The sequence below is a fragment of the Urocampus carinirostris genome, chromosome 3 (assembly GCF_059441175.1).
Source record: "Urocampus carinirostris isolate Australia breed hairy pipefish chromosome 3, RoL_Ucar_1.0, whole genome shotgun sequence".
In the NCBI taxonomy this organism is placed as follows: domain Eukaryota; kingdom Metazoa; phylum Chordata; class Actinopteri; order Syngnathiformes; family Syngnathidae; genus Urocampus; species Urocampus carinirostris.
The window spans coordinates 50,858,358-51,435,073 of NC_142351.1; the positions used below are offsets into that span (position 1 = coordinate 50,858,358).

Here is a 576,716-nt window from a genome sequence, read left to right on the forward strand (position 1 = left end):
GACTACTGACGATTGTTGGAGTGCTAGAGGTACTTAATGGGATACCAGCTATGAGATTCCCGGGAGATCCCGGAAACAAGAATTCGGGACAACCCCAGCATTTGTCGAAAATGGTCTTCTCCCTCTGTAGCCCTAAGCTTGGAACATTTCAAATACTTTATTTTTGTCATGATTACTGATTTGGATCACCTGTGCCCGCTCATTTAGCGCCAGCCGCTGCGGGCTATCTGATTGGTTCCCTGTCCTTTTTTAAGCCCAGTCCTGTCACTCTCCGGTTGTCAGTCCGTCAGCAAACCTCTGTTGTTACAAGGCAAGCATTTTGACCCTGACTCCTGCCTGTCCCGTTTTTGCATCCGCTTTTTCACCCGTGTGTTCCTGATCTCCTCATTTTGTCTCCGGCTTCGACATGTTTTCTCCATTCTTCTCCCGCTACGGAAGATCCACTTCCGTATCCGGATCACGATCCGATTGCATGAGCGGCTTGCTTTGCACGTCCAGCGAGCGCTGCCCTTCCTTTTTCTATCAATAAACTTGTGGTTAACACTACGCATTTGGTGGTGACAATTTCTGTCCTTCCAACATTTTGATGTGTTCAGGAGTTATCAGGAAAATCAAGGATTATAAAAGTAGAAAATACAAGAGAAAAGGGTGTGCTACTGTAAGTGTTACTGCTTGCAAATCAGTCCCCTGATAAACCATTAATTGGAGGGCCCCCATTTTCTTTTTTTTCCCTGACAACCTTTTAAGGAACCAAAATAATTTTGGACTCTTTTACTTCATGCTTTTTGTAGAAAATCCACGGCTGTACCCGACTGACCCCTAAAAAAGTCAAGAACAAGAATAGAATCAACTCACAAGTAAATGGATGTGTGTTGTTATTGTACGAAACTGAAATGCAATACTTTGAGACTTATTTGGGGGATTTATTACACTTCTTTTCATTGGACTATTGTTACAAATGCAGGAAATCTGAAAGAAAATGGCGCGCTACCAAGCTTGAGGTTTTCTGTCAAACCTGGTGTGAGGACTTGTTAAAGTATAAAGCAGCCCTTGCCTCTGCAAAATCAGCCTATTTTTTGAAGGTGATTGTAGCACAAAATTATAACCCCAAAATCCTTTTTAACACTGTAGCATCGCTAACGAGGCAACAGATTATCCCAGATAGTCTGTAATAATAGTTTGCAATAGTCTTTGATCTGTGCAGCCCTTTGAGACTCTTTGTGATTAAGGGCTATAAAAATAAACATGACTTCACTTGACTATTTTTCATTCACAAGCTTTGCACTATTATTATAACGTGGGCCAGTCTCTAACAACTACCGTTGTAAATATTTTTTTTCTACTTGTTATCTTGATAGTCTTTCATTTTTTTTAATAATAATACTTATTACAATTACAATCAAGATCAAAGCGGCGCTGCCACGAGCGGCTGCCTTTTCCAGCAGCTGCCCAACTGTTTTATTGTCTGCTCCTATCTTCGGTGTTTTTTCTTCCCGTTTTGACAACTGCACTATGGATTACTTCTATCCTATGGACATGGGTTTTAACGCACAAGAAATGCGTGTATTTCAACTCCTTGCCCTGAGGAATTCTCGTGCCGGCGTGATGAAGGGGCCCATGGTGGAAGAAAAGCCGAAGCTAGCGAAGCGGCTAGCGGCGTTATAAGTCTTCGGTACCATCCGTAATCATGGTAAATGCGAACTCACGACCAAATAGGATCATCGAGTGCTTTTTGAAAACATCGAAGCGCACAGGGAGCGCAGTTGCTGTGTTTTGCGGAAACGTGGCTCACGTTTAGCATTCCGGACGCTAACGTGTAGCCACCCGGAGCCACCTGGAGAAATCCGGCTTCAACGTCGCTAAACAGAGACATGAAAGCCGGGGGGAATCGGAGAGGAGGCGGACTTGCTAACACGAGGTGGTGTATCCCTGGATTTTCACAAAGAAAAGATTTCCATCTGCCGCAGGAATGTCGAACTTTTGGACTGGCGTGACGTCATCCACTCCGCTACAAGCACCCTCGGGCATCATGTTAATCTGTTAATAAACAACGGGGTAGACTGCTGGAAGTGTGAATTTCCCTACGGGGACGAATAAAGTATATATCTATCTATCTATCTATCTATTACATGTTTACCCTGGAGGACCATGTCTACAATGTTTGCTATGTTATTATCATTGACAACAAAAAACAATCCAATTTAATTCCATCCAAAACATATATTGAGACATATTTTTGTGTTTTCTTTCTTTCTTGATGCTACTAAATGTTATTGCACAGCACTGAACATATATATACCTTCTGAACTATTTTGGGGAGTTTGCCGCTGCTGAATCTTATTGCACTATTTTTGCGATGCTTTATCCTTTTTCATTCACAAAAATTGCACTATTATCATAACTTAGGCCGGCCTCCAAGCAAAACATTTCAATTTTTTATCTTTTATCAGTTTTATCGTGTTTACCCTGGAGTACCATGTCTATTCTTGTTGCATACAATGTTTACATTGTTGTTATCAATGACATTAAGAAGAATTAAAATATATCTTGAGATTTATATTTGGTTTTATTTGTTTTGTTTTTTGCCGCAAAATGTTATTGCACGAAACTGAGAGAATATATAACTTGTGACTTATTTGGAGGATTTCCTTGCTGTTAAATGTTATTGCACATTTTTTCATGGCACTATTGTTATGATGGCCTTTTATTTAAAAACATTGAAATATTATAAATTAGGCCAGTCTCTAGGCACTACTTTGTAAAATATCGTTCACCTATTTATCAATACAGTCTTTTATCTTTTTGTATCTTTAGTCTTTATGACACGTTTACCCTGGAGCGCTATGTCTAATCTTGTTGCGTATAACGTTTACTACATTCTTATCAAAGACAATAAAGACCACTCAATTCGATTCAACATTTTAATTATTGCCCAAATACAGGATCAATTCTTTCCAGACGGATCGGTTTATCAGACAAAATTTCCTTCGCTGGGAGAGGAGTTAGCAAAACAGAAAATCTGAGTTCTGAACTCTTCTAAGTGCGTACATCAACAAAATGCTTGCACGTTCGACAATCATTACTTAGAACAAATATATAAGAATCATATTTATTTATGCAAAGATGATGGACTTTCCTTTTAGTACTTATTTGTAAGAGACAGCGTTGGGTATCAGTTCGACTTATTGTTTACAGGTCAATAACTGACATTTGTCTTATTTCCTACAAGTGGAAGAAAGCTTCCTTGAAAGAAGACCTCCTCACAATTGCAACACCGCCACTGAATTAAATTAATCACATCACTGACTTCCAAAGGCCCGAAGTCCAAATTCTTTCGCTTGGCCAATTTATCAGCGCTCACAGCCCAAGGTTGTTCTGCGAGCGGTAAGGCCCTGTGACTAGGAACCACCACTGATTTAGATATTTTAGATACCACACTATTTGAGTCATGCGTTCACCAAAAGCCACTTCAATAAAAAATTACAGCTACACCCTTTAAAAAGATGGTATCTCTCAGAATGGATTGCCCTTTACGTCCACTTGGTATACAGCATCTCAAATGAAACTCCTTCAAAGATGCAATCTTGGAGTGAAGCTGGAATAGCATGTAATAGGTTATCAACAGTTGTAAGCCCTCAGGCTTTCCAGTATTCGTTTAACGACAGAAAATAACAATTAGGTAGCATTATACTCTTTGAACACTCAAAAAAGAGCAAACACAACAACTTGTAATTGTTGATTAGCCTTTCTTAAAGTGTTTTTTTGCAGAGTCTTTAACTCATTGTTAAGATGATTGGACAACTGCTTCAGAAGCTTATTTTTGTACAGGAGCATCTTAGCGAGAGGCTAATAAACAGATGGGTTAATATCAACCTTTTCATACCGTCCCCCAGCGCCTGTAATACGTCTTTTCTGTAAAAACAACAGTGTTTCAATTTTATCTGTCAGCTCAAAAAGTAGGGAAAAACAACAATCACGAGAAGTTAAGCCTGGTGAGAGGCTAATAAAAGAGACATTACAAGGGATCATAAAGCACAAGGCCATAACATTACATGAGAGGTCATCAACCATTCCGAATTGGAGCATCCTGGCCATAAAATACACGACATGTTGCAATCATAGCAAACACTGTAAAGCTGGTTCGTGCCTTCGTCCTTAGCTGTCTTTTTCTTCTTCGTGAATTTTGCACTGTTGGCTTTGAACGTTTCCTTTTGATCATTACCTTTAAATGTGACTACATAAAGCATAAATTGCCAACCCCAAGCTGCAGTTTTTCTACAGAGGGCAAACATGAGGTGGGAATGGATTTTATCTTTCAACCTCTGTATATATAAACCAATGTGAACGTCAATTAGTGTAATCATTGGTGGGCAGTCAGGGCCAGCAAGGCCTTTTCTACTAGCCTAAAAATATTTGAATCATGTGATATTGGTTATATTTTGTCCATGAGTGCTTGTTAAGTCATTCTTAATCGTCTGTCAGCTTCCTTTTATTGCTCTACCCTGGTTGCCCTGCTTCCAGATGGGTGTTTTTATATTTAACCATTTAACCAATAACGTTCTAAGGAATCAGATTCCGAAATGATTAGCCAGCGCCTGTTAGCGGGCCTAGGGAAACGTCAGCTGTTTCACAAACTATGATTTACTGAAATGCATGAATATTCCGTATGACAGACAAATTGAAGGCCGAGGTGTAAAATGCACTGCCGGCCACTGGAAGTAATGATAGTAACAATTATAGTAAATATTTTATCATAAATGTTAATTAGGCAGGGGGTCATTATTGTCCGACATCTTTCTACCAATTGAGGAAGTAGGAGAGGGATAGATGAATGATAATTTAATATGAATTAAAAAATGACGTTGTCATTTTGTATTTTATTTCTGTCATTCCTTTTTGGTGGGATTAAATGTCATATCATTGCCACGATTTTGCATCAGTATCTATGACTTCATAAGTCTCGTGAGTATTGATTTAACATTTTGAATTGGACATTCAATATTAATAGAGTAGAATAAAATCATATTAATAATAATCAAATCTGTCAGGGTCTCTTATGCCTCCTTCCACCAGAGGGCGCCAACCGGGTTTGGAACTAGGCACAGGAGTGTCCTATCCCCACAAATCTATCCCTAAGTATCCTAGCCCTTCATAATGCCATTTGGAACAGCAGACTTCGTCGGGCCATTCGAAAATATGAATGAAAGGATTTGAAAATAATTAAAAGGACCTAACAAGCAAAGTTTTTTAATTGTGTCTATATATGCAGTGACACATTTCAATATGTCAACAACAGTTAGTGGTTCAACCTTCTGAAAAGATGAGGGACAGAACCTGGTCCATTCCTTTCCTTCCAATCTTAACTGCACCTTTGACAAGATTTATGAGCAGTCCAAACTGTCAGGGGAGAGATTGGAAACCAGCAGCCAGCTTGGAATATGTTTGAAAATTGCCAGGAAAAAGGTTTGATATGCTGCTCCTCTGGTATTGTTATTTGAAAAGAGAATCACCACAGAGTTCCCTTGGTTAGAAACTTGAGTGCAAGCTTCAAAGGCACCAAAACCTGACATTAACCCAAACAATGCAAGCAAGTCTGATCCGAAATGTGATTTTCCTTTTCACAATCAAATCATTTTCTCTGCATGTAACAAGCTGTGTATTTTAATGATAATTAGCGTCTCTAACTGTGAGGAACCACTAGGCACAAATGGTTTCCTTGCCTCACTTAAAACTGCTGCTGTGAACTTTTTCACAGATGGGTCTTTTCATTTGTTTGCATGTACAGATGGATGAATATTTTTGTCTACAAAGTGTAACACAAACAAAAATGGGAAATATTTAAGGAAATTCGGTTTAATATATATAACAAGTGTATTTTTTAGGTTGATTGACAAAGATGATACACTCCGATCTGAGCTGAGCCAAGAATCAAGGGGGGTCATGGGAATAGGCAGAGAACACGAGGTATTTCTTTATGCAGATGACGTGTAGGTCCTGAGCCAAGAACCAGCAAGTTCTGTACAAGCTCTGTTTAAAACCTTGCCCCAAGTCCGGTTAAGCCACCAGTTGGCGCAATTCTAATGTCCGCATCAACGGAATGTTCACAGGACCACCAAGCACCCTTTAATTTCAAATGACTCTCAAAAGGTATGGTGTATTTAAGCGGAGAATAGTCTACAGATATTAAGGAAACTCTTGATTGATATGGAAAATGTTATGGAAAAAATAGAAATATGTCTTAAAAAGTGGTGTAAATTTAATTAGACATTGTGAAGAAAAGTAAATGCAATCAAAATGTCATTGGTATGACAAAGTAATTACATAATGTGTACCAGAACAGATGGTAGACCCAAACACGTAATGTTTCACAACAAACTTTAATAGAATAGAATATGCCTTTATTGTCATTGTTACAACATGGATATGCTGTGACAATGAAATTGGATGACTCCAGTTCCACATTTACAGTGAGGATAAGGAAACAAAGAGATAAAGGAACAAAGAACTAACTGACTTTGTTGTAAGTAGGCTTTGTTTTCCTTTGTAAACAAAGGAAATGCGGAAGATGAGAAGTCAGGCATGGGAAAGCAAGCGCCAGTATCCCGGCGATCGCTGGGCAGGAGGAGCAGGATGCGTGGTCGGAAGGCGGAAACGAGTTCAATAGCCTGGACGGCCATTTGGAGCGTGGTCGATGGGCAGAAATGAGTTGAGTCACCGAGATAAGAGATCAGAGCGTGGTTGGTGGGCAAAAACAGGTCGAGTAGCCGGGGCGGGAGATCGGAGCTTGGTCGAAGGAGGGAAAAAGTCAGGGAGTCGGAGACGATCGGGAAGCCAGGGGCAGACGAGCGGGATATAGGTAAGGACGGGACAGACGGGAGCCAGAGTAAATAGTGCTTGCCTTGCATGTGCGGAAATTCGCTGACGGACTGACAAGGAATGAATGGAAGCGTTGAGGTTAAATAGGAGGGGAACGAATCAGAGAAGCACCTGGCGCCAAACGAGCGGGCAGAGGTGAGGGCAATGGGCAATCATGACATAGTGGGAATGATACTTACTATATGCATACCCAAATAAGTACTGCTGCACTATGACAATATGATGGATTTAAACTCTAAAGATGTTATTCTACTATTGCACAAGCTTCTTTGCATACAATGCGCCTTTCTTGCTTGTGTTTGAAGAAGGAGGAAACAGGATAACACCTTATTTGCGGCCAGATAAGGGACCTGTCTGACCGCAGGCACGCCTAGTTTTTGTTTGCTATGGATAACATGTTATCGTATAAACAGGTCTCAACTGTTTGTTTTGATTACTCCCCTTCCCTTAGCAGAGGTGACCTTATGTAAATTAGGGCCTTCCGAACACAATAAATAGACAAGGAGCATAAGAATATTTCAGAGTATCCAGCAGACTGCCTTAGGGTAGACTATGGATATTTTCCTTGCAAGTAAGTTATACTCACGATTCTTTGTGTCTTTTTGTATATAGGTTTTGTACATCTGTTGGGTTAAACCTGACATTTATTTGGTCCTTCGAGAGCCGGATTCCAAGATACCTGACGATCCCAGCGTGTGAGTAAAGATCCAGGCAAGTCTGTGGCCACAGCATTAAGACCCTTTTCGGGACTGGTCCTTTTCCTTACAAGTTGGGATCCGAAGGTTGACGGAAAGTCCAAGGACTCAGAGAACTGTGAGTAAAACTTTTATTTTAAAAAGGAATGCATGTGACTAAAGTAAAAGGGTATGAGTGTGAAGAATTCAAAACAGAGTTAAGAAAATAAATCTTAACAATCCTAGGCACTATTAGGTAAAAGAGAAACGTGGCCAGTAAGACTTAAGACACAGATAGATAGATAGATAGATACTTTGTTCATCCCCGAAGGGAAATTCACATTTCCAGCAGCATCCCTGAGCTGAGAACAATCGAGAACAATCGAAAATAACACGGGAGCTGCTGGAGTGGCTGCCATTCGTGACAGCGCCGGAAGAAAAGATTCAATTTGAATCATTTACAAACAAACAAACAAACAATTGAATCATGTACAAACAAACAAACAAAATATTCATGTTTCAATAAGTGAAGTCTTAAGTAAGAGGGAAAGGGTTCCTCTCCGTTTCAAAAAGAACTCAAGGGAAGTTCTTTAAGTAAGAGGGCAAGGGTTCCTCTAAGTAAAAGGGCAAGGGTTCCTCTCTGTTTAAAAAGAACTCAAGGGAAGTTCTTTGTTCTTCAAAAAGAGTGAAAGTGAGTGTGAAAGAAAATACTATTACCACTAGGTAATTGTATTTTATACCAAAGCAACAGGGAATAAATGGTGAGCCTTTGTGGATGCATGTATGCAAGAAAATTCTACCTGCATAGGTTGAAGTGAGTTTTACCACAAAAGGTTATTTATCACCATCCTGTTGAAAGAGAAACTCAGTGTTAGAATACACTAGGTATTAAAAACCACTGAGTCCAAATTTAGTTCTAAAAATGGGAAAGGGGCAAAGTAAAGCAAAACAGAAGCTTTTAGAAGATTTTTCGTGCAAAGACTGGAAAGTTATTGAAAAGGAAGATTCCTCAGCAATAAAACCCCTATGTTACTGGATAAAACAATATAACTTTAATGGGAAGTTGTCCACAGCAGGCATTAGAGAACTGCAACAAAAAATAAGAAACAAATGCAAACAGAAAAATAATAAGATGAGAAAAGAAGGTTATGAACAGACACAAGTCTGGATAAAAATAGCAGGACAGCGAGAGGAAGGTGAAAGGAGGCCAAGACAGGAGAGAGAGGATGTAGAGGAATGCATAACGCAGATAGAAAATCTAAGGCGATCTTATCATCTAAACGGAATGGAAGTACAGCAAGTTTGGATGACACAATTAGGGCCAGATTGGTTCCACGTAAAAGTAGCATACTCTCCAACTAATGACGCTAACCCTCCCGTGATACTTGCACCCGAATCTGAACGATTGACACAACAGGTGACCCCTCTCCTAGAAAGAATCAGAACTAAATACAGGAAAAGAGCAAATTACAATGAAATAGGGAGATGTAAACAAAAACCAGATGAGCCATTTGATGAATACAGAGTAAGAATGGAAAAGGTGTTTAGGGCACATAGTGGGTTAGAACCTGGTGATGGAGCTGACGAGGGCCCCTATAAACAACAATTAAAAAATGCATTGCACTCAGGCTCCTTACCAGAGATTAGTGGATGGGTAAATCGCCACTATATAAGCATGAATGGAGGAACACTTGCAGAATACATAAATCATGCCCTCCATGCTGAGAAAGTGATCAAAAGTAAGAAAGGGGAGAAGAAGCCATCAACAATTTTCTACCAAGAAGATGAAGGAACCACAGTGTTTTTTCAACAATCTAGAGGTAGAGGCAGAGGTTTTGGATCACGTGCAAGCAATAAACCTAGAACCTGTTGGTCTTGTGGGAAGGAAGGGCATATTGCTATAAATTGCGGAGGCAACTCTTCCCCACAAGACTATCAGAGTGCATGACTAGGCCCGGAACCAGGACCAAAGCCTGAAATGAAATTTGAGATAAAGATAAAGCTAAAGGATAAAAATGAGGAAGAGGAAGAATATCTTTTCAAAACTCGCTATGAGAAATTTGAAGAACAGGTTTTAAACTTAGAAAACATACTCTATAAAGAGAAAATAAGAAACCTAAATCACCAAATTTTGTTAAATTTATTAGAAGTTTGATTGTTTGGGCCCTGTGTATGTCTTATGTTATATGTTTGTCTGTCTTACTTGTCAAAAAGAAAGCTAAACGCTAAAAAAAGTACGTTTTCAAAAGAGCTGAGATTGTTTAAAAAGTGATATTTAAGAAGAATTGATAGAACAGATTAAAGGAGTTGGAAAAAGTAAATTTTTTGAGGAATAGGTGTTCACCATAAGGGTGTTTAACACAGGCACTGGGGGCCACAGATGGTTCTGGAGATTTTCTTGCGGTCCGAATTTTTTAGTTGAAAATCGATAAATTAAAAACTGAGAAATTTAGAAAAAAAAATGACTGAGTTATTTTAGATGCGTTAATTCAAGATAATGACAGAATAATACAGAAAAAGATAAGATATTCCTGTTTTCAGTACAAAAATTGGTAAAATAAGGACTGGGAAGACTAGGAAAAAATCTATTTGAGTGAATTGGAATAAATTAATTTGAGATAAAGGCATTTTTATACAAAAAGTATTGAAAAAGCGTTAATAAATAATTTATTTTCAATGAATATGGAGGAAAAATGTATTGAGTGGAATACAAATGAGTAATATAACTTGTTGCACATCAATATATGTGAATTTCACATTAAATAAGTGAAGCTAAAATAGTAGATTTAATTGGTTTGAAGGAAAAAATTAAAATTAAGTGAGATGATTAAACGTCATTTTCGCATTAAACTAGTGAGCTAAAAAGCTATTGTGAGAGGGCGTGTAAGGAAGGAATGTTATGTTGAGAATGGATTGTTGGCAGAACAGGTAGGGAAGTTACAAATACAGAAAGATAAGAGTAAGTAAAAGAAGGTATAAAGGGAAAAGAAAATAAATATTAAGAAAAGGAGCATACAAAAAAAAAGAGAAAGAGAAACATAAAGGGGAAAGTTAATTAAATATCAAAAAAGATAATTGGTTGAAAATTAAGTGAGACTAACCGTAATACCATAGATTGGGACAAATAACTTTACTTTTTCAACATTGAATTGTGTTAAGTCTAGATGACTAAAAGCAAATGGGTGAGAGTGAAGCACATTATAGAGTGCTTTTGGAGGTCTTCGTTGACTTGAAAAGCGCTGTATAAATGCAGACCATTTACCATTTATAACATTACTTTTATAGAAAAGCTACAAATATAAAAAAAAAAATATTGCAAGGGGATGAATATCTAATTAAATGCTAATAAGCATGGACATAATATGTTGTTTTGCTTTAGAAGAAGAAGAAGAAAGAAATACCACAATATTTATACACAAATAATATTACAGAGGAGAAAATGTACGGTATTGGGTAGCAACAGGCGTTAACACATGGTTCAGCGATTCTACTGGACTATCCAGGAAGTCATTATTCTGGACTATAATAGTAAACTCAGGAGTACATCTGAAAAAAAAGAAAAAAAAGAAGGAATGACACATTTACTTTACTAAGGAACAGCAGGAGCTATTAAAACAAATTCCTAATAAACTATGGTCCCAGGGACCCACAGATGTAGGACTAGTAAAAGGAGCACAACCTATAATAATAAGACCCAAAACAGAACATCGGCCCAGAATAAAACAATATCCTTTAAGACCAGATGCAATGGAACGAATAAAACCAGTAATAGAAGATCTAAAGAAGGCGGGAGTACTAGTAGAATACGCTGAGTCGCCCGTAAACACACCGATATTTCCTGTAAATGAGGCACCCCCATCAACATGATGGACAATTGTTCAGGATTTGATAGCAGTAAATAATACAGTGATCCAAAGGTCCCTGTTTGGTGGATCCACACACGCTATTGAACTCACTGAACCCAAAGGCAAAATATTTCACAGTGGTAGATATAAGCAACGCATTCTTCTCAGTACCAGTGCATAAAGACAATCAATTTTGGTTTGCATTTACGTTTAAAGGTAAAATATATACCTACACCAGATTACCTCAAGGGTATTGTGAAAGTCCAAGAATTTACTCTCAAGTAAGTTTCGAGCCTCTAAATAAGAGCAAACTATTAACTTATGTAGATGATATATTAGTAGAACCAGGGAAAGAAAAATAATATTGCATACTAAAGAGCAGGAAATCTGAGTCATTTCAAATAATCAAAATTTTGAAATGAGTTTGAAAATAACGACTTATTAACACAGAAAAAGAAATCGTGAGATTGGAAATTAAATTTTCTGTTTTAATCTCTAAATGAGATGTGCTTTGTTTTTAAAAGGAAAAAAAAAATACACACAGTATTAAGTATTAATTCAGATAAGGTCATGTTTATTTGTATAGCTCTTAATCTCTAAGGATATTAAGGGGCTGCAAAGAGAAAATACTATTGCAAACCGAAGATTATGATAATAATATAATATAATACAATGCGAGTTGATAAGGCAATTTATTAGTGACAAGTATATGTTGTTTTATATTGAATCAATGAGAAAAGATAGTTGATTATGATTGAAGAGAGAGGAAATGACAATTAAAAAAGATTTGACGTTGAGTTCCATTTGGCATTTTTGAGATTTTTGATGTTTAGACAGTGTGATGGTTTGGAATTTTGATAAGTTTAGCGCCAAGAACAAGATCCCCTAGGAGGACAACTGATAAAAAGTCTTTCAAGAGAAGGTGAAATAAGCCACGCTTAATTTTTAAGTATAAGCATGTTACAATTAACAAATGATTAATAAATACGTAACAAATGCTGACTTATAGTTAAAAAGAAACAATTTCTATGGAAGGAGTGTTTTCAGAAGATAACGAGAAACTGATTGAGCCTGAGTAGGTAGGATCATAGGAATTTAAAAATAGCAGATTAATTATCTTGAGACAGATCATGAGAATTTAAAAATATATCTGCATGGATAAAAAATAATGTTTACATGGTCATTTATTGTTATTTGAAGAAAACCTTAATGTGCAAAAGAGAAGAAGAAAAAGTAAAAGAACTCTCAGGAAGACAATGGGATGGCGTTCCCCAGGTTTCTCCAAGAAGCCCACGGGCGCTGAGATGCTTTTGCACCCGGCAGTGGTGAAGCCATATTTGACACTCCTTGCTGAGAGCTCCAACCCTGCAACTCTGGAGGGCGCTGCAGGGTCACTTCAAAACCTCTCACTGGAAGTTTGCGGCATACAACCGTGCTGCAGTGTGGTAGGAAAAAGAACTTTCCATCCTGGTGGAGCTGCTGCGAATGGACAACGATTAATGTGTCCCAGCCGTTGCAAGCACGCCTGCACCGAAAAAGGCGAATGCTGCCACCGCCAATGTCTGGGCAGCTGCACGCACGCAAACAGCGACACGGCATGCGCCGCCTGCCTGCATTATTACCACGAAGGCCGCTGCGTGCCCGACTGCCCGCCCGGCACTTTCAAGTTCGAGGGCTGGCGCTGCATCACCATGGACCTTTGCTCACAAGTTCACCTGCCCAGCGACGTTCACTTCGTCATCCACGAGGGCGAGTGCATGCCCGACTGCCCCTCCGGGTCCGCACCAACGAGAGTAATCGGATGCTGTGCAGCGCCTGCAACGGCCTATGCGACAAAATCTGCTCCACCTCCGTCATCGACTCGGTGAACGCCGCTCAGTCCCTCAAGGACTGCACCGTCATCGCCGGCAATCTGGACATCAACATCCAGCACCTTCACAACCTCTGGGACTGGACTCAGCACAACCTAACCATCCGTGCGGGACGCCTCTTCTTCCGCCTCAATACCAAACTCTGCATGTCTGAGATCCACACCATGTGGGAGAAAACCAGCGTCACGGAAAAGCCCCAGGAAGGCGACTTTCGCAATAACGGCGAAAGAGCCAGTTGTGTGAGCCACGTCCTCAGGATTTTGTCCAACAGCACGTCCAGCTATGCCATCCGCCTGATGTGGGAGCGCTACCATCCACGGGATTACAAAGGCCTTATCAGCTTTATGGTCTACTACAAAGAGGCCCCTTCTCAGAACATCACCGAATTCGACGGCCAGGACGGCTGCGGTTCCAACAGCTGGCACATGGTGGACGTGGATCTTCCAAAGGATAATAATACGGACCCCAAAGTCGCCATTCACCACCTCAAACCCTGGACCCAGTATGCCATTTTTGTCAAGGCCATTACCCTGCGGGTGGAGGACAAGCACATTCCTGGTGCAAAGAGTGACATTATTTGAATTCGAACTCGTCTGTCATTGCCGACCGTGCCCAAAGAACCCCGTGCCTACGCAAATTCATCCACGAAGCTGCTGGTCAAATGGTCGCCGCCTTTTTTTCCCAACGGCAACCTAACTTACTACCTCGTCAGATGGCAGCGGCAGCCAGAAGACCGAGAGCTATACCTGCACAATTACTACTCCAAAGAGCTGAAGATCCCGATCCGGATCCCTGCCACGGGATTTAGCGACATGGAGGAGATCAGCAAGCCCACCAAGTCAGAATTGTCCGGGGCCAAGAAGGGTCCTTGCTGCGTTTGCCCAAAGACCCCAGAGGAGAAGGACCGGGAGAAGGATGACCGCGTCTTTCTCAAGCTCTTTGAGAACTTCCTTCACAACGCCATTTTTTTTGCAAAGACCTCAAGATCTTCGTCGCCGGGACCTTTTTGGCCTGGCAAATGCCACTTCCTTACATTTTCCAGATCTTTTTTCAGAAGTTTTTGACTATGGTGAATCAGACGACAAAGTTTAACCTCTAAGTGTAACATGAGTACCATAACATGATTCTGTAACTGAAAATCGAGAGAAGAAGTTATTGGATGACAAAGAGAAATAGTGCAAAGTGAATAAACAGGAGGGAAATGATGGATTTAAACTCTAAAGATGTTATTCTACTATTGCACAAGCTTCTTTGCATACAATGCGCCTTTCTTGCTTGTGTTTGAAGAAGGAGGAAACAGGATAACACCTTATTTGCGGCCAGATAAGGGACCTGTCTGACCGCAGGCACGCCTAGTTTTTGTTTGCTATGGATAACATGTTATCGTATAAACAGGTCTCAACTGTTTGTTTTGATTACTCCCCTTCCCTTAGCAGAGGTGACCTTATGTAAATTAGGGCCTTCCGAACACAATAAATAGACAAGGAGCATAAGAATATTTCAGAGTATCCAGCAGACTGCCTTAGGGTAGACTATGGATATTTTCCTTGCAAGTAAGTTATACTCACGATTCTTTGTGTCTTTTTGTATATAGGTTTTGTACATCTGTTGGGTTAAACCTGACACAATATGATAAAACATTACTTGCGAGATGGGAAAAAAACGTGAGTTGGTCTAGATAAATTGTACCTAACACACTAGAGCGGTTGATTGTCGCTGCCTAACATTAACTATAACAGTATTACATTTGAAATTTGTAACCTTGCAGAACATTGGATTGGAAACAATGTTGAACTTGACTGGGTTCTTATCGAGCAGGAGATTACTTCCCTTTTCAAGCCAATAGCATAAATTGCCCAAACCTCAGAAAACAAGGAAAGTGGAGTGATCAATCCGATTCTGGAACACTCGTAAAAGGTTTGGCAAGAAGTACAAAAAACCTGCAAAATTTCTTTGTGATATTTAAAATATGCAGCAAAATAGTGTAACCTCAAAATAAAAAATCAAACAGGGTGTTAACTGGAATTCTTTCAAAGTACCAAAGACTTTGATGAGCTGCACTCGGACAATTTTGAGACGCTGGAAGCTTCCCGGGAGACCAACCAAAACATTTGTAAAACGCTGTTGATGAACGCTATAGCCTGTCAAAAAATGCTTGGGAATTACATAGGGTTGAGTGTGACTAATGAGCAGTGTTGGGAATTATTTTTTTCAGTAACAGGGTAATCTAACTAATCATTTTTGTTGCTATTACAACGCTGTTACCGTTACTGACAGTCGAAAGCAGTGTGTTACATGAATAAATTGAACACACTACAAGCCGTTGCGTGTTCACTATTCTTTATCTGTCATGTCTGTACGTTCGATAAAAGCGTTTGTAGGAGCCAAAATGTATGTGTGTCATTCATTGTTATTCTTGTTAAGTACAAATGCAATTTGTCTAAATAATAAAGGGACCAAACATTGTTGATCCTTGTGGACTCCATTTTTACAGTTCAGATATTACCGTCTCCTTCGTGTTATATGTCGAAGTGGGCAAGACACTGAATCCTAAATGCCCCCAATAAGCAGGTAGGCGCCTTGCATGGCTGATTCCCTATTGGTATGTGAGTGTGTGTGTGAATGGGTAAGTGTGAACATTGTAAAGCGCTTTGGGAGGTCTTCATTGACTTGAAAAGGGCTACATCAATGCAGACCATTAACCGTTTACCATTTGTTCATGGGGTGGCACACTTTAAATATGTGGAGTATAAAGGTAGCAATTTGTGAAAAATATTGATACTGAGCAATGGGATGACTTTGGTAACAAAATCTGTAACGCCATTGTATTTGTAATGAATTGCAACGCACTCCTCGTTAAGTATACTTTTTCTTTTTCCACGTGGTGTTGAATTCCTCTTTTACCTGTCGGTTTTGAACTTGTTTGGGGTGAAGTTTTATTTCATTTTCGTCTGTCAAGTCAGGCCATGTTTATGACTTGCCCCAAATCACAAGAAGTTTCAAAGGGCTGTATAGACTAGAAACTACAATTATACCATTCCCTGATCTGAAACCACCACGAGGGCAGGGAAAACCTCAACATTAGGAGAAAGAAGAGTCCTTGAGGAACGCACATGAAGTAATCATGTAACTTTTGAAAACTAAAAAACAGTTAATTAAAAATATAAGAAGAGGCCAAAAAGCTGGTGTTGTTGAAAAGATTCCATTGCACATGCAGTAGATTGATTGCTTTGGCGTTGTGTGTGTGTGTGTGTGTGTGTGTGTTTGTGTGTGTGTGTCTGTGTGTGTGTCAGCATATGGACCTTTATCGGCTCACCAGCGATGAGGGAGAGAATAGACAATATGAAATGCCAGCAGAACTGTATACAGGTGCAATATAGGACAGGCAGAGATCCATCATAGCTGCCTCTCACGGGTGAGCAGACGACCATCCAGGATCCCTCGAGGGTTCCGTGCAGCACATCCTGATGCTCCCAAAAACATTTTGCAGGCTCAGAGATGAATTTAGGCCCAAGGAAGCTGATGCTAATATCAGGCTCAATGTTTTTGACATACAGTGGTATCACTTGCCTTGTAGCTCGAATTGCTCGTGCAAGGATCAAATTTTCCCGATATAAAATAACAAGAAACTCATTTGTCTGCTCCCATCCTCCCAAGAGCAAGTGTAAAACGGGAAAATTAAAAAGACCAAACTCGTCTTGCCCATTTTCAATCGGTCTCAGTCACTGGTAGAAGATGACCATGTCATCATGGATTGCTAATATTGTCAAACCATAGCCTTTCTTGCTGTGAGTAAATACTGTGTTGTGTTTGTAAGGTTTACTGTTGCTTATCATCAGACATTAATGATGGGAGTTGTTTGCATAGGTTGACAGGTGTGAAATTGAGAGACCTTTGATGCAATCATTTAGTGGGCACTTAAAATGAAAAATATTGTAACTTTAAATTAACTTATACACAAAATATTTTTACAGCACATTTCTTTTTTGCCTGTAGTAGTTTGCATGTGCAAACTGGATAAGCTGATGCTGGTGTAAACAGTCATGACTAGTGACAGTTAAAGTGGTAGTGGGACTGCTCGTGAAATGGATTTTGCTTTGTACAGTGAGCAACGTTTGTTAAAAAAACCTAGTGTACCGAAATTCTCGTGTTTGGATGTGCTCATATGAAGAAGTACCACTGAACAATGGACCCCCAGGTTATGGTCTCCCTACATTACAATGTTTTCACATTATGATATAGGATGTTTTTTTGCCGTCTTGTTATGGCATTTCACCCACAAATTATTTCGCATGGTGCCTGTGTGCTAGGTCAACATCAAAGAATCATGGATATGCTGAACTCCATCCCCCAATTCCTTTCTCTTTCTTCAGTCCCTAATGTTGTGTTCTTTCGTAAAGGCTTTGCTAGTTAGTGCAATACAGTAATGTATTTATTTGTACTGTTTTTTTATCAATTACACAGTGACACCAAAGCAGGGGTGGGTAAACTTTGCGTGGTGGACTGCATTTTGCAATAGGACCAAAAGGAAAACTTAATTGACTTGATTTTTTGGTATCAACTTATACAAAGTCTCGATCCGATACCTATTCATTTCAGGGGGAAAAAATATCATCTACACCTACCCAATATTTCTAAAATCGCCTACATTTTTGAGGCAGTTTTCTATTTGTACTTTTTCATTGTTAACATTTCTTTCATGCAAAAAAGATAAAAAATAAAAAATAAAATAGCAGTGAAAATATGCTTGCGCGAATAAATAGAATTTCAAAAATGTATATGTAATTTATATTTAATTTTTCATTTGTCTAAAAATATAACGTTTCATCAAATTGTTTTTAAACATCTCACAATTGAAGCACCAAAACCATTACATTTGATACATCCATTAAAACTGCAACAAGGCTAGAAGTGGGTTGTTGAATGGAATTTGATAACTATCTTGATAAATAAATATCAAAGAAAGAATATCAAGTACTGAAAAAGGAAGACATCTATTTAATCCAATGCTTCATTAAAAATTTACTTTTTATGAGAGGACGACACACAATGGGACCCTGGGGACGAGACCAGAACCAAAACATTTTTTTCTCAGTAGGACTTTATTTACTATTTCATTTAGAAGATATTAATGTGTTATTAAGATTTTCATCCGGCATGCCGTATTAAAGAACCCGACGGCCGTAGATTTTCCACTTTCGTGCTAAAAAAAGAAACAGAAACATGATAACCATGGAAATGAAACTTGTGATAATTAGGAAATACAAAGAAGGTCCCCCTGGCTAAGGCGTTTGGCTATAACCAATTGGGAAAAATAATATAAAATAATGAGAAGATTTCAAGGAATCTTTTAAAGCAATGCCAATCCGAGAAAGGGGAAGAACCCTTTTCAATGATGAGATGGAGAGACTCTTACTATTGATTAAAAACGAGAAATTGCTAGTAATACATTCACCCGATCAATAATTTCCGAGAAGGCAAGTGCCATTCTTGTCGACCTCGTGGAGGCCCGGAGGGACGGTGGAGAGGAAAGAACATTGCAGCAAGCATATATTATTTTGTTGCTGTTTTTTTCTGGGGTTCCAGGAACTCGGAACGCATAAGCAATTCAACATTTCTACCCCACGCTGTGAGGCTGTTTTACTTAACAATATTCACCTAAGAAGGATTAATGCCTTTCCCGGGGTTTACTCTTATCAATAATTTGCAGTTTTGTTCTGGATTTCTGTGTTTTGGTTTAGTTAGGGTTTGAGTTCATACAGTATTTGCCCTCAAGTCAAGTCAAGTCATTTTTATTTGTATAGCCCTTAATCACAATTAGTCTCTAAGGGCTTCACAAGTTATTACATATAAGAAGATTAGGTTACTCGTATGCTATAGAGTAGAAGTGAGTTTTAAGCCTAGATTTAAACATTTCCACCGAGGTTGCAGATCGGATCTCAGGGGGAAGAGCATTCCACAACACCGGTGCCCGGATGAAGAACGCTCTCGAACCAGCGGAACACTTCTTGGCTCTTGGGATCACCAGGAGACCGGCGCTCTCGGAACGAAGGCTTCGGGCCGGGACATAAGGGCAGATCAGATCTGAAAGATACGAGGGGGAAAGTCCATGTATGATTTTGTATAGTAGTAGGAGAACCTTAAAATCGCATCTTAGGCTAACAGGGAGCCAATGCAGGTTAGCCAAAATTGGGGTGATGTGATCATACTTTTTTGTCCTTGTTAAAAGCCTCGCTGCAGCATTTTGTACCAGCTGAAGACTCTTGAGTCTGGTCATCGGAAGACCGGAAAGTAGTGCATTACAGTAGTCGAGACGGGAGGTAACAAACGCATGAATTATGAAATTGCTAGTAATACATTCACCTCGTCTGTCAAGTTTTTCTACCCCTTCCCAGTGTCCACATATCAGCTCCTTTAACCTTGTGGTGATTTATCCAGTGCATGGGGGCAAAACTCAATCTCACCGAGGGCCACAATGGCTGTCCCTTCATTATTCCATTCATTGCCAATGTATCTGATTTGAGACAATGTATAAGCATATACAAGAAATAAGAAATCTGTCATTTATTCCTCTTGGCCAAGCCCATACGCCAATTTTGTTTTACTCAATGCGGCCCATTACTCAAATTGTTTGCCCACACCTGGCATAGACATATCAGACCTGTAATAATGGGGAAAACTTGACTCACGGGTCTTCGACACATGTGGTCATCATGGGGGCTTTACATCACCTAGGTTACCCCCTCTTATTCTAAGAACGAAACCTATTCTTGGTCATTTGCGAACAGAAGCAGTAAACACGTTCATCCAGAATTTCCAACAATTCTTAGAATTTGGTGTATTTTGTCACAATTAGCTAAACAAGTTTTAAATTTTAGATATTTAGACATTAAAAAAGTGTTGATTCTTATTTAATATTTAGCATCTCCTTGTGGTAAAAAAAAATCTACAACAATCAACGTTGACTTTAAAATATTGTAGGTCAAGAAATGTGGATTTATTTGAAAAAATATGTGCCTCACATGGATGGACCTGACATAACTGTGTGCTTTATGTCTCCTATGGGTACCCTAAACCCTCAAAATAGGCTGAGCAGAAAAAATGAGAAGAAAAATGGTCAAGTTAAGTCAACTCACATTTATATGTAAAGCCCTTAATCACAATATGTATGGAAGATCTGCACGGGTTACAATAACACCATCCTCTGATCTTAGATCAACATGCAGGCAAGGAAAAACTCAAAACCTCAGCAGGAGGATAATAAGAAATCTTGAGAAGGGCCTCACAAGTGGCAACCCCCCTTCCAGGATGACCATGGTGCAATAGATTTAGCATTGGGTAACAGTACACAAAACATAGTGGACATCGATAAAAAAACAACATAAGTAATATGTAGAAATTTGTCCAGAAAGTGCATTAGAGCAGCGACACCTCGAGCCTGTAAAATTGTCCAAAGTGCCGTTTGGTTACTTAGAGTATCCGTCTTTTTGTATTTCTTGTGCTTGTCAGCATTTCAAGACACAAGTCCTATTGATACCCTGGCTGGCAACTAGTTCAGGGTGTACCCTGCCCACTGCCCGAAGATAGCTGGGATGGGCTCCAGCACCCCCGCAACCCTACTGAGGATAAGCGGTGCGGATAATGGATGGGTGATTGGGTGAGGATAAATGATTAAGTTTTATTGTCCTATTTTACACTGAATGTTTTATACAGCACTTTGAGTGGCAATTTATTGCCTGAGAAGTGCGTTAAAAATACACAGGTTTTGATTCAGTCTTAGTTCCAAGACACCACACAATGCAGTGAAAAAAACACGGTGTGCCTTTAATGGACACAAATCCCTTCCATGCTGAGTATGTAAATATTGTCTTTCTGAAGCAATCTAATTTGAGTTATAAATGAAACATGTAACGTGGTGACCTTTGCCTAGGGAAGTCTGCAAAAGATCAACTGTCAGCTAATGAATATGCTTATAGTGGTTTTGCATTCGGAACAAAAATTATTGATCACACAATGAATGTCACCTCCTATATTTTCTTTCCCTTGTCACATTTCAACCCTATTCAAATATTGATGAAATATAACAATTTACGAGGTGTGACAGAGGAGTGTGACAACAGACTCATACCTTAACACCGGCTGAATATACTCCAATGTGAAAGTGATGCGTATCATCTCCGTAATGGCCATCTGGAATTTGGCGTCAATGAATATTTCGGACATGGTTTGCACTTCCTTCCCCCTCGTGGAAAATAGTAATGGCTGAAAAAGTTCTGCCTGCTTTCCTGCGTCTCGGTCCCATCTGACTAGCTTCTCAACCTGGGCTCTTCTATCCTTCTTGCCATCAATCTGACATTACTCAACACCAGCTGCTTCCCTCCATCAATATTTTGCGCAGCCTCGATCCTCAAAGGCCATTTGTAATGTTTTATGTTTGTAAGCGCTCTGAAGACAAATACTTTATCATGCCAATACGCCTCCGGAATGAAAGAGAGCTCAATTTTAATTTACTATTGTTTCCATATATGGAGTGTCAAATTTACGCAGTCACTAGCATAGAAGTGTTTTTTCCTCGAGCCTCACTGCAGTGTCACCAGTGCCAAAATGCTCAATTCAGTTACAATCCATCCTGTCACTGTTTGACAAACTTGCAAAAAAAAAAGAAAAAACTTTGTAACACAGAAACTGCACTCATCAAAATCACAAGCAACCACCTCACTGCAGCAGATTCCGGTTTACTCTCCATTCTCATCCTCCTCGACCTTAGTGCAGTCTTTGACAAAGTTTCCCACCCTATTCTTCTCAACAGACTCTTCACTTGCTGTAACATACACCCCCACCTTACAGACCGCACTCAATTCATACAGGTCAAATCCTTCTCCTCTCACCCTTCTTCAGTCACCACAGGTATGACCCAGGGCTCTGTCTGCGGGCCCTCCTTTTTTTAACCTACCTCTTCCCCCTTGGCCACATCCTCCGTAAATTCAACATCTCTTTCCACTGCTTCACGGATGACAGGCAACTATACGTTTCCTGCAAACCCAACTCCATTGCTCCATTGGGAGCAGAGCTTTTGGCTGCTCTGACCCTGTTTTTTTTATTTTTTTTATTTATTGATTTCTTGTTTTGTTGTTGTTGATATTCTGTATACATCAACCTTGGGTGTCCTGAAAGGGGATTTGAAGTTAAATGTTTGACCATTATTATTATTATTATTATTATTATTGTTTCAGTGTGTCTTTATAGTTTTAGTTGGTAGAAAACACTGCTCACGGTAACCGATTATAATATTTAAATCAAATTTGGAGATGTCCTTCTGATAATTTATGTTTCTGTTGATTATCCTTTTAAAATGTTACATGACTCGCCTATTATCTGTGTAAAGTTGCAAGTGATATGAGAAACTAGCTTTTTTCATGTTCCTTGACACATCATCACAGATGGATCGATGTTGTGAAAGTTTTTATTTATTCTGGATTCTTTTCTCTCCCAAGAAAATTCCTCGGTCCCTTGGTTGATTGGAAATCTCAGTGAACCGAGTGGCAAACTAGCCAGATCATAAATCCAAAAATGGAGCTCCACATCAAAGTCTCGGTGGGAATTGGATTATTCCTTTACTCTTGACTGTGGACTACTGAGAATTAACGTGTGCTCATTGCACATACCCAAGGATTGGAGAATATGGATATTGTGTTTTCTTTGCTTATTTGATGAAGCTTCTTTTCGTTTATTTGAAATGTCATAAAAATGTCAGTGTATCGTGTGAGTTTAAATTGTGACACGAAAAACCATTTAGGTTGATTCCAATATCCTATCAGTTACCATAAATATATATTTTTGTTGGGCTCCCTCTTCCACCAGAGGGTACCCTTTGGGTTTGGAATTGGGTCTTCCACTACAGGGCGACTAATGGGTTTGTAATTGGAACAGGTGTGTCTAATCACAACACACCTGTCTTTAATTACCCTCAAACCTTCTAAAGGACATTTTGGACAGAGCTCATTGTCAGGGCATCATCCATTTCTCACCATCCATACCGCCATCACTTTTTTACAGTTCATCCTTGTTTCTGGGGTTTGTTTTTTTAATTTCTGGTTTGGATTAGTTTGTTTTTTCATCGACCTTATTAGTTACTTTGTTCAGTAGTTTGTGATTAATTACCATAATTTTTGAGGCCCTTTTCTGCTTGAGGTTAAGTCCACCCTCTAAACTTAACAGAATGACCCGACCAACAAAGGACCCAGGGTGTCCGACATCCACGGGCGGGTGGTGTGTTTTGGTTCCTGCTCTCTGCTGTGCCTGGTTTTCAGTCCAGGCGGCAAGTGGAAGGCCCCTCGGCCGGGCCCTGTCCCAATTCCAAACCCCATTTTGCATGTAGTTACACAAGTGTCATGGATGCTTCATGTTTATGTTTCTCCAGATGGCCGGTCCATCCAACCATTATCTGCACCGCTTATCCTCAATAGGGCCGCGGGGGTGCTGGAGCCCATCTCAGCTATCCTCAGGCAGTGGGTAGCAGACACCCTGAACTGGTTGCCAGCCAGTTGCAGGGCACAGAGACAGACAATTCGCCCACTCATTCACGCCTAGGGACAATTTGGACCGGTCAATTAACCTGACATGCATCTTTTTGGAATGTGGGAGGAAACCTGAGTGCCTGGAGGAAACCCACGCAAGCACGAGGAGAACATGCAAACTCCACACAAGAAGGTTCGATCTCATGACCTCAGAACTGTGCCACACCCGCACTAACCACTGCGCCGCCGTGCTGCCCCAGATGGCCGGTCATTAAACTAAAACATAAATAAGACAGCAATGGTAAAGCAATACTTATCTAGTTAAGGTAGTTTCATCCAACACCTTGAACCTTGATTCAGCTATCACCAAAGAGTTAGCTGCATCTCTCATTGAGGCCAACTAACATGCAGCATCCGACGCCGCAGTTGCTTTGAACCAGATGAGAGTGTGTTTTTTTTTAACAATCATGTATGATAGGTGTTATCTATGGTCTTGTACATTGCTCATTAAATTGCTGGCTTTTGTTTGAATTAATTTTGACTCAGTTGCAGCATAAGTACTCCACTAACCACTTAAACACCATTTCCATCCACATATGTTCTCAACTTACCACTGTTGATCCTCGGGGTTAAATCGCTGCACAATATAATGAATGGCAGACTGTAGATGGTTGACTGTCACCGAGCGCTTGCCTTTGGAGAGTCTCGAACCAGCGTGTGTTCACACAAGATTTCAATTGTGTGTTAATGAGTTTTTCGTCTCTCACGTCTTGCCCCAGCGCTTCGATTTGTCAACCTTTTTTCCCGGCACGATGAGAGGTAGCGTCTGTGCAAGCGTGTGCTGAAGCTCGTGTTTAATTGATACCGGGCATGTAATTACACAAGTGTCATGGGTCCTTTATGTTTATGTTTCTGCTATAATGTGTTGTCTGATTGCATCCGTCAAAATACTACTGGAAGTCACCCTTAGTTGAGCGTCGATTTAAGCGCTGATGTATCTTTCTTTACCTCTTTATATATGTGTTCAACTTTTTAATAATGCATTTAGAAAATAATAAAAAACGTTTATCTATTTAATATGAAAATAACCACGACAGGTTTATAATTGACAGTATTCTGTGTAGACGTCACAGGTATTTTCGTCCTGGAAACTCCATACCTACTAACGTGACCGATTTCCGTGTGAGACTACCGCATTTTTCCCCCTGAAAACGTCTACTAGTTTTTGATAGAAACCTATTGCTTCTTCAAATTTAAACAACAATAAATCTTGACCCAAAACGAGGACTTTGGTCCATAACAGTTTTATTTCAAGCGAAACTAAGTGTTTGTGCGGAAAATAAACCGCTCCAACGATCGCATTAGATTTCCATTTTGGTAAAGTTAGGCCACTTCAGGTTTTAAACAAGCAAATGATCTGATCCCGGCATCCACATTTAAAATGTCAAATAAATTGATAACAAAATTCCTTTGGCAAAACAAGAAACCTAGAATAAAATACAAAACCCTGTTAGCTCCTAAAGAAAAAGGGGGCCTAGACCTACCCAATATTAAATATTACTATTGGGCAGCTCAAATTAAAGCACTCATCTTGTGGATTACTACAGACAAGGATACGATATGGGTGGACATGGAGCAGCGATCTTGTCCAAATATGCCTGTGGAATCGTTACCATACATATCAGTCCCGAGGTGGAAGAAATTAAAAATCCAGAATGAATGGATTAAGGGAACTATTAAAACTTGGTCAACGATACAAAAAAAATTAAAAATATCAAGATCTGTGAATAGGGCTACCAAAATAGCGAAAAACCCAGACTTTAAACCTGGGGTTATGGAGGTAGGGTTTCAAAAATGGGCCCAAAAAGGACTGATGTTGATTACCCAAGTATTGGAAGCACAGGCAATGAAATCATTCGAACAACTCCAACAAGAATTTGACCTACCCAGAAATGATTTTTACAAATATTTGCAACTAAGGCATTACCTCCAGAAACACGAGGAATGGGGGAAAATATGTAAGGAGCCAACTAGGGTAGAGGAATTATTAATATCGTATACAAAAGGACAATCAATAAAGGGGGTTATATCAAAACTATATAAAGCCCTGAGAATGGATCTCAGTAATGAGGACATGGCAGTTAAGGAAAAATGGGAACAAGAAACTAATGTAGCGATAAAAGACAACAAATGGAAAAAAACATTGAAAGAGGGACACAAAATAACCAACAGCCCGACTTGGAAGGAGTTTGAATGGAAAGTAAAATGCGATTCTTCTATACACCCTCTATCACTTCAAAATATAAAAATACCTCAAATCTCTGTTGGCGTAACTGTGGGGGGATTGGAGACTTTACACATATTTTCTGGAATTGCCCTGTAATATTAAATTTATGGAGAAGTATCCAGAGAGAAATAAAATTAATCACTGGCTGGGAGTTGCGGTTGGACCCAAAGGCTTACGTAATAGGAATTTTGCCAGAAGAATTACTATCTGGTCAACAGAAATATATACTAAGGGTAATGCTTCTGGTAGCAAAGAAAATGATCACAGTGTTGGCTGAAACCACAACCTCCTGACATAAAACAATGGAGAGACAAATTAAAGCAAATGTACATTATGGAAAAAATCACTGCAAGACTTCAACTGAAACTTGACCAATTCGAGAAAAGATGGAAGCCTATCACACAAATCTTACTTGATGTCTAAACACCTCCCCCTATTTATTATGTATTTTTTTTTGGGGTGTATATTTTTTTTATATATATATATATATATTTATTTTTGTATGGATATATTGTATGAACATTTATTCTTCTTTTCTATTAATGGTATTTTTTCTTCTTTGTTGTTCCTTCTGTTATTTATGAGTGTGTCAAGTGTATATATTTTGTGTTGATGTAAGATGGTGGAATCAAACCTCTGTCAAAATTGGTGTGAGAAATAAAAAGTTAAAAAAAAAAACAAGCAAATGTTGTTTATTCAATTTTCAGGGTGAAAGATCGAATTTTTGTGCTAAAACATCTACACCTTTCTAATATCAGAAGGTTGAAATGTGTGTGTCTAATCTCATTGTAAACTATGTTTGCTACCTTTTCAACAATGTCAATGAAGGCAATTTGGAATTTTAATTCGAATACATGCTGTTTGGTATGAAAACATCTGATTATAGTCCTAGAAGTCTTGATGAGGTCACATTCCTTTGCGGGTTATTTTGACTGGTCTTCAATTCAGAAAAACAGACTCTTCAAATACACTTGCTTTTTTGTTGCATTTGTGAACATTTAGCTTCACTAATAAGAAGTGACAAAAGAAAAAAAAAAAAAAAAGGCTGTGTGCAATTCACCTGTTTGCCATTTATCAGCCCTTCCATTTTATAAGACTCCACTTAATTCCTTTACCCCCCATTAAACTGCTTGTCCAAATCTTTCCTTGTTTCTCTCGAGTGTTTCTGCGCTTTATTTGCATTACCCGCACTCCCTTTCCTTGACTCACGATTTTTATGGTTTGTGAAATAGATTTTCGACAAATGCGATCTCTAAGGATTGAGTCTCCAGATCATCTACATATAGGTAATTCAGTTGATTTCTGACAATTCGCCCCTTATGTCACCACCACTCTCATTATGGGCATATTGCTTGCTCAGACACAATGCAAAGTACATTGGGCACAGTTAAACAATTAATGATCATTTTGAAAAGGAGGAAAAATAAACTATAAAAGCAACTGCCCCATGTCCAATTGCTGTAGTCAAGACTACAGTTCAATTTCCGTGTCACACTTCACTTTTGTTCTACCTTGCAGGTGTCACGTCGGCCGAAGGATGCGACCGACAAATGCAGGGAAGCAGGAAGAGAAGGCATGAGTGTACTCAAAAAGGATATTTTAATGACTGAAAGTGAGGTGCAATGCAACAGGCGAACTTCACAGGAACAAAATGTGACATGGACTAGTGGTGACTACAAGAATAGTAGATATGACTTTGCAAGCACACAAAGCCAATTGGGGCACTGAATTTGAGGCACACCTGTACAATACACGTGAAGTTGAGAGAGCTGAAAGAAAACACCATGACGGCAAACAGCGCATAGATATTAGGGCTCAATCCAATTACTACCCCAATTCCCTTAATTTCCTACCTTACGATAGCAAAGACCATTCACGATGAGGGTTAGAGATTCTGAATTCTCAGTAAAGTGTAGAGTGAGGTATAAAAGTGATGAAAGCCCTTTTTCACCAAATCAGGTTGAGAGGATCTTGGTTTCTTTTTAACCAGGGAACTTATCATTACCGACCAGTCGGAAGCAATGATGGGAGGGAGGGAAAAAAAAAAAATTGTGTTTATGTTGTGTTGTGGAACATTAATTCCTACAGAGGGCGCTGCGAGACAAGGAACGGCCCAGAGGCGCAGGTGAAGTTGTTATCCCAGACGAGGAAGAATTAACTACAGTGAAAGGCAGAACAACACTGGAGGTATAGAGGGCTCCGCGCTTTGTGCTAAAAATAGTAACACGGCTTCGTGCCGCCATCTTGGAAGTCTGTCGATTACAAGCGGTGATAGCGAGAGGAGCAAATATTTACTCAGTTTGTCGATTTATTTACTCAACTAACTTCGTTTGTGTACGGATTTTGTCCATCAACACTATGGAAAACTACGTGGAGAGTTTAGACAAGCAAGCACGCGAGCAGTACGCTGCGAAGTTGCATTTTATTGGAAAATTGGATCACTACAAAATTAAAAACAAGGACTGGAAGTCTGATCCTGATTTGTTGCCGTGTGTGACTTACATCGAACTTGTTAACTATCTTATTTTCCACATTTTTTAAACAATTTTACAACAACAGTAGATCAACATCTAGATCTTTTAAGAATATTTTTTCAGAAATGTTACTCAAGAAGCAACACCTACAGTATTTAACCTAGCCATACTTGAATGGTGTTGACAGATGTACATGAAGTACACATGTCCCATAACCTTTTTAAAATATATTTCTACATCATAAATAATTCAATTTACCTGTCAGAAAGTGGTCAGAACAAACACGAACACTGTCAAGCTTTGGCAAATTCGACCGGTTGATAGCTGCCAGCCACATTCGTCTTCGCCGTTCACTTTTCTCCTGAGCTCCAATCCCCTGATCGTAGACACACTTCGGAAGTCTAAAGAAGCCCTTCCCACCCTTTTCCCCTCGGCTACAACAGCCAACAATAACGCACGTATTCGGCATTACAATGTAGAATCTAACTGGTTCGCTGAACAATAACAATGAAGTGAAAAGCTTTGTGGACTTCCAAAATGGACGCCAGCAATGCATTGTGGGTAATCTTAGGACTTCGAAGCACTCTATACTTATTTCTATCCAAATGTGTTTACTACAGTTTATTGTGGTAACCAGTTCCGATATTATGGTTTTGAACGAAGTAACATCAAAAGAAAAAAACGGGAAAAAAAAGGAATGAACAATTTTCGCATGTATTATTTCACGACAAACACAGCCCGGAGGGATGACGTAGTAATCAGAAAGTGTGTTTTTAATTCCTGGAAGGGAATTGTTCCCTTTTTCTCACCAAAGAAGTACAAGGAATATATAGGAGGAAGTTGTTAGGCCTTATTCGGTCAAAATGAAAGTTTTACCTTAATATCTAAAACTTTGACTTCCACAGTTTTCTCCTACCCAGAAAACCTGGTTAAAGTTAAAATGTTGCCTATTTTTGCAATTAACACATATTGCACAAATACGATCCCAAAAATGTATGTAGCATCCTACATGCCCACATTTCTTGTGTAAATATTGTGTAACTTATAACCTTACATTTTTTGTTCCTTTATATTGTGTAAATTATAACCTTATCTTCTTTGTTCCTTTATATTCTTTGTTTTCTTTTATCCTCACTGTTAAATATGAAACTGGAGTGCCACGCCCAATTTCGTTGTCACAATATGTACATTTTGTAACAATGACAATAAAGGTATATTCTATTCTATTCTATTCTATTCTATTCTATTTTATTCTAAAGAGGAACAAGGTTCAAGCTTTGTTGTGATTGAAGAGGAAATCCAACGGATTGATTTAGAGTTGTCCGCCAGCTGCCGTCCATGTTTAAAAGACGAGAAGACGCTTCCGGTACTGTTGGCCTTAAAATTGATTGTAAATAATGGGAAATTGCAGTTGCCACTTGATCAAAGCCTGTGGCTCAGGGACACTCTTTATTGTTTAGAGAAGATCAGACTGTGCTTGCTAAAGGGAGAAACATGTAGATGATAACCAAATAAACATAATTTAAGATAAATTAATACGAACAAAGCACACTTATTACCCTCGCTAAAAAATATGGCCGTAGCAAATCGATTATCAGGAAAATAATTTAGACTAAGAAAGGGATTAAAACAAAAAAAGTTTTCTAAAGGAAGGACAATACTCGTAACAGGAAGTTTTAAAATAGTTTTATATTTCAATACCCTACCCCGTTATGCATCCACCCAATACTGCACTGTACCAACTCAGGTCGAACAAAAGGTGAATAAAATTGCATTTTTCCTTTTAAATGCCTGTTTATTTTGTGTATCCTACAGAATTTGCCATAGCCAATCTTATGCTATCAGGAAATACGTACTCACCCACGCTACTTTTATGTGTCAGGTTATGTTCTCCCCTTAAAAACCCCGACAAATTCTTATTTTTAATTTACCGTTTTTTTTTGTTTGTGTTTTTCTTCTTTTTTTTTTTGTTTAAACAACCCTAAAAAATGTACTCGAAACAAGGATTTTAGTCTACAGCTGCGGCATCTTGATTAATCTTGTGTCCATGAATAAACCGCTCCAACGATCGCATTAGATTTCCGTTTTGGTAAAAACCTAACAAGCACATGTTGTTTCTTCATCATTCTCGATATGGATTTTGTTTTGCACGTGTAGAGTGCACAATAAAACCTAGCACTTTTGAATGTCAAAACTTTGGCCTTTTTTGGAAATAATAGAAGTGTTCTGCAACCTCAGTGGAAATAACTTGTACTTTTCTTGGACAATATCTCTGTATTATTTGTGATTGCAACATCCTTTGCTGTCTGGTAATCCTGAAAGCCACATGTGCGGTCTGAAAGGGGGATGCCAAATGTGCGGTCCCTTCTCAAGGCTTCTTTATTTTCCTCATGTTGAGGTTATTGAACTTTTCCTTGCCCTCATGTAGGTTCCAGATCATGGGGATGGTGTAATAATAGTGTGAAAAAATAGTCTGTGTAATAACCTGAGAAGCCCTTTGAGACTCTTTGTGATTAAGGGCTGTACAAATAAATATGACTTGACTTGACTTCTGTTGCCATCAAAGAGAATGCATTTGTGGCGCAACAAGGGTTGCTGACTAGTTAAAATGTTATATTTTGGGATTTTTATGTTGTTTAATCCGTATTTGACTGTTGGGGTGAGTGCATTGTATTTTTAAGGGTATTGAGTTTTGTAAAGCAGAAAGAATAAGTACCAGTATATCACTACTAGATGGCAAAGTCTCACAAGTCAGAGAAGGGTGCTTGGGCCAGGTTTCACGGGACCTCACGTGATTTAATGAGACTTGCTCAATAAATGATCCTTAACGTCAACAAGTTAATGGTGTCGTGTGGGACTGACATTGACCATCTATTTTGCAGATGAGGTAAAACAACAACAACAATAAAGTAAAATATAAAAAACAAATGTGTAACGCCAGCTGGAGCTAGACCATCCACCTGGGTCCCGTTACACATTTAAGTCTTTTGTTTTTTTTGTGTGTGAGAGCCAACCTTTGAACTCTGCCACAAAGTATTTGAGTATTTGCTAACGTAAAGTTGACAATTTGATGATTTGAGTGAGGGTGGAATCTATTCTTGACATGCAGCTGCCACCTCAGATCCTCAGAGGCCTGTAATTACTTTTATCGCTGTGGGGTTTTATCACTTGCTTGCATAGTCATGGCACATAGCTTCCAATCACTGCGCTTTTGCTTAATGAGTGGCAGAGGCCTTGCGTAAAGCTAGGATTTCTTAAGCATTCATGTGTAGGCACATTGGAAATAATAGCAGTTGCTGGACACAGCGCTGCCTCAAATAAATGCATTCACTACAAAATGTGTATGGTGGCTGTGACATGAACTGGTAAGGACAACAAATCCCAGAAACTTAATGATAAAACACCCTCAGAAACACAAATGAGCAAAGACTTTTTCAAACTAACGATTTATGGACAAACCAATGTGCGAGAGGCTGCCTTCAATGTGGGATGGGTGGGTCCATTGAGCGCTTTGTTTCTGTGAATCAAGCCTTGCTGCCCACAATGTCTGCCTTATTGCACCACCAAGTGGAGAAAAAGAAACAATGACCCCAACTTTTCTTGTACATTTTATATTCACTTTCACTCCATATATTAGAAAGCTTACGTCAAATTATTATTATTTTTTTAAATCTTAAATTACTATGAATTAGAAATATACGTAGAATTCAGTTCTTATGAACCCCACCTTCTGAATGACCAATTTCAATGCATTTTCTGCACATATGCAATAACAACTGTAAACGGAGGTTAGCGATGCTTTCACTTCCCAAATTGAATTGCATAGATCTCCCTTTTAATTCAAATATTGATGTATTGACCTTGTTTGAAAAAAACGAGGAAGTACTTAAAATCCAACTTCTTGAATACAACTGAAATAAACAACATTTCTGTCTAATTCTATCCATATACATATAAACTACTTCAAAAATGATGACACTCTTCTGGCCTGCAGGCGAACAGAAAGTCTAAATCAGACCCTATAGCCGAACTGAATTTGACATTCCTGCTCTAGAGTAGTGTAACGTGAATTGGCTTACCATTCAAAGATAACTGTCCTGTAACCAAGAGTAATCTCAGGGCCTTGCTGTTCCTGCTGAAAAAAAGCAAACCCAGAGCATAATGCTGCGACGACCATGTTTGACAGTGGGGATGGAGTTTGCAGGGTGATGTGAAGTGTTATTCTTGTGCCAAACATTACACTTTGCCTTCAGGCCAGAAAGTTCAATTTTGGTCTCATCAGACCAGGGCACCTTGGTCCACATGTTATTTGTTTCTCCCATGTATCTCTTTTATTGTAGTCTTTCAGAAAGGGCTCTTATTGCCACTCTTCCATCAAGGCCAGATTTATGCAGAGTACGAATAATAGTTGTCTTATGCACAAATTGTCCCACCTTAACTTTGTATACCTGCAGGTCATCCAATGTGATCATGGGCCTCCTGGTTGCTTCCCTGATTAGTGTTTCCTGTGGTCCTTATAATGCTCTGTTCAGGTGCATTTAAACTGACGCACAGGTGCACTCTGCTTGTCACTGTTAGTCATTGAGATTGACATTGAATCATTCAGAAGTCATTAAGGAAATTCTGGAGTCAGTAGGTTGAGCAGAGAACACAGGCCAATATTTTGCCAAGATCTACTTTTCATTTTTTTCGTTGTAAATATAAAATGTTAAAATAAATTGGTTCCACTTCACAATTGTGTTTCACATTAGTAGATTCTTAAAAATGATATTCTTTTTAGCTTTAAGTTGGATGAATGAAATGTGGCAATATGACATGAAGCTCTTGGTGGAGCCAATACCTTGGCTCACAAAAAAAAAAACATCACATAAAAAATCCAACAGAAAGACTGCAAACATGTATGAACGCCCTGGTTTGTATTTTTAATCACGTCAACAGAACACATTACAACTCAAAAGTCATACATTGTACTGTACAATAAGTCAATAGTTTCGCCGTTGTGATCATCATGTCTTTGGATCAACCAATATACAAGTCTTGTCACTTTTTCATTGCAGCAAGTGATTGAATGTGAGATATGTTACTTGCACACACACGCACACAACAATAATCCTCAAAGACGTATTGCTTAATGATATTCGTCTTTCTCCCGAGCACATCACTGAAATAGTCATCTGTGTAGCTTTATCACATACACTTGTTTTCAGCTTGCTTTTTCTTTTTCGTTTCAGAGGTTGCCTATGGAGGACTAATCTTGCCAAATAAATCTATGAATCCTAAATAATAATAATAATAATAATAATAAATAACATATCACCTAAATGCATGGCTTAAAAGCAATGTATTCACATATTTATGCATTTTGTCATTTCTGTTGTCATGTATTTATTTTGGTATCAATTTTGTCATATAACACATTTTGCTGTGTACTTTGGTATTTATTTTTAACGGTAAGCATTTTGTCCTTTATTTTTCAAGTTGAAAGCCGTGTGTTTCTTTAGGACACATATTTGAAGGTATTTTTTTATTAATACAATATTTATTTCTACAGATGGCAGGATTGGGCCGCCATATGATGGCGGACCAATCCTGTTCATGTAATTCTTCATTTTGTCATTTGGTATTTATTATGTCGTGTATTTTGTAATTTATTTCAAGATCTATTTTTACCATGTATTTTGTCATTTATTTTGTCTTGTCTTGTGTAGTGTATATTTTCACTTAATACGACATTTACTTTGTCATGTATTTTGTCATGTATTTTTAGATCTACTTTGTCTTGCATTGTGCCGTGTATTTTGTTTTTAAGTTTTATTAAAAAATAATGAAATGATTAATGTAAAAATGCATCAATTAATAAATTGCATTTACAGTATGTCATATATTAAGGTATAATGCGGGTGGAAACATTTGTTGGCCTAGAGATGGTTGGGCTGTACCCGCTCAAGACAAACCACAAGAAATGGTACCCCTATGACCCTAGTGGTTAAGGCATACCCCCACCCAAGTATTAATGTATTTATTATTAATGTATTTTTTTCTACATATAGCAAAATTGGTCCTCCATATTTACCATCATAAAAAGTGATACAAATAAATGGATTTATGCAGACATTCAAACAAAAAAGGGAGAAGAGGCTGGAATGCAAAACTTTAACATCAAGCTAAAAATATAGAATACTACATTTGGATGTTGTCTATTAGACAGTACCCAGTTTCCTAGTTGTAGGCAAAGAGAAAAGGGAAATAGGCATGCACCTGCTAGCAAGAGGAAGTGTGAGGATAAGTGCATCCTTAGCAGGCACAGCTTGAGGTCAAGTCTAAGAACACAACAGCATTTTTCAAAACCTAAATTCAAAATACTCTAAACATGTGTTGAAATTGAGTCGTGCCTCTAATGTCATGGCAGAATCTTCAGGGTTTGTACACCTTTTCATGGCCAATTTCAAGCGCTTTTTAAGGACTTTTAAAACCAGTTTTCCAAATTCACCAGTATAATTAAAATAAATCCGGTAGAAGTATTTTGCACAAATATATCGGAAATTTACATATGCAATTTTAAATCTTGCAACTGCATTTATCAAGAAATACACTATGCTTATTAGATCTTGAGTACATTGTAAAAATATTTGTGGATCCAAAAGGTACATGTGTCAATACTCTGGGACAAATCTCACCCCATATAGGTGTTGGGTAAAAATGACAGTAATACACTACCTTATATTTTCAGTTGCAGGAATTTATCACAATTTAACATAGGGAAACACTACCTTAATATTTTGCATTGCCCCTAATAAATGTCCATAATTTATACGTACTCCTTGCACTAATACAAATTTCTTCTTGCCCCATTTAGCTAAGGCATGCACCTGTTCTCTCTGGCGCGACGCCTAAGAGTGATGACGCTTCGTAGGATAATGCATTTCGAATAAATGCCAGCTTCCGTTAATGACAAAGGTGAAAAACATGCAACGGCAAAGGGAAGCCATCAGAGAACCGTGTCAGTGTAATTTTTAAGCAGACTTGTGGAACATGGCAAGCATTTGCAAGTACTTCACCCAAATTCTAAGCACACAATACAATCAAAGCATTTTTAAGGATTTGAAGCACCCGTACAAACCCTGTATCTTGTAATTGTGGAGACATTTTGAAAGAAATTTAAATTGTGTTTTATTCATTTAAGTGCTTTTTTGCCCCAACCCATTTTTCAATTGTATTTCTGATCTTTCCACATGTTACATGTTGTTGTGTTCTTCCTTGGTAATTCAATTGGGAACATAAATGAGAGAAGGCTTCATTTCTCAAGTCCGGGATGGAAAAGTAGAGAAAAGCATTCAATGTTATTAGTGAAAAGTCTATCAAAAATACTTTTACTCTTTTTATGGGAGTTACACAAATGCTGATAAAAGTCTACACATTAAGCTAATGGCACATACATATACAAGTTCAATACAAAGATTTAAAAACATTATGAACATATAAGCAGAAAACTTTAAAAGGAAAAAAAATACTCTTATTTTCAAAAAGGTTGAAAGTGCTAGAACTCAGATTAGCTCACAGAAACCCAGGGAGGACAAACCTAATATATGACAAAAGCTTTTTTTTTTTTACTTAAAATCTTTCTAAAAAAGGCTCTTATAAATCTGGTTGAATAAAAGCTCATTTTCGAATTAATTGCAACAAAATGTGTCTCAAACCATGTTTTTTCTTGCTATGTTTTATAAAACCCACCAAAAAAAGGAATTTTAAAGACATTTTTGTCTTAGTTCCGAAGGTGCTGTCAGCAAAATTTGTTTACCAATGATTAGTCATGTCTCTTTTAAATTAGCCTTTTTTGTAATAAAGACATTAGTGGGGACTAACCATATAGAAATACACATGTAAAAAATTGTAGATCATTTAGAGGGATGGTGAGGTGTATCCATGTGCTTTTTATGATAAGCGATTGTGCAAACGTCTAGTTTCTTCTCCCCAGGTTCTAGTAATAAAAATAAAAATGAGGTGATGTGTTGTGTGTTTTTCCTCTCGAGGTCCTTTGTACAGACAATAACAACAATATCAAGACACACGAAAGAACGAACGAAACCCAAACACTGTTTTAGACCCTTTTTTCTTTGACTCTACAAAAACAGCTGAACGAGGGAGGATGGGTTGGGGGGCGGAGGTTTGGGGGCTGATGCACACTTTGTCAGTTGTGGATCCTTATGTCCATTTCGCAACATCAAAAACAAAGAAACAAACCAAAAAAACATCTAGTGGTCTACAGTTTTCCGCAACCGTAGCAACAAGCAGCACTATGTACTTTACTTGCTTTGTTTTGTTTGTTCTTGACCAATATCCTTAAGTGGGCGTGGCCTTCTTAGCACTCGTCATACGAGCTGGGCCTAGCTAAAAATTAGCGCATTTGTGGAGGATACAGGGAGACGAAAAATAGATTAATTGTATATATTTGGGGAGCACAACTTGCTTTTATGAAAGATCGCTAGCAGCCTAGCATGGCACAACTTCACCACTAGCAGAGAGAGAGGGCAGCACTCCTCATGGGGTTGAGGTCTGGTTTTGGGCATGCTTTACTTCTATTGGTGAAAAATAATGGACATTTTCTTTATTTGGGCATAATTCTTGATTGAAAATTAACAATAAAATCCTCAATAATCTCCAAAAACATTAACAATTAATTCTTGCCAATGAAGTGCCGTAAAAAGTGCTTTGTTGATGATTAAAGTTTTTCAAATTAGATCATAAAATTGATATTTTATTATATATTGCATACAGAAATAAATGTATGAATATTGGCTCAAAAATCAAAAGCAGTACTCTGCAAATAATACATTCTTCATCCTTTGGGAGATATAAAAAAAAATCTTTACTTTGTACCTGTATGTTTAAAAAAAATAGAAATGAATGCTTGAATGAGCCAAATGATCTGATATAGCAGAAATACTTATTTTAAGTGTACCATAAGTTTATTCCGTTTTTAGTATTAGGCATCTGCAAGCGAAATTGCATAGGATGTTTTTACTATTTACTTTACTATTTACTCATGAACTGGTAACGTCAAAATCGCCCAATCATTTTAATGTTCTGATTTCCACACCATTCAGGGTGAACCTGCTTCTGTAACCTAGGAGAATTTAAAACAAAGAACGGGCTTGAGATGGGAGGGCCTTTGGAGCAGGATAACGTTTCTTATCTGGAAGCGCGCAATCCTGTTTTCCTTGCAAGTTTAGAATCCATAGATGTCTTACCTCCTTTTTTGAGGGTAAACTTTAAACTTACTGTATATATGTGTATTTTTAAAACAATTCTTGAACCAGCAAAAATATTTACAGATAGCAAAACGAAGGAGATAATTTTGTAAAAATCATCGTTGCTTGACTTGTTTTACTAAAAGTTTTCCTCAATTTTCTCTTTGGACTTTTAGCAGTTTACATTTTTTATATTTTAGCGGAAAAAAACAATGTACCACCACTTGATATGATGTGGAAGGTTAAATCTGGCGCCCAGTGCAAGTGCTGCATGCTTGTGGTGAAGCCTACAGTGATTAAGTTTTCTGTTTATCTTGAAGGAGAAAGCACTTTTTTGCGGATCCAAATAATTGTTATTAAAAAAAAAACTTCAAAGGCTGCTGAAGATGTGCCACGCTGCATTTTTAAGGCTGCTATCAAAGAAAAAGGTACTGAAGTAGAGTTCAGACACAAATATTAAATTTTACTTTTCAATTGATTTTTTGCATTTCACAATTTACTGATTCGTTAATATGATCTCAAACTAAACTTTCTGTATCCGCTATAAGTGAGCTGGGGGCACAGGTTCCTACATGTTGCCAGGCAACATTTGAAAAAAGTATCTTTACTTCAATAAAATGGTTGGTGTCGCCAAGATAACGTTCATATCATCTGGATAAAGACAAACGAAGTAGCGCATCATTCTCTGCATTGCTATTGAAGCAGTAGCTCTAGTGTCAATTTGGGCTACCATTTTGATTTTATTCTGCTAAATCAAATACATTTAAAGTGAATGACTGTATAATGACTGAAGACTTAAGGGGAAAATACTTCATCCATTGTTTGAAAAACAAAACAAAAAAGAAACGCAACATAAACACAAATGTAAACCTGCCAGACATCCAAAAACAGGAACATCTTAACTACCTAAAATACACATTTTACTGAGATAAAGTATTTGTGATAATGATTTGAGATATTTCGTACACTGCAATAACATTCTTTGAACACATTTTTTCCTCATCTGTCAATGTAACGTTTTTTGTTTTTTTGTCTTAAGCTTTCACATATGTCAGGGATCCTCATGACATCTTTTCAGAAGAGAAGGCCCAGGCCATTTTTATGGGACCTTACGAGAATCTAGTCAGAAAGTGTGCAAAATATTCTAACTGGGGTTGATGTTTTGAACAGGGGCAGCGCAATTCAAAACAAACGGCACAAAAAAAAAAACAACTACAAAGAAAAAAAAGTTGGAAAATAATTTTGCTCTTCTTAAGTATTATTCAAAAATGTTACTCTACTTTTCTCAAACTTTACTTGATTTTCGGCAGTGCCAAGCACCAGTCTTTGAGGAAATAATATAGTCAGCGTTCGTACACCTTTCCATGGCCAAATTCAAGTACTTTATAAGGACTTTCAAAACAAATTTGCCAATTTCTCCAGTACCCGGCATTAGAGTCTCTTCACTTATCTTGGTGATGCATAGGAGGTGATGACGCTTTACATGACAATGCTATAAAAATTGATGCCAGCAGGCTTTAGTCATAAATAAGAATAAATGCAAAATGCAGGCACTTTCCAAACCTTGATAACACAATGCTAAAATTCAATCATTTTCAAGGATTTCAAAAACCCATACGACCCCTGTATTGTGAAATAAGAAAAATAATACTTAAAATGAGCAAACTAATCTGACAAAAGAGACTTACATTCGAAATAGAAAGCTTATTATGTTTGGTATTTTAAATGTTTTTTTAACGACAGAATTTTTGCAGAAAATTGATATTTTGCCAGTAAAACTGTCCTATTTCTGGAATTTGTAATAGCAAAATAGGGCAAGTAAAAATACAGAGTATCTTTTTTTTCTTTTCTGTACAAATTCCTACTAAATTCTCGCAAGAAAAATATTATTTTATAGGCTAGTTACCAAAATTCACAAGAGGATAGCTTGTATGAAAGAACCTAAGTGGATTGTAGGTATTACAACCTCAAAAGTTAACTCATGAGTGAGGAAACAAAGCTGATTACTAAAGATGAAGTGCTTCTGATAAATCAGAAAAAAAGTGCTTCTCTTGAGGATACGTTTTCAAAAAACCAGCATCATTTTTAAACCAATGCTTTTCACATTTCTTTTTCCCACCTCATGCTTTTCTTATTCACATTGAATTGTGACATACACTGAGCGACAAAGGGCCATCTGTGTAATTTCTTATATGCAATAAAAAAACAACACATTTTCCAGAAAAGTCCCATTTGTTAGGACAGGTGAAAGAACGTCTGAGGTAACTGAAGGATTTCAAATCTCCGTTTCTCCCCTTCTCCAGATGAGACGATCTGTCATGGATTCGGGAAAATAAAAATGAACTAAAAAGGAAAAATATCCACTTCAAACTATATATTTTGTCTGGGTCACGACAATAAAGATGGTCATTAAACTTTGATATACTATATTTGTTCTATTGAGAGTAAGCAGCACCATGCCTTTTATCCTACGGATCCTGCCCGCTACACTACTAAATAGGAGGATGCCATTATAAGGGGACATACATGGCAAAGGAAGGAAAAAAGGGTTAAAAGTACATTATCAAAACTAAATGTGATTGGGAAAAAAAAAAAAATAATATCTGCTTCCTTTTCTATTTCACCTCATTGGTCCACGAAGGGCCCGCGATTTCCTTTTAGGGATTCATTTTTTTTTAAAATGTGTGCTTTTATTAAAGGCAACTAAGTGTTATTTTGTCTTTAAATGGAAAGTCAACCCCAAAAATTTTATTAATAATGATAGTTGGTGTGTGTCTCCACTAGTCTATAAACAGGATTTCGATCATTGTGATGTTTTTATCGATTTCTTGGAGAGGCCATTTTGCCATTTACTGTCAGCTGAGTGTGTCAGGGAACAACCAATCAGAGCGGGGTTGATTAAACTGAGCTGCAATTGGTCGGCCTCCATTGACCAGCAAATCTTGTTAATGTCATTAGGTGACAAAATGGCCACTCCAGTAATAGATAAAACTAGGGCTGGGAAATTGAATGAATTGCTCATTTTGAATATGTACAATTACCTTATTTGCTTATTTATAAAATCCAGGGTAGTAATTGAATATTTAAATATGAATAACCCAAATCTGTTCATCAGTTGATAGTTATTGACTATTTTTTTTTGTGGTCATTGTTTTTCTGCTATAGTGTTTTTTTTTAAATCATAGTGACTTAACAACATTTTGCACAGATTTGTATATTTTTTAAATAGTAAAAAAGTTCTTCAAACAAAGTGTATTGGATAGGGCTCGTGTTAAAACATTGATTAAGACCATAATTGACTGACCAAACTAATAGAGTCAAGATTTTATTTTTTGTCCCAGCCCCACCAAAGCTAAATAATACGGCCAGTGGTAACACATAAATATATGTTGGAAACAAAAGTGTTAAGGTTGACTTCTACTTCTAATCAGAACTCTACTTGATGTTTAGATCTGTTTTGTAAAGTTTCACTGAAAGGCTTGATGGAAACGAGGCAGTGTGGTGGTACTAAGGCTGGAGCTGAATACTGGTGGAAGAGGGTGTAAGGGTCCAAGTCCCAGACCCCCGCTGGAGCTCTGGTGCTCCTGAGGTTGTGGTTGCAAAGAGGTAAGAGGCGCCAAGGTGGCTCCTGCGGCCGAGGCTGCAGCGTGAGGCTCAGCAGCATGCAGAGATAAGGAAGAAGAGGAAGTGGTGGCGGCAGACGAGGTGTAGCCCATCACCAGTCCTCCGGTGTTCATGGGAGCGTTGTAGGGAGGAAGATTGAGCGGGAGGAAGCCCAGCAAGTGGGAGAAGTCCATGTTAACAGAAGACAGAGACTCTGCAATCGCCGCGGGGCTCTTGGACAGCAGGGTTTCCCCGCAGAGTTCTTCCGCTAGGCCAGCAGGGGGCTCTAGTCCATCCTTAGGGGATGAAACAGCAGAATGAGGCTCTGCGGAGGGATGCGGGCTGGGCAGGCCACTCTGCAGATCCATGAGGAAGCTCTCCATCTCCACCTTTAAAAGGTATTCACACACAGAATGTTTTTTTTCGATTAGTCACAAAACATGCAGTGTTCCTTCCCACAATTATGCAAATAAGTTGGAAAGTATTCATGCGCCGGAGGACTCAAGAAATTCAAAGTTGACCCATCCGGCCTATTTGCTCTATTGGTGTGGTGTCATTGAAGGAGTAAAACACTTTTGAAATGGTGAATCCCATTCACCCAAAATGTGAGGTTAGAGATTGTAGTAAACAGCGATTGTAGATCGCTCATTTCTGCCTAGAGAAATTAGAACTTTGCTTGCCATGTTGCTGAGGGCGTTTTGACTGTTTTGTCACATTTCGTGCTTTTCCCACTAAAGGCTGAGTCTAGTTTAATTACCATTGAGGTAGGTGATTGTGGCTTTTTGTTTGTGTTTTCGCCGCCTGTGACATGGTTAGTATAATTATGTCTAGCTCGGAGCTGCTGAGGGCTTTCCAGTTTTGTTTGCTCAGGTTGGCGCTCATTGGCTGTGTTGTTTGGCGGGCTAGCCTGGCATTAGCACTTATTTTGCCATGTCCCTTACTTTATTCCCAGCTGGCTTGGAGTTTCGTTTAGCCCCCCGTTGGCAGTTCTGTTCTTTTTGCAAGTTAGCCCCTTTTTAGCTGATTGCCCTTTGTTGTACTATTACTACATCCACCTGTGACACAATGCATACTCCAAAAAAACTACCAAAACTTTGCTTAAAACACCTGTAACCTTTACATGTAAAACAATATATCGACTGGCTTGCCAAAGTGCCGGTGTTCCCCCGATAATATCAAATCACAGAATAACAAAGACAAGACATGCTGTCATCAAAATGCACGTTAATCCCTTGCAGTTTCACGATTTACTTTTCTGGGTTTTGATACTTGTGTTCGGCAGCAGACAACACACAGCAAATGCTATCACAAGGGCAGGTCGCAGAGGGCTTTCCGTGTGTTGGGTGGGTGTGACTGTCTGTCTGTGCAAATGTGATAGGCTGTGTATGCTGTCAGTCAAATAGCCAAGCAAGCGCAGAAGTAAATGTGTCCACCCAAAACAAACCGTTAAGCACATTGACAACTAGTATTTTAGCGCCTCGTAACATTGATAATGAATTCATCAATAAGAAGAAAGTCAGAAGAGCGCAATGAAATGCTGATGACCACCTGGTGCTTATTGGATTGCTATCGGGTCCGGGAAGAGACATAGGCGCTGTCAGGAGAGGAAGTAAAAGCAGGGCCGCAGGTCCATCCTACTGCTGCGGCTAGGATAACAACTCTCGCAAGCCATCCCTGCGGAGCCTGTATCTCACTGCCATATTCATTGCCCATAAAACGGATGACTTGGTGCTACAACTTGTGGGAAACCTGTAAATTAAAGCCTGTTGTATTTTAAATCATCTCAGTGACCCAACCCAAGTATGACCCATGTTCTCGTGCAGTCACTATTCCGCTCTCTGCATTCTTTTTTATTACACATAAAAGAGATGCCTCCAACTTAGTTGTGCTGTTGTGTAATGAGAACAAAGACCATTCAGTGGAAATGTTTAAATCTAAGCTTAAAACTCACTTCTACTCTATAGCATATGAATAACCTACTCTTCTCGTCGGCTCCAGAGCAGGGGAATGTATAATAATAATCTGAAAAATAGTCTGTGTAATATAGTGTAATAACCTGTGAAGCCCTTTGAGACTCTTTGTGATTGTGGACTATACAAAAATAAAACTACTTGACTTGACATTCATTCATTCAACTGCAAATCCATGGTCTGTGTTTTTATTTGTAGATCTATGGCTGTGATTTTGTTAAGAGTCGTATAAGTTATGTTACTGACATCTATTTGTGCTTCAAAGGTGTTTATCATCACAAAACTTTTTGGGAAGATAACCCCCGCAAAAAATAAAATAATTATATACTATTATATATATATATATACATTTTGCATGTTTGTGATTACCTTTAAGGGTTTGTCCAGCAGGTATGAGGTAGATCCCAGCTGGTATTTGGGAGCTAGCTGGGAATGGTGCTGCTGCTGGGGGGGGACCGAGGTCTGGTGGTGAGGCGGGTGTGTTGGAGGGGAATGATGGGGGTGATGGTGGTGATGGGAGTGTGGGTGCAAAGATCCAGTGGACTCCATGTGGCATCCCATGCCCACGTGGAGAGGCGTGGACATGAGGGGCGGGTGAGGGTGGCCCACCCCAGAGTTGGACATGACCTGCAGGTGGTGGGGGTTGTACACGCCCATGGGGAAGGGGGCTCCGCCAGGGAAGGGCTTGCCCATCATTGGGTCCTTGTTGGCAGCCATGCTGCACATCATAGGGCTGAGCTCCTCCTTCACGGAGCAAGGAGGCGAACCCGAAGCGAGCAGGCCCAGCATATCGGGAGGCTCAGTCTTGATCTTTAGCAGCTCCTGCGAGTGGCTTTTCTTCACGTGGCGCGTCAGGTGGTCTTTTCTGCCAAAGCGCTGGGCGCAGTACTGGCACAGGAAGTCCTTTCGGCCAGTATGCACCACCATGTGCCGCCGCACGTCCTTCCGCGTATAGAAACGGCGATCGCAGTGGTCGCATGGGTGCTTCTTCTCCTTGGCCCCGCCTGACGATTTCCCAGAGTGGCTCTTTAGGTGCTCCAGAAGGACGGGTGTGCTTTCGTATCTCTGCATGCACACTTTACAGGTGAGGTCCCCAGCCGTGGCAGAGTGCATGGCCACGTGACGCTTGTAGCCCAGCTTGGTGTTGTAGGGCTTGCCACACTCCTCACACTTGAAGGCCTCTTTGTTGGGGTCATGGGTCTGCAGGTGGTTCTTCAGGTGGTCCTTACGGTGAAACATTTTTTCGCAGAACGAACACTGGTGGCTTTTCTGTGGAGAGTGTGTGGCCATATGCCTGCAGATGACCACATGGGGTTAAGCAAGTCAGTACGTGTCACAACTAAATCGTTTAACAACAATTTGGTATACCTGTGTATACTGTATATGTATAAATGGGTGTGTGGGTGTTTGGACCATGTTGGATCAATATTTATTGTACTTTTTTACCGAGAGCACTGTTTAGAAAGAAAAAGTCCATTATTTTTAGTTGAACTTTTTTGTGAATTAAGGCATGTCTGCGTCATTTGTAGGCAGACTTGTTTTTTTTTAATTCTTCTTCATTTAATGCCTGGTCTATAGAGTCCGACTGTCGAGAAACATGTCAACAATTTAAAGCATTTACAAGCATTGTACCCAAATTCAAAGCACTATTCAAACCTTAAGAATACAGCATTAAAATTTAAGCATTTTCAAGGATTGCAAGCACCCTGAATCGAGTCCCCCACTTTTGCTATTGTGGTTGAATATTGCCCAAGATGACAGCTGAGTACCTGAATAGTTTGTATTTGGAGCTGAATGCCTTAAGGCAGTGTGGCTGTGAGCAATGGAAGGGTTTCTCTCCCGGGTGGCTGGAGGAGTGGAGCCGAAGCTTCTCCTGTGAGGTGAACAGAGCCCCGCACACCAAACACTCGTTCCCTCTCCCGACTTCTCCTTCTCTGTCTCTCTCTTTCGCCTTCTCTCGCTCGGCGCGTGGCAGCAGGCCGGCGCTCCCAAACGACTTGACGGCGTTCCGTCTTCCCTCTTCCTCCGGCGTCAGTGCGGTAAAACGGTGTGAGGCATCGGCGGCAGCAGCTGCCATGGCAGCCCTAGAGAGCCGCTGCCATGAAAAACCACTCGAGGCTCCCCTGCCAGGCGGGGTCAATGTCGGAAGTTGGAGGGCCAGCAGGTGGCTGGGCGGCGAGTAAGCGATCCACTAAATACTTTCGTGAAACATCGAGACGAGAGGTAATCTGTAGAAGGGCACAATGAATCATTATTGGCTGAATTCTGAATACTGTTGAGGCGCAATTGAGCAAGGCACTGAACCAAACTCAGCATCACTGTAGCCTTCCATGCCGTGGTTCTTATTGCCTTTTAATCTGTGTTTGGAGTTGGGATTTAACGATTTGGTCGACGTTGTCGACAGAACTCGATGATGAAAATAATCGACAATGACTTTCATTGTCGACCAATGTCTCTAGACACATTTTTCCAACAGAGAGAGGTATCCCTACAGCAATGTAATCTCTGTATGCACGGTAGCCAATAGCGTCTCTGTCTGGAGCGGTAACATAAACATAAGAATGAGTGAAATACGAGATGGAGTAACCATTATTATTTAGTTTACACTTATATTAAAGTACAGGCATATATTTAACAAAGTATACTATATGTATTAATGTGTTTGCTTGATTTTATTACACATAATAACCTGTTTAAAATATGGTTTAGCCCAAAAAAATCATACTTTTGCATTTCTTGGAACGGATAAGCGAATTTACATTGAAAAGGCGCCTCTGCGTACGAATTTTTCAGGTTACAAATCTAATCCCGGAACAAATTAAATTCGTAAGTAGAGGTGAGACTGTAAATGAACCAGCAAGATGTATTAATATATTGAGGGACTACTATATGTTTACACTCTATTTTACCCAACCACAGTTTTCTTTAAGTGAAGTGGTTCGGCTCACAAGCTCGATTACTTGTCTTATTAGTAGAAAAACTTCCAGGTGACCTAAAACAATGGCATCGTTTCTATCTCTGCTACTATGGCACAAAATAATCCAACACTGACAATCAAATCAACATATTGGGTTGAATACAAAGTGTCCTACTCACTCTTCTTGGTGTCCGTCTTGTTCTCCTTTTCTTACATCCCCCCTTCACCCAGTTCCAACAGCCACACTTGGCGGTGACAGCCAAATACTCTTCTGCATCATGACTCTGGGAGGAAAATGAGAAAAAAACCTTAAATAACAGTAAGTTGGACGCAGGGACAAACAGACTAGATTGAAATCGTCAGTAAGAAACAAGCTCACAGTGTGTTTGTATGTGCATACCTTTAGCCCAAAAAACTGCAAATTATTACGATATCAATAAGATGGGAACTGTTCGCCTCTTTGCAAAAGTGCTTAGTTTATTCTGCGACACAACTTAAACAGCGAGCCTTAATTTTTAAGGTACAATGATACGTCTGCGTACGAGACAAATCCCCTTTCTAGATAGTGCTCATATCGTATCTCAAGTACATTTTCCTGATAGAAAATTACTGAAAACAAATTAATCCGTTCCTAAATAGCTATAAAACATCTTTTTGTTTACTATATAAATATTCCAAATGCAATTGAACATAAAAATACAGTAATAAGATAAGTAATATGAGAATAATAATAATTTAAATCTCTGCCTCGCGCAAAAGGAGCATGGGTTTATGTCTCAAAGCAGGCACATCTGGAAATTCTCCTACACGTCCGGCAATAGTTTTGCTAGTAGGACATCTCGTATCTCAAATCTATCAAATCTATCGCGTAGCTCGTATGTTGAAAGAACACTGAATTTCACTCACAAAGTACTTTCACTCAAGAGTGTTGTAGGGGTCGGTTGGGAAGGTATGTCTCGCATTTTGTGAGTACATCTGACGCAAAGATAGAAAGAGGAATATTGTAATCATGTTTTTATTTTTTCAATTTTAGTGTATGCATCCAGGAGACACAGTATCGCATTGGTTTGGTCTAGAATATATACAATAACAGTTTACAGTCACGATGTCTAGGCTGTAGAGAACAATGGAATCCTGAATATGGAAATTCATTTAACAATCTATGTTGACAGTTGACACTTTATCTTGAAAACCCACAGAACAAACTGTAAACATCAGGAAACACCAGCCAAGCACCAAGAGCAATTCAATTGGGTAGCAGTCTGGGAGGTCTGATCCCTGCACACAAAGTGTACTTTCCTAAATACATCTGTACCCTTCTCATTTTGTAGCATTTTGTGACATTTTCTCAAGATAACTCTGCTTGAACCTTGTTTTGAAACCATTATCGAAGAAACACATGATGGTCGAAAGGAGCCTCAACAGTCTTAATCAACTAAAGGAAGGAGACACATTTTAAGTGGTATATGTGTTGATATGGGACACAGGCTTTGGCATTATGATTATTTAATAGATTTTATCAAATCATCAAACGTCAGACAGTGAAATAAAATGGCCCTAAAGATTAAGCTTTAGTCTGGGGAGCCGGTTTTGCAGTTTTGTTAAATTTGGTGTGGCTCTAAAAAAAAACATCTAAATATTTTACTTTCATGCCTATTTGAGTCAAAAAGGTTCCAGACACCTACACTAGAGGGCGCTGAAGGATAGATGTGGAAATATTTCCAAGTATATTTTTCCTGCTTAACCTACCTGATTGAGACTAACCATAACCTACTCGTGTGTGTGTGTGTGTGTGTGTGTGTGTGTGTGTGTGTGTGTGTGTGTGTGTGTTGATCTGGAAAAGCACAAACATCAAGTTAAAAACAACCCCAAAATTCAACCCAATCAAAACACCGGATCTTTTCATGGCATAATTCTAGCACATTTTAGGGACTTTTAATGCAATTTTTTTTTTTATATTAACATAAGAAATCCAGGTTGAATCATGTATTTTGCAAATCCGAAAAAGTATTTGCAATTTACATGAGAATTTTAATATTGTGTGTGCATTTATCAAGACACAGGATTTTTAGATCTTCCGTAAATAGCAAATATAGTTGTGGATCTGAACAATACATGTGTAAATATTTTTGAGTCAAATCTTTCTATGTAATATGTTTCTTACAATTTTCAGTTGCAGTTCCATTACAATTTCCCACTGGGAAACGCTATCTTATTTTTTTGCATGGCCCTTAATAAATGTCCATATTTGATAAGTAATCCTTGCACTAATACACATTTTGGAGTGCCCAGATTAGGTGTAGCATGCACCTGTCCTCTTGGGCATGACCCAGCCTATGAAACTTTATAGGACCTCCCTCCATCCATTATCTAGAGCTGGAGCCCATCCCAGTTATATTCGGGCAGTGGGCAGGGGACCCCCTGAACTGGTTGCCAGCCAGTCGCAGGGCACACAGAGACAGACAACCATTCACTCACTCATTCACACTTAGGGACGATTTGAACTGGCCAATTAACATGACATGCATGTTTTTTTGGAATGTGGTAGATAACATGCAGGAAACCCACGCAGGCACGGGGACAACATGCAAACTCCACACAAAGAGGTTGCGGTAGCTGAACTTGAACCCTGAACCTCTGCACTGCGGGGCCTTGCGCTAACCACCCAGCCGCCGTAGGACAATGCCATGCAAACTAATGCCAGCTCCCGGTAATCACAAGGGAAGAAATGTAATCGCAAAACCAAGTCACCAGAGAGCAGTATGGGTGTGATTTTAAAGCAGACTTGTAGTGAAACATGGCATTCATTTCAAGCATTCACAAGCACTTCACCCAAAATTCAAGCACTTTTCAATCGTTGAAAACATTAGCTCTAAAATTCAAGGATATTCAAAGATTTCAAGAACCCGTACAAACCCTGTTGGAAAACATGTAAAAATTGCAGTGAAAAATTTCGTTATGTTACTCTTTCTTCTTAGACTTCAACACTTCACTCTTCTTTGATTTATCATCTAGCAGTCAGCAGTGTTGGGCGTAATGTGTTACAAAGGAACACTTTCCTGGAACACAATCACTTTTGTCGTTGACGAGTACTGTAACGCGTTATTAATAAAACAACATGGTGTGTTACGAACCCTGAAAATGTGTAAGTTCAGCAGTTCACCCTTAACCCCAAAAGCCCTCCACCCACTATGCATCCTTCAAGCGCCCCAGATGACCTCAGTGCTCTCAGCTACCCACTAGGATGGCAGTTAAGTCCAAGGTTGAACGGACACAACACGTCAAAGCGTCACGTGACATCCGGGGTCCGCGTTTAGAGCCGTGTAAACACATGTCCAACGACAAACATGTGTACTCGCACACATTTTCTAAGCAAGAGGTCACGGAGTTAAGACATACAGCTAATAAACTGGAATTTGCATTTGTGTTTTGACAGATGCTAAGGATGTTTACATGTACACAAACACGTACTCTTCTCACTGCGCAACACGTTCTGGCATACGCAACACATACAACAAAAACACTGTGTTTTTAGATTCGCAAAAGACACATTGGGTTAGGGCTGTAACAGTCTGTCTTTTTAATATTCATCATATTCATTTATGTCTACATGTATAGTTTCTTATTTTCTATTTTTACGCTGGCGACTATGTGGACAGCAAAGTAAGATTTTTATTGTGCAGGGAAACATGGTTCTTTACTGTGCATATGACAATAAGCTCTTTGTATTTGAATTTATGTGGCAAATGGTAATAAACTAAATAAAATAGGTACAATGAAAACATGTCTTACTGAACATACTGCAGATTCAGACAAAAGTTGAAAAGAAAATGCCCTATCTAAAGGCAATTAAGCAAAGTGCTCCATCGTTAAACCTGTGTCTATTTTTAGGGACATTTAAAAAAATGGTATCCCTTTAAACCAAGAACACGCTAATTAGCAGTAGTAGTAGAACAGTAAATATAGAAAAAACATTTTGTAACTAAATACTTGACGGTTCAGCAACTGACATAAAGGTAAGAAATCCTATAATTCTTTTAACTAGAGATCGACCGTCATGGGTTTTCCAGGACCGATACCAGTTACTAGTATTGACAGGAGGCCATTAACCGATATTTGGAGCCGAAAGCCATTTTCTGTAAAAGCTTAAAAATTGGCATAGGAAATTTTGATGAGTGCAAAAAGAAACAAATAATATTTGCTATAAATTCAACCAAAACTCTAATAGCTCTCTGAAACCTTTTACAGTACTGTAAATAAATTACTATTTCAACATGACTAAAATGACCAATCTTACACTTAAACCAAAAACTAACAGTTCAGAAAAAAAAAGTGGCTTAAGCGATAACTCGTATAAAGGTACATTAAAACTTAAACAGCTCCCTCTATTTTGTTACTTATAAATAATAATGTCAATTAGTTAAATTCATTTGAAACAAAAAGTGCAAAAACCAATGGAAATTTTACAGGGCTGGCGAATTGAAAAGTGTGGGCACTCCTGTTTAAGAGCCTGATTGACGAACTAATGTCATGAGAGCCATCAAATCTGTCTCCACCTGAACCTGCTTCTCCAAAACAAGTTAACTACACTTTTTACACTACATCCCTTCGTCATAAACACACTCTTCTACCACTGACTTCTAAAAATCTCAGTATTATAATGTCTGTTACTTTTGTTTATGTTTGCGTATCGACCCTTTATAGGAGACGTATCGGAAGAGGGAGGTGACTGGCACGGAGATTGGTCTCTGTCACTCTGTGAACGAATGGAGGTGAGTTTTGGGCGAAAGTCGCTCTTGTTGAATGTGTTTTTACCGCTTGTTATTGTTTATTAAATCTGCGTTCGGACCTCATCGGCGACTGTGTGCATCTTTGACTACACTTAGGGGCATTACTATATTAACAGCGGGTCAATTCACAGACATGTCGAGAATTGCCGCTGTTTGCGGTGTTTGGAGTCAATAAACAAGCTCTCTTGTATAGTAAAGTATACACGTAAAAATGCGCAATGCATGTCATTAAAACCGAATTGGCTTGAGTGATACTTTCACAATACTGTGGCAAGTCAAACTCTGTTTGGTTGAACATGCTTTCTCTTTAAATATTCATGGATGAAATAAGTCATACAATTATACGCAAGGTCTGCTTTGCAAGTATTTTCCCTTTTTTTACTAAAAATGCTCCCACAGTTTATGTTCTTTTCGACAAATGATGTGACATTTTTCACCAGATGTAACGGGCTGCACACCTTTTAAAATGTACAATTATTGACCCATCAGTCAACAGAATGTTTCTGCAAAAGTATTGAGGATAATCAGGATGCTTTTTGGCAAATGTGAAACGACCCTGTGTTCTTTTGTGACAGCAGGGATTTTCAGCAATTTCGTCATTAGACAAAAAGATCATGATGGAAACAGTATAGATGGATAGATAGATACTTTATTCATCCCCGTAGGGAAATTCACTCTTCCAGCTGTATCCTTGTGTTGAAAAATAATAAATAATAAAATATAGATATAGAATACAAAAATACCCAATATAACGTTTTGCTATAGAGCAGGGGTCAGCAACCTTTTAGGTGTGGAGTGCCACTTTCAAATTTCCTCGTAAATCAGTGTGCCACACCAAGATTCATGACTCGCACAACATTTTTAATATCCAACAGAGCTGTCATTTTGCACCAGTCCAAATATACAACATGGATATACATTTTAATCGTATAACTCCGTATTTTTCAACCCTTTTTGAACCGAGGTAAACTTTTATTTATGAAAAGGTTCCGAGGCGCACCGTCCGTCAAAAATGTTTGAAAATAAAGTTATGTCAAATATTTTACTGTACTTCCTCGTAAACAGATAATTGGTACATAAAAAAAAAGAAAATAATACTTAAAATAAAAAAGAATGTAGTGCTTTATGTTTTTTTTATTTTTTACGGAGCAATCTTAAACCGCTTTCTTAAAAAATTAAGTTATTAAATGTACTGTGCTACCTCAAGAGCAGATAATTAGTATATAAAAATCTACAACTACCTACTGATATCTAAGACTATTACAGTTCCTCATCTAAAGATTGCAAAAATACTGAATAATGGCCTGATTTTTTGGAAAGATAAAATTGGGCAAATTCCAGCGGCACACGAGACAAGGTTTCACGGCACACTAGAGTGTGCCCTGGCACACTGGTTGAAAAACACTGATATAACTGACGAATTTATCTTCCACTATTCTTGTTCATCAATCAACTAAAAAATGAATGTGAATAACAAGAGGAAATGCCTGTAGCCATCCATGACTTCAACTTTTTGCTACAAGAATTAACCAGAATCAACCATTCTTCATTAACAGTGAACTACAATCCAAAAACAAGAGCTATGGACAGCTACCATACCATTCATCAATGAAATAACAAAACTTTAAGTAACAGCAGCAAGGCAAAAGGCTACTTGAAAATATGTGCAACAAAAATAACAGCTGATTTGGTCTCAAATATGAATGGCTTTCCATGCTTTGCTATGCAGTGAGCAATGTGATAGCTTGCTTCAGTGGTAGTGTTTGTTTGCCGTACCTGGACACAGCGCGTTTTAATGTATCCACCTTTCCAGACTCGTCCTTGAATTCATGTTCGTGTTTAGTCTCATAATGACGTTTAACATTTGCTGTGCGAGGTACAACGCTCTCGAGGCATAACGCACAAACCAGCACGGTTATTTTTTGCACAAAGCCTCATTCGTCTGTCCATGCTGGCTGGAAAGAACGAAATGTTTTCGCTCGAGGAGCCATCATGATTCGTTCGCGCGCGTGTGTTTCGTCGGCTGGGTTAAAACACGGATCTCTCCTCTGCAAGGCGCCGCGCAAACACACACTGACACACGAAGCAGAGGAGGGGCGCTAACGGAAAGCCTCTAAATAACACAGCGCGCAACCGGAAATGTCTAAATTTCAGGTAAAAATGCGCAGTTTTAAAATATAATCATTAATATTTCGCCGCGTGCCACTGGTTAACCCTTTCGCGTGCCACTGCTGGCACACGTGTCATAGGTTGCCGACCCCTACTATAGAGTAATAAATAGTGCTATGGAAAATACACACTGTAATAAAAATAAGTTAATATGCATAAAACATTGTTTGGTGGCATTGTGATGGTCTGGGGCTACATTGCTCTCACAGGATGAGGGCAACTTTCTGTGGTTGACGGAATAATGGATTCTGGGGTTCACCAGAAGATCCTGACGGAGAGCTTCTAGCCATCAGTTCGTGCCCGCAAACTCAAGCGCTTTTGTATCATACAGCAGAACAACAATCCGAACCACTGTAGCAGGTTCACCTCTGAATGGCTCATAGAAAAAAGACGGTTCTGGAGTGGCCAAGTCAAACTCGGAATTTAAATCGAAATTCGATGCTGTGGTGTGTTCTTCTGATTGATAACCCTCAATTACGGCAGATTTGAAACGATTTTACAAAAAGTGGGCCAAAAGTCCTCCACCGCGTTGAGAAAGACTCATTACCAAAGATCGCAACGTATGCCATGTACTGTAGGTTACGTGTGTGTTCTACTTCATACGTTTGTTTACAGTGTTGGATAAGAGGACCTGACAGCTGTAGCATTGTGCAGTGGTCATCACCCAGCAGGGGGGGTGCATGGGGTGACACCCATCCCATTGACCACCCTCAGGGAGCCCAGCTCCATTGTTGCAGCCTACCCACATCGCACATTCCTGGCTTGAACCATGCCGTGCAGTGCTGCTGCACAACAGCAACACGCAACACACATGACTGGCCTTTTGCCACATAATACATGTACGTACACACACAAATACACACACACGCCAGAACATGGAAAAAACACTCGTAAGGAGACGCTCATACAACCTTTCCCCTACCAAGTAGGAAGCCAGACTTAATCAAGTAACATTTCCAATTTTTTACTTAACCAGGACTCTGCAGAGAGTAGGAAAGATGGAGAATAGTTGTATTTAAAATAGCCTTCCAGTAGAAAATTAATTAAGAGACAATGTGTATTATTAAGCGCCTCCTACTGTGAAAAAGCAATATTCATTTGGATTATAAACAAAAAAATGTGGACTGTCATATAAATGTGCCTTTTAAAAAATACTCAATGGAAGAGAAATTTGCCTTTATTTGACATAATAGGAGATTCATGTTGAGGGAGCTCTCAGGTACCTAATACCTCACGGAAGGTTAGCCAAAAAAAGTGCAGTTTGGTCACTTTTAGTCACCATAGTTTGTAGTATTACTTGTGCCTTTGAGCACTCGTTCTCATTTGCAGAACACAATACAGCGAGATCCAACGGCTCTTTTAACGTTTTGGGTTGCCGACCCCCGTCCTACGTGAAGTTTTGATTACGGGAGGTAATAGGGGGTACTTTCTCTGAATCAATTCAACACTGAGAAACACCGCACTAGACCTTTGGCAGTGCCTCAAGTCCAAATATGTTTCCCTACATTATTTTTAGAAGGGTTCGCCAACATGGTTCCCACAGCCACCAGTGTGCCCCCTTAGGACAGCTGAGGTAACTGCGGCCCTGTTTAGAAAATAGCTCATCAGTGCTGGGTCATTGTGATTTTTTTTTCATAATTGACTGAGTCAATTTAAACCTAGTTACAATATTTAACCTGCTCATTACAAAAACAACTTAGTAATAACAAGAGTTGGTTTTTTTTTAAAATGCATATCAAACGGGGTGCCCTAGGTCTTAATTGCATTGCATTGCTCTGCATTTAGATAGCGCTTTCCAAGCCAATGAAGACCTCCCAAAGCGCTTTACAATGTGCTTCACACGTTCCCTGTTACACACACTAACTCAACGATAGCAGCGTCAGCCATGCAAGGCAACTAAGTACCTGCTCATCGGGGGCATTAGGGATTCAGTGTCTTGCCCAAGGACACGTCGACATATAACTCGAAAGAGCCTGGAATCGAACCTGCGACCTCAGCTTAAAAAAGGTTGAAGACCCCTGATTATCTGACTATTTATATCGTCATCATTTTGGCCTTGTAATACGAGTGTAATGAACATGACGATTCGTGCGCTTTGTCACCTAAAGAAGTCCGATCATTCCCATCATCCAATTGCACAAGCCTTATTTGCGATCAGTGTTGGGAATAACACCGTTCTAAATAACGCCGTTACGTAAGGCCGTTATTTTTTTCAGTAACAGGATAAACTAACTAACTATTATTTTTGCGGTTACAACAGGATTACAGACGGTCAAAAGCGATGAGTTACTTTGAAAAGGCTTTCAACTCTCCTCCTGAGTTGTTTACGTCACGTCTTTTCAGATTATGTCATCATTGAAAATAGTGAAAGAAAAGGCGAAAGAGGGCTGAGTCGCAGAAAAAGTGAGCCACCAGTGCTGTTGACATTCGTGGATGCAGCAGCAACCAACTTGTGACGTTCACGAAACGACTCTTTGAGCCTGCTCTTAGAAGTAAACGAAGGAATCCAGCTTCCCACTAACTAACAGGCGGTTCCCTCCGAGACGCCCGTTTTTCTCTTGTGATTGATCAATATGCATTTTTGGACGAGGATTCTGAGTTGTTGACTTTAAATTTGCTGAGCATAAAAAAGGTGTAAATGGTTTGTTTGTTTTTGTAGATTTATAAACATTTCATTTTACTCCGTGTTTTTTAGTGTGAATGTGTTAATATGAAAAAAAAATGTTTCTTCTTTTTTTCTTCTTTATCTCTTTCGTTATTATTTTTTTGTTTTGTTTTGGATTTTCCACTTTTGCCTTTTTTTCTTTTTTTATTCCATGCATAATGTTACATAATAATTGGTACTGTATGGATTAAACAAACAAAAACAACCTTAAGAGCCGTTTGGGACCTGAAAGAGTAGGCTGTATTCAACTGACTCAAATACTGTTCAGAAAATTCCAAATTAGTTGACATACAACAACTTTCCCTGATAACAAGTTTATTTTACTATAGAATAATTCAGTCACTTTTTGGAATACGTAGTCAGTACCTATAACTGATTGATTTTTTAAAGTAACTTGCTTCCAAAATGCCATACGAACGTTCGCTGGCTGGGTTTCCCTAATCAGGAAAGCTGAAAGCAGCATTGAACGGGTGCTTTCCGCCTGGGTGTCTTTGGTTTCTGTCCTGGATGAAAGAGCTTCCACATTCCTTTCCAGCAGGGTCAGAGGTCACCCTCTGCACTGCACCGCCTGCCTGCATGCTGAGTGACTGCTATAAAACCCTCCGCTTCCGAGCTTCGCTGTAAGCATTCAAGAAGCGGGTTAATAATCGTTATGGGACGTTTTTTGCTATGACGATGGCGCAAACGCCGTAACCGGACGATGCCAGCTGAGTGGCTTCAGCAAAAAAATGGCGGCTCGGTGGTGGCAGGCGACTTAAGTTTACAAACAACCTAAATATAGAGGCTGAGTCCACCAAGTGGAGTTAAGGTGACAACAACACTCTTTAGCGGAGGGGGAAGTAGAGCATGGGGGACGGCTCGGGGAGGTTGCTCCGAACGGTGGCAAAAAAAGGGTGGGGGTTGTGTTTTTCTCTCTAGAAGTGAACAAGCAGCACAAACATGCAACTTAAACGCATTTGTTCAATAATATGAAATGTCACTGACCAGTAAAAAGTTCCAAATTGTCCACATTTATTAAACTTTTTGTCATCCAAACATTTAGACTGGGTTTCGTACACCTTTTGCACAGCCCAATTAAAGCACTTTTGAAGGACTTTCAGGACCACTTTTCCAAATTCCCCCAGTACCATTAAATGAAAAAATATGCAGAAAAAATATGTGAATTATGTATTTTGCAGAGCTACAAATACATCTGCGATTTACACAGACACTTTTTCATATTGCATGTGCATTTATCAAGACATGACTTTTACATTTTGAGTAAATCATGAGCATACTTGTTTTTGAGACAAATCTCTCCCCATAGAGGTGTCGGGTAAAAATGACAGTAAAATGTAGCTTACATTTTTTGTTGCAAGACGTTTTCTCTCCTACAATTTACCACTGGAAAACGCTTCCTTGTTTTTGCATGGCCCATAATAAATGTCCATAACTGATACGTATTTCTTGCACTAATACACATTTTATGGTGCCCTGTTTAAGTGTAGAACTACCTGGCCTCTTGGACTTGACTCGTAGGGTGCGATGACGCTTCATAGGAAAATGCTTTACAAATTACTTCTAGCTGCAGTAAACTACGAGGAAACTGTCTTCTTCTGTTCTAATTGCAAGCTCATAATTAATTGATGTCTTATGTTTTTTTATTTTGACTGGTAATTGAACTATAAACTTATGAACAACCAAAGAACTTGCATAGAATACCATATTGCATGATTGTCATTTAAGGGCATAATGGTATTTGTGAAGATACTAGCTGTACTTGCTTTAGATATACTTTTGCCGGACGAGTCAGATTAATAACAGTTCGAACAAATCGGTGTTCGACCAAAAATTTTGAGAAATTCTTGCTTCGCTGTTCGGTCAAAAATTCGGAGTTCGAACGCCAGTAATGTGTGAGTGCGTACGCTAGAGTGCGATGCTGAGCGGCGTACGGGTGTAGATCGTGTAGATCGCCCCCAGCCCTCGTGACCAACTGTTATCACGTGCACACTTGCCTCTTTTTGCTTTCGCTTTTAATAACGGTGAACGGAGTGTTTTAGCCCCTAACTATGCCTCCGAAGAAGGCCGGTGCAAGCAGGACAGGTGAAAAAAGAAAAGTTGTTCGTACAACTATTGCCTTTAAGAAAGACATAACAGTTAAATATGAAAGAGGTGTACGAGTTTCCGATCTTGCTCGGCAATACAGCATGCGCCTTCTGCTGACCACCACAAAGGTAAGAAATCCTATTCATAATTATTTTCTTTATCTTTTTTTTTTTTTACACGTTCGTGTTAGCGTAATCTTTTGTAAAGAAGATTACGATAACGCAATCGTACGATTAGCCTGGGTTAGCTTTATGATTCGAGGTAAACATTCAGGGTGTTGGAACTGAGCCCAAAATTCAAGGTGTTGGAACGGAGCCCTCTGACTTGTAAATGACCTGATTTTTCAATTTTTACATGTTCATGTTGGCGTAATCTTTCGTACCGAAGATTACGATAAAGCGAACGTACGATTAGCCTGGGTTAGCTTCATGTTTACGTTAAACATTCATGGTAAACATTCAGGGTGCTGGAACGGATTAAAACGAGTTACATTATTTTCAATGGGAAAAATGATTTCGGTGATTGAACAAATCGGTTCTCGAACAGGGTTCTAGAGCGGATTATGGTCGAGAACCGAGGTTCCACTGTATACTTACAACGATATAGAATTTGAGAAAAAAATGCGTTGATCATGGCTCTGATGGACTTATTTACCAACAAAGAAATTAATAATAGTAGAAAAAGTAGCTAAGACAAATCCTACAACAACATTGACAATTTTACAAATCCTCCTCTTGCCTACCACGTTAATCTCAAAACAAGGTCAAAACGTCTTTTGGCCTTGATTCTAGGGTTAAAGTCTATGTTACATACTATATTTGCAATTTGATACTCTGTAAAGTACTGGACAAATACTTAGGCCAAATGTAAGCTTTATTGTGTTACATTACCTCATTATGTTGTAAGTACATTCAATGAATACACAACCAAACTGTAAAATAAAAAAGGAAAAAACACATTCGAATGAAACACACCCTCTTTAGCATAGAAGCTAGCTACGGCAAACTGACGTGAAATCACACCTGTGCCAACAAAGTTCAATAATACAATCATGTTGACCAAACACACTTCTGGGATTTCCACACACCAAGAAATGTTACAGAATATGGACAAAATGCATACGTGTCAACCTGTACGTTTTTGCCGTACAAAGTACGTTTAGTATGCATTGTATTGTATGATAGATAGATAGATAGATAGATAGATAGATAGATAGATAGATAGATACTTTATTCATCCCCTAAGGGAAATTCACATGAGTCACAACATTAGCTTTTTCTGCTGGGTCTGATCTCTTTGATCTCTTTGTAGTACTCTGGTAAAACTGACAACAAAGCATATCAAAGAGCTTTCTTTTCACTTTACAGAAAATACATTTTAGAATATCACAATACATTTGTAAATCTGCATTTTAACAAGATACTTTTAACAAGAGATCGTATAGTGGATTTTTAACGTTTACAATGAATTCAACATGTTTTTCTTTACTCTGAATTTTAACCAACATCATCCTTTTTTTTATGTATATGAAAAATAGGAATAAAAACAATAATGAGTATAAAATGGGTACAATTTACCTGCAAATGGATGAGTCACAACATTAGCTTTTTCTGCTGGGTCTGATCTCTTTGATCTCTACAAGGGGAATTAATATTTAGTAAAACAGAAACAAAACGAAAATAAACCTAAACAGCTTGACAATATCAATCACATTACTATGCATGGTGAGAGATTCGTCAGCTGGGGTTATAAAGTTTAAAATTAACTTATTTTGTGGAGCACCAAAAGATATGTCTTACCTTTGTAGTACTCTGGTAAAACTGACGACAAACCCCGCCTCCTGGTCACATGTTAGAAGCCAAAACCAAACCCCACCCCATACCAGCAGATGGCACTGTTGGACTCAGCATTGCAGGACATTTACCAAAAACTATACACATATTTTAGCAGGAATTTCAATAAAATAAAAGTTATTATTACACCCGTTACATACACCCCCCTGAAATTCTGCTAAATATGGGAGTGCTACACTAAACAGAAAAAAAATCACAGCCAAAACGGCAAATACTGATGAAAAAGACACGAAAACTGGTACAGTATTACAAGGAACAAACTGAAGTGCATGTCAGTTCTAAAACTCTCCCAAAAAGGAGTGTGAAAAGAAAGGAGGCGATCAAACTCCTAACTAAGCACAGACTCAAAGATGCCTGTTACATCTCTGAAATATCAAACATTGTTCCTGTAGTTGTAAGTGCTCACATAGGCACAATTCTTGTTTCTTACTCAAGCTTTGTTACTCAAACTGAAAGTGCATCTCTACTGAACTTAAACTAGGAACTAGCAGATATTGCGGACAGAGGATTGTCACCTACCAACTGGTCATTCATCTGACAAATTAGACGACTAGGAGGCCTGATGGACTGGCGGACCCTAAGACCATAACGGTCAGGTTGAGCACAATTAACCTGAGCTTGAAGGTCTGGGACAGTCAAGTCTAAACAGTCAGTATCAGGGGAGTCTGCGTCCGGATGGTCAGTGTTCAATGGGGTCTCGTCTGGGAGACCCATACCCAAAGGGATCATGTTTTCAGAGCACTGTGATGGGCTTTCCGTATTGTCACTTGAAGTATGGTCAACATCTTGTTCGGGGATGTGCTGACTTCCTCGACTGGATGTATCAACACTGCGAGAGTCGGACTGGGCATCAGATCTGCTGTCTAGTGAGTTATCCTCTACCTCTGGATGAACTTGCTCTTCACCTGCCTGTATCACCCAGTTTACTGTACGGACATCACTGTCTTCAACCGCATCAGGTAAATCAGGGCATACATCACTTCCATGCATAGCAGCGTCAGACTCTGAGTGTTCAGATTCGCTGGCCAGATCATCCTCTAAGGGCAAGAAGCTAACAGAGAGCAGCAAATTCCTGTGAACTACCTTCTCTTTGCCCGTCAGACAATCCTTGACTCTATAGACATTGAGATCAGGCTTGACTGATATGACTTCATACGGGGTTGACTCCCACTTATCTGCAACTTTGCGTTTCCCCGGGACACTTCTGTTGGCGATCAACACCCGGTCTCCCACGGCGAGGGGTGATCCTTTGGCCCTACGGTTGTACAGCTTGGCATGACGAGTCTGTTCTCTGAGAGTATTCCTCTGTACAATCTGAGCAGCTTCATGTAGATCTTTCTTGAGATGGCTTACAAAGTCAGAGTAGCTGACAACAGCGTCATTGGTATTAGCATGTTGAAACATGACATCGACAGGGAGACGAGGAATCCTACCAAACACTAGGTAAAACGGTGCAAACCCTGTTGTCTCATGCTCTGTGCAGTTATAGCAGAATGTGAGCTGCTGCAGCATTTGTGGCCACTTTGCTTTGGGCTGAGGGGGAAGGGTTCTGATCATATCTCCTAATGTTCGGTTGAATCGTTCTGCGATACCATTTCCCATTGGGTGGTACGGAGTCGTATGGGATTTCTGCACCCCTGCCATCTCTAGAAGCTCTTTGATCAGTTTGCTCTCAAAATTAGCTCCCTGATCAGAGTGGATACGCCGAGGGAAACCATAGACAAGGAAGAAATCCTGCCACAGACGGCGAGCAACTTGTTTGGCGGTTTGATTCCTGCAAGGGAAGGCGTGCGCCATCTTGGAGAAATGATCAGTTACGACAAGGACATCTACAGACTTGTTCTCTTGCTCAGCAGTCCAAAAGTCTATACAGACCAACTCCATAGGCTCAGAGGTGACTATGTTCTTGAGTGGTGCACGGTTGTGTGGTTCCGGTGTTTTCCCTACTACACAACGCTGACAGGATTTGACATAATTCACAACATCACGTTCCATGCCATTCCAGAAGAATCGTTGCCTCACCAAAGACAAAGTATGGTTCTGGCCTTGGTGACCTGCTGAGTCATGTAAACCTTGAAGGACTTTCTGTTTCAATGAATCAGGCACCACAAACTGGAACATTTTCTTGGCCATGTGAGGATCTTTCCTTATTTTGTAGAGCATGCCATTCTGTATGGTGAGTCTGCTCCAATGCTTCAGTAGTTTCATCACACTAGGCGACTCGACAGCTCTCTTCCAGCAGCATCCCTGAGCTGAGAACAATACAATAATAAAGCCAAAAGAATACAATATACAAATACCCAGTGTGACGTGCAAATGTACGACGTAAAAGAAAATCTGTACGGAAAAATGCAAATTTTTCAATTTTGGGTACCATCCGGTATACAACGACTATACCGAAAAGGCAAATCAATTAAGTCAAACGAGTTCGAGTTGTGCAGTGAAAGGAAGTCCGTCTCTTTTTAGAGAACCGGCTTTTTCGGCACAACTCATTAAAGAGAGCCGGCCTCCAAACGGCTTACTTGCTTTGATGCATTATATTACGAATTATTATGTTATATAAAGAAGATAAGAAAAAAAAGTATAAAAGGAGAAAATGAAAAAAGACAGGATTGTGGTTATCCCTTTAATCAGTACATTACCAACAATAATTCAATGCAGAAAATGAATTCATAATTTGAATAAGAAAATGTACTATTTTATTTTTGCATGTATTTTTTCCTTCTACAGTGAACGTCCAAGCGACTTAATTTTTTAACTTTTTTTATGATAAACCTGATTCATGTCGAGCAGCTCAGTATCTCACAACAAAATGTTAACTAACAATATATATGATCTAACGAAACACATACAATATAACATGTTAAACTACATATATAAACACGTTTGAAAAAAAAATATGGGAAAATAGGACAGTTTGTAAGGGCATGGAGCCGTGGAGGTTGACAGGTATGAAAATGTAACAGTAATTAGTTTTCTTTGTTGCCAACAAAAACTAGCTGCTTCCAGAAATATGACTGCACTCACATTTTGGCAGAGTATTCATGGTGCGTTTAATGAGTGAAACATCTCTAACATGGACTAATATTTCATTAATAAAAAAAAAAATACAATTGTTTATGGTTATAACCGTGTGCTTTTTAACAGTGGAAACTGGTTGGTGTGTTCTTTAGTAGATGCGTGACTCTTTGGAGTTCATTTATCGACAGCAGGCATGAAAAGTGAGGTATTATCGTAAGAATTGCTATTGCATATAGCTTTAGTCAATCTGGGTATATTAACTTATAAGTGCCAAATGTTTTTTACAATTGGGAAGTGCCATCAATTTATTTTCAATTTGACACGTTATAAAGCCCCACAGAAAATGTAGCTATAAAGGCACAGGACACATGAAAATGAAAACGGCTTTTTATGAAAGGATGAATTAATTTCAAGCAGAACATTTATTTCTTTTTTTCAATGTATTTGTGATACATCCGATATCTAAACAATGCTTTCCATAAACAAAAGAGAAGGGTGCCTGCAAAATAACATTTAATTCCAAGAACACTGATGAATGAACGATGCATGAACTTCTTAGCCACTAATGTTACCAGTGAAGGTATCAGATTGCAGACGTGCACAAAACAAAATCCCTCTTTATCCCGATGATGACGAAAGGACTTGGTCATCTTTTTTAACAAGAATGAAGCTTTGAAGCAGTAACTGTCTATATGTTGTTATATCTTCGCCTTTCCTCACCACACTAAGCGTATGCAACATATGGGCCGCCGACAGACTGCCATACGTTATCATACGGTGGAGACAGGAACCAAAACTCGGCGCTAAGTGTTGACAAAGATCTGATTGATGCCATTGCTGCCCTCCAGTGGTGGTTTTTCATACTGAAATCATTTCCACAGGCTTGATACTTACTGATTAGCAGTGCCAAATTAAAAAAACAACGTATCTTTATGTTTTGGCACTCAGAGACAATGCTTTGAAAACGTATTCATACGTTATGGGACTGAATGAGGTAATAATCATATGTATGTGGACTAAAGGGGCTCGTTCTGAAACTGAATCATGTAAACAACCACAGGAAGAAAAGTAAAAAGGAGGGAAAAGAGGAGTTGCGTGCAGCGGTGGAGTCAAATAAGTCTGGTGTGACAGGCGAGAGGTCAAGCTTTAGTGAACCCATTGAAAAGGAGCAGCCACCTAGGAGGGGGAAGGACGCCCGCCATTGGCAGTGATCCTTTGACCTACAGAAAAGCTGTCTTTTTACGACTCCACACCACAGCGCGCAAACGTAAAAAAAAAAAAAAAACGAGAAAACAAGTGTAAATTTTCAATCCATTTCACCCTTTCATCTGGGGTGAAACTGCAATTTGTGTAAATTATTCCTGAAGGAGGCAAAGCTAAACAATGTGTGTAAAGAGGAACACTGCAAAACAGAATAACAACGTGGTGAGCAAACAGTGCTAAAATGTGTTTTTTATTTTGTCGCAGTACAAATTATTTACTCTTTTTATCCGTTCTTCAGTCTTTACTTTTCTCCTACTTTCCCCACCCTTTTTTACTTTTATCCTTCTTTTTCTTCACGTTTTTCTTCTTCCTTACAGCTTCCCTTTTAAGCTTCTTTCAATTTTTCTTCCTGTTTTTTCTGCTTCATCCCTATCTTCCTTTATTGATCCTTTCCTTCTTAGCCTACTTCTTGCCTACTTTTCATTTTGTTGCTTCGGCCGGTCCTTTTTTCTTTGCTTTTTTTTCAATCTTATTTCATTTTTTTATTTCCTTCTTTCACACCTTCACTTTTTCTTCTTTCCTACCTTCACTTTGCAATTACTTTTCAACTTTATTTTTCCATTCCTTCCATTACCTTCCATTCCTACCTTCATTTTCCATTAATTCCCTACATTCCTTTTACATTCATTTCCCTTACTCAATTTCCTTTCCATTCCTACATTTTGCTAACTTCATTTCTTTCCTTCCTATTCATTACCCTATCATAGCTTCCTTTTCATTTGCCTTCGCTACCTTCCTTTTCCTTTTTCTTCCCTACCCTTAATCCATTCCCTTGTCTACCTTCATTTTCCTTTCCCTTCACTTCCTTTCCCTTTCCTTTAGTACCTTCCCTTTCCTCGAATACCTTCCATTCCCTTTAATACCTCCCCTTACTATTCCTTTCCTACCTTCTCCTTCTTAGTTTATTTTTTTTTATTCAATTTCCTTTCCCCTTCCTTTTCCTTTGCTATGGTTGAGTAAAAGTAACCTTTACTTAAAACGTGGATCACGCATTTAAAGATTTTGGCAACAGTGTTACCCTGGAATCGATCATTTCCATTATTTCATGAAAATGAATTTCAGAATTGACCTACACTACCCGTTCAAAAGTTTGGGGTCACCCAGACAATAGTGTAATTTCCATACAGTCACACTTATTGATAATAATTAAGTGAGATAAATACTGTAAATAGAAAGTATAGTGGAGACATTGAGAAGATAAAAAACAATGATTTATATTAAAAAAAAAAAAAAAATGTCCATTAAATTTTCTTTCCTCAAACAGGGGAAATTTCTAAGCGTAGTAGTGGTGTATGTGATTTTAATTTAGCAGTGGTGAGCCGCGAGGGCCTGCAAGGCGTTCTCTGCTGGCCTAAAAAATATCTGATTTTGCAATACTTGTTAATTAATGATTGATAGTTTTTTGTGCTGTGCCGAAATAAAGCCAAACATGATAAATACAGTAATTCAAAATTGTCTCGTCAGCTTTTTTTCATTGCTTCTCCCCTACTTGCGCTGCTCCCAGGCGTGTGCTTTCACATTTAAGCATTTTGGCTCAAAAATCTACGGAGAGGACTTCAATTTTTTCTGGGAAGGCGTCCTGCAGCATAAAATAATAGTGCTATCGCTCTTTGCTTAGCTAGGCAAATTTTGAATTGATTCAAATGTCCCTGTGGAAGGCCCATAAAAACATTACCACTTTCACAAACTAGGGGGTGGTAATTTACCAAAAGAAGGTTGCGCCAACCGCCTGCCGTTAACCTGCTGCACAAGCAAATACAATATATTGTGTTGATGTAATAGCTTTTTTGTCTAACCGCAATTGCTGAAGGAGTAAAAAAAATGTTTTGGTCACAGATATATTTTCAAAGCCATTTTCAATACCGACTTTTCCAGAAAAGCTAGATTTCGTTGTTATATCGCAACAAAGAAAAGGTTTTGTCCGCCACTTTCAGCCCATGAACTAAAAGTGGTATCCCAGAAGTTATTAAAGCCCTGCCCGTCTCTATTGTGGTGAATGAGAGTTTGTTAGATTTGTAAATGTAACCAGCTGGAAGCGATCCGATGACATTGCAGGTCTTATCCAATTTTGGGTGGAAAATTAATGTCTGGGTAAAGTTGTGATACATTGTTATGACGGTGGAGCTGTCATGCCTTCTGGATTAAATGGAGTGGAGGATAAAGTAAGGGTGGTGTGTGTATTTTGAGGTGTCCCTAAAAGGTTTCAAATTAAATATTTTCTCTATAGAGTATGTCTTAACAAAGACAAGCTGCGTTCAAAGAAACTTTAAATATCTATTTAATAATATTTTATCTTAGTGTAACCCTCTATCTTCCTCTCTATAGAACGCATTACACTGGAGGAAGGGAGGCGTGGAATGATGAAGAGAGAGTTAATTCACGCGCGTTCTGGCGGGTTTTAAAATTCTATAATGAAAAAGGTCAGAGTACGGAAAGGACCGTTTTGAATACAGTCCAAATACCAGGCCAAAACCCCAAAAAGATGAAAAAGGAAGAGTTTATTTGAGTTTACAAGACAACAAAAATGAGCTGCAATGATGATTTTCAGCCAGAAGATTGCGTCAGCCAGTACAATATTTTGATGTTACAGACACCACCTTTAAGGAAAGCACAGTGTTAGCTTTTGGAGTCTTTACCATTTTAAAGGAATTTAATCTTCAACAAATTCATAGTCAACAACCCAGAAGGAACAACACATAACTAATTCAGACAGGAGTCAAAGCCCAGGTGTTAAATTCACAGCACCCTGCTGTAATTTAGGAATTATGTCAAAATCGTTTTCAACCTGTTAATATTTTCGATTTACAGAGACTGTTGCTCTACTAATACCTGTTAAATGGCATTGAGTAGTGTTGCTAATGCAGGGAAGTCAGCAGTGCACAGAGGTGTCTAAATGCAAGCCATCAATATATGGTCCCCCATCCTAAGCCACGTTTCGCTTCCTCCCCCACTTACATCCTCTGACTCTGGGTGGTGCTTAGCACATTAAGGGTGGCGACAAAAGGGAAGCGTGTGCGGTTATTCCTAGCCAGACTTTTTATCGGTTGCTACCGGTCGGCATGAGATGTGGCCGCTAGTACCGTTCTGGCCCGAATGAGTCCCCCACGCTGTGGTCTGTCTAGGAGGGGCATAGCAAACCGTCATAGCGGGACATTTCCGCCACTGTCCAGCAGACGCTTCCTGACGTCAGTCTGCTACTGTGACTGAATACGACCTTCTGCTGAAGTTGTTTTTATGCCGTGACAATTATTTACTGCACTTTAGGTTGATTTAAAGCTGTTGTGTCAACGGTGCACAGCTGTTCCAAGAATATTGGAATAAATTACAACCTTTTTCCTTGCAAAGCGTTAGCAAGAAAAGAAAATAGAAGATTGAAGAGTTACTTTTAGTTTTATCAAGAGGTTTGTTTAACACCCTGTAAAACAAGGGTCACCAAACTACAGGCCCACCGACAAATTTAATACGGCCGCGAGACGATGCTAAAAGAAGCATAAGGATAAAAATTAGCCGCTTCTAGTCAAACAATGACTTGCGGTTATTAATATCTTGATTAACTTGATGTAGCATTCAATAAAACACGTTTAAAGTAGCCATATTGCATTGGATGTTTGAATGCTAATGACAACAGTTAGTGCCTAGAAAAGGGAGATATTACTTTGCTATAAGCATTAAATATAAATAAATATTTTTTTAATGTTTTGTGTGTTTCAAAACTTAGATTAAATGGTCACCTTATAAACAAACAGACGATGGAACACAACTTGTGCAGGCAAATGGAAAACAAAAAAAATTGATTGGCTTATGTTATCGAATATCTATTTTCCTCATGTATTGCCAAGGTATCCGATTTAAGATTGAATGAATAGATGAAACTTTACTTCGAACATGATAAAAAACAAAAAAACAACAAATCAAAAAAAACAAAAATGTTAACGTACGTATCGGAAAAGGAATAGTAAGTATTTAATCGTACCCCTGAACTTCCTTAATAACTGTTTCTTGCAGCTATATCTCTTGTGCGTTTTTATGTAACAAACACCTCATTAATACAAATATTTACATTGGTTCTGTGAATGCACAGTCACTTCATCATCATTATCATTACCTTATTATCATCATTGCTGTGTCCATACATTTTCAGACTTTCCACTGGCATATAATAACAACTTAAATACTGTATTTTCTGCACTATAGTTTCCATATATACGGCGCACCGAACTATAAGGCGCTACAGTCGGAGCGTTAAAAAAGCACTCCGAAAGATCAGTCAAACTTTACTAACCCCTAAACGTTCCGAAGGCCCTGTTGAGAAGCAAATACGTGTCTTAGACACATACAGACACGGTGTCTGTACAATATCACCAGTCACTGAAATATGCCTCATATCATTAGAAATATTAAACTCTTGGGATTCAAGTTATGCCGACCATTTAAACATGTACTCATTATGGAAATATCACTATCAGTCTGAAACAAGATATCCGAAAAATATAAAGCCGGAGTAGACCCCCAAAGACGTCATCTTACAGCCATCACAATATATGTTAACACTGAACCATGGGCACCTTACATCCGTGAGTGTAAAGTATCTAACTACTCTAGAACATGCGATAATGCAGACAATTTTTAAAAATAAATCTGCCGAAAAAGCATCCCTGCATCGATAGACGTTGCTTTTTGCTAGTTGTCTGTTTAGCCCCATAATTCTGGTTTACAAATAAACTAGTAAACCAACTTAACTTGTGATTCACATCTTTTTCGGCCAATTGCAGTCTTTGTTTTACCCCGCTTTAGCCTATACAAGGCTGTAAATGCTAAAAAGGACCAGCTTCCTTTGACTCCCAATAACTTGATCCAATAGTGACCAATTCAAATGATCAAACAAATTCCCAAATAAGTCACAAGACGTATATTTTCAGTTTTACGCACCTAATTAGGGTGGTGATGGCCCTGGAGGAAAAAATATATTTTGGAGCTTGTCAGCCCTCGTTTTAAGGAACCTGTAGCGCCTACCAGGGGGCAACAGGTCAAAGAGGTGGTGGCCGGGGTGAGAAGAGTCTCTGATCATGCAGAGGGATGGTAGAAAATTATAGTTTGACTTTTGAATAATTACATAATATTACCACTAATAATACTACTATTATAATTTTAAAATACGACAGATATTGCTCTTGTGTCACTCATGATTAGAGCTGCAACAACGAATCGATAAAATCAATTAAAAATCGATGATTGGCAAGGAATATGATTATCGATGCGTTGTGTCACGTAATTCATGCATCACTGAACACGTCGCAGAGTCAGTAGCGTCACGAGCATCACGTGTCGACGAGCATAACAGCGAGGTGGGGCAAGGCGCTATTTTCAAAGGCTATGGCAAATTCAACTAATGAAACCTGATGGACACGGAGAAAAGAGTTCGGAAAAGTCTCAGCGTGGGAGCACACCACAAAACAAAAAAGTGCGTCACTTACAAGCGTTGCAAAAGTGATAAGGCACGAGAGCACCACGGTGGTGAGGAAGTAGTCAAAATGAAAGCATCGAGTCACCGACTTTATTCAAAGGTGGGGTGAATTATTTAAGGTGTCCTTAAAAAGGTTTGAACTTAAATATTTTATCTATTAGGTGTAGAGGTAAAATCAGGCCTAAAGATTTAGCCCCACATATTATAGTTATTTATAACTGATTTTGAATATATTACTTTCATTGGTTTTGAAACACACAAAAATGGGAAAAAAATATAGTAAGACCCTGTTTTAAGCATGACAATCTATTTTTAGTTTTTAGTACTACGGGAGATGTAATTTTGTTGTATGATTGTAGTATTTCTGCAGTTGGAGCTTTGTACTATCACTTTGTAATATATATACGTAGTATTGTTGTAGTATTTCCATTGTAGAATATTTGTGTACCGTAAATTTCGGACTATAAGCCACGACTTTTTTCCCAAGCTGTCAATCCCGTGGCTTATGCAATGATGCGGCTAATTTATGCATTTTTATGGATTGTCTTGTAATGTAATAAAGCAGTTTTTGTGGACATTTAAAGGAGTTAAAGACGGCCATGGGAGGTATTGGTGAGATACCTCGGCTACAATAATACGTTTTGATAAACGAGCCTGAAATAAACCCAAAACTTTAATTTGGCACCAAAGTAAACATGAAACTTTACTCCGGCCATGCGTACATCAGCCCCAAACTGTGCGTTTCGGCCTAACTACGCTTGGGGTTTACCTGGGGCCGAGTCCCTCAAATCAAGTGTGCAGTGGAGACCCTAAACAACGAAGTGCGTATGTCGGCGACGTGCAGCGATTGAAACTGAACCTCAACAAAATAGCACCGAAAAGAAAATCAAATTCTGCAGATCCCAAGCCGCAAATAGTGAAAGATTTGGCCAAAAAGCAGAGAGTTTGTAAAGCTTGTAAGCTATTGGCAAGAAGCAGAAATGACATCTGACGGGAAGGAGGTGGAAGTAGGAATCCATTCGTCTTTTACCCCAACACTACGGAGGAAAATGTATTTTGATTGAGTGATTTTGAGTTAAACTGATAGTTTGGTAAGCATTTTCTTTATCTAATTGATTATTTAAGTAAAAGTAAGTCCATGCTGTGCAGATCATCCACAAAGGAAAAAATGAATAAATAAATAAAAGGCGCGAGAAAAGCCCAACCGGCCTGACAAAATGATTGACATTTTAAGCCTGAACCCGGCTCAAATTTCGGGTTCGGGCCCTGGCCCAGGATCTTACCTCTAATTAGGTATTTCTTAAACCACATCCCTCACCCCTTTCCTGTTTTCTGATGTGTTGCTAATCCCGGAACTGCTGTAATACAATTAGGACAAAAGCAGATAGGTGCGGTGGAAAAAATAATCATAAAAGCTCTTTAAACTCAGTTAGCCATTGTTAACACATACTTATTTAAAGACACCTCAAATGACGCACCTCACCTTTAAGTGAAAATTAACACAAAAAAAAACTAATCATCTTCAAAAGACACACAAAACTAAATTTTTACACATGGGAATCATGGTTTTGTGGCTTGCATGCGTCTCTGGGCATATACCCGTCCATGTGTAGGGGGAATTCTGGGGAAAGCCCTGGCAGGGAGTCCCGGGCCATGACACGGAGTGCCGCAGCAGTCCGAAGTATTGGCATGATGCCAGCAGGCGTCATGCCAAGCCCACCACTCTCCTGCACCACTGCCCCCAAACCCTCCTTGTCATGTATTAAGAGTAAAAAGTTGCTGCCCTCTGTAGCTCTTTAAAGTTTAAATAACCGCGAGTGGTGCATACACTGGACTCTGTACCATTGAACACGTTATTTATGGATTTATTCTTTTCTACACATTTTTCCTTCAACGGCGATAGTAAATGGTAATTCGATATATTGGCCAGAACTGGGCTCTTCTATTCCCATGTAATTATGAAATGCTTTACGACAGTGGTCGGCAAGCACCGGGTCATGGACAGGTACCAGGCCGTGGGTAGTTTAGTACCAGGCCGCAGAAAAAGAAAAATAACTTCTATTCTTTTTATACTTATGTTTTACTGACACTTCTACGTTTCATACTAAACTTGAACTGGGGATTAAAGGGAGCATAATTGAATTAAAATCAGTGAGGTTTGCACGGGCGGGCAGTTAGCTTTTGGGTGGTGCGACTGTAACGTTACAAACAAGGTGTTCTGCCCACCGAAGATACAGTGAAGGATGGATTAAACATAACCTTTTCCCGTACAGCCAATCAGCGGTGAAAATGGTCAACCACGACAGCTACACAAAATTGGGCAATAGAGTAGGAGGATGCATGGATCATAAAGATTTGCATATAAAATTACAATTGCGTTCCAATTAGCAAGGGGTCCCGGGTTCAATTTCAGCTACCAGCCTCCTTGTGTGGGGTTTGCATGTTATCGGGCACTTCAGTTTCCTCCCACATTCCACAAACATGCCTGGGATGGGGTGGGATTTTTTTGTGCTAAGTCCAAATTCGATTTAGATTTTCTTAAGACAGACGTAATTGTAAATGGTCTGCATTTATATTGCGCTTTTCAAGTCAATAAAGACCTCCCGAAGCGCTTTACAATTTGCTTCACACCCTTTTACACACTAACCAATAAACAATGTCATGCAAAGCAACTACCTGCTATCGGGGACATTAGGGATTCAGTGTCTTTCCCAAGGACACTTCGACATATAACTCGGAGGAGCCGGGAATCGAACCTGCGACCTCAGTTAAAAAATGTTGAAGACCCCTGATTATCTGACTAACAAAAAATTGGCCAGGTTTGGTAAACTGAAAATATGGAAGGGTGGAATATTTAGCCTGGAACAGTCCTTAATAAATTCACCCCTGTGAAAAGTTTGCTATGCTTGGCGCTTAGCATCGTGACCGCGTAGCTCGTCTTTGTAAAATTTTCATTTGACTCGCAGGGTCTTGTGAAAAAGCGCTGTTGCGCTACTAGAATAGCTACCGGATGCTTCACCTTTTCACAGCACAAGTTACCAGTTAGCTTTTTGTAGTAAGTTTGTTTCGTCAGGTAGTACCTCTTGATATTATATTACAGACAAAGAGTTTTGGCAAATCAGGCAGACAAGTTGTTATTTGTTGTGAATGTAAACGAACGGTAATGCACGCCATATACAAATCACTTTTGAGCAGGTAACATGTTTATTTTGCCTTTTTCTATTCAAATCGCTCGTATTGAAACTGTTATGCACTCTACCATAAAGCTTATTTCTGCATAATAAGCTTTACGGTAGAGTGCATAACAGTTCTCAAAAGTTATTTATAAACGGTGTGCATTACCTTTCGATTACGTTCACAACAAAAACAAAGACGGAATGGTTTAAGTTGTATTACATTCCCAACAAATGCAAGACGAAGTGGATTTGGTTATATGTTCGCCATTACATTCCCTAAAATTGAGATAAATTGAGGTAAAAGTGGTTGTAGTAGCGAGGGGATGCAAATCTCGGCAGGGATGCATTTCTCGGCATAACGCCGGGCTGTAGAAATCATAACCGCTCAAGACACGGTCCCGAGAAGATCAAGATTTCAAGCTATGGCACCGAAGAAGCCAATATGTTACTATTGTAATAGTTTTTCATTTTTATTTTATGATCTTGTTATGAAATGAAAAGAAATGTCAAGAAATAAAAATGGATTAAGACGAGGTCACTACGGTGACGGGGATCCATGTTCAACCCTTGACGTCTCGAGCACAACTGACGTGTGCTTGGCAAATCGCACTGTATTTACGCGGAGAAAGGCGTTTGACCGTCACACGCGTAACACGCTAATTTCACGTAATAACACCGCGATACAGGCGCAGAACATGCTATGACCGTGCTCCACCCACGATTACCCGCTGAAATATCGCGTCCTACCCATGTGTAACCACGCCCTGGCCGCGGCCATAGCACGTCGTTTTGCGTCATTTCCACGTCATTACCTCGTGTGCCGCCCGCAGTTAACACGTGGTCTAAAGTTTTGAGCAGCGCAAAACTTTTTCGCGCGGCCACCCGCGTGTGAATTTCCGACCGTGTGTAAAGTACTGCTGTATCTCGTCTATATGGCGATCTCAAAGCGTCCAACATCGTCTTGCTTCACGGGCAGAAATTTCTGGCCGTGATTCAGCCTCGATACGCCATTGAAAGGCTGGGTGACCGGGCCCTAAAGTTTTGAGCAGCGCAAAACTTTTTCGAGCGGCCAAACGCGTGTGAATTTCCGACCGCGTGTAAAGCACTGCTGTATCTCGTCTGTATGGCGATCTCAAAGCGTCCAACAGCGTTTGCTTCACAGGCAGAAATTTCTGGCTGTGATTCAGCCTCGATACAGACGCAAACGGCTGTGTGACCGGGCCCTTAAGTGAATTTCATCAAATATGCTCTCCGCACACTTCTTGCGTAACTATTTTTAAGCACACAATTTTAATTGCTAGCGAAAGTTATTTACCGGAAAAAAACGGGAAGTATAAATACCTAATGTAATTTTGAGATTATCATCTTCTTTTATATGTCTTACAAAGCGAGAAAATCGTATGTTTTTTATTAGACGATAAAATGGTTGACACTGATTTAGGAACATTTTGAAAGAACTATGTCCTGCCAGATCGAGAGGGTGAAAACAATCGTGACACAACGAGTTTATGATCGTGACATTTTGCATGGAGCCACTGCAACGCACTTTTGTTTAGCTGAGCTACAGCAGTCTGTGTGGGTGTGTTTCACACGGGGTCAGCAACAAACAATCTCCAAGTTTGGCAACGTCAGCGTCGCTTAAAACAACAGGCATTGTTAAAGCCGCTTTGTGCAGGTTTATACACAGGTTTCAACTGGGGACGTACCAAAAAAGAAAATTTGGGGCTGAAACCAAAATTGTGAAACGCTTGACCGAAGTACCAAGACAGTAACACTGAAATAAATAAACCAAGAGGGGGGAAAATGTTTGCACTAAATTCTTAAAGGGCATAATAATTAAAATCTGACTTGACATATTACTAGCAGCTGATTTAAATAATTTTGTTAAATTATCACAAAACAAATCAAACAATAATGTAAGAGCTCTAAAAAATTATTGTTGGACAACAAAGGGCAACAAATGAACTGTTGTCAACCAATTATTATTATCGAGTTGCCAGTTAGAATGCATATGTTGCCTCTCCCTAATTTGACTCAGCTCCATCCCTAAATAGCTCATCCAATTATACAAGCCCATTCAGTCCCGTAATGTATAAAGATGTTTTCAGAAGCATTGTCCCTTCCTACCAAAACGTATATTTAATACTATTATAAAAGATGTGGCGCAGCTCATCCATAAGTATTAAGCCTCTGGGAATTATTTCAGTATGACAAATAGCCTTTAGATGGCAGTAGTGGCTTCCTTTCATCTTCATAGGGGCTGTTAGGATTCATTTTTGTGCATGCCGGCAAGATCGCGTTCACCATGCGGACCGAAATCGAGCGATCATGTCACCGGAAACATCGGGTGATAAAAGGTTTTTGCAAAATTCATGCATCATTCATGCATAGTTCATGTATCAGTTCGGTCATTATGTCAAAAGAATGGAAAATTGACTTTGAGGGCCGCTGCTTCCAGGACAAATGTCATTATGCAAGCAAAAAGAGCTAAGACATATTTATGACCAGGTACATCGTCTCAAATTTGAGAACTCAATAAAATAATTCACCAAAAACAAATGCAGATGGATTACTATCAATAATGTTCTGTAATTTGAAGTAAAGTACAGTGCTGTGGAAAGGTATTCCGATTTCTGTGTTTTTTGCAAATATATCATGCACAAAGGTTTCATACCATCAAACCAATTTTAATATCACAGAGAGACGACACAAAAAAATAAAGAAATAATTGTTGAAATGCTGATTCCATTGATTAAAGCACCAAAAACATCAAAACCTGTCTGGCCTTATGTAAAAAAGTGTCAGAACCAGAACAGATAGTAACCCAAACGTGTAACGTTTCACAACTAACTTTATTGCGGAAGCTGGGAAGTCAGGTACGGGAAAGCAAGCGCCAGCAATCCGGCGATTGCTGGGCAGGAGGAGAAGGGAGCTCATGGGATCGGAGCGTGGTCGGAAGGCGGTAACGAGTTGAGTAGCCAGAATGGGCGATCTGTGAATGGTCGATGGGCAAACACGGGTCGAGTAGCTGGGGCGGGAGATCGGGGCGTGGTTGAAGGGAGGTAAAAGTCAGGGAGCCTGAGACGATCGGGAAGCCAGGGGCAAACAAGCAGGATACAGGTAATAACGCGACAGACGCTAGTGAATGGAGATGTTGAGTTTAAATAAGAGGGGAACCAATCAGGCAACTAGCAGCAGCTGGCACCAAACGAGCGGGCACAGGTGAGGGCAAAGGGTAATCGTGACAAAAAGTAATCAACCCCTGAACCTAAAGGCCCGGTCACACAGCCTTTCACGGGCGTATCGAGGCTGAATCACGGCCAGAAATTTCTGCCCGTGAAGCAGACGCTGTTGGACGCTTTGAGATCGCGATACAGACGAGATACAGCAGTGCTCTACGCGCGGTAAGAAATTCACATGCGGTTGGCCGCGCGAAAAAGTTTTGCGCTGCTCAAAACTTTAGACAACGGGTAACCGCGGGCGGCACACGTGGTACACACGAGGTAAAGACGCGGTACGAACGTGCTATGACGTGCTACGGCCGCGGCCAAGACGTGGTTACACGCGGGTAGGACGCGAAATTTTAGCGGGTAATCACGGGTGGAGCACGGTCATTGCACGTTTGTTCTGCGCCTGTATCGCGGTGTTATCACGTGCATTAGCGTGTGTACCGCATGTAAGCACGGTCAAACGCAATACAGCCGCGGTTACCCGCGATAAGGACGCGGAACAGTCGCCGGCGTCTGTTTCGCGGGCATACCACGGGTAAACAGCGGGTTTAGCCAATTTTGCACATTTTCCACCGCGTCTGCTTCTTGGGCAGACATTTCTGGCCGTGATTCAGCCTCGATACGCCCGTGAAAGGCTGTGTGACCGGGCCTTAATAGCGAGTCTTGCCAACTTTGGCAGCGATAATGGATAATGGATATAAAATGTTTACGATAGCTGGTAATGAGCCTTTCACAACACAGTGGGGGAATCTGACATATTGGAATGTTTTCTAGCATGAACTGCCCGTTTAAGGTCACGCCACAGCATCTCAGCTTGTATTTAAATCTGGAATTTGACTTGATAAAAAACACAGACTTAGGAATTGTATTTGCCCCGTTTCACGGCACCGTAAAAAAGATGGGAAAAAACTGATGATTTATGCATTTTTGGGCTGGTGCGCTTGTATTCCAAAGCGTTATAGTCCAGGAAGTAACGGACAAAAACATGCACACGCGATAGTGAATGTAACGCGTCAAACTGCCACACGTGCTTTGCAAATGTGTGATATTGGTCAAAGGTAGCCATCTGTAAAACAACATACTTGCATAAACAGAGCCTTGAAATTTGCGTAATGGGATGTCTGCATTCCTGGCATTTCTTTGGAATGTGATCACGTTCTGGGAGGTTTGGTGCACTTACGGTGACTGACAACAGCATGACAGCTGGTGAGCAGGAAGGCCGCTTCACTCATCACACAATGAGATAAAGGAAACCATTTTGAAATGAATAGGTTTAACTGATGTAATATAGCGACAGATATTGATATCTATAATGTACTTTTATTCTGTTTATTCAATTATATTTGCTGAGTTTCAAAAATCACACAAGCCCAAATGACTTTAAACTCATCGTGATCTGTTTTATGTTTTAGTTGAACCCAATATTGAAACAGCTAGCTAGCACTGAACAGCACCCACATTTGTAGCGCTAGTGCAGGCGTGGGCATACTACGGCCCGTGAGCCACATGCGGGTCAGTTGACTTTTTAGTCCAGCCCGCCAATACCAAACTGGTCCAAACATGAGCATTGTCAGTAAAGTACTTCCGATAAAAACGGGGTTTTTTTGGTGCCAACTTTGTCCACATTGTCTCTTTGTGTATCTATAATGAAAGTACTACTATAGGAAGGAATGTAAAAGCAGTACATAGTATACCAGCAAAACTAAATTTCTAATTATGTGCTTAGAAACAGGACCTAATATATTATTTTGCTTTCATACTAATGAGAAGAAAAATACTAAGGAAATACTACAAAAATAATAATACCATTACAGAAATATTACCTTAGAAATAGGGCTCCACGATTTTGGTATAGAGAACTTACCTCGAGATGATGTTCTTAGACACTGAGCGTATACGACTCCAACAAAATAACAACTATAGCTCTACAAATAAACACAAAATTGCAGTTGAATATATTTACTTAATTATCATTATACAAAAGTACAACAAAAATGGAGGGCTATTAAAACCTGCCTCTGATTGTCCGGCGTTGTTAAAACCCAGAATATGAGTATTCTTGTTGGCCAAACACTCCATCACTCAGATGACAAACTACAACTATGAATCCTTAAAAAATGCAGTGTTTTGCGAATACCCGATCGCGATATCGATTAGATCTTGGTTAACCGTGCATCCCGTCTTAGAAGTACTACAAAAATACAACTACAGTAATATTAAAAAAACACAAAAAAATATGACAAATATACTACTATGGAAATTCTACATAATACTACTTCAGTAATATTATAATATAATAATAAAACACGACCATGGAAATACTACAAAATCTACTACAGTATTACTAGAGAAATACTATAAAATCCAACAAAAAAATACTACAGCAATACTACAAAGATAGTAGAGAAATACTACAAAAATATGACGGGAGGAATACTACAAAAATAAAACTACAGACTACAAATGCAGAATCACTACAAGAATACTAAAAAATGCAATGACAGTAAATAATAAATATCAAATGAAATCCTTAAAATGGGGAACTAATATATCATTTTGCTTTAATTTTGAGTGTTTCAAAACAAATTTAATGGAACGATCTTAAATTGTATAGAAAGAAAAATAACAGATTCATTCATAAATGAAAATAAATGCATTGGACTCAGGTCTGCCCCTGGGACAAATATTTTAACCCAATACAGCCCGCGACTCCAAATAATTGCCCACCCATGCGCTCGTGTATAGAAATGGCAATCGATATCACAACTGTTGTTTAAATGCTCAGAGTAATCACCTTGTTTAGTTTTCATGCCTGTTCTTTTGTTACTGTTGCTTTTGATTGCAAGTTAGGAGGAATGTGAGTTGAGGGATTTTCCATTAAAGCAAGGCAGAAAAATCTTTTTGCATGTGGTTTAAATGGGCCAATATCAAGATTAAGATAGTTAGAGTTGACTTGAAAGTTGGAGGACAAGAACAGTAACTTGGCAGTAGTTGCACAGTCGATAAAAGCACCTCAAATACAGAAGAGTTATCAAGTAGAGGAATATGTTCATCTGTTTTCATCGTGGCCATGTAATTTCCCTAAAGTTGATATCTGAAATAGAGATTTCCATAATTTCTAGTGCCACAGTTCCAGAAAATCGCTAATGCAAAAATCATATTTTCTCCTTACACAATCTTTGTGTGTTTGTGTAGACTGCAAAAAATAAAATCTAACTATATTAGAGGGAAACGTGCTAGTTTTAGGTGTATTTTTCCTATTATCAAATATTACAGCTTTTTTTTCCCCCTCCGGTAAAATTAGAAATTTCCTCTTTAACTCATCATATGCCATTGTCAAGACCAGAACGGAAACAGGACCCAATTGCGTCACGTTTACCACAAGTTTTATTGAAAGAAGGAGGAAGGGCTGCGCTCATGATCCGGTGTTCGCTGGACGCGGGAAAAAAGTCGCTCTCACACTCGGATTGTGATCCGAACACGGAAGTGGATCTTCCGTAGCAAGCGATGGCGGTGTCAGGGACGAAAAAGTGGTCGATAGCCGGGACTGGGAGAGCAAGTTGGGGTCGGATACGAGTCGTAAGCCAGGACGGGAGAGTAGACGTAGTCGGGCTCAAAAATGGGTCGTAAGCCGGGACGGAAGAGCAGACGTGGTCGGGATCAAAACAAGTCGTAGCCGGAGACAAACGGGAGCAAAAACGGGACAGGCGGGAGTCAGGTTCAAAAAAAGGCTTGCCTTGTACAAACAGAGGTTTGCAGACGGATTGACAGAACTGGGTTTAAATAGGAACAGGGAGCCAATCAGAGCCTGCAGCGATTGGCGCCAAATGAGCGGCCACAGGTGATTCACATCAGTAATCATGACAGGCATAAATTTTAAAATGCATAATCCCCCTGAGTGCTTAAATGGAAAAATATGTATTTCTTGTGATGTTTTAAAAAACTATTAAAAAGGCATTGGCACTGATCATCAGTAAGAATCAAGCCGCGAGGAATAATTTCAGAGTGATAAATCACCATTGGGCGGCAGGAGTGGCAGTGATCAGATCTTTGTCCACAGATCTAGTGTTGCTTCCTTTTTCCATTAGATGAGAGTGTGTGGGCTGCCCTAGGTAGTGTGTGGGCATACTAAAACGGTGTGGTGATAATAGCAAAGAAATGGATAAATAGTGATAGGCAGTTACAACTCCTCAACAGAGCTTATTCCTTTCAATTACACGCAGGATCACGGTAGCCTGAGCAAACACGATCTCGACGGATGCCCAAAATTAATGCATCGCTCATTCATCAGTTTAGTGTTCTTGCAATGAAATGTTATTTTGCAAGGAAAGTGTCCTTGTGTTTATGGAAAGCATTGATCGATATTGTAGGTATCCCAAATGTTAAAAAAAGCACCGAAGTAAAAGGTCTGCTTGAAATGCATCCTTTCACAAAAAGCTGTTTCCCTTAGTAGTTTTCTTGGAAATGAGTATTTCCAAGAAGGTCGTTAAACTGTTTACTAAACAATGATAGATGCTAAAGAACAAAAAAATGCTACTGAGAGATAAAGACCCAAGCTTTATTTAGGTGTGTTCTATGCCTATATAGCTACTGAAGTAAATTTTCCTAGGCCTTGGAATGAGTCAAAATGGCAAAAATTGTCTCTTCCCATTTGAGAGACACATCTGGAATCGATTGAGTTAAAATTGACAAAACATCTTAACTAGCAAATGGTAAATAATTTTGACAAATGTTGCTTACTATGTGTAGAAAAAAACGGGCAAAACTACCATGAAATGTATTATTGAGCTTGTTTTAGATATACATGTTCTTTTCTGTTAGAGAAAAACAAGGTGACATATCTTGAAACATACTCCAAAGGCAATAGATTTTTTTACAGTGTAAGATTTTGGGTGAGGAGAAAGGGAGAATTAATTTATTTTATCTCTTCATGAAGCCCCTTTGGTTGCTTTTTATTGCTTTAAAGTGCTATACAATTTTGTTTTGATTCGGTAAAAAAATTTTTTTAGAAATTGGAGGTAACACAAAGGCCCAAAAAATGGTTGGAATGCACCCTTCAAAAAAAGCAGACTTCTCAGAAGTTTTCTTGAAACGGGTATTTTCAAGAAACTTGTTCGACTGTCGTTTTCTTAACAATGGTAAAAGCTTTCCGATGAAAGGATGATGGTTCAAGCTTTCTTTTGATATGTCCTATAGCTACAAAACTACATTTTCTGTAAGCCTTCAAAAACAAGTCAAAATGGCAAAAAATGTCTGGCACCGGCCGGCTCTAACCATTTGAGAGAAACGTTTGGCATTGAATGAAATAAAAACATAACAAAATAAAACCACTGGGAATGACGAAAAATTAACTATGAAACTCTTTCATAATCTTTCTCCACCCCCTAAAAACAATTTCCAAGCACCAAAAAAACTGCAGCAGCCCCAAGTAATTCATTAGCATAGCATTTTTTTTCCAGTCATTCAAGTAAACATGATCACCAGCACGTCCATTGAACAGGCTGGGATGCCAGAGGGTGGTTTTCCACCTCACTACCTCGGCAACACTTCAATGGGTGAGGATGAAGGTGGGGGGGTTGGAGAGGGTTTCGAGGCGCCACATTATTCTCTACCGAAGCTCTCAGTTTCAAGATGGTGGGTCAAATTGTTTACAGATTGTTCAGCATCAACCCCTAAGCTTGTTGCTCGACAGTTTTATTCAGAACGTGATTTTTTGTGTAAACTAAAAAAAAAGCCTATGAGTTGCATCTATTATAGCAGGGGTGGGCAAATATTTGGAGTCGAGGGCTGCATTGGGTTGAAAAATTTGGCCAAGGGGGCCGATCCTTGAGACAAATCCATTTTTTTCATCTATTAATAAAAATACATGCAGACATCTACATATTATAGTTATTTATAACTGATTTTGAATAGATTACTTTCTTTAAAATTGTCTTTTTCCGACTCCCTGCCTGGTGGTGATACGAAGGAGAAGGACGATTTTGTTTTGAAACACACACAAAAATGGGAAATAATATATTAAGACCCTGTTTAAAAAAAAAAGAAAAATACTGTACTTTTGCGAAGCTTTGAACGAATTAGCGCATTTACATCTAAAATGTGTCTCTACTCACGAAGTTCTAAAAGCCTCCCCTGATGCCTTTCTTTTAGTCAAATCTCAAAGTTGATCCGCGCTATAGGGTATGGTACTCAACGAACAGCAACATTATTACCTGATATGGACAATGAATAATAATTAATATAGAACAAAAGTGTGGTGCAATAGTCAAATTAATGAACTGGCATCCTATATAATCTCTTTTTCAGAAGTCCAATATTTAAAACAGAATAAACTTAACAATGGGTACATCAGACCCAACTTTCTGTCAACAGGGTAAGAATGTATATTTTGTAGGGTATTCCCATTGGTTATTCCAAAAATCCTCATTTTTTTTAATGGAATAACAGCTAATGCGATGATTAATTGTTTACCTCAAATAAAACTATACTTGTAAAGGTACCTTTTGAATAGTGTTGGTAAGAATCAAATTTTGAAAGGCCTGCCTTGCCCCAAAATAAGAAAATAAATGTAAAGCTGTTTTATAGTTTAATATTATGTGTAACTTAAATTAAATATTACAGAACAGCTCAAACAGAATAAAACATAAAAGTGGAGGGTCGAAGATGCTGAGGAAAAGCTCCAAAGGTAAGTTGAGAACGTTTTTACACAGAATGAGTAATCAAGATGCTTGAGGTGGAGACATCGGTTGGGCGTCAAAGAGGAAGACCAAAGAGAAGATTTATCGATGCGGCGAGGAAAGATTTGTAGATAACCGGACTTAAAGTGGAAGGATGCAGATAACAAGGAGCAGCCGCAAATAATTTGTTGTGGAGACCCTTGTCTGGGGTCAAGCCGAAAGGGAAGGAAGAAGAAGAAGCTCTAATAAAGAGGTTAAGTAGTAGTAAGGTGGCACTCAAACGAGCCTTTACATTTCACTGCTTTGTTATGTTTAATGGCAAGAGGGAATACACTTTGCGACCTCTGGTTCAAATTGACAATATATGCTCAAAACAGCGTTCGTACACCCTTTTCATGGTCAAATTCAAGCACTTGTTTAGGACTTTGAAAGCCAATTTTTCAATTTCTTCAGTAGCACTAAAAAGAGGAAATGCAGTGTGAATCATGTATAGTGCAGAACTTCAAATATATCTGCGATTTACGAATGTGATTTTAAGTCTTGCTACCTTAATTCTTTGCACGGCCCATAATTGATTCATAATCCTTGCATTAATACATATTTCATGGTGCCCTGTTTAGGTGTAACATGCACCTGTCGTCCATAGAGGGCGACAACACTTCACATGACAACGCCTACAGAAACTAATGCCAGCTGCCGTCAATTACAAGGGAAAAAGAAATGCAATGACATAGCAAGGCCAACAGAGAGCAGAGTCGGAGTCATCTTTAAGAAGACTTCTTGAGAAACATGGTAACAATTTCAAGCATTTACAACCACACATTCAAGCAACTTTTCAATCTTTTAAAACACAACATCACAACACAAATTCTAACATTTTCAAGCATCAGCACAAACCTTGTGTTTTCAAGGAATAAAATATTCACTGACATTCACAATTATTATCCCACAATCGAACAGATAGAAATAGATCCATAAATAGTAACAATAATTATGGTGCCAATGCTGATTTCTAACAAGTTAACGATTTAATTTAAAAGTTTTTTTAAGTCGAAATCACAATCTGATTTCTTTCTGATTCCATTTAAGTCATGTTTTTGAACTAGTTTGCTCGTTTTTACAATTTTTTTTGTTTTGTTTTTCTACACATGATCCTCTTTTATGTAATAATTTTGTTTTCCTTTTAACGGGATGGACACAGAAATTTTAAGCCAACTGCACTTCTTTGAACAGGTGTTATTTCGAATAATGGAAACAGGCAAATTTCTATCAAATGAGCATTGACTTTAAAGGTCGGGTGTGTCATTTAATAAGTTGACAGTAGAATAAGTATGTGGTAACAATTCTCAACTGAGTTCAAAAAGCCTGTATCGTTTTTTTCCACCACTCACCATTCCAAGGTTTGACTTACCTGTCCTCAGTGCATCATTTTTTTAGGGTCAATGGATAAATGCATACATCGAGGTGTCACTTTTAAAGAGTCTTCAACCCGCGAACCAATCGGAAAAACTGTCTTCTATTGGCTGGTTGCTGATATGAGCGATTCAAAATAATATTTTACATTTGTACTGACATACGAAACACCGTGTATACATGCCATTTGCGAGCAATCCGATTGTGGGGGCGAGCACGAGCAAAGTCATTACACAAATAGGCGTTGTTTCTCCATTGAACTTTTGACAAATAAAGGAGGATTGTATTCATGTCACTCATAAAAATGATTTGACTACCTTGCTTGTTTGTTCTTCTTCAAAACTGTGCTCTATGTACATGTGCTTAGAAGTTGTGCTCATACGTGGCTTGGCAGAAGCATTGACTTACACTATATGGATGGATACAACTGTGACATCTACTTTTTAATGGCCGAATACTGTGTTTTTGATCCCTTGGCCAAGAGATGACTACCATATTTTCTGCACTAGCAAGCGCACAGGATTTTAAGGTGCAGCCCCAAAAATTTGTCGAAAAATACCGCTAATCACAATTGCAAATGTGGATTCAACAAGAATCGAACCCGAATCGCGGTGGTGAGAGTGCCGGATCCTATGCACTGGACTACTAGGGAAACAGAGATCGCACGAAAACACATTAAGTTTTATGTCATCATCCCATTATTTTTAGTCACAGTGCCATGTGATATTATTGAGCCGGGCCACAAAAATATTGTGGGAAGTAATTCAGTCGTCCTGAATGACATGATGGCTTCGCCGATATTCAACAACCTTTTACACAAGCTTAATTTGAGCTAAGAAAAATGTAACAACGTTTTTTACCATTTTTTTAAGCACTCTGTTTTCTAATTTCTGGAACATTTGTATCTGGTACTGTGATTGAAAATAGTGTCATAATGGGATTAGACCTATTGCCTTTTCTTATTTATGCCCCTAGAGGCCTGATGGTTAGGATTTGGCACTCTACTGCGTTTATGTAGATTTGATCCAAGTTGCCACCCTTGTTATGCAATTGTGGTCAGTGATAAACATCGACTGATCAATAATTTCACAAATATTATAATACATGGAACAGACTGGACTATAAATAGCATGTTCAATGGCCAATTTGGGTTTTTTAAGTGCACCTTGTACTCTGGTAAATATAGTACACATTTAAAAAGTTTAAAGAGCTCTAATACCAAAAGCTTTGCTCCAATTTTAATGTCAACCCTATCGCATGACAGCTGAGAGTATGCATTTTCAGGGTATATTTGATTTATCGCCTTCCAAAGATTTTTGACCCTGTCTATCACTGTTACTGTTGCGCACACACTTTGCTTTAATAGATCTGTACAGGCCCACAAACAAACGCACAGTCCAATAGCAGGTGCAGAAAGATGCTGGCTGGCAGAACGGAACAATCCAGGCAACTCGAGCGGGGCCGAGACGAGTCGGGATTGGTCCGCCTGGCCAGGGCTTCCAGTGCAGTTTGAGGACGAGGGCGTCACGTGACCGAGTCCAGCAGAGAGCGTTATAATAGGCCCCCTCTCGGAGCTGAGAGGCAGAGGCTGGACCCGAACCAGAATCCCTCTGCCACACACAGGCTGCCCATTGTTGCCTATTCAACGCACTCCATCTCGGGCCACTTTATCATTCAATTAGGACAGCTTTCACAGAGCACACCACAGAAAAGAGGCCTTCAATCAAACTGAAAACTTCACACTGGCCTCGAAGGGGACGCCGCCAAGGGGACTTGCCGATGCGGGCCCGTTTTTCGCTCCCCGACTTGTACTTAGCTGAACGCAAAGTGGGAGGGAGGAAATGAGAAAGGGGGGAATAGATTCAGGGATGTGAGGGACGAGTCTTAAAGGTATTTCCAAACAGGTTTTTTTTCCCCAATTAGTCACTGACCGTGTAGTGTTCCTCCCCACAATTGGGCAAATATGTTGCTAAATATTCCACGCACCTGGGGACTCAAGAAATGTTGTCTCAAAGTTGGCCCGTCTGATCTGTTCGCTGTAGAGCAGTGACGTCATTTAGGTAACACAACACTTTCAGAATCGTTAATCCCATTAACACAACATATTGTGCTAGCCCCGAAGCAGACAGGGACCCCGAATTTATGGCTGATTATGACAAAAGAATGTCCATGACAGATAAGTCTAAAGGAAAAAAAACGTAATAGTTCCAGAGAATTAGATATAAAGCAGTATCAATTTGAGCCAGTGGTTGCGATGGAGAGTAGAGGAGCGATCGTTTCCTGAACACAGATTGGTAGGTTTTGTTTCACACCCTTCTTCTGAGATAGTGTTTGATCTAATTACCTGTTTCTGTACCTTTTTCTCAGAGGTAATTTTGCAATTTTTCGTTATGTAGTGCAGTTTGCTTGTCAGTCGGGAACACATTTTTGGGAACGGGCCATACTCAAGATCGAATGAGTGAAAATAGGTATTGTAAATATAACACAAACCTTCCTTAGATGTATTGTTTATTTCTCAGAAAACAATTGGAACACACCGATGAAATATATGTAGATTTTATGCAAAAAACATGTGATATTTCCTTACCTTTTGCATGTTCAAGGTTACCTTTAACGAGAAGTACATGTTGGCTACCACGTGTGTATATGAAGATGATGGAATGTGCAGAGTGGGTGAGGGGTTAAATTTGGCACAGGCTAAGGAGGGAGTCGGGGGATACAGGGAAAAGGCGGATTAAGAAGAATGGCCAAGGGGAATCCTCCCGAAGGAGACACAACTATGCTTGAGAAACGATGTAATAGTGATCAAAACCCATCCTGGTTATAAACGCTTCTGGTCTCTGAGACCTACACCAAGGGTTACTCTTTTCCTGCTTGAAGAACACATCCTCATTAATTGCGTTTCACAGTTGTGGGTGAACTGCAAGATACACTCTGGCCTAATCGCATTGTGAATATTGTCTTGCAAACAGTTGTGCTGACTACTGTCCCACCCCATACCTGCCCACCTACCTCTACATATGAGCTTAATCATGCTCGTAGCTCGAACTGCTCATGTAACGAGCAAATTTTCCTGATATTAAATCAATTATACACACATTTAAATTGGAGGTGCGGGCGTGGAGCGGGAGGAGTGATAGAGATCGAGAGACTGTTGATGATTCATAAGCAATTACTGTACACCAAAAAACAAGTTACTGTAACTTTAAATAAATGTCCACACAAACATTCTTACAGCATCAATTTGTAGCCTGTTTCAGTTTTTATATATCACTTTCTTTTGCCCTTTTAGATGGATTCGCAACACTTTCACTTTCTAAAGGTCTTTTGAAATAATACAGATTGCATTTGATTTTATTGTATTTTATACACATTATTTAAAGAAGAATTCAATACCAAAAATATACCACAATCAATATGATTTTCATCAAACGTCATTTTATTTTTATTTTAAAATCTTGCATGCATGTTATTATCAATCTATGATCAATTTAAAAATATTATAATAGAGCGCATCTTAAGCACAAATTCGCAGTCCAGATTAATGCTCCATTATACAGGGCGGCCAAATATTCAAATATCGTCTTACAGAACCGATGAAGAAAGAATTTTCGGATTTTTCCAATTTTTTTACATACACATACATACCATTAAAAGAAGAAATCCGGTGTGATTTATGTATTTTGCAGGTCCAAAAATATATTGGCAATTTACACATGCGATTTTTAACTTTTCATGTGCATTTATCTAGGCATATGATTTTTATTTTTAGATCTTGAGTAAATAGCAAATACATTTGTGTATCTGTGCATTTGTGTATAGGCGTTGGGCAAAATGCAAGTAATATGTGGTTTACATTTTCGGTTGCATGAAGATCTTCCTATTACGATTTACCACTGGTAAATGCTACCTAAATTTTCTGCAGGGCCCATAATAAATGTCGATAATTTTCACGTAATCTGGCAATGATACCATTTTTTTAGTGCCCTGTTGAGGTGTTGCATATTCTCTTGGGAGCAAGCCGTTGGAGGCAATGACGCTTCATAGGACAATGCCATACAAACTAATAGCAACTGTCGTTCATGACTAGGGAAGAAATGCAATGGCAAAGCGAAGCTACTGGAAAGCACTGTCGGCGTCATTTTTAAGCAGACTTGTGAAACAATTCAAGAAGTTACTTCACAAAAAATTCAAGCAATTTTCAATCTATGAAAACACAACAAAGAAATGTAAGCATTCTTAAGGATTTAGGGTACCAGCATGCTTTGGCGAGTAACGATAGTCTTCAGCACGTTTACACCTTTAGCAAAGTTGCGACAGAATCTTCACCCAATGTATCTGTTGCAGTCCTTTCTCCTTATCATGCCCTTTATACAGTCAATTCAGAAAAAAAACTGAATAATAATGACGAAAATCAAATTCCTGCTTTTAGATCTCTTCACTATGAGCGTAGTTTGGTATTTTAAAAAATTGGCTTGGTACAATGTATAAAAGTATGTATATGGTATGTAAACATTTATAAACAAGCGATTTTCTTGCCCGGAGAATCTATATCCTAGTCGGCGGGAAGAAATGCAGGATTAAATTTATTACCGGCAGGATGGCGACCAGGGCGGGCCGGCTGAGACGTTCATAAAAATCACTTCAGAGGAAGGAAGTGTGGATGTGTCATCAGACATGGAGGTTATGTTCTGCTCCCCTCATATCTTTACACTGTTTGCTCACATTCTGCAGGAAAGCAGTCGCCGGACTTGACTGGATGCTTTTGTGTGAATGTGATAGTATGAGTCATGAGTTAATTCATCTTTGTATCAACTTTCAAACCAACTTAGCTGAATCATAACTCGGCAGCTCCGGTATAGTAGCGTGCATTGACATTACTGGTCGCTGAATCATGTGTCAAAGAACCTCCTTGTCCAGATGTTTGAGTCATCCATCTGCGCAAGCAACAACCAGTGGTCTCCAACCTTTTGAAAGCCGAGAGCTACTGTTTGCTACTAATTAGAACGAAGGGCACCCAGTTTTATGTTTTCTAAATTTCTAAAGTACCAACTTAATTTGTTGTTGCTATGTTGTTACTATGTTATTACTAAATTAATTATTGGACAACTGAAAACTACTAGAAAATCACAATGACCCAGCACTGTTGAGCTATTTTCAGAACAGGTTCACGATTACCTCAGGGGTCCCTTTAGGGGGCACCCTGGTGCTCATGGGCACCACGTTGGAGACCCCTGATTTAGTACTTCATCAAGCTTTGAAATTTGGATATACAGTTTAAAGGGACAGTGTGTATTATTTGACCATTAAGTGTTACAGTCTGGTGTAATAAAATGAGTGCTAAAACGCACAAAGAAAAATACAAACTACCGAGACCTCAAAGTCACCAAAACGGACCCTTCTACTTCTCATTCTTTTACTGAGCCTTTTTGAGGTTTTTGGGTACCCGTATCAGCAAAATGCCTGGCAATTATGTCAGCTACCTTTAGGTGAGGCTCATGTGCATACAATAAATGCTCATTTCTGGATTTATAATAATTTTACAAAATGCAGGATAATGTGAAAGTTCATGTATTCATGTATTTAAATAAATCTTATTTTAAATGAATGCAAAGAGGTGCTAAATAATAAACGGTTTCTTAAATAGTCACTTTTCTTCGTGCATTCAGTTTTTAATGGTACTACATTCTTGCAATGAGATTCTAATGAGTCCATTTGAACCCAACTGATGTGTTGGGGGTCATTAAGTAATCAAACCCCCCAATTCCAACCCCTAATGCCGAGCGCCAAACAGGGAGGCAAAGGGTACCAATGTTGTAAATATGACCCGGCTGAGGCTCGAAACCAGCAACCTCCCTGTTTCGGGGCTGGCGCCCTACCTACAGGGCCACCGAGCTGGTCATTTCAGTATTCACACACAACCCAAGTAATGGAGAAAGTTTTACACCCATTCATAAACAGAAATGCTCTTGGACCAACCTAATCAACATAAATTGACATCCTCCAATTAGTTATTGGCATTAGTAGGGAACAACCCCCATCCCCACCCCCGAATAAAAAGAATAAAAATTTTCAACATTGAAATTATAAACAGTTCACGTGACAAACACATGCTTTTATTGAATGGCTAGCATATTTTAGCCACCTTAGAGCCATGTAATTTGGCCAAATTCAAAGTAAGACAAATCAATTCAATTGAATTTCCATGAATGTGCTATGATGAAAGAAATCAAGTAGCCTCAGACCGCTGTACAAATAAAAAAACTCCAAAAGAATTCGTGAGAGGAAAAATTAATGTTCGAGCAGAAAGACAAAGAATGTTGGGATTAATTTGCTTAACAAGGTGCTTTTTTTTCTCAAGTTTTAAAACCACCCATGGTTAGTTCTATTTAACTTGTGTGACAATTAAGAACACCTATGTCTTATTTTTGAACTTGCCAGCAGAAAGAAAACACAAGCATGGAAAAAAGGACTCAAAACACACACAGACACACACACACAGAGGACAGGAAAACTAAAAGCAATGCCCCCCCTGCAAAAAATCCTCTGTAATGTTATTGTATTCTTCATAAACAAATACATAGATTATTAATTCCTATTTTTATCACAAGGTTTATTTTTTCATTCTTAAATATATTCTTATAAATCTATGTAATAAATGTACTGTTTACTGTACATTTGCACATATATGTAATTTTTTTTTATTTTAATTTAAATCAATTATTACTCTCTTAAGAACTGTTAAGCTCACAGACTGGTTCTGAAAATAGCTCACTAGTGCTGGGTCATTGTGATTTTCTAGTAAAATGATTTACTTTTGTGGTTGACTCAGTCTTTTTAACTCTAATTCCAAAAATTAGCCAGGTAAAAACCTAGTAACAACATAGTAATAACTTGCTAGGTTAATTTAGAAATGCATATCAAAATGGTAGTCCTTTGTGGTAATTGGTAAAGAAACAGAGCTCTCAGTTTCAAAATGATTGGAGACCCCTGGTTTAGCCAATCAGAGAGCTGAACACAATGCAAGATGAAAATCTGTGAAGCAGTGAGACCGTGAAAGTTAAACCTCGTTATAGAGGAATTACTGTATTACAACACTCATCTGTGTGAGCACCAGCAACAAGCGTAGAGAATCAGACACCCTCCAATAACAATCAATAATGGTAAATAATAGTTGGTGAAAGTAATAATAAAGCCTATCAACTTTGAATTAAAACAATCAAGTGAATTTATAGACCTTATTTTGGTTCCAAACACTACACTGTAACCACGACCACATTGTGTATGGTGAGGCGTGATAAAACCGTTTTGCATATCACTTGGCAAAGTGCTTACTACCATCTTACCTATATTCCATGCTTAGTTCTAAGAGAATAATAAGAAAGCCACCATGATGCTGTTGTGGTATATCTTAAACACCAACATTTTCAAACATTGCGTCGAGTCAAGCCAGATTTATATGGGTAGCCCTTTAAGAGAGTCACCATAACAACACGCCTTTATCTGAAACCTACATGAAGACAAGGAAAAACTAAAAAAATGGCATGACGAAAAAAGAGAAACCTTCAGGGGTGGTCACACAAGGTAACCCCCTTCCAAGATGACAAGGCTACAATCAATGGGCATGGGCACCAATAGACAAAAACATTAAACATAAAAAATTAACAAGTGTTAACGGAAATTGTGCAAATCGTGTGGCATAATTGATTAGGTTTCCTTTACACGGGTCATCCTGTTGCTTTCTAAGGGCCTATTTATGGTACATATTGTTATATTTTAGAATTAGAATTTGTCTTTATAATCATTGGTTTACAATCGAATAGTAGCACTATTGAACAAAAAAAAAGTTTTTCGGGTAATATGGTGGACCCAAGTTCCTATGCCATACCTTTCTTTAGGATTTCAGTTGCTTTCACTTTCACTCCAATGAGTAAAACACTGTCTGACAAAATAAATCACAATATACTACTTTAAAAGCTATTGCAATATGGATTAAGAGGAATTGCTTATCACTGGGTAAAATATTATTTCTCAAATATATCCCAATACGTAAAGCTTGGTGATAGGAATACAAGCCTCACGAGCATTAGCTTTGGAGTCTCTTAAGGGTCTGTGTTGGGACCTTTATAGACCCATCACTACTTTGCGCTCCTCCCCCCAAAACCCCTCCAAAAAAGAGATTTAATTGAAAAACAAACAAAAAATGTTTACTGCACCACGAGGAACTTTTTGAGCAGCAAAGATTCACGCTGATTGGCCAGCCCATCTTGACTTGAAATCTCCGATGCCGATTGGCCATTTCATATCAAATTGTATCTCAATTTCTCCCTCTCTACTCTGAAAACTGAGGGATCTCTGTACATTGAATTTGCTAAAGACACTACAAGGTTAGGCCCGGGTGCGAATCTACAGGAATCGCAGGCAGAAATGACTGTGGAACTTAACAAAGTAAATATTTTGAAAAAAAACAAACAATCATTAAATGTATCAATGACAAAGGTCATGGTATTTGGGAATTTCAAAACAGGCACTGAAATCAATAAAGATAGGTAACGTTCAAAGAGTTTAAGTTTCTTGGAATGACTACTAGCCATGATAATAGCTGAAGACCCCATATAAATAGCATACAATCCAAATTTGCAAAGAAAATTGCAGTTATATATACATGCAGACATATTTGAAAAAAAAAAAAACACTCTTCAATTAATGTTTCACGGTTCACGGATCCCTTAATCGCAAGGGTCATCGTGGCACCAATGAGGAAGCAACTCTGGACATCCTTCTCCACTGTCGATGGTCCCTGGCCTGTTCTTGGGTCATGGCAAGGTTGGCACCAGTCCACCCCTTAATGTTGTCGGCCCAATTATTTTTCGGTCTTCCTCTCCTTTTGGCCCCGTGAACTGTGCCCTGGAGAATTATCTTGGTCAGTCCTGATGATCTTGTGAATTTCAATCTGCACACAGTTGTCAACAGTTCTTTGTAGCCTATAATGTGCCCTCTGATGGTGTTGCGGATCGTTTCGTTTGTCACATAGGGTAAGTAGCTGATAATAATAATTTCCTTGTATTGTCATTCTGTGTAACAATGTACACAGAACGAAATGTCGATTGCACCTGACCCGTTGTAGCGAGCCGATGCAGCCGCAGCCAACAGAGGGCGCCGCCGACCACTTTTTAAGTCTTAGGAATGACTCGGCCGGGGCGCGAACCACCGACCTCCCAGTCTCAAAGCGGGCGCCTTACCATCTAGGCTACTGAGCTGGTATATGCCTAGAAGTTTCCTGTAGCATCACATCTCTAAGGCCTGGATTTTTTCCCAGTTCTGCTGTGAGAGTCACGCAAGTGTAGAGGAAGATGGAAGTAACCAGCAATTGCATGAGTCTGATCTTTGATTTTTCTGCTATGTTCGTGTCCCTTGACATGGGTTTAAGTCTGGCAAGTGCAGCTATGGTTTGAGCTATCCTGGCCATGGTTTTTGCATTCTACCCCTCTTGTGATATGACAGCTCCAAGATATTTAAAATTGGTGACAGGTACTAGCTCTCCATTGTTGATTGTAATACCTTTGGGATTGTTGGTCGATGTTTTTTTTTTCTCTGTGCTGATTTCCGTCCCATACTGGGTTGATGCTTTGTCCAGGCGGTTAACCAGATCTGTAGCTTCCTGTTCGTCTCCTGCTAATCCGGCAATATCATCGGGATAACCGAGATTAGTGATTTTGTGTCCCCCAATACTGACTCTACCTTTAGATTGCTTAAAATCTTCAGACATGATCCTCTCCAGGAAGTGGTTTCATAAAGTTGGAGCGAGAATGCAGCCTCGTCTCACACTGACTGGTTCGAAACCACGAACCGATGGTACCATTGATGAGTACCATACTGTTGGCATTTGCATAGTTATTCAATGTTGTGAAGTAGTTTCTGGCCCATGTTGTACTTCCGCATGGTGGCGGATGAAGCGGATTGCAATACGGTTTATTAACTTTGCCTTATTTAAGTTACTGTATAGAGATTTGGGGAGATAGATATAAGAGCAATATAGAATCGTTTATTTTATTAAAGAAGAGAGCTATTAAGAATTATGCTGTTTTTTGTGCTGTGCTAAAATAAATTTAATTAATTTATTTGACTCATAAAAACTGCTCTTTCAACATAGACCAGAGTTATAGGTGAAGCACGAGCCGGTCCTAACCTCTTTCACTTTAGGGCCGAATTAAACACTGTGCCTAAAGCAAGCAGCCTAATTGTGGCGGAAGTGGCCTCAGGGGTGTAAACATAGCTTAGTTAAAGCAGAGATGCACAAGGGACCAAACATAAGAGTTGATGGATTCACTTAAAAAAGTGACCAAAGGATGTTGATGACTTGAATCATTAGTGAGGTTAAGACTTATTTGATGGTGCTTTTTCAACAATATTACATCGGGAAAGTGGGAAAAAATAGTAGAACGATGAGCATTTACGTAAGCCTACTTAAAACTCCAACCGACACAGAGACCACTCGCTACTTTGTGTTTTGGTAATTGTTGGTTCACTCTTTCGCAGGGAAAAATGTTTTCCTTGAAATTAAAAAAGATTAGAAAAAAAGGAAAAACAACCAGTCTTTCTTGCACCACCGAAGACCATTTCGAACAGCCAAGATTCACGCTGATTAGCCAGAGCCCCTGGACTTGAGATCTCTGATGCAGATTGGCCAATTCACATAGTAGCATCTTTCATACTGTACTGTGACTGGACACCTGCTCTGCGTTTCTTCTGCATCTCGCTGAGAATAATTCATGTCCCAAGCTTTCGTCATGCCACCTAAACAATTCATCTGCCAAACCCTTTATTTTCTACTTCTCTCGCTCTTTCTCAGCAGGTGTGCCAAAAAAAGACAATTACTCATTCAAAATATGTAGTGCAGTGGTTAGCACATTTGTCCAATACGCGAAAAGTCCTCGCGTTGAGAACGGGTTGAAACATTTGATGGCCTGGAGAGGGATGGGTGCCACCAAGCTGTACTTACCCTCGACAAATCAAAGGAAATGGTGCCCCAACAACTCTAGTGGTTAAGGACATACATATCCACCTACTGGGTTTTTAATTTGTTCTTTCACTATCACAGTCGGTAACGTCCTTTTATAAAGGTGCGTTGGATTTTAAAAAATGTAAAAGGTATTGAGATTGAAGTCAAATAAATCTAAAGATATGTAGAGATATTTTTTACATTACCACTCAACTTCAACAATCTTTAAGGTTTAAATTCCTGGTTTGTCCCGTGTTTTGTAATTGCTACCTATGGCCATTGGATACTTAAAGTACTGTATTTTCCGCAGTATTAGGCGCACCTGATTAAAAGGCGCACCCCCAAAAATAGTTTTTCGTCATTTATTTCATGCATAAAACGCTCTGTATGGTAAGGTAAGGTGCATGAAATTGAGACAAAATTGAGAATACCATGGTATACATTAATGCAAAGATTGGTCAGTCAATAAGTATTGCTAACCAAAATTGCGTAATATTGAATGCAATGGAAATCAAACCCGAGTAGTGGCGGTAAGAGCGCCACTACTTTTCCACTAGACCAAAAGTTGTACAAATGACATACGAAAAAGTATTACAGCTTATCCCGATATCACACTTATTATTTCGTATCCATCCGGAACTGGGGCTACTCTTCCCAGGCCTATCTGCTACACTAATATAATAGTAAACCCACAGGCTCTATGACTACAACCTGTTTTCTGCCATAGCACTATGAGTACGCCCGATCTTGGGACGCTAAGAAGCATTGGGCCTGGCTAGTACTACGATGGGAGACTGCCTGGAAATACCAGGTGCTGGAAATACTGTAGGTCATTTGGCGCATGCTCTGCTGTGACAGCACTGACTGTACCCCAATCGCCCCTCTCCAGTACAGTTGATGAAAAAAAAATTCTCTAAGGGGAAAAAACAAGTTGTATCATTATTATTATTATCATTAATACAATTTATAATAAGCTGATGGTTGAAGAGAAAAGAGCTATTCATATTCCCAAATACTGCAAGTCAATTTCACACAGTCTCATCAAAGGCTGGGCCGAGGATTGACTGAACATCCAGATTTCATAGCGTGCAGTAACGTAAGGGTACTGCTTGATGGATGGACAGACGTTCTGAAACTACAGCTTCCCCCTGCTTCCTAGAAACTGAGCCACAAGGAAAAGTGGCAGTATGCGCTTTAAGCATCTCACATCTTCTTACTATTTCTGAGCGGCATGCTGCACTGGCCGGCAAAAAGCATGCTTCACCAAAAAACATCTGGGCGGTTGGAGAAGCTTGTAATCATATGTATTATTGACTTGAGAATTTTGATGATCAAATAGTTGCCTTTTTTTTTTTAAATGCACTACTACTGTACTTTGATTCTTAAATGTCTGAATACATACGTCACAAGAAAAATTGGGACAGCAAACTATTAATGTAACACAATCACTCAAAGCCCCATGACTGATACATTCATTACCAATAGTGATATATGGGGCTTGTGGATATTGTGCATTGAAGGTCTATGCTGAGATATCAAGATATTGCTTATTTTATGTGAAAGAATATACATCTCCAAAGTTTGTTGGATGAATAATACAATTCCCCCCAAATTAATTTGAGGTATTTATTTTTCAAAGGAAATCAATGCTACACTTAACATTATGGTATTTAGAAAATTGTTACTTTATAAACAACACTGTAATGAACCACAGAGTTAGGAATCAAATAACAAACAAATAAATAGACATTTTGGTGATACGTTTTTTTTTTTTACAGCGACAAAATGTTTCAAAAAGCATGAGTATTGCTATTCATTCCCCAAAAAACACTCATCTCTGTTGTGCAATTTCCAAAAAGACAAATTACTATCTATCTATCAACCTTGGTTATATCCCTCAAGAGGGGTGACCGACAGCAAGACAAACACATACAAAAAAAGAAAATAAAAATGGGGAAAAAGTAGCAAAAAACACACACAAAAATGTTGGGACCATGGCTAACCCAAATGCCCAAACACCCAAACAAGTTAAGCACCTCGGCACCCAAGTTGGTCATGCTTTCGTCCCTCCTGATGAAACGAGATCACGAGAAAGCGGCCATGTCACTCGGGTGAGAGTGACACAACACACTCTTTCGTTCAACAGCAGGGCCCGACAGCTTTCACTGGTTTACCCCTGCCGTATCATACAGGGGCCCTGCCCATCCCTTAGAACACGAGTAAACATCCCACTATCCTTTTACAACACCTCTCCACTCATTCCTATCACCAACAAGAGCTCTAGCTTTCACTATATTTAAACCTCTTCCCTAAATAGAATAGGAGTAATCACCCTTTTTCAGCATGTGAGCGACTTATAACATAACCAAGTCAAAATAATCCAACAACCAAAACAAATTAAATTAGATTCATAATGTAGGGTTTTTTGTACATTAGAATTAGACCAACAGCAAATTCATGGGAATAAAGGTTCAACGACAGTTTAGAATTACAAAACAAAACGTCATAATACTGACATACTCCTGGAATACCGCAACGTATTTTTCAGCCGCTGCCTGGTCCGAACTGGCCGCGTCCCCATGCCTAGTAACCCGATGGATAACTGTTCTATGTTGGAATCTTTCAAACCAACCCCAGCTCGCTTTAAAAGTGAAGGAAGGATCACTTTCACTAATACTTGTACTAGCACTTCTTTTCAGTAGGTCATCGTAAATGGCAAGCGCCTTCGAAAATGACGTACCCCTTCAATCGGTCCGGATAGAAGTGGCACTAAATCTAGGCTAAGTCGCGCTGCTGAGTGTATCTATGCTTCACTCGGCTCCACTCGTTACGCGCCAAATCTCATTGGATTTGACTCTTTTTGGCGATGTTGACTCGGCTATTTTCAGTTTGGCACCGAATTCCATGTCGAGCATCGAAACATTTTTAGTGTACTTTTTTTTTTGGTCGAACATCGATTTGGTTGAGCATTGAGACTGTATAATGAAAAAGATAAATTGCACTCAAACTATGTGAATTCAAGTAAACAGTATTTAGGTCTTAAATTGACACTTAATAATAGTACACATTTTATATTTGCATTTGAACTGCATTTTGGTCAAACGGATGGATTTTATATAAATGTGAATAAAAGTGTTATGTTATTTTTAAGTTGAACTCTTTATTGTCAAATATTCAGAATTTGTAAAAAAAAAAAGCCTGTGTGTGATGAAGAGGCTTAACTTGTTTAAGGGAGGCATGATGTATTAGCTCTTACCATAACATTAGTTTGTCAATCAAGCATGTGCATTTGTGATTGAATGCATAAAAAGCACGCTGTAAAAGTGGAAGGCTGAGTGATTATAAGTTACCATAACATTAATTCGTAAATCTGTCTCGAAAACAGGCATGCTCACACATTTTGATTAGTAAGCTACATTGAAATTTCCATGCATTGTTTTCTAGTTAATTTAAGTGATGTTGGTTGTATTGATATTCTTTCTATTTTTTGTAAGAAAATCTGAGGTATATAAGTTTTTATGTATTTTTATGTGAGTTGCTGCTAAGCCTTGTTTTAGGTTTTTGCACTGTTAGTTTTTGGTTTAACTGAAAGTGTACTCATGTTAGTTGTGTTGAAATTCAAATTTATTTAGTCTAAAGGTTTCATGGAGCTATTCAAGTTTTACTTAAATTTAAAACCAATTTTCTTTGTTTCTTTTTACATTCTTAATTGATTTCCGCAAACATCAATGCTTTTACAGCAAATGTAAATCAGCTCCAAAAGTATTGGCCCAGAAAAACAATATCGGCCGATCCTGACCTCCAAATCTTATTATTCCTGATTGTCTGATGGTGCTTCAAAAACAGTGTTTACACTCTAAGCATGTTAACAAGCAAACAAACTCGTACTGGGATGCATTCGCAACAAACACCGTTTCAATTCGTCCCGAACTCCCTGTGTGTGGCGCAGTCGTGAGAAAAACAACAAATGCAACAATCCTCTTTCAGCCCTCCGTCAAAAAATACTTTCGTTCTCGCATGAACCCGTTGTCCTTTTTTCACTGGGCCACCTCCTATGCTCCTCTCCTAACCCTCCATCACCCCCACCTCCCCTCCTTATTTCCTGACCCATCCCGACTCGTAGAAGGTGAAGCAGTACAAAGAAAAAGGGATTGCAGCTTTTCCGATTCTTCCCTGGTTATTAACTGCCATTGGTCCCCGCAGAGGGCTGTCCTTTCCATTAACCCAACTGATGCTCTTTTCTTATGGTAATCAGCCTGCTGTTGCCTTCTCCGGCAACAGCGCGCTGTCCGCGGTGAGAGCAAAGGATTGTGGGGGAATTCGCGAAGACCGAGACCTCCCTATGCCTCCAAAACAAGCTACATTTTACAAACACCACCACCTGCGTAGGCGCCCCCCATAAACATATGTGAAATAATAGAGCTTGAATAGTTCCACTGATATCCACTAGGGGAATTTGGTCGACATATTCAATAAATCAAATGGACAGTAGATGGTTTTCAAATTTGGCGCTGGATAAAAACAGTAATGCATCTTTTATCAGCAAGTGTTTTTTTTTTAGGAAAGACCTGATTAGACAAACTTTATTTTAAAAAGGTTACAGTTGATGAGCTTATGTAGACTCATTATTTTTTTTCTTAAATTGAGAACAAAGTTGATTCAATTATGTGGAAAATGATAACAAACACAAGAAAATGGATACAATAAAAAATACATATTTTATTGAACACACCTTGGATATGTACAAAAATAAATAAAGTGCACAATGTAAAACCAAATTGGCGAAATCCATATATAATCCTTTGTCCATTTTTTAGGGATAGGCAAATAAATAATAAATTAAAATCCAGTAAACATTTTGCATCCCTGTATTTCAAGAACAGACTCATTAGAACCAATAGAACAGTAAACTAAACAAATATTAAGTGCATTTTGTGAATTAGTCAACTACAAAGTCTAAAAAAAGATCTTAACCATTCTTAACTTTCTGAAATGAAACCATTTTTAACAAATGATATCTGCCGTTTCCAATGTTTAAAGAACTGACGTTAGTTTTTCGGACTACATGCATTTATTTTCAAATAGTTTTGTCGGGTACAGTCTGGCATAAAGCTCTCTTTTATAGCAAAATGTGCAATGCATGTCATCAAAAGTGAGTCAGACAACGTTTTCTGTCCAACGTGCTTTGCAAAATTTGCAAGTAGTTTTAGTATTCGCCATTTGTTGGCTTAAATGCTTGCTAACTTCAGAAGTATTTATATGCATACTAGAGTTTGACGCCATAATTTCTGTGTGTTTATGTTACTGGTCCCGATGCTAATGCGCTTGTGAGACTCTCATCAGACGTTATATTCATGTAGAGATGTTTCACTCTACTGGAAAAATGTGTTTAGTCACAATAGTCAACAATGTAATTAATTGTCACCTATTTATATTATCGATTTTTGTTGAAAAGGTCAATTAATCAACGCAGCCTTAATTGAGTGATTGTGAATAATTATTTAAAAGCCACAAGGATCTTATTGGTTTGTGTATAACATGCACCACTAACTTTTATTATGAATCTATGACATTTTGAAAAGGGCATAAGACTTCATTTCATCATCACACTATTTTTACTCATGGTACCAGAGACGAAAGGTACCATGAGTAAAAACAGTGTGATGATGACATAGTCTATTGCCTTTTTTAAATCTGTGCTGGGTCGTTGTTATTTTCTAGTAAACCTATTTTTAGTGGTTTACCGAGTCTATTTAACCCTACTTCCAGCAGTTAACCCGGTAATATTTGAATACATAGGCTTAAGATTGATTTTTAGGGCATGTATTTTTTCCCCACATTCGAAAGACTTGTCTTAGCTCCTTAACAGTTTAATCTATTATTTTAGATATCCTCGACATTTAAACTAAACCCATTAAAATTACGCTCATCCAAGCTCTGTCACCATCCATCAACGGCGGACAAACAATGTTTCCTTGACTATAATTTGTTTTGATTAAGAAACGTCAGACAAGAAGGTTTGATATGTCTGCAGAAGGCTGAAATGAAAGTTGAAACTCAGCATAGTTAAAGATTATTTTGTTTTGAAAATGTTTTAGGAGATGAAAACAGATCAAATAAATGTAAAATTCAATGTCACGTATAACAGATGCTTGGTTCAGATTAAGGGTGGAGGGTAAAAAAAAAAAACAAGAAATGTCTGATTCATCTAAACGTTGCTTTCTGTATATCACCCAAACAGACATTCAACATAAAAATGTATGCTGTGGGTAACATTAGAAATAGCAATGATCAACCCAAAATTGTTATCAGAAAAGACCACTCCACTTAACATAGTTAAACACTTAAATGCGGTGCCTCCTAGTGGTAAAAAAAAGATAATTTTGATAAAACAATAGTTGGTTGGATCCCTTAACCACTTGGGGTGTAGGGGCACCATTTCCTATGGTGTTTCTTCGGCAAGTACAGTCTGGTGGTGCCCCATCCCTCTCCACGCCAATCTATGTTTCCACCCGGTCTCAAACCGGGGACCGTTTTCATGGTAGGCAAATGTGCTAACCACTGCACTACAGAAACACAAAAAAATAGCATTATCTTAAAAAAAATAAGCAAAGTGAATATAAACTAATGAACATGCATTTTTAAGAATACTCAGGTCGATAAATTTGCATTAATTTACATAACATGAGCTTCTCCAAAAACCGGGGCCAGAAACTTTTGTGAATCTAAGAGGCATGATGGCAAAACATTCTTTTTTTTAATCACACCATATAGGACAAAATTAAAAAACAAAACACCAAACCCGGGTTCCAAACAAAAGCTAAACCTTTAGCACATTTGATTTTACTATGTGACATTTGATATTTCGAGAAAATCTATGAATTCATAATAATGTCAGAACATGTGTCCCGTATCAACCTACATACCGTTTAAAATTTGTCTCTCTCCCGCAGTTACCGAGGCTCATTTTGATTGTCATTCTACATTTTAAAATGGGGTTTGAGCAGAGTTCTTTTGTAAAAGTGTCACAAAATACTGGAAACGAGAAGGATACATATGTTTTAGGGGAGTGTGCTGTGAATGCAGAGATCAGCCCACCCTAACCCTCACCCAATCAAATTGTTCTGGGTACTTGGCTGGCATTTTTGGGTGTTTACAGTTTTGTTCTTTGTGTTTTCATCATAAATTGTCTGAAGAGTGAACATGGATTGTTAAATGAGCTTCCATATAAAAGATTCCTTTAAGATGTACAGATAAAACGGGGTTTGTTGGTGTAACATCGTGAATATAAAATGGTATCTTGGACCGAACGGATAACATTCTGTGTTGCTTCGGCTTTGCAAACACTTAAGTTGGTAAGTCACAGATAAGTTTACTATGGCCCCTTACTTTACATCTAAGCCATGTGTACTCATTAAAAGTGCAATATTAGGCAAGTCATACGTTCCAGAATCCTGACCTAAAGAAAGCTGACATAGTTGTCCGCTGGCTTGCAACGAAGAGTACCTGAAAAACCAAAAATCTTGTGAACAGCTGGGCAAAAAAATGGGAAGAAAAAATGTGTGGTTTGGTCACTTTGAGTCTTAGCAATTTGTATCAATCCTTTTAAGCACTATGCTCTTTTTAAGCACTTGTTTTTGGTTGCGCTACACAATGGAGCACGGGTCTACAACGTAGTTCCTATGGGAACTAGGTAGCCCCCTAAGAACACCTGAGTACCCCGCCAGCAGGTTCTGAAACTAGCTCCCAAGTGCAGGGTCATTGAGATATTCCAGGATATGGAGTTTCTAAATGGCATGATTTAGTGGTTGACCAAGACAATTTTAATATAACTTCTAATAATTACAACCTAGTAACAACATAGTAATAACATGATAAGTTGTCCTTTCAGAAATGCATCTCAAACGGGTAGCTGTTTGTGCCAATCAGTAACACAGAATAGCTCTACGCTTCAAATAGTTTCGTGACCCCTGCAATTGACAACATCTTGTGGTCAAATAATATACACTGTCCCTCTAATAAAACAAATAATACAGCAGGATTATTAGACACAGTAACGGGCAGGGTCAACCAATGTCCTTGATTTGGACTGTATTTAATATGGCAACATGATAGTTAGATGAAATGCTAGAATGATAGAATGACAGACAAGTAAAACAATAGTACAATAGATGGATAAAACAATGGAACGATAGGTCGATAAAACAATTGATAGATAAAACAATAGAACCATCCATACAAGCATAGAAAGAACCATTGGAAAAATGATAGAACCTCAAATAGGACCATTGATAGATAGAACCCTAGATAGATAGGACCACAGAGAGAGAACAATATATAAAGGATAGATAGAACTATAGTTTGATAGAACGATGGTTACATAAAACGATAAACAGAACGATAGAATGATAAGAGCGATGGGACCGTAGGGGATATATAGATAAAATGATAGATAGGATGATACTGTAGATGGAACAATATATCAACAGATAGAACAATAGATAATACCATAGAATGAAACATAGATAAATAGATAGCAGGGTTGGGTAGGGTTACTTTAACTTGATTACTTACAATTACTTTTGGATTACTCCAATACCAAATATGCTAATAAAAGACCAAATAAACTAAATATGAATAAAATTATGACTAACAACACGTGGTAAGCTTTCTCTCCTGGCTTTGATCTCTTTGATCTCCGGCAAAACTAACATAAAATGCGACAGAAAAAAATGAAAATAAATCCAAACAGCTTGCCAACATCATTTTTGCCGTTCCATGTATTCCGTTACTCCCCAGGCCTGCACAAAATTTAGTAATTCTATTCATATTTAGTTTCTTTTGTATTTTATTAGCATATTTGGTATTGGAGTCATCCAAAAGTAATTGAAAGTAATCAAGTTAAAGTAACCCTACCCAACCCTGACAGACAGACAGACAGACAGACAGACAGACAGACAGACAGACAGACAGACAGACAGACAGACAGACAGATATAAAAAGGTACTGTATAAAACATAACCAAATTGTTAGCGACTGCAAAATACAAATTTCAACCATGAAATCTGTAATATTACTACAGCATCGCGTTCATCGCCCACCGCTCGTTCTACTTCTAAAACACACGCACACAGTCACGCATGCGCGGGCGCGTGCAGGCCAAAGGAACAAAAACATCCGAGGAGCCGCAAACATGACACAGGCCACGAGGAGGGACAGTAACGCGCGTGTGGTCGACACATCTCCAAGTTTCGTTAAAAAACGTGACAAGTGAACGCACCACCACCACCAAATAAAAGCAACACTTTAATGGACATTTACCAAAGAGCTTCAATTAAAATTCACTTCGAACACACACTCTTAAAGTCAGGAAAAACACACAGGGGGACATATATTCCCAAAATGGCCTCAAACTCGACAAGTTGAACTCCAAAAAACAAAAACAATTATAAGCGGGGTTTGTGCACAAAACAGTCGTAATCGCTTGCAGGGGCACATTTGTCACGGCGTTAAATATCTGGACGATGGATTTTTGCACACAAACACGACGTAAATGACGCAAGGGGCCGTTTAATAACACATAACATCTTTAACATGGCAAGCGTTGCGCGATTCGAAGAGCACGTCTGCTGGACGGCGTCAAAGTTGCGTAAAAGTTGTGCCACTCACGTACAAACATGCAAAAAGAAGCAAAACATATTTTTACTCACTAAAAAGTTTCCAGTACTGCATTAGTCAACTTTCACTTGGAGCCCCCAGTGAGCGTCCATCGCGAATAGAAGCCCACCGTGGGAGAAGGCCCACGCCAGCAACTCCACGCACTCTCGTCGACGTCTAAGTTGCTTGTTTATTAAAAATAATTCGTGATAAGGATTTATCCATCAATAATTTTGATAGTCTGGGCCTGGGAGTGAGTGTGTGCGGCTCTCCCTTGGTTGCAGCCAAGTTAGGGGGGCGGTAAGCATTGTGGGAGTGTGACGTCAGTCCACTTTCACAAACTTTTTTTTTTTTTTTTTTAAACTCTGAGACAGATTACCGCCGGTTGTTGTTTTTCTTTTATCATCCACCCGCTCGGATCGGTTTTAACACATGGACGTTATCTGCGAATTATGTTTTAAACGGTAATCTCAATTTTATAATAAATTGGCAATTTTAAAACTCAACCCACATTAAAATCATTTAAAACATCAATCTAAACGAAAGCATTTCAACGTATTTGAGGTTAGAGTCCCTAATGTATGGAAAATGGCTCAAATGAGTTGTCTTCTTTTGTGGAGGAAAACAATAACTTAATCCGCATATGTATGACATTTTGACGTAGTATAGATTTCGTTAAAATCAAAACCGAGAATGATTACAAATATTTTGTAAAAAGATTTTGAAATTAATATATATATATATATATATATATATATATATATATATATATATATATATATATATATATATATATATATATATATATATATATATATATATATATATATTTTAGATTAAATTGCTATGTGACAGCGTGGCTTCACTTAATCACAACAAGCACATTTCATGAGTAACTCCTTCATCTTTGAATCGACTTGAATTGAAATAAATTGAATTGTCTTTATTGTCATTGATATAAGCGTTGTGAATGATTGTATGCAACGAAACTGGACATGGCACGCCAGGGTAACGATGTAATAAAGACTCAAAAGAGAAAAATAACATAAAAGACTGTCAGGATAAATGGGCAAATATATTTACAAAGTAGTGCTTGGAGTCTGCCCTAAGTTATAAGTTATCTTGACATTTTACTTGCATTTTAGATTTTACAGTTTAATTTACACTTTATGTATCAAGGAATGAAAAGGTAAAAACAAACAAGGACTAACAGAGTCAGTTTCTTCCTCAGCGCCATCACCACCCTTAACAAGTGTGCAAAACTGTGAAAATATATATCTTGGATTAATACTTTTTGCTGCTAATTGTTCTTAGACTACTTTTCATTGCACAATACTGTTATTTTACATTACTTTTTCATGGCACTATTATTATAACTTTGGCCAATCTCTAAGCCCTTATTGTAAATATTTGTTCCTATGTTATCTCATTTTTGTCGATTAAAGTCTTTATTGCATGTTAACCCTGGAGTGCCGTGCCTAATCTCGTTGCATGCAATGTTTCACCACGTTGATATAAATGACAATACAGTAAAAACAATTAAATTCAATTTAAAATAATGACTCTAATTTATTCGACAATGCAACAAGACCACACTAAGTAATGACAAATTGCTAAAGTTTGTATATTCAAAACATTCACTTAAGCATGCAAAAAAATATATTTATTTTTATGTCATTTTAATTGCATGAAATAAAGGGCGTGATTATTGTCCCTCTGAGGTTTGATCTCGGTGTGCATGCGTAGTGGGACTTATTGGGGTGAAAGAATTACTTCCAGGGCACATCAACTCGTTTGCTCGGGACCCCCTCCTCTTCGAAGCCCACCACAGGCTCATGAAGCCTGCAGGGGAAACATGTTTGTGCAGCCATGAAGCGTGGGGGTGGGGGTATCGACCAAGGTGCCTTCAGGGACCTCATGTTATAACAACCATTGTTGCATTAATATACCGATCAGTTCTTACCAGACATTTCTATGGGCAATCCCAGCCACCAAGTTTGACCCGTTTGTATGTTTTGGGATGTTTTTTTTTAAATTGAAAATGTTTACGTTAAACCTATGCAGTTTCTTTAGTAAGACACCTTCATAATTCTTCCGGAAGAATTTGAAAAATTGCACCGCATATTGTTCAAATGGCTAAAAAAATTCCGACTGTTAGTGAAGGTATCAGAGGCCTAGGCTCCAATGAACACGCCCCCCGAAGCGCAATAGCTGTACCTGGACTTGGCAACTCCCTCAAAGTGAACGAAAACAGTGAGCATAGCCATAGTTTGGTGATCAAAATATACTTATAATATTTTCAAAATTATTTTTTGTATTTTAGTTTGTAAGTGGTTTGTTGTTTGTTTGTGCTTTACATCAGAAGCAATGCAAAGTAATTAAAATACATGTTTGTTTTTCTTATGAGTAGTAAAGGGATAATCAAAACAAAAGATAACTTTATCTACTTCATTGGTTGAGAAATTACATTTCAAACATTTTGAAGAAGTTGATTTGAGTGTTTTTGTATTAATTTCTTTTTAAAAACGTATCTTCAAAAAAAAAAGGTTTACGATACACTTAAACACATTAATGTACGCATTTTCATTTAGATTGACAACAGATTAAAAGTGCTATGATTTCATAAGCCGTTATTAAAAATAAAATGCATACTTGGAGACCTATATTTTAAAATGTATAGAGTTCTAGAACTAAATTTAAAATGACTATACAGTAAATAAGTTAATACTGTAGTTCATATTGTTAAGACAGTCACATATTTAATGTTTGATTGTGCAAGACTACTGGAAAATTGTATTTTGGGAAATTGTTTTAATAAAACAGATAACATAAAATCCATGAATTTCGTGTGATGGGCTACATTATTTTTATATAAGAATACATAATTGATGAAGGCAAAAATGAATTCCACTAAAACCTCTCGGAAATTACGAATTACTAATTAATTTGGGGAGTAAAATGTCTCATGCATATTCACATTTTAAATTGAATTTTGCCTCATTTCTGCCGTCACTCCATTTTAATTTGACCAAGGAACTCTTGATGAAGAACCTGTTTTTAAACAACCAGCAAAGGTAGACCTCTTGCATACAGCATTTTATGCCGTATACTAATTACAATACTAAGATTGTTGCAGCTAAGAAATGAAGATAAATGTTATAAAGGAGTGCAAGAGATGAAAAATGAATTTAATCAATACGCTATCAAAAAATATTGTTTAAAACTCATTGCCATCAAATTGTAATCTGATTCTATGGTGGCAGCAACACACAAAGAAGGATGTAGTGACAAAGGTAAGATTTATGATTTTGTGTGATAATCATGCTTCAGGGGTAAAATTGCACTTTTACCGCACAGTTGCCGATATTTTGAATGTGTTGAACCCACACTTCCTGTATATTTCCCAATTATTGTGACTGAATCCTGAACATTTCAATTTTCTTTAAAATAATAATGATGTGTCCATGTGTGAGGAGGATAGGGCATTTCAAACATTTCAGGTAGTTTGAGGTTTGACATAAAATAAAGACCCAATTTCCTTCTTTCCAGTGTGTCTCCTAAGCAGACAGCGTAATGGACTCAGAAAAGAAAATAACTACTCTTACATCTGCGTCCTCTACAGGTGTCCTTTTACCTCTGTGTCACTCACACTTTTTTCAAACACACAAAGCCCCTTCATAACTACATTAAGTCACATTTGGAGTTGATCTATGTATGCGTGTGTGTGTGTTGTTTTTTTCCAAAATAAAAGACATGGGTAGTATGAAGAAAATCCATGTAATCAATTTCTTCTATGTTTGGATTTTCAACAGCTTCCACTTTTTGAAGGGACACTGTTTAATATTTTGCCATTGGATGTTGCTGTATGGTGCAGTTTAACCCAAAACAACAGCTACAAAGCTTAAGAAAGATTACAAACTACAGAGACTAAAAGTGACCAAACCATACCATTATACTCCTCTTTTTTTCCCAGGCTGTTAGAAAGGTCCTATTTTGGGGGGGGTACCTTTAGCAGCAAGATGGCCGGCAATCATGTCAGGCCCCACTGGGTGAGCCTCATCTCGTAAAAACCGACAAACTAATTTCTACACCAACAATTATTTTAAAAAATGCACCACTATATAAAAGTTATATACACTACTATACAAAAGTTTGTGGTCACCCAGACAAATCAAATTGGTTGCAAAATAAATAGAAACATTGAGAAAGTTCGAAAAGAAATATCCTTCGAACTATGTTTTTGTCAAAGAAGGAACATTTTTAAGTGACCCCAAACTTTTAAACAATAGTGTATATTTGCTTATTATTCACATCAATGTTGTTTACTTTGTTTCACTCGTATTTTTGACCTTTTTTAAGTACATATTTCAGTTGTTCTCATAAATCTACATAAACAACTCAACTTTAAGTGGGGTTTACGATATATATTAGCATTCATATTAAGGGGACACTGCGTAGTATTTTACCACTAGTTGTTGGTGTTTTGTATAGTTCAACTCAAAACGACTACCACAAAGTACAAGGCAGAATACAAACTACAGAGACTCTAAGTGACCAAACTGCACTGTTATTCTTCCTATTTTTTTGACCAGCCTTTTACAAGGTTTTTGTTTTTTGGGGGAACCCGTAGAGTGAATATGGTGGACAATCATTTCAACTCCCTATAGGTGAGCTTAATTTTATGTTAAAATTAATACAAATTTCTTGACCCACGAATATTTTAAAAAGTGCACATTTATTTGATAGTTATGTATGTATGCTTATCATGAATATGATTTTGTTTAATGAATGAAGGTTTTTTTTACCACTAGGGTGCACTAAATAATACATAATGTCCCTTTAGAGTATCTTGCTCGGTGTCAGTGGCGATGTCGTCAGCCCAAGCGTCACACAAATGAACTCTTATTTCTGTTTTTGTCTCACCGGCTAATACGTAAGAGCAGCTGAGGTTTATCTCATCTCAGCACCGTTTGCTCCACGATGAGGTGAGGTAGACCATTATCGCCGGCTTTGCAGCACGTTGATAAGGCTGGGTGGAACGCTTTCGATCCAGCTAAATCACTAAGACGGCGCCTGCTGGAAGGCCGCCAACTAGACCCGACTGCTAAAGCTAAAAATACCTTTTTACTCCCTTCTCTTTCCCACCCCCCCAAATCCTTGCCGAATACACTGAGGGAAGATTACTAAAAAAAAGATACAGTAGAAAATAGTCTCATGTTGGTTTTTATACCTGTCTACGTATGCTGTAGTTGACAAAGCCACTACAAGTAGCTCAAAAGTAGGTCTAACAGGCTGAGAAACAGCTTATTCCAGAGGGCCAACACACCCCTAAACGAGCTCACACAACTGTGAAAACATATCTTAAGACTTTTTTTTCTTTTTGTTTTTTTTGTTGCTAAATTTTATTGTACAAAACTGAAAATACAGGCATTGTGACAAATGTAATTTTTTTTGTTAATGCTAAATTTGATTGCACTTTTCAACTATATTCCTCCTCAGGGGCAAGTTTGTGTTGTTCATCGATACCAGATATCCAAACTATAAATACAAAAATGGCCTCCTTTACCCCAAACTGATATTTTTAAATAAATATCTTTAAATCAAAACAAATCAGTTTTTACTCAATTAAGTATGAAATTAATAGCTCCTGACTGATGAACGGTAACTTTATGGCAGTTGAAAGTTAAATTAGCCAACAGCACTAGTACTGATACCTGGTATTGTTACTTGCCTATCCCTTCTTCTGATAGCTTTTCATGAGGGTTGAAGGCCTAAAAGCAAAGATGGAAGGTGAAGATGAATCCAAAAAGTGCAAAAAATGATTACAAGATGGGCAATAGAAGACAGTCATATTAATACAACATATTTCATACAGAAGAAAACAAGTACAGAATGTCTCAATGAAATGACAAATGGAACTGTTTGCGACATCAGAGGCCAAGCATTAAAACAATCACAAAAAGCATTTGAAATATCAATTAAAAACAGAAAAATGTTAAAAGCATAGCATAGTAAAAAAAAAAATACAGTAAAAATTAAGAAGCTTTGCGATTCGGTAAAGAAATCTTAGATTTATACACTTTTAATTAAAATGCACACCATACAAAGATAACTTTATTTAATATTGAATTTAGCAACTTCTTCCTAAGGTTCAAGGCTGAGGAAGTTCGCAATGAAAAAAGGGGAAATGAAATTATTACGAATACATACATTGAACCCAAAATGCTGAGTTGAACAACCATTATCCGAAAAAAAATTCAAAATACCGACCAAGGTGTTTAAGCAATGTTTATATTGATTGTGTGTGTAGCATTAATTACAATAAGTGGCGTAATGGTGTGGTGCCACATAATCTTGAAGGCAAAATAAAAAGGCTTCTTGCATGTATGTAAAAGCATACAGATATAGAGCTGGGGTTCTTCTGAAGATGCCCTTCCATTTTCCATTGTCCTCTATGACAACCCGCGCCCCATGGAGTTTTTCTGTCACCACAGGAGTTGAAAAGAATGAAGGACCTTGTCAAAAGTCCTGACCTCAACACTTGTAGATCATCTTGACCACTGAGGAGAGGAATGGCACCCCATAGCACTGCGTGACCAGATATTATTCTTCGGGGATCTTGAGCTTCTGTCAAATTGACTAGTATGACTTGTTTCTTCCTTGCAACGAATAAGGCGGCAATCATTTGGCCACCAAGTAAGACCAAATGTGAAGAAAACGGCAACAACATAATGCGGGTCACCTTTTGATATCAGATATTTCATTTACAGCATGCTGTCGATGGGTGTTTTTTTGGAGGGGTCTTATGTTCAGAAGGAAACAGTACTTTTGCGTGTTTCCTTAATAAAGGTATACATTTAATGTTTAAGTTATTTATCTAAATATTGGCTCAGGAGGAGCGCTTGTCTTGCGATCAAGAGATCGCAGGTTCAAATCCCGGCTCCTCCGTGTTACGTGTCGATGTGTCTTTGGGTAAGACACTGAATCCCTAACGCCCCCGATAAGCAGGTTGGCGCCTTGCATGGCTGCACGGCCGCTATTGGTGTGGGAGTGTGTGTGAATGGGTAAATGTGAAGCACATTGTAAAGCATTTTGGGAAGTCTTCATTGACTTGAAAAGCGCTATATAAATGCAGATCATTTCATTTTTCATTTCAATCTATCTAAACTACTTTATAAATCCCGATTTGTGTGGGTGTAAGCGTGTGTGTTAAAGGCTCCGAAACGGATGAATCAATTTTTGTGAAAATGTACACAGTTGTACTTTAGGCCTCCACAAGGCACTTCCAATGAATACCTATCAAATCGATAAACATCTGCTTTCATGAGTTTTGACAGCCGGATTGGGTACCACTCGACCACCGACCACTCAAAGCAGCCGAATCCAACCTTCTCTTGGTCTCGCAACGCCGGGCCATTTTGCTTATAGAATACAATTTGACATTTATTTGTATATTCTCTGAACAAGTTGATGTATAAATGTATGTAATATGTTAGATAATTTTAAAGTTTAGAATTCCAGATAAAAATGTATGCTACAAAATAAGGTAGTTTTCCCTTGTTGTGCTTGTAAAGAACTTTGCTGCTGGATGCAAATGTTTAGAAAAGACAACATGGTGCCATTTGAAACATTAGTCCTTTTTTCACAACCTTGTGGAATTTCTGCTCCATAATTGTTTTTCCTACAAATTAATGTTTCTTTATTTATGTTAACAAAACAAAATGTCGACGTTTTTCATGTAGGTTTATTTGGCCAATTTCCTAAAAGACTCTGTCCATTATTATTAATGTTAGTAAACCGTTTACTGATTTGAAAATAATAATATCCATCTAAAGAGCACTTTTCCAAAGAAAACATGGGCGCAAGAGCTCTAGTACTGCCTAGTGTGCTTCTTTTAAAAGGGGCATCATTGAACAGCGTCACTTGAAAAGGGTCCTATTGCAAAACAGAAATAAAGTAATAAATGCTAAGAATGAGACAGTAGAAATACCAAGCATTGGGTTGATACCAGGCAGGCCATAAAAGTGGTATTGCACCCCACCAGTAAAGACTAATTTTGAGCTTCTGGTGTCAATAACCGCAGTTTGACACGATAATAACATCAACTTCAATAAATAAATGTTTTCTTTACAAGAATTGTGTGTATCATGGTTTCATCTGAAGAAAACTTCTCAGCCTCCCTCGTAGCTTCATAGAAGACTGAGAGTTATGTCTTGGCCGCATTGTTATCACTGCTGTCATCTCAAACAATGAAAAACAGCGTGCTTTGGAGGGGTGGGGGTGGACCACTCACAGGAAAGGAGGGAAACAACAGCCAGCTGCGGAGCATCGTAGAAAGACGAAAAACGAGAGTTTTCAAATGCAAAGACAAGAGGAAAGTTTCATTGGGGAAAATGTCAAAACACGATTGCGTCCAAACGCTTCAGAGTCAACTCATAAATGTTTTCCAAAATGCCATTCAACAAATCTGTGTGTTGCCCATGTACACTACAGATTTATAAAACTGTCAACAAAAGGGAATTAAAGGTTGTTGATGTTATCAGTAAAGGTTTCACAGTTTCAGGCTTTAAGGCATGAAATTTGTATTAGTATTTTACTACTTGCTTTTATCTTTTAAATCATTTTCCAGTACAGTGGTGTATTGCAAAAATATCAAACTTAACTCATTCAATGCAAGACGTGTGCCTTAAATGGGTAGAGCTGCTACCAGCCAAATTTGCCATTTTGACACATTTTTGAGGGCCTGCAGATTATTTTGTTATTTATAGGGCCTATCAGAAGAAAGCTTGAACCCTCATCTTTCAATAGAAAATAAATGTGTGTCTAGGTTTCACCATTGTTTAGTAAACAGCAGTTGAACATTGCTAAGTTTCTTGAAAAATACCAGTTTCAAAGAAAACCACTGAGAAAAGAAGATTTTTTTGAAAGGATGTATTTCAGGCAGAACTTTGGTGCTTCTTTTGCATTTGTGATACCTCCAATATCCAAACTAAACTTTCCATGAACACAAGAGCACTTTGCTTGCAAAATAACATTCTATTGCCAAAACATTGTTATTATTGATGAATGAACTATGCAAGAACTTTCCAAAAACGTTTTCATCGCCAGATGTTTTCGGTATTGTGATCACACAATTTCGCTCACTATATTGATCTCGTTCCTGCTGATGTGCACGAAACACCATCCCTCTCTGCCTCAAAGGAACTTTGTCATCATTTTCAGAATTAAAAAAAACATTTGAAACGTTAACTGTCTGTATTTATCCATACCTTTGCTTTCCTCACAACACTGCTTCACTACGCAAACTCGTCATACGGGGCTGCCTACCCACTCCCAATCGCAGGATACAGGAGGCAAAATTAGGAAGCGGTGGTTCCTCGATGTGTGGACAAAGATCTGATCAAAGCCACTCCTGCCATCTAATGGTGATTTTACATATTGAAATCCTTCTTAGATGCTTGATACATACTGATGGGCTGTGCCAAACCGTATATTATCGTTTTTTTGACAATATGTAAAACAGAGGAAATGTATTTTTTACGCTTCAGCACTCAGGGACAATGCTTCTGAAAGCGTATTCATACATTTTGGCATTAAATGAGCTAAGGTGGTGGCTGGAATTAGAAACTTTGTTACTCTCTTTCACCAAGTCATGATCGCAGCCTGAGCCAGCTCATTAGTCAAGAACGTGCCTATTTTAGACTTGCTTGAATACACTTTTTTCATCAGTTTTAGGCTTTGGGTTGGGTTTGGGCTTTTACTATTTTCATGCTGCTCTAACAAAAAAAACTGAAATTATGAGCATAAAGTCACTCCCCTTTCTGCTTCCCAATGTGTTGCGTGTCCCAGAAAAGATGCTAAGAGTAAGATAAAATTAGATATTTGCGGAGGAAAAAAGTTGGAAAGACTCTTCAAACTAAGTTGGATATTGTTAACAAATAATTAATTGAGAAAACTTTCTACTTTCAACTTTTTAAGCACATCTCAAACAACACATCTTTATGGAAAATTAAGAGAAAAGATTTATGAGTAGTCTTACAGGGACAGTCTGTATTATCTAGCAACCACTAGTGGTTAAAAAAAACTTCATTCATTAAATTAATGATTTGCATGATTAGTAAAAATATATGATATATTACATAAATGTGCATTTAAAAATACTTGTGGGTTGGGATATTGTGTATAAATTTCCTTGTGAAATGCTGGGTAACAAATTACTGTAGAGGGTAAATGGTGCTGTTTGATCACTTTGTGTTTCCGCACTTTGTATTCTCCCTCGTGCCATTTAGCACTTGGTTTTGGTTGCACGACACAATACAGCAACATCTAGTGCTGTGCATTCATTCTCTAGTCAGCTATTTGGCCACATTCAGAGCAATAGATGAGGTGAGTTTTTAGGTTGGTTTGGCCCACTACCACGCTTCTTTTCTGCAAATAAACACAAAACAGCGTGAATGATATGAGTCAGATACGGTCAGGGTTGGGTAGGGTTACTTTAACTGGATTACTTTCAATTACTTTTGGATTACTCCAATACCAAATATGCTAATAAAAGACAAAAGAAACTAAATATGAATAAAACTACTAAATTTTGTGCAGGCTTGGGGAGTAACGGAATACATGGAAGGGCAAAAATGATGTTGGCAAGCTGTTTGGATTTATTTTATTTTTGTTTCTGTCGCATTTCATGTTAGTTTTGCCGGAGATCAAAGTCAGGAGAGAAAGCTTACCACGTGTTGTGAGTCATAATTTTATTCATATTTAGTTTATTTTGTCTTTTATTAACATATTTGGTATTGGAGTAATCCAAAAGTAATTAAAAGTAATCCAGTTAAAGTAACCCTACCCAACCCTGGATATGGTGGAGGGCAAAAAGGTACTAGGTGGAGCCGAAAAAGACAGGACAAGAAAAATAAACACATTGAAAGAAGGACTGTTATCATTCTATTCACTCATCTTGCACTTTTTATCTGTCATCTGTTTGTCCTTGGTTTTGTGTTGTAGTACTGTTTGCAGAATTTAGCAGTTGACGGCCTTGATCGGGTAGCTCAAATAAGTTCCTCGTAGTGATGGAAATTCCGTCTCTTTTTCGTGAAACTGCTATTTTGGCTAGGTTCAGATTGATTTTGTTGCTTTTAATCAAATATTTAAAATAATTATGTAACATTGTGCAAAAAATACTTTTGGGGACAAATAAAGATAAGAGAAAATAAAAAGGGACAACAATGAAAAAAAGAAACAACAAAAGAAAACATAAAAAAGGCAAAAAGACAGAGAAAAAAAGAAACAATAATACAGCAAGAAAAAAGGAAGAAGAAAAGTAGTAAAAGGTAAGAAGAACTAAAAGAATATACAAAGAAAAAAAGAAAATATATGGAAAAAGCAGGAGATAAATAAGAAAAGGACAAAAAATGCGAAAAAAGGGAGAAAAAAGCTTGGGAAAAAGAAACAAAAGATGAAAAAAGAAAATTTAAAAAAACAGTTTCTCTCACAATATGACTTCCATCACAGATGCCTACCATGTCATTGGGCTGGCATATATGTTCCTGTTCACCCTTTCCTGGACTCAGGTTGCATGTGAGCGAAGCTTCTCTGCTTTAAAATGTGTGAAAACTAGGTTAAGAAGCTCACTGTCTCAGGAATTTTGGAGGCCTCCATGCTGCTGTACATTGAAAAGGAAATTCTTATGTCTATAGACAACGACACTGTCATCAAAAAATTAGCAGAGACCAGTTCTTTAGGTTATTTTTATGTTTTAAGTAGCCTACTTAAAATGTGCCTGGTGAAGCTAGAGTTATACGAGTTTCGTGTAAAGCCTAAAAATCTTTTGGGAAGGGGAAATGCAATTCTGATTTTGTGTTACTGATACTGTACTTAGGTTAATATGTTTTCATCCATATCAGAATCTTTACATAATTTTCCTTTGAATTAATATGGTATTTTCTGTTAACTCATCAACATATACTGGTACCCATATTTATTCCCAATAAAATGCATCATAAGAGCTCCCTGCTGTTCCATTAATTCAAATTCTTCCTCTATAGCTAAGTGGGCTTTTGGTATAACACTCCCGGGCTGAAAAAGGGGCCCACTCTGGCCCTGGCTTCCACATAAAGGATTCCTCAGCGATGTATAGCCAGAACAAGGATTTCTTGGTGTGAAACCTTGGCTGTTAACTATAGTTAAAAATGTACACTATATATATACTGGACAATGTTGGCTTGGAGTAAGAGTGGCGCCACCAGACTGGACTTGCCTATGACACACCACAGGAAATTGTGCGCCTATGACTGCAGTGGTTAAGGGATCCAACCAACCGACCGACCGACCAACCAACCATGCAAACAATTTTGTCGACAAGTCATACGTATTTATGAAAAGAGCCATATATGGCTCGCGAGCCATAGGTTTACGACTCCAGGGTTAAATAGTACACACTCTCCCCTTTTGGTCCTGCAAATCTAGAGAAAGGTCATGCTGATCCCTGTTCACTTTCGAAACCATGTATACACTTCAATATGAATTACATCATGGGCGTAACCAGCTAGTTTGATTGAGTGCTAAAGCACCCCCAGAAATTATATCAATTTTAGAAATCTATTTTCCCTAAGGGAGAGAATAGGCCTTAATATGTTGTGAAAAAATGCTAGCTAAAAATACAACAAAACGCACTGTCGGAAATACTCAAAGGCCTTGAAATGGTTGAGTTCATTTGATTCCTCGCTTATTCATATCTAGGGACAAATTGGACCAACCAATTAACCTGATGTGCATGTTTTTGGAATGTGGGAGGAAACTGAAGTGCTCGGAGGAAACCCACGCGAGCACGGGGAGATCATGCAAACTCCACACAGGAAGATTGGTAGCTGGATTTGAGCCCATGACCTCAGAACTGTGCCACGGATGTGCTAACCACCCAGCCGCTGGGCTACCACTTAGAGTCAAATGAGGAAGAATGAAAATGAAAAAAAATAAATAAATAAAATAGCCCGCCAGGGACTGGGAGGTCAGCAGCCCCAAAAACTCTTATCCTAAAATCGACCAAGAATTACATCAATATAAAATGTACTCTTTTCTGTTCAAAATGTTTTATTAGCTGTGCATTTCAAGCTTGGTGTTGTTCTGGAGCCAGTCACATTTGATTTAGGGTGAAAGACAACATACAACTTGAATTGTATTTAAAGTAAAAAAGAAGGAAAATGCAACACTTACGGATTTTACAGATGAACCCGAGGCAGATTTAGTGTAAAATAAAACAAATTCCCCCAAAGACTTGTATCATTTTTTTTTTAACTTAAACCAGTATGCACTCCAAAACTAATTAAAAGCAAAGCAAAAAGGACTTGTTCCTTGTGATTAAAGGCTACACAAATAAACATGACTTGTGTTTTCGAGTTGCCCCCCCCAAAAAATAACCGTATGATTCCTGCCCTGTAGATGGCAGCACACCCTCAGATGCTTTCCACACGACTGCTCCAACAAAGAAGTACAAGTCGGCGCTTCGCATTCTGGGATATGTTATGAATTATAATGGCTGTGTGGAGGCTTCTCTCTCCCGCGCTTACCTTGACTTGTTTTCTCTGTCCCTTCTTACAACAAACATGTCGAACGGCTGCTAGTGAAATTGTGTGGGATCTTAATGGATACGTGTTGTACTGTCCGTGCATGGGTAATAAACAATGTCATATTCGGCAGCTTCTAATTCTGTGAATTTGACTGTGAAGTTAGAATCTTTTCATGTAAAATTCATTTCCCCAATCGCTTTTTTTATTTATTCACATTCAGAAAAGACCGAAACAAATGATACTCGCTTCCCAAATTGAAACGTGTTTCTGTGTTCAGGTCGATTTGGAAACCAAGCAGACCACTTTCTGGGCTCTCTGGCTTTTGCTAAAATGTTAAACCGAACCCTGGCAGTGCCTCCGTGGATCGTTTACCGTCATCAAAGCCCGTTTGCCAGCAATGTAAGTTACTCTGTCGTCATCTTGTAATTCTGTTTGTCTGGTGAGGTTGCGCGCTCGTCTTTGGATCAAGAGGTCGCAGGTTCGATTCCCGTGTTATATGTCGAAGTGTCCTTGTCCCCAATAAGCAGCCTTGCATGGCTGTGAGTCTGTGTGTGAATGGGTAAGTGTGAAGCACATTGTAAAGCGCTTTGAGAGGTCTTCATTCACTTGAAAAGCGCTATACAAATGCAGACCATTTCCATATTTACATAGGTCATGGGTTCAAATCCAGCTACCAGCCTTCCTGTGTTGAGTTTGCATGTTCTCCCAGTGCTTGCGTAATGTGTGGGTTTCCTCCAAGATCAAGTGTAGTATCTGTTGTTTTTGGACTGTTTACTTTGATTTTTGCATTATGCTAGGTCCTTAGCTTGGCCTTCTTGGCCTTGCTTGGCCATTTGATGCTAGGTCCTTAGCTTGGCCTCTTTGATTTTTGCATTTCGGAGATGGAATATGAGCTTGCTCTGTCCACTCCACGCATCAGCCCGGTATTGCAGTACCACCGGGAACGGTGCATTCGCAATGATCGCGGCAAGGCTTTAGGGCTAGGACCTTAGCTTGGCCTTTTGGCTGAGAGTAAGTGTCCCGGCTCCTAGGCTTTGTAGCGTATTATGAACTGACCGATAACGGATAATGGATAATGAATAACGAAGATAGATCAATAACCCATAAAAACCCCAAACCCCCCCCACATTCCAAAAACATGCATGACATGTTCATTGGCCGGTCCAAATTGTCCCTAGTTGTGTTGCATGTCTGTTTTCCCTGCGACTGGCTGGCAACTAGTTCAGGCTGTCCCCTGCCCACTGCCCGAAGACAGCTTAGATGGGCTCAAGCACTCCCGCGGCCCCACTGAGGATAAGCGGTGCAGATAACGGATGGATGGATAAATCTACGTATTTTTCATCATTCAATTGGCAGAGCAAGAGAGCAATACATGAACTGCAGTGAAGAAAAATCATTATATTGTCTTACCCTAACTTATAAATTAAGTCCATATGCTACCTCTTTTTATTAAAACGATCAATAGATAGGTTTTGCTACAAGATTGCTAATACTAACGCTCATTCTATTACTTGGGGCTGAGGTGTTCACCAAACCATGAACCTTGGTCTCACTATCACCCTCTGCCATGAGAAAATATAATTGTGTGCCTCACTCAGCATTTGCAGATGCTAAGCACAGTAATGTCTTACATTCTCATTGTACTCATAATATTTATAATGTAATGTGAACATTCTGTCATTTTGAAAAAGAAAATTCAAGAATTGATGAGGTAAATAAAAAAAGAACTTTAAATGGAATAAATGTTAATATTTAGTGTACTTATCATTTTATATTTCCATTATGACAGGCGAGGCACCGCCTTCCTTGACTGCACATTACTGATCTGACTTCAACATGTAAAGACAAATAAATGCCTCTGAGTAATTATTGGGTTGTGCCCGCAATTGGATTAAGGGCTTTGTTCAATAACCTTTACAAATAATGCATATTTTCCCCAATGTTATGTGTAACATTCACTTTAACATATGATTTGTGATTCCTTTTTAAAGAGGACCATCTCTGTTTGCGATGTCCTAAATTTTATGATCTATATAATTTCTTGACTTTTCATCCAGGTCCATGTTCCCTACAGTGAGTTCTTCAAACTCGAGGCCTTGTTGTCTTACCATCGTGTGATTGCCTTGGAAGTCTTCATGAATAAGCTGGCCGACCAACACTGGCCCAAGGGACAGAGGAAAGCCTACTGCTTTGATGCAGCAGCTCAGCGGAGCGCTGATGGACGGTCCTGTCCAATGAAGGTCAGCGCATAGTTAAGGATAATAAGGGATGCTATATTTGGGTGTGGGTGATAGGTCCAAAATAATGAGTAGACTGATTATTAGCCATGACCCTTCATAGATAGGAAATGTGAGCTTTTGCACATGGCAAATAAAATGTGTGATGACTAAAACAAACTCTTAATGTAAATAAAATTCTTGCTTTTCACCAAGAAGTAAGGCATATAGTGGTAACTCTACTTATGAACTTCTGGTAGTAGCTTCGTAACCTGAAAACTTTCTAAGTAGTTAAACACTTTGATTGTAAATGCGCTAATCCGTTCCAAGCCCTGCAAGAGTACCTTTCACTATATTTTTTTTAATAATTCATAAAAGAGCTTCAGAAAATTAAATGAATACATGTTAAAATTAGATTACTGCACTGTAACATTAAAATGAGTTGCACATGATGTAAAAAACAAGAATAAAGGAAATAATAGAAATTCATTTATCCCTGCTTTTCCTGAATAACTGATTCTATGACGTCTGCTTTTCCCGGATTTTGACAATCTATTGAAAATGCTCGAGGCAAACGTAGCGAAAGCCTGCCTTGTCAACACTTTTTCCAGGTGTTTCCACAAATTCCGAGATTTCGAGAACCTTTGCTAAAATGTCTTTAATTTGGGCAGATTCAATGTTGGCTGTGTCCTCCTCCCTGTTATCTTGCACAACCCCTCCTTGCCGTCCCTACTTTGCAGCATGACGCTGACACAAAGAGCATGCTTGGAGCATGCATGCACACTGGGTTACCAGGCAGATTTTAAACAGTAACCAGTTTGTTGACGTTCAGGAAACTGGGAGGAGCTAATAGCATTGCATACAGTACCGTATTTTCAACATCAAAATCCTGAAACCCCTGTGTAACTAGAGGCAATGGTTTGCTGTTCAGGTACGTTGTAACCTGAAACTTTCACAAGTAGAGACATTCGAAAGTAGATGTACCACTGTATATTAAGAACTGACTCAGAGTCGCACAGGGCACCCAGGTTGGAATAAAATAGAAGACAAGGACAAAGTAAAAACTTAAGATCTTCTTCACAATGAGAACATGACTCAAAATAGTATCCACATTTTGTGTCGTCGCTGTCAGGGTGGCATTTCCTATTGTATTTTGCAAACTGCAATCTAATGCTGCTCCCTAGTGGCCTGTATTTCCAATTTCACCAGTTTTGCTTCTTCCAACGTTTTCCTGACTTTGACCCAAGACGCATGCATGTCTTATAAATATAACAAGGTTAGCACAGTCATAACTAATTGATAGTGTTTTCTATACATAATCACAAATCCACCTAATTAGAGTGTGTTTTCTTTTGTGCCATGACTCTTCATGTTTTATGTTGTGGGTGGTCACTGATGAATGTTTTTTTTTTGTTTGTTTTGTTTTGTTTTTTTACTAAAAAATGGATCTTAAGTCTTCTTATATGTGTGGATGCCTTCAGGATGGGAATCCATTTGGTCCATTCTGGGATTATGTTGGGGTGGAATTTGATGAATCGGTGTTATTTAGTGGTCTGTCCTTCAGCGCATACCACCAGCAGCAGTGGATGAAAAAGTGAGTACATTTACACTTTTTTTCACTGACTTACAAAGCTATTATCACCACTCATGAAATGTATGTAAAATAAGTTTATGTTTAGTGGAGGAGCATGTTAAGCACCTTTTCGCTAACCAAGCATTATGTGTGTGTGTGTGTGGGGGGGTGTAAAATCCTCTGAAAGTGTCACCTGTCAAGTTGGCAATTTCTCACTAGGGTTTCTGTCAGAAAACTTGTTGTGAGGGCTGAGACAGATAAAGAATCTAATTAAACCTGGGGCAACATAAACTCAAAGTGCTGATATTCGACTAGAAATGTCATACTCTGAATTATATTCGTCATATGGTGGGATGGGTGAAATGTAAAAAAGGAAAAGAAATAAGGGGCCAGGGTTATTGACTGAATGTAACTTGGTGGGAGGACAACATAAGCTAGGTGATCCAAGCTTATGTAACACTGAGGGACACCGTTTGTGTTGCAGATCATCAAGACAGTACGAATTCAAATCGAAAACTGTAATTGCCTATCACCAACATATTTTCCACTGTGCATATCCATAACATGAATGAATGAATGAATGAAGACTTTAATTCTAACATTATAAAATAAAAACAGGAGCAAAACAATTACTCGACAACCAAAATAATGTTAACATGTTTGATAAGGTGTAGTAAGAAGCAGACGCTTATTTTCCCTACCTTTTCATCCTCCCTATTGATTACATTTTACAGATAGCTCCTCTTTTGTGTCTAAATACAACAAACTCTCACGGTAATACTTATTACATAGGTCAGATATCAATAATTATAATAATAACAATAGTCACATATTTTATACCATACCTGTCAACCTCCACGGCTCCATGCCCATACAAACTACAAAATAATCGTACACATTTTTATTTATTTTCTTTGGAATGATGCATGATGGGAAATCCCCAGGCGGCAGACACATGCGCACAGTAGCATCAAACCGCTCGCTTCGTTTGCAACGGAAAAAAAAACAATACAGTGATAGAGGATTCTGCGGCGAACTCCTTTGACTTGATTGATTTGCCGTTTCGTGATAGTCGATGTATACCTGATGGTTCCCATCATTGACAAATTTGCGTTTTTCTGTACAGATTTCCTTGTACGTCGTACACGTCTTAAAATGCATTATAAACGTACTTTGTACGGCAAAAACGTACAGGTTGACAGGTATGTTATACACTAATCATCGTCGTACCCATCTATTAACGCTATAATGCTACTAGTCACTAATTATCATTGTGACACCAATGATAATAACAACAATAGCAATAATAACAGTTATAATTATAGTGACAAGAACAACAAGGTTAACTGTAGTTGTAAACGCAGTATTTCAAATCTCTCGTATCACTCGTACCCCATTTTCTTCATCTCTGTATTCTGCCAGTATTATTTTTTTGTATTCAAATTTGAACACGTGAATAGTTGGACATTGTTTGATCTTGTCTTGTAAATTGTTCCAAAGTTTGACTCCACACACAGACACACACATACGGTACTTTTCCTGGTTGTTCTCACCTTTGAGATTTTGAATTTACTACAGCCCCCTAAGTTATAACTTCCCTCTATCCGAGTGAATAATTTTTGGATGTTTTCTGGCACTATTTTTTTGTTTACCTTAAATAGCAGTTGTGAAGTGAAAATATTCAATAAATCATCCAATTTTTAACTGCACGTTTTTGGAGGATAAAAAAGGGCTGTAGTGAACTTTTGTAATTATTGCCCCAGACTTCTGCACAATATGTTAAGTATGGCAGAACTAGAGAACAATATAATAAATACAATGCATTATAGTTTAAAAGGAATTTGGCTGTATTACTTATTGAAATGCTTTTAGATTCCTTAGTTTGTATGTGTCTGATGTGTGTTTTCCAGCTTAATTTATTGTCTATTATGACCCCTGAAAAACTTAATTTCTGATACAGTGTCTATGGCAGCAACATTATCCATTGACTTTAATGCTGAAGCATTAAAACGAAAACAAAATATGAGTATGATTTCTTGTTGGAAAAGTCACATTAAAAGCTCTTTATCCTGAGTGACAAATCTTTAAATATCTTTTTTGGAAGTTATCTGTCTTTTTTGTTTAGTTTCATTTTGTCAGTGTAACATTAAAATGCTCAAAGTAAGAAGAGTCCAAATGCTAACCCAAAACCCCACAAAGATGAAAAAAGAAAAGTTTATTTGAGCGCGTCCGAATTAATTGCACGTCTGTGCACACGCATTATGAAGAAACTCCACAGAGGTTCCAATGATGACTCAATCGAAATAGTGCGGTAGTAAAAAAGTTCCAAATTCCCTAAAGCTCCTTTAAAGGAAAATATGTTAGAAAGACATGAACTGTGCTGCACATGCGCTAACCACTGCGCCGCCGTGCAGCACAGTTCATGTCATGGGAACCTGTCGTGGGTTCAAATCCAGCTCCAGACTTCCTGTGCGGAGTTTGTATGTTCTCCCCGTGCTTGCGTGGGTTTCCTCCGGGCACTCCGGTTTCCTCCCACATTCCAAAAACATGCATTTCAGGTGAATTGGCCGGTCCAAATTGTCACTAGGTGTGAATGAGCGAGTGAGTTGTCTGTCCCCGTGTGCCCTGTAATTGGCTGGCAACCAGTTCAGGGTGTCCCCTGCCCATTGCCCGATGATTGCTGGGATGGGCTCCAGTACCCCTGCAACCCTAATGAGGCTAAGCGGTACGGCTAATGAGATGAGATGTTAGAAAGACTAAGATAAAGTCTACAAATTCTTTAAAACTAATCCCTCTGTCACACTACCTCTTAGGTTCCCACCCAGCGAACACCCGGTTCTGGCACTGCCCGGAGCACCCGCCCAATTTCCGGTGGTGGAGGAACACGTTAGCCTGCAGCGTTACGTTGTCTGGTCGGATAAAATGGTAGCAGAGGGTCAGAAGCAGATCAGTGAGCTTCTCACTCGGCCGTTTGTCGGCATCCACTTGAGGATTGGCAGCGACTGGGTGAGAGGTTCTTACGAATCATAGCCTTTAAAAAAACTTAATTTCACTCAAACTGACATCTCTCTTTGTATAATCGTCCTTCTCCAAGCAAAACGCTTGCAACATGTTAAAGAGCGGCGACGTTGGTCCTCTATTCATGGCTTCTCCCCAGTGCGTGGGCTACAAGCGGCAGACGGCGCTGCCCCTCACCATGACCATGTGCCTACCTGATATAGCTGAGATCCGCCGGGCCGTGAAGCTGTGGGCGGAAAAGATCTCTGCTCGCTCCGTATACATCGCCACCGACTCGGAGTCACACAGGGCTGACATCGAGAAACTCTTCAAGGGCAAGGTGAAACAGTTTGATACTAGTCACTCACACTAGCTTCGATTTTTCTTTTTTGTACTTGCTATTAACCCTCAATGACCCAATCAGGAGTCCTCTTTGAAGATACATTTATCAGTGGTGGGCGCATAACTAAAAAAAAGTAATTAGTCACAGTTTCTAGTTTTCTTGTTGAAATAATAATTCAGTTACCCTCTGGATTACTGACATCAGAGAGTAGCACATTCATCTGAAAGCAGCTATCAAGTCAAGTCAAGTCATTTTTATTTGTATAGCCCTAAATCACCAAGAGTCTCAAAGGGCTTCACAGATTATTACACTATATTACACAGACTATTTTTCAGCCGACGAGAAGAGTAGGTTATTCATATGCTATGGAGTAGAAGTGAGTTTTAAGCTTAGATTTAAACATTTCGACTGAGGTTGCAGATCGGATCTCAGGGGGAAGAGCATTTCACAGCACCGGTGCCCGGATGGAGAACGCTCTCGAACCAGCAGAACACTTCTTTGCTCTTGGGATCACCAGAAGACCGGCCCTGTGACACCTAAATATTTAACTGAGTCACTCTGTGTGATGTGACATTTGTCAATGTTCACAGCAGTTTTTGAGAATAAGTCACGGCATTTAGATGGACCAATGACTTACATTTCGGTCTTTTCAGAGTTAAGACGCAATAAATTTAGTGACATCCACTCTTTTATCTCAATGAGGCAGGCTATCTAGTTACAAATTACTGTATATACTTGCATAGAAGCTGAACCACTTACACTGCTTTAAAATAGACACTCAATAAAATAGAAAAAAATGTGTACAGCAACCTCTGCAAGCAGTGAACTTTTTGTATTTCTTGGCTTGTTTAATCTAGAGAGCTTGAAAATAAACACTAAGGTGAGACACTCCATATCAATTCCGTCTCTGGGCTTCAATCCACTTTTAGATCTCCTCCATTTCTGGGTACTGTCCAAGAGGTTTTTTTTTTTCTGCAGGCATGGTGTATTAATCAAAAGACCAAATTGAGCACCCCTTTGACTTTAAATACTGTGCTCATGTTTGCCTGATTGCTTTTCCATTAGTTTGTTGTTCCTGTATAAGAACCCCTCCAACTCATGTCTTATCATTTGATATTGCTGATACACAACTAAATATGCAAAGAAAACTGCAGACAAAAAGTTTATTTATGCATTTCCCTTCAGCACAGTGGGTGCATATGTGAGAAAGGGTGTGTGCATAGCTCCTCCCACCCCTACCACTCACCCAATCAAATTGATTTGTGTGCTTGGCTGAGGTTTTGGGGTGTTTACAGTTTGTTCTGTGGATTTTCATCCTAATGTGTCAGTGAATAGTGAACATAAATTATTTAATGAGCATCTCTATAAAGAATTGTTTGGACAAGCAAAATGTAGTATGTTGGTGGAACACCTTGATAGTAAACTATAGTGAAACTACCATTTATATTTTGGACTGAACAACTTGTATTATAAGCGTGGCTTTGGCTGTGCACGCACCCAACTCAACTTCAAGCTCATCAGAACTGCAACGCTATAGAGGAAACTTTCACAAGCAGCATACGTATTATCTCCGAGCCATATCTGGCTCGCGAATCATAGGTTCCTGACCCATGCTGACCCATACTGATCCATACTGATCTATATTTCACAGTAGCCGAGCAACACACCTAGTAGTAACGACAGTACGGTTATACATTTTTATCAAAAACTAGTTACAGTACTTGTTACCAAGAAAAGAATTGCAATGCAGGAACGCGTTCCTTTTAAACACGTTAGTCCCAACATTGACATATTCATTAAGAATTAAAGCAAAATTAGAGGAGATTTCTGGCTACATTAAAATGTCTTTATTTCTCTTCAGGTGAAAGTGGTGAGCCTGCAGCCCGAATCTGCCCAACTGGATCTGTACATTTTAGGCCAAGCTGACCACTTTATTGGAAACTGCGTCTCGTCCTTTTCTGCTTTTGTGAAAAGAGACCGAGATGTGCACAAACTTCCCTCCTCCTTTTTCGGCATGGATCAAGCCGGGAAGGGCGACACAGTCTGCACAGATCCCAAGTCTGTATCAGAAACGGTACGGCAGCGCCACTCGGACGAACAATACTGTGGCAATCCGGATTCCGAATTGCCTCATTCTTTGAGCTGCAGTAGCCACAAGACTAAGTGACAAAAAAAACAACCTCAAATGACTGAATGTAAAATGATGCAACGTGAATGCAAACAGCCACCGCAAAAGTTACCCCAAAAACAAGCTAAAGCAAAGGTGTGAGTAATCCTCATCACGTCCTGGTAAGGGAAAACAGTGATCCCCAACCTCCGTGGAATCCTGAGAAATCAGCAGCGATGTTAATGGAAAATTATCCAAGTTCAATGAATTGCTATGAAATGGTTCACACATTCCAAGAAAAAAAATCAATGCTAAGTGAAATTTTGCATTTTTTCCCTACAGAGCAGGGCCTGCAATTGGAACTCATTTTAAGGGACATTATGTAAAATTTAGCGCCCCACTAGTGGTTGAAAATATACTGTTTTGAATAACAAGCAAAAATACATGAACTATCATCCACTTTTAGATAAAGAAATCTGTTTATTTTATGTAAGATGAGGTTTACCTAGAGCAGTGCTCCTCGATTATTTTCTGTCATGCCCCAGGGAAAAAGAAAACCTTTCACCTACCCCCAAGTGAGTGCCACTGCCCCCTAATGTAGTGGAGGTGCAATTGCACTTTATTTTAGGACGGTTCATAAATAAACTTCCCCAAAGTCAAAGGCCACCCAGGGGGGGTTGCCGGCCCAATTATTTAAGAGCCACTGACCTAGAGGGATTCGACACAACAGTCCGGCATCTTGCTGTAACGGGTAAGCTCAAAAACACTGTGAGAAGCTGGGCTATAAAAGATGGTTTGGTCACTTTGAGTAAGTGTAGTTTGCCTTATTCCTTGGGCTTTGTATCAGCCGTTTTTTTGTTATACTACACAATGCAGCAACATCTCATGGTCAAATATTAAACGCTGTCCCTCTAACAATCCAGCCAGAGAGCTGTAACGAATTTGGATGAATCAAACCTATCAACCCATATTCTTTAATTTGTTTTTGAAAAAAAATATATATATATATATTGATACTGCACTACTGTACGGTATTTTGTTTCAGCGGAATATGTCCGAAGACCTCCACAGTGGAGCACGTTCCAAATAATTCGCCTGTCTAAGCAAAACCTTTTTCACGATGCCATTCTGGGCAAGATGTCCAGAAAGTTCTTTATAAGTGCACTACAAGTTGTTTTGAGACAACTCCTGCCTCTCATTACACAGAAAAAGGCAAGATCTTGTCATTGGCCTACCGGTACTTTTTGATTGGTATGTTTATTCGGTAAAGACTCGATTTTTTAATTTTAGTTTCTATTGCTATTGAAAGAAAAGTTTAAGAGCATTTAGATTTTCGACTGTTTTCCTGAACAAAGCCACAGAAAAGTGTTTTAAAGTCCAACAGATGTATATTTTTTCATATGCTGATTCAGTAAGACACCAGCAGAAGTTTGCTGCAGAGAAGGTTAGGATTTTTTTCAATAAAAATAATGAATACAAGGTGGTTTCTCGATTTCCTTACAGTAATAATTCATTATATATATTATATACAATCACAAAGCAGGTAAAAGTGCTTGCTTACTGTGAGGGCAGCATCAATACACTGTTCCTTGATATTGACAGTTGTAAAGCTTCCTGTGTGATGGACCTTGTCCTTTAGGGGACAGTATGTATTCACTAGCGCTTCCTGGTGGTAAAAAATTTCAAATGAACAAACACGATACAACAAACATTCTCTCGGGGGCTGGACTCGTAGATTAGAGAGAAAGGAAAAAAAAGATAAATAAGAAAGGGAGAGAAAAGTAGAGAGGGTGTAACAAAGAAAGAGAAAAGGAGGGAGAGCATGATGAACAAAAGAGAAATAGTGAGCGACAGGGAAATAAAGAGAAAGAGTGAAATCCAAAGAGAAGGAGAGAAAAGAGAATTGTAAAGCAAAAGAGAGAAAAGGAAAAAAGAAAGAGAAAAAGACAGAGTGAAAGTGAGAGAAAAAGGAGATAAAGAGAGAGAAAGATTACAAGTACAGCACTTGTGAGAGGCACCTGGCTTTTGCAACATCAAGTGGATACATTTCAACCTGCAGCTCGTTTTTCTCTTGCTCTTCTCTGAGCGTTGTCTCGTGGGCCAGATTCTATCCCTTAACGGGCCTGATCCGGCCAGCGGGCCACCTGTTTGACAACCCTGACCTAGAAAAAGCTGACATTAAGGTTGCCATCTTGCTACCAAGTCTATTCTCATAACCCTTTGTTTCCACATATTTTTAATAAAACTTCATTTTTTTTGATTTCTCTTCTTCCCTTTTTTATTTTGCTTGTTTTCTTTGTGAACGGCTAGACAAACAGGTGAGGAAAAATAATGTTGTGTTTGGTTCACCTTGAGTCTTTGTAGTTTATATTATTCATTGAGTCTTTTAACACTCGTTTTTGCATACACAACACCGTACACTGGTCTAATATTACACAATGTACTTTTAAAATCAAATTAATACTGTAAAGTGTATATAGGGGGGCATTTTATAAAAAAAATAATGGGCTGCAACATTTGAGTATATTTAAAATGCAAAAATTCTCAAAGTTTTTTTTCCTGTTTTGCAAGGAGACGTTGACAACGAGACTCGTTAAAGTCTGACTTGAAAGCTTCAAATATCCTTCTGATTTACTGAACTCCGGTAATTGTAGAAGAAAAAACATTAAACGAAAGCCCTTTGTACGATTTGTAGTATGATTTTTAATATATATATATATATATATATATATATATATATATATATATATATATATATATATATATATATACACAGTTGGATGTAAATAAGTCAGATATGTTCATTATTTTAGAACATTAGCATAATGTATTCACTTTAAATGGTGATATTTTTGTATTGTGATTATATATTCAAAAACATTTTTTTTTTTCAATTAAAAATTACAACTGTCATTTAATACAGCACATTAATTGTTTCGTATTCCTGGACAATGCATGTATGATTTATAGTTAACGATTTTGATCAGCCACTAGATGACGACCTAACCTCAGAAAACGTGCGTTCTCCTTACAACCATAATCTAGAATAGAATCGAATTGAATTGTCTTAATTGTCCATTTTTGATTGATTTGAACGTCGAGAAACATTGCATGTAACGAGATTTGACATGGCACACAAGGTACAAATGTCTATTAAAAAAAATCAGATAAATGGAGGGCCGAATAAAAATTAAACACTAAGCCAAGTGCCTAATTTATTGAATGTTGAGCATTTTTCAAATGACTCATAATATGAGAACTTATATTACAGTTAATGAAACAAAATGAAACCACAGACTGAAAACATTATAGCCAAAGAACAGGAAGGTTTCAGGGACGAAATGGACACTACAGAACATATTTTTAATCTGCGCATCCTGTGTGAGAAGTTTCAACGACACCAGAGAATCCTCTATCACGTTTTTGTTGATTTCAAGCCGCTTCTTGGGATAACACGCGGAAGTACAACATGGGCCAGAAACTTCTTTAGGCCAATTAACAACTGTTTGCCAACAGTGCTGTACTGATCAAATTTACTATTGGAGCGTGGTTTCAAACCACAGTCTGTGTGATACAAGGCATTTTCTCTCCAAATGTATTCAACATCTTCCAGGAGAGGTTCATGTCTGAAGGTCTGGAGCCACATGAAAGTACAATCAGAATTGGGGGACACAAAATTACTAACCTGTTTGGCTGATGATATTGCCAGGTTGTCAGAAGAAGAACAAAAACTACGAGATCCGGTCAATCGCCTGGACTAAGCAACAACCCAGTATGGGATGGAAATCAGCACAGAGAAAAAAAAGGTAATGACCAACAATCCCCAAGATATCATCACAAAAATCACCATAAACCACTGAGAGCTAGAACCTGTCACCAAATTGAAATATCTTGTAGCTGTCATATCAGAAGAGGGGTTAGAATAAATTAAAGGCCATGGAGATGTGATGCTATAAGAACTTCTCAGCATCAGTTTCTTAGCCCAATTGTCAATTGAAACGGTGCGCAACACCATCAGAGGGCACATGGGACCCTATGACAAACTGCTGTCAACTGTGCGCAGGAGGAAATATCAGTGGTATGGTCACATCACAAGATTATCCGGACTGACCAAGATATTTCTTCATGGCACATTCCAAGGGGGTCCGACAACATTAGGGAATGGACTGGTCCCAACTTTGAGACGACCCAAGAACAGTCCAGGAACTGTCAACAGTGGAGAAATCTGTCCAGAGTTACGTTTTCATGATTGGTGCCCTGGCGACCCCTGCTGTTAAGTGACTTGTAAATTAAACCTACTGAAAAGCTACAAATATGTTCCAATATTATCCGATGAATAAATCAATGTTTTTTTTTGTTCTGTCAGTAATTTAAATTTTTTTTAACTGGCAGAAAAGACAAATTTCCTTGACATAAAAATCTCATTACATGAACATTAAATGAAAGAAGTCGGAATTATTCAGGCACCATCAGTAGCCTATATTTTATTTTAATAAAGCCAGGTTCAAATCACTCCAAAAGAAAAACCAGAGCAATTTTCTATCATTCACTAAACTTCAATAAAATGCAAGGAGAAGTAATGTACAATGAAAACAAATACACGATTGATTGTCATTTTATCTAATTTTCCACCATTCATCAAAATCTTGGCCCCCCCATCCCTTTGACAATCTAAACACTTTAATCAAATCACGTAATCAAATTATCATAACAAAATATTCTATGTAATATGTATGACCTCTCATCATCACACAAAATAAATAATCATCCATCCAGTATCTGCTCCGCTTATCCTCAGTAGGGTCACGGGGTGCTGGATCTATCTTCGGGCAGTGGGCAGGGGACATCCTGAACTGGTTGCCAGCCAGTCGCAGGGCACACTGACAACTCACTCGCTCATTCACACCTAGGGACAATTTGGACCGGCCAATTAACCTGATATGCATGTATTTTGAATGTGGGAGGAAACCGGAGTGCCAGGAGCAAACTCACGCAAGCACGGGGAGAACCTGCAAACTCCAAACAGGGAGACTGTGGTAGCTGGACTTGAGCCTGAACCTCTGCACTGTGGGGCTGTGCGCTAACCACCCAGCTGCTGTGTCGCGATATAAACATTTTTTATATTTTATATATATATATATATATATATATATATAGGCAGCACGGCGGCGCAGTGGTTAGCGCTTGTGCGGCACAGTTCATGTCATGGGAACCTGTCGTGGGTTCAAATCCAGCTCCAGACATCCTGTGCGGAGTTTGTATGTTCTCCCCGTGCTTGCGTGGGTTTCCTCCGGGCACTCCGGTTTCCTCCCACGTTCCAAAAACATGCATTTCAGGTGAATTGGCCGGTCCAAATGGTCCCTAGGTGTGAATGAGCGAATGAGTTGTCTGTCCCTGTGTGCCCTGCGATTGGCTGGCAACCAATTCAGGGTGTCCCCTGCCCACTGCCCGGAGATGGCTGAGATGGGCCCAGCCCCCCCGCAACCCTAATGAGGATAAGCGGTACGGCTGATGAGATGAGATATATATATATATATATATATATATATATATATATATATATATATATATGTATATATATATGTATAAGCACGGCGGCACGGTGGTTAGCGCGTGTGCGGCAGAGTTCTGAGGTCATGGGTTAAAATCCAGCTACCGACCTTCCTGTGTGGAGTTCGCATGTTCTCCCCGTGCTTGCATGGGTTTCCTCTTACATTCCAAAAACATGCATGTCAGGTTAATTGGCCGATTAAAATTGTCCCTGGGTGTGAATGAGCGAGCGAATTGTCTGTCCCTGTGTGCCCTGCGACTGGCTGGCAACCAGTTCAGGGTGTCCCCTGCCCACTGCCCAGAGATGGCTGGGATGGGCTCCAGCACCCCCGCAACCCTACTGAGGATAAGCGGTGCAGATAATGGATGGATGGATGGATATATATATATATATATATATATATGTTTACATGTATAAAAACACAAACAATTTTTTTTTCAAGAAACCATAATATGTTTTTACTGTTTTGTTTTTTTAATGTATTTTTCTTTTCATTAAGTTTTTTTTTCCCTTCGCCTTTTCATCCATGAGAAGAACCAACATGATTTCTGGTATATGATACAATATTGAATCAAGATAATATCAGAGGCTAAAGAAAATATCAGGGGCCAGATTGGCCTGTGGGCCTTGACTTTGACATATGTGGTCTACCTAGACAAAATTGAAGCCCCTCTACATCTCTCTGTTTTAGATTGTCAGATAACACCATACTACTCCTAATAAGGCGAAATAAATCTATTGATCGTAGTCTTATTGCAGCCGCTGCTGTCTGAAGTGTTGCTTTGGACTAGACTCGTCTGGAAACACTAGAGGCCGCCACATCAAATATTAACCCACTACAAACTCAAGGCTTAAATAATTCTCAAAGAAGTGCGCCCAGAGCGAGACCCTTTCATCCCAGGCATGCAATACACCTGGACAATGAAAAACAGGGAGCTGCTTTTGCCTGTGGGTAGACACACACAATACAAGGAAAACAGTTGCAAGAATGTTTGTGCGACAAAGAAAATGCATGAGAGAAAAGAAATCCAGCCTGAATTAACTTGATTAGAGGGACCAAGCCCGAAGCAAACCAGAAAATTCACATTTTATTTGCGAAGGGAGGAAGGGTGAACCCAAACCTAATGATTGACATTTTAGGCACGACCTGACCTAAATTCCGGGCCTGGCTCATGCTAGGCCAAAGATCTTACCTCTAAAATGCATAGATTTGGAAAGAACACACAAATCTGACGATGACGATTTTATCGCTAATTTGATGCAATGTTTAGACCAAAAAAAGAAGATAAGGCCTATAAAAATCAGGTTATTGCAATGTGTTTTCAATTTTTAGAATTCACCAACTGTCATGTTAAAGGTTATGCAAATTATATCAGGTCAAACATGGCGGCACTGCTGCTGTTTGGTTAGCGCATCCGTGGCACAGTTCTGAGGTCATTGAATCAAAATCCAGCTACCAGCCTCGCACCAGTTGGCTGTTCTCCCTGTGCTTGCATGGGTTTCCTTCAGGTACTCCGGTTTCCTCCCACATTCCATAAACATTTATGTCAGGCTAATTCGCCGGTCCAAATTGTCTCTAGGTGTGCATGAGCGAGTGAGTTGTCGTCTCTGTGTGCCCTAAAACTGGCTGGCAACCAGTTAAGAGTGTCCTCTGACTACTGCCCAAAAATAGCTGATGATAAGCGGCGCGGATAGATGGATAGTTTAAGTCAAACAAATGTAAGGGTTAACCCAACTCAGTTGCACTGCAATGTTGGCAAGCAGACTTGACCTCCTAAAATCAGAGCTTCTCGTTTATTTTTGTCTTGTGTGTTTTTGTCCACGCATGGTGACACCAGGTCTTACAACGTTAAATAAGCAAATTTGCAATCCACAATTATGAGAACATATACATACCTAAAAAGATCCTTAAAAATTAATTGTATGACATACATACCTGTCAACCTCCACGGTTCCATGCCCTTACAAAATGTTGTATTTTCCCTTACAAAATACAAAATAATCTTACAACATTTTTTTCCAAACGTACTTATTTATGTAGTTTAACACTAGCTCTCAGCTAGGCAACCTTTTGCACTGAAAATAGCTCACCAGTGATGGGTCATTGTGATTTTCTAGGAAAATTTATTTCTAACCGGTGTGATGTTCTATTGGCTCTCTAACCCTATTTCCCTTCTAATAATTACAACCTGGTAATAGCATAGTAACACCATATAGTTACAGAAGTTGGTATTTTTGGAATGTGTATCTAACTGGTAGCCTTTCAAGCTAATTCATAACTTTAGGGGTTAAACTCTGGCATGCCTCTTCAACATTTTCTAATCCAATTTATCAAATAAATTTCTTTTTTCCAGTCTGAATCCAGAAAAGAGCCTTGATCCTATTGTAGCACTTTCCCCCCCCTTTTCCAAGAAAGTTTTTGAAATGCCACCTGACTGACATGCAATCACAGTAGCAGAAAATCATGTACGATCTAATATCGCTAACCTCAGTAGACCAGACACTGAATGATTTTGCCCCCCTCCGATGGATTTGTGGCAGGAGTCATGTGGACATGGCAGGCCCGCCCTGCCCCAGTAGATAAGAGCTCAGCGTGCAGAATCAGACAACGGCAAACAGGAGCGAATGAGCCATGATGGAAATGTGAGGTGATTATCTTTTATTGTAAGCCGTGGATGGGAGCGTGCGCCCAAACGATGACTCGTGAGAGCGGCCATCGGGGGTGCTCAAAGGCTGATGCTCAAGCTGTTGCTACGTACTGCCCGATTGGCCTGCTGGTAATTGACATCTTCATACGCAAATGAGTTATTCAGTTTGGAAAATTTGGCGAAAGTAATCCGCACCTGTGCCCTGAAAGAGTAGTGGATTGGCAAAATAAATGTCTGATGCCCTCTGGAAGGATATTGGACATGGCGATGAAAGGAAACTTCATTGACTTTGAGAATTTATTTATTGTCAAAAGGATGCCTGAGTCAACGAACAATTGGCTCTCGAAAAGGCGGTCCAAAATTTTCAGGGGATATGTAATGATAATAGGCCAGACACTTTTGTAGGGCAGCTCCTAAAACAAAGCCAATCAAGTTTTAAGGTACCGTCCCCATTTAGTAAAAGGATCTATCATTCATTACTATTTTTTCTCCACCTTAGAGTCAGACAACAAGTTTCCGCTTGTCAGTAGATTCTAATAGCCCACTGGACACTCAGGGAAGGTTTGCTCCGAGTGGCTGCGTCACATTTTTTGTGATTGCCTCAAACCTCTTATTTGGAATTATATCACAATTAAGGGTGGGCGGATCGATCCAAATATCAATATAATCATCACCGAGCAAGTACTCAGATCAGATCGATAATTTTGTCTTGGAATCAATACTTTCTTCCAATTTTATCTATCACGATAATACTATTGTTAGTTGGTCGTAAAATTATGCACAAGTTCCAACTTTAAATTTCCATTCGATTTGCAAGGGAAATAAATATTTTGATCATAGTTTGAATGTGCCTTTGTGTCCAAAGAAGACAAAGATTATATCCATGTGCTGTTCGTATTCTTGCAACAATTGCATCCTCTTGGGGCCTGTTAACTATTAATCAAGATATAGCCTTCATTTTGGTGCTGTGAAGAGATTACAATTGTATACTCTTGGGGCACGCCAACTTTTGATCAAGATGGCCTTCACTTTAGTGCCGGGAAGCCCGCTCAAGAATTTGCCTCCCTACATTTATTTCTTCTCACAGAAACGCGTTGTATCCTTTATGTTACGAAGTTTCACCATCATTATTGCTCATTTATTAAGCTCACACGCCATCTAGCGACAAGCATTATTCACTCCATTTAAAAATGTGTTTTGTGTGTAAACCAATCAGATTGTTTTCTTGTATTCATAAGACCTCACTTAATTAGATGTGTTGTTCTATGCCTGTGCTTTCCAATAAATGAGCCTTTAACCATAGGTGCAGGGTGTTTTCTTCCTTCCTGAGCTGATTCTGGAAGCATCAAAAATCTAAATCTCCAACTCAGTGTGTTCTTTTCTTCATCCTAATACAAAATCAAGTTTTAACCTTGACACAATTGTGTTTACAAATGTTATTAGCACTATAGACTTCATTTTAACAATATTGTGCAAAGGTGGTTATTTTGGTAGGCTTGTTGACATTGTTACACAAAATTTGTATTTTTTTGTTTTTGGTTTGACTCTTAACTACTGAAGCAGTTGTTGTAGTAGAAGTATTTTATTCTTTTTATACTATTACAAGTTTTTTCATTGTATTGTTTTTACTATTTGCACTTTGACTTAATTTTCAAAACATTATGCACGCATATGCAATTTATAATTGTCATGTTGACTTTGTTATATTTTTGTTACACTGCTGCTGTTTTGGTTTGACTCTCATGACTTTTTATTTATAAAAGTGTTTTTTCTATATATAGAATGCAGATATGGCAGGTCTAGATATTTGAGCAGGTCTAGAGTCAGATGTATGTAACGGTTTTTGTCCTCAAGAAATTCCCTTCTTAAAAAAAATCCGCCCAAAAAACAATAAGCCAAATTATGTGTACAGAACTTTCTCTATGAACTAAGTTTAAGGTCATGTATACAACCAAACCATTAGTTCCAGAAAGGCAGCCTGTAAGGTTCAAATGCTCATTTTACACCATAATATCTGTTGCGTGAAAGATAACTTGAATGAATGAATGAATGAAAACTTTATTCAAACATTTAAAATAAAAACAGAATAAAAACATTAATACTATTACATAATATGTTCGAAAAGGGGTAGTCAGAAGCAAATGCTTATAATCCGCACCCCTTCATCTTCCCTATTAAACACAGCAATTATATAACAACAATTGTAATACTATTAATTATAACAGTTATGGTATAACAACAGCAACAATAACACAAAGTTAATAATAGTTCTAGACGCACTATTCCAAATCTCTCATTTCACTCATAACCGATTTTCTTCTTCTCTGTATACCGCCAGGAATGTTTTTTTGTATTTAAATTTGAACAAGTGAATAGTTGGACATCGTTTGATCTTGTCTTGCAAACCGTTCTAGAGCTTGACTCCACACACAGACACACACATACTTCTCTTGGTGGTTCTCATCTTTGGGATTATGAATTCACTACAGCCCCTTGAGTTATAACTTCCCTTCTTTCAGAATGAATACTTTCTGGATGTTTTCTCGTACTATGTTTTTGTTGACCTTAAATAGCAGTTGTGCAGTGAAAAATTTTACTAAATCATCTAATTTTAATAATTTGGACTGCAGGAAAAAAATCTTAGTATGATCTCGATATCCTACCCTGTGTATAGTTCTAATTGCATGTTTTAGGAGCATAAAACTTTCAGGTAGTCTTCATATTTTAAAATGACATTACTGTTCCACCCACCCAGGAGGCCATCAGTCAACCCGCCTAATTTGCATACCAGGTCGTAGGGACGAGTCCGAGGCAGCGAGACGGCAACCATCAAAATTTGTTCGCTGAAAGGTCAGCAGAGCACAAATCCCTGTCAGCAAATGTCAGAGCAAAACTTGCCATCCGCTTGTATGCATTACGGAAAGTGATAATGAATGCCGCCAACAGCGCTCAGCGTGGCAGAACTTGACGAGGTCTGTGCTAATGTCAGACGCTTCGGCTATACTAAGGTGAGCAGATGAAACGGGGTTGCAGCTAACTTTTTGGGTAGCCACTCCAAAATTTAGATTTAGATTTAATTTATTGGTAGGGAAATTCATCTCCACCTACTGTACCGGAGGAAAACAACAGCCATTGAATTGCACTAGTAGTAATCAAATGTACTCAGTCCCCTTTTATGGCAATGTATTTTCAACGACGTTCCTGAGGAAAGGGGGGGGTACATTTAGTTCTCTCGCAGCAGAGCGATCACCAAATTACCTGGTGTTCCCAGGCAGCCTCCCAGTGAAGTGCTCACCAGGCCCGACTCTGCTTAGCTTCCTGAGATCGAGCGACACACAACACACACATACTCAAAAAAACCCCACAAAAAGAACAGAATGGCACAAATGATGTGGGACAGTAAGGGGAGACTAATTTGATGGGTCAGCAGGGCCTGTTGTCGGGAAAGATAACCTTTGAGGGGATATTTTTCCAGAGGCGGCCCTTCTAAATCTCATTGTTTTGCATCTACGCTCTGACGGTAGCATGATGAAGTATTGGTGTAGTGGCTGAGTGATTATTGGTGTGGTGGGTGAGTGATATCCTGGACAATTGGGACTATTGTATTTTCACAATTTTTGTATAGGATAAACTAACTTTAGAAATGCAGTTTTTCTTCAACCTAACATATCTTTGATATAGTGACCTGTGGCGAGGTTTGTGTCTGGTGAGACATAATCAGATTTTAAAAGAAATTAAACTACATTTTATTCATCATTTGATTTCCAGTGCAAAAAAAAAGGAATATATAAACTGTACCAAAAATGTATGCTTGTCTTACCTTAAACATGTAACTGTCTATAAGCTGGTCCTTTTAGAAAAAAAATCATCAGTAGGGAGGCAATTGTCCATTATGAAAAAGTTCACGCAAGGAGAAATAAATTACAGACGCTCCCCTACTTACCATAATCCAAGTTAAAAAAAAAATTATATATACAGATTTTTTTGGGGGATATCGAAAAATATTTGGACATTGCTGTAATTTAAATACCTTTTTCCGAGCACTGTCGTGCTTCTTTACGCCGCTACCGGCGTGTGGCGCTGTGAGAGGTCACCTAGAATCCTCCCGAAGAACAAATCCGCTTCTTCTTTCTGGTTTGTGTGTAAACATACCATACTGAATCTCTAACATGCTAATTACGTTGACATTTTTATTGTTTAATATCTCGTGCATCCATTCAATATGTTTGGTGTAAAGTGTAAAGAAGAGGCGAACCGTTTCTTTTGAAAGTGGACTGAGAAAGCTTGAGGCGGTTGAGAAAATGGTTGGATCGCTTTTTGTCTGCCACTTTCTACCACGGAGGAGGAAGTCGCCTAACTCTTGAAGGCCATCTTCACTTTACACTTCACTTTATTAATCTTTATAGAGCATATTATTTCATGAAATGTTTATTTTTTAGTATAAAACAATACACGTTACTTATACAAGCCTTAAACATACTTGCAAAATATAGCACTGGAGCAACTTACGAACACATTTACATTACGAACAATCGTCTGGAACCTATCTAGTTTGAAAATGGGGAAGAATCTGTACTAGATTGCTTGACTTTCTGTTACCTCACTCATACTATCACTAATTCTATGGTTTGGGGCTGAAGTGTGTGCCATATCAAATAAAGTCAAGTCACATTTACTTGTATATCCCTTAATCCCCAAAAACTTCAAAGGGCTGTATAGACTACACACTACTATTCCACCATCCCCTGATCCAAAACCAACATGAAGGCAGGGTAATATTCAAAATATTAAAAAAAGAAAGAAACAAAAAACAAATTTAATAAATCGCAAATTAAGTTTTTGTTCCTTAAACCAAAACACAAGATTTCTTACAAAATTTGACAACGTTGTCAATTTGATGTTTTAATTTGGAGATCAATGAAAGCTAAAATTTTCTATATGATGTCAAATCATTTTAAAAATCTGCACCAAAGTAAAGACTTTCAGATGTATTAGTACCCAAAAACACAATTTTCTTGAGCGGTGTCTAACAACAGAAGATTTTTTTCTTAAAATAAATTCCATCTGGTCTAAAAGTACATCACTCATTCTCTCTAGGGATAAGTAAGTACTGAATGTGTAAAAAAATATCGTAGACTTACTTCACACTACTTGAACATTACCCATACCTGATTCTAATCAGGAGGTATTTAAGGACAGCGTCTCCCTGCATGCTTCTCAAACCCTTGATATCTGTTGTTAATTGACTCTGGACTCCCTTAAATTCTTCAGCCATGAGTTTTTCTCTCCTTTCCCCAGGTGAAGACCTCCCTACTTCAATCAAAGCAATCGGATATAAGGTTGCGACCATATTGAAACAAAAAATATTGTTGAAATCAAGCTCTTGTCTTTGGCAACCCAAAAATTCAATTTGACATTCGCGCTGTAATTCAGCCTGAGAAAACAACCCAGGATGAATTGGAATGAGAATGTGATCTTTATGCAGCGATGCGACGACCGCCTGTAAAGGTATTACAGCGTGTTAAGTCCCTCTTGGATTTGAATTGGTCTCAGTGGTACAGGATTAGAAGCAAAAGGGGATTAGACCCCCTGTGTAGAAATATAAGCAAAGCAGAAGAAAAAAGGTTGAGATTGAGAATACATACAGATAAGTGTGGGAACGTTGACAACGTGTTTGATATTTCAAATTGTATGAATTAGTAATTTTTTATCAGTTTAGTGATGAATATATTTTTTTATTTTTCATAGTTTTTTGTGTCAAAAATTGTATCTCAAGCTCTTAAATTCATTGCCATTCTTAAATTGCCTCTTCGATAAAATAAAAATAATAATCTTTTGATATGTTTCTGGGATGCAGACCCAAGCGCAGCCACACAAGCTGAATTTTTTGTTGTTTTTGTTAGTTAATTGACAAAAAAGCTCTACACCTGGGAAAATGAGAAAAAAACTCACCTGAAGGATTTAAGAAAGTCCAGAGCTAATTAACAACAGGTATCAAGTTTAAAAAACATACTCAGGCAGGAAGGCACAGTCCTTAAATACCCGTCTCTTGATTGGAGTCAGGTATGGGTAATGATCAACAGAAGTAGGGATCTCCAGTCCGTCTTCCTGTTGGCACCCTCTCTAGGACAGTGGGCAACTAAATCCTAACATCTTTAAAATTAGCAAATGGTAGATTTTGTTATTTTGACAAATATTTTTTTCACCAAAATAGTGAAAAAAAAGAAATAAAGCAATTATATTTTCAAATGTTTTTGGATTGTCATACATATTTTACATATTTCTATTTTCTATTTACATATTTCAATATTTTTATAATTTTACTTTAAGATATCAGCGGCACGGCAGGGCTGTGGTTAGCGGGTGCGCGGCACAGTTCTGAGGTCATGGATTGAAATCCAGCTATCAGTCTTACTGTGCGGAGTTTGCATGTTCTCTCCATGTTTAAAGGGGATTCCTTCTGGCTCTCTGGTTTTCTCCTACATTCCCCAAAACATGCATGTCAGGTTAATTGGCAGGTCCAAATTGTCCCTAGGTGTGAAGGAGCGAGTGAGTTGTCTATCTGTGCCCTGCAACTGGCTGGCAACCAGTTCAGAGTGTCTTCTGCCCACTGCCCAAAAAACCTGGGATAAGCCCGGGATAGGCTCCTACATCCCCGCAACCCTACTCAGGATAAGTGGCGCAGATAATGGATGGATGGATGCTAAGATATTGACACACATACAAAAAAAAAAAGAGACAGTAAAAATAAAGGAGAGAAAACTCTCTGAAGATTTTAAACTTACAAGGAGAACAGGGTAGTGAGCCTTCACATAAGAAATTCCAACTTGTTCCAAAGGCCATCCCTAAACACTTTAAAAAAAAAATATAAAAATCTTCTACGTACAAAAACAGGTCTGCCCTAAAAGGTATTGTTATCAAAGAATAGCAACATGATTGGCTGATAGTCCCAATTATGCAAACAGTTTATGATTGTCAAAAGAACAAGCAACAGTAAGCAATAATACTCAAAATAACAAACTGGCATCCTGTGCAATCCCATTGCAGGTGTCCGATTTCATTAACAATTTAATTTATCGGAAATTATTTGAGTACATAGATTGTCCATCCATCCATCCATTTTCTACCGCTTGTCCGAGTTTAGGTTGCAGGGCAGCAGCTTCAGCAGGGAAGCCCAGACCTCCCGTTTCCAGGCCAGCCTAAAGATTTTGTCTCTCCAGCGTATACTGGGTATTCTCCGAGGCCTCCTGTCGGTGGGACATGCCCAAAACTCCTCTCACGAGAGGGGTCCAGAAGGCATCCTTATCCGATGTCTCAGCCACCTCTGATGGCTCCTCTCAATGCGGAGGAGCAGCGGCTCTGCACTGACTCCCTCCAGCATGAACAATCTTTCCACCTTATCTCTAAGGGAGAGCCCAGCCACCCCGCGAAGGTAACTCATTGTAGCCGCTTGTATCCGAGATCTTGTTCTTTCGATCATGACCCACAGTTCATGACCAAATGTGAGGATAGAAACGTAGATCGACCGGTAAATCGAGAGCTTTGCCTTTTGGCTCAGCTTCAGGACTGACTGGTCGAGGGTTCGCGTGATGGCAGATGGTGCACTGATCCATCTGTTGATCTCTGCTTTCATCCAACCCTCGCTTGTGACCAAGACTCCAAGATACTTGAACTCCTTCACTTGGAGCAGGATCTTATCCCCATCCCAGAAGGAGCATGCCACCCTTTTCCATCTGAGAATCATGGTCTTGGACTTGCAGGTGCTGCTCTTCATCCCGGTCGCTTTACAGATGACTGCAAATGGCTCCAGTAAGAGCTGAAGATTACAGCTTGAGGAAGCCAACAGCACCACATCATCTGCAAAAAGCAGAGATGCAATGCTGGGGCTCCGAAACCGAAACCTTTTTTCCACCAAAGATGTGCTTTGAAATACTGTCCATCAAAGTTATGAACAGAATCAATGGCATAAGGCAGGCTTGGCCGAGTCAAACTCCTACTGGAAATAAATCTGACTTACTGCAATGCGGTCCAAACTATGGCACCGGGCATACAGGCACCAAACAGCCTGGATAAGTCTGTCTAGAACATGTTCAAAAGCCTCCAAGCTCACAAAACACATGAAGGCCGGATGGGGAAATTCCCATGCACCCTCAAGGGCCCTGCAGAGTGTGTAGAGCGGGTCCATTGTTCTATAGCCCGGACCAAAACTAGTCGCTCCTCCTTGAATCCAAGATTGACCTTCCTGACTGACCCTCTCCAGGACCCCCAAATATACCTTACCAGGTGGGGTGAGAAGTGTGATTCCCCTGTAGTTGGAACACATTCTCGGTCCCATATTTAAAAATGGGGACCACCACCACACTCTTGACAGTCCAGCAGTACTGTCCCCAATGTCCACGCGAAGTTGAAGAGGCCCAAACCATTTAGAACCTTAATGAACTCTGGGTGGATCTCATCAAGTCGTAGCCACCTCAGTGACTTCAGCTGCAGAGATCTAAAAGCCTACAGTGTTGATGGCACACCGCTTCACCCCACTTAAGACTCCAGATGTTGGACAAGAATTTCCTCAAAGCCGTTTGGAAGTCGCCTGGATAAATTGTGTTACTTAAAAAAGAAAATATAGTGTTGATTTTAGTAATGTTTTTCATTTACTCAAAAACTAGCTATATCTTAAAACACAAAAAATGAACTTTGGAATTAGCCACATTACTGCATAATAAGGGGTATTTTTTCTACACCTCATCTGATCTGATTTGTGTTTCTAAAAGAAATGAACAGGATGCGAATACATTTTTTAACCAGCAAAGTTTATTCATACAGTATATAACAATGTTATAAAGTGAATCCTTGGCTTGCAAAATAGGTGTGCTTCATATTTACAATAGGTACACAATCATATATTATCATAAAACCAAAGCAAGTTAAAAAAAAAGACCAAATGTTTTTAAATACCTCAAATTTCTTACAATTTTCACAAGACCGTTAAAAAATAACAACACAGACAGCAAATATTCGCATTGCCAGTAATCATTTCTGTACAGAACTCCAGTGTCTACAAATATTTTTTTACGAGGTGTTCATTTCCCACTCAAGACTAATACATTGATTCATCGATTCTGACACAGTAGAGGAAACGTGTGGTTTGTTTGGTGTATGCATCGACAGGAGCTCACCTCAAGCGCAAAATCAGCCCTTCACTAAACAAAAAAAAAACAAAAAAGTGCACAAACCCCTTTTTTGGGACGTTCCAGATACAATAGTATCGGCCCCCCAATAACCTTTTGTCATATTGCCACATTTCAGGCTTCAAACTTCAAACTTAAAATATTTTCTAAGCATCAACAACATGTGAGAAACAATAAGAAAGTGTTGCAAAACTATTGGCCCCTTGTTCTCTCATCTCAGCCAACAGACCTAAAAGGTTCGTTACGTATTAGCACAATATAAAATGTTGAATACATTTGGTATCTTTTCTCGATTGTGTCTCACATGTTGTTTATTCTTAGAAAATAGTTCGAGTTTTTTATCTACAAGTTTGAAACCTGAACTATGGCAATATGTGAAACGGTTCTTGGGGGGCAATACTTTTGCAAGGTACTGTATCACATAAGCATGAAAAACCCCAAAGTAAATGAAAGTAACCACAACAACAACAAAAAACAGTCTCCGTTTTTTAGTATAGCGTCGCTACATAGAGCGAGTGAGGAAACAAGCGATCATTGAATAATTATAACGATAAAAGAAAAATCTCTGAGCAAAGTCAGCTGGGGTGCATTAATGGGTTTTCAGGAGGCGCACACTGAGGCTCGCCACACTAAAAGCATGAATTTAAAAAAAAAAAAAACACTGGCAGCGGACATCCCCAGGAGGAGGGGTTGAATCCAAGCCTTGGAATGCCACAAACCATAAAACGCACGTGCAAGGACCATGATATGGGAAGACTTTGAGCATATGCGAATTCATATTTTTGTAAGGTAAAAGTTGCGCGTCATGAAAATGAACAATGAGCAATGATGTTTCGTCTTTGGAAGGTCCGTGCACCGTCAAGAAATCAAGTAAATCCCAATTTCTAAAAACGATTCAAATTTACATAATAGCCACTCTTATGCCAGAATTTGGCTAGCAGGCTTGGCATAGATAACGAGAGGCAATTGCAAATCCCCAACTCCGTCTCTTGTCGCCATGGTAACCAAAGGCGTACCAAGCATCTGAAGTTACGAGTAGGCAGGGATACCAGGGGATAATTAAAATGAAAGACACGCATTGTTGAAAGTAAATGTTAAACGTGCTCTCTGGACATATATTTTGGCTTAAAAATGTCACACTGTTAAACTTGGGGAAAAAAGAGCAAAAATCAATTTTCTTTGATACAGGTAAAATCTGACTTACGACCTGCGTGACTTAGGATCAAGGCCTGTAAATGTTAATGTTTTCCTGTAGATGTGCATTCTTTTTCCAATGCTTGGCACTGCAGCACATAAAAACATGTAGGATAATTTGGGCAACTAGCTAACAGCACGGCCGCTATTGGGAAATGTGAAGCACAATGTAAAGCGCTTTGGGAAGTCTTGACCTGAAAAGCGCTATATAAATGCTGTCATTTCATTTCAATCTACCACTACACTCAGAACAGTAAGAGGACGGCGCCATTGTAATGATTTATGACCGATTGGTTACAACATACCTCAGTTCTAAGTCGGATGTTATGTGTCCTCAGCAAAAGTTTAATTTATTATTTCTAGATCAGGCATGTCAAACATAGAGCTGATGAGCCGGATAAGGCCTGTTGAATGATTTAATCAGGCCAGCTAGTATGTAAAAAAAAAAAAAAAAGAGTGTATAGGTCAGGGGTCCTCCAACCTTTTCCAAGCCGAGAGCTCCCTTCTGTATTAAATAGCACAAAGAGAACTCAGTTTGAGATGCATTTCTAAAGTAACAACTTTGTGTTATTACTTAGTTGTTACTATGTTTTTACTCCATTCGGGCCCCTGTGCTGTGGAATGCTCTTCCCCCTGAGATTCGATGTGCAACCTCAGTGGAAATGTTTAAATCTAAGCTTAAACCACACTTCTATTCTATAGCACAGGGGTGGCGAATAAGTTTGACACAAAGCCGAAATTTTTAACTGTGAGAGTCAATAGAGCCACACCACGCACGACCGGCATTAGACGTACCCTACGCAGATGATTGGCAGTCAGTTATGTGTCCGGAGTAGCATAAAAACAACAAATCTGCCAAATTAATTTCAAAATATTATTTATAATTAACTCTGATGGATTAAAGTGTGTTTTAAGAGTGGAAAAAAACTAAACAAACGAAATGAGGCAAAGACCCACATTATATAGAAAATATGATGAGGCAAAGAGCCGCATTCTTATTGGCTAAGAGCCGCATGCGGCTCTAGAGCTGCGTGTTCGCCACCCCTCCTATAGCATATGAATAACCTATATTTTATGTTGACAATATCTGTGTATTATTTGCCCTCATGTAGGTTTTAGATCAGGGGATGGTGTCATAATAGTCTGTGGTTTGCAATAATCTGTGTAGCCCTGAGACTCTTTGTGATTAAGGGCTCTATAAATAAACATGACTTGACAACTATTTTATTACCAGTTTAATTGTTGAAAGTGGGGTTAAATAGACTCAGTCAACCCCTAAAAAAATAATTTTACTTGAAAATCACAATGACAAAGCACTGGTGATGTATTTTTAAAACAGGTCCGCAGGAACCTCAGCTGTCTTTGGGGGTACCACGTTGGAGACCCCTGGTCTATGTCATTTCTATCAGGTTATGATTTTTTGAAATAAATGGAAACAAAGGCTCTCATCGGCTACTAGAAAGCAGTGTTGAGTTTATAGAGCTTGGTGAGTTGGTTCATATGTAAATCTTTTCAAAACAAACCAGTTTACACATTCAATGCTAAACATATTACTGTTTCCCCATTGTTTGTGAATAAATGTGTTGTGTTTAGAAAAATATCCTTGGTATTTTGGATTATAATATATCGAGAAGGCTGTTAATGTATGCTTTTTAGTGAAGCATAATCCAAACAAAACAAGGCTAATAATTTGGAGTTGACGTATTTTTACTGAACTGGCCTGCCCTAGAACAGAAAGTCTGGATCCTGCTTCGGAACCAAACTTGAGTTTGACATCCCTATTCTAGATCATTTATTGAACTTTCATCTTGTCCACTTGAAAGATCTGTAAATCAATTGGTTGGCGGACTTTTCAACATGGTAAAGAATCACGATAGGTCCATCACTTTATAAAATGTACCGACCAATCTTTTTCTGAAAACGGTCAGTTTCTGTCCTCTGTATATTTTAATTTGATGTTACAATTACATGCCGTTAAAAACACTGATTGCTTACTCTGTATTGGTTTTTAGTCCACGATGAAACAAGATTGGAAAAAGTGTAGCAGCCCGGCAACACGTACAAAAATCTTGGCAGACAGTAATCTACCACTACACACGTTTACGACCGCTTGTTCGGAACCGATCTCAATTTCAAGTAGAAGGTTACCTGCATTCAGGTAAAATTTCAATTTAGATTTACCATTTTTTTTTTAGAAGTTTGAACTTGTTCACTCAAAGGAGTGATCTTATGTCTTTATGGAATAAACAGACCTCTTAAAAAGGTCAGTTGCTGTCCCTTTCTGCTTAGTTTTATTCAAGGTTACTATGAAATATCGTTACAAATATTATGATTGCTTTTTTGGTATTGGCGTACAGTTCAAACTTAAACAAGAAGGAAAAAGTGAAGTTGTATGATACAAATTGTCAATTTACATATATAGGCTAAGATCGGAGACCGCTAGAATTGAGATTGGCAGGTCGGACTTTTTAAAAGATTGGGGATACGCAAAATAATTGTGATTGGTGCACCCCTTAATATAACCTCTCTGAGCGCTCAAGTTAGCATACTGGTGACTGATATCACAATTAACAAAATTATTTATTTTCTGTTTTCCACGGGTTTTCTGATGAGCTGCAACTGTGTTGAAGGAGGCCTCCTTTCTGGAGTTTTCCTGGCCTCTGGCACAAAATGTAGCAAAAGGCTGGAGACAAAGCTCCATAACCAAAAAGAGTGGCAATACAAAGAGGAAGGGCCAAATGAGAAGATGAAAAAAAAACTTTGCATGCAAGTTTTTGACCTTTTCTAACATCTCAATCAATCCTTGGGAACAGCTAATATCACGCCAAAATGAACAGGTATTTACATTGATATGAATACATGAATGTACAAGGTCCCTTTAATTTCTACAAATAAATACATCCAAATAAATACAAAAATATATATGAAACTTAGCCAGCTAAAGTGAATAGCTGTTATCCAGTACAATAGATGGCACATCATCATTTGTAAATATTCTGTGAACCGGAGGTAAGATCTTAGCGCCGAACCCGCCCGGAGCCCGACTCCAAATCTGGCCAAAATCCTTCTCCTTTTTCCATGTCCTCACAAAATAAATATGAATAGGAGTTTTGCTTCGAGCTCGGTTATTTACCTTCAAATCGAGTAAATGGGTCGGGCTCATGCAAGGTCAGGCTTTAACACCCGCGGCCCGGGTCGGGCTGGATATTTTTATGCCTGATTTTACCTCAACTGTGAACCTATTATGACTTCGATGAACCTATTTTTGAAGGCTATCACGATACTTTGAATTCAGAGCTAATGCAGTGGAGGAGTGACCTAGGCAGGAACTCACCAGTGCCCCCTGCTGGCAGGGTACGTCCACTACCATCTCATAGTTTTTTTTGCCTGTTCGCTCTCTTTTTCAGACACAACTAAAAGTTGGATCAAAGAGCAACTTCAAAGCAGAAAGCTGAAAGGGATTACTGAGTAAAAGGGAGGGAGTCGTGCCTCCCATCCATGCCCTCCTCACCATTCTCTGATGCAGCTATTTAAACCGAAAGCCCATACTTGTCCTTACCTTTGCTTTGTCAAAAATTATGATTGGAAAATATGTCGATGGGCTTGTTAGTTCTTTGTTATCACGTGACTATTGGAGTCTGATCCTGTGGTTTATTTGATGTTATTTTTCGTACCTTTAGCAGACGCTAGTAAAGTTCAGAGTGCAACTTGTTTGGCCGACTAAACCCAATCTCACACTGAGATCTCAAGGATTTTGACCAGTTATGAGGGAGCTTCCTAACGTTTGGGAAGATATTGGACAGAAAACAAATATTTAAAAAATGCTGGAAGCCCTCTCGCTCCTCCTCCAGAAGTTGGAAACAAAAATATCTCTACATTCACATCGGCCCTAGAGACATTGCTACATTTATATATTCTGTCTTCTCCCTTTGCTTGTTGGTCCTGTACATAGTCTCGGTTTCGTGAATCTTCAACCGGGAGAAGACTGCACGACCAGAATCCTTTGCGGTGATCCCAATGTAAATGACTCCTATTCAAAAGTGCCAGTATAAAAATAAAATCTGGATGCAGCAGTCCCAAACACACACACAACCATACATACATCAGGTCCATTTGGATAATGTCCCAGGAGACGACACCGATACACAAAAAAGTCTTCTGTTGACCTTACTCAGTTACGCTCTTTCTGGGTTCGGACCTACGAATTGGAGGACCATGATGGGCAAGGTCTAGGAAACAGGAAACGTGCGCTCGTATTGCACCAAAGGTTGGGACAGCCTCCGTCTTTGTCCGGCTTCAGCTCTCCAGTGACATTGCGGCAATGAGGGCCTCCACTTTGTAGGCCAGCCTCTGCTTCCTGGCATGGTCGTCTTGTTCCAAGGCGGCAGTGATCTGTTCAGATATGGCGAGACAAGAAAATTTGTCGAAGAAACGAAACCCTGTTTTTGTTACCCTAAAGTGTAGGAAAGAGCACATGAAATAAGCTGATTTTGTATTTGTGAAGAAATATTTATCTATTAGCCTTTCGTCTTTTCATCTTTTGAGTCCTGTCGTGTAAATGCGACGTTTGTCAAGGTTCAAGCGTCAGTTTGAGACAAGCGTTGTGTTTTGGGCTATCATCTCTCTCTTGCCTGTCAGGAGGAATTGCAATCAGGTTGACAGCAACATTCAGGCTGAAGGGGCAAAAACAAAGCAGCCAAGAGGGAACACAGTTTATTTCTTGCACACTGATAAATCTTGGCTCTACCAGTTCATGTAGCTTTTATATTTATATTATTCTCTTTGAAGTTATTATTGGGACTTATCAATTTGATAATAATAATAATAATAATAATTTCCTTGTATTGTCATTCTGTGTAACAATGTACACAGAACGAAATGTCGATTGCACCTGACCCGTTGTAGCGAGCCGATGCAGCCGCAGCCAACAGAGGGCGCCGCCGACCACTTTTTAAGTCTTAGGAATGACTCGGCCGGGGCGCGAACCACCGACCTCCCAGTCTCAAAGCGGGCGCCTTACTGTGATGGTTTAAATATTGGTTCATGACCTCCTGAGTTGAATTTAATTCATAAATCCCCCGAAATATATTTTTAAAACAGTGCAACTAATTTGTCCCTGCAGCTTAACATCATCTGTCCATCAAGCTAAGCATCTGTGTATCCCTCCATCTGTTCATCCATCCTTCAATGCATTTAATCATTCATCCATTCATCTATGAATACTACCAGCCACCCATTGATCCCTCAATTATCTGTCCCTTTGCATCAGGGGTCAGCTACCTTTTTCAGACTGAGAGCTACTTCTTGTTACTAATTAGCGTAAAGGGCATCCATTTTGAGAGGTTATTACTATGTTGTTACTATGTTATTACCAAGTTAATTGTTGGAAGTAGGTTTAATTAGACTCAGTCAATTACTAAAACCAATTTTAGTAGAAAATCACAATGACCCAGCACCGGTGAGCTATTTTCAGTGGAGGTCCGCAGGCACCTCAACTGTCCTTAGGGGCACCCTAGTTCCCTGCAGGCATCATGTTGGGTACCCCTGCCTACATATTCATCCATCCATTTATACAATCATCCATCCAGTCATCCATCATTCCATTCATCCAGTTATCCATCCAGTGATCCATTTATCCATCCATCCAGTGATCCATTCAGTGATCCATCCATCCATTCGTGATTGCAGGCCAAGCCTGATTATTTTGTCTTGATCTTTCAGTGCCTGTTGAAGTGTCTGAGAGACCGCCGAACCCCAAATTAAGCGATCCATGGGAGCGAAGGGCCAAGCTTGCTGGATAATGGACGCAAAAAGGGGCGGCATACAGGGAATTAATGAAAGATGGAGCAGCGCGCCGTTCCAACGTAAAGGTCAAACTCCCAAAGGAGGAGCTGACATTAGAAGCAGAGACTGTTCTCATAAATGCTCTTTTCTCTTTTCTTTTATGCTTTCTGTTTTCTGACATATCTCATATGTGTGTGTGTGTGTGTGTGAGAGAGAAGGTGCGTGCGTGCGTATCCACATTATGCTCAATTCTGATATTTTGGTGAAATCCAATGTTTTTGTGATATTGTTCACATCTCCAACTAAATGCGAGTTGTATGCAACTTGATCTTCCTGTGTGAACTCCACAACTGTCACGCATTTGCAGAAGAGGACATGTGACGTCACATGCAATGCGTTCATGTCTGCGGAAGTACCCACGGATTTCAACAGCGGAGCGTTGTTCCCGAATATATTTATTCAATCCAAAACCTCACTTTTCCTTATTAAATGCCGTCGGTGTGGTGGGATTTGAATGTAAATACTGTTTTCATGAGTTACAAAATAAAAAAGTGTTCATCTTTCATGAACGTGTGATTTAATGACACTCCGGGTTTTCGTCCGACATGGTTCTTTGTTTCTTTCCTTCCTCCCGCAGGGTTAAAGGCAGAATGGTGATGTTTACGGCCTATTGTTGACGAGCAGGTCGCATGAATGCATCTTGACCATTCACATAAAAGTCACATTCCAAAATATCAGAAATGTATCGGACTTAGGACCACGTATGAAAGTGGCCTGGGTCTGGCGTTAAAAAAAAAAAATCGGGTACGTGTCGTTCTGAAAGACTTTAACAGAACAAATACAGGTCGCATCTGTGCAAAAAAAAAAAAAAAATATCAGATTTTTTTGCAGTGCGAACCTAGCCTTTGTTGAATAGTCGCTATCTCCTGAGGCCTATTGCACACAGACGCTCAGATCATTCAGAACCATTGACGCTCGTCTCTTGAGATTTTGCAAACTGTGATCTCCACTTAACAAATACAGAAAAAGGACTTCCAGGCCAAGTTGTTAGCACTATAACATGTACAGAATTTTCAATTTTGTGCTGTTTGAAAAGTTATATCAAACAAAGGCCACTGCTGCCACTGCAGAGGATGGACTGACAATGAATCTATTATCATGTTATTCAATTTATGTGTTTATTATCAATTTATCTTTTAAGGACTGTTCACTGACCTCAGAAATTCAGTATTGTATTTTGGCCTACTCTTTTTTTCTTTATATGAATGGAGCAAAAGCAGGAGGTGTGGCTAAACTACAAACATGAACATCTGATATCTTACGCACTTTCATTAATTTTCAAAGAACAACAATTTTACATAGCTGATCCTTGCAGTCATAGCCTCAAAACATCCATTCATCTCAACCACCAACCCACCTCCTCGCTGTACTTGCTGATATACGAGTAGATCTCATTGAGGGCACTCAGCATGTTGAATTCGCTTGAATGGAGTCTAGCCTGTTCTGCCAGGTATGCGTTCATGTCCTGGTCGCTGATGGCCGGGAGCCGGTTGATGTCAGCGTAGTACCTGTGGGACAGCGCTCTGTATCACTCCAAGCAATAACAAACTCTGAATGATTGTTCTTAACCCTCCTCTTGTGTTAGTGTTAAGGTGTCACCCCCAATGTTACACTTTATGTAAAAGTATATTGAGTAATATTTGACCACTAGATGGCACTATGTTGTCTAATGTGAACGAAAACCAGTGCCAAATGAGCACAGGCGAGAAGATGCAAACTCCACACAGGAGGTTCGATCTCATGACCTTAGAACTGTGCCGCACACGCTCTAACCACTATATACGGTATATATATACTTTGATTTATTATATTATTAACTGTAATACCATCTATAGTAGTGGTCGGGAACCCATAGCTCTTGAACAATATATGGCTCTTTTCATGGGTACGTGTGGCTTGACAAAAGTATGCCATGCTAATTCCATCGTCACGGTCCTGGGCATTATCTACTGTTAAGGAGTGTGATTGACCCTCAGTTTTTTTTTTTTTCTATTCGAAGCATTATTATGCCAAAGAAAAGGCCCACAACACACTGAAAACGGGTCCGCAAACAGTTTTGGGTCCCAACGCACCAGTTGAGAAACTGCTCTATGACATTTTGTTTTGTATAATTCATGTTGATGATACTGTGTACTGTCTGTCCATTCTCCTCATGCAGAGGCTTTTGAGTTTTTCCTTGCCCTCATGTCGTTTTAAGATCAGGGGGTGGTATATAGTAGTCTGTACAGTCCTTTGAGACTTGACTTGAATTCACTTAAAGCTTACCTTTCTACCCAGCTTTTGTAATTGGGGATATCTTTAGCATAGAGCAGCTTATTGGATGGGGAGTCTTTGCCCAGGCGGTGATCAGAAGTGGAGCAAGAATCCATAAATGTCTGAGCGACCACAGACAGACAAGCATCCGTGATGCTGCTCTTATGGATGTCAAACACGAACTGCGGGTTCTTGATCACGTTCACCCAGAAACGCAGCGGAAGGCTGTGGAGAAAGGAGACAAAGAAGATGCGTAAAGGTGCTCAGGTGTGTGAGTTCTCTGCCAGGGAATCAATCTCACAATGTAAAAAATAAAATAATTTTCGCTCACCAGTTGCTCTTCCATGTGTGGCGTACATCCGTGTCGTATATGCCGTGCTTGTCGGCCTGTTCGTCTAGGAAGTCGAACATGTACTTGATGGCGAGCGGCAGCGTGCTACCTCGGTGGACGGTGCTGAACAACGTCTCAAACAGGTCGTCCACAAATTTTTGTAACGTTCCCTGCAGGAAACAAGCGATCAACAAAGGGTCATGATTCAACCAGCAATTTGTCTTTTTATCCTCAAATCCATCAAAACCTTGTAGTTTAACATCCTTTGGTAAAATAATCCCGAGCCACCAACCAGTGTTTCACTTAGAATTGTGAAATTCCTTACTGCAGAAACCAATATCTGATTGACTGATTTTTTGCTCATTTTCAGTACTATTTTTCGTACGTTATCTTTTTTTTTAACTTATTTAGGGAGAATAGGAAGCAAATTAATTCATAGATGTGACTGTTGTGACAAATAACCCAATATAGATTTTATAAAGTTAATTTCATTTTAATTTTTCAACATTCTGATTTCATTTTGTTGTATAATTCTTGAAATCAGCAACATTTTTAGTCATATGTGAGTTTGGCCTAATTCAAAGATTTAGAGTTTTTTAAAGAAAAGTAAGTTCTAAAGGGACTGTGTATAATATATAATGCCTCCTAGTAGTACATCAAACTTTCATTCAGTAAAAAAAACTTTAAAACTAGGCAAACATGTAAGAACTATCATAATAATAATAATAATAATAATTTCCTTGTATTGTCATTCTGTGTAACAATGTACACAGAACGAAATGTCGATTGCATCTGACCCGATATTTATGTTAACTTTGATAAAAAATCATAGGTTGAGAAATATCCATTTCTTTTACACCTACAGTACCGAGAAGTTGCAACCATGTTTGTCTGGCATCATGGTGCTACGCCGTGCTCTGTGGCACTATTTTTTTTTTTGGACATTACAGTGCAATCTAGTAGTCCAATATTTCCCACTGGGCATTAAATGACAAATTGTCCTTATAATTAGCATAAAAATCAGCCAAAAGCACACATATGTTTTGTGAAGAAATTTGTGTTGATACATTAATACTTCTTTTAAAACTTTTAAAATATTAAGAAAATTGTATAGTTAGCAAATAATTACCAACTTATGAGTTATTATGTTTACTCAACCTATATTTTCACTTCTATGTATTCAATTTAATTTTACGTTTGAATGCTGACACCTTCATTATATTTGGAATCTTCTATTTTTCGCCATATGTACAAGTTTAAAAAGAGGGCGGGGTACCTTTGTTGTTTCTTCATATCGTTGGTTAAGCCACAGTTTAAACAACATGTTTGTCAAGATATAAAAAAATACTGCTTCCCGTGAAAACATCTGCGCAGCTGGACGTTATGTCTGTTGAATATGTAAAGGTGATGTAAACGTCAAGAAAATACTTTGGAAGCTGTGAAAAAAAGCTTCTGCGAGTGTGAATCAAGCTTGAGTGTCTGTTGTCTTTGTTGTTCTGGATTGAACAAGACCCAAGGGAAAAGGGTGTCTGCCTATCTTTCTCTGCATTGCTGTTTCATCAACCCACTCGTGTGCCAAATTACTAACATTTAATATCACAAGTACCTCTCAAAGTGCTTTAAAATACTTCATTTTATTAGTACTCCCATTTGAGAAACACTGAACTGGCCCTATCATCTGTAACAATCACTGTAATATCTTCCAGGAGAGATACCAAGGAATTTATATAAATATAAGAAAACAAATCAATCTTATTGTCAATCTTGAAGAATACTTTCAGCGCCTACCTTAGTGGCAAGGAGACGAGTCAAGTAGATCTCAGAGACCATCTTGCTGCCGCGGTCTCCTTCCTTCTGGTCTCCGTGTTCATGGTTCTTCACCAGGTGCCATACCTTGACACCACTTTCCAGGTCTGGGGTAATCATGGGAGCACGAGACCGGAGACTGTCTGGACTACCAGTGTAGCGGAACGAAGAATCTGAAAGAAAAATATGATTCGAAGTCATCTCAAAATTGATTTGTCTCCAATTCAATGCAAGATATTTCAAAGTCAGGCTTCTTGGAAATTATAACATGAATTAAATAAGCCTATTATAATTTAAATTGATAAATAAAAACGCTGGCAAACTACTTTAATTGGGTGAGCAGTACAGGTGGGCGGATCCCTGCACACAGCGCAAGGCATCTCTCTCTCTCTCTCTCTCTCTCTCTCTCTCTCTCTCTCTCTCTCTCTCTCCTCTCTCTCTCTCTCTCTCTCTCTCTCTCTCTCTCTCTCTCTCTCTCCTCTCTCATCTCTCTCTCTCTCTCTCTCTCTCTCTCTCTCTCCTCTCTCTCTCTCTCTCTCTTCTCTCTCTTCTCTTCTCTCTCTCTCTCTCTCTCTCTCTCTCAGTGCAGTCAACACCGAAAGTGAATATGACGATATGCTTATCCTTTGCAGTAATTTGTGACATTTTTACAAAAGAACTTTGCATGCACATTGTTTTGAAACCGTTATTAAGGACAAATTTAATGGAAAAAAAATTGCCTCAACTCTCTTAACTGAAGGTGGAAGAAGAATTGTAAATGGCATATTTACAGTGATTTGGCACACAGGATTTTGGCATTATTATCATTTCATACATTTGATTAAATCATCAAATGACACACAGTGAAATAAAATGTGCTGAAGAATTAGCTTTTGTCTAGAGAGTGTGTTTGGCAGTTTTTTCAATTTCGTCTGAAATATATGATGTGGCTCTCTCAATTTCTTTTTAAAACATTTTTTGCTTTTATGGCTCTTTGGGTAAAAAATATTCTTGAGCCCTGGGTAAAGGATGCTCTTGCGCAAAGGAAGAAGTCAAACAATTTATTTTTTCGTCATTGGAACCTGAGAAACAATTGTTCATCATGTGCTTTTATGATTTACCTTTGAATAATGCCTAATTATGCTAATCATCATTACCTTTTATTCTTGTGACTGCACAGACAATTTTGAAGAGCAAAATTGATAACTCAATGACTACTCTTCCATGTTTAGGTGCAAGATTGGCTCAGTGAAAATGTAGCTATTGTGCTCGTCGTAAAATGTCCCCAATTACTCCATTTCTCCCAAACTGGGAGGCAAACACGCTGTCACACTAAAATCACGGCATCTAAAAATGTTGTTAAGCTCCCAATGGCCCCATTGTCCCCCAGCACGTCAACGCCGTTCTCACGTTGCTACTTCCTTGCTCCATTCCGATAACACATCCCGTTCTCAGTTGCTAATTAGCAAGAGTCTCCCGGCACTCGGATCCCCAGAGATCTAGGATCTGAGCATAGCAAGAGACAATCTTAGAGAGGATCTCTTTCACCTTGCTTCAAAGGTCCACATGAGCTACAAAGCCTCTTTTTTTGGCGCCAAAACAGCCACACAAAGTGCTCAAATATGACCATGCGTCTCATATCCACAGGAACCATACCAAGAATCATGCTCAGAGAATATCACAGTTTTATAACTCAATCCAGCAAGCTTGAACTCCTGTTGGTATTTTGATGGCCCACGGAGTAATAGAAAATGTGTTAGTTGAGGGATTAGAAAATAATTATCCTGAAATGGGATTTTTTTTCTTGAGATTGTTGTATGACCCAGTTTGATAACGTATGTTTTGAAAGTCGCAACAGGCAGTCATATTATATTGATTCCATTGTTGTAGGGGGTCCACATATTATTTTTCTAATTCTTATGATTCGTTTTACTGACACCGCTACAGTCTCAATGAATGAAAACATAGGGTTTGAGGCAGTGTATGTTTAAAATAAAATTAGTGCTTAGTGGCCTGTCAGGCTGTGCAACTGTCAAATTGTAAGCGAGGATCCCCAACTGCAAAAAATACAGCGAGAGATGAATCAAGACAAAATTTCTGCGCTAAAAGACAATCACCCTGGAGAATGGTCAAGAAAGACATGTTACCAATATAGCAAACAAACTTTTGGCAATGAAATCTGAGAATGCATGGTTTACTACATCAAGAACACAACACAGGAATGACATAACACCAGCATACTTTCACCAGGGTTGGTTTATTTGATGAGTTTGTATTTTTGATTGCTTGGCAGAACGATCGACATAATATTTCGTCTTAAAAGTTATGATAGCGACCAGAGTATATTGCGCTGTTGGCATAGAGTTGTCCATGTGACATGATTTTAGTGTGATGTCACCAAGACATGGTGGCGTGGAGGATGAGTGACTAGTGCGTCTGCAGCATAGTTCTAAGGTCATGGGTTAAAATCCTGTGTGGAGTATGCATGTTCTCTCCGTGCATGCGTGGGTTTCCTCTGGGCACTCCGGTTTCCTCCCACATACCAAAAACATGCATGGCAGGTCAATAGGTGACTCCAAATTGTCCCTAGGTATGAGTGAGCGTGGTTGTCTTTTTTGTGTGCCCAGCGACTGGCTGTCAACCAGTTAAGGTTGTCCCTACTGCCTGACAACAGCTGGAATGTGCTCCAGCACCCCTGCTACCCTAGTGAGAATAAGCGGTACAGATAATGGATGGATGTTCCAAAGACATCCAAATGTTGATTATAGAGGATTTTCCAGATTAATATTATTGATTTTGTTTTTAATCTGGTCATTCGTGAAGCAAAGAAAAATAAATTTAAACCTATTAGTCTGCCTCTTGTTCTTTGAACCATCATGGCTGCACATTGCTGACTTGCTTCAACAGACTAAGGATTAGAATGACCAAAAGGTACCTTCTCAAATCGTGCAATTGAAACACCTACAAGTGGATGTTGTTCTTTATCAAAACTATGCAAAAATCCCACAATTACACAGAAATCTAAAAATTCATGTGAAGTGTAATGATTAAATGCTAAAGCGAATCAAAATTTGTAATAGAAAATAGTGTCTAGATAGCATTGTGGCATTGATAGCCGTCTTGTCTGGTGACTCACCGTATCTGCTGATAGACGAGCGCGATATGCTGGCCGAGGGCGGAATGTTGTACGACGACGTCTGTTTGGGAACCAGGGCCACCACGCAACGGTCTGACACCTGGGACAGTAAAAAAAATGTATCATGTCATCACACCTGCAATAAATCGAATAGTTCTAAAAATAGAATTTTTCACATGCTATCGCAACTCTCTTTCTGTATCAACAAGCCAGTGACTTGGAAAATACTGTAAGGCGAGCCCATCATTTAATCATTCCGTCTGATGTCTTCATGTATTTTTCATTCTCTGAATGTCCCAGTAGAGAAACATTACATAAGACCCATGTTAATAATCCAAAAGTATTCCCCACTCTCATGTCTGTTCATAACTCTCCAGCAGTTTGGTGGCCGCACTTGACAAGACTGGAGAAATATAGTTGAAACTGGGGGATGCTTGGAGTTAGGATTTTACAGCACTTGAGGGCAGTGAGGGAAACATATAGTAAATGGTTATTATTATTCAACGTTAAAGTTGTTTCTTATTTAGCTTTACAATGCAGAATGAGGCACACAACGTTTTTGTCTCATAGCAGCGGATGAGAGTGAAACCAAACAATAGAATTAGTGATAGTATTAGCAAGCTAACAGAAAATTAGAGGTAAGATCTTAGGCCCGAACCCTGCCCAAAATCAGCGTAGGGCCTTAAATGTCAATAATTTGGATAAGTTGGTGCGCGCGTGCACGCGCCGACACTCTTTGACTAGCGGGGGGTAGTCGGCCAAAATCACACTTTTTCCCCCTTCCGCTTCCTCACAAGTAAAATATATAAATTTGTGTTTACATCGAGCTCTGTCCCTCAAATCAATCAATCAATCAATCAATCAAATTTGTCGGGCTCGGGCTGGGACAGGCTGTACTACCTGCGGGGCAGGCCGGGTCAGGCTGGAGTTTTTAGGTTGATATTACTTCTACAGAAAATCAAGCCATCCAGCTATGGTTTTCTTTTTGCATATACTTTCTTTTTTTTCCCAGAATAAAGTATGACCTATCTATTGATGCTTTTACTGAATTTAATGTATTTCCCTTTATTGGCATTGATATCAACGTTGTATGCAACAAGATTAGACATGGCACTTCAGGGTAAACGTGTAATAAATGGTGAGACATAATTACACGTTTTGCTTGGAGACTGGCCTAAGTTACAATATTAGTGCAATGAAAAAAATAATGCATTGTAACAACAGTGCAATGAAAATAAGTGCAATAACAATTAACAGCAACAAAAATCACCAAACAAGTCACAAATTATTTTGCATTTATTCAAAAGGGGCAGCGCATAGACTTTCTTTAGAAGTTCAGGTAAGACAATTAGACATTTTTTGTGGTCTGCTAATCAAATGCTCAATAAGATGTAGAATAGAATAGAATTTACTTTTATTGTAATTCTTTGTAACTATGCACACAGAACGAAATGTCAATACACATGACCCATACAGTTAAACTGTACGGATCGATGCAGCCGCAGCCAAACAGGGCGCAGCCATTTCAGTCATTAGGTGACCAAACCCCCCAATTCCAACCCTTAATGCCGAGCGCCAAGCAGGGAGGCAATGAGTACCAATGTTGTAAGTCTTAGGTATGACTCGGCCGAGGCTTGAACCAGCGACCTCCCAGTCTCGGAGCGGGCGCCCTACTATCTAGGCTACCGAGCTGTAGGTTCATTTAAAAAAACAACAAAAAAACAAAAATGACGTAGCCTCTCCAGACACAAACCTCACTGCACATCACTGCTCGAGGATTGAAAACCTGTTGGCGTTCAGATGTGATGTATAAAACTTGCCCAAGGCGTGATGGCACTCAAAGAAAGATCCTCAATGTTCTTGTGTGGAAATGAAACCCTGACTCACAACATATTTACCTTGACCTTTCAATCTCTATCATTGCAACTTCTTATTCTTTTCTGATTCTGGCATGTGCTGTGATAAACCAACGGCATGGACCTTCTGTGCTATTATCCCGCTGATGAGTTCCCTATGAGAGGCGTAAAATATCCTCTGTGCCGGGGCGCTCCGAGCGCATTTACCTCCATCCCTACCGATTCTGTCCTGACACGGAGGCAATGGCAAAGATGGGTCCTTTTGATAGGGGAAATGATTGAAGGCGTGCAAGTTGGCCGCTTCAGGGATAATCTAGTGCAGGAGCGATAGTGGGTAGGTACGTTTGGATGCCGCGGGGCCCGCCTGCGATAACACCTTCCATTAGACTGAGTAGATAGGACAGAGCTGTTGGTATTTATCGTTTGTTCTCTATGCTCCCTCTCCATTCCTGGACTGAACTCGCCTTCTCATGGACGCAAATCCCTGCAGTGAACATGTGACCTTTCACCATGACCGTAAAAAGATTTGAGAATTATGAGGCAACCATTCTGATCTTAAAATATGTAGTTTATATAGCACGAAGACGATTTGAATAAATGGAGCAATGCTCCTCCAGCTGGTGAGGTCAGCATGCATTACATATGTTAATAACGACAGTCAATAAACAAGGGAGGACCAAAAAATGTACCCCCTAAAAAATGAACTTAAAGGGTCACTGTGTAATATTTGATCACTGGATGTCGCACTACACAGTGCTGCGGTTGTTAACCAAGTTAAGTAGATTGTACAGATTGCATATTTTTCATACTCGCAGGTAAAGTACTTTTTTATTTTATTTTTATTTTTTCCTTCAATGTAGCACTCGTTTTGATTAATTTGCGCGAACCTGTAGTTTCGTGGGGTGGGGTATTAGGCCAGTTGCGTGCTAGTAATGCCTTCAAGGACAATTAGTGAATTTGACTGTCTTTTATTTGATATTTTGCATTTAATATTTGTTCAAAATCCACTATCAGATCACTCTATCGGTATGTTGTGAGAATGTTTAACCTAGAAAGGTAGTAGCCTAGTAAATTTAACATAGTCAAGAGGTTTGTCATCCCGACTCCAAACAAGTAGAATTTGAATCTTCGGATTATTCTTCTGTGAGCTTGGACTTTAGAATAGAATAGAATATACCTTTATTGTCATTGTTACAAAATGGGTTAACATATTGTGACAACGAAATTGGGCATGACACTCCAGTTTTACACATTCACAGTGAGGTATGAGCCAAGAAGATAAAGGAACAGAGAAGATAAGGTTAAAAAACAAGGGGGATAAGGCTATAGTTATAATTTACATGGTATTTACACAAGAAATGTCGGCATGTGGGATGTTACATACAGTGTTGTCGTGATACCGTTCGGCGTTTGCTGATAAACGGGGACAGACTTAGACATAAACTGACATTCTGGCCACACAATCGGCTAATAGTTCAAAACAAGAAATGCTTAGGACCACTCTTTTATTTCAAACATGAATGTGGAGGCTTTTTTATGAATTAGAATTCAACCCTATATATGAATGTATTTTGCATACATCTCTACATGTATCTTTATTTCCATATTTTAAATCTACAAGCAAATTGCCTCTATAGAATATGGGATTTATCTGAGTGGAGCAACAGTACCCAATTTAGTCCCCAGAGGTTGTTGGAGACCCCACAAAAGCAGAGCACACAAAAGCAGATGTTTATTGATTTTGCTGGTAATCATCGGGGTGCCTTGACACCTAAGCTAGAGGCCCAAAGTACAACAGCATACGTTTTTACGAAAATCGGTACAGCCATTTCGGAGCCTTTAAGTCAGATACAAACACACAAATGGGGATTTATAAGTAGTCTAAATGGATTTTGATACAAACACACAAATGGGGATTTATAAGTAGTCTAAATGGATTTTTTTTAAAAATCTGTTGAGTTATTCCTATTTACTTTTTGTAATAGTGTTTCTGATATACTTTGGTATTTTCATTTTGATTTGTTTGTTTATTCATTTTAAACATCGGTCCAAAACAGGTATTTCTTCCTTGAAAATATCCCTGAAAAGTTTTTTAAAAATCCTGTTTATTTCGGGCATTTTAAAGTCAAGATAGCTATTTTTTCCCATTTTAGTACTTGATGGTGAGTTAACAAGAGAGTTGAGAGATATTATTTACAGTAATATAAATTATTTCTCAAAACAATGACCACTTAGTGGAAAATGGACACTTGTGTCGTATTTTAACCCATATAAAATAAAGACGGATGGAAATGAGGATGAACTTATGGCAGCATAATCTTGTGTGAGTGCCTATGAGCATGTGTATAGTTCAATACAGTTTGCTAAGATTATGTGCTCAATGCAAATATATAATATATGCACTTATGCTTTCAGTGTGGATACGTGGCAGCTGGGAAGGTGTGCAAATCCAGGTTATGTAAACCAATAGCCAGAGGCAGAGAAGAAGGTAGGGGGGGGGTCCAGAAATGCTGTGATAGGAATTTTAATACCTCAGTCTGGGGGAAAAAGATAGCATTAGCAAATACTCAAAGCGGTACTTTCACTGTGTCCCCCGGTTGCCTTTAAACTTCTTTTTCTCTGAGCAATTTGTTTCATTACGCTCTTCACTGAAGTCAGTTGACATGTTGCCGCAACCGTGTTGGAAGCATCCCCGCATATTGGTCTTTTAGAACCGATGGGGCGGATGTTATAAATAAAAGAGGAGCACAACTCAGGGGCCGTTATGCTGTGGAAACAATAACGCTGCAGGGCTTCATCAAGGATTAAAGCCCTGCAGGGAACCATCCAGAGGGAGCGGAAACAATGCTCATTCGACACTGTCGGCGGTAATAAAAACCAAAACATTGCAATTGGACGATAGACATTTCCTATTCGACTGCTTAAAGCCCCAATGTGTGTTATATAACCACTAGATGGCACTGTGTGGTCGAGAGCAGGTGATACACAGCAAAGCATGGCGGCAGGATGCCGGATGAACATGGCGCCGATCCAAGAAGAAATACAGATTTTTTGACCTATGATTTTTTTTTATAAAAAATAATATTGGTATGATAGTTTATTTTTTTGCTTGGTATTCAAATCAATGCTTTTTTTAATACAGGAACACAGTTTTTTTGTACCACTAGGATGAACTAAATATTACACACCGTTATTAATTACGCCTTCTGTTGTACATATTTTGTAAATTATATAACAAAAACCTGTGGAAGACTACACACCAAGATTAGATATTAAATATATTTACAGAATGTTTTGTGCCTCTAAGACTCAAGATTCAAGATATACTTTTGCTTTGCTTCCTTAATATTTTAAAAATCTTGTCATATTCTCTTGTAACGTTTTCATCACTTTTTAGATATCATTCTTTTTTGTTTTGAATACAGTAGCGTATTGCATTCACTTGAAAGAAAAATAACTATTTTTATTGTTTATCTTACAAAGGTTTTGTTGTGGTTTCTGAAAAATCTTCCAGGTTGTGTTTTCTAATAACGTTTTTTTTTTTTTAATTTTCGGGCTTATTCCCCAGTATTTGAAATACATTTTTCTGTTTTTTTATTTAAATATGTTTTATCTTTTCCAAGAATAATATTTTCTGTCTAAAATACATATTAAAAAAACAGGGAAAATTTACCACAAACTGAAAACAAGTTGTTCTAAAAACAAAGAGTAAATACTTTCAAGAACAGAATCTCAATTTCCATATTTTAGAAATTTTTTCCCCAACCTTTGAAATTCAAGTTACATGTTCACACTTGGGGGGACACTTTACCTTACACTTCCATCCTGAACCTAGCTCTAACTACGTAAAACGTATGCACCCAAATTGTACTCTTAGTATAAGTCATATTTTTTGCATTTTTTAGAAATTGCATGTCAGATTTGTACATCTTTTTTTGGGGTGGGGGGGGGGGTGGGGGGGGGGGGCTGGGGGTGTTCACAAAAAGGCTTTCGGGAAGCTAACTGGCATGCTGCTACGGAAACATAATTTTTTCTTGACAGAAAACGTTACTTAGAAAACCAGAGAAAAAAAAGTTTTTTTTTGTAGGGGAAAGACAGAACCAAAAATAAAGAAATGAAAATGTTTTGAATAACAGACAATGGTAAAATCTTTTGTTTAAAAAGGAGAAACAATATTTAAAGAAAAAAGAACTCGGTTTACAAAAATAGAAAAATACATTTTGAAAATATATGTATTTAAAAAAAATCTGATTATTATTTTTTTAATTTTAACCCAGAAAAAGAGAAAAAATATTTTGAAAAAAAAGTATCAAAAAATAAACAGCTATTTTTCAAGAAATAGAAAAAAAATATTTTTGATAAAAGAAAGAAAACCACATTTCCGTAAATAGAAACAAAATGAAACAAGAAATCACCACAGAAAAAATATTAAGAAAAAATATTTTGAAAAAACTGAGAAAAATATTAATAAAACAACCATTACAAATTGTCAAAAACTAAAGACCCCCTAAAAGTGTTTTAGCATGGCCTTGAAATGGCAACGAGATTCTGGAGCGGAGAAAAGAAAAAAAGCAGAAACGAGATGAAGCTCATGCTTTGCTTACAGGTAGTCAATGTTAAAATAAAAAAGCTCGTTATTGTACTATATTTTCCACACCCATTTGGCGCACTGTTTGAAAGGTCGCACTCTCCTTGGTTCAAACATTTTTTTTTTGTTGGCTCTAATGCCGCACTACCCTATTGGATGAGACTGCTTCGACACACTGGCCTATTAGATGCGAGTCTCATGCGACTGCCTTCAATACCAAAACCAAGTGTGCGTATTAAAAAAAAGTTTTGAATTTGATTGTGGTTTAATCAAGTATTCATCACAAAGTGAAACACCATAATACAACAAAATTGTAAAAAAAAAAAAAAACGACCAGTTAGGTAATCATATTTTTTAAAAAAAAAAAGCTCTTAAACTCAGATCGTGGATGATAGTGTTGGGCAGATAGTGAAAAGTGTCACGAGGAGACGTGCTTTCACTGTCAGTCAGAGGCTGTCAGTGAAAGTTTTAGATTGAAAAGTAGGTACGAATTCATTTGTTGTCTGTATAAAATATTTTTTTAACAGCATTAAAACATTAACACAAATCTCATTTGTGCTCAGGGACCCCAAGTGGCTAGCAATGAGCAGGCGTCATTATTAAGCAGAAACATGGCAACAAGCATTTACATCACCTAAAATCAGAGCACTTTTCAAAACCTTGTAAACGCAACATTAAAATTCAAGTAGTTTGAGGGATTAAATTACATGAATCATTGAACACTATCAGTCTCCTTTTAAGACTACAAAAGATGTTTTAGTATCAAGCAAATGCTACTTGAGAGGGTCCTTCAAAACAAACGCTCACCTGGTAGTGCAAGAGAGTGTTGAGTCGCTTCCAGTCGCTTTCTATCTTGGTGGTGATGTCTTCGTCCTGCAGCACCACGCGAGCCATCCGACCCTGCCGCCACTCTGAGATCCAAAAAATAGACGTCGTTGAAAGCAACCTCAAAAATCAAGATCAAATGTTATGCTTTCTGCGTACCGAGGTCCATGTCGACGGCACGCGGGCGCTGAGAGTAGGGCATGTTCTTATAGACGGCGTCTAAGATCTTCTCTTTTACTTGAGTGATGGTGTCACAGTTTAAGACTTTGACCGGGATCTCCGGACTGTTCTCGTTGTCCGGATTCACGCAATTCAGGATCTGGATCAGGATAGAGAGAAGGCAAAAATACTGAGATGAAGAAAAAAAATCAGGCGGTGTTTTGTGAAAAAAAAAAAAAAAGGGGCAGGGCTCACTTACTGTTTTACTTAACTTTTTTTCTTACTTATCTTTCTTTATTTACTAAATTACTTTACTTTCTTCTTTTACTTTTTTCTCTCACTTTACCATGTCCTACTTGACTTGTTTCTCTTTTTACTTTTTTATTTACTTTACATACCTACTATTTTTTACACAACTTTCTTTACTTTTTTCGCCCTTTTTAGTAACATACTCTCTCATTTTATTTTCTTAAATTTTTTTAATTAAAATTCTTCCCTACTAACTTTTCTTGTTTTCTGTCTTTACCTACTTTCTTTACTTAGGCTATTTTCTTTTTTTCTTCCTTCCTTCTTTTATTTTTCCATTCATTTCTCTCTTTTAGTGATTTTTACATGCTTTCTAAGGTCCCACAAAAACATCTTACACCTTTGGCAGAAAAGTTGACTTACTCAAACATATTTCTCCCATTTTTAAGACATTTTAGCCTGTACAAGGTCAAACATTTGATCTGAGAGAAAGTTTATTTTATATATTTTCTCTAGAGCAAGATTTTTTTTGATGAATAAAATAATTGACCATGTAGTAGAAAATATTTTTTTTTTCTTAATTGAAGATAGCTTTTCATTTTCTCATTTAATTTAGGAAAAAAGGATGACATATCTTTATACTACAAAATTATACTAAAAATGAGAATATTATGCCAATGGAGTAGGAATTGAGAACCTTTTTCCCCATTGCATCTCAACCAAGTGTATTTTCTCTAATTTTAACCTTTTTTTCAAGCAAAATGAGTTTATGTATTAATTCACACTTTGTCTCATCTAACAGATGGTAAATCGTTTTGATCATTTTAAGATCGTTTTGATAAATATTGCTTTAATAGCCTAATTATCTACCTAGGTAAAAATGAGGAAGTTTTCTGTCAGTGGGGTAAGATTTTATCGTGAGCAGTGTGCGATGACATTCAATCATAAAAATACAACAAACAACAATACGAACTGTTCCGACAGTCATTTTCATTTCGTCATGCTATTTATATACGCTTGTATTGACTTAGCGGCGGCAAGTCTTACGATTTATGTAGTTCAAAATTTGGCGTTTTGTTAAGATGGCAAGAAGTAGTTTTTACAAAAAAAATGCAAATACTTGCTAGTTTTTTTTAGTTATGGGTGTTGGATCCGCCCATCTTTGTCTGTCCTTCACCCCCTCATACACCCCCCCCCCACGGAGGAAAACAAAGCCGATACAACAAGGACAGTACAGTTTATCTCTTTGTTTTCCTTATATCCTCACTGTAAAATGTGGAACTGGAGTGCCACGTCCAATTTCGTTGTAACAATGACAATAAAGGTATATTCTATTCTATTCTATTAACCCCTGCAGTGACAAAACGGTCTCTATATAAATTAAAATGCACAAATGCAGACTTTCTGAACTGGTGGGTTGCAGGCCTGTTTTAAGTGGGTCGCAGGCCCTTTGCCTTGGCAAAATAATGCTAAGAAAAAAAATAAATAGGTGAGGGTCATTTAAATTATTGCGCAGTAGATGGAGATAATTCCCTGCAAATGTCAGGTGACACACGTCATTTCACACCACAAAAGATCGGTAAAGATTGTTCACATATGTTGATCATGCTCGGACGCAGATGTAGCAAAGAATATAGGCAGAGGAACCGATTTCAGTTTTGTTGGGGCAGTGGCTCAGGAGGTTAAAAGCTCATCTTGGGATCAAGGGGGCGTGGGTTCCACTCCCAGCTTCTCAGATAGTTGCTTTGCATGACTTACACTGCAATGGGTAAGTGTAAGACAACACTTTAAAGTGCCCTGGGAGGTCTTCATTGACTTGAAAAACGCTTAATAAATGCATTTATTATCTTAAAGACAAAACTACTGATGTGAACGTTTTGAATTTCATTAAGCATGCAGCCAATTCAGAAATAACGGGAATATTATTATCTAAAGTCTTTTGGTTTATTATGGTCTAATTGAATGTATTGTAGGCGGCACGGCGGATGGGTGCAGAGGTTCAGGGTTCAAGTCCAGCGACTGCAGCCTCCCTGTATGGAGTTTGCATGTTCTCCCCGTGCCTGTATGGGTTTCCTCCGGGCACTCCGGTTTCCTGTCACTTCTCCCAAAACTGGCAGGCAACCAGGTCAGGATGTCCCCTTCCCACTGCCTGAAGATGACTGGGATTGGCTCCAGCTCCCCCGCAACCCTACTGTGGATACGCCGTGCAGATAACGCATGGATGAATGTATTGTACTATCCCTTGTTTAAACTGCACAAGAGCTTTATTCAATACATAATTAGACATTATTTCTGTATTTGAGTCACAGCTTGTGATTGGGAATGTTGAATCCTAAAGTCAGCCAATTGAAAACCACGTTACGAATGAAAAAGCCAAAAGGGTACCAAAAATCTATGAATGAAATTTTCTTTTGACCTTTTTTGTACTGTGATACTACGAGGATATACACTGTATATCCTTGTAGTATATTATACAGCATAGTGTTATCATTACATCCTAACAGCATAAACGTCTACTCAATTGGCTCCCCAAAATTACACAACGGCATTCTGGAGAAACCATTTCCTTTTGCAGCGGCATATTAAAAATCAGATTTTACACCTGCGGCGTAACACCAATTTCAAGCTCTGCCGGGGCATTAGTCCATAATGAGGAGAATTTCCAGTCAGACCAAGCAGTCGAAGCGTTAGATTTTGTTTCCTGTTTGGGCACTTTTTTAGTAGTCTTTGTGACCCCTTGTTTGTTTGTCACTTCATTCCTTATGTTTCCCCTGCGTGCCAGGTTTGTTTTCTTTTGTTTCTTGTTTGGGTATTTGTTTGTAGTTTAGTGCCACTTGTGTTAGTTTGTTACTCTGTTCCTTGCATTTTCTATTTCCAGTTTTGGTATTTGTTTCTGGTATGGACTTCCTCTGATTCTTTGTTTTGTGCCCACCCGCTTGTTCGTTTGTACCTGCTTTTGTGAATACATACCATCCTTATTTTGAGAACCCTGCCTTAGTTTTTGCCTTCCAGCATGTGGATCCACCTTCATATCATTACAGCCTCTTGGGACACATTGGAAAGCGGCACTACTCATTTGTACCTACCAGCGTCTTGTACTCGATTTGCTGACGAATTAGCTTGTCCTCGCTAAGAGAGTAGCGGGCCTCTCCAGTGATGGCGTCAATGGGGCCTTTCTCCATCTGCTGCTTGATGGCGCAGTAGAGCATGAAAAGAGGCTCACCGGCGCACTCCTGCCAATGTACAGAAAAGGGGAGAATGAAAACCACCAGAGTACAGAGTCCGTGCAATTTGAATTTGTTTCGACATACGAGGATGATACACGGTGTCTAAAAACTCCGAAAAATGTGTTTTTTTGGGCCCTGGCTAAAATGGGGACTGAAAAATGCACATGACATGAGGTTAAATATGCTCCACCCCAACTAGAAAATAACTTGACGATGTTGGTTTGGATCATCGAATTTCCCTTTGCAATGGGAATTCAACTTAGTCCTGGCACCCGCCATATTAGAGCTGCAAACTAAAAGCATAAGAGTCTTAGCTCTGAGTTAACACTTCATTGCTGCTTTAAATCTTGACTAAAACCTCCATTATATTTTGAGTTAATTCAGAGTTAAAGCTTTGAAATCTGCTAAGTGCTATTGAAAAAAAAAACAATTTTTTTCAGTTAACTTAATTCGTTTGCTGCTTCAGCTGTAAATGTACAATCATCATAAAGGAAACATTTTAAAATTGTTTGAAAACTTATATAATTACAATAAAGATTTGATTTCATATTCTTTTTAATTTCTCATGGATATATTTATAATTTTGCCAAATTCACTTTTTACAGCAAATTTAGTTTTTTAAAAAGTGCAAGTGAGTTGGACGAAAACCAAGTTCATGTATGTCGGTGATGGACCAGATCCACCTCCCATCCAAATTGGTAGCGACATCGTAGAGCCTGTCAAGAGCTTTGTATATCTGGGGTCCATGGTGACAGACAATGGGGACCTAAAACCAGAGATTCTCCGCAGAAGAGCCCTGGCAGCATCTGCTCTGCAGTCTCTCTGGAAACCACTCTGGCGGCACCAGACCATCGCACGCAAGACGAAGCTCCGCATTTACAACCTCGCCGTACTCCCTATCCTGCTTTATGGCTCAGAAACATGGCCCCTGAACGACACCCTGGCCACAAGAATCGATGGTTTTGATAGCAGGGCTCTCAGAACCATCGAGAACATCAGGTGGCCCCAGCGAGTCTCCAATAAAGAGCTCAGAGCCCGCACGTGCCAGCCCCAAGCATCTTCCTTGGTCGCACAACGCCGCACCCGCTGGTTTGGCCATGTCCTTCGTCTACCACCAGACCATCCGACACGAGCCATTCTCCAGTTTGACCCAAAGGCCGCAGGCTGGAGACGACCACGAGGGAAACCCCGCACTCGATGGCTCGACGTCGTTGCGGGCGACCTCCAACAACACGGAGTTGCCGTAGAGGATGCAGAACAGCTGGCACAAGACCGCCAGCATTGGAAAAACCTGGTTCATCTGGTCGGCTCAACGCACAGGGACGGGACCCCCCGACCTTCGCTGGAGCAATAAGTAAGTAAGTAAGTAAAAAGTACAATCTGTTTTTATTAGTTTAATATTAATTTTACAATTTGGGGGTTTATATGTGGAGTATTATGGAGTGTAATTAAAAAAGGTCATACATTACTTTCTAATAAAGGAGAGCACAATTTCCAGCATATTAACAATTCCAAAGTGCATCAATCCCCTCAAAATACACTTAAAAAAACTGAAAGCTAGTTAGCAAAATAAATAATGGCATTATTGTTATTGCATGCTTCAGTAGGTCCATTCGTTTATTTGTTTGTTCATTCATTCATTCACTCACTCACTACTAACGATTTATTTAAGTTTTTCTTTTTAACACCGTCATATTGCATTTGTTTAGGTTTTAGTCATTCACTATTTTTCGTCAAAAATAATCTGTTCGTAGTTATATTTTGTACTCACTAAGAATATTTTAATTACTTGCTTGGTGTTAAACATTGCCCTTGTAACCATATGTTATTTATCCAGTTTATGAGAAAATTTGACTTTAGCTTGACTTTAAGTAAAAAAAAAAAATCTAAATTAATGCTTTGTTATATGTTTAACCAGCATCCTAGACAACAACAAACCATTCATAACTTAAATCACTATTGAGTCGTTTTGAAGAGATAATGATCAGAATCCTCCCAGTCAATTATAAAGAAAAGATCATCGTAAAACTGCAAAAAACACATATCATAATGTTAATCTGAAATCAAATAACCACAGGTATGATGTAATTGTGTATCCTTTGTTGAACTGACAATTTAATTATAGAAATAAAATGTCCCTCAAGTAGAGCCGTCTCAAGCAGCCCAATAAGACTACGGATAAGCACTCATACTTGACATTTGCACGATTTAATTAGGTTTGTGATATCTTTGTGTACGTGTGCAGGCTTGTAAATGCGTGTGTGTGCCTTGTACTGACCTTGAGAAACCTGTGCAGGAGGAAGGCAAACCAGTTGGTGAGCATCTTCTCGGCAACCGACTCCGTTCTGAGGTGAAAACAGAGGGCACCACAGGAACAAAAAAAAAAAAAAGCCGGTCAGAACTTTTTACAAAAGAAAGCCATCCATAATTCATGCTCAGGTAGTGCTGGAGCCTTCGGGCGGCTTCCTGTTGCTGCTTGTGAACTTCCTGCAACTTCTGAGCTTGTAAAGGCTGAAAATAACCGTAGAGGGCATCTACGCCTGTGCAAATATGCATGGACGAGCGCGGTGAGATGTTGCACCTCAGATCCACAGGCTGAGAGGTAAATTCTGTCACAGTCAACTAATGCCTGACCAAAGTCAAGGGAGGTGTCAGCCATTTTGGTTGGTACCAGGTTTGAATCTCAAGTTTGCATGTTTGTATGAATTGGCTTTATTGTCATTGTTGAAAAGGACACGTCATAAAGACTTAAACGAGAAAACAAGATAAAAGATTGTCAGTAAAAATATTTACAACATAGTGTTAAGAGACTGTGTAATGGTTTTGCAATTAAAAAAAGTACATCGTTACAATAGTGCAAAGAAACAGAGTGCAATAAAAATAGGCAGGAACAAAAATTCCCAAATAAGTCACGAGTTCTAACGAAATGAGTGGCAAGTAGCAATGTTCTATTTTTAGATGCAGGACGATAACCGAGAAAAAACAAAGAAAATAATGAAAGAATCTTTTTTTTTTCACTATTTAGAAAGACATGACATTCAGCGATAAAAGTTCAATATTTCCAATTTTAGGAAACAAAATTACATTTCTTTTCATTTGCTAAAATGTCTCAGTCTGGTCCAATTCTTTTTTCAATATGTGTTCAAGTTTGTTGTAAAAATTAAACTTTAAAATTAGACAATACCTTTAACTGTAAAAACAATTTAAGGCATCTCACACCCAAAAAAAAAAAAAAAAAAAAAAAAGAAAACTAAACGTAATTTTCTCAAGTTTTTGATCAGAGAAATGTGGATGGAAGTGCCATGATACAAATACCATATCTTCAAAATAGTTCATCATGAAACTTTGACTAAAGTATTATTTTAAAGCTATAATTTGACTGTACAGAAGCTGGAGCCTATCCCAGCTATCTTCGGGCAGTGGGCAGGGGACACCCTGAACTGGTTGTCAGCCAGTCGCAGGGCACACAGAGACAGACAACTCACTTACTCATTCATACCTAGGGACAATTTGGACCGGACATGCATGTTTTTGGGACATTGGAGGAAACCGAAATGCCAGGAAGAAACCTCCTTAAGCACGGAGAGGACATGCAAACTCCACACAGCAAGACTGGTAGTTTGATTTGAACCCATGACTTCAGAACTGTGCTGTGGACTTCGTAACCGATAAGCTGCCGTGCCGCATCCGCTGATACAAATAACCCTGGTCTTATCCCTCGAGAGGGCTGACCGACAGCAAGAGAAACACATACACAAAAACAGAGAAAATAAAAAAAGGGAACAAGTAGCAAGGGAAAAAAAAAACAAAAAAACGCACACAAAATATTTTGAAAACCATGGCCAACCCAAATGCCCAAACAATGTTTTCGGTAGATAAGGTAGCATATATTTTTCGCAGTTTTGATGGTGACGGGGTGAGAAGAGGCCATGCCCTTCGGACAGGGTGGGAGTGAGCAGCCAATTATCTTCTGGTGTCCGCAGAAATGGTTGTGGTCTTCCTTCATTTCCTTCCCTCCTTTTTTGTACCTTTCCTTTCTTCTTTCCGCCCTCCCTCCTTCTCACCCTCCATCAGTGTCTTCCTTCCTTCTTTCCTCTTTCCCTCCCTCATTTCCTTCCTTCCTAAGGATCCTTTCTTCCATCCCTGCCTGCTTCCCTGCCTCTCTTCGTTCCTTCCTACCTCACTCCCCATCTCCCTTTCTTCCTTATTTCCTTCCCAACTATACCTGCCTCCATGACTGCCTCTCGTCCTTTCCTTCTTCCTGCCTCCATCCCTGCCTCTCTTCTTTCATACTTTGCTACCATCCTTCCTTCCCTTCATGCCTTTCTCCTTCCTGCCTTCCTTCTTAAAATGTCGAGTAAGAAAGGAAGGAAAGGAGGCAGGGATGTAGGGAGGGATCCCTACATCCCTGCCTCCTTTCCTTCCTTTCTTACTCGACATTTCCCCCCCCCAAGAAACTTCCACATGATGGCAAAATAATATCCTCTGGAGTAAAACAGTGGATTCAAGGTAACGCATTATAGCAGATAGATTATTTTTTTAAAAATAATAATTTTGACAGTACATAATTTATTTAAAAAAAACAACTATAAATTACTTTCCTTAAATTTGTTAAATACATGCTTGTAAATATGGTTTGTTGTTTGGTTTCTATGTATAAGTATTTAAGTATTTGATTAACTTGATAATACTAAAGGTTTTACTTTGCAGATTTTGACTACCACGGGTCATTCTTGGAACACAACCAAGCAAAACGAAAGGATTACTGCATTACCTTTTAAATAATTAAATGTTTTCCTTTTCGTGTTATTATAATAATCAAAAACATTTTGTTGGTGTTATTACTTTAATGGAGTTGTATTTATTTATCTATGCTTTTATGTTTTGTGCTCAAGCAGTGGCTATACCAAAACCCGGCTCTTCGGCCTGCTGACTTTCCTTGTCCGCCCCCACTCAACCACCTCCCCTACATGACAGCTCTTCCAAGTAGCATGAGACTTGAATATGTTGGAAGTTAATGGAAGCCATTACGCATTTTAATAAGCTCAGCAAGTCCCAAAGACAGAAGTCAAATAAAGGCTTTCGTGCGGGGGCTTTGCCGCCTTCTTAAGACTGTATCTTCACTTTTAAATCTCGCAAAGGGGAGGGAGGGGTCCTAACTCGCTTTGTTCTTCACCTTCTCTTCATCCTCTGCTTCCCATTAATTGACTTTCATTAGAGAACTTCCGGATTTCATTATCCGACCGAGCGCTGAAGAGCGCACTCGTACATTCCCTTCTCTACTAATGGGAACTCGGGTGCGAGTGGATACCAAGTGGGGGCTCCCTCAGTGAAACTAATGAAACAACGCTATTGCAATTAATAACGTTATATTCCGTAGCTCTGTATGGGCGGGAAACCTCATTACAAAAATGCTGAGGAGAAAAAAACAGTCAGATTTAAAGGACTCTTGGTGATTGAAGTAGTGTTCAGTGATTCCATTAAAATAACATCACGCCGGGTCGAACTGTAAAATGACCCAGGGTGGAATATTGGATCGTGGAAGGTTTTGCACATTAAGCAATAACAGTAAGCAGGATTCTCTCAGGGAACAATTAGAAACTCTTCTGCTAATTTAGCAAATAAAGTAAATCACACATTGTATTAATTTCAATGTTAGGCATGTTAGCCGAGATAACAAAGGCGTAGGCAAACTATTTGACTCTTGGGTTGCTTTGGTTTCTAAATTTTTTCCGAGGGGGTGCCAGGGGGGAAAAATAATGATTGATTTGATTTTAAGTATCTGCCTACACAGTCTTAATCCATAACATGCCATGAAATTGGTTTTGATCCAGTTAGGATAGAAACAAAAATGATACAATGATCTATTTTTGAACACCAACTCTGGATAAATGTGTAGAAAACTCATAACGCAAAGGGGCAATGATTTCTTTTTTATTTCTTAACCTATGATTTTTTATAAAACATAACATTGGTATGATACCTAAAGTATATTTGCTTAATAGTCAATTCGATGTTTAGGTCCACTAGAAGGCACTAGGGCAGCATGGCGACGCAGTGGTAAGAGCGTGTGAAGCACAGTTCTGAGGTCATGAGATCGAACCTCCTGTGTGGAGTTTGCATGTTCTCCCCGTGCTTGCGTGGGTTTCCTCTGGGCACTCCGGTTTCCTCCCACATTCCCCAAAAAAACCCAACCCAAAACATCCATGTTAGGTTAATTGGCCGGTCTAAATTGTCCCTAGGTGTGAATTGTCTGTCCCTGTGTGCCCAGCAACTGGATGGCAACCAGTTCAGGGTGTTCCCTGCCCACTGCCAGAAGATAACTGGAATGGGCTCCAGCACCCCCGCGACCCTACTGAGGATAAGCGGTGCAGATAATGGATGGATAGAAGTCACTAAATATTACACAGTGTCCCCTTTAACATTTGATATAAATGTATATACAAACATTAACAAAAGTTCGTGCAGTGCTCTTTCATTTTTCAAGGGTGATAAATACCACACTTTCCCGAAGAGAATTTCTACAAAGTACAGGTCATTAAAAAAGGGTGTATAACGTTAGAAACATTTATTTAAATGTCATTGAATAGGTCTAGTAAATGTTTGGATTGACAATTGTAATAATGCAAATATTATTTATGGTTGAACAAAGTTAATTGTACCATTTGTTGCGTGTAATGTTGGCTTAACAAATGTCTTCCTTCACTGAGGAGTAATGAAATGTTATGCGGTGGGCATTAAATGATCAAGCAAAAAACATAGGTTTCTTTTTATTATATTTAATACACCCCGCTGTGAATGTTATGGCTAACTGTTGTTATTATATGTTCTTGTTCTTATAAATAATTTGGTAGAATGACTTATGCTCGAGCGAACGTGTCTGCCTTCAAGAGAGAAGCCTGGACATCCGTCTCCAGCCATTTACTGTGACTTATCAAGCAGCAAGGCTGTGAGTTTCTTTTCATTATACTTTATGAATACGAGTGCGAATGCTCATGCTTATTTTCGTCTGAAACGCAGTCATGAATGATTCAACGCACGTTCATTCGTAATGGTACTACAGTGTTTGACTTATGATGTTATAGACACAACTGTAAATCTGTGATAAAGCCAATCCACATTGAGTCATCTGCTGTGATGATGTCGAAAGAAAAAATCTTGTAGCGTTAACTGTCTGATAGTTACTGATGAGCTGCACCCAATCCTTTAGAAGTTAAAAAAAAAAAATACAAAAATGTACGTTTTGTATTCTGGGACAATGCTTCTGAAAAACTTATTCATATGTTTTGGCACTGAATGAGTTAACAGTAAATAATTTTGAAATCTGTCCAACGGTATACAGTAAATATACCGTGGGGTGGTGGGGATCAAATGACAATAGAGGCTGGGTCCTCAAACAGTTGGCCCCTGGGCTGCGATTTGGAGCCCGGAGGAAACTCACGCAGGTATGGGGAGAACATGCAAACTCCCCACGGGGAGGCTGCGGTAGTTGGAATCGAACCTTGGACCTGTGAACCGTGGGGTTGCGTGCTAACCACCAATGTTCCCTCTAAGCTGCCTGCACATTCTCAGCGCATAAGAACATCTAGCCAGCGCATAAGAACATCTAGCCAGCGCACAAAAATCAGGGCTCGAAATTGCTAATTAAGAAGCGAATTAAGTCAAAGTTACAGTGCATGAAAGTAAAAATACACGGGTTCCTCTGACACCGTTTTCTAAATGCGGTATTTTGAGGTCAATGTCGAACGAAGTTGAAAAGTAAAGTCAGTATAGTTTTTCGTCTCGGCTCACTAAAGAGAACCGCCTCTTTCAGGTCCCAAACGGCTCTTCAGGTTGTTTTTGCTTCTTTAATCCCTACACGACCAAATATTGTGTAAAATTGTGCACACAATGACTTAAGGGAAGGGGGGATATAGAACAAAAAAGAAAAAAATACCAAAATGAAAAAGTAGTGAAAAGCTGAGAAAAAAAGAAACAAAACGAAGAGAAAAAAGAAGGAAACATTCAGAAAAAAAGCCAGAAAAAAAAGAAAGAAACAAAGGAAAAAAGTAAATAGAGAACAAAAAGAAAAAAGTAACAGCTAGGAAAAAATAAACACAATGAGATTTTTTAAAGGAATTAAAAAAATAGAAAAAAAGGGAAAAAGAAGAAAAAGTTTGTGTTGCATTCAAATAATTTCCAATTATACCAAGTCGATGTTGTTGCCAACATTGTACTTCCACTAAAAAATGTGATCAAATACAGTTCTGTATCTTGCAACCGACTAAATAAGCCCCCAAAAATGTTAGTATTATGCGTCAAAAGATACCAGGAAAAAAAAAATGAAAATCTTGTGAAAGAATTGTTGTAAAAACAAATGACGTTTGTCGGCCGTAAAACCTTTGCAATAATACATTAGTCAATTCATTCCAAAGTGAATTTTTTTTTTGCATTGCCGGAATTTCAGCAAAATGTAACTTGATGTCAAGTTTTGGACATGTTTGATAAACATTTAGTTGCCACACTTGGGTTTGCCGTTGCTCACTGTTGTATCAAGCGTTGCTCACCGACTTTGTGTGAACGCTCAGACCTGTGGAAAATTAGAGGGAACATTGCTAACCACCCATCTGCCGGGCCGCCCATCTGATTCATATGATGATAATTACATTTTGTCTATAAATACTTATTAAATACTTCCAAATTGTCAGCTCCCTTTCATTGCTTCTCCTTGGTTGTTCTGCTTCCAGGTGTGTGCTTTCATACTTAAGCATTTAACCAATCATACGTCTGCTATTATTGTTGCTATGCTCAAAAATCTACCCGTACGCTATCAGGATGTGATTTGAAGGCTCTAGCCCATACAAGCAGTCTTGGAGAGAGCAGTTTGTATAGATTTCGAGTTGGCGTCTGAACAGAAGTTAGCGGGCGCTGAGCAACATCACCAGTTTCATAAACTGTAACTGGCTTAGTGGCTACGGGGCGGTAATCTACCAAAGTGTCATCACCAAAATAGTTAAACAAGGAAGTAAAATGGTTGAAGCGAGCGAGTGATGCGCAAGCAAAAAAGGGTTCTGTTGCCACTGTTAGCCTAGAGATAAGCCTGGCTTTTTTTAATTGTCCACCCACCAGTTGTGTTTATAAAGTGTTTTTTAACTTAGGTTATGTTACAAAAGACAGGCGTGGGACGATGGCTCGCGGGGTCGTCTGTCCGGCACGTCGTGTTAGAGCTCCGCCAGACCTCCAATGGAAACCTGATCATGGTGCGGCGGGGGCCAGGTGGCAAAATCAAGTTCTCACAAATAAATTTCACTTCCAAAAGCCAGCTTATAAAAGCCCGTTCATTCGCGAATGACACATAACTCATTTGTTATGGAGCTCAAGGCGCAGTAGTTGTTTTTTTTTTTTTTACTTAAGGCAGAGTTGTAATTCTATCGCGCGCCACTGTGTCCTACAGAAATCCCAATTTTAATAAGCGCCAGGGAGCCACTGGGGAGTGCCAAAGACCCGTCTGTATCTGGGTTAGGTTTAGTGGTGGAGAGGTTCAACTTTGTTGGTGATAAAAAGCTTCCTTCTCCATTTAGCCATTCTGCATGCAAACCACAATGCACAATGAAAATCTGCAAAGCACTGAACCAGCAATAACCGAAGCGCAAAGTAGGAAGATGTCTCTGTGTAGTATATTTCCAAATGCAATTTAAATGTGTTTCAAAAACAGGTAAAATAATGTGTAAATTGAAATTGGGCGATTTCTTGGGGCACACCAAATAAGCGCCACACTGATTAAACAATGCTAGTTAATTTTGGGAAATATAAAAAAAATGTTCAGCAACGTTTGGATGGATTTTGTAATTCTTCTCAATTATGCTGAAGCTTAAAAGGCATTTTGGGTACAGACTTCTGTTGATTTTGAAACATAATGAAATTATATGTATTATGTTTGTTAATAATTAGTGTAGCATGAGAGAAAGAGTGTAGCAGTGGAAGCGTAAATAACTCGGGAACAAAAATCTCCCCCCCCCAAAAATAATTTAGAAAATAAATCAAAAAGAGTGAAAGGCTCTGCAGGCAGCAGCCAAGGACTGCAAACCGCCGGGCTCACAATAAGAGCCAATCACAAAAACGGCGCGATGGTTTGAGGCCCCGCTGTCATGTCAAATAACAGCCTAATCCAAGTCCACTTGTCCCTATGTGTCTTTGATGCCTCTTTCTTCTGCTCGCCTGTTTATTTCGCCGACTGTCATTGTGGCCTTTGGAAATAGAGACGCTTAAGGGGAATTAGCATCAGAATGAAGTCACTTGAACGGTAACCAGCTCCTTTGCTCGGAAGGGTAAAGTATTTTCCTTAAAATCGACATGTAATAAGATCATCAGGCGGCTTCCAGCTCACGAGTGTGCGTACAGATCTTTGATACAGTTCAACGTGTTTATATGCAAAGTATTTCCCCCCAAGAACTTTTGGACATGTTTCCTGATTTCAGTCTACAACCTTATAGAACTTAAAATATTTTCTAAAAATCAAAAACATCTGAGTCACAATTGTGTAAAGAAACCAAATGTATTCAAATGTTGAATGGTGCTAAAAATAGAAAAACAATAATAAATGTAGCAAAAATATTGACCCCCTTGAGTTAAAACAGATGGTTCCCGACTTACGACCATTCAACTTAAAAAAGCCGTAGATACGAACATTCTTTTCGGGATGTCAAAAAATATCCGGACATTGCTGTAACTAGATTTATTATTGTGTGCACCTTTTTCTGAGTAGAGGACATTACTGTAGTGCTTCTTCTGCCGCTACAGGCATGTGGCACTGTGAGAGCTCACCAAGATTACACCCCGAAGAAGAAATCCGGCTTCTACTTCCTAGTTTGTGTGTAAACATACTACGTGTACTGTATCTATAGCGCGCTAAGAACTTTGACATTTTTATTGTTTAATATCTCGAACATCCATTCAATATTGTTGGTGTAAAGTGTAAAGAGGAGGCGAGCCGTTTCTTTTGAAATGATAGTAGAATTAGAAAGATTAATGCTGTCATGATTACTGATTCGGGGCACCTGCGGCTACCCCGTTGGCGCCAACAGCTGCGGGACCTGATTGGCTGTTGGACTCTTTTCAAACTGCCGTCTTCTGAAAGGAACCCGTCAGACCATCTGCAAACCTATGCTTTCAGCTAGGCAAGCTTTTGTACTCTCCGACATTATCCTGCCCTGTTTTCCTGCCTGATACCTGTTGCCAACCTTTTTCTGGACCCTTCTGTTTTGCTCTCCCGTCCCGGCCATCGACCTGCTTTCCTCGCTCGACACGGAAGTGCCACTTGCGCGTTCCTGCCATCAGCTATCAGTGTCCGACGATCATCGGATCATGGAAGTAAGCACTGCTCTCTTTCTCAATAAAACAGTAATAACGGACGCTATTGGGTCCTGTCTCCTTTTTTGGCTTGTGACAACCCGTCAAAGAAATACCAGGAACACCTTGATTTGTATGTAAGACTGCATTATTACCAGCCTCATGTTTAAATGGACTGAGTTTTTTTGTTATTAGTGATCTTCTTCTACCAAGTGCCTTTGGTTTAATCCCCCTTCCTCAATTAAATTCTCAATCTAACGCTTGTGTCTGCGCTTGGATTCTGTCTCGCAAACACTTACACCAAGTTCCTTAAGGTTTGATTGCGATTTTTTTGTCCACAAAACTTTTCAGATCTTTCCACAAATGCTCTATAGGATTGAGGTCTGGAGTTATGCTTGGCCATTCTAACACCCTTATATTGTCAGTTTTAAACCATTTATTGCAATTTTTCTTCATGTTTAGGGTAGTTGTCCTGTTAGAACTATAACTGTCTTCCCAGTCCTTGTTGAAGAAAAGCAACCCCAGTTCATGATGCTGCAACCTACATGTTTGACTGTGGGGACGTTGTTTTTATGGTGATGTGCAGTGTGCTTTGCATTCAACCTCCCAAAAATAAATTTAGGTCTCATCTGAAGACAGGCCTTTGTATGGTATTCTTTCAAAAAGGGCTTTCCACTTGCATTATTCTATGAAAGGAATATTTATGCAGCTTAAGGTCATTAGTTTTCTTGTGCAGAGATTGTATCACTTTAGCTGTGTTGGCATGCAGGTCATCCAATGTGATCCTGCTCCTTTTGGTTGCTTCTTGACAAGTTTTCCTGTTTGAGCTGAAAGTTTGGAGGGGCGGCCAGGTCTTGGTAGGTTTGAAGTGGTTTAATGTGAGGCACTGTATCTCAGAGCACATCTTGGATGGTGGAAATTTAGCCTGGTGATTAATTTATGATGACATTGCACGGTTTGTGAAGGCTTTGTGTTACCTGGTTTAAATAATTGCGATAAAAAAACAACTGACAAAACAATGGAAACTTCTTAGATTTGTATCACTTTGTTGTCAGTTGAGTTAGTGTTCGTTTTCCATTTCGTTAGTTATGCAAACTCAATCACGAGATGCCCATTTACTGTTCATGTTTGCAAGCATCCTTTTTTCTTCAGAACTGCTTGAAAAGCTTCAAGCTTGTGAAAGTGCTGATGACACAAAGAGGCAAAGACCTCACAGGTGTTTAAAGTTTAAACAAAAGCATTGCTTCCCGCGGAAAACCGTATCCATCGAGACCTCAAAGTGGCGAGGGGGGAGCGAGGGTGTTCTGAGAAATCAACTTAAACCACTGCTGAATGTTTCATAAGGAGCTGAGGACTGGAGAATAAACCAAGCTGACATTGAGAGACCTGCCGCACCACAAGACAGGATGCAGTGTTACGGGGGGACGATTTTTGCTATTTATGGTGTCTGCAAATCGTTTAGATGAGTGTTTGTTAACGTTGACTCAAGGGAAGGAAACCTGACTGAGTTCAGGCTACTATAAAGAAATTGAGCAGCACCTTCACCCTCTCATTTTTAAGCATACACATTGTTGTGAAAAACAGATGGTTGTCATGTCTCTTTAAGAGTGGTGTCCATAACTTCAAAATATTGTACTTGCTGATGCCAAACCATCATTGCAGCATCTGTCAAGCTCCTTTTGTTGCATGTGCAACTATGTAAAATTCTCAGACCGCTCAAATAAACTCTTCCTTTTTTACGGTTTGCGTTGACATTTGAACTGTATTCGAAACAGCCTTTTCTTACTTACTCTAACTAACCATTTCTATCCAAGAATTAAGAAACCCAGCTATTTCCCTCCAACGTAATGAGCTCTACTGTATAGCCGAAACACCGAAGGTAAAAGGAAGATAAAAGCAGTTTGGCGTGGTGGAAAAAAAATATAGAGCCTTTTTGAACACAGTTGGCCATTGTTAACACATACTTAATAGAGATAATATTTAACTTTAAACTTTTTAAGGACACCTCAAACTATGCATCCCTCTGTCATGATAACTGATTTGGGGCACCTGCGGCTGCCCCTTGGCACCAACGGCCGCGGGACCTGATTGCTTGTTGGACTTTATTTTAAACTCCCGTCTACAAACCTATGCTCTTAGCTAGGCAAGCTTTTGTACTCTCCGACATTATCCTGCCCTGTTTTCCTGCCTGATACCCGTTGCTGACCTTTTACTAGACCCGTTTCTGCTATTGCTCCTCCGTCCTGGCCATCGACCCGTTTTCTCGCTGTCAACGACTTCCCTCGCTCGAAACGCAAGTGCCACTTCCGTGTTCCTACCATCTGCTACGCGTGACCGACGATCATCGGATCGTGGATGAAAGCACTGCTCTCTTTCAAAATAAAAACTAAGTAAAACGAACGCTATTGGGTCCTGTCTGTTCCTGGTTTGTGACACCCACCCTTAAGGCTCATTTATTTAAAATTTCGCAAGGCATCATACCAGTTTTGTGTGCGCTGACAACTCAGCTGAACTTGGACCAATAAAGACTATGCACGGCACAACAGAAAGTTTATATAGAACTGTTTTCTGTGAAGGATTTAAAGAGGGCTATCTGATTATTACTCGTTTCATAAATAGTGTAATTTTAAATTTTTCCGACTTTTGTTCTGTACAGAATCCAGAAGGGCTATTTGGTTGTGGCTTTCTGGAAAACAATACATTTTGGCTTTTGGCACCCCTGTAATCGTCACACTTCTGTTAGAAAATGACCCCGTGCCCTCATTAGAGAAGAGAAGATGCATGTGGCTCTCACAGGAAAAATGATTTTTTAAGACCACTGATTTTCAGTGTTTATAGATTACCTGCGCAGTAGCAGCTTGGGGTGGTTCTTGCTTTCCAGGTTGCGGTCGATGAGGTCTGAAAGAAGGTGCTTAAGGACGTCCGTGGCATACTCCAAGCGTCCCTGTAAGGCAGTCATGATGAGCGACGCAACGTTGCCACGGTCTCTCATGGAGAAGGAGCGTTGCATCTCCAAGGTTCGGATGAAGGTGAGCAGGAACACTTTATTGTTGATGAGTTGACCAAAGAGCTTCAAGGCCTTTTCCACATTCTGCTGCCCATTTCCAGACACCTAAGTAGAAAAAGACCAGAGTGCCATGACCCGTACAGTGCCATATTTAACCAGAATTCTACACAAATAACTCTTATTGTAGATGATGGAACAGATATGTCTTTGGGAGTGCAGCTCTTCACCTTACAAGATAACCTGTTTTTTTTCCTCTTGAGGCAACAAATCTACTCCGGTTTCAGTCTTTGCAGGCACACAGCCCTATCCATGGTGAGTAACTGAGAAGCACCTAATCAATTATTGACTAGCGCCTTTTAAGGAATACTTCGCCCCCTGTCCACTAGACAAAAGTCAAACCACTTGCAAAAGTAAGACGATTTCAGTGAAGAAACCACTAAATATGTATATGTTTGTTTTAACTTTTGCACAGCACTCCACTAAGCTCTCGCTGACATTGGTGAAATATTTAAATAAGTCACTGCGTATATAGTCACAGTTGTATAACTTCTTCATTTATATTGTTTTCATGACCCCAGTTATTTATAACTCCCTCACTTATTTAGTCGTAATTAATGCACTTCATGATTAGTCATGAATTTGACTGTAATTATTGTAGAAGTCTTGATAAAATTACTTTATAAAACTCATCCATTCATTCCTTATTCAGTGTCAACTTTGTCTCAAGTGGGGTTTTTGGTTTGAAGTTTGGAGAAGGCCTTGATTTGTATCAGTACTTGCCAGACCCGGTCAAGAAAAAGGGCTGGTTTAAGGAAAGGATTTTCCCACCACCTCTCAAGTTTCATTTTTGTCATAGCCCGCCCTTCCGGTAAAAGGTAATTGTCAGCTATTTCATCCATGCATTTTGTGAAACCCTTGATAATTGTTCTGTACTAACATGCACAGAATATTCTGTTTTAGAATTCAAAAAATACCCCAATGGAACTGCTCAACTGCAGAATTTGCCTTATGTTAAACCGACACACGGAGGATGATCAGTCATTCCTCTTCAACATTCAGAGTAACAAAACCATTGATTTATTTTTCTCTGCTGCCAAGAAGGCAATTTTCAGATTCAGACTGATAGGTCTACCCTGTATCCTTCTGAGTTCCCAGTTTTTACCTCGAGCTCTCGAAGGACAGGATGATCCTCAATTCCAGGGAAGAGTACCCGCATGGCATAAGTCCTGTAGTCTAGATGCGGGATGCCAGCTCTGTCCAAGTCGCTGGTGAGCTCATTGATGTCTGTCTGCAGCTCGGCAAAAGCTTTTTGTTGGAAAGGAAAGAGAAAAAAATGATAGCATTAAAGGCCAAAGCAAGAGAGAAGTATGCTCTTAATCCCTCAGCACCAAATAAGAGAAATAGCTCTTATCATCATGGTGTTCACTACCACTATGAAGAAGCAAAAAAAATATCCCAAAGTAGTCTTTGATTCAGAGAAACTCAATATTTCACATTGGAGCCTCGGGAAAAAAAAAAAAACAGCACAAAACCGAGACAACACTCCCCCCTTTTTTTAGGAGACAGTAAATTGGCCCTAGCAGAATGTGGATCATCTCAGCATGAGGTTGCAGGTGAGGGGAGGATAATTGCCGCCACCCAGACCTCTGTCTTCTGTTTAGTGGGCCCCTATGTCTTAGTTTTGCCACCCTTGGGAGGACTAAAAAAAAACCCACATAAACCCACTCCCCCCTAGCGAATACTATCATGCGAGAAGCAGCAGTCCTGTCCTCTCTATAGTTACTCCCCTTTTCCCTGCTTCTGTGGTGCACTGCTGTACCCTGGTTGCACCTCAAAATGCTAATCTTTTGCCATCTGAACTCCCTCATTAAGAGTTTTGATTCATTAAAAAAAAAAAAATCACAATGACTTTGAAGGAAACTAAAAACTCGATTAAACCAATGTTTACACACCACATGTTATAATCCATTGACTGTATTGTGTTCCGTTTTGGGCTTTTGTTTCTTTTTCCAACTATCAATTGAAAGAGCTAGCAGTTAAACCACCGAAATGCTCAAATTTAACCCAATTACAAAATGACGTCAGGGTCCAAAATGGGATCAACGGTCATTTCTTGAGAGAGGGAAAAAAAAAAAAAAAAAAAACACCAGTTATGGGCGAAACCATTTTTCTTACACATACAAAATACAGTGTAGAGCTGATGTGTTAGGAATTGCTTCTTTGATAGGTCAAAGCAAGTGCAATCAAAATTTACACATCTTAATCAGTAAAGTAAACTGAACTAGGGCACTTGATGAAAGTGATTTTCTTGATCTTGTGCTGAAAAGTAATTATAAATGTGGAACTATACAAAAAGGAATGCAATACATGGCTCGTGAAAAATATTCAGAATACACACACACATATATATATATATATATATATATATATATATATATATATATATATATTTTTTTTTTTTTTTTTCCAATTATCCTCCCCTCACCTGCAACCTCATGCTGAGATGATCCACATTCTGCTAGGGCCAATATATATATATATATATATATATATATATATATATATATATATATATATATATATACAGTCGTATGTAAAAGCTTGGGAACCCCTGATCACCCCTGTGGGTTGAGTTTGACTGTCTTCACCATCCTTCGCCTCTGCTTATCTGAGATTTTTCTTGGCCTGAAACTCCGGGCCTTAACTAGAACTGTGCCTGTGGACTTCCATTTCCCCACTATTTTCCACACAGTGGAAATTAAAAGCTGAAATCTCTGAGCTAGCTTTTTGTATCCTTCCCCTAAACCATGATGTAGAACAATCTTTGTTTTCAGGTCATTTAACAGTTGCTCTGAGGCTACCATGCTGCCACTCTTCAGAGAAGATGCAAAGAGGAGAACAACTTGCAACTGGCCGCATTGAATACCCTTTCTCATGACTAACTTCACTTGTGCATGTAGGTCAAAGGTCAATGAGCTTACCAAACAAATTTTGTGTTCCAATAATTAGTGCTAAAGGCATTCAAATCCATAAAACAACAAGGGTGCCCAAATTTATGCACCTGCCTACTTTTGTTTAAGTAATTATTGCACTTTCTGTAACTCCTATGAACTTCATTTCACTTCTCAAATATCACTGTGTTCGTCTGCTATTTGATATATTTAACTGTAATTGCTGATCCGAACAACCATTGATGTATAAAGGAAAATCTTGAAAATGATCATGGGTGCCCAAACTTTTGCATACGACTGTATACATTTTTTTGCAGTGTTTAGACTGTACGACATTAACATGAGTCACAGTTTTCGACTGCATGACAGAAGTTTAACTACTAACGGAGTCAGTGCGTTATTTAAAACACAGAAACCACAAGTGATTTGTTGTCTCTAAGGCACACACAATTATAAGATGGCTTCACAAATGTATGTTGTGAGGGGAACTGATGTTTTCTTTAAAACTAAATCATTATTCTTTCCTGTTTGGGTGTTTTAATAACAGCCGTAAATAAGCAAAACAACATGATACAGCTTGCAAAAGTGAGATAACAAAGAAGCAAAACAGTGCTTGTAGCTTCCTTTTTAACATTTGGCTCTTTTTGTTGGTGTCCCCCCTCCCATTTAGAAAATCAACATCCACTACGTATAAGCGAGCCTATGTCAGTTTTTACGCCAAATACAACTTTAAAAAATAATGACATAGTCAAGCTGTTCTAGAATAAAATCAATCTGAAACGAAAAATGATGGCAAAAATCAAATCTCTACCTGTTGTACTTTCGTGGCAATATAAATCTAGAACAACGGCACATTGGCTTGATACAGCCGCCTCCACATTTTGTCTGGCCCCCTTGAACGATACAAGAGAACATTTCAATGCATTAACTAAAAAAAATAACTCAAAATTGGATCTGGGCGTCGCATCCGATTGCTGAACTTTGCCTACTGTACTACCAGTGATGACAAAGATGACATAAGAAAAAATATTGAGTTTTATTTCAAATATCACACTGTCTATTCATACCAAAGACAAATGATCATTTACTTACAATGCTTAGAGCAGAATAGAAGATAGAATTTATTGTATTTGTATTATGTAAAATGTTCAATAAAATAAACATTTTTCTCTGGTACTGTGACTAAAATAGTGTGATAATGAGATTAAATCTACTGCCTTTTCACAAGTCATTTATTCCACTGGTGGGCCAGTGCACTCACAACTCAGCTGAACTTGTACTTGTCAAGACTGCGTACAGCACAACAGAAAGTTCCTATGTCATGGAGTTTTTTTCTGTGAAGAACCCAGTTATTTATTTGTTATTTGGTAATCGTTTTTTTTCAGAAAGAGTGTAATTATTTATTTTCTGGCATTGTTCTCTGAAAAATCCAAAAGGTTTACTTGATTACGGTTTTCCGGAAAACAATATTTTTTTACATTTATCCTCTCATGCAATCGTCACACTTTTTCTGTTACAAACCGACCCTGGCCCCTTATCAGAGAGGGAAACAGTTTGGGCACCACTAATCCAGATGGTCGGCATCTACTAACCTTCTTTACACTCCAAGGCCACTCGTGACTCCAGGTTGTCCATTTGCATCTGTAGTCGTTTGAGCGTCAGGTCGTTTTCCCGCGACTTTCGTTTATAGGCAATCAGCACCAGGATGACGATAATGAGGAGAAGACCTCCGCCGGCGGCGATGCTGACGATGGCTGGAAGGGTGAGCAGACTGTCCGACATGATGTGCACGGAACCTGGGGAGACGTGGAGGCCGCCAACTTGAACCTGTGGAGGAATACCTGTCATTGTTGTCCTTTACAAACCTGATCAGCAAGTCCATCCCTCCTCCCACCATCCCTCCAAACAACCAACAGACCGACCAACCAAGCTCCATTTGTCCTGCCTCCCTCACTGTTTTTCCTCCTTTTATTATTTCAGTCCTCCATTTCTTCTTTAATTAATTTCTCCCTTTTTCCTTCTTTTGTACCTTCCTTAAGTCACACTTTCACCCATTTGTTCACTCATCTAATTACCTCCCTCCCTTCCAGCATTTCTTCCATTCTTCCTTTCGTCTCTTCCTACACCCCTTCCTTCCTTTCTTCCCTTCCCTTGCCTCCCTCTTTTTATTTCTTCCTCATTTTTTCCCTTCATTCATTCCTCCATTTCTTCCTTCCTCCCTCCCTACCTTCATTCACCTATGATTTCCTATTCCTCTCCCTTCCTTCCTTCTTCAAGTCCATCCATCCATCAATCTGAACAGGTGCTCTTAAATGTAACTTCAAACCTTTCAAATCATAATTACATAGTATCATGAATTGTGGTCATTCAGTACATTTTAACAAGCAACCTAAGTCGCCCAACAACCACTAAATGGATATTCAGCAATTCAACTAAGTCAGTTCTCTGACCTTTGTAATAGTATAAAAGCTTGGCAAATATTCTTTGCTTTAATGTTATACAAGACTGGCAGTTGCATAAAAAATAAAAAATAAACACATCCAAGCAGCAATTATACATTTTTCCAGTGGATTAAAGAACCTTTTGGCGACTAAGAGCACACTCACACGACTACTCTCCCTTTAACCCCTTTCCCTCGGCTGAGCGAGCAATGATGGGGGCATGAATAATGGAGTTTGAAATTATAATGAAGATAAAATCCCCTTTGCGGGACTTGTGGAACAAAAAAGAAAAAAGTCGGATGCTAAGTAGCTTTGGGTCGGTACTGACCATGACTTTGTATTGTCCGGTGAGGTTGGGCGGCTCGCATAGCAGCTGGCTCTCGGACACGGTGACGGAGCAGGGGGTCTCTCCGATCAGCACCGTGTAGTTAAGCTTCACCCCTCCAGTGGCTGGAGGAAGCAGGTTTCTGCCCTGTGGGTACAATTATGATGCGCCACACCAAAACATATGGTGGAGTGAAGATATGCTTTCAAAAGGCAGCCAAAAAAAAAAACCATAATGTGCCTTTTGAGAAGCCATTGTTCAGACAAACAGAATACACTCCCATTGATGACAATCTGTGCAGAGGTCTGGGGCAATAATTACAGAAGTTCACTATAGCCCCTTTTTATCCTCCAAAAACGTGCAATTAGGACCATACACAGGGTAGGATATCGGGATCATACTAATATTTTATTTATGCCGTCCAAACTATCAAAATTGGATGATTTACTAATTTTTTTTCACTTCACAACTGTTATTTATGGTCAACAAAAACATAGTGCCAGAAAACATCCGTAAATTATTCATTCGGAAAGAGGGGAAATTATAATTTAAGGGGCTGTAGTGAATTCATGATCCCAAAGGTGAGAACCACCAGGAAAAGTATGTGTGTGTCTGTGTGTCGGGGCGGCAGTAGCTCAGGAGGTAGAGCGATCGTTTTAGGATTAAGGGATCCCCGTTCGAATCCCGGCTTGTCCGTGTTACATGCCGAAGTGTCCTTGAGTAAGACACTGAATCCCCAATACCCCCAATAAGCAGGTTAGCGCCTTACTTGGCTGCACAGATCACGGCCGCTATAGGGAAATGTGAAGCACAATGTAAAGCGCTTTGGGAAGTAATTGACTTGAAAAGCGCTATAGAAATGCAGATCATTTCATTTCATGTGTGTGGGGTTGAGCTTTGGAACGGTTTGCAAGACGAGACCAAACCGTGTCCAACTATTCACTTTTTCAGGTTTAGATAAAAGAAACATTCCTGACGGAATACATAGATGAGGAGGGTGGGGTATGAGTGGTGCGGGTGATAGGGAATAGTGCGTCTAGTTAACTTTGTGTTATTGTTGTTATTCTTATATCATCACTGTTATTATTAATATCATTACCATTGTTGTTATATCACCGGTGTATTTGGTGGGGAAGATGAAAGGGTAGGTAATGTAAGCGTTTGCTTTTGACAACCCCTTTTCAAACATATTATGTAACATTATTTGTTGTTGAGTTATTGTTTTTGTTTTGTTTTTTTATTTTGATGCTCGAATAAAGTTTTCATTCATTCATTCATTCATTCGACCCAAGGACCCTGCGAATTTGCCTACCTTTAAAATGATGGGAGAGCCCGGCTTTTGTTCCAGGACCCCGGTGGTGCTGAGGGGTTCAAAGTACGGGTTGGGATAATAAAGAAGGTTCGTGTTGTTGTAAACCAGCAGCGCCTGCACGTTATTGAAGATGAAGCCAAATTCTTCCGCGTGTTTCACCGAATCTAAGCCGGGATGGTAGTCCTCCACAAGGGAGGGAGCGGAACAGCTCATGCTGGTCGAGTTCAACACCTTGCACACCTGCAGAATTGTAAAGATCAAGTTGACTGAAAGAGCACATTGGAAATTCACAATTTTATTTTGATCCTTTGAGAACACTTGGTACCAATACGTTATAAAATAAAACCCTGTTCCGGAAGTTCTGCATTAAATCATAAATATTAGTGCGGAGCAGCAGACATATAATTTGGTAAAACACTTATATTGCAATAAATGTTCATACCTGTCAACCTCTAGGGCTCCATGCCCTTACAAACTGTCGTATTTTCCCTTACAAAATACAAAATAATTTTACACCATTCTTTTTTTCAAACATGTTTATTTATGTAGTTTAACATGTTACATTGTACATGTGTTTCATTATAGCATACATATTGTTAATTAACATTTTCTTGTTAGTTCCTGAGTTGCTAGACATTAATGAGGTTTATTATAAAAAAAGTTCAAAAATTAAGTAGCTTGGATGTTCCTTGTAGAAAGAAAAAATACATGCAAATATGATTAAGTAGAATTTTCTTATTCAAATTATTAATTCATTTTCTGCATTATTGTTAGTAATATATCGATTAAAGGGATAACCACAAACCTGTCTTTTTTCATTTTCTTCTTTCATTCTTCCTTTTTTTCCTAACTTCTTTATAAAACATAATAATTCGTAATATAATGCATCAAAGCAAGTGAACCGTTTGAGAGCCGGCTCTCTTTAATGAGTTGAGCCAAAAATGCAAGTTCCCTAAAAAGAGACGGACTTCCTTTCACTCCACAACTACTACGGAATGATGCATGATGGGAAATCCCCGCGCGGCAGACGCATCCGCCCGGTAGCATCAAACTGCTCGCTTCGTTTGCAACGATAAAAACGATAATGAGATAGAGGCTACCGCGGCGAACTCGTTATACTTGCCGTTTTCGTGATAGTCGGTTTATACCAAATGATAACCCATCATTGACAAATTTGCGTTTTTCCGTACGGATTTTCTTGTACGTCAGCTCCCGTGTTATTTTTCGATTGTTCTCAGCTCAGGGATGATGCTGGAAAAGTGAATTTCCCTTCGGGGATGAATAAAGTATCTATCTATCTATCTATCTATCTATCTATCTATGTCTTAAAATGCATGATAAACATACTTTGTACGGCAAAAACGTACAGGTTGACAGGTATGCAACAGGTTATAAAATAAAACCCTGTTCTGGAAGTTCTGCATGAAATCAAATATCAGTGCGGAGCAGCAGACGTATGATTTGGTAAAACATTAATATTGCGATAAAAGTTAAACATCCTGTCTCAATCACATTCTTAATCGGCCAATCTTTGTTATGATCACTGCAGCCTGGAATGAACTCAGGTCAGTTTTGACAATTGGAATTGCCAAGACACAAAGCAAAACTAGCATGTTTGGCACATAAAGTTCTCATTTTTCACACAGAAAACCCTCTTCTGTCACTCAATAAATCCATCTCTATTGTGGACTAAGCCTCCAAGAAATGAAAAATAAACAGCTACTGGTGCTTGGGCGAAAAACATCAAGCACAAAGCACGATGTAACATCTCGCTGCCTTCTTGGCCACAGACAGAGCTGAGCCATGGCTAGTTTATTACTTCTCTCCAGTCTGCCCGGACAAGAGAGCTGTCTTCCATCTTTCCTCACTGGCTCAGCTCAAGAGGAAGGGAATGGGGGAGGGCTTGAGAGGGGAGGATTGATTGCTGAGCAGAATCTCCGCTCACGCTTTTTTTTTTTTATCTGCTTTCATTACCGGACTGTTCTTTTCTCTGGGGAAGAAACTTAATTAAATATCACCAAAGCTGCTGAATGCAAGCAAATGCCACGCCTCCTACCTGTTGTGTGGGTTTGCGTCAGTGGATTTGTGTATATGCGGAAAGTATGCATGGTGACACTGCCAGTCTGGGATATCGATGCAGAATTGTTGAGTATGTGTGATTTGTGTTTTCAGGAACTAGCTTTCTCTTTGCGGTGCAACTATCAAGCTTGTTAGGTCCACTTTATTGAACTGAAACGAGGACTACAAAATCAACTGTCAGGGCCATTACATTTCTGCTTAATGCTTGTTTTTTTGGGAAATTATAAAGTAAAGCCTCAGCCAGACGTGAAAACCACTCTGTATAAAGTCCATTGTTCTTAAAACTGTAAAACAGAGGTATTCAAACTACAACTATGGGGATTTTTGCGGCCTGTTGAACAAATAATTTAATATATATAATTATAATAATAATATTTAATAGAAGTTACATTATATTTAGTTCATAAAATGTGTTTTAATACAAAGTTTATTTTTTTGTAACTCATTAACTGCAAGCTCTATGAAAAAAATATCAGTGTTGTCAATAGCAGTCAATAGCATTGAATAAGTTAGAGATCAGGGATCACTGAACCGCCTGGGTTTTCGGGGCACCAATGAGGACGCAACTCTGGACAGCTTTCTCCACTGTTGACGGTCCCTGGCCTGTTTTTAGGCCATGGCAAAGTTGGCACCAGTCTGTATCTTAATGTTGTTGGCCCGTTTTTTCTTTTACACTATTGCTGTGAGAGTCCATCATTCAAAATCATAAGAAAAGGTTGGGATTAATCAGCCTTTAAGTCTGAGCTTTTTTTTTTTCACAAATTCTTAAATTCTTGCTTAACCTTACAGAAAGCATTTTGAGTTTCTGTTTGGAAACAAAACACACATTTTGTGTGCTTGTTCAATAGCAGTAAAAAAACAAAAAAACAATAAGTGGTCAACGGAAAACAAAACAGTTTGTTCATCTATAACATTGTGTTCATGCAAATTAAATTACAATAATTAGCTTGTTAAATTAGGATTTGTTTTGACCTATAGTTGCTACTTAGTCTCCTGGACATTCTGGAGTTCTGCACTAGTCTGGTTTAGGGCTTGGAAATGACATTTTAAAAGTCTGCTGTCAGTGACATTAAACTGTCAAAAATGACAAATATCAGTCACACAAAATAACCAACTATTATGATTGTTTTCTTCTTTTTCTGTGTCAGATGGAATCCAAAGTGCTGAGCAAATACATAATGATGGGTAAATAGGCAATCAAAGGATTTGATAAGCAGAAATGTAGTTTGGCTGTAGGCATGGAACATTAACGACTGTCAATCATACCATCATTGGAACTGCCTCAGGATATAAGAATGGATTTGAATGTTCTTTTTACTTCTTGCAACAAATTATGAGCTGATGCACTCTTGACACTCCAACTATAAAGCTTCCAGATTGCAACATTGTAGTTTATCAAAGGACCTAGGCTTCTTATCTGCAGCTTTATATTTGTCTTGCCAAACACAAACTGCACAACACATTCCTCAAGGCCATGCTGAGAGGAAAGCTTCACATTCTTATGTGTTGATAAAGTGGAATGAGGTCAACTGGTTGGGAAAATAATTGAATTGTGGCCTCATTGGTTTGCGTTTTCAAAGTAAAGCAGCTAGCACTATTCCCGAGTGCCTCCGGCTGTATTTTACACACACAGTGCAGTTTCTTAAGACTGTCCAACTGCTCAAAAGGTCTCTGTCAAGGGGTAGCAGTGAGACAGGACTGGAGGATGGGATACAGCCTCGAAGAGATGTGTGTAGGATGGAGGCCAAAGTGTCGAGAGGTCGTTCGACAGCTAGCGTTCAATTCAAGACGGCTGTGTGCCTCCTACACGGTTGTCCTGCCAAAAGCTGGTAGGAAATCCTATGCTGCCATCCACACCAGCCTGTGGTTGGCACAGAAGCAAAAAAGCCTCTGCGATGTTCACCAGGGTAGGGGGTTAGTCAGTCATCTTGTCAGAAACAAATCGAGGTCAGCCAGCTTCATTTGAAATCAGAGCCGTCTCCAATCAAAGTAAAAAGCGCTGTTCTCTAAAAAAATATATGAACAAAAATTAAGTCACAGGCGGGTATCTTTTAGAATCAGGTTCTTGTGATAAGATCACCTCATGACAAAATAACTACAATTTGAAGGGTGCTGACTGAGTATACAAGTTGTGTAAGGGGATATGGAGCAGTTGTAGATTTACATCTATCAAGAAGTGAACCCCAGCTAACTAATCTCAAATAGTTTCTTTTTAAAAGCCACAAACATGTACCCAAGCATTACCCTAACTGGCTTATATATTTAATGTGAGCAGCAATTTCAGACACTCAAGAAATTTGTAATAATTGCCCAAACCCTCACAAAGTGTCATGAATGATCGGTAATTGCAGTCGTGTAAAATGACTAAAAAGGAAGCTGTCCTATCACTGCATTAGCTCCACTGAAAAGACAGCCAATGTCATCGCAGAAGACATAACCTAAGATGAAGATTCCCCAGCCATTGCACTGTTCTCTAGGAACAGTCCTTTTATTTAATGCATGGGTGTCAAACTCGAGAAAGAGAGGTGAGGGAGAGAAAGATTGAAGTGGAAAGTGAGCGCGAGAGAGGGGAAAGCGATAGAGATAGAACGCAAAAAGCGAAAGAGGGAAAGAGAAAAGCGAGAGACAGATAGAGAGAATGAGAAAAGTGAGAGCAACAGAGAGCAAACGTGCGAGAGAGAGAGAGAAAGCAAGAAACCAGAGCGAGACAGGGAGAGAGAGAGAGAGAGACAGGGAGAGAGAGAGAGAAAGAGAGAGACAGGGAGAGAGAAAAGCCAGAGAAAGAAATGGAGAAGAAAGCGGGAGAGAGATAAAGAGAAAAGCAAGCGGCAAAGAGAGAAAGCGAAAAGCAACAGAGAGAAAGCAAAAAGCTAGAGAAGGAAAGCGAAAAGCAAGCGAGACAAAGCGATAAGCGAGAGAAAAAAAGCAAAAAGCGAGAGAGAGAGAGAGAAAACAAAAGGAGAGAGAGAGAAAATGCGAGAGAAAGAGAGAGAGCGAGAGAGAGAAGCGATTGAGAAAGAGAGAGAGTGAGAAAGAAAAGCAAGAGAGAGAGCGTCTTTGTCAATATCAAGTGAAAATATTTCAACCAGCAGCTCGTTTTTCGCTTGCGCTTGCTTCCCTCAGCGTTGTCTCGCGGGCCGGATTCGATCCCTTAGCGGGCCCGATCCGCCCCGCGGGCCGCCTGTTTGATGCCCCTAATTTAATGGATACCCCTGTTCAGCCATTTTCATGTCGTACATTACTGCATTTAGCTAGAGTTGGCCCCTGCTGACATTTGTGAGAGAATAATTTGCATCCAAATAAATTGTTCAAAAATCATTGTATCGCTGCTCTCCAAATGTAATTGCCAAAGTCACAAAGACTTCCTTGATGCTACATGTTTGACTGACCTTTGGTCACGGTTGCCATGGCGCCCAATTGGCCGTGCCCGTGCGTGTGGCACCAGCTGCGGCTCATTGACAGATTGGCTTTCTGTCTATTTAAGCTCAGGGCTCTCATTTTTCCTTTGTCAGTCCGTCACTGAACTTCTGCCCCGCAACTCCGTCCTGTTCCTGTCGGTATTTCCTGTCTGGTATAGTTCCCGTTTATTTTGTCCTGTTCAATTTCAATTTCCAGTTTCGTTTTGCGTCTATTTTTGTCCCGTTTATTATTTTCTCCAGTTTTCATTCCCGTCTTGTTTGTCCTGTTTATTTTCGATATCCTGTTTCATTTTCTATTCTGTCTGTCCCGTCCTGTCCGGTAATGACCCCATTTGTCCGATATCAACTTGGGCAATTGGTATCGATCTCGTCGGCCTCTGGCTTCCTATCATTTCATGCCAGACTGCTGCCTAACATGCATGACTCCCCATTTCCTGTAAAATAAGAGGCATGTGTGAGAAATGTCACACGTTTGGGTCCTGATCCAGTTCTGGTTCATGACACCTTTTTGTGTGCAGATTAGAATCCTTTACCTTAGCTGTTTTAAATAAATCGGTTAATCTATGTCATATATTTGCCAAATGGGTCATTTTATTAATCTTCCTGCTATTTCAGTGAAAACTGGCATTTGTTTTAAAGAGGGTTATGATACTGTATGTCGGTCTTCTTACACTGTGTGCGAATACAACTTGGGGACTTTACTTGTTCCCCATCAAATAATATGTTCCCTTTTCAAAATAAATACTCTTTTGTGTTCATTTCTACAAATTAGTACACTCTCCCAAATCCCCACCCCAGCCCCCACCCACAACTTTAGGCAATGTGTCACAATGGGGGTTCCTACATATTACATAAAAACAATCATTTATACGCTTGGTTCTGGTACTCATTATTACCGAAAACAATTACAAGCTTTAGTAAATTAATTAATGGATTTTTTTTCCCTCCAATTTACGTTCCGTGATCTACATCCATCTTTTATTTGTAACGACTAAGTACAATGTGACATTTATGCACGTTTTTAAGAGACAGATAAACTGAGCTTAATTGAGCAGCTATTATGCTTGAATAAACAGGAACTGAACCATTTATCACTTTTGCAGGAAGCCTGTGACATGTAACAATGATGTAACCACGATAAGCACTTCGCAATATATTTGGAAAACCCAGCAAGATCTTGAATTTGAAAGTTAAATTTCAAGTTTTTTCTCTCAAAATCTCACTAAGAATTGGCAGTTGGAGACTAATGATTTATCTGGCGAAAGACTAGTCGAGTAATGTAGCAATACTCCTGCACATCAAATCTATTGTTACATGCATCATTGTTTCCGCCGATCCAATGTAGCACTGCATAAATGTCCATCAGTGTGCGTATAGTGCTGCAGTCTGACACTTGAGTTTCAATGAACCTTTCAATGATGGGGTAATACACGGCAGTGCATTCAGTGTGCAACAGAACATCAATAAGAACATATAATGTGCAAGCCTTGCGTATCCATTATGGTTGATTCTTTCTTTTTAGGAACTCGCCGCCTTCGACAGTCACTGAGAGAATACAAGAACACACTGTTGATCAGCTACTTAATGTGGAAAATGAAGCCTTTGAGAAACAATCCTTAAGATTTCAATAAAACTAAGATGAAAAAAAATTCTACAAGGCCATTTTCATTAAGGAGACTGATCTCGTACAGTAAAAAAAATCAAGACAAGTAAATATAAAATGGCACAATTGTAAATGTAAAACCATCGTGTTTCACAAAGGTCTTTAGGGGAAACTGCGTCCACATGTAGGCAAATATTGTTGACATTGAAACTGAAGGGTGAGTTGTGATCTTCGATACTAAAAACACCTGATGCTTAATTTTGACTGCAGCATTAAACATGACTACTGGTTGAGGAAGGCTTATTTTCCTTTTTGTATGTGATACCATCAATAAATGAATTGACCTCCATTGTATGGAATTCATTTGAAAGTACAACATTTGTATCACAAAATAAAGTGCATCTAGGAACTATATTCCGGCAAAAAATGTTTAAGTATCAAGTTTAAAAATGGTGTTTTTCATGTAATTGAAAAACCTCAGAAACCATTTTCGAACTCAATTTGGACAAAAAAGGATGGAGAAGGTATAACCAAGTTTTAGAGTACTATTTTTGGACTCAATAAAGCCTTTTGGACCATACCTGATCTAAAATCCAAAGACATGGGTAAAATTGTGTTTCAAAATGCGATGTGTGCTTTAGTCACAAACCTGTTAATTAATCCAACCTGAACTTCAAAATAAAATACCTTTACTTATTGGATTTAACTGTGTTGTAAAAAAATGAGCCAATTATTAGAAAGGAGACCAAGAAGAAGGCCGTGGTTGACGTGGATGGATGGTGTTGAGTGCACTGCAGGAAAGAGGTCTAAATCTACTGAAAGCTAGAGCTCTTGTTGGTGATAGGAATGAGTGGAGAGGTGTTGTGAAAAGGATAGTGGGATGTTTAGAAGTGTTCTAAGGGATGGGCAGGGCACCCGTATAATGCGGCAGGGGTAAACAAGTCAAAGCTGTCGGGCCCTGCTGTTAAAACATGGTCCCAAAACATTTTTGTGTGTGTTTTTTGCTATTTTTCCCCCTTTTCATTTCCTAGGTTTATTGTGTATGTATTTGTCTTGCTGTCGTTCACCCCTCTCGAGGGATATGACCAAGGTAGATAGATAAAAGATCATCAATGAAATGGACAATCAGTTGTTTAAATAACTTGACTTTTATTTGGCCTACCTATCGACCTACCTACAAATCAGCGTTCCACTAAAAACTACAAACTTCATGCTCCTTTTCTGCTGATTGTTCTGTTCTGTATACGCACACCACCAGTCTTCATTCACAGCCAGCTTATTTTCCACTAGTCGTGGAACCGCCATTTCCTCATCAAGAGAATGCAAATAACGAATCCCATCCTCTTAATTAAAAAAAGCCCAAAGGACAAAGGCTCAGATGCAATTTGTAGCAAGATCCCAAAGCTGGGATTTTCGATTATATGGGGTGTCTTGATGGTGACCAGCGACATACACTCACACTTAATCTTCCATTGAAACCCCTTGACCCTAATTATGCAGACTTCCAACCCCCCAACTGCCTTTTAAACTGTAATATCCTGGTGTGGGCCAATTACCGGAAGTCCCTTTCTTGCTAAATAAATTCTGTTCTTGTGTTGTGGAGTACCCTCGGTTATCTTGTTCGACGGTGAAAAGTGAAAATCCGCCAAGTTGCGTCTCACGTTCCCTAAAAATCCCACAAGAGTCAAATTTACCTAGAGATGAGGTCCTTACCGAATGAGACTATAAAATTGTAACAGAATAACAACTACAGATCTACAAATGAAAACACAGAACACATCATTGCAGTTGAGTCAACGGTCTTTGTGTCATTATACAAAAGTACAATGAAACTTTCTTTTCAATGCAAAAATGTGATTTAAAGAGCGACTGGCTAGCTGCATGCTAGCATCGGGTAACCTCAAATTAAGCATGGTCTCCGCAATGTTTCATATGCAACCGTCCCGAATGTAGCGGTTTCCCACGAGTTGTAGCTCCAGGTCATCTTTTCATGGGTAATGGATCTGGTGGTTTTGAGATGCAGGCTAGGGACGCATGGTTTGTTTTTTATTACGTAGCTTAGCCATAGGAGTAGGCCAGACCTACATCCTCACTATTGCCCCCTCTTCTGACGCCGCATCAGTCGCTTCCCACACCCGATAAAAATCCAAAGAGCTCCTGGTGGTGATCAGCATTTGTTTCCACTATTTTGACTTTCCTCAGAGTCAGATTTAATTGATGGATTCCTTATTGTTGTAACGAGTTGCTAAAATATTAGCTAAACTATAGCCATGTTTCGCAACATAAATAAACATAATGACTTGTGCATCTGACGAGAAAATCAAAATCTCAAAATTCCACATAGATGTAGCGGTTGGAGACTGCTGATTTATCTGGCCAAATACTAGTCAAGTTAATAAACGGATAAAATGTGGCAATACTTCTGCACATCAAACCTATTGTTATTACATGCATCATTGTTTCCACTGATCTGATGTAGCGCTGCATAAATGTCCAATTAGTATGCGTAAACAGCACCCTGTTTGTCTGACAGCATACACTACCCCATCACAGTCACTTGCACAGACAATCTGACCCACCCAAAATACAAAGCCCTCCCCAACCTGCCCTCATAATAGCATCACACAGAACACAATGCACCATACCCTGATATCAATGACTGTTCAATTCAATTCAAAATCTGCAAAAAAGTGAACCAGTGATAACCGAAGCGCGAAGTAGAAAGTGGTCTCTGTATGTATTAAAAATAAATTAAAAGGAATAATCAGTACTTTAATCTGGTAATGTGAGTGAGACTTACATTGACTGACTCTTTGCCGGCATACTTGACTCGAATCCTGGGCTCCTGAACCACATCTAAATTGGTGCCAATCACCATCAAGGGGGTATGGCCACTGAGGACAACCAGAAATGGACAACATTTTACAAATAAAAAATTCAGTCTACAGTTTTTATTGATCGATAATACTCATGTAGTGTCAAAATATTCTGATGGTCAATTGTTCCAGAGCTAATCAGTTAATTTCAATTGTGATAAGTCTGCAAGTACGGTATTCTACTGAAATCAGATAAGAACACACTTTCAACGTCTACTTGATTAGTAGTGCATCTCAAGATTGCATTCACTGAGAGACTTTCTGCATTGGTAGCTCAATCAAACTCCAATTAATTGAAAGAGAAGTAATTGAAAGTGCAGTATCGACTTAAGCCTGCGAACGACCGCTTGCTCTCGGCTGCAAAGCTTCACAGGTTAAAGTTGATGAGAATTAAAGTACTGCCGTGTACTTATGTGTGGCGCCCAAAACTTCAAGGGAGGCCGGTAAAGTTGTACCTCCCCTGTCAAAAAGGAAATATAAAATCAAAAGTATATTAAATTGTTATGTTTATTCAATGTTAATGTTCTTTCTCATTTGACTTAAGTTTTTGGATTTTTCTTTTCAAAATTGCTGAATTTAAAGTATAGACTTTTAAAAGTCAAAGTAAGACTTTAAAACATTTTCTCTCTCTGCTCTAGTTCATACATGTAAATGTACGAACGGTCTTGGTTATCTTATCTGTCTGATTCGCTTTCATTATATTAGCCCTTGAGGTCCCTGAGGTCCCATGGAAGCAGTTTTTTACCTGTTCCGAGGGTGAGGACCAAAACCTATGATGTAGCAGCATTCAGCCACTTTGGTTCTAACCAATGGAACAGTCGGTCACATGGCTTTTAATTGATCATTTTCATTTAGTTTAACTACATTTTACTGTAACATTTTACTTTTTATTTCATTTTTTTCCGTTTTTGTTCAGTATCTGTTTTTTGTTTGTATTGATTAGTATTATTTCAGTCTTTCCTCATTTTTGGGTGGCCTACATTGGGAGGGTGTGGTTCAATGGCTGAAAATCCTTTCCTGAGGCCATCTGCTGCCATCTTTTTCCGTGTGGATAAGCCTCCCTCAGGTCCCTTTCCTCTCATGGTTAGTCTGTGCCTTGCCATCATTATCTTTCATTTCTATTAAATGGTTTGTACACGTTTTTCTTGGCCAATTTCAAGCACTTTTTAAGGACTTTTGAAGCCAATTTTCCAATTTTTGTAGAACCATAAAAAAACTGTGATTTATGTACTTTGCAGAGCGACAAATATGCATTTTACATATACAAATTGTACTCTTGTGTGTGCATTTATCAAGACATCTGATTTTTATACCTTAAATAAATCGTGCATATATTTGTTTTTGAGACAAATCTTTCCCCATATAAAAATGACGTTAATATATATCTTACATTTTCAGTTGCAGGAAGTTCTTTCCATTACTATTTACCACTTGGAAACGTTATTTATTTTATTTTTTTGCAGGGCCCAGCATGATGTGCCGGATTGAAACATAATTCTTGCACTAATACACATTTCATAGTGCACTGTTTAGCATGCACCTGTCCCCTTGGGCGCGACCTGTAAGGGGTGCTGACGTTTTTATAGGACAGTGGCTTACAAGCTAATGCCAGCTGCAGTTAATCTTGAGGGAAGAAAAAAATGCAATGGCAAAGCAAAGCCACCAGGAAGCAGTATTGGCATTATATTTAGGCAGACTCATTGAAAAACATGGCAACGGCTTCAAATATTTACAAGGACTTCAGCCAGAATTCAAGCACTTTTATATCCTTGAAATACAACATTAATAACTAAGCATTTTCAATTATTTAGAGGAACCATATTGACCCTCTTCTATTATTTATTTTGTTATTATTTTATTTTATCCATAATGTCTGTGTGTGCATGTGTTTAGAATGGGATTTCATTGTCTTATTGAACACTGAACGTTTAAAGTCAAGTCAAGTCATGTTTATCTGTAGAATCCTTATTTACAAGGAGTCTCAAAAAGCTGCACAGACCGGAGACTATTGCAAACTACAGACTATTACTGCACCATTCACTGATCTAAAACCTACATGAGGGCAAGGAAAAACTGAAAAACCTCAACATGAGGTTTATACTGTTTTTGAGTGGAAATTCTCTGTCTGAAAAGTGATTTACAATTAAATTGGATTTCAGATATTGCTTTCTTGCTCAGACGATCAAATGATGAATCGGATTAATTTGTGAATCGGACTATGCCTCATCAGACATCAACCTCACAGCACGACACTGCGTGGTGCCAACCACAGATCACTGTTCTTTTAACTTTATCAGTATTTTTTTACCTGGCGATGCTCCAGTCGGGTTCAATACGCAACACGGTGGGGTCCTCGATGTACTCAAAGGTGAGAGACTCCCGGATTTGGGAGCGATCCACGCTAACGCTGATCTGGACTGAGCTGATGCCGGACAGTGAGGGTGCTGAGCAGCATACAATCTCTGTCATAGTTCGACTGAAAGGAAATTGAAGAACAAAACTGAGCCAAGTCAAATATGACAAATAGAAAGCAGTTTTATGGGGCACAATTTCTTTATCTTCTTTCACTTTTAAGTCTTTAGTTCGTGTTTATGCTTGAGAGCCATCTCTAATCTCGTTGTAAGTAATGTTTGCTACGTTGGTTTGCAATAACAGTAAAGAGAGTTCTTATTTGTTCAACGGTACATTAGCACACCATTACAAAAATGGCTATGGTAACACTTCAGGCTGTTTAACTTATTCAATGTCATCTCGTATAAACACGTTTTAAGAAACATTTCCCAAAGTGTAAAACTATATTTGTTTTATTGAAAAAAAACCCTCTTATAAATGGTTTGGTAAAGTTCATCAGTACATATCAAGCGAGTTTTTACCCATTCAATGGAATTGGAAATATTTTGTCCCTTCTCTGAAGGGGGCAAGGGTGTCAAACTCATTTGAGCCTGGGGCCAAATGCTAGGAAAAAAAACTTCACTGGGGCCAGATTAGTAAATTTAAGAGAATGAGAGAAACAAAGAGAGAGGGAGAAAAAAAGAGATCAGGAAAGAGAGAGATAAAATGAGAGCGAGAACAGGGGAGACATGGTAAGAGAGAGAAGGTAAGAAAAAAATGGGAGAAAGAGTCAGAGAAAAAGAGAGAGTGTGGGGGAGAGAAAGAGACAGAAAAAGAAAGTGAACTAAATAAAAAGAGAAACAAAGTGAAAATGGAGAAAAATCAAAATAATGTGAGAAAAGAAAAAGACAAAAAGAGGAAGAGAGTAAGTATAAAAACGGGAATTAGAAAGAGACAAAAAGTGAGGAAATAAAAGGAAAGAGAAAAATGAGAGAGAGAAAAAAATAGAAAAAGGTAGAGAACGAGAGAGGGTAAAAAGACAAAATATAAATGGAAAAAGGGAGGGAAAAAGAAAGAGTTAGAGAGAGAGTAAAAGAAAGGGAGAAAGTGAAAGATTGATAGAGACAGAAGGAAAAAAAGGAGAAAGAAAGAAAGAGGGAAAGAAAAAGAGAAAGAGAAAGAGAGAGAGAAATACTACTACTGTTGCTTTGCAAGTGGTGCATGGCTTGGCTGACAACAAGTGGACATTTAACACGACGGCTCATTTTTCTCTCACGATTCTTTCAGTGTCATCTTGAGGCCCCGATTAAAACCATTGGCGGGCCTGATTTTGCCCGCGGGCCGCCTGCTTGACCTCTGTGCAGTAAGGGACCCTTTAAATTCATTCATTCACTTTACCGATTGATATTTGAACTCAGAATGACACCAAAGAAAATCCTCTGCAACAGCCCAAATTCAGCCCATTCATTTCACCAACTCATGAAGACACTCCGTAACAATCCACAGGACTGACGTTACTCGTCAGTCTCTGTGTTTGTCGCCATCGGTGATGCTTTGAATCCAAGGTGTCTTTTAGATTTTCCGCTATTTTAAACGGGATAAAAAGACTGCTTGCTAGTTCCTGTTTGTTGGCTACATTGGCGACAGTAAAATTAAAGTGTGAAGCCATGTTCATGTACCGTATTTTTACTGGAAGGGTGCTATGTGGCTTCTTTCTGAATCATTAGTAGAGGTAAGATCTTAAGCCCGAACCTCAACCAAAATAAACCAAAGTAAAAGCAAAATGATCCATGGAGCAAACATTTTGAATACATGTAAATATAGTGTTTTTTAGGTTATTTTACTGAGAATATTTCTTGTCGTAAAAACAACCACATCACACAACAAACGCATTTTACACAGTAACAGGATATGTATTTTATTTATTTACCTATGTATATTCTTCAAATTAAAAGTCTAAGAAGTTTATTCAAAGGCATTTGACCTAAGTAAAAAACATGTTAAAAAAGGAAACTATACCACTGAAGCAGAATTATTTTTGTTGAGCAAATGCTGTTTTGCTACGGGCAAAATTTATACCAAGCCTTCTTCTCGTTTTTTATACGTCTTGATTTTGTGTGGTCCATATTTGGTTTAATTTTTATTCTGTTCTTCTTCGCACAGTGTTGACTGGAAACGGCTAAGGGTTTTCTAAATGAGAGGCAGCTTTCTTGCTTCTAGCTGCCATTAATACTCATTAAAATCACTCATTGCATCATCAGTGCTTTTATCATTTGGCCAATATTAGTATATTAGCTCAGTGCCAACGTACAATTGGAAACACTATGGATAAAGAGGTGCATCTTTATTATAATTACAACATAAATACAACAGCAACAACTTAATACAACCCTCTCAAAGATTCTGTTAACTCACTCTGCTCAGTGGGAATAACAGATTATATCTTGGCAATACTATGCATTTGTACCAGAAAAACTAGGCAAGGTAAAAGTTACTAGTCTTTGCTTGTTTTAGGCAAAAAAAAACAAATTGGGTGATAACCTTGGGTTATGTTGAATTCAGTTCATTTCGTGCGTGTTAATCCGGCAAATAAATTATTCTTTACTGCTCTTCAATGCCAGATGTTTCTCTCAAACTGGAAGAGCCTGTACCAGCCATGTTTTTGCCATTTTGACTCATTTTTAAAGGCCTACAGAAAATTAAGTTCTTTACCTATATATGTGTTGGACATACAAACACTCCCCTACTTACGACCATTTGACTTAAGAAAAACGGGAGATGCCAACATTTTTTTCGGGATGACGAAAAATATCTGGACATTGCTGCAAGTTAGATTTTGTATTGTGTGCACCTTTATCAGAGTACAAGACATTACTGTAGTGCTTCTTCTCGCCGCTACCAGCGTGTGGCGCTGTGAGAGGTCACCCAGCATCCACCCGAAGAAGAAATCCGGCTTCTACTTCCTGGTTCATGTGTAAACATGACAACGTGTACTGTATCGCTAACGCGCTAAGAACTTTCACTGGTTGGTGTAAAGTGTAAGGAAGAGGTGAGCCGTTTCTTTTGAAATAAAAGTGGAATACGAAAGCTTAATGCGGTTGGGAAAATGGTCGGAACACTTTTTACTGTTTTCACCCACTTTTTACCACCGAGGGTGACCTCTTGACGCGCACCTTCCAAAAGTAAGTTAACTCAACTTTATTTCTTTTTATAAAACATATGATTTCATAAAACATTTATTCTTCAGTACAAAACACTACAGGTTACTTATACAAGCCGGGGCGGCAGTAGCTCAGGAGGTAGAGCGCTCGTCTTGGGATCGAGAGATCCCAGTTCGAATCCCGGCTCGTCCGTGTTACATGTCGAAGTGTCCTTGGGTAAGACACTGAACCCCTAATACTCCCAATAAGTAGGTTAGCATCTTACATGGCTGCAATACAAAGCGCTTCATTTCATAAACCTTAAACATACAAAATATAGCACTGAAGCAACTTAGAAACAAATTCAACTTACGAACGATCGTTCGGAACCTCGTTCGTAAGTAGGGAAGGGTCTGTACTAAAAAAAAAGCTTGACTCCTTTTGTTACAAATAAAAGTAAGTTTCTAGCTTTTACCATTGTTTAGTAAATAACAGTTGAACATTGCTAAATGTTTTGAAAATATTTCTGGGAAAAAAACACATTTTTAAAAAACATGCATTTCACGCAGAACTTTTACCTTGGTGCTTCCTTTTTTGTGATACCTCTGATATCTAAACAATCATTTCCATATACACATGGGCAATGCCTGCAAAATAACAATTCTTTGCAAGAACACTTAACTCATGCATTAACGATGCACGAATTTTGCAATAACTCTTAGCGGCCAATGTTTCTGGAGACGTGATCACCATGGTGATCGAGTACTTGCAGACGTGTCTAAAATGTAATCCCTTTCTGCCCGAAGTCCCTTTGTCATCTTTTTTTTTAAGAAAGAAAAATGCTCGGTCTGTACTCATCCACTTATTTGCTTTTATCACACACTGCTTACTTCATATGGGGCTGCCTACACACTTCAATTGCTGTATAAGGGAAGTAACACTAGAAAGTTGGTCTTCCTTAATGTGTGGAACTGATCCGATCAAAGCCACTCCTGCCATCTAATGATGATTTTCGTACAGAAATCATTCCTAGAGGCTTATCGCCATCATGGATTATTTTTTATAATATAGCAAAATAACAATGCCAATTCTCCATGAGTCAACTGTTTACGGCAAAATGTATAAAAAAAACTTAAAAAATATGTATTTTTGTACTACAAGGCCCAAAAGATTGGAGCCCATCCCAGTGGGCAGGGGACACCCTGAACCGGTTGACAGCCAATCGCAGGGCACACAGACAACTCGCTCGCTCATTCACACCTAGGGACAATTTTGACCGGCCATGTAATCTGACATGCATGTTTTTGGAAACCCACGCAAGCACGGGGAGATCATGCAAACTCCGCACAGGAAGTTTAGTAGCTGGATTTGAACCCATGACCTCAGAACTGTGCAGCACTGTGGTACCGTAAATAAAAAAATTATGTGGTTAGGATAAGATCCATTACCTTTTTCTACATGATCTATGGCCTGGTGGTAAGGATTCGGTGCTCTTACCATCACTATCTGGATTCAATCCATGTTGCCACCATTGTTATACAATTACTGTCAGCGATTAATATTGGTAGGTCATTATTCGAAAAATATGGTAATACACCGTTATACATTTCCAATTTAATCTTTAAATAAGGCGCACCGGAGTATCAGGCGCATGTTCAAATGTCTGGGCAATTTGTGTTCTTTGGGTGCGCCTAATAGTCTTGGAAATACGATAGCTACATCCCTCGCCCTTATTGCTTGTTTCTGATACTTTCCAGGAATTGGAACAATTACTCCGGACTTCAAAAGATCTTTTAAATACAAATGACCACATTCAAGACTGATTTATCAAATTGTCTTCTTCTTTGGGTGTCTTAATCCAGGATTATATATCCTTTCTAGTCCAACCTTATAAACGGCATCTCGCTTCTACAGCAGGTATGCAGGGGGTAAGAAAAACATTCGGCTAGTTAGATGAATATCTCATTAGAAGAGAGAGTGGATTTTCAACCTTACTATATAACAGACTATAGTACAAAAGTAGTCTAGTACAAGGAGGGCACTTGGGAGAATATACCATAAGCAAGAAAAAGTACTCTCCCATTATAAATTTCGTTTACAAGCAGAACGAAGTGGAGTTGCGCACCTTGGTTTGTTGTGTGTGTGCATAAGAAAAAATTGCATCAATTGAGGTGTTGGTTCTGTTAGAAAATTGGATTCGGCTGCTTGCAGTACCCAATTTGCCTGCCACAAAGGCAGACCCCACGAAAGCAGATTTTTATCAATTTTGTTGGTATCTATTGTGGGTGCCTTGACAAAAAACCTAGTTAAAGACGCTTGCGGATGCGTAAAGTACAATTGTGTAAATCTATACGGAAATCCGCTCAGCTCTTTCGGAGCCTATAAGTCCCAGACAAACACTTACACAAACAAAGGCACACACAAATCGAGATTTAAAGCATTGATAAAACAGTTTATACTGTATATATGATATAAAATACATTTAAATAAGATTAGATAATTAGATCAGATTTAGATTATATTTAGGTTAGAATTAAATTAAAGATATATCCAAATAAGATTTAGATTAGATTCAATTTATAATTTGATAAATTTAGATCAAGTTTAGATTAGGTTTAAATTAGGTTTACATTAGATTTAGATTAGATTAAGATGGATTATATTAGATTTAGACTAGAACTAGACTAGATTTAGACAAAATTTAGACTAGATTTGGTCTAGCTTTAGATTATATTTGGATTAGATTTAGATTAGATTTTGATGAATAAATTCGTACAAACTTTTCCTATACGTGCAAAAGCAACCCTCACCTGAAAAACTCGCACGTCCGGTTTCCAAACCGAATGCTGACGCTGCTGCCAGCGCCAAGGTTTTCTCCGTTAATTGTGACTTTGGTGCCCCCGGACTCTGGACCTCTGCCGGGTGCCACACCTGTGATTGTGGGCGTCTACGAAAAGCCAACATCTGCAGATTAATACATTGGCGGGGGAATTGTAAAAGGCTGGCCAGCTGGCTTGATTGTGTACCACAAAGGAGTAGAGTTGATTTGATCGAGCTCTGAGTTCAGGTCTGCACTCCCCCACACAAAGCTGGACTGAACCAGGCTGGCTGGCTGAAGGGGCCGCATCCATCTCACATACAATTCTGGAAGAGGAAAAACAAATACCGTATTTTCCGCACTATAAGGCGCACCTAAAAGTCTTAATTTTTTTTCAAAAGCTGACCATGCGCCTTATAACACAGTGCGCCTTATATATGGTTCAATATTAAATTCGCAAGGACTCGCAACTTACTCAACAGCCGCCGACTCGATTTTACCCCCAACGTGGAGTAGTCCGCGGTGTATGCTGGGATTTATATACCGCCGTTTCATTGGCTAACCAATGTGTCAATCATCATTTGAATCGATCACTATTGGCTGAAGTTATTCGGAGCCTCGGATTGGCTAGATGGCCAAAACAAACCCTGCAATCGGCCGAGTTTAGCAATGGCGTAGCAAGTCCGCGGTGTATGCTGGGATTTATATACCGGCGTTTCATTGGCTAACCAATGTGTCAATCATCCGTTAAATCAAACGCTATTGGCTGATGTTATTCGGAGCCTCGGATTGGCTAGAGGGCCAAAACAAACCCTGCAATTGGCCGAAAAAGATGTGTCAATCATCCGTTAAATCGATCGCTATTGGCTGAAGTTATTCGGAGCCTCGGATTGGCTAGATGGCCAAAACAAACCCTGCAATCGGCCGAGTTTAGCAATGGTGTAGCAAGCTTGCTAAAGTACGCCATAAAGAAACATGTTTCATTAGTCTGTAGTTGTAAATATTCTACTCTCCTGGATTTACTTCACTCACGGTTGTAAGAAGACCATGATTGCGTATCATTATTGAACGTGAGAACTTAGGTGAGTTATGCGGCTTTATATTTTCACGGTATCTTGTTTTAGAACGATCTTGATGTTGCTGTGATGAGTTGAGTGAATTAAATTCAATTCCAAGTGTTTATTGTCATATGCACAGTAAAGTTGTGAGCAAAAAAGAAAATAGAAACATAGAAATGTTTGGCATTTCTTGAATCCCAAGACTTCAACCTTCCGAATGATATTTGAAATGACGCATTTAAGTGACATCGTACGGACACCGCATCCGCACGTGTCTACGACACGTATTTGCTTCTTTGCAAGCTTTGGGAATGTTAAGGGGGTAATCAGTTGGACTGAATCATCTGACTGTTTTGTCGACGTTCCCATTGTAGTGCCTTATAATCCGGTGCGCCTTATCTATGGAAGATATAGGACCAAAAACTATTTTTTGGGGGTGCGCCCTATAACCCGGTGTGCCCTATAGTGCGGAAAATACGGTATTACACACTGAGGCTTATGCATTTAACTAATCATGCTACAGCCATTACTTGTTGCTAGGGTAAGAAATCTACCCGGAGGCCTTCATAATCACTAGTGCAGGCCCTTCAGCATAAGAGAAGTGCCTCTAAAGCCCTTGCCTTAAATCACTTCAGTTGGCGAGACCAAGGGCTTCTAACTGGCAAAGGGAAACGTCAGTATTTTTACAAACTATGATTGACTAGAGGGCGGTAATGCACCAAAGTGATAGAGTCAAGCGCCGTTAAGACTTGAAAAGGGTGAAAAAGAATGATTGGCTAGTGATAGATTGTACTTGTGAGAGCTAGAATACGGTATCTGTAGCGAGATGCACATGCCAATATATTGTTGTGTTGATTTAGTAGCAGTTTTCTTCAACACAAAATGGCTGATGGTGGAGGAAAAAAAAGATTTGGTTGCAGATTTACTGTCAAAGACATTTTTAAGAAAAGCTAGACATCATTAAGAAAGGTCGGTCAACTCCGAAATTAGCAGGCCTGTCAAAACCGTGGCAAGCAGAAAATTTTATTTCGGGGACACGATGGAAGCCTTCGATCCAAAAACAAAGGAAACTACGTGGACCTTTTTCATCTAATTGGTACGAGAAAGATTTACATTACCACCTGTCCCATTGTTTCCTTGATAATAAAGGTGACTCTGATTGTGATTCTAATAAGAGAAGAATGAAGGATGGGTTTTGTGTACAAATAAATAGGATTTTTGGTGAGTAAATGTGGCTATAGTTCTAAATGATATTGTAATTGATGCTTGTATATGTGTAACAGCTGTAGCTGAAGTAAATGTTTTATATTTATTGAGAGTTGGATCGATTCAGACATAGCACTTGTGAAGAAGGCCTAGATGTGAAATGCACGGCCCACCACTGCTTTTGGACGTAGGATTCTGGAAACAATTGTGTCTGGTCAGATCTAAATTAAATTCCTCCCCAAAATAGACAGCTATAATCGCATTAAGCATTGAAATTAGGGGTGGGGGGGTGGCTGGGCGTGGCGGGTTGTTCAACTAATGACTCCAGAGTGTGGCGCCAGCTCACTGCTCCCCCAAGGGGTGTGCTAAATGTGAGTAGAAATCCACACCCACGTCAAGTGAGTGTTCCATCGTTGTGTTTGTCTTCCAAATTGAGTCCATAAATAGTCACTGTTGTGCTCATCATGTCCATTCTAGTCTAAATTTAGTCACACTTTCTAACAACTTGATCTCAAGGTTATCAACCTTGGCTTTACTAAGAAATTAACGTGTATTTTGAATTCCACTTTGTCATTTTGTTAACATTTTAAATACATTTTCTACCAAATTTTACTCTGATGGGGTGTTGAAATGTGTCACTGCATATCTGGTGCTGTTTGTATTAATAACCTTTTCACCATTTCAATCATTTATAACTCCTTTACTGATTTAGTCTTACTTAATGAATTCCAAGATTTATTCAATCGTATTTTTTTGACTTCTTGATATATCTGTTTATTCCCTTATTATTAAATCACCACATTAGTTGTGTTTTCAGTTTATAGTTGGGAGAAGACCTTGATATTTCTTAGTACATGCCGTACCCAGTCAAGCAAAGAGCTGTTGTAAAGTAGGGATTATTTTTTTTCATAGCCTGCCCTTACAGTACAAAGGATAATAGTCTGCCATTTTGATTTCGCAGTGGTGAATCAAACAGGTTTGTACGGTACCTCATTTGCGCCCGGAATATTCGGAAAAAAAGAACCTCAACGGAACTGCTCAACTCCATAATGGTCAAAATGTGTCAGTAGAAAGCGGTTAAGTTACATATTCACATTTGAAAAGCATAACAAAATATTGTTAAGAACAATTCAGCTGCCTGCAAACATGCAGGAAAATAATGGGAAACTTGAGAAGTAATGAAGACTGACAACCAAAATGAAGAAATTAAATCATGTGTAAAAAATGCCAGTTAATAGCATCATAAATTTTCACTTGATATGGAACTCGAGCACATTTTATTGTTTTGGATTTATTTTATTTTTCTTTGCCTAATAAGTACCAATGCTTTTGTGTACTGTTAGGTTGGAGAGTTGTTTGTTGTTGTAACCAATTGGGAGATTCTGTTTATAGTGAACAGTGCGGGTTTAGCATGAACATGTTGTTAATCTTAGATTATCGTGCCCATAAAAATATGGGTTCACTCCAATACAAGTTCCTTGAGGCTAAGAGAGAGCATTTATTCTTTTTGGACATGAGGATTAAATAAGCCACTAAGATTATTGACTGTGATTGTACATTATTATGTGCTCTATTACTTCAACATGACAGGGATGAAAAGCTTTACAGTATGACCTCGGTTATCGCGGTTAATGGGGACCAAAACCACCCGCGATAAGTGAAAATCTGTGAAGTAGCGGCGCACCTTAAAAAAAAAATTTAAATAATTTTTTTTTTTAATTATTATTTTTTGGACCCGGTTAATGGGGACCAAAACCACCCGCAAAAACTGAAAATCTGCGAAGTAGCAACGCCCCGCCCCTTCAAAGAGAAAAAAATAATTGTGTTTTTCTTTTTTTTTTTTTTAAATTATTAAAAAAGCCACCCGCAAAAAGTGAAAATCTGCGAAGTAGCGACGCCCCTTCAAAAAATAAAATAAAAATAAATCTCATCTCATTATCTGCACCGCTTATCCTTATTATTCGCAAGCGAGCCCCTAACCCGCGGCGCGGGTACTTTCGGGCGCGATACGCACGAATGCGCGTTCACGCGAGGGGGGAAGGATTTTGTACGGGAGTCGGATTTGCGCACAACACCGGCGCGCGGTTTTGGTGCGGCTTCCGCTTCACCGCCGTAATGCATAATAGTCTTTGAGATCCCGTCAGCAAACACGAGCTTTAACGTGCGCCACGAGCACCATGCTAAGCTGGGAAGGCTCTCGACTTACTCTGGCCGTACTGAGTGTACTGGTAGCCCACGGCTGCCACTGCTGGGTCCACACGGCTTCGCTTCACCGCCCCCTAACCCCCACAGTGTCAATGACTCGAAGCTCTGAATCCGCGAACGTCGAACCGTGAAGTAGCGAGGTCTCACTGTATTCATTGTTTTTAATAATAATAGTATTTTTAAGAATAAGAAATCAAAAAAGAGGTCGACGAATAGGATAAAGAAAACAAATCGAATTAAAATGAAGAGACGAAAAACACAAAAAAATATAGCAAAGACGACTTACTGCTCAGCGATGATGTAACCCTCCTCGACAGGAGTGCACCTGACTCCCGCCACCTCCACATTGTCAACCACATCTGAGAAAGCCAGACCGAGGTTGGTGCCAAGGATGGTCACCCGCGTTCCCCCTTCTGGAGGACCTGCCACTGGGGTCACCTTTACACAGGAAAAGACATACAAAATCGGGTCAAAACCTCAGCCCATACCAAAATGTTGGTGCAAATAATCTTGTAAAGACCACTGCGTTTTTATCAGAAGCACTTGATACGTTTATACCAGGGATCTCAAACTCACAGCCCGCATGACAATAGTTTGTGGTCTCCAATTTTATACGAAAGTTTAAAGAGACAGTGTGTATTATTAAGTGCCTCCTATTGATCACAAAACATTCATTTAAGAAATATTGATTAAAATTACCCGAAACTATGATTTAAATGTGACAGTCTTAAAAACTCGTATGTCGAGTGTTTTGCATTAATTTGACATAACTTGAGGCTCACCTAGAGCAAGCTGACATGATTTTATATTCAAGAACAGTCAAATGTTTTTGTTTTTTCGTGGAAACCTCACACAGACCCTATCTCTGGCGGCCCCCAAGACAAATGAGTTTAAGACCCCTAATTTATATCCAACATTTACTCTCTGTTATATCTCAACCTGTTTGCAGTTTGTTTTTGAGTTTTTAGGGGGGTTATTTACTTTTTTAAACAATTAGGAAAAAGTTGTAATGTTTTCGTTGCTCTAAAGGTTATCACAATAAAATGCAATGCAATTGAAATACATTTTTCATACAACAATGTGCAGTGATGGCAGTGTTTTTACATGGATATACACATTAGCAGTATTAAACATAGAGCTTTGCCCATATACAGTGAAATTCAAGGAAACTCAATAACTCCCTGTAGACTTCCACCAAGGACAAACACTCCCAATCTGGATCAACATCCAATCAATAAACACATTTGTATGACTAAAAAGCATGGGTTCCTTTAGTAAAATCCCCATTATTTGTATGCCCAATGACTCAAACAGGATAACCACTATTTATGGGCAGAAAATGTCCGATGAAGTAATTTTGGAGCCTTTTTTAACGTACTTGGTAATATTTGTATCCAAAATGGCCTTTGCGATTCATGTCAAACATTTTCTTGCTTTTAAGGTATCATATCGTAAAATCGCCATGCATGGTTTCATTTTTATTGTTACGTTTTTAAAATGTTCTCGATGGAAAATAGAAGCAATGTCGGGCTATAAAGGAAATATACAGTTGATGATCAAAAACGACTGTTAAAACATAATATCTATTGTGGCTACCTTTTTAAAAAAAATTAAATTGTAGTCAGGTTGCAAATATTGGACTTTTATTTTCTCCTGGGAACTCAGGGTATGTGTGTGTTTCTGTGTGAGCGTGTATGTCAGTACAGATTTTCATAGAACTTTGGCCTTTTCCTTCATAGTTTGAACTCCTAACTGACTCAAGTAGTCAGAAAACCACAGGTAGTGAAAGGCAGATGTGAAATGTGTAAATATTTATTTGAAACGCCTCATGTAAAACTAAACTAGATTGTGGGTAGAGAACAAATTAATTGTATAAGAATAAACTACTGGAAAAAAAATATATATGTGAGTCTGTCCAAAACATATGACATCATGAGGCGTCAACGTTGCTGTACATAGATTTTAGAAAGAAATAAACTGAAGAAAAGAGGTGTATTTTCTACCCGAGAGAATCGCCACAGTTTCGTTTTCGCCAAAAGCTTGCTGAATTTCAACAAAGGCATCACAACAGAGCTTTATGGTAACCTCAGGACGCCCACATATCGGAAAATACACTATCAGAAAGTTGCTTTGCATATCAAATAACAGAACAGCGGGCCCAGCTGGAGTAAAGGTTATTTACATATTGAATATGTTTGAATACTAAATAGATGAATCTTATTGGAAATTGTCGACATTTCGGACCCAGGAAAACAGCATCCAGAAAACAACCATTGTTTGGGATCCACATTGAGGGCTCGCAAAGCGCTACTTGAAGTATATCCTACCTGTACTCACCGGGGGCTTACTAGGTCCCAGGGGGACACCGGGATTGTAATCGAGATCCCGTGGACATTAATTGCTCTGGATGTAAAGTGTGTCACTGCATCGCCTCAGGGCTCTGAGTATATATATAAATTTTTTAGCACTGTTTGGGCATTCAGAGTATGTAGGGTGGGGGTGGGGGCTGTTGAATTGTCGGGGGAAGGCAAAACGGCTAAATATATCCATAACAAGAAACGGCAGCTATTTGAGGAGGCTTAAAAGATTGTTACATAAGCAATAGGGGGAAGGAAAAAAACATCATCAAGTCACAGTCAGCAATCCTTCGAATATCTGGGTTGTGTATCTTGAACTATTAAATTTAATGTCAAAAAATAGTATACAACTACCAAATTGCTCATTTTAAATCAAACTGCCAGTATTTACTCAACTTAAAAAATATGGCATGGCAAATTTTGAATGGCTTTTACCCAAAGCTGGTATTGTTTGAATTGGATAAAGGCAATGTACATAGGTACCGCTACTTACGAATTCAATTCGTTCTGGGGGTTGCTGTGTAACCTGAAATATTTCTAGGTAGGGACTCCTTTTGAATGTAAATGCACTAACCCGTTCCAAGCCCCGCAAACGTATGATATTTTTAAAAATAAATCATAAAAGAGCATCAGAACAGGAAACAAACACCAAAATTGGCATACCGCACATTACACATAAAACTAGAGGTACATAATGTAAATGAACAAAGAATAAAAGAAATAATAAAGATATTCATTTACCTTATACTGTCCTCTTTGTTTAGTGGTCTTGAGCAGTGTTTTTGCCTTGTGTTTCTTAAAAAACGGATCCAATGACATCTGCTTTTGCCGGATTTTGACAATCCGTCGGAAATGCGCGAGGTATTCGTCACCATAATAAGCAATAGCCCAAACAACACTTTTTCTGGGTGAATCTTTTTCACAAATTCCAAAACTTCATGAAAATTTGCCAAAATGTCTTGAATTTATGCATCGGGTTGCCAGGTAGAACTATGGGAGTGATGAACGGCAGCGCGTAGTGCACTGTATTTTTAACTTAGTATCCTGAAACGCCTTTGTAACTAAAGGCAATATTTTCCTGTTTAGGTACTTTGTAACCTGAAACTTTTGTATGTAGAGACGTTTGAAAGTAGAAGTCAAATAGTCATAGTTTGTTATCCTCTACTGTTTTTTTTAATTAATAAAGTTGCAAAATATTGAAAATTGTAATTCTGAAAGGATAAAGAGAATTTTTAGATTTAGAAACGCTGTCTTACAAGCATTTAGGAGTGCTATTTTCAGCTTGAAAATGGTGCTTAGACATTGTCAGCACTTTTAAAAAAAAATGCAACAACAAGGTATGAAATGATGAAATTAAATTATCTGCATTTATATAGCGCTTTTCAAGTCAATGACTTCCCAAAGCGATTTACAATGTGCTCCACATTTCCCAATAGCGGCCTTGCAGCCATGTAAGGCGCTAACCTGCTTATTGGGGGTATTAGGGGTTCAATGTCTCACCCAAGGAAACTTGTAACACGGACGAGCCGAGATTCGAACAGAGATCCCTTGATCCCAAGACGAGCGCTCTACCTCCTGAGCTACTGGCGCCCCCAGCAATCATTAATAACTTTATGGTAGGAATTTGGTTGGAATATAACTGCTTGCTATTTGTACGATGAACATTTTTGTAGGAATTAATATTTTTGATCAGAAAATGAACATAGGTTGATTTTTTTTCCCTGTAGTTTTTATTGAAAATGTGCATTTAGTAATCTGCTTTAAGTTGGCGTATTAAACTACATAAGATTCATAGTCACTGGTAGCTCTGCTTTAAGATTCAGAGTTAGAATTGTCTTTATTGTCATTGATAACAACGTAGTGAACACTTAACAACAAGATAAGACAAAGCACTCCAGGATAAAACATAATTGTTATAATACTCGTAAGACTTATTAAAAAAGAGAAAAATACGAGAAAAAATATCAGATATTTAGGTTAAAATTATTTCCAAGGTAGTGCTTGGAAACTAAGTTGTAAGTGCATTGTAACAATATTGCATCAAAAATAGTTCAATTACATTTAGCAGCAACAAAAAAATGATGTGATGAAAAAGTTATGAATACAGATGCCTCCCCACTTACGAACATTCCCCAGGGCCTTCAACACCCTAAACGAGCGCACAAAACGATTACCGGCCCGTTGCACTGACTCCTATCATAATGAAGTGCTTTGAGAGACTGGTTAAAGAGCACATCACCTCCAGTCTCCCCTCCTCATTCGACCCCTTTCACTTTGCCTACCGGACAAACCGCTCCACCAGCGATGCCATCTCCTCTGCGCTTCACCTGAGCCTGACACACCTAGAGGAGAAGAACACCCATGTGCGGATGCTGTTCCTGGACTTCAGTTCAGCATTCAACACCATCATCCCACAACATCTGGTAGACAAAATGAGACTCCTGGGTTTCAACACCCCCCTGCAGAACTGGCTGCTGGACTTCCTCAGTGACAGACCCCAATCAGTGCGGATAGGTCAGAACATCTCAGATGTCATCTACCTCAGCACGGGCTCCCCCCAAGGCTGTGTCCTGAGCCCCTTGCTTTTCACCTTGATGACACACGACTGCGTCCCTAGGTCCGCCACAAACCACATCGTGAAGTATGCTGACGACACAACAGTGGTGGGCCTCATCAGGGACGACAACGACCTGGCCTACAGAGAGGAGGTGGAGCAGTTGGTGGCCTGGTGCAGGGACAACAGCCTGGTCCTGAATGTTGACAAAACTAAAGAGATCATTGTCGACTTTAGGAAAAACCAGCCCAACCATGCCCCACTTTGCATCAACAACAAGGCTGTGGAGGTTGTCAGCAGTATCAAGTTCCTAGGGGTGCACATTACAAACAAACTCACCTGGTCCGTGAACACTGCATCACTGGTTAAGAGGGCACAGCAGCGCCTGTACTTCCTGCGGAGGATGAGGAGAGCCAACCTGCCCCCACCCTCCCTCATCACATTCTACAGGGGCACCATAGAGAGTATCCTGACCAGCTGTATCTCTGTGTGGTGTGGAGGCTGCAGCGCTACCGACTGGGGTAGTGTGAGGAGGGTAACGAGGACAGCAGAGAAAATAATCGGGACTACACTTCCCTCCATTCAGGACATTGGCCAGAAGCGCTGCCTATCCCATGCTAAGAACATTATCGGGGACCCCTCTCACCCCCATCATGGACTGTTCACTCTGCTAGCCTCTGGGAAGAGGTACTGCAGTGTGCGGTGCAGGACCACCAGGTTCCGCAGTAGTCTAGTCCCCCTGGCCATTAGACTGTTAAATGGTCAATCTAACATATAGTTAACCTAAATCTAAACTGCTGCTAATCTGACTTTTTGCACTACTGGCAGTTCTTTATAGCTTGCCACTCCTTGCACATTTGCTCTCTGCACTATTGTACTTACAGCGTTATTGTTACAGTGTTAATGTTACTGTTTACCTGACTTGTTAACCTGAATGCCCATTTTGCACATCTGGTTAGCTACTCCTCTTGCACTATCGGCACTATGGTAAAATACTATACGTAGCCATAATACAATACAACTTTTACTTATATCTGTACATTCGAGGAAACTGTGCGGGTCAGATGTACCGACATTTCGTTCTGTATACACGTGTACTAGAATGACAATAAAGTAGATCTGAATCTGATCTGAATCTGAAATATATCTTACCTTTTTTTGTTGCTGCTAGATGTCATTGCATGAAACTGAAAATACATATCTTGCAAATTATTTTGGGGTTTTTGTTGCTGCTCTCATTGGACTATTCTTACGATGCACTATACATTTTCATTCATAAGCATTGCACTATTATTGTAACTCAGGCCAGTCTCTAAGCACCGCGTTGTATAAATTATTTCTGCCTTTCATCCTTATAGTCTTTCATTCTTTATTTCCTCTTTTAAGTTTTTATTACATGTTTACCCTGGAGTGCCATGTCTAATTTTGTTGCATACAATGTTCACCATGTTGCTCACTCACAATAAAAACAATTCAATTAATTTCTATTTTTCTCTTCTTAAGCAAGATAATGTTTATATTTTTCAAAGTCTTGTGCCTTGCGGGGTAGGGTGCCTACCACAAGACTAGGAGATAGCTGGTTCGAGGCTCAGCCGGGTTATACCTAACTTACAACATTGGTACCCATTGCCTCCCTGCTTGGCGCTCGGCATTAGGGGTTGGAATTGGGGGGTTTGGTCACCTAATGACTCCAACACATCAGTTGGCTTCAAATGCACCCATGAAAATTTCATTGTAAGAATGTGGATACCATTAAAACTGAAACTATCTCTGAGCCTGTTAGTCCTTGTTATGAGGGACCTGCAGCGCCTACTAAAGGGCAGCAGGTCAAAAATAGTTGTCAACAATAGATAACAAGGTTGCTAATGCAGTGATTGTATTTAGTTATATGTATTTCTTTCAATTTTTTGAGGAATTTCTGTAAGTTAGTGGAAAGGAGGAGTATATTTTAGGAAGCCACATAAGGAGCACAAACATCCCTAGGAAGAAGTTTTGTACAGTGGAACGATCTAATTCTGTTGGACATGTTTTCTCTGCTACTCTTTTTGGAGCAGTTTAAAAATATGACTTTTCCCGTGTATTATTAAACAAGCAAGACCACACTGGCCACCCATACTCCTCGATTCATATTCAGCACAGCCGGGCCACGGTCCCTGTGTAATCCATTTAGAAAGCAAAGCTGTCTGTGTGGTCACACTGTCAATTTTTGGTCAGACCAATCAAACATCCAATCGGCTTGCACATTGTATAAAGCAGCTCTCACTGCGAAGCTTTCTTACTTTATCTCGCTCCAGCTTAGAAGATCAGAACAGCACCACTTCTTCAATACTTTACAGCAGGGGTGTCAAAGTAGTTTGGATTTGGAGCCACATGGTAGAAAAAATATTCTCACGAGGGCCAGACTGGCAAATTGATGGCTTAGAAAGCGTGCCTTAGCATGATTTAGTGATGTAAGATTTGATTAGATTTATTTGATTATTAAATGTTTTTCTGATTTTTATTTTTCTATGAAAATGTTTTACTGAATAAGGGAAGTCTTGCGTGGGTTTCCTCCGGGCACTCCGGTTTTCCTCCCACATTCCAAAAACATGCATGTCAGGTAAGTTTGAATGGTCGTCTTTCTCTGTGTGCCCTGCGACTGGCTGGCAACCAGTTCAGGGTGTCCCCTGCCTACTGCCCGCATATAGCTGGGATGGGCTCCTACTGAGGATAAGCGGTGCAGATGGATGGAAGTTTGCTGTTGGATATTACAGAAAGGAGCTACATTTTCTTTAAACTTCTACAAAGACAACCAGGCCCTATTTATCTTTATTTTATATTTTAAGTAAACAGTACATTTGTAACTTCTATTTTAAGTCAAATAACATCAGGATTGGTTTACTCCATGTTCTCTTGATATAGGGTAGTTAGCAAAGACAGCAAAAATGGGTGTTTTAAGAGTGGCACCTGTCTTTGGCGACATCCAACTATTTAATTATCTTAAAACTGCACTTTAATGCTTGATGCAATTCAGCTGACTTTTCTCCTGTGCTTCTCTCAGTACTGTATCGCGGGCCACATCAAATGATGTGTCTGGCCACACACGGCCCCTGGGCCATATTTGACACTTTGCTTTACAGATTCCTCCAAATAACATGGAAAGATTTAAGATTACTGTGATGAGCTAACTGAGCATGGAAAGAGAAGAAACTGCTTAAAGTAATCAGGCCTATTTGATAGCGTAATGTGTTTGTTTGAGCAACATAAAGTTAATGAAAAGCTACCAAAATGGCTTCCAAAGTGCCTTGGAATATCCACCAGGGTATCTCGGATGTACTAATGGTTAGGAAAGCTTTGCTGAGGCAGGCAAGATGAAATAATGGCTTGGAGTGAAAAGCAATAGTACATCACCCCAGTGGCCTAATAATGTTTTTGTGCAAAATCGTTGACAATGTGTAAGATTAAAAACATCCAAAAGAGAAAAGATGATTCGAATAAGGACACTGCATTCCTTTTTACTACACAATGATCGTACTGTATCATGTAGTTTCTTAAGTCAATGTCATTAATTCATACAGTTAGTATTCTTCATTTGCTCTTTTGGATTTTAAAGAAAGCCACTTGGGTTTGATTCTCCTTTTTAATGATCGTGGTTTCTTAGAAGTGTGTTTTGTTTTACAGAAAATACTTAGAGGGATTTGTTTGGTAGCCTTATTAAAACTGTGATATGCTCTGTGTTTCTTTGTTTAAGTTTACGTGTTTTGTATGGTTTTTGGGGAACATGGGGGTTTAGGGTTTTGTCACTTGTCTCACAAATTAAAGGGTTCATAGACCTTTTTCATTGCTAAATTCAAGCACTTTTTGTCCTTGTCTCATCTCATCAGCAGAACCGCTTATCCTCGGTAGGGTCGCGGGGGTGCTGGAGCCCATCCCAGCAATCATTGGGCAGTGGGCAGGGGACACCCTGAACTGGTTGCCGGCCAATCGCAGGGCACACGGGGACAGACAACTCACTCGCTCAGTCACACTTAGGGACAATTTGAACCGGCCAATTCACCTGAAATGCATGTCTTTGGGATGTGTGAGGAAACCGGAGTGCCCGGAGGAAACCCACGCAAGCACGGGGAGAACATACAAACTCCGCACAGTAAGGCCGGGAGCTGGATTTGAACCCAAATTTCTAAATTTAAATGCCATCCTTTTTTGAGCAAGTTTGCCTTGATTTCTGTGTCCCCTTATATTGGGCCTACCCAAAATGGTGGTAGTCTAGTAATACTTGATCATGTTATTGTAACAAGATATTAAAAATAGTATGCTACATCACCATGTAGAATGAGCCCTGACAAATCAAAAAAGGTGAGGTGATGTTTTGATTTTTTGTAGATACTCCCAGTGAGTGACAAACCCATGGGCTTGTTGTGTACTGTAAACACCGTGAGAATAATGTTTTTTCCAAAGCGATATTTGTATACAGTATGAAGCCAAGGTGGTTACTTGTAAAGAAATCGACATAGGTTGGTCTCGCTTAAAAAGTCTGTCAAACCTCATTTGATGCTTTTCCTTGTGCGACTCGCCTTAGCTTCATATTAATAGCCCATGTTTGTAGGTGCAAAGGAACTTAACAGACACATTTATTATTCAAAAGACCTCGACACATATACTAATGTGCTTGTATGTATACAAATAAGTCTGGTGTGGGGAGCTTTGGTGCGTACTAAATTAAAAAAAAAAAAAAGTATACATTTGGTACACCTGAGGGGGCGTCTGCTCCTGATGGAATCATCATTCCTAAAGGAAGAAGGGAGGAACTTGTCTAAAGCAATATACCAGCACTGTCTTTCAGTCGTATTACATTCAGTAGTGAAGACAAAGTAGGTCAAAAGGCGTTTCTTTTCTCTCATGAAAACTCCTTCAGCCCTTCTGCTACCCTTGGAAAATCTGCTGAGCTTAACAACATTGCCTCATTGGATGCGGAAGACTTTCAGAGAGTTACTATATCACAACTGGTCATAATTCATAGTGTTGTATGAGAACAGCGAGCACAATCTGTTAGGGACGACGTCGGGATGTAAGTTGTTGGGATTTTGCCACAAAAGTAAGTTGGTGAATTATTAAAAAAGACAATTTATGAATTCTAATAAATCGTTTCGGTTCAAACAAATATAAATCTTAATAATGTGTTTAAATTTTTAGACTTTCAAAAATTGGATTCAAGACATTTGAATTCCAATTAAGGATTTGTTTTTAAAATAATGAATTCAATACCTTTTAAGATTTTTCAAGGATCTGCGGGAACCCTGTTTGAATTGCTGTAGGTAATGGTGAAGTAACAACAATGTATGAAATGCTGCTAAGGCTCATTGATTTGGTTTAAGTCAGTGGTACTCATTACGTCACCCGAGATCTACTGGCAGATCGCAGATGTAGCACAGACGCTCCCCTACTTACGACCATTCGACTAACGAAAAACGGTAGATACGAAAAAAAATTGGGTAGGGAGAATTTGCTTAAGGAGAATTAGTATCAGAATAAAATAACTTGAAAGGTAACCAGCTGCTTCGCTGAGAAGGGTAAAGGATTTTCCTTAAAACCGCTTCCAGCTCACAAGTGTGCCTGCAGATCTTTGATTAGAAAACGATGTGTTTATATGCAAAGTATTTCCCCCCAAGAACTTGTTGACATGTTTCCTGACTTCAGGCAACAAACTTAAAACTATTTTCTGAAAATCAAAAACATGTTAGTCACAATTGTGAAAAGAAACCAAAAGTATTCAAATGTTGTAATGTGCCAAATAAAGAAAAAAAAAGTAGGTGTTGCAAAAATATTGGCCCCCTTGAGTTGAAAATGACGCTCCCCGACTTACGGCCATTCAACTTACGAAAAACGGTAGGTACGAACTTTTTTTTCGGGATGTCGAAAAATATCTGGACATTGCTGTAAGTTAAATTTCGTATTGTGTGCACCTTTTTCTGAGTAGAGGACATTACTGTAGTGCTTCTTTCCGCCGCTACCGGCGGGTGGCACTGTGAGAGCTCACCCAGAATCCACCCCGAAGAAGAAATCCGGCTTCTACTTCCTAGTTCGTGTGTAAACATTCTATACTGTATGTCCAGTGCGCTAAGAACTTTTACATTTTTATTGTTTAATATCTCATGCATCCATTCAATATGGTTGGTGTAAAGTGCAAAGAAGAAGCGAGCCGTTTCATTTGAAATGAAAGTGGAATATGGAAGCTTGATGCGGTTGAGAAAATGGTTGGATTGTTTTTTTTCCAGCCACTGTCTACCACAGAGGAGGAAGTCACCTAACTGTTGAAGCTCATCTTCCAAAAGTAAGTTAAACTTAACTTTATTTATCTGCATAGAGCATTTTATTTTTGTTTATTTTTTAGTACAAAACAAGACAGGTTACTTATACAAGGCTTAAACATACTTATATAAACCTTAATTATACAAATAATAGCACTGAAGCAACTTGTGAAAAAATTCAACTTACGAACGATCGTCTGGAACCGATCTCGTTTGTAAGTAGGGCAGCGTCTGTACTGGTAGATCACGGGAAACTATAATCAGTGAATTGTATTTATATGGACATGCTTCCATATAGAGGTCCAATGTAGCACGTTAACAGTTACAGCGTTAATTATTTCTTTGCAGCATCACTGGCCATGAAAATAAGACTGAATTGTCTTTTTACAATTACATGGTCATTTTATTTTAAGTAAACACATTTGATTGGTTTAGTCTTGCATTGAAAAATCTTGTCAGTATTCAATTACATACATTTTTCAATGCGGACTGCCCTTGAATCTTCATTCATTTTAGTTAGTTTTTAGCTTAATTAAATAACGTAAATACTGCGATTTGTAGGAAACTGTAAAAGATCTTTAATAAACCCTTGTGGCTGATGGCGAAATGAGGGAGAAGGACGTATCGAGATGTTTCAGTGGACCAACACCTGGACCTGAAGCATGTCAACGTCCGCATCGACCGGGTGGCAGGGATTGATAGCTGTGTTGTTGCTGTGATGGATTTTTGGGACAATTTTTACAGGTTTAACCTGTTGTTGCTGTCATGGACTTTTTGGACAATTCTTTCATATCACTTATGTTTTTCTTATTGATGTTCACAATATTTTGTGTTTTGTTGCCTGGTCGTCCTTGAAGAGGGATTATAACTTGAGAGGCCCCTTTTCAAGGTTTCTTATTTTCCTCATGTTGAGATTTTGAGTTTTATTTTATTATGTAATTGTGGCCGGTGCAGTCCTTCGAGGCATTTCGTAATTAAGGGCTATACAAATAAATGTAACTTGACTTGACAAGATAAACAGTGGATCTTTTTTCTCATTCCTTTATCCATCCATCCATTTTTTTGTGTCGCGGGCTCAACAATTAAAAAAAAAAGATTCAACTTCAACTTAAGTGTTTAAACCAATGGGGTTTTGGGGTTTTTAAGGGGTATTGTTCTATCTTCGTTATTCATTATCCATTATCCGTTATCGGTCAGTTCATAATACGCTACAAAGCCTAGGAGCCGGGACACTTACTCTCAGCCAAAAGGCCAAGCTAAGGTCCTAGCCCTAAAGCCTTGCTGCGATCATTGCGAATGCACCGTTCCCGGAGGTACTGCAATACCGGGCCGATGCGTGGAGTGGACAGAGCAAGCTCTACGGCAATGCTAATATTTTTTAATAGACACAAAAGTTTGTGGTTACTAGAAAATGTGTGCAATTACCCTTTTATGTGCAACAGAGATCTCATTTTTGTTTACGGTTTTTAATATATTTTTTATTTCCAAAATAAAAAAGAAGATACTGAAAAATAAACGGAAGACAATTGACGCACTACTCGTATGAAGATGAAATAGATTAGGAAATAAAAATAAAATAAATCCCTTTTTTTTGGTCTTGGTATGAATCAATGAAAAAGTACCCTCAAAAGCTCAGTTATCTTGAGAAATAACAACATACTATCATGTCCTGCACGGTTGTCATGGCGCCCAGCTGGCCCAGCCCTTTGACACCAGCTGAGACGCATTGGACTGATTGCTCTTGGAGTACTTAAGCGCGCTCCTTTGTACTGTGCGTAGCTGGAATGTTAGTTAAACCTGATTTAACTCCGTGAGACTTCTGTTAAAAGCTGTTAAATGCCTAGTTCTGTGAATCTGCCCGTATTTGATCCTGTTTTGTTATGTCTGATCCGTTTGTTTGTTTTTGACAACTTGTCTTGTTTGGATTTCTAATCCACTCCGCGACCATCGATCCCCGGATCGAGTGTGCGCACCCTCCTCATCCTTCCCCCAATAAATTGTGAGTACGTCTACGCGAATGGGTCCTTTTTTTCCTGTTTCCCGCTCCGCTTCGTGACACATACAATGCTGCCACTTGCATTTTTTTTGTATTTAGACAGCAAAAAAAGAAAAAAAAAGTTTTTTTTTTTGAAAGTTTGGAACATTTTGCAGAAAAATCCGTTACCAAATGAAATAATAGTGTTCAATTTGTAATTATAGGCTAAATTTTGGTGCATCAGTTATATTTTAAAAGAAATCGTGTGTTTGAATAGAAATTGTGACGTTAGACCATGCCAACTTCGTTCGACTAAGTAAATTAAAAAAACATTTTGGACTTTCTTGGAATTAAGCCAAACATGAACTGTAATAACACTTTTATAAACCAAAAAACCACAGTGGATTAAAAAAACGGAATGTGTTCACACTGTCCTGAATTATGTTTAACTATTACAATAGTCCATTACAAAGCAGCATTTCCATTGAGCATGAGCCTTTACTGAAGTTTCCATTCAGGCAACACAATTCAAGTGAACTATTTTATCTAATTCCCATGTTATCGAGTGTGTATATGAGCTCTTACAACAGGTTTATCAGACTCATGGCCTGCGGGCCAAATGTGGCCTGCCGCATCTGTTTATTTTGCCCGCGAGAAAATGCTGAGAAAAAGATATGAGAAAAATGAGCCAAACAATGACTTGCAGTTTTAAATATATCCACTGAATGTCGCCATTCATAATGGCACCCAGAGAACATTAAGGAAACCCATTCAAATGTTATTTTACAGACGCACTTTTTAAGGCAATATGAAAAAAATATATATTTTAAAAAAGCATCTATGTGTCGTTGCAGAACTTTAGAGAAGATTTAGCACCTTTCTATAATGGATTTGAAATCTAACAACAAAGTTCGCATATTCAGAGAAACATTTTTATGAAAAAAAAAGAAGAGCAGAAAGACTTTAAAATTATTATGTTTATCATATTAGTGTTTGTATGCTGTATTTGTTACGAGTTAAATAAACTGCGGTGGACATGAATTCAATCATAGTTTTGAGTTTTATTTATTTTTACAAATGCACAGTTGATAAACATTGCAAGATATTTAATCTTAATGAAGGACAAAAAAAATGTTGAGAAAAAAATTTAATCAAATCTTACGTCCCTGAATCATTGAATAATTTGAATGTGAGCCTCCAAAAGGACCCCATCCTTTCATCAGATGGCACAATATTTATGTCATTTATTTCCTGATCTGGCCCAGTTGAATATGTTTTTTACTACCTTGTAGCCCCTAAGCTAAAATGAGTTGGATAACCCTGGCTATCTTTGTAGCACAAAAACACTGTATGAAATATAATCAAATCTGGATCAAGCTAGTGTATCATGAATACAAATCTTACAGCGCCAGAATGTATACGTATGCACTGTGTAAAGTAGATGAGAATCACAGCAACCGAATTTGACATTGAAACGTGCATGCTGCTGACCTCAGTGATGCGCGGGTTTGTGCACTTGACGTTTTTGCTGGATAGGTTGAGCCAACGGGTTGTGTAGGGGTTGATAGGAGGGCAATGTCGACGCAAGGTGCACTTCCCCTCGCTGCTGCACCAGCCACACTGGAACTTTCTGTTGGCCTTCAGACACACACCGCAGCTGTCCCTTTGGGCTCCACACTTGTATAAGTGCACTGTCGTGTGCAAAGGGGTAAAAAAAAAAATAAAAAAAAAATAGACTTGGATAAGGTCGACAAATGTTATGAACAGTGTTTTAATTAATGTTACAAAGGAACGCTTTTCTAAAATGCAATTACATTTTGTAACTAAACTGTACGACATGGTGCACTATACTAATTTTTAACAGCAAATCAATAATAAGAATGTTTTATGATTTTTTTTGGTGGTTACTCCATACAAACTTCAAACCGCCAGCTATAGAAGGCCAAGTATAACAACCAGGAATGGTACGCAAGTTTATATTTACCTAAAAATTCAACTAAATACAGTTACGGTGGCACTGAGTAAAAGTGAATCGGAAATTCTCCCTACTGATTTTCTGATATTCTCCCTACTGTATATATATTCACGACTAAGACGTATTTACAACTACGAAACAAAATACTGAATTAAGGAGGGCAGTTTGTATGTGCAAAATATTTTTTGTGCCTCTATTAGCGAATGGTACGCAGTGGTTGTGGTGGCGTGGCTTATACATGAACAATGAAATCAATGGGGCAAACCTGATAACATAATTTACAGTAAAAGAAGGCGGAATGTTGGTCTTTTTATCTGTAAAAATCATTTTTGCAATATAACATGCTTGGAAAAAAGTAATGGACAGGAAGGAAATCTTCAAGTGGTTTGAAGACAAAAGACAAAATTGAAAAGGAGTGTCTCGACTGTGTTTGTCTGCAAGCACTAAGGATTGCAGAAAGCTAATAACTATAAAGGGTTCACTGCTTCCACTGGTTGGCATACACATTTTTTATTTCTTTAACATTTATTATGTGGCTATTTTAAAGCAGTTTTAGGAGGTCAGCTTCAATGGGAAAATATATGGTTTTTGAAAATGTATGGTTCCTTCCAGAGAAATGAGTTTCTTTTGGGTGTCACTAATCTAGGGTGAACTTAATTATTTTTTAAATGAAAGAACTAATAAATAACCATACACTTTTTTTACAGTAACGAGCCCAACAGTTGTTATGATTGACTTGTAATGTTATGTTTTATAGTACCCTCATATGTTAAGAATTATTTTCAGTGCAGTATGAACCTACGAGCAAAATCAACCGGCATCTAAGGCAGCTTCCTTTTTGCCACTTCCTGCCAACTAAAAATTTCATCAATTTTCTACGCCGCTTATCCTCGTTAGTGCCGCAGGGGTGCTGGAGCCCGTCCCAGTCACCTTTGGGCGGTGGGCAGGGGGCACCCTGAACTGGTTGCCAGCAAGTGGCAGGGCACACACAGACAGACAACTCACTTGCTCATTTACACCTAGGGAATATTTGGACCTGCCAATTAACCTGACATACATGTTTTTGGAATGTAGGATGAGGAAACTGGAGTGCCCGGAGGATCCCTACACAGCCACGGGGAGAACATGCAAACTCTGCAAGGGGAGGCTGCGGTAGCTGGAATTGAAACCTGGACCTCCTTGCCAATGAAAATCAATTGAGCAATTTTAATTGACTTTATTTTTTACCTTTGTTTAACCAGATGCAAGGTTACAATAAAATAAAACGTCTGCAAATTAGGGCTGACAGGAAAAGTCTTAGCTTATGTTCGTTCGATCCCCTTGACAGTCCAGTTTTCACAGAAATACATTACATTCCAGTTTTGTTTTCTGGGCTCAGATAACTATTAGGGTTCACCTGTTTTTTTGTGTAAGCTGGACAATTTTGTATCCAGAATATAATTTTAGACCAGCGAGAGTCTATACAACAAGAACAATATCGGTTGGAATTCTCATAAATGTCTGTTTGTATTCAGTTGATTTTATGACATAATGCGTTCTAGATATTTTTATTGTCTTCTTTTATGCCAAATAAGCAACAAACCCCCTACCCCCTTTTTAATATTTTATATATGGTCCTGGATATTTAAAAAAATGTTATTTATTGAGGTATACAAATAAAAACAAACCCTACAAACCATTATTAGAAGAAATCTATCACACTGATAAGGCTTATTAATACTATTACTTAATGCTGCTATATGTAAATATATTTGGACAAATATGTATTCAGAATTCTTTTTATTTGACCATTTACTACTTAAATACATTAAAAAAAACATGCACCTCTTAATAACAACAACTCAGAATTGTAATAATGATAAAAAAAACATAATGGCAACTTATTCATTACACAGTAATAACATAAGGTGAAAATGTATATAAAATCGGTATTCCTTTGCACTAATCAGTAACAGAGGAGTACTTCTTTGCTTCCAAAAAGTTGGGGACCCTCACTTTCTTGATTTTCTCTAATAACAATTTTAATCCCTGTTGTGTTTTACCCAATTTGTTTCCTAGGGACCAAGGGAAATGTCACATGCTGGATTATTGACTGAACTCACCCTGAATGTTCTCTGGGTTGTCAATAATGAAGTTGCCGTTCCACACCACAGAGAAATCCACGGGCAGCTCGCTGATTTTCATCCCCTCATACAAGTACTGCAAATAAAGCGAGTGAGAATTGCAGAGAATTGTGAATGCTGCATGATTTCAATGTGAGGAAGTAAATTACAAAAACAAAACATGTACACATGCTGGCACTCATGTCATTCCACTGTTACCTCAAAGTTACATCATCACATCGTCGCAAAGTCCCCAAAGTCAGAAAGCAAAAGAAATAGGACAGCTGGGCGGTTACAGTATTAGAATCACTCATTGGCCTTGAATGATGCTGACCTGAAGTACCTCTTATATGCATATTTCCCTCTTAATTTTCATTTAACGTGCATGTCTGGTTGATGCCTTGTTTGCTAGTGTGTGGGAGAGGCGTGGCTTAAAATGTGCAAGATGAAAAGGTCAGAACTTGCTTAAATGTCAGGATTGTGTGCTGAATTTTAGAATCAAATCATAAAAAAACATTTTCTGTGGATTTTTATCCAGGCACAGTACAAAAGAACCAACAATGATCATAAACGAAAAAAGGAAACAATACACTACTTGCACAAAAAAAAGCTGTACAGTACAATACATAATCCAAATCTTTTAAGTGCATACCCCTATTTGATTGGTTTCCTTTTAAACTTAAGTACAAACATGAGTGCCTGAAACAAAACCTAGCTAAAACACTTGTGGAGGATTAGAGTAAAACCTGAAATTATAATACTCTAAGAAGCTCTTGATATGTTAATCTTCTTTTGTATATTAATATCTGATTCTTTAAAATTGATGTAAATTACAGCCTTTTCTAAGGTAATCATCTAAGCCGTTTCATAAAAAAATACCCTTTCCGGTGGCATATTTCCTTCTCAATGTTGTGGGAGAATATTAGACCTTGAAATTATGAATTACCCTGAGCTGATGAGTGTCTGATATGTAAAGAAACACATTTTGAATATTTGTTGGGAGGTGGTGCTTACTTGCTTTTATACTAATGATAAGAATTTATATTTCAATATATCTTTAAATTTTAATATGTTGCTGCACCTTCCAGACTTAAACCCAATTGGTAGGACAAAAACATAGCAGTGAAATGAAAAATCAGACTCATGCAAGCGCTGGTTACTTCCATCATCCTCTACGCTTGCAAGGCATTGACTCTCACAGTAAGTCTGGAACATAAAATCCAGGCCATTGATATTCGATGATACAGGAAACTTCTAGGCAGCAGCTACATAGCCCATGTGACAACCAAAAGAGTGCACACCAGCACATTGGACCCTAAAAGGAACTGTTGTCAAACTGCAGTGGTATGGTCATGTAACAAGATCAAGGGGACCGGCCAAGATATATTTCCAAAACACAGTCCAAGGAGGGCAGCACGGGCAGTGGTTAGCGCTTGTGCGGCACAGTTCATGTCATGGGAACCTGTCGTGGGTTCAAATCCAGCTCCAGACTTCCTGTGCGGAGTTTGTATGTTCTCCTTGTGCTTGTGTGGGTTTCCTCCGGGCACTCCGGTTTCCTCCCACGTTCCAAAAACATGCATTTCAGGTGGATTGGCCGGTCCAAATTGTCCCTAGGTGTGAATGAGCGAATGAGTTCTCTGTCCCTGTGTGCCCTGCGATTGGCTGGCAACCAGTTCAGGGTGTCCCCTGCCCACTGCCCGGAGAATGCTGGAATGGGCTCCAGCCCCACCCCCGCGACCCTAATGAGGATAAGCGATACGGCTAATGAGATGAGACAGTCCAAGGAGGAGAGGAAGACAGAAAGAACAAGGGCCAACAACATGGAGGAAAGAACTTTGTGCCAACTTTGGCCAAACTCAGACCAGGAACGTCAGCAGCGGATAAAGCTGTCTCGAGTTGCGTCCTTACTCTTTCGCCAAATTCGAATATGTTGGATTTGACAGTTTGTATGATCCTTATACCTAGCATTATGCACAATCCAAATAGCTTTACTCAGTATATTGGTTCTGTATTGCTGTTATACCTGTTGATGTACAGGGAAAACTTTCTTTTCTAGCAGTTCTAGCAAAAATTCAGTCGACATTATGACGCGACTTGCGCTTCCAGAAATAGCCCGACAGCTTGAGAACACAAATGAATTCAGCAACAGCCTCAGAAGAGGACGACACCTTACCGAGCTGTTCTGGCATTGAACGCTGGAGCTATTGAATCGGAGGGCGGTGACGCGGTGGCTGACTCCCTGGATGTGAAGGACGCACTCGTAGCCCCGCTGACCGGACTGCGGCTGTGGCAGGTTCTTGGCTTTGAGGGTGATGGGCTTCACCTCCCCCGCCGGGATTAGAATCTCTTCGGAGCGCACCAGCTGTGGACAGTCCTGCAGGAGGGACACAAAAAGAACATTTGTGCCAAGCTGACTTGTAAATAATCATTGAGGCTGCAAGAGTCTATTGAGTGTGTTACTATCCTGCTGGGTAATGGACGGTCAATTGGAATGAGGGTCCAGTCTAAGAACAATGGAAGACTTAATAGTGAAGGTTTGTAGTCAAACGACATCTTTAACTGGTAACATTGCAGATTACCGTATTTTGCGCATTATAACCCGCAAAGTGTTATACAACGCAACATGTTTGTTATGTTATTTTTTTTTCCCCAGATATGGGAACAGTTGATCATAAGGCGCATGGAATTAAAACTACAGTACACTACAGTATACTAGTGCAATAATTGATCAGTCCAAACATGTTACTGATCAAATTCGCAAACCATTTTTTTTCAAGCTACTTTAGTTACTAATTAACACAAAATGAACCCAATTTGATATGTATTTCTAAAATAACAACTGAACATGTTATTACTTTGTTGTTACTATGTTATTTCTAGGTCAATTATGATTGGAAGTAAGATTAAAAAGACTCAGTCAACTACTAAAAAAATCGTTTTACTATTAAATTACGATGATCCAGCAATAGTGAGCTATTTTCAGAACATGTCCTTATGATGCACATTGAGGAAGCCTTCCTCTATACTACGAGTGATACAGTTGACATAGAAAAAGGCATTGAACAAATATGGTAAGCTACCGTAAAACCTACACATACAAATATTTTGCGATGTATAGGGAGCATTTTCAAATTTCTGGCCAATTTGGGGTTTTTAAGTGCGCCTTTTAGTCAGTTAAATACGGTATGCATTTGTAAATCACCCTGTAATACATATCAAAAGAATATAATAACCCAAGGGGGAGGAAAGTCTTTTCTATAATTAGCATTGAATATTTTTTTTTTGCCTACGGTGTATTTAAGTGAGACATATTCTTTGATTTTAAAACGGACATTGTGTTTTTTTTAGCACCTTTAAGTTTTAAAAATTTGAACATATGCACTACCACATAAATGTACATTAAAAAAAAAAAACACTCGTAGGTCTAGAGACTAGATAACAATTGTAAAACTATACAAAAGATTTTTAGGTGCAGCTGTAGTTTGTTTTGTGTGCCGTTTACCAACCTCGGATGTGTTGACCCTTCCCTCTTGGAACGAACAGCTCGAGGGATCGTGGGTGCACAGGTTGCGGTACTTACACCAATGGCAGCGGAAGGCGCTGTTCACACATGAAAGACACCTGCAACGGGGAGACGCAGAAGAGTCAGAAACGAAAAAGCTGCAACGCAGTCAAATTGGCAAACACTCGACAGGGGAAATGAGTTCTGATCCCAAGTGAGCACCTGCTGTTGCATCCTTGCACCTGGCACCGGACTTGATCGCTTTGGGGCCAAGTTCTCACAGCGTGCGATTTTATGCTGCCTTACATTCAAAACTCTTCGGCTTTGGTGTCTGTGGATGCGATGTGGGGGTGGAGGTGGGTCATATTTAGCCTGCTAAAAAGCAGCTGTCACGATAAAAGCGAGTGGACGACACAGTGGGGTGACGTGGAATAATGAGGACAAATAAGACACTGGCACAGTTTGATCCTGCAATTACCATTAGCACAGCGTCCTGGGTAATTACCAGCTGTTATGTGTGTGATTTTCTATGCACAATACATACAGTGTGTGATGCCCATACAATATATGAACAAAAACCTGTGAGGTGACTACCTCTGAAAATACAAGCTGTGACTGAACCTATTTTCATTTCATACCATTATAAGTTAGTCAAGGGCAGGATTTTCTAACCATTTTTCAAGCTGAGAGCTTTTTTTGTTGCGAATGAGTCCAAAGGGCACCCAGTTTCATATGCAATTTTAATGTAACAACTCAGTGCTATTGCTATGTTGTTACTATGTAGGTTATTTGTTGAAGTATGATTAAATAGACTCAGTCAATCACTAAAAATATAATTTTACTAGAAAATCCCAAATGACACAGCACTGGTGAGCTATTTTTAGAACAGGTCTGTGGCCACCTAAGCTGTCCTTAGAAGGCACCTGGGAACCCGCAAACAACACGTTGAAGACCTCAGGTCAAAACGCAGAACTTGGCCAAAAATAAACACAAATTTTAAATAATAAACATTTTAGCACTTAAAAAGTATATTTGTGATAGATTTTAATGCAGTGTGTTTATTGTGATTCTTGCTGTGCCTTCCAGCTTGTTCTGTATCACAGCTTAATACCGACCAGGCTACGTTTATAGCAAGTCCCAAAATTATTGGCAAAATAGTACTTATCATGCAGCCGGCAGACCCGGTTTGTGTTGATCCCTGTTAATCTTTCTGACTGTTTATATCTTAAAGCCTTAAAATTACGCAACCTTTCGTCTAGGCTAGCATGATTTCATAAAAAAGTGTTCTAATTGCAAATTGAGGTTTCATTTCCAAAACTCGAAACGGGAAGTATTATATGTGATTCTTTTTCTGTTTGGACCCAAATTGATTTGGCACTTTGAAAGAAAAGCCAACAGGGTGAAATCAACATCATAAACAGGCACACTTAAAAACATAAAAGTCAATTTTATTCATATAATAAAAAGTAATAGAAAAACGACATCTTCACAATATGTTCCATTTCTCTTTCATTTTTATAGTGCAAAGATATTCGACTCTCTTGAACTGTTCAACCTCTCACCACACTTTAAAATTTTTATTTGCTTAAGAAATATAAAATATCTAATGCATTTCATTTTACTTTATAACTGTCCCTCACTTTAATTTTTCTATTTTTATGTTTAAAGTTGGGGTGCGTCGTTTGAAGTGTCCTCAAAAGGTGAAAATAAAATATTTATATTAAGTATGGGTCAACAATGCCCAACTGAGATCAAGGAGCGCTTATAAAATGTTTCCACCACAATTACCTGCTTTTTTCTTACTTTGAGCAAAGCTGTTCCAGGCAGAACCTTAGGTGAGAGGAATAAGGGGATGGGAGGAAGGGGTAGAAAACGACTTCATCCTCATTCCCAAGTTTATTTCTATTTGTTAGTGTAGAATAAAAATGGTTAAAGTAAGAAAAGTCCTGTTTCAAATGAAATCCAAACTTCAACCCAAACTCCAAGATAAATTGAAATATAGGTTTTTTTCAAGCGCATCTAAGAAATGCACGTACGTGCATGCGCAACATAAGGAGCTTGATAGAGGCTGTAATGATGACTTAAGCCAGGAGGTGGTGGCTGAAAGTAAAAAAAAGGTGCAAATTCCTTTCAGCTCGTTTAAAGTCTAAGATGCCATGAGGGGTTAAAATGTTTAGGGGGTTGAATAATTTTGCATGGCATTGTTAATGCAGCGATCTGGTTAATTTTTTACGTACAGAACATGATTTGAGATGTGAAATCGATAGCTTTTCTGCATCTCCATGGGTGGCCATTTTGTTACCTATTGTACACTGATAAGGATATCATAGTCAATCAGGCTTCACTTATTGACTGCTTAACAGTAAACCTAGATTTGTCATTGTCGCTACCTTGGTTAACATTTGTCATTTTCAGTAGAAAGCAAGTAGCAAAAAGGCCGTCATGTAAGAAGGACCCAAACATGTGTAAATATCTTTTTATTTAATTTTCCTATTCTATTGTTTTATACTCTTCCTACAACAATATCAATAAAACTGCCTTGTTTAGAGTATTAGAGACGTGTACAACCTAATATTGATAGCCTTGTATGAGTACACCGAGGTCTCAATCCTTTCAAATGTTATATTTTGAACTGTATTGTACTTCCAGCTCGGTGGCATTGGGGGTAGGGCGCCCGCCGCGAGACTGGGAGGTTGCTGGTTCAAGCCTCGGCCGAGTCATACCTAAGACTTACAACATTGGTACTCATTGCCTCCCTGCTTGGCGCTCGGCATTAGGGGTTGGAATTGGAGGGTTTGGTCTCCTGATGACTCCCAACACATCAGTGAGCGAGGGGGCTGGGAATCCCCTCCTCTGTATCAATCTCCCAGAAAGAGTCAGAAATGACTCTAGCCACGTCCCACTAGGGGGATATGGCTCCGGTATGTATGTATGTATAAAAGTGTTGTACTTCAAAATAAATATTGCCTCCCGAAAGCTGAAGAAAAGTCAAACTTTTGCATCCAAAGCTTACAAAACCTCAGAGGCATTTAACTTATCTGTAATGTGATCCCATCTGAAACATGAATCATGCAAAGCTTCTAAGACATGACACGTGTTTTAATGACAAGACAACTGCTTTTAATCGATTGCACCATCATTTACTACGCTGTGCATTCAGGCGCAGTTAATAACGGTGTTGTCGTAACACATACGCCTCTGCTGCTTGCGCTCCTCCTGGCGCTCAGTGTGAAATATTCATGGGTGCAAAAAGCATTGGAGGGATCCCCTCCTGAGCCCACGGATGCAAAAGAATAAGGCCGAGTCCCCCTCAGGCTAACACAATGTGCGAGCGTGCAAGCTGGCATTCGGCGGCGTGCGAGGCGGTGCGTGCCCTTTTCTGGTTGGGTGTGTGATTAAGTGTGCACGAGCTTGTGGTATTGCTGATGGAAGGTGATGATGTGAAGGCTTTTTCAGAGTTTAAAGAAATACGGAGCTCTGAGTTTACAGTAGGTGTGTTGTGTGTGATCCCCAAAACAATACAATAGTTTTTGATTTAGCAGGAGAGACACTGGATTCGTGCTTCAGGATTTGTGTACTTTTTTAGCACGGCTGTCGCAAAAGCTCCTAACCTCAATTTAATGATACTTCCAAAGCACTTCTGAGCTCACACAACACAGAACAAACTGCTACAGTCAAGTAAAGTTAGACATTGTAAATGTGCTACATGGATAGCTCCACATTAAAATTACAAACTTGGAGGGATCTCAGTAGAGGACATGTAATCAATCCTACAGCAAGGTCAAACCAAAATAGTTTCCTATTTTTTGGGGGGGTCCTGGAAAATGAAGACAAAAAGTTAGAGCCCTGACGGCCACTTTCAAAACAAGAAAACCAGATTATTGCTGCGCGGTCAACATGAAACTAAATACATAAATCGTTGGCAATTGATGACGTATGACTGATCTCTGAAAAACGGTATGATGCTTTACCCTGAAAACAACAGCGACCAGATGATGAAGGTGCTGTATCTGATTCAGATCAGAAGGCTTCTCTTGCTACTGGTATCCACGACATCAGTACTATCTGTTTCAGGTGAGGGAGGGAGGATGGGCACTGCCGGGCTGCACTTGCCCAAGACACATTACAGTAAGTGGTGCCCCTACAACCCTAGCGGCTAAGGGGTATTTGAACCGTGAACCCTAGAGATGGTTTTGAAATTACTATTCCATATATCTGTTTCAACTATTTGTTGTTGGGTTCAAATAACCGCTTGTGCTATTACATATTTAAATTTAAGTAATTGGGACTGAACTAAAGTTATATTGATTTGGTTGAAGACAAACAAACTGAAGTTGAGGCAGTCATAGTTCATTACTCACTAAGTCAGTCACTTGCCTCGTGTATACAAATGCTTTGGATTTTCTTGAACACATTTAGTAAAACGGATGTCTGCTGTGATTTTGCAACAATGTCAAAGAACATTGTTTGAGAATGCCCTTTTGTGAAGAAAAATATACCTTTGATTAGAATTTTGTCGGCACTGACCGCATGCCAAGCCATTGTTAATAGGACATAATAAATCAGTTAAATGCTCCAAGATGATACCACGGTGCTTAACATGTGTTCTAACCAGACAAAACATTTCTAGGATTAACGTACTTGTAACGTAATATGCAGTCAAATGCACAGTCTATAGATGGAGTATTTGTTTATTTGCAAAGGCTATTTTCCTGGACATAATTACCTTATCCTTTTGAGTGGGCACAATAATGATTCTGATGGTATGATAACATTAAGCAAAATATGAAAAATCACGGAGGTAAAATGTCATTTTTGGAAATTGTTAAGGGAAAGCGTTTTGCTTGAAGTAACCTGTAGTTTCATGTGCTGTAGTGGTATTGAAATGTTGTGTGACGTGAAAACTAATCATTTAAAAGGAATACAATACGTTTAAAGTCATGTAAAAGAGGGAAGTTTATGTTCAAAGTATAAAGTATTAGGATACATTTGATGGTTTTGGGCATCAAAGGTCAAAACGAGAGAGTTACTTACAGTTGGTGGACACTGCAGTTGTAAAACTTGACCTCCGTGCTAATGAGCATCTGGCCCGTCTCCTTAGAATTGAGTCTTAGCTCCACACCCGACCAATCTGAGAAGAGACACAAAAAGATGGTGAAGAGAAATTTTCAAGGAATAATTTCCTGCTTTAGCACCTAAGAAAGGAGCACTAAAATGTTATGCCCTGTGTGTAAAATTTGTAAGTGATTGCTCAAAATTACTATTTTTTGGCCATCAGACCAATCACTGATTAACATCCAAACTGTGAAAAATTGCAACAGGTAAAGTGCACAAGCCAGTAATAAAAATTTGATTACTGTACTCACTCCTAAGGAATAATGGTAAGATATTTTCTTCAAGTACTTTACTAAATAAAACAAGTTATTTGCTTGCGCGATACACAGATCAAAAGATCAAAGGTGATAACGCTGAAAAGGCAACAATAATCTAAGTATTGGCTGTTGGTGTATACGTGTCATACACTTCTTACTGTGGTTAATGGGGAATATTACGTGTATCCGGATATTCCTATGACAAGGTTTTAACAATTAAACCACAGTTAACACTTAATTTTAAAAGGCATTCTGTTTCCCTAAATTAATTCATGAGCCTTCTTGGGATTGCTAATTTTGATGATATCATTTTTTAAGACGGATCTGACCAAATTAGTTGCATTAAAAATGGATGAATTGAATACTTCACAGAAATTGGTATTGTGCATGTGGGCCTGTCATTTTATTAGCAGGTAATTGCTAGTGAAGTGTGTGCAAAAGAGGGCAGCATGGCGGCGCAGTAGTTAGTGCGTGTGCGGCCCAGTTCTAAGGTCATGAGATTGAACTTTCCTGGGTGGAGTTTGCATGTTCTCCCCGTGCTGAATTGTCCCTAGGTGTGAATGAGCGAGTGAGTTGTCTGTCTCTATGTGCCCTGCGACTGGCTGGCAACCAGTTCAGGGTGTCCCCTGCCCACTGCCCAAAGATACAGTAGTTGGGATGGGCTCCAGCACCCCCGCGACCCTACTGAAGATAAGCGGTGCAGATAATGGATGGATGGGTGTGCAAAAGAGGGAAAAACATAATTTACCAAAGTAAAAAATGTAGATAATTTGGACTGCAACTAAGGATTATATTACTAAACGATGAATCAATCTATTATTTTGTTTGATAAATGGACTAAACTGATTTTTTTTTAAATAAACACCGTTCAATTATCTTCTACTCAAATATTGAAGTGTTGGACAGATCTAAAAATAGTGCACAAAACAACTGAAAATCATATAATATAAACTGATAAAAATCCAACAATAGCCCAACAATAAACAGAAATACATACAAACCCATGCTCATATACCTTCAAACAGTATGTAAGACATTTTTTTTTAAATAAAATGCAAGAAAGAAAAGAAAGAGGCTACATCGGAGAATAAAAGTACTTCATCGCGTGTTATCTTATTGTACATTGAATGTTGTTATAGAGCACTTGGAGTTGCATTATTATGACTGAAAGTGCTATTTAAATACATTTAGATTTGTGCATCAAAATACGTTCTCAAAGTTCATTTTGCCGCATCAAAGTGCGACTACAAGTTTGTCCCTAGATGAATTCAATGCACTATTTTATTTGCATTGAAATAACGTGTTGAGTGGCGCATATATCGGGCTACACGACAAATTAATGATGAAATACGTTGCCAACACTTTTAATAATCGATTTTTTATCTTCTTTGGTTGCAGCCCTATGGATAATTAACACACATATAAACTCCAGTTCAGCATTGAAGGTTGTGCGTTTTGCATTCTACATTTTGAGATCATGTGTGTGTCATCCAACCAGAATAAAATGCCCAGTGTCCTTGGTCAAGACACTGAATCCCTAATGCCCCCAATAAGCAGGTCGGCGCCTTGCATGGCTGCATGGCCGCTAATGGTGTGTGTGTGAATGGGTAAGTGTGAAGTACATTGTAAAGCGCTTTGGGAGGTCTTCATTCACTTGAAAAGCGCTATATAAATGCAGACCATCTACCATCATTAAGCGATAATTGGTTGGGGCCTGAATCTTATCTAATCAGTTTGAAAAATGAAAAAAAAAAAACCTTCGATTTTTTTGCATTCTTGTGTTTTGGAATAGCCTCTTATCAATCTCATCCAACTATAGGGGAATAGACTCCATAAATACAGTGTTAGCTTGTGGGTGAGGCTGATACATGCATGCTTGTTGAGTCCAACAGCCTGGAAATCAGATTCCATTCTGTGTGTTGGAGCTCTGAGTGACCCACAACCCCTTGTTCTCTCTATAGCACCTGTTGGGAATCAGGCTCCGATTTCAAACAAGTGTGTAGACACGTTTGTCTCTCAACATCCGGTGCAGAGTTGCCGTCCTCTCGACAATGATCCCAAAACCTGTACCACCCATGGTAACGTGTCAGCACTCTCACGACTCAGATTTGATTAGTGTTGTATACAATGTTTTTCAATTTTTATATATGTTTATTGATTTGACCAATCATTGCGCATGTACGGTTTTACCATAAAACCATGTAGGATATCGCATACCCTTGATTACTGTATTCACTTCCAACCACCATATTCTGCGGTGTAAATAAGGCCCATTTTCACATTTCTGGCCAAATTGTTTTTTTTTTTGTGTGCCTAATAGGCCAGACAATAAGGTAAACATCTATATTAAAATAGCGTAGATTTTTACAATCAAGATGTGAAATATTGACAAGTGAAATAAAAATCTGATTGTTAGGGTTAATAATCCACATCTGTTTGAAAGCAACCACACATTTGATAGTCCACTGAGTCTATTGACCTTTCGATAATTTGTACAAATAAATGTCCGGACCCGAGATTATTGGACTTGGGATGGGTTTTTTTGGGCACTCGACTATCATTACAGATCGGAACAGCTGTTGACGCACCCAAAGTATGTGTTTTTGGCGAGACGAGCTGGCCACAGGGTGATGAAACCAAACATGCTGAATAATAGATGATGTGCAGTGTGTGTGAGAAACACTGTGTGTTTTGAGGAGGCCGGGCAGTGGGGGTGCTAATCCTCCATCCTGCGAGTAAATGACAGCTCTGTTTGCACATAACTCCCACAGGGGAAGAAGCATCAAGCCTAGATATGAATGTTTTCCCTCAGGTAAATGTCATTTGCACCCTTCAATCTTCTCATAAGCCACACGGCTATCTCACTCACTTACTTTGCGGAAGTGCAGTGGAAATGTCCAGAAGTCACCTTAAACAGGCAAAAACAGGGAACCAAGCCTATTCGACTGTATACAAATACATAGTCATCAGCAACGTTTTGAGTCATAGGTCATAAGGTAGATAAACAAATTCGCAGAACGGGAACAAATGCGATTGATTTTATTGTTTTGTCTCTGCCGACAGTCTCGCAATGCATGAGGGAAAACGTTATCCTATCTTTTACTGATATGTATGTATGAACAATATAAATGAGGCATTTTATGTACATGATATAAACTGTATTTATTTATACATTTGTTTGGGATTGTCCCTTTGATCAAATTGATTTTGAAAAACTCAAAATTAAAACAAAATAATATATCATACCCCAATTTTAACATTTTCAATGCTAAAACACATATATACGTTTTCAGATGCATTTTACAGGAGTGTTAAAACGTAAAAGTATATTTTTTTCTGTTTATTAAATAATAAAAAATGAAAATAAAATAAACAAAGTATTTGGTGCTGCTTAGTATCAAGCCTCTGGGTATTATTCCAGTATGATAAATCACCATAGTATGGTAGGGTGGCTTTGATCAGATCTTTGTCCACACATCAAGGAAGCCGCTACTTCCTAGTGTTGGTTTATTTTCACGGCGAATAAGTGTGTGTAGGGCCCCAAAATAGAGAGTAGGCATAGTGAAGCAGTGTGGCGATAGTTGCAAGGCATGAACATATAGTAATAGGCGGTTATCTTTCAAAAGAAGACAGCGAAGTCCGATTGTCATCATCTGGCCAGAAAGGGTTGATGTTTCGTGAACGTCCGCAAGGAACACGGTCGCCCGAGGGAACTCATGGTGGAAGAAAAGCTCATGCATAGGTTCAGTATTCTTGCAATGAAATGTTATTTCGCAAGCAAAGTGCCCTTGTGTTTATTAAAGACTTGCTTAAACATTGGAGGTATAACAAAAGCAAAAAAAATAAAGCACCCAAGTGAAAGTTCTACATCCTTTCACTTAAAAGCAGTTTTTTCAGTTTTCTTGGAAACGAGTATTTGCAAGAAACTTAAAAATGCTCGACTTTTTTTACCAAACAAATCTGGAAAAATATTTTTTCTCTTTAAAGATGAGGGTTCAAAGCTTTCTTTTGACATGTCCTATACTTATATACAGTAGCTAAGAACCTACATTTTCCATAGGCCTTCAAAGATGAGTCAAAATAGCAAAAATTCCCTTCCAATTTGAGAAAAACTTCTGGCATTGAAAAGTTATATGAAATAAAAACTCAAAATGCAAATGATTTTTCTCTTGCAGGAAATGTGATACATTCGCCTTTATTTATGTTTATTTGAAAAAATATGGGATAAAAATGCAAATCTAGCAATTGCATTATTAATAAATAAATTAAAAGAATCATTTACGTTATTTAAATGTACACAATGTTTTATAAAAATATATTTTATGGAGAAGGGGGTCACATAGGGACACATGAGAGAACAATGGCAAGAAAACACATTTTCTATTTGTACTTTTTCTCTTCATGTTTAGCGTGTTAGGTTGGTTGGCTGAACGTAGCCCGTGTGCTGTAGTCTGCCCACCACCCTGTACTAATAAAATGTTATTTTGGATATTAGTGTTGCTTTTGGCAATGGGAACAATCATGTTAGAAGGGTGACTTTCACAAAGATTCTAAATTTGGAAATACATATGCTCCCCGACTTACCAACGATCAACTTACAGATTCCGGCAGAGAAGATCATTTTTTTTCTGGATGTTGAAAAATATCCGGACATTGCTGTAAGTTAGATTTTGTATTGTGTGAACCTTTTTCTGAGTGGAGGACAGTACTGTAGTGCTTCTTTTTGCCGTGAGGCGCTGTGAGAGGTTACCCAGCCTACGCTACGAATAAGAAATCCGGCTTCTACTTTGTGGTTCGTGTGTAATCATAACAACATGTACTGTATTGCTAGTGCGCTAAAAACTTTAACGTTTTTAATTGTTTAATATTTTGAGCATCCATTCAATACGGTTGGTGTGAAATGTAAGGAAGAGGCAAGCATTTTCTTTTGAAACGAAAGGGGGATAAGAAAGCTTGGTGTGTTAGGGAAAATAGCCGGAACGCTGGTTTTCGGACACTTTTTACAACAGAGGAGGACCTCTTGAAGCGAGAGTCCTAAAAGTAGGTAAAACCTCACTTTATTTATCTTTATAGAGCATATTATTTGTTAAATATTTCTTTTTTAGTAAAAAAAAAAAAAAAAAAAAAGACGGTTACTTATATAAACCTTAAAACATACAAAATATAGCACTGAAGTAACTTACGAATAAATTCAACTTACAAACAATCGTCCGGAACCTAACTCCTTTGTGGGTCGGGCAGCATCTGTGTTCAAATTAGATGTAAGGACTGGGATGAAATTACCCAACCAACCAATAAATACCAATGAGTTTTTTTGTTGTTGATTAAAATAAAAATTAAAAAAATGAACAAATACATACATCTGATTTCTAACTATGAGGATAACAACTTGTCTTTATTGGAAATCCTAATTTGACCCCCATCTTATTGTAGAATGAGATTATTTGAGAATGCACAATATGTAAAATATCAACATCAAAATAAATATAGTGCTGCAAAAGTATTTGACCCCTTCTTGATTTTTGTGTTTATTGCATATTTATCACTCACAAAAGGTGTCAGGTCATCAAACAAGTTTAATACAATGCAGAAACAACCCAAGAAAATACAAAAGTTTTGAATTGTTGTTTCCAAATCTTAAGGCATAAGAACAAAATCAAAGCCAGGCCTTATGTGATAAAATAATCTCCCCCTGAACCTGGGAGCGAGTTGCGCCACCTCTGGCATCGATAACAGAAACGAAACGTTTACGATAAGCATTGGTAATGAGTCTTTTACAAGACTGTGGCGGAAGTTTCAAAGTATCCCCGGACCATTCACATGCCACCACCATATTTTATTGTTGGCATCATGTTCTTTTTGTCGAATGCTGTGCCATTTTTTTGCCAGATCAAACCTCCCCAAAAAATTCGACTCATCAGTCCACATGTTTCTTCAAAAGTCTTGAGGTAATCAAGATACTTTTTTTGCAAATGTAAGAAGACAGCAGTGTTTTTTTTTTTCCTGGGAAGCCTTTCATGAATGCCATTTTGGCCAGTTTCTTTCTTACAGTGGAGTCATGAACACTGACCTTTACTGAGGCCAGTGAGGCCTGCAGTTCCTTGAATGTTTTTCAAGGTTCTTTTGTAACCTCCTGGATAAGCCGCCGTTGCACCCTTGGAGTAATCCTAGTTTGTTGACCACTCACAAGAAGATTTGCTTCTGTTGCCAGTTTTCTTTACTTGTGGATAATGGCTCTGACAGTGGTTCACTGGGGCCCTTCATCCTTGGAAAGGACTTCGTGACCCATACGGACAGATAGATTTCAATCTATTTTTTTCTTATTCCTTCTGGAAATTCTTTGGATCATGGCATGCCAATTGGGTTTTGCAATTTTGTAGCCTACTTCACTTTTCCTAACAGATTCAGATTCAACAATGGTGGTGGCAATCAAATGTGAGTGTGGCCTGTGGAATTGAACTCAGCTTTGCCAAAACTGTGGTTATTCACAGTTACTTAGTGATTAAACAAGGGGAATTAAGTTTTCACACAAGGCCAGGTAAGTTTTGATTTTCTTTTGTGCATTAAACAATGTAATCAACAAATCAAAACCTCATTGTGTATTTCCGTGGGTTGTCTCTGTGTGATATTAAATTGGGTTGATAATCCAAAACCTTTGTAAGTAATAATGATGCAAAAAATACAGAAATCGGGAAAAGGACAAATACTATTTCATGGCACTGTATAAATTAGACATAAATAAAGGCAAATATATTACATTTTTTATATTGGGAGTGAGTTATCATTTTGTGTCTTTGAAAATATATTGCCAACAAATCATGCTATTAAATTCATATTTTTATCTAACATCCACGAATACAGTTTGTTTTATTTGTTGAATGCTCTTTGTATGTATTCGGTTTTCGCTTACTGCTTTTGGTGACAAAATGCAAATGATAGATTTGGGACTACTGGTACATCAAAATAAGTAACTTGTGGTAAATAACCAATTGGGTGTAGTTACTGTATATGTAAACCAATATTGGTCGGTTGGTTGGGTCCCTAAACCAATAGGGTCGTAGGAGCGCCCATCCGTTCCCAGGCCAACATATATTTTCACTCGGTCTTACATTTATTTAATGCATATCTGCAAGTCAATCTTGCACTGCAAAATTTGGTATCTTCATCTAGATAGTACATTTCCCAGAAGGTGACCGTCTCTCAGTGCTAGACTACTAATCCAGCACATTAACTTATCTGTCAGGCCCCAAGCAAAAATGTAAGAACTTTTACATTTGCAAACAACCAGAGGGTCCAAATGTGCTCAGTCGTGTCATCACCCACAGGCTGGGGGTTACTCGTTCTTCTCCTTTATCAGGTACTAATATGAGCGGGCTTCCCGTCGGGCACACCTCTCAGCAACTCGTCCGATGCCGAATTAGTGTGAGCTTGCTGTGCTGCTCTAAATGTGATGCTCAATCAATATTGCTTTAGGGAGTGTTTGCGAGAGCTGATGGAAAACTAAAAAGTAGAAGATGTCCAAAGGCAGTCATGTTGTAACCAACAACAACTATGTAGCCTGTGAGTCAGCATGCTAATGACCTTGCATGATTTATTATTAGAAACGACTTTGATAAATAAAGCATCGCTCATTTAAAGTGTCAATTATAATAAAGGGACAACTTTTTTAGAAAAAAAACACCCCTTTGATTTGTGTTTATGAGGCAACTGAATAATAATAAGTTTGGGTGCAAGCACATATACAGTGGAACCTCGGTTTTCGAGCGCCTCTCAGTTCAAACAAATCGTTTCTCGACCAAAAATTTCGAGAAATTCTTGCTTCGCTGTTCGGTCAAATAATCGGAGTTCGAACGCCGGTACGCTAGGGTGCGATGCTGAGCGGCGTACGGGTGTAGATTGTGTAGATTGCCCCCACCCCTCGTGAAGAACTGTTATCACGTGCGGACGTGTTTCGTTTTGCTTTCACTTTTAATATAGATGTACCAAGTGTTTTAGCCCCTAATTATGTCTCCGGAGAAGGTCGGTGCAAGCAGCAAAGTTGCTACAGGTGAAAAAAGAAGAGTAGTGGTACAACTATTGCATTTAAGAAAGAAATAATAGCAAAATATGAAGAAGGTGTGCGAGTTTCCGATCTTGCTATACATACAGCATGGCTTCTGCACCACAAAGGTAAGAAATCCTATTCATAATTCTTTTCTTTACCCTTTGTTTATTTTTACAATTTTATGTTGGTGTAATATTTCGTACCGAAGATTACAATAACGCAAACGCACGGTTAGCCTAGGTTAGCTTTGTTTACGTAGAACATTCAGGGTGTTGGAACGGAGCCCCCTTTCAATGAAGCGCTAGCCAATTGTTGTGGAGACCCGGGTACTAAATGACGTGTAAACGACCTGATTTTTTTATTTTTACACGTTCATGTTAGCGTAATCTTTCGTACGGAAGATTACGCTAACGCGACCGTACGATTAGCCTGGGTTAGCTTCATGTTTACGTTCATGGTAAACATTCAGGGTGTTGGAACGGATTAAAACAATTTTACATTACTTTAATTGGGAAAAACGATTTTCGGTGATCGACCAAATGTGTTTTCGAACAGGGTTCTGGAACGGATTATGGTCGAGAACTGAGGTTCCACTGTATTTGTTTTCCACACTTTATGGTGCAGCAAAATATAATTTTAAATAATATTTTGTGATATTTTTGCTATATTCAAGGCACATGGAAATAAAACTACAGTAAGGCCTAGGGTACTGTAAAAGTACTGTAATTGTGCATGGATTGATGAGTCAGAATACATCAATGGTCATAATTGCATAACATTATATGCAACGAGAATCAAACCCAAACCGCTGCAGGAGTGCGCCGGATCCTATCTACTAGAGCACTGAGAATACAAGTGACACATGAAAAGGTTTTTTTTTTATCATCACACTATTTTTAGGCACAAATTGGGCCGGACCATAAGAATATTGTTGGGCGTTAAACTGTTTGGTGGATTAGATTTTAGCAGATACTTTACCCAGTCTGCGATATTCTAAAATTCCAAAGAAAAATATATAAGTAATTAACTTCATACATGGGCTGTTGTTGTTCCGTGTGTAAATCTCATGTATCATCAAAAATCATGTGTGTCTGGTTGCACTGAAATATGTCAGTGTTAGTGGATTTTAATTTTAAACAGTCTTTTTGAAGACTGGATTCCTGGTTTAGATAAGAAAGTCTACACTTTAACATCAGCTCATCAATGTCTGTCAGGCTGAAATTTTCGTCATTCCCTGAGCATCTCTTATCCTCTCTCAGCTTTTCCATTTTGCTGTCATGAGACTGGACAATGTCTTGCTGGAGGCAAGACAGCAGTGGTGAGCTAAATAATAACAATGTTTGGGTGCGCGTTAGACACAAGGTTTTACGGTAGTATATTACCGTATTGAGGATACAACGGAAATTGAACCCGGGTCGTAGCGGTGACAGCACGGAACCCTAACTACTAAACCACCAGATATATGATGACATATGAGAAGGCATTCAATTACATTTTTGCAAATATTTCATTATAACATTTAATAGAACATCAGTGAAGAAAGATCACTTTGACACAATGAAAATAAGTATGTATACACATTTCCATGGGTTACTGGAAAGATATCCTCTGGTCGGATGGGACAAAGAATAATTTATTTGGCTCAGATGGTGTGAGGCATGTGTTGCGGAGTAAAACATGTTTGTGTCGTGCCTAAAGTCAAGCATGGTGTTGGGAATGTCATGGTTTGGGGATGCATGAGTGCAACTGGAATTGCAGAGTTGCTTTTCATTTAGGGAAACTCAAACTCAAGGATGTACTTGAAATACTGGAGCAGAGAATGATCCCCTCCCACCAGAAGCTGGGTCAGGGAAAAAAATCCAGCGTGACAATGACCGCAAATGCACGTCTAAGATGGCCGAGGCTTTTCTAAAGGGGCTAAGTGTAAAGGGGAGGGACTGGCCAAGCATGTCTCCACATCTAAATCCAATAGAACATCTTTGGGGAATCCTCAAGTGGAAGGTTGAGAAGCACAAGATCTTGAATATTCCCCAGCTCAATCATGTTGTCATGGAGGAGTGGAAGGGCATTCCAGTGGTAATTTGTAAGGCTCTGGGGAAAGGCTCTTTAGGGTATACTCACTTTTGCTACCGGGTTTATCTCCTTATGGCTGTATTATATGTTTTTTTTTTTGGGGGGGGGGGGAAATTTACACTGCTATATAAGCTTTACACAGACTACCTTTCATTGTTTCAATGTTTCTTCAGTGTTGTTCAATTAAACAGATTGTAATGTGAGGGGTGTACTTCCTTTTGTGTCATACTATAGGTGTTGGGTAAACATGAGAGTGATATGTAGCTTACATTTTCAGTCAAAGGAAGTTTTTTGCATTCATATTTTTACTGGGAATCACTACCTTAATTTTTAGCATCGCCCATAATAAATGTCCATACTTGGTACGTAATCCTTGCATTTATACATATTTCATAGTGCCCTGTTTAGGTGTACATGCACCGGTCCTCTTTGGTGCAACACGTAGGTAGCATTGACACTTAATAGGACAATGCCATACAAGCATTTGTCAGCTGCTGTTATACATGAAGGAGGAAGAAATACAATCCCAAAGCGAAGCCACCAGAGAGCAGTGTCTGTGTCATTTTTAAGCAAACTTGTTAAGACACATTTACAATCACTCTACCCAAAGTTAAAGCACTTTCATTCCTTGAAAACACAATATTGAAATTCAACCATTTTGAAGGATCTCAAGCACCCGCACAAACCCTGATATCATTGAAGTTATGTGGAACGTGTCCTTAATCAATAAAGTGGTGCGATAAAGCAACAGGATTATTTTTGAAATGATAATTTGAGACTACATACGATATTAGTAAATAAACAATAACAAAAAATGTGTAAAATTCACAACTTTTTTCATTAAACAAATACTTGAGCCTGTACATTGGATTTGTTCTTTGGTTTCAATGTCTAAGAGTATTTAACAAATAAATAATGATATCTACTTCGAGGGTTTTGTCAATCGCGATACCTCGCAAAAAACGAGGGATTACTATACTTGCTTTATTACCTACCCACTGCACATAGTGGGGGTATTATTATTCACTTTATTAATATTTATAATACCTTGGTCAGGGGGGATGAGTGGGACATCCTTGGCTGAAGGGGACAAGCACAGTATCTGGTTGCCGTTGACTTGTCCCTCCACCTCCGTCAGATTGCCGAAGGAACAGGTTATCCCTGCCGAAAGGTCTGGGACATCGCTGACCTTTACCAGCATCTGGAATTGTGAGGGAGTATGGGATGATTAATATCAGGAAAAGAAAATGTGTTTAAAAAAAGTTCTGAAAATCAGTAATTAAAACATACGAAATATGTGGCTCTATAAACAGGTTTAAATTTGTTTTTTTCTCGCTAACGCTATTTTCAAAATAATAAGTTGTAGCGTATCTTGTGATGTTTACTCACTTTGGACCAGTCTTTAAATAGAAACTATAGATGTGGGTCATTTCCTTGTTTCTGTGTGTAGTGATACATGCTTTTGCACGTGACAGAAAACGAGCGCAGGTTACCTCTCCGCTGACAATAAACTACTTATTTTACACAGATTATTAGTGATGTGTTCTCCTATACTCAAAGGTGGCTTAGTTGTAGGATACATGTTATTGTTTCATCAGCTGTAAAGTTGCGATTTATGAACCAATACAATTTATGTATGTATTTTTCCTACCTGGTTGTAAATTCATGGCCAAATGCGACTTAAATTTTAGAGCAGGTTTCTCACTTGTTTTCATTAGCGAGCTACCGTATTTTCCGCACTATAAGGCGCACCTAAAAGTCTTGTTTTTTTTCAAAAGCTGACCATGCGCCTTATAACACAGTGCGCCTTATATATGGCTCAATATTAAATTCGCAAGGTCTCGCAACTACGAGAAACAGCCGCCGACTCCATTTTTCGCGCTGTGCATACTGGGAAATATTAAACGATTGGTAGTTGCCGGGGCTCGTGTTGTATTTGTTTACTAAGTGGCAAAATGGCTACCCCATTAAACTGCTTAATTCATATTCAACAAATACAGTATTTGTCTGAATCCAGGGTTATGACTGGTGAAGATGTAAAGCACAATTTACCTTAAACAAACGCAGAATTATTCAGAATGTCACGTTTGAGAGAGAGAGAGAGCGAGAGAGAGAGAGAGAGCGAGATTCTCTTTCATACGTGCATTTGTATAAGAAAATGGCTCCTGTTAAGAGACACGCGTACAACGCCGAGTTTAAACTCAAAGCGATCAGTCACGCAGCACAACACGCCAATAGAGCGGCAGCGAGAGAGTTAAACTTAAATGAATCGATGGTACGGAAGTGGAGAAAGGATGAAGATAAGCTCCGCCAAGTAAGGAAAACTCAACAAAGTTTCCGTGGCAATAAAGCAAGATGGCCAGAGTTAGAGGAGACACTTGAACAGTGGGTTGTTCAACAAAGAGCGGCAAGCAGAAGTGTCAGTACGATAACTATACGTATGAAGGGAACAGCGCTGGCACAAAAACACCGGACGTGTTGGATGGCCCATTCACTGAGATATGGTCAATTCGAACACAGCAGAAGAAGAATTCGAGGGATTCGTCGATGAGGAGCTTATAGAGTGATCTTTGTTTTTCTTTTGTGTGTTTACGTTTTACATTTTACAGTTATTATGTTATTGCTTTGCACTCGTTGTTTTTGCACATTACGAGTGTCACTTTATTGCGATTGCACTAACGTTTCATTTAAAATAACAGTATCAGACGTTTTTTTCTTTGCGTGTTGACTAAATGGACAAAAAATAAAATGATATGTCGATGTTGTTCAAAGATGTCAAAGATGTGTCACGAAAATGCTTTACCTCAGAGAAAATAATAAAACGGCTGTTTATTTATTTTGGGAGTGAATGGAGTTGTGGAAAGCTTGTTTGTTAATAAAGTTTGACCTTTTTGAATATTTTGTTGACATTCCCTTGAGCGTGGTAACATCTAGAGGTTGCATAAAGTAACTACATTCTCTATTGTAGTCAAGTCGTCACATTTATTTACCGTAAATAGCCCTTAATCCCAAAAATGTCTCGAAGGACTGCACAGGATTACAATTACAAAATTGCACAATTACCTGATCTTAAACCAGCATGCACTTATAGCGCCTTATAATGGGGTGCGTCTTATGTATGGCATAAGTTTTAAAATATATCATTCATTGAAGGTGCGCCTTATAACATGGTGCGCCATATAGTGCGGAAAATACGGTACTTACAAAATGAGCAAGTCACCGCACCGCTAAGATGGGAAATCATTTATTCATTTTCAAATGTTTTGAACAGTATTTGAACATCAAACCAACTAAAACAAATGAATACTTATGGGAAGTCTAGAATAAATACCACATTCTCACAAACACATACACACACACACACAAACTTTTCCATCCATCCATTAACTGCACCGCTTATCCTCAGTAGGGTCGTGAGGGTGCTGGAGCCAATCCCAGCTATTCTCTGGCAGTGGGCAGGGGACAGCCTTAACTGAGTGTGTATGTGTTAGGAGAGACCATGATAGTAAAGGACACCGTGATAGCATTGAAAAGGTTAAAGGGTTGGCGCCAAAGGGCATAATGTTTTTAACATGGCCAATGTTTTTGAAAATAAATCATAAGTAGCACTGTATTGCTGACATTAGATCGGAGCATGTCCCCAAAATACTTAGCTCCTAACGCACTTTCACATTATCAACCAGTACTACCTCTCTGATCGACTGGTAGATGACGATCAACGCAATAAGCTGTAGCGCTCGGAAAATATAATACATATATCAAAAGCAATTACGAAAAATGTGAAACACTTTTAATTTTGCTAAATTATTTCAAACAATTCAGAAAATAGAGAAAAAAGTTCACTCATGCATTTCATGAAACAGCAGCATCATTCTATATGTTGTGCATTTCCTATGCAAAAGCAAAAACATGCACATATGGAGATGCGCCCGTTTGAAGTCGTTCTCTGGGGAACAGTGACACAGGCGATGCTCCCTTGTCTGTAAATAAATGTATTTATAAATATATTTTGCAGACATGTGTCGCGTTATCTCGTTCTCATCCAAAAGAAACAGCAGACTGGATAATTATCACCTTGGCATTTCATCGTCTTGTTCCATTAGCAGCTGTATACGAGCCATGCTGTTTGAAGTTTCTCTTTGTTTTCATCTGACTCTGAACTAAACACCTGAGGGCTGCTGGGACCTAGGAAGACAACCGAGAAGCTTAACTGCTGGCCCTTTAAAGGGAAGCACAACGTCCCGGCAGCGGTTTATATGGCGTCCCTCGTTAGCTCAATATGCTGTCAAAAGTATGCTGACGTGTTCTTGTTTTGTCAGTTTTTGCTCTCTAGAACCATTAAAGATCATCTGGAGAACCAGTAGACTCTTCAAAGAAATCAGGTCTGAGGAGTTTGCTGACTGAGTCTGATAGAAAACATAAAATAATATGGGTAGTGAGTGTGGGCCATTGAATTTAGTGAAGTATAATATTAAATGTTTGTGAAATAATAACGAAAAAAAAGATGCAAAAACTGCAAAGATAACGCACCAAAAAACATCTCTGTTTTTTAATGGTTGACAAATTTGCCACATAAGGTATGTCGCATTATTTGATAAAGAGGAACCCAATCCCAAACGGTTTGATTTTTTTTTAAATTCTGAATACATTGATATATAATAGAATATAGAATAGACTTAGGAAGCACGGCGGCGCAGTGGTTAGCGCTTGTGCGGCACAGTTCATGTCATGGGAACCTCCTGCGTGGGTTCAAATCCAGCTCCAGACTTCCTGTGCGGAGTTTGTATGTTCTCCCCGTGCTTGCGTGGGTTTCCTCCGGGCACTCCTGTTTCCTCCCATGTTCCAAAAACATGCATTACAGGTGAATTGGCCGGTCCAGATTGTCCCCAGGTGTGAATGAGCGAATGAGTTGTCTGTCCCTGTGTGCCCTGCGATTGGCTTGCAACCAGTTGAGGGTGTCCCCTGCCCACTGCCCGGAGATGGCTGGGATGGGCTCCAGCCCCCCTGTGACCCTACTGAGGATAAGCGGTACAGCTAATGAGATGAGATGAGAATAGACTTAAACTGTTCCAGTGTTTATTCAAACATTATTTTCCTAAAGTAGTGTTTCTCAACTGGTGGGTTAGGACCTGAAAGTGGGTCGTTGACCTGTATTCAGGGCTTTCCCCTTGATTGAGAAAAAATGAAGGGTCAATTACACAGTAAATGAAAATAACACACTGCTGGATCCCTTCTTCCTCTTCAGTCAATTGGCACCATGCCAGGTGTGTTTGAGATGAACCACATCTCCTTTTATTGTTATTTTATTTTTGATTTCCCTTTTCTCACCTTAATAATGTGTCCAAAGACAGTTGGTGATAAAAGAAAGAAAAAGTGGAAAACAGTGAGAACAACCATCGAGTAAAAGAAATAAATGCGTGTGAAATCAAAAAATATTTGACGAATGTCTACCTTTGAAGGTCTGCTTGAAGGTAAAGTAAATGGTTGGAAAATTTTATATTTCTAGTATTCTTTTTAACCAGTATATTGATCTTCATTATCAAAAAATTAAGGAATTATTGTTCTTAGGTACGCGCCTTTTTAATATTTTGGGTACAAACTTATTTTTGTATGTGACTATTTTAAAGCAGTTTTAGAGGTTCTCTTATAAGCGATGTAGACTCATATGAGATACCTGCAGTTATTATTATTTTTTTTTTTCCATTTGCAATTAACGTGGCTCTCCTTACTTATGTTGATTACTTCACAGAACATTTCAAAAACCGTACATGAAGAATGTGTTAGAGGCACACTTGAACACATTATGCTTTTAAAGATCTGTTAAAATTTATCTCTTGGTTGTGAGTCTACACGAGTAAAACCTGCCTTTGATTCCCGGGTGCTACAAAGGGCTATGGAGGTGCATTCAGACATGTGGCTCTATGGCATTCCCAAGTGGGTTACTGGCACTTTGTCAACAGGCCCCAACAACCTAGCCCAAGGAGAATGCCTGGCAATGTCATGATGTTCTGCTTGTTTATGGATAAGAACGGATGGAGCTTTTTTCTTTGTAAAAAAAAAAAAAAGACAAAGTCTCTTCGTCATCATTGGGGCAGAGAGGGATGACGTTTCATGCACATCCACAGGATTATGATTGCAATGATGACCGAAATAATGTGATCATGTCACCCGAAACATTGGCTGCTGAAAAAGTGTTTGCATAGGTTCAATATTTTACAATACGATGTTATTTTGCAAGCAATGTGCCCTTGTGTTTGTGGAAAGCAATGTTTAGATATTGGAGTTATCACAAATGCAACACAAAAAAAGCACGGAAGGGAATGTTTAGCTTGAAATGCATATTTTCACAAAAAGCCGTTTCTCTCAGAAGATTTTCTTAAAAATATTTTCAAGAGACATAACAATTTTCAAGAGACGTAAACAATGGTAAAATCTGGAAACATCCATTTTTCTAATAAAATATAAGAGTTAAAGCTTTCTTTTGATATGCCCTATGCTTACATTGCTATAGAACTAACTTTTCTTTAGGCTTACAAATGGTAAAAAATCTTGTGCTGTTGCTGGTACCTTCTTAGATGAATCTCTGACATTGAATGGACTAATTGAAAGGAAAAACATTAAATTATATTAACATTATTTCCATATATGCTTTTCAATTTTGATGTGCATAAATTGACATTTTAAAGTCACAAACTTCAATTAAAAGCTGCTTATTTTGAGCCATTGCTTTTGTGTATTAATAGTGAAAAGTAGACCTTAAATGCCCTTTCCCATTCATTACGTTGGACTTGCTTGATAACAGCAACTGCAAAAATCACAGCATTTTGTCCATCATGGAATTCCCTAAGAAAGCTCTTGTGCTAATTAGCCTCTCAGCGTCCATGCTGCGAGGCACGTCCGTATTTCGGATAACACTGAAAATCTGCTGCTACCCAAGGTAGACTTGTCTTTTCACTGTCAATCCTTTCTGCTATTTTTTTTGTTTTCCCGGCTACCTTGCTGGTTTTTAGATTCTGGCAGCCTAATTGGCACGAGGTGTAATAAAGGTGATTGGGTTGTTTTGTCTCTGTATTAAGCGAGCTAGTGAGGAGGCGGTGTTGTCATGGAGATGCTTAACTGTTCCTGTGAAATTTACCATTTGTACAAGAAAGTGTATATACAAATTTTAGTATTTTAATGTTTTTTTGGAGGTGCGGGGGTTTGGGCCTGATTAGCTATGCATAACCATAGGTTTCTCTATGGTTTCTCTACCCTGCTGCACAGCAGTTTTACTTGGAGATCCCCACCTCAGAACAGATTAGTGTCGTATCCTGGGGTTCTACTGCACTTGTAAATAATTTCAGGTGTTGTGCTTAGTAATAAAATGTTGAAATAAAGTTTTTAAAAGGTACATGCTGTTTATATTTCTTTGTTCTTCACAGATTTTTAAACAATATCAACATATAAAGCCCGCTTTGAGACTGGGAGGTCGGTGGTTCGTGCCCCGGCAGAGTCATTCCTAAGACTTAAAAAGTGGTCGGCGGCGCCCTCTGTTGGCTGCGGCTGCATCGGCTCGCTACAACGGGTCAGGTGCAATCGACATTTCGTTCTGTGTACATTGTTACACAGAATGACAATACAAGGAAATTATTATTATTATTATTATTATATCCAATTGGTAATAAAATAATGACCAAGACTGCATTTTTGTGTCTATTAAGCCGGAAAACTAACTCACATGTTCACAAATCATGGCCCAACCCCTGCAGTTGGGCAACTTTTACCACCCCCACAATCTCCCACGCAAACGCATCTTGGCAACCACATCGGTTGCACCTCACCACGCAAGTAAGCGTATGCGTGCTGAAACGCCAACACAAGGCTCTTATGAACATTCCCGTCTCATGTTTATGCATCAAGACACTGGGCGTTAGTTCACATGATTTTGCTTCCGTACGTGGGTAGCATATATGGAATTTTTTTTCTTTTTTTTCTTCCAAATACTTTGGTATAATATTCATGTAGTGGATTGCACGTGTGTCTACAAGGACTTACAGGCATGCTAGGCTCAGAAACCGCAAGGCTGTCAGGATACACGGTGATCTTCACACACTGGTCCAGAGAAGCTGCGAAACGGTATGGCTCGTGTGCACGATTGCATCGGTTCCTCTGGGAGCATCTGAGGAGAGAACCACCATTTTGTGCTGTGAGTGCCAGGGAATAGGTGCTCAATATACACATTTCTTTCAAGAGTGAACAATCCCAAATATTGAGTGCAGGTATATTGGTACTATTTGTATATGTGAATTGATAATATTTGCATTCCAATAGTTAAGCATTCTGTGATAAGATAGACACAGAGTTCCAACATCCTTTTCCTGTCCTAATTCAAGCACAGATTAAGAACTTTTAAAGCCAATTTTTCAATTCTCCAGTACCATTAAAAGAGGAAATCTGGTTTGAATCACGCATTTTGGATATCCAAAAATATAGCTGAGATTTACATTATATTTGCGGATCTGAACAATACATGCATACATATTTATTATTCAAATCTCTTCCCATATGTGTGGTGGGTAAAATGACGATAATATGGAGCTTACCTTTTCAGTTGCAGGAAGTTATTCCCATTACAATTTATCACTGGGAAACACTACCTTCATTTTTTTGAACGGCCCATAATAAATCCATTTATTGATTTAATTTATTTGAATTTCTAAGAGAAATCTATTTTCACTGACTGTACGAGGAGACACGGTCAGTGCTGTCACAGCAGAGCATGCACCAAATGACAGATTTACCGTAACTTTTAATCCCAGGTGGTCTCCCATCCAACTACTAATCAGGCCCAACCTTGCTTAGGTTCCCGAGATTGGGCGTTCTCAAGGCGGTATGGCCGTGAACAAATGTCCAGAAGTGATATGTAACCCTTGAATTAGTACACATTCCAACATTTCATATTGCCCTGTTCAGGCCTAGCCCACATCTGTCCTTTTGGGAGCGACCCATAGGGGGCATTGGCGCTCCATAGAACAATGCTATACAAACTAATACCAGCTGCCGTTAATCACAGGGGAAGAATATATACAATGGCGAAGTGAAGCTATTAGAGAGCGTTGTCTGCATCATTTTCAAGAAGACTTTTTATGAAACATGGCAAAAATGTCATGCATTTACAAGACCTCCACCTATAATTCAAGTACTTTCCATTCCTTAAACAAACAACATTAAAATTCAAGCATTTTCAAGGATTCCAAGCACCTGTACCAACTATGTAGACATTTGCAATCAAAATGTGTATGATGATTCTGCAAGTATCTTCAAGGTTTTTCCATTATCGTGGTGTTCAATTTGTGTGCCAGTTTTTAATTCTTATGGGGAAAAAAAGCTAAAATTGAATTGAGTATTTTAACTTCAATACAAATATAACCAACACGTTTCCTCCAGTACAACATAGATAGTTTAGTGCAGTCGGATTTGTGTCTGTTGAGGCACAACGAGATTTACAAATGCTGATTTATTATTTGATTGGGTGAGCAAGAAAGCTAACATATAAGGTATGGAAAAAAATGTTTTATTGTCTTACCTCAACATGCAAATGCATCCTGTGTGCCTCTCTTTTTGAATAAAAGCATAAAAAGTTGAGTAATCATCCAAAAAAACATCCCATGCCATGAGTAAAACATACTGGCTGGATTGACTTGCTGTCAGATTGCTAATACCATAAATAATTATATTGTTTGGGGCAGAGGTGTCATCAAATCAAAATCCTTAGACTCACTATCGCCCTCTGCCATGAGGCAAGATAAATGTGTGCCCCACTAAAACACAGTAATACTTTACATACCAATTGTATCCATAATATTCATAAACTGTTAATAATGCTGCTCTTGTGTCTGGGAAGCATTTTCAGCCCCCTGTTGTCCACCCAAATTTGACAAATAAAAAAAATGTAAGTTATTTTAGCAAACCATTGTTTATTTACTAATGATGCAATAACATTTCAGTACCTCTGCAACCCTTCAACCAAAGGGTCAATGCCACAATTCCCCTCTAAAGACAAGACCATCTTCTTTCACACGTAATCCCGACATTCAGCCACGACTCTTATTCAAACCCTTCCACAACTTCTTCTTTCCTCCCAATTAAAAGTGTTGCTTCCCGCCAACATTCTATCCTCATCTAAAGTGTCTGGCCTGCCTGGTTGCGGCAGCTCTAATTGGACTCTGATGGGTCAGTCCCTGCCCTCGGCATCAACTGACAATTCCCTGCAAGCTGTGGGCGTGTCATTATGTGTAAGGGCCCACATCACCTCTAAAGCCCAGACAGTCACCCCTGCTGACTCTTTAGGTCTCCATCCATTCTAAGGACAATTATGTTGTAAGAACATCAGGTAGCTCATATCACATGACAAAGAATATGCACATGAGCACTCATTCAACAGCCAATAATGAATTGTTTTCTGGTGTTGGTAGTATAGGTAAGACCGAGCCTAAAGAATAATTGCAAACCCAACCTTACCCGGGTCTGCGGTTATTAAAGCCTAGCTCAAGCCCAAGATAAACCCCAAATGTTCATATTTTCTTTGTGAGGGCCAGGCTTTTCCCTTGCTGACTTTTTAAAATTATCTACCCGTCATTGTTCTTTGTTTCTTCTCTTTGTGTCGCGCACTGGAAGTTCCATGCAAACAAGTCATGCCACCTCCCGCCTAGCGCCCGGCAGAACACTATCCTTTTCCAGTTTGTTTTGATCCGGAGAAGTAGACTATGCATCCCCCCTTCCCCGACTGACAGCATACACCAGCCTATCACAGTTACATACCAAACAGGCATAGCTAACCATTACACGCACACACAATCTTTCACATGCAGCACTTGCTGTGAACTTTCTCTGACCACAATGAACGATACATTGATATCAACGACTATAAAGAGAGTTCAATTACAAATACACAAAGGAGTGAACCAGCGATAACTGAAGCGGAAAGTAGCGAGGGGTCTCTGTACACCAAGCCTGGAGAAAATCAAAACTTCTTGGAGTGTAACCAGAAATGAAAGAAAACTTTGGGTGGTTTGAAGAAAAAAGACGAAATGGATATAGGGGGCCTCATGTTAGTTTGTAAGCTATACAGATTGCACACGACCAGAAATACGAGTTTTCCTCTATGGCTTTTACTATCTGGCTATTTTAAAGCAGTTTTAGAGTACAGACACGTCGACAGGAGTGTATGGTAATTTCTATCTAGTTAGTTACCTTAAGAGTAACACATTACTTTTGGGTGTCAGTGATTTCGGGGTCATGCAACTACTTTTAAAATTAAGTAAAACTAAAAATTGTTTTTTTCAGTAGCTCGTCCAACACCAATTCTTTCTATTCCTTAGTTGTGGAAACATTTCCAGTTCAGTTAAAACATTATATCAAGTGTCAGTAAGATTCATTTGTTCTGGTTTTCAAATGTAGCTTGTGTGAAAAGGTACAGTAGATTATTATATAGACAGCAAACAGACAAAACATGGTTATTTTGCTTGAGTGAACTGAACTCATAACTGGAATTGTTTCTTTCACCAGTTTGTGGACTATTAGAAATTTGGTACGAGACGGCCCTAAGTATTACACTCTGTTCCGTGTACAAAATTGAATTTGGTCAGGAAAATTGTAATACGAGGGGTGGATGATGACTTAGGTGGTTGAGTGTGGTAGGAGGCCAATGCAGGCCATCTGCTGTTGCCATGGTTTCGGGACACAGCCATTATTTTGCTGTAGTTAGAGCCTGACCTTGCTTCTCTCATTAGCTGAGCGGAAAATGTTGACAGGAAGCCTTATTTCTTACAAAAAAGGTTTTGATAGCAACACCGTAACATTGTTTTGTTCCTCATTTTTTGAAATAAAGAAAAAAGGCAGGTTGTGTCTTCTAAGGTGTCATTAAAAAATTGAAAGAAGAATATTTTCTCCTTTTAGTATTTGACAGCAATGTCCAACTAAGTAAATTACCATTCAGAATATTTTTCCACCGCGCCTATATGCATTTAGTTTAATTAAGATGTTCGGACCATGGAACACGTTAGGTAAGAGGAAAGGGAAAGGGGCGATGGAGAGTGACCTTATGCTCATCACCATAGTTTTTGTTAGGGTGGCATGAGAATGGTGAAAGTAAGAAAAGGCCTGTATCACACAGTGTCAAAATGCCAACCCAGACCCCCCCCAAAAAAGAAAAAAAAGTTTATTCAAGTGCATCTAAGACACACGTGTCAAACTCACAGCCCGCGGGCCACATCCGGCCCGGCGTACAATTATATCCGGCCCGTGAAATCATTTTATATACATCTACTATAATGGCCCGGGTCTATGAAACGCTGATAACTTTGAAACTATACTTGGATGCTAAAAAACACAATGACAGAGAAAATTATGTTAACTGACATTGCCGGTAAACCCGTGGGCCTTATTTGTGGAACTTTTGTGGCCGGAATTAAGGAATTTAATGTAAAACGGCACTACAAGACAAAACGTCAAAGTAAGCTGAAAAACTCAAATCCAGAGAAAGAAGACAGAAAGTTGAAGAGTTAAAGAAGACTATGAAGATGTTTTTCACCAAAGCAAATTACCAAAGTGAAAAGCACAAATTTTATTTATATTTCCGTTTTTTAATATTTTCAATTTGTATAGTTTTGATAGGAGATATTTTTATGGAGAGCAACAATTTTTAATTTAATTTAATGTTTAAGTTTGTTTGTTCTGGAATAATATTCCTGACTGTTTTAAATTCATATTTGTTTTTTTTGTTTTGTCTTTAAAGGAAAGGTTTAGTGTATTCAATAAATATTTATTCTTTTTGGCCCGCGTCCAAAGGTGTGGTTTGAGTTCTGGCCCTCTGTATAATTGAGCTTGACACCCCTGGTCTAAGAGATGCATGTACTTGGACGCGACAGATAAGGAGTTTGACGGAGGCTGCTATGATGATACAAGCCAGGAAATGGCATCAGCAGGTAAAAAGTTCCAAATTCCATACAGGACCTTTAAGTAAAATTCTACTTTTTCTTTATTTTTCAAATACATACAAGATCAGTATATAGTTCTCTAATAAATAACTCACCAGGGAACGCATTTTTACAATTTTATTCCAGAAACCCCAATGAGGATAGGTTAGCGAGGACAAAGACTTTAAGAGATTTATGATTTTTAGTTATAGCAGTCTCAACAAAAATAATTATTAAACATTCTATAAATCGGGCTAACAATCTATCAACAATTCTGGATTGCAAGGCTACAAAAATGTGTAGTGCGAAAAAATGTAGTATTAAATTATTCAGAAGAATCATTGCAGCACTGCTAATTTCTTGCTAAATCCGTTTATTGTATACAAAACATTAGCAGTAACGTAGCAGAACTCGAGCTGCTGACTGCATTTGGAGTGTTTGTTGAAAAAATTGATAGCTCTGCAAGCGGGAGGTCAATAAAACCGAAACTGCTGGGAGGAGACAAATGCAGTCACACTGCTCACAATGTCTGCAATAAGTTCCCCTGTATGCACTAATGGTTATGCTGATTAGCCTCATCAATTAACAGGAGAGCTGCCTTGAATTCAGCACGCAAATCTAATCGGACACAAGTGACACAAGGAAGAAACAGATGTGCCATACCAGTGTTCCGATAAACTGCCAGGCACAATCTCACAGACTGAATAGCATCCAAGACGAACACATAAAAAGTACCGCACACAAACCAAAAAAAAAAAAACCCACAATTTGATTCGGTTCATTTTGGACTGAATACATTCAAACAAATTATAACATGTTTCATTAAATTAAACAGCTATTAATCCCTGAAACGACTGAAAACGTTGTGGTTTAAACAACAACAATTGATAATATACCTGAAAACAATAATTATGTCTTTGAGTTCTCATGCCAGTTAGAAATAACATTTATTTGAAAATATCAACGACCCCCTCACTGGTGAACTATTTAGAACCAGTTCACAGCCTAGTCAGGTGGTCTTAGGGATTTTAAAACAGTGTGCCATGAGGCTTTGTCTATTGTACTGCAGGAATTTGCTCATAAAAAAAAAAAAAGAAAAAAACATTTAAAAAAAAATATTTCTTCTCGCGATTATCTCGTGTAACTGTATCATTCGGCCATATAAGTACATGGCAGTTTTTTAAAATTTGTTTTACATACAAATCATCTTCCCCCTCGGATGGGTCTGGCCTTGATGCGGCGAGGGGGCTTGCGTGTTCCAGTGACTCTGGAGAGCGATACCGTCGGGAGCTTGCTCCTGGTAGGGTCACCCATGGCGGGCCGGTCTCCGGGGTAGGTTCCAGACAAACAAAGACCCCAGCGTGTCGGTACGCTGTGAGGTGGCAGCCCCACCAACCGACTATCCTGCGGAGGGCTAACAACTCACCCAGGAGAAACCCCCTTTGTTACGAAACTGACCAGAGAAAGAAGCCGGACTGACCAACACGGTAACGGACCCCAGCCTGCCCCCGACCAACGAGTACGGATCGACCTTCGTCGTAAGACCCGTGTCGCCACCTGGAATGTCCAGACACTCCTTCGCCCCGGAGCTGCCACCCTGCTGTCCCGAGAGCTCTGTCGCTATAACATCACCCTGGCAGGGCTTTGTGAAGTACGATGGCAAGGCAATGGTGAAACAACAGCTGGCAACCATTGCTACATCTGGAGTGGCCCCGAGAGTCGGACCGGCCTTTACGGTGTGGCTCTCGCCATTCCAAAAGCCCTCCGGAGGTCCCTCATCAGCTGGACACCAATAAGCGACAGACTACTGTCTGCTCGCTTCCTCCACCATCACGGCAAGATGACAGTGATCGTCGCCTACGCCCCCACCGATGTCGCTGATGAGGATGCGAAGGACGCGTTCTTTGACCAACTCCACCAGGCTGTCGACCAAGCCCCACCACACGACGTCACCATCATCCTCACTGATGCCAATGCCACTCTATCCAGCAATGATCGGTCCCCCGGCTCACCTGTCGGCACCACCTTCGTTGACAGCACAACAAACGACAATGGCAACCGCCTCGTCTTCCTCTGCCACCAAAACAACCTTTGTGTTGCTGACACCTGGTTTCCCCGGAAATGCATCCATCACTGGACGTGGTACAGCCCAGATGGCAGAACCAGGAAGGCATTGGACCACATCCTGATATCACGACGCTGGAAGTCGTTTGTAACCAACTGCCGGGTGTTCAGAGGAGCACAGCTTGGCAACACAGATCATCGTCTGCTGGTGGCCCAGCTCAAGCTCCGAGCCAACCAGCACAAGACTCTGCCTCGCCCCGACTCCTCCAGACTCAGCGACCCCAACATCGCCAGAGACTTCAGTTGCTCCATCCGCCGCACTCTCGATGCCCTGGCTCCTGACAAGCTGACAGACTGGGCGGCCTTCAAGGAAAGTGTCCCCGGACGCCCGCGATCCTCCCCGAGAAAGCCCTGGATATCAGAGAGGACACTAAACATCATAGACCAGCGGCGTGAGGCCCGGCTCCGAGGCGACCTCACGGAGTATCGGAGACTGAACCGCCTGCGCAATGTGGCCATTGCTGAAGATAGGGAGAGGTTTTGGCAGGCAGAAGCCCAACAGCTTGAGTCCGCGGCCAACAACAACAACATGAGCCGCGTATTCAGTCTACTACGCCAAGCCCGTAGCGGCCCACACATAAAGACAGCCCTGGTAAAAGACTCAGACGGCAACCTCATCATGACAGAAGCCAACTGTCTCGCGCACTGGAAGGAGCACTTTAGCCTCCTCTTGCAGCACAGCACCATCCCGGCTGATCCCACCCCCCTAGTGGCTGCAAACACAGCACCTCCTAGCGACGCCTGCTGCACAGACCCTGTAACACCCGAGGAAGTGAGAGCTGGTCTGAAGAAGCTGAACACCAAGAAAGCCCCCGGCATCTGTGCCATTACCGGCGAGATGCTCAAGGCCGGCGGTGATGGCATGGTGGAGTGGCTAACCTGCCTATTCAACCAGGTGTGGGAATCGGAGCAGCTGCCCACCGACTGGACCAGAGGAGTCATCATGCCCTTCTGGAAATGCAAGGGTGACAGGCTTGTCTGTGGAAATCACAGAGGTATAACCTTACTCTCCATCCCAGGCAAGGTCTTTACCAGGATCTTGCTCAGCCGTGCCCTTCCAGCAATCAGAAGCTGCCGCCGTCCCCAGCAGGCTGGCTTTATGCCCAACCGCTCCACAACGGACCACATCTCTGCCGTCCGTTTGCTGATAGAGAAGACCCGTGAATTCCGTAAAGATCGCCATCTATATATCGGATTCATTGATCTGAAGGCCGCCTTTGACACTCTTCACTGTGGAACTTCCTCCAAGCTCTCGGAGCACCACCCAAGATCATAGCCCTGTTCAAGCTACTCTACAGCAACGCAGAGAGCTGTGTCCGTATCAACGGCATTGACTCCGACTGGTTTACTATCTCCAGCGGCGTTCGTCAAGGCTGCGTGGCTGCTCCCGACCTTTTTAATTGCATCATCGACCATCTGATGTTCAGGGTTAGTGAGCGCATCCCCGGAGTGTCTTTCGGCAACTACCACCTGACTGACCTGGAGTATGCTGACGACACCATCATGCTCAGCACTTCCTACAGCCAGCTAAGAGACGCTCTGGGCATTTACAGCGAAGAGGCAGCGCGGCTTGGCCTCCAAGTGAGTTGGACGAAAACAAAGTTCATGTATGTTGCTGATGGACCAGATCCACCTCCCATCCAAATTGGTAGCGACATCGTAGAGCCTGTCAAGAGCTTTGTGTATCTGGGGTCCATGGTGACACACAATGGGGACCTAAAACCAGAGATTCTCCGCAGAAGAGCCCTGGCAGCATCTGCTCTGCAGTCTCTCTGGAAACCACTCTGGCGGCACCAGACCATCGCACGCAAGACGAAGCTCCGCATTTACAACCTCGCCGTACTCTCTATCCTGCTTTATGGCTCAGAAACATGGCCCCTGAACGACACCCTGGCCACAAGAATCGACGGTTTTGATAGCAGGGCTCTCAGAACCATCGAGAACATCAGGTGGCCCCAGCGAGTCTCCAATAAAGAGCTCAGAGCCCGCACGTGCCAGCCCCGAGCATCTTCCTTGGTCGCACAACGCCGCACCCGCTGGTTTGGCCATGTCCTTCGTCTACCACCAGACCATCCGACACGAGCCATTCTCCAGTTTGACCCAAAGGCAGCAGGCTGGACACGACCACGAGGGAAACCTCGCACTCGATGGCTCGACGTCATTGCGGGCGACCTCCAACAACACGGAGTTGCTGTAGAGGATGCAGAACAGCTGGCACAAGACCGCCAGCATTGGAAAAACCTGGTTCATCTGGTCGGCTCAACGCACAGGGACGGGACCCCCCGACCTTCGCTGGAGCAATAATCAATCAATCAATCAAATCATCTTATCATTAGGTAGTACAGGAACAACATATTTAATACATTATTTTGTTTGTCATGATTATGGTCAAGAAGGCTCAGAAAAAATAACTAAATAAAAACAATAAACTAAAAGTCGAATCGTAATTATTATTTTCATCTTTTAACAGTATTAATTTGTTTTAGGAGGCCAATGCGGCCATACTACCCTCAACACCCGATCTCGTCCGATTTCAGAAGCTAAACAGGGTCGTGCCTGGTTAGTACTTGGATGGGAGACTGCCTAGGAATACCAGGTATTGTAAGCTTAGGGCGGCGTTAGCTCAGGAGGTAGAGTGCTCATCTTGGGATGAAGAGGTCGCAGGTTTGATTCCAGGCTCCTCTAGGTTATATGTGGAAGTGTCCTTGGGCAAGACACTGAATACCTAATGCCCCTGATAGCAGGTAGTTGTCTTGCATGGCTGGCACTTTGGAAAGCAAGTTAGTGTGTGAAAGGGAAAAGTGTGAAGCACAATGTAAAGTGCTTCGGGAGGTCTTCATTGACTTGAAAAGTGCTATATCGTCATGATTACTGATGCGTGGCGCCTGAGTCTGCTCCGTTGGCGCCAATAGCCGCGGACACTGATTGGCTGTTTCCTCTTTTTTAAACCCCCGCCTTCCTGACAACACTCGTTGGATCGTTTGTGAACCTAAGCTACACGCTAGGCAAACTTTTATGACTCCTGACTCTATTCTGCCCTGTTCTCCGTCTGATTCCCGTTGCCGACCTCTTTTCTGGACCCGTTTATGTTTTTGCTCCTCCGCCCCGGCCATCGACCTGTTTTTTCTCGCTGTCAACGACTACCTTCGCTCCACATGGAAGTGCCACTTCCGCGTTCCAGCTATCTGTTACCCGTGACCGACGATCATCGGATTGTGGATGCAAGTCCTGTTCCCCTTCTCAATAAAACTGAGTAAAACAAACGCAATTGGGTCCCGTCACTATATAAATGCAGACCACATCATTAATATAAAACTTGTGGCTGCAATTAATTTATAAAGCCTTTTCGACGGACAGTGTTCAAGACATTTGATGAAAATAAATGTTCCTTCAGCTGCCAAAAGATTGCAAAGCTGTTTTTTCTCGTTTGACGGAAAACTTTCTTTGAGGTCACAGATCTACGACCCAACAAGCAGGATTGGAGAATAACGGAATACATGCCACGGCTTTACATAATCAAGGTACAAAAACATGTCATTGTATTCCGATACAGTTACAGGAAAAAAATACGTTATCAAATTACATGTATATTTTGTAAACATTGCCCTGCAATTGGCTGGCAACCAGTTCAGGGTGTCCCCTGCCCAGTGCCGGATGATTGCTGGGATGGGCTCCAGCACCCCCGTGACTCTACTGAGGATAAGCGGTATAACTAATGAGATGAGATTTTGTAAACATAAGGATTACTTTTCAGGATTACAATTTTATTTAAAAACAATTTCATGTCGTACACTACAGGGGATATTAAGGTCCAGTGTGCGTTAGTTTCAACTCTTATGCTTTCCTTGTTCACAATAGCTTTGTTGACATTTTTGATGTCCAGTCGCGCCTCTACCTCTCTCTTTCTCTCTCACTCTCTCTCTCTCTCTCTCTCTCTCTCTGCTGTTTCATTAATTCCACAATTCACACACTGCACTCACAGGTCTTTGTCTTTTGTTAATAGATTTGGTATTTAAATAATCCAAAAGTAATCGGGTTACGTTACTTTAAAATTATTGTATTTGGATGACATTACTGATTACATTTCTCAACAGGTAATTAGTAACTGTATAGCATTTCATTTTTAAAGTAACCCATGCAACCATGCCAACAAGATAGGGCTTCTGTCAAGGAAAATGTTTGGCTGGTGGTTGAATGAAGACTCAACTTCGCCGTGCAGAGTGAAGATCGCTCAAGATGATGATCATGTTGATGAGAATTTCCTTTGAGCTGCAACGAAAATGCTGGCGGCGCTGATGAGTTCACATCATCAAACATTCTCTCCCCCTTTTTCCCTAGCAGGTGTGGGTGAATAGAGCACCTTACCCATGAATGGCACAAAGAATAAAGAAATTAAAAAGGAAAAAGGAAGGGGACAGCGACGCCGGGCCCACACACCCACACACCTCGTCGCGGTGCTCTCAATCATGACCACAATGCAGGTCGATGGCGCTCTGTATTCAATTAACTCCCTATGAAAGCAACAGAACGGGAGAGGAAAAAGAAGGAGGGGATATGGTGGGAGGCAGCTGTGAGTTGAGGGGGAAAGTGATCAAAGAGAGGGATGTTTACGGGTGGAAACCTGTGGAGGAGCTCGTTGCAGAAGGGAGAATGTCTAAGCGGGAGAGGAGAAGAGTGGCATAATTTGGATGCGAGCGGTGCCTTAGCAGGGGGTACTCAAACGTGGGAATGATCATTTACGTGAATCAACAACTCGTGGTAGAGAAGAGCATGGCGTATGTTGGTGGTGGGGGGTGGTGGCAGCACATCTGGCAAGGCTTGTCATCAGCGATGCAAGAGATGAAGGCAAGCTCTCGTTGAAGGTAGAAGGGCAACGTCTATTTTGATTTTTAATTAAAGATTGTATAAGATTTTGTTTAACTTTTTCGGCTTAAATCAAGAAATTTAAGTGACAAAAGCTGTAGAATATGTGCGGCAAAGTTAAAGTTATTTATTGACAACGTAAATTCTTAGCACAATATAAACATTCCATTTGCAATGTGTTAATTTAGTCTACTGCAAAGTCCGATTCATCATCAGATACACCAAAGAGTTGTTTCCCTCATCTCACTATACCCCCTGCCCGCCTCAGCTCCATGGGGAGCAGAGCTTTCAGCCGCTCTGCCGCCCCAGCTCTGGAACTCATTGCCGCCTGACCACTGAAATTCTCCAACCCTGTCCACCTTGAAATCCGGACTCAGAACTCACCTTCTCAGACTTGCCTGTTCTTGACCATTTCCATTACACGCCGCCCATTTTAACTATAATGTGTTTTATTGGCGATTTATTACTTGCTTGGTGTCTCTTGGTTTGCTCTTAGATTATTGTTGTGTCCTACTCATATGTACAACGACTGTGGGTGTCCTAAAAGGCGCTTTGAAATAAAATATATGCTTATTATATTATCATTGTGATGTTTGCATTTATTTATATCAGGCATGTCAAACATACAGCCTACAGGCTTGATCTGGCCTCTTGGAAAATGTAATCTTGCCTGCCATTTTATCAAAAATATAATTGTGTCTCTAGGCCATTCATATCAAAACTTGTGATTTTATAGAGAAATACATACAGTCCCAAATGCTCTCTCTGGCCGCTAGAAGGAAGTGTTGAGTTTGTAAAACTTGGTGAGTTTATTCAGTTGTAAAACTGCCTTCACTCAACTGTTAAAATGACCCAGTTAACACGTTCAATGGCTAAAAGGAAAATCGTTTCCCTCAAAATTTGCGAATAAATGTTTTGTGTTTAGAAAATATCCCGTGTAATTCCTGATTATATTATGGAGGGGACAGTAGATTACTAAGGTAGGCTAAATGATAAGGCAGAAGAACAAAGCTAAACACTTGGAGTTGACTTTCTTTCACCAATCCCGCCCACCTGAGAACAGAAAGTCTGGATGGGGGATCAAACTGAATTTGACATCCCTGATTTATGACTTTCAGGGCAACTTTCTGCTTTCTCTATTATCCAACATTTATCTTTTCAACGGTAAAAGTACTGTGATAATGGAATAAAATGTAATGCCTTTTCATATCTCATCTATATCACCAGTGGTCAAGGGGTTAGGATTCGGCACTCTCGTCGCGACGACCTGTGCTCATTTCACTTTGTATCCAACATTTTATCATTGTTTTCAGCGATATTTTTTGATATATGTATGTATGTTGCACACAAAATTGAGACAATTTCTATTTTCATTCAATGATTTTTCAAGTGAATGTTGGTACTCCCGACTGGACTATATTTTTAAAGTGCAATTTTCTAGGCTAGTGCTGCAAAGTCTCCTGCCACACTCATGAAGGGGTCAGGACGATGTGAAGGGGATTAGAAGGACGGGTGGTCTTAGGAGAACAGATGGCTGCCTAGAAGTTAACCTTCTTCATCCCCAAACGTACAGTACGGGGGTTCTCACGTGTGTTAGGACATGTGTAAAGACCGACATCACGACACTTGCACTCACACAAGCCCTCATTCCAATGAGACTGGCGGTTTTTTTTACAGCCCACAGCTGCTTGACCGCTTTAAACTTATCAGTCTCAGTTATCAAGGCAATGCTGCCTTGGGAGAAGAGCGAGTGTCACCCGGACATACTCCACCAGATGGCAACCTGTTTTATTTTTGTTATGTATTCATCCATCCATCCATTAACTGAACCGCTTATCCTCAATAGGGTCGCGGGGGGCTGGAGTCCATCTCAAGCTATCTTCGGGCAGTGGGCAGGGGACACCCTGAACTGCTTGCCAGGCAGTCACAGGTCACAGAGAGACAGACACCTCACTCGCTCATTCACACCTAGGAAGAATTTGGACCGGACAATTCACCAGAATGTCTTTGGAATTTCGGATGAAACCCATGCAAGCAAAGGGAGAACATGCAAACTCAGCTGAATGTGAACCCATGACCTCAGAACTGTGTTACGTTTAGAAAACTGGATAAAATTAAAACAGAATGAAAGCAATTCATTCATAAAAACACAACATTGATTAAAACAATAGGAAAACATACTTGAACTATCATAGAAACACAAATTCTAAATACTTGTAGTTCAATAAATTTGCATTTATTTTACATAACATGATGTCCACCTATAGGGGTGCCTAAAATTCCTCCTGTGAATTTGTTGATAAGATAATTGAGAAGTCATGAGGTCTCCCTTCAGTGTTTTATTGTGTTTATGAAAAAATATTTTTAAAACATTTAGTAAGTTCAGGGAGTTTCAAACAGTCAGGGTGCATTGGTGGCAGAAGGTGTTTTCACACCTTTGTCTTTTATATTCTTACTTTAATATTCGGAATGCTTGACATGCTTACATCAATTAACAGGTAACTTACAGGGACAGTGTGTATTTTTTTATTTTGTTTAGTATAGCATAAGGATGAATTGTTTCTAAGAAAAGGCATGTTTCAAATACAGTCCAAACGCATACCCAAACCCCAAAAAGATGAAAATAAAAAATAATTTATTTGAGAGCGTCTGAGAAATGCATGTTCTTCAAAAATGAACTGACTGGGGCTGTGATCATGACTTCAAGCTAGGAGACGGCGGCAAAGAGTAAAAAAGTTTCAAATTCCAGACAGCAGCTTAAAAAATGTATTGATTTTAATAATAGGAACAATCAAATAAACAATCAAATGAATGTCTAATTAAAAAAAAAAATAATAGGTCACTTAATTTGCATACATTTGACATATAACGAGCTGACATGAATTTCCCCCATTTTCCTTCTACGGGTACCCAAATATCTCAAAAGCAAAAAACTAAAAGTACACAGGTGGAGTTTGGTCACTTTGAGTCTCTGTAGTTTGCTTAGTAGCACTGGTTTTCAGTTGCACTAGACCATACAGCGACATGTAGTGGTCAGATAATACACACTGTCTCTCTAAGATAATTACAACCATGCCAACAATCAGTTTGCCATATTCTTACATATGACACATGGAGGAAGCAAAGTACTAGGCGAACTGAACTCGTGCTGCAACTGACAGTTTGATAATCGATGAACCGTTTGCTCTTTTTTCGATTAATCACCGAATCACATTCAGAAAAAATAAATACATTTTTAATGTGCTTCTCTGAATATTGAAGATTTGGACCGATACAAAAATAGTGCAAAAAACTAAAGAAAGGTCTATAATAAAAAAACATAAAACATCCAAATGGTTGTCAAATAGCTTAACAATGAACAAAAAATATTCAAATGTATGCCAGACACATGCAAAAATGTAAAATGCGTTTTTATAAGAACGGTCTTGAGGTGCCGCCTGCTATATCACAGTGGTACTACAAGCATGTCCTCTGAACGTCACAGCGAAAGTTGATTCATTCTTCCTTGCACTGAATTAACCTGCTGAGTGGCGCATAAATCGCGCAACACAACGAATCAATGACAACATTCCCCGCCAAAGCTTTTAGTAATCTATTTTAATCAATCTTATCAATTTGTTTTGCCAGTCCTACACTGAACCTTACACTGTTGCCAACAATATTGTAAATAAAGGAACGTATAGGTATATCTTTTCACCCCCCCAAAAACGTCTATTTAAAAATTGTGTTTGCCTAATTCCTTCCAATCATTGCACTAGTTTGATTAATCATGGCCGTGTGACCAGAACTGTGAAAATTACTTTCACCTTCAACAGGAACAGATGTAAAATACCCCAAAACCTCTGTGACTCGACTGCTTCATCCTCTCGCTCATCCACACAAAACGCCAACAATCAACATGCAGGCACGCAAGCTAACGTGGTGCTAAATGATCGCCGCGTGAAGGCATGCAAACAGTAACGAATATTCAGCTTTCTACACACATTTCCCACCTATGCAGTCACATGTCAAATTACCTTGTCGCTAGGCAATTACTTGTCCTGTCCCGGCTTTGGAGTGATGCAAATTACTTTAAATGCACTTTGGGGCCGCATCTCCATAATGATGATTGCAGCTATGCTCTGACACACACGAATATCCGCTTGTACCTTTAAAAGGGCTGCTGTTGCATCTTTGCCTTACAAAAAGAAGTACTTTAGGAGGAGGAATTTAAGAAATCCGGGTTGACGAACAACTCATGCTGATGACTGAGTGCTGGAGAAGCGACAATATGGGAGTGTTTCTTAACCTTCTTCGGGACAGCGCCACACTCAACTTCCTGTCCTCGCGGCTTTGAGGTGTTCTTTCATTAACAAATGGAGGCATTCATTTTCTTCCCTAGATGCGACTGCAATGTAATTACGTCTCGAAACCGGTGGGCGTCACGTAGTGCTTGGATGTTCAGTACCTCATTGATTACACAGTCAACGAGAGTGAAGAAATGTCAGCGACGCAAGTAGTCTCCTTTCTGTCTTTGACATTGAAGGGTTCTTGTGTGCATGTTTTTGACTTACATGTTGTGGAGCACGCACCAGCCGCAGTGCGGGTCCCCGGAGCTCAGGCACTCCCTGCAAGTTCCATACTGCACACACGACTCGATAGGAACTTGGGTCACCTGGAGACAAGTACACAAAACACAGTTTATCTTAATTATTTTTGAAACAAATGGAACATTTGACCAACAAATTGTGTTCATATTGATGAAAAGAAAAGTCTTGTTTTACTGTCAATTTGTGTTGATTTTTTTCATTACTCCACCTGTGTCTTCCCCACTGCACTAAAATGCCCCAGAATCTAATCCCTACGTTGAGAACGAAATATGAACACTATAATCAGATATGACCATTTTCATCAAGCAAAAACCTAGGACTCAATCATGTGATTATGTTTTCGAATAAAATCGGATAGGGTGCAGTAAATGTATGGAAATATATTAAAATATTTTAAAATCTATGAAGGGTAGTTTGTATATTGAATATGAGATCAAGACTGTACACAGTATATAAAAGTCTTAAAAATATAAAATAATCAGTGGTTACTGTTAGTTGCTGAAAATGGTTTAAGGGCTGCAATTGGCCCCCAAGCCTAGCTTCTTTAGTCTGGGATTGGAAAAATTGCCCCATTAAAATTAATATATGATCAATGTGTGTGTTGGGGGCGGTGTTTGTGTGTGTGTGTCCATGTGCGTTTGTTTTTTTAATTAGTTTCTGGAAGATAGGAGTTAACATACTGCATTTAACCTTTTGAGAATGGGTGCAGTTTTTACACAAACTTGTGAAAGTTCACACTAACCAAAAAACAAACAATACAAAGGCAATAATGATGCAACAACACAGGTAAAGTTCTTATTTACGCGACTATTTTCCAGCATAGGAAACCAACCATAAGCAATTTATGCAATCGACAAAGCACTGAAATGCAGTTTTACTCAGTTTACATCACATTAACTTTTTGATAAATTTTGCAGATGCTAAAATACTGGCCCAGCCAAACATGAGCCCCCTATTACCGAAACTGAATTTCACAACAATATTCAAAGCTTGTAGATTGATCTGACCTAGACACAATGGACAACAATCCTTAACGCTACTTGAGTATGATGGGCAATACTAAGTGAGTATTGCTCGATTTAAAGGATGTGTTTGCTGTCGATTCTTGCTTTTCAGCAACGGAAATGAACAGTTTGGCTTCTGCTTTTTCGTGGCTGTCAACTCGCAGGCAACTGTCGCCTTGATGGCCAGCCAGGGAACCAGCAGTGCACAGCTGGGATCAGTTGGCCTGCAGAGAGGCTTCTCATGCCATCACTTGGCTTTGGTCTGCAGCACGACATCTGTCCACCAAGGTATGGGCAGTGCATGCACAGACTTGAAAAAAATACGCACAAAAGTGTCTGTTTGGAGGGTCAACATGTAAGAACAAGGAAACAGTTGTTTGAGCGCCTGTTTAAGAGGCTTAGGAGATGGTATTGATCATACAAGAGAACACTGTGACATCACTTTAGATAAAAATGATGGGAAGACGATTTGTCCGAGTCAGATTAACATGTAAGTGCTGGCTGCCTATCCTTTATTGCCTCTCTGGCTCACGACAACACGCTGTGACAGATCGCAGCCACAATCAATAGTTCCTAAAGCTGCTACTGAGCTGTGGTTGATGATTGTTCAAATAAACGGGTAAAAATAAGTATTGGAGTATTTTGAAAATAACTGTACGGACTGAATACGCAAAGTGAGAAGTAAATTGCATTGTGTTTTTCTGTTTGGAACAAATGCATTTTTAGATGTTTCAATGGACCTAACCTACATATCTAATTCATTGAAAGTCTCATTTTGTAACCAAAACACATTCAATTTATTATTATTATTATTATTTTTATTTATTCTGAGGAAATATCCTAGAGTTTTGGTAATCGTAGGAGATCATTTAGAGCAGTGTATCTCAATTTGTAAGTTGGGACCAATAAGTGCATTGCAGACATGTTTTTAGTGTTGTCCTGCGTCTTTGCCTTGGCAAAAGAATGCTGAGGGGAAAAAAAAACAAAACAAAACTGATGATAAACAGTAGAGAGTGATAATTCCCTCTAAATATGAGTTGAAACAGCATATCACACCAGAGAAAATGACTGATAAAGTTTGTTCACACATGTTGAGCATGGCCAAACGCCGATACCGTGGAGAATTTCTGAGATTAATAAATTTTAAAAAGGTAGCAAATTGAGCATTGCAGGAAATGTGCTTAAGGTCGTTTAGGTTTTGCTGGTCATATAGTTTTTGGGTTTTTAACTTTCAATGCATTTCGAGACCCCTGGTCTAAACTGCACAATCTTTTTAATATAATTAATCGAATTTTTGTCTTAATTTAGGTCATGGTTGTAATTAGGGATGGTGGGTAAGTCAGAACAGTTGAGAACCACTTATTTAAATAATTAGAAATGTTACAGTGTTCGTTAATAACTATGTTTCTTAATGAGTTTGTAGCATTTTAAAATATGAGATACACTTTCAGTTGCAATACTCATATACTGACAACGTCATAGAATTCGCAATTGCTGCTTTCTCCACAACTGTTTAAAACGTAATTGCATATACCATATTTTCTGGACTATAAGTCGCTCCGGATCAGCTAAAAATGACATAATTACGATAATTAAGAAAAAAAAAATCACTTATATAAGTCACACTGGAAAAAGTAACTTTTATGTCAGGTCAACTTCTGCTTGGCACCTTATAATGCTTGTGCTGCTTAAATTGCTTTACATGAAAAAAGAATTGCATGGGATTTATTAAACAATATTGCAATCCATCCAACGCTTAATAACTTCACTCTACACTTTACCAATTACGTCGTATTCACCTGACCTTGAGGGTTGCAAACCTGTCATTTACTTTTTGGCATTTCACTTGGACAAGCAAATATATTTTTTCAGGAGACCCCTGCTATTTGGTATTATGATATCTAGGATCATTTGTTAAAATCTGTGATTATTGTAATTATTTTAATTATTGATATCTGACCTATGTAATAAGGATATCCATGAGATTTTGTTATATTAGACATAAAAGGAAAGGAGGATTTGTAAAATGTATTTAATAGGGAAGATAAAGGGGTAGGAAAAATAAGCATCTGCTTCTGACTACCCCTTTTCAAACATGTTATGTGACATTATTTTGTTGTTGACTCATTGTTTTTGTCCTGTTTTTATTTTAATGTTCGGAATAAAAGTTTTCATTCATTTATTTGTCTATAGCAGGCATATTCATCTACTGTCCTGCTACCATACAATCTTTTATTAAGCACAGTTGACAGCAAACTTTGGCCTCAGCTGCTGAGAACACTCTTCCAAGCTGTATCATATCAGCCCTTTGTTAAATGCTTGCTCCTCATAGGCTCAATAACCCCCACCTGTCCAAACCCCTACAGCAAGAGAGTGACAAGACTAGGGGGAGGTCTATAGTCGAGGGAGGTGGACAAAGAGGACCATTGACACTGCGGGACAATCCCTACACTGTGCTACAGCTCTGCGATGGATGCTCCTGTTAGATTGGCCCCCATCACCTCAAGGAGGACTTGCTTGGGGACAAACAGGTGGCGCTCTGTAATGAGTTGCAGTCACATCAGAGGCAGAAGCGGTGACTGATGACAAAAAAGGCTGCCAGTTAAAGCCAGCTAAATCCATGTTCTGCTAATGCCAACCTGGTCATGTTTGGGTTATATAACTAGGAAAACCACTAGTGTTTTCCTATATCTACTGCATACAAGTTTGGGACTCTTAATTAATACTCATCTGAAACTCTTAAAAATGTGTTTAGCCAATTCAGGCAAGTCACTTGACTACCTCCTAATCAAGATTGATAATCTTTTGTTTTGTCATAACTGAGTAGAGACGCGAAAACATATTTACGTATGTTCTGGACTATAATGCACACATATAAACGCCAATATAGCAACAATTTTGAAAAGGGCCCCTTATAACCCGGTGCCCCTTATATGCAGCAGAATACGGACGATAAGATCATACAAGGCTTTGCAGTATTACTTCCATATTTTAACATTGCTTTTGCAATTATTGTTCAAATCGATGAACTTCACTGATCCAAATTGCAAAATACTTTATGCAACAGGAGTTCGAATGAAATAGTGGAGGTGAGAGTGCTGACAATGTACCACTTGACAAGTGGTTCAAAGGACTTATGACCAAACATTAAACCTTATTTCATTATCACACATTTTTTACTCATAGAGCAAGGAACACTAATTTGCATAGTGCACTCTAAAGGCTTTAAAATGTCTCCCCTTTTCTTCATCAACAAATGTTACTAAATGGAGAAAACCAATAGTCTTTCAACAAACCACTATTAAAGCTCTTTTACGTATGCATACATGCTAAACTGAGAGGTTATTCATTCACAGCTGAAGAAGAAGAGGGACTGTTTACCCTATCCAAATGCACTATGGAAATTAGTGTTGTAGTACCGTAAAAATAATGTAATAAAGGGATAAGGTCTAATGGCATTTTACATGTCATCAGTATCACTGGTGGTGAAGTGGTACTTGCGTTTGATTCCCATTGCATACATTTTTTGTGAGTTTGGTCAGAAATGCACATTAATGCAAGGCATTAAAATGTACCCGTACATATGGAAGCTCTTACCCTTGTCTCAATTTCATGCGACTTATAATCTGGAAAACCCTTATAGTGTTCAAAATATGGTACATACATCTTGAAAAGTATTTTCCTGTTGGCCTAGCAATTAATGTACTGTACTCTTGCGTGAGGACGTCACTGTTGGAGTGTGGTCAGGGTGAAAGTGTAACACAAAATGAACAAGAGATTGCTGCAGGAAAATAAACAACAGAGTTGAAAAATAAGAGTATTTACTGCTGTGTAGAGCATTGTGGTCAGAGCAGCATGAGCCAGTAAATGTAGGTAGAGGGGTGGCGTGGGGGGAATTACAACAGCTGTTGACCGGCACACGTTGAAGTCACTCTCCACAGTGGGGCTGCACAATGATGTCTTTTCTCTCGTGTATGCTTCCTTGTGTGAGCACACGCTGTCATAAAACCTTAGCATACATCTTTGTTTTAGGGGAAGACATACATCATCCTCCTGTGGCAGAGTGATCGCTTTAAAGCTGTCCTCTCATGGCAAATTATTGTTAATTCAATATCTTCCTTATACAAACTGAGTGGGTTTGGGACGTTCAATAGGCGGAGTCTGACTCGAAATGGAAATAATGGTGAATGGCAGAAGAAGGGTTAATACAACAGTGTCCTCAAAATCAGGCTTAAAGGCCCTGACTAAACATGGAAAGGTGTTGCTGAAAGATTATTGGTGTTTCTCATACTTGCAGTTTATAACAAAGAAGAGAAGGCAAAGATACCGTTTAATGTCATCAATGTGTATGTTCACATGCAGGGAATAGTCGGTTTGAGATCAAATCGTGTTGTTGGACCAATCTGGATAGTCTGTCTTCACGACTAACGGCGAGAGATAACCCGTGTATAAATTGCATTACCCAACTGGAAAAAGCACAAGGGATGTCCTTACCCAAACATACATCATTTCCGCTTTTGAGTATTTACTCTAAATAAAAAAATTGTATTAATGTCACTCACTAAATGCAATGTAGTACCAAAGTGGGTTGATTTTCCCTGTGCTTTGTTGTGGCCAAGTGTGTGTTTACATTACTTGCCTAAAGCATGTATTTACACCATATACCGTAAAATCCGGACTATAGAGCGCACCTGATTATAAGCCGCACCCACCACATTTTAAGATGATGTACTTACACAAGTCGCACCTGTACATAAGCCGCATGCGCCCACATTAAAACGTGACACAAACACAAAATTAACCCAAACCCGACCCGCGATTGTAACTGAATATAAAGTACACAGTCCAAAAACCACAACCGGCAAAATAAACGGATATTGATACCGGTACTTAAGGTTTAATGCAAACCTGCAGAGTCCGAGTCCCGTTGAAAATAATCCAAAGAAAAAAAATGTATATTTCCAAAGGTAAGGGTGGAAAAAATATATATCCACTATTGTCCGCTGCGTCCACAAACACATCTCACCTTTACTCCACTTCCCATCAGCCCCCGTTTTTGATTTGCCCGTGGAAAACATATCAGAATAAGTCTCTAAAATAAATACATTACAAAAATATACAGTTGCAAATACATATTATACATGGTTACACATATTTACAAAGAAAGACGGTACACCGAGAGAGTTTTCAAAGTTTTAATATTAATATTATAACTTTCATCCCAAACCGTGCCTGTGAAGGGTAGCAAAACGCTACTAGGAACACGCTCGCAACACAGTATACGAGTTTGTTGAGAAAAATATACGGTACTTTTAGAAATTAAGGTAAACCATCCTCCTATTCCTCCTTAAAACTGATGTCATCAAAGTCGTCTTTCCCAGTATGGGTAAGAGACTTTGTCATATAGATGTCGTCCCACGCTCCCTTTTTCAAAAACACACTGGCAGCACACTCGCAAAGCAAGGTTTACGTGCAGTTACTCTGTTTTCTTCTTAATCGGATTGCTCGATTGCATTTAGCTTGAAAGCTGCGTCATGTGCCTTTCTTATTGCAATTTACATGACGAGGATATGTCTACGCTAATTTAAATTGTGCACAAGCTAAGAAGTTGTAGTCTTCCACCGGTCTAAATCCTACCTTTTGTACTCGAGCGCCACTGGCGGCTGTTAGAAAAATTACATAAATTGGCCGCATCACTGAATAAGCCGCAGGGTTGAATGTTTGAGAAAAAAGTAGCGGCTTATAGTGCGGAATTTACGGTATGTGTCAAAAAGACTGTTGTTTTGCAAGCCCAAAGTTATTTGCTTCCCCAAGGAAAAAGAAAAGATAGCCAATGAGGAAATCAAACATAGAGACCAAGCAGCGGAAGAAACCAATTGTTTTACAATAATAACTTTTTTGAATATCAACAAACTTACAAAACTATCTTCGTCGGACTGTAAGCTGTCCCAATAAGAGCATATTTGGATCAATGTGTGTGTTTACATGGCCTTACAAAACCCGACTACTGGCCATAATTCAGATCTTAATCCGACTATACCTTGCATGTAAACATACTGTCTGACTGTAATCACAGTTATGATCCATACAGTAATGAATTCCACAACAATTTGTTTGTGACAGCTCTCAATCCTGCACTACATCTGCTGATGTTGCCATGATAGGTTTGAAGGGAGGTGTGTGAGATCCATGGTATGAATGTGTTTTCTCTGAGATGCTGACAATGTACGTGCCTTCGAGAGCGAGTCTTTCATTTATTTCTGTGTCTTTGAGACAGAAGACAAATGGCTCCATTTTAACTCCTCTTCGTTGCTGCCTTGAGACCTAGCTGACGTCGCCCCCAGCCCAGTGATGGATGGCTGGGCAGCATCAGCCGACGAAATATAGAAGAAATAAAGGTGGATAAATAAAGAACAGGTAAAGTGGTAATGTCCTACTGCTCTGTTGTTGAGAGGAGATCTCTATGTGGTGCCATAAGGGCCTTTCTGTGATGAGGCGAGGTGGAGAAGAAAAAAAAATCCCATTGTCAGCAGTAAGGTGAGGGAAGATATTTTGTGAGCTGTTTCCAAGGCAACGGTCCAGGTTCTGACCTCGGAATAAGCCCGCACATACGCCACTGCACCTCCAACCTTCGAAAACCCTCCGAGATGCATGGCGAAACAGCTGCCGCCTTTGGGATGCTCTACCTCCTTTTAAAGATGTATAGACATGCACATCGACTCAGGCGCCCCACGTGCTCTATTTTTAATGAGGGCTAGCCAGGCTACATCACTGGAATGAGCAACATCGATCACCGGCCCAATACTATTCCGGTAGAAAGAGGCGAGTGAGGCCAGTGCGTATCAGTGAGTGTTTGCAAAGGACATGAGCACAAAGGAAGAGCAAATATCATCAGTTTGAAAATCTAAAGGCTCCCAAAGTCACCAACAGCCCTTAAAGCCACAATTCTTTTGCTTTTTTAATGCCTTGTTCTCCCTCTGAGAGTCCAGGGGACAAGGCCAAATCTCCTTTTGTCAACACATCCTCCCTCTGCCATGCATACGAGTATCAAGTTGGTCCCTGTGAGGATGAGCCAAGAGTTTTGAACTCCCTCAGAATCAGAATAAAGTCACTGGGGAGACATCCCATGTGATTCACCTCAAGCGAAGAAGAGCAGCAGCTTATAATTAAGTATACCACAACATGGTAGGTCTGTATCTTCCAGTCAAGTTAATATCACAACTATTTAAACCTAAATTATAAGTATATTCTTCATACACACCAATATCAACTTTGTTAAAATGTTAAAGGACAATTGAAAACAAAAGCCAACAAAGATTGGAGCCCAACTCAAAATGACGACAAATGCATGAGGCAAAGGTGATAATCACCCGTTTACCATGTCAGCCCAGAAGATCAAAATTACTTGATCATGGAAATAACAATATACGTTTCTAAATATATAGTTTTAGTTGTGATGTTGCAGATAAGGCAAAAATAGTTTGCATTGTTCGAAGGAAAAAGTATTTATCATTAAATCTTACGTTTTAAAATAATGATTAAAAGTGATATTTAGAACGCAACCCCTTGTGTGGACTGGTCCAAAATTGTCTCATGTCAGAGTTTTTTTGGAATATTTTGAGGTCCCAGATTCATCCATCCGTATTATCTGCACCGCTTATCGTCAGTAGGGTCGCGGGGTGCTGGAGCCCATCCCAGCTATCTTCGGGCAGTGGGCAGGGGACACTCTGAACTGATTGCCAGCCAGACAATTCGCTCACTCATTCACACATAAGGACAATTTGGACCGGCCAATTAACCTAAAATGCTTGTTATTGGAATGTGGGAGGAAACCGGAGTGCCCGGAACAAACCCAAGCAAGCACGGGGAGAACATGCAAACTCCACACACGACATCAGAACTGTGCAGCACACGCGCTAACCACTGCACCGCCGTGCTGCCCAAGTCCCAGAATAATAATGTTAAATGTTAATGGAGTGAAACAGAATTATACATTTGGGTAATGACAGGTTAACAAGGAAGATCAGTTTTCATATAGTCATTTTAGAAGAACATTTTTTAAAAAATATTAAAGGTGTTTGAGGTCCAGGGTTCTGAACTTGATTTTCCACATTTCACATTTAAGCTTAATGAAGTTAGAGAAAGGAATTATTTGGCCTTGCGTAGGAGTGATGAGTCCTTTGAAACTGTTATAGAAAGTCCAACCATAATATGATAACATTAAACAACAGGCAAAAGTAGTTTGGGTCCACTGAGCCCCCATGCCTTGTTTTGGCACAACAAGAATTTTTGCCTCCAAGACAAGAATGTTTCATTAACAGAATCGGCATTTTTTACAGAGCAGCAGGACAGAGATTCAAGATAAAACAAAGGAACTAAAGGGCAAAGTTAGATATTCAACTGTCACCCTGCCCACAAATGTCTCTGTTTCAAATAACAAGGAAGTGTTTTCACATTTTTGTTGTCGCCGATTTTACAAAGCTTGCTGACAAGCTGTTTTACACAAACACATATTGTCTCGAAGTATACATGATTGATTTTTGGGGGGGTCCTTACTTTTTTGAAGTTGTACATTGCAGGGTGGAAAGTGAGTGTTGGATGGGTGAGAAAAAAAACAAAAAAACATCAACAAAAAAACACAAACATAAAAACTGAGCATTAAAAGTTCTGACACCCTTAATATTCATTCGAGGGATGCTGCAACAAACACACTGAGATTTCCAAACTGAGCTATTCTAACCCTGAGGGGGTATATGGTTTTTTTTTTTTAATTTTACCCAGGGTAAGTATACATTTTTGTTTAACTACAGAGTTTAACCTTACTATTCCCTCCTTCCCCTCACCTAGACTCCTTACTTAAGCAAAGCACATTTATAATGAGAGTAGGAAAATCATACCCATTTGCAAATTGAGTAAGGTTGAAGAATGAGGGACACAAACACCTCTCAGGATGTCAGGATAGTAGCGCCCTAGCTTCTCCTTAGTCAACCACCCCCCCCACCCCCCTTCTGCGTTACCGACCAGCTGGAAGCAATGTTAAGAGGGAACCAATTGTGTTTATGTTTTGTAGTCCTGAGAAAATTCAAATCTTATACAGGGCCCTGTGAGATCAGGAAACGCAGGTTGAGTGGTTGCAGGAGTGAATTGCAGTACTCGTCTGGCGGCATAGTAATATAATATATTTTCTTGTCTTTGCCAACAAAGTGGGATGGAGCGGGGGAAGATAAACGAGGCAGATTGGATAGGTAAGAGGAGAAATAGGATTGAGATCAATACTTAGCCAGCAGACTGTTGGGTTAACTCCACCCAAATAGTCATTCTCACTGCAAACCTTCATAAAAGTGGTAAGAGTTGTATATTTGAGAAATGTTGTGAAGGTAAATGGAAGCACACACAGACAACAGATGATAATTTTGGGTTTTAACAGCAATTTCTTTGGTCCTTGTCTAGAGATTACAAGTGTGGATTTGCTTTGTTGAATTTGCCAAGACTTTAGGTTACAAAAGCGAGTAAAATATTTTAAGTCAGAGCTTTACCTTAGTTTATTTTGGATTGAAAAAGAAAAAAAATCACACGACATCTTTCATGATGCTATCAGATCTCTTCCTTGCTTCTTTCCCAACTTTCTTTCTTGGGCGGTGACTAATGAGAACCGACGTGAGTGAGCGCCATCTGACTTTACAGGACTCAATTTGACATTTTGATTCATTTACATGCAAGACAAACTCCCCAAAAATGTTATTGCAAAGTAAAACAAGCACAGACCAGTATTGGGTGGGATTTGCAATGGATAGAATGGATTCAACCTTAACATCCTTTGAGAATTTAGTATCTTCCCTCGGCACGGAAAGGATTGTTGGGACTCACCGGGAGTAGCAGAGTAGGGGAAAAAAAACTGAAGGAGGGACCAGACGTCGACTCCAGTAAACTCCAGATATGTTCCCGTGTAAAATGCCCTTTGGTCATAATAGTGAATAGGAAAAAAGCTCTAATACTGTTCATTTTGTTTTGATGACTCACTAGTACCTCATCTCATTGAGGCATGGTGAACATTAGCATACACTCAACTTATTCAATGCCCTAACATATTAATACGTTTTCACAAACATTGTCTCTGAATAGATCTTTGTCCACACATTGAGGAAGCTCCCAGTTTGTAGTGTTACTTTCCCCCCTGTGAATGAGTGTGCACAGGAAGCCCCGTATGGTGACTAGGCTTAGTGAATCAGCGGGTTGATAGTCGTGTCATAAAGACAAGTAGTAATCCGCAGTTAAAACTCCTCAACAGAGCTTATTCTTCTCAAAAGAAGATGACGAAGTACCATCATCATCGTTGAGGTAGATGGTATCTTGGGCATGTCCGCAGGAACATGGTGCCCGAGGGAACGCGATGGTGATCAAAAGTTCAAGCATCAATAGTGTAGAGTTAATGGGGCGGCAGTAGCTCATGAGGTAAGGCGCTCGTTTTGGGATTAAGAGGTTGCAGGTTCGATTCCCGGATCCTCCGTGTTATATGTCGAAGTGTCCTTGGGCAAGAGAGACAGAATCCCCAATGCCCCTGATAAGCAGGTAGTTGACTTGCATGTCTAACGCTGCTATTGGTTGGTTAGTGTGTGCAAAAGGGAAAGTGTGAAGCACATTGTAAAGCGTTTGGGGAGGTCTTCATTGACTTGAAAACTGCTATATTGAACTACATCTTTTGTAGGCCTTCAAAAATGTGTCAAAATTAGCTGGAATCGGCTCTCCCTATTTGAGAAAAATGTCTGGCATTGAATGAGTTGAAACTAACATAAGTCCTACTTGAAAAATATGAGATGCAAATTTGCATTACAATTTGAATATTTACAAATGAATGGAAAGAGAAAAAAGGGGGAAGAAAAATAAGGGGAGACAGAGAGTAAACATGCTCGAGGGTAAATTATACAAAGATTAGATTAGGTTACAAAAAAAAGAGATGGAGGAGCACAAGCTTCTGCAAACAAATAATGAGAAATAGAAGTCTCAGACATTGAGGAAAAAAGGAAAAAGTAAGAAGGCAAACTTGAGACACACCAAGAGATGCAGGTACACTTGCAAAGTAGATATAGAGAAGACACGAGGGAAGACGTGGGAGAGAGCAACAGAAAAGCAAATGGGAGGACACACAGGAGGGTAAGCGAGATCAGCAAAATTGCTGCTCATAGGAAGACCAATCAGATTTTGGCAATCGGAAAGTGTTGGAATCAGTAAGCGCCATCTAATTAATGTAAAGAACAACTTTTGTAGAGTCATTATCGTGACAATAGTGGAAAAGGTAATTGGTGTCTCCTTCACGCTCCTACTCCTGGACCTCCACTATGATTGCAAGTGACCCCATCTACCCACCTCAAAGCCTCTCCCACCTGCTGCGGTCGGGGCAAACACTGCAGAGCCAGAACCAGCAGCCTAAAGGACAACTTCTTCCATGAGGCTAGCAGGCTGTTGAAACCCAACCCCATAAAGAGGTGGCTTTTTATACAAATGACAAAAAGTGACTACTGGCGCTATGGGTCTGGAGGGGTATTACTGTTCACTCATGCACCAAGATTTACCTAAGTCAGCAATTGGCGTCGGTTTGTTGTGGTGTGCAGATACAACACTTTTCCCCTCCAAAACGTGGTGACCTTTGGACCGACATCCATTTGCTGTTATTCCTGTCTGTGTGGATGAGCCCCCCTCAGGTCCCTTTTCTCATATGGTAGGTCTGTGCCTTGCTACAATTGTATTTGATGTTTACATTTTATTTCTATTATCATTTATGGATTATTCATTATTTTTAAATCATTTTTTTTGTGTATAATTGATGTTTGGGTTGTTGGGTGGAGAAAAAAGAGGGCATTTCAATTACTTATTGTACACTGGATGTTTTTATACAGCACTTTGAGTGGCAATTTATTGGCTAAAAAGTGCATTACTAATACATTTCGACTCATTGATGTTTCATTAATTTGTTCATTAAATACGGTAAGTAAAGAATGAGTAGGTGAAAAACGGGGTCTGAGGACGAGGAGATACAAGTGGGGGTTTGATTGGCTTTAGTTATGAGCAAATTGTCGAATGTACAAAAGTAAACGCGATATATTCTTCAATATATCAAACACGTTTTTTATTAGTCGCCACCAGTTGTGTTTTCATCGTTGTCATCTAGTCAGTTGGCAAACAGTGCAGGGATGAAGTTAACTTAAAGTTAAGTTAGGGGATTTGAAAACTCTTTTATTCTCTGCCGCCGTCTCTCGGCCTGAAGTCATCATTGAAGCCTTAGGCAGTCTGTTCATGATTAACAAACTGTAATTATGATTTTGATAACTAATTTTTACTAAAAGCAGGCCTTTTCTTACTTTTACCCAGACATGGGGACTTGAGACTTAGTGACTTGGACTCGAGTCGACTCGAGTCGCTGTTTTTATGACTTGTGACTTGACTTGGACTTGGCAATCTAAGACTCGGGACTTGACTTGTGACTTGACTTGCCCAAGAAAAAAATACTTGGGACTTACTTGGGACTTGAAGGTGAAGACTTGAGACTTACTTGAGACTTGCACATGTGTGACTTGGTCCCATGTCTGCTTTTACCATTTGAATGCTCCACTAGCAAATAGCAAAAAATAAACCAATAAAACAAAAAACTTGCAGGGGCAACTATGATGTCTCTCTCCAATCTCCCCTTTGGCCTCTTTCCTCGAAACAAATCTGTTCAGCACTGAAACTGTTCTGATAAAAGTGACATAAAATTAGATAGGCACAATGGAAAATAAACTCAGTTGGGCATTTTTGACACAAACTTAATAGATGAAAAGATGAAATACTTAACTTGTAACTTTCTAAGAACACTTTAAACACTGCACGCTTCCTTTGAAATAACATTTTTAATGAAACAGGAGGCAAATCACTCAAATTAAAACAACAAATTGACTTACTATTTTGTAAAAAAAAATGTGAGCAAACATTTGTAAAGAGAGGTATTGAGGTTATATCACAAAAGGGAGAATGAATCAAGAAGTTAGGAGTATAAAATGTCCACCCGGTCGATGCAGTCAGGGCTGTATCAATTATTTTTGTCCTCTATCCTCTTTTTGGACAAGCCCCCGCTTGTCATGTTGTACTCCAACTGTGCTTTTGTTTAGATGAGCAGACCGCTGAAAACCTTTTCCTCAACCTCTCCCAGCTCAATACTGCTCTCATTGCCTGTTGTACCAATGCTATGTGGATTGACACTTCTGTGGCTCGTTGGCAATACGAATTCAAAACATGAGCAAAACCCATCGACAACCGGCATTCAAGCAAGATCATATCGTATATTGGTTGCTTTTTATGACTGTGTTTACTTACTGTCAGTTTGCCCGTCACCCATTTTTTTCCATCTTGCGTGCCTCGGGCTCGGCGAGGGTTAACTTCTGACACCGGAATTTCGATGAATTTCTCGACTGTCTGACAGGGTGTGCTTCTCGTTCTCTCAGCGGGATACCCAACTGTCAATGCGGCTGATAACGAGGAAGCCGCCGAGGCCATTCACATCAACAGGGGGGAAAAATGTGTGTGGCATACGTAAAGTGCGTGAGGGGAGCGTCGGTGCACTTGTGGATGTCGGCGAGCAAGTTTATTGAACAGAAGGGAATGCCCCTGATGAAACTTAAGCCTGATAGAGTGTGTGCATAATGCAAACACTGTAAACGACACACATGTTATTATTTGGTAAGGACAAAACATCATGAGATCGAAGATAGACCTATCCAAAAAGTTCACTAATCTTCTGTTTTTGAATTGATGGAAAAAAGCGGTGACATGCCAAAAACATTATTCTCAACTGCAATATGAACTGCATTGATTATGTACCTTCTGTTTTTTAGGGAAATATTATTATCTCATTTAAATCCAGACAATTCTCTTAAAGGCGAAGAGCCGGAGCCAGGTAAATTTTCATATTTTGACTCATTTTTGAAGGACTTTGAAGTTCTGTAGCTATAAAGGCCTGGGACATTTCAAAATAATTATTTAACCCTCATCTCTGATTAGAATACAAGTATATTTTAGCTTTTCCCATTGTTTAGTAAACAACACTTGAACATTGTCAAGTTTCTTGAAAATACTCAATTTCAAGAAAACTTCTGACAAAATCAAACTTTTACTTTGGTGCTTTATTTTGCATTTGTGATACCTCCAAAATCTAAACAATTCTTTCCATAAACACAAGGGCACTTTGCTTTGCAAAATACCATTTTATCGCAAGAACACTGAACTTGTGCATGAAAGATGTCTGAACTTTGCAAGACCTTTTTTCCAGTGAAGTGATCAAATGATTTTGGTCACCGTGGCGATAGCACTACCTCAAGGGTCCTTGAAACGTCATTCCTGTCTGACGAGACGATGACGAAAAAGCTCTCTTGAAACTGTTGCCCATTTCTATGCTTTGCAAGTGCCACCACATAGGTTCAGTACACCTACTTGCTGGTTAAATTGCTTGCATATACACACTTATTTGCTGGAAAAAAGGAAGTGTGGGCTTCCTTGATATGTGGACAAAGATCTGATCAAAGCCACTCCTATCATCTAATAGTTATTTATCATACTGAAATCATTCCCAGAGGCTACTTACTTAATTAAGATACTTACTGATGAGCAGAGCCAAAGCCTTGATAATATGTTTTTAAAATAAAACAAGAAAAAACAATTTTTTAAGGTTTTGGCACTCAAGAGGAATGCTTCTGAAAACATATTCATACGTTATGAAACGGAATGACTTAGTTAAATTTCCACTCCTAAGATAGATTTTTTAATTATTTTCCACTGTGTCAAAATGCACTTATAATTATACAGTATATGGTCACTAGTTTATTGTGAAATGAATGCTGTTGATTCAGCATCCATTGTATATAGTGGCACTACATAATCAAATATTTGCTTTCTCAATACTTTGTATAGTCGTAGTGTTGATTCATTTTTCTATGTCCTTACAAAACTCACCATTGAGATTGGTACTGTATGAGTCTCTGTACCGGCTAACACCCAAGGTTCACTTTCAAATGCTATATCATTTACCACCTTACCTGAATAAACTAATAAAATATTTAAGTACACAATAGCATTTGAGACATTAAGATATTTTATTTTTAATGACACATTTAGGCATTTAAATACATGGCTTGTTAAATGGAACAACCATAATCAAATCGCTAACTACAAGTCAGCTCCTTTTCATGATGACGATCAGGATAATTATTTTTTTTTAAATTACAATTGTAATAAATATGATGATTTCGATTATAAGTATATAGTTTCCACTAAAATTGTTTATTTCTCTGATTTTGATAGCTTTAAATATTTTAACAATGCATTATAGACCTTTATATATTCGAGATAAATACGCAAATTCACGTATTTTTTGACAATGTATATATTTTTCAAAATCAACATTTCTGACAGGGCAGATGAGAAACAGACTAAGGAGCACTGTGATTGTCTTATGTCTTTTTTATGTGTTCATATGTTTGTAGTTGTTGTTAGCTCTTTTAACGTTGAGAAAAACATGCTAATAATTATTTTATGTCACACGAGTTATAAGGACCCCTCTCAAAAATGAGAAGCTGCTTCTCAACGGGCTATCTAAGAACAATAAACAATCAATAATCTAAAGATAAGAGGATATTTGCCTTGTGAGACTATTTTGAAAGGTAAGGCTCAAAATATAAAATGATAAACTGAGAAGTTGAATATTGCGTGATATTGAGCCGTATACTGGGAGAGAAAGGATTGACTTGGTTTTTGTTTGCTTTAGTAAAAAAAAAAAATAATACTATTTAAAAAAAATTGCTGCCCAAACAAAGAGGCAAAACATTTTAGGATTTCATCATCTAGTTTTTGGCTAAATTGTAATTTTCTTGTCATTGTGTTGCTGTGTGACATTTTGAGGGTAATTACTCGATTGTTTTTTGCAATTAGTGTAATAGCAGTAGCTCAGGAGGTAGAGCGATCGTTTTAGGATTAAGGGATCCCAGTTCGAATCCCGGCTTGTCCGTGTTACATGCCGAAGTGTCCTTGGGTAAGACACTGAACCCCCAGTACCCCCAATAAGCAGGTTAGCGCCTTACATGGCTGCACAGATCACGGCTGCTATTGGGAAATGTGAAGCACAATGTAAAGCGCTTTGGGAAGTCATTGACTTGAAAAGCGCTATATAAATGCAGATCATTTCATTTCATTTCAGCACAACCGTTTCAGGGTCTCATTTGCCATACATCGTTAGCATGAGATTATAAAAGTCAACAAAAAAATCTCGTTCTGGATCGAGATGATTGGATATCTCTGTGAAGTAACTCTGCTGTTGAGAAGAGGGAGAAGACAGCTACTGATCTCCAGCGATGAGATGTGGAAAGCCCGCTTCTTTGTTTGCCAGTAAAAGAAAATCAACATAATGTGCCCAAAGTGCCTCATGTGGATGTTCACATGTGGTGTAACTGCACATGTGTGTCTCTCAGACAGGCACAGTCAAATTAACTGCTACCTACTTGTTTCCGCGGGAGTAAATAAATCCTTCATCTGTGAATTTTCCTACCTTTTGGGGTGCATTACAGATGTTGCCTTGGATATCCAACACGAATAATCCCCCCATGTTGCTCCGTGGGCCCATTTGTTACTGCAAAGTGATACCCTGGTGGCCGTACATATCTGATTAACAAGTCAAAAAGAAGAGTAATATTTCAACAGGCTGCCTCTTATCTGGCCTGGGTTCTTTCAAATATTCCTCCTTCAATACTGCACATATAAACTCCGTGCTATCTATCCCATCCACATATCCGCCTGCCGCATGCCAGGACACATTGAAAAGCAGATGTTCTACTACGAGTTCTTGTCAATCCAGGTCAGTGGAAGTCAATTTCAATCCAGTACATGGACTACATCAAGATTCTGCCCTCTCACCAGTGATTGATGGGCTTTCGAAAAACACAGCCAAGGTTATCCCACCTTCTCAGGATTATCACATTCTATGATTGCCAATCGACTCTTCCTCAGAAATGCCAAAAAGCTGTAAAACTGATTAAACATTTTTTGGGGGCAAACAGTATCACATTCAGTTGTGCTACCAGCTACTGAACAATGGAAAGGGGACAACACAGGTTACCTAAGCCGTAGAATAGACACCAATGAACAAAAAAATTGATGAAATTTTCATCGTAGGTGCATGTCCACTGTGAAAGAGATAAACTAAAAAGAAAATTCCAGAAATCACAATGTATGATTTTTTTTTAACAATTTATTTGTGTTATTAGCTGCAAATATGTATTTGAACACCTGTGTATCATCTAGAATTATGACCTGAAATACAGTGCATCCGGAAAGTATTCACAGCGCTTCACTTCATGTTGGTTGGGAGACGTTTGTGCACAGCCATTTTCAGATCTTTCCAGAGATGTTCGATCGGATTCAAGTGGCTGGGCCACTCCAGGACATTCACGGAGTGGTTCTGAAGCCAATCTTTTGAGATCTTGGCTGTGTGCTTTGGGTCGTTGTCCTGCTGAAAAATGAACCTTCGCCCCAGCCTGAGGTCAAGAGCGCTCTGGAGCAGGTTTTCATCCAGGATATCTCTATATATTGCTGCATTCATTTTTCCTTCTATCCTGACTAGTCTGCCAGTTCCTGCTACTGAAAAACATCCCCACAGCATGATGCTGCCACCACCATGCTTCACTTTAGGGATGGTATTGGCCTGCTGATGAGCGGTGCCTGGTTTCCTCCAAACATGGCGCCTGGCATTCACACCAAATAGTTCAATCTTTTTCTCATCAGACCAGAGAATTTTGTTTCTCATGGTCTGAGAGTCATTCAGGTGCTTTTTGGCAAATTCCAGACGGGCTTCCATGTTCCTTTTACTAAGGAGTGGCTTTCGTCTGGCCACTCTACCATACAGGCCTGATTGGTGGATTGCTGCAGAGATGGTTGTCCTTCTGGAAGGCTCTCCTCTCTCCACAGAGGAACGCTGACTAAGGCCTTTCTTCCCCGATCGCTCAGTTTAGAAGGCCGGCTAGCTCTAGGAAGAGTCCTGGTGGTTCCAAATGTCTTCCATTTACGAATAATGGGGGCCACTGTGCTCATTGGGACCTTCAAAGCAGCAGAATTTTTTTTGTATTCTTCCCCAGATTTGTGCCTCAAGACAATCCTGTCTCGCAGGTCTACAGACAGTTCTTTTGACTTAATGCTTCGTGTTTGTGCTCTGACATGCACACTCAACTGAGGGACCTTTATATAGACAGGTGTGTGCCTTTCCAAATCGTGTCCAATCAACTGAATTTACTGCAGGTGGACTCCAATTAAGCTGTAGAAAAATTTCAAAGATGATCAGTGGAAAAAAGATGCACCTGAGCTCAATTTTGAGCTTCATGGCAAAGGCTGTGAATACTTATGTAAATGTGATTTTTAGTTTTCTATTTTTAATAAATTCAAGAAAAGTAAAAAAAAACAAACATTTTCATATTGTCATAATGGAGTATTTTGTGTAGAATTTTGAGATAAGAGATTAAATTAATACAATTTGGAATGAGGCTGTAACATAACAAAATGTGGAAAAAGTGAAGCGCTGTGAATACTATCCGGATGCACTGTACCTGTTAGTCCGCCCATTAGAAGTCCACCTAAACTCCATGTCTCATCCTGAATCAGATGCACATGTTTGAGATTGGTAGCTGCATAAAGAAACCTGTACACCCCATACAATCAGTAAGACTTTAACTTGTAACATGGCGAAGACCAAAGACCTGTCCAAAGACACTTGAGACAAAATTGTACAACTCCACAAGGCTGGAACGGGCTACGGAGCTGCAAGCAGCTTGGTGAAAAAAGGTCCACTGTTGGAGCAATCATCAAAAAAATTAAAGAAGCTAAAAATGACGGTCAAGCTTCATCAGAGTGGAGCCCCATACAAGACATGACCTCGTGGGGTCTCAATGGTTCTACAAAAAGTGGGGAATAACCCGGAACTACACGACAGGAGTTAATTAATGACCTGAAAAGATCTTGGACCACCATTTCCTAGGTTACTCTAGGCAATACTTTTAGATGTCATATTTTTAAATAATGCATGACACAAAAGGTTCCCCTGCTTAAACTGGCACATGTCAAGTCCCGTCTTAAGTTTGCATATGACCATTTGGATGATAAAAAGGAATCATGGGATCAAGTTTTAAGGTCAGATGAGAAATAGAACATTTTGGTCATAATGCCACTAACTAAAGAACACCATCCCTACTGTGAAGCATGGGGGTGGTATCATCATGCTAGACAGTCAACTCACTCATTCACACTTAGGGACAATTTGGACATGCATGTTTTTGGAATGTGGGAGGAAACCGGAGTGTCCGAAGGAAACCCACACAAGCACAGGAAGACCATGCAAACTCCGCACATGAAGGCTAGTAGCTGGGTTCCAACCATGACCTCAGAATTGGGCCACCGATGGACTTAATACATAAATAAGCTATATAAAAATCTAAAGATGATTGGGAACTGCAATGACGACACAAATGGACAGAAAGTCCCGTGGAAACAACCCAGCATCTTGTTGAACAAAAGATGTCTAATATAAAAATAAGAATAAAAAAACTCAAGTGAACCAGAGAAGGATGTAGACACACATGGAGTCAACGACACTACATCCATCACCAGAGCTCACACTGACAGCTTTGCAAAAAGGAGCTCCAGGGGAGAAGACCAACGTCGTAAGACTGAGACCTCCCACTGGATGTTATGTTGACAGGAGAAAAAAGGGAAGGATACGTGGTTTGAAAAGATGAAATAACACATATATAGTGCATGTTGACCCGTTATGGGAGGACGAATGGATTGCGACCCGTCAAGCAGACGACTTTCGAATGAGGCGCTCAGCATGGACACATAAAGATTAGATTGGTCGGCACTACCATATATACAGCTTTTTCTCAAGCCATTGTGCCTCTCCATAGAGCAAGGGGGGAAATCAAACAGACAATTTTGATCATTATGAATGCTTATTGTTGATGTTGATGCTCTTGCAATATTTAATTGCAGACTGGTCGTCCTGGAAGTAGGATTACCTCATGTGAATCCTAATTTTCCTCATGTTGACCTTTTTGGAATTTTTCCTTGCCCTCATGCGAGTTTTAGATCAGGGGATGTTGTAATGGTAATTTGCGCAGCCCTTTGCTTTGGTTTATTCACCCTTTGATGGCCAAATTTAAATAGACAGACTCTAAAAGCCAAATTTTCAATTTCTCCAATCACAATACATTTGAAAAAAATCCAGTGTGAGTCATGTATTTTACAGATCCACAAATACATTTGAAAATTCTATATGCGATGTTTAATCTTGTGTGTGTGTTTATCAAGACAAGTGTGTAAATTCTTTTGAGACAAACTCTTCCCATATAGGTGTTGTGTAAAAATGACTAAGAAGTAGCTTACATTTTTAGGTGCAGTAAGTTATTTTAATGGAATTTAAGACTGGGAAACGCAATCGTAGATTCTTGCATGGCCCATGATTGATACGTTACCCTTGCACTAATACAAATTCTACAGTGCCCTGTTTAGGTGTAACATGCAACTCTTCTCTTAGGTGCGACCCATAGGAGGCGATGACTCTTTGTAGGACAATGCTATACAAAGTAATGCCAGCTGGCGTTAATCACAAGTGAAGGAAAAATGTGTCGGCAAAGCGAAGACACCAGAGAGCAGTGTCAGTGTTATTTTTAAACAGACTTTGAGAATGATGGTAACAATTTCAAGCATTTACAAGTATCTCACCCAAAATATATGCAGTTTTCGACCTTGCAAAGATAATAACATTCAAGCATTTTCAAGGATTTCAAGCACCTATAGGAACACTACATTTGAGACTTTTGTGATCAAGGGCAATACAAACATATGTGAGGTGTCTTGACTTCACTGCGGGCCGAATTAAAAATAAAATGCTATAAACTGAGAGCCGGACAGATAAATCATGACATTTTTTATAGTATAGTGAACCTAAAAAAAACTGGTAAATATATTCAAATGTATTCCGATAATGGAAACAACATTTTCTTCAATTTTCAACAGGAAAAAGCATACATTTATTTTGTATAAAGGAAATTCATAATTTCTATAACATGAAAAAAACAAACGGTATTGTTTAGGAACCAACAGTTAACTTTAGTTTCTATTTAAACATGGGTTAAACTTACTTAGAAAAATACAATTATATAACTATTGCAATTTTCTGAGAAGAAGTACAAATGCAAAAATCTACTTACACAAAAACGACACTTTGTTCAATGAGATGTAATATATAGTAAAACAATAAATAAAAAAAATTAAAAAACAAAAACAAACACACAAAATACTTTTTGGTGCATAATACAAATGGGAATCAGAATAATCCATGAGGCCACATTAAATCAGATTTGGCCTGCTCGGTTTTCTTGACTTTGAAATACTGAACTTGATCGTGTGTAACATGAATATTTTTACCTCCAAAATCAAAGTTTGTGTGCATGAGGTTTTCAGGTACATTACCATATTTGTGCAATTATTCATCATTCGAAAAACATTGCTGACCACAATAGCAAAACATTGAATGCAACGGGAGTGTAACCCAAATCCTAACTACTAGACCAACAATGATATAGAAAAAGGCATTCAATTTTATCTCGTTATTACACTAATTTTATTCACGGTAGCAAAGAGGAATGTTAGAGAATGGAGAAAATACAACGTCGTCCTGAAAGATATAAATGTAAAAGAGTATGGCAAGGGAAATAACTCTTTGGTCTATCCGATGATGAATTTGATTTTAAAGAACATTAATGTCATAATTTGCCCATTATCTTCATTTGTGCCCACTTGTTTGACTCCAGCTGCTGCTCGTTTCCTGATTGGTTCCCCTCCTATTTAAAATCAACGCTCTCATTCACCCCTTGTCAGTCCGTCAGCAGATCTCCACACATGCAAGGCAAGCCATTTTTAACTCTGTCTCCCGTCTGTCCTGTCCTATCCTGTATCGTACTCATCTTCCCCTGGCTTCCCGATGGTCTACCGCTATCTGGCTTGATTCCTTTCTCCGACCACGCTCTGATCTCCCATTCCGGCTGCCCGACTTGTCTCCGTCCACCGACCATGATCCGATCTTGTGGGCTTACTGCTTCTCCTGCCCAGCGATCACCATATCGCTGGCGTTTGTTTTCCCGTTCCTGACTTCTGTGCTTTCAGTATAAGGCTTGGTGTGAAACGTTACGCGTTTGGGTCTACCACCTGTTCTGGGTCTGACAATTAAATAATTACATCATAATGTTTGTGTTGGTCTGTTGTTCATCTTTTACGTTGTCAATAAATAGCTTTTATCATGGTCTCATGTATTCAACATAAACACTTTAAATGCTTGATTTTGTTCACTGCTGCATAGTTCCTTTTTACGATTTTAACATTTTTGAATAAATGCATTTTATATTGATTTTCCTTCTAAATACAATATGTGCTATATGTGCCTGGACGAGCTTGCAAAAATCAACCTACGAACAATATCCCATGACCCAACAATTTCAGCGCAAAAAGGGTGACAAAGTGCACTCATTTCCCAATCCAGTTATGCTGTACCCCTCTGTCTGACACGATGGACTCTAATTAGGCTTGCAAATAATTATTGCAATTAAAGCCTAAAATTAGGAGCAGCGAAACACCGCCATTAATCCCACAATAAATGTCAGGCTCGTTCAGCACTGGCTAAGGGTGGGGAGACGGGGTATCGCGACGGCTGTGGGTAAAAAAAAAAAAAAAAAAACAGGGCCATTAAATAGTCAGACAGACAGAAATTAAGGGGACGAGTAGAAGAGGGCACATCAAGGTAGCTGACAGACTCACAGCTCTTAATTATAAAGCTGATTAATGTGACAGGATGAATCCTTGGAATGGGTTCACACACAAACACGTGCAAACACACACATCTGCATGCAGACACACTTTTTTAAACAAAGACAAATGACTTTGGTGTTTGAATGCTTAATCTTTGGAGTATACATAAATTAATTATTAACTCATTCTGTGCCGAAAGGTAAAAAATATGAGGGTTTTTCTTGTTTTATTTAAAAAAGAAAATTAATGTAAATGGTTTGGTGCAGCTCATAAGTAAGTATCAAGTCTCTGGGAATCCTTTCAGAATGAGAAAAAAATCACCAGTAGATGGCAGGAATAGCTTTGATCGAATCCTTGTCTACACATCGAGGAAGCCCAACTTCCAAGTGTTGCTTCAGCGATTGAAGTGTGTACGTGGCCCCATATGCCGAGTAGGCTTAATGAAGCAGTGTGGTGACACAGAAGGCAAGATATGGATAAGTTAACCCTTCTAAAAACTAGGACAAAGTCTCAGAGAGGGATGGAATTTTGTGCATGTCACAGCGATCACCAACGTGACCAAAATTTGGTGATCACGTCCCGGAAACGGAGTGCGCTTAGAAGTTCCTGCATTATTCATGCATAAGTTAAGGGCTTTTTTAAATGAAATGTTATTTCGCCCTTGTATTTATGAAAAGCATTGTATAGATATTAAAATATCACAAAGCAAAAAAAAAAAAAAGCGCTGAAATAAGCTCTGTTCAAAATGCATCATTTTACAAAATCCATTGTTCAGTTTACTTGCAAACAAGTGTTTTTAAGAAAGTTAGCAATGTCAACTGTTGTTTACTAAACAATGGTATAAACCTTTTTTTTATTATGAAAGATGAGGGTTCAAATTTTCTTTTTATACCTGTATGTCCTATGCCGATATAGCTAATGAACTAAATTTTCTGCAAGCTATTAAAAATGAGTCCAAATGGCAAAAAAATTACATTAGAGAGAAATGTCTGACATTGAATGAGTTAATTATTATCATCATTTTTGTGCTGTTCTCACTCGTAAGTACTCCCTTTTTGGCAGCTAGATAGTAAATTTATTTATTTATTTATTTTCTTGTTTATTGTGACAAAAGCCTTTACCATTATCTGCATAATGCTGCCGTAAAACTAAAAATAAATAACAAAATGTTCAAAAGTAATTACACATGAATATTCTATACCAAGCTAAGGCATGCTAATGACAATTTACACAAGAGTACGTTATTTTATACAAAATGTTACAGTAAACAGACTTGAATTCATCGCGATACGTTCCATACTTATGATTATTGTCCAAAGCAACATCCAAACATAATTTTTAGAGAGCATTTATAAGTCCACTTCTATGCTGCCATCAAAGTTATAAGTATTTTTTCCTCCTTCTGTTCACCGACAAACAATTAACATGTTAACCAAGAGAGGGTGCTCCAAGACCACTGTATATATTTTTTTCAAAGGCAGACACATTTTATTGGAATTTGTTAGCGTGAAACCGCGTAATGTTTGGCCACTAGATCTCCATGAATCTTTGCATTGTGGATGACGACTGAAAACGAATGCTACAAGGCACAAGGAAAAATGCAAACTGGATATTTTAACTTGTATTTTTCCTTCTCCTTTTTTTGCTTTAAACAAGGTTTTTGGTTTTGTGGGTGTACTGTAAAAGAAACATGACGGACAATCGTGTGAGCTCTAAAGGTGGGCGGATCAATCCAAACATCATTATTATTAATACAGGACAAGTACTTGAATCAGATCAATACTACTGTCCAGGGATCGATGCTGTATTCCCATACTAGCTATCACAATAATAATGTTGTTGGTGGTTCGTAAGATTATACATAACTCATAACGTCAAAACTAGAACCAATTGTGTTCACACTTTATTTATATGACTGAATTTAGTTTTTAAGTATTTTGTGAGTTTTCTTGATTTTTGCATTGTACTTATAAAATAAAAGATTAAAAAAATGAGTGCCTACCGATCAATTTCTCAAAGATTATGTCATTGACAAGCAAACATGATTGTTCTCAATCAATACAACCCTGTATTTACTTGGATTAGATTGAAGTATTGTCCAATCCTAGTGAGCTCTCTCTAGGTGAGCCTCATGCTTTGACAAATAAATACACATTTTTCAACCAACAAGTCCAACCATGGGCAGCATGGCAGCGCAGTGGTTAGCGCATGTGCGGCACAGTCCTGAGGTCATGGGATCAAACCTTCCTTTGTGGAGTTTGCATGTTCTCCCCTGCTTGCGTGGGTTTCCTCCGGGCACTCCGGTTTCCTCCCACATTCCAAAAACAGGCATGCCAGGCTAATTGGCCAGTCCAAAATGGCCCTAGGTGCAAATGAGCAAGTGAGTTGTCTGTCTCTGTGTGCCTTCCAACCATCCATCTCTTATGTTCCGTTTATCTGGGTTCGGGTTGCGGAGCAGCAGCCTCAGCAGCAAAGCCCAGACCTCCCTATCCCCAGTCATCTAGTTCATCTGACGAGATCCCGAGGCGTTCCTAGGCCAGCTTAGAGACGTAGTCTCTCCAACGTGTCCTAGGTTGGCCAAGATATTTTGGGAAAATGCACGTTGATATGATACTCCATATATTTTTGCTTATTATTCAAATCAGTGTTGTTTTTTTAAAATGAATGACGTTGTGCTTTTACGACTAAAAGCCGTTAAATAATACACAACATCCCTTTAAGATCCTTTAAGTTGTTCTCGTTTTTTATTGTAAAACAGAATTGAGGTTGTATGGGCTTCCTTAAAGAAAGACAAACGCCTTTTCCGTGTTTTTACACTATTATCACCATTACGGTTATTTCCACACCTCACCAATGGGTGTTCTCTATTCCGTGCATTGCAATACACAAAGGAAAGCCTACAATTCTGTAACCAAGAGACAGTGAAGAAGTACCGGGTGCGAGTAAGGGTCACCAATGGACCACAGACAAATGTCATATAGTCTGAACGTCAGGTATCCTTTCCTCATTATCTCTTATTATGTCACACGGCCAGGGGGTGGTTGGGTAGAGGTTAGTCTAGGATATGTGCATCTTCGCCTCAAGGTTAAAGCTGGGAGTGAAGTGGGCAAAAAAAACTCTTGATCAAGCCGGTAAAAAGGAAGACACTTGAGGTATAGATTCTTAAAAAACACATTAGTTACATACAATGCATTACTAGATACGTTATACTACATATGAACAATGACACGCAGTACATTACATACTATAGGGCAGTTGTGCTCACACTTTTTCAGCACGTGTGAATGACTTACAAAAATGATTGAGTCAAAATAATCTTCTGACAAAAATGCAAAAACATTCATTGAATATTATTTGTTCATTCTTTAATTACTGTACACCAAAAAACAACTAAAACTGATTCAAGGGCAAGGTATCATGGAAAAATAACTTCTGAAGCTGTGCAATTAAATCCTGACAATTCCTCAATGCACGCATAAACAAATCAAATACATTTAATTAGAATATAATGAAAACAAATTAAAAAGTACATATTACATAACCGTAAACCTCATCCAATTGCTTCTTTTATTAATGATTGCAATTCAGCTTGTTAAATCTTACAAACACAACATAGAACAACCTTCTTACTCAGAATGAGATATAATATGTACAATACTGCAAAATTATTAGCAATCTACGATGACGTTGCCGTCTGCTATCATTGACTGAGATGATCCAGATTAGAGCATCGGTCAAACAAAAATAGATTTAAAAAATTAATCAGTACAAAAATTGTTCTACGGTGTACACACATTGAAATGATTAAATAATAGATGAAATATGGGAAACGTAGAGGTTGACAGGTATGATATTACAATAATAAAATCTTAATAAGCGGCGAAATCTTGACTTCATTTTTGTCATTCTAAATGTTTTTGTCCAGTTATGTTATTGCACGAAATGCTAAGTAAAATGGTACTGCAGTTCGATTCATTGGAAAATATCTAATGCCCAGGACTCAAATTATGCAGGTGCATACGTTTGCGCCAAATAATATTATTTAAGTCTTGCTCAAATAATAATTATGAGTTTACCATTTGTTTTACCGTGGCAACTTTGACAATTACACTTTTGGCAGTGTGTCCCATGAAATACAAAGCAATTTTCTGTGATCAACCAGTACTCCCTTTAGGATCAACCGGTAGATCGCGATCGACATAACAAGCATGAAACATAAGTACGAAACTGCATCATACTTTTCACAATACGAACACAATTCTGTATACATGAGTGGAATTATTCTATGTATATTTTGATAGTTTAAGAATGATTCATGTTAATTGTAGAACATGGGGAGTATAATTCATATACTGCAGGGCAAATCCAGTGAGTACAATTTCAGGTATACACTACACATGAGAGAATCATATACTTTCTACATAATGCACATCACAACAACAGAAGCAGCTGACACTATGCAGCATCTTAATTTAACACTGCATGCTGTGTACAGTACATAGAACAGTAAATCTAGCGGTTAACCTAAAAAGTACAACTATGCCAAGTGCAGTATATACACTACTAAAAATGGATTCTTATCTAAATGGCTGAAATGTTTTTTTTTCAGTTTGAAGATATATTTCTTGCAAAACAGAAACATATAGTACAATTATGCTTAATATAAAAAGCAAAAAACTGTCTCATGTAGCAAATGGTTAATTGTTTTATTTAATGGATTTTTTTCTACAATGATTAGAAAAATCCTTAAAATAAGCAACACAGTTCACCATGAGCTAAAAAGGTATTTTTCTTGTTTCAGGTATTCAAATGTATATCTATTTTTTCCTTTAGAAAAAAATGTGCTGAAATAGCTACCTACTAGACAAATTAGACTTAAAATAAGCATGTTTTCTTCCAATTGGATAAGACCATTGAAGAGTGTTTGACACCCACATTCTTCGTATCTCTTCCAGTCTAACTAACACCTCAAGTCTTTTTAGTACACAAAGTATGACAATGGTCAAATAAGCTTACAAACAAACACATTACAAACACCAGGTATGAATTAAGTTTTTGGCGTTAAGAAGCCTAGAATCTGCAATTCCAGCATCTATCGTCATATAGTCATTCTCTTTGTTGACCTTGCTTACTTTGCAAGCAAAGTAAAAGCGAAAGCTACAGATGAGGTGTTAGATGAGTTTCAATCAGGGTAGTGGGTGCTCAGGTTTCTATCAATTAACTGCCTGATGGGGGGCTGATGGGATGCGCTCACCTCGACTAATGAGGTTAGAATTGGCCACTGGTTCCAGGGCAGAAAACCTGATTAGCACTAATCCTGTCTTAAGTCAATTAACAATGCCTACTCATGCAAATGAAGCAGCTTTGTCAGATGGTCTGGCACAGGGGGAACAGAGGCCTAAACACTGGCCGGCAAATGACGACTACGGACTCGCAAAGAGGAGTGAAGACCATTGAATCGATATTCATGAAATTAATAAAAAGCTCAACTTGAGTAGACAGATGCTCTATGAAAACAAATCAGTTTGGGGGCTTTTGTAACTGACCTCGCTCATTCTGAGGTGATACGATTTGGTTTGATGAACCGGCTCAACTCTGAACTTTCTTAACCTTAGACACTCTTGTACTTGTATTAAAAACCATGTTGCATTGCACTAACATGACATCTAATGATAACACATAAAAAAAAGACATATATCATTTAAAGGCAAAGGCAAACGGCATCATCCATAAGAAAGGATGAGTGTATCGACAAGGGAATCTGTCCTAATTTGTTCGGGGGTCGATATAAAGTGAACCTGTCAGCAAAATTGCGCAGGATCTAAGAGACTACCCTCAATCTTTGAGCAACTGGACAAGGAAGTGGCACCGCGATTGATTTACTGACCCTAATCTCGCACCGCCACCATTATGAGTGAAAGCACAATGGAAGATGAAAGATCATATATGGAAGTCAGTAACTCCTGTCTGAGAGATTTTAATCTCCAGATCAAAGTTGAAAAATGCTGCAGATATCAGTACACATTGACTGCATAATATCCGGTGGTGGAGGTTTTACTAAAAAACATAAATTAGTTTCAGTTACTAGTTACTTCATTTTAAAATGAATTCTATTAAGAAATTCAGCAACCCCGTATGTCTGTATGTAACAATGCAAACAATACAGGAGTTTTGGGTAATCAAAGGACAACTGTAAGTATCATGATCTGCATTAGTTAAGTAGTGGAACAATGTGGTAATGTAGTAAGGACAGGGGAGTTTAGACATTTTGTAAATAACACAATACAGTATTCCTTACCACAAAAAGTTCCAAATTTCCTTTGTAACGGGTTTTTCCCAACACTCAAAATGTAAACATTTATATTGTCATGGCGTTTCTCAAGATTTTACTTAATCTTAAATAAGTGCATGATTGGCACATGGCTTATTCATCAATTTTTCCCTAAAACAAAAATGCAAATATAACAACAACTAATATCTTTAGAAGTGGTTGCCTTTCTGAAGTGTATCTAAGTATGTGTGTTTTGTGTAAATGCAAAGACGAATACGTGTAAACAGCATGGGAGCTTAAACCCTAAGCATTTACAAAAGTGACTTACCACTATGACAGTGGATTTCACATTCCACTGACAGCCCTCTATTATTGAGAGGCTGGCTTTCTTTTTTATGTATGTGTCTTGCAATGTCAACTCACTAAAACTCTTTGTCAGAACGTGACAGAGACCAAAGGTCAAAGCCTCTGGGCTTGTTCACTCTCTGGCAACTGAAAAGCAAGCCACATTGCCCTGAGGCAAGCAAAAGCCAAAGAGGGGCAGTCTGTTGTTGGAGTATCAAGGGCAGGATGGACATAAGTGGACTTTTTCCCATCTCTGGAAGCTGGACGGTTAGAATCTGTGTCCAGAATTGAAGTTTTGAAAACAAAAATCTAGGCTTTTGACAAAAGAACAGCACATGGACTAAAGACAGGTATTAAGGGTGGGATTTACACCTACAAACCAATTTCTCATTGAATCTCTTGCCAGATTATCTTTCTAGCTATGTGTGGGTTTAAAAAAGACAAACATATACAATACAAGTAGAAAAACGATGACACTTGTCAACACCAATAAGATATTGCACGTATTTACCCTATTTTTCAGACTATATGGTGTACCTAAACATCCAAAATTGTTTTGAAATTTGAGTGTGTGTGTGTCTTATAATATGGTGCGCCTTATATGTTTAAATATACGGTGATAAAATCGTAAATACATGGTTACAATTAAATGATACCGCATATGGTAAGCCTACTGTCTTTGAGAAAAATAGTGGTCTTGAAGTACCCTATTGTAGTTAACATGCCAATAATTTTTTTTGCTAAATATTATTTGAGCAGTGAAACCAGAAGTCACAGACTTAATGTATCTTCTATGAAATAGATTATTCCAATTTAAATTGATTGATTGATTTTCTATGCAACCCTAGCTCCTACTGTAAATTCAATTTCATGCGTATTAGAGTCCAATGCGCCTTTAATATAATAATATATATCACAGAAAAACATTTTTTTTGTGGGGTGCGCTTTATTATTCGGTGCACCTTATCGCTAAATAATTAACTTTGGAAATTGTATGGATTATAGTGTTACTTCATACAATGAATTGAGCTCAGCATTGACATACTGATTTGTATTTATATGTTTAAAGTAGTTCATTTACATGATTACTCTTATGACATTTTAAAAAACTAACACACTTTGACTTGCCTTGAGTGCAAACTGCTCCCAAATAAATTTACCTGTCCCTATTGCCCAGATATTTAGTAGTAATTACACAACAGCTTGTTGGTTTCGATATCGTTTCCGAGAACACAAGTATGTTTTGAGTGCATCCTACATAACAAGAAAGGGCAGCTTTAATCCTGTAAATATATGAATTGATTCTATTTCCTCATGTCTAACAGTAACCATTGAACCAATTTCCTTCCTTTCTACTCACACTGACCGAACAAAGCTTTGCTAGTATGCGTGCGTGCGTGTGAGTGTAGGTCTGGATAGTGGGGGTTCAGAGAGGAGGGACGGTTGATAAAGAGAACGCACAGTGAGAATCGCTGTGAAGCATGAAAGGGGAACAGGTTGACAAGACGCCTCATGCAAAATGGCTAAACCAAAGACAGAAAAAAGGAGACAAACCATGCATGGATTTCAAATTTCACAGCTGAGCACCTGGGAGAAGTTGCCATGTTGGCGGAAAAAATCTTGTTTTTTTTCAGATATCTATGAGTGGGAATATTGGCATTTCATGAAACTTAGAAAGAAAACTTTGAGGGGGTTTAAAGACATTAATAAGCACATAAATCAGAAACTATACAATCTTGCAATTCTTACAGTAGCTTCGCTTGAACATACAGGTACAGTGGAACCTCAGTTTTCGAACGCCTCTCAGTTCGAACAAATCGGTTCTCGACCAAAAATTTTGAGAAATTCTTGCTTCGCTTTTCGTTCAAAAAATCCGAGTTTGAACGCCGATACGCTAGGGGCGATGCTGAGCGGCGTACGAGTGTAGATTGCCCCCACCCCTCGTGAAGAACTGTTGTCACGTGACCGCGCACTTCTTTTTGCTTTCGTTTTTAAAGTCGGTGAACGGAGTGTTTTAACCCCTAATTATGCCTCGGAAGAAGGTCGGTGCAAGCAGCAAAGTTGCTACAGGTGAAAAAAGAAGACTATTGCGTACAAATATTGCATTTAAGAAAGAAATAATAGCAAAATATGAAGAAGATGTGCGAGTTTCCCTTATTTCGAGGGAATAGAGCATGGCTTCTGCAGACCACCACAAAGGTAAGAAATCCTATTCATAAATATTTTCTTTATCCTTTAACCGCTCACCACTTGTTGTGGAGACCCCGGTGCTAAATGACAAGTAAACTACCTGATTTTTTTATTTTTACACGTTCATGTTCGGAAGATTACGCTAACGCGAACGTACAATTAGCCTGGGTTAGCTTCATGTTTACGTTCATGGTAAGCCTTCAAGGATTTGGAACGGATTAAAATGATTTTACATTACTTTTAATGGCAAAAACGATTTTCGGTGATCGACCAAATCGGTTTTCGAACAGGGTTCTGGAATGGATTATGGTCGAGAACCGAGGTTCCACTGTATATATATTATATTTATGGAAAGCTGTGCTATCTGTTAAAATGGGGGAGCAAATCCAAACCCCCCATGAAACGGTTTGTATGGATGGAAAAATAGCTTGTGGTATCAGTTATTTTTTCAACTTCTCAAGTTTTTATCTACATTGTTGGAAAATATTATCACACCAATTTCTAAGGTGTGTTACTAATGTACTTCAAAAGACATATGAGCCATCCTGTGCGTATCACTTCAGAATATTTTCAGATGTAAAATCTCACCATGAATAATACATCACAGCTTTGGCTCGCCGCACTGGCCGCTGACCAAAGCAACCGACACTTAACACACTCACTTATTATTCTCCGCTGCATGCAATTCGCCAGCAGCCATAAAAGCACAGAAGCGGTGTCACAAAAGGGAAGGAAAAAAAATCTTGGACGTATTGACAATCTAAAGTCGAACAGAATGCAAGCAGTAGTAACTGGAGCTATTTATCCCAGTAGGCAACATTGTGCTTAACAACCAAAGACATGAGTGGGATTTGTTCTCTGTGCAATGTAAAGTGATAAATAAAATTATATATGTTTTAATATTCCATGGGGAAAGCCAAACCAGCTGTTGGCAATGCAACTTTGATTAACTGTAATGCACAACTGCACACACATTGTGATCAAATGCTGAATATGTTTGAATAGTTTTCATTGCCAGTGGCTGTATGAACGCTTGATCTATTTCTAGTCGAACAATTGATTTTTTTTTTTTTTTCTTTTTTACATTTTTTCTGTCTGGGACAATTGGGACATCACACTCCAAAAACATTTCTTTAGCAAAACCAAATAGGAAAAAGGTAGAAAATTATCTTGCTACAAAAAATATTCCTTCCCTCATATACACAATTTGTCATTTTTAGATCCATATCTGCAAAAAGTGGTTCTATATTTGTCCCACTGCTCCAGCAATGTTTTTTCTTAGTAGCAACACTAAGTACTTGTTTTCGACAGTGAAAAAGTGTACAGCTGGGATAAGGCAGGTGGATACAGTTGTGGAAATGAGGCCTAATTCCCTTCAGCCTAAAGTATTACACTGCTATTATTTATACTTGTCCGGTAAGAGTTTTACCTAAAGTGACTGTGTGGTAAAAATGAGTCTGAAAGCCTTAATCTCTTCATTGGAAAAGCAATTCTTTATTAGAAACAGGGTGATTTATTAAATATACATTATTAATGTGTCAAAACCAGTTCATACATCTTCATATGTATCACAGTGCTGGGCCATGCATTTCACACCTAGGTCTTGAGTAGCCCTACATCTGTATCAATCCAACCCTCTATAACTATTGTATGGCTATTAAATATACACTGCAGGTACAGCTGTGACATATACAAAACAAATCAATGATAAACTAATAAACTTTCAATAACATATAGTAATCCAGCCACATTTTACACATTTTCTTTACTCGAGAAGAATTCAATCTGTGCGTTTTAGTTCCATCAATTTATGTTCAATCACCATCGAAGCTGATACTGAAAGCAAACCCTAAGGTTTTATTTGATTTAGGGCTGAAAATGTCCATTCGACAAAAGCAATGGACTCGGGGATATTTATACTTCATCTTTTGGCTACAATACTTATTTTACCGCCTTATAGCCCACCAATCATAGTTTGTGAAAATGCTGACGTTTCCAAATGCTTGCTAGAAGGCCATGGTGACGCCAACACTAAATCTGATTGGTTAAAGGAAAAGCATTATTCGCCCTTATTTAATGCCTAAGGATCTACAGGACTGATTGTGAACAACAAGTAATGGCTGAAATGGCTGTAATGTTAAGTGCTTCAATATGAAAACACACACCTGGCAGCAGCACAACCTAGACAAAAGCAAAGAAAGGTAGCTGACAAACAATTTGGAATTATCTAATTAGCATTGTATTCATGGACACAATTTATTTAAAACAACATAATTCAGATATTTTTAGGCCAGCAGAGAAGGCCTTGTAGGCCCAACACTAATGTATCATGTTTTTTATAGAAAGGCGAACATGCAAGTGACACAATGTGAAAAACAAACAATTGTGGCCCTAATTTGAATGGTGAACGTGACACGAGGCGGCATGTGTGAAAGCCAGTGCACGATGTCGGCATCTATGCAAATGAAACTGAGGGCCATGTAGTTTGATTTGGTGTGTGGTGTAAACACGCAACTATTGTACACGTGCGCACACATGGCTTAGCAGGTGTGAAGGGCACATGTAAATATCTCCCTCTCATTTTTATAGCCATTCCTCACCTCTATGCAAGGCAAAGAGACTCTCTTCATCATTCCAAGTAGTATACCTGTATGCACGTGGAGCCAAACTCTGTACTGCTGTGTGTTAATATCATATCCGCTTTGTTCTCTCTGCATCCCCTGAGTAAGCACTTGTCCTCGCTCGCTCCGAGCCTCAAAGTAATGATGGCACTCGTAACGTTATCGTTGATTCCCGATTTCTTGACATTTGACAGGACCGACTCTAAATTTGAATTGATGATTGAATTTTATTGTGATCTGACTAAGGTCCCTCCATTTTGCAGGGATTACATAACAAAAAGGTCTCGCAAAAGTCAAAACCCGCAATGTAGAAACATTTATTAATTCATTTATTAAATACTGTAGTATACATTAAAACCAAATAATGAACCCAATTTACAGGATCAAGTTTTTATTTAACAGTAAAAGTGATGTACTTTATAAAGGTTATTTATTTTATTTTTTTTTTACAAATAACTTCTGTACTATTAAGTGATAATTCTAAAATTAACCTTGCCGCTTTATTGCACATCTGTATAAAAGACAAATAGATTTTATTTCACATGACACTCTGTCGCCACCGTGTGGATGTTATGGAAAACTGAATTTACTTTCCGGTCAGCAATCCTAAATGTTGTAAGACACATTTTGGACCAAACAAAATATGTCTGAAGCCACGAAATATTAAAAGCTGAATATAAGCCTTATAAGGAAGGAAACATACTGTGTTTAAATACATTCATTAAAAAAAACATTAAGAATGTGTCTTGTTTGTCCTTTTGCAGAAAAAAGATATGTTTCCATTATCCAACATTTTGAAGGAGCCAGGGAGCCACTAGGAAGCTCCAAAGAGCTGCATGTGGCTCCCGAGCAAGTTTAGCATTTGGAGAAGTCCAACTATTTTGGCGATAGAAAGCATATCCCTCTGCCTTTCGGTGCTTCTGTGGGTCCAGTTGGCTTTTAGAGAAAGTTAAAAAAAATGGAGAACATAATCAGGTTCGTCAAGCTGTTTTCCCTATGTGTACAACTCAGACCACAACGTGAATGACGCGCAAGCAGACCCAAGCAGAAACTGGGCGGGGCAACTTTTTAGCCATCAGAATGCAGAGCACAAAGCACAATGAAAATCCGCAAATTAGCAAAACTGAGATAAGTAAAGTGTGATACAGAAAGGCCATACAGTGTATGGCCTACTTTGGCCATTCTGGACCTGAATGTATCTAAGCCTGGAAAAATAGTATATAGAGTCAATGAAAATGACACATTAATTCATGTTCAGAAAAAGTACTAATATTAGATATTGACAGCATTACTATCAGTTCAGGTACAAAAACATATATTAGTATTTGACAACAAGATGACAACAATCTGTCTGCCATATCGCTTGAGTGGTAACCTTGAGCACAAGCCTGAACTATAAGTGAGCGTTGGTCTGCTTCTGAGAACAAGTCTGGCAGAGGGAGACCATGTGCTGAATGCTAATGCCACATCCCTTCTCATTCACACCGCTTGCACTTCAGCGACTCCACATCAAAAGCTTGTTTCATCTGCTGAATAAACGGGTATAAAGGATTTGGTAAATACGGGGAAAAAAGACTGTTGGGTTTTGCTGTTGGGTGTATGAACGGAGGTGTCTGCACCTTTAACGACCTTAGGAAAATTTGCATGCAGGTGAGATGCTCGGCACGATGTTTGGGTGTCTTCCTCAAGATGGGGAAAGCCCATACAGTACATCGAGAGGTCGTCTGTAAAGACTTGGGACTTGGAACCGGACTATTTAAATCAGAGTTGTTGGGGTCTGGTGCACCCTCTCCCACCAGAGGGCGCCTAACGGGTTTGGGATTGGGAAAGGTGTGTCAAATCACAAGGCATCTGCCCCTAATGAACCCAAACCTTTATAAGGAAATTTAGAACAGAGCCTGGGATAAGGCCATCATACATTTTTCCACCATCTTATTTTCAAGTTTCTCCTGGGAAAATGACAACACAATTCTTACTGTGGACAAATGTGATTACAGTTAAGTTAAGTTTTGCAGCGTCTGAGGAACACTTATTCAAAACAGTTTCGTCAAAGTACCGTATTTTCCGCACTATAGGGCGCACCGGGTTATAGGGCGCACCGCCAAAAAATAGTTTTTGGTCCTATATCTTCCATAGATAAGGCGCACCGGATTATAAGGCGCTACAATGGGAACGTCGACAAAACAGTCAGATGATTCAGTCAAACTTATTACCCCCTTAACATTCCCAAAGCTTGCAAAGAAGCAAATACGTGTCGTAGACACGTGCGGATGCGGTGTCCGTACGATGTCACTTAAATGCGTCATTTCAGATATCATTCGGAAGGTTGAAGTCTTGGGATTCAAGAAATGCCAAACATTTCTATGTTTCTATTTTCTTTTTCGCTCACAACTTTACTGTGCATATGACAATAAATACTTGGAATTGAGTTTAATTCACTCAACTCATCATAGCAACATCAAGATCGTTCTAAAACAAGACACCGGGAAAATATAAAGCCGCATAACTCACCTAAGTTCTCATGTTCAATAATGATACGCAATCATGGTCTTCTTACAACCGTTAGTGAAGTAAATCCAGGAGAGTAAATTATTTGCAAATACAGACTAATAAAACATGTTTCTTTATGGTGTACTTTTGCAAGCTTGCTAAGCTTGCTACGCCATTGCTAAACTCGGCCAATTGCAGGGTTTGTTTTGGCCATCTAGCCTATTGGAGGCTCTGAATAACTTCAGCCAATAGCGATCGATTTAACTGATGATTGACACATCTTTTTCGGCCAATTGCAGGGTTTGTTTTGGCCATCTAGCCAATCCGAGGCTCCGAATAACTTCAGCCAATAGTGATCGATTCAAATGATGATTGACACATTGGTTAGCTAATGAAACGCCGGTATATAAGTCCCAGCATACACCGCGGACTACTCCACGTTCGGGGTAAAATCGAGTCGGCGGCTGTTGAGTAAATTGCGAGACCTTGCTAATTTAATATTGAGCCATATATAAGGCGCACTGTGTTATAAGGCGCATGGTCAGCTTTTGAAAAAAATTAAGACTTTTAGGTGCGCCTTATAGTGCGGAAAATACGGTAGTTCAAATTCAACATTTGGGGTATTGCGTGACTTCATCCGACCATAAGTTTAAAGGTTTTGTTCACATGAATGGCTGGATAGGTTTTGTTCTGCTACAACACTTCCTCATGGCTGAGCCAGCATCGTGACGCCTGCAGTGTCGCCTTGAGACTTTACCTCCACTTTCCGTGTGCCAAAGCAAGCATTCAACCACAAGTTCTACAAAAATATCATGCAAAAATGTCCTTGGGTGGGAGGATGTAAAAAACATGACTTATTGGGCAGAGTCTTTAGGGCCTATAGCTAACAGAGAGGAATCAAACTGCTGCCTTTCAAATATGAGATGTTAACAAGATCTATACTTGACTTTGCCTGACGTCAATTCATGTTTCTTCAACCCTGTTTGAGACCCACAACTTCACACATAAAACAAGTGTAAACCTCAAAAACTAAGGGTATTTAATTGATACAGCCAACTGGCAAGACGCTAGCAGCAACTTATTGGGATTTAAACAGGTGAAGGCCTGAAAATATACTGTTCATGCCAACCATTTGGCCAACCAGGTCACTTGGCAATTCAAGGTCTTATAAGTTCATACAAAAACACAACATAAAGAAAATGTAAGACGGGGGATCTTAAACAAAATGGCCCACTGAGAAAAAAAGAGTCTGTGTGAAAACGTGGAGGTGTTTTTCCTTTTCAAATGTTCGAATTAATCGCCATTATGCTATTGGGCACTGTTGGGGAATGGAACAGTCAAATCCCGGCCGTTCGATGCGGCTCCCCTCTCGTCAAATCAATAAATTAAATGATTCGGGTTGTCCGATAATGTTCTCATAATTAATAAAGCATCCTTTAAAATTCAACGAACCCATCCAAGGAGGACTCAATTTGGTTGCTTTCCCTGGACAAATTCCACCAAAACTCACACTATACCAATTTCACCACTATTTAAACCTTCTTCTTTCAAGTTAAAAAATAAGCCCGGCAACTTGTCAGGCAGAACACACAGAAAAGTGTTGTTTATCAAACAAATTCTAAAGGACGACAGAAAATACTCCAAGATGAAGAGACTCAGGTTTAAAGGGTGGAAAACTAATGTAGACAAGTATCTTTAAAATAGGGCTACAATTGATTTTTCCATGCTTGGATGATTCAACAAATGGCTTTAAATATGCGATGCAAATGCAGATGTGTAACTTTCTATACGTAGACACATTTCAATGAAATAAGGGCTGCAACCAAAAATCGTTAAAATCAATTAAAAACAGTGAAGAGCTTTGACAACTAATTGAATCATCGATTAATTGTGTCACGTGATTCATGAGCCACTAAGTACGTTAAATCAATGTAAATAAGTGTTGCATGTTGTAGTACCACATTGATTTGGCAGAGGGCGCCCAGACTATATCTGTAAAAATGTTTTTATTCAATTATTTCTTTATTGGACATTGCATCATTACAAACAAAATTGGTATGTCATATTTAACTTTGTTGCGTTCGACAGTTTAATCATGAAACACAATTAACAGTTTTCAAAGAAACAGAAAGTGCTGCAGATGTAAAGAGAACTAGACAATTCCCACGGCAATTGTAAGAGTTGTGATTGATCTGAAAGATGATCCCGCCATGTATATATAACCCCGGTTGTTAGCATTATGAGTTAGCATAAAATTTTCAACCCAGAGAGATGTTTCTGTCATTTTTTTACTTGGTTCTGTGGGGGGACTCCGCCCCCCATACCCCCCAGTACTGGCAAGTTCATTTGAGATGGGCCCACAACCGTTAGCAACAAGGATATGCCTTGTGGAGGTCTAAAAACACATTCATGGTAAAACCATAGTAATAACACTGTTATTACACTTTAAAAACTTTCAAAATATACATGTTCAAATACAATGGGCCGTTCGATTTGAATTGGCCCATCCGGAATGCATTGAGCCCATTCAATTTGCTGAGTCGTTAGCATGTTAGCATTAGAATAATTTTTCAGCATGAAGAAGTTAGCATTTAGCCGTTAGCATCACTTTTTAGCATGTATCTGTTAGCATAACTCATCAACATGAGGCCATTAGCATAATTTGTAAATATGAAGTCGTTAAAATAATGCCTTTACCAAAATTTTTTAGCAAGAAGAAGTTAGCATTTAGCCGTTAGCATCACTTTTTAGAACGTGCCTGTTAGCAAAACTCATTAACATGACACCATTAGCATAATTTGTAAATATGAAGTCGTTAAAATATAGCCGTTACCAACATTTTTTACGATGAAGAAGTTAGCATTTCCGACAGTGTTACAGCTAGCTTGCGCAAATACTTGGGCTGGCTGTGCCAGCCCAACTAATCACCAACAGTGTTTACAGCTAGCTTGCGCTAATGTTTGGGCTGGCTATGCCAGCCCAACACTTTGCTAGCGGCGCACATAGATGTTAGCATCCTCTCGTTAGCATCCACTCTTTGGAATTCACCATTTACCCATGGTTAAAGGAAATGTGGGTCGGGCCCCCTCAAGCCACCCTGGATAGTCCCTGCTTACTATGACTACCCTCTGGAAAAGCCCTCGTTTTCATGACTACCCATAGAAACGAATGGGCCCATGTATTCCGGATGGGAGATTCTCAAAACCCATTATTCCGGATGGGGACTTTTTTTGTCCCTTGTGGGGGCCCGGAGACTCGTATCGCTTATCCGTATCGTCGCAGGGAAGTCCTGATCGGGCCGGAATTTTTGGTATATGAATCGTTGGGCTACTCCAAAAGCTCTGGGAGGAGAGGCCCGTCAAAATTCGGCGGAAGAAGATAGATATAATATTATTGAATAAGATCTCGGGGGAACAAGAATTACGAGACAATAAGTAAATAAAACCAAATAAAGGAAAAATATTAATATTAATGACGCATTTAATTCTAAACAAGGTAAAGATTTCTTTTTTTTGTTTCGAATGAAATATATCCAAATATAATACGATCTTTGGATAAGATGGTAGGAAAAGAGTATTTTACATGTATCCAGGAGTACAGCATATATTCGTACGTAGTTTTGTTTTTGTCAATCTAACTGACAAACACTTGTATTTTCTTATTGTTTGACATGATAAAATATTCTGTTGTTTCGTGGACTATTTTTGTATCCGTCCAAAACTTCGATATTTAAATAAAGAGGAGGAAATTAAAAATGTCTTTAAAAATCTAAATCATCAATTAATCGAGAAAAAGAATCGACCGAATAATCGATTATGAAAATAAACGTTAGTTGCAGCTCTACTAACAAGGTCATGTTTTGTTTGAATAACGCCTCATAGCTGCCACCTCTGTCTTCTTAAATAAATGAATTATTGAGATTAAATACCTGCACTGTCACTAATCCAGTTGCTTCATTACATTAGCTGTCCTTAGCTGTCACTGTGGAGAACAGGCTCTTCCTCATTCTATCCGACATCCAATTTTTACTGCTCTTTCCCCGAGGTGGCAATTGGCAAAAAAAGGACAACTGAAACTGTGAGTACCAAACTTGCATCCCTGTAAAACTTATACTTCAGAGCTTCTACAATGTGCATGTATCAAAGAGATTGGAGGTGTAAAATTGTTTGTTCAAGTCAGAATTGACGCAGGTTTCGGCCGAACTACCTAAGATGTGATTCAATGTGACAGTGTTATATTTTTACACTCCCAGCAGGCAAACACTGACTAAAACAAAGCGGTGTTTTTTTTTTTACAGGGTGCAATCTTTTCAGTGTGTGAAATACAACAAATCACACACCCCACAGCTATTTGTGTCAGTTGCTTATCTCCTGGGAGATGATAAAGCAGTAGAAGTGGAAAGTGCCACTGTCAGGCGCTAACCTGTTAGCCTTGGGTCCAGAAGATGATCTGCCTGCCGAGCAGTGTTGGGACTAACGCCTTACAAAGGAACGTGTTCCTGGAACCTAATTACTCTACTTGCTAACGAGTACTGTAACACTTTCGTTATAAAATTCAGTAACTCAACAGCCATTACAATACTGTGCATTACTCAGCTACTTAAAAAGAGCAATCATACATGCCAATGCTCTCCTACAACTTTTTCACTCACAATATATCAATTTACTGTATTCCACCAAATATATATATATATATATATATATATATATATATATATATATATATATATATATATAAATAAGTCACCTAACACTTTAATATACACTTAAATATACTTATACAAACCTTAAACATACAAAATATAGCACTTAAGCAACTTACGAACAAATTTAACTTACGAACGATCGTCCGTAACCTATCTCGTTCGTAAGTCGTAAGTGTCTGTACTTGCATCCGAGTCATCTCATCTCTCATCTCATTAGCTGCACCGCTTATCCTAAGTAGGATCGCGGGGGTGCTGGAGCCCATTCCAGCAATCATTGGGCAGTGGGCAGGGGACACCCTGAACTGGTTGCCAACCAATCGCACGGCACACGGGGACCGGCCAATCCACCTGAAATGCATGTTTTTTTTGGAATGTGGGAGGAAACCGGAGTGCCCGGAGGAAACCCACGCAAGCACGGGGAGAACATACAAACTCCGCACAGGAAGTCTGGAGCTGGATTTGAACCCACGCAGGAGGTTCCCATGACTTGAACTGTGCTGCACATGCGCTAACCACTTCAGTTCACAATATTGTATATTATACAAAATAATATTGCTGAAATATTAATCTATATATTGATGCAGTTTTAATCATCACAGTTAATTGGTAATACAAAGCAGTTATCATTTAAGATTTTCCAGTTCATAAATTCTTCGTGGTTTGCTGTCCCGCCACAGTTGTAATGCCTTCTCAAGGTCCAATCCATTATCATCCTCCTCATAGCGTAACCAGGAATATAATTTAGTCCATTTTGGCAGAAAAGTCCTTTTCTTGCTAAGTTTCTTTTGTTTATTTTCTTTCGTCGTTTTCCTTGCCCCGGCGATCTTCCGAAGACTTTTTCCGCCGTTTTTTCGTGCCGGAATTATTGCCGTTGTTATCACTTTCTGCATTATGTTTCGACTTATTACTGACCCTAAAGAAATGACCAATTTTGTGTTGATTTTCACCTAATACGAACTGTTTTTTCTGAGGCATACTTAACCTTCACCTTCCCTCGACGACAAGCACCACAACAATGACGTAATCTCGAAGCAACGAGATCTCGTTTGCCAAGATCGGCGTGCAGACGAAAACTCGAACCGCGAGACCAAAACAACAATGGCGGATCTGCCTGACGAGAAGTTTGGAGTGCGGTAAACCTTTGTTAAAAAAAGTAATCAGGTAATAATGACAATTTTGTGTCAAAAAAGTTGCGTCCCGGGGACGCACGTTGATTTGACACGATGCGTCCCCAGCAAAAATGATGCGTCTAGGACGCAGGGACGCGGGCAAACGAGAACACTGAGAGTGTGTTGAATTTTGGTCTTTTTATTTGTAAAATTATTTTTTGCAAGACTGCATGACTGGAGGAAAAAAGAAAAAGTTTCGGGTAGGACCAAAAATGAAGAAGGAAATCTTCGGATGGTCTGAAGCCGATATGGATATATAGTGTCTCAGCCAAGTGTTTGTTTGCAAGCTATCACGATTGGATGCTTTACTGCTTTCACAGCTTGGAGTATACGTTTTCTCCTATTCATTTTATCATGCGGCTATTTTGAAGCATTTTGAAGGGGTCGGTTTTAATGCGTGAATATACGATATATTGTAACAAAATAGTTACTTTTAGAATTGCGTGCTACTATTGGGGGGAGGCGAGGGTTGTTACATTGCTGCTTTTTAAATGGAGTAATTACTAACTGTAGCCAGTTACTTCTTTTTAGTAACACGCCCAACAATGCTGCCGATTCACAATTTAAAAATCAGTAAGTCTATTTGCATACTGTCAAGTACATTAGTGGTGAATTACTCTTCACCAGATGACGCCATGTAACTTAATAAGACAATTGCATGGACGACCTCCGGATGTCCCTTATCCCACATCCCTCTGTCTGTGTTTTAACTCAGCCAAGCCACCGCCCTTCACTCTGTAGACTGTCTGTCATTTGCCTGCTCTATGGATCAAACGTCCCCTCATCTCTCTTTTTTTTCTCCCGCTTGCCCTCATTGTTCGCCTTCATTATCAAATGCTGCCAAAACGTCACCTGCTGTGCCACAAAGATTATTTATAGCCGACGAGGGTGGCACACGTGTTGCAAGGAGAAACCGAGGCTGTTCTTGTAACTGCTCATTTGTTTTATGAAAATGCAAGTAAAGACACAGGAAGCTGCACCACTTACTTGTCTCTCAGACATGATGTAGAGGTGGGCCCGGTCCAGGGAGAACGCCATGTCTCGGAGAATGGGGCTACCATCCTTCATGATGGACACCGTCTCGTACTGGACACCGCCGTGAGGGGGGCCGTCGATTCGAATCTGGGGAAAAAAGAGGACATTGAGCGTTGAAGACAGGGAAGATGTTTTCATCGTTCAAAAACAACCTTTTGTGAGGGAGTTGTTGCTCAGCGTTAAGTTGATATAGCAATGCCAGCCTTAAATTATTCACTGCTAGCTTTCTTACATGGAAAATGTACGAATGACAGATTTAGCCGCCAATGACTTTGATTGTATTACCCACATTGATGTTTACATCAGTCAGTGGCAGTAAATGATGTAATAATAAAAATAGATTGTATTATTTCCCATTTATTTATACGATTGACTACAAGTTGCATGTATTCAGTTTAATGCAATATTCACTGACTATGCTTTAGTTCAATGTACAATAAAAGGTCAGGGCAGGCTGTGTGGAAGATGTTTTGTCAAGGACATTTCTGATAACAGGAGGCCTGGGTTTACTGACGCAGGACGGCCAGAGATTGTTGGGCACAAAAAAACTACCTTGGCACGCCCATGGGAGGAGCCGACACACCATCATGCGGGGAGAAGATAGCCAACAAGAGAAAGCTAAAGTTAGATGCAGATGACACATAACCAATAGGTTTTGTTTGTTGAAATGTATAAATGATCCCGGGCAACTGGGATGGGGGGCCGTCTCCTGTTTACACTTTGATCTGCCGTTAGGAATAATAAACCATCCGCCTCCATGTGGTCATTTTCTCTCAAGAAACGAGCGCGCATAATTGTTGGATGAATGTAGGTCATGTTTGGTTTATGGAGTCATAACTAATTCAAACAATTTAGTAAAACGGTACATTTTGATAGTCATATCCCAACACATTTAAACACATCAGAAACACAGGGGAAGCTCAATTAACACAGATACACGTTCACATACTGATGATAATAACGTTAATAGCCATTATATACGGATGTTTGTCTATTACCAGCACAACAGAACAATTTTTTACTCAAATCACTTTTTTTAAGTATACATGAACTTGTGACAAGATAAACAAAAAAACACAGGGCTATAAATCGACCAAGTATTTTAAATCAACTAAATTATGGATTGTATATTCACATACATACTGGGCCGCAAATATCTCCGAAATCTCTCTAAAAGGTAATGCTATATTGATTTCACTGCATATGGTGAAAAACAATTATTGGATTAAATATGTTACAATGCCGTCCGTGAGGTCCATCCATCCTTCCATCCATCCATTATCTGCACCGCTTATCCTCAGTAGAGTTGCAGCCATCTCCGGGCAGTGGGCAGGGGACACCCTGAACTGGTTGCCAGCAAGAGACATACTACCATCCACTCGCTCATTCACACCTAGGGGCAATTGGGATTGGCCAATTAACCTGACATGCATGTTTTTGGGTTGGGGAAAGAAACCGGAGTGCCTGGAGGAAACCCTCGCAGGCACGGGAAGAATATGCAAACTTCACACGGAGAAGTTGCGGTAGCTTGATTTGAACCCTGACCCTCTGCACCGTGGGGCTGCACTCTAACCACCTATCTGTCGTGCCGTCCATTTTCTCGAGGTCATGATAGTTAATTTTCATCCAATATCTGAACATCAATTGTGACATTACAATGAAGGATATCTCTCTCCAGTGCAATACAAGATAATAGGTGTGCCCTTATGTTTCAATGTTAAAATATAATGTTTGCTCCAATTTATTTCATATTAAAACATGGTTTTCTAGTTCAAACTGTTTTTGTTATAACTTTAATTCAGTAAAAACTATTGTAAACATGTATCTTCTCAATGTGTTTTACTTACAATGAAAGGACAATCCCTCCAATTACATTATACAATACAGACCCTTCATACATTCATTCCCAAGAGAAATATGGACCTGTTTGTAAACCAAGTCTAAATGTGACATGTTAATTCCGCTTTGTAACAACTCTTATATTATCCTAAGGCTGTGTCTAACCACGCTTCTATTTTTCGCGGTGGTCCATTTTCACACCTTCTTTAAATGCAAACGACGCTTGTTGTAAGCGCTTGATGTAGTTTGTCAACCTTTCTGTGTAAAGGATCCAATTTTTTGTATGTATTTAAGTCAGTATACCAATCACCTAACACCAAGGTAACTAAACTGTGGAGTGGGAAAATATCGATTAACTACTATTAACCATTTAGTCAGTCCTGTGTAACACATTAATTGCAAGAAAGGGGTATAAAGGGGAGAGTCCACTCCTTCAAATTTCTGGGTGTGCACATCTCCGACGACCTCTCCTGGTCTGCAAACACCAGAGCGGTGGTAGGGAAGGCCCAGCAGCGACTGCACTTCCTGAGAGTGCTCAGGAAAAATAATCTAAAACAGCAGCTGCAGGTGTCCTTTTACAAAGCCACAGTGGAGAGCATTCTAACATACTGCATTACGGTGTGGTATGCTGGGTGCACAGCAGCAGACAGGAAAAAGCTCCAGAGGGTCATCAAAACAGCCCAGAAAATCGTCGGTTGCTCTCTGCCCAGTCTGGAGGACATTGCCTGCTCTCGCTACCTCAGCAGACCAGAAAACATCATCAAGGACTTTTCTCACCCCGGCCACCACCTCTTCGACCTGCTGCCTTCCGGCAAGCGCTACAGGTCACACAAAGCAAAAACAAACAGACTCAGAGACAGTTTCTTCCCCACAGCCATTACCACCCTAAACAGACACCGCACAAAAAACTGAAAACTCTTGCAAAAAACTACCTCACACGAATGTAAAATGGTACTCACGTACATGCTGACTGCACTATGTTTGTTCACTGTAAACAGACACCGCACAAAAAAACTGAAAACTCTTGCCAACACTACCTCATACGAATATAATGGTACTCATGTCTATTTTCTTGCACATGTCGACCGCACTATGTTTACTGCTCACCTTGCACAATGTCTGACCATTTCTTTTTCCTGCACTATGATGACTATGTTTGCACCAATGCATATGCTGACTATTTTTTTGCACTATGATGACTTCTGCACCAAATACAATATTGCACAACCCTTACGATACCAACGGTATCACGATAACAACTGTATGTACATCCCACATGCCGACATTTCTTGTGTAAATACCATGTAAATTATAACTATAGCCTTATCCCCCTTGTTTTATAACCTTATCATCTCTGTTCCTTTATCTTCTTGGCTCATACCTCACTGTGAATGTGAAAAACTGGAGTGCCCAATTTTGTTGTCACAATATGTTAACCCATTTTGTAACAATGACAATAAAGGTATATTCTATTCTATTCTATTCTATATACTTAAATAAAACCCCATTAAAATCCTGGGGAAGAAAATATCATATACAGGTACTTGTTGTTTGTCTACGCATTTTCCTGGAAAAATGCACTGATTAGAATAATAAGAAGGGCCTATATATGTTTATTCTGCTTAATTAATCCTTTACATTGTCAAGGCTCAATAAGCACCAATGCTTACCAAGTCAAAGTTCCTGGATTGTATATTTCTATGCATTTATGTGTGTATTTGTACGTGTTTTCAAAAGTGAAACTAAAGATTGCAAATGCTGGGGGTACTTTCTCCATCTGCACCGTCTGTCAACACTCTTTAAATCTTGTTAAGAAAGACCATCCGGGGGCTGTTTTTATGCTTAGTGCGCATTCACCCATTTCACTTTTTGTTTTAGTGATTTACACTCAAGGAGGACAGGACTGGTTGACCCCTGCAATGCAGGATGGGGTTACCAGTAAATTATTAGCTGATATTATGAGGCCTTTGAGAAACCTTAGCTATGTTTGTCTTTCCTCAGTCTGATGGATGATGGACTCCCCCAATAAAACTTGGAACTAGAGGCCAAGTTACCAAAAAAACAGTCGAAAAAGCCGGGTCATATAAACCCCTAACTCCTTCAACCAGGCCAAGTGAATGCCAGCATAGTTCCCGAATGTAAATCTTAAAGGCCATCACAAGGTTTCCGATGCATAAGCGATTTCTCGGCATGTGAAATATCACCGGCCTTTTCTTTACCCGTGAAAGACGATGGCTCCATTATTGGACGATGGCCGCCCGTGTCCCTCCGCCCGAACGTTCATCCATCTATTCAGACGCTGACAGCATCAGAAAGCGAGCTGGCTCTCAATAAAGCATCAGAGAGGGGAAAGTCAAGGTCGTAAGTCAGTCAAGAGTAGATGTTGCATTAGGGTGTGAGCGGTTTATTGCTGTTGTGTTTGTTGACAGGGCATCTGATTGCTTTGTGGCCCGTTCTGAAAGCGATATGTGAAAATAGCAAAATTATTGACTTTGGCACATAAAATTAAGACTTCACAGGCAGGTAATAGCAGCCCCTCCCCCCTTTTTTTTTGTTTTGTTTTTGTTTTTTTCAAATAATACTCCATCAACCTGGAAGTAGTCTGCAAACTAAATCAACATATGAAATAAAATAAAAAAAGTATTTGTGGGAAACCCATATGTAAGTGAACACAGCGGCAGTTTGGGGCTGGGTCATGAGGGCTCCATCTTATCCATAGACCATGTCCCACATGGCTGAAGTGTGCAAACATTTCAAACGCCGAATGGGTGATTAGCGTCCTTGCCAACAGCCAACAAATATCTCTGGTCAACTGACCTTCATTTTAGCCTCATCCCCAGAGTGTATTTGAATTTGGTCGGTTAAACTCACCCAAAATCCAACATGTCGAAATAATATAACCATAGATTAGATCAGGGGTTCTTCAACTTCTAACATTGAGGCCCACCTGTTAACAATACCAATAGCAATACCTCAAAATAAGTTTTATTACCTGCCATTAGTACTAACCCAACCAGGAAACCAATCCTTATTATTGCTATAATAACTCTTCCTCTTCTTTCTTCACCATTTTTTTCATTTCTTATTTTGTCTACTTTTTTCCTGTTCCGCGTCAGTCATCTTTCTTCTTTTTCTTCTCCGTATGTTATATTATATTATATTATCGACCAATCAAAATTCTAACCTTTGTATGAAAATGCTGTAATTCAGCATTGTTTCATCATAGTGTCTTTTACATTGAAATTCTTCAAAACTGAAGTAGAGCTACAGCCTGCCCTACAATTGCATTTTTCATTTGTTGTGGAATAAAAGCTTTTACCTTATTTTAACCATTACGTCTACCTTTAAAGTTCTTGTTCGTAGAGTGCTTCAATTTGAATGAAATTTGAGCCATTGAAAATTTAGGCATTCTTTCAGACATCTCTGGACCGTTGCCGTACTTTGCAACCCCACATCCAGTTTCTATTAATAACTGATCTTTTAAAGTTGCTGTAATTTATGGAACAAATGCTTCACTCACACAAATACAACCCAGCAACCGCTCAACGGTACACACAGGTTTATGTCTTTGTACCATGAGAAGTGGTTCCACACAATCAACTCTGGGTGGGCGACGCAGGCATGCAAGGGGAAAATAGAAACAGAGGTACCGATGTTTACCGGACCGTTGGACCAAAAATAATTCAGTCAAAATGCACTTTTTACCACTGCAACTTACTCCCATGCTACCATGTTGTACCTGTGTGAGTCCGGCTTCCCCAACAAAAAACACTCCATTAACTCCACGTTGCAACCACCTCAAAACTCGGGTCCGCCCCATTAGGCTTTATTTTACACGCTGGGTGTGAAAGTATTTTTTTTTCCTAAATGCTGGCTATCTGTTTTGGGAAAACACAACCCAGAAGAGACACTCAATGTGTTCCTACGTAGTTCTCTGGTGTCCTTACAGCCAGTGTCAGTTCGAGAGCACTGAAAAGTCAAGAAGGACATCAAATATGATGTTTCTCAGGTATTGACCACAGAGAGCGTGAGATTACTTTAAATTGGATTCCTCACCCTCTGCCCCAGAAGATTTTCAATGAAGTATTTGGTGAAGATAGGTGAGGCAAAGACTCACTTGTCTCACTTGACTGCACATCACTAATGCGGATATGCGCAAAGTACTGGGCGGCTACTGCCAGAAACATAAAAGCATGATGAACATTTCATTCCCGAGCTAGTACCAGTAAAAAGTCAGAAGGAGGGTGAAAAGCCTTTAAATTATGCATTAAATTATTTGTAGTAAACACAAAAAAATCGACATTGACATGGACTCAAGCTTCAACGCTGTGGTGCCGTCTTGGTCAAATGCCTCACCAAAAAGGCGATGACACTCGAGAAGGCCTTGATCAAGCTGACATCATCCGAGCTGCATAAACACGATGGAAGTGGGGGCAAGGCATGGGCTCTCACTCGGTTTTGTCGGGCCCTTGTAGCTCGCTCTTGGTGCACGTCAATCCCATTTTAACCTTTTTTTTAAAGGAAAATACCTATTTGTCTCATTCATACATTTCAGTGTTGTTAAAGAGTAAGGAGAAGAAAGAAAGAAAGAAAAATAAATTCTCAATAATTGTAAAATACTGTACGTATCATAATTCTGCTCTCTTTAACGCCTTTGGTTTCCACCTTCCTACTTTATTTATTTTCAGGTGATTTGTTCCTTTTGTGATGAGATGTTTGTTTGAACATGGTTGAAAAGGAAAAAAGAGAAATACAAATGCATTTTAGGCATTGATTAATGTGATCGGTTCATTGGGACACAAGAAAAAAGGGTTTGGCAGCTCATGGGATGGGCCATACGAAAGCCGTGGCACGGTTACGGGCGCCACAGCCAGAAGCATTCTTTTGACGGATACATGTAAGCGCCCTGAAAAACTCTTTGAACGTTGACCAATCCCCTGTTCCGATTGGCCTTCTCTCAATTTCCATTTCCGTTTGCTCTGCCCTTGCCCCTTTTGTACAGCGAGCCAGACTGCAAATTCCCCATTGTGTGGAGCAATTTGCTGAGTGCAAAGCAGTAAATAAAAGCAAAAGTAGCGGTACCTCCAAAGGCATGTCCGCATTTCGCATTGTAGAGGCTGCTATTCACTGATAAAAAGAAAATAACCTGGAGCAAGCAAATGGATTCCCCTTATTCAAATGTAAATCGCAGCGGAGAAGATGTGAAATTCCGATTGAGGTTCTATGAAGATTTTCATTACTTATTATAACATGCTGAGCCATTTTTGGGACGATTGGCTGATGTTGCACCTTGACTAAACAGACACTCTCACTTATAAAGAATACTTCTGCTTAAACAACCGCAGCTGCTCGCCAACACCTTAAGCAATGCTTTCCTTTGCCTAGTTGGAAAAGTCTATTTCCTCACCTTGGCCTTGAGGGAAGTGAGCATTTGTACGGGTGGTTGCCAGTGGCCATGGGTTGGTCTCCAACACCAACAAGGTGGCACATGCTGGCCCACCGGGTTTTCGCAACTAAAGGAGATTTCGAACCCGCGGAAGGTTGACCGCTATCATTCAACAGCATGGCAGGCGTATAACACTGACAACTCACAGCAGGAAAGAATAAAAACGAAGACAGAACATATACAAAATAACATAGAAGATTAAGACAAGTTGAACAATGGATACAGCAGAGCCTCTGAATCTGACAAGACATTATAAATTCAAACAATAAAAACAGTCAAACAAAATGTAGGAGTGCAATGAATCCGTCTTTTTTTCTTCTATCCCATCCAACCATCCATCCATTCCTCCATTCATCCAATATCTTATTTGGAGTCACGTCGCCGGGGCAGCCGCCCATACCTCCCCTAACCCAGCCACTTAAAAACATGCCAGCTAATTAAAAGAGTTCCCAAGGTGTTCTCAGGCCAGCCTAGAGACGTAGTATCTTCATCATGTCTTTTCTGAGGCGTTCTGCCGGGAGGACATGCCCGGAACACTTCCCGAGGGAGGCGTTCAGATTGCATCCTTGCCCAACCCACTTCAACTGGCTCCTGATGTGGAGAAAAATCGCCTCTACACTGAGTCTCTCCCGGATGACCGAGCTTCTCACCCTTTCTATAAGGGAGAGCCCAGCCAACCTGCGGATAAAAACTAATTTCAGGCAATTGTATCCAAGATCTTGTTTGTTTGGTTATGGCCCAGAATTTGTGACCATAAATGAGGGTGGGAACGTAGATCGACCTTTCGGCTCAGCTCCTTCTTAACCATGACAGACCGGTACAGGGTCTCCGTATGACGGCAGACACTGAACGATCCGTCGATTTCATGTCGATCCTACCCTTGCTCGTAAACAAGACCCCGGGATACAAGAACTCCTCCACCTGGGGCAGTCGCCTGTCCTAAAACCAGAAAGGGCATGCCGTCTTAGATTCATGGTTTTAGACTTACATCTTCATGTCCGGGGCAGCACGGCGGCGCAGTGGTTAGTGCGTGTGCGGCACAGTTCTAAGGTCTTGGGAACCTCCTGTGTGGGTTCAAATCCAGCTACCGGACTTCCTGTGCGGAGTTTGTATGTTCTCCCCTTGCTTGCGTGGGTTTCCTCCGGGCACTCCGGTTTCCTCCCACATTCCAAAAACATGCATTTCAGGTGGATTGGCAGGTCCAAAATAGGTGTGAATGAGCGAGCGAGTTGTCTGTCACTTGTGGGCCCTGCGATTGGCTGGCAACCAGTTCAGGGTGTCCCCTGCCCACTGCCCGATGATTGCTGGGATGGGCTCCAGCACCCCCGCGACCCTACTGAGAATAAGCGGTGCAGCTAATGAGATGAGAGGAGATCTTCATGTCCGATGCTTCACACTGGGCTGCGTAGCGCTCCAGAGAGAGTTGAAGATCCCGGCTTGAAGAAGGAAACAGCAAGTACGTGCATTGCCGAGACGCGCTCAAATGAATCTTTTTTTTTTTATATTTCTTGGGTTTTGAGTTGGCGTTTGGACTTTACTTGAAGCATGCTGATTTTTTATTTGCATGTTGTTTGACTTGTTATGCTCCATTAACCAATAGAATTAAACAAAAAAAGAGCGCAGCATAGCAGTGAGATGCCAAACAAAAATGGCGGCGACCTCTAGGTAGGAATTTCACTATGTAAAAACCTACGATTGACCTACGATTTTTTTTAATAAAAATTAACATTGGTATGATAGTTCATGTATTGTAGCCTTGTATTCAAATCAATGTTTTATTTGCATTTTTTTACAGGAAAAAAAGTTTTCCGTTCCACTGGAGGCACTCAATATAACAAACTGTTCCTTTAAGGACACCTCAAACAATGCAACCCATCGTTATCAAGTAAGTGTTTTTCTTCAAATTACTACTGTACCGTAGAATAATAATCAGCGGGGAGACTGTTTAGCCAGTCAGAATGTAGAACACCATTCAAAAGTAAAATCCGTGAAGTAGTGAAACCATGAAAATAAGGTGTGTTACAGTCAGAGATGACATCAAAGCAAAGTATTTTTGATTTGCAACATTTAACAAAAAAATTATGATATTTTTAAAGAAGTTGTTAAAACGTTCTTGAAATATGTCGGTAAAACGATAATTCAAATTTGGTGAATGTTTCCTCGGATCAATCTAATATAAATTCCTGGTTTGTTTTGTGCAAAATGACATGCTTTAGCGTGGTTGAAAACAAAACAAAACATATTTGTGGGTTGTTTTAAAAGAACTGACCCGAACCTAAATGAAAATTGTTGGTTGTTGCAAACAAATATTTAGGGTTTAAAACAAAGTGACCCTTTTTATTTTTCCACTGTATACAAAGTGACCTTTAATGTGGCCAATAATTTTACCATTTATTTCACATATGAACCCAGGCAGTCGATGGGTCTGTTCTTGACCTAAAGTGGATTATTTTTTGACCCAACTGTTTAGAAAATGTAACCTTATAAGACTCATTTTATGTACATTGCAAATGTTTATCCTCAAAGGGTCTTAACAAATATATCATGTGATATTTACATTTAAACAATTTCATTATGGTTCTCCTTTTATATTATATTCGACAACCTCAAGTATCCCTTGAAGTGCTTTAATATAAGGGTACAATTACAACCAATTTAGAACCACTCCATTATCCTATACTATAGGATGTTAAGATCTGGAAAGAAAACTTCTTATTGACACATTTGGCAACAATTGTATCTCCTACACATCCACTAATCTACTTCAGTCATCGTCAAAGTAAAAATAAATGTCTCTTATCTCTCACACCGGATTATACTCTGTGAAATAACACAGGTCATATTTTTTGTCTTCTTCCCTGTGTGCACTGACACCTGACACCTTAAGTATCCCAAAGAAGAGGCTTAGCTGAGGAAAATGTCTCACTTTTCAAGTTGAGAGCTTTCTAGTGAAGGTCCGAAGTATTCTCGGTTTATCACAATAACCAAGCAATTTTAACCAATTTATGAGTAGAACTTGAGCTGAGGCTCAAGAAAAAACAGTGAGGGTGATGGCTAGCTTCATAACCGTCACAAGGTTAAACTTGTGACAAAATCCTGGTAGCCTTTTAGCAATGTATGATTGCATAAAGTAGATTAAAAAATATAGAAGTACAAAATGACCTCCAATGTTTACAGACTTGACTCAGACACAGGGTTCATACACCAAATTCAAGCACTTTAAAAGACTTTCAAAGCTAATTTTCAATTTTTCCAGTGTTATTAAAAGAAAAAAAAAGACAAAAGAGATGTTTTTTTGTTGTTAACTTTTGATCACTAAAATAAAGTCAAAATTACTATGTATGATGAACCACCTTTTTGTGTCAGTGAGCTTGTATGAAGCAACATGAATTCCACCATTTTGCCTCAACAATATGCATGCTGCTTAACTATGTTAAATTTGTTTACACGGATAGAGGTCTAGAGGTGTTGGGTAAAAATGGAGTTCAATACGGACGACAAAAACAAAAGATGTATGCATCAAAAGCAGTCAAATGAACCAGATTAGCAGGCAATGTAATGATAGTGATGGCTTGATGGCGTGTCGGTGTCATTTTTAAGCAGACTTAGCACATATTAAACAAGCATTTTTCATTAACTGAATGGCGGCATAGAAAATGTCAATGAAAATGACAGTCCCAGTGTTTGCTGCCGTATGTGTTTGGTCTATGTTGTGGTACGTTTTCTTTTTCTTTTACTAACTGACAGTGTGAGGTAAGATAACATTTTCTGGCAAACGAAGCCTCAGAAGCAAGCTTGTCAGCGTCATTTTTGGGCGGACTTGCTTTATTTTACCTCTTTTAACGTGTGGTTTATGAGTCAGATTGCAGAGAAACATGGAATCAATTTCAAACATTTACAATCACTTGGTCCAAACTTTAAGCAAATCTCAAATCTTAAAAAGACAACATGATAATTCAAGTCTTTTTAAGGATTCCAAGCACCCGAACAAACTACTCAGACAGCATAGGAACAAGATTTAGAATTCATGTTGTACATGCACTACGAATGAGGTGTATTTTTCTAACAGAGACTTGATGGTTGAACAGCCTCAACTTTTAAATGTGTGTTTGTGTGACAATGCCACTGGAGGTTTGCATCAAACTGTAAGGGGAGCTAGTAGACAACTTGTCACTTGGCCCTGCTGGGAGCTCCAAACTGTGACAGATGACAGCGTGTTGTATGGGTACTAATTTGACCTTTCACCTAAACTACCACAAGGTACTTTGGGCCACATTTTATTCAACATTTATTTGGGATTCATCCTGAGGGGTATTTACAAAACGTTCGATGAAAAATAAAGGCAGAGATAAGACAATAATATGTTCTGAGATGGAGATCTCAAGGGGAATTTGTACTGTATGACAGGATAGAAACCAATGGTATCTAGCTAAGCTCGTTCACGGTTCACGGATTCCTTAACCGCTAGGGTCGTAAGGGCACCAATGAGGACGCAATAGAAGTTTCCTGTAGCATCGCATTTTCAAGGCCTGGATTTTCTTCTCCAGTTTTGCGGGGAGAGTCGATGTCTCGCAAGCGTAGAAGAAGATGGAAGTAACAAGCGCTTGCATGAGTCTGATCTTTGAATTCACTGCTTTGTTCTTGTGCTGCCAGATGGGTTTAAGTCTGGCAAGTGCGGCTGTGGTTCGAGCAATCCTGGCCATGATTTCTGATTCCGACCCCTATTCTGAAATGACAGCACCAACGTATTTAAATTTGGAAACAGGTCTGTCTGTGGTTAATGGTGATGTTTAGGGGCGGCGGTAGCTCAGGAGGTAAAGTGCTCGTCTTGGGATCAAGGGATCCCTGTTCGAATCCCGGCTTGTTCGTGTTACATGTCGAAGTGTCCTTGGGTAAGACACTGAACCCCTAATACTCCCAATAAGCAGGTTAGTGTCTTACATGGCTGCAATACAAGGCCGCTATTGGGAAATGTGAAGCACACTGTAAAGCGCTTTGGGAAGTCATTGACTTGAAAAGCGCTATATAAATGCAGATCATTTCATTTCATTTCATTTATGGTGATACCCTGGAAATTGTTGGTCATTACTTATGTTTTTTTCTGTGCTGATTTACATCCCACACTGGGTTGATGCTTTGTCCAAAAGAATGACCATATTTCTGAGTTCCTGTTGGTCTCCTCCCAATCCGGCAATATCATCAGCAAAATGAAGGTTACAGTTACAGGAACAGTCGCCGGTGTCTGTTTTGCGGGCATACCACCGATGAACAGCGGGTTGGCCAATTTTGCGCATTTTCCATTGCGGGCAACCACGGGCAAAAAAAAAACGCAAACTTTTAGCCGTGTTTCAGCCGCAAACGGCTGTGTGACCGGCCCCTAACCGAGGGATTACTGTATGCAAGCTCCAAAAGCACTTGATTCAGAAATGGGAGCAACCCAATATTTGGGTCTTAATGAACCATTTATCTGGATCGACATACACAACATGCCAACAATGTTTGGATCGTTCTAAAAGAAATGATTTGGACTGTTTAGTATAAAGTGATACATTTTGGTGAGTGTTATATTAAAATGTTTTTGCAAAATTCATGTGAACTACAACTAATGCACACAATTTATGTTAATTTTAACCCAACCGTTCTTAGAGTATATCAAACATTAGTAACAAAATAGTATCTAGTAGTTAATACTTATATGATAATTACTTAGTATGCCTCGGCCGAGACATACCTAATTGGTATAATGGCGGCGCCCTCTGGCTGCGGCTGCATCGACTCGCTACAACGGGTCAGGTGTATCGACATTTCGTTCTATGTACATTGTTACAAAGAATGACAATACAAAGGAAATTATTATTATTATTATTATTATTATTATTATTATTATTATTATTATTATTATTATTTATATTTATGATCAAATACCATTATAAAAACATACATGTAAATATATATGTAAAGGAAATATAGTTGTATTTAATTTTGGTGTGACTTGACAAGCTGGTACACTAAAGTGAGTGGGTGGATGCAGAGGGGGAGAAGCCTGCAGATTAAAATGAAAACTCATTTTAAAAAGTCTACTTGCAAGGATTGCTAAGAGTCTTAAAAGACTATGTTGCTTTAACTGCCTATTTATTTCGTATAATCGCCCTGACCATTGTTTGGTTATGGCCATATTCCTTAGGAAGGATAACGTGTGTACCTCCGTCATACTCCTTGATAGTTACAGGCTTTGTTTCCTCAATTATCCAGTTTTGCATCATCTTTTAGCATCACTGCATGTCTTGGGACTTATAACTCATAAATACAGTACACAAAATATAGGACTGTATTGCACAAACTATCAATCTCCTTATGTTACCTACTAGAAATCGACCTGAACAAAGACAGACAAAAGCATCGTAGGAAGGAGCTCATAAAATAGCATAATGGCATCTTCGTGAGGCGGTAACGGGGACCAATTGCAGGCAAGAATTTTACATGGCGACGATCAAGCAGACAAGCATCTTTGAGGCGTAGCTTGGGTGTCTTTGGGTATGCAAAATAAGCCATTGTTATTGGGCGGCATTAGCTCAGAAGGTCTGGGATCAAGAGATCGCAGGTTCGAATACCGGCTCCTCCATGTAACATGTCAAAGTGTCCTTGGGTAAGACATTGAACCCCTAATGCCCCCAATAAGCAGGTTGGTGCCTTACATGGCTGCATGGCTGCTATTGGTGTGTGAGTGTGTGTGAATGGGTAAATGTGAAGCACATTGTAAAGCGCTTTGGGAAGTCTTCATTGACTTGAAAAGCGCTATATAAATGCAGATCATTTTCATGGTGTATGGTGGGGAAAATGCCGTAACGAGGGGCAAAAAAAAATTATATTCCACCTCGTAACTTGAAAACATCATAAAGCGGGGATGCCGTACTCTACTGTATTGCAGTGGTCTTAGACCTTCAAAAGAAGACAGGCCTTCACAGGAATTGTTTTCACCAGGGTCGCTAATGGACATAATTAAAATCCTTACTGTTGCCTGCATCTAAAATGTTTTTTTAATGTAAGTGTGCAGTGAAATTTCACTCCCGCCTCACCTTCTCATGAACATTCAAATATTAAACTCATCTAGCATCATTATAGGTAATTGCAATTAAGAACTTTGTCTCAATTGTTATCATCACCCTGAAATGTCACAGTTGCATTTCTTGATTCCAAGTGGACTAAAGTACAGACTACAATCACTCCTTGTGTGTCTTTCCTTTTCTATCACTGTGAAGGCTCGCTCTGTCTCGATAATGCATCTAATCCATCACTGCTGTCAGGTTGAAGAATTTGTGCGTCAGCGGGGGAATGCTGTGTAAAATTGTGTTCCGTGCGTGTGTAGGTGTGTTTGTGCCAGTGTGCGTAATGCCTTGCACCAGAGCAGCATTTCTGTAGTACAAGATACGATCCCATAAGTCATATGTTAGCTTGCGTCTCATATGAGAGGCTTTTATGGGTTCATACAAGAAACATGAGAGTCTCGCAGGAGAGAGGAAATAACTGCGCATAAAAAAACAGCTATACTTTTTTTTTTAATAAACAATATTTTCATTGACTCCCTTTGTTCATTCTGTTTTTTTCTCAATTTGAGTAAATTTAATCTTAGAAGAGGTCATGTGTAATTAATTACCATATTGTACCTAAAAACTATTGCTGTGGTATTTACCGTAAATTCCGGACTATAGAGCGCACCTGATTATAAGCCACACCCATCACATTTTAAGGGGAAAACCGATTTTGTCCATACACAAGCCGCACCTGTATATAAGCCGCATGCACCCACATTAAATAAACACGAAATTAATCCAAGCCAAATCTCAAGGCCCGCGATTGAAACTATATGTCCTTCATTGAAGCACACAGTCCAAAAATCACAACCGCCAGAATGAACGCAAAATGATATAGGTACTTAAAATTTGTTGCAGACCTGCAGATTCTGGGTGCCTGTTGATAGTAATCCAAGGAAAAAAAGTGTATATTTCCAAAGGTAAGGGTTGGAAAAATATATATCCATTATTGTCCTTCGTGTCTACAAAAACTCACCTTTACCGGTCCCCACATTCCCATCAGCCCGTGTTTTCTCCGCCCCTCTTTTTTAATTTGCTTGTGCAGAATAAGTGTCTCAAATAAATACAAATAAATATATTACAAAAATATACAGTTGTAAATACATATTACACATATTTACAAAGAAAGACGGTACATCGAGTTTTCAAAGCTTTAATAATAATATTTTAACTTTCATCCTAAACCGTGCCTTTGGGAGGTAGCCTCATGCTACTAACAAGACGCTCGCATACCTGCAAATTAGTCTGTTAAGGAACAAATACCGTAATCGTTAGAATCACGGCAGACCACCCGCTTCTTTCTCCTTGGTAATGACATTTAAGTTGTCTTTCTCAATGTCGAAAAGAAACTTTGTCATGATGACGTCGTTCCACGCTCCCTTACTTCAATACACCCCAACAATATGCCCGTTTGCTTTTAACATGGAAGCTCCGTCATGAGCCTTATGTTGTGCAATTTGCACGATGAGGGTATTGTTAACGCTCATAAATTGTGATCTTCCTCGGCGCATATATTCCACCGGTCTAAATTTTACCTCTCATACTCGAGCGCCGCTGGCGGCCCTTAAAAAAATTGCATAAATTGGCCGAATCTCTGAATAAGCCGCAGGGTTGAAAATTTGGGAAAAAAGTTGCGGCTTATAGACCGGAATTTACGGTATATATTCTACTGGGTCTCACACATTTTCATGGCCAAAATAAAGCACTGTTTTAAATCTATTTTAGTTTTGATTTCTCCTAACACAAAAGGTCCCGAGTTTGAGAGCAGGTAGAAAAATGTGTTAGCCTGGAGAGAGATGGGCGCCACCAGGCTGTACTTGCCACAGAAAATAGTGCCCCTATGACCCTAGTGTTTAAGGGATCCACTCCACCCCATCCCACAAATAAAAAATAAATACAGTGTGAATTCTTTATTTTGTCAGTCCACAAATATATCATGTCACTTTTAATCTTGTGAAGGCATTTATCAAGGCACATAATTTTTAGATCTTGAGTAAATTCCAAATATATTTGTAGACCTCGGTTTTCGAACGCCTCTCAGTTCGAACAAATCGGTTCTCGACGAAAAATTTCGAGAAATTCTTGCTTCGCTTTTCGTTCAAAAAATCGGAGTTCGAACGCCAGTACGCTAGGGGAGATGCTGAGCGCCGTACGAGTGAAGATTGCCCCCACCCCTCGTGAAGAACTGTTGTCACGGCAACGCGCACTCCTTCTCTGCTTTCGTTTTTCAAAAGCGGTGAAGGGAGTGTTTTAACTCCTAATTATGCCTCGGAAGAAGGTTGGTGCAAGCAGCAAAGTTGCTACGGGTAAAAAAAGAGGAGTAGTGTGTACAACTATTGCATTTAAGAAAGAAATCATAGCAAAATATGAAGAAGGTGTGCGAGTTTCCCTTCTTTCAGGAATACAGCATGGCTTCTGCAGACAACCGCCAAGGTAAGAAATCCTACTCATAGCTCTTTTCTTTATCCTTTAACTGCTCACCACTTGTTGTGGAGACCTGGGTGCTAAATGACGTGTAAACGACCTGATTTTTTTATTTTTACACGTTCATGTTAGCCAAATCTTTCGTACGGAAGATTACGCGAACGTACGATTAGCCTGGGTTAGCTTCATGTTTACTTTCGTGGTAAACATTTAGGGTGTTGGAACGCATTAAAACAATTTTACATTACTTTTAATGGGAAAAAACGACTTCGGTGATCGTACAAATCGGTTTTCGTACAAAGAAATGGAACGGATTATGGTCGAGAACCGAGGTTCCACTGTATGTGTCAATAGTTTTGAGACAAATCTCTCCCCATTCGGGTGTTGAGTAAAATGACTGCTGTACATAGCTTACATTTCCAGTTACAGGAATTTCATCAAACTGCCACTGTGAAACATACCCCATTTTTTTGCATGGCTCAAAATAAATTTCCAGAAGTGATACGTAATACTTGCAATGATACAAATTCATAGTGCCCCGTTTAGGTGTATCATGCACCTGTCCTCTTAGGTGTGACAACGTTTCATAGGACATACAAACTAATACCAGTTCCCGTTATCCGTAAGGGAAGAAATGCAATGACAAAGCAAAGCAACCAGAAAGCAGTGTCTACATATTTTTTTGTGAAACATGACAACAATCCAAACACTTTTCAAGATAAATACTAACAAAATTTCAAGCACTTTTCGATCATTTAAAACACAAAATTTTAATTTGAGCATTTTCAAGGATTTCAAACACCCGTACCAACCCCAATTCATTTTGTGGATAGTTATATATCTGTAAGTAAGGAGATACATTAATCAAACTATTTACATATACGTTGACATACTACATACATTTTGTTCACCTTTGATTTATTTTTCTTTTGTTTGTGGCTATAAATGGAGGACCAAGGTTAGTGGCCTCTAAAAATCTAGTCTCAAACAGAACACATTATTAAAAGGAAAAAAAAAAAGAAGCTAATTAACACTAACAAACCCGATCTGATGTATTGGTGGGTTGCAATTTGTCTTGGTCTGAATCAGCACTAGAGCATATTTCTCTTCTTAACCAATTCCGCCAGCGCTACGTCTACCGAAATGACCTTTGGTCAATACCAAGTAATTACTTCATATTTTTGGCCGGGCATCATAAAGCTTATTGATTTGCCTCTAAGCTTTACACACAAGGCACAGTCTTTAGCCTAATTTACATATTTGCTATTCAATGGCAGACAGATTACAGATAAGATTGTGGCCATGTACTAAAATCCTACCTTTTGTACTTATTGACATCAATATCAGAACAATCAGCTTAAATGGCTAAACATGCTATTTTAATATCTGATATTTTATTATGGCCCTTATGATATGTATAGGGCTTTGAAACAGTTATTTCTTGATGATACAGGCCTGTTTATAGCCAGGGGTTTTGTATCGGTTTTTGGTAATTAAAAAGACTATCAAGTGGTTTCAGAACAAACCTAAAATTGCCTATAGACCGCAAAAACATATTAAGACTACCTGTGGACGTGTTGACGGGGAATTTATTAGAGACGTAGACAAATATTTTAAGGAAGTTGTGGTGTTAGTAGTGCTTCTATCAGAAGCACCTTTCAAAGTTTAAAACCACGCAAAAATGTATTTTACTGGTTATACTGAAAATTCCAACAATAATACAAATTATTCCATGACGAGAAACGTAATCCTTTTTTCCCAAAAAAGGCCATTCCTGAATTAATACAATGTTTTTTTTTTGTTTTTTTTAATAGTTGATCCAATGAATTCTCTTGTATGTGTCGCATTTTCGATGGAACTTTTCTTTTCATTTAAGTTTTTTTTTTTAAAAAAAGGTTTCTGCAATGGAAATCTCCAACTGGTCATCAAGATTATTGTATTAAAAAAACGAATCCAATTGGACGTGCTAAACTTGTTATTTTATCAAAAATCACGTTTTTGAAGCAATTATATCATTTTGTTTCTGGTAAAAAGGATTATGTACAAAATGCACGTTGATGATTAGTGAAAGCTGTAATTTTATTGATTTAAAAACACAAAATAAAAAAAATATCACAATGAATCAGTCTAATCATAAGACTCAACCTGCTTCTCTTTGATACCTACAAGAGAGCCGTGTCAGGTGCCAATAAGTGGAACTGCTGCTACAGTTGAGCTCCTGATTAAGAACTTCAGCTCAAGCTTTACTGTTTGGTATTTAAATAACCACCCCCATCTTTAGGCGTGGTTTGGTTTCCCCCACACTCTAAAAGTACCTGAGAAAGGCTAAATCTGTACACGGAAAATAAACCAATAAAGCCAGCATGATTTAAATTCAAGGTGTTCCAAAATTCTTGGACATATATTGCCATTGAATATATCAGAACCCAATAAGGATATAAAATCACATCTGGTAAATTCAAATACCTTGTAATCTAAAATTTTAAACGAGATGCTCAAATGTGTCCAATGTGAGCACCATTGGTCACACCTTGTGTCTAGCTCAGCCTCGCCTCTTTAAATAAGGGACATAAGGGGCACATAGACCAACCTTTCACAAATTCCCACAGGAGAAATTGCATGGTGTTAGATCTATAGATCTAGGTAGCCAGGGCATGAGATCATGATCATTTGCCCAGGCCATCCTATCCATCTGCTTGGCAGTGTAGTGTTCAGAAACTGTCTAACCCTGATGTTTTTAATATGGTGGTGACCCATCCTGCTGGAAAAAAATAGATAACTCACCAGACTCTTTTTCACTCAATTTATCAATTGACGAATTTCCCATCTCACAATTGACTGTTACTCTTTCCAAAACGAATGCTCTGCAGACAGCTTCCTCAGACATGACACAAATGCGTGTTGTGTTAAAAAACGGTACTCACATTGTACATCTTTGAACATTCCATGTGCAAATTGATATCACAATCTTTCTGAATGTTTGTATCCTAAATGTTTCTGAGATATTCAAAGTCAAAATATGCCCAAGACATTTGAAACGCCCTGTATATCAAAATATCAATATGCTGAGAGTAATATTCTACATGACACTACAGGAGACTGTTGGCTCCAATCTCCAACTGATCAGAAAACTATTTACTGTATATTCAGTGCATCCGGAAAGTATTCACAGCGCTTCACTTTTTCCACATTTTGTTATGTTACAGCCTAATTCCAAATTGTATTAATTTAATCTCTTATCTCAAAATTCTACACAAAATACTCCATTATTACAATGTGAAAAAGTTTTGTTTTTTTACTTTTTTTAAATTTATTAGAAATAAAAAACTAAGAAATCACATTTACATAAGTATTCACAGCCTTCGCCATGAAGCTCAAAATTGAGCTCAGGTGCATCTTTGTTCCACTGATCATCCTTGAGATCTTTCTACAGCTTAATTGGATTCCACCTGCAGTAAATTTAGTTGATTGGACATGATTTGGAAAGGCACACACCTGTCTATATAAGGTCCCACAGTTGAGTGTGCATGTCAGAGCACAAACACCAAGCATGAAGTCAAAAGAACTGTCTGTAGACCTGCGAAACAGGATTGTCTTGAGGCACAAATCCGGGGAAGGATACAGAAAAAATTCTTCTGCTGCTTTGAAGGTCCCAATGAGCACAGTGGCCTCCATTATTCGTAAATGGAAGACATTTGGAACCACCAGGACTCTTCCTAGAGCTAGCCGGCCTTCTAAACTGAGCGATCGGGGAAGAAAGGCCTTAGTCAGGGAGGTGACCAAGAACCCTCTGTCAGAGCTCCAGCCTTCCTGTGTGGAGAGAGGAGAGCCTTCCAGAAGGACAACCATCTCTGCAGCAATCCACCAATCAGGCCTGTATGGTAGAGTGGCCAGACGAAAGCCACTCCTTAGTAAAAAGAACATGGAAGCCCGTCTGGAATTTGCCAAAAAGCACCTGAATGACTCTCAGACCATGAGAAACAAAATTCTCTGGTCCGATGAGACAAAGATTGAACTCTTTGGTGTGAATGCCAGGCGCCATGTTTGGAGGAAACCAGGCACCGCTCATCACCAGGCCAATACCATACCTACAGTGAAGCATGGTGGTGGCAGCATCATGCTGTGGGGATGTTTTTCAGCAGCAGGAACTGGCAGACTAGTCAGGATAGAAGGAAAAATGAATGCAGCAATATATAGAGAGATCCTAGATGAAAACCTGCTCCAGAGCGCTCTTGACCTTAGGCTGGGGCGAAGGTTCATTTTTCAGCAGGACAACGACCCAAAGCACACAGCCAAGATCTCAAAAGATTGGCTTTAGAACCACTCCGTGAATGTCCTGGAGTGGCCCAGCCAGAGTCCAGACTTGAATCCGATCGAACATCTCTGGAGAGATCTGAAAATGGCTGTGCACAAACGTCTCCCATCCAACCTGATTGAGCTTGAGACTTATTGCAAAGAAGAATGGGCAAAACTGCCTAAAGATAGGTGTGCTAAACTTGTGGGATCATATTCAAAAAGACTTGAGGCTGTATTTGCTGCCAAAGGTGGATCAACAAAGTATTAAGCAAAGGCTGTGAATACTTATGTAAATGTGATTTCTTAGTTTTCTATTTTTAATAAATTCAAAAAAAGTAAAAAAAAAACTTTTTCACATTGTCCTAATGAAGTATTTTGTGTAGAATTTTGACATAAGAGATTAAATTAATCAAATTTGGAATGAGGCTGTAACATAACAAAAGGTGGAAAAAGTGAAGCGCTGTGAATACTTTCCGGATGCATTGTACATTGGAAAATCATCTTGACAATGTCCTTTGGAGCGTAATCTCACCAAGGCTTGTCAGGCCGCCATCGGCACAGAGTCCACAAGCCGTTCAATTCCATTTGAGTGCTGTAATGTTACCGTCAGTCTCATAACTTACAACCTAAAATATGATTAAATACGCCATTTCTCCCACCCACATGCCCTTGAGTCAAAAGTAGAAACCACAGTGGCCGTGTTTGAACGGGATCAGGGCCAACACAAGTCAGCCCAAACACAGACATTACATTGCGGCAGCACAAAAATGAGGCACCATGTGAGCTCTAAATTTAGTTCCAAACACCTACCAGAGAGCCATGTGCTCATAATGGGCGAGAGCCAACATGACGGTCCATGGGGAAGAAAAAAGATAGATGGAGTTCTTTTTTAGTATTAAAAAGTCTGTGTGGGGAAGCAAAGCTATGCATAGTAGGTATAATGTATATCACACTATTGTTCTAATATCTAGTCCAGGACAACGGTTTTGCGAACAATTTGTCATCCCAGTCCTAACGTGATTTTGGTGAGGCAGCATTATTTCAAAACAGTCCTTTCCTCATTTGGGACAAATAAAGTAAGCATTATCATTGAAATAAGGATGGCAATGCTTTAAAAACAATGCATTATGTTATGATCAGTACCATCCTATAATTTTTCTTCATTGTTTACCAGACACCTACAAACTCACGTGTAGTAGTCTGTATAAAACCCGTTACACTATGAGGAAACAGCTTGACATAGGCCTATGAAGCACAGGCTGATTGTAATTATACCTGTATGATCTTCATTTAAGTCAGTGTCTTTTATTCAGTGGTTGATGTCCCGGTTAAGAAACATTTCCCAAAGATGATGAGCAAAAGCTAGATTAACATGAGCTTGCTTAAAGGCTTCAACTGCCAATGATGTCTTCATCAAGGCTACATCAATGTAGGCCATTTTTTGCAAAGGACAACTCCTTGAACCATCTGTGTCTCTACATTTTTCTTTAGGGAGATTAAAGGACATGCATGGGAAAATTATGACTGTGAGAAATGTACATGGGGAAAGAAAGAAACAATGTATATTATTTAGCGCCTCCTATTGGTAAAGAAAATTCATTCATAAAAAACAAAAACGAAAATATGTGACCTATCATATATATATGTGCATTTTCAAAAGAAATATGTGTAGGTGCATTTTTTTTTACATAACATGGGGCTCAGCTAAAGGGAGCTGACATGATTGTCCGCAATCTTGCTGTTACGGGTAACCAAAAAAAAGAAAAAAAATTGTGTGAACGGCTGGGCAAAAAAATTAGAAGAAAAATGGCGCAGTTTGGTCACAGGAGTTAGTATTCATTCTTGTGTGTCGTAGCATATATATATATATATATATATATATATATATATATATATATATATATATATATATATATATATATATATACAGTGCATCCGGAAAGTATTCACAGCGCTTCACTTTTTCAACATTTTGTTATGTTACAGCCTCATTCCAAATTGTATTGATTTAATCTCTTATCTCAAAATTCTACACAAAATACTCCATTATGACAATATGATTTTTTTTTACTTGTTTTTAATTTATTAAAAATAAAAAACTAAGAAATCACATTTACATAAGTATTCACAGCCTTTGCCATGAAGCTCAAAATTGAGCTCAGGTGCATCTTTTTTCCTCTGATCATCCTTGAGATATTTATACAGCTTAACTGGAGTCCACCTGCAGTAAATTCAGTTGATTGGACATGATTTGGAAAGGCATACACCTGTCTATATAAAGGTCCCTCAGTTGGGTGTGCATGTCAGAGCACAAACGTCAAGCATGAAGTCAAAAGAACTGTCTGAAGACCTGCGAGACAGGATTGTCTTGAGGCACAAATCTGGGGAAGGATACAGAAAGATTTCTGCTGCTTTGAAGGTCCCAATGAGTACAGTGGCCTCCATTATTCGTAAATAGAGACGTTTGTGCACAGCCATTTTCAGATCTCTCCAGAGATGTTCGATCGGATTCAAGTCTGGACTCTGGCTGGGCCACTTCAGAACAATCACGGAGTGGTTCTAAAGCCAATCTTTTGAGATCTTGGCTGTGTGCTTTGGGTCGTTGTCCTGATGAAAAATGAACCTTCGCCCCAGCCTAAGGTCAAGAGCGCTCTGGAGCAGGTTTTCATCCAGGATATCTCTATATATTGCTGCATTAATTTTTCCTTCTATCCTGACTAGTCTGCCAGTTCCTGCTGCTGAAAACATCCCCACAGCATGATGCTGCCACCACCATGCTTCACTGTAGGTATGGTATTGGCCTGGTGATGAGCGGTGCCTGGTTTCCTCCAAACATGGCGCCTGGCATTCACATCAAAGAGTTCAATCTTTGTCTCATCAGACCAGATAATTTTGTTTCTCTTGGTCTGAGAGTCATTTAGGTGCTTTTTGGCAAATTCCAGACGGGTTTCCATGTTCCTTTTACTAAGGAGTGGCTTTCGTCTGGCCACTCTACCATACAGGCCTGATTGGTGGATTGCTGCAGAGATGGTTGTCCTTCTGGAAGGCTCTCCTCTCTCCACACAGGAAGGCTGGAGCTCTGACAGAGGGTTCTTGGTCACCTCCCTGACTAAGGCCTTTCTTCCCCGATCGCTCAGTTTAGAAGGCCGGCTAGCTCTAGGAAGAGTCCTGGTGGTTCCAAATGTCTTCCATTTACGAATAATGGAGGCCACTGTGCTCATTGGGACCTTCAAAGCAGCAGAAGAATTTTTTCTGTATCCTTCCCCGGATTTGTGCCTCAAGACAATCCTGTTTCGCAGGTCTACAGACAGTTCTTTTGACTTCATGCTTGGTGTTTGTGCTCTGACATGCACACTCAACTGTGGGACCTTATATAGACAGGTGTGTGCCTTTCCAAATCATGTCCAAACAACTGAATTTACTGCAGGTGGACTCCAATTAAGCTGTAGAAAGATCTCAAGGATGATCAGTGGAAAAAAGATGCACCTGAGCTCAATTTTGAGCTTCATGGCAAAGGCTGTGAATACTGATGTAAATGTGATTTCTTGTTTTCTATTTTTAATAAATTCAAAAAAGTAAAAAAAAACGTTTTCACATTGTCATAATGGAGTATTTTGTGTAGAATTTTGAGATAAGAGATTAAATTAATACAATTTGGAATGAGGCTGTAACATAACAAAATGTGGAAAAAGTGAAGCACTGTGACTACTTTCCGGATGCACTGTGTCTATATATATATATATATATATATATATATATATATATATATATATATATATATATATATATATATATATATATATATATATATATATATATATTGTATTTGCTGCATTTATTTGTGTATAGCACACATTTTTCACGGTAGTATATTACCATAAGTGTGCAATGATTAGTCAGTAGAAAAATATTCCTGCCCACAAACACATAATACTGAATGTAACAGGAATGGAACCAGGGTCACGGCAGTGAGAGAGAAAAACAAGTATATGGATGACATACAAAAATGCTTTTGACTTTATCTCATTATCACGGTATTTTTATTCAGAGTACCACAGACGGATTTCAGAGAATGGAGAAAACAAATATAAATAAACGCAAAAAAATCACAATGACGGATACAACGCTTTGGTCCATCAAGCATGAAATACATTAAATAAATTCATTGTAAATGTTATGTTGGTATTATGTTCATACTTTACTTTGTTAATAAATTATTCTAATCATAGTCAACAAAGCTTGTCACTTACAATACTTAGTTTTACCTGAAAAAAAGTGAAAGAAAAATCGCATAGGGATTTTTAATCAAAAATTAGAGCTGCACTCTATACACAGGTGAATGTTATAAACAAATAAATCTGATTTATTTTCATATGAGTCCTTTTATTAGGAATGCAACGCACCTCTTTTGCCAACCCATCGATCAAACAAGGGATTTTATAAAACTGCTCAATTCCTCTTGAATTTTCATGCTTTAAACACATTTGAATGTATGCTTTTGATGTTGTGTGAACAAATTGGAGAAGGTCCTTCTCTCTTCCAGGTGAACGTTTCTCCGTAAAAGGAAAGGAAAAAAAGCCACATCTGGCTGAAAACGTCATGTTTCCCTTAACACTGATTCAAATCACCCGTACAACATAAAATGCATGATTAAAAAAATAAATGCGAACACAATCAGTAGTCTATTGCAAACCACACCAACAAGGCTCCACGACCTTCTGCCTCCCGCCCTACGAATTGGGCCACCCTTTGAAAAGCCCAAAGAGACGGGAAAAAGAAAAAACAACATTCTGAGAACCTCTCACCTTGTTAAGCAGCAAAAGCTCAGTTAGAGGGGACAAGAAAGAGGGATGAACTGCGGGGGGCCCGGGGTTATCCAATCAGACCTTAGCGGGCCACAATTGGGGGAGGCTGTATTGTCTGACCCCATTCAACACGCTTTCAGAGAAGCAGTCCAACCCGTACTGAGGTTGTCATGGTAACTAGTGATAATATGATCTGCAGGGAATCAACTGAAAATAGGTATCATTGGAGAGTCGGACTTCAATTGCTTTCGACAAATAGAAAGACAATCGTCGTAAAAATTCCCAACAACAAGTGTGATCCTTTGTTAACGAAAACAGTTAACAGTTAAGGGCGTTCACATTCCTTCACAGAATTATACTAACACATTACCAACAAACTCTCACAATTGAACAAAAACATCAGCTACTCGTATGAGTCATTTATATGCGGTAATGATCTCACATCTGTAAAAGGGTGAGTGAGCTTAACGAAGAGTTGGCCATTTAATGAATCTCCACTAAAGCGTTATCAAATCGCTATGCTATCTGGTACCTGTATCTAATGCCAGCTTTTCTCTGGCTGCAGTAGAGAAAACTAGGGATGCACTGACATTTCAGCACCAAAATCGTCTTTACCAAAAATTATCATAAAATCAGAAATTTTTTGCAAAAAACACTACGGTTGTATTAGCGTCAGGTCATAAGTGAAGCGAGCGGTTCAAAGCAGGCTTTCACTCGGGGGCAGGGTTGTATTTGTACACAGTACATGTTGCGGTTGCTTAGCTTTTATTTTGCAAAGAAGGAGGAAGGAGATGGACAATGTCGTCCAAACTGGTTCACTACCAAGCTTATACCAACAAGACATTTTCTCAGGAGTACCGTAATCCCTTGGTTATCGCGGTTCACAGAGACCAAAATCCCCCGGGAAAAGTGAATATCCACGAAGCTCCCAAAAGGACAAACTTACCTCGAGATGACGTCATTACCGACTGGAAGTATACGACTGTAAGAAAATAACAACTCTAAAGCTACTACTTAACCACAGAACACAGAAATAATGAAGGATCTTTATTGTCACTATACAAAAGTACAACAAATTGAGAGGACTCATTAAATTGTGCGCTCACCAACCCCAGGTGTTTGACAGCATACACGAGCTACTAAGTCGCACATGCAGACAGTCACGCCTACTCAACACAAAAATCCTCTCTGACCTGCCCCTGTGACAGCATTTACTGTGTTATGTCTGCTCAGAACGCAATATACGGTACCCTGATATCAATGAACACAAAGACAATTCAATTGAAAATCCGCAAAGCAGTGAAACAACGATAACTAAAGCGTAAAGTAGCAATGGATTACTGCAGTGCGTACCTCTGCTCACACCTTTTTGGTAGACTGAGCCAGGATTTGGCTGAGGAATCCATGTTAAAACTAGAGCGTTAATCTACTGTTTTCATTTGTAAACACGTATTTTTTGTGACATCCAGTTCATTCTTCCCCCCAGTCGATTGGCTATCTTTAAACTATGTATGGCTAGAGTTTAATTTACTATTATTAATGTTATTTTTTAATTTACCAAAATGGAAAGTGGGACTCATTCATTGCTACAGAGACTGCCTTGACTGGCCCAGCATTAGTTCCTTCCTCCTCTCTCACCTTTTACTCTACTGTCCATTAAATCTGAAATTTCTCAATAATATTAATTGAAGGAGACACTGTCCAGTATAGGATGTCAAAAACAAATTCTCAAGCACATTCTCAGTCTGCCTTAGCTAAGGACTCACAAACACAGGTGCAGCACTAACCTGGCATTTGTGCAAGGACGGCAGGAAGAAAATAGACAAATGCATCAAAGTCACTTTAAAAATCAATAGGTGAATGAATGAAAACATTTGCAGCCAAGTGCCGTCGTCAAAGCTGATTGGGTCAGTTTATAAAGATACGAGCAGCGGGACACCTCTCCACATGAATTGTGTCACAGTATAAAGGTAAGAAGAATAACATGTTCATAAAAGAAAACAGCAGTTGGGAAGGAGCTTAGAACTCCGCCTACCAAGTAAGGGTGACAGCCACATTAATTCCATTAAGTCTATTAGTATTCCATCCTCATCGCCTCGGTGGGTCAATAGCCACCTCCATCAAACCACAAAGCGTCTGTTTCACTCTTCTGCATGCAGGCGGGAGCAATGAAGGATTTAGGGGCAAATGGATGAATGAGAGCTTGCACAAAGGCGCCTCGCCACCTCAGTGCAGCTCGCTTCTGTACTGTCAGGTTGCAACGGGAGCCGGCAGCCCACATGAATCGTTTCAACTTTCTTGTAAAACGGCAACCTGCGATATCCGTTGCCTGATGAGAGATAGCAGAATCTCGATGTTAGGCACAATACAGAACTAAAATCAAATAATGGAAAATAATTTGCTCAGGATTAGACTGTGCCCATCGCAAAATATTATATATCTCAGACAGTGATTCAGTGAATCACTGAACATTTGCCTTTTACCTTCCAGTGTCCTTTATTTACTCCTTGAATTATTCAATAGTTACCAAACATGCTATCGTAACGTTTAAGCATCAGCTACAAAGCCCATGTCACAAACGAAACGGTGCACAACAATGTCAGGGCCACATTTGACCGCGCAATGAACTGTTGTCAACTGTGCTCAGAAAAAAACTTCAATGGTATGGTCACATCACAAAATCATCAGGAATGGCCATGATAATTATCCAGGGTACAGTATATAGGTTCTGGAGGAGAAATAGACCAAAAAGAACTGGACCCACAAAATTTAGGAATGGACTGGTGCCAACGTTGTCACCCACAAATCAAGTCCTCAACTTAAACATTCAAATTAAACAGCAATGGAAGTTATCCGTCAGAAAAGCTCCTGTTCTCATCTGTATCATCAAAGTCATAGTCAGGTCTGCGAGGAACGATGAAAAGCGAATGTCATATGGTCCGATAGTGCGGCAACCACCAATGATATCAACACAAAAGATGTCTGCGAACGTCTGTGTCTCCACAGTATGGTTTCCCTGGCGCTGTGGCCTATAAATACTGTATATGGCTCACATTTTAAGCAGCTCTAATTTGCCCTCTCTCAATAGTAAATATGTGCCCCCCCTGTAATCGCTGTTTTGAATGGCCAAATGATCAAAAAACATGTGGCCTAGGCAAATTGTAGGAGAGCTGAAAATGGCATAGCTAATAACTTCAGGTGTGCAGGGGCTTGGTGCTGATGGCAATCCCTTGAATTTCCTTTGAATTAAATCAACGGAATATTTTAAATTTCAAAATCCCAGCCATCGCTTGTTACGCAAGTGAATGCAATGAAATCATGCACCAAAATAGAATAGAGTATTCTTAGACTGGCAAATTATCCTTCCATTATGTTGCCCTTTTCCTACAGTACGCCTCTGGCCCAGGGCGGCTGAGGGAAAAGTGGCCAATAGACACTTGGAGGGAAAATATGTAGGACAGTGCCATTAGGGCATTAGTGCTGGTCACTAACTTGTGCCCCTGTGTGAGACAGTGGATGTTTAAGACGCACCATAGGAGGATGTACAGTATCATTTGATAGGATCCTCAAACGCTATCTTTTCCCAAGGTACCGAAATATTACACATCAAAGTTGTGAAAACAGCACGCGTGCAGTGAAGGTGTCTTTTTACATTTATCCTCCAGGGCCAAACTGTAAAAATTTCAAATGACAACGCCCCAACCGTTTGTTCGTTTGGCGTTACATTGACTTCTTGTTTCTTCATGTCATCATGAAACAATCAGGCTCTTGCAAGCTGACTTGACTCATTTGTGATTGAATCAGAGCTAGCAATTTTTAGAATTATTGTTTATATACTTCTACCTGCATTGGGAATAATTTAATTGTGAACACAACAAAATGCTGCCATTTGCGGTTAGATTAGCATTGTTACCACTTTGCCTTGCATTGCCCCTCAAACAGTGTGGTACATTGCTGGTATGTTCTGAATATTGAATGAATATTGATCAGGTGGAGCGGTCGGATGGCGTGCAGGCCCAGAGTGCAGAGGTCCAGAGTTCAATTCCAGCTACTGTGGCCTCCCCGTGTGGAATTTGTATGTTTGTATGTTCTCCCGATATAGTATATATCTATATATATCTATATCTATATATCTATATATGTATATATATGTATATATATGTATAAATATGTATATATATATATATATATATATATATATATATATATATATATATATATATATATATATATATATATATATATATATATATATATATATCTATCTATCTATCTATCTATATATATATATATATATATATATATATATATATATATATATGTATATATCTCATCTCATTAGCCGTACCGCTTATCCTCATTAGGGTCGCGGGGGGGCTGGAGCCCATCCCAGCCATCTCCGGGCAGTGGGCAGGGGACACCCTGAACTGGTTGCCAGCCAATCGCAGGGCACACGGGGACAGACAACTCACTCGCTCATTCACACCTAGGGACAATTTGGACCGGCCAATTCACCTGAAATGTATGTTTTTGGAATGTGGGAGGAAACCGGAGTGCCCGGAGGAAAACCCACGCAAGTACGGGGAGAACACGCAGGAGGTTCCCATGACATGAACTGTGCCGCACAAGCGCTAACCACTGCGCCGCCGTGCTGCCTATATGTATATATATATACATATATATATATATATATATATATATATACCGTATTTTCCGCGCTATAAGGCGCACCGGGTTATAGGGCGGACCCCGAAAAAATAGTTTTTGGTCCTATATTTGACATAAATAAGGCGCACAGAATTATAAGGCGCTACAATGGGAACGTCGACAAAACAGTCAGATAGTTCAGTCAAACTTATTACCCCCTTAACATTCCGAAAGCTTGCAAAGAAGCAAATACGTGTCTCAGACATGTACGGAAACAGTGTCTGTACAATGTCACTCAAAATTCCAAGTATCATTCGGAAGGTTAAAGTCTTGGGATTCAAGAAATGCCAACCATTCCTTAGTTTATATTTTCTTTTTCGCTCGCAACTTTACTGTGCATATGACAATAAACACTTGGAATTGAGTTTAATTTAAAAATAGACACTCCATTCCATCCATTATCGGCACCGCTTATCACAGAAACATCGAGTTCAGTCTGAAACAAGATACTGGGAAAATATATAGCCGGAGTAGCTCACCGAAGTCGTTGTGTTCAATAATAATGTGCAACCATGGTCCTCTTATATCCGTGAGTGTAGTAAATCCAGGAGAGTAAAATATTTACTAATACAGTACAGAATAGTAAAATACTGTTTCCTCTATGCCGTAGTTCGACCTAACATGCTATTCACATTCATCTTTTTCGGCCAATTGCAGGCTTTGTTTTACCCCTTTAGCCTATGCAAGCCTGTAAATGATAAAAAGGATCCGCCCGCTTTACCTCCGAATAACTTTAGCCAATAGTGATCGATTCAACTGATGATTGACACATTGGTAAGCCAATGAAACGCTGGTATATAAATCCCAGCATACACCGCGGACTACTTCGCGTTCGGGAGAAAATCTAGTCGGCGGCTTAATATTGATCCATATATAAGGTGCACTGTATTATAAGGCGCATGGTCAGCTTTTGAAAAAAAATAAAGGCTTATAGGTGCGCCTTATAGTGCGGAAAATACGGTGCGTATATATATATATATATATATATATATATATATATATATATATATATATATATATATATATATATATATATATATATATATATATATATATATTATATATATATTTACGCAACAACAGCCTTTGCGTCTTGAATCACATATAACTGAAGGGAAACTAATTTAAAGAAATTGTGTTACTGATTCACTGTGTACACGCATTGCAGGAAAACACCAAATTTGACTGAATGCCATTCAGATAAAAACAGGTTGTGACAAAACGTTGAACTGGTGATCTGATAGTCTGGGTGGAACCAACGTGATCTTTCCTGCCGTCTAGTCTGACTGACTCATACCGTAACACCTGAGGGATTGAGGGACTAACTGCTTCCTTCTAATCAACCAAATTTTGGACTCATGTCTTGAACTAATAAACCAGGACAGGACCTTAAAGGTAAAATAAATGATCCATTGCGGAGTCTTGGTCAAATTCCTTTTTTGATTTGGCTACTTTTCTTAAGAAGCTCATGAATAAACTTTCAGGTTTCATACACTTTTTAATGGCCAAATTTAAACACTTTTTAAGGACTCCAAAAGCCAATATTACAATTTCTTCAGGACCATTTAGAGAAAAAAATACAGTGGGAAACATGTATTTTGCAGAGCCACAAGTTCAACTGCAATGTTCACATGCAATGTTTAATCTCACAATTACCAAAAAATATGATTTTTAGGGGCAGCATGGCGGCGCAGTGGTTGGCGCGTGTGCAGCACAGTTCTGAGGTCATGAGATTGAACCTCCTGTGTGGAGTTTGCATGTTCTTCCCGTGCTTATGTGGGTTTCCTCCAGGAACTTTGGTTTCCTCCCACATTCCAAAAACATGCATGTCAGGTTAATTGCCCGGTCCAAATTGTCCCTAGGTGTGAATAAGAAAGCAAGTTGTCTGTCCCTGTGTGCCCTGCGACTGGCTAGCAACCAGTTTAGGGTGTCCCCTGCCCACTGCCCGAAGATAGCTGGGATGGGCTCCAGCACCCCCGTGACCCTACTGAGGATAAGCAGTGCAGATAATGGATGGATGGATGGATGGATGAGTTTTAGAGTATATCAAAAATATATTTGCTTTTTAAACAAATCTCTCCCCATATAAGTGTTGGGTAAAATTACAGTAATTTATAGCTTGCATTTTTAGTTGCAGGAAGTTATTCCCATTACAATTTACGACACTACCTTATTGTTTTGCATGGATCATAATAAAGGTCCATAATTAATATGTAATACTTGCTTTTTAATCCTGCAAAAGAAAACTGCAACGACTTCAAGCACCCGGACAAACCCTGTACTTTTTGTTGTTTTTTGAAGTTATGACTCGAGTTTCCATTTCATTATTTCTTTGCCAGTGAATACATTTCAAAGAGGACTCAAATGGCATTTGTGAATTTGATCCTTTAGCTGTTCACTCAGCTGGAGATTGGCGGTAATACGCTAGAAGCTCTCCAGACATCACATATCATGATGGTTCAGCATCAAAGCGCTCACGCTACTTTGTGTAATGTGTTTTGTGTTTTGTGTGTTCAGTTTCCAAATTTTGAGACTTTTCAGACCATCAAAATGTGAGGTTCCACTATGCAACTCACCACATCAAAAAAGTGTGGAACACAACAAGGAGAAACGTTACAGTTGTCAATTTGTTTTTCTTTCACCCTCTATCGTGACCGCGATTAAAGGGGCATCATCTTGCTAATCGGACATGCTAATCTCTTTTCACGCTTTCAGTTGTGGACTTTCAGGCACAATTTATTGTTGCTGCTTGGGTAATCGTCAAATATGACAGTGGTCTGTGGACTGTTACTGCGCTGTGGGTCGTTTGGGACCCGGGCGACAAAAAGGAAATAGTTGCCTATCTTTGTAATTTTAATTTGTGTTTTTTGTTGTTTTTTTGCGTAAAAAAAACCTCAAGGTTTGGGTGCGGGTTATAAAGAAGGATCTACATTGGTATATTACCCTATTTTGAGCAATTATCGAAAGATATTGCCAACCACATTTACACAACATTGGATGCAATGCGAATGAAACCTTGATTGCAGTGTGAAAACTCATTTTTTAACATCGAGACCACTAGGGATATTCGTGGCATGGGAAAAGGCTTTAGATAAGAGCTCATCATCACACTATTTTTACTCACGGTACCACATTGTTGAATGTATGGGCCATGATTAAAATATACAAGTGTGAACACAATACCAAATTACAATTTATAATGTATATATTTAATGACCTTTAGAGTCCCATTCATTATCAGATACAACAAATAGTTTTTTCCATCATTGTGCTTGTTTGTGTTTATGTATAACTTTCAGGATGGCACCATGACTAAAAATAGTATGAAAATGAGATGACACCTAATGTCTTTTCCTAGGTTATCTACAACCCCAGTGTTCCGGTAGTTACAGAGTGTATTAATGCTTCTTGTTATCATTGTCATTATTATTGTTAAAGTTATTATCGTTAATGATATTGTTGGGCTGGTCCACGAGAAAAGGTTGAGGACCACTGAAACATAGGAATGGACTGAAGGACGACGGCCTCAAGTCAACATATTTCATTTCTCATCTGGAAGACCACAGTCTCAGCCCAGACGGTTGTGTTTAGCTTGCGTGAATCAAATCCCCTTTAGCTCTGCGGCTTCCTGTTACCTCAACAAATGGACGTTAAACCTAATTCTGGAAAAGTCATCACTTTTCCTTCTTTTTTTTTAATAGTGTAAACCACACCAACGCTTGAGAATGCACGGGTCTGTTGTCTGGCTTCACAGCACGTACAACGTTAAAATATGATCTTGCCCCCCCCCAGATTTATCCCCTAATGACAAAAGACGATATAACTGGCTACATATGTGGGAAGTGGCGATGAGGAGACAGAAGAGGGGGAGCGACGACGCTTGTTTAGTTAGCTAACAGTTTTTGGCAGACACAGGGAGTTATTTTTTTTTTCTTTTCTTTTTTTTGGTCTTACCATGGCCAGACTGTTGAGACGTACACAAACACACGCACCCTCCTCAGAGGTTTGATTACTAAGGAAAGGTCAGAGTTCATCACCAGCAAGCCGCGAGCGTTGTGCTCTTGAAGCCCGGAGTCAGCGACTCCACTCAAATGCATTTTTTGTCAAAGTAGGCGAGTATCTTCTAGTGGCACGCTAGCTGCATTTCCTAGTTTCCCTAGATGACACAAAAACAACAACAAAGGGAAAAGAACAAAGCCAGAAAGCATTGTGGGGCAGCAGGGGGCCTTCCCTCGCTGTGAAACGCTTCATTTACTAATCATGCAAATGATACAGTCGTGTCATACGAGGTCCCAATAACAGCAAACTAGGGTGTGCAGCTTTCAAATAGAACTGACCAATCACTTGATGTTTTTCAGTTCAGATGTTTGCTTATTGTATGGCTAGGAACTCAAGTAAGATAACACACAAATAAGTAGAGGCATGCAAAGACAAATATGAATGAGTCAATTAAAATACCACCGCATTTGTTCTTTGACAGATATTTGATATAAACACATTTAAATAACCGCGGAAGCAAAGAAAATTGGCTAACAAAACGAAATTACAGGCAGATTTGAGAGTAAATCTGCATAAATGCAAAAAATTATATTTATTTGTATTTGTAACACAATCATTATTTAAGGAAAGCTTTATATGCTAGCCGTTAACTTGTGCTACATCTTTAAAACTGTGAAACAATCTAAGGTAATGTTGAATTAATCATAATTGGTCCAAATGCTGGGATGGAGTCAAGACTTCCAGATGCTAAATGGAAATCCTCGCATGGCTATAGCATGACGTGACAGATACAACTGCACATAACAGGACGATAAGAAACTACTGTCTTGCCAAAATAAGGAATATCCTTGCAGCGAAGCAATAACAAATTATGGGCACCAATTAATTAAGTTTGGGGGGGCATATGTTTTCACTGTTTTTAATCTATTTTTAAAGAGAAAAAAACATGTGGTCTCTTAATGGCTTAAGCATTAGTGTCCCCAGATAATTGAAAACTCAAGGTGATAAGTCAAGGCAGAGAATGGCACGTGTTGTTTTTTTTTTTCTCTTTTAATCCACATCTGGTATCTGGGTCGAGTGAGGTGTAACAACGTTACAAAACGGGTTGAATAAATAATATAATGATACATAAATTAGATGATAATTCGACATTTAAATATGATATTATCATTTGATAGGAAAAAAAATGTAGTAAATATTTTAACATACAACTTAATTATCAAACGTAATAAATTATTTTAGTTGGGGAACAATTGTTTGTTTTTTTCCCTGTTTCAACAGGGAAATATATCATAGACATCATTGCAAGAACAGACGGAACAGTTTTCATCATTGCTCGCTGCAGGCCGAACAAACACGTAATTGTCACGATCCTGTCAGTTGCCCGCTGATTGCCCCCACCTGCGCTCACTCCTCCAGCCCCATCTGCCACTCTTTTCTTAATAATTCCTCTCCCTATTTAAGTGCTTCCTTTCTGGTCACTCTTTGTCAGTCCGTCAGCGAACCTCAGCACATGCAAGGCAAGCACTTTTGACTCTGGCTCCTGTTTTGATTCCCACCTATTCCTACATCCTGCGACCTACCTGCCCCCCTCGTCTTTCTGCCTGATTCCTTCCCCTGATTCCTGCAATCGATCCCCTGCCCCTGGCTTCCTGATCGTCTCCGGTTCCCCGACTTGCTCAGATCCACGATCACGCTCTGCTTTCTGGCCCCGGCTGTCTGCCTTGCCGGCCACGAGGGTTTCTTGTTCCATCTACCCAGCAGGCACCAGATCACTGTTTACCCCTCTCTCCCGGATCACCCCGATTCCTTAATAAAGTGTTGTGTGAACGGCACGCATTTGGGTCCCCTGTTTGTTCAGTAATCTTAAATGATTGACAGGAGCTGAGACTATGAAAAACAATTCTTAGCATAGGAAACCAAATGTCTCGTTTCTTCCCTTTGACTCCACCTGGTGACGGTCACGATAGAGGCCAAACCCGAACTACACAAGTTTTGACCACAACAAAAAGCTTCCCATCAAAGTGTCCAAAGGAAATAATTTTTTTTCTTTGACTTCTGAAGTTTGAGAAACCAGTGATACCCATGGATTTAGGATTCTCCCAATTGGAGAACACAGACACTGTGTTTTCTTTGATGAAGCTTCTTGTTGTTTATATGCAAGATGGTTTATTTTGTTTCTGAAACAAAAACATATTTAAGTTGTTTCTTAAACCTAAAACAGTGCATGAAAATGTCAATTTTGGGACTAAATCAATCAAAATTAGAATACACGACCGTCAATGAACTATATATAAAATATAAATAAAACGCAGTGGTTAGCGCGTGTGCAGCACAGTTCTGAGGCCGCGAGATCAAACCTTCCTATGTGGAGCTTTCATGTTCTCCCTGTGTTTGTGTGGGTTTCCTCTGAGCACTCCTACATTCCAAAACATGCATGGGAGGTTAATTGGCCGTTCCAAATTGTCCCTAGGTGTGAATGAGCGAGTGAGTTGTCTGTCTCTGTGTGCCCTGCGATTGGCAACCAGTTCAGGGTGTCCCCTGCCCACTGCCCGAAGTAACTGGGATGGGCTCCAGCAACCTCGCGACCCTACTGAGGATAAGCGCTGCAGATAGTGAATGGATGGATGGAAAAATAAAACAAGGTTACTGAAGAAATTAGACCCTTACTTGGTCTAAGGGAGTGCTTCTCAATTATGTTACGCCCACCCTCCGTAGAATGAATCCATAAATCGCATTAAACACCTTAGTAAGTGTGTCCTTCTACTATAATGTTATAAGGTGTGCGTTGTCTTGTCAATTGTTCATTAAATGGACAGTTTTGGTTCAAAACAATTTTGACTCTGGTGTGCTCTATTATTTTAGTACTGGTCAAACCTGAAACCACGTAGCTTTTCTTCTGCCAAATACCAATGGTGCTACAGATGTCAAAAGTGAACTTTTTTCTGTTCATCAACAGAAAAAAATAGGATGAAAGGGTAGAAAAGCTACTTTCATTGTTTCCTTTGATTGATTGTGCCACTAAAATAACAGTGTAAATTTGCGCTACAGACATCCCGCAGACACACATTAAAGCGCTCATGTGTGCGTGTGCGCAGAAGCGTGCAGACATTTATATATGCTTAAATGCTTTACTGTCTCTTGGGGGTGTCCTACCCTAGAATGTCTCCCTTCACTGAGCACATGCATGGGGTCTAGGATGGGGGATATATGCTAGGGCCAGACAGCTGCCTGTGGGGGAAGGAGTGATTTTGGTGTGGGGGTGTCAGTTGGGTTTAGGTGGACGTGAGGAATGCAGCATCCTGAGGGCATTCGGACTGGGTTGAACAGACAGCCAACGACATGGAAAAGGGGGGGACCCCCACCTCCAAACGCACATTTGATCCGTACCTCTCACACCCTAGCCGCCGTGCTTGTAAAAGCAGGCAAAAGGCAAATGACCATAAATGGTCCACTGCTTTGCCATCAGAGGGGCGACTGAGGAGCATCAGATGTTGAAAAGTTAACTAAAGACGGGGAGGGGCCGGGATGTGTGTGTGGCGCGTCACACCTCGGCAGTTCTGGTGAGGACCCAGCACTGCTGCTGCAGCCTGCTAAGGCCACAGATGGGTCCGAAAGGGAGGCCCTCCATAATTCAACAACAATAATCTCCAGTGAAAGCTCAATAAAAGCCGGCATACTGCTGGGGAGTGGGCAGGGACAGAGGCTATTTGGGGGAGGGCTAGGTTAGATGCCAGGCTGACATGCTACCGACGGTCTGTAGAGAGCACTGAAGAATGGGATTTTCTCACTACAATTTTTTTTTCTGTTTTAACCCTATTAGTTGTTGTTGGATACCTTCAATCCCAGCTGTCACCAACCTTTTTCAGCTGTGAGGTACTACTTGTTACTGATTGGCATGAAAGGCAACCAGTTTGCTATGCATTTCTTAAATGACATCTTATCATGTTATTACTATGTTATTACCAGGTTTACTATTTAAAATTAGCGTTAAAAAAAGGCTCAGTGGTTAGCTATTTCGTAGCATCTATCCACATGCTACTCAGGTTGTTAAAGGGCTACCACGTTGGAGACCCCAGTCCCATACTATTCTTCATATCAACACAGGCAGCTAAAAAACTGCAAAGCAAATCAGGTGGTCTATTCATGTGGTTCCAAATGAACAGTTTGTGTTGTAAATAAAAATATGTGCTTTTTTTAATTTTATAATGCAAGTTTGGTAATTCAATATTTATTTCAAACGACTTAATACCAGTGCCTCTCATTAAACGATACAGTAGTTATCAACTGGTAAACTGTGACTTTCAAGCACAAACTGTGTTAAGCTACTTCTTCCGCAAACTGCAAGTTTGTGTTTAAAGGGACATTTTGTAATATTTGCATACATGTCAACCTTCTTACATGAACGTGGTAGATGTTATCGTACACTTTTTTTTTATTCGCGAGACAAATCAGTCTTCATGCGCTTGTTTAGAACCGCAAGTTGTAAGCTTTTACTAACACATAAATCTAATGTGATTGTTGAAAAAATACTTAGTTTCGCTTCATAATAAATCAACCATAGACTAAAATACTAGTTTCAAGTCAATGTTTATTTGTTGTTGTTTGAATGTGGAAAAACGGTAGATTTTATATTAAAAAAACAGTAGGCATTTTTAAAGAGAGACAAGTGGTAGTCTCAAGCATAAAGCGGGGATGTCGGTGAGCATGTATTTGCTGTATGTTGTAGTGCAAACAAAAACATGTCCTTCAGAGCTCATGGAAGATTACATATTACGGAGACTCAAGTGTCCAAACCGCCTTATTTTGCTTCTCATTTTTTTGCTCAAACTTTGGCAATGTTTTTGGTTTATGGGACTAACCTGTGCAGCAACAAGAGAGTTATGTCAGCACGTTCTAGGTGAACCTCCTCTTCAGATTCAGATTCAGATTCAGATCTACTTTATTGTCATTCTAGTACACGTGTATACAGAACGAAATGTCGATACATCTGACCCGCACAGTTTCCTCGAATGTACAGATATAAGTAAAAGTTGTATTGTATTATGGCTACGTATAGTATTTTACCATAATGCCGATAGTGCAAGAGGAGTAGCTAACCAGATGTGCAAAATGGGCAGTCAGGTTAACAAGTCAGGTAAACAGTAACAGTAACACTGTAACAATAACGCCGTAAGTACAATAGTGCAGAGAGCAAATGTGCAAGGAATGGCAAGCTATAAAGAACTGCCAGTAGTGCAAAAAGTCAGATTAGCAGCCGTTTAGATTTAGGTCAACTATACAGGGAGTGCAGAATTATTAGGCAAATGAGTATTTTGACCACATCATCCTCTTTATGCATGTTGTCTTACTCCAAGCTGTATAGGCTCGAAAGCCTACTACCAATTAAGCATATCAGGTGATGTGCATCTCTGTAATGAGAAGGGGTGTGGTCTAATGACATCAACACCCTATATCAGGTGTGCATAATTATTAGGCAACTTCCTTTCCTTTGGCAAAATGGGTCAGAAGAGGGACTTGACAGGCTCTGAAAAGTCAAAAATAGTGAGATATCTTGCAGAGGGATGCAGCACTCTTAAAATTGCCAAGCTTCTGAAGCGTGATCATCGAACAATCAAGCGTTACATTCAAATTAGTCAACAGGGTCGCAAGAAGCGTGTAGAAAAACCAAGGCGCAAAATAACTGCCCGTGAACTGAGAAAAGTCAAGCGTACAGTTGCCAAGATGCCACTTGCCACCACTTTTGCCATATTTCAGAGCTGCAACATCACTGGAGTGCCCAAAAGCACAAGGTGTGCAATACTCAGAGACATGGCCAAGGTAAGAAAGGCTGATAAACGACCACCACTGAACAAGACACACAAGCTGAAACGTCAAGACTGGGCCAAGAAAAATCTCAAGACGGATTTTTCTAAGGTTTTATGGACTGATGAAATGAGAGTGAGTCTTGATGGGCCAGATGGATGGGCCCGTGGCTGGATCGGTAAAGGGCAGAGAGCTCCAGTCCGCCTCAGACGCCAGCAAGGTGGAGGTGGGGTACTGGTATGGGCTGGTATCATCAAAGATGAGCTTGTGGGGCCTTTTCGGGTTGAGGATGGACTCAAGCTCAACTCCCAGTCCTACTGCCAGTTTCAGGAAGACACCTTCTTCAAGCAGTGGTACAGGAAGAAGTCCGCATCCTTCAAGAAAAACATGATTTTCATGCAGGACAACGCTCCATCACACGCATCCAAGTACTCCACAGCGTGGCTGGCAAGAAAGGGTCTAAAAGAAGAAAAACTAATGACATGGCCTCCTTGTTCACCTGATCTGAACCCCATAGAGAACCTGTGGTCCCTCATCAAATGTGAGATTTACAAGGAGGGAAAACAGTACACCTCACTGAACAGTGTCTGGGACGCTGTGGTTGCTGCTGCACGCAATGTTGATCGTGAACGGATCAAAGCACTGACAGAATCCATGGATGGCAGGCTTTTGAGTGTCCTTGCAAAGAAAGGTGGCTATATTGGTCACTGATTTGTTTTTGTTTTGTTTTTGAATGTCAGAAATGTATATTTGTGAATGTTGAGCTGTTATATTGGTTTCCCTGATGAAAATAAATAATTGAAATGGGTATACATTTGTTTTTTGTTAAGTTGCCTAATAATTATGCACAGTAATAGTCACCTGCACACACAGATATCCTCCTAAAATAGCTAAAACTAAAAAAGCCCCACTCCAACTTCCAAAATATTCAGCTTTGATATTAATGAGATTTTTGGGTTCATTAAGAACATGGTTGTTGTTCAATAATAAAATTAATCCTCAAAAATACAACTTGCCTAATAATTCTGCACTCCCTGTATGTTAGATTGACCATTTAACGGTCTAATGGCCAGGGGGACTAGACTACTGCGGAACCTGGTGGTCCTGCACCGCACACTGCAGTACCTCTTCCCAGAGGCTAGCAGAGTGAACAGTCCATGATGGGGGTGAGAGGGGTCCCCGATAATGTTCTTAGCATGGGATAGGCAGCTTAGGTGTCCTTTCACTTTCCATGGAATGTTTTGTGACTCCAAAACCGTCCCTAGGTATGAATGCATGAGTTAATGTTTGTCTGTCTCCATGTGCCCGGCGACTGGCCGGGAACTACTTCAAGGTGCCTGCCCACTGCCCGAAAATGTCTGGGATGGGCTCCAGCACCCCCAGTCCCTACTAAGGATAAGTGTTGCAGAAAATGGATGGATGGTAAACGTTAGATGGTAAACTGGGCTGCAAAGAGGAAACGTTCAGTAAATCATGTCCCTTTCAAACTCAAAGTAAATGAGCAGCTAGACAAAAATTCACTGTACCAGAGATGAATGTCAGAGAATGGAGAATACAGAAAGTCGTAAACTATTGTAGATTTAATTTGGTACTTTTTTCAGAATTGACTTTTTTAATAAATTATTTATATAATTGGCGCACATATTTAACAACATTTGTCACATACAATACCAAGAAAAGGTGAAACAAAATTGTATACCCTTTTTTAATCAGAAAATAGGGGTGCAGGTTATAAACGGGTGTCCTTTATACACAAATAAATACAAATGTATTGACTTGGGAGTATTTAAAAAATGTTCTGTTTTTCTTTAACCACTTGAAGGCACTAGATTATAAACAATATCCCTTTGAACACATTCAAAAATTATGCATTGACCCAATTCTTCTCAAACACAATGGTGTGATAACTACAGTGATGAACAGACAAAACCACTGATTAAACAAGCAAAGGTGCAAAGGCACCATTGTAGGTGCCAGAGGTCACCCAGTAATCACCTTTTGTGGGATCATTCTGACTGACTTTAGTAATCCATAATCTGCATCCGCGTTGGTTTATTTCGTAACAGGATTTAACTGGGAACAATTACATATAAATCACTCCATTGTTCATGTTCTTAAAGCTTTCGATCTTCATTAAAACCTGACAATCGTTTTCGACTTTCCCTGCGGTTGCTTGGGCTGGTAAACCCCATCCTGGCCGGAGCACTTTGGTATTCTCTCGAGTTGGAGAACGCAAACAGCGAGTTGCAAATTAAGAGCAAGCGCAGTGAGGCCGAGAAACGCAAGCGTCAAACAACAGATGGCGACTCAAAGATCAGAGGGTGTGATAAGCAAATTAAAGTGTAGCTCTTTGATAAACAAAAAAGATCAATCAAGCAGAAAAGGCTGAGGTTTGATTTACCAAGACGCAGCGCTTTTAGAATCAGTGGACACAAATCAAAAGCATGGAAAACACGAGGATTGAAATCCTTTACTTTTCATTAAATACAATGTAATTAGACTTCTTCTAAATACTAAGGTCAAACATATCTTAAATTTGATCAAAATATGCTCAAAGGTGCGGTGTGTTGTTTGAGGTGTCTTTAACAATTTGAAAGTAGAATATGTTCACCATTAAGTGTGCGTTGACATTGCCCAACTGAGTTCAAAGAGCACCTATGCTTTATTTTCTACTGGGCCTATCTGTTTATATCTTACTTTCAGTAGAGCTGTTCCAGGCAGAACGTATTAGGTTCCGGGAATGGGGCTAGGGGAGTGCTGGAGGGCGATGTCATGCTCGTCCCCACGGGGTTTTTTTTTCCGTTTTCATTTGTTAGTGTAGCATGGAAATGGTGAAACTAAAAGAGCCGGCTTCAAGTTCATTACAAATGGCAAGCCATTCAAGAAAGATTAACAAAAGTTTATTCAAGCGGGTCTAAGTAATGCACATACTTGCACGTGCATCATGAACAAGCTGACTGAAGTTGCAATAATGACATAAGCCAATAGGCTAAGAGATAGCAGCGGAGAGTAATAAAGACCCCCACCCCAAAATAAAAACAAAAATATTTGGTTCAACTTGACCTGAGTTAAGGATTATATTTATTTTTACCCAAGTTATTTGGTGGACAAAATGGAGCATGAACTAATATGCCATCTGACACTGGGCCTAGATTAACTTAATTTTTGAACAAGAAACAGTAATAAAGCTTTGCAGAAAACCTTCACAGACAAGATTCCAAACTATCTTAATTTAGAGAAAAAGGAATACATGAGCATAGATATGTTCTAGACCACTTAGTGAGTTTCCTTTTAAGCTATTGTCCTATTCCTTGAAATTAATAATATGTAAAACAGGTTTGAGTTTTTTTTAGATAAAGTTCTGCAAGCCTAAAAATGACAAAACTATATTAATAAATTACTTGATGATGCTACCTGAAAAGAATAATGTGCATTGTTGTTGTAAACTAAAGCTCTAACATTAGTTCTACTCTGTCAGGGTTAATTACAGTTCTTCAAGTTTCCCTATGTAAAATAAATTGAAACCATTGGACAATTCCAAACGACGTTAACTTAACATGTATGTTTATTTTTTTTAAGAAATTAAGCTGAAGACTTAAAAGTGAACGACAGTCCACGCTGACACATGACAGCACTTTTCTATGAGAGTCTAAGAGGCCTGACAGATCTGTGACAAAGTGTGCCCGAGGAGAAAGACTTCCATGTTAATCCACTCTCATACACGTTAACTACACTTGAAGAGTTCACGCAGAGAGGCTGCTATGACACCACGCATCGTCACAACCGTGGAATCAGGGTTGAAGAGTATCGGAATACATGTGACGGCATTACGTAATCAGGATACACAATATGTAATTGTAAATCTTTAGTTATAGAAAAAGACATAATCAACTTACAGGTATTTTGAGTATTACTTTGCAGGATTCAAATTTTATTCAAACTTGTATTTCATAATGCTCCGATAGACAAATAGTGTCATTTCAATCACTGATGGGAGATGGTTGCAGAGTGATTAGGTTAACACACAAGCAGGAGCTACTGTTGCGAGCTGAATCTGGAATACTCAGATTGTACGGACCGACACCTTAACCCCACTAATGCATGTTTGTATGTTGCAAGTAAAGGCACTTTTCTTTTTGTCTGCACTTTATTTCTCCTTGAATCTAACACTCATTTTGTTGAATTGGCATGAGCTGCTATCGTGTGCAGTCAGTAAAGTTGCTTGCTAGTGATGCGTTCAGAGACATTTAGTAAATTTGATTGATTATCTTCTTTTTGCTATTGGCAGTTAATTGTTGTTCAAAATGCAATATTTGATTACCTTAGTGTTATGTTGTGAGAATAATTAACTTAACCTGGTAAATGTGAATACTTTCAAAAGGTTTGGAATCCCTACCTCAAACAAGGAAAAAGTTTGTTGGAAATTTAGAAAAGGAAAAATTGGTGTGTTTAAAACAATTTTTGGTTTTTAATGTACTCTTAATGTTAACTAAAACAGATCATATATTGCCTGCCATGTGAAAGATAAAAAAAATTTTTTGCTTAATAAACTAGACTACGGGCAGCACGGCTGGGCAGTGGTTAGCGCGTGTGCGGCACAGTTCTGAGGTCGTGGGAACCTCCTGCATGGGTTCAAATCCAGCTACCGGCCTTACTGTGCAGAGTTTGTATGTTCTCCCCATGCTTGCGTGGGTTTCCTCCTGGCACTCCAGTTTCCTCCCACATTCCAAAGGTTTCCTCCCACATTCCAAAGACATGCATTTCAGGTGAATTGGCTGGTCCAAATTGTCCCTAGGTGTGACTGAGCAAGTGAGTTGTCTGTCCCCGTGTGCCCTGCGATTGGCTGGCAACCAGTTCAGGGTGTCCCCTGCCCACTGCCCGGAGATGGCTGAGATGGGCCCCAGCCCCCCCGCGAGCCTAATATGGAAAAGGGGTACAGCTAATGAGATGAGATGAGATAAACTAGACTACGTGGTTAACATTTCAGCACTTTTTGGCAGACTACAAGCAACTCCCTAACCTTAGTTTCCTTAAATTAGTTTTCAAGCTTACATTGTTCATTTATGTTAAACACAATTAGTTAAATTTATTTATATTTTGTTTTGTCGGGAACTTCCATTACCAGAAGGTGATTTTAAATTTGCCACACTGGCCAACAGTGGATTGGAGGATCCAACTTAGTCACAGGGTATATGAGACCGTAACCATTTTGCTGCAGTTAAAGAGAAAATGTAAAAATATATTTTTTTTCTATAATAAAACGTAAGACCATTTTAAAGTCAGAACCATTAAGACATATGATGCATAAATGAAACGATCCAAATAAAAATCAACTCCCTTTTGTTGGCTCCAACATGGTGAACATCTTCAAAAATCTTCCTTATCACAGATGCCTCATTTTTATAGTCAGAGATCGATCCAAACACATCAAGCACTTTTTAAAAAATCCCCAAAAACGGCTTATGAAGTAAGGCAACTGCAACTGGAAACTCCAATTCTTTTTTTGTTCAGGGTCAAGAAATCTATCATGGCATCCAAGGCAAAGAACTCACATGCCCACAATCTTTCTCAATTGGAAAAAGGCACTTTTTCAGCATACTATAGAAAGTATGACTACAATTTTTACTGGAACGAAGTAAATTTTCTCGGAACTTATTAAATGCAGATAATGAAATGTGATGTTTCCAACTGCTGAATAACTCTGCATCACTCATATTGTCACATACAACCCCCGATTCAACTACAAAGTACACCTAAATACACTTATGATGGCACTGTCTCAAGCACAGAGTACAAGGACGCTTATTTTTTTTTCTCATGCAGATATTCTCTGTACTGCATGTACTCGCATTTAAGCCAAATTCAAAACTATAACTTAACAAAAAAAATCAGGGGATCAGCTTGTATGAGTAGATGTGCTTGTGTGGAGCAATCTTAAGCACATCATTTACGGTAAAAGTGTACTTCATTATAATATTTTTATTTGAAAACCTATTCCTGGGGTTGGGATATTTATGGTTGGGACTTCCACAGCAACTGTGAACCACTACTAAACCAACAGTCCTGTTTTATTCTTTCCTAGAATGGGTGTAACGCTCGAGGACGCGAGAGACCTAAATTATGCCTAAGAGAGCAAAAACGGCATTGTGGGAGACAGGAAATGTCCATGTGTGAGCTCAGCAACACCAGCACCCGCCATCATTACGGCAAATGAAAGGCTAATATTAAGGGCTCAAACTGCAGACACTATGCTAACAAAGCAGTCAGGAAATGAAGATGGCTCACTTGTCTTAATTTAGCAACCACAGCGGGCCTTAATTTACATTTTCACCTGCAAAGCCTTCAAACAGGGGTGGGCAAATTACGGCCCGTGGGCCACAAGCAGCTTGTTAGTCTTTTTCATGCGTCCCGCCAAACAAAAATGTTCAAACTAGTATAATGGCGATATAATTAATAGTAAATAATGTAGTACTAATAATAATACATTTTGGTGCCAGCTTTGTCCCTATTGTGCGTTTGTAGCCAAACTAAATTATACGTTTTGTGCTAAAAAAACGGGGACCTAATATATTATTTTGATTTCAGTTTGATTTTTTTTTTATAGAATTATCAAAAAGATACTACAGTAATACTTTAATACACAAATTCAACTACAGTAATACGATAATAGAAACTTCCATCATTTCATAGCAATACAAAAAGAAATATCAAAAACATATTACTCTGGAAATACCTCAATGTTAATTCTACAGAAAAAACTATGAAAATACTAATATACAAATGCCATAATACAAATTAGCTCAGGAGGTAGAGTCCTCGTCTTGAGACCAAATAAAATATAATACATTTTAGTATCAGTCATAGAATAATATTAACAATCAAATAAATACCCTTTGGGGATATTTCCATTCCAATAATACTGTAAGTTCATATTTTATTACAGAATAATACATTTTAAATGATTTATGTTACATAGTATAGCCGCTAGTTACATTTAATGAGCAAGTAACTCTGACTAGATTACAACATGACATTATAGGATTTTCTGTAAACTTCTCAAGGTTTCATTAGTCACACCAGCGTATGAGGAATAAAGAAGAAACCAACTATCAAATGTGTTTGTTTTTTTAATGATCATCATTTTAATTATTGACATTAAAGCTTGAAATACAGCGTACTATTTTCAAAGTTATGGTTTTTGAAGCTCTTTAACAAGCTACCAACTGACATTTTTTGTATCCGTCATTTAAATATGCCCTTAAAATCATCTACTACTACTTCTTTAAATTATTGCCGTCAAGGGTTCGGGTTAGACATACCCAAAGTAAAATAAATGCTGTTATTGGATCATTTGGAGAATATGGACGGTTTTAGTCTATTTTGGAGGGTAACACGTCTGAAGTTTGGTCACAAACTGGAATAATCACTGCAAATGCTACTAAAATTGAGTAATCAGAGTTGGAACAAACATAAATGGGAGGTTTTTATTTTTTTCTGATTTTTTTTTTTTTGCAATGAAAGCCTGCTATTGAGTGTCTTAGCTGGAAAATAGGTAACCAAATAGCTTGAAGCATTACCTGGTAACTTGTTAAATTTGTTTTTTTAAACATTTTTTCTAAGGGTATGTTTAGGTGTTTTCAAAAGTGGCCATGAAAAGATGAGCACTAAAACCTTCCCAAATGTGTATTTTACGCTAGACACATTTTAAGACATTGTGAAAGAGTTGTAAATACTTAAATGATTTTTCCACAGGACAAATCAATGACTGTGCACACTTGCGCTCGACAATTGCATGTAAAAATGAATCACGGATTGCATTGCCCCCATTTTTTTTTTGCTCTGATTTGAAAACCAACATGAGGGCAAGGATAAATTATAAAACCTCAGAGTGAGGAAAAAAAAACCTTGAGAAGGGGCCTCACAAGTGGTAATCCCCCCTTCCAGGATGTTTCATGACAAATTTTAATGCACTTATTTTTAACGATTTAACATGCTTAGTGGTTTGTACACCGTGCAACACAACATATATACATGATGAAATTAGTGACCAACAATTTTGATAATCAATTTTAATTGATTTTGTCGATTCGTTGTTGTAGTCCTACTTTAGGTGAGTGTTTGCAATGTGATAGTAGTTCCATAGACAGTGATGCTTACCTTTACGGAAAATCTGTTGTGGTTAGAATCATTGTGGGCTGAAACAACAAGGATTTACTTCTGATGAAATTTTTCACTTAGTAATGTCGTTGCTATCAAAATTGCCAGTCTGCACAGAGACACTTTTTGAACCACTAAACCCTAGCAGGCTAAATTGAACCATGCACTCGACAATGTTTTTTTCCAGACCCCACAGTGCCCAATCAATATGTTCCAATCAAATGAAGAAGTGTCCTCATGATGGGTTGCTGTCAGAAGGCCGAGATGTGTGTTTCTGTGCTTGTGTTTGTAATCATGGCACTTGTCTTTGTCGAAGGACGTGCAAATTGAAGAGTAAATTGAACAATAGAGGCAATCAGGTAAAAGCTGAGTTCACTGGATGTGGACAAGAAAATCAGAGTTCAAATATGCATTCACTAACAATGTGACAATAAAATGCAGTGACAGCAACATGAATCTGCTCTGTAAAACAATCCAACTATACTGTATTAATAATGGTAAAAACGATTTTGGAAAAGCAAATGTAGTATTGTAGTGCACGATATGGTCATATTCGCTGGTGTGCAAAAACTAAAAAAAGCTAATGAGCTGGTTACACTCGCAGTAAATGTCATTCTTCACCCAGGTGGCCGCAGGCGGCAGCGCCAGCTCGAGCCATTACTTCTGTGCGGAGTAAAAAAAGAGAAAAAAGAAAAGAAACAACTCAGATATCAGCAGTTATTGTGCTGCTTTGCATTTTAAGATGTCGCACAAGGAGACTTATGCAGAAAGAGAGCACCATGTGTAAACACATTTTACATCAGAAGCAACAGTGGATCATGCCGAGAAGAACGGGTCTTGAGTTGTCTTTAATCCCTCCATTGACTGAAAGTGCAATGAGTAAAGAGCTTTTCTGGCCCCGTTCCACTCAGGTGTTGATCATGGGCTGGTTCTAGCCTCGCCATTGACCTTTAGCAATCCGTCCCTGAGTCCATCAAAGGATTGCTTTCCAAAATTGGATCGCTGCTTTGACAAAAACTGAAAACCAGGGCAAAGGCACCGACAAAAACAAAACAGCACGCAAAAGGATGTTCGGATTTATTAATCCTAATAATCAACTTGTGATGATTAACATGTATAAACTATGTTTACACCAGTGGCGATATTATCATAAGCATGCAAATATAGATTAATGAAAGCAGCACAGACCTTCACCAAAGTCAGCAGGGTTTGGAAGTTTTTTAAAAGAAACCAAAGTGGCTTTCATGTTGAGACAGCATCTACATTATAACTAGTATCTACATTTTTACAGCTATTCATATTGTATTACAAGGTTAAAACATTCTTTATAAAACATTGCCAATGCAATGATTCAGTGTTTACTTATGAATACAGTTACACACAGATCACCTACTTTATTATTAGAACATTTTCAAAATAGTCCTTAGTATGCCAAATTATATTAAACATTTACCATTGCTGTGTTTACCACACACATAAGGTGCACCTGAAAATAGGGCACATGATTTATATACAAATCCACATAGTGCAGGCTTTATATAAAAATCCACGCGCCAACAGTACACCCTTTAGCTAATTGTCTCATAGTGTCCTCTGCCATCTTTGTCTTACAACAACAACAACAACAACAACTCACACACACACACACACACACACACACAGGACGCACCATACTATAGGACGTGCGATACATTTTGAAGAAAAAGTATGTGTTATGGCGAAAATTAAGTCCTCATCTCTAGAAAAGTCAAAAACTTAAAATTGCTCCAAAAACAATAAAAAGTAGTTTTTGAAGAACACTAACATACCATCAAACCATTTATTGTTCAAATTGAATGTAAACCACTGAAATGTTCAAATTATTGCATTATTCTAACGTTTATCTTTGGTACCTGAAAATAAGCAGACGTACCAAATGGAAATACATCAAATACATCAAAATACAACCTTAGTAAAACTGTAGACAGCCAATGGTTGTAATATAAAACTGGAAGAACAAGAGACAAAAAGAGCAGACAGTGCAGAACAAAAAGGTCAGCCTCAAGTTTGACATAGCAGTGATGCATGCAGTTCTATGTAACTGCTTCAAAGCCGCAAATTTGTAAGGCAAGTGATTAAAGCGTGTGATGACAGAACAGACAGGACTGAGAAGAGAGGAATAACCACACAAAATTAGCAAAAAGCAACCATCTGCATATCATGTGATCTTCTAAGCGATTGCTGTTTTTTTAGCTGGCATGGCCAGGTGGCGCTACACTTTTAGGATTTTGCTTATCTCTGCATGCTGCCATAGTGTGAGCGGAGGGTAAGAGCGTTAGAAAGGCTGAGTCTCCTTCAAGCTGCTTAACCCCCGCCAGCCAGGAAACCCCGAAGCAGATTTGGGGTGCGTCGTCCATCCCACCAAGTAAGATTTATGCTATTCACTGGCAATTACTCGCAGTGTACATTTCAATAGCTGACTCGAATTTCAAGAGGACTTTGGCTAATCTGAGACTTGCAACAGCACCAGAAGCTTACACTGTGTTTCCAGTTGAACTAAAGAATGTCAGAACTGCAGCTGACCACAAATCACTTGATGTTTTTAAATGTTGCAAAAATGTTTTGATTACTATCAAATACTAGAGCTACAAAACGTACATGTTCAGAATTGAAATGAGTAGTACTATGTTTTCTTACATTCTTGTAAATATGGTCATACAATTGTTTGGGTGTGAATCCAATCACCCACACTTTTTATTTTAAAAATTGACTAGATTGTGAAAGAAAAAAAACAACTTGTTTTGAGAAAGGATTGAGTATGGAAGACTATCAAAAAACATACAAAAGTTAATTTTGGTAATGGAACTATTTACAAATAAACAATGACAAGAGCAAATAATTACCAAATTCTATTCTATTCTATTCTATTCTATTCTATTCTATTCTATTCTATTCTATTCTATTCTATTCTATTCTATTCTATTCTTATACCTTATATACATAATAATATATAATCTTATACCTTATACCTTAGGCACCAGGTAGCTCCCTGGGTAGTTTGTGGACTGGTTTTCAAAATATAGCATGGACCATCGTGATTTTCTAGGATATTTGATTGGTAAACTGTCTTTATATGTAGTGGTAGACTGCTGTTATTTAATCTCTAATGATAACCACCAGGCAATAACATAGTAACAACATACTAACAACAGTATGAATATGTTATTTTAGAAATGCATGTCAAAATGGTAGCCCTACGCGCTAACAAAAAAGTAGCTGTCAGGTTGATGGCCCCTGGTCTAGCCTAATATTACATTGTAAGTATGTTTGTAATTGCCCAAACAAATATTTCCCTGAAGCATGTCACATGTTTGTAATTCCATAAAAACTGTGAAGACAATTTAAAAATAGGAAGAAAAGAGGAACTGAAAGTCCATGTCTACAGACTGAATTTGAAAATGTCTCTATGCATTTACACATTAGTGAAATAGACAACAGTCAATCTGGTAAACGTGTCAAGTCCATGGTATGAAAAAGATATACAGTAAATTGTTAATCTGTTCACACAATAAAATGAAGAGGTGCAACCTTGTTGCCATGCATTAACTCTTAACATAGAGCCTAGTTCCCCAAATATCCTCAAAACAAGATATAAAACTAGGAACTCAATGAATGTTCATTTTGCATTTCCTAAAAATTGTTATGAAGCCAGCTATTATGAGTTTTTTAATTTGCAGTAACAGGGCCTGTGGATGGAAAAATAATTATAAGGAACATGGATATAAAAGTCCATCCTCCAAAGGCTCAGTGCTCTTAAAACGGTGTCTTCAGGCATCAGTATTAGTTAGGAATGTCACAAGAACATCCCAGCAGAGCTGAGTAGGGAGAAAAGTCAACACTTCAACATCAATAAATGCCACCATTACAAGAATAATCCAGAGAGTCGCTAAATGAACCAGGGTAGGCTAGGGTGTAATGAGTCCTTCTCCCAAGGGGGTTAAGGATGCTGATGGAGAACAAGGCGACTGGACGTGTCATTTCCTCGTTGGGCCCCCGGGAACCAGGTGTCTCCCTTTAATGGAAACGTTCGGATACTACCATCGGGTTAATGAGCTCTGAGAGAGCTCCCAGAGGAGATAAGCCTTGTAGGCTTCACAAGATCCCCATCTTATCCCTTTCGCCGTTTGTCACACCCTCAGAGAGAATGGAGGAACCCGGCAAGAAGGTGGAGGTGCGCCATGATGCAGAGCAAACAAAGGAGGGAAAGATCCACCAAAGCAGGTTGCGTCAGCGCTTCCAGATTTTTCACACAGTTAGGGCCTGGATGAGATTCACTGATGTTCGTGTTGCCAAGCCAAACCCCAAAATGCGGCGGCAAAAGGAAAGCTTAGTGAGAGTGGGTTCTAATAAAAAACAGACCCTCTTTGACAATAAACCGCACGCACACAAGCCATGCAGGAAAGGGAAAGGCCTGTGGAAACATCAAATTGTAATAGCAAACATGCCGAGTGAGCGCAGACTGACAGAACGATGCAACCGTAGCAGAGGAAAAAGGGCTTGTGAGTACAATGGATGCTGAACCGCATATCCCCCTGAGGCTGCTTTAAGGAGACTTGTACCAAGTGGCTTTACTGTGTGCTGCTTTTTGTCTCACGCTCATATGCGGCTTAGTCTTTTGTTTGCCTTTCTGTATATGCAACCGGCTAAAAGAAAACAACTATCCGAGCAAATGCGAGCCTTGTTTCTTTCCTCCCGACCCGAACAAAGTCTGCAAAGCAATAATGTTCAGTGATGTTAAGGGGAGGCATAAGAGGCCGTGCCTCACTGTCACCAGTGTTCTCGTTTGCTCGCGTACCTGCGTCCTAGACGCATCATTTTTGCTGGGGACGCATAGTGTCAAATCAACGTGCATCCCCGGGACGCAACTTTTTTGACACAAAATTGTCATTATTACACGATTACATTTTACATTTTGTTTTTTTAACAAAAATTTACCACACTCCAAACTTTTCGTCAGGCAGATCCGCCATTGTTGTTTTGGACGCCGGTCTCGGCAAACGAGATCTTGTTGCTTTAAGATTACGTCATTGTTGTGGTGGTTGTCGTCTAGGGAAGGTGAAGGTTAAGTATGCCTCCGAAAAAACAGTTAGTATTAGGTGAAAATCAACACAAAATTGGTCATTTCTTCAGTGTCAGTAATAAGTCGAAACATAATGCAAAAAGTGATAACAACGGCAATAATTCCGGCACGGAAAAACGGCGGAGAAATTCTTCAGAAGATCGCGCAAGCAATGAAAACACGTGTGTTGAGGTGAACGATCCGACGAAAGAAAATAAACAAAAGAAAACTCCTAGCAAGAAAAGGACTTCTGCCAAAATGGACTAAATTATATTCCAGGTTACGCTATGAGGAGGATGATAATGGATTGGATCTTGAGAAGGCATTACAACTGTGGCGGGACAGCAAACCACGAAGAATATATGAACTGAAAAATCGGAATTGATAACTGCTTTGTATTACCAATTAACTGTGATGATTAAAACTGCATGAATATATAGACTAATATTTCAGCAATATTCTTTTGTATAATGTACAATATTTTTGTGAACTGAAAAATCTGAAGTGATAACTGCTTTGTATTACCAATTAACTGTGATGTTTAAAACTGCATGAATATATAGACCAATATTTCAGCAATATTATTTTGTATAATGTACAATATTTTTGTAAACTGAAAAATCTGAAGTGATAACTGCTTTGTATTACCAAGCAACTGTGATGACGTGGCCTTACCGGGGTAAGTATCTGCATATGTAAAATGAGGTACGTAATTTTCTTGCCTGAAGGCAGATAGTGGGATGAAGGATTCTGATTTGGCATATATCTCAGCCCTAAACAATATAATTAGTGACAGTTGCATGGATTTTTTTTCCTAATGGAATATTACCAGCAGATGCAGAGTGAGGCATGCATTTATCTTGCCTCAAAGCAAAGTGTGATAGTGAAACAAAGGATTCTGATCTGGTGCAAACCTCAACCTTAAACAATAAAATTAGTGATTAGCAAGCCAACAGCAAGTCAAGCCTTAATTTATTTCTCATCGCATGGACCTGTTTTCATAATGCAGCAGTAACTATTTTTCATGCAATTATTATAAACCAGCTCGGTAGCCTTGGGGCAGGGCGTCACCCGAGACTGGTTCACGCCCCGGCCGTGTCATACCTAAGACTTGCAACATTGGTACCCATTGCATCCCTGCTTAGCACTCAGCATTAAGAGTAGGAATTGGATGTTTTGCTCACCTGATGACCCTCAACATCAGGTGTTGCGGCGCATCGGTTGGGTAGAACTAGATTGCAAGAATACACAGTTGCATGTGTGTGTATGGGAGGCGACCCCTGATTAATAGGGGACAAAGGCGAAAATTAAACGATTATTCTATAATTTAATGGGAGGAGCGCATTGATTGACTTTATAAGTTAAAATAAGAGAATATAACAATTTTTTGCAACTGTTTATACATTTATTTTTGCTCTGTCACTCAGATGATGAATAAGATGTACCGTATTTTCCGCATTATAGGGCGCACCGGGTTATAGGGCGCACCCCCAAAAAATAGTTTTTGGTCCTATATCTTCCATAGATAAGGCGCACCGGATTATAAGGCGGTACAATGGGAACGTCGACAAAACAGTCAGATGATTCAGTCAAACTGATTACCCCCTTAACATTCCCAAAGCTTGCAAAGAAGCAAATACGTGTCGTAGACATGTGCGGATGCGGTGTCCGTACGATGTCACTTAAATGCGTCATTTCAAATATCATTCAGAAGGTTGAAGTCTTGGGATTCAAGAAATGCCAAACATTTCTATGTTTCTATTTTCTTTTTCGCTCACAACTTTACTGTGCATATGACAATAAACACTTGGAATTGAGTTTAATTCACTCAACTCATCACAGCAACATCAAGATCGTTCTAAAACAAGATACCGGAAAAATATAAAGCCGCATAACTCACCTAAGTTCTCACGTTCAATAATGATACGCAATCATGGTCTTCTTACAACCGTTAGTGAAGTAAATCCAGGAGAGTAAATTATTTGCGAATACAGACTAATAAAACATGTTTCTTTGTGGTGTACTTTAGCAAGCTTGCTAAGCTTGCTACGCCATTGCTAAACTCAGCCAATTCCAGGGTTTGTTTTGGCCATCTAGCCTATTGGAGGCTCTGAATAACTTCAGCCAATAGCGATCGATTTAACTGATGATTGACACATCTTTTTCGGCCAATTGCAGGGTTTGTTTTGGCCATCTAGCCAATCCGAGGCTCCGAATAACTTCAGCCAATAGTGATCGATTCAAATGATTGACACATTGGTTAGCCAATGAAACGCCGGTATATAAATCCCAGCATACACCGCGGACATGCTACGCCATTGCTAAACTCGGCCGATTGCAGGGTTTGTTTTGGCCATCTAGCCAATCCGAGGTTCCGAATAACTTCAGCCAATAGTGATCGATTCAAATGATGATTGACACATTGGTTAGCCAATGAAACGCCGGTTTAAAAATCCCAGCATACACCGCGGACATGCTACGCCATTGTTAAACTCGGCCGATTGCAGGGTTTGTTTTGGCCATCTAGCCAATCCGAGGCTCCGAATAACTTCAGCCAATAGTGATCGATTCAAATGATGATTGACACATTGGTTAGCCAATGAAACGCCGGTATACAAATCCCAGCATACACCGCGGACTACTCCACGTTCGGGGTAAAATCGAGTCGGCGGCTGTTGAGTAAATTGCGAGACCTTGCGAATTTAATATTGAGCCATATATAAGGCGCGCTGTGTTATAAGGCGCATGGTCAGCTTTTGAAAAAAATTAAGACTTTTAGGTGCGCCTTATAGTGCGGAAAATACGGTAGGTTAATTTATGTGTAAGTCTGACTGAGCCTTAGGAGGCCCAAACCTAACAGCATTTCACTACTACAGAGAGAATGTTAATGGTGAGCAAAAGAAAGAAGCGGAATATACAGAACAGTGTATGAGTTCCAATAGTTGGGTGAAGAAAAACAGGTAACTTTCTGAAAACTTGGTGTCCCAGAAGGTTTGAGATCCTAAAAATGGAGAGCCAGCGTGACATTCCAAGCTTGGTCCTATACAAACCGTCACTGCTACAGGATGATCTGATTTGAAAATAAAAGGCCAAATAGAGGCTTCCAATGGCCTTAAAAGGGATTGAGGCTTGGCCTGGATGCTTCACATTTGATTAAAAAGCTACTGAGAAAGTTGGAAAGTGAGAACATCCGAGTGTTGCAAAAATTGATATGACTTTTTATGACATTATTCAGAAAGCTTAATTTTTCGCATGATGTTTGCTGCAAATCAAAACTTTCCTGGGAAGCTAATTTATAAATACCTAGAAAAATCAAAATGTGTCATTCCACCTTTTTTCTCCAATTTGTATTCAAGCAAAGAATTCTACCCAGCATTTGAACATAATCTACATGCATGGTTTGATTGTCACTTTAATGTCCTCACGTGGGTTGTCAACTGTAAAAGTTTCAGTAAATTGATGTCGCAAATAATGCTGCCTACCATCTGGATTCCTAAACATGGATTGTTGTTGCAATGGTGTTTTAAGTTGGGTCATTGAGTTATCAAAGTCATGCCTAACTCATGACTTGAGTCATAATAACGATACCAATTCTAAGAAGAATAGGCCTAAATACAGGTATACCATCTAATTACTCGACCACTTTGCAACATAGGAAAAGGCATTTGATTGTATCTCCACACGTTTTACTTCTGCTGCTACGTTGTACAACGTTGTTTAAGATGTAATTCTCCATTACCACAATGTACAATGTGGCACCGTGAATTAAAATAGTATGATGAGATAAAATCTGGGCAAGCGAGGTACGCCTTAGACCAGACCTGGGCACTCCGGTCCTGGAGGGCCGTATGTTCTGCACGATTTTTGAGGTTTCTCTGATCCAATACAGGTGATTCCAATCACCAGTATCGTTAACGAGCACTTGCTAGCTTGCTAACGAGGTTATAATTTGTATCACCTGAGTTAAAGAAGAGCAAACTTCAAAATCTGGCAGGACGTATGGCCCTCCAGGACCGGAGTGCCCAGGTCTGCCTTAGACTGAGATTTAATACAGTTGGATAATATGCCAAAAATATCAACCAGTTTCCTAGTTTCATACAACAGAGAACACCTGTTTGACTAATACAATTTTATACAGAATCAATGATTTGGGAACAAAGTATTCAGAAACAATGTGCTTTATTACATTGTTGATTAAATAAATCAGATTTCATAAGTATTTTCTTAACCCTCAGTCTAATTGAAAAATACATTGAATCTCAGCCACACCTGTTGATTGTTTTGTTATTTTGTGAACTGGAGGCAATTTTCAAGGCATTATATTCTTATTGAGATGAAGGCTTAGGTAATCGCGGAATACATGTAACAAAGCTACATAAATAGGATACAAAAAATGCAATTGTATTCTGTAACAAATAAGGTTATATTTTGAAAAATCGGTACAGCTAGTATAAATCTATAAAGTTTACTTGCTGGATTACAAATTATTGTTACATATAATGTGCCGATAGATGAATGGGGTTTTCATAATTTCAATCAATGACCAGAGGGACAGAGAGAGACGTTCTGTGCGTGGATCGTAGTAACGTCTGTATCTGATACGCAGATTGTACAGACAGCCAATTCATTCAACCACTGCATGTTTGTCATACTATCTTGCAGGTAAAAGCATGTTTATTTTTGTCTGGATCACATTTCTCCTTCAATGTAGCACTTATTTCAATGAATTGGGACGAGCAGTGCAGTTTCGTGAGGCTGCTTACATAGCTGTGTATTGAGCATAGCAGTTGTGCACTACTGATGCGTTCAAAGGCATTTAGTGAATTTTATCTATTCTTTTTGTATTTTGTTGTTAATTTTTGTTCAAAATCCACTATATGATCACTGTACTGTTATGTTGTGAGAATGTTTTACTGTATGTTGATAATTGTTCAAAATAAGCAGACCTGTATGACTGCTCACTCCATAGACACGCATGCACATCCCAAAGTGAACACTTGGTGTGTTTAAAACAACTTTGGGTTTTTGATTTGCTCTTAATGTGAACTCCAACAGGGCATATCTAAACTATGCAACATGGTTAAGATGTGAGAACTTTTTTGTAGGACTACAAGCAACTACCTGACTTTGTTTCATCCAAATCTTTTTCATGGTTACAGTGTTTCTGGTATTTTTTTAGTTTTAAGTTTTTTTAGTGTTTTGTCTTTTATTGGTATATTTGGTATTGGAGGAACCTAAAAGTAATCGAGAGTAGTCAAGTTAAATTACGTTGTGGTCTTTGAATTAGGTTACTGATTACATTTTTCAACAGTTATCGAGTAAATGTATGGGATTATAGTTTAAGGTAACTCTCCCAACCATGTTCATATCATAGTTTTTTTTTTCTTCCTCCCTTCTTAAAGATGCTCGGGCAGCAGATTCCGGCAACAGACCGAGGAGCTTGATCCACCCCGCTAATCTGATAACAGGCACTTTGTTCGACAGTGTCTGGTTTAAAGAGATGCGCGTTCCCTGCATGTTGTAACTTCTTATCCCTTTCCGAGCCGGGGCAGTCATCCGATCTACCGCGCCTTCCGGGCCGAGCGCCATGAACCCCGGCGTCCAGCTTGCAGCCTAAACACTACGCAACCCGCAACCCACCCCCCACCCCAGACACACACAGACACTTCGAACTCACCCATCCTCGACCATCCTGGCTCATTAGGTTAAAAACCCGTGACACAAGCATTTCTAGTCCACCCTCCATCTCCAATGTATCAGAGCGTGCGGGTGCATGCATTTATGTGTGATGAAACACTCTTGAAATGGAGTGAAACACAGTATCTTTGAATGCATGATCAAGGGAGTTCTAAAACACCTCCCTCATACAAATAGGTAACTCAAATGGAAATGTGAATTCTGTCAGAGAATACGCTATGTATCCTTCGTGCAAATAGAAGAGTATTACTGTCATAATGATGTATTCCTCTTGTTCAATGGCCAAACTTTGCCCTTATTGATAGGAGATTGAGTTTGTGGTTTGGATTAAAGGGCACACATATAGAATTGACAATAAAATATTTTAATAGGTCTTGGTTCTTCCAAAAAGGATTTCTTGCTACAGGAGCCGGAAGCCTGCGTTATAGTTTATTAGGATCTTGGAAACCTTTACATTTATCATTTACAATTTGCAGTGTTTCTTGTAAAAGTAAATCAGAAGTATTCCAAGTTATATCCATCCATTATCTGCACCGCTTATCCTCAGCACGAGGGTGCTGGAGCCCATCTCAGCGGTCTTCGAGCAGTGGGCAGGTGACACCCTGGTTGCCAGCCAGTTGCAGGGCACACAGAGACATACAACTCCTTCCCTCATTTACACCTTGGGACAATTTGGACCGGACAATTAACCTGACATGAATGTTTTTGGAGTGTGGGAGGAAACCGGAGTGCCGAAGGGAAAACCCACGCAAAGACGGGGAGAACATGCAAACTCTGTACACGAGGGCTGGTAGCTGGAGTTGATCCCATGACCTCAGAACTGTGCCGCGGACACACTAACCACTCATCCGCCGTGCCGCCGAAAGTTATAACTATCTATTTTTGATATACGTTTTATCCACGATAAGATTGGGGGTGAGATAATCTTATTTGACTTTGGATTACACACACTAAACATCCAATTTCCATTTTAAAATTTCTAATTGTCCTCTTTCATCAGATTGTATGGGTGTTAACCCTCTACAAAGACCAACCAGATATGCATTGTTTTCACTGGACAAAATAATTCACAGTGCAATAGTTTGACTAATAGATTTTGTTCGACACTCTTAAAAAGTTCATTCCATTTGTTTGAATGAACGTTTCCATATATAACTGTAAATGTTCCTTCTAAGATTTTGCTTAAAAAATGATTTGATGAGTATCTTGCCGTACTGTAACCCCTCGCTACTTCACACTACATACTTTAAAGCCTTAATGCATCACAGGTTGAAATGTATTCCGTGATCCATTATCCACGATCGCATATGCACCTGTCGTCTTGGGCCCAACCTGTAGGTGGCAATGACGCTTCATAGGACACTGCTATACAAACTAATGTCAGCTGCCATTAATCACGAGGGAAAAAGAAATGCGATGGTGATGCAAAGCCAATGAAGAGCAGTGTCAGCGCCATTTTTTAGCAGACTTGTTCAGATACCTGGCAGCAATTTCAACCATTAACACGCGCTTCACCCAAAACTTTAAAATTCAAAAAAACAAAAACAATAAAATTCAAGCATTCCTAAGCATTTCAACTACCCGTACGAACCCTTAGGATACATTTGCTAAAGAGTGTGGAAAAACAAACAGACCTTTGGAAAGCAACATGCAAATGATCTTGACAAGATCTTTGCCCTCTGGATACTAACCGGCAATATTATCATACCTAAACCATTATCATACAAAAATAACACACAAGTCCTCGCAACCTGCGAAGCCGACAGCTGCTGTCAATTGAAGCAGCAGATCACAATATAACACTTGCCGATTGCTTCTAGGGCGTCCTATCTATGCCCTCCTTTGAGTCACAGAAAGTGTTGTCGGCCCGCAGCTGTGTTGTAAATTAAACAAATCATCACATGTCTGTTCTGGGGGTGTCTGACCCGTACCTTTCGGCCTTGACCCTTACCTTTAGTCAAGTTTCCAGAGTCCCCCCCGGTGTTTTCCCAACCGCTAACCATTAGGGTTTAATGAGTAACAGTGGTAAGGAGAAGCGAGGCTGCTCGCTCGTGCTCTGCGCTTTGAAAAGCTCGACCTTGCTAATAATATGTCAGTGGATGGGGGCCGGGGTTTGACTTTTGCAGGTGCCTTTCACAATAGCAAATATTACCAGCGACTTTCCCTTGCACATTGATTCAGATTAGAATCACTGTTGTAAGTTATTAAGTCTAAAAAGAACATATTTTTTTACAATATTGAATGATAATTTAAATAAAAAGACAAACATATAAAGCAAACGTTTTGACCTTAATATCCAGATTTAAGTAAAATTTTTGCAAGCACACAAAAAAGTCACTGTAAGGGATATTGTTTAATATTCGACCACTATATGTCGCTGCGTTGTGTAGTGCAACCAAAACCGAGTGCTCCAAAACACAAGGAAGAATACAAACTGCAGAGACTTAAAGTGACCAAACTGCACCATTTTTGTTCGCAGAATTTTTACCACTAGGAGGCGCTAAATATTACACAATGTCGAGTGTTTTTTTTAAATGTATTAAAGGGGCTTTGAGACATTTACCAAATAGCTTTCTACAAAGAAAGTGGTTTAAGATCTTAATAGATTTGGGTTGGGTCAAGACCAGCCTAAACAAAATATCAGTTGCTACTCAAAAAAATCGGAATATAGTAACAAATTATATTTTGAAAACTAAAACAAAACACAGGAAGAATATGTTATTTCATACTTTGGACCTCGGCACAGAGCTCAGTTTTGCGTCTGAAATAAAAGACTATATAAATCCAACATGTTTGCAACATTGTCTGATATAAAATGTGTGTACAACCCCACTCTAGATTTATAATTTTCCAAACTTATTTAGCACGAGATCCTTTTCTTAAATAAGAAAATAACTGTGCCAGTGGAATAAGACCATTTTACTTGAAACATGTTTTGTGTATGTTGTTTTTGTTTGTAAATTGTAGAAAAACTAATAAAAAGTTAGTGGAACAAATCATTAAAGGTACGTAGCTAAACTCCAATTGAAATATATGGCTGTAATCAAAAGCACCATAAAAGGTTTTGTTATTAATAAAAACCTCAATACAATTACATGTAAAAATTTTAGTATTCAAACATAATATTAAAAGGAATGTCTCGCAAAACAGTCGTAAGGATGGAAAGGTTAATGAATGAAGGCTGAAATTTATCTGTAAACACGCGTAGTAAAAAAAAACAACTCCAAGCATATTAATGAAAAGGTAAACATTTCTTGAATTAATATCTCAGTTGAAATATTATCACACGTTGTTATCGCTTTATCACACTTCATTAGAATGATGGTTAGTAGCAGAGGTGGGTGGCAGTAACTCAGTTAGCCTGAGAGAAAAATGAAGTGTTTTAACGACAAGAGCGAGAGTATGTAGAGGGGACGATGGTATGAAAGGAAAACAAGAAAAAGGGGGGAAAAACCTCTTTTGTCACTGTCACATGCTCTCGTATTTTGTCTCTCAACTAGGATGGACATGCCACTAACGTAATTGAAATAAGAATAATAATGCATGCCACGTCGGTAAAATGATGAACTTACAGACCGTAAAGCTTCTGCGTCAAGACAAAGGGCAACGTTTATAGTGTTTGCTAGAGTTTGAAGGCAATTATTGTCTTACTTGCAAGGTTCTTAACACGTTTTAATGGCCAAATTCGAGCACTTCTTAGGGACTCTCAATGCCTATTTTCCAATTTGTGCAGTACCATGAAAAGAAGAAATATGGTGTGAGTAATGTATTTCGCAAATCCACAAAAATATCTGTAATTTACATGTGCAATTTTTAATCCTGCATGTGCAAGACATAACATTTTTAGATCTTGAGAATGTTGCAAATATATTTGTGGTGCCGAACAATAATTGTGAAATTTTCCCCATGTAAATATTGGGTAAAAATTACGGTAATAGACAGTTTACATTTTCAGTTGCAGGAAGTTCTCCCCATTACAATTTACCACTGTGAAATGCTCCGTTTTTTTTTTTGCATGGCCCGTAATAAACGCATATGATTGATACATAATCTTTCAACTAATACATATTTTTAAGAGCTATGTTTAGGTGTAGCATGCACCTCTCCTCTTGAGCGTGACCTGTAGGGGGCGATGACACTTGAAAAATCACTAAAAACTGCTACTGTTAATTACACTGGAAGAAGAAATGGAATAGCAAAGCGATGCCACAAGAGAGCAGCGTCAATGTCATTTTTAAGCAGACATGTTGAGAAATGTGGGAAAAATGTCAAGCATTTACAAGTACTTTACCCAAAGTTCAAGCACTTTTCAATCATTGAAAATACAACATTAAAATTCAAGTATTTTCAAGGATTTCAAGCACCCGTATGTCTCCTGTATTTGGCGTCGGCCAGTGTTTCTCAACTCGTGTGCCAGTGCATTGTATGTTGTTTTTTATTTGTGTGATTCTATTTATTTGTATGCAACTTGACTCATAAAGAATTTTGTTTTAAATGAGTGAAAAAACAAACATAAAAAATAAAATAAATAGCACTAGTGCGACACAAGACCTGGTCAGGTGTTTCCTCAAATTGCTGGCACCAAGTAGATAGATATTTGAATAAAAAGGTTGTGGAGTATGTGTGCACTCAGCATAGTAACTGTAGAATTCATCCACATCAGTAGGTGGCAACAAACAATTTTTATGTTTGCGTTTATATATCTATATGAGTATCTGCTCATGAAAATTAGTTTAGAAAATTAATTTGTCTTAAGAAAATCCCTTGAGCTGAAAAACACATGATGAAAAATGTAGACATCTAAATTTACTAGCAGATAATTATGCTCCTGATAAGTATTAGTTTATCTCTTTATAGAAAAAAAACCCCCAACAACTTAAAGCAGAGTTGTCAAACTCATCGTTGAAGCGTTAACTGTCAGTACGTGTCCATATATTTGCGTATCTTACCACACTGCTTTACTACGCCTACTTACCAGATGGTGGCGCCTACACACTTCAATCGCTGTATACAAGAAGCAACACTAGAAAGTGGGGCATCCCTGATATGTGGACAAAGACCTGATCAAAGCCACTTCTTCAATCCAACGGAGATTTGGCTTGCTGAAATAATTCCCAGAGGCTTGATACTTACTAGTGAGTTGTGCCAAACCCTTTATAATAGATAAAAGAAAACGAAAACAAAAAGACATTTTAACATAAGCCGCTAGGGGAAAATGCTTCTGAAAAGGCATTGAATGAGTTAAATTTCTGCGGTATATGTTGTCAAATGTTGCTCCAGGTTTACAAAGAGCAAAGTAACGTCCTCCTGTTTTGTCCTTCCAATCTCCCTTAATCTAATTTGGGAGCACTCAAAAAGGCAAGGGTAATGAATGAGCTAATCACAGTTATCTGCCCCGATCGAGCGCTTTGTAAAGCAAATCAATTGAGTTTGGCGGTGGGCCAGCTATCCACTTTGACAATTTAGCTTGCTAATCTATTTTTAGCATTTTTTGTTTTCTTGTCTCTGAACTATGTGTGTGTATTTTCCTGTGATGTACATCAGCGAGGTCAGGTGGGAAAATGGCATCAAAGACATGATTTATTTCTCAGCAGCTGCTAACAGGAGAACTAGCCAGTAGCGGTCCAGAGAACCTTTTTCTTACACATCTGAAAATCACTGACTTTTAAACCTCTGGAAACAAGAAACAGCTACAACATCGCAGAAACAATTCCAAGGCAACAGGTCAATGAGAACAACAGCAGCAGACAAGATTTTCTATGAATTGGAAATGTTCCCTTCTCCGCTGCAAACGCAAACAAATATAATAATATGCAGGCAAACGCTGGACTTCTTCATTTCGTATTTTTTGGGAATTAATGAATGGATTGACTGATTGTAGTCTTACTCTGCAACATTAGGGTTACAGTATTTTCTGAAATATAAATCACATTTTTAATCATCTTTTTAAAGATCCTGCAATGTATACTCCGGAGCACGGGTATGCAAGTTTCGACCTTGATATCTGCCCAAGGTTAACTTGTTGAATCGAGTGCATTCCAAAACCATCCAGTTGGTAGATCATTGATTTTCTTTATTTCAATGAGTTTGCAGTTTATACTCCGGAGTGACTCAAAGTTCGGAAATGACGGTATACTGTCAGAACTATAAGAACCATTTCAAGATGATATCTTGACCTACCAGCATTTTTTTTAGCACCTTTATTTAATAGTTCATGTATTTTTGCCTAGTATTAAAATCTATATTGCTTTTTTTAAATTAATTATACATTTTTACTACTAGGAGGTGCTAAAAATACCAAATGTACTTTAAGGACCTTTAAGTGCATGTAAATATGTTTAAAAAACTTAATACGCTGAATGTGTTAAGCCATTTTTTGAGGCATAATCATTGTCAAAGTACCTTTGGTAAACAATTCTTGGTTGTATCTGCCAGTATCTGTATTGTAAATAAAGACACCATCTTTCTAAAGAAACTGATTGTTTTTTGTTTTGTTTTTATGTAACGCTCATGTTTCGATGTTGGGACTTGAGACACAGAAATGTCAAATTGCTGATAAACAGTAATAGCGATGAGAACAAAATTATTTGTCATTCGTTTCATTGAGATTTTTGTCATGAAATCCCTCAGCCATTGAATGCATCGTATTGTAACTTCGGTGCACGGCTCACATGTCGTAAACAGACCTTGAATGAGTAGTACAGCACATCGTTGTGGATTTACAGGACTGTCTGTGCATCCTTTGGGAGTCGGTTACGTCTGCTGTACGTCTTTGGGCTAAACGAAGTCTGCTATTATAGAATCTGTGTGTAGTAAAAATGTAGGCACTGTACGAGCATTAGTCTCCTGTTGTTAGATAATGAAAAACTCTTCCTAGGAGACACCAGCAGAGAAAAGAGCAAGCAATTAGTGGAGGAGAAAGGACTGGGAGACGGATCGGAGGCGGGAGAAAGCTTTTTGAATGCCATTAATGAGATCACTGCAGGGTAAAATTTGCCTCTGTGATAGTCGCAGCGGAGAAAGAGAAGAGCATGAAGATATGGAAAGGACGGGGCGAAGAAGAGACGCGAAACAGAGAACGGGGATTGAACGAAGCCGTCTGGAGTGGGACACGTTAAGGGCCTTGCTGAAGAAATATCAGGCTGAAGCAAAGAACATGGGAGATGTAAGGCGAGCCTGAAAACTACCGCATCGTTTCACAGACCTGAACTGGGCTTTCAGTGCTCGAGTGAAAGAGGGATCCTTATCCTGGTCTGGTAGTTTTAGTGTGGGCAAGTCACGGAAGCGTAAACAGGAGAAACCTACTAAGTTTTCTCATGGAAACCCTGACTTGAAGTATGAATCACCTCAGTAAGTGGCCAATTGGTTTGTGTGAGAGCCTGGTTCTCGGTATAATGTACCTACTTGGAAGTCCTTTCAATTTCTATTTACATGTTTGATGGCATACACTGATTAAGGTGCTGTGGTACAATACATTTGTTTTTAAATTGGATAGTTTTTTGACAATGCAAAAATTCCTCTTAGGGGAAAAAAGTAATTAAGTTGACAGTGTATTATTTGACCACTAGAGGTTTTGTGTAGTGCAGAAACAAGTGCTAAAAGGCACAAGGAAGAATACAAACAATGGAGACTTGTGGTGAGGAAAAAGCACCGTTTTCCTTCTAATTTTGTTTGCCGGCCTAATGCAAGATTTTTGTGTTTTTGGTACCCGTAGAAGCAAGATGCCAGAAAATTATGTCAGCTCACCCAAGGTGAGCCTCATGTTATTTAAAATAAATGCAAATTCCTCTACCTCAGAATATTTTGAATACTGCACGTGTTTCTAACCACAGGGAGGCATTAAATAATTCACACTTCCGATTTAAATAAATATCTTAAAATGCCTTCTGTTGTTCATGTTTTTTTCAATTTCACTCAAGTGTATTCACATTTTTGGGTAACCAGGCTAGTTATAAGATCCATGCATTCATCCATTATCTGCACCGCTTATCCTCAGTATGGTCGCGGGGGTGCTGGAGCCCATCCCAGCTATCCTCGGGCAGTGGGCAGGGGACACCCTGAACTGGTTGCCAGCCAATCGCAGAGCACACAGAGACAGACAACTCACTCGCTCTATCATGCCTAGGGACAATTTGGAATGGCCAATTAACCTAACATGCATGTTTTGGGAATGTGGGAGGAAACCGGAGTGCCCAGAGGAAACCCCAAAAGCACGGGGAGAACATGCAAACTCCACACAGGAAGGTTTGATCTCATGACCTCAGGACTGTGCCGCACATGCGCTAACCACTGCCCGGCCGTGCTGCCCCTAGCTATACCATTTGGGCCTTATTAAGTCCTATATACGCTTGGAAATTTCTCATTACCAATTGTTTTTCCTTCCATTTGTGGTTTATTGGCATTTATCAGACAGATGAGGAGTATGAAAGCTATGTTTGGAAGGAGTTGTTGCATTGTGTTGATGATGACATTTTACAGCTAACCATAAGTGGCGTGCATCCAAACCATATTACTTCCTATTTTCTTGCTGGTAAATTGCTCTTGCAAATGAAACTTAGTTTTTGCTGCCTGTTAAGTTAAACAAAATGAAAACGTTTGCTTGTTGCCGGACTATTGTTCTTTAAAAAATGGAAACTATGAATGTAGTAATATTTAACTGTTTTAGCGAAACGGTTAAACAATCTACATTGTGACGATTACGGAGACTGATTTTTAATTTTTTTTGTTTATTTGTATTTATTGATTATTCAAAAAATTGTTGTTCTAAAATAGTCTAATTATTCTGTGTTTTCATTATGTGTATTAAAATTCTTACCACAGCTGACTGCCTAAAAGTACCAGTTGTAAAAACCTTCGATATACAGAGCTCATTTTCATCCGAAGCAGGTCCTAAAAATCAGTGATTTTTATATAGCTGTTCTATGGTTTTGTGTCTCACTTTTGTATGGGCTCTGCTCAAGTTTGCTTTAAGACACAACGTATTTTGATAGATGAGCAGTAAAATTAAATTTGCAATTTTGGTTTTCTTCACAGCTAAATATATTCACATATTAAGTCACACATCGGGTTTATCAAACTGTAGCATTAACAGAGAGTCCACATTTGCTGTGTATTTGTTATATCTTTACTTTTGTTTGGGTATATTTTCGCAGAATGATACACGTCACGTGTCAAACTCATTGACTGCCGGCCAAAAGTGCCATGCCCCAACATTTTATGTGGCCCACACGGGTTTAAATATTCGAGTGTCAAAGGATAAATGGTTCAAGACTGCTTCCACCAAAAACCTCATTTCCCACAATGCATAAACCCACAAACTGACGGCTAAGCGCCATTGCAATGCAGTGTTTCAGTGAGTGGAGTCAATAACATAGGTTGGAATTGAGAAATTATCCCATAAATGTCCAATAATCTTATTTTTAGTTAATATTAATATGGCTATGTTTCTTCAACGCAACTGTAATGTTCTTGACTTGAAAAAGTTATTTTTTTATCAAGGAGTAGTTACATTTATAAGTTACATCAGGGCCCTTTAAGTTATTTTGGTGCTGTGGCCCTCGATTATACATATTGATAAAATTTCATATGAAATCATATAACTTGAAAAGCAGTTACTATATATCTGTATTCCAGGGCTAAGCAACAAGTGGCTTTGGAGCCGCATGCTACTCTTAGGTGTACCCTCGTGGCTCTTTGGCGCTTTTTCCATTGTTTGCAAATGGAAAATTATACGGTTAATGTAGAAGGATAAATATGACACAAACACTATAAACATTTTACAATTAGTATGTATGTAAAGCTTTTAATATTTTACAGCTCCAAACATGGTTTAAAATGTGGCTCTTTCAACATTTTGGGTTGCCAACCCCTGCTCTAGTTCTGCTCCTCAGCGTACCCAAGGCATGTTTTAAAGTTAGAATATAAAGGTGAATCTCTATTGTCATTTGGATAACTTTGCTGACTGAATGAGATTTAATATATTTTTGTCTTACAGACCTCAACACTAAATGTTTGCCTTTCTCTCGTATTCCGGCTCAAATTGGTGGAAGAAGGGCTTGTTGACCACTTGTTCACGAGCGCTCGGTGGGAGCAGCTGCACACATTTACGATCCTTTCAAGCGGCCGGCCTTTTAAGCGTTGTGATCAGCTGCAGCCCTCGGCAGCGCTACGCTAATTTACGCTCTTCCATCCTGTGTTGGCAGTCGAGCGAGCCGGCCATTAACCCGCTGTGATGCCAACCAGCCCGACAGGACGTGAGCCCAGTTAAACACCTGAACCACCCCTCTGAAGTGGTCCAGCTCAGCTGCCTGGAGTCAAGTCCAAACAGGCTGCAAATGACTCATCAGCGCGTGATGGGAAGGATTAATTAGCCCTGAAGATGCTCGTCAAGGCTGAAAGCTTCCTAGATAAAGAGCCAGGAGTCAACTTGTGTCAGCAAACATAAACACCTCGAGCATGGTGTGGGTGTGATGAGAGGGAAACTTTGAATTTTCAAGACAGGGAAATACTGTTTGTCCTTGGAATGCATCTGGGAAGGACCGTTTATTAGGTGGCCAAATTACTCATGTAGCGCTCAAACAGTATTGTATTTGAAAGTCATTTATAGGAACCAGTGAGTGCTTAAGGATGACCAACGTTTCCTTCCCTACCTCTTTGACATCTGGGTTACGAGATGCGATGTGTATAATAAATGCTAGAGAAAAAAAACAATAAAAGTGATTATCCTGGGCTTGTAAGTTCAGAAAAAATCTGAAGTGCGCTATTAAAATGGCTGACTTGTATTTAAATAAATGAGGGGCAGGGCTATGACAAAAATGAAACAAAAGTCAATGGAAAATTCCCTAAGTCCCAAGTTCAAACCATTCCCTTGTCTTGCAGGTCATTTGATGATACTTCACGCAAAACTCGCGGCCTACCTTCCTACCTTCCGCCACTTACAACAATGTAGATACATTGAGGCATAAATTTAATAAAACAAGAAGTCAATCACCACATGGATAAGTATGTGGTATATTAATTATCATTAAATCATTAAAATTATCACTAAATGATTGAAACAATGATGTGATTCATAAACAATATAAAGGAAAACTCAATTTATACTATATATACAGTGTCACATTTTATTATTACAACAGTACCCGGACACAATCAAAAGAACTTCAACAATAGCTATGATTATGTAATACCATAGAACAACTAGTTGGTTGGGACTCAAAGTGGGTTGCACGCAAAAGAATGGTATGAATAGGAAAAAATACGTAGGGTCCATTACACTCCTTAAAGGCATGGTCACACAGCCTTTCACGGGCGTATCGAGGCTGAATCACGGCCAGAAATTTCTGCCCGTGAAGCAGACGCTGTTGGTCGCTTTGAGATCGCGATACAGACGATATACAGCAGTGCTCTACGCGCGGTAAGAAATTCACACGCGGTAGGCCGCGCGAAAAAGTTTTGCGCTGCGCAAAACTTTAGACCGCGGGTAACCGCGGGCGGCACACGTGGTAATGACGCGGTACAGACGCGGAACGACGTGCTACGGCCGCGGCCAAGACGTGGTTACACGCGGGTAGAACGCGAATTTTTAGCGGGTAATCGCGGGTGGAGCACGGTCATAGCACGTTTGTTCCTGTATCGCGGTGTTATCACGTGCATTAGTGTGTGTACCGCGTGTAAGCACGGTCAAACGCGATGCAGCCGCGGTTACCTGCGATGAGGACGCGGAACAGTTGCCGGCGTCTGTTTCGCGGGCATACCACGGGTAAACAGCGGGTTTAGCCAATTTTGCACATTTTCTACCGCGTCTGCTTCACGGGCAGAAACTTCTGGCCGTGATTCAGCTGCGATACGCCCGTGAAAAGCTGTGTGACCATGCCTTAAGAGTGGATGGTAATAATTCTCTGCTATATGACTTCTACCTGTTTAGTCCATTGGCACATTTGAGAGGGCCCAAATCTCATTTTATTGTGATTTTGTTGGTTTTATTTCCATTTTCTGCCTAAGATAATGGGTCCAAAGAAAGTTAGTGATAAGGGGAAGGGAAAATGGTAAACAGTTACGACGATCAAATCGAAGAAGGAAACAATATATGAAAATGGTCTCTAGTGTATGCCATTGAAGAGCTGCTGTAAGGTGCAGTAGATGGTTTAAAAATGTTTTATTTTAAGCCTTTTACCAGTATATTCATCTTTATAGACTTCGGAATTAAATAACTATTAATGTTGATGCACACGCTTTATGATTATTTTGAATTTCTTTTAGTATGTGGCGATTTTAAAGACGTTTTGGGGGTAAGTTTACGGGCAATCCAGGCTTATATGCGAGTATATACGTTAATTGCAGTTGTTTTGGTGTTGATGATCGTTGTTTTTCTTAAAGAGGTGAATATATTCTATTACGCCTGCTTAAAAGTGCACAATCCTTACATTGGATGCATTTGAGAAGCAGCAATATTTTCCTAATTTGGGTCTCAGCTTGATGTCAGGGTGGAATGGTGTGTCCTGAAGTCAGACCTGGTAAGAACCAATGCCATAGAACAAGCAGTTCTTTTATTTCAGTTATGAGAGCTCATTGACTTTAATAAGTGTGTAGCCAGTCCCACTGCATCAAATCCCGCTTAATCTTGAACCCAAGGTTCTCCCGGGTAGAATAGCGCTTAACCCTCGCTGTCTCCGTGAGGGACAAAATGGATGGATGAGGTTGTTTGCGGTTGTCGAGTAGGGGCAATTCGAAATGTGCCAGCGACGCGCTTCCCCTAACGCCCCCATTCATCTATCGCCGTCGTCTCTTTTAACATCCAATTTCACATGCGTAGCCGTGCCCCCCCCCCCAGTCTCAATCCATATCAAAGGAAGAGCTCCCAGCAGCCCGTCTCCTCCTTAATGTTGTCGTTACTCCCCGCTAGTGTCGGCCCCAGCGTAGGGATATGTCTGCTTTGCGCGCCGCACGCTAGCTCCACTCCAATTTGCATGATGCAATTCTTGGCTGATGTGTTACCAGAGTAAACCACGCAGAGCATTGCTCGGCGGTAATTTGACCCGCGGAGATTCCTCCGAGTCGTCCTCTAGTCGCCGGGTGACTATGATGCATTTGTGAGAGTTGTGAATTTAAATAGAACATTAAGTCAAAGCTTTGCTTATGTCGCAACGACATCAACGTCCTGTTTGGTTGTGATTGCGGCTTGTTTGGCTGTGCATGTACCAAAATGAAAAATAAGGACTGCCGTGGCCCGCGATATTGATTTCTGCCTCGCTGTTTTCTGCTGAGGTGAACACCTTCTGGCCTACACAATCAATCAGAGGCATGCACAACTTGTACAAGCCTGATGTTACTCAGGGTTAGAAATAAATGTACTCCCAAATGCATCATCACTGGAAAGAGACTCCGGTTAAATGTGAATGATCGGAAGAATCGTCTCATTCTTTAGGTTTAGAGATATACTGCTTGAGTTTTTAAAAAAGAAAAAATATCTAATTTTTGCGGAGGAATGTCGTCATGTTGCAGTTAGTAAGACATATTGATGTGGTAACTTTGCCACGCAGAAAGACCAATGGTTTCATAAAAAAATGGCCTAATTTATAAAAAGTAATGCAGTGAAGAACAGTGAATTGTAACAATGCAATAGATATAGGTGGAATAAGATTTAGGAGCATCGATTTTAGAAACCTAATATAATTCACAAGGTTTGTGCAATGCTATATATTTTTTTCAGTTACATTTGGCAACACCAAAAAGAGAAATAAACCCAAAATTATCATCAAATGTTTTCACTGTTTGGTGTGTCCGTTTAGGGTTGCTATGGCCCTGGGTAAGAAGCTGTCTTTAAGCCTGTTTGTTCTAGTTTTGAAGGACATGTAGTGCCTACAAGAGGGTAACAGGTCAAAGAGGTGGTGGCTGTGTTGGGAATTGTCTTTTATAATTTTAATGTCTCTGCTACAGTATTGTTCAGAGGCAGTCAGGTAGGTTCCTCTTGATGTGAAAAATGCCCACAAAAAACTGACTCAGCACTTTGGTTTTGTTGACTCTGTTTTTTGTTTTTGTTTTTCAGCAATAAAGGGCAAAAGGTTGACTGGACAGCTGCTCTTCAACTTCCATTCTCCAGTTTTCTTTTGTTTTCTCCTTTGATTCTTTAATTCCTGAGGTTAATCCTTTAAAAAAAAAAAATAAATATATATATATATATATATATATATATATATATATATATATATATATATATATATATATATATATAGACAATTACATATTTGTGCTGTTCATACCCCCATTTTAGGATTCTAGTCCCCACCTCGACTCAGTCTTACTCGTTGGGTTTTCCATTCTCATGTGCGAACCTCATCCTCTGATGGCGCACAGCCATTGTAGTTTTGTTATATAAAGATGTGGTCATCACAGGAAATATCCCTCCAAAACATGCCGTTTATATCCCAACTTTGTAAGTAGTACTGTCCGATGGGAAAAAAAATAAAACATGAGGAAAAGAAAAATCTAAACAGACGAAGCTGACCAGACGGCGAGTTGATGACTCACACCACGTAAAATGTGAAGTCAACCACTCCTATGAGTTACATTAGCCTGTATGCATGAACAACTCCAACTCCCCAGCTATGAGTCATGCCAAATGTATAAAAAATGGAATAAATGTTTGATGGTATAACCATAAGCGCATCTCCATGTTCATAAACTCTAAAATGACTCAATGATGGAATAACCAATGCCTACTTACTTGTTGGCATTGGGTCCCCGAATTAAAATGTACTTTACTTGAAAATGTTATTGGATCACAACCTTCTAATTTAAAGTAGAAGTCAATCCAAGAGCATTTATTTTTACTGTGATTTTTTATGCCTTCCCACGGAACAAAGCGCAGCATTGTCATTATTATTATTATTAATATTATTATGAATGTAATGTAATTAATAGGGGAAGATGAAGGGGTAGGGAAAATAAGTGTCTTCTTCTGACTACCCCTTTTCGAACATGTTATGATAATATTGTTTTGTCGTTGAGTCATTGTGTTTGTCCTGTTTTTATTTTGATGTTCGAAATAAAGTTTTCATTCATTCATGTTAAAGGGGCAGCATGTAATATTTAACTGCTAAATTTTGCTGTATGGTACACTGCAACTAAAAATGAGTGCTTGAAAGCATGACTAAAAAATACAATCTACGGAGACTCAAAGCCAACAAAACCCACCATTTTAATTTCCATGTATTGCCTAGGCTTTTTGAAGTTTTGGGGTACCCGTAATAGCAAGATGGTAACAATTCCCTTTGGGCTCATGTTATGTAAAATAAGTGTTAATTTTTTGACCTACAAACATTTTAAAAATTGCATATTTATTTGATAAATTTCCTTGTTATGCAAATAAATATTATTGTTTCAATCAATAATCTTTATTACTGAAAGGCAGTAAATAACACACACAGTCCTTTTATCGTATATGATTTTATCCAACCCAGGTGTCGGCCGTTTTGCTAGTTATTGTTCTCAAAAAGGGTAAGAACTAGCATTTTTTTGTCACTTAATCATTATTCTGTAAAAACAAATCAAAATGCTGTTTTTATGTTTTAACAGTATTTGGCAGGGGCGGAGTTTGTATGTTCTCCCCGTGCTTGCGTGGGTTTCCTCCGGGCACTCCGGTTTCCTCCCACATTCCAAAAACATGCATTTCAGGTGAATTGGCCGGTCCAAATTGTCCCTAGGTATGAATGAGCGAATGAGTTGTCTGTCCCTGTGTGCCCTGCGATTGGCTGGCAACCAGTTCAGGGTGTCCCCTGCCCACTGCCCGGAGATGGCTGGGATGGGCTCCAGCCCCCCCGCGACCCTAATGAGGATAAGCGGTACGGCTAACGAGACGAGTATTTGGCAGAGGCTGACTTTACACAGGAAATTATTCATATCTATCCCTAGATTTCATTCATGCTCTTTAAATTAAAAAGTGCTAGATTTTATTGCACACTTTATTTTATTGCGCAAAACCAAATCCGTCAACATAATATAAAAACAAAAACAAAAAAGCTGTTTTTGTTTAAGACTAAGTGGCAAACTTTTACCATAATGAAAATGCAATCCGACCATTGGAGCGGTTTATTCAGGCACAAAGAATTAGTCGTGCTTCAAAATGAAGCAACCATGCACTTAAACCCTAGTCTCGACTTAAATATTTTTGTTGTTGTTTGAATAAAAGATAAAAGAAACGATGGCTGTTTTTAAAGGGGGGGAAAAGCAGAAGACTAACACATAAATCGGTAGTATTGGTGACTATGACTTTTTATCAAAAAGATAAAACTTGGAAGGGTTCATGGCAGCTCCGCAGAACGTGAAACATCATCGTATTGAACTTTAACCTGTCGTGTCTAATTGGTTGATTTACAATGGAGTCTCATATGCATTATCAAATTATGGCAAAAGCGATGCAGCAGCGCATGGTGTGACTAAATGGATTTTCTAAATCCAAACTTATTTTGGCATCAAATCAATTCGTAATTGCAGCCGACCCATTACCCTCACCTCTCTTCCTTAGCGACTACTCACTCTTAACCTCTCAACTTTAAACAATCCCCTGCAAAAGCCTGCTGGGGAGCTTGCACAACACCCCCTGCCTTTGCAAAGCTCCCGTGCAGCCCCCGGAGCGGTTACAGTAAATGCTGCAGCCGCTCTGCCGGGAGCAGGTAGAGGATTGAATGGGTAAATGAGGGGTGTCGGGCCAGGGGAGTAAAGGTTCTTTGGGATGGCAGCCAATCCAATTACAGACACCGATGCTGCCTTGCTTTCTTTGGTAGTGGCACTGAATTTGCATTGCGATGCTCTTCCCGTCTATAATCCTCTCCCCAAACACACACACACACACACACACACACTTTCATCAGTCTTTTGATGACTTTTTATGGCTTCAAACTCCCTACGTTTCCTCCTGCTGCTTTACTTGATCCGCCAATAAAAGAGAAGGAGGGCAGAGCAATGAAGATCATCACCAGCATTGAAATGTTGTCAGCATAGAGCTTGGGGCTTGTGAAGGAAGCCAGCAGCGTCCAAGTTAGCTTGATGAGGGCTTATCAGCCCCGTGCAAGGCTTTTGCCCATCTGGAACACCTGAGGGAATGCATGGGTAACACCCCCGACATAAAACGCATCCATGTTTTAAACAAAAGAACGCCTTATTGTTCGCACCGCGTGGAGAGGTAATATCAGCCTTTGCCATTTGCTGTAGTTTAACTTAGCCACCCTGTTTAATGTGGATTAAGGCAAATGTGTCTTTGCAGCACTCATTTGCATGAAAATTGTATTAAGTGTGCATCCAATGATGTAATTGCACAGAAATGTCAGCGCCACAAGGACTGTAGACACCTTCTACAAGGAACGTAAAAGATTATTATATGCAACGTCCTTAGGTCATATGACTTGCTCTTGAAATTCTCAACAAAATAAAACACATTTTAAATTGATTGTATGTGGAGAAATTTGGAATGTATCAGATGATCTTATTCAATCGCTTACAATATTATAAACTATGAAAGAAGAACAGGTTTTATTACTGCCAGATCTAACTAAGACATTGGCTCGACCTTTTTAGGGGTGGGTTTGGGGTGAGATCATAACTTCAACAAAGCTGAAAAATTGGATGATTCAAAATAAAAAAGTGACTTGTGGTCAAAATATATATTATTACAGTGTCTTACAATATTTAAACCAGGTGGCGTCTGAGCTTTTCCTGATGAGGGTCACATGTATAACAATGGAAAGGCCACATTTTCAATTGTAATTTTTCACTGTCATTTTAATATGGTTAACAAAATGTATATTAAAATCTGTGTTGTTGGTATGTATGCGAGTGTCTTGCTTTGTGAGTGGCTTGTTTCTGTGCGTGTCTTTTATGTTTTGTCTGGGCTTTGTTTTCTGTGTGTTTGATTATATATTGAGCTGAGTTTTATTTCATTACATTTCGTGCACCTTGTCTATTTTGGGTTTTGTTTTGAGTGTATGTTTTTATAGTTGTGTCTTTTGTGTGTGGTCATTTTTTAGTTTTGTGAGCGTGTTGTCATGTTTCTGTGTGAGCGTGCGTTTGGTCCTGTGTTTGTGTTGGAGGGTGGCGGCAGATGTGGGACTGTTTTGTTGTTTTGAGTGTGTTGTTTTGTTTCCCACTAAATTGACTTACTTTGTTTAATTCTTAACCCAAATAGATTTGCATTGAGTATGTTAAAACTTTACAAAATAAACTATTCAACAATAGGTTGGTATCCTTGTATTGCGTTTTACAGCATTTCAAAAAGCTTTGCAATCAATAAAATAACTTGCATTCTTGTCGAGCGAGTTTATTTTTAAATGTATTCGAAAGGCCAATCAAATATAGTTGAGCGGCCCCAAGTGGCCCCAGGGCCTAAATTTGGACACCACTGGATTATTACTAAAACTGTCACGTATTTTGAAAACCCAAATATAAACTACATCAAAAGAAACTATGATAGTTTGTGTTCAAACCAAAATGACCTTCTGAATATTCAAGCAAGACATTGTTGAGCAAATTGAAAGATGAGTTCTGTGGGCAAAACCCATTTGGAGGAGGAACAGCTCAGCAATCTTTTCCTTCTCTCACTACTGGGCCATGCAAAAACACTTCCATTGTAGGTGGTCCGCTCTCATCGCGGTTAATTCTTCCCTGTGTTACTGTGGTTACAGCTACGCCCATGAGAACAGCCAGCTTAAGTCCACAACAGCAGCAGGTGACACTACTTTGCATGGATTTTTGAGCAAACGGCAGATTGGATCGGTCGCTCCCAGGAGGACTCGTGCGAATCAGACAATGGAAGAAAAAGGCTACTTTTATGTCTCATCTCATTTAACCAAGAACGAAAATGGGATGTAAATAATTTAGAAGCACAAACAGCGGAATATTCTCTTCTCCGAAGCCTGATGTATCGATTGAATTATGAATAGGCATGGACCAAAATAGCTCTTGCCAGACCTATTTGTGCTGCAGCAGGTTTGGAAGAACATTTCAAAACAGGTGTCGAGAAAGCTTTTGTTCTCTTTGCAGAAGTTGTGAGACTGAATGAAAGGGAAAGTTGTTAGTAGGGATAGAGGGGTCAACATTACCCAATTACTGCTGTCAGTGGGGTGAAATTATTGAAATTGACTGCCTGTGTGAGAGTGATTGCATGAAATTGCATAGTCTTGCCCGCTTTCTTATACAAAAAACAGCCAATTGGTAAAATCAATAAACTGACAATAGTGCTTTCAGGGTTTGTACACCTTTTCCATAGCCAAATTCAAGCACTTTGCAAGGACTTCTAAAGCCATTTTGTTTGAATATCCACAGTAACAGTAGAAGAAGAAATCTGGTGTGAGTCATGTATTTTGCACAGGCACGAAAAAATCTGGAATTTACATGTGCAATTTTCAGTCTTGGGTGCATTTATCAGTACATCTGATTATTAGATTGAGAATTAATCGCAAATATGTTTATTTTCGAGACACATCTCTCTCCATAAAGGTGTTGAGTAAAAAAAATCAGTTTCAGCAAGTTTGTTCCAATACAATTTACCACTAGGAATTGCACGGGAGTAGCATGCAACTGTTCTATTGGGCGCAACTCGTAATGGGCAATGATGCTTGATAGGACAATGCCATACGGACTAATGCCAGCTGTCAGTAATCACAAGGGAAAAAGAAATGCAATGGCAAAATGATGCCACCAGAGATCAGTGTTCGCGTCGTTTTTGAGGCAACTTAGTGAGAAACATGGCAACAATTTCGAGCATTTACAAGCACTTCAACCAAAATTCAAGCACTATTCAATCCTTGAAAATACAAAACTAAAGTTCAAGCATTTTTAACGATTTAAAGAACCTATACCACCCCTGGGCTTTAGTTGGCAGTTGAAAATTTAGAAATGCAACAGAGATGGCACTGAAGGATGCCAAATGCTTCCTATTTGTGGCTAAACTTCACAAACAAATTTCCGCATGTTAATTTTAATTGTGAAAAGTACCAAAAACCTTCAAATTCAGAGAAAAAACAAATTTTGCCAAAAAAGAGTAAGCGTCTTGCATATTTTGAAAGAGTCTCTGTGAGAAACTGCATCTATTTGAAGTCATACAACACACTAAACAATTATATAGTTTATACGATGAAGATAAAAGATGTCACTGATGTATTCTTGAAAAGTAAAGTCTGGTTTGATTTGTCTGTTTCTATAGCTTGAGTGAGCACTTCCTCATTATGGAGTGGCCTGCAGCCATTTTTGTTCACTAACGCCTCCAATCCAAGACCAGAGGGGGAAAGGCGAGGGGATTGGGCCAGCTCTCAATGGGCCGCAGGGGTGAAGGTGCCTATTAAAAATAATAGTCTAGTGTAGTTTATTCAACACGACGACATATGGCTCACTTAACTAATAACTGGAAATGACAAGTACAATGAAACTGCCATCATCATTACACCTAGGTGATGTACTGACCGCCAGGATTCAAAACAAAAGAGGGAGAAATGACACTTTACAACACTTTACAACAGCCATGACTGACAAGGAGTCGTTGATTTACAAACGAATTCTGATGTAAGTAAAAGACAAAGAAGTAGAGTCTTGTATTCAATGAAGAAGAGGAAGAGGCTCGCTTTGAAGTAGAGGAAGACAATAGTAGAAGAGAACACATAGTTCGCTTAGGAGAAACAATGCTTTTAGCTATGCACAACGTAAAACAAAAAAACACATACTTGTATACTTATAATTCTATGTGTAGGAGCCAAAATTGATGTGTGTCATTGATTGTTATTCTTGTTTCATACACAGGGAGGCACACGTTAATTTGTAAGTGTACAAACGCTTGTGGAGTCGGACATGTATCTGACTCAGAAGGGCAAAGGGTTTTCAAAGCTACAGTACGTTAACGCAGAAGCTGGCTTATTCTTGTCCCATTGGCTGACGTGTCTTTTGTAACCTGCGTATTTTAGCTTTAAGATAAAAAAAAATGTTACCTGAAGCCTGTTCTCACTGTTGTTTTTTTAGATACAAGTTAAATAAATAATAATAATTACCTCAAATCCTTTCGGGTAACAACTGGCGCGTCGGCCTAGCTCAAGCTGGTATAATTCCTTCAACACTAATTAAAAGAACAAATGTTTTAGTATCGAAAGTGATTGATGGTTCCAACTGGGAGATAAATGGAGTTGCTGAGACAAAATAATTATCCAGTGAAATGTAGTCACTACTGTTCAAAAGTTTGGTGTCGCCCAAACAATTGTGTATTTCTCATGAAAAAAAATCATATTTTTATTCATCGAATGAGTTGCATTATGTTTGTGTTTGCTTGCTCATAATCTCTTACTTTTGTTGGCCATTCTCTGGGTACAAGACGTGACATTGTAAAGGCAAAATGTCATAGATTTAATATGTGATGTATTGAAGACTCTCTATAATATTTTGGCATTGTATATTTAGAAATGTCATAGTGCCATCACTCACCTTCTTCAGGCGTCCACTTTTGGTACCCACAAAGGCCACACAGTAGCCATTGTAGATGTAGGATACAACTGAGGTCATGCGGTCACGGGTCTCAGTGTAGAGGGTGTGTCCCGTCACCAGCTGGGATCCACCTAGAGGTTGGTTTATGTCCAGACCGCAGAATGAATCATCGATGGGCACCGGCTACAAATTGAAAGAATCACAAGAGAAGCGAGATCAAACGTGGTACCTTTGACACGTAACACACCTGGGAAACGAGACAAAAATACTTCTGAGTCAGACAGCCGAAAAGAAGGTGAAGCATATAAAAGGAGACAGCTTGGTGAGGAGGGAGGATGAAGGTGGCAGAGGAAGCAGATTTTTGGCTGTAGCATCAAGGGAGAGGCAATGAAGGTGAGCTTATGAGGGTGGGCTGGATTTAGTGGCGTGCAAAAGATTCAGCATATTTTTGGACGGACAAATGTTTGTCTTTGTTTTCTACCTGGCAGATGTGTTTGGTCTCCACCTGAGTGAATGCTACCTTGCCCTCACTGCGGCTCATTACCCCTCTGAGACTAGCACCGTGGACAGAAAACAGATGCTTTTGATAACAGTGAGCAGAGACAGACCGACATTTCTACTCAGTCAATGAAGATATTTCATCGTGATTTGTGAAGGACGACCTGGGCAAATCTGCTATGCCTGATGTGTGATGCATCTTTTATGAAATATTTTTTATGCATATGCAATGTATTATGTAAGTGTAAGTCGACCTATTATTGTCCAGGCCGATTATCGGCACCAACATTTTGGGAATTTGACGGATATCGGTATCAGCTTTTTTATTAATTAAATCGGCGGGTGGGTGGTTGGCGCACAGCCCTCCCCGTGTGGAGTTTGCATGTTCTCCAGGTGCCTGTGTCGGTTTCCTTCTGGCACTCCGGTTTGCTCCTACATTCTAAAAATATATGTCAGGTTAATTGGCCGGTTCAAAGTGTCCCTGGGTGTAAATGAGCGAGTGAGTAGTCTATCTCTGTGTGCCCTGCAACTGGCTGGCAACCAGTGCAGGGGTTCCTCTACCCACTGCCCGAAGATAGCTGAGATGGCCTCCAGCACCCCTGCACAGCACCCCCTGAGGATAAGCGGTGCAGATAATGCATAGATGGATGGATACATCGACCGATTAAATATACTTAAAACTGTGTATGGGTGAGTGCTTTGCTTTGAAGCCAAGTTATCAGCCAGCTCTCATTCGCTCCTCGCCTCCTCTCCTCCTCTCTCCCATCCACCCCTCTCTAACCCCTTCCCCAGCGCCTTTAAGTTTGGAGAAGTGACCGCGGGCGGAGTCACTGAAACAAAAGTTGCGTGGGTTTCCTCCGGGCACTCCGGTTTCCTCCCACATTCCGAAGACATGCATTTCAGGTGGATTGGACGGTCCATATTGTCCCTAGGTGTGAATGAGCGAGCGAGTTGTCTGTCCCTGTGTGCCCTGTGATTGGCTGGCAACCAGTTCAGGGTGTCCCCTGCCCACTGCCCGATGATTGCTGTGATGGGCTCCAGCACCCCCGCGACCCTACTGAGGATAAGCGGTGCAGCTAATGAGATGAGATGAGATAATGAAAATATAGAGTAAAAAAATGGCAAATTGCCCTCTTTTACAGCGCTGAACGTTATTGTGATAGCAGTTTTTCCAATCAAAGCAAGAACGGCATAGTTCTGACGTTATTTGCAGTGTGCCTGGCGAAGTTAGACAGTAGGTCATATAAGTACACTTTAGTTGAGCTGTCTTGCTTTTGTTTCGTCGCAGCTTAACTCTCTTGTTTACATTTCACTGCAAAGCTTTAAACACCCATTCTGTCTCTTTTTCCTCCATATGTAGCGTTAAAGAGGGAACGGGGAAAGGAGAGGGGATCTTTGAAGTTAATAGTATATAACAGGAATGGAATAATTGCCTAAGCTTTTGCAAACAATCTCCCCCCACACCCTAATCTATTTCCTTTTATTCAATTTGTCACATTAGCGATTATCACTACAGGAATGTTCCGCATGAGTTTTCTTGATTACAAAACGTGCAACGCCCAGTGTAAATATTTAAACTTCATTTAAATTGCTCCCACAGTGAATTAATGTGATAGGAAATCAAGCAGTCGTTTGGGTAGAGAGGCATACGTAACCAATTGCAACAAGCTTAAATGCACACATGAACTCCCTGTTAGGGTTTTGGAGACTCCACAACATTTGGTCCCAATAACGTATTAGTTATTTGGATGATGCATGCTTTAGCACACTTGGCTGTGTGGAGGTAGAACCCAACAGAACCTTTGTGGTTTAGCCGCCTCCTTCTACTGCTTTATCGCAAATTTTAGTCAGACAAAACCGAAAAAAAAAAAAAAAAATCTTTAGCCATTATCTTTAGTGGAGCTGTGAGACTAAAAATAGCACATAACTCCTCATCAAAGGGTAGTGTAACATTTAATCCAAGCACAAACCATGGTCGCTATCCCCTTCCTCCTTCATATTCAAGCAATCTCATTAAAAAGTCTTTCATTTGGAATGGAATTGGAATTAGGTTTTTGCAAGATGTGACAAGATATTGGCGCTCGAAAAGTTCCCTCCCCGCGTTGTTATCAATCTCAACATCCCTTTGCTCTGACTTGTGCTTAATTGGTAGCTGCGGCGTGTGATGGTTGATAGGTGCCATGCTGTCCTGATAAGACGCAATCCCACAGAGCAGTCTCTTCGGCACAGGACCAGACTATGGCAATGTAGCAACTCTCCAGATGGTACAAAGCTGGACAGCCGGGTGATAAATCTTTGATTGGCCGCTGTGTATGAATCCCCCAGCCCGGCCTCAGCTTCATTTCCCAGCTTTAGCCTCACGGGCTAAAGGATATGCAAGAAGGGAATGAGCCGGGGGGATAATTAAGGGACTCGCCGCTGTCGACTACATGAGGGAAATAGTCTGATTGAAATCAGAATTTGGGTTTTTGGGTCTAATCCAAATAATCCGTCTGAATGACATGTGACAAGAGTTATCCTGTATACATGCGGTTTGGGAAGAACCAAAAGGGAAAGGGCGGAACTATTACATGTAGTTTACACAATACATTGTTTTCCATAAAACAAAAATTTCATTTATTTCATTCCCTACAATCAATAGAGTGTCCCCCCTAATTAATTGTGCTTTTATACTGCATCTCGCGTGTTGAGGTTGTGCTTGTAAGACTGATTTACACAATATATGTGTAAACGCGGGCAGCACGGCGGAGCAGTGGTTAGCGCTTGTGCGGCACAGTTCTGAGGTCATAGGATCAAACCTCCTGTGTGGAGTTTGCATGTTATCCCTGTGCTTGTGTGGGTTTCCTCCCACATTCCAAAAACATGGTTAATTGGCCGGTCTAAATTGTCCCTAGATGTGAATGAGCGAGCGAATTGTCTGCCCCTGTGTGCCCTGCGACTGGCTGGCAACCAGTTCAGGGTGTCTGCTGCCTACTGCCCTAAGATAGCTGGGATGGGCTCCAGCACCCCCGCTACCCTACTGAGGATAAGCGGTGCAAATAATGGATGGATGGATGGATGTGTAAACGCAACAGTGGCATTTTTTCCCCACGTCACGAAGAGATCAACATATGCACGTTAGGACTACTTGGAAAATTAGCACGAGTTAAAGAGTATATTTGGTTTTGGTACTATGAAACCGAGGTTCTTTACAAAAGGAGGTAAAAATAGTTCTAAACATGTGTGTTAGGTATCACATAATCTGAAAGGTTTGGATTAGGGCTGTCAGAGTCAAACATATGGATGGGCCAAATTAATAATTAAGGTACAAGCCTTCTGAAACACTAACAATTATTTTACAATGTACTTAGATTAAAAAAGCAATATGTTCTTATGGCTCAGTCAGTAATATTTAATTTCAATAGACGGAAAAGACAAATTGCCTTGATATTAAAAACCATGATTATTAGAAAGTTAAATGACAGCCGGTAGTATTCAGGCATCATTAGTAGCCTATATTTTAGCAAATGTGGGCTAAAATAAATTCAAATAAATAAAAAATAGCAATAGCAATAACCTATCACTCATTGAACTATGTTAAAATAAAGTGAAATGAGAAGAATTGTACAGTAAAAACAAATAAACAATTCCTAGTGTATAGTAAAATAATAAATCAAGATTATCTCAGGGGCCTAAGAAAACCTTTTCTTGGGCTAGACATGGACCGCAGGCCTTGACTTTGTCATATAAGTTTAGATGAACAACAATTTTTATTCAGAAAGGCGTAACCCAACCCTCTTATTCTGACCATCAACAATGCAAATCGGAACGTTCTGATATGTGTGAATGTTTATATGGATTTACAAAACCAGAATGTCTGTAATGCTCTGATCTTAACCTGACTATTACATGTTTGTAAACGTACTGACTGAGCAGACATGATTTTACTGTCTACGTAAATTAGCCTTGGAGAACCCAAGAACCCTTTTGGAGAATTATGAGCTGTGGGTTCTTCAGGGTTAGATAGAGGCTAGCTATGGAGGGTTTCTGTTTGTAATAGTAATAAAAACGCATTACTATGAATAATAATAATTGTTTGCTTGTGATGTTTACTTTACAAGCCAACAAAAGTGTTAAGTAGGATATACTATAATTTCTCGCCTTTGTCACCATATGAGTTGTGTAATATCATTCATCTCCAGAGCAGACTTCAACGGCGCAGCATTGTTCGACTCAAGGATTTAACGCATGTAGACATTGTTAGCGAGGCTAACATACCCTTGTTAAACGTCGTTTGGATAAGCTTTGAGACTTCTCATCCATTGACACAAATCTGCATAATCCATAATATGAGAGGGATTTATGGCTAAGAACACGGTTTTAAGGAGGAAATTATTTCAGGAAGACTGTATTGTGCTTCCTGGGCTGTGTCACATGACATCAGAGCATCTTGCTGCTACAGCTGAAAAAGTGTAGTGGGCGGCGCAGCCTGGCAGGTGATGCCGCGCACCCTTCACCACATGCTGTGATGATTTGAGATCCTGACGAAAAGTGAAGGAGAAAATATGCAGTAATTTCGGCTTCTGTTACTGCGTTTTTTTTTTCCAGACACTTTCAGCTAGCCCCCCAGCTCTCCATTATAAACTGCCTCATATGTCCCCCACTCTTTTTAATCGTGCTCAGTTTTATTTTCGTATTTATTGCTTGTTTGTTTTAGTCTTGCTTTATTGCGTTTTTTTATATTATGTGTACAGTGACTTTGGCTGTACCGAAAGGTGCTTGGAAATAAAATGTTTTATTTTTATTATTACTACTATGAAGGCCGATCCATGGATTTAATCGAAAACACCTACACCACATAGTCAAACTCATAGACCGCAGCCCAAATTTGGCCCCTCACATCATTTTATGTTTTGCTGGAAAAGTCCCGTATCTCAAATTTATCTTAGCTCGTGTGTGGAAGTATCACTGTATTCAATTTATAAAACATTACAAGGAGTGTTTTTTTATTGCAACTGTAATGTTTGTGACTTTAATAACTAATAGATTCAAAGATACTTTAAATGAAGGAGTAATCATATTTGTTTTACACGACATTTGGGTAGAACTATCGTGACATCATATACTGTGCACAGTCGCACGTGTGTGTATGGGAGCCGACCCCTGATTAATTGAAATAGGGCGAAGGAAAAGAAAAAAAGAAGAAAAACATATCAAACTTCTGTCTTTCAAATAGTTCAACAACAAATAGTCAAACCATTGTTTTTTTTTTACTTTTCTTTTTCTTCAATGGTGTGAATGTTGACTCATTTGTAATTCACAAATAAGGAATAGGATGTGCCTTAAGTTATACTTTTGAATTTTTCTGTTTTTGATCCATGTTAAAAAGAATTGTAAAGGATAAATTAAAATTAAATATGTTTTTTCCTAAAAAAATGAAAATGGTCTGGTCATTGACTTAAATATCGGTCATTTCATTCTATATTGGTGTTCAGAACTTACGTTTTTCTTTTCCTTGACATTAAACAAATTGTGAATGCTTTTGTATTTTTTTTTCATCCACCAAATTTCATCCCAAAAATGTCGTTTTATTTTCTTCTTTATAATCTATAATGGAATCACTCAACAATGTTTTTTCAAAAGCTTTTGACTGAAAGCTTATAACTCACTGCTTTGGTGCACTGCACATCCTTCCCGAGTAGCCAGTTGAGCTCCAGGTGTCCCTCACCCTGGTAGCAGGACTGCAAGCGCTCTTTGATGCGTGTGTTGATGTCACGGATGGTGAAGGCGCAGAGCGCCGAGTCATCGGGCGGACGGTGAAACTGCTTCTGGCCTTTAGAGAAGACAGCGAAGAGCACGTCGTCTTGAGCACCGATGTGGAACGCAGCAGCGAGGACGCTGCCCGGCTTGCCAAGGTAAGCGGCCTGCAAGAGGCGGTACTCCACACCATTTTTTACGCAACCGATCGGGAGCGAAACATAAGAGTGGAACTTGCGGTCGTCTTTGCAGAGGCGAACGATACGGGAAGTGTAGAAGAGATCGCTGGTGGAGCCGCTCGAGGACATTCCGTTTTCTGGCGTCTCCGGCTGGACGGTCAAGAAGTACACAAAGCTACCACTCGCAAATCCATAGACATAGTAGATGTCAAAGTGCGACACCAGGGCCAAAGTGTCTGAAGGTATCTTGATTAATGAGGACACAAAGTCCGTGTGCATTTCGTAGTCTAGCATTGCGGAAGATTCAGGGTCACGGGGAAGCTTTCTGCTGGATATGGTAGGGAAGTAGTCTTGTTTACCATCAACTGCAGTGCCAATGAACAGCGTTCCATCCTGGCCCTGTGAGGGCACAATGACCCCATACATTGTCCCAGTCTGGTTGACACTGGAGAGGTAGTGCTCTTTCTTATGGGAGGGCTCAACTAAAATAAAAAGGTCATCCAAACGAAGAATCTTGCACACGCCTTGGTACAGGCTACCGCATGCTAGCAGGCGGTTCTGCGAGTAGTCAATGAGTAGAAGTTTGTTGACATTGTTGGTTGAGACCAGTGGCTCCGAGCAGGGTTGCACTATCAGGGGTGGGTAACAGGCCTTGTTGTCGTCCTCAGGGCCTGTGTCGTGGGACACCAGCAGGGTCAAGTTGCCTGAGAGCTTGTACACACGATTCACAGCGCCGATATAAACGGCTCCCGTTGTCCTGTGAACGGTCAGATGGTTTAAGAACCAGTCCCGACGCTCCGGGTGGAAGCTGGTAACTGTCTGCCCACAGCACTGAGCAAAGAGTGCTAGGAGACAGAAGGTTGGAATAAAATGTAACGATCCAATTCCGTCCACATGCGACAAAGTCCTGTGTAAAGACTTCATCTTTGCCTGGCCACTCAGGAAATTATGGGAGGGGAATGGATGAAAAAAGGAAGACTGATGGAGACCTTCTTAATTTGGTTGTTGAGGGCTAACTCGTCTGTCCAACAGTCACACACCTCTTCACATCTTTCTGGGGGGAAAAGAGAGGAAACAGAGTGTTAATTAGCCTCAATGACTGACATATTGTCAGGGCCAAAGTTCCTGAAGCGGCGCTCAACCAAGAGCTGGGCCGAGCGGATTAAAAGACAAAGGGAGGAAGTTATTACAGTGTGCAATCTGAAGAAGCTGCTTGGGCAACTCACGAAACTTGATGCAAGTTACAGCAACCGAAAAGACCCTGACATGACTCACCTAGTAGCCAACTAATACAAGAAAACACACAACTGTGACACAGTGACAATGACACACATTACTCAAAAGCTTCATTCAACCCACCAAAAAAAAAAAAGTGTTAATTCTAGCGTGGCTAAGAATGCACATACTTGAACACGCCACAAACAGAGCTTAAAAGAGGCTGCAATATTGACTTAAGATAGAAGGTTTAAGCAACTAGACAATTTTCCAAATTCTGGAAAAATTTCAAATTCAGTTAACCCTTGTGTCAGGCAATCACATAATATGTACATTTTCATGTTTTTTTGTATTTTCAACCAAAGAGAGAACATTTAAAAGTAAACACTTGGGAGCTCAAATTTTCCTCAGGTTGTGAAAACATGCTGATGTTGAAAATGGCAGGGTGCTTTGTTTATATTTTATTGCATTTAAGAGCCAATCACCTACTTTACACAAAACATGTTATGTACATTATTCGGTCTTATAAATAAAATATATATGTGTATGGATAGATCTGAGGTCATTGAACACCAACAAAGAGCAGTCTTATTATTTTTAAAAATGTGGCAACAATTTCAACCATTTACAAGCACTCCACACAGAATTCAAGCACCTTTCAATCTTTAAAAAAAAACATTGAAATTCAAGCATTTTCAAGGATGTTAAGCACCCGTACAAAAACCCCGCCCAATGCTATAAGCTTTTCACCTAACTCATTTTGGCCTATGAGGGTGACACATACAGGAAGCGACACATACAATTCTCTTATTTTGTGCATGGCTGCAGTGCTGACAAATTGATTACTCTTCATAAACCCAATCTATGATTTGCTATTAAAATCATAATATTTGCTGTTAAAGGCTTTTTCTTTGAAAAACATTCCTTTATGCTAGTGGGCATGATTGTTTTCTGAGCAAAGCAAGGAGAAAAAGTGAACAAACACTGCCCACACTACAGGATAATTGCTACGTATAATCTTTGCGAGACATCTGAAGAATCGGGCCTTGCCGACTTTGATTGCCAGCGTGGGAAAATAGAAGAGTTTGGATGATACTCGCCATATGCAGAGGCTGTTTCAAGTTGTACTTTACTGCCCAGAGCTATTATTTCCTGAACAGAAAAGCACCCGTTATTCTAGTCACCTATCATTTTTTTTAATTCCAGGTCAGAACATGAATACAGCTAATGTATCACTCTTCTTTGCATTTATATGGTAATTTCTTGGATAAAATACGTCCCACCATAAAGAAAGAAGCAGCGCTTTGAAAGCCTCAGTACAAATGCTTCATCGTTTCCCTCTATTCAAATGCAACACTTAGCTGCTGAACTCTGCGAGTTCAGCGATGAAGGGGGACGAAAAACAGCCGTGCCCTCAAACGATACAAAGAATTCAGCTCTATGTGAATGGATCACCTTGGCAGGGCACATATTTACGACGCTTGTTTCGGTCAGCAGTGATATGAGGGTAAGCAAAGACGAATGCGAGTCAATGTCATACGCAAACCGTTAAAAGGGGACAGGGGAGTCGCACAATAGCTCCCAAGGGGGTGACCGGCCGTAAGACTTATTGGGAAAAGCTGGCTCAGCAGCCCCCTGAATTCACCTCCGACGGGAACTGATTAGCATACCGAGTGTGAGCAAACTCAAACAAAGCGCGACGGAGAAGGCAATGGTAGTACGTGGGCGGGCGAGGTCTTGTCCCTGCTGTTTTGTTTTTTATAAATCGATGAACTTTATGAGGATGCTAATAAATGGCTTCTGAGATATAACTCCACCTACACTTTCAAAACAGCTTGAGCAGCAGCCCTCAGGACTTGCGTTTTATGGACACGGAGGTTAATAAACTTGCAGTGCAACATCAGGGGGTGTTTGCATCCCTTCAAATTAACGGAACAAGGGCTTCGGCACTTGTTACTGCGGGTACATGCTGGGTTTTTCGGTTCACCTTGTTGGATATGAGATGTTGCTTTATTGGTCAGTACTAGAACATTATGTAAAATAGTATACAATATTGTTAAGTCTTTTTTTGGGAAAAGATGGAAAATTTAAATTCCATATGGAATCTTTTTTTTTATTTACAATCTCATACTGATATAAAAATAATTCAATTGAATTGTCTTCATTTTCGTTGATAACAGTGTAGTAAACAAGATTAGTAAACATGATTAGACATGGCACTCCAGGGTAAACGTGTAATAAAGACGTTAAAAAGGAAAACAAAGATAAGACTATCAGGATAAAAGGCAGGAAAATTAATGCAACATAGCGCTCAGAGACTGCCTTAAGTTATAATATTAGTGCAATGATTCTGAATGAGAAGAGTGCATAATAACAATAGTGCAAGAAAAGGTGCAATATCATTGGGCAGGGACAAAATCCCCAAATAAGTCACAAGGTAGGTAGTTTCACAGTTTCGTGCATTAAGAAAATATCGAAATCCCAATGTTTTTATCTAGCCAATTCCAAACTTTACTCTGAATACATGTGTTTAAGTATTTTTTTAAAAGCTAACTTAATGCACGTGAGACAATAGCTCCCAAGGGGGTGACCGGCCGTAAGACTTATTGTTTAGTAGTTTTTTTTATTTTTATTTTTTATGAATTTGCGCTTGAAAGGTGGGTTTAATCGTTTCAGGTGTCCTTAAAAAGTTGAATGTTAAAAAATGTGCGGGAGATAAGGTTCACCTCAATCATCATCAACATATATAAGCTTCTTTACTAATTAACACGTAAACCAATGTGGTGAGTGGCTTGTTAGGGTGCTGGTATTCTCACATGACGTCACAGCTCAGGAAGTCAAAGATGCAACAGGGTGTCTTTAAAATGAAATATCTCTAAATAATTGGAATATACCGCTAAAAGATTTTATGCAAAAACATGTACTATTTCGCCACTTCTTGCATTATTTAGAATTTCGGAATAACGTTTTCATTTCAAACTTTAATCACATGTGCTCTATAGTCCGGTATTTTAGGTATATCCTTTTTTAATTCAACAACTTTCATTTTAGTTCACTTTTATGTCTGTTTAAGCCTGCGGCTTAAAATCTGGTGCGGCTCTTACAAAGAAAAAAAACATTTCATTCTTAAATTTAAGCATGTGGCTTTTAATCAGGAGCGCTCATTTCTTTTAATCCAACATTTTTACATGGTCAATCTAACATATAGTTAACTTAAATCTAAACGGCTGCTAATCTGACTTTTGCACTACTGGCAGTTTTTTTTTATAGCTTGCCACTCCTTGCACATTGCTCTCTGCACTATTGTAATTACAGCGTTATTGTTACAGTGTTAATGTTACTGTGTACCTGACTTGTTAACCTGACTGCCCATTTTGCACATCTGGTTAGCTACTCTTCTTGCACTATCGGCACTATGGTAAAATACTACACGTAGCCAAAATACAATACAACATTATTTATATCTGTACATTCAAGGAAACTGTGGGGGTCAGATGCATCGACATTTCGTTCTGTATACACGTGTACTAGAATGACAATAAAGTAGATCTGAATCTGAATCTGAATTTCATTATAATTTAGAGTGCACCCAATAATTCAGAGTTTTCAATCAGGCTAGGATGCATGCATTTAGAATGAAAGAAGAAGACAGACAATCTACCCATTAACAGCAACTGCGAGGACTAACAAGAAAATGAGCCAAGTTTGAAACCACAAACTTTATAACAGTCTTGACAGGCAACTAAACACACAAGCAATAAATCCATGAATCCATTCAAATTTGCATTACGTGTTGTTTTCCAATAACACTGCATTTTTTTACAGTGTGTCATTGAGCCAACTGGATGCTTTCGCCATTACATTACTTTCAACCAAACAGTTTAAGTCTACGGAAATGCAGGGAATGCAAAATACAGGACAAAGAAAATTCCAACGCGCCACCGCAAACCTCTCTTTCATGATGAACAACCAGACATGCCAACGAGTTCTCATTAAGTTAAGCGTCGGCTGAAAATGATGTTGATTATCCCTGAACGCCACTCAAGCAAGTTAGAGGCTACAGACGAGAAGATAAAGAGCACCAAGAGACCCCATATGAAACCAAAAGCCCATCAGTTGGTCATAATGCCGCCACCAATTTAGTGTATTTTCCTGTGCCTGGTAAGCTTTTTAAATTAATGAATAAATAAAGTTTACCCAAGCACAGCACTAAAAAAAATAGCGTCGACCAGTAATTCGCAAGAGGATAATCAAAATAGTTTCCTCTTGCTAATGTTCATGATATTTCAAACCTAGAATAATACTATCGCTAAGAAAATCGCATTATATTCGTCTTTGGGATATGTGTCCAGAATATGTATACTATATGATGTTTTAAGGTTGTATAAATATGGGACATTATTAAGGTTATCATCTAACTAGTCCCATTGATTAATAGCTTTTTAGGTAGCACAAAAGCATTTCAATGTTGGGCAAGAATACTGAACCTTGAATTTATGGATTACCCAGAGATAATGCTGTGCAGAGAAACAACTGTTGAATTTTTGTTGGTAGTTGGTGCTTATTTGCTAACGAAATGGATTTAAGTTTGTGACTATATTTTTGACTTTTGACAAGTTTGAATTTATAAACAGGTTGTATGTTATTTTTTTATAGTGTTAAGCACTATTCGAAGCTTCTTGGTAATGTCGCCAACATGTGTCTTGATTTCTAGGGCAATTTTCTTGCAGGAGATAAAGAACATCAAGCCAGAAATCCCTTCGCAGTGTTCAGACAGGAAAAGGAATAGGGAGATTGTAATTTCATGCATGGGATTAGTTTGTTATTCCCTTAATGATGACAGAGAGGCGAGAAATGTTCACGCCTAAGTTAAGCCGATGCCTTTGCGATCCAAACAACAGCAATAAACCATTTAGACATTCAGGACAAGTCGATGTTTGTAAAATGATTTGATTAATTTTGCGGCTTTACAAAAAGCTTATTTTTTTCTTCAATGTGGGTGCATTTTCTATGAATGTGGATTATATATCTGAAAGCTCATTTTCTCTTAATGACTTTTTTTTCTCATTCTGCTACATTAGCTGTGACTGTCACCAGAGCTTCAATAAAGAAGCTACTAGCTGGCATGTCAGACCGCGTTATATTTGTACATTTCTAAGTCTTGCTAGGAAACGACCGTCTCGGCTCCACTGCCAGATCCGCCGGCAGCTTCCAAACTGCTTTGCAAAACTTTTCCCTAATCCATCATTCATCCTTCGACAAGGGAACGGTATGAATCAAGGGGTTCTCCCCTTCGAGAAACCACAAGTGGCTTTGGTAATTGCCATCATTTCATCTGGTCTGGTTTCCTGTGTTGAGGCCGCAATGAAATGTCGCCGTTTACGCGTTGCTGCAAACCACACATTTAAACAAGTCGACGTTCTCCGAGTAGAAATGTGTTTCCACTGAGGAGTGAAGGTAGCGATGATGACATAGATGCGGCGTTCAAAACCGAGCAGAGCTCTGATTTGGTTTCAAAGTACCCGGGATCCTATTGGGTCCCTTTGAAATGATAGAGGTCTACTGCAACGCCTCATGTCATTTGCCAAAAGAGATTTTCGAGATCTATAAGAAAGGCTGGGTTGGAATTAAATCTCCTAATGCACGGAAATCCACAATGTTTTCCATTAGACAGGTTTCTTCATACCAATTTTTGCACAGACCAATACCTGTATACATTTTTGGACTTTTAGACAGGCAGCAGTATAAAATTAATTGGAAACAACATGTAATTTAAAGGAATTTGCACATCTTATTTAATTTGTAGTTGGTGGAAACATATGTTGGCCTGGAGAGGGATGGACGCCACCAGGCTGTACTTGCCCAAGACACACTGCAGGAAATGGTGCCCCTACAACCCTTGTGGTTAAGGGATCACACCAAACAACCAACCAACCATGTAAAACAACCATAGCTGATATGTTGTAAGTCCCAATACCCCAAAATACAGTTATGTATCAGATGTAAAAGATAAAGAATAAAGGTTGTCAAATGAAGCATTTAAAAAATTCAAAATATGATAAGAAAATATAAAACTCTCTTTTTCAAACCAATAAATTAAATAGAAATGTAAATTTTGGGTGATGAGATGTTTACTAACAAACCAGTCTTCACAATGGAGTCCGTACCTTTTGATGCAGTGAAACTATTTTTGTTTGGCTAAGCTAAAAAAATGTAATGCATTGAAATTGGTAAAAAAAAAGACCATTCTCTAAATCATTGGGATGCATTTGTGACCCATCACAAACCGTTTAGTGGCACACACGAATATGAAGAATAGTGACAATAAATATAATAAGTACACAAGGAAAAACAAGATACTACAAGAAAACATGTGTTTTTTAAATTATATTTGTGTGATTCCCAAGTAATGTTATAAACATTTTCATTGAACGATATATTCTTTTTTTTTTTGAATGTTGAAATGAGATTTGGCTGCTTTTCAGACTGATGTTTTTGTGCTTCTTAACCACCCAAAAACCTTTAAAGTCCTAATATAGGTGCCTTAAAAAGTGAAAGCAAAAAACAAGACTTCTTCGATTTTTTTTTTTACTTTCTTTTTCTCGTATCAATTTAAAGAAGTCGTCCCCTGGGAGAGTGTATCCAATGTTGGCTTTAGAACTTTGCTCCGAACATTGACTTTTCATTAAAACAGCAACAATTCCATAATTTATAGCAAATGATGTGAACTCTTACACGATTAAGTGCACCATCAAGTGCACTTTGTATGCGGTGTTTCATTAGCTGGCGTCGCCGTCCTCTGACATATCATTAAAACACCCCCTCACATTTAGAGGAGCGAGAGCTATATGACGGTGATGGGGGGATAATTGAGTCTCGCCAACGCAGATCATCAAGGGCATTGGAATGTATCACATTGTAACCCCGCCACCCTCCAGCACCGGGCAAGCAAACAAGCTCTACTTTATGTGTTAAACATGACACACACCGAGAGGGCACACTCACTGTTATGACATTTGCGCAACCTAAGCCTAAAAATAAAAGCTTTAAAAGTGTGCAAACAGAGGAAGAGACGGATGTTGGGAATGGGATGTCACTGGAGGCCACCAGATCAAACGGAACCCCACCTAAACGTAACCGTGCATTTGTAGAGTTGAATTGATTGAGCATCTTCGATTGGTGAAAACCTGTCAACAAGCTGGGGGGCATGGCATGGACCTCACCAGTCGATAATGAAAAAGTGTTGCTGTCTTAAGTCAAGTTGTGTGCATAGAATGACAACACCAGCAAGGAACTTTCTTTGATATTATTTGTTTTTTTCCTCCATCTGTTGAAATGTATAAGACAAATAGGCTAACCAAAAATGTAATCAGTGAATTTTAAAGAAATGTAGAAGAATATTGGGTATATCTCTATGTATTCTGAATATTTATGGACATAGTTTTTTTCTTTTAACTGTGAATGAATGACTGGATGCTCCAAACCAGGGGTGGCGAACACGTGGCTCTAGAGCTGCATGCGGCTCTTGGCCAATAAGAATGCGGCTCTTTGCCTTATCATGTTTTCCATATACTGTGGCTGTTTGTCTTGTTTCATGTTTATTTATTTTTTTATTATTATTATTATTATTTTTTTGTGTGTATTGAGGGTGGACACTTTCCTTGAAATCAACACAAGAACAATACTTGTATTGTAAGGAGAGGAGTGTGTTATGGGAAATAATATGTTTTTAATTGTGTGTGTTTATGTGTGTCCGTCTGTCATGGCAGGTCAGTGCGTGGTGTGGCTCTTTGACTCTCACAGTTAAAAATGTCAGCTCTTTGTGTCAAATTTGTTCGCCACCCCTGTTCCAAACGAAGTTTTGTTGATCTTTGCAGTGACTCATTTTCTTTGTCCAAACACCACCTCGTAAATAGTTTACCTATTTATTGGGACTTTTTTCTTTTAAGTCTTTCTTACATGGATCATCACATCTAAATTTGTTGGTAAACAATGTTCAATATGTTGTTATCAATGACAATTAAGACCATTTCAATTATAGTATCCTTTAATACCTCGGTCAGAAAATAATACATTTCGTACTCATAAAAAAAAAACGAGTGTCTTTAAAACCCTGCAGATTATACAGTTACATTACTTTTATTTTTCACAATTATCTTATATTATTTTATATAATCCAATCAAATTTTGTCACATAGTTTATTATATTTAAACAAGATGACTACAGCTTAAATAACGGACAATAATCATATCATATTCATTTAATGTGTAGATGTTTTCTTACTTGCGTGATTAGAGATATTTTTTTGTGGTTTCTTCTGTCGGCTTGTTATGAACAGATTATCTTAAGAGAACCACAACGTTTCTACATATAAGCTCAGAGACAATTTTAAAAATATGTGTTCCTTTTAGGTTGAATTTGCTTTCTCTCTTTTAATATACTTTATATATATTAGATAGCAAATGTATTTGTGTTTTTTAACTTAACTTGTAAAATAGTATGATGTACAAATCCATAATATATAAGTGTTTGTTTTCCAGAAACACCGATTGGAGTTGATCCAAATGGACCATTGTCATTTCTTCAGCGCCCAAATATTTTGTTACTTAAAGTTTATATTTGATTTAACCATTAATAACACAAATATTTAAAACATCTCCAAGTTTGGTCAAGGCAATTCCTAAAAACTTCCATTTACACAAGCCTCCTCCGACACTTATAGAAACATAACACTTTGATTTTATTCAAATGTTTACCTTTAGCTTTCATACAAAGTTGACTGCTTCTCTCCACAGTATTCCTTCTTTATTTATTTAAAATCATCAATCTATGTCTCTCTCAAGCAGTGTTTTTGAATCTATGGAGTTTTCATGAACACTTCGCACCGTTCCACATCACGAGTAAAGTATTTGATCAAGTTTTTAAGTCTGTGAGTTCATAGCTCATCTTGACACATCGTCCCACTGATGTAGGAATGGTCAATGTGAAAAAATGGCAAAAATACAGTACCATGTATGTCCTGGGCGAAGGCAACCAGGTCAAAACGGTCACTTTTTCAATTTATATTCCAAAGAAGAGAAACACGAGTGTACTTCTTTATGGGCAAACTATTTCATTAACATTGTTGAGATTAAAGTAAAAATAAAAACAAAACTAATATTACTTTGTGAAGTGGGTCAACAAAATCTCTCCTGTCATAGACCGGGAACCTATTCATAGATCCGACAGCGAGCGCTAAGCCACTACTACCATAGTTACGATATCCACCTATCACAAGCGGTGCAAGTAAGGCAGCCAAAACAACAATAGCGAGTGACTTTTTAGTCGATATTCCTGATAGCATAGCTGTATCATTTCTTCTGGATTATACAAACTATTCTCAGGTCAGTAGAAAAGGGTTGCAATTGTTATATGCAGAGTTATATTCATGGCATCAAGATGTCCAAAGACTTTAACCTTGTAAGGGTGGATGCAAAATGTTGGCGAGCTATGAGGAATTCAAAAGCCCCGTACCAACTAGAAATTGAAGTATATCCAGATTTGTGAGACATAATGGTATATAGAGGATATACAATGAGCGATCCAATATTACAAATTTATGAAACAAGTGGTGTAATTTGTTCCGAGTCTCCGGTAGGGAACATATGGAAATTACTTAACCCTAGTTTCATAAATTTGAGGTAAATGATCATAAATTGCATATCCTATGTATACTATAACTCAGAATGTTTACTTTAATGACAAAATGCCACCTTCACTTGTAGTTATTTTAGTCATATGCTTAGAAGGGCACGACGATATACTCAAAGAAAGTTAAAGTAAAGCGGCCGCAGTAACTTACTAACTTCACGACGGTAAATGAAGACCAAATTGTTAACTGTGGTTATTTTTTTAATTACTATAAAACATGTACAATTAAGTTATCCGTTAGTTTTGAAAAAATGAGACGTTATCGTTTATACACATTAAATACTGGGATCCACTGCAAAGGCCCATGCTCAACTACGAAGTAACCAACGTCACATCAGACAAAATCTAAGGTTCAGGGTGCCATATTCTCTTACTGACAACTAACTGACCCCACAGCAGCATAACTTTGTTTCGGTTCCCATTTATCCCGGTTGAGTTGATTGTAAAAGCCGCCCCCATGCATTTATCTATTACAAATATTTCTGCAAAATATCATTTTTTTGGTATTGTTCTAAGTCAGCACTTAGAATGAAACGTAGTGCCGTTATGGGAGGGAAGACTACGAGTAAAGCAAGTTTTAGGATTTGCATCTACAGAAATAAAAAAAGTTGCGGTGTTACTTTCTTAATCATCAAAATACAGAACAATGCAACTGTCAATCCAGAGGCACATAAAGCGAGGTGAATAATAAATAGTAGAGTGGATAAAAGAAAACAGCATACATTTAGCGGCTTCAATAGTCTGTAATTCGACTGTCACACAAAACGATGTCTATACGTTCCCAAATGTATTTAAATTAAGAAACATGACACTGAACAAGACCCACCCAAGAGAATATATTTGTCAAGCTTTACATCTGTGTGTTTTAGCTTTGATGTATTAGCTGTCTTTATCAACGCACTGCACGTGTAATCTTTGTTTCGGTTCCCATTTATCCCTGTTGAGTTGATTGTAAAAGCCGCTCCCATGCATTTATCTACCACAAATATTTCTCCAAATTAATTTTTGGCTGAGGAAAAACAAACCTCACCCCTTCCAATCGTTCCAGATACCTCTAATCAACGTCTCTAGTGCCCCAGACACATCGTCGAACTACAGTATTTTGATACAAAACACTGTTCGAGCATATGGATTACATGTGCATCGTCTGTGATACAAAGATGGCTGATGTTTTTTGACAGCGGCTGCTTTGCGTTCTGATTGGGTGATAACATGGATCTATGAATTCAGGATGTCCCTCACTTTTTTAAAAGTCAGGAACGAGATCGATTTAAATTGATTAAAATTGATAATTAGAAGGGCAGCATGGCAGCGCAGTGGTTAGCGCTTGTGCGGCACAGTTCGTGTCATGGGAACCTGTCAGGGGTTCAAATCCAGCTCCGGACTTCCTGTGCGGGGTTTGTATGTTCTCCCCATGCTTGCGTGGGTTTCCTCTGGGCACTCCGGTTTCCTCCCACATTCCAAAAACATGCATTTCAGGTGAATTGGCCGGTCCAAATTGTCCCTAGTTGTGAATGAGCGAATGAGTTGTCTGTCCCTGTGTGCCCTGCGATTGGCTGGCAACCAGTTCAGGGTGTCCCCTGCCCACTGCCCGGAGATGGCTGGGATGGGCTCCAGCCCCCCCGCGACCCTAATGAGGATAAGCGGTACGGCTGATGAGATGAGATGATAATTAGAAGCGTTGGCAACGTATTTAATCATTGATAATTGGTGTTGCGCGATTAAATAGGCACTCAGCACATTATTTCAATACAAATAAGAGAGTGCATTAATTTCCTCTTGGCGCCAGCGGCAAACTTGTAGTAGCACTTTGGTCTGGCAGAGTGCGCTTTGTGACCAGACTTTGATGCACGAGGTCCGCTTGATTCAAATCGAACTTATTTATATAGCACTTTTTAGACACCGAAATGCACCTCAAAGTGCTGTATAGAAATGCATTCAATGTACAATAAGATGACACCCAAAGAAGTACTCACACTTTTTAAAAATGTATCTTACATATTTGCAGGTGTATAGCATAGGTGTATTTTTTTTTTTTTTTTTTTTTATATAGTTTTATATTTTAGAATATTATTTTGTTTTTTTGCAGCATTTCTTTGTCCATGCAAGTCATCAATATTTGAATATAGGCAGAAATTAGGAATTGGTCTTTTTAAATCCTATTTATCGATTAATCAAAAAAAAAATTGACCGATTTATCGATTGTTAAAATAATCTTTAGTCGCAGCCCTGATAAAAATCAACAAAAAATGTCCTAAGCTTATAGTACTGAAGTAGTTATTTAGAGTTTAATTAGTGTTTGTGTGCTTTTTGTTAGTTTTCAGTTTTAATTAACAGTCGTGGAAATTAATTGTATCTGCGGTTCAATGTGGGTTTGCCTCCGAAAAAGGTACAGTTATCCCAAAACAATACACATGTTTAAACCTTAAGTAAAAAGAAAAGAAAAGAAAATGACTTCATAATTGCTTGAAAACCCGAATGCTCCCTCCTGATGGGAATTGTAACAGAATCATGAAGTAACTAAAATATCATTTTTTGGTATTGTTCTAAGTCAGCACTTAGAATGAAACGTAGTGCTGTTATGGGAGGGAAGACTACGAGTAAAGCAAGTTTTAGGATTTGCATTTACAGAAATAAAAAAAGTCGCGGTGTTATTTTCTTAATTATCAAAATACAGAACAATGCAACTGTCAATCCAGAGGCACATAAAGCGAGGTGAATAATAAATAGTAGAGTGGATAAAAGAAAACAGCATACATTTGGCGGCTTCAATAGTCTGTAATTCGACTGTCACACAAAACGATGTCCATACGTTCCCAAATGTATTTAAATTAAGGAACATGACACTGAACAAGACCCACCCAAGAGAATATATTTGTCAAGCTTTACATCTGTGTGTTTTAGCTTTGATGTATTCGCTGTCTTTATCAACGCACTGCACGTGTAATCTTACTGCAGCTGTACTTTGATAAACAAATATTTACCTCTGACCTTTTCTGAACAAACCACAATATTTCAGGATGAGTCATTACCTAATCAAAAAATGTTGACGTTTTTAAAAACAATAGCTAAATTTGTTAGGTAGCAAAATAGACATTTAAAAGGGCAGGCTAGTCAAATTATATGTAAATCTCCCTTTCCCAGCATAAAAAGAAAAGTTTGATGATTGTGATTGGAGCCACCAACAACATTCAGTAGGGTAGTGGCAGAAATAATCTGAGGTCAGAAACCGTGAATGACGTCCTGTGAAAGGGAGAGTAAAAAACTCAGAACACAGTCACCCTGCTTTGATTATTTGAGCTGAGATACGGGGAGAGGCAGGAAGGAAGGAAGAATATAGGGAAGGAAGGAAGCCGTCTAGTCATTCTTCACACTAACTACCATAAGATTCAAACTATGAGCTATGACTTTTTCCAAGCTTTCAACTCTGCGGCTTATGCAACCATGCGGCCAATTTATGCATTTTTTCTAACGGCCGCAAGGGGTGCCTGAGCAGTAAGAGGCAGACAGGTGGAATATATGTGTCAAGAAAGACACAAGTTTAATGTAACGTCGTGCTTTTTTCGTGAATAAAACTAGCATGAACAAATTCTCATCATGGAAAAGATGTCAAACAAAAGGGGAACCCTAACAATCATATTGGGAATAATTTTAAAAGTCTGTTTATTTGTAAACTGAAACAATGTTGCGAAACGAACGGATAACAAGAAGCAATATCCACCGAAGCAGACATGTTTAAGGCGGATTCCTATTTATCTGTTGGCATTATCTTGTGTTTTGAAGTAAATATTTTACTCGGTTGGATTCTTTGGATTGTCCTTGATGGAATACAGCCATTTTAGCGGACATTCAAAGAAGTTTAAGACCACCTAGGGAACATACTGGTGACATTTTCTGGTCTTATATTTTTGAGGTATCTTGTTTCAGAAATCCCAAAAGTTTAAGCTTTCCAAAGATATGTGTCATGAGATATTTCAGTGACTGGTGACATCGTACTGACACATATTTGTTTATCAAAAGTCCAGAGGGCCGTCGTAACGCTAAAGGGTTAAGGTACATCGTATTATTAACTATCTCTGTGTATTGTCTTTCTTTGTAAATATCTCATGTTTTTATGTGGGCACATGCGGATTATAGTCAGGTGCGGCTAATGCGTGAACAAAATGTTTTTTTCTTTAAAAACGTACTGGGTGCGGCTTATAATCAGGTGCGCCTTACAGTCCGAATCTTTTAACTGTTTGAGCACCAGCAACAACAATACCACAACATTTTGGATGATAACTAGGTTTTTTTATCCAGCCTGACATGCATCTTCCGAACCGTAAAGGGAGACATGTAGGCAATGAGGCACATGTTAGGAGACAAGGAGACAAGGTACAATTGCAATAAAAAGTATAACATACACAAGTCATTTTTTTCAAATTCTTCTTATACAGTGTAAGCAAGGTGACTATCATCACACGATGAAGTGACCAATGGTAAACGCGTTTCAAAATCAATACAGTGAAAATATCAAGTCTCCTCACACAAACCAAATGTGTTATAGAGTGGAACGAGTGGCCTGTGAGAGACAGCACAGGAAAATCCAAATAAGTGAGGAAGAAGATTGCCTATATCCCCAGAGATTTAGGATATTCAGTATTGTCAGTATTGTCACACACACGCCACTGCCCGTCAATATCCAAGGTCCGGCTTATCTCTGAAGGGGCGCTTTACACCGAAAAACAACAGTGTTCTTATAATGAACGTGCTGTATCTGAGTCAGATCAGGAAACGTTTCCTGCTACCGGTAACCATGTAATCCAGTATTATCTGTTTAAAGTGAGTAGGCAGACCCCTCCCCCAAAAACACCCAGGAGAGGGATGAGCCCTGCTGGGATGTACTTGCCCAAGACACACCACAGAAAGAGGCGCCCCGACAAACCAAGTGGCTAAGGGGTAAGTTGATACTGTCCTTGATAACAACGTATTGAACATTCTTTACAACACGATTGGATGTGCACTCCTGAATAAAAATGTGACAAAAGAACAATAAGTTAAAAATTGTGAGGATGAGTAGGCAAATATTTACAAGTTAGTTCTTGGAGACCGGCCTCAATTGTAAATTCTTCCGATGATGCAGATGCATTAACCACGGAAAAACAGGTCCATATGAGTTAGCCCCAATTTTCTCATGGATCTGCTATCTAAAAATAGGTCAAGATGAACCGGATTCATCTGAATATCAGAGAAGCTCATTCTTTAAGTCTTTCTAGAAAAGAATCATAACTCAATGTTTTTATTGATCAAAATTATAACAGAAACAAATATTTATAATGACTTAAATCTGTGTAAGAGTCACTTAAAACATACAGAAACCGAATCAAATATAATACTCCTTTATTCTGTTTTTATGAGGGGCAACCCCTAAAGGATGTTCCTTAATTTGCCATTGATTTAATTCTCTATCATTGAAGTCGTGGTGCAGCCAAACTCGACACCACACAGACACACACACCAGGGCTTGTGATCGTCATGATTAAACCAGTTTAATATTCACGATTGCCGGTCTTTGAAAGCATTCAGAGAAAATCGGGGTATGAACAATTTCTTTCATGACAGCCCAAGCAACATAGACTTTGATCACAATTTGACCTGATTGTCAGTATTTGTATTCCACATCTAATTCAGCCACTATCTGTTATGTAACAGTTCCTGGTGGTGGCTTTAGGGAGAGGGAGGAGATCATGCCAAGGGGACCTGCCCGTCAAAGTAATCCCTTCATTTTCTCCCACTTCTCTTTCGTCTCAGTTGTGATCATGTACAGCTCGACCACTGAAAAACGCAGCAGGGAAGCCAATTCCGCCGCTGAGCCCACAAAAAAGGGACCCAATATGATAGGGTGGGTGTGACTCGCTGTTATGTAACCGTGAAGTGATGTACTACGAACACGTGGGTGCGAACGCTCTTCTGGCAGCCCCCGGCATGATCCAAGCTAAAGTCAATTAGTCATCAATTCAATTAACAGCACAAGGGTGTGCATGTAATGTCAATAGCCTCTGCACTCCTCCACTTGGTAATTGCTAGCTGGGTGCATGGAATTGCTGCAGGAATTTAAATAAATAATACAAGTTTTTAAGTTTGTCTGAAATGCATCACTTTTTTCCAAATAGATATCTGTACACCTATATCTATGTATTTTAACCTAGCGTGAAAAAAGTGTAGCCAACACAAATTTGAAGTAAAGAAACCCCTCTCTACTTTGTGCTTTGGTTATCTTTTCACAGCCTCGCTGATTTTGAATTGAATTGTGTTTATTGTCATTTATATCAACACCATGTGCATTGTGTTCTGGGCAAAAAGCACATATCAAATCATATCACGAGAGCTGGTAAGGGCTTTGTGTTGGGTGGGTGAGACTGTCTTTATGCGCAGCGGTGATAGGCTGGTTTATGCTGTCAATCAAACAGCAGGGCGGGCAAAGGGTCTATGTATCGACCCCCAAAACCCTAAATGTGAAGCACAGCGGACAGTTGAGCTAATATTTTAGCGGCTCATTACGTTGAAAAGATATTCATCAATTAAATCAAACTCTGAGGAAAGTCAAAAGAACGCAGACAAATGGTTGTCACCAGCGGGTGCTACGTGGATTGTAATTGGGTCTGGAAAGCGACTGAGGCAGCGTCGTTAGGGAAGGCAAAAAAGAAGTTAAGGTCTGGCCTACTGCTTACTGCTAAGCTACCCCTGCCAAGCCTGCATCACAAAAACACCAGATCCATGACCCATGGAATGCGCGACCTCGAGCTACAACTCCTGGGAAACCTCTACATTACTGATGGTTATATTTTATCATCACAGAGACCTGGCTCAATCCAAGGAGCTCCCATGCTAGCATGCAGCTACCCAACCACTCTCTAGATTGCTTTCTTGCACTGAAAGGAGATGCCCTCCGATATACAGCAACGAGGTGCAGTTTTCTGTTTGCTCGGGGCTCATTCCCTCATGTTAAGTGTGCACTTCGACGCCTAAATTCAGCGCCAAAGTGCACACTTTAGGACTACAAACTACGCGTGGTGCCTTAGTGTGTTGTTCAAGTAAAAGTACTGTTAATTCAGAATAATATTCCTCAAGCGGAAGTAAAAAGTACTGAACGCAAAAATAACTTGAGTAAAAAGAAGTGAGCAGAACAGCGGCCATGCTATGCAGATCATCTACGAAAAATAAAAGAGAAAAAAAACGAGAGAAAAGCCCGGTTGAACTTAATGATTTATATGTTATGCTCATTGATATTTTATGCTGGCTTGGGGCCAGGTTCGGGCCCAAGTATCAGGTCAGACTGCGTATTAATTTTGCTGTAATTTTGGATTTTTTCATATACTGTGTATATATATATAGAATGTTGATCTACTTTTTTCAGAATATTTATTTGTAGTGCCAATCTTAAACAGCTTCCTCAAAGAAAATAGATTATTGAAAATATGTCCCCGTACTACGTCACGAGCAGATGAAAAAATTGAAAAAATAAGAAAAAACAAATGTGTATATGTATATATATATAGATAGATAGATAGATAGATAGATAGATAGATAGATAGATAGATAGATAGATAGATAGATAGATAGATAGATAGATAGATAGATAGATAGATAGATAGATAGATAGATAGATAGATAGATAGATAGATAGATAGATAGATAGATAGATAGATAGATAGATAGATAGATAGATAGATAGATAGATACATAGATAGATAGATGGATGGATGGATGGATGGATGGATGGATGGATGGATGGATGGATGGATGGATGGATGGATAGATAGATAGATAGATAGATAGATAGATAGATAGATAGATAGATAGATAGATAGATAGATAGATAGATAGATATACACACACACCTAATGAAATGGATAAACGTTACAATTACTCGTCCGATCACCAAAAAAAGCAAAAAACTGAACAATGGCCTGCTCTTTTGAAAACATAACATTGGATAATTTATTGCGGGACACTAAACAAGGTCTCACGAGGGTGCTCCAACTCACTGGTTGGAAAAAACTCCTAGGTGTTAGCAAAGAAATGTTTAGTGCCATTAGCCTGTTAGCCTTCATATGAAATCACTTCAAGATGCAGAGCAGCTCTGAAGCCACATCTAATCTATCTAATTTGTCTATTTAATCCAAACTAACTACTCTATAAATCCAGATTTGTGTGCGCATGTGTGTGTATGTTATTCATAGCTCTGAATCGACTTGGAAACACAGTTATACTTTAGGCCTGTGCAGTCAGTCATCTTTTGCTAGGTTTTGTGTCATGGAACCCCCAATAAATACCAACAAAATTAATAAACGTCTGTTTTTGTGGGGTCTGTACAGCCCTCTGGCAGCCGAATTGGTTACTGCAGCTCCTGACCACCAACCACTCCAAGCAGCCAAATCCAATCTTCTGTCGAAACAAACACCTTGATTTTTAATGGTAAATGGTCTGCATTTATATAGCGCTTTTCAAGTCAATGAAGACTTAATGCACACAATTCAACAAACCACAACCAGCAACCCCTGGCCGTTCTGCTTGTTTTTAAATATATGCTTTATAGATTTGTATGTGGTATTTTTCTATTATCTGGAAACAACAGCTTCTAAAAAAATGATCACTGATTACCTATTCCGAACCAAAGAATGCTGACTGGCGAGAACAGACCCCAGAAGTCGTCTGTTCTCGAGTCAGAGGTCAACTGGTAGCCCCCTAATACAAACACACTTGTCTTATCATGGTTGTGTTTTTTGGCATTGGATGAACAGCGCTTCATAAACTTTCTCCCTGCAAAGCACGAGATTGATTATTGACAAAAGCCAGACACTGGTAGAATAAATAAGCCAATCTCAAGCATAGCTGTTACCACTAGTGGGCAACAATAATAGTACATTTATGTTATGATTTTCTATTGTTTGGTATAAAATCCAATAACAGGAAGAAGGAAAGACCGTTTGTTCCGAGACCAAGTGCCCACTAAGGAAGTAGAATAATTCACTGTTGATTTGGTCTTTCTTCGCAACTCCGCCAGTACACATTACTCTACTTTCATCATTGGTGATAAAGTGCCACAAAATCCAGTCTGCGGCTACTTACTTAGCTCAATCTAGCCTCGGATGAGTCGTATTAGCGGCATGTGAAGAGAAAAGTGGGCACTTGATTTACCCATAAAAGGAATGAATATGGCCTGCAAGAACAAGCGAGCTGAACAGAGACTTTGAAATATCTTCCTACATGTAAAAATTGTGTTTTTTACCTCAATTTTCAGCCAACTTCACTTTCATGGACACGAGGGTCAAATACTTTCAAATGTGCCTCACATCACAAATCATGTGCTGCTAAGTAACAATTATATTAAGAAAGTCAAGGGTTCGTACATATTTTCCTAGTCAAATCTTAGCACTTTTTAAGGACTTTCAAAGCCCATTATCCAATTTTACTATTACCATTAAAAGAAGAAATCTGGTGTGAATCGTGTATTTCGCAGAGCCACAACTATATCTACTATTAACAAATGATAGTTTTAATATTGTGTGTTCATTCTTCAAGACACATGATTTTTATATCTGTAGTAGATTGCGAATATATTTTGGGTTTTGAGATAAATCTCCCCCCCCCTATAGGTTTTAGGGGAAAATCACTGGGAAACCCCACCTTAATTGTTGGTGTGGCCGATAATAAATGTCCATAATTGATCCATAATTGTTTCACTAATACACATTTCAGTGCACTGTTTAGGTTTAGCATGCACCTGTCGTCTTGAATGCGACCCTTAGGGGCGATGATGCTGTATAAGACGATACTATTCAGAGTAATGCGAGCCTTAATTGATCACGAGGGAAGAAGAAATGCAATTGAAAAGCAAAGCAACTAGACAGCAGTGTCAGCTGCATTTTTAAGCAGACATGGCAACGATTTTAAGCATCTACATGCATTTCACCCAAAGTTCAAGCACTTTTCAATCCTTTAAAAACAATGATATATTTCAAGCATTTTCCAGGAATTCATGGCATACAAACCCTGTTGAATGCTATTCTGAATTTGTATGTAGACTATGATGTGCCTTGACTGTGTTTGGCACTAACTGTAGATGTCAAAATCCTATAGATGCCCTCTCACAGTGCAAACTTAGAGAAAATACTGTCGCTATGGCAACCTCCATTCACAGTCTTTATCAATTAATAATATCGATGGACAAGCCAGCAGATTTCTTTGATGATGTGACAGAGCTGCTATCTGTACTAAGGTTGCTGTTCAGTTGCGTCTGCTTTGGCTTAATTTTAGCTGTATGATATCATTTAGTGTGCTTCACATTCATGCACTTTACCTTACTTTTATTTAAACCAATTACCTTGCTACATGATGATCGTGTGTTGGTGACTGTCTATCTTATGGTTCAAAATGCTTGAAAATCAAGTACGATGCAGTAGGAGAAACCATGTTTTCATCGAATTTGAATGAGAAAACTGCAAAAGCAGCAGGCCATTGTAACCAGTCAACAAAAATCCATTATTTGAATTTCTTGAGAAAGGACGATTGTACAGCAAGTGTTTATAACCTTGACAGACTGCCTGACAGCCGATTAGGACAGGACTGTCCTTGTGGACCTTTCCATGGACCTCTTTCCCTTCCTGTCCTAAAACTCATAATCACCTCATGCAAACATTGCAGTGCATGTTTACCGTTATGTGAGTATCACCACATGCTGCTTGCTGACTTGCTGCCAAAACAATTTTTCACGGCAGACCCTCTTCTGTGTGTCTCAGTGGAGTTTCTACCTTGCATCTTGACTATCACTTTGAAGTATTAATAACCTGTTGTTTTAGGATTTTTCACTCAACAACCTAAAGGCAGTAAATAATTAGATAGCAGGTAAATGACCCAAAAGAAGCTTTTACATCACAGAAAGTACAGAAGAACAATGTAATTTTAAGTCGTTTAACAAAATAAAGTTTAGTTAATAAAATGATTATACTATATTAAGCTGTGATGTAATGGTAATCCATGTTCTAGTAAAATAAAAGTTATTTAAATAGAGACACCAGTAAACCTTGCTCACGAAAATGAAAACCACTCCCCTACCCAGCAGGGCAACCTCTTGCAGTCAATGGTGGCCTACTCCAAAACCAGATGCACAGTCAAAACTTTCAAAAGTTCAAGGCAACAGCTTCGGCTTCTGAATGCTAGGTGGTGGGGGTTTTTCAGTTAAGCTGCGGAAGGTGTAATTCCAATAACTTGTTTTCCAGTTAAATGTCTTATTCAGTTTATAAAATGAAATTATTATCACTTTAAAAATTCACTGTACACCCAGAAAATTGGACGATCTTTGAGTGTTTGCCGCACAAATTTGTGCTTAAATTCTCAAAGATGTTTTATACGAACAAAACACCACTAGTTATGTGATTTTAGTAAGAATCTGCCATCTCAAAGGTTGAAAATTGCCAGAATATCAATTCAGCTTTCTGTTTGTCCTTAAAGATTTGTGTAAAACTGTTACATTTCAGCACAACATTGAGTGGCTAACAAGGTTGTCTAAAGTCCACTGATATATTGGCAAACCACACTTAACCATTTTCAATACTACGGTATGATTAAAAGAGAACAATGAGCATGCCGACCTCACTCAAGGATTCAGACAGACGGAAAATCAGCCAGCTCTGATTTTCCACCACGTCCTAGCCAGCACTTCTTCCTGTTCTGCATCACAAAGAACAATCCTGGAAGGCCACACATGTACAACTCAGCAGTAATTCCAATGAGCAATAGAAACTTAACCATTTCACTGCGGTCATGCTCCATCATCCTACTTTCGTCCACTCACATTTTGTTCTGACACTGTCTGGCCTGATGTTTTTCTGCTCCACCAGCAACTATAGTCTGTCAACTACTTCAGAGGGTCTGGGAATGAGAGCTCAACTCTCATTTTCACAGGCCAGCAGCTCTCGGGTCGCTTGGCTACCCGCTCCACAGGCGCAACATGACTATCCATATTCTTTAGGCTTGAGGTCAGAGCTTCATGCAACTGTCTCCGGGCATTTCTCTGCTGCTACATCTTGATCTTGTGGACTTTAAAGAGAGACTACTAGAAACCTTGTCACTGGCATAATTGCAAACATAATAAGCAGCTCTCCGGGAAGGAAAATGTCAGCAGTCAGTGTTGCAATTGCTCAACTAAACTTCCAGTTCGGAAGTGACTGACTTCCATTGAAAAGAAGGTAGGACATGAACCAAGGTTGCAATTGGGTGGGTAAAAGGATCAATTATTGGGACAAGCAAAAATGAATGAACTATACCAATATTATTGAAAAAACACCCAATAACCTGAAAACATTCAATGAAATATTCTTTTCAACTACATATGTTATTTGAAGTGGTTGCAAAAGAACATGGGAATGCTGGGTTACAAAGAATCCAGTAGTATTGTATTTTTGGGGACTATAAATTGTTCAAAAGTACATATCAAATTTTGTCCAAAATTCAGAATTAAGTAGAAATAAAACTAACATAAATCACAGTATAAGTCACTTTTTTCAGAAGAAGGCAACACTAATTTTGAGTGCTGGACAAATCGATGCAAGGTTTATACATCAAAGAAAACGCTATATTCTAGTTTAGATGAAGATTGTTGGTTTTCAGGCTAGTGGTAGGACACACTTGGATAGAAAATGTTTTTTGTTTTGTTTTTTTAATTGACTCATAGTAAATATAAATAGCAGGAAGGCATCGATCTCTCCAACCAAGAAGGAATTCAAGCTGCTGGGGGAAACATTGCTCCACCCCTAAAAAGGGAGGTGTGCTTTATAAAACACTACTACAGTATATACAGTAGTCTGGAAAGTATGTACTCTTCCAATGTGTAAGTGTTAAGGAATATTAGAAATTAGTCCGCAAACTGCACTGCAAGAGCAAACCTGGGTAAAATAATATAAAAATAAATGTGGCCTATTGTCTATAGTGTGTTTAATTTCTTTCCAAATCTTCAGTTCTTCAATTTTTAAAGGGCTGGATGATTACATTCATTTTCGCGGATTCAGAGAGAAAAAAAAACACAGAATCTTTACTCATTAAATATGTTCATCTCAATAAAGTCCAGCGTTTATTAACAATGCAACTATTTGTCAGGATCATTGCCGTCTCCTCGTTTGAGTTATAAGTCTGATCAAAGCCTAATCTCTGCTAGTAACATGATTAAAATTAGCATCTGTTTCATTGTTAAGGGAAGCAAAGCGAGCTGGGATGAGATCCCACAATGTTTGTAGGGAGAGCCAGTAATGCTACCGCCAAAAACTGATGAAAAAAAAACAAGACAGAGGGGAGAAGTGAAGAATGAACAGCATGTTAAAATATATGGGAAAAATAATCGCTCAGACAATTGTGGTTAGGGCCCGGTCACACAGCCGTTTGCCTCTGTATCGCGGCTGAATCACGACCAGAAATTTCTGCCCGTGAAGCAGACGCTGTTGCCCGCGTTGAGATCGCGATACAGACGAGATACAGCCGTGCTTTACACGCGGCAAGAAATTCACACGAGGTTGGCCGCGCGAAAAAGTTTTGCGCTGCTCAAAACTTTAGACCCCGGGTTACCGCGGGCGGCACACGTGGTACACACGCGGATATGACGCGGTACAGACGCGGAACGACGTGCTACGGCCGCGGTTACACGCGGGTAGGACGCGGAATTCTAGCGGGTAATCGCGGGTGGAGCGCGGTCATAGCACGTTTGTTCTGCGTCTGTATCGCGGCTGAATCACGTGAATTAGCGTGTGTAACGCGTGTGACGGTCAAACGCCTTTCTCCGCGTATATTCAGCGCAATTTGCCGAGCACACGTCAGTTGTGCTCGGGACGTCAAGGGGTGAACATGGATCCCCGTCACCGTAGTGACCTCGTCTTAATCCATTTTTATTTCTTGACATTTCTTTTTATTTCATAACAAGATAATGAAATAAAAATGAAAAACTATTACAATAATAACATATTGGCTTCTTCTTCTGTGCCATAGCTTGAAATCTTGATCTTCACGAGACTGTGTCTTGAGCGGTTATGATTTCTACAGCCCGGCTCGGCAGCTTTTATACCCGTGGTCCACACGAGGAAAGGACGTGGAACTGACGCGATGAGGAAGCGGAACAGCCGCCGGCGTCTGTTTCGCGGGCATACCACGGATGAACAGCGGGTTGGCCAATTTTGCGCATTTTCCACCGCGGGCAACAGCGTCTGCTTGACGGGCAGAAATTTCTGGCCATGATTCAGCCGCGATACAGACGCAAACGGCTGTGTGACCGGGCCCTTACTGCTGACAGACAGCAAAATCAAGCAATCAGGATTCATTTGCTATTCTTACAGCACACTCAGATTATGATTACGATGATAATGCAAATATTCCAAATCAAAAATCTATTTGAACTAGTGATGTTCAATAAGGTTCCATACACCATCTTCATGGCCAAATTCAAGCACTTTTAAAGACTTTCAAAGCCAATTTTCCAAACTCTCCAGTACCTTTAAATGAAAAGAATCTGGTGTGAATCAATCCATATCCCTGTTGTTTGAGATTAATGTTCCTCAAATATGTACTCAATCTTCACACATGTTTTTGAGGTCTACAAATATATGCAATTAACATATGTGATTTTTAATCTTGTGTGTGCATTTATAAAGACATGATTTTTAGATCTTGAGTAGATTATAAATGTATTTGTACATCTGAACAATATGTGTGTAAACATTTTTGAAACAAATCTCTCCCTGTTTCGATCCTTTTCCAGCCTAGGTCAATTTTGGACAACCACAGGATGTGTGCGCATTGTTGATCCAAAACAGCGGGAATAGGAGTAAAAGTTTGAATGGAGATAGAGAAGATTTGCTCGATGAGCTGTGTTTTTAGAGTCAAAGTTTACAAAAACTGAATGTTGAGCTTTTTTTGCAATTACCAGAGGAAACTAGCTTTTAAATAAGCACCGTAGGAGCCTCTGACTGCCGCTGCAATCCATTAAAATAAATCACTGGACTGAGATTATCATTAGGAACGTCTGCGTTTGTGGTGCTCACTTAATATCTGATAGGTTATCATGGCGACCTGGTTAAGACGTATTTGAATGCCAAGAATGCAGAAGAAATGTAAAGGCTCCTAAGAGCAACGTTGCCGTCTTTTTTATAAGCAAACTCGTTTTATTTTTCTTCATCTAATGTGTGGTCTATTGACTGCTGAGAAACATGGCAAAAATGCCAAGCATTTAAAATCACTTCACCCAAAATTCAAGCACTTTTTAAACCTTGAAAACACAACATTAAAATTCAGACATTTTTAAAGATTTCAAGCACCCGTACAAACCCTGAATAACTGCAACCTTTTAATGATAAGTGCTTCGTAGCAGAGGAAATGATGAACAGTCAGCATAAACAAGATATTGTCCGGCTTGAGTGTTTCCTTACAACTAGGCAACTTTATCATGGTAGGGGGTGAGGATTGGGGCCGAAACCGCCTATAACCGCTCACTGAGCCAAACAAAACAGCCTCGTCGCTCCATTTAAAGCCTGCATCAGCAGCAGCATGCTAACATATAATCATACTCCAGCGGGAAAAAAAGTGCAATAACAGGAAGGAGGAAAATGATAAAAATCCAGTGTTAGCTCCCCTTGAGAAAATGTACGGGGGGAAAAAAGGAACCATTCAGCATTTCATCAGCAACACAAACGGGAGCAGCTGGGGCACACAAACATGCTGAAGTGGGCTAATTGAGACACTCAGAGGCAGTCTCACTTTGGGTGGGCGTCAGCCGGAGACTTGATCCCTCTGTATCAAACCCCCAAAATCACAAGTGTTGTGCAAGCCTGACCAGTGCATCAAACTTATAAACTTGCTGTTATTCGTCTGTTGTAATTGCCTACAAATGAAAGAAAATGGGATACATTTTGACTAACATAATTGGGATTATATACGGTATTTTCCAGACTATGAATTGCTCCGGAGTATAAGTCGCACCAGCATTAAAGGGGAAAAACATATATAAGTCGGACCTGAAGTATGAGGGAGATTTATCTGATAAACACCAAAAACATACATGTCACCTTGAAAGGCACTTTAAATTTTAAATAAAATAGATAACCGGCTGAATAAGTACACAGTATACCAACGTTACATGATTGACCTTTTTGGTAGTGTCAGTAACAAGGTCACATACTCAGATAACTCTGGCATAAGGATCATGCCTACCAAACATCAGCTTGACTCCAAATCACCAAATCTATGAAAATAATCATCGTCTGTGTCAATTTTATTGGGAAACTACTCCCTCAACTCAGGAGGTGGACAACGCGCTCCTTCTTCCACTTCTACGTTGCTTACGTCAGACTCATCGTCACCTCTACTCTTCGTTAACTCCAACTTTCTTGTTTGAACTCAGTTGAGCATTATTTACACATACTTAATAACACCTCGAACGAATCACCCAAACTTTAAACTAAATTTAGTGTAACAATTTAAGTCAGATGTGTGCCCAAATCACACACTTGACTTATTTTGTGGCAGTGAAAATTCTGGAATTTCCAAAAGGTTTAGATAGTTTTTTTACACCACTGTGTGTAGTCAATTGTTCACATGTGTGGTGTTAACTATAACACCATGATAGGCTGTATATGTGATACAATTATTTCAGGGATATTGTTGTTTGACAACTCACAATATTATTTTTGTACACAAGGCCTGTCAAATTTGCTTTGTTTTAGTATGTTTTCCTGATCTATCTGTGTATTATTTGCCCTCATGTAGGTTTTAGATCAGGGTCAGATTCAGTACAATGCTTCAATTAACAATGATTTGTGCGCACTAAATAGGGACCTTCAGTAAAGAGGCTTTGAGACCAAGCCACACACAATCCCCCACTCAGGTTCTCGTTTCCCTGTAGGTTCCCTCTATTTCTCTCTCTCCTATCTCTCTCACCCTTACCTTAACTGGCCATTTGCTTCATGTGCAATATTCCTTCTCACAGCATTGGTCTCTTGATTTCCCCACGGTTTTTCCTCCTATCACAACTTGTCCTCTTACCATTATTAAAACTTGGTTTCTTGCTAGTCGGTTTCTACCTCATCATCCCCAATTTTTTGTCACAATATGTTAACCCATTTTGTAACAATGACAATAAAGGTATATTTTATTCTATTCTATTCTATCATGTCCGAAGCATGCTTGTCTCAGATCCTTGTTTTTCCAATGTACCGAATCCCTGCCTGTACCACCAGATGAACTCTTGGACCGTCGCCTTTGCTGCTTGAATTATCTAAAACAATGACCTTTCGCCAGCCTGTCGTGTTACTCTGGTGTGATACTGTTGCCTCACTAAAGGGCTTTCGGGTGTAACAAATCCTGTCAGAACAAGAGACCACCATTTACTATACTAATCTGTGTTTTTGCAATGTGCTTCTGCACCACTCCGAGTGGCTTCCTTAAATATTTCAAATATTTCTACTCAGCTTTTTTTATAAATCAATATTCACATCTATCTTTATTTATTCATCTATGTATTTATTTTTGACTAACTATCAGTTAGCAATTAATTAAGGCAGTGAGATGTTGCTGTGATAAAACAATACAGCAGATCCAGATGGAGGTCTACGGTTCAAGTCCAGCTACCGCAGCCTCCCCGTGTTCTCCCTGTGGGTTTCCTCGGAGCACTTCGGTTTCCTCCCATATTCCAAAATATGCATACAAATTGTCCATAGGTGTGAATGGGCGAGTGAGTTGTCTGTCTCTGTGTGCCCTGAGACAGGCTGGCAACCAGTTCAGGGTGTTCCCTGCCCACTACCCGAAAATGGTTGGGATGGGCTCCAGCACCCCCGTAATCATAGTGAGTATGAGCAGCGCAGAAAATGGGTGGGTGGATGGGTATCCCATTGTTTCTTGTACTAGTTCCAGCAAGAGAAATAGAGAAAAACAAACCAAAGGTATTCGGTTTTAAAAACACAAATAGTCCCTTTTTTATTGGGCCAGTGATGTTATCTGAAGTGGCTTTGTCTGGTTGTTTATTCCATTCTGCCATTATAAATTGCCCTGCATTTAAAACATCACCTGCAGAAAAAAAGGAATGGCTGCTCGAAAAGAGGTTCTGCTAAAACACATTTGATGAAATGTAAAACCTTCCATCGCTTTCTCTTTAGGTTAATAACGGAAACTTAAATGCATAAAAAGTTAACTTGTCAACAATATAGACGGATCAACAAGTCAAGATTAGCATCGATTACAGTTGTTCTTCTAGCTACCTTACAAAGTTCTGTAAATTCCCTTTATAGCACAACTCAACATACAGGGAGTGCAGAATTATTAGGCAAGTTGTATTTTTGAGGATTAATTTTATTATTGAACAACAACCATGTTCTTAATGAACCCAAAAGTCTCATTAATATCAAAGCTGAATATTTTGGAAGTTGGAGTGGGGCTTTTTTAGTTTTAGCTATTTTAGGAGGATATCTGTGTGTGCAGGTGACTATTACTGTGCATAATTATTAGGCAACTTAACAAAAAACAAATGTATACCCATTTCAATTATTTATTTTCATCAGGGAAACCAATATAACAGCTCAACATTCACAAATATACATTTCTGACATTCAAAAACAAAACAAAAACAAATCAGTGACCAATATAGCCACCTTTCTTTGCAAGGACACTCAAAAGCCTGCCATCCATGGATTCTGTCAGTGCTTTGATCTGTTCATGATCAACATTGCGTGCAGCAGCAACCACAGCCTCCCAGACACTGTTCAGAGAGGTGTACCGTTTTCCCTCCTTGTAAATCTCACATTTGATGAGGGACCACAGATTCTCTATGGGGTTCAGATCAGGTGAACAAGGAGGCCATGTCATTAGTTTTTCTTCTTTTAGACCCTTTCTTGCCAGCCACGCTGTGGAGTACTTGGATGCGTGTGATGGAGCGTTGTCCTGCATGAAAATCATGTTTTTCTTGAAGGATGCGGACTTCTTCCTGTACCACTGCTTGAAGAAGGTGTCTTCCAGAAACTGGCAGTAGGACTGGGAGTTGAGCTTGAGTCCATCCTCAACCCGAAAAGGCCCCACAAGCTCATCTTTGATGATACCAGCCCATACCAGTACCCCACCTCCACCTTGCTGGCGTCTGAGGCGGACTGGAGCTCTCTGCCCTTTACCGATCCAGCCACGGGCCCATCCATCTGGCCCATCAAGACTCACTCTCATTTCATCAGTCCATAAAACCTTAGAAAAATCCGTATTGAGATTTTTCTTGGCCCAGTCTTGACGTTTCAGCTTGTGTGTCTTGTTCAGTGGTGGTCGTTTTTCAGCCTTTCTTACCTTGGCCATGTCTCTGAGTATTGCACACCTTGTGCTTTTGGGCACTCCAGTGATGTTGCAGCTCTGAAATATGGCAAAACTGGTGGCAAGTGGCATCTTGGCAGCTGTACGCTTGACTTTTCTCAGTTCACGGGCAGTTATTTTGCGCCTTGGTTTTTCTACACGCTTCTTGCGACCCTGTTGACTATTTTGAATGTAACGCTTGATTGTTCGATGATCACGCTTCAGAAGCTTGGCAATTTTAAGAGTGCTGCATCCCTCTGCAAGATATCTCACTATTTTTGACTTTTCAGAGCCTGTCAGGTCCCTCTTCTGACCCATTTTGCCAAAGGAAAGGAAGTTGCCTAATAATTATGCACACCTGATATAGGGTGTTGATGTCATTAGACCACACCCCTTCTCATTACAGAGATGCACATCACCTGATATGCTTAATTGGTAGTAGGCTTTCGAGCCTATACAGCTTGGAGCAAGACAACATGCATAAAGAGGATGATGTGGTCAAAATACTCATTTGCCTAATAATTCTGCACTCCCTGTATGGTTTTATTGAGTCTATACAATCTCAATCAAATAGAATTGAGAGAATGCGTTTGTCATTTCCGATTGGGATCTACAATGTTCCGGCTTTCTTGTGTTTTTGAACAAGTTTCCGCCGCATGACTGTGAGAGCCAATGTGCCTTTATGTTCCTTTCTAACTTCCTCTCCGCTTCCTGTCTGACTCAATGTTGCATTCCCAAACCACCCCTTTTCCTGCTGGATTTCACCACATTTGTCAAGTGCCATTACCTTGTAACTCTAATACAGTAAAGGCATTTTGGGGGGGCAGTAAGTAATATGACAAAATACTATAACCACATTAGGAATCACTACAATAATTACTGAGCCGTCCATCCGTTTTAAGGGAGTGAAGTCATCCTCATCAGCTCTCTAATTGAGGAGGCAATCAAGAAAAATGACAACAAGAGGCCGGGAAGTGTAAACAAATTCAGGCCCAGGAAATGTTAAACCTCGTCTTTAGTGAAAGCTATTGTTTAATTATTCAATCAGTTGAGTTCTTGGTTTTAAGTACATGAATAATAAACAAAACTATAAAAAGAAAATGCAACCAAGAGAGCGAAAACAGCTCTGAAGAGACATTTAAGAAAATAATTGCACTGAATACAGCTTTTGTTAGCTAACAGTACTTCGTCATTATTATATTACTAAAAGGAAAGACCACATAGAGACTAGGTGGGGCATAGGATCCAGTGCTTGTTTATCTTTTGGAGAAAATAAAATAAATTTACTGAGGTGAGTACTGACTGAAAGTTTTTTTTTTTTTGTTCTTTTTTATCAGGAAACTCATAAGATTAACTATTGTGTAAAAGGAAAACATTAAGAAGAAAAAAAGCAGGTAGCCAAAATGTGCCCCAGGTTGATCAAAGGTAGCATACTGTCCCTTACAAATTATTGCAGTTGGGAGCGAAGACACAATATGGGAAATTTACCGTTTTGGTTGCAAAAACTTCCATTGTAATTTATTATTTGTATTTCTTGGAACCCTGAAAAATGTTTATAAAAACATGTTGAAAGCTTGCATATACAGTGCATCCGGAAAGTATTCACAGCGCTTCACTTTTTCCACATTTTGTTATGTTACAGCCTCATTCCAAATTGTATTAATTTAATCTCTTATCTCAAAATTCTACAAAAAATACTCCATTATGACCATGTGAATTTTTTTTAACTTTTTTTAAATTTATTAAAAATAAAAAACTAAGAAATCAAATTTTCATAAGTATTCACAGCCTTTGCCATAAGGCTCAAAATTGAGCTCAGGTGCATCTTTTTTACACTGATCATCCTTAACATCTTTCTACAGCTTAATTGGAGTCCACCTGCAGTAAATTCAGTTGATTGGACATGATTTGGAAAGGCACACACCTGTATATTAAGGTCCCACAGTTGAGTGTGCATGTCAGAGCACAAACACCAAGCATGAAGTCAAAAGAACTGTCTGAAGACCTGCGAGACAGGATTGTCTTGAGGCACAAATCTGGGGAAGGATACAGAAAAATTTCTGCTGCTTTGAAGGTCCCAATGAGTACAGTGGCCTCCATTATTTGTAAATAGAAGACATTTGGAACCACCAGGACTCTTCCTAGAGCTGGCTGGCCTTCTAAACTTAGCGATCGGGGAAGAAGGGCCTTAGTCAGGGAGGTGACCAAGAACCCGATGGTCAGTCTGTCAGAGCTCCAGCGTTCCTCTGTGGAGAGAGAAGAGCCTTCCAGAAAGACAACCATCTCTGCAGCAATCCACCAATCAGGCCTGTATGGTAGAGAGGCCAGACGAAACCCACTCCTTAGTAAAAAGAACATGGAAGCCCGTCTGGAATTTGCCAAAAAGCACCTAAATGACTCTCAGACCATGAGAAACAAAATTATCTGGTCTGATGAGGCAAAGATTGAACATTTCGGTGTGAATGCCAGGCGCCATGTTTGGAGGAAACCAGGCACCGCTCATCACCAGGCCAATACCATCCCTACAGTGAAGAATGGTGGTGGCAGCATCATGCTGTGGGGATGTTTTTCAGCAGCAGGAACTGGCAGACTAGTCAGGATCGAAGGAAAAATGAATGCAGCAATATATAGAGATATCCTGGATGAAAACCTGCTCCAGAGCGCTCTTGACCTCAGGCTGGGGCGAAGGTTCATTTTTCAGCAGGACATCGACCCAAAGCACACAGCCAAGATCTCAAAAGATTGGCTTCAGAACCACTCCGTGATTGTCCAGGAGTGGCCCAGCCAGAGTCCAGACTTGAATCTGATCGAACATCTCTGGAGAGATCTGAAAATGGCTGTGCACAAACGTCTCCCATCCAACCTGATTGAGCTTGAGACTTATTGCAAAGAAGAATGGGCAAAACTGCCTAAAGATAGGTGTGCTAAACTTGTGGGATCATATTAAAAAAGACTTGAGGCTGTATTTGCTGCCAAAGGTGGATCAACAAAGTATTAAGCAAAGGCTGTGAATACTTATGTAAATGTGATTTCTTAGTTTTCTATTTTTAATAAATTCAAAAAAAGTAAAAAAAAAACTGTTTCACATTGTCATAATGGAGTATTTTGTGTAGAATTTTGAGATAAGAGATTAAATTAATACAATTTGGAATGAGGCTGTAACATAACAAAATGTGTAAAAAGTGAAGCGCTGTGAATACTTTCCGGATGCACTGTAACATAAGTATTTTGCATTTAGTTAATTTAACATAATTATGAAGTAATATTCGCCCTTTTTTCCAACAAAGGACATGTAGATACCACTGATGAACAATAACAGCGTATCCGAATTAAAAATAAAAAAGGCTATAGTGCTATCATTTTAATAAAAACGTATCGTCCTTGAAATTGTCAAAAGCAGAAAAATGGCCGGCATTGCTCAAGGTATAGAGCGACCATCAATGAAGGAGAAAATGAGGAGACAACGCTAAAGCCCATTAAGGACAGACGGGAGAAAAATACCCTCCAAGAATCAGAATTAGAATTAAATAAGGATTATCTTAAATATCATTGATAACAACATAGTGATCATTGCTTACAACTACATTAAATGTGGCACTCCAGGATAAACAAGTAATAAAAACTAAAATAATATAAAAAAAAAAATGAAGTAAGGATAAATGGGCAAAATTGTTATATATCTGTGCTTAAAAACTGGCCTAAAATATAAGTGCATCAGAAATGAGATACGAGGGAAAAGTAAATCATTTTAATGATAACCATATGAAACATAGAGTCATCAACAGAGCCCAAGAAAGTCATTGGCTGCTCTCTACCTGGTCCGCAGGACACTGCCAGCTTGGGATTTAGCAGCAGAAACAAGAAATAACGGACACCCTTCACCCCAACCACAACCTTTTTAACCTGCCACCCCCTGGTAGGCGGTACAGGTCCCTTTAAGCACGGGCCAACCGGCTCAGAGACAGTTTCTTCCCCAGGGCCATCATTACACTGAATAAGCATGCAACCGTGAACAATGTATATCTAGCATTTGTATAGAAAAATGGGTATCTGTGTCTTATTTATTGACCTAGTTTGGTATTTGGTTGCTGTTAAATGTTGCTGCACATATTTTATCAAATTACAGACGCCTCCCGACTTACGTACATTTGACTTACAGATTCCGGAAGATAAAATATTTTTTGGGGATGTCGAAAATTATCCGGACATTGCTGTAGGTTAGACTTTGTAGTGTGTGCACCTTTTTCCTAACAGAGGACAGTACTGTAGTGCTTCTTTCCACCGTGTGGCGCTGTGAGAGGTCACCCAGCATCCACACCGAAGAAGAAATTCGGCTTCTACCTCCTGGTTCGTGTGTAATCATAACAACGTGTACTGTATTGTTGGCGCGCCAAGAACTTTGACGTTTTTATTGTTTAATATCTCGTGCATCCATTCAATATTGTTGGTGTACATTTTTAAAAAGAGGCGAGCCGTTTGTTTTGAAATTGAAGTGGAATAAGAAAGCTTGATGCGGTTGAGAAAATAGTTGGATCACTTCTTTTTCTTCCATACTCTACCACGGAGGACCTCTTAAAGCTTATCTTCCAAAAGTAAGTTAAACTTGACTTTTTTTATATTTATAGAGCATATTTGGTGATGAAATGTTCATTTTTTTAGTACGAAACAATACAGGTTACTTATACAAGCCTTAAACTTACTTATATAAACGATAAACATACAAAATATAGCACTGAAGCAACTTACGAACAAATTCCACTTACGAACAATCGTCCAGAACTCGTTTGTAGGTCGGTCGGGCAGCGTCTGTATTCTTAAAATGTACTTACAATATAGGCAAGTCTCTATGTTGTAAATATTTTGCAAATGTATCCTTTCTTTTCTTTTAAGTCTTTGTTACGTGCTTATCATGGATTGGCATGTCTTTTCTTGTTGTATGTTCACAAAGATTCTATAAATAACAATAAAGACATCTATAATTTGAAACTAATTTTAATCTAATCTATAATGATGATTTTACGGTTTTGAGTTGCAAGAAAAGTAAACTGATTTAATCCCTTTGTGAAATGTATTCATCATAGTATGATATTTGTATTGCATATATTTGTACTGCTCTTCTAGCTCTAGAAGCTGCACCTTTGGTATACCCAAATAGGTAAAGTTGTTAATGTAGACATGGGAGTCTGTGTACAAATTGACGGGTTGGGTGTGAAAAACCACAGATTATTGTCCAATTATTTTTGGTCCAGGCTACAACTGTCAATACTAATTAGCATGTTTAAGCAATACTGCAAAATATAAATAAGAACTAGCAGCTGTATATCAGACAAACATAAAACAACTGGTAAAGGGGAACATGACAAGCTTAAGTCCAAAATCAACTTTTGAAAAATCTTAACCATGAAAGAAATCTTCAAAATTGTACTGTATGCTTTTTAGCCATGATTACATTTCTCTTCAGCTCCATTGGGAAGCATTTCTCAGAAGTAATATTCAAAAAAAATATTCAGGCCATATACTGGGACAGAACCAAAGGGGCTACAATGTGCGTAATTGCTAAAAGACGAGAAGTTCAAACTCACATCACAGCCTCGACTTGCGAAAGTTAATGATTTTCCACGCAACTCCCGCCGCCGCTACCGTGCTTAGTGCATCTGGCCGAGCTCCCGCTGCTGCTTCGCCAAGCAGACTTGAGCCCTTTGCTATCAAAAGCAGGGCTCCCTGGGAAATAAAGAGTACCAGGACAAAATAAGCAACTTCACGTGCCAAGAAGTCGCGCGGCTCTTGATTGTCTGACAAACTGCACATCATGTGAAAGTTATCACAGAGATTAGTTCAAAGCAAAAATTTGGCAGTGGTGCTTGACAACCACAATTGAGATGCTTAAAGGCGAATTGCGAAAGTTGATGTCCAAGAATTTTGAATGTGAATTCACCTTCAGTTCAGAGTAATTTAGCTCCAACGTTCCAGTGTCAAACATAAACGAGATTCATAAGCTACATTTGAAAGGTCAAATTTAGTATCAATGTGATTTTTAGCACATCAATTTAACGAAATTCAACATTTAAAATGTTCATCTAGAAATGACTGAATTCATCACCTCAAGCGGATTTCTTTTCATCATTTAAAACTATTCTTTACAGTATCAGAATTGTATAAAAAGAACATCGAGTTAAGGTTATCTTAGGACAGCAGGAGGTTATCTTTAGCCAGTTTCACAGAGAAAAATGAGAACACACAGGGCTGTAAGTGGATAATGTCTGGTATTTTTGTTTGAACAGTGGATGGTATCTGTTCATGTGTTTTCGAAATCTTTGAGTAGGCTCTCTTCACAGTCTTTGCATGTTCAAAAAAGTCCAACTGTCGATTATAAATTGTTTTTATAAAGTATCGATTCAAATTTCTTAGCAACAAATACTGTACCGGAAACCATGTCAATAGAGGTCAGTATTGTTTTATTATTTTATTTGTTTTATTATTTATTTGTTTTATTTCCAAACAAGCAACTGACACATGTCTGTAGGAGACACATGTGTCGAGCAGTCATACAAATCCAAATCCAAATGAACACATTTGCACGCCGTCATGGACAAAATACGCACACACACAATCATCTGTTCTCTGACAGCTGCCCCTTTTGCCATTCAATACTACACTCTTGTCACAGTAACCCTTCCCCGTTCTCCTTTTGTTGCTCATTCCTTATCGAGTTGCTACAAGCAAAACAAGCGCATCAACCCGTGACACCAACAAATTGATTATTGACATGGCCGAAGCACGACTGACTCATATCCAAGCCATTTGAGAAATGAAAAGAGACCAAGACAATAGAGGTTGCTGTGAAACTGACATCAGGTCATAATTGTTATCATTCCCAATGTTGGCGTTCTTTCAAGAGCTTTGTTGTATTTTTGTGATGGAATTTAGATCAAGGTGATCAGACAAGAACAGCAGGACTGAATATTGCATGTGTGGCCTAAAACTAAGGAAGCATATTGTGTACCTCCTTTAACATATGAATAAAAGCCGCCTCCGCCACTCACACGTTTCATTAGAAAGTGTCAAGAAAACATTTAGCGTGGTGCAGAGTTTGCACTGTGAGGGTGTTGGGGCTTCCTCACTGAGGTGTTGAAAACAAGCCTCTGATAACTTCTTTATCCATTTTCTTCCTTTTACAAAGTCTATTTTACTATTTGTTGGACTAGGCAGTCTTTTGTTTCACTAAGATAGTGATGAGCTTTTACAACAGCAGTGTTCTCGTTTGCCCGCGTCCCTGCGTCCTAGACACATTATTTTTGCTGGGGACGCATCGTGTCAAATCAACGTGCGTCCCCGGGACACAACTTTTTTGACACAAAATTGTCATTATCATTTTTAACAAAGATTTACTGCACTCCAAACTTTTCGTGAGGCAGATCCGTCATTGTTGTTTTGGTCTCGCGGTTCGAGTTTTCGTCCGCACGCCGGTCTCCAGTTCAAGTTGTGTAGTGAAAGGACGTTTCTTTTTAGAGAACCGGCTTTTTCGGCTCTACTCATTCAAGAGAGCCGGCTCTCAAACGGCTCAAATGCTTTGATGCATTATATTACGAATGATTATGTTGTATAAAGAAGTTAAGAAAAAAAGGAAGAATAAAAGGAGAAAATGAAAAAAGACAGGTTTGTGGTGATACCTTTTAATCAGTATATTACCAACAATAATTTAATGCAGAAAATGAATTAATAATTTGAATAAGAAAATGTATTATTTTACCTCATTATATTTGCATGTATTTTTTACTTCTACAGTGAACGTCCAAGCGACTTCATTTTGAACTTTTTTTTATAATAAACCTCATTCATGTCGAGCAACTCAGTGTCTCACAACAAAATGTTCATTAACAATATAAATGATATAAGGAAACACATGTACAATATAACATGTTAAACTACATAAATAAACATGTTTGGAAAAAAAATGTTTTTTTGTATTTTGTAAGGGAAAATACAACAGTTTGTAAGGGCATGGAGCACACTAAATTTTGGGGACCCATAGATCTCTGTTGGGACCCATAGATTTTTGAGCATGCGAGTCCCCGGGACCCATCACTTTTCAGAGGTAAAATGAACACTGCAACAGGGGATTGTAGTGTATTTCTTTAGTTTCATGAAAAGATTATAGAGGTGGTACTGCTTGTGGCTTGAAAAGGGACGTCTGTCCGCTATCTTAGGATAGTGATCCTCTACTTACTAACTGTTGTTTCACATACAAAACATTGTGTCCTAAGAATTTCAGACAATCCAGCACAGCGAAGTTGCGAGAAAGAGCGGGAACACAACCCTCCATGGTGACAGCTGGAGAGAGGATTGGGGTGTATTCCAAAAAGTGAGAGAAGGGATGAAAACAAACCCCTCTGACTATTTTATTTGTACACTGGCCGGAGCAGAAAGTAAAGACAGAAACAAAATCTGAGGCTAAAGTAAGTCAGGCATTCGAAGCACAAAAGGGCCATTATCTTACATGTGCGTGTGCTGGGAAAGACAGTTGGGGTAGAGAGGGGTTACAATTAGACGGGGGGAGAGTCAAGATACATAGCCACGGATGCATTTGCAGTATTCATTCATTAAGATATAGGTCAAGGATTCTGCCTCCATGCGCAGCCACTTGTCAAAATCTCTCAAGCTACACAGCAGTGAGTCTGGCTGCCTTGAGGGGGCTTGGGGAGTGGTAAGGGGGTAGAATCAGGGTAGAGGAGATTCTGCTGGGGGTTGACATAGCACCAAAAGGAGCAGCGACAACTCACTCGGTGGCAGAGCGATCCGTTATGATAACAATAACTACTAATAATCAACTTAGCGGGATTGTTTAAAAAAGGGTTGTTCTCGAGGCATAGCGGCAGTATACAAACGAAGTTGATGAGAACCACAGGTGGGATTTCAATCAATATACATAGCAGTACTCACAACAGTTTCCCTTCACCAATATTTTTTAAATAAACAGTACCAAACAGTTATCACATTTAAGTCACTTGCCTTATTCATTGATCAAAAACACATGCCACAAAGCATTACAACTATCTTGAAGCCTATTTTATAGCTTGGATTGATATACCACTCTTCCCGTATACGCAATGTTGGACCTGCTTAGTTTGGCCCTCTTCTAATGTCTGAATTGTTACCACAATTGACTGCGTAACCCCCAAGAATGAAAAATGCAATATATAAGTTACATACGATTGCCAGAAGTAAATAGATGCCATAATGTGGTATCTCAAAGACAGCAAAGGAACTTTTGGACAAACAATCAAAAAATCTCACATTAAAAGATATGACTACTCGAGCATTTGAAAAACTGCGAAGGAGGAACAAAGGTGAAAAAAGCTTTCAAAACATATCAACTGTCAGTAATGCGTCTTCGCAAATACAAACAAGATGATGCCCGAATATGTTATTAAATTAAACAAAGATTTCTATAATATGTGTTTGCTTGCTTTTTTTTTAAAAGTGATTGTTACATTTTGATCCACCCAGGGCTGAACAGAAAACACAACACTGCAAATACCCTAGGAAAAAAATGGAAATCAACCAACCCTACACTCCCTTTAATCACCCTTGAAAAACCTTCAAAAACCTTGGATTCCTATGCATGATTAAAAAAATTATTCCGAGTATGAATCAGGACTTAACAGAGACAGTTTTGCGTAAAAAAAAAAAAAAATGCCAAAATTAGCAAATTGACACTTAGTCAAATTTCAGCTCCGTCACTGCCGGCAGTTTTTGTGTGAAACAATAATAGTTCGTGCGTGTATGTGTGATATTCCTAATAAGAAGGATGCTAATTAGCTTGACCCAAATTAGCTTGTAATAACCAGACTGATGCTGCGAGCTGGTTTGTTCTCTTAAATGCAGCAATTTGCACCCTGACGACTGTTGCTTCCAATACACACCCTACACAGACGGGTATTAAAATAACGATGGTGTGCTGTCTTTATAACCGAGCGTAAAAAATATATACAAGGCACACTCACAAAGATGGACTGGGGTTTGATTGCAAGGGCAGAAGGATTAATATGCTCGCCATCCGCCCAAGCAGATGTAGCTTACATTATTTTCATGCAAATGTGATGCAATTTTGAAAGGGGGGCGAGGTTTGTTTCCTTTGGAGGCGTGGTGGCGAGAAGATTTGTGGGTTCATTCGCTGAATAGGACAGATGAGGCTAAGACGTCCAAGTGATTCTGGCTGGTTAAGAGTCAGCAGCAAAGGGAAATGATACAATTTAACATAGCCTTTGTCTATTTGGTGGTGTGCGCCTCCAAAACATAGGGAAACCATTGATTTGTCCTCGCCAACTACTCTAGTAATGATAAAAACATCGAATAAGTTTGTTTCTTGGCTTTTTTTAAGTCATGCCAAAATATATCTAGGTATTAAATACAAATAATTAATTATTATTGCCATGTTTTGGTTGAAATTTTAAAGTTTAAAAACGCACTCTATATGGCAAATAACAAGTACCGTACAATTCATAGGCTGGGAAGTTTCTTAGCAGTTGTTAAGACATTTATATTAATTTGCTACAATGATTACATTTTCAACATGCGTGGACTCACACGTTTGTGCTTATTCCACTCTTTAAAAAATCGGTTCAGATAAGCCTTTTTTTGTTTTTTACCAGAAGCACTATAGTTTAAGTATAAAGATCAAAGATACCTGAAAGAAGTAATTTATAAACATGTTACAACAATACTGTTTTTCTTTAAGATACTAAAGGTTCTGGCTTTTTTATGCATAGTACAAACACATCAACAACCACTAATTAACAATTAATACAATAATTAATACAATAACATGATACCTAAACATGTGGTCAAAGGGAGTAAGTTGAACCAAACGTTTTTAGGCTCAAAATCAAAACAAGAAAACAAAACCTGATCCCAGAAAAAGTAAATTAGAAAGCAAAGAAACAACAGTTCGTACTTACAAGAGTATGGCTAGCGACTTATAGGATAAAACACTCAATAAATTATTGATGTATTAGTCTTCCGTAGCAAGTTTATCCAAAATATAATAGCATATAATGTTTGAAGTGCGAGTACCAATAATGTTAATACTATTAATAATTATTGATATAATATTACTTTAATCACATCCGTTTTATTAACAAAAACGTCTGAATGTTGACTCAATACAATTCAGTATTAAGATTACTTGTGTCCTAGCTTCACAGTGGATGAAAATGATTGGAATTTTAATACAGAAAACGCGTTACTTTAAGTCATTTTGGCGTTTAGGGAGCAACGATTAAGCCAATCATAAACCTCCACACTGTGCAGCGTGCACGTTGTCTGCAGCCAAGTTTAACGCTTTTTTTAAGAAATAAATGAAATAGCTGCATCGTGCTTGAACCTGTCACAATGCAACGCAAGCACAAGAAAGTGCATGTGCATATGCATGCTTCTACCGTAACATTTCAGAAGCAGCGGAAGCGTCTACTAGCTACTAGCGGTACACGGGGCACATCAGGCGGCAAGATAGAAAGAAAACAAACGGCACATGGAGAGGAAGGCGGACATCTCACCTCCTCATCCCGAGTGGTGTGATATTTCCTCTGCGTCCCCAAATTGGCCGCCTCCACCAGCCCAGCACGCGGCAGCCAATGCCGGCGGAACGTCTCGCATCCACCGACTAAAACGCCCCCCGACAGCGAAGAAAGTGTCTCCCCCCTTTTGGACGATGCTAATGGCCGCCCACCTGTTTTCACCGGCATCCAAGACACAGCCGGTAAACCGCACACGCGTTTACGCACAAAACAAACGCAAAAACAGAGCAAAAACGCGCAAACTTCAAAAGATCATTCACAAGGTCGCGGGTGCAAAAACGAGTAAAATTCCTTCAGTTGTGCGCGTAAAAAGTCCTTGAAGTAATATGAGGTGAGGCGCGTTTGGTGCGTTTGAGAGAAGCGGCGCGCCACACTGAGCCGGACTGACTTGGGCGCGCGGCTCCATCATCATCGTCGTCACCATCTTCATCATCACGGCGAGGTGCTGCGCGCGCACACTCGCTTACTTCAGGCGCACATACTCAACACCCAGCACAAATTTGAAGTAGAATGTCTTATTAGCTTATATTTCGACCCATTTCTCGGGTTATTTGAGGTATTCCCTAAATTTTAGACATGGAAAATGTAGGGAAATAGTACATGATTTTTCCATAAATTCTATATATGTATTTTATTTTTATATTTCAATTTTTTTCTGAAATAATGCATTTTGAAGACAGTGTGTCTGTCGTGTCCAGCATGGTCGCCGTGGTGACCGGCTGGCCCCGCCCCCTGGGCACGGCTGCAGTAGATCAGCTAATTTGCGTGTCTTCTACTTAAGGGTGGATTGTAGGTTTTGCGGGGGCTGGCTCATTGCATTTTCTGTCTGCATTTCCCGTTCTGTTTTGCTCTGTCCTGTTTTGTTTGAGTCGGAAGAAACCTGTGTTTGCACGTTTTTTTTCTGTCACGGAGGACCGGACCAGAACGGAGGCAGGAGGCAGGAAGGGAGAACTCAATCACGTTGACGATCAAAACTTTTATTTACCAAAATAAAAGTCGTCAAAAACTTAGGGACAAGACAGAACAAACAGGCTTTAACAAAAAAACGTGCAAACACAGGTTTCTTCCGACTCAAACAAAACAGGACAGAGCAAAACAGAACGGGAAATGCAGACAGAAAATGCAATGAGCCAGCCCCCGCAAAACCCACAATCCACCCTTAAGTAGCACACACGCAAATTAGCTGATCTACTGCAGCCGTGCCCAGGGGGCGGGGCCAGCCGGTCACTACGGCGACCATGCTGGACACGACAGAGCCCCACCTTTAAGGGACAACTCCTGAGGTCCCAAAAAGAAAAATTATTACCTCGCACCCCGGAATGGTTCGACGCTCTATATGGGGGGGGTTATACCTCCAGTAGTGTCACATTCTGAAATAGACCCAACGTGGGAGACTGCGCCCTTCCACAGGGTGCGCCCTACGGATGTAAAAATACTGTAGCCAAATTGGTTACGAGTGTTTTAAGCGAAGGTTTGGTAGGTTTTTTTTGTGGAGAATCCCTTGTTCAGCGGTGCCCATTAAGTAGATCACGATCCACTGGTTGGTGGATCACTGAGTTCTTACTGGTAGCTCATGTTAAAGTTTATTAAGTGCAGTGTATTTGTTGGAATACACTGCCATTTAGTGGTCAATTACAGCATGTGATCATCAATGTCAAGGATGCTAATGCTGCAGTAACAAATTGGAGAACTTTTGTCGATGAGAAGTTTAATTTATTACAGTTACAAATGTCTTTAAAATGGCATCAATGTTTTTTTTAACTTATCGTTTAATATGTAGTTAGCGGTGGGGTGCATAGTTTGAGGTATCCTTGGTATGCTCAGTAGCCTAGATGGTAGGGCGCCCGCTTTGAGACTGGGAGGTCGCTGGTTCGCGCCTCGGCCGAGTCATACCTAAGACTTATAACATTGGTAAAATGGCGGCGCCCTCTGTTGGCTGCGGCTGCATCGGCTCGCTACAACGGGTCAGGTGTATCGACATTTCTGTTCTTACAAAGAATGACAATACAAAGGAAATTATTATTATTATTATTATGTTAAAAGTACAATTATTTTCTCTAATAATCATATATTAACAATGCCTAACTGTATTCATAGAGCCTATATTTTTTTCCCCACCTATCTTCTTTTATCTCATTTTTATCATGGGTGTTCTGGCCACAGACCCCATTGGTCTAGTGAAAAGGAGGTGGGGAGGGTTGGAGGGTAGGAAAGTGATTTCACTCGCGCGCTCGCTTTCTTCTTTTATTTTAGGTGGAAAATGGTGAAAGTAAGAAAAGGACTGTTTTGAATAAAGTTGAACTGCAACCCCCGTAAGATAAAAAACAAGAGTTTATATCAGCCCTTGCATGCGCAACAAAAGGTCATGACAGAATTTGCAATGACGCTTTCAGCCAAAATATGGTGTCAGCAAGTAAAATATTTTGAAGTTATGGACAACACCTCAAATGATAAAGAGTTCAGATAATATGTAATACTTATATTTTATGTATTTCAAAAAACCTTGCAAATCAATGAAAAAAATGGTGTTAATCAATGTACTATTTAAGTATATGTTTGAATTTTGCTTATCAACCACTAATGTAGGTATAGAACAGTTTTTGTCTGGATTTAATACAGGGTATTTAATCCCTTCAATTACTCAATCTGCACTTCAGCAGTACAGTGTTACTTATTTCTCGCAACAGTATCATTGTGCAACACAAAATTTGGCAACAAACTAAAAAGACTGACTTAAATTGAGTCATGGAGTTGACATCACTTGCAACTCAATTATTATACCGGGAGCAAAACAGGAAAACCCTTAACGCTGCAGGGAGCAAAAAAACCACACTTGGCAAAAAACACAAATTGCCTCAATCGCCAACCAATTTTTTCCAAATCAGTTTATGTTCCTATGCACTGTTAGTGAATTGCTACTTCTAGCACAATGTATAATTTATTTGTGTACTTCAATTCAAACCATTTCATTTTCCCATATATATTGACATCTCTAGAGGCATGTATGTAGCTGACGAATGCTCAAAACCCAAGGGACTTTTCTCCCTTGTGCAATCCGAACCAATATTATTTATATGTTTTGCGATTTCAAACACCAATTATTTAATAAAACGAATAATGTAATTAGAAAAGAAAGAAAAGTAATATGCGCTTAAGAACCCTTGAAAAGGAAGGAGTAACCAAAGGATTCTGGCCATTTTAGGAATTTCAAGCACCCTTTGTGAGCTCGCAATTGATCGAGACACACGTTGGAAGCAAATGAGTGGATGATTTCACTGGTGCCTTTTTTCTGCAGGAACACTGCCATCTACAGGTACACTTATTAACATCTGCCTTCACACAATTGACTCTTCTTTTGTGCATTTGTCTTAATTGAACGTGATTTTATACATAAAACAAAGAATAGAATCGGATGCATTTTTTTAATTGACAAGGTCAAGCTACTGAAATAGTTTTAGGTTTGATGTGAGGGGAAATTAATAGAGGAAACAAATCAAAATGTATTTGAAAAAAGCCAAAGATTTAATGAACAATGAACAAGACAATAGACAAAATTTACATAGTTTTTATTAAAATAACCTCTTATTTTGTCGAAGGTGTTTGATGAAAAATCTATAGTTTGGTTAATCTTGATTTACTAACGGTGTTTTATTTCCATTTCCGTTCAATTAAAGGTCATCTGCTCTGATTTCGGTTTGTAAACCTATAATTGGTCGCAAAATGTATTTTTATGCCCACTCTTAGGAATTTAGAATCAACCTAATTTGGTTTTTAAGTCACAGAATAAAAAAAATGTTTTTTCAATAAATGAGAAGGTTCATCAAATGAACAAAGAAAACACAATTTCCATCTTCTCTTATTTAGGAATCCCAAATCATTGATTCTCAAAGTTCTGCAGTACACAGCCAAGAGCAGAGGAACAATCCAGATCCTCCCGCGACCTTGATGTAAAGCTCTATGATCAATCATATCCTTGTTGTATTCCTGGTCAAGGGAGCTCGCCACTCCGATCACCAAGACTTCTAATTGTACAAGAAATTGAGGAATTTTCCCAGGAGGAAAAGGAATCTGGCCTTTGAAAAAGTTCAACAAACTAAACATTTTCAGGGTTAATAAATAAACTTGACAATGACGAGCCATCTGTGTCAAGGAACCTGAAGCCCGAATTAGTGACAATATCCAGGAAAAAGTAAAGTAACAATATCGAAATGAAATCAACAGAGACATTAAATAATAATTATTTTTAAAAATCATACATTAAATTTAAATGTTGTAATCTATGACCATGAAAAAAAAATCTTAGTGCATCAAAGCAACATATTAAAAGTACAGAAAGAAACGGAAACCAACTCACCAAAATTAATCGAGTTGGGGATTTTAATCCTTTGTGAATCCTACCGTCATCGGGTTGAGTCAAAACAAAGAAAAAGAGAGATTTGGATTTCTAAGCAATGTATTGCTATCAATTGCTATTTAACTATCAAAGGAGAATGTGTAGAATGTGTCCAGACCTACAGATACCTGGGTGTGCAGCTGGACAATAAACTTTACTAGACTGCCAACACAGAAGCTCTATGCAGGAAAGGTCAAAGCGTCCTTCAACATCTGCAAAAAGCCCTCTTCTATGCGGCAGCGTGTTGGGGAGGCAGCGCCACGAAGAAGGATGCCTCTCGTCTTAATAAACTGGTGAGGAAAGCGGGCTCTGTTGTGGGCACAGAGCTGGACAGCCTGACAACTGTAGCTGAGAGACAGGCACTGAAAAAGCTGCGGTCAATTATGGACAATTCATCACATCCACTACACAGCATCATCTCCAAATGGAAGAGCAGCTTCAGCGACAGACTCCTTTCACAGTCTTGTTCCACGGACAGACTGCGGAGATCATTTCTTCCTCATGCCATGAGGCTCTTTAAGTCCACCCGGGGGAGTAAAAGCCCACATTAAACCACACACCCCACATTGCATATTACCCTTTTTATTACAGTGTGTATTTTATGTAGCACTATTTAAATACTCTATATCAACATGTTACATTGAGTATTTATGTATTATATTTCTTTTACTTTATTATTGTTTTATTTTCAACACAAGATACTGCTGGAAGTGTGAATTTCCCTACGGGGATGAATAAAGTATATCTATCTGAGATAAAAGAGTGGATGTCACTCAATTTCCTGCGTCTTAACTCTGAAAAGACTGAAATGTTAGTTATTGGTCCATCTAAGTCCCGTGACTTATTCTCTAAAACCGCTGTGAACATAGACAATTGCCACATCACACAGAGCGACTCACTTAAAAATTTAGGTGTCATTTTCGACCCCGATCTGTCCTTTCAAACACATGTGAAGAAAATTACTAGAACTGCTTTCTTCCATCTCCGTAACATTGCTAAATTTTGTCCTATACTTTCTCAGTCGGATGCGGAAATCATAATTCACGCGTTTGTTACCTCCCGTCTCGACTACTGTAATGCACTACTTTCCGGTCTTCCGATGACCAGACTCAAGAGTCTTCAGCTGGTACAAAATGCTGCAGCGAGGCTTTTAACAAGGACAAAAAAGTACGATCACATCACCCCAATTTTGGCTAACCTGCATTGGCTCCCTGTTAGCCTAAGATGCAATTTTAAGGTTCTCCTATTTCTATACAAAATCATACATGGACTTTCCCCCTCATATCTTTCAGATCTGATTTCCCCCTATGTCCCGGCCCGAAGCCTTCGTTCCGAGAGCGCCGGTCTCCTGGTGATCCCAAGAGCCAAGAAGTGTTTCGCTGGTTCGAGAGCGTTCTCCATCCGAGCACCGGTGTTGTGGAATGCTCTTCCCCCTGAGATCCGATCTGCAACCTCAGTGGAAATGTTTAAGTCTAAGCTTAAAACTCACTTCTACTCTATAGCATACTTCTTATATGTAATAACTTGTGAAGCCCTTAGAGACTATTTGTGATTAAGGGCTATACAAATAAAAATGACTTGACTATCTATCTATCTATACTGTATGATAATCTTAGGTCCTGTCTGTTGTTTTTGCTGGAATGTGTGGTCTGCCCGCAGTGAGAAATGACAAAAGACGTGCTATTGGTTATTTGGATGTCTATGATGTCTTTTTTTATTTATTTTTTACAAAACTTAATTGAAATAACAAATAATTGTTCACTGATAAAAAATATTTGATTCATTTGATAATTTAGTAATCTGATCAAATATTTATGACAATGTGTTTCCTGTCACATTTTAATATGTTATTTAATTGTCGATTTATTTATGCATTTCCAACAGGGGTTATATTTAATTCTGTTCGTCCTGACCCTTCCTCCAAAACAAGGAATATTTCAATCTGATAAAAACATGATGGATTGTTGCTAAGACAGTAACTGGGGGGAGAAAGCAGCAGGAAGTAGTGAGGAGACAGGTGAAAATGCAACAGGAAAGGGGAGACGACAACAGGAAGCAAGTGTCACACATGAAGGGGAAAACAGGTAACCAAGGAGATGGTCGGATACGGACACAAGTGAATGACGCATGTCACTGAAAAGGAGGTCGGGAATACTGAGTCTACTGTCAGGTTCTATTTTGGTGAATCAGTGACATTTGGCGAATGTCAGTGGTTTTGGAGCTGCAGGTGTGGGCAAGGTCTGCTCTTGTAGCCCGTGGTCACCTTTATTTACTTGCAGTGTTTTTGAAATGACCAATAAAAAGGACCACGTTCCTGGAACACAGTTACTTTTCGGTGTAGCGAGTACTGTAACACTTTAGCAATAACATTTTTAGCTCTACTGTTGTTATTACTACTGCGCTACGTGATATCACCATACCTGTCAACCTCCAGGGCTCCATGCCCTTACAAACTGTCGTATTTTCCCTTACAAAATACAAAAAAATCTTACACCATAATTTTTTTTTCAAACGTCTTTATTTATGTAGTTTAACATTATAACGTTATATTGTACATGTGTTTCGTTACATCATATATATTGTTAATTAACATTTTGTTGTGAGATCTTGAGTTGCTCGGCATGAATCAGGTTTAGTATTAAAAAATGTTCATGTAGCTTGAACGTTCACTGTGGAAGGAAAAAATACATGCAAATATAATTAAGTAGAATAATACATTTTCTGATTCAAATTATGAATTCATTTTCTGCATTAAATAATTGTTGGTAATATAATGATTAAAGGGATAACCACAAACCTGTCTTTTTTCATTTTCTCATTTTATACTTCATTTTTTTCTTAACTTCTTTATACAACATCATAATACGTAATATAATGCATCAAAACAAGTGAGCCGTTTGAGAGCAGGCTCTCTTTAATGAATTGAGCCGAAAAAGCCGCTTCTCTAAAAAGAGACGGACTTCCTTTCATTACATCAAACCGCTCGCTTCGTTTGCAATGGAAAAAAACGATACCGAGATAGAGGCTTCCGCGGTGAACTCGTTTGACTTGATTGATTTGCCGTTTCGTGATAGTTGGTGTATACCGGATGTTACCCATCATTGACAAATTTGCATTTTTCCGTACACATTTTCTCGTATGTCGTACACCTCTTAAAATGCATAATAAACGTACATTGTACGGCAAAACCGTACAGGTTGACAGGTATATATTGAATCTAAGCCTTATTGTTCATACAGTGAGAATAATTTTAACTCCACGATTATAAGTAAGTATATTATAAGGAAGCACTACGCACTAATGCTATAATGAGGATTTAAGTTTGTGACTTTGTTTTACTTGTGGTCATTTTTTATTTATTTTCATCTACTATGACCTAAAATATTTGATATGATGAATTTATTTACGAAAGGTTACCGTAAATAAGGGGCCGGAATTAAAGACTTATGTCCTGTGTCTTTAATATGTCAAAAAACCAAAGGACATAATGCCGTCACCACAATGCTTATTTAAAAAAAGAAATATGAAACCCACAAATGATTGAATCCATATTGCACAATGTGATACTCAAAATCTTGGAACAAAATACTTTCAACCCAATGATTTCGAAACTATTATCAATATTTTCACAAAAATGCCGCTGCACGTTTTTCCTGAGGCCCAGATCATCTCTGAAGAGCAGGATGACGCTCTAAACCGAAAAACAATGGAGACCATTTGGTGAAGGTGCTGTATCTGAGTTGGATCTGGGTTTTTTCTTGCTTCTGGTAACCATGTAAACCAGTAATCTGTTTCATGTTGGGGAACAAACCCCCAACCAAAAATAATGGAGTAGAGAGGATGCGATGGTTGCAATGGCGCCCACTTGGCCGCGCCCGTGTGTGTCACGGTTGCCTTGGTGCCCAATTGGCCCTGCTCCTGTTCTGCCAGTTGCGTTTAGAGATTGACTTTCTGTGTATATAAAGCTCAGCGCTCTCTTGCTTTAGTGTCAGCCCGTCAGCAAACTTCTGCCCCACAAGACGTGGGTTCTGTCCTGTTTCAGTCTATTCTTGTCCTGTTTATTATTTTCTCCAGTTTTCGTTCCCGTCTAGTTTGTCCTGTTTATTTTCGATATCCTGTTTCATTATCTATCCTGTCTGTCCCGTCCTGTCCGGTATAGACCCCATTTGTCCGATATCAACTCGGGCAATTGGTAGAGATCTCGTCGGCCTCTGGCCTCCTATCATTTTACGCCAGACTGCTGCCTAAGGTGCATGACTCTAAATTTCCTGTAAAATAAAAGGCTTGTGTGAGTAACGTCACGCCTTTGGGTCCTGATCCTGTTCTGGTCCTTGACACTGGGAGACACTCAGTAATACACTATTTTTGGATGGCTTTTGCAGCAGTTAGAATGTTTGCAAATTACTTCATGATTTGTTCTGTGGTCACCAGCATATCTCTTATCTGTCCGCGGTTGCATTCCACCAAGGACGTCGCAAAATGCCTTATTCTTATCTTGTTTGAAAAAAATAAGCCAATCGCGTTCTCCGACGCGTCATTATGGATAAGCCAGTAGAAGAAGCTGGAACAGGGGCCCATCACAAGTACTTCCCAGCTGCTGGGAGGCAAAAGACGGCCAACAATGTGCGGCGGATGCCCACTAAAAGCATTGGGCCCGCGTACAAAGACAGGGTCGATCGCTGGAGAGCGTTCGTATCGGAATTCCGCCACCCCGCACTCTCAAATGGATCTCCGTCAACGCCGGGCACTAATCGAATAGCCACCGTTGATTGCCGGGCCTGCGCACCGCAGACATGGTTTGCTTGATGGAAACATAACTCGATTCCGATTGAAGGGATGGGCCACACGGGAGGTTCCAAAGACGCTCTTCTCTTATTTGAGAGGAAAAAAAGGAAAAATCGTAAATTAAAGGAAGGTGGTACCGATTACTGACAAGGCAGGATTATATTAAGTAACAAAATAAGCATTAAATAAAGTGGCAGTGCTGCTTTAGCAAGAAGACACCACATCTTTTATATCTCATTATGGTTGTCTTTTAGTCCTTTGTATCCTGAGCGAGGTTTACCTTACATCACAGAGAAAATCGAATCACTCGCTATATGTCTAGGCTTCTAAAGTACAGACATGTAAACGTGTTAGTCCACTTAAAATCATACAAAATTAAATTTCTTTCAATCTAGTTAGAGAAGAATGTTATCATAGCACGGGGTCGGCAACCTGCGGCTCGGGAGCCGCGTGCGGCTCTTCGGCGCTGCAGACTGGGTCCCAGGCGCTTTTCCAGAAATGCTTGAAAATTTAAATAGATATTTCTTTAGATATGGTTCCTGTAGGAGGACAAACATGACACAAACATTTTTTAATTTTTCCAACACTGTAAAAAAGTGTAGAATAAACATTACATTTCAATTACTTCACGTTCTCCTTTGCTTGATTTCCTCTCTCCCGTGTTTCCCGTAATGGAGGCAAGTAGAGCAGTGCAAGTCCTTTTAAAGGGGCTGCATCATAATATAACTCAACCTCTCGCTACAGCTCTTGTATCGACACAGATGTCACGGGTAAGAATGCAATCCTGTGATAGGCACTTTTTTGTATTACAAAGGAGCTGTTCCTATTAAGTAATTTCTGATTTTTTTCTGTATACATTTTGAATGACACTTAGGATATTATTTGTGCTTGTTGTTCAGTACAAATGATGGATGCGCTGATTTGGTATCAAAAGAGAGAAGAGGATGTTGTTGCGTTTTACCCATGTGTTGACTTGTTTGACATTTGCATAAAAGAGAAACTTAAACTGTATTATTTTGATTTGATCTAGTCTTTCATAAGGCTGCTGTCTTATTTTTATGAATGCATACTCCATTTTGTTGCACTTTTTTTGTTGCCAAGATACCAGGAAATTTCCAAAATCTCAATATGTAAGACATAAAACTTGGATTTCTGTTTTGAATTCCTTTAATTTGTTTTAAGTCAATGAAACATAGAGTAATCTGTTAATATTATAATGAAGTTAAACTTAAAGTGGTCCTCTACAACAGAGTAGTCATGCAGTGCATTAATCTCCACTCGATGGACTGCATCCAAATGAGTCATTTTAATAGTAGGTTAATATAGCTAATATAGACACATACAGAATCTGTTGCACTCATTATAAAGCTTATAAAGGCTTTAATTTTATTGTGGCTCCAGACAATTTTGGGATGCCTCTTGCCAACCCCTGTCCTATTAGACACACAGTGAAAAGAACTGAACTGGGCTAATGTTATTAGCATGCATCCCACAAGGTTGAAGACAAAAGTAGGCAAAAAAAAAGCCATTAGAATACAACCTACTGTGATACACATAGACTGAGCATTGCTTTTTTTGAGAATCATGTTAAATTTTGAGTTATTCTATAGTAGGTGATGTTTTTGACACAAAAATGCATTTATTCGGGCCTATGGTGGAAGAAGAGCCGGAGCTAGCTAAGCAGCTAGCGGCGTTATAAGTCTTCGGTACAATCCATAATCATGGTAAATGTGAACTCACTACCAAATAAGACCAACAAGTGCTGGTGGAAAACATCGAAGCGCACAGGGAGCGCAGTTGCTGTGTTTTGCGGAAACGTGGCTCACGTTTAGCACCCCGGACGCTAACGTTTAGCCACCCGGAGCTACCCGGAGCTGTCTGGCTTCAGCGCCGCTATACAGAGACACGAAAGCCTACGGGAATCGGAGAGGAGACGGACTCGCTAACACGAGGTGGTGTATCCCTGGACACAAAGAAAAAGATTTCCATCTGCCGCGGGGATGTCGAACTTTTGGACTAGCGTGTGACGTCATCCAATCCGCTACAAGCACCCCTAGGGCATCATGTTAATCTGTTAAAAAACAACAGGGTAGACTGCTGGAAGTGTGAATTTCCCTACGGGGATGAATAAAGTATCTATCTATCTATCTATCTATCTATCTATCTATCTATCTATCTATCTATCTATCTATCTATCTATCTATCTATCTATCTATCTATCTATCTATCTATCTATCTATCTATCTATCTATCTATCTATCTATCTATCTATCTATCTATCTATCTATCTATCTATCTATCTATCTATCTATCTATCTATCTATCTATCTATCTATCTATCTATCTATCTATCTATCTATCTATCTATCTATCTATCTATCTATCTATCTATCTATCTATCTATCTATCTATCTATCTATCTATCTATCGTTTGTGGAATGTTTGCTATTATGACAAATTATTCCTCAAGCTGGGACTAAGGCAAAGGTAAGATCGGGCGCAAAAAAAAATCCAGCCCGACCCGGGCCCTCGGATATTAAAGCCCGACCCAACCCGAGCCTGACCAACCAACTTCATTTGAGGGACCGAGCCCGAAGCAAACCGGAATTTCTGTATTTTATTTGTGAGGACTTGTGAGGAGGAGGAGTGTTTTTGGCTGACTCTGCCTATCGTGCACATGCGCTCTGCGAAATGAGCGTGAGGGGAACGGAATCCATTAAGCAGATGATCCACAATGAAAAAGAAACAAAAACAATGACATGTGAATGAAAAAAAAAAAAAAACGGGAGAGAACCCAATGATTAGTTAGTCGCAAGATTAAAACACTCGTAGTCACATTCAAGACTGAATTTTATTTTTTGTTTAAGTGGGGAGATACTTCTCGACTATATAGCAACGACATCGCCGGGCTGACAGCCAGAAAAAGCAATTTGCCCAGAAATGTGCAACAACGTAACGAAATGTTTATACTCATGTTGCTTTTCCAGATTTTATTGTCACAGAGAAAATTATAAAATATTCTAACACAAACATGTCAATTTATATGTTTACCCAGTATTTTATACCATTTTTGATCATTTCAAATTGTGTACACCGTGTACCAGTTTTTTTTGCGAGGTAATCTTTTTTCAAATAAAAAAATGTAATTTCGTATTTTTGCCAGGTTAAGGTTATTCTAATATTTTATTCTTAGGTTATAGTTGACAATCAGTTTGATTGCATCACTAATTCATTGATTTTTTTTTTGTCTCCAGTAACATACAGTCTGACATGGCTAGTCAAAAAAAGGTTTACATTTTAAGGATTCGAATTGTACATTTGAATTTAAATATTTTATGTTTTTTGGGTAAAATGGTCTGTATTTCTATCTTTTTTTGTTGTACTTGAATAAGGATACAGTATTATGCAGAGGTGTACAATTGTATAAACAAATTTTACTATTTTTAGTCGCAGAGGGAGAGAGGGTCGGGGGTAGCTTTTGGCGAGAGGTTTTCTTCTTGCTAAGGGGGCATGACGAAAATTAATTAAGAACTACTGACGTAACGTGAGTTTATTTGCTCTCATTTCTGCTCAAATGTTTTGCACATCGAGTTGCTTTGTGAAAAATTAAAAAAGGAAAAACAAAATGAACCAGAACAAATATTTGAGAAATTCAAAAATAAATAAAGTTTCCCTGCCAAAGAATAGGCGTGTCTGAAAAGGCAAGTCACTTGAACACCACAGATCCAAGGTCCTGTGCACCAACCCTACCACCTCCTGCGATGGTGTGAAGCGTGTGCTCCTCAACTGAAGCTTCGTGCGAGGAGGCGGAGCGATGCAGCGAGGCATGTGCGATGGAGGCTAATTTGTGGAAAAGCTTATTTCCTGGAAGGTTCATCCATCACTGGTCAGGTGGAATGGAAGATCCAAAATGCCCGCAGCGATATCCGGCCTCGTGGGCGCTGATCAAAGGTCTCCTATGCGACCATCTCAAACTCAGTTTGAAGTTTTCAAAGCAGTCTCTCATGATGCCGCAAATTTTCACGCCCGGCAGTCATTTGCGAAGCCATCTCCAGGGCGCGTGGCAACCTGTCGATTCCAGTAACGCATCATTCCGTCTCCTCGCTGACCCGTGTAAATCGTCATTCGGGCGGCGATGAAAAGCAAATACGCCAAGCAATTAGATGAGAAACCGGAGCTGTCAGTCTTCTATATGACTCCATGATACCGTTTTATAATACTTTAACTTTTGTAGGCGGTACGGGCCCCTTAAAACAAGGACTAACAGGCTCATAGACAGTGTCTTCCCCAGGGCCATTATCACGCAAAACAAGCTCGCAAAACGGTGGAATTATGTATCTTGTGACTTATTTGGAATCTTTTTTGTTTGCCTCTCAGTGTTATTGCACAGTGATTACTGCTCTGACGTTACAATGAACCATTCCTTAGTTTCTATTTTCTTTTTTCGCTCGCAACTTTACTGTGCATATGACAATAAACACTTGGAATTGAGTTTAATTCACTCAACTCATCACAGCAACATCAAGATCGTTCTAAAACAAGATACCAGGAAAATATAAAGCCGCATAGCTCACCTAAGTTCTCACGTTCAATAATGATACGCAACCATGGTCTTCTTACAACCGTGAGTGAAGTAAATCCAGGAGAGTAAAATATTTACAAATACAGACTAATGAAACATGTTTCTTTATGGCGTACTTTAGCAAGCTTGCTAATCACAGTCATCTTTTTTGGCCAATTGCAGGGTTTGTTTTGGCGCTCTAGCCTATCCGAGGCTCCGAATAACTTCAGCCAATAGCGATCGATTTAAGTGATGATTGACACATCTTTTTCGGCCAATTGCAGGTTTTGTTTTGGCCCTCTAGCCTATCCGAGGCTCCGAATAACTTCAGCCAATAGCAAGCGATTCAAATGATGATGATTGACACATTGGTTAGCCAATGAAACGCCGGTATATAAATCCCAGCATACACCGCGGACTACTCCACGTTCGGGGGAAAATCGAGTCGGCGGCTGTTGCGTAAGTTGCGAAAACTTGCGACTTAATATTGAGCCATATATAAGGCGCACTGTATTATAAGGCGCACGGTCAGCTTTTGAAAAAAATTAAGACTTTTAGGTGCGCCTTATAGTGCGGAAAATACGGGAATTCATTTGGGTATTACGACACTTTCAGTTTTTGCAATTGTCTATATTTGCTGATTAAGTTGAAATCCAGGAAATGTATCGACAAATGAAATTCTGGATGGCTGAAAACATAATCAAACACAAAATGTTAGTCTTCATTCAAAGTGAGAGGAACAGCATCAGCAGATAATCGACCACCAAGAATTCTCTAATTAGAAACTGCTCAAGTCCCATGACAACATTGCCAAATCACAATAAAAAACAAAAAACATGAACCTTATTCCGATTTTACTACCTATCCTAGTCCAACTCTATTTCTGTTATTTCTCTCTTTTCCTCTTTCTTTATCCCTTTCCTCCTTTCACTTTATCACTGTCTCTAGTTCTCTCTCTCCCTCTTCTGTTTTTGTCTCTCTTCCTCTTTTTACCATGTAGCTGCAGAGACAAAATGAGTTTGACAACCCTGTCTCAGGTGATGCAGTTTTTCTGTCAGTTATTCTCATTTTTAGCAGCAAACATGGTGAGATCCCTCGATTTTTGTGGTTAATGGGGGCCATAATAAGCAAAAAAAAAATGAAAATCCACAAAGTGCGTCACACCTTCATAAAGGCCCCCAAGGGTTGAACTTACCTTGAGATGACATAATACCACCTAATATACGGCTGTAACAAAATAAAAACAAATAATAACACGCGACACATAATTGTAGTTGAATGAATGGTTTTATTGTCATTATACAAAAGTGAAACCAAATAAGATGGCTTTTCTTTTCAGTATAAGAAAGCAATCTAGAGAGTATCTGGCCAGAAGGTCGCTATTATTGGGTGTTCTCGAATTGAGTCATATCTCTGGGATGATAGAAACCAAACTGTTTCAAATGTTGCTGTATCCCATGTGGTGTAGCTCCAGGCTATCAGGCTGATATACATACATACATATATATATATATATATATATATATATTTATATATATATTATATATATATATATATATATATATATATATATATATATATATATATATATATATATATATATATATATATATATATATATATATATATATATATATATATATATATATATATATATATATATATATATATATACCAGCGTTTCATTTCCTAACCAATGTGTCAATCATCACTTGAATCATTCACTATTGCCAAAAGTTATTCAAGGATAAAGGAGGCAGGTCCTTTTTAGCATTTACAGGCTCGCATAGGCCACAGCCGGGCAAAACAAAGCCTGCAATTGGCCAAAAAATATGAATGTGAATCACACGTTAAGTTGCTCTACGGCATGGGGAAAACACTTTTTACTAGTCTGTATTCGTAAACAGGAATTATGGGGCAAAAACAGACAGCTAGCAACAAGAAACGTCCATCAATGGAGATGCTTCTCGGCGGATTTTTCCTTTTATTTATTGGCATTATTGCGTATTTTGGAGTATGTAAATATTTTACACGGTTGGATTTACTACACTCATGGACATAAGAGGACCATGGTTGCGTATAACGCGATAATTGCAAGACGACTTTGGTGAACTAACCTGGCTTTATATTTTCCCAGTATCTTGTTTCAGACTGATCCTTATGTTTCTGTGATGAGTCTATTTTTAAATTTAATTTGATTAATAGTGTTTATTGTCATATCCACAGTAAAGAACCAACGTTTCCCTGCACAATTAAATTCTTACTTTGCTGTCCACTCCGCCCGCATATTTTGATTCCAAAGGTCAGGAAAGGGGCAGCCCACAATGCCCACTGCAGTCCTCACCACCTGGGCCATCTTTTCCTCTTCTGTGCAGTGCAGCTGCCATATCACAAGGTCACTTTGAGGCAGAGGATTCCCTCAATTGTTGCTTTGTGAAAATCGAGAAGCAGATGAGGGGAGAAGAAGATCCTTTACTGAGCCTTCTTTACCAGGCGGCTAGAGTTTGTAGACCAGGAGATGTCTGATGTGATGGACAGCCCCAGGAACTTGATGTTGTCTACATGCTCCATCACTTCTCCAGAAATAGGGGGGCGTGATCAGCTTCTCTGGATCTTGAATTGCACAATGGCCTCCTTGGTCTACTGAGTGTTCACCACTAGGTAGTTTGCTAAGCAGGACTGTGAGAGCTGGTGTATCCCCTCAAAGAGCTAATGGATACATAGATTTACCTTGGGAAAAGCTGATCTCCTTGTACTCACTTGATTTTACCTGAAGAGAAAATATCTCCGTTTCTCTACTTTTACATTTTGGTGTAAGTTGATTGTAGCAGAAAAAGAGGTGAGATTTCTTTTAACCACCTATCTCATTTCTCTTCCAAAAAGTAAGCAATTCTCCTCTTGCACTGAGAAGATGAATGGACTTTTTACTTATAGTTTATGAGCAGGTAAAACAAGTGTTTCTGATAGTTTTTCAATTAATTGTGATTGAAAAAAAGATTGAACAGGTCTTATAAAAACCTAATCGGAAGGGGTTGAATTTTTTAAAGATTTTAGGTTGGAACTCAGACAGAAAACTATCGTCTGTACCATCCTTTTAAAAGTATTGTAATGTTGTGGGTGAATTCATCATGGGACACCAAAACGTGTTGATGGGGAAAAACAAAATTAACTTTAATTGGTTAATCAACAAATTTGTCATTGTTTTGTCCATTTAGCGAATGTTGACGGAAAAGAAAATAGTAGCAGATATAGCAGCCTTCAGAAGGGAACAAAAAAAGCCATTCTACACACAAAGCTTTAATGGGAATCTTATCAGTCGGGAAATCTCAGGAAATTGCAAGCAACTTGCTTTATTAGCGCTGCCAGCTCAGCCAGACTCTTGATAAAGCATTTTGTTTTAATTAGGCTGGATTCCACACTTGAGCGAGGTTGACCCGGTATAACGGTGAAGTGCCTGACGAGCCAATGAGCTGCCGTTACTTCGTGCGTTGCAATCATTCCCTACCGACGCTCATTTCAGGGGCCCAGGACCGAATCAAAGGAGTCTACATTAAGCAGAACCAAATTGTTCAACTCAGTAATCGCCTACATATTTTTTCATTCCTTTACTCAGTCACACTTGGAAAATGAAATGCTAGAGGGGAAAGAATAAAGGCATTTGCTCTGCATACCAATGAGAAACCTTGGATATCCTTCACGGACTTCATTGTTTTAATGTTTTTAAATCATGTATATCATTTTGCTCTGTTACTCGTTGGCAATCAGTCAATGTCGTACCAGCCTTTTGTCTAACTGGGATGTGGAATCAGGTACACAAACACAGAAATACAAGAATATGTAAAATGCTGTGGTACCTCTTTATACAAGCACTTCTGAATCTGAGAATTTTGTTATTCGAGTTTTAACTGTAACAGAAATCTTGCTTGCTATATGAAGGAAAGCCCAGGTAAAATGTAGGTTACGATCAGTCCCAGATGCTACCACTATAGACAGCTCAAGACCACTCATGACTGTTCACCATGATCAGATCGGTCCAGTTTGCGCATGTGCCCCCCGCCATCAGGCCTCTTATTACGCGTCCTTGTTTCTACCTGTAGAGTACCGTTATTCTGCAGTAAGTTTATTTTGATCAAATCACTTTGATTGCATTTCATAGCATCTCCATTTTGTGACCTCAGCCATGAGTTCTACAGAGCACTGTGTTCGTATCACATTGGAGGTTACGATCCCTTAACCGAGTCCGACGCGGTGTTGGACGTAATTGTTTCTCCTGAAAATCCACGGGGTTTAAGTTAGTTGATGAGGGGTAAATTAACCCACTTAAGGGCCCGGTCACACAGCCGTTTGCGTCTGTATCGAGGCTGAATCACGCCCAGAAATTTCTGCCTGTGAAGCAGACGATGTTGGACACTTTGAGATCGCCATACAGACGAGATACAGCCGTGCTTTACACACGGTCGGAAATTCACACGCGGTTGGCCGCGCGAAAAAGTTTTGCGCTGCTCAAAACTTTAGATCACGTGTAACCTCGGGCGGCACACGTGGTACACACGAGGTAATGACGCGGTACAGACACAAAACGACGTGCTACGGCCGCGGCCAGGGCGTGGTTACATGCGGGTAGGACGCGGAATTTTAGCGGGTAATCGCGGGTGGAGCACGGTCATAGCACGTTTGTTCTGAGCCTGTATCACGGTGTTATCACGTGAATTAGTGTGTGTAACTCGTGTGATGGTCAAACGCCTTTCTCCGCGTATATACAGCGCGATTTGCCGAGCACACGTCAGTTGTGCTCGAGACGTCAAGGGGTGGACATGGATCCCCGTCACCGTAGTGACCTCGTCTTAATCCATTTTTATTTCTTGACATTTCTTTTCATTTCATAACAAGATAATAAAATAAAAATGAAAAACGATTACAATAATAACATATTGGCTTCTTCGGTGCCATAGCTTGAAATCTTGATCTTCACGGGACTGTGTCTTGAGCGGTTATGATTTCTACAGCCCGGTGTTATGCCGAGTAATGCATCCCTGCCGAGATTTGCATCCCCTCGCTACTATAACCACTTTTACTTCGTTTTATCTCACTTTTATATCATTTTTTGAGAATGTGATGGCGAAGATATAACCAAAACCACTTCGACTTGCATTTGTTCGGAATGTATACAATTTAAACCATTCTGTCTTTGTATTTGTTGTGAATGTAATCGAACGGTAATGCACACCGTATATAAATCACTTGAGAACTGTTATGCACTCTACCATAAAGCTTATTATGCAGAAATAAGCTTTATGGTAGAGTGCATAACAGTTTCAATACAAGCGATTTGAAAAAAAAAGGGCAAAATAAACATGTTACCTGCTCAAAAGTGATTTATATGCGGTGTGCATTACCGTTCGATTACATTCACAACAAATACAAAGACGGAACGGTCTAAGTTGTATTACATTCCCAACAAATGCAAGACAAAGTGGTTTTGGTTATATGTCCGCTATTACATTCCTAAAAAGTGATATAAAAGTGAGATAAAACCAGGTCAAAGTGGTTATAGTAGCCAGGCGGTGCAAATCTCGGCAGGGATGCATTTCTCGGCACAACAGCTCGGCACAACGGCTCGGCAGCTTTTATACCCGTGGTCCACGGCCCTAAGGGCCCGGTCACACAGCCGTTTGCGTTTGTATTGCGGGTAAAATTTTGCGATTTTTTTTTGCCCGTGGTTGCCCGCGATGGAAAATGCGCAAAATTGGGCAACCTGCTGTTCGTCGGTGGTATGCCCGCAAAACAGACGCCGGCGACTGTTCCGCTTCCTCATCGCGTAATTTCCGCTTTCATTGAAAAAAAGAAGAAATAGGTAATAAAAGTTGCAACTGGTCCGGCAATAACTTTCTTTAATGACACTTGCTTTATCTATTTCTGTAACATTGAATAAGTTTCTTTTCAAAAGACCGGTTAAAATTGATGGATAGGAACAGTCCAATTAAATATCAATTGTTTCATGTCCAGACAATGTGCCCATTACATGAGCAATTTGACCTATGAGCATGATCCTGGAATGGATTTAGTTTGTATGTAGAGGTTTATGATATAGGCTGAATATCATTATCCTTGGGTATTGGCTGACAACCAGTCAATGGCCCACCAGCCTGCCGTCTAATTGGGTTGTGTGACCATGAACACAACAAGTAAATACTAAAATATAAAAAATACATTGGAAAGACACTCCATTAATGATGGCCATTCCAAATTAAAGATAGTTAGACAAGGCAATTATACCCACCGTTACACTGTCACCATGCTTGAGCTTGCAGGTATTAGATGTGGGGGTTTTGGTTGGACCGGCAGCGGAAGACGGTGACTGATGAGAGCTTAGCAGCATCTTGAGAGTCGTGCTTTTCCAAGACAGGGATTTAGTAAGTGTGCCTGCCTGCCAGCCGTCCAGCGGATAGCGCCCAATCACTGTGATACCTTAATCCAGGCTAGCTTTTCACACGGGGCGGCCCCATGCCTTGATATGAAATGGAAATGGGAAGGATTAAAGGTGTCGATAGGGAAATGTCAACGTCGCTATCTGACACACTCATTAAATTCATAAGAAGAAAAAAAAAACACAAAGAAAAGGACAGTGTGTGTCACACAATTAATCTGTCACCACGTAGGTCTGGAATCAGACTATAGACTGAGTTGAATGGTGTCAAGAAGGAGCGTAGTCTGGTGGGTAATGTACGATTTAAGTACAATGTACATAAAACAAAAGACAGCAAGCACAGAGTACATCGATGAAAATTTAGTCATGGTGTTTTTGCAAATTAGCCACCTAGGTCTGGAATCAAGACTATAGACTGAGTTGAATGGTGTCAAGAAGGAGTGTGGTCTGGTGGGTAATATATGATTTAAGTACAATGTACAAAAGACATCAAGCACAGAGTACATCGATGAAAATTTAGTCAAGGTGTTTTTGCAAATTAGCTGAAACAGACAACAAGGTTTTTAGCAAATTGGCAGTGAATGAAAAAAAATGACTACATCCTTAATACTCGTTTCCATGGTTACCAGTAGCAGGAGAGGCCTCCTGAGAAAATACAAGACCAAATAGCTACCGTATTAAAAAAAAACTTCTGGTTGTACATTTTTGCCTATAGGGTCCAGAGTAGTGCTGTTTCATACATTCGCCAAAAATTTATTTTTACCTTGAGTAACGACACCATACATTTGGTCATTTATTCCATATATTTGTTGACATTTTGTGATTCCAAAAGAATAACTCTTTTAATAATAAAAGCTGCCTTTTAACATTCAAAACTCGATCCTTTACTGACTAGCATTAGTTTTGAACTAGGTTAAAAATGAAGTATGTTAGCATGTCAATATAGAGCTGCTTTAATTCTTCTTGCCGTGTTTAGTTTCCAAGCTCATTCCCACAGCGGCACTTTAGGAAATCGGCTAGTTTAGTAATTTGCTGAAAAACAAACCAATAGAAACATATATTGGTATGAGCAATAAATAATATATATAACGGACTATTGTTACACAATCCTATGATCTGAAAGGAACTAACCTCAACATGAGGAAAATGAAGAAACCTTGAGAAGGGACCATACATGAGGTAATACCCCTTCCAGGATGATTAAGCTGCAATGGATCTTGCAATACAAATACATTGTCAAAATGAAACATAGGTCATTCATAAGCTATAAGTTTTAAGCGTGTTTTAAGCCTATATTCAAACAGTTCCACTGAGGTTGCAGAGCAAATCTCAGAGGGCAGAGCATTCCACAGAACCGGACTCAAAAGGAGAACGCTCTTGAACCTGCAAACCTTGGCTGTTGGTATCAATAGCAGACCAGCATTTTCCAAGTAAAAGCCCTCACCTGCGATCACTCTTTCAGCCTCAGCTGCCACTCGTTCATTGATTAGTCATCCTCCTATTTAAGCACGTCATTCTCGTTCATTTCTTGTCAGTCCGTCAGCAAGGCAGGCACTTCTGACTCTAGCTCCCGTTTTGATGCCAACCTGTATCGATCCATGATTTTCGATAATACCAACAGAACCTTAAAACCACATCTTAATCTGACAAGGAGTCAATGTAGGTTTGCTAAAATCGGGGTAATATAATCAACCTTTCTTGTCTTAGTTGAAAGGCTAGGTGCAGCATTTTGTACCAACTGCAGGCTCTTGATGCTCAACTTTGGGCGACCAGAGAGTAGGGCTTTGCAGTATCGAAGACAGAAGGTTAGAAAGGCATGAATCACAATCTCACCATGAGACTGTGACAGCATTGGGCGAATTTTAGAAATGTTGCAAAGATGGAGAATAAGCTGTTCTAATAATATTCTTAGTGTGTAACTGGACGTAAAGACTCGGGTCAAATGTTACATCCAGTTTTTTGACAGAGTCACTCTGCGTGTTATTATTAATGTTCATAGCAGTGTTTGAGAACAAGTCACAGCATTTAGATCAATGGTTCCCAAACTTTCTGCAGGCTGCCCCCCCCTCAGCTCCCCAGTGTATTCATTGCGCCTCGTCGCAGCATTGGTTACTTCTTTGTGCCTTTGCGAACTTTTTTCGTACGGCGTGAAGGGCGCAAATGCTGTTTTGATGGAGTTTTGTTTACCTTCCAGTCCAATGTAGATGCACCTTTTTCATCTTTTACTTGTAATCCTTTTTACATGATAATTTTTAAGGTGCTGGTACTAATGACTTGTGTTTCATCTGGACCTGGCGACTACGCGAAAGTAAACAGGCGTTTTCTTCTGTTACATGTCCGCTTCATCAAAACCAAAATAGGTCCAAACAAGTGATATACCGCCCTTCTTAGGTGCAAGCTTCGTTTCCTTCTCGTTTGTTGACCCTGGGACTATGTTTACAGAGTCCGTCATGACACTCAATGAGCTCACACGGTGGGTGTGGCATAGTGTGGTGCTTGTAAACTTTGAATCACGTTTATTGGCTTTGTGCTATTATTAAAACTTGCCTCTGATTGGTCGGCGCTTCTAAAACTCCAATAGTAACGGTTGTGGTTGGCCAAAACTCCATCATTCACCACAAATCCTTGAAAAAAAAAACGCAGTGCTTTGCGGTTTCACAACCGCACTACGTTTAAACTTCTGACTTGGACTTCGGACTGCCTAGCACTACTGCCCTCCTAAACAATTCAAAACAGCACTTTCCAATGTGTATAATTTTCATTAGAAGTTTCAAGTTAAATTAGACAAAGTGAAATACATTGTCGTGCGGTTGTGTCTTAAGCAGTAAATTATGTCTTTTTACTTCATTCAGGGTTGTTTTTTATTACCAGCTTTGTTACTGCTCAGATACTTTCTACACAGTTTATGTCTCCAGGTGGTTCTTGGACACATGATGATAACTTACTAATAATAGTTAATTACATTCTATATTTGGGAATACATTTTGGTAGGAAAACTTCCCATAATTTATGCAAAAGACAAAAATAATACTATTGCTGTGTTTTTTTAATCAATATTAATCAAAATCTGGCTAAATCATTGAAAATGACTAGGCTAGGTTAAATATCAGAAAAAAAAATGATGCAAGTTCTTGGCCCAGATGGCAATTCTAATTTAACAAAGTAAAAAACTTTGACAATATAAAAGGCTATGGTATTAGTTTTTGCCCTAGAAGATCATGTAAAACTAATCTTAGAAAGCAAAACAAATTGCTGCACAAAACGAGAAAAATGCCTATTATAGGAAAAGGAATAAGCCGCATAGTATTGTAAGCTGCAGTGTTTGAAATGTAGAAATAAAGCAGTGGCTTGTAAAACAGAATTTACAGTAATTAGTTTGCTATGGGAAACATTTGTTCAAGATATGAGAAATACTAGGTACAGGCTCAACCCTGGAACAATCTAATCTCGTATTTAGACCTATAATGAGCTTTTAATATAAAATCTATTAATATGTCCAACCAGGACAGAAATCAATTTAGAGATAAGATCTTAGACTCAAGACCAGGTTCGGCACACCCAATATGTGAATTAATACGTTTGGGTTGAGTGGCGTCTGGCTTCTCTTTCATTGAATTTTTCTTTTTTTTATCATGATAAACATATTTATGGTTTACAAATCCCTCAACCTCCTGGGTTGTCGGAGCACTTCTTCCTGTGGTGTGTCTTGGACAAGTACAGCCTGGCAATGCCCATCGTTTCCAGGCCATTTTGGAGGTTTGGTGTTTGCTCATCCACATTTATATATGATGTAGTATGCCTCCCAAATAATGGAAGAGCTTTACTGGTGGTTCTATCTTTTATTTTGATAAGCAACAGTTAATTAAAGGGCAGCACAGCGATTGCGTGGTTAGGGCGTCCACGGTGTAACGGGACACAGGTGGATGGTCTAGCTCCAGCTGGTGCGACACGTATATACAGTATATATATATATATATATATATATATATATATATATATATATATATATATATATATATATATATATATATATATATATATATATATATATATATATATATATATATATATATATATATATATATATATATATATATATATATATATATTTATATATATATATATATATATATATATATATATATATATATATATATATATATATATATATATATATGCACAGTTCTGAGGTCATGGAATCAAACCTTCCTGTGTGAAATTTGCATGTTCTCTTTGGCCCATGGCTCTCCGGTTTTCCTCCCACATTCCAAAAACATGCATGTCAGGTTAATTGGCCGCTCCAAAGTGTCCCTAGGTGTGAATAAGTGACTGAATTGTCTGTCTCTGTGTGCCCTGTGACTGGCTCGCAACCAGTTTAGGGTATCCCCTGCCCAGTGCCCGAAGATAGCTGGGATGGGCTCCAGCACTCCAGTGACGCTACTGAGAATAATCGATGCGGATAACGGATGGATGGATGGATAATTCATTAACATCAGAGAGTCCTTTTGTTTGACTGTGAATTTCTGTGTTTGACAATAAACCGCTTTGTGTCACGGTAAATCATTTGATTTAACCAAAGATGCGAACAATTAGCTAATACCGGTTGAATTCTAAACGAAACACATACAAAACTAACACAAAATATTCTTATTTAGAGGGGTTGCCAGTATACAAATGAATTGCTTGTTGAAGCTACTTGGCAAACATTCTGATATTTATATCAAGTTACCCAACAGTAAACTATGTTAAACTGAAAAGAGTGGAAAAACAAAAACTCCCCGGCTTGGGCCAGGTTGGGCTGGATTATTTGAATTTTATCTCTAAATTAAGCGGATTGGGATAAAAAAGGAAACATCTACCAGTAAAAAATGTTTTGGTGATATAATTTTGCAATACACCATACATATCCATGGTATATTGTCCGGTACAGGCAATATATCTACTAAAGGTGAACATATTTCATATTACCACATGATCCATAATCTGGAAAGTACAGTAATATGACCATTGCTTTTGTCACTATGTCACCATTGTTAAATTTTCACTGTACAGTATATTGGTGGCCTATACGGTTTATGTGCTCAAAATTTTGAAATGAGTATTAATGGTTATTAGCTGCAATTGTTGATTTGCCTAATCACATGTGTTTTAGCTGTCAGAACAGTCAATATAAATGTAAACTTACAAAAATCTTACTTTTTTTTATGAATCCTTGTCTTAATGCGAGGTGGAGCACTAAACACGAATAACTACAGCGATCATGTTCGCCATTTGGTGGCTTTCTACCAGCTGCCTTCTGAGAGGTAAATTACAGCATTAATTATTTGTAAATCCAGCTTTTTGAGGACTCCCGCGGCTTGCACTCAAAGCACTGAATGACCGCAGTTAAATGTTTAGGAAGGCCATCAGAGCCACATTCTCTCACAGCTTTGCGACTCAAGCATGGATCACAAAATGGCTATTTACCCATTTACGATAATCTGATTTTTTGATTTCACTTTTAAGTGGTTTACTCGATCAGGACCAATTGAGAGTGAGTTTTTAGACAACCCATCTGCATCCTAAATATGGTGATTAGCACATTTGTAATAGGATTTTTATTCTCTGAACCAGGGGTCTTCAATGTTGTGTCTTTATAGCTCTTTCCAATAATTAACCTGCTAAAAACAAAGTAAAATATACGGGGTTCGTATACATTTTCATGGCCAAATTCAAGCTCTTTTTAAAGACATTTAAAGCCAATTTTCCAATTCTTCCAGTACCATTCAAAGACGACCCAACCTTGATCCAGAAATCTTAAGTAATTATAGACCTGTGTCAAACCTACCTTTCCTCTCTAAAGTACTTAAAAAAGTAGTGGCACAGCAGCTGAATGTTTTCATATCCGAGAATAACCTTTTTGAATCCATGCAATCAGGATTCAGGGCTAACCACTCTACTGAGACAGCTCTGATCAAGGTAACAAATGATCTCCTACTGGCAATGGATTCTGGCGCTTCATCACTTTTGCTGCTGCTGGATCTTAGTGCAGCTTTTGACACAGTGCACCACAATTTCCTACTAGAACGGTTGGAAAAATGGATTGGTCTCTCAGGAACCGTCCTCTCGTGGTTCAGATCCTACCTCTCAGATAGGACACACTGTGTTAAATATGGTGAAATGACATCTGAGCCCTTTAATGTTACCTGCAGTGTTCCGCAGGGTTCAGTGCTTGGCCCCCTTCTTTTCAGCATTTACATGCTTCCATTAGGTGATATTATTCGCAAGTACAATATCAGCTTCCACTGCTACGCAGACGACACTCAACTATATCTTCCGTTGGAGGAATCTCCCACACTAAACTGTGGAAATTTGGAGGCCTGCCTCATTGAGATAAAAGAGTTGATGTCACTCAATTTATTGCGTCTTAACTCTGAAAAGACCGAAATGTTAGTCATTGGTCCATCTAAATGCCGTGACTTATCCTCAAAAACTGCTGTGAACATTGACAAATGTCACATCACACAGAGTGACTCAATTAAAAATTTAGGTGTCATATTTGACCCTGATCTATCCTTTGGAATGCATGTAAAGAAAATTACTGGAACCGCTTTCTTCCATCTTCGTAACATTGCTAAAATCCGTTCAATACTGTCTCAGTCTGATGCGGAAATTATAATTCATGCATTTGTTACCTCCCGTCTCGATTACTGTAATGCGCTACTCTCTGGTCTCCCGAAGTCTAGAATCAAGTCTCTTCAGCTGGTACAAAATGCAGCAGCGAGGCTTTTAACTAGGACAAAAAAGTACGATCACATAACACCGATTTTGGCTAACCTGCATTGGCTCCCAGTTAGCCATAGATGTGATTTCAGGGTTCTCTTAGTATTATACAAAATCATACATGGACTTGCTCCCTCTTATCTTTCAGATCTGATTTGCCCCTATGTCCCGGTTCGAAGCCTACGATCTGAGAGTGCCGGTCTTCTGGTGATCCCAAGAGCAAAGAAGTGTTCTGCTGGTTCGAGAGCGTTCTCCATCCGGGCACCGGTGCTGTGGAATGCTCTTAACCCTGAGATCCGATCTGCAACCTCAGTGAAAATGTTTAAATATAAACTTAAAACTCACTTTTACTCCATAGCATATGAATAACCTACTCTTCTCGTCGGCTGAAAAATAGTCTGTGTAATATAGTGTAATAATCTGTTAAGCCCTTTGAGACTCTTCGTGATTTAGGGCTATACAAATAAAAATGACTTGACGTGTGAGCCACAAATATATCTGTGATTTACAATTGCGTCTAAAAATCTTGCGTGTACAGTTGGCAAGACATAATTTTTAGATCCGGAGTAGAGTGCAAATATATTTGTTTTCAAGAGAAATGTGGGAAATGCTACCTTAATTTTTGGCATGGACCACAATACATATTCGTAATCCTTGCACAAGTATACACGTCACATTGCCCTGTTTACGTGTAGCATGTACCTGTCATCTTCGACACCATAAGATAATGCCATACAAACTTTTGCTTGCTGTCCTTAATCAAAAGGGAAGAATAAATGCAATAGCAAAGTTAAGCCACCAGAAAAAAATATTGCGTCATTTTAAAGCAGACTTGTTGAGAAACATGGCAACAAATTCAAGTATTTACATGCACTTCATCCAAAATGCAAGCACTTTCAAAATATATAAAGCACCAGTATGAACACTTATAGTAATAATAAATTGATATTTTAGAAATGTATATCAAACTGTGTGCCCTTCGCGCTAATTAGTATCAAAAGAGTCGTGATCCAGAGTCTGATCGTTTATCAGGGGGTGCTGAAGAATCAACCAACATGCTGTCCATTATTCGCCCGTGCAAAACAAACCAGAATAAGTGTCCAAAATAAATACAAATAAATAAATTACAAAAATATACAGTTGCAAATACACATTATACATGGTTACACATATTTACAAAGAAAGATGATACACCGAGAGAGTTTTCAAAGCTTTAATAATAATAATATAACTTTCATCCCAAATGGTGCCTGACAGGGCAGTTATCGGTAGCAAGACGCGAGCAACACGCTCGCAACACAGTAAACGGGTCTGTTAAAAAAACCTACCGTACTTGTAAAAATCACTGTAAACCGTCCTCATCTTCCTCCTTAGAACTGAAGCCATCAAAGTCGTCTTCCTCAGTGTCGGAAAGTAACTTTGTCATATAGACGTCGTCCCACGCTCCCATCCACTCCTAATTCTGTGCCCTCCTCTCCGTCACGTAGCAGACAGGCTTTTCGGAACCCGTTGGTGATGGTGGATTTTTTTATGCTGCCCCACGCTGTCAGGATCTACTGGCAGACTTGCGAAAGGTTGTCTTTCGCATGCGGCCGGTTTTAGTGAAGTTGCAGTCTCCCTCGGCGCATATATTCCACCGGTCTAAATCTTACCTTTTGTAACTTGAGCGCCGCTAGTGGCCGTTAGAAAAATTACATGAATTGGCCGCATCACTGAATAAGCCGCAAGGTTGAAAGTTTAGGGAAAAAGTAGCGGCATATAGTCCAGAATTTACGGTACTTGTATAATGTTAAGAGATCCTTGATTGCTAACATTATCTAATGCTAAATCACATTTTAATGTAAATAAATATGTAACCGATTAATTTTGCTTTGATACAGCATCTTGATACAGTAAATAGGTCAATAAACATATACCTAATAAAAGCAACAACATGTAAAAATATCAACAGGATTGGAAGGGGTACTTTGAAAATGTAATCTGAAACACTTACTAATTACTTGTGGAAAAATGTAATCAGTAACATAATCCGAATACCATAATATTGCAGTAATGTAACTTGATTACTTTCAATTACTTTTCGATTACTCCAATACCAAATATACTTATAAAAGACACAATAAACCGAATATAGATAAAAGAACTACATTTTGTTTAAGATAAATCAATGTAACGTTGAAAAATGTAGGAACCATTTAAAACGGAACAAACAAGTTACTTAAATATTCTAATCCAAAGGGCAGCACAACAAATTGTATTATAATCCCTCACATGCGAAACAGAACCAGATAGTTTCCATTCTACCTCATCACAAAAAATGATGGTTTTCATTCATTCAATACATTCTCTTCCGCTAACCATTTAATGTGTTGAAGCAAGAAAGAATAGTCGTCAATATTAAATATACTCCAAACTTGAATTTAAAATGTAATGGTATTATTGGCATCGTTGTCATTAAATACAGATTAAGTATTGACTAAAAGGATGATATCTGTTATGTTGAAATGTGGCCTAGTATTGATCCAAAGTAAACAAACCAAGCTCTCATCGATGAAGAAAGTTTGCAGCAGACATATTTATGGATTGACAAAACTGAATGTATCTTTACACACTTACAACATATACGTGGTTAAACAAACATGCCATTATGGGCCTTTCCTGAAAATATTTAAGGAATTCCGGCCAAACAATACGGAATGAAACAAACCAATGCTCCATATAACATGTAACAATTTCTGATATCGATTTTCTTAAACCCGGCTTTACAATAATCCTCTGTTGTTTAAGAGCCATAGTTCTGCATGTTTTTAACATACTCTTATCCAAAACAGCTGATTTTATAATAAAAAATGATCTAATCATACCTCTACTGAGCTTGCTGATGAAAAGCAGCTATGTTGAAGTATGGAGCAATTTAAGGCAGGCAGGACATTGGCTCTCGGGAACTGCTTTCCCCACCACTGCTCTAATAATAAACCACTTTGTAATCCCCCCATCTTTATGGAATGCAGCCGTAGCAGACTAAATTTTCCATTCATATGGAACAACATTTTTCAACTCACTAAGGTAAATATGTATCAAATCAAATCAAATTTCTTTGTAAAGCACCTTTCAGGCAAAAAAATGCTACTGTGCTGTATAAAAACAGCATACAATAAGGCAGTAAAATTCCTACGCAATAGCTGTAAGCTAACAATACTATTTTTGAAAAGACCACAGATCAGGGCATTTCAATGACCTAAACCAGCTTGCATCAGTACCTCCTGTTTGCCTGAGAGAGAAATGGGCGGACTCTGGCTATATTCTTGAGATGATAAAACAATTTATTTATGTTTTTGATATCTGAAATCAAATAAAGCTCAGAGTCAAAGATAACTTGTTAAAAATTCAAATAAATAAATTACAGTTCATTGGCCTCATGGACACCAAAATGTATTCAAGTATTGAAAATTATTTTATAGCAACTAATTAAGAGTGTCAAGACCAGCACACAGGGTAGACCCTATCGCGTAACGTTTTCTCACAATTTTATTGAAAGAAAGAGGAAGGGCAGCGCCCGCGATCCGATGCTTACTGGACACGAGAAGCAAGTCGCCCTCCTACTCGGATTGTGATCCGAACATGCAAGTGGATCTTCCGTACCAAGCGATGGCGGTGTCAGGGACGGAAAAACTGGTCAGTAGCCTGGACTGGGAGAGCAATGCGTGGTCGGGGTTGGAAACGGGTCGTAAGCCAGAACGGGAGAGTAGAGGTGGTCAGGATCAAAACAGGTCGTAGCCGGAGACAGACGGGAGCAAAAACGGGACAGGCAGGAGTCAGGGTCAAAAAAGGCTTGCCTCGTATACACTGAGGTTCGCAGACGAACTGACAAAAGGGGACAGAGAGGACTGGGTTAAAATAGTGACAGGGAGCCAATCAGAACCCGTGAGGGTTGGCGCCAATTGAGCGGGCACAGGTGAGTCACATCAGTAATCATGACAAAGAGAGTAGAATGAGAACATATTTGTGCATAAAACAAATGTATGTAATAATCTTTTATTGATACACAGGAAACACAACGATTTTAATTTATGGGTTTTAAAAAGTAAATGAGTAAAACATGTGCTTGTTTTTTTAGCTAGCTTTTTGGCTACATTTTTAACTTTGAAGCTAGCAATCCACTTACCTTTTCTGCTATTTAGCACGCTATCTAACTAGGTTTTTACATTTTTTGCTAGTTATCAAGCTAAATTTTGGGCTTTTTTCTACCTAGCTACCTGCAGTAGCTCAGGGGATAAAGTGCTCGTCTTGGGATCAAGAGTTCTCAGGTTTGATTTCCGGCTCCTTTGTGTAAGAAGTCGATGTGTCCATGAGCAAGACACTGAATCTATAATGCCCCTGACAAGCAGGTAGCTGGCGCTGCTATCGGTGTGTGAGTGTGTGTGAATGGGTAAGTGTGAAACACATTGTGAAGCACTTTGGGAGGTCTTCAGTCACTTGAAAAACACTATAAAAATGGAATGCAGACAATTTACATTTAGCTTTGTTTTTAGCTTTCTATCAGGCTATTTAGATGACTGTTTACTCTTTTAGCTAGCTATCTAACTGCCCGTTTTTTACCCGTCTACCTTTCAAGCTAACTTTTCAGTTATTCAGCAGGCTAAGTAGGTAGCTTTTCACTTTTTTTGCATGCTACCTAGCTAACATCTTACCTATTTTGCTTGTTATCAAACTAAATTTTGGGCTCCTACCTAGCTAGCTAGCCAGCTAGCTTTTTTTTAGCTGTACATCCAACTGTTCGGATGACTTTTTACTCTTTTAGCTCTCAAATTGTGTTCGCACTGGTATCCTGCCTCGCAATATAACATTAGTTGTCAATTATTGCCCAGTGTCCCTTCAAAGTGAAGTCAGTTCGATAAGGCAATGTTTATTCAATGTTCTTTGTTTCCATCGGAACATATTTAAAAACATGGGAACATATCTAGTTTCAGCCATTTTTCGAGCTGTAATTTGAATCTAGTTCCAAGTGTCTGATGAGCCGTGGCTTACAACAACAAGCAAATTTGAAAACAAAGGCTACTTTGCATTGACTTTTTAGAAAACACATTAGTATTTGGAAAATGCAAATATTTTCAACATAAAGAGATTACATCGCTCACAGCTATGGTTCGCCACCTCTTCATTTAACCTTTCCTACTCTAAGAGAACGGCTAACCACCTGAAGGTTCAAGGTTGCCAAGCAACAAACTGCTGCACGATTGTGCAGCTTGGGCCCAATGCGGCCGAGCAAGATGAAAAATAGTTGTGAAATGGATAATTATATAAAACAAACCACTATGTGTTTAAAAAACAAGGGATGTTGGTAATTGTATTGTTCTTAAATTTGGATGTATAACAAACGCTGTTGGATGAATTATTTGTACTTTAATTCATCCCAAGAAACAGATGCGGATAGTAATGCACAACATGTATTCAATGTGTATACATTTTTTTTTTAAACTGACAAAAATTGAAATGACAGAAAAAGACAAACCAGATTACCGCAAAGACTCCCTAAAACGATGGGGATGATAAGTTTGTGGTGATTAAAAATACTTAAGTTTTCCTAAATACGCGCCAATACGAGCCCGTAAATGCTAAAAAGTATAAAGTAAAAAGGACCTGCCACCTTTACCTAATTTGGCCAACAGTGACCGATTCAAATGATGATTGACACATTGGTTAGGAAATAAAACACCTGTATATATATCCCTGCATGCACCGAAGACTACTTCTACAGGGGAAAATCGAGTTGATGGCTGCTTATCGTAGTCGCAAGACCTGTTGCGACTTAATATTGATCCAAATGTAAGGTGCACTGTTATAAGTCGTATGCTCAGATTTTGAAAAAAAGGCTTTTATGTGCGCCTTATGCTAGTTGCTACTTACTTGACACATTTTATAGGTCCTGTGTTCGATTCCATCTATCACAATAACCCCGTGTGGATTTTGTATGTCCACTCTGCGGGAGCAGTTCGATTTAAAACAAAACTACAGAAGTGCCCTTACGCAGGTGAAGCTTTGTAAGGGTGCTAGGCTTAGGTCATTTAAGTTACTTACTTTGTTGACTTAGCTTGGCTATCAAGTAACAAGCTTAAAACAGTTTTCAAGTCAAAGAAAGTTTATCGTATATATTAAAGTTAAGTAAGTCAAAGTACAACTCAAAGTAGATACACATGAGCCAAGAGACAACAACGCCCTTTTCACAACAGATGCTGCCGGAGCTTCATGATGCCCAAACATCACCGTCAAGGGTTCTAGACTCAAGGAGACTCCTACTCCTACCTTCCTAGGGTTCTAATACAAAGGCCGCCTTACGTTCAAAGAACACATACGGTACATGAGCCAAATAATGAACCAGCTCACCAACCACCTGCGACAACTCACAGGCGCAACTTGGGGGTGGCGGCCGTTCTTTATGTGAACGATCTACATAGAGACCATCAGATCACTCTCTGAATAAGAAGCTCCTGCATGGGTTCCCTGGGCTTCCTCCACAAACATCCAGAAATGAGAGATTGCACAGACAGACACGACACGGACTGGAACGGGCCAACTGTGAACGACCCCCATTGACGCCGTCCTCCACGAAGCCCAACTACCATCGATATCCCCCCGACTACTGGCCAGTCAAAGAGAGCCCTGCGATTGGTCCCATCCCCTTCCCAGCAATGACAGGAAAGTGGTTTTCGAAATGAACTTTTCTAAGCGCCTCAAGCGGAATGAGTGGAGAACTTTCACCACCCCAATACTCTCCAATGTCAACCTCGTACCAGCAGGCACGGAGACTGTGAATAACACAACCATTTGTGGTCCCCGCATCCTCCCCTATTCATTTTACACCTGTCCAGAAATTTGCAACAACAACAGTAAACCAGTTTCGGCGTTTAGCTCAGCACTAAAACCCTTTGCCCTTCCGGGTTTCACAGTCCCACAAAAATAGTGCTCCTACCTATATACACCTAAAATTAACCTGCACTACTCCATAGATAAAAAAAATACAAGTTTGACTACTTCAGCATGTATTGTATAATAGTGACTGAAACTGAAGATCATGCCGCTACTTTTATAAATAACTTTTTCAATTTCCTAAACACATACTTGCAAGTAGCAATGATAATCTAATTGCATATTTGAACACGAGAAAACCGGTTTTAAAATGATTGCTTAGCAAAAACCCCATACTCCATTTTCATATCATGGTGCATTCATAAAAGAGAAACCTTTATTTTAGACCTATTGAGTAAATTACCAAAACAGTCCTCCTTTTTCTTCCCCTCCTCTTTCAGCAACAGCACCCATTGCTACAGAATGAATACGGCAGCGCAAGCAATTTGGCTGAAAGTCTGTAACAAGACGCCATTTCCCTTTTAAGAAGACGGCCTGATCCTTTTTCAGCAGACTAAATAAGATAATTGAGTTAGCGACCATTATCTTCAGCGGACCCGGAGTCATGCCGAGACGCTCTCTGGGAAAACAAAATGACATGAAATTAAAACACTGTGCTTTACACAGTAACGGTGATCTTGTCTCTTCTTTCATACATAAAATAAAAAAAACCTCAACTACAGTAAAATGATATATTCTGTTCTTATACATAGACAATGTGAAGACTTCTGCAAATGGTTATACTGTTGTATTGCAACAGAAACAAGGGGCTTATGTTGCAGACTGCCTAAAAAAGTTACACTTCTGCCTAGTTGCACTGTTTTTATCCAGCCAAGGAGAATATTTTTGTGTTGGAAAGGGAATCTGCAATTCTGCAGAGTCAAGGGCCACACTGGGTTAAAAAATATTGCAGATGGGCTTCGACAGGAAAATAAAGATTGACAGACTTTTGATTTTTTTTTGTATCTACCAATAGTCTCAAATTCAGTACTTTAGCAATACATGAGGAAAAAAGATCATGTAGACCTATCCAATTTTTCCTCATTTTTAGTTATGAATAGACATAATGTGTAGAGACGCTTACCTACTTACGAACGAGATACATTCTGGAGGATCGTTCGTAAATTTAATTTGTTCGTCCATTGCTTCAGTGCCATATTTTGTATGGAATGTATGTTTAAGGTTTATATAAGTAACTTTAAGGTTTGTATAAGTATGTTTAAGGCTTGTAAAAATAACCTGTTTTGTTTTGTACTGATAAATAAACATGTGATAAGATAAAATGCTCTTTGAAGATAAACAGAGTTGAGTTTAACTTACTTTTGGAAGATGGGCTTCAAGAGCCACATTCTACCACGGAGGAGGAAGTAGCCTAAAAAAAGCGATCCAACCATTTTCTCAAGTGCATCAAGCTTCCTTATTCAACTTTCATTTCAAATGAAACGGCTGACCTCTTCTTTACACTTTACACCAACCATATTGAATGGATGCACAAGATATTAAACAACCAAAATGTCAAAGTTCTTAGCGCTGGAGATACAGTACAATATGTTTACACACAAACTGGGACTGTGACAGGAAGAGGAAGCCAGATTTCTTCTTCGGGGTGGATACTGGGTAGGCTCTCACAGCGCCACACCGCGGTAGCGGCCAAAAGAAGCACTATATTGATGTCCTGTCCTCGGAAAAGGTTGCACAATACAGAATCTAACTTACAGCAATGTACGGATATGTTTTGATATCCCGCAAAGGGAGCTGTGGTAGATGGACGTGAACCCTGGACCTCTACACAAGGGGCTGCGCGCTAACCAATCAGCCGCCATGCCACCTCAATCTGTTATTCCTGTTCAATCAATTGCCGCCATCCCAATTGTGTACAAGAGGGATCATATCTCATTTTATTGTGATTTTGTTTGCTTTATTTCCTTTTTCCTGCTCATAATGATGGGCCCCAAGAAAGGTAGGGATAAGTGGAAAGAAAATTGCAGTGCCATTTTATATAAGGGCCGTATAAGTGCCATTGAATCACCGCTTAAAGGTACAATAAATGTTTTAAAAATACTTTTAAAAATATTATATTTTTCTTTAAAATTATTATATTTTTTGTTCTGAAATCATAGTAATGGAAATATGAATATATAGATATGTATACTGTTTGTATACTGTTAAAGTTTGATTTTTAGTTATTGAATAACTTTGTAGGCATTTTTAGGCTGTTTTTTTGTAATTATAAAGTACCTCAAGGGAGAGAGTTCAATTATTTAATGTTCATGACATTTCCAGTAAGAAGTATAGGTATCGGATCGGTATCAATAGATACTCTCATATATTTACTTGGATCGGATCGATACTAAAATTCCCAGTATCCACCACCCCTTGAAAGAAATCTGAAGTGTCCTTCAAAGAACAAGAAGGTGCCCAATGAGATCGGGAGGACTTGTCATGTTTCTTTAAACGCCAACACGCCAAGAATGCACGCCTGAATGCACGCCTGAATGCCCCATCTAACAGGTACATTTGTTTACCTAGGCCCTACGGCTGTGACCCTCACTTCCCCTCTACTCCTCCCCACTTCCCTGCTTTGTGCAACCATGAAAACGAATCCCTTAATCTATCTTGCACAAGTTGCCTACCATTAAAGTAGTGACACCGACAAATTGTCACTCCTCTGAGGTGATATAAACGGCAAGGATACTCAAAAAAACTCACTTGATTTGGAGGCTAATGCAAATAAGGAGCCACACAAACCATATGTAGTACTCTGTGATTGTAAATAAGAAATGTTTCATGTGGAAAAAATAAAATAAAATATGGACTTTTTTGCAAACAATTGAAAAAAGGGCAACTCAAATTTCTATTTTCTCTCAAGATATGTGCTTCTATTTGAATTGGATCTTATTCAGAGACTTGAGGTGAGGTTTGTGTCTGGTGAGGCACTGTCAGATTTAAAAATAAATAAACTTGCTTTTTTTCCAGATTTTATCTGGTAGAACCAAAAAGTCAAGTCATGTTTATTTGTGACGCCCTTAATCACAAGGGGTCTCAAATGGCTGCAGAGACCACAGATTGTTGCAAACCACAGTCATATATTTTTGACTGTCTTTCTTTTTGCCCTCCATATTGCACTTTCTTTCCTAGACAGAGAGAAATATCATAAACTGTAGCAAAAAGAACAAACAATTTGTTAACTTATAAAAGATGTCAATGTGTTGCTCCTTTTTGATAAAAGCGTCAATACATAGATAATACTCCCTCCATTACGATAAAAAAAAAAATCATGCGGAAAGAAAATAATTACTTGATGGCTTCGCCTGCTGTTAGCTTGCTGGTACGGTCACAAATTGTATTTTTTTTTGGGGGGGGGATGAGTTTTGCACCAAATCAAAATCCTTGGTCTAATGCTCGCCTTCTGCCATAAGGCAAGAGAATTGTATGCCTTACTTTTCATCTGCTGACGCTGGTACAGTAACACATTACATATTAATTGTATTGCTGTTATAACATTTATAAGATAATATGAAAATTAAGAAATTATGATAAATAAAATGTTGAATACAAATGAAAAAGAACTTAAATACTAATATATATTTATATAAATGTGTATGTATAAATATATTAATACATTTCCATAATGACAGATGACACACAGCTTCACCTGCCTCCTCTGACTGAAATTGACTGTTCTCAATTCAAGATTTTTTTCACTTGCATTCCTAATTACATATTGAGTATATTTTTGATTAGATTTTTACTGTAAATATTTTACACATAAACTAAGAGGGACTGTATGTAATATTGAGTGCCTCCTAATAGTAAAAAAACACACAATACATGAATACATGAAAAATACAAAAACATTTTTACCAATGTTAATTTTTATAGCAAATAAAAGGTCAAGGCATTTTAATTTATTTTAGTTCATGGAATCCCTGTCTAGAAGTCGCCGCCATGTTGCTGCTACAAACACTGGCTATGTTTTTGGCGAATCTCCCTGTTCGTCTGCAACAAAAAGACACTATCATGGAGAAATATTTTGGGTCCTTGCTCAAATCATTGAGTCACCACACTTGAATATGTTGTGTTTGTGTTTTGAAGAAAAGAATATGTCACTTTGCTGTATCCACCTTATGTTTTAGCATTGTTTTCCAACTGATACTGCCAGCCATGTTACCATCTTTGTGCTTTTTGACCTATTTTTTCTTAACTAGTAGAAATAGTTTGTTTGCATTTTGAAAGAAACGATTATAAAACTTTATTCTGAGTCAGTTTATTTTCTTTGTTGGTTTAAGATCAGGTGATAGTGTAATTGTAATCCTGTGCAGTCCTTTGAGACATTTTTGTGATTGAGTGCTATACAAAGAAATGTGACTTGACTTGACTTTGGAGTGGTTGTTCATGAAGCTAAGGTATTCAAGTTAATTTTTAGCTTTACCCATTACGATTTGATCTTCATATTGCTTTTGTGTTACATGAGCACATTACCTTGGACAACGTAATTTTGTATTTTTTAGCTTCTTACGACAATCGTTTGCGTGTTTGAGAGAGAGTGGGATACATGTGGTGACTTGGCCTGCTTTCTCAATTTTAGATATTGCATACACTGAATACAAGATGGCGGCGCCCTGTCCGGCTGCGGCTATATCAGCTCGCTACAATTTTGGAAATTTTAGTCATAATGCTCAGTCTTAGAATCAGTTTTTGACGGCGAACACAGTCAACTCAAACTGCAGATTAGTAAATGATCGCAGGTTTTTGCTGGATATGCGATCATCCAGAAATCAAGTGCCCGTTGCTACGACCACTCTGGAGTGTTTACTTAGCCTTGGAGTGCTACAGCAACAAGATCCAGCGGCCTACGGAGCAGAGCGGCAAGAGAAGGCGATTTGACCAGAGGAGGAAGGGCTGGGCTAACAGCTAGGCTAAAGGCTAAACCCTTCAAAACGCCTCTCCCATCCATTTTCCTCTCCAACGTTCGCTCTCTGGACAATAAACTGGACTATCTACAACTGGAACTAACATCGAACCGCGAGATGACGAACTGCTGCGCTATAATTCTGACGGAGACTTGGTTAAACTCATCTATCCCGGCTGACGCTGTTAACATTGTGGGGCTGACTGCATTCCGTGCTGATAGGAGCGGCAAACTCACCGGTAAGAACAGGGGTGGCGGACTATGCATTTATACCAACAACTGTTGTAAAAATGCTAGGATAATATCGAATCACTGCTCACGGGACATTGAACATTTGACGGTGATTTGCAGACCCTTCTACCTCCCCAGGGAGTTTACCGCTACTATCATTACTGCTGTGTACGTGCCCCCCAGCGCTAATACAAAGGAGGCAATGGACGTTCTCTACCGAACTCTGAGTGAACTGCAGCATGCTTACACCGAATGCATTTTTATTGTTGCTGGGGACTTTAGCGCGGGCCAACATAAAAACAGTTCTCCCGCATTTTCACCAGCATGTCGACTTTGCTACAAGAGGTAGGAACACATTGGACTTGGCCTATACAAATATCAAAGGAGCATACAGAGCAGCCCCCCCGCCCCCACCTTGGCTCATCAGACCACCCTTCTGTTATGCTAATTCCTGCATACAAGCCCCTGCTGACCAAAGAATAACCTACAGTGAAGCAGGTGAGGGTGTGGACTGAGGGGGCAATGGAGGCACTACAGGACTGCTTTGAATGCACAAATTGGGACATGTTTAAATCGGCTGCCACTTATAACAACATAATAAACATAGATGAGTACGCCATGTCTGTTTTAGCCTACATCAGTAAATGCGCAGAGGACGTCAGCAACACCAAAACCATCTGCACCCGTGCCAATCAGAAGCCCTGGATGACTGCTGAGATACGCACATTTCTAAAGGCATGAAACTTTGCCTTTAAATCTGGTGATGAGGAGACACTGAGATCAGCGAGGGCCAACCTGAACCGTGCTATCAGACTAGCAAAGCAATCGCACAGTCAAAAAATCCAGTACCTTTTCCTCAGCACAACCAACACGAGGGATATGTGGAAAGGCATTCAGGCCATCACCAGCTACAAGCCAACACCACCCCCCCAGTGGGGGACACTAGCATGGACTTGGGGGACCTGAATGACCTCAACAACTTCTTTGAGAGGTTTGAGGCACAAAATGGGACCCCTGCAGTGAAAGCGGTCCCACATCAGGACAAAAGTGCACTCCTCCTGGACTCAACTGACGTGGGGAGGACCCTGAAAAGGGTCAACACACGGAAAGCTCCAGGCCCTGACAACATTCCAGGGCGCCTCCTTAGGGAGTGCGCCGATCAGCTGGCTTGTGTCTTAACAGACATTTTCAACACCTCGCTAGACCAAGCCATGGTACCATCATGCTTCAAGATTGCCACCATCATCCTAGTGCCAAAGAATCCCCAGATCTCATCACTGAACTACCGGCCCGTTGCACTGACTCCTATCATAATGAAGTGCTTTGAGAGACTGATTAAAGAGCACATCACCTCCAGTCTCCCTCCTCACTGGACCCCTCTCAGTTTTCCTACCGGACAAACCGCTCCACCGGGGATGTCATCTCCTCTGCGCTTCACCTGAGCCTGAGACACCTAGAGGAGAAGAACACCCATGTGCGGATGCTGTTCCTGGACTTCAGTTCAGCATTCAACACCATCATCCCACAACACTTGGTAGACAAATCGAGACTCCTGGGCTTCAACACCCCCCTGTGGGACTGGCTGCTGGACTTCCTCACTGACAGACCCCAGTCAGTGCAGCTTGGCCAGAACATCTCCGATGTCACCACCCTCAGCACGGGCTGTGTCTTGAGCCCCCTGCTGTTCCTTTGGTCAGCCACAAACCACACCGTGAAGTTTGCGGACGACACAACAGTGGTGGGCCTCATCAGGGATGACAACGACCTGGCCTACAGAGAGGAGGTGGAGCAGTTGGTGGGCTGGTGCAGAGTCAACAGCCTGGTCCTGAATGTTGACAAAACTAAAGAGGTCATTATCGACTTCAGGAAAAAACAGCCCAACCATGTCCCATTTCTCATCAACAACAAGCCTGTGGAGGTTGTCAGCAGCACCAAGTTCCTAGGGGTGCATATCACAGACAAACTCACCTGGTCTGTGAACACTGCATCACACACAGCAGCGCCTGTACTTCCTGCGGAGGATGAGGAGAGCCCAACTGCACCCACCCTCATCGCATTCTACGGGGCACCATAGAGAGCATCCTGACTAGCTGTATGTCTGTGTGGTGTGGAGGCTGCAGTGCCTCCGACTGGGGTAGTTGTGAGAGGGTGGTGAGGACAGCAGTGAAAATCGCCGGGACTTCTCTCCCCTCCATTCAGGTCATTGGCCAGAAGCCCTGCCTATCTCTGGCCAAAAACATCATTAGGGACCCCTATCACCCCCATCATGGACTGTTTACTCTGCTAGCCTCTGGGAGGAGGCACTGCAGTGTGCGGTGCAGGACCACCAGGTTCTGCAACAGCTTTGTCCCCCTGGCCATTAGACTGTTAAATGGTCAATCACACACATAGCAAGCCTACCCAGCTGCTAATCTGTACATCTGTTTGTTTTGTTTTTTTTTGTCCTTGCACTACTGGCAGTTCTCTTGTACCTAGCCACTCCTTTGCACATCTATTCTCCTCTGCACTACCGTACTCCATTGTTATTGTTATTGTCATTGTATAGTGACTTGTTTACCTGACTGCCCATTTTGCACATCTGTTCAGCTGCTCCTCTTGCACTCTTCGCACCACTGTATAGTACTTATAGCTATAATTATTTAGTATATTATTTAGTATTTCAATACTCCAACTCAATACTACATATTTATATCTGTACATTCGAGGATATTGTGTGGGTCAGATGTATGGACGTTTCGTTCATACATGTGTACAAGAATGACAATAAAGTATATCTGAATCTGAATCATTAAAAGATGGTAAATGAAACAAGTACATCACACCACTGCAAGAAAAAACATTAATGAAACTGCAGCTGTTTTCTATAACCTTTTGTGAACCACTTGTTTATTGATCAAAATTACATTGGAAACAAGTCAATGCAGAATGTTTACATGAACAAATACCACTTGTCAGTCACAGGATGAGCTGAACGGACGCCTGAAATCATGGAGTCAACACCATCCTTCCAAAGCCTATGGTGCACAATAATAAACGATGGTGAAGAGTCACATAACCACGCCATTCCAAACAGCGGTGCATTCATGAAAGTCAAATCTTTTTGCTAAGAACTTGGTGAAACAGTGGAAGGACTGAATTTGTCTTTTAAGTTACTTTCTACAGACTTTGTTTTGCCTCAAAAATATGGAGGGTGGATGAAATGTGTAGTTGTGGGTCCCATTTACAGCGTCCATTAGCACAATGTATTTATTCATTTATTTATTTTCATTGCACTATTGTTACAAGGCGCTAGTTTTCATTGCGTTTTTATTTTTATAACTTGGGCAAGTTTTCTAAGCACTATGTTGTTATTGTTTGTTTGGCCTATTTTAGTTGTGTATCCCTTCTTTCTTCAAAGTCTCTGTTACGTTTCACTCTTGTGTGCTATGTAAAATGTCATTGCTTACAATGTTGATATCAATGACAATAAAACAATTATAATTCTAATGTAATATACAACTGCCACAGTGAATATGCACATGATATCGTCTTTAATATATATATATATATATATATATATATATATATATATATATATATTTACCTATATGAACGATATAGGATTCATTCACTTAGTATATCCAGCTGTCTCAACTCCACTCCAATCTTGTGCTGCACAGTTGTTCTGTGGCATAGGCTGACCTTTAGCAACCTCTGCTCGACACGGTTCAGGCGACACATATCGACTTATGGGATGAGCGCCTCCGTTAACTGCACATTGGTGTGTGCGCTCACACAAAGGAGCGTCTCGCCTGTTATCCAAAGTCAGATCCAGCTCGGACGACAATCCATTTCCGCGTCTCCCCTTTGCTACCTGGTGACAGCAGCTTTCACGCTTCATTTCACCTGAGAAGCCCGAGCCACGCATCTCGCCTCCGCCGGTTTGACCCAACCTCAATCGGCAATCTTGCATTTCACCAGCTTCGGTGGAATTTGGAGCAAGGGATGTCGGATATCAACGTATTATGTCGATTAGCGGGAGCAGAAAACTGAAGTCTGAAGAACAAGTCAATGAGAAACGGCTTTTCGTTTGATGCATTTCATTTTGAAATATCACTCGCACATCATTCTATTAGTTTTAAAAATTTGATGAAGAATACTCAAGGTAGTCATTTATCCTACGGACGTGCAATTGAAATTTTTCTTGGTAAAAGAAACAAGCAAACGATGGACAAAACCCTCCAGGACTGATCTCCTGTCAGTCACATAATTGGGCAAATGGGGTATTGAAGGAAACTATGTAGAGCTGTGTTTTTCAACCAGTGTGCTGTGAGACCTTCTCTAGTGTTCTTTGAAAAAGAGCATGCCATTGTTCAGTATACTTGTTTTCTTTCCAGTGATAAGCAACTGTAACTGTAATGTTCATTAATATCAATAGGGAGCAGCCGAGTACAGTTTTTTTCTTTTAATATACTAATTATGTGCTCATAGGTAGTGCAGGGAACATATACCAGTATACATACATACATATATATATATATATATATATATATATATATATATATATATATATATATATATATATATATATATATATATATATATATATATATATATATATATATATATGTATATACATTTTCTTTTAAATACAGTACAACTTGAAAAACTGGTAACATATATAGTAACATCCCACATCCCAATTTGAAGCAAAATTCTTAAGTTAAGTCACATTTGTTTGTGCCTAAGGGGCCGGTCACACAGCCGTTTGCGGCTGAATCACGGCTAAAATTTTGCGGTTTTTTTTTGCCCGTGGTTGCCCGGGATGGAAAATGCGCAAATTTGGCCAACCCGCTGTTCATCTGTGGTATGGCCGGAAAAAAGACGCCGGCGACTGTTCCGCTTCCTCATCGCGTCATTTCTGCGTCATTTTCTCGTGTGGACCACGGGTATAAAAGCTCCCGAGCCGGTGTTGTGCCCAAATCCGACTCCTACGCAACAGGCTCACCCCCCCACCCCCTCGCGTGAACGCGCATTCTGCTGCGATCGCTTTTGACTTTTTCATCCGCGTTAACAAACGCATTTTGTAGAATACGATCGCACTTTATTGTTTAAATTAACGCGTTATATAGACTAGGATCTCCCACTTGTTATAATTATCTCGCTTTATAGTTTTAATAAGCGTTTTATATAGAATACGATCGCTTTCGTTGGAAGCGCAGCAGAATGCGCGTTCACGCGATGGGGGGGAGGATTTTATATACGGTGTGCATTACTGTTCGATTACGTTCACAACAAAAGCAAAGACGGAGTGGATTAAGTTGTATTACATTTCCAACAAATGCAAGACGATGTGGTTTTAGTTATATGTTCGCCATTACATTACTTAGAAGTGAGTTAAAACGAGGTAAAGGAGTTGTATTGGCGAGGGGATGCAAATCACGGCACCGGGCTGTAGCAATCTTAACCGCACAAGACACAGTCCCATACAGATCAAGATTCCAAGCTATGGCACTAATTTTAATTTGTTATCCTGAGAAGAAATGCCAAGAAATAAATATGGATTAAGACGAGAACACTACGTTGACGGGGGGGGGGGGGGGGGGGGTTTTAGGGGAGATTGTTCTAACTTCTTTATTCATTATCCATTATCGATCAGTTCATAATACGCTACAAGACTCAGGAGCCGGGACTCTTACTTTTTTGGTTTGAACAAATTTATTGACACTAAAAACAGAAAACAATCATGACAATCTCAACAGCAATTAAGCACATTCACAATATTATATTCGAATATTACGTTTTTAACAGCAAACACAAAGTGAGGTTTGAACAAACCTTCTCGAAAATCTCATTAGCAATCAAGCATATTCACAATTTCATTATATAACATCTTTGTTAGTGTCAATAGATCCGTCCAGGCCAAAGTCGATTGTCCTCGGTCTGAACAAATCCACCGACACCAACAGCAGCAAAACAAACACGACAATCTCAACAGCCATCAAGCATATTCACAATTTTTTTATATCTGACAATATGACGTGACGATATGACGTTTTAACATTTTTTCCTGACATTATCAACATCAATTAAACCAAAGGGCTAAGCTAAGGTCCCAGAATTAAAGTTTTGCTGCGAATGCACCGAAAGATTTATTCGAAATGAAGAGAAACTACGCTGACGGGGATCCATGTTCACCCCCTTGACGTCACGAGCACAAATGACGTGTGCTCGGTATTCGCGCTGTTTATACGCGGAGACAGGCGTTTGACTGTCACACGCGTAACACGCTAATTTCACGTAATAACACCGCGATACAGGCGCAGAACATGCCATTACCATGCTCCACCCACGATGACCCGCTGAAATTTCCCGTCCTACCCATGTGTAAGCACGCCCTGGCCGCGGCCAGAGCACGTCGTTCCGCGTCATTTCTGCGTCATTACCTCGTGTTGACCACGTGTGCGGCACGCGGTTTAACATGTGCTCAAACTTTTGAGCAGCTCAAAAGTTTTGAACGCGGCCAACCACGTGAAAATTTCCGACCGCGAGTAAAGCACTGCTCTATCTCGTCTATATGGCGGTCTCAAAACGTCCAACAGCGCTCAACAGCATCTGCTTCACGGCCAGAAATTTCTGGCCGTGGTTCAGCCTCAGTACGCTCGTGAAAGTCTGTGTGCCCGCGCTCTGAAGACTTGAGCAGCGCCAAATAATTTCGCGCTGCCACCCGCGCGCGAATTTCCGACTGCGTGTTAAGCACCGCTGTATCTCGTCTGAATGGCGATCTTAATGCGTCCAATGGCGTCCGCCTCAAAGGCAGAAATTTCTGGCCGTGATTCAGCCGCAAATGTCTGTGTGACCGGCCCCTAATCACAAAAAAAGTTTCATTTTGATAAACTGAAACCTACATTCAAGCAAGGGAAAAAAAGAACCTCAGCACAATGAATATTAAGAAACCTTAGGAATGGGGCAAGAGAGAGAGAGAGAAAAAGAAAGTGTGAGAGAGAAAGAGAGAAATACAGAGAATAGATTTATCAAAAAAAAGAGAGAGGGAGGGAGGGAGAGAGTGAAAAGATGTCAGAGAGAGAGCGAGTGAGAATGAGAGATGGAAAATCAAGAGATCGAAAAAGAGAGAGACAGAGGGGAGTGATAAACAGAGAAAAAGGGAGAGGGAAGAAAGCAGGGAGAGAACATGCAAACTTCACACAGGTTCAATCTCATGCCCGCACGGATTTCATTTGAAAAAAAAAATATTGACAGAAAAAAAGTGTGCTTTGACTCGATAGGTTGAGAAACACTGATGTAAAGGACTTCGCCACTATACGACAGAAGCCGACAAAAACTATGTGACCTCGAACAAGCAGATGGTACCTCCAGTTGACTGAGCAAATTACGCATGTCAAGGTCAAGTGCTGACTGAGGATTCAAGCCATATGCAACCAAACATGCTGCAAATTCTACATATGTAGATGGGATATGTTCCTAATCCCGCACCACATTTCTCTTCAAAGCCTAAGAGGTGGTTTTGTCGGGGCAAATTCATTTAGTGCCGTCGTTTACGGACCAGCAGAGGGGAAGCGGATCACTCGCGGAGGCTGTGCAACATCGTTTGGAGATGTTGAATCACGATGCTGATGATTAGAGATGTTAGCGCAATGGAGGGGATAATGACAAAGGAACGGCGCCTTGCCCCCACAGATGGAACAGTCCACTGAGTTCATGTAAGCAACGCCATTTATGAGATTATAATCATGATTTTGATGGCTTTGAATTCACTTTTATCTGAAGCTGTGATTGTCGAAGTAACACAAGAATGGAGCTTATCCACCCACCGTCCATCCATATCTGACATTCCGATCTTTGTGTTAGAGGAATATGAAAGAACCTGGTTTCAGCCATCTAACCAGCGACCATTTTGCAACTTGTCAAGTAAACCTTCACAACTGGTTAAATGACACTTACTTTTAGTAAAGTGACTTAATTTCTGTCTTTTTTTCTTGTTTGTGGCTTTTTTTTAGGCACAGCACCCACAAGAATAAACCTCGTCAATCATTAATTAACAAAAGGGAACAATCAACTTGTCATGATTACTAACTCAGATCACCTGGAGCAATCACGTGGCGCCTGGGTGGGTGCCTTTTGATTGGCTGGCACTTCTCTCTTAAGCGCGCTGCGTCCAGAGACCAGTGTCAGAGTGTACATTTGTAACTCTGTGTGTTTCTCCTTATATCCCGTTCATTTAAGAACTCTGCTTACCCGTTTCTGCCTGCCTCCGATCCGACCTGTTTCCGTCCCACGCTTCGATCTCCTCTCCAGCCCCGGTAAACACAACCTGCCTGACTTCCGCACTACGATTCCGGACTCGTTCGGAAGTTATCTCCCCGGCGCCGCTGCTGACGTCTGACGGCCATCACGTCTCCAGCAAGCCCTGAACGCTTCCTTAATAAAAGACTTAAACGAATGCTCTGGGGTCCACTGGTCTGTTCTGGTTTCCTGATAGAACACTCTGACCAGAATGAATCCCGCGTTCGTTCCTTTGCCCCCTGACAACCACGGAAGCGAGGACCAGCATGGCGCACTCCAGCACCTTCACCCTGCCGAAGGTGCGATACGGCAATATATACGGCAGGATATAACGAAACACATGTACAATATAACATGTTTAACTACATAAATAAACACGTTTGAAAAAAAAAATATGGTGTAAGATTATTTTGTATTATGTAAGGGAAAATACGACAGTTTGTAAGGGCATGTAGCCGTGGAGGTTGACAGGTATGCTTTAATTCAGAAGGAAACGTATTGACTGCATTTGTAAGTTCAGCTAAGACAATAAAAGATTGTTTTCTATGCTTCCGTTGGTATATTGCATTTCTGCTGTGCCGATCAAATGATGAAAAAGGTATAGGTTCATTTATTTTTAAATCTCACTGTCATCGGGCACCATTTCCTGTGGTGTGTTTTGGGCTAGTACAGCCTAGTGTCATGCCTTTGAAATACTGGATTAATTGAACATTGCACCATTATAGTGTATTACAAAAGGAAAAGGGAGCTGTTGTCAAAGTATCTTGTGCTACAATGACAGATTCTGTTTGTCTTTGCTATGGTTCGTAAGGCAACAGCATAATGGCAAAAAACGGCCCCAGTTTTCTGAGCTGTGATGACCGTTACTCAAGCCACTGGGACATTAACAACATTAAGAATAACCACCGTCTGAGACAGATAAAATACTTAAACTTAAATGCTATTTTGCAGAAACAAAATCTAAATAAGAAGGTTGTGTTCGTGACGGAAATCCAATAAAAACAAGGCAGGAATCGAAAACTATGATAATTAAAGGGACAGTGTGTATTGCCAAGCATTATTGCACAAGACATGTTGCATTTATTATAAATGCTATTCCTGATTTAAACAAAATAAACAAAAATGCTTACGCAATCACATAAATGTGCATTAAAAAAAACAAAAAAGACTTAGTTCAAGAAATTGGTATTTACTTTATGTAACATGAGCCTGACCTAGAGGAAGCTGACATCAATCTTTACCATTTTGCTGCTATGGTAGCCAAAAACCTTAAAAGGTTTGAGGAAAAAAGGAGAATTAAAAATGTGCATTTTGGTCACTTGGTGTAAATAGTATGTATTATTACTTATGGTTATTAGGACTCATTTTTGGCTGCACTGCAAACAATACAGCGACATTTAGTGGTCACATAATACAGTTTGCCCTTTAGAAATACAAATGTTAAAAAAATGAACTAAAGACAATTTGTCTTTAAAAAAACAATGTCATCAAAATCAAAATAACATAACCCTTTCTCTCTGTGTCATGATAGTAACCCCAAATCCATGCTAATTGCCAGATCATTTTGCAGAGAATATTCAAATTTAAGATGAATTATCATAGAGCCAAAAATAAAATCACTTGATGATAATTGCAACTCATCATCCGTCGTAATAGCAAAGAAATCATCTGAAAAATTCAACCAACTATCTAACCAAAGGCAAAACTATCTCCATAACCTTGTTTGGAGTGTGAGAGGTTTATCGCTTCAAATTCATGCTAATAGCCAGATCATTTTGCGAAGAACATCCGTAGCAAAATAGGAAATCACTTGATGATAGTTGCGACCCATCATGTGTCGTGATAAAGAAAATCGACAAGCCGCTGCAGATTCCAGGAGACGAATCTCCCTGATGGAATCTGAATGAAGACTGATTGCCTTGCTGTGAAACAGAAGATAGATCTTTGACACCCGCCTCAAAATTAGCTCGACTCAGCCCTGTCTCTTGTTTGTCAAAGGCGGTTCTTTGTTGGTCTGTTTACTCCTTGACAGAACACACAAAGTGCAAAACTTGATGGGGGTGCAGGGGGGATCTTATCTGTTGTCTGTCACTGAAATGGTGACGAAAGCCATCGTTGGGCCTCAATGAAGCGCAAAGGAGAATAATGAAGCGTCTGTGTGAGCCAAGGGACATGCTGCACTCACTCAAGTGTTGGTACAAGGACTTGATGCCAACATGCTATATTTCACCAAAAGGCCTTCGTGCGGAAGAAGGAAGGTGATGACTACGAAAATAGAATGATTTTATATGGTTAGGATGCAATTAATGGCCAATATATTCAATAGAAAGGATAATGGCCACACAATGAATTGGCAATAATAAGGAACATTTTGGGCCGTCTTGAAATATGGTTCTTTCAGTACTTACCCCTCCTCTTTTGTTAGCTTGCAGGTAACACGCTCCATTATAGCAGGTTAGTGGCAACCTGTGTCTTGAATAAGCTGTAAAATACACTAAAACAATACTATATGATCCATATATTGGGTACCTTGTCAGGCTTCCTTATCAATAAAAATAATGTGGGTTTCTCTGCGTGGGTCTCGTGTCCCCTTTTTCACATGTATACTCCTTAGTTTTGGTTCCAAGAAATGGTAAAAAAGAACTACTAGAGAAACATTAATAAATCAAAGCGTTTTCTGTTACCTGAGTTTCAAAGGGGTATTACAACCCATCTTCTAAAGATCATTTTATTGGGTTTTTCATTTTATATTATTAACTAGAATGAAATCTCTGGTTTTAGGGTTGGTTTCAACCCATACAAATTTACTGGTGTAATTGTAATATAAACCTCAACAGAATTGCTCAACCCCAGCGTTTGTTTTACCCGATGTGTCTCACAAGCCAGATGTTAAAGGAACACATGGTTTAAATGTGATCTAATAGGACTGTTAGAACATAATTACCATTAATTACCATTAAATATGTTTGCAAAGAGGAAACTACTTAAGACTATTCATCGAACTGTATTCATGGATTTAAGCCTTTTTACACTACACTTTAGGCAATTATATTATTTTATTTTTTTGTATTTTTTTGTTAAAAAAAGGTATTTTGGGGGAGACAATTCTCATCCGAAAGTTTTTTTATAGAGGTTTGATGTAGGAGATACGTTTTTTCTTATAAGCTTCACTTTATTAATGCTAATTGTATCATTAAACGTCGAGTATGGCTGGGAAAACAAACTCATAGTGAAGAATGCCTACTTTTTACTTACCAAGTCACCCCCACGATGTAGTGGGGGAGGGATGTTTAGAGTCTAAGAATTTGGTGAAATTGGGTAATTAATAAAATCAAAATATATCATTTTTAATAAGTAATGGACATTTTAAAGTGTCTGAATGCTCAAAAAATTGATTCAGACAATCATATAGCTTTAAATTGATCTTCTATGGTCAACAGTTTGACCCTGGAGAAAAGAAAATTTCAAAATACAATTAGGATGTATTGACCACAGATGATTTGTTATGCCACTTGCGAACAAAGAGAGGGTGGTGATAATATTTTCGTTTTGAATCTAAGTAGGTGTCACGGACCAGGGCAGGAAACAGGAAAAAGGACCCACTCGCGTAGACGCACTCACAATGTATTGGCCAGAGGAGGAATGCGGGGATCGATGGTCGCGGAAATGGATAGAAATCCAAAACAAAAGAAAAGTTGTCCAAAAACAAACGGATCAGGCCAAAAATAAAACAGGATCAAACACCGGCAGATTTACAGAACTCGGCATTTAACACAGAGTTTTAACAGAAGTCTTGCAGAAGTCTCACAGACGTTTCACAAAAGTTTAACAACGCTTAGACCAACTAACAGCTCAAAGGAGCGCGTTTAAGTACTGCCAAGAAGCAATCAGTCAATGTGTCTCAGCCGGTGTTCATGGGCGGGGCCAATTGGGCACCGTGGCAACTGCGACAGTAGGTCTATATTTTGGTTTGTGTGTTTGTCTGCTTGTCTCTCTGTGTGTCTGTCCACCCAAGAAAAGAGGTAAGGAGGGTAGATATGACCACCAACTTGAACAGGCAGTCAGGTAGGTTACCCTAGACGTGAAGAATAAAAAAAGATGACTCAGCACTTTTGGTTTCGTTGATTCTGCATTTTTAGAGCTAGATGATGATGGAACAGCTGTTTTTCAACTTCCAGCCTCCAATTTTCTAATGTTTTCTCCTTGGATTTGTTGCATCTTAATTTCAATTATTTTTTAAACAATCTATATATGTAGATAGTCATTTGGAGACAGCCTTCTGATAATTACAAAAAACACTTTGGCAGCAGCAGCAAAGAAAAACTTAGTAAGGAAGAAGTGACACACATTTGCCACAAGAAAAGTTATACTCTTACACAACACTATCTGATTTAAAATATCAACTGGTGATTTACTGATAAAGGTATAATTATCGACAAATAGGGCTAGAATATGTCTCTCCTGCGAATGTCCAAGCGTATATATTAACACCGCTTCCCTGTTATTTCAATCTAGTTCCCATCACCACCAGAGCAGCCAGACATGCGTCACGGATGATAATGATGCCTATTTTGGCCAGCAGCTCGTTTTGGTTATTTTCTCTAAAAGTTACTCTGTACTGGGTGTCATTCAGCAAAATGGCCTATCATTATAATGCAATATATAACCCTGAAAATGGCCGTGTGGACAAAATTAAAAAATGGCCTGCAGAGTTTTGGAGGCAAACGAGCCCTGAAAGGAGCGTGATGAAGCAGATGCAGAACAAATAAATGGAAGGAATAGCCAGAAAAGCTCAACAGTGACGGTTGAGGAAAAGGAGATTGTAATTGAGGTGCTTGGACATGACAGAAAAATTAGCCATTGTCAAACGCCGTCAGTTGCATTGGTGTGTTATTTGTGGGATCACTACCACTTGCCTTATTTTTTATGCTGCGGTTTCTCACTTTTTTTTTCTTGACATCATAGCAATTACCTAATCCTTTTTTACCGTATGGTGGTTATTCCAAATTCCAAATGTTTAAATCTGGATGGACCAGTTTGTTATATAAAGTTAGAAATAGTCTTTTCTTTGCTCAAAAGTTAGAGATATAGGGTAAATGTCATGTGTAAAGTTTGCATGTCTGTTCTTAAAGTCCATTTATAATATTTTGAAGACAATAAGGTGTTCTGGGTGTAACAGAGTTGAAATTTGATTGCTTTGAATGTTTTTTTTTGAATTCTCACAAAATCTGTGTTTTTGTTGTATTACTGTTAATATTCCGGTACCTCATTCAGTTGTTAAGTCATGGGCGTCTGCGACTGTTTTTTTCGTTTGGCACTTTATGGGCTTCAGCGCTTGCCGTAGCTTAAGTGATTTTTGTAAGCGTTGAAGATAATTGCAGTCGTGAACAGAGACCCCTGACTTTTGTGTTGTTTTATTTACTGAATGCAGGCAATAAACCAGAGATTGTGAAACCTTGTGTCGTGCATGAACGAGGGTCGCTACATGAGCGCAGACGGAACTCCAGTGGTTTGGGTAGATCACAAGATCATCAGGACTGGCCAAGGTAGATCTCAAGGGCACAGTCGAAATGGGGCAGGAAGAGAGGAAGACCGGAAAAAAATGGGCCTACAACATATATATATATATATATATATATATATATATATATATATATATATATATATATATATATATATATATATATATATATATATATATATATATATATATATATATAAAAGCAAGAAAATAGTGTGTTCATTGGGTTCAAATTGTTTTTATGGGTACAATTGATGGATGGATGGATAAAATATCTAAAATCAGCGGACGGAATATCTACAATCTTCAACCAAAGGTGCAGTATTTTTGTAAATTTGGATTAGTTAGGACACTAAAGTGAATGATACACAGCAGTCTTGACATACGGCAACACAACATGATAAGATCAGACTGTCAAACAAATCATTGGTGTTGTTACCAATGGTTTCACAGCGGTTTGCGGTGCGAGCGTAACGGAAGAAGGTGTAATTACAAGACGACACAAGGCAGGTAGCAGCAAGCCAGGCAATCATTTCTACTGATTGAAATGTAACTTTAGGGTCCAAAAGGCTATCAGTTCGCCAACTGTAGGCGGATGCAATCTGACGCCTGAATAAACCCGAGTGAAATTAGAAACTTCCCGTTGGAGGCGCCAAGCTTTCACTTACGTGATGCCATCTGCTCTCATGTGCTTCTGTTTGGACATATTTGGTCCTTAGATGTAGACCGGATTCACACCAGTCATACATGCATTCACTGCAATGACCTATTGAATTCTCTGCACACTGTTGGTAAATTAGCTTTACTGTGAAAGTCAAACATTTGTCACTTCTTTTGGGAATACCCTTGAATAATGCAAAGGTTTAGTGACTAATTAATCATTGAATAACCTCAGGCAATATAACATTGGCAATAAGAGTATCAATCCATTCATTCACAGGTTATGAATCTAATCCAAGACACTCAATATAAATTAAAGTTGAAAGCATCAGGAAGGGCTCAGGAAGAGACACACTTCAGCAAACTGCAACATGGTAATGCCCACACAAACCATTACTGTAGAAGTCATTGAAAATTTTCAATCTGATCAAGAAGCATGGCACCATTAGTTGATGTATTCCTTTAGTTTACTTTTAGTTTCATTCAGATTCATATCTCGTACTACCAATTTAACTGTTGTCTTTGCTTAACTTGTCTTATAATTGTCTTTATGGTCATTGATAGTAATGTTGTGAACTGCGATTAAAACAGAATTTTACGTGGGACCCAAAGATAAAAATGTGATAAAGACTTAGAAGTGTTGTGATTACCTAAGTGGAGCCACCTGGGGTAATCATCTGGCGCGCTGGAATGCGCTTCCTGATTGAATGGCGTTCCCCACTTAAGCTGTCAGCGTCCAGAGATGGACGTTCGAGTGTACTCCTCGTATCTCTGAGTGTGACTCCAACATACAAGTTTTACGATCTACTCTCCCGCCCCGGCCACCGACTTACCCGCTACGTTGCACCTTACGTTTTTCATCACGGAGCTGCCGTTCCGTCCGAAGAGGCTTTCGACCAGTTCCAACGATCCTTGCCAATAAAAACTCTAAAACTGACGCAATTGGATCCGAGTGTCCGTTCTGGTTCATGACAAGAAGAGTAAGATAAAACAAATGATAGGATAAAGAGGCAAAATTGTTGACAAGGTAGTGCTTGGAGATTGGGCTATGATGTTAGTGCGTCAGAATAGTCTAATGAAAAAATAATGCAACAACAATTCCAACACAATTCCAAAATAAGTCGAGGAATAAGATATGAATACAGAACCCATATTTCTTTACAAAGACAAAACGAATATTTTTTCACAGTCCTTTTTAATGTTCTCAAATATGCACTTGCAGATTTATTTATAAATGTAAAGTGCATTCTAAATAAAGGTTATTATTATGTATACTGTATTTATTTGAAAACACAATAGTGAGTTGTTAAATTAAACATGGTGAAGGAAATTAGTGGCCCCATTTAAAGTCCTGTCTAAATGACAAATACAAAGTATTTAATAGCATTTTTAGTTTGAACAAATTAGACAAAGCAACAGAAAGGTTAAAAGTATCCCATAGCATTGACAAATTATTCAGTCTGATGCGAACCATAATTTTTGCCTGTCAGTTGACATGAAATGTAGAAACAGTGGGAGTCTAATGAACTTTGTAAACGTTACCTTATTTTTTTGGGTGTGGAACATAATAAATTACAGTAAATGTGTGCTGAATTTTGGACATTTTATTTGTGAAAATAATTTTCATACATCATGCCTCCAGAAAAAGAACATTTCTTAAACAGTACCCAGAAATGGATACAGAAATTTTCAAGTGGCTTGAAGCCAGGAGACAAAATGGATATGGATTGTCTCGGATAAGTGTTTGTTTGCTCTCAACATTACACAAGCCAATAAATATAAAGGGTTCAGTTCTTCCACAGGTTGGTGTCCACGTTTTCTTCTATTTCCTCAATTATTTGGCTGTATTAAAGTAGTTCTATCGCGCGGCTACTACGTAAATATAAATGGTAACTAGTTATTTTCAGAGTAACGTGCTACTTTAGGGTGTCTGTATTCCTGGGGGTAATCGAATTGCTTTTTAAATTAAGTAACCAGTAACTCTAACTAATACTGACAATTGCTCAGTAACACGCCCAACACAATTTCAAAGCTAAAGGCCAGCTTGTAATGATTGTCCAAAAGCAAAAAAAAAAGAAAAAGTGAATTCCTCTAGGAATGATGTAAATGAACACATGAGGACATCTTTGTGTTATTTAGCAGCACATGTCACGTAAGTACATCAGGAGTGCTTCAAACGTTAGCCTCCCCAGGCGACATGTCGTCTTGCCTATTAACCCCCTGCTAGGAGAGTGGATGCAGAAAGACACATGAAGCTGTGATTCGCCAAAATGGAGCTGTTTATTACATCGGCGTACTGTGAATTTAAATTGCTTGATCACATGGCGCTGAACGCATGTCGTGATTCATTAGACGAAAATAAAGGGGATGTGGAATTGTTGAAAAGCGTGCACCACATGCTTTTTTATGAATAACAACATTAAAAGGCCTCCCGTGATAAAAGTCATCTCGACCATATTTTGCGTGTTGCCTTAAATACGTGATTTTTCCCATCAGTAATGACGTTGAAATTCATTTCTGGAACGGCTGTCCATATCTCAGTGTGAGGGTTTCAACTCCCTTTGCTGATTAAAGAATACCAGGCGCTGGAAGTGCATCTTAAATATTTAGTAAGGACTTTAAAATGCCATTATTCACAGCTTAAGTCGTGTGGGCTTGCTTTCAAAAAGTGACAGCTTGAGGAGAAAGAACCCGTTGATTTCTCAACTACCACCCTACCAAATCCCCCCCACATTCCCTCACCTGAGAGGAATTTATGTTCTTTGTCATTTCTGCCTCCAAACTTTACTTTTCAAACACACGCTAGGAGAAAGGCTCTGTAAAATTAAGAATGTGGTCAAGCAAATAATAGTTTTCTTTGATGTGCTGCAGGTACTCATAGTCCACATTTCAATTAAATATAATGGAGGGTTCCGTTCCCTGCTCAAAGACATTTATCGTTCCTCCAGCTATCATGTATGCACAGAGACAGACAGGCCGTCTATTCCTTTCAATTTCACAAGGACAAGGACAATGATTAAAGTTTCAGAGGTGGACAGCTGGAATCAACCTTGGCACGAGGCAAAGCGTGTTCTTTTTATGTGCCTGGCATGTCGGGAAACTGTGTGAGTGATTGCACACTTGAGTAGCACCAAAAAAATTGATTTCTATTCAGGTGATTAAGCAGGAGATATTCTCATTTTCCATCAAAATTTGTTTGGAGCACACGGTTAAGCTTTAACTTTTAAAGTTTTTCTCGTCATTCACATGGCTTAAAAGGAGGCTTGTGTGCAGTGGTTGTCGAATAGTAGAATCAAAACATTTTAAACTCAAATCTAGTCCTTTGTGGGGAAATTTCATGTTCTGCCGGTTCAAGGGTTGGTATGGTATTGCTCACGAGACATTTGTGGCTCTTTTCGAGAGTACATCTGGCACGGAGTGCGACACTGTGTCTCTATCACTGGTGGCAGGAGCGCTGTAGTACATCCTTACCTTTTAGGCTGGTGAAAAGAAATGTTAATAGGATTTTGTCTGTGTTCTTAGCCAATGAGATGCATTAGAATATGCACGTGAGTGTGTTGTAAGCCTTTTACCATTCCTTGGATATATTTTCAAGCGTATAAGTTATGAAAAAAATACAAATGATCAATGATGCACGTGTAGACTTTTCCTTTGGGGTCCATGGCCAATCAAACACGTCCACCAAATGAGTTCAGACTGTCATCTATAAAACAGAACGGAGGATGAACAATGACCACTCGATTCCCAAGGTAGAACTGTGACTATGTCCCATTGCTGAAGGTAAATGCTTCCGTATCCTTCGCGTTTTATCAGGGGACCAGAACAGACCAGGAAACCCCAGAGCATTCGTTTCAGTGCTTTATTTAAGGAAGCGTTCAAGGCTTGCGGGAGACGTAATGGCCGTCAGACGTCAGCAGCGGAGCTGGAGAGATAGCTTCGAATCAAGTGGCCAATCGGACTGCGGAAGTCAGGCAGGTCGAGTTTACCGGGGCTGGAGAGGAGATCGAAGCGTGGGGCAGAAAACAGGTCGGATCGGAGGCAGGCAGAAACAGGTAAGCTGAGTACTTTGACGAACGGGAAATCAGGAGAGTCACACAGAGTTACAACAGTACACTCTGACGAGGAGGTCTGGGCGTAGCGTGCTTAAGAGCGAAGTGCCAGCCGATCAGAAGGCACCCACATGATTGCTCCAGGTGATCAGAGTTAGTAATCATGACACGTTTGCAGTACCTACTGACTTTTTTTACATAAGAACTTTGTTTGCACCTTATTTTAAAACCATTATTTACAGCAAAAATGCTCAAACTATACTTCGATGTTTTAAACAATTGTGGGAGAGAGACATTTTCAGTGGGATATTTGTGGGCTCGGGCATTATTTTACATGTTTTATGAAACCCTCAAACGTCACACAGTACATTAAAATTAACTTAATAATTAGCCTTTGATTAGATCAAGTTTGGTGGCTTTGTTCATTTTGGTCTTAAAATATACAATGTGGTTTTTACTGAGAATATTTTTTATACATGTAGTGCCCTCATGGCACTTTTAGTTAAAAAGGTTCCTGACCCCTGTGCAATATTGTTTTGTACTCTGGTTCTAATCTGAACTTCAAAAAAATGAAGGCTCTTATTCAAATGCGGGACTGATGGTTTGTTGGTTGGATCCCTTAACCACTAGGAGTGGCACCTGTGGAGTGGCTTGGGCCAGTACAGCCTGGTGGTGCCCATCCCTCTCCAGGCCATCGCATGTTTCCAACCGGTCTTTAACCGGGTACTTTTTCCGTGTTAGGCGAATCTGCTAACCACTCAATTTAAATCGCGTACTTTAGTTTAGTTAAACTGTGAAATACTTACACAAAAAGAAAATTTGCAATCATATTCAATCAATAAAGCAATACCTTCTTACCCGTACTCAAGAATATGTCTAGTAACGAAATTTTCAAGCTAATTGAAGTCCTCATCAGAAAATCATTGTATGCATATGCCAAAGAAAATCCACATTACGAAGGTGAAATACTTCCCAATATTGTTTGCTGCTACTCACAGCTCCAGAACCTAAAAACTTTTTATGGTATCTAATTTTAAAGAAGAGTGTAGGTATTTAGAGAGATGTCTGTCTTGGCGCAAACTAGCCTTTTTTTTTACATTTCCCTTCACCTTGTGATGAGTTTTTGTCAAGTGTTTTCACAATTTGATGTGCCTAAAGGCCTCTTTATCATTTCTTGGAACCTCTTGGTCATTTATAAAGTAAAATGTGTTTTGAATCATTAGATGTTTAGTGTTTTAAAACCACATTCATTTTCTACATGTTGCACACTCGTCAGAGTAACCATTTACTGTTTAAACTGATTTGCACTTTCTTACTTTTTACTTTCCTTCCTAATTTTACTCACTTAGTTACTTCTTTATGTACTTACTTAAACTTTGAGCAAAAAGTCATGGAACTGAGATAAATTTGAAAAAGAGGTATTAAAAAAAAACATAAAAAAATACTTTAAAAAAATCATTATCAATAGAGAGATGTATGAAAAAGCAAAAAGCATGTATACAAATAAGAAAGCACATACCAATGGATCAGCAACACTCAGAATGTGGAACATCTTCAGGGCTGTGGATTAATAAGGGGAAACTCCGGAGAAACAGGACCACAGCCATGCTGTATGCAGGTACTTTATTGCTCTTTTTGATCATTCCTAGAGGCACCAACAATACTGGAAAGTGTATTGTCGTGCATGGCAAAATTTGGTCGATGCAGGAGAAAATCGAACACGTTGGCCGACTTTGTTACCATTTTGGTAGCCTGTCTCCTAAAACAAAGCAGGACATGTAGGTCAGGTTTTCAAGATTCCCTCCCAATTGAATGGTAATAAGAGATGTATTATTCTACCCCCTTGAGTCAGAAAAAAAGTCAATACCTGTCAGTAGGGAATCCAAGATTCTGATAGCCCATTTAAAACCAAACATTGAGGGTGGGAAAGGTAGGCTCACACGTCAACTAAAACCGCCATTGATATTCAGAACAAAATTGTATCAATTACCTTTCAAAATATACCTCGAAGGTTTTGGAGCAATATATATTGCAAGTTTTTTTCAGCAAGAGAACACCATCCAAGATTCTGTCACTAGTGTGTCAAGAGTAAAAGAGATTAGGGACCAGGCAAAAATGAAGTGTTGTCACTTTAATAAAATAAAAAACCCAAACCTCACTACATTCTCTTGTAATATTATTAACAGTCTCACCAAAGGACCTCACTACAATCCACACATTAAACCTATGACAAAAAGGGCTATAAAAATGTAATTCTGAGCAAAAACAGAGAATGAGGACAATGACAAAGGTCAGCAGTAACAAACATTGGGTACATTAGTGGTGCTCCTTCTTTCTGAATAGCCAGCCAAAAAGGCAATAGAGGACGCAGCTGAGTGACTATTCACTCAGTGCATGCCTGTGGCGGAATAAGGTGCAACAAAAGACACTACAAAAAGTGCTGCTACCCAAACATGGATGTTATGTTGCTCAAACTTCTCGCCCCAGGGTCTCCATTTTCCTCCATTAGGTGAAGTGACCTGAACAAGATGGGTGCAATAGTGCTGAATGAACACTGAGAAAAGCAATGCTGCTCTTTTAGCTTTTTTACTGAAGGAACATCAGTCACTAGGGAATGTTTGATGGACAGAAAGACTTTGTTAAACTTATGAGTGTGTACATGTACGTGTACGTGTATTTGTGTATATTAGTGCGTGTAGAGGGAACTAAAAGAAAGGTCTAGACGTAGTTTTCCCTTTTTAGGAGTTTTCATTGTGTTAAGCATGTCAGGAATCAGAGGATTTGAATATAATTTGTTGTAGGTACAATATGTTTATTTTTTTATTTATTTTTTTTTTTTTTTAACTTTTTATTTCTCACACCGCTTTTGACAGAGGTTTGATTCCCCCATCTTACATCAACACAAAATATATACACTTGACACATTCATATATAACAGAAGGAACAACAAAGAACAAAAAATGCTATTAATAGAAAGGAAGAATAAATGCTCATACAATAAATCCATACAAAAAGAAATATATATATATATATATATATATATATATATATATATATATACATATAAAATTAATAAATCAAAATATACACCCAAAGAAAAAAAAAATAAAAAATAAAAAAAAAAAGAAAAATACACACATAATAAATAGGGGGAGGTGTTTAGACATCAAGTAAAATTTGTGTGATAGGCTTCCATCTTTTCTCAAATTGGTCAAGTTTCAGTTGAAGTCTTGCAGTGATTTTTTCCATAATGTACATTTGCTTTAATTTGTCTCTCCATTGTTTTATGTCAGGAGGTTGTGGTTTCAGCCAGGACACTGTGATCATTTTCTTTGCTACCAGAAGCATTACCCTTATTATATATTTCTGTTGACCAGATAGTAATTCTTCTGGCAAAATTCCTATTACGTAAGCCTTTGGGTCCAACCGCAACTCCCAGCCAGTGATTAATTTTATTTCTCTCTGGATACTTCTCCAAAAATTTGATATTACAGGGCAATTCCAGAAAATATGCGTAAAGTCTCCGACCCCCCCACAGTTACGCCAACATAGATTCGGGGTATTTTTATATTTTGAAGTGATAGAGGGTGTATAGAAGAATCGCATTTTTACTTTCCATTCAAACTCCCTCCATGTCGGGCTGTTGGTTATTTTGTGTCCCTCTTTCAATGTTTTTTCCCATTCGTTGTCTTTTATCGCTACATTAGTTTCTTGTTCCCATTTTTCCTTAACTGCCATGTCCTCATTACTGAGATCCATTCTCAGGGCTTTATATAGTTTTGATATAACCCCCTTTATTGATTGTCCTTTTGTATATGATATTAATAATTCCTCTACCTTAGTTGGCTCCTTACATATTTTCCCCCATTCCTCGTGTTTCTGGAGGTAATGCCTTAGTTGCAAATATTTGTAAAAATCATTTCTGGGTAGGTCAAATTCTTGTTGGAGTTGTTCGAATGATTTCATTGTCTGTGCTTAATTTATTTACAATTAGTTAAGTTGATGTGTCCAGTGTTATGTTTGTAAAAACAGATTCTAAAGCGAATGTTTTTTTCTAAATGTACAGGGCAATTTATTGCTCCAAAAAATTTAAAGTTTGTACCAGTAAAGATTCGCATGTTCTGACCATTCAAACTGTACCTTTTCAAGTACCAAAAGATTATCTTTGCATTTATTAGGAAGTTTCTATTTATGTTGAAGAAGTGCTTGGTTTTTAGATCGGTTGGTCGAATCATCGGTTGGTTGTTTTGTTGTTTTGTTGATTGGTTTGTTAGTTGGTTTTTCAAAATTTTGTGGTCACATAAAGAATTTTGTATTTTCCATGAAAACTCTAACTTTGGTCAAATAATGGAATTTTCCAAGCGACCCTAAACTTTTGAACGGTGATTTAAGTCGGTTGATTAATTGATAGGAAAGTCGTCTGGTTGGTCGGTTGTTAAAAAATTCAGTTGGTTGATCGATAAAGTCAGTTTGTTGGGAGGTCATTTGGGTTGTTGATCGTTTAGTAGGTTAGTTGGTTGATTACTTGGTTGGTTGGTTGGTTGGTTGGTTGGTTGGTTGATTGGTTGGTTGGTTGGAGGGAGAGGCATTTATCTTATGGAAATCAAACTTATTTTACTATTAGAATTGCGTTCTTAACACGATTGAATGACAAAAGCCATTGGAAAATTTGCAACATTACGGAACAAGTTGCATGTATTAGTTGACTCCAAAGTGATGATACGGAAATGAAATTCTTGTCGAGTTCAACATTTACTGAGGCTGCAATGGACATGAAAAACTGATGAATGCTTTATACGTGATCAAAACTGCAATGTTAAGTTTAGCGTCAAGAAGAAGGATGCCTCTCGTCTCAATAAACTGGCCAGGAAAGCCAGCTCTGTTGTGGGCAAAGAGCTGGACAGCCTAACAACAGTAGCTGAGAGACGGGCACTGAAAAAGCTGCGGTCAATCATGGACAATACATCGCATCCACTACACAGCATTATCTCCAGACAGAAGAGCAGTTTCAGCGACAGACTGCTGTCACTGTCTTGTTCCACGGACAGACTGAAGAGATCTTTTCTTCCCCATGCCATGAGGCTCTTTAACTCTACCCGGCAGAGTAAAAGCCCACAGTAAACCACACCACCTACATAGCATATTACCGAATCTTATTGCAATATGTATTCTGTGTAGCACTATTTAGTTATTCTATATAACACGCTACAGTGGGCATTTGCACGTCACACTGGGTATTTGTATATTGTATTCTTTTTGCTTTATTATTGTATTGTTCTAAGCTCAGGGATGCTGCTGGAAATGTGAATTTCCCTTCGGGGATGAATAAAGTATCTATCTGTCTGTCTGTCTGTCTGTCTGTCTGTCTGTCTGTCTGTCTGTCTGTCTGTCTGTCTGTCTGTCTGTCTGTCTGTCTGTCTGTCTGTCTGTCTGTCTGTCTGTCTGTCTGTCTGTCTATCTATCTATCTATCTATCTATCTATCTATCTATCTATCTATCTATCTATCTATCTATCTATCTATCTATCTATCTATCTATCTATCTATTCTACCCATATGCCAGGGTACACAGAAGCTAATTAGCCCAGCATTCTCATGTGTGATGGCTGCTGGGGCCCCAGCCAGCGTTTCGAATCGGCGTGAGGACGCCTGTAGAATAAAGCAAAAGGCAGCAAATGGACCGGAGGGATTTGGCCTTTGGTGCTCGACACATGGCGCCTCATGGTCTCGACTGTGGCCCCCAGCCTCTTCAACCAGACTCCGATTAACGTGTCTCGTCAGGCGCCGTCCGTCGCCATTCGCACCAATTAAGATGTGAGCTTTACCACAAGGTTTCCCGCTCAGTAGCAGACAGCCGGACTCCAGTGTCCATCCTCTCATTCTCTATCCAACCCTGCGGCCCCCTGGGCCACTGGCCCAATCACTATACTACCGTCTCAGCAGGGTTCTCACAGTCTTGCCACCAGTCTGAACTGGCCCCCTTTCAGCCTCCTGCTGCTAATCCTGCACCAAAAGTGGAGCAATCAAAGCAGAGTATTAAACAGAAATTTTATGTGACAGACAAACCTCCGCTGGGATCCCTTCCTGCCTACTGTGTTCGCTGCGGGGTGACATAGGGTGCTAATTGGATCAACTAAAAGGTTTTAGCAACGCATGGGATAGAAAGCAAATGACTGGCTTGATTTGATTGGATGCTTTCAACCTTGGTTCTCAGACAGACCCTTGAAAGTTAATTGTTTATGACCTGTCTTTGCCCGCATAAAAAAACCTCTCCAGATCCTGATTGGGAGCATTGTCCTTCCTCTGAAGTGAACAGTACAACATGAAGGTCCGTTTTTGTGTGCATGCAATAAAAATGAAAAGTCCTGAAGTGAGTGCTAGATCATTTATAACCGCAGTCTAGTCTCTAATGTATCTGGATGCCATAAAAGTGCCAATATGAGGGACCTTTGCAGAGAAATTCCCACTTTCCATTAAGATTGGTAAAACCAGAAGTTGCATTAATTAGTTTGTGTTTACTTTGTAAAAAATGCCAATCGTGTTAATTAGGACAAGTGAGGTTTAGTTGTATAGTCTATAATCACGAAAAGTCTCAAAGGACTGCACAGGCCACAATTTCAACAACCCCTGATCTGAAAACTACACACATTTTTCTTCATTTGCACAAGCTTTTGCTGATCTTCAAAATCATTGTCATTATCTTATGACTTTTTTTGCCCAAAGAATCCTTATAATGGGGGAAATATGTTGGGATTTTCTATTTGTAAGGTTTTGTTTTCATAAAATCCCCCCAAAATTATCATTAATACCAAATATGGAGATTCGCAATGCCGAAACTGCACTGTATTTATTTTTTTATTTTTTTTGTACAACCTTTCACAAGGTTTTGGGTTGTTACCAGCAAGATGACGACAATTATGACAGCTCCATTTAGCTAAGGCCCAAGATATGGAAATAATTGCAAATCTTTCAACTTACGAGCATATTAGAAAATCCACGTTTATTTGACAGTTCTATTTTTGTAATATTATTTGAATCAATATTGCTTTTTTAATTAATCAAATTTTAATAAAGCAGGAAGTGTTAAATAATTCCCAATGTCTCTTTAAACCGATAGAGTTCAATAGGCACATAATTTCACGGCTTCCGTCGCTATACCAAAAGCAGTAAAGAAGACTGATGAGCTTTTAATGCACAGAGATAATATCCATGTGCTCAAGTATGTTGCAGTGCTGTAGGTCTTTGTGTGTCTTCACCCACAGACTCGGGGGCCATCATTTCGAGTTAGTATGGAGGTCAATCAAAAGGCGGGGGTCTGACTCTCAAGGTACAGTGTGTGATTACTAGTGATGGGATGCAGGCGAATTTGCACCTCCCCCGGAGAGACAGCGAGGGAACATGACTCGAATGACTCCATTGGATGACGAAGTCATGCTAACATGCGTTTACAGACGTCAACAAAAGTTGGTTTTAAATTTATGGTGGACTTTTGTTGTGATGATATACTGTAATGCCTCGCTACTTGGCGCTGCTTTTTTGAGACCTCAGTGCATTGTGGGTTGAAAAATAATGTAATCCATTGTCCTTGGGTATTTTTCAGATTTTCCTTGCCCTCATGTACTTCACATTAAGGTCTACCATACTTGTGGCCTGGCAACCTATTGATACTCCCTGTAAATAAAAGCAATGAAAATACATGCGACTCGACTTGAGAAACTGAGAGAGAACCTTGACAAAAATCCAGTAACTCTCGGCCTAGGCACAGCTAATTTTAAGTCAAAATGAAATGAAAATGAATAAAACAAGGGATGCTGACACTGACATACCCATGGCCATTGTATGGCAAGGGAATAAAAAGGATAATGAATAAATATGTAAACAAAACTTGATACTGCATCTAATCATTTCAAAGGGCATTTTTTGTGCCACCTGGGTTGCAACAATTATTTTAGGAAAGCTTTCTAGTCATTTAAAGTGGTGCATCATGAAGACATTTCTAGGGAGACCTTTCTGTAAAATGCATAAAGCAATAAACTTTAATTTGGATATCTCCAAGTCTCCAAATAGACTCCCAGAATACCTTGCATTCTCAACTTTATGGCATGTGATGACATGCATTAGCAGTTTAATCGCGAACCTACGGGTGATGACACTCATAGTCACCATGCTTTGCACAGCTGGCTTGTGGGAATATATGGCAAATATTTTGCCCTGGAACTCGGTGAAATGTGAGACAGGTATCGCAGAAATCAAAATTAGCAATGAATTTAGAAGGAGAAGCGAAACAATAGATGGGGTGAGGGTTGGTCAAAGTGAGGGGAGGGGTCAGGAATGTTTTCCGTGTCACTGACTTTGTCCCCAGAAAATGTCACCGGGCCCTTGGAAGTAGATGCTCCGGGGAGACTCATCTGTCTCAGCATATTTACCAAGACGTTTTGTGGCCACGTCCACTAAATGCCTTGAAGCTTCTCTGTTCCCTCTGCCCACCAACTGCCCTGAGACCACCACAAAGTTTTGAATTCTTACAACCAAGCAAATAGCACTTCAACAAAACACAAAATATGGGCTAGTTTGGATGACAAAACAAAAAATTCCCATTACTTTCACTGAAAGTATATGGAATTGAATTCACTTTTCATCCAGGCAAAGTATTTCTTTTTCTCTGTTGGCTTTCACTTTCAATTGTGTGTTACTGCTGGAGAAATGGCACAATTTTTGGGGGCTAAGAGCTACAAATCTCTTTGAGTGAATTTTACTTTAAAAGAACTTTCCCTATTTAGGTGGATTATAAAATGCATGGACAGTGTTTTAAAATGTCATATCTTTCAAAACAGCAGAACATGTTTTTTTCATGATTTTCCTCGTTTTTTTTCTCAGTTATGGGCCTGAAGCTAAAAACAAAATGTTGCTATTCTCGACTCATTTCAGCAGAGCGGGTCACATATAGAAAACCTATTAAAACAAATATATATGTATGCCTCCCCTATATTTTTAGTTCGTAAAAAGGTTTGGAAAAAGGAGAGGGAGCCACGCATGTCGAACCTGAGATGCCGGTTGCCGAGCCCCGTCTTTGGACATCCCTCAGCCAATGGTAGGTGAAAAAGCAAACAAGAAGTCAAGTCAAGTGATGTGTATTTGTATAGCCCTTAATCACAAAGAGTCTCAAAGGACTGCACAGTCCACAGATTATTGCAATCCACAGAATATTATGACACCATCCCCTGATCTAAAACCTACATGAGGGCAAATAATACACAGATATTGTCAACATAAAATATAGGTTATTCATATGCTATAGAATAGAAGTGTGTTTTAAGTAATCAAAACAAATTGAAATATTCCAAAAGCAGAAAAAAATAAATCTTATCACATTTAAGATTAAAAAAACAGGTGTCTTTAACATACACTCTGTAACGTTTGTTCCATCACTGATACATGTTTTCAATATCCTCTTGAGGTCTGGGGCAAAATACTGCACTTTTTTTCGTAACACTACATTAAATAATTACACGTCCTGAAACAACCCTGTAGTTGCTGCACAGATAAACCGTCCCAAGGCAATTATTTAATTGCGGTTTCAACACTACCTTGTTAAGCCAACGTAGTTTTGCTTTGAATTCGGAAGAGGCCATAGCGAAACCTCAAAGCTCGGATTAGAAAACTTTCTCCCACTTAGGGTCGGCGGATCGGTCCAAATATCGATATTATCGAAACTAAAAAAACTCTTGGATCGGATTCGTAATATTATCCTGGGGTCAATACTTCACCTCTCCACCAATTTCCTCAAAGTGCCGCTTCTGTATGTAGATAGCGCAGCCCTTCCCTCTTTCACCCAGCTCCCTCGGTCACTCAATGAGTTCATTCCTATTTGTGTAACTGAAAGGCACACTTTTAGCACCTCTTCCTACCTGGCCTGCGGCTGCATCTTTCCTGCCAGGCAGAAAAGAGGGCATAATCTGATCACACCCGTATCAGAAGATAAATATGATCGAGGCAAACGGGAAGCGCAGTGTGGTGTGGACGTATTTTTTTTCAACACCATAAAAAGACAATGCCAGGGGTCGATTGTGGCAAATATACTGTGGCAAATTTACATAAACACATGAAAAAAAAGTCCACACTGAAGTTTCTGAACAAAAACCTGTAAATCATTATGCCATAGTGCCAGAATGGCTTGTTCATTACATTGTTTTTGTTTTGACGCTCATCACTTTTGCAGTTAATGAAGTTGAATGAATTTGTTTTTATACTGTTACAGGTTTTTAGATTGTATCGTTTACATTATTTGCACTTTCCAACTTTATTTTCTAAATATGCGATGGAAGGTATAGTTGACATGTTGACATAAATACATTTGTATTTCCATTACATTGCTGCTTTTTTATTTGATTCTTGTCCTATTATTATGATGTGGCACTGAAGATGTGGTCACTAGTGAATGTATTTTCCAGCTTTTATGGTTTTATTATTGAATCATCACATGATTACTTTTATAATCACATTATTAATTTAGTTTTGTAAATGCACCTTATGCTTATTCATACATTTGAAAGAAGAATTTACTTGCTGTATTCATTTGATGTTTCAATTTAATTCAGTACATTCCCATTAATGTTTCCAAGTGGTGTTTTGATAATATTATCATACAACCATGTAAATCCCGCTTGGTCCAGTTAGAAGGTCTCTTGTGAAGATGTGTCTTCCTTACTTTGCCTGGCTAAATCTCATTGTTCAGCTATGTTTAATTATTGTCAATCCACGCCTTTTTCCAATGAAAACCGTGGTCAGCTATGTTTTGAGGCCTGCTTGTCTAGAAGGGACTTTGTCTTAAAGCCCCAAGTCCATCATATTTTGTTTATTTCATATTTTCTTTCTTTGCAATAAAGATCATAAACAGAACTGCTTTCTTCAGCTCTTATGTCTGAGTCCGAATATTCGGTTGGAATCCCAGGAGTGTAATTGAACATGCAACGGGACATGGACTGTAATAGAAATATTTCCGTGTATTCCATTCAAACTATTAAAGTTTGAATTACAGTTAATATGATAAAATAAAATAATAAACCTTTTTGGTGCCTAGAATCTTTGTTTTTTGTTTATCGTTAATATAAACTAACTCAAAGAAGAATTCAGTTATTCTATGATCATGACATTTCCACACAAAAAGGATAGGAATCCGATCGATTTGATCGATGCTACCGATTACTTGCTTGGGTTGGATTGATACTAAAAATCCCAGTATTGCCCACCTCTCTCACACACTAACTCTCAAAGTTGATGCTTGGGCTTGTGTAAGTTTACATTCACACGCTGTTATAACCTACAAATAGTTCTCGTGCTTGGCTCATACCTTGGGAGAAAAAGAAAACTACCTGCTATTCCCAAAACTAGTCATTCCCTGATGAATCCCCTAAAGCGGTGATGTCACCGTTCACATGACACCCTATTGTCAGTACGAGCACAACTCCCGGAATGGCTTGTGTTCACAAATTAGTACATGAATACAAAAATGTGAGTAATCCTCTAATCTAGCGCATTTCTGTCATGCCAAGAGGCGAAAGGCGCTAGCTGGCGAGGATTAAAGCAGCTCATTAGAGAGAGGCATCCATGATGGAGAAAAAAAGGCCGGGAGCTCTTTTCTGTGTAGCAAAAAAGAGAAGACAAAGGAGCTCAAGGAAATGAACACTTTTTATCAGGCTTGGGCAGAAGCCTCGCTCTGTTGACTATAAGCCCCAGACACGACATCGGTTGCATCGACTCGGCTCTGCCACGAGATTAAATGGCTTATTGACTGCAACAAGGCCGAGGCATCAAAAAAAAAAAAAAAAGTCCAGATGTAGCGAGTCACCTTCAGAAGTCAGTCAACTGACAGAAGCTTTAAGAAAGCAACTTTAAACATAACAGTACAGGGAAAAGAGAATATTTAGCCCTCACTGAATATGGTTGCATTGCCTCTAAAGAGCCACACAGTGCACGTTTTTGAGGAATGACTTTATGGAATTCTGAAATGTCATCTTTCTCCCTTCAGCACCACTATGAAAGATTGATAAAGGCCACCTAATAACTATTTCACCTCTGGGGGCAGTCAGGCTGAGCTTGGTGAACCCATCCCTCTCTAAATCTTTACTCAAAAAACAGACCAGGAAAAAAAACACAGTGGAGTCTGTAAGGAGCAGCATATCTCACAATAGCACTGGTTAATATTTGAGAGTGGTGCATTCCAAATTACATGAATGGGAATAATTATATCCCATGTCTAACCCCAGTTAAAAAGCGAAAAAATGAATGCAAACAAATAAGTAAAAGGATGATTTGAGATTTGAATAAAATGTTAAAATTTGATGGGAAACACATTGTAGTAAGGATCTGATTATAGAACTAAATTTTCACCCATCCATTCATTTATTATCGGCACCACTTATCCTCAATAAGGTCATGGGGGTGCTGGAGCCCATCCCAGCTGTCTTCGGGCAGTGGGCAGGGGACACCCTGAACTGGTTGCCAGCCAGTCGCAGGGCACACAGTCAACACACTCATTCACACCTTGGGACAATTTTGGACCGGCCAATTAACCTGACATGCATGTTTTTGGAATGTGGGAAGAGAAAACCCATGCAAGCACAGGGAGGACATGCAAAATGGTAGCTGGATTTGATCCCATGACCCCAGCACTGTTCCGCAGACACGCTAACCACTCAGCCGCCGTGCCGCTTATCTCAATTTTCAAATGAAATTAATTGTTTTACTTAGCAAAAAATGATTTGTTATCACCTGTTTCAACAAGGTTTTGTAAAAAAACACATCAAATATATTATAAATATCATAGCAAGTGCCAATAGCCAGTTATAGTCCTTGCTCAGTGCAGGCAGAACATCCCAGAGTAGATGACAGACAGAAATGGTTAGAGTGCGATAGCATTTTGCCTGGAAAAACAAAACCAAAGCTCTTCTTTTCTCCTTTGACTCCAACTACGACGGTGTGAGTCAAAAGAAACAAACTGAACGAGACGAGTTTTGGTAGGGTTTGTTTCCCCTTCCGGGAAAATACCTCAATTCCTTGAACGATAAGAAATCTTAGTCATCCAAGTGGCTAGCTATCCTGGACCAAGAATCCAAGAAGATCTGAGTCATCATAGAGCTTCACATCAAAGGTAGGAATTGATAACCCTGGATTTGGAAATCCCTGAACTGGAAAACATTTGACCTGTGTTGTATTTGCTTATTTGTTTCTTGCCTGTCATTTCGACAAACCTGGTCATTGAAATTTAAAGCGTATTATTGTATGACTTTAAATTCTGACACAAAACGGATTATGGTTGATTCTTAAACCTTTTCAGTATGCATGGATGTAAATTTTGCGACTAATAATAAAGTTGTTAAATTTAAACACGAATACTGAATACATCAAAATCATAGCAGATGACCGGTCATCAAACTGAGAAAGAAATGAAACAGGGATGCTGAACCAAGATAAACCAAATTCATGATTCTTTAAACCAATTGACAGTGTCATTTTACTATGGAGTGTGTTAAATGATGTCTATTGTCTTGTCCATTGTCTTGTCCATTTTTCATCAAACATACCAGCTTTTGTTCAAATAATTTTGACTCTGGTGTTTCCTCTAATAATTTTAACACTCATCAAACCTTGAACTAGTCCAGGAGCTGTACTTTCCTCTCCCTAACAACATACGGTGCTATACATGGTAAAGTTGAGATACAGGTCGATTGGATTCCTGGTTTTCATTTTCAAATAAGTTATTACAAGTCCATTTGCTTTCGTCTTCTGATCATGCGCCCTGATCGGGTCAGGATAGGAGACTCTGGACTGACCCTGATGTTGGATAAGTTTCTCTTAAGACATCCTGGGGGCATCTCGATGTTGTAGGACCTTGGTGTCTGGACTGGGCCTGTAATGACCCCAGGTTGCACTCTAATCTTTACAGACTCTCTGTCCTGGCATGCTGGTTTAATCATGCATCCAAGCTCGTTGGTATCTCACACAATACTGTCTCTGAGAATAGGCGTTACCCTTAATGTCCCGATCAAGTCCGAACACAGGCACATCAGTACCGCCTATTGGTTCCGACCAATATTCCCACATCTCCCCATTTAAGTGAATTACCCACATTTAACAACATCATTAATAACATCAAAAAACTGCTTTTTAAATAAGACAGTTATTACAAGTCCATTGCACTAGTCTTCTGATCATGCGCCCTGATCGGGTCACAATAGGAGATTCTGGAATGACCCTAATGTTGGATTGCTTAAGACATCCTGAGGGCATCTTGAAGTTGTCGTATCTTGGTTTATGGGCTGGGCCTGTGATGAACCCATGTTGCACTGTATTCTTTTACACAGACTCTCTTTCCTGGCATACTGGTTTATTCATACATCCATCTTGTTGGCATCTCACAACATACTGTCTCTGGGAACCTTATCCTTAATCTCCCCGGTCAACTCTTACCACAGGAACATTAGTTCCGCCTATTGGTTCCTACCAATATTGCCACAAAAAGCAATATCCAGTAGCCAGAGGAGGACAATATATCTATGATTTATCAAATGGTGCAAAATAGGAAAATCAAATTAATAGAAAACAATTTATTTCCCAGGTTTGGCAGGCTCTTTTGCTTATTTTAGTTTTTTTCTGTTAAAGTAAGAATAGTTATACTTAGAATTAGGAAAATTGTCTCTTATGGCCCATGGTACGTAATTTTGCTCATTTCATAGGTGTCAACGAATACGTTTTCCACTTATTTTATGTTTTTTTTAATTATTTCAAATTGAGTTTGCCGAAGAACAATTTTTGCATGGAATTATTAAAAATAGAAAAGTTTTTTTTTCTTTGACCAATCTTGTCTTGCCCATTTTAGCTCTACTTCAGATTGTCTCAGTCACTGGTAGCAAACGACATTGTCATCGAGATATTCTACAAAGCCTGTCTGTGAGTGAATAGGTGTAAGGTTTATTATTGATTAAAAAGGGGAGTGGCCATCATTAATAAGGGGAACAATTGGCTGAGGTTAACAGTCATGTAGTTTTAAGTTTTATTTATCTATATCTTAAAATAGAAAATATTTTTTTAAATGAGAAATAAATCTAACCTGTCAGGTCTAGCAGATACTTTGGCTGATTCTCAGGATTCTTTTTTTCCATCCCCTGCGCCACCAAAGATGAGAAAAATTACACAAAAAAATTGTGACACATTTTCTGCAAGTGGAAAAGGAACTAATTTTGGGGAATTTTATTTTATTTGTTTGTAACTTTTTTACATCACAATTATGGCGTCTACGACTTGCCGAGTGGGATTCCGTTACTACGACAAAATAAGTAGTGGTAGTAGTTATGAAACAGTTTTACAAGAAATCATGATTTAGCAGACCACATTTTCTGCAAATCTTTGTTGATACCTCCAACTCCATAGAGATAAATGCTCAAGACAATCATTAAAATACACTAAATAATCAGAAATACACTTGTGCTCCTATCTTGAGATTGTGCAATTAAAAAAGATTGATAGGCATCGCTAAAGTCAAGTCAAAACGGCTTGTGTATTTTATCCTGCATTTGCAGAAGGTGTGTCATCAGCAGTGTGTCAATATGCTGTGGTCATAGAGTCTTTGACATTTGATTAAATAGGTTATTGATTGGTACATGTGCTGGCAATGGGGTGGCCATAATGCGGACTCACTGGTTGCTGACACCACCTGCCATGGATCAGTGGTTCATAAATCAAAAGCACAATGCAGTCTTGTTCTTTCCCTCTTAAAACCTTTAATTTTTAAATGGAAGCGATGTTAATGCAAGTGATACCTTATTGAGCTAAAAACGATTCTGATGAGCATCCTTTTGAAAAGAATACCTGATTACACTTTGAACCCATAGCTTAAAAACAAAGGTTATTGAGAGTAAAACCACGCACACAGAGTTTCGGAATTGAACTGCTAAGAAAAATGTGCTTGAGGCCTAAGCATTTTTTGTTGAACCACTCACAAACAGTCTCTTCTGATAGAAATCTTACAAATATGTACACTATAATACAAGTAATGGGGGATGTATTTGTTCACCATATTGTAAATTTCCTTAAATATTTAATTGGTATGATGATGAAATCCATTCTCCATAAGTGATACTATTCACAGTTCACGGATCCTTTAGCGCATGGGTCGTCGGGCCACCAATGAGGAAGCAACTCTGGAAAGCTTTAGAAAATTTTAACAGGCACTCACTTTTAAGCATGCGATTGTTTGACTATAAATGTAAATTACCCGATGGTGGCTTTGCATATTATAATCAGATGTATGTTAGGTGGAGTTCACAGATTATTTCTATGCAACATTGTATGTGTTATTAATGTATTAACAATTCCACAGTCAAATTAAGAACCACAAATTTAAAAAATCTTGCGACTTTATGATTTTCCTTTCAGTTTGATTGTTTTTTTTCTCATAAAATTAACTAAACAATTGAGGTATCCCTTTATGGAATCTGACAAAATTATATTTGGCACCAAAGATATCCCTATACTATTCTTAGACATCAGATAAATGCTGCATTCCGGTAACATACATTTGATTTCCAAAATAACTTTTAAAGAATATTGTACTGAGACTTTGAAAACCTTTCCTGTAAAAAATCCAAAAGTCAAAGTGAAAAAGAAAATTTTCACGCTGTGGTCATATAAGCAAATCCCATTCCTGACCATTCGTTTGCCTACTCATTTGCTATTGATTGTCGGTTACTGCTGCAAAGCAGTTCTAGCCAAACATGTGAAAACTGTACATTATGTCAGGGCATTCATTGTTTGGAGATAGCTTCAAAATAGTTCATCAGTTAGCACATCTTTTGTGTTTTGTCCTGTTAATTACTAGTCATCCTTCTGTTGCAATGATAGCATTTGCTGTGTGGCCCATTCATCGATGTTGAGGCCATGATTATGGTAAGCTTGCCAATCGCAGCTGCTGTGCATAGAAATGCCAACACTTATCGTCAGATGTGGAATTGTTACACTTTCTGCACAATTATTACACTTTAAGTTGCTAGTTCTAAATTTATGATGTTGAATAAAAAAACCTACACAAAACAAAGCCAAATAAGGATATTAAAATTTTGTAGTATATTTTGTTTTTATTGGCTTTGTTGGGCCAGAATGGCAGGACACACCGTCACACTGACCCCTGACCATCTGGCTGCCAATAAAGTCTGAATCTGCAATAATGGCAAACATCACATTTGTTTTAACCATAGAACCAAAAATGTGACTGTTGCACTGCATTATGATTGGGGGGAAATGCAATGGACCTTCCAAGCAGTCTTGGCTGCATTTGATGGATGCAGTGCCACCTGCCAGGGCAGCCGCACCAGCCAGACGTCATTTGCCTAATGTTGTGTGGCTGAAATGATAGAATATCACATCACAGCAAGCACCCACTGACGGCAGCAAGCCTGTGTTTCACTTGTAGACACTCTACAGCCGGGGTGGGAAGACTAAAGTCCGCGGGCCACACGTCCGTCAGCTTTTTCATCCGGCCCACCAAACAAGAACGGTCAAATTATAATAACAATATATATATAATAGTACATAAAGTTCTACTAATAAACAGATATTTATTTGAGTGCCAACCGTGTCCCCATTGTTTCTTTGTGTGTCTACAACAGAAATACTACAACAGAAATATTACAAAAATACTACAAAACTACGATAAAACAAAATTTGGAGCCTAAAAACAGGGACTTGAAATATTATTTTTCTTTCATTCTGAAATGAAAAGCTTGCTATAGAAATACTACAAAATACTACTACAGTAATACTATAGTACACAAATACTACTACATAAATATTACAACAGAAATATTACAAAAACTATATAATAATATAACAATAAAATAACAAAAAATGCGAATTAAACACGTCAAAGATTCTTCTACAAAAATACTACCTAAAAACTAAAAAAATGCTACAAAAACTACTATGGAAATATTTCAAAATACAACTTAAATACTAGATAATTGCTACAAAAACTACTACGGAAATATTTCAAAATACTACATAAATACAAGTGAAATGCTACAAAAAATATGCAAAATACTTCGACGAAAATACTTCAAAAAATAACACTAAAATACAAAAGTACTACTGCAGAAATATTACAGCAGACATACTACAAAAATACTATATAAACTTTATGACAGAAATACTCCAAAAATACTACCACAGAAATATAACGACAGAAATAATACAAAAATACAACTAAAGCAATACTACAAAACCAGAGGTGGGTAAAGTAGCCAAATGTTTTCTCAAGTAAAAGTACTGTTAATTCATATTAATATTACACAAGTAGAAGTAAAAATACTTACTTAAGTAAAAGTAAAAAGGTACTTGGTGAAAATAGTACTCAAGTACTTAATTACCATAGCAACATCATATTTATTGATATTTTAAAACAATCAGATGATGAAATATCAAAGTCAATCCAACCAACAATATGAACATTTAATTTAAAAGTAGAATAAAATAATCAACGTAAATTGGTTAACGTTTGATTGGTTGAATGTGGCGGAGCCTGGCGGAGTTCTGCGTCAAAATAAATACGTCTTTGCTGAGACAGACGGACGCGTACTTACGTGGAGGGGATTTATTCAGTAACGAAGTAACGGCTTCAATGTGGCCTAATGTAGCGGGGTAAAAGTGCAGTTTTTTTTTTCACAAATGTGCTTAAGTAAAAGTATAGGGATCAAATGTAGTGCTTAAAACAGGGACCTCATTTTGCTTTAATTGTGAGGGTTTTGGAATCAACGTGACAAAACAAATCTCTTTAAAAACAAATATAAAGAAATATAACATGTAGATACCTGCATGTATTTTTATTCACCGATGAAAATATTGGAGAGGTCTCCAGGATGGGCCCCATAGCCCCATTTATTTTTAACCCAATGCGGCCCACAGCTCCACATAGTTGCCCATCCTGCTCTCCAGTAAAGTATCTGTGCTGAAATCCATCCCAGACTATTAAAATATTTGGAGTTGAGTGCTCCATGCTTACGAAGACTCTCGTCAGCTCTTCAACGCAAAAAGTCAAAGTATGGAGGAGGGTCAGTGCCCTGAACTTCCTTTTCACCACCACTCCATTTTTTTGTATTTACTTTTAATTTGTATCGATCTTCACACCCGCGACCACAATTCTCCTAATGTCAGTAAGGTGAGGGAGCATTACAATATACAATAGCGGGTGTCCTCTCTTATCATGGAGGAAATGAAAAGTAAATGGCACCTTTGTCTGGGACGTGAGCTCGTCCGGGCGGAAGGGCTTGGAGGTGTGGAGGTGAAATTGAAAAAGGTTGTGAGTTCACATCCCCGGACAATGACAGCCCCTCTTCTGCTTCCTCTTCACCAGCTCGCAGGAGATTAAAGGAGAATGACAGATAAGAAGCAGTATTGGCTAAATGTTTTTTTTTCTCCTAACTGAGGTGGACAGATCGAAAAAGCTGAGGCGGGGTAGTTAGCCAGAGGACTACAAATAGACAATGACAGAAAGGCAACGAAGCCACAAAGTGAATCATTCGAGGCTGACCTTGGATTGGATTTGTTTTGCTTCCGAGATAAAACAGTCTGAAATGATCAATAGCAACAAACAAAATGTTAAAGTGTACACTATACGAGTAAGCAAAACAACTTATTGTCAGTTGCCTCACAATAACTATGAAAGTAGATTCCCAAAAGCGTGGCAGATTTGTGCCCTTCTGACTTAAATCCAAAAATGCAAACGCGTGCAGTCAGCGTAAAAGCTTAAGAGAAAGGATGAACCACAAAGAAGCAAAGGTCACCAGGCCCATTTCCACTCTGTCGGCATCCTGCTGCTCTCCTGTGATACACAGACTATTCCTGGAGCTTCCTCCGCTGACCATTCCGTCTCCAAATTGAAAACATAATGAGCCACAAATGTCGTTCCATCAGCGGTGAAACTCAAACAAAAGTGTCCTGGAGATTGCAGTCAATATCGTCCGCTGCAGGACCTATTCATCATGTTGTGCAAATTGATTTCAAATGAGCCGAATCATTGATTTATTGATTTAATATATTCCAGGTAAAAAAAAGTCCTAGTAAAAAGGGAATACAAGAACAAATTATGATATTTGTATTCCCTTTTAACTAGGATTTGACAGAGTCTTCAGTCTGATCCCTTTGTCTCAAAATTATTATTAATCGTGGAGTATTCTCATGCCATTTTTTTTATACTCAAACCAGTTGGAGACCTGCCTTCTTTTCCTGGGTGCTAATTGGGCAGTCGGGAAGTGGGATCGTCTCCTTGCTATTTATCCCTGTGCTATTCCATGTCCAACCGGAAACATAATTCGGATCCTTGGAACAAGCCGAACAAATTGTTTACATGGCAAGAGACAAACAAACAACCCCGTATACATATGTTTGGGCATAATCCGATTTATTTTTAAATTGTGCTAATAGATGGCTTACCAGAAGCATGGATGTACGCAATATAATAATAATAATAATAATTTCCTTTGTATTGTCATTCTTTGTAACAATGTACACAGAACGAAATGTCGATACACCTGACCCGTTGTAGCGGGTCGATGCAGCCGCAGCCAGAGTGTGCCGCCATTATACCAATTAGGTATGTCTCGGTCGAGGCGCGAACCAGCGACCTCCCAGTCTCAAAGCGGGCACACTACCATCTAGGCTATGTGGATGGGTACAACTGGCATTTTAACTGTGGGGATCGAAAGGAAAATGGAAAAGGCCCTGAAGAAAGCAACCAAAACATTAGAGGCTTTTTAAGATGGAAAATGACTTTGTGTGTACCGTTTGTCTTTGTACTACAAGTACGCAGTTCGTTGTGGCATCCAAATTTCCTAGATGAGAAAAACTGGATTGTTTTACGCTATTATAATAGAACTGATATTTTACAAAATAGAATCTGTATGGATATGATTTCTTTAAGGAACAAATTAATTGACAAAATCGAGGGAATGATGTTAGTCAAGCAGGCTGTTCATATATGTTTCCTCTTCTTTATACAAGCGCAGATAATGTTGAGTACAAACACATCCAATGAAGAAATGCAAAAAAACCCAATTTATAAGCGAATGGGCATATTTCTAGCACTTGGACTCTGAGCACTTGTTATTTCTGCTCCTTTAATTAGTGATAAAATTTGGATTTAGTATATAATTTTTCCTTTTTCCAAAATGTCAAAGTAGTTAACAGATGAAAAATCCAATTTGGTCTAAATAATAATTGGTAAACAGAGCACACTTAAATAGTGCTTACTATGGGATTCACTGCTGTACATGTACCAATGAACTAATGAACTAAGGGTAATTATTTCTCTATGGTCCCATTTTTAAGTCTATCCCGATATACCCTTGTTTTAGCCCCATCATAGCTAATGCGAAGATGGTCTATCCAACTGTTTCCGTGGGGTTTTTCGTTAGCCTGTGTGCATGTTAATGAATTCTAGAAGTTTAAAGTGAGGTCACGGAGTGTCGCTTGATACACTGCACATAAAGCCAAAGAAAAAATAACAATTACAGTTTAGACTCAAATGTACACTTTCCCTTCTGAATTGTATTCAAAATGATGTACACATTCTGAGTTTCGAAATGTGTGGCATGTTTGTTTTATATGAGGCAGCTTACAAAAAGTTAGTGTGCTTAGCAGATACAGATGTCACACTTTAACCACCGCAGTTTGAAATGAATGAATGAATGAATGAATGAATTAAAGTTTATTTCAAACATGAGAAGCCCCCCCCAAAAAAAGTAAAAAAAAAATGTAAACGTAACATGTCCGAAAAGGAAAAGGAAAAAGCATATACTTATTTAATCCTACCCCTTTGACCTAGTTAATAATTGTGTCTTACAGCTAGATGACTTGTGCATTTACATATAACGAACACCTCAGGAATTTACATATGTATTTGGGTTCTGTAGACGCACAGTCACTTCTGTATCATCATAATCATCATCATCATCATCATCATCATCATCATCATCATCATCATCATCATCATCATCATCATCATCACCACCACCACCACCATCACTATAATGAGAGTATCTACCTTGATCATATCCCTCAAGAGGGGTGACCGACAGCAAGACAAACACATACAAAAACAAAGAAAATAAAAAGGGAAAAAGTAGCAAAAAACACACACAAAAATGTTTTGGACCATGGCCAACCCAAATGCCCAAACACCCAAACAGGTTAAGCACCTCGGCACCCAAGTTGGTCATGCTTTCTTCCCTCCAGATGAAACGGGACTCGAGAAAGCGGCCATGTCACTCGGGTCAGGGTGACACAACACACTCTTCTGTTTAACAGCAGGATCCAACAGCTTTCACTGGTTTACCCCTGCCGCATCATACAGGTGCCCTGCCCATCCCTTAGAACGCGTCTAAACATCCCACTATCCTTTTCCAACACCTCTCCACTCATTCCTATCACCAACAAATATTTTATAATAACAATAATTCTCATTGGTGCCCATGGTGACAACTGACTGTGTGTGTTGTCTATTATTTAAAGTATCTTTGAACCTGCTGCTAGAAGGGGGTTGCCCTCTAGCAGCAGGATCACCCATAACTAAGAGTCCTGATCTGTGCATTAAAAATACAAGACATGGGAGCCTGAGCCAACATCAAAACTCCCACTTGTTTGCCATAACTGTGAGTTGTGCAGGTATGTCTACAGTATGTTGTGTTCTTATTAAAAGTTAGCACTATGTGATCTCCATTCATTTAGTTTTTGTTTAGTTTTCACCATCATCACTAACATTGCAATTCACCTCATTGTTTTGTTTATAAATACAGATCTAAATTGTAATTCATTTGCCCAACATAATGGTGACAGCATTAGATAGATAGATAGATAGATAGATAGATACTTTATTCATCCCCGAAGGGAAATTCACTTTTCCAGCAGCATCCCTAAGCTGAGAACAATCGAAAATAACTGAGAACAATCGAAAATAACACGGGAGCTGCTGGAGTGGCTGCCATTCGTGACGGCGCCGGAGAAACGATTCAATTTGAATCATGTACAAACAAACAAACAATTGAATCATGTACAAGAAACGATTCAATCTGAATCATGTACAAACAAACAAACAATTGAATCATGTACAACAATTTCTGATACTGATATAACCAGGTAAAACTAATTTTAAGTTACCTGTCCAAATGAATGTTGTGCCATCTCACCTTTCCCACTCTCTCTGCTCGCTCCTGAAACTTTATCAAATAGTCCAAAATTTTACCTCATCTTCTCCGCTCACCTCGTCGTCCTCTTCTCCTTCCACTTCGCACTACAGAGACTTTTTAGCTGAGCCGTCTCTTATGACACCATCCCCTGATCTAGACCAAACTAATGCAAGCAAAAATGCAATGGCAAAGCAAAGCCACTGAGGAGCTAAACAATGTAGTGTAATTAGGTGTTAAGTTTTTTTGTGCATAATTGACAATTTTTGTAACCAAATAAATGGAATTGGGTACTTTCTGCTGGTTCACCAGAATAGGTCTCCCTTGTGAATAAAAAAATTGCACAAGTTTTAGCTGTTGTGAAATGTCACATGACCACACCCAAAAAAACAGGTAAACTTTGAATTTCGAAAGTTGTTCTTTTCTGTTAACTTTGAATTTCGAAAGTTGTTCTTTTCTATCATGACAATATATGTAATACAGTGGAACCTTTGGCTCCTTATATATAAAATACACATATGTATAATATTTTGTAATGGTTTTCTGTAGGAGGAAAAACATGACACATTATGAATATTTTCCAATGACATAAAATATTTATCATATATCAAATATTAAATAACTAACTTATGTATGAATCTCCTTTCTCTTTAAATTAAAATATGTTTGTCTAAGGCTTTTATTTTTGTGCAACTCCTGACTTTTGTTTTTGCATCTATAAAAGCTTGTTCAAAACGTTGGCATACCGACCCCTTGCTATACTCTAAGCTTTAGTAGGCCCAGCCAAGTAGATTGATCTGATGTATTCTAATCTTATTGCCCATGCACTGCTAAAACTTCTATTTTTTTGTTTTTGTCAATTTAAAACAAGTACTACCATTATGGCAAAAATAAAACAATCTAAAAGCTCTCATTTGAATGTGTAGCGTGGTATGTTGGTTCAGGTGTTAAACTGCATTCACCAAACTGTTCAACCAGTAAACACACTCAATTCCAAACATAAAAATCTTTTTTTCCCCCATTGTTTGTAAATAAATGTTTTAGGTTTAGAAATAATCCACTGTAATTACTAATCATAATAGGTCGGGTAGGCTATAAAAGTAGGCTGAATAATAAACAATAAAACTGAAAAATTAAAGTAAGCTAAACATTTGAAATCAACATTCTTTTAGCAATTGAGCCCGGGTGAGAAAAATCTTGGATTGCCCCCCAGAGCCAAACTGCGTTTGAGATCGCCGATTTTACTGGTAAGAGGATGTTTTTTTTTCAGTATTTCAACATAACAGTAAAATAGCAAAATTACTTACCAAATTGTACTTCATCAAGTTTTCCCACCTCACTGTCTTCGATACCTGGCATGCCGGCATCGCTACCTGGTTTACCCAAAACATCTTTAAAGTATAACAACAATAACAATGTTCAACAATAACAATACAAATAGTCATAGTAATAATAATAATAGTAATAATAATAATAATAATAATAACAATACAAATAATAGTCATGATAATCGTTATAAAAATAAGCCTAATTATTAGCTTGACACATTTTTTGACTGTATAAGGTTTATGCTGTTAGTGGCCCCCTCGAGTTGGTGCATAGGCAAAATACAGAAGCAAGAATAAAAGCAACAATGGGTCGTTTATTTGGTCCAGGTTCGGTACACACATGGGACATAAAAACGATCGAGGCAACTGTATCTTGATCACCAGAGGCAGTTGTGAAGGTCCAGGGTCAGGGAAGGTGTAGTGGATCTGCTAAACTCCCGTTGGCGAAAGCAACAGTCCTATTGTACGGCAGGCAGAATTCGTGGCCGGGAAAGGAGGCAAGGGTTTGATAAACTGTTTGCAAAAATCGCTGAAATAATGCTAGAATGAGACAAGAGTGGCAACAAACTGCCAAGCCTTCTCAAAAACAGGAGTGCTTAAATATTGAGCAGAAGAGATGATGTGCAATCAGGGCAAGTGACACGAAGTGTGAGTGGAATCAGAGTCAAGGAGGAAGTGACCAAAAAAAGGCAAGAGGACACAAAACGGGGAAAGAGAGAAAACCCAACCTGACAGCTAGACTGTGACATCTGCTCCAAAATTATTTGGATCCTGACAATACGACTAATAATAATAATGACAACAATAATTGTCAAATAGCAGCTTTATTAATGATAATCATCATTATCATAGTTACAATAATACCAGATTAGTTATTACATTTACTCATCTATTAACTATAAAATGATACTCATCACTAAATATCATTCAGACACCAATAATAATGACAATAATGCAAATAGCAACAATAACAGGATAACTATAATTACAATAATATCAATAATATCAATAATAATAACAAGGTTAATTATTGGCACAAACCATCAATTTGTTATATTCTATTTAGCATCTCTAAATAGCATTCAGACCCCATCCTCTTCCTCTCTGTACTTTGACAATATATATATATATATATATACACATACATACATACATGCATATATATATATATATATATATATATATATATATATATATATATATATATATATATATATATATATATATATATATATATATATATATATATATATGTGCATTATGGTGTCAAAAAGAATTTGGCTTCATTAATAATTGAATATATATATATATATATATATATATATATATATATATATATATATATATATATATATATATATATATATATATATATATATATATATATATATATATATATATATATGCATTATGGTGTCAAAAAGAATTTGGCTTCATTAATAATTGAAAGGCTTTTAGATGCCTTAGTTTGTGTGTGTCTGATGTGTGTTTTCCAGTTTAGTTTACTGTCTATAGCAGGGGAGGTGAACACGTGGCTCTAGAGCCGCACGCGGCTCTTGGCCAATAAGAATGCTGCTCTTTACCTCATCATATTTTCTATATACTGTGGCTCTTTGCTTTGTTTCATGTTTAGATTTTTGTGTGTATTGAGGGTGGACACTTTCCTTAAAATCAACACAAGAACAATACTTGTACTGTAAGGAGAGGAGTGTATCATGGGAAATAATATGTTTTTAATTGTTTGTGTTTGTGAGTGTCTGTCTGTCATGGTAGGTGAGTGCGTGGTGTGGCTCTTTGACTCACACGGTTAAAAATGTTGGCTCTTTGTGTGAAACTTGCTCGCCATCCCTGGTCTTTTGTAACACCTAAAAATTAATTTCCGTTACAGTGTCTATGGCAGCACCATCTATTTTCACCGTCATGTACAGATTTGCCTTGTGATTACTGAAGGATATCACTTTAATAGTGTTAAAATTTAGAGATAATTTACTAATGTTTAGCCATGACATTAGGTTAATTAACTCCCTATTAATATTTGTTACAAAAAATGTTATATGCCAATATGACTAGTTTTAAGAGTTTTGAAAAATTGAATATATTGTTTATATGAACATTGAATAGCATTGGACCCACGACGGAGCCCTGTGGTACTCCACAACAGACAACAGTCTAAGTATCCAGATGTCAACTCTCCCATTTACACGTATTGTTGCCCCCCAGTCAAATAACTTTGGATCCTTCCAAAGGCCCCTCCCCTGAAGAGAAATCGCTCCAATTTTTGAATAGTATATTATGATGAATTGTATGAAATACTTGTTTTAAGCCAATAAATATCCCAGCTGCATATCTCTTTTTTTTCTATGCTATTGGTAATTTCTTCGTATGCAACAATAACGCCCATTGTTGTTATTCAGTTTGTTCCAAAACCGTATTGACATTCGTAAAACAATTTATGCCTATCTATAAATTCCATCCATCCATCCATTATCAGCACTGCTTATCATCAGTCGGTCGCGGGGGTGCTGGAGCCCATCCCACCTATCCTGGGGCAGTGGGCTGGCCAATTAACCTGAACATGCATGTTTTTGGAATGTGGGAGCAAACCGCAGTGCCCAGAGGAAACCGCCGGAGCGAACGTTTGAACTCTGCACTGGAAGACTGGTAGCTGTATTTTAATCCATGACCTTAGAACTGTGCCGCGCAAGTGATAACCACTCAGCTCTCATGCCGCCCTATCTATACATTTTCAAGTCTATTCTAATATTGTTGGAGAAAATGCAGGTTCGATAATCGTTTAAGTCTTCTCTTACGTGATTCAATCAAGTGCACGGAGGCCTCGCCATGAGGGGGAGCTCTTTATTGCGTCATCCCAAAGAACTCAGAGACTTTTAGACATAACAACGCTTTTATAGCTTCAATTTGAGTACAACCCAAGAGGCGGCTCCGTCCTCACGTAACAACAAGGAAGATGCTGTCGTACCCTTATTAGGACATGTTGTTCGCCTTTGCTCAGAGAGTCCTTGCAGGTCCCATGCCCTTTTAAGGCTGCCAAGGACCTTCCCGAAATGATGTCAACATTCTCTCACAACTGTAAGCAAGTCTTTCTACATTCCTTTCTAAATGTATGCAAATCTATTCTACAAATGCAAGTCAATTTTCCACAACAATATGAAAATGTTTTTTTCTAATATTTTGGAGAACTGAGGAAGCATGTATAGATTTTGTGTATCGGTATAACTTTTGCTATTTTAATTTTATCTAGACATATTGTGCCAAGCCAGGACCGAATTTGCTGTCACAAATAGCTGGATCACATTACTCTTGTACTTCTGCAGAGGAATTACTTGGATAAAAATTACCCAAGACTTTCCATCATGCAGACAGCCAATCAATTACAGACAGAGAGGAGAAGAAGTAGCGGGTGTGCAGGCTATTAGGTATGCATTTTATTTGCTTTTAAAAGGAATAATTCAAGCCGAACTGGTGGCTAGTCTGTATGGCGGTCTACAAAGGCTGGATCGTGCGGCCTCCTTGCACTTGCCTGATGCTCGAATCAGACTTTTAAAATGACAGAGACGCCCACAGGGCTCCTGCACCTCCAGGGCTTCAAAGCGCCGGGCGACCTGTCAGCTGTCAGGAGAGAGACAGGGCTGTGCGGCAGCGAGATAACCTGCACGGGACAGAGCCCGGAGTCACGTGCCTCTTTGACAGGCTTATTAACGGAGAGACGAGGAGGGAATAGCGACAATCGGTAGAGGGATCTGGGAAAAAAAAACCTTCTCTTATCACCAGGAAACCAGGGAGTAAAGCCTGGCTTGCTCTGATAAATTAATTATTCTTTCTTATCTGTTATGTTTAAAGACTGTTTGATGAAGCCACCTTTAGGCGTGGCGCTGGACAGACTTCAGTTCACCTGAAGACAAAGCTTCACGCATTTCTGATGGACACTTGAATTTACAGATGTTTTCTCAAAACAGACACACGAGAAAAACTTGTATGACAAACTGGTTCCGCAAGGCGATGACCAGCAATACTCAACAGTGTAAAGCGAAATGTTCACGCTAATTTTAAAGGTGTCCGAATGTATCAGAAAACTCTTCTAAAGACTTAAATGAACCTTGGAAAAAATTTGGAATTTCAATTCAAGGAATGTGACCGGGACAAAATGTTATTCCAAACAAGGGCCATTTAGCAGTTGCAAGTGAAAAAAACACTTAGGGAAGGGTGATAATAAATGTCCGTAATGTGGAATCCTGGACTATTTAAAGCTGAACACAAGGCTGAAGAAAATGAATTGAACAACAAGAAACTGACATTTTTTTGGACCCACTAACACAATGAATTATTATTTCCGATTTGACTTAAAGCAATGTCATTGTACTGTACTTCCCAAATCCATTCAACACGTGGACTGAGCAATTAGGGAAAAAACACTGGACTGTGTGTACAGTAAGATCAAACATCTAGTTGGATCTGCCCATCTCTGTCTGTCCCTCACCCCCTCATACAACCCCCCTCCGGAGGAAAACAAAGCCTATACAACAAAGACAATTAAAACATCTTCTTTGTTCCTTTATCTCTTTGTTTTCCTTATCCTCACTGTAAAATGTGGAACGGGAGTGCCACGTCCAATTTCGTTGTCACAATATATCCCATGTTGTAACAATGACAATAAAGGTATATTCTATTCTATTCTATTCATTACAAAGAGGAGCTCTTTAACAATTGAATTATATCGTGATGGCATCTGCCTAATTGATGTGCAGGTGAGCGCCTTTTGATGTGTTTAAACGGGCTATAATCGTAGAATGGATAGGGGAAGTCTTAAGTGCATGGCACAGCTGAATATACAGTATTTGTACAGTCAGCAAACACCCCGCACACGTGTGGCCAATGAAAAGCAAGAATGCTAAGTCAACCATGTCCAACTTCTGCTCACTGCTGCCTGATTCAGAAAAGCTGTACCACTTTGTGCAAATTTGATGCTACCACAACAAGCAGATTGATAAAATTCCATATGGACAACAAAGTAGCCCCATAGTCAATTGCTGCTTTCGGCCCACCTCATGTCAAGTCAAAACACTGCCGGTATATGCTCAAACCGAAAACTCCACGTCTAAAACAGACTCATGAATATAACAATGTTGTCTTCACTGCGGATACACGTTCTGCTCTGTCACGTTATGACCTCTGACGGCCTTTGGAGAGCCTCTAGACGTCAGCGGTGTTCACCCTTAGCTCGGGGGAGGGGTGGGGGCAGGAAAGTTGCCTCATGATTGACAGGAAGGGACGATCAGGGAAAGCATTTACCACAGACCAATACTAACAAAAAAGCCAGCACCTGGGAATACGAATACGTCTTTTACATTCCTTCATACTAACATCTCAGTGTTGAGCTTTTTGAAAAACGCAACATCAATCCGCTGATGATAATGAGGGTTAGATCATTTTGACGGAGGGCTCCGTGAACTTCCTAACTGAGAAATTGAAAATAAAAACTCAAGCTTGTAATTTCTGAGTGTTTTTTGTTAAATGATTATTGCAAGGATTGGCAGTGCCACATTTTGTGTTTTTATTCACAGATATCGACATACAGTAATAATAATATATGCCAAAAATGGTAACACACTCTACATGCATTTATTGCTAAGATCCAGCACGCCACGATCCTTCTCAAAGAAGATGGACTGGAGGACCCTACCCCTGTTGATCATTACCTGAATCTTACTCTTATCAGGAGAGGGGTATTTTAGGACAGTGCCAACAGCAGTAGCTGTCAGAATGTTACTTGCTATTTTGATATCCCTGCCTGTGTATGTGTCTTAACCCGTTGATTACGAATGTTGATCGACTCTTGACTTCCTGGACTTTACCAGCTGTGAGTTTTTCCGATGTTTTTGGTCTCTCATTTCCCCAGTCATCCCATGTGCAGAGCACTTTTTGTTTATTACATTTGCCTCCATAAATTCATTCAGCTCATTTGTCTGTGCCTAGGTCCGCCGCCTCAAAAAGTAACACATATAGCTCAAATTAAATGTTGAACCCGACATGCATTTAGTTAAATGAAATCAAGTTTTGTTAAAGTTTTGTTTAAATTTGGCTCACATTACTAAATTTCAACTTGCAAATGCGTTCCACCTTCATTTTGGATTCTCTTCATATTAAACGTGCAAAGTTCCTATATCACATGAATCATGTGTGGGTGTGGAAAACGGCCTGAATTCAACTAGATTATGAAGCTCCATTTTACTATCAAGCTGCATACAAATGGTGATCAGAACGTCAATGTTTTTAAAGCCAGGGTGAAATATTTTTCTTCGTCTTTATCATTTGGATTGATTGATTGTCAAATTCACGGTTACAATAAATTCAAACTTTTTTTTAATTGTTTGTTTTCCCCATATTTTGGCATTTAACAGTGTGGCAAATTTTGAGGACCGCAACAAATTAACCTGGTATACAGTACATGTAGCAGACAAAAATAAATGACAGAGATAGGATTTTACAATCAAAAGTCCAGAAACAGACTATGCAAAATTTGGAGGTTTCATCATGAGTCTGAATTTGATCATCTATTAAAAGAAATTCCAAGCACAACTTGGAGCCCTGAGTGCACCATCTTAAATTTATATGAAGAAGTCATTTGGTTCCTGGGAACAGGTCACATGGGTTAAACTGCAGTGTAAATAATTTAGCTTTCCATTAACATTTAAATGTGGCATTGATTTGACTCTGGCAAAGTTGCATACGAAAAGAAGATACCGTCCTATCGATCCGTTGTAGTGTATTTAATTTATTTAATGGTCTTTTCGGGGAGGTGCACAGGGGAAGGGAAGAATCTATTACGTCTTGTTAAGAGGTAAACACAATCCTCCATATGTAGACATTAGAATGGTCCTAATCCTTAAGACTTCAGACCTTCACAGAAATAACCTTTACAAAGGCCACAAGCAGAGTAACACTAAGCCAAACTGAGTCTACTCTCTGTATGTGTGTTTATATGAGTGTGTGTTTTGAGCAACTCCGAGGGTCATCATTTACAAACAACCATAGCTTTGTAGGCTAATTCACCTCAGTGCCAAATAAGGATCTGTTTGCAGGGACAGAGACCTTTCCATAGGACACACCTGCCACTTGCATTGAGGTCATCGCATTTACAAAGCCTCCGTCAAATAGCTCACAACGCCGTGATGCTACCCTGCATTTTAGGGTCTATAGAATGAAAACCGTATAGATCAGTGTTTTTCAACCAGTGTGAATGTAATTGTCACTAAGAACAATGTAGTCAAACATTGTATGCAAAGGGATTGACATAGCTCTTCAGGGTAAACACGTAACAAAGACTTTAAACTGAAACATAAGATAAAAATCTGTCGGGATAAATCACTTTCAGGGGTTCCTTAACCGCCTGGGTCTTCAGGCATCATTGATGATGCAACTCTGAAAAGTTTTATCCACTGCTGACAATCCATGGCCTGTTTTTGGCAAAGTCCATTCCTTGATGTTGTGAGCCCATTTGTTGGTCTTCTCTATTCCTGCCCCCTTGGACTGTGCTCTGGAGAATTTTTTTTGCCAGATTTGTGACGTAATCATACCACTGAAGTTTCTGTCTGCACACAGTTGACAACAGATCTTTGTAGGGTCCAGCGTGCCCTCTGTTAGTGTTGCACACTGTTAGATTTGTCACATGGGCTATGTAGTTGATTCTTAGAAGTTTCCAGTAGCATTTCATCTCCATTGCTTGGATTTTCCTTTCGGGCTTTGCTGTGAGAGTCCATGTCTTTCATTCGTAGAGGAAGATGGTAGTAACCAGCGCTTGCATGAGTCTGATCTTTGATTTTACCACTGTCTTTTTGCTCTTCCAGATTGGTCAAAGTCTGGCAAGTGTGGCTCTGGTATGAGCTATCCCATGATTTCTGGATCTGCCGCCTCTTCTGAATTGACAGCTATATGATATGTGACAGGTTAGAGCTCTTGCTCGGGGTGGCAACCCAAAACGTCAAAAGAGCCGTTTTGGACCAATAAAAAAAACCCCAAAAACTAATTTAGCCACAAAACTTTTAAAGCTTTATACAAACCTTATACTGAATTCTACACATGCTATGTGTTTCTATATTAGCTATATTAGCCTACAGCACAACCTGTGGAGAGTAATGCATCACATGCATACTCTATTGTAGGATTCCTCCTCAAGTTTAATGTCATTAATATTAATGATTTAAAGTATGGTAAACATTTTTGACGAAATGCAAAAAAGAAATCAAATTTTTGATGTGATTTTTATTTTGAGGATAAAAAAAAAATGGAACGTGCAGGGAGCCACTCTGCAGTGCTCAAGAGGCGCCTGCGGCACCCGAGCCACGGGTTGCCGACCCTGGGTCTTGGTGTTTGCGGGTCATTTTTGTGGTGATACTTTGGGGGTTCTTTGTCATTCTTCTTTTTTTTTTTCGGTGCTGATTTCCATCCCATACTGAGTTGGTATGATGTTCAGCCGATTGACCATATCTCGACATTCCTGTTCTTCTCCTGTCGTCCCTGCCGCGAATAGGCAAGAATAATTACAACGTAGTGATTTAGGAGTGGCCAAAGTTGTAATTGTAGTGCAAAGAACAATAGTACATTGTAACAATAGTGCCATTAAAAGTAGAGCAATAACCTTTAGATTAAAAAAGTCCCAAATTGGTCGCAAGATTTTTCACAGTTTTGCACGTTTGTTTAGGGTGGTAATGGCCCTAGGAAACAAAAAGAGTCTCTGAGGCCAATTTTATCTTTGCCAAACAACATGCCATTTGTTCGGCATTTTTGCTTTCCTCCAGTGGCCAGCCGAGTAACATACATCCATATCATTAGGTGGCAGCAGATTTGTGTTTTCTTTTTTTACATACTAATCATCAGCTAACCTCATAGTATAGGGAAATACATTAAATTATTTATTTTATATGATAAAACTGTTTTACATTGCACTGCAAAATACTCAAATAAATTAAGTAAATAGGGGTACATAGTTTTGCTGATTTAATGTTTTTCCTAAAACAAAATGAAAAAGTTAGAACGTAGAAACCATGTTCCACTGGAAATGCATCCATGCATTATCTGCACCGCTTATACTCAGTAGGGTCGCAGGGGTGCTGGAGCCCATCCCAGTTATCTTCGGGCATTGGGCAGGGGACACACTGAACTGGTTGCCAGACAATCGCATGGCACACACAGACTCACTCGCTTGTTCACAACTAAGGACAATTTGGACTGGCCAATTACCCTGACATGAATGTTTTTTGGATGTGGGAGGAAAGCGGAGTGCCTGGAGGAAACCCACACAAGCTCGGGGCGAACATGCAAACGCACAGGAAGGCTGGTAGCTGGACTTGATCCGATGACCTCAAAACTGTGCCGCGGACCTGCTAACCACTCAGCCTGTCACGGTTGCCATGGCGCCCATTAGGCCCCGCCCACGTGGCGCCAGCTGCGGCTCGTTGACAGGTTGGCTTCCCTGCTATTTAAACCCAGTCCTGTCACACTCCTTTTGTCACCCCGTCAATGAACTTCTGCCTCGCAAGACGTGGGTTTCGACTCCGTCCTGTTCATGTTGATATTTCCTGTCCGGTATTGTTCCCCTTTATTTCGTCCTGTTCAATTTCGGTTTCCAGTTTTGTTTCCGTCTAATTTTGTCCTGTTTATTATTTTCTCCAGTTTTTGTTCCCGTCTAGTTTGTCCTGTTTATTTTCGATATCCTGATTCATTATATATCTTGTCCGTCCCATCCTATCTGGTATTGACCCCAACTGTCAGGGAAGAGTTCAAGTGGGAGTTTCATAGAAACCCTACGCAAAATAATTTCAGGCAATAATCACAGAATAATTGAAGTCTGTCGTTTATCTTGCATAAAATTATCAAGCTGTAAAAGGCATTTGGAACTGGATGATGCGGTGAGTCATCTGCCATCTGTTATATTGCTTTCCATTGAGAGACAAGTGTGGCACTGCTTTGTTTGATTTTAATTCTACTGACATAACAAAAAAATCAGATCAACTTTTCTTTTTATGGTTATGAACAATGATTGCTCAACAGAATCAAAATGATGAAATTATGCTCTAACTATGGGAACTGGGATATTCAAAGAACAGAAAGAAAAGACCAATGCGTTACCAAATGTTGAGTAAAATCTAAATGGTAATTTGAAAGAATGCTTAACAATTTTTAATTTTGAACATTTGTTCAAAACCAGGTTGGAAAGTAAGTAAATGGCTATTGAAGTCTTCATTTTCCAATACATTTACATTAATTATAACATTATTGTATTTTTTGAAACATGCGTTAGGAAATATGTGTTAGAGAGTCAGTTTTAAAAAAATACGATTAATACTTATTCAGTGTTTTAATTAAGTAGATAATATATTATAGACGCAATGTAAAATGTACAGATATTCACACAGTATATAGAACAAGAGTAGTTTGGGGGCCGCATTAGGGTAAAAAATATTGGCAAAGGGCCAAGGCCAGAAAGAAAAAAAAAATTGTGTTTGTTTGGATTATTTGATTGGCCAATACGGTCTTAAATTAAAACCCTGGCAATGTTAGAGGGAAAAGAATATAGTGTATTTTTTTAAACATGTATATATGAATAAATGCAGACGTTAAGTGTACCTGTCGTATTTCTTTTTAAAGGGGCTTATTAATAGATAATTTCATAAATTTTATTTTAAAACTTAAAGTAACGTTAATTAGTATGCCACTTATTTAGCATTACATTGTATAATATCCATTACAAAAATGTTCTTTGGCGTGATCTTTAAATAATTTCTGTATAAATACATGATAAACGCATTTGCAAATACAGAAACATTTTGGGAAAAATTATAACAGATATTATATTATTATAATTTAAAAGTGGACGATGTTTTACTGAAAACAAATGGAGAAGGACAGAGGGACAATGTGTCATGTTTACTGATGTGACTCAGCTGTGCCCGCTCATTTGGCACCACCCGCCGCAGGTTCTGATTGGCTCCCTGTCAGTATTTGAACATAGTCCTGTCTGTCACCTGTTGTCAGTCCGTCTGCAAACCTCTTTTTTTCAAGGCAAGGCTTTTTTTCAACCCCTGACTCCCGCCCGTCCCGTTTTTGCTCCCGTTTGTCTCCGGCTATGACCCGTTTTGATGCCGACCACGTCTAGTCTCCCATCGTGGCTTACGACATGTTCCTGTCCCCGACCATGTTTTTGCTCTCCTGTCCCGGCAATCAACCTGTATTTTCCGTCCCTGACACAGCCATCTCCCGCTACGGAAGATCCGCTTCCGTATTCGGGTCACAATCCGATTGCGAGAGCGACTTGCTTCCTGCGTCTAGCGAGCATCGGATCGTGGGCGCAGCCCTTCCTCTTTCCTCTAATACAACTTGTGAGAAACAAAACGCAAGTGGGTCCCATTTCCGTTATGGTCCTGTTACAATGGGGACAAGAGCGGAACCCAAACACAAGTACTTACATTAAGTACTTTTTTAATAAATTTATTTTGCTAGGGGGCCGGATTAAAACGCATGATGGGCCGTTAGAGGGCTATGGTTTGTACACCATTGGTCTAGAAATGTATAGTCTTTCCATCCAATATGAAAACCATATAAAAGTATGCTCTAAGATAAAAGTTGCCATGATTTTCTTAAGAAAAACTGAATACTATTGTGAGCGCCATTTGTTAATAAAATCGATCTTAATCAGGAAAAAAATCAGTCTTGATAGCATGACCAAAGTTATCTGGCCATTTTCACTGTAACTGGAAAGGAAAATGGTGGGAGCTATATTTGGTCACGGTCCCTGTAGCACATTCCATTGGCTTGCACAATAATCATGCCAGTTCCAACCGAAGCGCTCATCCAGAGATGGCGCTGACAGGTTCTTATAATTATATTTGACTCCGCGCTAATATATTGTCGGGGGTGTCATGGAAAGCTAAGCGAAAACTTCCTATCTCACTGAGCACCTGAGCAGCTCAGCTTATTATGGGACCCAAGACAGAACGTTTGGGAATACCTTGATCCCACAGAAAAAATGCGGGTCCCAAACGGGGGCTGACCGTTGTCAGTTCCTGTCAAACGGAGCTGTGTTAATGCTCTATAGAGCTGCATTAGCGGCAGAACCTGCAAAGGACCTGGGGAGTGACAATCATCACTGAGGTTTTCCAATCGGACACTTAGGGTTAATTTACTCTAACCTAGTAATGGGCTGTGCGTTTCACACCTATGCCTTAAGTAGTGCTACATTTGAAGATATCCAATCCTAAATAACTATTTTATGTCTAAAAACATTGACTGCAGCTACAGCTGCGACACATAAAAAGACAATATCATCCTCATAAAATGTCATTATTATTTAGAAATATAACGACATTATACTCACCTGGAATTCTGTTTATTGTATGCACAGGATCCATCTTCTTTTCTTTCCTGGAGATTTCAATTCCTCCGTCGAAAAAACACTCTCTGCATTTTAATTTCATCAAGAAGTATATTTCTATAGCTGGTAAAGCTAATGCTGAATGTCGAGCCTATCCTGTCAAATTTCTGGAATAAGTTAGATTTTCTTGACCATCTGCCTCACACACCGCCCGCCCCCTTTTAACTCTCATGTGTTTTATTTGCTACTTGTTACTTGCTTGTTTTGCTCTTGTTTTAATTTTACTTTTTTGTTGTGTCCTATTTATATGTACAGCGACCTTGGGTGTCCTGAAAGGCGCTTCGAAACACAAAGCATAATTATTATTATTCGATCTAGGGCTAAAAAAGTCTGTTCGAGAGAAGCAGTGGACACGGGGATTTTTTTCCACTGGTTTTTATTTAATACTTTTGTTACAATCCCCCAGTCAATTGTAGATTGTAAAACCCGTGACGTTTCACAAGGCCAGCAAGCAGGCGCTGACTCACCAAGTAGCAGGCGCTGACTCACCAACTCAGATTCTGATTGGCTAAACTAATGGCTTTTTTGACACTGATAATATGCCTAGTTCATTCTGAAGGCCCCTGGGTAGTTTTTCGACCCTGGCAACAAGTAATGGCTCAAATGTGATTGAATAATTGGTTAAATCTGGAAGCAGCAAAACCAGGGGAAGAGCAATTTAAGGTAGCTGACAGACAATTTGCAATTATTTAACAAGTATTCATGGCCAAAATATAATTAACATCACATAATTTAGATTTTTCAGTCAGCACCGACGCGCTAAGTACTAGGTTCCCTGTCGTGATTTCTATATGAGGCTACCGAAGCATGTGACTACATCTTGCAAAGGAAGCTAAATTAGAAAGCGGACTTCAGGCGTCCAAGTAACTGGGACTGTTACGCTAACCCAATCAAGACGGTAAATGGCTCAGCAGATTGCATTTAAGTAGAGGCCAGTTTGCCACTGCATTTCTGTAAAAGATTTATTATCTTCCCTGTTTTAGATAAATCACTGACATTTGGGATTAATGGCTTTGCAGAATGGCCCCAAGCTTTATTGCTTATCTCAAAGAACAAGATACTTTTACAGCATTTAAAAGGGAAGCATTGGTGAACCCCTGTTGCGAAGAGGCATAAAATGCCATGACTTATTTGCGTTTAATCTATCAGAAAAACGGCTCTGTCACAGGACTGTTGTTGCTTATTTCTACACACACAAAAAAAAAACACTAAAAGAAACTTAAAAGCATGCCCACATCCTGTAAATCGGTCAGCAATATTGTATGGATCAGAATTTTCCAAGGTGTTGCCCATGGGTACCAGGGTAACCCCTTAGGTGCCCGCAGTTACTGTTTTGAAAAGAGCTTATCAGTGCTGGGTCATTGTGATTTTAGAGTAAAATTATTTTCTAATGGTTCAATGAGTCTATTCAACCATATTTCCAACAATTGACTTGTTAATTACATAGTACCAATATAGTAATAACACGAGTTGTTGTAGTAATAAGTTGTTACTTTAGAAATGCAAACCAAACTAGGTGCCTTTTTCACTAATAAGTAACAAAAAAGTACCTCTCAGATTGAAAAAGGTTGGAGACCCCTGGTATAGATATTGAGGTAAGACATTAGAATGATGTTAAAATTGCATGAACACAATACATCTAGTCATTTCATATTGATGTATCAGTGTCGAAAAAGAGATGAGCTTTGCAATTTTTTTTTGTAAGAAGTGTACCATTACCAGCATAGAGAACAGATTCAGCAGCTTTAGCATCTTTCAAATTAAATTTGTCAGAAGAGCGTCTTCTGAAACTATTTAGTCAACCCTTGTCATGTGCAAACTCTTTCAGCCAGCAAGTACAAGAAACAAATCATGCAAACGATGGCTTGCCTGAAGTGCGCCGCAGAGTGAAAACATGGAAATGAATCATTTAGCAGTCTTAGACTGAAATTGAACCAATGATTTTCACAATCTTTTTCCAAGAAGAGCAGGAAAAGCTTAATCACCATTGTTTTTGATTAATTAAAAGGTCAAAGCATGCCTAAATGTTAAAAGATAGCAAATCAGCCATCTATATGGGTTAAATTATGCTAACAAAGAAAGGAAATCTGCAACTACAGAACCATGTGTCACGGTAACGGTCCCATACTGTCCGGTATCTTGCTCGTGTATCCGGTATCGATCCCGTCGAGCTGATTGTCTTTTCAAGTTCAACTCAGCAAGTGGTTCCGACTTGGAATAACTATTTAATTGGGCCAAAGTATTTATTTCTATTTAAAATCCATTGATTATCTGCATTGCTTATCCTCAGTAGGGTCGCGGGGGTGCTGGAGCCCATCTCAGCTATCTTCGGGCAGTAGGCAGGGGACACCCTGAACTGATTGCCAGCGAGTCCCGGGGCACAGTGAGACAGACAAGTCACTAGCTCATCCACACCTAGGGACAATTTGGACCGGCAAATTAACCTCACATTGATGTTTTTGGGAAGGTGGGAGGGAACCGGAGTGCCTGGAGGAAACCCATGCAGGCATGGGGAGAACATGCAAACTCCAAACGGAGAGGCTGCGGTAGCTAGACTCTAATCCTGAACATCCGCACCATGGGGCTGCACGCTAACCACCCACTGCCGTGCTGCCCTCCATTTAACATATAAGAGGAAAAAAAACACGAGTGATTTACAATTTATAATATAAAATGAGATATATCTTGACTTAATTCAAAATAGGAGGAGGTTACGCTCAGCTGTGGCCATTATGAAAGCAAGTAGAATATGAAATAGACTGTCGTATGTAAACTGCAAGTTTTGTATTATATATGGAAAAAGAATACTTTGGGATCAGCTGTCCTGCTTTCAATCATTAAAATGCAAAAATGTTATTGACATAAAATGACAGCATACTGTGATAGATAGATAGATAGATAGATAGATAGATAGATAGATAGATAGATAGATAGATAGATAGATAGATAGATAGATAGATAGATAGATAGATAGATAGATAGATAGATAGATAGATAGATAGATAGACAGACAGACAGACAGACAGACAGACAGACAGATGGATGGATATGGCTTAACATACTGAAATTGATGCTCTTTGTTCTCCTTCTTTTTAAAGTTCAACTCAACACCTCTGTAAACTTTTTTTTTTACTCACAAATCCTGTTTGGCCTGGCTCATCATTCATTGAGATGCAGCAGACTGAAGCCAATTGCTGATCTCTACTGCTGCTTTATTGGCTGAAGGAGTAGCCATTGTCATTATTTACCGCTTGGGAACTGGCAATAAGTGTCATCGCCGCCATTGCACCTGCAAGCCCTTCAAGGCTTCCTGAATAGGAATAACTTCACATAAGTGAGAACATAAGAAACCGTATGACTCATAATGCGGTGAATATTTCTTGCATTCACCTGGGCAACCATATGATGGATGAGAGGCAGCTTTGAATCTGCAATGTACAATCAAATCAACGTGACAGCAAGTGGGAGTGGGTTTGTGAAGGCATGCTAATGATGTGGTCATAAGTATAGTGTATAATGGGGGCTCGGATGCGATTAGGGTGATGATATGATGGGGGGTGTCAGTGCCCGGCTTAATGACTAATGTGCTGCGATGGAATTGGAAGAGACAGCGGCGTCACGCTGAAGTGAAATCAAGCCTGCAGCCTCTTTAGTCGCACACATAAGGAACTGTCACGGCGAGTTGCCTCACAAGCATGAATTGTTGCAGTAGCAATTAGCCTTTGACGCCAAAAATAAAAAATAAAATAAAATACACTAAACTGAAAGGAAGATTTGTGTCGAATTATTTTCTGGCACGTGGGAAGTTAGAGAGAAACAAGCATTTATCAAGCACATTACTGTGTGTAAAATGGAGTGGTGCCGAAACAGCCACGGACTGACTGAGTGTCGCGGTTTGTTGTTCTAGAAAACACAATATGTAAAATACCCATACAAAATCATTACAAAGAAGACAACTGAAACAAAAACAATAACTGTAGGGCCTAAGGAAATTTAGAAAAGCTACACTTTCTTGTAAATTGATTGTTTATAAAAACAATAATAGATCTTGATTGGCTTACCCATCAAATCTTTGGAGCTAAATACACACAATGACATGTTTAGAAAGATGAGTTTTCACATCTTATGTATCGACTTATATTGGGATGATGATTCTGCTACATGTCATTGCACTAATTTTCATTCGACTACTGGTCTGATGCACCCATCCATCCATCCATCCATCCATCCATCCATCCATTGTCTTCCGCTTATACGCCTTAAAATTAAGAAACAAAAGGCCTTTAATATGTCATAAAAACAAAAGAACGTAAAGTCATCAGCACAAAGTTCATTTTTCTAACAAAAATACGAAAGCCACCAGTCATGGCATGTGTTTTGGGGGCGGCAGTAGCTCAGGAGGTAGAGCGATCGTTTTAGGATTAAGGGATCCCAGTTCGAATCCCGGCTTGTCCGTGTTACATGTCGAAGTGTCCTTGGGTAAGACATTGAACCCCCAATTACCCCCAATAAGCAGGTTAGCGCCTTACATGGCTGCACAGTTCACGGCCGCTATTGGGAAATGTGAAGCACACTGTAAAGCGCTTTGGGAAGTCATTGACTTGAAAAGCGCTATATAAATGCAGATCATTTCATTTTCATTTGTGCGATATAATACTCAAAACTTTTTCCCCAGTGATTTAGTATCAGCATTAGTATTGTTACATGCCTCTACCCGTCTCTTCCCGTCAATGCGGAGGTCTGGCTCATCTCTGAAGAGTATGATGACGCTTCACACTAAAAAACAAAAGCAACCAGAGGCGTGTTCAGGAGAGTGATCAGACATGTAGTCTCTTGATAATCGCTTGCCGCGCACTGCTGAACGTTTTGTAATCGCTCACTGTGATTGCCTTACTGATCCAAAATGGCCGACGATAGTACAATGGATTTCGTTCTACAGCTTGCTTTGAGCGAGTTGGCTGATATGAGCGACAGTTCGCATATTGACACAGTTAAGGTTATCCTAAACGCAGTGGAAGGGTCATACCTGTCTTGCATTGTTCACAAACATTACCAGGCAATGTAAGACGATATATTACATCGCCAACAGCACTCGTCAGGGTGAGATCCTCCATCTTCTGCACTGTCGACGCCATGTTGGAAATCAAAGTAAGCGGTCTTTCTCCCGTGATTACTCGGGCACGCGAGCGCTCAATAATCACTGGCCGTTCAGAAGCTAGCGATAGCTCGCGATAGCAATCACTCACTCTCCTGAACACGCCTCAGATGATGAAGGTGCAGTATCTGAGTCAGCTCACGAGGCCCCTCCTGCTACTGTAAAACATGGAAACCAGTACTGTTTCATGTGGGGGAGAGAACCAATAACCAAAACAACATCCTGGAAAGAGATGGGGTGCGCCAGGCTGTACTTGCCCAAGAAACGCCACAGGAATCGGTGCCCTTACAACCGTGAACCGTGATATGGTTTTAGCTGGGGTGAAGCACTGGATAATACATATGATTGACGCCCAACTGAAAATGTAACGCCAAAAAAAGGTCAGGTAAAGTTTAGCTCCATAGGAATGGCCATGGACAGCGCCCTGGTTTCACTTGATTGCTGCTTGGCCTTTCAGCAAAAAGCCGCTTGCCTCAATCATAACTCTCTGCATGCATAAAATGGAGAATCCGAAGCCTCCCGGAAAGCCGGTATTGTTTATGACCACAATATATATTTTTATAAAGCTCCCAGGAAAAAGGGAATTGCGCCTTAAATTACAAAGATGTCTCTGCAGGTCGTCACCAGAGAGTTATTTGGGCCCCGGGGCTCGAGCAGCTCTATGGTTGAGGATAGAGGAGAAAGAGGGGTGCAGGGGGGAGGATGAGGATGGCCTTGTGTGGGAGGGGACCATTGACTAAGCATGGTATGCAAATGTTAAGCACTCCAATAAAAATATGATTGACATCATGTGTGTTGAGAACACGACAATATAACGCAGTATTGTTTTTGTTAAGATCATGCTATACTGTAGAACAGCAAGCCAAATGCCGGAGAAACCCATCGGAAAATGGGATGCCATTACTTCATTAAAATACAGTTTACTCTTACTAGCTGTATCAACTTGTCACATCAATATCGCTTTTTAGAATGAAACACACGTGATATTAGACAGAATGGAGGTCAGAGTTTCTATCCAGCCCTCCATAATGTTTTTTGTTTCTCAAATGGCCCCTAGAATAAAATAATTGCCCATACAGACATTTGAAGTTGTATTTTTTCCAAAACAATCCCTTTCAGGGCCAATGCAACATAATAAAACGTATTAAAAACATATTAGTTTAACCGGAAAGGTAAAAAATAATCTAACCACCGTAATCATGCATCTAAAAGTCAACATGTGCATGTAGTGCAGTGTCCCAGCGCTATATCGCTTACTATGCATGTTACTATAATTGAAAACTAAACTTTGTATAAGTGTGATTAGAACAACTTAGAGTGAAAGGACAGGGTTTGCTTGCCATGTAAAACGTACTAGACGAGTGATGCACTTCAAATAATCCGAGAATATTTTCCAATAAACATTTTGTTCTTCTACTGCAAGGGTACTACTCACTCTTCTTGTGCAAGCTCCTTGCAAAATGAACAAGCCAAATAATGTACCCACCAGAAAATTGCAAATATCTAATTATTTTCACAAGTTTGAATAACCACTACCCTATTTTTAGGTAACCAATCCTTTAGGTAATTTGGATTGAATATAAATTTCTTCGTCATGCTATGAGGCTCTTTAACTCCAACCGGGGGAGTAAAAGCCCACATTAAACCCCACCCCCACATTTGCAAATTACCCTATTTTTATTACAGTGTGTATTTTCCGTAGCACTATTTAAATACTCTATATCAACACGTTATACTGGGTATTTTTGTATTCTATATCTTTCATTTTATCATTGTATTTTTCAACTATCTATCTATCTATCTATCTATCTATCCATCAATTGTTTTACATTTATTTTTTAGTGCTCACTTCTGGTTAGGCATAGTTAAAAATAAGGTCACTTGATATTACAAGATGGCAAAAATCTTGCTACAGAGTTAATTGTTTACAATTGTTCAATTGTTTCAACTCCAACGCTGGCTACCTTAGCGCTTAGCATAATTTTTTTGCGCATAAGCAATGACCTCAAGGTGAAAATTCAGTTTTCATCCGTCTGGTTTCTCTGTGAGTCAATCGAGTAACGGTATTGGTAATTGATTGTCTGACACCATAAAAGTGTTGTTTGTTGTGCTTGATTGATGACCTAAATGTCAAATTTTTTATCCATTAAACTAGCTGCCATGTACATCAATCAGGATGAAAATGATAGGCCGTTATTTTTCTAAATTATGTGTGAATTACCAGTATGACCTCTGCATGACCTGTAGAACTTTTTCATTATCACATCTACTGCTTGCAGGATTTGCATTGTGCATTGTGTTTTGCATTCTAATTGGCTGAACAGGCGGGAGATGCTCCTATCACCAACAAAGTGGACCCCTCCACCCACTAAACCTGGTCAAAAGCCACGTGTGGGTCTTTGGCACTCCCTCGTGGATCAGTGGCGCCTTTTCGAGATGTTTGATAATTAAAATGTACATGGGAGGGTAAATGCAGTTTTTCATAACATCCAGTCAATGGCGGCAAAGTATCGTGTAAAGTGAAATGGATCAACTCCTTGTTTCGTAAAGCTCTGCGAAAAAACGGCAAAATTGTTTTAAATTGATAATTTGACAGTACGGAAATTATTTGTCAGAAGAAAATTTAGAAAAGTACAGTGCTTTAATTAGTTTAACACATTCTTGAGCCTGAAAATTGGGTTTGTCCTTGAGTAATACTCTAATTATTAATTACCTTACATAAATACATTTTTGTACTTCGTGTATTTTCACCTTTTGCAGGGGGTTCTGCCCCCCTTCACCCATAATAATCCTGTTTATGTTTATTTGTCTGTCCACCCAAGAAAACGTGGAAAGAGTTTAGATATGAGCACCATATTTCACTGGTGGTTTGGTAAGCTGACTTGACATTTTTTGTTTCGCTGACTCGACAGCCTACCCAGAAAGACATTTGACCGTCCCAGGCCAGAACCAGTTTGGCCAGAATCACAATATTTCACAAGCAATCAGGTAGGTCACTCAAGAAGTGAAAAAGTTTACAAAAAATCACTTTTGGTTTTGCTGAAAAAGCAGTTTTTCCGTAAATACATTTTCCCTCTTCCGGGACAATAAAAAGTCAGCATTGCACGTTTGGTTATGCTAACTATGCCTTATGTTTCCAGAAATATTTTCCACTCTCCAAGACCAGAATGACATTGCATATCAACACCATCTTTTCACATGCAGTCAAGTAGGTTAACCCAGATGTGAAAACTCCCCCAAAAAAACTTACTCTGCATTTTTGTTTTTTTCTGACTCAGCGGCTTTCCCAGGAGAAACATTCTACTCATTCAGGCCAGAGCAAGTTTGGCCATGATTACAATCTTTTACAAGAAATAGGGTGGGTCACTCTAGAGGTGAATGACCATGTCACAAAGGGAAACGCCTCCCAAAATTGGGTTTCACGTCTCAACGCGGGTGATGTTCTTATGGTGCACAGCAATTCTAATTGTGTTCTCTGCTCATTGAATCAATCGCAACATGAATCAGTTTACTTGCATTTTGACAACTTTATGTGACGATAAATGCTCAGTGAGCGTTTTACTTGAAAGACTTTTCCCATTTGCCATTTTTTTTCTGGACCAATGATTGAAACTGTAATGAACCCAAGAGAAACACTCTGACAGTCATCAAATGTCATTGCTAGTCAGGCAAGTACTGATGACTTAATTATTTTTATGACACAGACTAATGGTGATTAATGAACAAAAGTGACCAAACCTTCAGGACTTACTCTATATGTGGATTGCGTTTGCCTTCATCACTTTCCTGTCATTGGTTTTAATCTATTTTCACGAGAACCCTTTTGTCGCAGTACTTGACCTGCAAGCTTTCCAATGCCGAGTCTCAAAGACAAAGTCATGTGTCAGCTAGCATCAGTGAAGCAAAGCCGGGTCGTGGTGTTACTGTTGATGCGATCTGGCTGCGTGGCGTGACTCCTCTGGCCGCGGAGTCGGACGCCGGCGGCTCACTGGGCCCCTTGGCTGGGTAATAAATCACTGGCACGACAGCCATAGTGACCTTTACATTATGGCGCACAGCCACGCTACGCGTGTACCGTACGTGCACTCAATACACTATGTCTCACCAGCGACAATGCTGTGGTTGTGAAAAGGTTACTTTATTGATTTAGGCAGCCTCATAATAACGCCACATCCATTTGTTTTAATCCAAAAGATGTGCCTTGTCAATTAGAAGAGAAGAAAAGCCTAGCTTGACAATTTAAAAGTACAGTGGTACCTCTTCATACGAACTTAATTCATTCCAGGATAGTGATTGTGGCTTAAATTATTCGTATAACGAGCCAAATTAGGAATAGGATAGGAATGATTGAAAAATAATTCGTCCGTTCCCATCCTCCCAAAAGGTTACCAAGTGAACCTTAAATAGCTATAAAAAGCATCTTACTGATCAGTTTAAACACATTCAAATAGTAATTGAGCATAAAAAATACTGCAATAAGATAAGTAAGGCATTAGGGAAATAAAATGCGAGCATATTATGAGCACATACCATAGAGGAAGTCGGCGTAATGATGGTGTGGTGTGGTGCGTAGAGAAGGGTGGGGTTTGATGGGGTTAATATGTAAGAAAGAGTGACCGAGTTTGCGTACCTGTCACCTTATTTGTTTTCACCGTTGGACAATTTCAAACTGTATAACAATTTCTAATTGGGAAAGTCACTGGTTGCAGATGACAACATAATTGTAGATTGTTAAGATTGTTACGTCTTCTCCGTAGTCCATCATGTTGGAAGTAAATAGGTGCCGCATGGTGAATGTAGGTTTTTTTAATGCTTAAAAAGGAAAATTGCAAGGGAAGCAATTGGCTGAGGTTGACAGATATGAGATTGTGAGATTGTTGATGATGAATAACTTACTGTACACATAAAATTAAAGTTACCGTAACTTTAAATAAACATACACACACAAAAATCACATCACATTTATTTTCCAGTAGTAGTTTGCGTGCATAAACTGGAATGCTAATAATGGCGGTGACTGATCTCAAGCAGTGAGTGGTTTCTATTTGTAGCCTCTGGGAATGCTCTTGAGTTTTTTTTTCCAAATAAAACTCATAGATCAAAATTCTCGTGTTTACAGGTGTTCTGGTGGTAGGATTGATTTAAAAATTGATATTAATGATACTGAGCTTGTTATTGGATTGGATTGATTTTATTTTCATAGGATCGATACTTCCCATCACAACTATCACTAGGGTAATGTTGTTGATGGGCTGTAATTTTATGCATACATTAAATCTAAAGTTTAAACAATCCATCCATCCATTATCTGCACCGCTTATCCTCAGTAGGGTCCCCGGGGTGCTGGAGCCCATCCCAGCTATCTTTGGGCAGTGGCAGGGGAGACCCTGAACTGGTTGCTAGCCAGTTGCAGGGCACACAGGGACAGACAATTTGCTTGCTCATTCACACCTAGGGAGAATTTGGACCGGCCAATCCACCTGACATGCATGTTTTTGGAATGTGGGAGGGAACAGGAGTGCCCGGAAGACACCCTCGCAAGCACGGGGATAACATGCAAACTCTGCACTTGAGGTTTGATCTCATGACCTCAGAACTGTGCCGCACACACGCTAACCTATAAGCCGCCGTGCTGCCCCTGTTTAAACTATACTTTTTCAAAATATTGTGCAAGGGAATGTGTCCAAATTCTCTTGTTAGCATTGTTATTCAGTATTTGTATTTTTGTTACATTACTGCTTTTTGTGGATTTACTCTTTTGACTTTAGTTTTGAAAAAGATGTTGTGGTAATAGGGTTCGGTTATTTAATGATCGTAACATTTCCAATAAAAACGTATCAGTATCGGATCGGTATTGATCGATACTACCCTGTATTTTGATCAATAAAAAAATCCTGGTATCGCCAGCCCGTATCAAAGGGACCACTGTACCAAATAAAGGATTTGCATCAAGAATAATATCTTAGTCAAAACAAATCAATAAGGCAAAGCATTACATTCCCTGAGACATAACAAGTAATTAGAACTATCAATCCTTCATGTCTCTCCTGGTTCACAGTCATTAGAAAACCGGCAAATCCGAAACCATTAGCGCCGTTGCTATGTAATCAGCAGAGCGGAGCCTCTTGAACGTAAGCATGGTCGGACAAACTCTGTGTCGAGGGACGAATGAATGGTGAGTTCTCGCAGCCTCATCATTCTAATGGGCCGTGGTAAATGGAGCAGCTCCGGGCAGCGAGGGCTCAGTGGTCTGCTCCGTGATCCAGAGGCGTACCCATTTCACGGAGTCTGCCCGGGACCTGGCCACACTTACTCTCAGTGATGGAGAGCTCAGAGCTGTGTCCACATTGAAGGGGTTCAGGCGAGGGCATACAAGGGGGGGGGGGTCGTATGAGGGGGCCATCACGGTGCCTGTCTGTAAGCATTAGCTTTCAGGGGTCTCCAAACGGCAACGCTTCACATTCATTTGTGGAACGACTGCCACAAAATACAAACATGCCAGTGCCACGGCAAAAAAGGACGTTGTGATCCATCTACATGCCAATCACGAAAATGGATCCTGGTTGCCAGACTACGCAAGTGGGAAATTGGTATTTTTTTCTTGTTATGACAAATTTCACAGTGCCACACGACTGACCTTGGCTTATCAGACAATGTGATTCATTTTCTTTGTAAACCTCGCAGGTTCAGAAATGCTTTCAGATAGAAGTGTTTGTAGCCTATTGCATTGTATCTCATTATCCAATCACTTAATTGCTCCTTAGTACATGTAAAGTATCCAAAACAACTTTCACAGACAACATTTATTGTTTGATTTGTCAGGAGAACCATCCAATTTCCCCCAAAATGTAAGGCAAAAGGTTACACAGTGTGACTTTGAAAGAAGAGGGAACATTGGTAGTGAGTATGTTTTTGAAGGAATATAATGTACAAATGTATTCTGTACTGCAGTTAACATTACTGGCTGGCTACATATTATTAATTTATGACAGAGGCTGTTGGCCCATAAAAATTTGATCACGGGCCGTAACTGTCCCCCAATCCGGACTTTGGGTATGCCCGTTTGTGTGACTTTACAGGCACAATTTGAGCACTTGGCCTGCTGCTGTATCCTGCCTGCCAGGCAGAAAAGAAGCCCAAATCTATGTGTACACACTTACTGGACTTTTTTCTCAACAACAGAAATTGACAATATCAGATGCCTTTTGTGTGGTAAAGTGGTGCGCTACTGTGTCAAATTTGCATAAACATGTGGAAAAGCAGAGAGCAAAGAGCTGCAACTAAAATGATTACATTATGTTATCTAGAGTATGCATCCAATTAAGCAGATCTTACACCTTGAAAACGCTTAATGCCTAAACGATAGAATAATGGTAAATACGTAAATATTCATTTACTACTATGTTAGAATCAAAATTGGAATTAGAATTGTCTCAATTATATAGGGTTCCTACAGTTGAGTGAAATGTTTTCCTTACTTCAAAGAGTTTTATCACCTTGTGAACCACTCAACCGTTCTCCTGAAAAGAGAAGCTGCCGCATTTCCAGGTTTATTTTTCTTTGTCTGTTTAATGTTTCATGATGGTGTCTTCTTGCTGTGTTAAACTCATTCATCAACTCTGTGACTAAATTGTTTGTATTAAAATAGGGGAGCTGTTTCAGTTCTAGTCAGCTGTGAATCCGGTTTTGACTGTGAAACATCTTCTCATGAGCACATAGCAATTTCCCTTGTCTCTCTTTTTGTGTTTTATTTAGAGGTGTAAGGTAATAGACCTAATACTACGTGATTTTAAAAGGAAAGGTTTCTAAAGAAAATAGAGTGACGGCATCAGTATAAAAAAATAAATGATTCACCATATTCTTGTAAATATGAGGCAGTGCTCTCTCAGCCTGACAAAAAACATGCTACAAGAACAAAAAAACAAAACAAAAAATGAAGTAAGACGTCGCCCAAAGCTGTGCCTCAGACGACCTAAACAAACTCTGGACACTAAGCAAAGCTGACGAGTGCACAAAAATGATCAGGTCTTAACGGGAAGGACAAGCCCTCCCAGTGCTGCTTTGCTTTAGCCTTTCAACACAATTCAACTGCTTGGCTCAAATATTGTTTTGAACCAGCTTGTGTCAGATGTCAATCTAAATTAACCGGTTTTCTTGTCTGTTTGTCCACAGACATCCTTGTTACAAGGTTGACTACTGCTGATATAAATCCGATTTCAGTCTTTCTTGCAATAGTTTAGCTCAGTGAGTGACCTGTTAAAAAGTTTGCAAGCCTAAGGGACTTGTTTTCGTTCAATTCAGGAAGCAAACAATTAACGCAGAGTAAAGCTAACCTGGAATGTGAAATCTGTCACTGACAAATTGTGTTGAGACCACGCATGCGCATCGAAACACTGAACTATGGCACCGTGAAGTGCGTCAATATCAATGACAGGTTGAGGGCCTCTCAGCAGGTATCCATCGCACTAAGGACGCAAAAAGAAGAGATGAGGGAGGCACGGGCATTTGTTTTGTTTGCTTTGAGTGTCATAATGTATATATATGTTTTCAGAAGCATTGCCAAAACGGAAAAATATGCAATCACTAAAAATATACTGTTTTGTCTCATTTTAATTTTTCTCATGTTCAGAATAAAGTTTCATTAATTCATGTTTTTTTGTTTTATTAAAAAAATAATAGTTATTAAGGCGACGGCACAGTAGCTGGCTGGTTAGCACGCAGCCCCACTGCGCAAAGTTCCAGGGTTTAAATACAGCTATTGCTACTTCCGAGGGCATTGTTTGCACGTTCTCTCTGTACCTGCGTGGGTGTCCCCTTGGCACTACGGTCTTTGGCACTACGGTTTCCTCTTACAGTCCAAAACAATCATGCATGGCAGGTTAATTGGTTGTTCCATATTGTGCCTAGGTGTGACTGAGCAAGTGTATTGTATGTTTCCTTGTGCCCTGTGACTGACTCCCAGCTAGTTCAGGGTGTCCCCTGCCCACTGCCTGAAGATGGGCTCCAGCACCCCTGTTGAGTATAAGCGGCACAGATAATGGATAGATGAATTTTATATAGGCTTTAGCACAGTTCATCAGTAAGTAACAAGCCTATGGGAATTATTTTCGGATGAGAAATCACCTTTAGATGGCAGGAGTAGCTTTGATTTGATCTTTACCCATACATGTTCCGGTTCCAGTTTCCAACATGGCGGCGCGTGTTTACGTTGCGGCTAGTTGCTACCTGGCTATCCTACTATTTACCACTGTCCTCCTGCTTTCCTTCTTGGATACATGCGTGGCCAATAAGACCTACAGCCGGGAGGAGCTCATCCGACTGGGTGGGCGTCTAAATTTCGACTTTTCGGGCACTTTCTATACCACCCATGACATCCCAAATGAGCTCCAAAGGGACTCGGGTTCGCCCTGCTTTCCCGCTCCACCGAAGAAAAAGAAAAATCGAAGACGAAGACGGCGCAAAGACAGAAAACAGAAGGGAGGATGTCGTGCAGGGAAGCGTGTGAAGTTGAAGGAGCAACGACATGAAGATCTGTCCAATCCAACCATCATTTCTTCGTCGATTCTGCGAGTCCACCGACGCCTGAAGCCCAACGCACACGAACGGCATCTTGTGACGATCTCTACAAAGACTAAAGCTAAGTTAAATGATTCAAAGCTAAAATTTGGTCTTTTGAATGTTAGATCGCTTGCTCCTAAAGCTACTTGTAGATAACATTATTCGCGATTTTAAACTTAACTGTATCGGTCTTTGTGAAACTTGGTTACGCCCGGATGAGTATTTAGCGCTAAATTATGCTTCTCCCCCAGACTACGAGAGTAGCCATATAGCACGCACGTTGAAAAAGGGTGGCGGTGTCGCGCTCATTTCTGAAAAAACGCTCACATTTACTCCTCGTACCTCTAATAATCACAAGTCGTTCGAGGCTCTTGTTATGAGGTCCTCTCCATTTTCAATTTATGTGATAACTATCTATCGCGCACCAGGACCATACACAACTTTCTTAGACGAATTTGCTGAACTTTTGTCTGAACTAGTAACCTATTCAGACAAAATTATAATCATGGGGGACTTTAACATTCATATGAACTCCCCACTCAGTTCACTCACTGTTGCGTTTCAGTCTATAATTGATGCATTTGGTTTTGAGCAACTGGTTGATTTGCCAACCCATAAAAATGGAAACACGATCGAGTTGGTTCTGACTCGAGGAGTTTCAACCTCAAACATGACGGTGCTATCGTGTACTACAGTTATCTCGGATCATTATTTAGTTACATTTGAGGTGCTAGCTAAATGTAGTACCAAAAAAACTGAAAGATTCACTGGACGCAATATAAGCATGGGCACAGTTTCTGAGCTCTCCGATATTCTTCCAGGAGCAGTTGCCTCCTTTCCTTCCTACATAGGCTCTATCGAACCACTCCTAAATGAATTCAATGCTACCTTGGCTAGAGCCCTAGATTCAGTAGCGCCCATCCGGCTTAAATCACGACCTAAAAGACGCACACCTTGGTTTAATGATGAAACTAGATCCCTTAAACGAGAATGCAGGAAATCTGAAAGAAAATGGCGCGATACCAAGCTTGAAGTTTTCCATCAAATCTGGTGTGATAGTTTGTTGAAGTATAAAGCGGCCCTGGCCTCTGCAAAATCAGCCTACCATTCGAAGGTGATTGCGTCACAAAAGAACAATTCCAAGGTCCTTTTCGACACTGTAGCATCGCTCACAAGGCAACAGATTATCCCAGATAGCTCCACTCATTCTGCCCACGACATAATGGTCTTCTTTACTAAGAAGATCCAAAGCATACAGGAAGAAATTGCTAAAGACAGTATTAATTCAACACATACTAAAGCACTCAAATCTATAGATGCACGACATGGTGGCTGTCCAGGGATTTTGTCCCGTTTTAGATAGATAGATAGATAGATAGATAGATAGATACTTTATTCATCCCCGAAGGGAAATTCACATTTCCAGCAGCATCCCTGAGCTGAGAACAGTACAATAATAAAGCCAAAAGAATACAATATACAAATACCCAGTGTGACGTGCAAATGCCCACTGTAGCGTGTTATATAGAGTAACTAAATAGTGCTACACAGAATACATATTGCAGTAAGATTCGGTAATATCCAATGTAGGTGGTGTGGTTTAACGTGGGCCTTTACTCTGCCGGGTGGAGTTAAAGAGCCTCATGGCATGAGGAAGAAAAGATCTCTTCAGTCTGTCCGTAGTACCAGACAGTGACAGCAGTCTGTCGCTGAAACTGCTCTTCTGTCTGGAGATAATGCTGTGTAGTGGATGCGATGGATTGTCCATGATTGACCTCAGCTTTTTCAGTGCTCGTCTCTCAGCTACTGTTGTTAGGCTGTCCAGCTCTTTGCCCACAACAGAGCTCGCTTTCCTAGCCAGTTTATTGAGACGAGAGGCATCTTTCTTCTTGACGCTGCCTCCCCAACACGCTGCCGCATAGAAGAGGGCGCTTGCCACTACTGTCTCATAGAATATTTTCAGGAGCTTTTTGCAGATGTTGAAGGAGGCCAGCCTTCTGAGGAAGTAAAGTCGGCTTTGCCCTTTCCTACATAGAGCTTCTGTGTTGGCAGTCCAGTCCAGTTTGTTGTCCAGCTGCACACCCAGGTATTTGTAGGTCTGGACAAATTCTACACATTCTCCCTTGATGGTTACAGGAACCGGGTGAGTTCTGGTTCTCCTGAAGTCCACCACCATCTCTCTGGTCTTGGTGGTGTTTAGGTGCAGGTGGTTTGCGTCGCTCCATCGGACAAAGTCCTGAATCAATGTCCTGTACTCCTCCTCCTGCCCGTTTCTGATACATCCCACGATCGCAGTGTCGTCGGCAAACTTTTGCACATGGCAGGACTCAGAGTTGTACTTAAAGTCCGATGTATATAGAGTGAATAGGAACGGAGAGAGAACGGTCCCCTGCGGATATCCTGTGCTGCTAACCACAGTGTCCGATGTACAGCCCCCCTGTTTCACATACTGGGGTCTGCCTGTCAGGTAGTCAGTAATCCATTCTACAAGGTGTGAGCTAACTCCCATCTCTGTCAGTTTCCTACTCAGTAGCAGAGGCTGTATGGTATTGAAGGCACTGGAGAAGTCCAAAAATGTAATACTCACAGCCCCCTTCGCCCTATCCATGTGAGAGAGGGATCGGTGTAACATGTATACTATAGCATCCTCCACTCCCACCTTCTCCTGGTAAGCAAATTGCAGTGGGTCGATGGCGTGACGGACCTGTAGCCTCAGGTGGTGCAGCAGCAGCCGCTCCATGGTCTTCATCACATGTGATGTCAGGGCGACCGGCCTGAAGTCGTTGAGTTCCTCAGGTCTTGATTTCTTTGGGACTGGGATGATGCAGGATGTTTTCCACAGCTGAGGGACCCTCCCCTGTTCAAGGCTCAGGTTGAAGATGCGCTGTAGAGGGTCTCCCAGCTCAGGCTTTCAGCAGTCGGGGGGATACTCCATCCGGACCAGCTGCCTTGCTGGTTCGTAGCCTTCTCAGCTCTCCACACACCTGGGCTGAAGTTATTTTTAGTGGGGGGATGTCTTCCATGCTAGTGTCCAGAGGGGGAGGGGGAAGGACAGCTGCATTACTCAGGGGTGAGGATGAGGCGGAGTGGTCAAACCTGTTGAAAAAGTTGTTCAACTGGTTGACTCGCCCCACATTTATATCCACATCCACACCCTGCTTGGTGCTGCAGCCAGTAATTGTTTTCATCCCTTCCCACACCTCCTTCATGTTGTTGTTCTGCAGCTTTTTCTCCAACTTCCTCCTGTACTGCTCCTTTCCTTTCCGGAGCTGGACTTTGAGCTCCTTCTGTACTCGTTTTAGCTCCTGATGATCACCATTTTTAAAGGCCCTCTTCTTTTGGTTCAGAAGGCACTTGATGTCGCTCGTGATCCAGGGCTTGTTGTTGGCATAGCAGCGTACAATCTTTATAGGAACAACATTGTCCATGCAGAACTTAATGTAGTCAGTAGTGCAGTTTGCCATCTCCTCAATGTCCCCACTGCTGGACCCTAGCAGGACATCCCAGTCCGTACATCCAAAGCAGTCTCTCAGAGCCTGCTCTGCCTCGGTGGACCATTTTCTAAGTGAGCGTGTGGTTGTTGGTAGCCTCCTCACTTTTGTGAAAATTGTGTTTGTACTGTGGTTTAAGCAGAATGAGGTTGTGGTCTCCTTTTCCAAGGGCAGGCAGTGGTTTAGCGCTGTATGCATTTTTTATATTCGCATACAGAAGGTCAATAGTCCTATTTCCCCTGTTCTTGCAGTTCACATACTGGACGAAAGAGGGCAGTGTCTTATCAAGAGTCACGTGGTTGAAGTCCCCAGAGATTAACATTGCAGCCTCCGGGTGTTGTGTCTGAAGTTTTGCCACCGCGGAGTGGATGACGTCACACGCTACTTCCGCATCAGCGCGCGGTGGGATGTAAACAATGACAGCAATGGCGTGTCCGAACTCTCTGGGCATGTAATAGGGACGAAGACTTACAGCCAAAAGTTCGACATCACGGCAGCAGATAGAAATCTTTGTTTTTACATGCCCGGGGTTACACCACCTCGTGTTCACGTAGATAGCCAGTCCCCCTCCTTTGCGCTTCCCACTGACTTTTGTCCCTCTGTCAGCCCGAACAGCGCAGAAGCCGTTTAGCGCGATGTTAGCGTCCGTGATGCTAGACGTAAGCCACGTTTCGGTAAAGCAAAGCAAGCTGCACTCCCTGTATGCTTTGATGTCTTTCACAAGCACAGCCAGTTCGTCGATCTTATTCGGTAGGGAGTTGACATTCCCCATGATTATGGACGGTACCGTGGGCTTATATCTCCACTTCGCCGCTAGCCGCTTAGCCTTTACCTTAGCACCGGCTCTGCAACCCCGGTAGGGTCGCCTCACCTCGTTAGGTAAAAGGGGGACCGTGCCGGCTCGAGAGTTCTTCAGGTCGAGGAGTAGGTTTCTTGAATATACGTATTTTTGCGAGTTGAAACCCATATCCATAGGATAGAAAGTAATCCAAGTGTTGCAAGGCACTGATAAAGTAAGCAAAATAAATAAATAAATAAGTAAATCACAAAAGTAGCGAAAATAACACGGGAGCTGCTGGAGTGGCTGCCATTCGTGACGGCGCCGGAATATGTCTTCAGTGAACTGTCACTCGATAATCTTAAACAGATGGTGAATACGGCCAAACCGACGACTTGCCAGTTCGACCCGCTTCCAGGTTCATTTATTAAAGGTCTCTTTGGCGTTCTTGCACCTTCAGTTCTAAATATTTTAAACATATCACTCTCCTCAGGTGTAGTTCCAGCTGCTTTTAAGTCCGCCGTCATTAAACCCACACTGAAACGACCCAACCGTGATCCAGAAAACTTATGTAATTATAGACCTGTGTCAAACCTACCGTTTCTTTCTAAAATACTTGAAAAAGTAGTGGCACAGCAGCTGAATGATTTCATGTCCGAGAACAATCTCTTTGAATCAATGCAATCAGGATTCAGGGCTAACCACTCTACTGAGACAGCTCTGATTAAGGTAACCAATGATCTCCTACGGGCAATGGACTCTGGTGCATCATCACTTTTGCTGCTGCTGGACCTTAGTGCTGCATTTGACACAGTGGACCATAATATCTTGCTAGAACGGTTGGAAAAATGGATTGGTCTCTCAGGAAACGTCCTCTTATGGTTCAAATCCTACCTCTCAGATAGGACGCACTGCGTTAAATATGGTGAATTGACATCTGAGCCATTTAGTGTTACTTGTGGTGTTCCGCATGGTTCAGTGCTTGGCCCCCTTCTCTTCAGCATTTATATGCTTCCACTAGGTGATATTATTCGCAGGTATAATATCAGTTTCCATTGCTACGCAGATGACACTCAACTCTATCTCCCGATGGAGTTATCTGCCACACTAAACTGTGGAAATTTGGAGGCCTGCCTCACTGAGATAAAAGAGTGGATGTCACTCAATTTCCTGCGTCTCTGAAACTCTGAAAAGACTGAAATGTTAGTTATTGGTCCATCTAAGTCCCGTGACTTATTCTCTAAAACCGCTGTGAACATAGACAATTGCCACATCACACAGAGCGACTCACTTAAAAATTTAGGTGTCATTTTCGACCCCGATCTGTCTTTTCAAACACATGTGAAGAAAATTACGAGAACCGCTTTCTTCCATCTCCATAACATTGCTAAAATTCGTCCTATGCTGTCTCAGTCGGATGCAGAAATCATAATTCACGCGTTTGTTACCTCCCGTCTCGACTACTGTAATGCACTGCTTTCCGGTCTTCCGATGACCAGACTCAAGAGTCTTCAGCTGGTACAAAATGCTGCAGCGAGGCTTTTAACAAGGACAAAAAAGTACGATCACATCACCCCAATTTTGGCTAACCTGCATTGGCTCCCTGTTAGCCTAAGATGCGATTTTAAGGTTCTCCTATTACTATACAAAATCATACATGGACTTTCCCCCTCATATCTTTCAGATCTGATCTCCCCCTATGTCCCGGCCCGAAGCCTTCGTTCCGAAGGCGCCGGTCTCCTGGTGATCCCAAGAGCCAAGAAGTGTTCCGCTGTTTCGAGAGCGTTCTCCATCCGGGCACCGGTGTTGTGGAATGTTCTTCCCCCTGAGATCCGATCTGCAACCTCAGTGGAAATGTTTAAATCTAAGCTTAAAACTCACTTCTACTCTATAGCATACGAATAACCTAAACTTCTTATATGTAATAACTTGTGAAGCCCTTAGAGACTATTTGTGATTAAGGGCTATACAAATAAAAATGACTTGACTTGACTTGACATAAAGAAAGCCCAACTCTCTTGTGTTGCTTCCTGTATCCAGCGAATGAGAGCATGTTGGCAGCCCATATGGCGAGTAGGCGCAATGAAGCAGTGTGGTGAGAAAAGCTATAAGGTGTAAGGACAGACAGTTAACACTTCAATAATAATAATAATAATAATAATTTCCTTGTATTGTCATTCTGTGTAACAATGTACACAGAACGAAATGTCGATTGCACCTGACCCGTTGTAGCGAGCCGATCCAGCCGCAGCCAACAGAGGGCGCCGCCGACCACTTTTTAAGTCTTAGGAATGACTCGGCCGGGGCGCGAACCAGCGACCTCCCAGTCTCAAAGCGGGCGCCTTACCATCTAGGCTACTGAGCAAAGCATTATACTTTCTAAAAAGGATGACCAAGTCCCTTTGTCATCGTCGAAGCAGAGAGCGATTATTTCAGCAGAGACGCGATTGCCATTGTGACTGAAAAACCTCACACACTGAAAGGTTCTTGCAAAGTTTATGCACCGTATATGCTGAACTTCAGTGTTTTTGCAATAAAATGTTATTTTGCAAGCAAAGTGCCATTGTGTTTATGGAAAGCATTGTTTAGATATCAGCGGTATCACAAACGCAAAAGAAAACACAGAAATGGAAGTTCTGCTTGAAAAGTATCCTTTCACTAAAACAGACAGAGGATCAGCATTGTTCACGCAGTACAAGGTAAGAAATGTGATTTACCTTCGACTAATTAACCTAACTGCCCTGCGACTGGCCGGCAACTAGTTCAGGGTGTCCCCTGCCCACTGCCCGAAGATAGCTTGGATGGGCTCCAGCACCCCTGCGACCCTACTGAGGATAAGCGGTGCAGATGATGAATGAATGAATAAATAATTAACCTAACTTGACGTGTTGAGTGGCACAGATAATGGAGAAGGCAAGATACATTTTTTCAATAACCAATTGACGAATTTATTCTGTTTTAATATTAGAAACCTGAAAAGGGGATTGCAAAAGATGCCAGTATTTTACCTATTATTGCAAACTGTTGTTTATTGTTTAGACTTTTATGAACTCATGTTGCTGTTCTTAGATTTCCACAGTCTTTCGGGTGGGTCGGCTCGTGTTCCCTTTAATACCAATGTTACGTGCCTTTTATGAGGTAAAGTGGTGCGCTACTGTGTCAAATTTACATAAATATATGGAAAAACAGAGAGAAAAGAGCTGCAACTAAAATGATCACATTATGTTGTAATTTTTAATTTAATAAAGAGTAAGGGCTCAGGAGAGGGCTTTGCTGATCACCAATGTTATCCAACCTGATATTAATAGTGTTAAATTATACGTCTTACAGTTTTTCATTTTTTAAAGAAATTCTAAATGGGCACACTTCAGTTTTAAATTGTGATTCTGTAAATACAAACTTTATACTTTTTAAACAAAAAATCATAACTAAGCTAACAGATAAAGTTTTTGCACCCGTTTTTATTTTTTCAATGGCATTAAGTTTTTATTCTGTGAATTTTACCATGTCGTTCTCAAATGTGTTTTGAGACAGCATTAATAAACAGAATAAAATCAAATGTATTATATATTTTTTAAAAGAAGGAAAAGGACCAAGATGAGATGCTAGGACAACCGAATATTAGTTGTATTGGTGTAAAAAGAGTGCCGATGAATATAAAGCATATGATTATTGATCCCATATACTCTGAAGATGTATTTAAGGTGGGTGCAAGCAAAGTAAAGCAAATAGTTTTAAAGCTAGCATTATCTTCAAAGTAAGTTAAATCTGAACACGTCATTCTATTAGTTGTTTTGTCATTTAATTTGCTGGCTTTAGAGTTTTTTTTGATGAATTTACTTACCTGAAAACTCAACAAATGTCAATTTTAAAAAAAACGTGTTTCCCCCACACTTTCGATCCTAAAATAAACTTGACAGCTTGATAATCAAAAACTACCACGGTAATTTAAAACAAGATTCAGAATAGGAACTGACTTTCAGTCCCGCTCCTCTCTGTTGCGGTCAATCGATGGCCAACAAATAAAGTTAATCCTTGAGAAGGGCTCGATGGAAAAGCAACAGCAGAATCATGAATGCACTGCTTATATATGACTGCCAACATGGGAGATCTGGGGTGGAATCTGATCAAGAAACCCATAAAATAGTCATAGTTACAAACAATTCCTGTAAACTATGTACACAATATACTTTAAGATATCAATTGTATTTCTCATTTTTATGCTCACTGTTGCCATGGTACGTTTAATTCTCCGGCAACTGATGGTTCAAAGTTATTACATTGTAACTCAATAAAGACTACTATATGAAGAGTTCAGTGAGTTCCTTGCAGATGAAGAGTTTTGACAATGTCTTGTTCAGATGATTGTGGTTTATTACTGCACTAATATTGTATTGTGACCTCGTACGCTTAATTCTATATTATCATATGATAATTTATTATATTTTTTTGTAAAAGAAACCTTGTATGAGCTTAATTCCCTGCCTATTCAAACTCACTTAGTAAACATCAGCTTCATTGCCTGGTTAAAACTATTTCATGTGAGTAGATTAAGGAGGAAGAGTCTTCAACTGTTAGGCTACTTCTTCACAAAAAAATCACTTAAGCATAAAACTAACAAATTGTGACTGCTTTGTTTTTATCTATTATTTATTTCGTACACAGGAATAGACTCAAACTAAACTAGGATCTTGCACATCTTGGCTGTAGAAGAGCTGAACAGAATAAATAATTCAGCTTTTTTTGGGCTGGGGACGGTAATAAAGGTGATGTCTTTATGTTGCATGTCTAAGTGAGATGGATGATGTTTAAAGTAGAGAAGGCTGAACTCAACCTGACTTTATCATAAAACTTCATCAATCTAAGCAAGGAGCCAAGGAGCGATCACTTTTGTTCATTAACTTGATATTAATTGGCAATATTTTCCCACTTAAATTTCCACGATACTGATGACAAACAAATGGCGAAAGTTTGATTGGTTTCCACTTTCACCTTGTTCTCACATATTATATATATCATAATATAGACAATTAATTTGTCTCTTGGCTTTGCAATAGAAAATAATAATTAAAATAATTAATCGTATTGATATTTTGAAAGTTTTTTTCCACTGGATTTTAAACAAATTATTGCTGGAGTGTAATATGCAGCTTGTAACATTTACCAGAATTAACCTGTAGAGATGCCACCACATAATATGCATACTAGTCACTGTTGTTGCTGTCCCAGTGTAAGAATGAGCATTTCTGAGAGAAACCATTTCAAATTTCGAAAACAATCTTGTGGTGTCTGACTTTGAAGGAAATGTTTTTGGCCAAAAAATATATATACACGGCGCTTTGCCATCCTGGTTGGAATAGTTGAGGTATTCAATGGGGCTACGTATTTTATCCAGTCTAAATCTCTGAAAAACCACAAAGGCAAACTTGCAAAACTATAGTACTGTAATTTTCATTTGAAATAGCCCAAAACTAACTCCTTTGACAGACGTAGACTAGCCAGGGACCAAATGTCAGAGCCTTGACTTGCTCCATTAGCAGACGCCTAGTTTGATGTGGAAAAATGCATGGAAAAAGCTCGGGCAGCAATTTATAAAATGCAGCCTTTGACGCAAAAAATCTTATGGTGCTGAAAACAAACTGGTTCAAATCGGTTAACCAACAGCCCAGAGACTGATGGTTGGCAGCGTGACAATAATACAGTATTTGTTACCAATACCGACTTACAGTAAGGGAGCCATGATACATACATAGAACTCAATTTGAAAGTGGAACAAATAATAATTTTCCTTACTCAAAAAAATTCCTGCATGCATGTTTTTATAACTGTGGAATTTTCAGCTGCCTTATGGACTTTCCCTCCAACTTGCCGCAGATTGTGAAACTCAGCCACCACGTCTCTTCCACCGTTACACTGTGCACCAGTCCCCTGAGCCCTCTACTGTTCACTCTGTATACCTTAGACTGTTCACAACCCATTCCACAAGAGCGATTGTGAAGTTTGCTGACAACACCAGCTTGGTGGGAGTCATCTCTGATCTAAAAGAGACACCACACAGGAAGGAGGTGGAGAGGCCGATGATGTGGTGTTCAAAAATAGACTGAAACTCAACTCCACAATATCCAAGGAAGTCATACTTGACTTCAGGAGGGCAAGTACAGACCTAGCCCCATTCATCATCAATAGAGACTGAAGCGAGAGAACGCGCAACTTCAAACTCCTGAAGTACACATATCCGATGACCTCTCCTGGTCTGCTCACACCATGGCTGTGGTGGGGTAGGCCCTGCAGCAACTCCCCTTCCTGAGGGTTTTCAAGAGTAACAACCTGGGATAGACGATGCTCGTGGCATTGTGGCATACAGCGTCCCTGGGTGGTATGTTGGGAGCAAGGCAGTAGACATTAAAATATATACAAAGTAATCAATACAGCTCAGAAGATCATTGGCTCCTCTTTGCCCAGTCTAGAGGACATTGCCGGTTCGCGATACTGTAGCAAAGCCATCAACATTATAAAAGACACTTCCCACCCTGGGCACCACTTGTTTGAACCGTTGCCCTCTGATAGGCGCTGCAGGTCCCTCAAATCTAGGACAAACAGGCTCAGACACAGCTTCTTCCCCTCAGCCACCACCGCCCTAAATGAATGTACAAAACTGTGAAAACACATCTTACGACTTATTTCAGGTTTTTTTCTTTTTTTTTTTTTAAATGTTATCGCGCAAAACTTTAAAAATATATACCCTGTGACTCATTTCGACGTTTTGTTCCTACAATATGTTATTGCAATTTTTCCATTGCACTATTTATACATTGTACTATTATTTTAAATTCACTAACATTGCACTGTTATTAAAAATGATTACAACCAGACTCTAAGTCAATATGTTGCAAATTGATTTTTATCCGCCTTCTATCCTGTTAGTCTTTTATCTTCTTTCTCTCTTTTTAAATCCTTTATTCATGTTTACCCTGGATTGCCATGTGTTAATCTTGTTGCGTTCAATGTGACACAACCTTGATATCAATGACAATAAACAGTGCAAAAAATGAAACTAACATCAGTGAGCAATAACGTCAAAATAACAAACAATTCAGGCATCCTATGAAATCTCCTTTGCCTGTGCCCAATTTTAAGCGAGCTAAACTGCCAAAATACATTTGCTACTGGACCCAATTCTAACAAGTATTACTTTCTCATTTTGCACCAAAAAGAAAAAAAAACAATTACTAAAATGAACTGAATAACACTCCAGCATATTTATAGGTGTAGGGTTTTGGTTTAAAGATGCCAATACCATTTGGCAAAAATTAAAAAGCTTGTTTTCTGTGTATAAGAAGATAAAGCTTGCTTTTGAAAGAAAACGTTTCAAACCTAAACAACAAGGATCCCTGTCTTTTAGCGAAAAATAATAAAACATTGTTTTTCCAGTGCACATTGAGCAGCTCACACGCAAATGCAAAATGTTGATTTATTTTATGTTTATATGTATATATTTATTGAAGTGAAATTTATTACGCGGTAGTTTGAAGGGAAAACGGCCTGCAAATTCATTATTAATGTAATCATGTAGGTCGAAAAGGTGAACGACGGCCAAAATGGCATGCATGTCACCAGCAGTATTGCTATACATAGAATATGCTCATCATGACTAATTTGAATTAATTTGATTCATTTTCAAATTAAAAACAGTAAACCACCAATCAATACAGAACAAGAACCCTCACCAGATGTTTTGTAACGTCGCAGCTGCCGTTTTGTCATCTGGTAAGAGCTCCACACCTAAATGTAACTTTTGGCTGGCTGCGGTTAATCACACAAGTCCTATCAAATTTTGGAAGCTGACACCCGGCAGGTGTTTGGTCGTGGTGCCATCGCAGGTGCCAAATGCTGGTTAGCTTGCCTGGCGGTGTCATTAGCATTCAGCCAGGGAGACAGCTTGCCTGAGCTTGGCATGTTACCTGAAGCCTCTATGTGTGGAGCTGTTTCTGAATGATTCTCCATCTCACCGCGCAATCAAAATCTTTGGTGCAATAATATAAATGCCATAACGGAACTTCGGATTTGAATAATAGTATGATAGATTTGCCAGGTTACTGGTATTGGGCAGTAATAGAGAATCTGGTGAATTGAAGTGTTTGTCTACATTTTTAAAAATCAGAAACAGATATTTTAAGCCCCCATTTCAAAGTAATGTGAATAATTTTGTACAATAAATACAAATTTAAAGTTGGAAGAATAGAAAAGTGTCATTGATTTTATGAAATCTTAATACATTTTGTAAATCTTCATATGCCCTGCAGGATTGAAGGTAGGGCGTCCGTCATACCCAAGACGTATAAAATGCATACCCGTTGCCTCCCTGTTGGCGCTCGGCATAAGGAGTTGGAATTTGGGGGGGTTGGTCACCTGATGACTCGAAACGACAGGTGTTGCGGCACATCAGTTGGGTTGAGCGAGGGGGCTGGGAATCATCCGTATCAATCTTCCAGAACTGGTCAAGAGTGCAAGAAAGTAAGTGTGTTCTTAACTCACGGGGGTGATATTACTACGCCAAACATATGCCAAAATGTTGCACAAATTTGCAAAACAAACCTGGCCGGTGCCTTTTTGAAAAAAAAAGAAAGAAAAGAAAAACTAAACACGCAGAAAATAAAATAAAAGGGGTACAGGTCTATTTGGGACATCAAGCACAAATAGAGACTTAAACTGCCATTAAGTAACAGACTGTTAATGTTAGAAAATAACGGATAGGACTTGTGAATATTGTCAGAAAACACGTTAGTGAGAAAGGTGGAATGACCTGCAGGAACAGACCACACGGACAGGGAATCAAATCAGTGATGCTTATATTAAAGACTGACCGGATAGTCTACAAAGTGAGCAAATCATTGTCTGACAATGCATGTAAGTTTGGCACAATGTGGGTTTTTTATAGTATCCGATGTCTCCAACAGAAGATGGCATCCAATTAACTTCTTCTCACTCCTTTCTGAATATGTCTTCGTTTTGGGGTTTATGTAGCTTTCTCATTTTTCTTTTTTCAATTTTTACATGTTCTAATTTTTCAATTTTTTGACAATGATCAGAAAGCCTTGCACTGCTTGTGATGCATGCTCAGAATAAATAAATGACAACAACGACAACAACTACAGAGTAACTGAAAAATAGAGTACTACTATCAGCATTGGTCTAAAAAAATAAATAAAATAAAATAAAAAAACGTATGTAACTTCCTTAATTGAATTGCCGGAAATATTATTTCCCCTAAAACCAATGTAATACATCTTTGGAAGTTAGAACAGGTTGCAAGTTTCAATATGTTTTTATGGCAGCTCATCTACAGATGGGATCGCAACACCCAGGTCATCTTAGGAGCTAGTATTCACATTTTTGAAAGAACAGTGTAAAAAAAATGAGGGAGCATACAGCCCACAAGAAGATGAATTGTACCTTACAGTGAACAAATTCCATCCATCTTCAGGTACCACCCCTTAGATGGGAGGTGGGCATCCATCTGTCCCCATGTCAACAGCCATGCATCTGTTATAAGAAACCACAATATGTTCGACATTACCTGCCAAAAGAAGAGACACTAAACATCTGGATGTGCATTTGGACAGTGAATCTGACACTGACACCGGAAAAAAAATGGGATTTGTATTGAGGCCAACAGAAAATACATTTCATGTGGTCGTTTCTGTCTCGTTCACTGGAGCATGATGACGGACGTAAGAAGAAACATATGCTATGTATGTTTGATGAGCAACTCATGTTGGGGGTTTCTACCATTAGTTTTCAGAACGTGTATATTTTGTAACGGAAGAAAGAGTTGCCAGCTTTGACATACTGGACTGTCTCAGAAAATTAGAATATTGTGATAAAGTTCTTTATTTTCTGTAATGCAATTAAAAAAAACAAAAATGTCATACATTCTGGATTCATTACACATCAACTGAACTATTCCAAGCCTTTTATTATTTGAATATTGCTGATTTTGGCTTACAGCTGAAAAAAACTCAAAAATCCCATCTCAAAATATTAGAATACTTCCTCAGACCAAGTGAAAAAAATAATTTTATAACAGCAAAACTAAATCAAACATTTGAAAATGTCCATTGATGCACTCAGTACTTGGTTGGGAATCCTTTTGCACGGATTACTGCATCAATCCGGCATGGCATGGAGGCAATCAGCCTGTGGCATTGCTGAGGTGTTATTGATGCCCAGGATGCTTCGATAGCGGCCTTCAGCTCATTTGCATTTGTAGGTCTGGTGTCTTTCATCTTCTTCTTAACTATACCCCACAAATTCTCAATGGGGTTCAGGTCAGGGGAATTAGCAGGCCAATCAAGGACAGTGATGCCATGGTCAGTGCACCAGTTACTGGTTGTTTTGGCACTGTGGGCAGGTGCCAGATCATGCTGGAAAATGAAATACTCATCTCCATAGAGCTTTTCAGCGGATGGAATCATGTAGTGCTCTAAAATCTCCTGGTACACAGTTGCATTTACTCTGGACTTGATGAAACACAGTGGACCAACACCAGCAGCTGACATGGTTCCCCAAACCATTGCTGACTGTGGGAACTTCACACTGGATTTCAAGCAACTTGGATTTTGCTCTTCTCCAGCCTTTCTCCAGACTCTGGCGCCTTGACTTCCAAATGAAATGCAAAACTTACTTTCGTCTGAAAAGAGGACTTTGGACCACTCTGCAACTGTCCAGTGCTTCTTCTCCATAGCCCAAGTCAGACGCTTCTTCCGTTGTCTTGAGTTAAGAAGTGGCTTGACCATGGGAATACGGCTATTGTAGCCCATTTCCCGGACACGTCTGTGAACTGTGGCTTTTGATACCTGGACTCCAGCTTCAGCCCACTGTCTTTGAAGCTCCCTCAAATTCTGGAAGCGGCTCTTCTTCACAATTTTGTTAAGGCTGCGGTCATCTCTCTTGGTTGTGCAGCGTTTCCGGACACATTTTTCCCTTCCAACATACTTTTTGTGGATATGCTTTGAAACTGCACTCTGTGAACAGCCTGCTCTTTGAGAAATTTCTTTTTGTGTCTTACCCTCCTGATGGAGGGTATCAATGATGGTCCTCTGGACAGCAGTCAGATCAGCAGTGATTTAGTTTACTGAACCAAGCTGAGTGTTTTTAAGGCTCAGGAAACCCTCACAAGGTGTTTCGAGTTAATTAGATGATTCAGGTGATTAGTTAAATAGCCTACTTCTATACTTTTTCATGATATTCTAATATTTTGAGATAGGATTTTTGAGTTTTCTTAAGCTGTAAGCCAAATTCAGCAATATTAAAATAATAAAAGGCTTGAAATAGTTCAGTTGATGTGTAATGAATCCAGAATGTATGACATTTTTGTTTTTTTAATTGCCTTACAGAAAATAAAGAACTTTATCACAATATTCTAATTTTCTGAGACAGTCCAGTATATGTTTTTGTATTTGATTGAGGATAAAAATAAGTAGGATCTACAGAACTCTCCAGTTACACAGGCTCGTTAAAATAAAGTGTTAAATAATAGGGCGAAATAGGCCCCCTATATACAAGCTACACTAGTTACAAGAAAATCTGAGATACAAGATTTACGAGAATTTCCTGACGCTATCGCTAGAGGTCTGAATGCTCGAGACTGCCCACCACCAGCATCAGCACCACAGTTTGCATGTGTTTTTTCCCACCATACAGACCTTACCCCTACGCTAGTAAACGCTGACTTCTTCCTATGGTAAGTGCTCAGAATAAACTCATATTTTTTGTTAATATATAATGTGTTTTAGGAGGATGCGTTTTATGTGTATTTAGGGTTGACTTGGATGACTTTGTGAGGCTGTGAACCGATTGATTTTCTGATATTAGTTATGGGGAAAATTTGTTAAAGTTACGAGAAATTCTAAATGCGAGCTTGATTCGGGAACAAATTATTCTTGTATGTAGAGGTGTAACTGTAAAAATATAAATATATATTTAAACAAAAATGTATAATAGTTCTGTCAAAATAAATCTGTTTTCCCTTGAAAGTTACAGAAGAGGGAAGCAAGTGACTGACTTGAACTTTAGATTGAAAAGTTGCCTTGAGGGCCCAACCAAGGACAACTAGCTTCATGCACCACCTGTCAATAATGTCAACGGAGGCCCGCAGCACCAAATTGGCTCGGCCCCCGCCAGCACCGGAGGGCTCGCCGGCGGGACGGGCTGCATCATCCACATGGTGTCCGGCCCGCATGATCTGGCAGCAGCTGCACTGCACAAATGCGCACACAGAATAGCTTTCCCTTGAAGTTGTATTACCCTTGTTAAAGCAAATAAAAGTTATCTAGATAGGCTTTAGGTCACTGTCTTAAACTACATGCAATGGCACCCAACAGTTCCAAAGGCTGTTCCAAGAATGGCGGCGTGTAATATGCGAAAAACAAAATGTCAATTATTGTAAGAAAATGTGCTTGTGGAATGCTATTTTGCCAAACTCTGGCCTGTTTTTGTTAAACTTGATTGTTGACTTTTTAAAATTGAAGTAAAATTGTCAGACACTATTGTATTACATAGCTAGCAGGCTTCTTTTAAATGTTCTTTGAAGGCAACACTGTCCAAAAACCTGACATAAACAGTGACATATAATATTTTATAATGTCACCTGCATGCTAAAAGAAAAAAAGCAATGTGATTCCAAGAAACTAAGGTTTCTTTTTTGAGGCAAGTCTTAAAATATAGAACAGAATGAATTTAACCTGTGGATAATACATTTTAAACAAGAAAATGTGCTGGTTGAATGTTTTTTGCATATTAGATGCCCGTTCTTGTAAAAGCTGTTGACTGTTTTAAATGAGAGTGAAATAAAGAAGACATTTTTTCCGCCACCATTGTTGGATTACACAGCCTGTTACCTGGTGGGTTTCCTTTGAAGAGTTCGTTGTAGGTAAAACTTTGCTCTTAGTGTCCTCAGCAAAAAAACACAAAAGAGTATAACAAAGACTTCTTAAAGGGCAATTTGACAAAGAGAAATACATTTCAATTAGTCAAAATACAAACATTTGCACAGCGGCATTCATCCTCTATAGAAGTGTTGGAGCCAACGCTCAGGACTCTCAAACATCATCAACTCACAGACTTCAACAAGATCGATGTCCTTCAATTTGCGTTAATCACCCAACTTTACATCACCAAGACTAACCCATTAGCAAGTTGATCCCTACTGGCGGGGCAGATCATTTTTTTGTAATGAATTTTTATTGGAGCGTTGGTGATTTATAAATTATGTCGACACAAAAAGTTTGTGAGCAGTGATACCCAATATGAAAGTTAAAGGGAAAGTGTGTATTATTTGCCCACCAGATGTTGCTGTATTCTGTTATAACACTGAAAACAAGTGCTAAAAGCACAACTGAAGATGACAAAATTTGGAGTGACCATAAGCACCTTATTACTTTTAAAAAGAAGAAAAAGTCAAGTCAAGTCAAGTCATTTTTATTTGTATAGCCCTAAATCACGAAGAGTCTCAAAGGGCTTCACAGAATGTTACACTATATTACACAGACTATTTTCAACCGACAAGAGGAGTAGGTTATTCGTATGCAATGGAGTAGAAGTGAGTTTTAAGTTTAGATTTAAACATTTCCACTGAGGTTGCAGATCGGATCTCAGGGGGAAGAGCATTCCACAGCACCGGTGCCCGGATGGAGAACGCTCTCGAACCAGCAGAAGACTTCTTTGCTCTCGGGATCATCAGAAGACCAGCACTCTCAGATCGTAGGCTTCGGACCGGGACATAGTGGCAGATCAGATCTGAAAGATAAGAGGGAGCAAGTCCATGTATGATTTTGTACAATACTAAGAGAACCTTGAAGTCACATCTTTGGCTAACTGGGAGCCAATGCAGGTTAGCCAAAATCGGTGTTATGTGATCGTACGTTTTTGTCCTAGTTAAAAGCCTCGCTGCGGCATTTTGTACTAGCTGAAGAGACTTGATTCTGGACTTCGGGAGACCGGAGAGTAGTGCATTACAGTAATCGAGACGGGAGGTAACAAATGCATGAATTATTGTTTCCGCATCAGACTGAGACAGTATTGAACGGATTTTAGCAATGTTGCGAAGATGGAAGAAGGCAGTTCTAGTAATTTGCTTTACATGCATCTCAAAGGATAGATCAGGGTCAAATATGACACCTAAATTTTTAACTGAGTCACTCTGTGTGATGTGACATTTGTCAATGTTCACAGCAGTTT

General features: G+C 39.3%; 3 protein-coding genes, 1 non-coding gene and 2 pseudogenes across 7 annotated transcripts; 3 read left to right on the forward strand and 3 right to left on the reverse strand.

Moving 5' to 3' along the window:
* The first annotated feature begins 12,584 nt into the window (after window positions 1–12,584).
* Window positions 12,585–14,761, forward strand: LOC148370007 (insulin-like growth factor 1 receptor pseudogene; annotated as a pseudogene).
* Window positions 14,762–39,703: 24,942 nt separating this feature from the next.
* On the reverse strand, window positions 39,704–105,030 carry plagl2 (pleiomorphic adenoma gene-like 2). Its single transcript, XM_088330042.1, has 5 exons — window positions 104,801–105,030; window positions 46,462–46,566; window positions 45,135–45,593; window positions 43,735–44,659; window positions 39,704–41,784 (listed from the first exon to the last, which is right to left on the reverse strand). Exons 3-5 carry the CDS (start codon window positions 45,440–45,442, stop codon window positions 41,260–41,262), a joined length of 1,758 nt encoding a protein of 585 aa, XP_088186168.1. The 5' UTR covers window positions 45,443–45,593; window positions 46,462–46,566; window positions 104,801–105,030; the 3' UTR covers window positions 39,704–41,259.
* trnag-acc (transfer RNA glycine (anticodon ACC)) lies at window positions 101,594–101,666 on the reverse strand. Its single transcript has one exon. It is a non-coding gene; the product is annotated as a tRNA-Gly (tRNA).
* A 13,231-nt stretch (window positions 105,031–118,261) lies between the features above and the next one.
* pofut1 (protein O-fucosyltransferase 1) lies at window positions 118,262–129,027 on the forward strand. 3 transcript variants are annotated; one of them, XM_088332296.1, is made up of 7 exons: window positions 118,262–118,416; window positions 118,590–118,711; window positions 120,370–120,552; window positions 122,010–122,122; window positions 124,915–125,107; window positions 125,196–125,438; window positions 127,303–129,027. In XM_088332296.1, the coding sequence occupies exons 1-7, from the start codon at window positions 118,278–118,280 to the stop codon at window positions 127,606–127,608; spliced, it is 1,299 nt and encodes a 432-aa protein (XP_088188422.1). In that variant the 5' UTR covers window positions 118,262–118,277; the 3' UTR covers window positions 127,609–129,027. The 3 variants fall into 3 exon arrangements, with proteins under 3 accessions (XP_088188422.1, XP_088188425.1, XP_088188424.1); XM_088332299.1 differs by lacking the exon at window positions 118,262–118,416 and having other exon boundaries at window positions 118,589–118,711; window positions 120,387–120,552; XM_088332298.1 differs by lacking the exons at window positions 118,262–118,416; window positions 118,590–118,711 and adding an exon at window positions 118,823–118,871 and having other exon boundaries at window positions 120,387–120,552.
* LOC148370011 (U2 spliceosomal RNA) lies at window positions 119,040–119,269 on the forward strand (annotated as a pseudogene).
* A 15,508-nt stretch (window positions 129,028–144,535) lies between the features above and the next one.
* On the reverse strand, window positions 144,536–449,369 carry LOC148370012 (plexin-A2-like). 2 transcript variants are annotated; one of them, XM_088332301.1, is made up of 33 exons: window positions 448,983–449,369; window positions 443,010–443,148; window positions 406,914–408,234; window positions 400,768–400,950; window positions 319,897–320,031; window positions 275,213–275,313; window positions 258,751–258,874; window positions 251,764–251,917; window positions 240,262–240,358; window positions 235,232–235,346; window positions 233,899–234,099; window positions 231,726–231,822; window positions 229,140–229,339; window positions 214,762–214,913; window positions 210,215–210,332; window positions 209,999–210,135; window positions 204,026–204,193; window positions 201,642–201,735; window positions 191,741–191,980; window positions 190,432–190,575; window positions 189,255–189,489; window positions 185,874–186,016; window positions 184,548–184,816; window positions 172,655–172,721; window positions 170,236–170,382; window positions 166,904–167,063; window positions 166,727–166,830; window positions 159,476–159,575; window positions 156,343–156,533; window positions 154,555–154,724; window positions 154,236–154,448; window positions 153,328–153,478; window positions 144,536–150,518 (listed from the first exon to the last, which is right to left on the reverse strand). In XM_088332301.1, exons 3-33 carry the CDS (start codon window positions 408,102–408,104, stop codon window positions 150,423–150,425), a joined length of 5,697 nt encoding a protein of 1,898 aa, XP_088188427.1. In that variant the 5' UTR covers window positions 408,105–408,234; window positions 443,010–443,148; window positions 448,983–449,369; the 3' UTR covers window positions 144,536–150,422. The 2 variants fall into 2 exon arrangements, with proteins under 2 accessions (XP_088188427.1, XP_088188426.1); XM_088332300.1 differs by lacking the exon at window positions 443,010–443,148.
* Window positions 449,370–576,716: the final 127,347 nt, after the last annotated feature.

Excerpts from the sequence above, each read along its gene's own strand:
- plagl2 (XM_088330042.1), bottom strand. The coding sequence starts at position 45,442 with ATGGCAGCTGCTGCCGCCGATGCCTCACACCGTTTTACCGCACTGACG. Across the intron at positions 44,660-45,134 it reads TCCAAATACAAACTATTCAG|GCATATGGCCACACACTCTC; the intron begins GTACTCAGCTGT and ends GGTCATCTGCAG. Across the intron at positions 41,785-43,734 it reads TGCTGGACAAACCCTTAAAG|GTGGAGATGGAGAGCTTCCT; the intron begins GTAATCACAAAC and ends TACCTTTTAAAG.
- pofut1 (XM_088332296.1), top strand. The coding sequence starts at position 118,278 with ATGGCTGTGTGGAGGCTTCTCTCTCCCGCGCTTACCTTGACTTGTTTT. Across the intron at positions 118,712-120,369 it reads AAAGCCCGTTTGCCAGCAAT|GTCCATGTTCCCTACAGTGA; the intron begins GTAAGTTACTCT and ends CTTTTCATCCAG. Across the intron at positions 125,439-127,302 it reads AGAAACTCTTCAAGGGCAAG|GTGAAAGTGGTGAGCCTGCA; the intron begins GTGAAACAGTTT and ends ATTTCTCTTCAG.
- LOC148370012 (XM_088332300.1), bottom strand. The coding sequence starts at position 408,104 with ATGAAGTCTTTACACAGGACTTTGTCGCATGTGGACGGAATTGGATCG. Across the intron at positions 320,032-400,767 it reads AAAGTGGACGCCTGAAGAAG|ATTCGAATCGACGGCCCCCC; the intron begins GTGAGTGATGGC and ends TTTTTTCCCCAG. Across the intron at positions 214,914-229,139 it reads CAAACCCGCGCATCACTGAG|GTGACCCCAGTGGCAGGTCC; the intron begins GTCAGCAGCATG and ends TCCTGTGTAAAG.